This window comes from Scyliorhinus canicula, chromosome 3 (genome assembly GCF_902713615.1).
Source record: "Scyliorhinus canicula chromosome 3, sScyCan1.1, whole genome shotgun sequence".
Taxonomy (NCBI): domain Eukaryota; kingdom Metazoa; phylum Chordata; class Chondrichthyes; order Carcharhiniformes; family Scyliorhinidae; genus Scyliorhinus; species Scyliorhinus canicula.
In genome coordinates this window covers 227,554,738-228,126,513 of record NC_052148.1, presented here as the reverse complement: position 1 = coordinate 228,126,513, position 571,776 = coordinate 227,554,738, and the positions used below count along the sequence as shown (strand labels likewise).

The following is a 571,776-nucleotide window of genomic DNA, read 5'->3' as shown; positions in this document are numbered from 1 at the left end:
TCCTACTCCCTGCTCTCCCCCGCTCCCTGCTCTCCCCTGCTCCCTGCTCTTTCCTGCTCTCTCCTCTTTCCTGCTCTCTCCTCTTTCCTAATCTCTTCTGCTTCCTCCTCTCCCCTGCTTCCTCCTCTCCCCTGCTTCCTCTTCTCCCCTGCTTCCTCCTCTCTCCTGCTTCCTCCTGCTTCATCCTCTCTTCTGCTTCCTCCTCTCTCCTGCTTCCTCCTCTCTCCTGCTTCCTCCTCTTCCCTGCTTCCTCCTCTCTCCTGCTTCCTGCTCTCTCTCCTGCTTCCTGCTCTCTCTCCTGCTTCCTCCTCTCTCCTGCTTCCTCCTCTCTCCTGCTTCCTCCTCTTCCCTGCTTCCTCCTCTCTCCTGCTTCCTGCTTCCTCCTGCTTCCTCCTCTCCCTCCTGCTTCCTGCTCTCTCTCCTGCTTCCTGCTCTCTCTCCTGCTTCCTCCTCTCTCCTGCTTCCTCCTCTCTCCTGCTTCCTCCTCTTCCCTGCTTCCTCCTCTCTCCTGCTTCCTCCTCTCTCCTGCTTCCTGCTTTTTCCTGCTTCCTCCTCTCCCTCCTGCTTCCTGCTCTCTCTCCTGCTTCCTCCTCTCTCCTGCTTCCTCCTCTCTCTCCTGCTTCCTGCTTCCTCCTGCTTCATCCTCTCTTCTGCTTCCTCCTCTCTCCTGCTTCCTCCTCTCTTCTGCTTCCTCCTCTCTCCTGCTTCCTCCTCTCTCCTGCTTCATTGTCTCTTCTGCTTCCTCCTCTCTCCTGCTTCCTTCACTCCCCTGTTTCCTCCTCTCCCCGCTTCCTCCTCTCCCCTGCTTCCTGCTCTCTTGCTTCCTTCTTTCTCCTGCTTCTTGCTCTCTCCTACTCTCTCCTGCTTCCTGTTCTTTCCTGAATCCTGCTGTCTCCTACTCTCTCACATTTCCTGTCTCTCCCACTTCCTCCTCTCTCCCACTTCCTGCTCATTCATACTTTCTGCTCTATCCTAGTTCCTGTTCTATTATACTTTCTGTTATCTCCTACTTCATGCTCTCACATACTCTCTACTCTCTCCTGCTTCCTGCACTCTCCTACGTCCTACCCCTTCCTATGTCCTGCTGTCTCCTACTTCCTGCTCTCGCTTGCCCTCCTGCGGTCTCCTATTTCCTGCTGTTTCCTGCTTCCTGCTCTCCTGCTTCCTGCCCTCTTTTACTTCCTGCTCTCTCCTGCTTCCTGCTCTCCCTCTTGCTTCCTGCTCTCCCTCTTGCTTCCTGCTATCCCTCCTGCTTCCTGCTCTCTCCTGCTTCCTGCTCTCTCCTGCTTCCTGCTCTCTCCTGCTTCCTGCTCTCCCTCTTGCTTCCTGCTCTCCCTCTTGCTTCCTGCTCTCCCTCTTGCTTCCTGCTCTCTCCTGCTTCATGATCTCCCTCCTGCTTCCTGCTCTCTCCTGCTTCCTGCTATCTCCTGCTTCCTGCTCTCCCTCCTGCTTCCTGCTCTCTCTCCTGCTTCCTGCTCTCTCCTACTTCATGCTTTCCCTCCTGCTTCCTGCTCTCTCCTGCTTCCTGCTCTCTCTCCTGCTTTCTGCTCTCCCTCCTGCGTCCTGCTCTCATCTCCTGCTTCCTGCTCTCCCTCTTGCTTCCTGCTCTCTCCTGCTTCCTGCTCTCTCTCCTGCTTTCTGCTCTCCCTCCTGCATCCTGCCCTCTCTCCTGCTTCCTCCTCTCTCCTGCTTCCTCCTCTCTCCTGCTTCCTGCTCTCTCTTGATTTCTGTTCTCTCCTGCTTTCTGTTCTTTTCCTGCCTCCTGTTCTTTCTGATTTTCCCCTCTAGATTGATGGGCTTCCTCCAAAACTCAGAACTGGGTAATCTTATTCCAGATGGATTATGGTGCAGAAAATGCAATCCAAAAATGAAATGTTCCTGGATGATGCTGGCAATGAAGTGAGCTGACTGTCAGAAGAAGGGGTTGATTTGAGGGGGTGCTGGTAAAGATGCTTCCATCGCTGCTGTGTAGATTTTCCCATTTGTGCTGACGTGCAGAATACGGCCAGGTTTAATGGATATTATGGATGTGGCTTGTGTTACCATCCTACTGAGGTAGAAGACTGGGTTGTGACATATCCAGTAGATGTCTGTGAGTGTGACATCAGGATGGATGGTGAAATTCTTCATGAAATGTCAGGACGCTGGAACAGGGAAGGACAATTTGAGTGGCTGAGGCACCCGATGCTTTTGTGAACTTGCCACGTTTTGCATTGTCTGAGGGTTTAACCCCCTGACCTCACACTGCCTTTGATTTGTCAGCCAGTTATCTAAATTGTAGCTTTCCTCACCAGCAAATGAGTAATCCGACATCTGGTCTCCCTGATGTATAGCTGTGCGGTGTGAGCATCTACTATCCATTAAGCAGCCAAGTTATGTCGCAAGGCCCCTGAGACAATTGGCTGAGAGGACATACCAGAAAGGTCTCCGAGTCACACACGTGACTATAGTTCGTCAGCCTGCCATGTTTAAGCGGGTTGCTTTCAGATATTTCATTAAATCATTGGATGGTGCTCATAAACCCTTGTGGACTTATTCATTCTTCCCCTTCGAAACATACAACTGGCGGATGAAGCAACAACTCAAAGGGTGAAGGGGAATATCTCTGTGGTGCATTCATTTTCTCCTCAAGCAAAATCAGCCACTTATGACGGATGGGTTTGCAAGCTGATTGCTCATTTGAAAATTCTGTTGCACAAAGCCAAGCTCGAAGGAACGAGAGGTCAGTGCCCATGAAACCCTGGGAGGGAAAGGCCAAATTGGTGAAGTGTCATACAGCCTTCATTCCTCAAGCTTTAGCTAGAAGGGCCAGCACCCATTGCCGGAGGTGAAGTGACTTATGGATATTATAGAATATGCAAGTTTCGGGGTGTTCTTGTGAAATTGCAGCATAGAGCTGAAACTATGCAAAGAACTGACCCTTGTTTTATTTGGCGATCAACATATTGGACAGCTACAAATCATCTTGCCATTTTAAGATCCTTACCTTATGATTATCAATGAACTATTGATGCAAGACACTGGCCCATTCCAGGATCTGGATGCAGGATGCGTTGGAGATCCTCAGGGAGAATTCTCCTGTCGTGCAAGCTGTGCCGGCTGAAGTGGCTGAAGAAGTTAAAATGAGGTACGGTGATATATGCGGTGTTGCCTAGTTTCCAAATTACGTCGCTCTGAACGACACCTCTGCTCATTTGAACGGGATGTGGGCATCGCTGGCAAGGCCAGCATTTATTGCCCATCCCTAATTGCCCTTCAGAAGGTGGTGGTGAGCTGCTTTCTTGAATTCCTGCAGCCCCCGAACGGAATCATACATAAAATTGATGGCTTGCTGACTTCTTTTCAATTTCACACACATGCAAAATACAAAACAATTTAAATGCATTCATCCTGTTACATATTATACCAAAGAAAATTATCATTTGTCTGCTGGATAACAGTATCGAGTGTCAAAAATATTTCTTAAATTAAAATTTTAGATTGCAAGCGTTTTGAACAAAAGAAAGGAATTCAATATTTCTGAAATGGCTCTGAATACCTTGACTGTTTTGAGAATAATGTGAAGGTGGGTTTCTATGATTCAGAGAACGTATTGATCAGAAATTCCTGAACCTCCTCAATTTTAAAAAAAGTTCTTAAATTGTTGCTCTACTTATTCTAATGGATACCCCTAAGCCCCCACCCCCGCACCCCACCCTCCGCCATACACCCTCCACCCGGACGCCACCCACCGGAGGGACATCAGACGGCCCACTCAAGGGCAGCATCCATTGTAGCCCTTACGGGCATGCCAGGCTGGGGCCGCGGAGTGTACCGTGCCCTAGCCCCCTGGCCAACGTAATCGGTGTCTAACTTTCTGGCCTTACGTCTAGGTGGATTCCCAAACAGTACATTGGGAGTGATTCCCATCCTGCGACCTGGGTCCCCGTTGGTGGGGGGGTGAAAGTGTGGGTGATGCTGAGGGTGGGAGTGAGGGTGGTGTCGGGTGCAGGTGGAGATGAGCGTGGTGTGGGGGTGAGGGTGGGGTGATGGCGATGTGGGGCGAGGGTGGGGGTGGGTTGTTGACTCACATGTCACTGGCAACCGGGACTCAACTGGGTCTCACTTCCTTGCCCATGGCCGACCTCCAACCCGGCGACCACCATTTCCTCCAGGCCGCTGACCATGTCCAGGCCCCTCTGCTCTGCCCTGATGAGGGGCTGCGGGTCCGACAGTCCTCCAGTTTTCTCCCTCACCCGCCGGCTATGGCTGCCCTTCCCCTGTGGAGTGGGGAGGGGAGGGGAGATACAGAAAACGTACAGTCTTAGACAGTCCAAACGCATGCAGCCCGGGGGGTAGTTAGTTGGTGGCTTCAGTGGCCAGGGCACCCGGCCATACTGGCTGGTATGGGGGTCGGCATCTGGTGGAGGATGGGGGTTTCACCGCCCTCCGGGGTGGGGGGATAGTCGGGTTATGGGTGTGTGGACATGAGTTAATGCCAGTGGCAAAGTGCTGCCTACTCACCCTGGCCGCCCTGAGGAGGTTGTGCAGTTTTTACAGGCACTGCTGGCCCGTCCGGACGGTATTGCTCATGCCGCTGACAGCCTCTGCAACCTGCACCTAGGCACCTAGGCACGGCAGTCAGCGGCGGGCTGGCAGCCTCCATCCCGGGCCGGAATACAGAGTCAACCGCCTCTCCTCCACTGGGTCCAGCAGGGCCTCCAGCTCGGCATTATTGCTGCCATCTTGTTGGCTGGAATGGCGTGTGTGTGGGGAGTGAAGTGCGTATATGCGGCTGCAGCTCGTCAGCCTCCTGGGTAATTTTCTCCAGGTGAAAGGGCTGAACGTGCAGCCAAATGTCTCGGTGCTGACTAACCAGAGGACCTGCAGGCATTTGTAAATCAAAACCAGTGTTGCCAGTCACACCTGAGTGCGATAAATACTCTAAAAAAGCCAACATTTTAATCTTACACGTGTTATTTCATCACTTTATAGTTTATCCCTCTTCCATCAGTCATGGCCTTTCTGAAGCATAACAAATTAAACCCCACACTGCGTAACTTCCTACCTTTATCGCGCTCTTGCATTTCTCTTTTCTCAGGTGACACACCTAATGATCGTGAATACAAACCGACCTCTGAGCCATTGTGGTTCACAATACAGGTAATGCAATAGCTGACACAAACCCTCTCGGTGGAAAAGATAATAGTTCAAATAATGTCTTCAGATTCCTTCACCATGTTAAAAAAAACCGCACAACTTGCACAGCCACCCTGAAGCAAAAGGAAATAAAATATGTACAAATTAGAGGAAAGATTGCTTACTCGTTGATTATTGGCATGATTGCATAAATCTCTTTTTAGCTGGAAAATGTTCTAACTTACAGTCACTCACTTTACCATTGGGTCGAGTAGTTACATTAAAATGGCAAAGACAACTTCTAATTGGCGAGGATCACAGAATTCAGTGCGAACAGGTTTCAGCAGAAACTGAGATTGTTTTCATGCTCAGTGGTAGAAACTGGTTTTCCCGGCACAAAGTGAGAATCCGATAGTGTGCTGATCGCACTTGTCCCAGCGAAGGGAATCCAAAAGCTCAACTCAGTTTACTCCTCCACAAATTGATCATTGTTTGGGTGGGCTGCTGGCAACTGTTGCACCTCCTATTCCTGAAGATGGCTTGCTTCACAGGCGGAAAGTTGAGGTCTGGTAGGGGGCTCTGAGGCTGCTGTAGATGGGAGTGGGAGTGGGGCGCTTGTTTGATCAGGATTGTGGTGGAGGGGTCTTGTTCCTCAGCAATGATTTCTGATCTTTTCTCAGCAAGATAACCTTACTTCCCAGGCCCAGTTTCTACACTGATCATCATGGACCAAATTAAAACAGGAATTAAATTCTTCTTGAAAGAAGTGGCTAGTGAGATAGTTGATGCATTGGTTTCAATTTTCCAAAGATTTGGGGACGGTCCCATTAGATTGAAAGATAGTAAACGCAGCTCCATTATTCAAAAAGAGAGGGAGATAGAGAGGGGGAAAGTACAGGCCAGTTAGCTTCACATCTGTCATAGGGAAAATTTTGGAAGCCATTATTAAAGAAGTGAAAGGAGGCCACGTGGATAAGTTCAAGGTAATCAGGCAGAGTCAACATGGTTTTGTGAAAGGGAAATCATGCCGGACCAACCTGGAACATAGGAATAGGAGTAGGCCATTCAGCCCGTCGTGCCTGCTCTGTTATTTAATAAGATCACGGCTGATTGGACACTTCTTTTTTGATCCATTTTTAAAATTTTTCCAATTCAGGGGCAATTTAGCATGGCCAATCCACCTGCACATCTTTGGGTTGTGAGGATGAGACCCACGCACATATGGGGAGAATGCGGAAACTCCACACGAACAGTGAGCCGGGGCTGGGATCAAACCTGAATCCTTGGTGCCGTGAGGCAGCAGTGCTAACCACTGCAAAACTGCGCCACCCTGCTGATCAGACACTTCAATGTCTTTTTTACACACTATCATTGGTCATGAAGCACATCAACTCCATATTCCCAGGATGCTTAGATCCACTGCAATTGCTTACCGCCACAACCGGTCCACAGCAGACACCATCTCCCTGGCCCTTCACTCATTCCTGGAGCATCTCAACAACAAGTGACTCCTACATCAGACTCCTATTTATTGACTGCATCTCTGCCCTCAACACCATAATTGTTGCCAAGCTCATATCAAAGCTCCAAAACCTAGGACTTGGCTCCTCACTCTGCAACTGGATCCTCGACTTTCTGATCCACAGACCAAAATCAGTAAGAATAACAACACCTCCTCCATAATAATCCTCAATACCGGGGCCTCCCAAGACTGCGTACTTAGCCCCCTACTATACTCCCTATGCATACACGACTGCGTGGCAAAATTTGGTTCCAACTCCATTTACAAGTTTGCAAACGACACAACCATAGTGGGTCGGATCTCGAACAACATCGAGTCAGATTACAGGAAGGAACCTAGTGGAGTGGTGTAACGACAACAATCTCTCCCTCAATGCCAGCAAAACTAAAGAGCTGGTCATTGACTTCAGGAAGCAAAGAACTGTACACACCCCTGTCAGCATCAACGGGGCCAAGGTGGAGATGGTTGACAGCTTCACATTCCTCGGTGTACACATCACCAAACATCTGCCCTGGTCCACCCACGTCGACGCTACCACCACGAAAGCACAACAGCGCCTTTACTTTCTCAGGAAACTAAGGAAATTCGGCATGTCCATACTGACTCTTACCAATTTTTACAGGTGCACCAGAGAATGCATCCTATCGGGCTGCATCACAGCCTGGTATGGCAACTGCTCGGCCCAAGACCGCAAGAAACTTCAGAGAGTTGTGAACACAGCCCAGTCCATCACACAAACCCTCCTCCCATCCATTGACTCCATCTACACCTCCCGCTGCCTTGGGAAAGCGGGCAGCATAATCAAAGACCCCTCCCTCCCGGCTTACTCACACTTCCAACTTCTTCCATCGGGCAGGAGATACAAAAGTCTGAGAACACGCACAAACAGTTTCAAAAACAGTTTCTTTCCCGCTGTTACTAGACATCAGTTTCGGCCGGTGAGGGATAGAAACTGGGGACATGAGAAATACTCAAGTGGTAAAGGTAAAGGTGATCTGATGGGAGACAGTAAAGAGAGTGTACCTCAGATTAAAAAAGAAATCCAGGAGGGTGGAAAAAGATGAAAAGTTTCAAATGTTTTCACTGTAATAAACTAGGCCATGTAAAGTCACAGTGTTGGTGGTTGAAGAAAAGCACTGGGAAGGCTGATGTGGTAAAACAGGATAAAACAATGGGATTTGTTGGAGCGGTAAAGGAAAGCCCAAGGGAAGCAAAGGAGGTGCAAACAATTGTACAGCCTGTTCAATATGTAATTTTTAAGAAGGTGCCAGATGTCTTTAAAGAATTTACTTGTGTGGGTAATGTTTACTCATGTGTATCAGGAGGAGCAGGTAAAGAAGTCACAATTTTAAGAGATACAGGGGCTAGTCAGTCTTTAATGGCAAGAGAAGAGGAATTATGTAGTTTGAGAACAATGTTGCCAGAAAAGGTGGTGATATGTGGAATTCAGGGTGAGAGGAGTACCATTCCATTATATAAGGTAAGGTTGGAAAGTCCAGTGAAGAGTGGTGAAGTGGTAGTAGGAGTAATAGATCAACTATCTTGTCCAGAAATACAGTTTATCTTGGGTAATGATATAGCTGGATCACAGGTGGGAGTGATGCCTACTGTGGTTGATAAGCCAGTGGAAAATCAGACAACTGAAGGGTTGAAGGATGAATATCCTGGGATTTTTCCGGATTGTGTAGTAACCCGGTCGCAAAGTCACAGGTTAAGACAGGAGGAGAAATCAAAGAGTGAAGATGAAGTTGAAGTGCAATTATCAGAATCGATCTTTGATCAGATGGTTGAAAAAGAACAAGAACAGGTGGAGGATGAGGCAGATTTTTTAGTTCAGGAAAATTGGCGGAGTTACAACAGAAATATGTAGAAATAAAACGGATATATCAGAAAGCATATACGGAAGAGGAGTCTCAGAGTATACCAGAGTGTTATTACTGTAAAAGTGATGTCTTGATGAGAAAATGGAGACCTGTACATATGCAGACAGATGAAAAGTGGGCAGAAGTTCATCAAGTAGTATTGCCGGTAGGGTATAGAAAGGAGGTGTTGTGAGTTGCACATGAGGTACCAGTGGGTGGTCATTTGGGAATAAGGAAAACTCAAGCTAAAATCCAGAAACATTTTTATTGGCCTGGATTACATAAAGATGTAGTTAAATCTTGTCAATCATGTCACACATGTCAAGTGATAGGGAAATCTCAAGCAGTGACAAAATCAGCACACTTAATACCCATTCCAGCAATTGAGGAACCTTTTACGAGGGTCCTAATTGATTGTGTAGGACCGTTTCCTAAAACAAAAAGTGGGAATCAATATCTTGTGACGATAATGGATGTGTCTACTAGGTTTCCAGAGGCCATTCCAGTACGTAATATTACAGCTAAAAGGACTGTGGAGAAGTTACTTAAATTCTTTACTAGATATGGACTACCCACAGAAATTCAATCGGATCAAGGATCAAATTTTAATTCACAGTTTTTCAAAGAAGTTATGGATAGCTTAGGAATAAAACAATTTAAATCAACTGCGTACTATCCAGGATCGCAGGGAGAGTTAGAAAGGTGGCATCAGACATTAAAGACAATGTTGAGGGCGTATTGTCAAGATTATGCAGAGGATTGGGATAAAGGAATTCCAATCGTATCATTTGCAATTAGTGATGCACCTAATGAGTCGACCAAATTTAGTCCTTTTGAACTAATTTTTGGTCATGAGGTAAGAGGACGACTTAAATTGATTAAGGAAAAATCGGTGGTTGAAAAATCAGAAATTACACTGTTGAATTACGTGTCAAATTTTAGGGAACGATTAAATAAAGCGGTGAATTGGCTAGACAACATTTGAAAGTTGCACAAAATGTGATGAAACGAGTAGCGGACAAGAAATCCAAAGTTCCTAGTTTTGTCAGTGGGGATAAAGTTTTAGTGTTGTTACCAGTGGTAGGTGAGCCTTTAAAAGCTAGGTTTTGTGGACTGTATCAGATTGAAAGGAAATTAAGTGAGGTGAATTATGTGGTAAAAACACCAGATAGAAGGAAGACTCACCAAATGTGTCATGTGAATATGTTTAAAAGGTACTTTGAAAGGGAAGGAGAGAAAAGGGAAGTTTTAATGATTCTAACTCAAAGTGACAAACCAAATCCAGTTAACTGAATTTGACATACCTCAAATTAAATTGGAAAATGAGGATGTTCTTAAAAATTGGGATGAATTGTAAAGTTACCTTCCAGAGGAAAAACGAACTGACCTGAAAGAGTTATTGATATCACATGGGCAAGTTTGTAGAGATAAATTGGGAAGTACTAAAATGGCTATACATGATGTAGATGTGGGAAATGCTGCTCCTATCAAACAACATCCATATAGACTTAATCCTTTAAAATTGGCATAGGTTAACAGAGAGATTGAGAGTATGCTGAAAAATGGCATAATTAACGTGGGTTGCAGCCAATGGAGCTCACCCATAGTGATGGTACCTAAACCAGACTGTACCCAATGGTTGTGTGTGCACTATCGAAAGGTGAATGCAGTTACAAGGACTCTTACACTTTCCCACGTTTGAAGGATTGCCTTGAGAAAGTGGGACAATCTGCTTTTATTTCCAACTTCCAGACATGGAAAGAACATTTAAAGCATCGTATGGAGTTCTTCGATCCACTTCAGGAGACGGGTTTGGTGATGAACCTAGCCGAAAGTTAATTTGGAGGAGCCCGAATCACTTTCCTTGAGGAGTTTCCAATACCCTCAAGACGAAGGAAAATAATGTGATTTCGTAGCATGAGTGGATTTGATCGAACCTTTGTGCAAAAGTTTTGTGGCGTGATTACTCCACTGATGGACTTGCTAAAGAAACGTTAAAAATTTCAATGGGCAGTGAACTTTCAACAGGCATGTGACTGCCTGAAAGCTGTGATAACCGATGCTCCTGTGCTGGAGAATTGCAAGGGACTCTGTGATCGAATTGAACTGAAGTGTCTAACTTTAAAGAGAATTGCCGAGGTGTAGAGGAATGGATGGATCGTGCATTGACTTTCTTGTTCAAAGAGACTGTCAATCGAGAAGGATTTCGGTTGGAGGAAGAAGAACGGGAAAGATGGACTTTATTATTATGCCTGTTTGTGTGTGTTTTTTTTGTGAAACGAAAAATTATATTTACTGTGTACATTTCTTAGTGGATGGTGCAAAAGTGAAAAATGAAACCATCTTGAAGTTGATGGTTTATTTTGTTTCTTGGGGGGAGGTGTCATGTGAGAGTACCTTTAAGAAATTGACGTTTAAGCGATGTACCTTTAAGAAATAAAGCAGCTCATATTACTGAAGTGATGTCAGAGTGTGGGTGGAGCTGGGTTTTAGCTCAGCCAATTTGCAGTGTTTAGGTTCTTTTTTGAGGAAAAGAGCTTGGGTGTGTCTGTGTTTACAGTGAGCTGGATCTGCGGTGATCTCTGCCAGAAAAGACTATCTCTGAATCATTTGGGTGATTTAAACTCATAATAGTAATGTCTTTAACCTGATGTGTTTCTGTTTAAAGGTGTTAAGTCTTTTGGAGGTTTGAAGGAACATTTTGAAGGATTATTTAGTGTTGTATTATTTTCGGGGTTATCTTTGACGTAAGGGGTGTTAAGGGATCCAATGTTTATTTGAAAAGGTTAAGTTGAATTCATGGAATAAACATTGTTTTGTGTTTAAAAACCCATGTGTCCATAATTGTAATACCACACCTGGAGACCAAGCCGTGTGCTTCAAAAGCAACAATACATTAAAGGGAGAGGTTGGTTGAACTCCATGATACATTTTGGGGTTCTGAAAACACCTCTCCCATAACAGTGTGAAGATTCACTTTGGCCCTTAGGGTCTGTGTGGTGATCACTTCTACCAATCCTGTCATGGACAGCCACATCTGCCACAAGTATATTGCTCAGAATGAGGTCAAGTACATAGAATTCCTACAGTGCAGAAGGAGGCTCCTTGGCCCATCGAATCCACACTGACACTCTGAAAGAGCACCCCATCTAGGCCCACCCCCACACTCCATCCCTGCAACCCCACATAACCTACACATCTTTGTACACTAAGGGTCAATTTAGCAAGGCCAATCCACCTAACCTGCACACCTTTGACAAAGAGTCATTGGACTCGAAAAATTAGTGGTGGGATTCTCTTGTACCCAGCGGGGCGGGGGGTCCCGGCGGGACGGAGTGGCGCGAACCCTTTCCTGGTTCTCCGCACCTTCAGGGGCTAGGCCCGCCCCGGAGTGGTTGGCGCCCCGCCAGCCAGCGAGAAAGGGGCTTGGCACCGCACCAACCGGCGCCGAAGGGCCTCCACCGGCTGGTGCGAGTCGGCGCATGTGCGGGAGTGCCAGCGCGTGCTGGCGTCATTCCCGCGCATGCTCAGAGGGATTGACTTTTGCACCGGGAATGGCAGAGGACCATGGCCTCCGGTGCGGAACAATAGAGTGCCCCCACGGCACAGGCCTGCCCGTGAATCGGTGGGCCCCGAACAGATTCAATTTCTCAGATATCTCACCCTTTATCGGTGCGAATCGTGAGGAAGTTGTTTGATTGTCACAGGAACATCGAGTAGGCCACATATATTCATTAGGGAAGCAAACGTTCCGTGTCATCTGATCTGGTTTATATTCAACTTCTGCTTCACACCATTGTGGTTAACTCGTAACTGGCCTCTGTGACCTCACAAGTGGTCTCGTCCAATACAATGGGCGGGATTCTGTGATCCTGAGGCTAAAAGTTGAGACCATCGGAAACGCCGTTGCGTTTCTCGGCAGCGTCAACACGGCCTCAGGATCAGCAATTCTGGCCCTGACAAGCAAGGCAAGAGTACTGTGAAGATGGATCATTTTGGTACATGGTAGAGACAGCCAGAGGCACAAATAAACAGTGCACCTTCTGCCCAGGATCTCATATTGGGAGAGTGTTGCGCAGGAGAGAATTGGGCAGGACAGAGCAATGCTAATGTTAGCTATGTACAGAGCTCCAGGGTCTCTGGTTAACAGTCTACAAAGAAGAAACTTAACTTGCGAATAAAGCAGTGTAAAGATGATTTTGTGTGGTATGGTTTTGCTAATTGTGCCAATGCAAATAAGGATGCAAAGTCCATGGGGTGAATTCCCTCCCTCCCCAGCCACATGTCCCTTGGCGGAGTGTCTTTGCCAGCAGTGGGATTTTATGTTCCTGCCGCTGGCCAATCGGATTTCCCTTGTGTCCACCTGATGCTGCCAGCAAACCCACGGGTGGGGGTGCGTAGCCAGCGGAATGGAGAATCTTGCCAGTGAACAATTCGCTCCCCTTAGTGCCGGTAAGTACTGGGGGTCAATCAGGAGGGAGTCAGTTGAGTGTGTCTCTTGGGGGAGAGTCAGTCTGGGGGGTCAGTAGGGGTCGGTCAGCTGGGGGAGACACAGGATCAGCCGGGGGGGAGAATGTCAATGGCGGGGGAGGGTCAGTCAGGAGGTTTCATTCAGGGGGCATCTGTCGAAGGTGTCGACGGGGTCGATCAGGTGATCAGTCGAGTGGTCAGTAGGGGGGGAATCAACCAGGGGGTGTCAATCAGGAGGGAGTCAATCTGTGGGTGAGTCAGGATGGAGTCACTTGGGGGTGCCATTCTGGGGAGGGGAGTAAGTTGGGGCTGGGCCAACCGGGGAGGTGACTGTCAGGGCAAGACTGGAAGTCAGTCGGGGTAGGGTCAGTCGGGTGGGGGGGAATCAGTCGTGGTGGGGAGTGAGTCGGGGGCGAAGTCAGTTGGGAGTGGAATCAGTCGGCGGGCAGTCACTCAGGAAGGAGTAGTCGGGATAATCAGTCTGGGGAGGGGTCAGTCGGGAGAATCAGTCGGGGGGGTCAGTCGGGGGAGGGGTCAGTCGGGAGAATCAGTCGGGGGGGTCAGTCGGGGGAGGGGTCAGTCGGGGGGGGTCAGTTGGGAGAATCAGTCGGGGGGGTCAGTCGGGGGAGGGGTCAGTCGGGGGGGGGGGGTCGGTCGGGAGAAGCAGTCGGGGGAGGGTCAGTTGGGAGAATCAGTCAGGGGGGTCACTCGGGAGAATCAGTCGGGGAGGGGTCAGTCGGGAGAATCAGTCGAGGGGGGGTCGTTTGGGAGTCAGTTGGGAGAATCAGTCGGGGGGGGTCAGTTGGGAGAATCAGTCGGGGGGGGAATCGTTTGGGAGAATCAGTCGTGGGGGTCAGTTGGGAGAATCAGTCGGCGGGGGTAAGTCGGGGGGGGCATCAGTCAGGGAGGGTTAGTGGGGAAGGAGTCAGTGAGAAGGTGAGTCAGAGGGTCACACATGGAGCGTCAGTGTGAGTGTCAGTCAGGTTCTCAGGTGGGGGTGTCAGTTGTTGGGGCTCTGATTTGGGGTGTCAGTCAAGTGTTGGGGGTGTTTCTGCTGGGTGGGTGTGAGCCAGAGGGGAGAGCAGTCAGGGGAGTCAGTTGGGAGGAGGTGAGGGGTGGAGTCAGTCGGGGGGAGTCAGTCAGGGGAGTCAGTCTGGGGGGGGCGGAGTCAGTCAGGGGGAGTCAGTCAGTGGAGAGCCAGTCAGGGGAGTAAGTCGGGGGGGCGGAGTCAGTCAGGGGGAGTCAGTCAGGGGAGTCAGTCGGGGGGTGGGAGTCAGTTGGGGGGTTGCAGCCAGGGGAGTCAGTTGGTGGATCATTCGGTCAATCAATAGGTTGTGTCAGTTGGGGGTCTCATTTGGGGTGGTTTTTGGGGGGATCAGTCAGTGGGGGGTGAGTACCGGGCTGTTGGGGCGGGAATGCAGTCAGGAGGAGCTATGTGGATTGGGGGAGACTGTCTGTGGGCCGGTGGGGGGGGCTGATTGGGGCAATGTTTGGAGTAGGTGGGGTGGTCCAGTTCTGGATTAGAGAGGTCACGTGAGGTGTTGAGTGTTCCATGGAGGATCCCCAGGCTGGGATCTTGGTGTACTGGGATGGGAAAAGGTCTGTAAAATAGTTACCCAGAAGGCAGAAGTGGTTTTTAATTTTATCTTGGTAATTATGGATGTAGCACACCAGAACTATGCAAAGTTTGGGTTTTGAATCACATTATCTAATTCACATTGCAGGGGAGTTTCCAATTGGGAGTTTGAAACACCTCGGCTATTGCCGGGCATCCCATACCCCTGGAAATCTTCGGGGCTGGTGGGAGGGGGGTGGGGAGGGGATGGGGAGGGGGGGGGGGGGGGGGGGGGGGGAGGTAATCTAGGATATGGAGTGTTGACATGAAGGAGGCTCTGAGTACCGTCACAAACTAGCTGCATATCCATGGAGTGGAATCCCTTCCTCGTCTCAGGTGAGATGGTGCTGGAGGATTGTGACTTCCGTGCTCTCAAAAGCGTCCGGAAGCTTGGGGAAGGGGAAAACCCCCTAAAATGTCTCTCCACTGCTTCATCGTGATGTCAAAGCCAAATAAATGAGCTAGTCCCCTGCAAAGGGAATCAATGGCCTGGCATATATACCCCTTACTCATGTTTGATCCCTTCAGCTTCAACTCCACCCTCCTGCATTATCTTCATAACCCTTCGCTCACTGCCTGACCGACACTCTGGCTTCTGTCTTGCTCTTACTCGGCTAATGGCTGAGAATCCATTGTTTCCTGGGTTTGAGAATTCCAAAGATTCACAATCCTTTGAGTGAAGAAATGTTCTCCTTTCTGCACTAAATGACTGACCTTGTTTTGGACTCCCCATTATTGATGACTGTAGGCCTTAAACTCTGCGACGGCCTCCTTGAGCCTCTCCATCTTTCTCTTCTCTCTAAAGACCCTCCTTAGAGCCCACCTTGGTGACATAACGCTTGGCCATCCGCCCAACTATCTCCTTGCGACGCTCCATGTCCATGTTTTGCTGCTGTGAAAATGCCTTGGGACTTTTAAAATTCTATCAAATGTGTAATATAATGCGAGTTGTTGTTGTAAAGGTAGAGAAGTGGCAGAAGCAGCCTCCGCCCAAAGTTCCTTTCTCAGCCAAAGCCCCTGCTAGTATTCCGAAAAGGCGGGGGAAATTCATCCTACTGCATTTTTTAACAACCTACCCAGAAGCTTCAAAGTAGATCAGCTCCTCAGGTTGGTTTTACACCAGTGAAAGCCACACGGGGAATGTGAATGAACAATGCAGCAAACCCATGTGTCCTGTCCCCCACAGGTCACCTGTGGACACTTCTTAAAGGTGTCAGTCACAGATAAAGGTCATTTAAAGAAAACTCTATACCTGCGGATCAATAATGGTTACAGCTATCTTTTTGTTGCTTGCTGCATTATTCTCACATTCTATAGAAAACAGGACATTCTGGCAACTTGCAAAGCAAGACAAAACAATTCCAATTTTTAAAATGTTTATTTTAAATAAATAAATCAAGACATGTACAGCCACAATCTTTCCATTCCATATTAATAATATAATAATAAATTAAAGAGAAAAGCTTCAGATAAAGGCTGGAATTCTCCAGCCGCTGCAATTCACTGTTCCCGACAATGCACTCCCGCTCGCGGATTTCCCGGCGGCATGGATCTTTCCGGTGGGAAATCAAATTGACAAGCGGCAGGAGGATAGAATCCCTCCTCCAACGAATGGAATGCCACCGAGAAACACAAGGCTGGGGGACCAGAGAATCCTGCCCAAATTCTTATTAGGAAAACAATCACAAATCAATAAACATTTTAATTATTAATGCAACATAATTCTTGGAACCCAGTAGTAAAATCAACCATTTTTAGAGATATCTGGATAATAAAATAGACATAAATAGCAAACACTTGACTGACAATTTGTCATACTGTACAATATACCATTGAGTAACTACATCCTGTAACACTGCTACATGGCAGCAAGTGTTAAGAATTCGGTTGAATAACAATGAAAAGTAATTATTCCAAAGAGCTGGGGCCTAATTACCGAAGGAAATGTTCATGCTTCAGTGTTCCAGGTGCTAAAACAGTTCAATAAACAGAAACACTTCAAGCTAAGTTGAACCTCATTGACTGTGACGGGTCTGCGCCAAGCCAGGCAGGCAGATGGAAAATCCCAACTTTCTACCAGTGTTTTCTAATCTCTTGACAAGAAGAATTGAGCTTCTCTTCGGCGAGGTTAATTCATCTTCTTGGAACTATGGAAAATGAGAGAATGAAGAAATTAAGTTTACGCCATACAAAGATATGAAATACAAAATGCTTTCAAAGTATGTTAGGTAGGAAATTAACTGGATATATTTACAACATTTACTTGAAGCTGAATGAAATATTAAGTAATAATATATTTAATTGAATCAGAATGTTAAACATTCAGATTGAAGATCATCCCTGAAGGGTCATGTCAGCTACTAACTTATTCAACATTGACTGCAGCTTCAGCCCAGCATTGTGTTGACAATCTTGTTCCATCTGGGAACTATAGTTTCATGTACTCTGGCATCTCCTTTGGGGCCATTCCTGGAGTGTTCTTGAGCTGTTTGACGATGAGACTATTATTTCCCATCCTGCACCTGCCTTGAGCCCATTTCAAGATCACCCGTGGTAACGGGGGCACTCACTGGATAGTGACGAGGAGCAGGAACCGTGTGGACTGCTTTCCTTCACTAGGTTTGGGTCTATGTAACCAACACTGGGAGCGTTCTGCTCTAGTTGTCTAACCCAGCACAAACCAGCAATCCCTGGCATTCTCCTAGTGGTCAGTGCCCAGTCACAAGGTGTACTGATTCACTGACACATTGGGGCCTATGTTTTCAATTCAGCCGTTCAACTCTGAATGATATGATGAGAAAATGATCAAGAGTATTTTGCTGAGGTTGGGTTCGAGTAAATGTAGGAAGGCCTGACTTATACCACACCTGACTGGACAGAATTAGATATTGTGATCTAACAGAAAGTGGGAAACTCAATAAAAGTACAGTGAAAAAAGAAACCTCCCCACCCTCACCCTACACAGAATGAAACTTACTGTTTGATCATCCTGTCTATGACTCTCTTCACCCAGCCAGCATCAGGATGGAGACACACACGATTCGTACTTTTAAGGGTGGCACTGAAAGAAATGAAGAATGACATTGATCATTAGCCATTCACCCTCTTGTAAGAAGCTTGAACTCCTATTTAAACCTAGAATAATTGCTGTGTTTTTACAATACAGGAAACTGAAGAGGAATTAAACACTTACATAATTTCAACGTTCCCGCAGTGAGGGCCACTTGGTATAATTTCGATGTTCTCGATGTGCTTCGGGTGGATGAATTTGGAATGTGTTTTGATACACTGGCAGCGGAGGTTCATTCCTGTGTTTCCAATCGATGCAGCTGTAAATTAAACAAATGGATTGATTTCCAGATTTGCACAGGGTGTCCCTCTCATGTGCTCCACATTCTCTGCTGGGACTAAACTGCTAGCTATCCTCTATAATAATCTTCCTGACTGTCACCTTTCTGATACCAAGCAGTCCAACAGGAACCTCAGTGAATCAGCACCGCAAGCTGAAAGAAGGGCTTGCATTCCTGTTGTAATAATTGGTAGCACTCAAACTAATCGAAAAAAGAGTTTCAAATTTTTCCTGTGCCAAAATTATTTTAGTAACTTCCATCAATTTTCCAATGATTTTGACACATGCTCGTTGGACTGAATTTTACCGGCCGCCAGTAGAGGAAACGGAGACAGTAGTGATTGATGAGATAGCAGGGAGTTTGGCCAGGATGGCTCCCTGTCACTGGGGAGGTTTGCCAACAGCTGACAGGAGGCGCACTGTGAGGCAAATCATCTGTCTGATCCAGTGAGCCAAGCAACCAATCTGAATAATTATGGTCCCAGCTTGGGTCCAGCCGTGCAACTTGATATTTGTGTTCGGAAGCCCATGATAAAATCTATCCCATTCATTCTAATTACATATACTCCCAACTCTGCTGAAGTCTTCTGTCTAAAGAGTCACACAAACATTGAACAATTGCCATATGTTTCAATAAATACTGAGAAGAATTCCTCTTGCTGTACAATGTCATCTACAATATGCAGCAGAGTCAGCAGGGAAAAGGAGCCATATCATTATAGATGCTGTATAGATGCTGTGAAACTAGAGATTTCTTACCTTGTATGGATAACACTCCCAGTGCCAGGAGAGCGAGAACGACGAGAGTATCTTTGCTGTTCATTGTGCTTTACTTGTTTGGTGATCTTTTATCTTCTTGCTGCTGTGCTGCTGCTGCTGCCTGTGACTGACCTACTGAGGCTCACATGCTGTATTTATAGCCAGAAATCTGTGACTCACTCGGAGGAGTTGGCTCATTTTGGAATTTCTCCGGATGTGTGGAATTACAACAAAGCTAATTATTGATGGAACAATGTATGGTAAAATTAAACTGGAAATTTGTTTATTTGTTAATTACATCTATCGGAGCACTTCAATTAGAATCTTTACTTTCTTTTTCAAAGCCAGGTGGTCAAAATTAACTCTTAATTCCAACTAAAATGAATGGAAGGTTTTGTAATGAACACATTGACACATTCAATGTAGGTGATATTAAAGTGAAAATTAATTTTACAATGAACACTGTCCATGAAGAAGACGAACAAGGCAGAAATACAGCTGGTCAAGTAAGAATTCCTCCCTGGACGTTAGAGCAGTAAAGAATTCAGAAGAAACTACTAATGAAGGGCGATGAGATTGTCGAACACACTACAACAGGGAATGGTTGAAGCAAATGATCGATTTATTTCAGGGGATACTGTGGAAGGAGGAAAAAGAGAATTGCAATGATAGATTTAGATGGGAAAAGGCTCAACTGGAGCATAAAGACTGACTTGGTTCTGCTGGGCTGGATGGCCTGTTTCTGTGCTGTACATTCTATGTTATCCTGTGGAAGGGACAATGAGACAGGGCAGAGATGGAGCCCCAAGCCCCACTTCCTCCTCTCCCCTGCTTCCTCCTCTCTCCTGCTTCCTCCTCTCCCCTGCTTCCTGCTCTCACCTGCTTCCTACTCTCTCCTGCTTCCTGCTCGCACCTGCTTCCTGCTCTCTCCTACTCCCTGCTCTCCCCTGCTCCCTGCTCTCCCCTGCTCCCTGCTCTTTCCTGCCCTCTCCTCTTTCCTAATCTCTTCTGCTTCCTCCTCTCCCCTGTTTCCTGCTCTCTCCTGCTTCCTCCTCTCCTGCTTCCTCCTCTCTTCTGCTTCCTCCTCTCTCCTGCTTCCTCCTCTCCCCTGCTTCCTCCTCTCTCCTGCTTCCTCCTCTCCCCTGCTTCCTGCTCTCACCTACTCCCTGCTCTCCCCTGCTCCCTGGTCTCCCCTGCTCCCTGCTCTTTCCTGCCCTCTCCTCTTTCCTAATCTCTTCTGCTTCCTCCTCTCTCCTGCTTCCTGCTCTCTCCTGCTTCCTCCTCTCCTGCTTCCTCCTCTCCCCTGCTTCCTCCTCTCTCCTGCTTCCTCCTGCTTCATCCTCTCTTTTGCTTCCTCCTCTCTCCTGCTTCCTCCTCTCTCCTGCTTCCTCCTCTCTCCTGCTTCCTGCTTCCTGCTCTCTCTCCTGCTTCCTGCTCTCTCTCCTGCTTCCTCCTCTCTCTCCTGCTTCCTCCTCTCTCTCCTGCTTCCTCCTCTCTCTCCTGCTTCCTCCTCTCCCCTGCTTCCTGCTCTCTTCTGCTTCCTCCTGCTTCATCCTCTCCTGCTTCCTCGTCTCTCCTGCTTCCTCCGCTCCCCTGCTTCCTCCTCTCCCCGCTTCCTCCTCTCCACTGCTTCCTGCTCTCTTGCTTCTTGCTCTCTCCTACTCTCTCCTGCTTCCTGTTCTTTCCTGAATCCTGCTGTCTCCTACTCTCTCACATTTCCTGTCTCTCCCACTTCCTCCTCTCTCCCACTTCCTGCTCATTCATACTTTCTGCTCTATCCTAGTTCCTGTTCTATTATACTTTCTGTTCTCTCCTACTACATGCTCTCACATACTCTCTACTCTCTCCTGCTTCCTGCACTCTCCTACGTCCTACCCATTCCTATATCCTGATGTCTCCTACTTCCTGCTCTCCTGCTTCCTGCTCTCCTGCTTCCTGCTCTGCCTCCTACTTCCTGCTCTCGCTTGCCCTCCTGCGGTTTCCTATTTCCTGATGTTTCCTGCTTCCTGCTCTCCTGCTTCCTGCTCTCTCCTGCTTCCTGCTCTCCTGCTTCCTGCTCTCTCCTACTTCCTGCTCTCCCTCTTGCTTCCTGCTCTCCTGCTTCCTGCTCTCCTACTTCCTGCTCTGCCTCCTGCTCTCTCTCCTGCTTCCTGCTCTCTCTCCTGCTTCCTGCTCTCCTGCTTCCTGCTCTCTCCTGCTTCCTGCTCTCTCCTACTTCCTGCTCTGCCTCCTGCTTCCTGCTCTCTCTCCTGCTTCCTGCTCTCTCTCCTGCTTCCTGCTCTCTCCCGCTTCCTGGTCTCCCTCCTGCTTCCTGCTCTCTCTCCTGCTTCCTGCTCTCTCTCCTGCTTCCTGCTCTCCCTCTTGCTTCCTGCTATCCCTCCTGCTTTCTCCTCTCTCCTGCTTCCTGGTCTCCCTCTTGCTTCCTGCTCTCTCTCCTGCTTTCTGCTCTCTCCTGCTTCCTGCTCTCATCTCCTGCTTCCTGCTCTCTCCTGCTTCCTGCTCTCTCTCCTGCTTCCTGCTCTCCCTCTTGCTTCCTGCTATCCCTCCTGCTTCCTGCTCTCTCTCCTGCTTCCTGCTCTCCCTCTTGCTTCCTGCTCTCCCTCTTGCTTCCTGCTCTCTCTCCTGCTTCCTGCTCTCTCTCCTGCTTCCTGCTCTCTCTCCTGCTTCCTGCTCTCTCTCCTGCTTCCTGCTCTCCCTCTTGCTTCCTGCTCTCTCCTGCTTCCTGCTCTCACCTGCTTCCTGCTCTCTCCTGCTTCCTGCTCTCTCCTGCTTCCTGCTCTCTCTCCTGCTCCCTGCTCTCTCCTGCTTCCTGCTCTCTCCTGCTTCCTGCTCTCCCTCTTGCTTCCTGCTATCCCTCCTGCTTTCTCCTCTCTCCTGCTTCCTGGTCTCTCTCCTGCTTCCTGCTCTCTCTCCTGCTTCCTGCTCTCCCTCCTGCTTCCTGCTCTCCCTCTTGCTTCCTGCTATCCCTCCTGCTTTCTCCTCTCTCCTGCTTCCTGCTCTCTCTCCTGCTTCCTGCTCTCCCTCTTGCTTCCTGCTCTCTCTCCTGCTTCCTGCTCTCTCCTGCTTCCTGCTCTCCCTCTTGCTTCCTGCTCTCTCTCCTGCTTTCTGCTCTCTCCTGCTTCCTGCTCTCCCTCCTGCTTCCTGCTTCCTGCTCTCCCTCTTGCTTCCTGCTCTCCCTCCTGCTTTCTCCTCTCTCCTGCTTCCTGCTCTCTCTCCTGCTTCCTGCTCTCTCTCCTGCTTCCTGCTCTCTCCTGCTTCCTGCTCTCTCTCCTGCTTTCTGCTCTCTCCTGCTTCCTACTCTCTCTCCTGCTTCCTGCTCTCTCTCCTGCTTCCTGCTCTCCCTCTTGCTTCCTGCTATCCCTCCTGCTTTCTGCTCTCTCCTGCTTCCTACTCTCTCTCCTGCTTCCTGCTCTCCCTCCTGCTTCCTGCTCTCTCCTGCTTCCTGCTCTCTCCTGCTCTCTCTCCTGCTTCCTGCTCTCTCCTGCTTCCTGCTCTCTCTCCTGCTTCCTGCTCTCTCCTGCTTCCTGCTCTCTCTCCTGCTTCCTGCTCTCTCTCCTGCTTCCTGCTCTCTCTCCTGCTTCCTGCTCTCCCTCTTGCTTCCTGCTCTCATCTCCTGCTTCCTGCTCTCTCCTGCTTCCTGCTCTCTCTCCTGCTTCCTGCTCTCCCTCCTGCTTCCTGCTCTCTCTCCTGCTTCCTGCTCTCCCTCTTGCTTCCTGCTCTCTCTCCTGCTTCCTGCTCTCTCTCCTGCTTCCTGCTCTCTCTCCTGCTTCCTGCTCTCTTCTCCTGCTTCCTGCTCTCTCCTGCTTCCTGCTCTCTCTCCTGCTTCCTGCTCTCTCCTGCTTCCTGCTCTCTCCTGCTTCCTGCTCTCTCTCCTGCTTCCTGCTCTCTCCTACTTCCTGCTCTCCCTCCTGCTTCCTGCTCTCTCCTGCTTCCTGCTCTCTCCTGCTTCCTGCTCTCTCTCCTGCTTCCTGCTCTCTCCTACTTCCTGCTCTCTCTCCTGCTTCCTGCTCTCTCTCCTGCTTCCTGCTCTCTCCTGCTTCCTGCTCTCTCTCCTGCTTCCTGCTCTCTCTCCTGCTTCCTGCTCCCTCCTGCTTCCTGCTCTCCCTCTTGCTTCCTGCTCCCTCCTGCTTCCTGCTCTCTCTCCTGCTTTCTGCTCTCCCTTCTGCGTCCTGCCCTCTCTCCTGCTTCCTCCTCTCTCCTGCTTCCTCCTCTCTCCTGCTTCCTGCTCTCTCTTGATTTCTGTTCTCTCCTGCTTTCTGTTCTTTTCCTGCCTCCTGTTCTTTCTGATTTTCCCCTCTAGATTGATGGGCTTCCTCCAAAACTCAGAACTGGGTAATCTTATTCCAGATGGATTATGGTGCAGAAAATGCAATCCAAAAATGAAATGTTCCTGGATGATGCTGGCAATGAAGTGAGCTGACTGTCAGAAGAAGGGGTTGATTTGAGGGGTTGCTGGTAAATAGTAGATGCTTCCATCGCTGCTGTGTAGATTCTCCCATTTTTGCTGACGTGCAGAATACGGCCAGGTTTAATGGATATTATGGATGTGGCTTGTGTTCCCATCCTACTGAGGTAGAAGACTGGGTTGTGACATATCCAGTAGATGTCTGTGAGTGTGACATCAGGATGGATGGTGAAATTCTTCATGAAATGTCAGGACGCTGGAACAGGGAAGGACAATTTGAGTGGCTGAGGCACCCGATGCTTTTGTGAACTTGCCACGTTTTGCATTGTCTGAGGGTTTAACCCCCTGACCTCACACTGCCTTTGATTTGTCAGCCAGTTATCTAAATTGTAGCTTTCCTCACCAGCAAATGAGTAATCCGACATCTGGTCTCCCTGATGTATAGCTGTGCGGTGTGAGCATCTACTATCCATTAAGCAGCCAAGTTATGTCGCAAGGCCCCTGAGACAATTGGCTGAGAGGACATACCAGAAAGGTCTCCGAGTCACACACGTGACTATAGTTCGTCAGCCTGCCATGTTTAAGCGGGTTGCTTTCAGATATTTCATTAAATCATTGGATGGTGCTCATAAACCCTTGTGGACTTATTCATTCTTCCCCTTCGAAACATACAACTGGCGGATGAAGCAACAACTCAAAGGGTGAAGGGGAATATCTCTGTGGTGCATTCATTTTCTCCTCAAGCAAAATCAGCCACTTATGACGGATGGGTTTGCAAGCTGATTGCTCATTTGAAAATTCTGTTGCACAAAGCCAAGCTCGAAGGAACGAGAGGTCAGTGCCCATGAAACCCTGGGAGGGAAAGGCCAAATTGGTGAAGTGTCATACAGCCTTCATTCCTCAAGCTTTAGCTAGAAGGGCCAGCACCCATTGCCGGAGGTGAAGTGACTTATGGATATCATAGAATATGCAAGTTTCGGGGTGTTCTTGTGTACATTGCAGCATAGAGCTGAAACTATGCAAAGAAATGACCCTTGTTTTATTTGGCGATCAACACATTGGACAGCTACAAATCATCTTGCCATTTTAAGATCCTTACCTTATGATTATCAATGAACTATTGATGCAAGACACTGGCCCATTCCAGGATCTGGATGCAGGATGTGTTGGAGATCCTCAGGGAGAATTCTCCTGTCGTGCAAGCTGTGCCGGCTGAAGTGGCTGAAGAAGTTAAAATGAGGTACGGTGATATATGCGGTGTTGCCTAGTTTCCAAATTACGTCGCTCTGAACGACACCTCTGCTCATTTGAACGGGATGTGGGCATCGCTGGCAAGGCCAGCATTTATTGCCCATCCCTAATTGCCCTTCAGAAGGTGGTTGTGAGCTGCTTTCTTGAATCTCTGCAGCCCCCGAACGGAATCATACATAAAATTGATGGCATGCTGACTTCTTTTCAATTTCACACACATGCAAAATACGAAACAATTTAAATGCATTCATCCTGTTACATATTATACCAAAGAAAATTATCATTTGTCTCCTGGATAACAGTGTAGAGTGTCAAAAATATTATTTAAATTAGAATTTAAAATTGCAAGCGTTTTGAACAAAAGCAAGGAATTCAATATTTCTGAAATGGCTCTGAATACCTTGACTGTTTTGAGAATAATGTGAAGGTGGGTTTCTGTGATTCAGAGAAAGTATTGATCAGAAATTCCTGAACCTCCTCAATTTAAAAAAAAGTTCTTAAATTGTTGCTCTACTTATCCTAATGGATACCCCTAAGCCCTCACCCCCGCACCCCACCCTCCGCCATACACCCTCCACCTGGACGCCACCCACCGGAGGGACATCAGACGGCCCACTCAAGAGCAGCATCCATTGTAGCCGTTACGGGCATGCCAGGCTGGGGCCGCGGAGTGTACCGTGCCCTAGCCCCCTGGCCAACGTAATCGCTGTCTAACTTTCTGGCCTTACGTCTAGGTGGATTCCCAGGCAGTACATTGGGAGTGATTCCCATCCTGCGACCTGGGTCCCCGTTGGTGGGGGGGTGAAAGTGTGGGTGATGCTGAGGGTGGGAGTGAGGGTGGTGTCGGGGTGCAGGTGGAGATGAGCGTGGTGTGGGGGTGAGGGTGGGGTGATGGCGGTGTGGGGGTGATGTCGATGTGGGGCGAGGGTGGGGGTGGTGTTGGGGTGGGTTGTTGACTCACATGTCACTGGCAACCGGGACTCAACTGGATCTCACTTCCTTGCCCATGGCCGATCTCCACCCCGGCGTCCGCCCTTTCCTCCAGGCCGCTGACCATGTCCAGGCCCCTCTGCTCTGCCCTGATGAGGGGCTGCAGGTCCGACAGTCCTCCAGTTTTCTCCCACACCCGCCGGCTATGGCTGCCCTTCCCCCGTGGAGTGGGGAGGGGAGTGGAGTTACAGAAAACGTACAGTCTTAGACAGTCCAAACGCATGCAGCCCAGGGGGTAGTTAGTTGGTGGCTTCAGTGGCCAGGGCACCCGGCCATACTGGCTGGTATGGGGGTCGACAGCTGGTGGAGGATGGGGGTTTCACCGCCCTCCGGGGTGGGGGGATAGTCGGGTTATGGGTGTGTGGACATGAGTTAGTGCCAGTGGCAAAGTGCTGCCTACTCACCCTGGCCGCCCTGAGGAGGTTGTGCAGTTTTTACAGGCACTGCTGGCCCGTCCGGACGGTATTGCTCATGCCGCTGACAGCCTCTCCAATCTGCACCTAGGCACCTAGGCACGGCAGTCAGCGGCGGGCTGGCAGCCTCCTTCCCGGGCCGGAATACAGAGTCAACCGCCTCTCCTCCACCGGGTCCAGCAGGGCCTCCAGTCGGCATCATTACTGCCATCTTGTTGGCTGGAATGGCGTGTGTGTGGGGAGTGAAGTGCGTATATGCGGCTGCAGCTTGTCAGCCTCCTGGGTGATTTTCTCCAGGTGAAAGGGCTGAACGTGCAGCCAAATGTCTCGGTGCTGACTAACCAGAGGACCTGCAGGCATTTGTAAATCAAAACCAGTGTTGCCAGTGACACCTGAGTGCGATAATTACTCTAAAAAAGCCAACATTTTAATCTTACACGTGTTATTTCATCACTTGAAAGTTTATCCCTCTTCCATCTGTCATGGCCTTTCTGAAGGATAACAAATTAAACCCCACACTGCGTAATTTCCTGCCTTTATCGCGCTCTTGCATTTCTCTTTTCTCAGGTGACACACCTAATGATCGTGAATACAAACCGACCTCTGAGCCATTGTGGTTTACAATACAGGTAATGCAATAGCTGACACAAACCCTCTCGGTGGAAAAGATAATAGTTCAAATAATGTCTTCAGATTCCTTCACTATGTTAAAAAAAACCGCACAACTTGCACATCCACCCTGAAGCAAAAGGAAATAAAATATGTACAAACTAGAGGAAAGATTGCTTACACGTTGATTATTGGCATGATTGCATAAACCTCTTTTTAGCTGGAAAATGTTCTAACTTACAGTCACTCACTTTACCATTCGGTCGAGTAGTTACATTAAAATGGCAAAGACAACTTCTAATTGGCGAGGATCACAGAATTCAGTGCAAACAGGTTTCAACAGAAACTGAGATTGTTTTCATGCTCAGTGGTAGAAACTGGTTTTCCCGGCACAAAGTGAGAATCCGATAGTGTGCTGATCGCACTTGTCCCAGCGAAGGGAATCCAAAAGCTCAACTCAGTTTACTCCTCCACAAATTGATCATTGTTTGGGTGGGCTGCTGGCAACTGTTGCACCTCCTATTCCTGAAGATGGCTTGCTTCACAGGCGGAAAGTTGAGGTCTGGTAGGGGGCTCTGAGGCTGCTGTAGATGGGAGTGGGAGTGGGGCGCTTGTTTGATCAGGATTGTGGTGGAGGGCTCCTGTTCTTCAGCAATGATTTCTGATCTTTTCTCAGCAAGATAAGCTTACTTCCCAGGCCCAGTTTCTACACTGATCATCATGGACCAAATTAAAACAGGAATTAAATTATTCTTGAAACAAGTGGTAGTGAGATAGTTGATGCATTGGTTTGAATTTTCCAAAGATTTGGGGACGGTCCATTAGATTGGAAGGTAGTAAACGCAGCTCCATTATTCAAAAAGAGAGCGAGATAGAGAGGGGGAAAGTACAGGCCAGTTAGCTTCACATCTGTCATAGGGAAAATGTTGGAAGCCATTATTAAAGAAGTGAAAGGAGGCCACTTGGATAAGTTCAAGGTAATCAGGCAGAGTCAACATGGTTTTGTGAAAGGGAAATCATGCCGAACCAACCTGGAACATAGGAACAGGAGTAGGCCATTCAGCCCGTTGTGCCTGCTCTGCCCTTTAATAAGATCACGGCTGATTGGACACTTCTTTTTTGATCCATTTTTAAAATTTTTCCAATTACGAGGCAATTTAGCGTGGCCAATTCACCTGCACATCTTTGGGTTGTGAGGATGAGACCCACGCACATATGGGGAGAATGCGGAAACTCCACACGAACAGTGAGCCGGGGCTGGGATCAAACCTGAATGCTTGGTGCCGTGAGGCAGCAGTGCTAACCACTGCAAAACTGTGCCACCCTGCTGATCAGACACTTAAATGTCTTTTTTACACACTATCATTGGTCATGAAATGAAATGAAATGAAAACGCTTATTGTCACGAGTAGGCTTCAATGAAGTTACTGTGAAAAGTCCCTCATCGCCACATTCCGGCGCCTGTCTGGGGAGGCTGGTACAGGAATCGAACCGTGCTGCTGGCCTGCTTGGTCTGCTTTAAAAGTTAGATCCACTGCAATTGCTTACCGCCGCAACCGGTCCACAGCAGACACCGTCTCCCTGCCCCTTCACTCATTCCTGGAGCATCTCGACAACAAGGGACTCCTACATCAGAATCCTATTTATTGACTACAGCTCCGCCTTCAACACCATAATCGCCACCGAGCTGATATCAAATCTCCAAAATCTAGGACTTGGCTCTTCACACTGCAACTGGAGCCTCGACTTTCTGATCCACAGACCACAATCAGTAAGAATAAACAACACCTCCTCCTCGATAGTCCTCAATACCGGGGCCCCGCAAGGCTGCATACTTAGCCCCCCACTATACTCCCTATGTATACGCGACTGCGTGGCAAAATTCAGTTCCAACTCCATCTACAAGTTTACTAACGACACAACCATAGTGGGTCGGATCTAGAATAACATCGAGTCAGAATACAGGAGGAAGATAGAGAACCTAGTGGAGTGGTGTAACGACAACAATCTCTCCCTCAATGCCAACAAAACTAAAGAGCTGGTCATTGACTTCAGGAAGCAAAGAACTGTACACACCCCTGCCAGCATCAACGGGGCCGAGGTGGAGATGGTTGACAGCTTCACATTCCTCGGTGTACACATCACCAAAAATCTGTCCAGGCCCACCGACGTCGACGCTACCACCAGAAAGCACAACAGCGCCTTTACTTTCTCAGGAAACTAAGGAAATTCGGCATGTCCATACTGACTCTTACCAGTTTTTACAGGGGCACCAGAGAATGTATCCTATCTGGCTGCATCACAGCCTGGTATGGCAACTGCTCAGCTCAAGACCGCAAGAAACTTCAGAGAGTTGTGAACACAGCCCAGTCCATCACACAAACCCGCCTCCCATCCATTGACTCCATCTACACCTCCCGCTGCCTTGGGAAAGCGGGTAGCATAATCAAAGACCCCTCCCTCCCGGCTTACTCACACTTCCAACTTCTTCCATCGGGCAGGAGATACAGAAGTCTGAGAACACGCACAAACAGACTCAAAAACAGCTTCTTCCCGGCTGTTACCAGACTCCTAAACGACCCCTTTATGGACTGACCTGATTAACACTACACCCCTGTATGTTTCACCCGATGCCTGTGTCTATGTATTTACATTGTGCACCTTGTGTTGCCCTATTACATATTTTCTTTTCATGCACTGAATGATCGGCTTGAGCTGCTCCAGAAAAATACTTTTCACTGTACCTCAGTACACTTGACAATAAACAAATCCAATCCAATCCCTTAACCCTTACGTTATTATTCAGAAATCTATCAATCTCTGCTTCAAACATATACAATGACTGAACTTCCACAGTCCTCAAGGGAAGAGAATGCTAATGATTCACAAACCGGGTATAAAGAAATTTCATTTCGGACCCAAGTGGCATCCCTCTTATTTTCAAATTGTGCCCCATGGTTCTAGACTCCCCAACCTGGGGAAACATCTTGCCTGCATAACCCTGTCTGTTCCTTTAAGTCTTTTTTAGGTTTCAGTGAGATCACCTCCCATTCTTCAAAACTTTAGAGAATACAGGTCTCAATTTGCTAAATATCTCCTCATAAGACAGCCCATCATCCCTGAAACAAGCCTGGTGAACTGTCATTGAACTCTCTCGAAGCAATAATATCCTTTCTGAGGTACACCTACCAGATCTGCACACAGTACACTGGGTGCGATCTAACCAAACTTCTGTACAATTGAAGCAAGTCCTCACTATTCCTGTACTCAAATCCTCTTCCGATAAAGGCTAACATCACGTTAGCCTTCCTAATAGCTTTCTGCATCTGCATGCCAGCCTTCACTGACTTATGGACAAGGACACTCTGGTCCCTTTGTACATCTATACTTCCTAAATTTTTACCATTTAGGGAATACTCTACACATCTTGGTCGGGTACCAGGCCAGACGCCAAATTGGTGAGGATACCGGATGAGAACTCCAAACTTCAAATTTGTTTAAATTTGTAAAACTGTGAGGAAAGGATACTTCACCCCAGGAGTGATGACTCGCTTTGACAAAGGGTCATCTGGACTCGAAACGTTGGCTCTTTTCTCTCCCTACAGATGCTGCCAGACCTGTTGAGATTTTCCAGCATTTTCTCTTTGGTTTCAGATTTCAGCATCCGCAGTAATTTGCTTTTACCTCAATAGAAATGCCTGGCTCACCAAAGGCAGGAGCATAATCGTGAAGAGGAAGGGGTGGCATGGCCTGCTCCGCATACAGGGATGAACCACAGAGAGCCATCGCTTGGATGCGCCTCGCTAGACCCAGGGCCTATGGACAGAATCTGACGGACCTGCAGATGTTCGAGAACCACTGGTGCTGAAGACTATGCGGACGGCATGGTGACACAGTGGTTAGAACTGCTGTCTCACAGCGTCAGCGAACTGGGTTCGATTTTGACCTCAGGTGACTGTGTGGAGTCTCCACATTCTCCCTGTGTCTGCGTGGGTTTCCTCTGGGTGCTCTGGTTTCCTCCCACAGTTCAAAGGTGTGCAGTTTAGGTAGATTTGCTATGCTAAATTGGCCCAAGGTGAAGTTGCGGGGATAGTTAGGGGTTTGGGCCTAGGTCGGGTGCTTTTTCGGAGGGTCGGTGTACACTTGATGGGCCAAATGGCCTCCTTCTGCACTGTAGGGATTCTATGGTTCTATGCATGTCCAAGGAACTAGTTAGTCACATCTGCCGCCTGCTGGAGAATTTGATGTCACAGGGAATTGGAGGATATCCACTGCCAGTGTCAGTAAAAGTGACTGTGGTGCTCTATTTTTACACCAGTGGGTCCATCCAGGGTTCTGCAGGTGACATCTATAGGATTTTACAAGCCTCCGCACCCAAGGATGCCTGGGAGATGAAGGTGTGTGTGGGAGCGTGTGTGGTGTTGTCCCTTGAGTTGACAGTGAGTGAGATCCCTGTGGATGTGTGATGGGTTTGTGAGTGTGTGATTTGAGAGTGGTGAGAAGAGTGACGTGGATGGAATTGATCATTAATCTCTCAGCACTGGATGGCAGTCCTCATGTGCAGCGCTGGCCACCTTCCCACTGCCTCCCATTGCAGGTCTTGGCCCAGAGGATGGGTATAGGATATTGTGGCAGCCGGCAGGCCTCCACCATATCCCGCAGTATTCCAGGGAGGCCTCAGTGAATTTTGGAGCTTCTTAGCTTTTGCAGCCATGACTTCCCAGTGGCTTCCTTGTTCTTGAAGTGTGTTAGCTGTGAGCAGGGTCATCTTTAAATACGTAGAAACATTCATAGAAAATAGAAGCAGGAGGAGGGCATTCGGCCCTTCGAGTCTGCTTCGCCATTCATGATGCTCATGGGTGGTCATCAAGTTCAATAACCTGACCCCACCTTCCCCCCCATATCCCTTGATCCCTTTAGCCCCAAGAGCAATGTCTAATTCCTTCTTGAAATTACACAACGTTTTGGCCTCAGCTACCTTCTGTGGTGGTGAATTCCACAGATTGACCACTCTCTGGGTGAAGAGATTTTTCCTCACCTCAGTCCTAAAAGATTCATCCCTTATCCTCAAACTATGAGCCCTGGTTCTGGACTCCCCCATCATCGGGAACATTCTTTCTGAATCTACCCTGTCTAATCCTGTTAGAATTTTATAAGATTTTATGAGATCCCCTCTCACTCTTCTAAACTCCAATGAATATAATCCTAACCGATTTAGTCTCTCTTTTTATAGTCCCGGCATCCCAGGAATCAGTCTGGTAAACCTTCGCTAAACTCTCTACACAGCAAGAATATCCTTCCTCAGGTAAGAATATCAAAACTGCACACAATACTCGAGACGGGGCCTCACCAATGCCCTGTACAATTGAAGCAAAACATCTCTATTCCTATAGTCAAATCCTCTTGCTATGAAGGCCAACATACCATTTGCCTTGGTTACTGCCTGCTGTACCTGCGCACTTGCTTTCAGCAACTGATGCACGGGGACACCGAGGTCACGCTGAGTAACCACCTCTCTCAATTTACACCCATTCAAATAATAATCTGACTTCCTGGGTGGGATTTTCTCAGTCCGGGGCCGGGCCGGACAATCCCTACGACCGGTGTGAATCGTGCCATGCCGCCCCGACGGCGGGACACGATTCTCCACAGAGCGAGAATCGGCGCCAATGGCAATGGCGTGGTTGGTGCAACGCTGGTCGGGGGCCTCTCTAAGCGGCGGTCGTAAAAAACCTGAGTCCCGCCGGCACCATTCACATCTGCTCGCAGCCGCCGGGACCTTGGCGTTGAAGGGTCCGGGGCCAGCCTCTCTGGCTGGGGTCCCCTTTCTTCCGCGGCAGCCCCTGTAGCCCTGCGCCATGTTGTGTCGGGAGCCACTGCGCATGTGTGGACCCCTGCGGTGCCCAGTTCACGCCTGGATCAGCAGCTGGAGAGGCGTGGACCGTTCCAGTGTTGTGCTGGCCCCCTATAGGGGCCAGAATTGCTGATCCTGAGGCCGTGCTCGACGGCGTTTCCGACGGCGTCAACACTTAGCCTCGGGATCACAGTATCCCGCCCCCTATTTGTGCCACTGAAGCGGATAAGCTCACATTTATTCACATTATACTGCATCTGCAATGCTATTTTCCATTCACTCAGCCTGTCCAAATCCCGCTGGAGCATCTGTGCATCTTGCTCACAGCTCACCCTCCCACCCAACTTTGCATCATCTGAAAATTTGGAGATAATACATTTAGTTCCTTCGTCCAAATCATTAATACATAACGTGAACAGTTGGGGTCTTAGCACAAATCCCTGCAGTACCCCAGAAGTCACTGCCTCCCAATTGGAAAAAGGCCCATTTGTTCCAATTAGTGGCACAATGGTTAGCACTGCTGCCTCCCAGTACTAGGGAGCCGGATTCAATTCCGGCCTTGGGTGACTGTCTGTGTAGAATTTGTACGTTCTCCCAGTTTCTATTGCTTTAGTATGCCTCTTCTTTGAATCTAATACTATCTCTCATTTCCCTTGTAAGCCATTGTTCGGCCACAGTTCCCTTTCTACTCTTGCGGCAAATAGGAATAAAGAACTTTTGGAGTTCACCCATTCGTTCCTTGAATGCCAGCCATTGCGTGTCCACTCGTCCATCATAGCCAGCTCATGCCTCATACCATCATACTTACCTTTATAAGGTTCAGGACCCTGGTCTCAGAATCAACTAACTCACTATCCACCTTGATAAAGAATTCTATCATATTCCAGTCACTCATCCAGAAAACCGTCCTGTACACATTCCAGAAATTCTTCCTCTATTGCAGTGACTAAGTTGACTCACCCAATGCAGATTCAAGTCATCCAAAATCACAGATGTTTGTTTATCACATGCATCTGTGATTTCCTGTCTACTGCTATTTCCCAACATTACCACTGACTGACATTTGGGAGTCTGCCGATCACCTGTACAAAACTTTTGGTGTTTCTCAACTCGATTCAGACATATTCCACATCGTTTGTGCTAATATGTTTCCTCAATATTCTATCAATATTTCCTTTAACCAACAATGCAATTCCACCACTTTTCCTTTCTGTCTGTCCTTCCTAAAAACTGAATATCCCTCAATGTTTAGTTCCCATCCTTGGTCACCTTGGATCCATGTCTCTGTAATCCCAACTATATCGTACCCCTTTACATCTATATGCACAACTAATTCCTCCATTTTAGTTTGAGTGCTCCGCGCGTCCAGGGACAAAATCTTAAGGCTAGTCCTTTTAATGTTCCTTGTCCCGTCCCTGCTACTTTTTACAGGCCCTTGATTTCTTTGCCTCTCAGTTTTCTTTATCTCCTTGCTGGTCTTTTTCTCTTGCTGTTGATTCCCCCTGCTCTGAATCCTTACATAGGTTTGCAGCCCCCTGTCAGTTTACCTTAAACCCTCTCCAACCCCTCTAGCAAGTACCCCCCCCCCCCCCCCCCCCCCCCCCACACACACACACACACACACACACACACAAAGGGCATCAGCTTTGGTCCTGCCCAGGTGTAACTTGTCCAGTTTGCACAGGTCCCACTTCCCACAAAACCAGCCCCAATGCCCCAGGAATCTGAAACCCTCCCCCTCACACCATCTCTTTAGCAACGTATTCATGTATTTGGTGCCCGGATCATTGAAGTGCTGAGGTTGGGTGTGGGGGGGACAAATCAGAGGTTTCCTGCCAGCGGTACAGCATGGAACCCCCGGGCTTGCAAATGGTTTTGACTAAGTGTCGCACTATATGATGTAAAAAGTGATGTGTTGGGTAAGATGGGTCTGCGAGGACTGCGTTTACCATAGCAGTGAGAGAGACAGTGAAATGCAACTCGATTTTATTGAACTCTTAACTATCATACATACAATCTGTGCGCCAGGGCTGCCACGCACGGAACAATCTGATCACCTCCAGGTTCACCCACTGGGGGGCCTGCCCCCCCCCAAATACCTCCTGCACCTGCACCCCCCCCCCCCCCCCCCCCCCTCACCCCATGCTTCCCACCTGCTTCACTAAAGGGTGCTTGTCCTGGTTTGGTAGTATCAGTGGGTCTTGACTATGGGATGGAGTATAATGACAACCCGCTCAGCGATGAGCTCTGGTGCTCCGCAGCATTTAATGAGGTCTGACCCCCCCTCATCAGGAGCACTTTCCACCAGCCACCAAGGCCCTGTATAATTGCAACAACACATCCCTGCTCCTGTACTCGAAATCTCTTGCAATGAAGGCTAACATACCATTGGCCTTCTTTACCGCCTGCTGCACCTGCATGATTACCTTCAGCGAATGGTGCACAAGGACACCCAGGTCCCACTGCACACTCCCCTCTCCCAATTTATAACCATTCAGGTAATAATCTACCTTCCTGTTTTTGCTTCCAAAATGAATAACCTCACACTTATCCAAATTATACTGCATCTGCCATTGATTTGCCCACTCGCCCAGCCTGCCCTGATCATGCTGTAGGATCCCTGCATCCTCTGAGTCACAGCTCACCCTCTCACCCAACTTGGCTTCATCTGCAAACTTTGAGATGTTACATGTGGGATTCTCTCAGACTGAGGCCGGGTCGGAGAATCCCCGTGACCGACGTGAATCGCGCCACGCCACCCTGACGCCGGGACGCGATTCTCCGCAGAGCGGAGAATCGGCGCCATTGGCACCGGCGTGGTTGGCGGGTTGGGCCGAGCGGGCGTCGTTAAAAAGCCCGAGTACCGCCGGCGCCGTTCACACCTGCTCTCAGCTGGCGGGACCTCGGCGTGGAAGGGTCCGGGGGCAGCTTGTGGGGGGGGGGTTCCGAACCCGGGGAGCTTCCGATGTGGCCTGGCCCGCGATCGGAGGCCCACCGATCAGCGGGCCAGCCTCTCTGGCTGGGGGCCTCCTTTCTTCCGTGCCGGCCCCTGTAGCCCTGCGCCGTGTTGCACCCTTTGGCGCCGGTGCCCCTGTAGCCCTGCGCCGTGTTGCACCCTTTGACGCCGGTGCCCCTGTAGCCCTGCGCCGTGTTGCACCCTTTGACGCCGGTGCCCCTGTAGCCCTGCGCCGTGTTGCACCCTTTGACGCCGGTGCCCCTGTAGCCCTGCGCCGTGTTGCACCCTTTGACGCCGGTGCCCCTGTAGCCCTGCGCCGTGTTGCACCCTTTGACGCCGGTGCCCCTGTAGCCCTGCGCCGTGTTGCACCCTTTGACGCCGGTGCCCCTGTAGCCCTGCGCCGTGTTGCACCCTTTGACGCCGGTGCCCCTGTAGCCCTGCGCCGTGTTGCACCCTTTGACGCCGGTGCCCCTGTAGCCCTGCGCCGTGTTGCACCCTTTGACGCCGGTGCCCCTGTAGCCCTGCGCCGTGTTGCACCCTTTGACGCCGGTGCCCCTGTAGCCCTGCGCCGTGTTGCACCCTTTGACGCCGGTGCCCCTGTAGCCCTGCGCCGTGTTGCACCCTTTGACGCCGGTGCCCCTGTAGCCCTGCGCCGTGTTGCACCCTTTGACGCCGGTGCCCCTGTAGGGGCCAGAATTGCTGATCCTGAGGCCGTGGTGACGCCTTCAAGAAACGCGATGCCGTTGCCGACGGCGTCAACACTTATCCTCAGGATCACAGAATCCCACCCAACATTATGTTCCCTCAGCCAAATCATTAATGTATATGTTAATATACATTGTCAGCAATTTCACTACTTACAGTTTGCATCGGTGCTTTAGATAATGCATCTTCTTTCAATTATATTTCATTGGTGAATGGTAGTGCACTAAAATCAGTGAACACATCGCTGAATTAATGTTCTCAGAATCGTCGGAGTGTTGGTCTAATCCTTTGTGGATGCTACATACTAACGGCACTAGACCCAATTCTTCACAGGACAGACCCCTAATAATGAATCCAAGCCCTCAGATACAATCCAGAATGGGACGGAATAAACTGTGATCACCACCCACACTCAGGTCACAAGCACCATAACATTTAAAGGTTGAACCATTATAATCTCTCAGAGACATTTTGTGAAGGCAATCGAATAGCTGGGGGCCCGGAGTCACCTGCGGGCCAGATTGGGGAAGTGCTGTAGATTTCCTTCCTTAATGGCCACCAGTGAACCTCATGGGCTTAATGTGACAACCCAACACTGCCGTTAAATGGTCAACATTACTGATGTGAGGCATTTCTTTTTAAATTCCAAATTTATTTCATAAACTGAGCTGCCATGTTGGGATTTGAACTCACCTCGCCAGACAAGCTGTCAGTCCAAGCCACCGGTCAGTAAGATCATAATCATGCCCCCCATTCCTAATAATGATGTCAATATGTCAGGAGTATGCTGAAAATAAAGTATGGTCTTTGATAGAGTAGACATTTACTGTCTTATTGCTGATCGCTGTACCCACACAAAGTTAAATCAGTTATTTTGAGTTGTTCAATGCAAGCAAGATAACATTTATATTTGTGTTGTTAATTTTCACACTTTAGAGTGTTAGGCCCTTGATTAATATAAACAAAGATACTTTAAAATGTACACTAGAAATTCAGTGAAATCAGTGCCTGCACAGAGTGTCCCTAAAGCCTCAGTTTTGGAGGGGACTCAGACCAGGTAGACCTCCCAATTGAGACTTCCACAACATCAGAGAATATACACTGCATCTTTTTACTGAGTAAATTACCAAGCACCAATGTTTTTTCAGTGTTGCATATTTCATTCGAATTGAGCCTGGATCTATACGGATAAATGAAGGAAAAGCAGTGGTTAGCACTGCTGCCTCACAGCTCCAGGGTCCCAGGTTCAATTCCGGCCTCGTGTGACTCTCTATGTGGAGTTTGCACTTTCTCCCCGCGCCTGCATGGATTTCCTCCGGGTGCTCCGGTTTCCTCCCACAGTCCAAAGATGTGCAGGTTAGGTGGATTGGCCATCCTAAATTGCTCCTTATTGTTAGGTGGGATTACTGGGTTACAGGGAAGGGGTGGAGGTGTGGGCTTATGTCAGGGTGCTCTTTCCAAGGGCCGGTCAAGACACGATGGGCTGAACCGCCTCCTTTGCACTATAAATTCTATGATTCTATGAAGTAATTAACTTTTGTGAAGGTGCAAGACTTTGCATTGGTTCCACACATGCGACAATCTATGCCTCACATGCCAGTTACACGAATGGCAAGGAATTACAATTGTGTAACTGCACTAATATACAATCTTCCACATTGCGTTTTGGTCACTTGCTCCAACCAAGTGCAGCAGATATCCCTTCTGCAGTATCTGAGTATCCTTCACTTAAGCTTCACTTTGTACCAACAACACAGGAGAGTGATACAATGATGCTCTAATTATTGTAGGACATGCAATTAATTGGCCAAACCATTGGAATGGCAAAGAAATGGTTTTACTGCCTGGAAACGTTGGTGATGTGACCTACAGTAGGCACTCAGTGGAGTTATCGAGATGGTAGTTACCTGCTGTGCCTGCACAATTTTGCTTCCCAGAAAGGCCTGGGGCGCAAAGTCGTTGAGGAGGATGGAGGACCAAGTAAGGAAATTGGACGCAACTAAAATCAGGGTCAAGAAAAGGACTTTGCAGCAATCAAGCGAACAATATCAGGACATCTGTTCTGCAAAATGATTCAGTCTTTGTCACATTTTACTTCACGTCATTGCAACTAGCTGATTGCAACATTCCCCGACATTAGCAATTCATCTTGGTACATGGCAGATCCTGACAAATACCAACCAAAGCCAAACCACAACTATGTCTGTAATACGGGCTTTCTCAAGGTAAATAATGCAATCGGCAGCATTTTGCTTGTGTACCATGAAATTGCAGAGCGATTGCACCCATTTCATAGATCATAGAATTTACAGTGCAGAAGGAGGCCATTTGGCCCATCGAGTCTGCACCGGCCGTTGGAAAGAGCACCCGATTTAAGTGCACACCTCCACCCTATCCCCGTAACCCCACCTAACCTTTTTGGACACGAAGGGCAATTTATCATGGCCAATCCACCTAACCTGTATATCTTCGGACTGTGGGAGGAAACCGGAGCACCCGGAGGAAACCCACGCAGACACGGGGAGAACGTACAGACTCCGCATAGACAGTGACCCAAGCCGGGAATCGAACCTGGGACCCTGGAGCTGTGAAGAAGCAGTGCTAACCACTGTACTACTGGGCCACCCTGGATCTAGACGGATGAATGATGGAAAAGCAATGGTTAGCACTGCTGCCTCAGAGCCTGTTGTGTCCCTATGAGAGCAGCTCAGCTAATCGCACTGATCTCAGACCTCCCCCGTCGCTATGCAAATCTTTTCTTTTCAGTTGTTCCTCCAATTTATTTTTCAAACTTCCAATTGTAACTGCCATCACCACACTGGCAGCCAGTGTCTTTCACACCCTAACCATTTGCTGGGTAACATAGTGCCAACTAATTTTATTTCGCTGCCCTTATCCAGCAGAGGGCAGTAGAGCGAAGCAGCTGATTGGCTGTTGTGGGGAAAATTTGCATCAGTACATTGCGGTCACTGCATCCATAACGTTGACCTGAGCAAGACACCCTCTGTGGTCAAGAGAAGGCAAGCATCCAGCAGAGGGCAGTAGAGCGGAGCTGCTGATTAGCTGTTGCGTGGAGAATTTGCATCAGTGCATTGCGGTCACCGTATCTTGAAGGTGGTTTGTGGAGGAGCTGTTGTCAAGTGACAGTTAAACCCCAAACATTCACCTGAGGAAGGAGCAGTGCTCCGAAAGCTAATGTTTGAAACAAACCTGTTGGGTTTTAACTTGGTGTTGTAAGACTTCTTACTGTGCTCACCCCAGTCCTACGCTGGCATCTCCACATCTAAACTCTTGTTCAGTATTTCCCTCCCTACCTCCTCCTCTAACCAAAAAAAAACAATCACTGTAAGGATCCCAGCCGAGTAAAGATAAAGAGGGAGACTCGAGGGCAGGTAGAAGTAGAAAGAAGTCGAACCGTGACATCACAGTTTGCAGGTAAGTGATTAGCTGGTGACTGGTAAGTAGTTTTTCTTTTCCCTGAGGTGTTATCGTGCGGAGTGCAGTGGTTGCTGAGTGAGTGCTTGCTGAGTGCTGAGTGAGGGGAGTAAATTTTTTAAAAACTTACTGTTGGGGGTTTCCAGCTGAATCCGGTCGGAGTGAGGACAGAGTGACTGCTGGGTAAGTAGTAAAACTTCTAATTGTTCGCGCAGGCCCATAACAGCTGATTGCTGTTCTTGTGTGGGGCGCAGTGGTTGCTGGTTAAGTGTTTTATTTTTAACTGTATTTAAGTTTGGCAGTTCCTAAACCCTAGACACTACACTTGTAGTGTACCCCACCCTTCCACCTCCTTTAACCTAAGGGTAGAGTGAATAACAGGTAAGCTCTTTCTTTCATTTTCTTTTTTTTAAATCTGGAGCGGATGGCAGGGAAGGCAGTGCAATGTTCCTCCTGCAGGAAGTTTGAGGTGAGGGATGCCGTCAGTGTCCCTGCTGATTTCACCTGTGGGAAGTGCACCCAACTCCAGCTCCTCAGAAACCGCGTTAGGGAACTGGAGCTGGAGCTGGATGAACATTGGATCATTCGGGAGGCAGAGGTGGTCATAGATAGTAGCTTCAGGGATGTAGTTACTCTGAAGATTCAAGATAGATGGGTGATTGTGAGAGGGGCTGGGAGGAAGCAGTCAGTACAGGGATCCTCTGTGGTTGTTCCCCTCAGTAACAAGTATACCGTTTTGAATACTGTTGAGGGGGACGACCTACCAGGGGTAAGCCACGGTGAACGGATCTCCAGCACTGAGTCCGTCCCTGTGGCTCAGAAGGGAAGGAGGGAGAGCAGGAGAGCAATAGTTATTGGGGACTAGATGGTTAGAGGGACAGATAGACGGTTCTGTGGCAGCGAAAGAGACTCACGGATGGGTTGTTGCCTCCCGGGTGCCAGGGTCCGTGATGTCTTGGACCGTGTTTTCAGAATCCTTAAGGGGGAGGGGGAACAGTCACAAGTCGTGGTACACATCGGTACCAACGACATAGGTAAGAGAAGGGACGGGGATTTAAAACAGGAATTTAGGGAGCTAGGGTGGAAGCTCAGAGCCAGGACAAACCATGTTGTCATCTCTGGTTTGTTGCCGGTGCCACGTGCTAGTGAGGGGAGGAACAGGGAGAGAGTGCAGGTAAACACATGGCTGCAGGAATGGTGTAGGAGGGAGGGTTTCAGGTACGTGGATAATTGGAGCACATTCTGGGGAAGGCACAGACAGGACAGTTTGCATCTGAACCAGAGGGGCACCAATATCCTGGGAGGGAAATTTGCTACGGCTCTCCGGGTCAGTTTAAACTAATTTGTCAGGGGGATGAGAAAACGAGTTGTTCTCCAGAAGCCAGTGTTGAGAGTAGTGAGGTATTGAGGAGGGTAACAAGGTTGTAGGAGTGTACCAGCAGACAGAAAGGTGGGTTGAAGTGTGTCTACTTCAATGTAAGGAGCATCCAGAATAAGGTACGTGAACTTGCAGCGTGGATTAATACTTGGGACTACGATGTTGTGGCCATTACGGAGACATGGTTAGAACAGGGACAGGAATGGTTGTTGGAAGGTCCGGGGTATAGATGTTTCAGTAAGAGTAGGAAGGTGGGAAAAGAGGTGGAGGAGTAATCAAGGATAGTTTAACGGCTGCAGAAAGGCAGTTTAAAGGAGATCTGCCTACTGAGGTAATTATGGGCCAAAGTTAGAAATTGGGAAGAAGCGGTCACATTGTTAGGAGTTTTCTATAGGCCCCCAAATAGTAATAGAGATGTGGAGGAAGAAATTGCAAAACAGATTACGGATAGGTGTGGAGGTCTCAGGGTAGTTGTCATGGGTGACTTTAACTTTCCAAATATTGACTGGAAACTCTATAGGTCGAACAGTTCAGATGAGGCAGTTTTTGTGCAGTGTGTGAAGGAGGGTTTCCTGACACAATATGTGGAAAGGCCGACAAGAGGGGGGGCCACATTGGATTTGGTACTGGGTAATGAACCGGGCCAAGTGTTAGATTTGTTTGAGGGAGAGCACTTTGGAGATAGTGACCACAATTCGGTGTCTTTCACTATTGCAATGGAGAGGGATAGGGCCATACAGCAGAGCAAGTTATTAATTGGGGGAGGGGTAATTATGATGCGATTAGGCAAGAATTAGGGAGCCTAAAATGGGAATAAAAACTGTCAGGGAAAGGCACAAATGAAAAGCGGAGCTTGTTCAAGGAACAAATACTGTTTGTCCTTGATAGGTATGTCCCTGTCAGGCAGGGAGGAAATGGCCGTGTGTGGGAACCAACCATGATTCACAAAAGAGGTTGAATGTCTTTTCAAGAGGAAAAAGGAAGAGTATGTAAGGATGAGAAAACAAGGTTCAGTTGGGTCGTTTGAGGGTTATAAGGTAGCAAGGAATGAGCTAATAAAAAAGGGCTTAGGAGAGCTAGGAGGGGGCATGAGAAGTCCTTGGCGGGTCGGATCAAGGAAAACCCCAAGGCCTTTTACTCTTATGTGAGAAATAAAAGAATGACCAGGGTGAGGGTAGGGCCGGTCAAGGACAGTAGTGGGAACTTGTGCATGGAGTCAGAAGAAATAGGAGAGGCGTTGAATGAATACTTTTCTTCAGTGTTCACCAAGGAGAGGGGCCATGTTTTTGAGGATGAGAGTGTGATACAGGCGGGTAGGCTGGAGGAGGTAGATGTTCTGAGGAAGGACGTATTAGCAATTGTGAAAAACCTGAGGGTCGACAAGTCCCCTGGGCCAGATGGGATCCATCCAAGGATTCTTTGGGAGGCAAGGGATAAGATTGCAGAGCCTTTGGCTTTGATCTTTGGGTCCTCACTGTCCACGGGGATAGTAAGAAGTCTTATAATACCAGGTTAAAATCCAACATGTTTGTTTCAAACACTAGCTTTTGGAGCACTGCTCCTTCCTTGGTTTCAGAGCAGTGCTCCGAAAGCTAGTGTTTGAAACAAACATGTTGGACTTTAACCTGGTTTTGTAAGACTTCTTACTATGCTCACCCCAGTCCAACGCCGGCATCTCCACATCACGGGGAAAGTGCCAGAGGACTGGAGAGTGGCGAATGTTGTTTCTCTGTTCAGGAAAGGGAATAGGAATGACCCTGGTAATTATAGGACAGTTAGCCTTACCTCAGTGGTCGGTAAGTTAATGGAAAAGGTCCTGAAGGATCGGATTCACGACCATTTGGAAAGATGCAGCTTAATCCGGGATAGCCAACACGGATTCGTGAAGGGTAAGTCTTGCCTCACAAATTTGATTGAATTCTTTGAGGAGGTAACTAAGGGTGTAGATGAAGGTAGAGCAGTTGATGTCGTATACATGGATTTTAGTAAGGCGTTTGATAAGGTTCTGCATGGCTGGCTCATGGAGAAAGTAAGGAGGTGTGGGATAGAGGGAAATTTGGCCTATTGGATAAGTAACTGGTTATCACATAGAAGACAGAGGGTGGTGATAGATGGAAAATTTTCAGACTGGAGACCAGTTACCAGCGGTGCACCATAGGGATCAGTGCTGTGTCCTCTGCTATCTGTGATTTTTATCAATGACTTGGAGGAGGGGGCTAAAGGGTGGGTCAGTAAATTTGCTGATGACACCAAGATTGCTGGAGTAGTGAATGAGGTGGAGGGCTGTTGTAGGCTTCAAAGAGACATTGATAGGATGCAGAGCTGGGCCTAAAAATGGCAAATGGAGTTTAACCCTGTTAAGTGCGAGGTGATTCATTTTGGTGGAAAAAATTTGAATGCGGATTGCAGGGTCAATGGGAGAGTTCTGAGGAATGTGGAGGAACAGAGAGATCTTGGGGTTCATGTCCACAGATCTCTGAAGGTTGCCACTCAAGTGGATAGAGCCGTGAAGAAGGCTTATAGTATGTTAGCATATATTAATAGGGGGCTTGAGTTTAAGAGCCGCGAGGTTACGCTGCAACTATATATGACCCTGGTGAGACTACATTTGGAGTATTGTGTGCAGTTCTGGTCACCTCATTATAGGAAGGATGGGGAAGCATTGGAAAGGGTGTAAAGGAGATTTACTAGGATGCTGCCTGGTTTGCAGGATGGGCCTGATGAGGAAAGGTTGAGGGAGCTAGGGCTTTTCTCTTTGGAGCGGAGGAGGATGAGAGGCGACTTAATAGAGGTTTATAAGATGATGAGGGGGATAGATAGAGTGGACGTTCAGAGATTATTTCCTCGGGTGGATGTAACTGTTAAACAAGGGGACATAACTATAAGATTCAGGGTAGGAGATATAGGAAGGATATCGGAGGTAGGTTCTTTACTCAGAGAGTGGTTAGGGTGTGGAATGGACTGCCTGCTGTGATTCGGACACTTTAGGAACTTTCAAGCGGTTATTGGATAGGCACATGGAGCATACCAGAATGACAGGGAGTGGGATAGCTTGATTTTGGTTTCGGACAATGCTCGGCACAACATCGAGGGCCGAAGGGCCTGTTCTGTGCTGTACTGTTCTATGTTCTATTATCCTGTGTTCTTGACTCCTCCTCCTCCTGTCTCATCTTATGTGCCCTTGTTACCACACAATCAGGAAACACTCCAGGATGATCCATTTTCAATCTTTCTGTCGCTTGAATTTCTACAGGTTGTTCAACCACAGTAGGCATCACCATCGTCTGTGACCCAGCTATATCATTCCCTGAAATAAATTGAACCCCTGCAATGCACAATGTTTCTACCGCATCTACAATCACCTCTCTTGTCTTTAAGCTGCTCCTCAAGTTCACTTTGGCCAAAGGAATTATTTTAACCGCACCGCACATATTGCTGATTAGAGCCTATTCCTTCCATATCCCCTCTGGACAACGAATATCTTTATCCCACAACATTAGTGATTGACTTGTTCCAGTTTCTCTTCAAATTTTAATATCCTACCCATTTAATTCTGTAAACATGAAACGACTTCCCTTCACACACAAAGTCCTTAAGCACATCAGCACCTACTATTCGCTCTGTTCCTGAGCAAGTTGTGCACACACTCTCACAGCTTCATTGAGTCATATTGTTTGTATATCTTTATGGAAAAGTCATAACAGTTTTTCTTGTTCCCCAGTCTCTGACTTTAATTTCTTATGACCCACAATTCCAACCGGTCGACATAATAAACCCCAGCACACTGACTTTGTATGGTCTAGTTTATTACAATTAAAACATCTAACTTTCCTCATATCCCTTGTACCCTCAGCATCTTCTTTTTTATTCTGAGGTGAAATCTCCTCGGACTATACTTTTTCTCATCTTCCCGTTTTCTATCCCCTTCAAATCTAAAAGGGTGTTAAATGAAGGGCTTTGATCTATCACAGTCATTAGCAAGCTTCACAGCCTGCATGGCAGTTATAGCCTTTCATTCCTCCACATGAGTCCTTATCACAGCAGGTAATTAATCTTTAAATTCTTCCGAAATGATGACTTCTCTAAGAACCTCATAGGTTCCATCTATCTTTAATGTTCTTACCCACCTATCAAAATAACTCTATTTAACGCTTTTGAATTCAATATAAATTTGTCCAGATTATTTTCTTATATTTCAAAATTTTTATCCGTAAGCCTCCTAACTCATAAGCACTCAATATAGCTTTCTTCACTCTATCATACTTGCCAAACATTTCCTCTGACAAATATGCATGGAGTTCAATAGCCCTACTTATGAGTTTACTCCGTAAGAGCAATACCCAAATATCTCATCACCATTTCATTTGTTTGGCAATTTTTTTTGACAGGGCCTCCGGGTGGGGCCCAGTTGTTTGCTCATCTCTGCGACGTCCGCCAGCCTCCGCGTGGCTGACCGATCTGTCCTTGGCCACAGCGGTCACCTCCAGGGCCCGCTCCTCAAGGGAGGTGAGAATTCTTAGGTCCAGTACCCCTCCGCCAGTGTGGGGCCCCTCCTGTCAAGTGTGGGAGAGCTTTTCCATACCACACGTATGGTTCACAGTGGTGGGAGGGGCTGTGTGAAGGCGGGGTGGGGCGGGGGCGCTGAGGGAGGAGGGAGGGCTGGGGTCGCATGGGGAGTTGAGGGGTGGCTGCTCCCTTGGGTGGGGGAGGGGTTGGCGTCGGGGTCTACGCACTTGCGCTGCCTGGTGTAGGTCGTTGACCTTCTTCCTGCACTGCTGGCCAGTCCTACTGGTCACACTGCCCAAGCTGACAGCTGCCACCACCTCATCCCAGGCTGCACTGGCTGCCTTGTGACTCACCCTCCGGGGCCTTCAGGGGAACAGGACATCCCTCCTGGCCTCCACCGCGTCCAGGAGCCTCCCCACGTCAGCGTCCCCGAACTTTGGGGCTGGTCTCCCCAGCACCATTGTTGCGAGCTGGCTGGGGTTGGCTGAGTAAGTGCAGTGTAAGAGCTGCTCGACCTTGTTAGCGGGGGGCTGGTGAGTGCAGTCCTGGTGACTCAGCTGGCGACCTTCATTCACAGCGAGAACCCCGTGAGGCCTCATTAAGTGGACCAATTAACATTGAATTGCGTTGCCGGCTTCATTGGGCCGAGTGGCGGGAAACACGTGGCAATTCTCACTGGCTACCACACTGAGAAATATTTCCAGAGAATTGAGCCCCGTATTTCTTTGGAGCTTGTATGCATTGAAATTCCATATATAAATGTATATTCTATCAATATACCCAGACTGTCCACAAACATGTCAATCATAATTTACATTTGTCTTTATCTATATGGTGAAAACAAGGTTTCTAGAATATAATTGCTTTAAATGCATCTTTATTCTGTTCAACTGACTCAGAATGAGACCAGAATTGTTCATGGTGGAGGTGACTGTGTCCGCAGTTGGAAAGCCAGGGGTGAGTCCATCTCCAACTGGCCCAGGGAGCCAAAACTGAATTTTACAGGCGTCAGGAAACTGAAGTTGTGGCGTTTGCATGCATGTGGAAGGAAACCCTGCCTCCAAGTCCTGCTGGCAATTCAGAATGTCAGCAGCTCCCCATCTCAGCAGTATTGACCACTCTTCCATCAGTCCCTGATGAGGAGCCATGGGCGAGCTTAGACTGAAAGGTAAGTTCGGCAGGCACCGTAGTGAGGTGGCCATGAGGTCATAAGAGGCTAACAAGGGTTTTGGCATGGGCGAGTGGTGGGGGATCGCCATTGGGCACATGGGGCATGGCTGGAGCCCCCCCCCCCCCCCCCCCCCCCCACCCCCCCAGCCTTCAACTTCGCCACTCATTGTTGTAAACTGATAGAATCCCTACAGTGCAGAAGGAGGCTATTTAGCCCATTGAATCTTCACCAACCCTCTGAAAGAGCGCCCTAACTAGGCCCACACCCCCATCCTAACCCCATAATCTCACCGAACCTTTGGACACTAAGGGGCACTTTTAGCGTGGCCAATGCACCTAACCCACACATCTTTGGACTGTGGGAGGAAACCAGAGCACCCGGAGGAAACAGATGCAGAAATGGGGAAAAAGTGAAGAATCCACACAACCACCTGAGGTTGGAATTGAACCCGGGTCCCTGTCACTGTGAGGCAGCAGTGCTAACCACAGTACCATCGTGCTGCCCCAAATCCCAGCGGAGTTGGGTTTTTGATGGGCATGGTGCCCTCCACCATGTCACCTGAGTCTATGCCCCTCAACACCTGCCAGCCAGTTGAGAGAAGGGGGGGGGGGGGATCAAAAGTCCAGCCAAATTGTTATTTGCATTCAGTAATGAGAGTGACAAAGATTCATCATTCCAAACACTCTTATATTCATCATTCCTTCATTTATTATTTATTCTCAGAGATTTGGTATCATTCAGTTAACAATGTATTTTCAAATATATTTCATGACAGTATTTTGTTAGCTTTACAATGATGAATAATTTTAATTTCTATGGGTCAGATTGCAGAGTAGTTTTCTGGTACAATATTTAACATGTCTTCAGTATATTTGATGAAATACTGACTTGCAAATTTGGTCACATAAGTGTGGAATAGGTTGTGTGAGTTCACGAACTGTCAAAACAACTACATTATTTATTCACATGATTTAACAGGAAGTAATTTCTAATTAACCACCTCAAGTTGTTTTGACACATGATTCATAATGATAGAAGGTGAAGGGATAAGAACTGGGGCAGATTATATCCATCATCCTGTGTGTGTGTGTGTCATAATCTGGGAGATTCAGATGAGGAAGTTGGATTTGGCAAATGATCTTCACTCCCTTTGATGTATATTTGGTGACCAATACCCAATGCAGACAATAAGCTTCGGTCTGAGTCAGGCAGGAAAATTTACACTTTGTAAATCATAGAATCACTACAGTGCAGAAGGAGGGCATTCGGCCCATCGAGTCTGCATCAACCCTCTCAAAGAACACCCCACCTAGGCCCACAACACAGCCTATCCTCGTAACCCAATTTAGGTTAAGGGGTAATTTAGCATGGCAAGTCCACCTAATCTGCACATCTCTGGACTGTGGGAGGAAACTGGAGCACCTGGAGGAAACCCACGCAGAGACGGGAAGAACATGCAAACTCCACGCACAGTGACCCAAGGCCGGAATTGAACCCCGGTCCCTGGCCCCCATGAGGCAGCAGTGCTGACCACTGTGCCACCGTGCCGCACATATGATGTGGGTACAGTATCATTCTGCATCTCACATCATTTTCAGGATGTTTGCCCAGCATGTGACAGAGAACAGAAACAGCCAGAGGAGGGAATGTTGGATAAAAGCAAATTACTGTGGATGCTGGAATCTGAAACGAAAGGGAAAATGCGGGAAAATCTCAGCAAGTCTGGCACCATCGGTCAGGAGAGAAAAGGGCTAACGTTTCGAGTCTGATAACTCTTTGTCAAAGCTAACAGACAGAGAATGTGGGGAATGTTTATACTGTGGAGTGAGAATGAAAGATGAGTCATAGCCACAGAAACCCAGGGAAACGGGGTGCTAATGGCCACAGAAACCAATGGGAAAGAGTGCTAATGGCAGTCCTCAGAGAGAACAAAAGGTGTGAAAGGTCAAACAGCAGAGAAATTAACATCAGAGGCTGAACTGTGACAGATGGAAATGTGGGGGGAGGGGAAGGGGGAAGCAAAGAGGAGAGGGGTAAGGAAAGGTGGATAATATTGGGGGGGTTAAATATATATTCAGAAAGACAAGAAAGAAAGAAATGGTAAGAGGCAGTTGAAACGAAATGGGATGAACACCTCGACCCATTTGTTTTCATCCCATTTCACTTCATTTGTCTCTTACCATTTCTTTCTTTCTTGTCTTTCTGAATATATATTCAACCCCCCCCCCCCCCAATCTTATCCACCTTTCCTTACCCCTCTCCCCTTTGCTTCTCCCTTACCCTCCCCCCCTCCCCCCACATCTGCATCTGTCACAGTTCACCCTCTGATGTTAGTTTCTCTGCTGTTTGGCCTCTCACATCTTTTGTTCTCTCTGCGGACTGCCATTAACAGCCTTTCCCCGTGGTTTCTGTGGCTAACAGCACCCTGTTTCCCTGGGTTTCTGCGGCTATGACTCATCTTTCATTCTCACTTCACAGTATAAACATTCCCCACATTCTCCGACTGTTAGCTTTGAAACATTAGCTCTTTTCTCTCCCTACAGATGCTGCCAGACCTGCTGAGATTTTCCAGCATTTTCTCTTTTGTTTAAGGGAATGTTGGAGTTTACTGTTGGTCCTTTCAGATCGAAGGAACTGGCAGCATCTTTTTGAAACCTCTTGGAATGTAAGTGTAAATGATAGGTTGTGGTGGTGAGCTGAATGAAGGCTGCAAATCACTTGTTCTCTCAGACACTCACCAGTACAGAGCTTGTTGGTAATTCCCAATGGTGCAGGGATTTTAGACCAGTGAAGGTGAACAACGTAACCATTTACATGGAATATTTCCACTTGGCAATAACCAGCCATTGTCAATGTCCTCACCATGGGAATGACACTGGATTCAGCTACTTTCATACTGGGTGAATTCCAGATGACAATATTTTATTACTCTCCTGTATTATCTTTTATTACACTTCATTGTGTGTCTTGATATACTATGGAGTGTAATATGTGCTGCTCAAACCTTGGTTACTGATGAGGTCTTCTGAATCTCGATGAAGAAGACTCGAATTCGTCCAGTAGTAACAAAAGGTTTATTGAGTAACTATAACAGTAATTGTGTGAGTTCTTTGCTTTAACATTGATACTGTGATAAGATTAACAAGATCTAAGTATGCTTGACTACACTAACCATCTGAGCTAATCTGATAGTCTTGTCCTAGTCACAGTACATCCAAAAGAGAGAGAGAAAGACCCAATGGGGTTTCTTTTATACCCCTGTTGGTCCGGCCCTCTAGTGATCATGTGGTGCGACTGATTACACATTAACCCCTTATGTACATGCACATGTAGAGATCACCGCAGACAACAACTGACTTAAGCTGTGGTGAGGGCTGCAGGAAATTTATTCTTACTTTCTCATTTACCTTGAATTTCTGTTATGCTGTCAGGCATTTTCCTGTATCTCCTATTCCTGTTTGTAAGTAAAATGTAATCCAGTTGTGGTGCAGACCAGTGAGTGGAGTTTACCACTGGTAGGAAGATGGAGCGAAGAGGAAATCAGGACAAAGTGAGAAGAATTTTGACTGAAGACATCGGGCGGGATCTACTGGCCACGCTGCGCCCGCAAAGCAGCACGGCACGCCGCCACGTGACCGGTTGATGCTGAGAGATCCTGCGAGACGTTGCGGTGTGAATCCCGCCCATTGTGTGTGGGATCGCTTTCTGGCAAATCTGCATGTCCGAATGAGACAGTTAGTCCCACTTTGATAATGTTTTCCCAAGATCTGCCCATGGTGTGGGTTCTAACCTTTTCACCTTGGAGACGTTGGGCGACTGCCGTTCAGTACTGGTCTCCACAAACGGGGACCAGATGGAATGGTACTCGTGGGGTTTCCCTGGGTTTGGAGGACCTCAGATGCATGCCCTCTGGGCAGGGTGGTACCCTGGCACTGTTGGTGCCACCTGGGCACCTTGTAATAGCCAGCCTGGCACCCTGACACTGCCAAACTGGCACTTCCCAGGTGGCACTGCCAAGGTGCCAAACTGGCATTTTTTGCACGGCAGTGGCCGTGTTGGGGGTGCCCTGCGCATAAAAATGGTGTCCCATTCTCTCGCTGCACTGAGGAGTTCTGGTGAGCGGAGATCCTCAGTGCTGAAAACGGGGCTAAGTGTGGCCTCGTCAGGGAGTTCCCCGCTGAGTCCCCGATCTATCGAATGGCCATTAGATACCTGGCTAATCTCGCGCTAGAGGACTCTATCCCCATTCAGGCAGACCGTTCCCATCATCAATGGAGATCATGTTGGACTTTTAAAAAATAAAGACAATTTAACAAACAGAGAGACACAAACACACACACAGGCGTAAGACACACACACAGAGGCATATGAAGACACACACACATGCAAATACAGACTCAGACACACACATACACAAATACACACACATAGGCATCCATACATAGACATATGGAGATACACATACTCAGACACACAAACACACAAACATGCACACATACACACAGAAGCACTCATAGACATGCAGAGAATCTCACAAAAGCAGACATGCATACACACACAGACATACAGAGACACACATACACAGACACTCATGCACACATTCTCACACAGAAGCACTCATAGACACAGAGAGAATCTCACTCTGACATATGCATGTACACATACACAGACGCACCCACACGCAGGTACTCACGAATGTACACACACACTCACACACATGCACACACATAAACACAAGTTTTTAAGATGGTAGCCTCCTTGCCAATTGCACGCAGACATGCTGTCCACAACAACTCTCGTAGACAATGGCCTCTCCGGATTTATGTAAATGTTTTTTTTACGTGCCTTATCAAGATGCAGGTAGTTGGTATGAACCTGGAGACAGACCTCTGCTGAGAACAGGCAATTAACCTGTACAGATGATGTTGCAAAGCCATGGCAGGAGCAATAAGACACTGAAACCCAATCGGATGACCTGATTCAAGGTATTACCTTATATGTCAAGGACCAGGATCAGAAAGGGATTTATAAAGTTACAACCCAGAAGGACATGGTAAAACGTGTTTACCAGACTGAGCACCCGGGAATGAGCTCCTGCTCACGGGTCTCACTAAGCAATTGGTAAGCTAAGAATTGTTTTCAACATAAAGTGAAGTTGTATCCAATGTTATTTTATCTTCTGGTTGTGAGACCCCCAGCACAGTGGTTAGCACAGTTGCTTCAGAGCGCCAGGGTCCCAGGTTTGATTCCCAGCTTGGGCCACTGTCTGTGCAGAGTCTGCACGTTCTCCCGGTGTCTGTGTGGGTTTCCTCCAGGTGCTCCGGTTTCCTCCCACAGGTCCCGACAAACGTGCTTGTTCGGTAATTTGGACATTATGAATTCTCCCTCTGTGTACCCGAACAGGCGCCGGAATGTGGCGACTAAGGGCTTTTCACAGTAACTTCATTGCAGTGTTAATGTAAGCCTGCTTGTGACAATAACGATTATTAACAATTAAGACTCTTACAATGAGTATAAATCATTCAGTGTGGGCATTTCAGTGATTGTAACCAAGATACTAGAATTTAGAAATTTAAATGGAGCACATACAGAAGGATAGATTTTAATCATGTTGAAGCATGTAATGAATTACAGTATTGTTAAAATACTAATGGTTAAAATCATAATAGATAATGCAATAATCAATTTTTCTGTTAAGTAAAAGACATTTCTACTCTGTTTGTGGATCAAGTGCGAAGAAAAGCTGGCAGTAATTGTGTGAAAGTGATTTAAGAGTGCAAATTCTATTATCAAATGAAATAGGCTGAGACACCAGTCCAGCTATCTAATTGGGTATTTCATACTCAATACCCTCTTTCTTCATGGTGAAGTCATTGTGACACTGGTAAAGTTGGGTTAATATAAATGATGAGACCAACTAGTTTGAATGAGGTTTGACTCTTTAATAGACTTTAGCTGAAAATAAATCCGAATGTGTTTGTCTCTTGCTGATGGCAGTGACAATCATTGAGCTGTAAAACACTGAGGTGAGCTTCCAGAGCTCGTGCAGAGGATCCATGAGGCTGTTTTTCTGATTCTTGCCAGCTGTGATGTTGGATTTTTCCTTAGCCATCCTCACTTTGAATTGCAGGAAATATATGAATGAATAAAATCATAAAGAAAACATTTTGAATATGTCAGTTCAGAATTATTTCAGAAGAAAGAAACAAGAGGTGGCTCCTCTAGTAGAGTACTGGTTAACATCTTACCCGTGCTTTTAAAAATTTTTTAAAACGCAAATCATTGTCTTAACATGTTCTACAAAGGAATTTTATGCAAACACGTCTATCACTGTGGGTGGAGTTCTCCCACCTGGGACGATAGGCCCGTTGGCGAGGGCAGAGACGGGGAATGTTTCTGGCTGCAGAGGCTGATGGGAAACACACCATCTTCCAGCCCTGATCTAGTAATTATGATCCTATTGAAATCACCCTGAATGGATATGGTGAACCATTAAAAATGGAGGCCGATGCCGGGGCTTCAGCGACAGTCGTGGTTGAGCAGAACTTCAATTATATCGGTGCGGGAACCCAGGTCCCAAGCTGGAGCAGCACCGAGGCCTAAGCTATTGACTTTACATAGAATTTACAGTGCAGGAGGAGGCCATTCGGCCCATCGAGTCTGCACCGGCTCTTGGAAAGAGCATCCTACCCAAGGTCAACACCTCCACCCTATCCCCAGAACTCAGTAACCCAGTAACCCCACCCAACACTTTCTCAAGAAACAAGTTGGGCACATGAGGAGTTGAGGGGTGGCAACCCCCAGTCCAGAGCAGATGGGCCCTAGCACCATTGAGACCCCTGTGTGAGCCCTTGTGCAGGGGAGTTCAGTGCTCTGGAGGCTGGGCTAGCGGAAGCTGGTGAGCCTGTGGTCCGACTATGGGGTCGACATCTATGGAACCGTTGCCAGTTCATGGCATTTCAATCATCTCCGAGACTGCCGAGTGAGCGGTTGTATTGAGAGGATCCGGTCGGGCTATAAAGTCCCCGGACCGATTGACGCTTTGAAGGACTCTGTCTCTCCCTCCTGAGATTTGTCACTATGTACATAAGGTTGTAAATAGTTACATGTGTTGTGTTGTACGGGACTTAAGGGGGGAGAGATAGGGCAGTGCGGCACCTTTAAGGGAGCATGCTCAGTGGCCCATGTGACCGGCCTGGGATCAATCATGTGGGAGGGCACAAAGCCAGGCCAATAGCACATCAGTGTGGGGCCAGAGGAGTTGGGGCCCGGGAAGAGTGAAGCCCGGGAAGAGTGAAACCCAGAGCGGGAATAGTAAAATTTGTATATCGTTGCTCCGTCCCAGTATTATACGAGTCTTTTGTCTTCCACAATAAACCTCTTTGGTTTACACTGGAAACCTTCAGTGTGCCTGTCTCGATCCCCTACGAGCTCCTTATTCCTGTTCTTCACTGACACACAAAAATCAAAACTTACTCAGAAAATTCTCTCAATTTCGCCGCATAATCTTGTCAATCAGTTTCTTCAACCATTCGACTTCAGGATCCACACAAACCTTTGTCCCGTCTTTAAGAGTGATTCTGTAAAGAGTTGTAAAGCTATTTTAAATTCTCAGTAATGCAGCCACTGTAAATACAATCTATCTGTATAACTACTTCCTTGTATCCAACTTGTCTGTGTCTTTTTAAAGTGAGTGGCTGGTTAACCTGCGGAATAGCAAAAGGTGAAATTGGTGATAATGGGACAGTTTGATGAAATGGCAACAGTGATTGATCTGAAATTGTGGAAGTCAAAGTTCAGTCTGGAAGGTTGGTGCAATGTCTAATAGAAAGATAAGGAGCGGTTTGCAGAGCTTCTGTTGATCTTCAAGGAAACAGTTTAGGAGTTCAAGGTCAGAGAGGTTAGAGTGGGAGAGGGAACATCTTCCCCCAGACACCATGCTCTCCGACAGGCTTGTCCAAGGTGAGGGCCGCATCCGAGCCACAAACTGGCTCCTTGAGCCGTTTTGAAAATGTCGGTCAAACAGGGAAGTCCCAATGGGAGATTGTTCAAGGGAAAATTCAACCAATCAGAGCCTGGTTTTCCTACACTGGTGCAGCTCATGGGCTCAGTATTTGATTTTGATTTGATTTATTATTGTCACATGTATTAGTATACAGTGAAAAGTATTGTTTTATGCATGCTGTACAAACAATGCATACCGTACATAGGGCAGGAAGGAGAGACTGCAGAATATAATGTTACAGTTATAGCAAGGTGCAGAGAAAAGATCAACTCAATACAAGGTAGGTCCATTCAAAAGTCTGATGGCAGTAGGGAAGAAGCTGTTCTTGAGTCAGTTGGTACGTGACCTAAAATTTTGGTATCTTTTTCCTGACGGAAGAGAGTATGTCCAGGGTGCATGGGGTCCTTAATTATGCTGGCTGCCTTTCCGAGGCAGCGGGAATTGTAGACAGGATCAATGGATGGGAGGCTGGTTTGCATGATGGACTGGGCTACATTCATGACCTTTTGTAGTTTCCTGCAGTCTTGGGCAGAGCAGGGTCCATAACAAGCTGTGATACAACCAGAAAGAATGCTTTCTATGGTGCATCTGTAGAAGTTGGTGAGAGTTGTAGCTGGCATGCCAAATTCCCTTCATCATCTGAGAAAGTAGAGCCATTGCTGGGCTTTCGTAACTATATTGTCAGCATGGGGGGGACCAGGACACGTTGTTGATGATCTGTACACCTAAAAACTTGAAGCTCTCGACCCTTTCTACTTTGCTCCCATTGATGTAGACAGGGGCATGTTCTCCACTACGCTTCCTGAAGTCGATGATAATCTCCTTCATTTTGTTGACATTGAGGGAGAGATTATTGTCGTTGCACCAGTTCACCAGATTCTCTATCTCATTCCTGTATTCTGTCTCGTCATTGTTTGAAATCCAACCCACTACGATCGTGTCATCAGCAAATTTGAAAATCGAGTTGGAGGGGAATTGGACCACACAGTCACAGGTGTATAAGGAGTATAGTAGGGGGCTGAGGATACAGCCTTGTGGGGCACTGGTGTTGAGGATGATCGTGGAGGAGGTATTTTTGCCTATCATTACTGATTGTGGATTGTGGGTTAGAAAGTTCAGGATCCAGTCGCAGAGGGAGGAGCCGAGGCCAAGGCCACGAAGCTTGGAGGTGAGTTTCGTAGGAATGATGGTGTTGAAGGCTGAGCTGTAGTTGATAAATAGGACTCTGACATAGGTGTCTTTGTTATCTAGGTGTTCCAGGGGAGTGCAGGGCCATGGAGATGGCGTCTGCTGTGGACCTGTTGCAGCGGTAGGCGAACTGTAGTGGATCAAAGCAATCCGGGAGGCTGGAGTTGATTCGTGCCATGACTAATCTCTCGAAGCACTTCATGATGATGGATGTCACAGACACTGGACGATAGTCATTAATACACGCTGTTTGGATTTTAAAGCCAGTAAAACATCAATGCTGAGCCAATCGGCAGCGACTGTGGGAAGGAAACAATCTGTGATTGGAGGAAAGCTGATGTGAAGGATGGGGCCCAGGGGACCAGGGAGCTGGAGAGAGAGGCTCGGATTGGAAGAGAACCAGACAGTGAGTCCGTGGGAGGAAGAGGGCAGGGCGTCAGGAAGCAAGGAGACAAAAAGCAGGAAATGGGAAGCAGGGAGCTGGAGAGAGAGGCATGAAGAACAGGGAACCGGAGAGTGGGGCCCGAGGTAAACAGTGAGCCGGAGAGTGGGGTACAGGATAAACAGTGAGCCGGAGAGTGGGGCACAGAATAAACAGTGAGCCGGAGAGTGGGGAACAGGAGAAACAGTGAGCCGGAGAGTGGGGCCCGGGATAAACAGTGAGCCGGAGAGTGGGGCCCGGGATAAACAGTGAGCCGGAGAGTAGGGCCCGGGATAAACAGTGAGCCGGAGAATGGGGCCCGGGGTAAACAGTGAGCCGGAGAGTAGGGCCCGGGATAAACAGTGAGCCGGAGAGTAGGGCCCGGGATAAACAGTGAGCCGGAGAGTGGGGCCCGGGATAAACAGTGAGCCGGAGAGTAGGGCCCGGGATAAACAGTGAGCCGGAGAGTAGGGCCCGGGATAAACAGTGAGCCGGAGAATGGGGCCCGGGGTAAACAGTGAGCCGGAGAGTGGGGCCCGGGATAAACAGTGAGCCGGAGAGTGGGGCATGGGGTAAACAGTGAGCCGGAGAGTGGGGCCCGGGATAAACAGTGAGCCGGAGAGTAGGGCCTGGGATGAACAGTGAGCCGGAGAGTGGGGCCCGGGATAAACAGTGAGCCGGAGAGTGGGGCCCGGGATAAACAGTGAGGCGGAGAGTGGGGCATGGGGTAAACAGTGAGCCGGAGAGTGCGGCCCGGGATAAACAGTGAGCCGGAGAGTGGGGCACAGAATAAACAGTGAGCCGGAGAGTGGGGCACAGGAGAAACAGTGAGCCGGAGAGTGGGGCCCGGGGTAAACAGTGAGCCGGAGAGTAGGGCCTGGGATAAACAGTGAGCCGGAGAGTGGGGACTGGGGTAAACAGTGAGCCGGAGAGTGGGGCCCAGGATGAACAGTGAGCCGGAGAGTGGGGCCCGGGATAAACAGTGAGCCGGAGAGTGGGGCCCGGGATAAACAGTGAGCCGGAGAGTGGGGCATGGGTAAAAACAGTGAGGGGGAGAGTGGGGCCCGGGATAAACAGTGTGGCGGAGAGTGTGGCCCGGGATAAACAGTGAGACGGAGAGTGGGGCCCGGGATAAACAGTGAGCCGGAGAGTGGGGCCCGGGATAAACAGTGAGCCGGAGAGTGGGGCATGGGTAAAAACAGTGAGCCGGAGAGTGGGGCCCGGGATAAACAGTGAGGCGGAGACTGGGGCCCGGGATAAACAGTGAGCCGGAGAGTGGGGCATGGGGTAAACAGTGAGCCGGAGAGTGGGGCCCGGGATAAACAGTGAGCTGGAGAGTGGGGCCTGGGGTAAACAGTGATCCGGAGAGTGGGGACCAGGGTAAACAGTGAGCCGGGGAGCGGGGCCCGGGGTAAACAGTGAGCCGGAGAGTAGGGCATGGGACAAACAGTGAGCCGGAGAACAGTGCCCGGGATAAACAGTGATCCGGAGAACAGGGCCCGGGATAAACAGTGAGCCGGAGAGTGGGGCATGGGTAAAAACAGTGAGCCGGAGAGTGGGGCCCGGGATAAACAGTGAGGCGGAGACTGGGGCCCGGGATAAACAGTGAGCCGGAGAGTGGGGCATGGGGTAAACAGTGAGCCGGAGAGTGGGGCCCGGGATAAACAGTGAGCTGGAGAGTGGGGCCTGGGGTAAACAGTGATCCGGAGAGTGGGGACCAGGGTAAACAGTGAGCCGGGGAGCGGGGCCCGGGGTAAACAGTGAGCCGGAGAGTAGGGCATGGGACAAACAGTGAGCCGGAGAACAGTGCCCGGGATAAACAGTGATCCGGAGAACAGGGCCCGGGATAAACAGTGAGCCGGAGAACAGGGCCCGGGATAAACAGTGAGCCAGAGAGTGGGGCTCAGGGTAAACATTGAGCCGGAGAACTGGGCCCGGGATAAACAGTGAGACGGAGAGCGGGGCCTGGGATAAACAGTGAGCCGGAGAGTGGGGACCAGGGTAAACAGTGAGCCGGAGAGTGGGGCCCGGGGTAAACAGTGAGCCGGAGAGTGGGGCCCGGGGTAAACAGTGAGCCGGAGAGTGGGGCCCGGGATAAAAAGTGAGCCAGAGAGTGGGGCACGGGGTAAACAGTGAGCCGGAGAGTGGGGCCCGGGGTAAACAGTGAGCTGGAGAGTGGGGCCCGGGGTAAACAGTGAGCTGGAGAGTGGGGCCCGGGGTAAACAGTGAGCCGGAGAGTGGTGCCCGCGATAAACAGTGAGCCGGAGAGTGAGGCCCGGGATAAACAATGAGCCGGAGAGTGGGGCCTGGGAAAAACAGTGAGCCGGAGAGTGGGGCCTGGGATGAACAGTGAGCCGGAGAGTGGGGCCCGGGATAAACAGTGAGCCGGAGAGCATGGCCCGGGATAAACAGCGAGCCAGAGAGTGGGGACCAGGGTAAACAGTGAGCCGGAGAGTGGGGCCTGGGATAAACAGTGAGCCGGAGAGTGGGGCCCAGGATAAACAGTGAGCCGGAGAGTGGGGCCTGGGGTAAACAGTGAGCCGGAGAGTGGGGCCCGGGATAAACAGTGAGCCAGAGAGCACGGCCCGGGATAAACAATGAGCCGGAGAGTGGGGCCTGGGAGAAACAGTGAGCCAGAGAGTGGGGCCCGGGATGAACAGTGAGCCGGAGAGTGGGGCTCAGGGTAAACATTGAGCCTGAGAACTGGGCCCGGGATAAACAGTGAGCCGGAGAGTGGGGCCTGGGATGGACAGTGAGCCGGAGAGTGGGGCATGGGATGAACAGTGAGCCGGAGAGTGGGGACCAGGGTAAACATTGAGCCTGAGAACTGGGCCCGGGATAAACAGTGAGCCGGAGAGTTGGGCCTGGGATAAACAGTGAGCCGGAGAGCACGGCCCGGATTAAACAGTGAGCCGGAAAGTGGGGCTTGGGATAAACAGTGAGCCGGAGAGTGGGGCCTGGGATAAACAAGGAGCCGGACAGTGGGGCCCGGGATGAACAGTGAGCCGGAGAGTGGGGCCCGGGATGAACAGTGAGCCGGAGAGTGGGGCATGGGTAAAAACAGTGAGCCGGAGAGTGGGGCCCGGGATAAACAGTGAGGCGGAGAGTGGGGCCCGAGATAAACAGTGAGCCGGAGAGTGGGGCCCGGGATAAACAGTGAGCCGAAGAGTGGGGCATGGGGTAAACAGTGAGCCGGAGAGTGGGGCCCGGGATAAACAGTGAGCCGGAGAGTGGGGCCCGGGATAAACAGTGAGCTGGAGAGTGGGGCCTGGGGTAAACAGTGATCCGGAGAGTGGGGACCAGGGTAAACAGTGAGCCGGGGAGCGGGGCCCGGGGTAAACAGTGAGCCGGAGAGTAGGGCATGGGACAAACAGTGAGCCGGAGAACAGTGCCCGGGATAAACAGTGATCCGGAGAACAGGGCCCGGGATAAACAGTGAGCCGGAGAACAGGGCCCGGGATAAACAGTGAGCCAGAGAGTGGGGCTCAGGGTAAACATTGAGCCGGAGAACTGGGCCCGGGATAAACAGTGAGACGGAGAGCGGGGCCTGGGATAAACAGTGAGCCGGAGAGTGGGGACCAGGGTAAACAGTGAGCCGGAGAGTGGGGCCCGGGGTAAACAGTGAGCCGGAGAGTGGGGCCCGGGGTAAACAGTGAGCCGGAGAGTGGGGCCCGGGATAAAAAGTGAGCCAGAGAGTGGGGCACGGGGTAAACAGTGAGCCGGAGAGTGGGGCCCGGGGTAAACAGTGAGCTGGAGAGTGGGGCCCGGGGTAAACAGTGAGCTGGAGAGTGGGGCCCGGGGTAAACAGTGAGCCGGAGAGTGGTGCCCGCGATAAACAGTGAGCCGGAGAGTGAGGCCCGGGATAAACAATGAGCCGGAGAGTGGGGCCTGGGTAAAACAGTGAGCCGGAGAGTGGGGCCTGGGATGAACAGTGAGCCGGAGAGTGGGGCCCGGGATAAACAGTGAGCCGGAGAGCATGGCCCGGGATAAACAGCGAGCCAGAGAGTGGGGACCAGGGTAAACAGTGAGCCGGAGAGTGGGGCCTGGGATAAACAGTGAGCCGGAGAGTGGGGCCCAGGATAAACAGTGAGCCGGAGAGTGGGGCCTGGGGTAAACAGTGAGCCGGAGAGTGGGGCCCGGGATAAACAGTGAGCCAGAGAGCACGGCCCGGGATAAACAGTGAGCCGGGGAATGGGGCCCGGGATGAACAGTGAGCCGGAGAGTGAGGCTCAGGGTAAACATTGAGCCTGAGAACTGGGCCCGGGATAAACAGTGAGCCGGAGAGTGGGGCCTGGGATGGACAGTGAGTCGGAGAGTGGGGCATGGGATGAACAGTGAGCCGGAGAGTGGGGACCAGGGTAAACATTGAGCCTGAGAACTGGGCCCGGGATAAACAGTGAGCCGGAGAGTTGGGCCTGGGATAAACAGTGAGCCGGAGAGCACGGCCCGGATTAAACAGTGAGCCGGAAAGTGGGGCTTGGGATAAACAGTGAGCCGGAGAGTGGGGCCCGGGATAAACAAGGAGCCGGACAGTGGGGCCCGGGATAAACAGTGAGCCGGAGAGTGGGGCCCGGGATAAACAGTGAGCCGGAGAGTGGGGCATGGGTAAAAACAGTGAGCCGGAGTGTGGGGCCCGGGATAAACAGTGAGGCGGAGAGTGGGGCCCGAGATAAACAGTGAGCCGGAGAGTGGGGCCCGGGATAAACAGTGAGCCGAAGAGTGGGGCATGGGGTAAACAGTGAGCCGGAGAGTGGGGCCTGGGATAAACAGTGAGCTGGAGAGTGGGGCCTCTGGGAAACAGTGATCCGGAGAGTGGGGACCAGGGTAAACAGTGAGCCGGGGAGCGGGGCCCGGTGTAAACAGTGAGCCGGAGAGTAGGGCATGGGACAAACAGTGTGCCGGAGTATGGGGCCTGGGATAAACAGTGAGCCGGAGAACAGGGCCCGGGATAAACAGTAAGCCGGAGAACAGGGCCCGGGATAAACAGTGAGCCAGAGAGTGGGGCTCAGGGTAAACATTGAGCCGGAGAACTGGGCCCGGGATAAACAGTGAGACGGAGAGCGGGGCCTGGGATAAACAGTGAGCCGGAGAGTGGGGACCAGGGTAAACAGAGAGCCGGAGAGTGGGGCCCGGGGTAAACAGTGAGCCGGAGAGTGGGGCCTGGGATGGACAGTGAGCCGGAGAGTGGGGCATGGGATGAACAGTGAGCCGGAGAGTGGGGACCAGGGTAAACATTGAGCCTGAGAACTGGGCCCGGGATAAACAGTGAGCCGGAGAGTTGGGCCTGGGATAAACAGTGAGCCGGAGAGCACGGCCCGGATTAAACAGTGAGCCGGAAAGTGGGGCTTGGGATAAACAGTGAGCCGGAGAGTGGGGCCCGGGATAAACAAGGAGCCGGACAGTGGGGCCCGGGATAAACAGTGAGCCGGAGAGTGGGGCCCGGGATAAACAGTGAGCCGGAGAGTGGGCCCCGGGATAAACAGTGAGCCGAAGAGTGGGGCATGGGGTAAACAGTGAGCCGGAGAGTGGGGCCCGGGATAAACAGTGAGCTGGAGAGTGGGGCCTGGGGGAAACAGTGATCCGGAGAGTGGGGACCAGGGTAAACAGTGAGCCGGGGAGCGGGGCCCGGTGTAAACAGTGAGCCGGAGAGTAGGGCCTGGGGTAAACAGTGAGCCGGAGAGTGGGGACCAGGGTAAACAGAGAGCCGGAGAGTGGGGCCCGGGGTAAACATTAACCCGGAGAGTGGGGCCCGGGGTAAACAGTGAGCTGGAGAGTGGGGCCCGCGATAAACAGTGAGTCGGAGAGTGGGGCCCGGGGTAAACAGTGAGCCGGAGAGTGGGGCCTGGGCAAAACAGTGAGCCGGAGAGTGGGGCCCGGGGTAAACAGTGAGCTGGAGAGTGGGGCCCGGGATAAACAGTGAGCCGGAGAGTGAGGCCCGGGATAAACAATGAGCCGGAGAGTGGGGCCTGGGAAAAACAGTGAGCCGGAGAGTGGGGCCTGGGATGAACAGTGAGCCGGAGAGTGGGGCCCGGGATAAACAGTGAGCCGGAGAGCATGGCCCGGGATAAACAGCGAGCCAGAGAGTGGGGACCAGGGTAAACAGTGAGCCGGAGAGTGGGGCCTGGGATAAACAGTGAGCCGGAGAGTGGGGCCCAGGATAAACAGTGAGCCGGAGAGTGGGGCCTGGGGTAAACAGTGAGCCGGAGAGTGGGGCCCGGGATAAACAGTGAGCCAGAGAGCACGGCCCGGGATAAACAATGAGCCGGAGAGTGGGGCCTGGGAGAAACAGTGAGCCAGAGAGTGGGGCCCGGGATGAACAGTGAGCCGGAGAGTGGGGCTCAGGGTAAACATTGAGCCTGAGAACTGGGCCCGGGATAAACAGTGAGCCGGAGAGTGGGGCCTGGGATGGACAGTGAGCCGGAGAGTGGGGCATGGGATGAACAGTGAGCCGGAGAGTGGGGCCTGGGATAAACAGTGAGCCGGAGAGCACGGCCCGGATTAAACAGTGAGCCGGAAAGTGGGGCTTGGGATAAACAGTGAGCCGGAGAGTGGGGCCCGGGATAAACAATGAGCCGGACAGTGCGGCCCGGGAAAAACAGTGAGCTGGAGTGTGGGGCCCACGGTAAACAGTGAGCCGGGGAGTGGGGCCCAGGGTAAACATTGAGCCTGAGAACTGGGCCAGGGATAAACAGTGAGCCGGAGAGTGGGGCCTGGTATAAACAGTGAGCCGGAGAGTGGGGACCGGTATAAACAGTGAGCCGGAGATTGGGGCCCGGGATAAACAGTGAGCCGGAGAATGGGGCCTGGGGTAAACAGTGAGCCGGAGAGTGGGGCCCGGGGTAAACAGTGAGCTGGAGAGTGGGGCCCGGGATAAACAGTGAGCTGGAGAATGGGGCCTGGGATAAATATTGAGCCAGAGAACTGGGGCCCGGGGTAAACATTGAGCTGGAGAACAGGGCCCGGGATAAACAGTGAGCCGGAGAGTGGGGCCTGGGAGAAACAGTGACATAGAGTCTGGGGCCCGCGGTAAACAGTGAGCCGGAGAGTGGCGCCCGGGATGAACAGTGAGCCGGAGAGTGGGGCTCAGGGTAAACATTGAGCCTGAGAACTGGGCCCGGGATAAACAGTGAGCCGGAGAGTGGGGCCTGGGATAAACAGTGAGCCGGAGAGTGGGGCACGGGGTAAACAGTGAGCTGGAGAGTGGGGCCTGGGATAAACAGTGAGCCGGAGAGTGGGGCCCGGGGTAAACAGTGAGCTGGAGAGTGGGGCCTAACAGTGAGCCGGAGAGTGGGGCCCGGGATAAACAGTGAGCCGGAGAGTGTGCCTGGGGTAAACAGCGAGCCGGAGAGTGGGGCCTGGGGTAAACAGTGAGCTGGAGAGTGGGGCCTGGGATAAATACTGAGCCAGAGAACTGGGGCCCGGGGTTAACATTGAAACCGGAGAACAGGGCCCGGGATAAACAGCGAGCCGGAGAGTGGGGCTCAGGATAAACAGTGAGCCGGAGAGTGGGGCCTGGTATAAACAGTGAGCCGGAGAGTGGGGCCCAGGATAAACAGTGAGCCGGAGAGTGGGGCTTGGGGTAAACAGTGAGCCGGCGAGTGGGGCGTGGGGTAAACAGCGAGCCGGAGAGTGGGGCCAGGGGTAAACAGTGAGCTGGAGAGTGGGGCCCGCGATAAACAGTGTGCCGGAGAGTGGGGCCCAGGATAAACAGTGAGCCGGTGAGTGGGGCTTGGGGTAAACAGTGAGCCGGAGAGTGGGGCCCGGGGTAAACAGTGAGCTGGAGAGTGGGGCCCGCGATAAACAGTGAGCTGGAGAGTGGGGCCTGGGATAAATATTGAGCCAGAGAACTGGGGCCCGGGGTAAACATTGAGCTGGAGAACAGTGCCCGGGATAAATAGCGAGCCGGAGAGTGAGGCCCGGGATAAACAATGAGCCGGAGAGTGGGGCCCAGGATAAACAGTGAGCTGGAGAGTGGGGCTTGGGGTAAACAGTGAGCCGGAGAGTGGGGCGCGGGGTAAACAGTGAGCCGGAGAGTGGGGCCTGGGGTTAACAGTGAGCTGGAGAGTGGGGCCCGCGATAAACAGTGTGCCGGAGAGTGGGGCCCAGGATAAACAGTGAGCCGGAGAGTGGGGCTTGGGGTAAACAGTGAGCCGGAGAGTGGGGCCCAGGGTAAACAGTGAGCTGGAGAGTGGGGCCTGGGATAAATATTGAGCCAGAGAACTGGGGCCCGGGGTAAACATTGAGCTGGAGAACAGGGCCCGGGATAAATAGCGAGCCGGAGAGTGAGGCCCGGGATAAAGAGTGAGCCGGAGAGTGGGGCCTGGGAGAAACAGTGAGCTAGAGTGTGGGACCTGGGGTAAACAGTGAGCCGGAGAGTGGGGCCTGGGATGAACAGTGAGCCGGAGAGTGGGGCCCGGGATAAACAGTGAGCCGGAGAGCATGGCCCGGGATAAACAGCGAGCCAGAGAGTGGGGACCAGGGTAAACAGTGAGCCGGAGAGTGGGGCCTGGGATAAACAGTGAGCCGGAGAGTGGGGCCCAGGATAAACAGTGAGCCGGAGAGTGGGGCCTGGGGTAAACAGTGAGCCGGAGAGTGGGGCCCGGGATAAACAGTGAGCCAGAGAGCACGGCCCGGGATAAACAATGAGCCGGAGAGTGGGGCCTGGGAGAAACAGTGAGCCAGAGAGTGGGGCCCGGGATAAACAGTGAGCCGGGGAATGGGGCCCGGGATGAACAGTGAGCCGGAGAGTGGGGCTCAGGGTAAACATTGAGCCTGAGAACTGGGCCCGGGATAAACAGTGAGCCGGAGAGTGGGGCCTGGGATGGACAGTGAGCCGGAGAGTGGGGCATGGGATGAACAGTGAGCCGGAGAGTGGGGCCTGGGATAAACAGTGAGCCGGAGAGCACGGCCCGGATTAAACAGTGAGCCGGAAAGTGGGGCTTGGGATAAACAGTGAGCAGGAGAGTGGGGCCCGGGATAAACAATGAGCCGGACAGTGGGGCCCGGGAAAAACAGTGAGCTGGAGTGTGGGGCCCACGGTAAACAGTGAGCCGGGGAGTGGGGCCCGGGATGAACAGTGAGTCAGAGAGTGTGGCTCAGGGTAAACATTGAGCCTGAGAACTGGGCCAGGGATAAACAGTGAGCCGGAGAGTGGGCCCTGGTATAAACAGTGAGCCGGAGAGTAGGCCCGGTATAAACAGTGAGCCGGAGAGTAGGGCCCGGTATAAACAGTGAGCCGGAGATTGGGGCCCGGGATAAACAGTGAGCCGGAGAATGGGGCCTGGGGTAAACAGTGAGCCGGAGAGTGGGGCCCGGGGTAAACAGTGAGCTGGAGAGTGGGGCCCGGGATAAACAGTGAGCTGGAGAATGGGGCCTGGGATAAATATTGAGCCAGAGAACTGGGGCCCGGGGTAAACATTGAGCTGGAGAACAGGGCCCGGGATAAACAGTGAGCCGGAGAGTGGGGCCTGGGAGAAACAGTGACCTAGAGTCTGGGGCCCGCGGTAAACAGTGAGCCGGAGAGTGGCGCCCGGGATGAACAGTGAGCCGGAGAGTGGGGCTCAGGGTAAACATTGAGCCTGAGAACTGGGCCCGGGATAAACAGTGAGCCGGAGAGTGGGGCCCAGGATAAACAGTGAGCCGGAGAGTGGGGCCTGGGATAAACAGTGAGCCGGAAAGTGGGGCACGGGGTAAACAGTGAGCTGGAGAGTGGGGCCTGGGATAAACAGTGAGCCGGAGAGTGGGGCCCGGGGTAAACAGTGAGCTGGAGAGTGGGACCTAACAGTGAGCCGGAGAGTGGGGCCCGGTATAAACAGTGAGCCGTAGATTGGGGCCCGGGAAAAACAGTGAGCTGGAGTGTGGGGCCCACGGTAAACAGTGAGCCGGGGAGTGGGGCCCGGGATGAACAGTGAGTCAGAGAGTGTGGCTCAGGGTAAACATTGAGCCTGAGAACTGGGCCAGGGATAAACAGTGAGCCGGAGAGTGGGCCCTGGTATAAACAGTGAGCCGGAGAGTGGGGCCCGGTATAAACAGTGAGCCGGAGAGTAGGGCCCGGGGTAAACAGTGAGCCGGAGAGTGGGGCCCGGTATAAACAGTGAGCCGGAGATTGGGGCCCGGGATAAACAGTGAGCCGGAGAATGGGGCCTGGGGTAAACAGTGAGCCGGAGAGTGGGGCCCGGGGTAAACAGTGAGCTGGAGAGTGGGGCCTGGTATAAACAGTGAGCCAGAGAGTGGGGCCCGGGGTAAACAGTGAGCCGGAGAGTGGGGCTTGGGGTAAACAGTGAGCCGGAGAGTGGGGCCCGGGGTAAACAGTGAGCTGGAGAGTGGGGCCTGGGATAAATATTGAGCCAGAGAACTGGGGCCCGGGGTAAACATTGAGCTGGAGAACAGGGCCCGGGATAAATAGCGAGCCGGAGAGTGAGGCCCGGGATAAAGAGTGAGCCGGAGAGTGGGGCCTGGGAGAAACAGTGAGCTAGAGTGTGGGACCTGGGGTAAACAGTGAGCCGGAGAGTGGGGCCTGGGATGAACAGTGAGCCGGAGAGTGGGGCCCGGGATAAACAGTGAGCCGGAGAGCATGGCCCGGGATAAACAGCGAGCCAGAGAGTGGGGACCAGGGTAAACAGTGAGCCGGAGAGTGGGGCCTGGGATAAACAGTGAGCCGGAGAGTGGGGCCCAGGATAAACAGTGAGCCGGAGAGTGGGGCCTGGGGTAAACAGTGAGCCGGAGAGTGGGGCCCGGGATAAACAGTGAGCCAGAGAGCACGGCCCGGGATAAACAATGAGCCGGAGAGTGGGGCCTGGGAGAAACAGTGAGCCAGAGAGTGGGGCCCGGGATAAACAGTGAGCCGGGGAATGGGGCCCGGGATGAACAGTGAGCCGGAGAGTGGGGCTCAGGGTAAACATTGAGCCTGAGAACTGGGCCCGGGATAAACAGTGAGCCGGAGAGTGGGGCCTGGGATGGACAGTGAGCCGGAGAGTGGGGCATGGGATGAACAGTGAGCCGGAGAGTGGGGCCTGGGATAAACAGTGAGCCGGAGAGCACGGCCCGGATTAAACAGTGAGCCGGAAAGTGGGGCTTGGGATAAACAGTGAGCAGGAGAGTGGGGACCGGGATAAACAATGAGCCGGACAGTGGGGCCCGGGAAAAACAGTGAGCTGGAGTGTGGGGCCCACGGTAAACAGTGAGCCGGGGAGTGGGGCCCGGGATGAACAGTGAGTCAGAGAGTGTGGCTCAGGGTAAACACTGAGCCTGAGAACTGGGCCAGGGATAAACAGTGAGCCGGAGAGTGGGCCCTGGTATAAACAGTGAGCCGGAGAGTAGGCCCGGTATAAACAGTGAGCCGGAGAGTAGGGCCCGGTATAAACAGTGAGCCGGAGATTGGGGCCCGGGATAAACAGTGAGCCGGAGAATGGGGCCTGGGGTAAACAGTGAGCCGGAGAGTGGGGCCCGGGGTAAACAGTGAGCTGGAGAGTGGGGCCCGGGATAAACAGTGAGCTGGAGAATGGGGCCTGGGATAAATATTGAGCCAGAGAACTGGGGCCCGGGGTAAACATTGAGCTGGAGAACAGGGCCCGGGATAAACAGTGAGCCGGAGAGTGGGGCCTGGGAGAAACAGTGACCTAGAGTCTGGGGCCTGCGGTAAACAGTGAGCCGGAGAGTGGCGCCCGGGATGAACAGTGAGCCGGAGAGTGGGGCTCAGGGTAAACATTGAGCCTGAGAACTGGGCCCGGGATAAACAGTGAGCCGGAGAGTGGGGCCCAGGATAAACAGTGAGCCGGAGAGTGGGGCCTGGGATAAACAGTGAGCCGGAAAGTGGGGCACGGGGTAAACAGTGAGCTGGAGAGTGGGGCCTGGGATAAACAGTGAGCCGGAGAGTGGGGCCCGGGGTAAACAGTGAGCTGGAGAGTGGGACCTAACAGTGAGCCGGAGAGTGGGGCCCGGTATAAACAGTGAGCCGTAGATTGGGGCCCGGGAAAAACAGTGAGCTGGAGTGTGGGGCCCACGGTAAACAGTGAGCCGGGGAGTGGGGCCCGGGATGAACAGTGAGTCAGAGAGTGTGGCTCAGGGTAAACATTGAGCCTGAGAACTGGGCCAGGGATAAACAGTGAGCCGGAGAGTGGGCCCTGGTATAAACAGTGAGCCGGAGAGTGGGGCCCGGTATAAACAGTGAGCCGGAGATTGGGGCCCGGGATAAACAGTGAGCCGGAGAATGGGGCCTGGGGTAAACAGTGAGCCGGAGAGTGGGGCCCGGGGTAAACAGTGAGCTGGAGAGTGGGGCCTGGTATAAACAGTGAGCCAGAGAGTGGGGCCCGGGGTAAACAGTGAGCCGGAGAATGGGGCCTGGGGTAAACTGTGAGCCGGAGAGTGGGGCCCGGGGTAAACAGTGAGCTGGAGAGTGGGGCCTGCGATAAACAGTGAGCTGGAGAATGGGGCCTGGGATAAATATTGAGCCAGAGAACTGGGGCCCGGGGTAAACATTGAGCTGGAGAACAGGGCCCGGGATAAACAGTGAGCCGGAGAGTGGGGCTCAGGGTAAACATTGAGCCTGAGAACTGGGCCCGGGATAAACAGTGAGCCGGAGAGTGGGCCCCAAGATAAACAGTGAGCCGGAGAGTGGGGCATGGGATAAATAGTGAGCCGGAGATTGGGGCCCGGGATAAACAGTGAGCCGGAGATTGGGGCCCGGGATAAACATTGAGCCGGAGAATGGGGCCTGGGGTAAACAGTGAGCCGGAGAGTGGGGCCCGGGGTAAACAGTGAGCTGGAGAGTGGGGCCTGGTATAAACAGTGAGCCAGAGAGTGGGGCCCGTGGTAAACAGTGAGCCGGAGAATGGGGCCTGGGGTAAACAGTGAGCCGGAGAGTGGGGCCCGGGGTAAACGGTGAGCTGGAGAGTGGGGCCCGCGATAAGCAGTGAGCTGGAGAATGGGGCCTGGGATAAATATTGAGCCAGAGAACTGGGGCCCGGGGTAAACATTGAGCTGGAGAACAGGGCCCGGGATGAACAGTGAGCCGGAGAGTGGGGCTCAGGGTAAACATTGAGCCTGAGAACTGGGCCCGGGATAAACAGTGAGCCGGAGAGTGGGGCCCAGGATAAACAGTGAGCCGGAGAGTGGGGCCTGGGATAAACAGTGAGCCGGAGAGTGGGGCCCGGGGTAAACAGTGAGCTGGAGAGTGGGGCCTGGGATAAACAGTGAGCCGGAGAGTGGGGCCCGGGGTAAACAGTGAGCTGGAGAGTGGGGCCCGCGATAAACAGTGAGCCGGAGAGTGGGGCCCGGGATAAACAGTGAGCCGGAGAGTGTGCCTGGGGTAAACAGCGAGCCGGAGAGTGGGGCCCGGGGTAAACAGTGAGCTGGAGAGTGGGGCCTGGGGTAAACAGTGAGCTGGAGAGTGGGGCCTGGGATAAATACTGAGCCAGAGAACTGGGGCCCGGGGTTAACATTGAAACCGGAGAACAGGGCCCGGGATAAACAGCGAGCCGGAGAGTGGGGCTCAGGATAAACAGTGAGCCGGAGAGTGAGGCCCGGGATAAACAATGAGCCGGAGAGTGGGGCCAGGGATAAACATTGAGCCGGAGAGAGCGAGGCCCGGGATAAACATTGAGCCTGAGAGTGGGGCCTGGGCAAAACAGTGAGCTGGAGAGTGGGGCCTGGTATAAACAGTGAGCCGGAGAGTGGGGCCCAGGATAAACAGTGAGCCGGAGAGTGGGGCCCAGGATAAACAGTGAGGTGGAGAGTGGGGCTTGGGGTAAACAGTGAGCCGGAGAGTGGGGCGCGGGGTAAACAGTGAGCCGGAGAGTGGGGCCTGGGCTAAACAGTGAGCTGGAGAGTGGGGCCCGCGATAAACAGTGTGCCGGAGAGTGGGGCCCAGGATAAACAGTGAGCCGGAGAGTGGGGCTTGGGGTAAACAGTGAGCCGGAGAGTGGGGCCCGGGGCAAACAGTGAGCTGGAGAGTGGGGCCCGCGATAAACAGTGAGCTGGAGAGTGGGGCCTGGGATAAATATTGAGCCAGAGAACTGGGGCCCGGGGTAAACATTGAGCTGGAGAACAGGGCCCGGGATAAATAGCGAGCCGGAGAGTGAGGCCCGGGATAAAGAGTGAGCCGGAGAGTGGGGCCTGGGAGAAACAGTGAGCTAGAGTGTGGGACCTGGGGTAAACAGTGAGCCGGAAAGTGGGGCCCGGGATGAACAGTGAGCAGAGAGTGGGGCCTGGGATAAACATTGAGCCGGAGAGAGCGAGGCCCGGGATAAACATTGAGCCTGAGATTGGGTCCCGGGGTAAACAGTGAGCCGGAGAGTGGGGACCAGTGTAAACAGTGAGCCGGAGAGTGGGGCTTGGGTTAAACAGTGATCTGGAGAGTTGGACCTGGGATAAACATTGAGCCGGAGAGTGGGGCTTGGGTTAAACAGTGATCTGGAGCGTTGGACCTGGGATAAACATTGAGCCGGAGAGTGGGGCTTGGAAGAAACAGTGAGCTGGAGTGTGGGACCTGGGGTAAACAGTGACCCGGAGAGCGGGGCCCGGGATAAATATTGAGCCGGAGAACTGGGGCTGGGATAAACAGCGAGCCGGAGAGTGTGGCCTGGGATAAACAGAGAGCCGGAGAACTGGGCCCAGGATAAACAGTGAGCAGGGCCCGGGGTAAACAGTGAGCTGGGAGTGGGATTCCACTTGTTTCTTTCTTTAAACCCCTACCTTCTTGTTTTATATTCAGTTTATTGTTCCATCAGACTCTTCTGAAATGTGCTCATCAGCTCCTTGAGCGAGGATATTATATAAATATGCCCCCCTGCTTAATAACGTTAGACAAGCCTGACCTGAGAGGGCATTGACAACCATGGACTTCCATTGGAGTGGCCATGATTATTCTTGACAAGGAACCACAGTGGTTTTCCATTGTCTTCTGCACTGTGGCTTAACAAGAAACTCTCCCACTCCTAACGCCTGCCATCTGGCATACCTGAAGCATTTTCAGGCTGATAACCAACCTGCTTAGTCAAGATATGTGTGCACCTCCGTCACTGTCAAGTCCTGATGTGGGACTTGAACCAGGAACGTCTGGCCCAGAGTTCAGGGTGTTACGGCTGTGCCACAAGACCTCCAAGTTATTAAAAATATAAGAAAGTCCAAAGATGTACAGGTTAGGTGGATTGGCCATGCTAAATTGCCCCTTAGTGTCCTAAAAAGGCTAGGTGGGGATACTGGGTGGGGAGGAGATGTGGGATGCTCGTTCCAAGGGTCGATGCTGACTCGATGGGCCAAGTGGCCTCCTTCTGCACTGCAAATTCTATGTCTTTATGTCTATGAAGCATTCTCCATCTCTGATGAAAGGTCATTGATCTGAGATATTGGGCAGAATCGCACCCCATGAGGTGTCGGGTCATTTAATTGGACTGGAAAGTGGCAAGCAGGGATCATCGCCACCACGGAGAGAAAGCCCGTTGACGGCCTTCCAATACCACCAACAATTGAGGCCCAATTAATGAATGTCCACTTCAGGGCCGCAGGCTTTCACTGTTGGTATTAAGTCGGTACTGGTGTGTGCTCTCTGTGCAGGGAAGATCAAACTCTGGCATTTTTGTTTACAGACTCCCAGTGGACGGGTGACGTGTTGAAAGGCACTCTGTGCCTGATTGAGGGACCCGGCATCAGGAAGGGAGTGCGGTGAAAACCACAATGTGGCAGGTGCAGTATAATAAAACAGGGCAAGACAGAGAGGCAGATTATCTCTGTCAGAGGGTAGTCAATCTGTGGAATTCTTTACTGCAGAGAGGTGTAGAGGCTGGTTCCTTCAGTATGTTCACAGCTGTGATAGGTTTTTAGTAAGTAAAGGAATCAAGGGTTATGGGCATAAAGCAGGAAAGTGGAGTTGTGGATTATCCCATCTGAGCAGTCAAGAATCTCATTGAATAGTGGAGCAAACTCAATGGTCTGCTTTTGCAGTCAGTCCCATTCCCCAAGACCCCCCATGCTGCATACACTTCCCTGCCGTCTGTATCTGTACCTGGGTCTCCCTATGATCTGAGGCCTGGGTAGATGCTGTACCAGCAGCAGCCAGTGCTTCCCTGGTGGAGCTACTGAGTACAGAAGAGCTGCTGGTCTCTGGGTCCGTGAACCCAGGGAAAGACCCATCAGTGACCTATTCAGTGCCTCAGTGGCTCTTCCGGAAAAGGGACGTGTCGCTCCGCCTTTCAGATTTTCAATGACTGCAGTATTTTGCTTTTCTGTCAGTGGGGAAGGGAACTTGCCGTATTACAGATTGTACAATATTGGTAACAATCCAGAGAGCTCCAGTTTCTATAGCAGCCATGTTATTCTGTCCAGTTCCTGTCTCTAGTTCAGTCCTTAACTCAGCCCCCAGGAAATGTACATTCTTGGCCTAAACTGACCTCAATGAACTCATTGAGTGCGCCGATCGTCGGGCCAGCATCTCAAAGCGATGCACTCTTTCCCCTCCGCCGCCCCGCAAGATCAAGCCACCACGTCTTGCGGGGCAGCGGAGGGGAAGACGGCAACCGCGCATGCGCGGGTTTGAGCCGTCAGCCGTCGTGACATCAGCCGCGCATGCGCGGGTTGGAGCCGGCCCACCTGCGCATGCACGGCTGACGTCACTTAGGTGCCGCCGTCGCGTCATTCTTGGCGCGCTGCCTTGACGCAAGCGTCAAGGCCCGGCCGCCGAGAGTTACGGAACGCCGCTCCTAGCCCCCCGGGTGGGGGTGAATAAGGTGAGAGGAGCGGCCTCCGAGGCTGTCGTGAAACTCGGCCGAGTTCACGACGGCCTTCCCGATTTTTTGCAGGAGCGGAGAATTCCGCCCTTGGTTCCTACTTTGAGAACATTCCAACATCAAATTGTTCTTCTGCAGAGTTGGTCTTCTCTCTCTTGACTCCTTCATTTCTCGGGATCCCGTTCCAATTCCCACCTGATAACCCATTGGATTGTTCCTGCCCCCGAGCTACCCACAAACAATGGGAAATAAACATATTGATTCTTTATAAATACCATTATATTCACAAACAGTTAGTTGGTGAATAAGACTTACATCACTTCTAGATGTGAACAATGGGAACTGATTGGAAGTATTTCAATATCCTTCATGCGGTGTGGATTGATGGGCTGAGAAATGTAGTTGATACACTGGCAACGTGGCTGCACCCTCGTCCTTATGGTAAATGTGCCTGTGACAGGAAAAGATTACACACACTTAAACAAGTGTTTTGATTTGACAGAAGTATCCATTTATCTGTATTTGATGATGTTTTCATCATGGAGGTGGAAATGGGGAATCAGGAGATTTCCTGTTCCCTCTATTCCACTTCCAATCCAGCAGGGCTGCTGGACAGGATTCTCATCTCCAGGAGGATGGGGACAACCTGGAGATGGATACGGAGCTGGGATGGTGCTGAGAGAGCCAGGTCCCCCCTCACCCCTATCACCCCCCTCACCCTTGTCAGCCCCCTCAACTCCCTCAACCCAACCTTCTCCCACCCTCTCAATCCACTACCTCCTCCCTATCACCCTATCTCCTCCTATTCCATCCTACACACCCATTGAAGTCACAAGACTATAGTAACATTTGGATGTTCCCGAAAAGCCCATCAGTGGAAATCTCTGTTGGCGGGATCATCCGCTTTTCTGGCAGCACACCCACATCGCTGGGTTTCCCGATGGCGTGGGCTGGCCACGATGGGAAACCCCATTGGTCAGCTGAAGGAACAAAGGATCCCACTGCCAGCAAAGGGGGGGAAAGGTATATTTTTGTCAAGGTTCCCCATGACAACAGAGCAAGTAAACTCTCAGTCCAGAATTCTTTAGTCCCTTTGAAAGCAGCTAAACAAATTACAAAGTGACATTGAATTTGGAGCAGGTGTAGGCCACTCGGCCCCTCAAGCCTGTTGTAAAGGAGTGATCCCTTATTTTTAAACGGTGACCCCTAGTTCCGTATTCTCCGACAAGAGAAAACACCCTCTGCACATTCACCCAGTCAATACCCCTCAGGATCTTGATTGTGTCAATCAGCTCGCCTCCTATAGTTTTTGAACTCTCTCTCTCAACCTTTCCTCATGTTGACAGTGCATAGGTCAGACTGTTGTCTCTTTCTGTAGCAAATTAGCCCTTGGAAAGATCACTAGTCTGTCTCCAGAGGCTAAGAGCTTGAGGGACATTACACCACATCAAGCAAAGCCAATACTCATGCACTCAGACAGACTAAGGTGCAATTTAATGTAGCAAATCCGCCAAACCTGCATGTCTCAGGACTGTGGGAGGAAACCATTGAATTCAGCGAGATCCCACACAGACAGGAAGACACCATGTAAACTCCACACAGACTGACCCCAGGCCAGAAGCAAACAAGGGTCCCTGGGACTGTGAGGCCACAGCGTTAACCTGAGCACCACCATGCCACCCCTTCTAAACTCTAATGGATACAAACATAACTTCATTTTCATTTCATTTTCTTTTTCAACCTTTCTTCAAAAGCCAGCCTGCCTATTCCTGGTATTAATCTAGTAAACCTTCTCTGAACTGCTGATTTACATTGTTCCTTAGATAAGGAGACCATTTCTGGACACAATATTGCAGATCAATGCCCTTTACAACTGAAGCATAAACTTGCTACTTTTGTAACCACCTCCCCTCACAAGAATTGAAAATATTCTATGAGATTTCCTAATGACTTACTTGATCTGTACACGTTTATGATTCATGTACTAGGACACCCAGATCCCTCTGCACCTCAGAGTTGTGCAATCTCTCATCATTTAGATAATGTTTTTTTTATTCTTCCTGCCAAAATGGACAATTTCTCATTTGTCCACATTATACTCCATTTGCCAGAGTTTTGCCCACTCACTGAAACTATCTAAGTCCCTTTGTAACCTCCTTACGTCCTCTTCACAATTTACGTTCCTACCTACCTTTGCGTTATCAGTAAATTTAGCAACAATGCCTTCAGTCCCTTCATGCATGTCATTTATATAAATTGTAAAAGGTTGAGGCCCCAGGACGATCACTGTGGCACAGCACTCGCCACATCCTGCCAACCAGAAAAAGAGCCATTTATGCCAACTACTTCATGTTAGCTAGCCAATCTTCAATCCGTGCCAATATGTTACTCCCTGCACCATGAGTTTTTATTTTCTGTAATGACCTTTGATGTGGCACATTATCAAATGCTGTCTGGAAACAAAGTATAGTAAATCCATCAGTTCCCTTTTATCCACAGCATATGTGATTCCTTCAAAGAAGTTCAATACGTTGGTTAAACATGATTTCCCTTTCACAAAACTATGTTGACTCCAGCTGATTGTATTGAATTTTGCCTAGTGCCTTGCTACAACATCTTTAATAATAGATTCTAACATTTTCCCTCTGACAGATGTTATAAATTTAAAATACAGTATGAACTCAAAACAGGAGCAGATAGTTAAACATCGAAATAACAGTGACAATATAACTAAAACTAACGGCAGATAAATGCAGATATACACAGGCAACAACAACAACAACCAATTACATCACATCACTTACTGATAACGTCAGTATTGGATTTAAAAAGAAGATGCATGATAATAACATTCTATAACACTTCCAATCTAATGGAACCTTCCCTGAAACTAGAGAAGTTTGGAAAATTAAAACCAATGCTATCTAATTAGCCACTTCTTCCAAGTTCAATGCTATCGCATTGGATTGGATTGGATTGGATTGGATTTGTTTATTGTCACGTGTACGGAGGTACAGTGAAAAGTATTTTTCTGCAAGCAGCTCAACAGATCATTCAGTACATTGGAAGAAAGGGAATTGAACAGAATTCAAGAAAGTACATGAGAATACATAATAGGGCTACACAATATATACAATGTAACTACATAAGCATTGGCATCGGATGAAGCAGACAGGGTGTAGTATTAATGAGGACAGTCCATAAAAGGGTCGTTTAGGAGTCTGGTGACAGTGGGGAAGAAGCTGTTTTTGAGTCTGTTCGTCCGTGTTCTCAGACTTCTGAATCTCCTGCCCGATGGAAGAAGTTGGAAAAGTGAGTAAGCCGGGTGGGAGGGATCCTTGATTATGCTGCCTGCTTTCCCCCGGCAGCGGGAGGTGTAGATGGAATCGATGGATGGGAGGCAGGTTCGTGTGATGGACTGGGCGGTATTCACGACTCTCTGAAGTTCCTTGCGGTCCTGGGCCGAGCAGTTGCCATACCAGGCTGTGATGCAGCCCGAGAGGATGCTCTCTATAGTGCATCTGTAAAAGTTGGTAAGGGTAAGTGGCATTAGCCACTTCTTACAAGATCTTCGGGCGAAGTCCATACGATCAGGGAATTTGTCAGCTCATAGGCTGAATTTGTTCAAAACTACTTCCCTGGTTATTGTCATTTTCCAAAGTTCCTCCCTCCCTCCCTTCCATTTCCTGTTTTACAGCTGTTTCGAGAATGTCATTTACGTCCTCCATAGTGATGTCATAACCCAATTCACCACTATCAAATCCACAGACAGACTTTCTACAGGACCAATGTTCATGTTGTTAGCACTTGTCTTATTTAAATATCTATAGTGACTTGTCATGATATGCATTCATGCACATAATAAGATGCAGACAGGCAGTGACAGACACCCAGTACAGCCAATCAACACAGAGGACACAACACAACCAATCACCAGGCAGAACACTAGAGGGTGGTCTCCCACTATAAAACACACGAGGCATCAACACTCTGCCTCTTTCCACTGGTGACAACTGTAGTGACAGTCAGGGTATATATATCAGTTAGCACCTTCTACACGTGGCTCAGAGTTAGTCTGGTCTAGTTAGTTATAGCAAGCATGCTTAGATTAGTAGAGTGTCAAACCCACAGCAAACTGTGCACTGCTTAACAAGTTCAATAAAGCGTATTGAACTAACATCACAGTTTGGTGCCTACTTTCAAGTACAACTGCATCCAGTTGCAGTCCGTGTTACCTCAGGGTGAATAACACGACATAACTCTTATTACCTGTCTTTATATTACTAGTTAGCTTTCTCCAGTACTCTAGTTTTTCCCTTGTCACCAATCTTTTTGTTATTCTTTGCTGTTCTTTATATTCTTTCCAATCTTCTGACCTGCCACTTGCCTTCACACAAACGTTACTTTTTCTTTAAATTTAATACATATACACACACTGCGAACAGGCACACACATACATACACACACACGCACTGGCACAAACACACATGCATAAACATGACACACAGGGAGGCAGATAGACAGAAACACACACTCAAACAAACACACACTCAAACAAACAGACACTCAAACAAACACACACTCAAACACACATATACAAATACACACATATGTACAAACATACACACAAACATATACACAAACCACAACATGTAAACACAACACACACAGAGACATACACATATACCACACACAAACACAAACACAGCCACACACACCAGATACACACGCGCACCACACACATGGAGTCAGATACACACACAAACATACAGCCACACACACCAAACACACACACACACCACACATCTACACTCAAACGCACACACGTAAACATCACAAACACAAACACCCAGACACCACAATTGCACACACACACAAATGTGACTCTATGAAGCCCAATCTCCATGTTTCCATGCAGTGAAGAGCAGCCTGGCCACAGCCCCCAGCTGAGCAGATGACTAGATGAGTAAGACGACTAAATAATGGTTAAAGATACAATACGATTCTCGGAATGATTTCTTACATTGCGTTGGTGACAGGTACAGTATGAAGAAAGCGATGACGGTGACAGTAATTTTACTGTTCATTGTGATTTACTTGTAGAAAGTTCTTTACTCGTTCACTATTGTGCTGCTGTAGACTGCGTCTCACTCCAAACTGTTCTGTTATCACCAGAATTGCTTGGCTTAAGTACAGGAACTTGCACAATCTTTAAATCAAGGGGAACAAACATGTTGTTAATTATTGATTAATCAGATAAAAAAGTTGTTTACCGGACAAACGAGCTGTAAAATAAACACTTTCTGGAGATCACTCGTGGCACACAAACCTCAGTTTCTGCTAAGGCAAAGCTCAGTTTCAAACCTTACGTCCTATCTATATCTGAGGCTTGTTTATTTCCTCAAAAAATTCTTAACACATTTGTTAAACATGATTTCTCTTTCATAAATATCTGTTGACTGTCTGAACATAGGTGTAATACCGTGAAGTATCTACAAGGAGGCTGCTTCAATCAGACAGTTATTTATTGGAACAATAATAAGAACATAAGAACATAAGAACTAGGAGCAGGAGTAGGCCATCTGGCCCCTCGAGCCTGCTCCGCCATTCAATTAGATCATGGCTGATCTTTTGTGGACTCAGCTCCATTTTCCGGCCCGAACACCATAACCCTTAATCCCTTTATTCTTCAAAAAACTATCTACCTTTACCTTAAAAACATGTAATGAAGGAGCCTCAACTGCTTCACTGGGCAAGGAATTCCATAGATTCACAACCCTTTGGGTGAAGAAGTTCCTCCTAAACTCAGTTCTAAATCTACTTCCCCTTATTTTGAGGCTATGCCCCCTAGTTCTGCTGTCACCCGCCAGTGGAAACAACCTGCCCGCATCTATCCTATCTATTCCCTTCATAATTTTAAATGTTTCTATAAGATCCCCCCTCATCCTTCTAAATTCCAACGAGTACAGTCCCAGTCTACCCAACCTCTCCTCATAATCCAACCCCTTCAGCTCTGGGATTAACCTAGTGAATCTTCTCTGCACACCCTCCAGCGCCAGTACGTCCTTTCTCAAGTAAGGAGACCAAAACTGAACACAATACTCCAGGTGTGGCCGCACTAACACCTTATACAATTGCAACATAACCTCCCTAGTCTTAAACTCCATCCCTCTAGCAATGAAGGACAAAATTCCATTCGCCTTCTTAATCACCTGTTGCACTTGTAAACCAACCTTCTGTGACTCATGCACTAGCACACCCAAGTCTCTCTGAACAGCGGCATGCTTTAATATTTTATCGTTTAAATAATAATCCCGTTTGCTGTTATTCCTACCAAAATGGATTACCTCACATTTGTCAACATTGTATTCCATCTGCCAGACCCGAGCCCATTCACTTAACCTATCCAAATCCCTCTGCAGACTTCCAGTATCCTCTGCACTTTTCGCTTTACCACTCATCTTAGTGTCATCTGCAAACTTGGACACATTGCCCTTGGTCCCCAACTCCAAATCATCAATGTAAATTGTGAACAATTGTGGGCCCAACACGGATCCCTGAGGGACACCACTAGCCACTGACTGCCAACCAGAGAAACACCCATTTATCCCAACTCTTTGCTTTCTATTAATTAACCAATCCTCTATCCATGCTACTACTTTACCCTTAATGCCATGCATCTTTATCTTATGCAGCAACCTTTTGTGTGGCACCTTGTCAAAGGCTTTCTGGAAATCCAGATATACCACATCCATCGGCTCCCCGTTATCTACTGCACTGGTAATGTCCTCAAAAAATTCCACTAAATTAGTTAGGCATGACCTGCCTTTTACGAACCCATGCTGCGTCTGCCCAATGGGACAATTTCTATCCAGATGCCTCGCAATTTCTTCCTTGATGATAGATTCCAGCATCTTCCCTATTACCGAAGTTAAACTCACTGGCCTATAATTTCCTGCTTTCTGCCTACCTCCTTTTTTAAACAGTGGCGTCACGTTTGCTAATTTCCAATCCACCGGGACCACCCCAGAGTCTAGTGAATTTCGGTAAATTATCACTAGTGCATCTGCAATTTCCCTAGCCATCTCTTTTAGCACTCTGGGATGCATTCCATCAGGGCCAGGAGACTTGTCTACCTTTAGCCCCATTAGCTTTCCCATCACTCCCTCCTTAGTGATAACAATCCTCTCAAGGTCCTCACCTGTCATAGCCTCATTTCTGTCAGTCGCTGGCATGTTATTTGTGTCTTCCACTGTGAAGACCGACCCAAAAAACCTGTTCAGTTCCTCAGCCATTTCCTCATTTCCCATTATTAAAACTCCCTTCTCATCCTCTAACGGACCGATATTTACTTTAGCCACTCTTTTTTGTCTTATATATTTGTAAAAACTTTTACTGTCTGTTTTTATATTCTGAGCAAGTTTACTCTCATACTCTATCTTACTCTTCTTTATAGCTTTTTTAGTAGCTTTCTGTTGCCCCCTAAAGATTTCCCAGTCCTCTAATCTCCCAGCAATCTTTGCCACTTTATATGCTTTTTCCTTCAATTTGATACTCTCCCTTATTTCCTTAGATATCCACGGTCGATTTTCCCTCTTTCTTCCGTCCTTCCTTTTTGTTGGTATAAACCTTTGCTGAGCACTGTGAAAAATCGCTTGGAAGGTTCTCCACTGTTCCTCAACTGTTCCACCATAAAGTCTTAGCTCCCAGTCTACCTTAGCTAGTTCTTCTCTCATCCCCTTGTAATCTCCTTTGTTTAAACACAAAACACTAGTATTTGATTTTACTTTCTCACCCTCCATCTGTATTTTAAATTCCACTATATTGTGATCGCTCCTTCCGAGAGGATCCCTAACTATGAGATCATGAATCAATCCTGTCTCATTACACAGGACAAGATCTAGGACCGCTTGTTCCCTCGTAGGTTCCATTACATACTGTTTTAGGAAACTATCGCGGATACATTCTATAAACTCCTCCTCACGGTTGCCTTGACCGACCTGGTTAAGCCAATCGACATGTAGATTAAAATCCCCCATGATAACTGCTGTACCATTTCTACATGCATCAGTTATTTCTTTGTTTATTGCCTGCCCCACCATCTTGTTACTATTTGGTGGCCGATAGACTACTCCTATCAGTGACTTTTTCGCCTTACTATTCCTGATTTCCACCCAAATGGATTCAACCTTATCCTCCATAGCACCGATGTCATCGCTTACTATTAGAACATAGAACAGTACAGCACAGAACAGGCCCTTCGGCCCTCGATGTTGTGCCGAGCAATGATCACCCCACTTAAACCCACGTAACCCGTATACCCGTAACCCAACAATCCCCCCATTAACCTTACACTACGGGCAATTTAGCATGGCCAATCCACCTAACCCGCACATCTTTGGACTGTGGGAGGAAACCGGAGCACCCGGAGGAAACCCACGCACACACGGGGAGGACGTGCAGACTCCACACAGACAGTGACCCAGCCGGGAATCGAACCTGGGACCCTGGAGCTGTGAAGCATTGATGCTAACCACCATGCTACCGTGAGGCCCGGATGTCATCCTTAAATAACAGAGCAACACCACCTCCCTTACCATCCACTCTGTCCTTCCGAATAGTTTGATACCCTCGGATATTTAACTCCCAGTCGTGACCATCCTTTAACCATGTTTCAGTAATGGCCACTAAATCATAGTCATTTACGATGATTTGTGCCACCAACTCATTTACTTTATTCCGAATACTACGAGCAATCAGGTAAAGTACACTTATGTTGGTTTTTTTACCTCTGTTTTGAATCTTAACATCTCCAGTTTTATTCCTTTTGTTATTACTGGGCCTATTCACTGTGCTCCCCTCAGTCACTGTACCTTGTACTGTCGCCCTTATGGATTTCTGACTATGTCTTCTCTGCCTTGCACTTTTCCCCTTACTTCCTTTTGTTTCTGTCCCTGTTTTACTACCTTCCAACTTCCAGCATTGGTTCCCATCCCCCTGCCACATTAGTTTAAACCCTCCCCAACAGCTCTAGAAAACACCCCCCCTAGGACATCGGTTCCAGTCCTGCCCAAGTGCAGACCGTCCGGTTTGTACTGGTCCCACCTCCCCCAGAACCGGTCCCAATGCCCCAAGAATTTGAATCCCTCCCTCTTGCACCATCTCTCAAGCCACGCATTCATCCTATCTATCCTGAAATTCCTACTCTGACTAGCTCGTGGCACTGGTAGCAATCCTGAGATTACTACCTTTGAGGTCCTACTTTTTAGTTTAACTCCTAACTCCCTGAATTCCGCTTGTAGGACCTCATCCCGTTTTTTACCTATATCGTTGGTGCCTATGTGCACCACGACAGCTGGCTGTTCACCCTCCCCCCCCCCCCCAGAATGTCCTGCAGCCGCTCCGAGACATCCTTGACCCTTGCACCAGGGAGGCAACATACCATCCTGGAGTCTCGATTGCGTCCACAGAACCGCCTGTCTATTCCCCTTACGATCGAGTCCCCAATCACTATAGCCCTGCCATTTTTCTTCCTGCCCTGCTGTGCAGCAGAGCCAGCCACGGTGCCATGAACCTGGCTGCTGCTGCCTTCCCCTGGTGAGTCATCTTCCTCAACAGTATCCAAAGCGGTATATCTGTTTTGCAGGGAGATGACCGCAGGGGACACCTGCACTGCCTTCCTACTCTTGCTCTTTCTTTTGGTCACCCATTTTCTATCTCCCTCAGTAACCTTCACCTGCGGTGTGACCAACTCGCTAAACGTGCTATCCACGACCTCCTCAGCATCGCGGATGCTCCAAAGTGAGTCCATCCGCAGCTCCAGAGCCGTCAAGCGGTCTAACAAGAGCTGCAACTGAACACACTTCTTGCACGTGAAGGAGCCAGGGACAGTGGACGTGTCCCTGAGCTCCCACATCGCACACGAGGAGCATGACACGGGTCTGGGATCTCCTGCCATGTCTTAAACCCTTGGTAAACTTAAACAACTAGAATTTCAAAATAAAAATAAATAAATTAGACAATGAAAAGAAAAAGAGAGACTACTTACCAGTCACTTACCAGGGTTAAAAAGCACCTCCTCACACTCTGCACCGAATTACCTCACTGCACCAAATTACCAAGTTTCAATCCCCACTCTGTACGAGTCTCACTCCGGATGTGTCTCCTGGAAAAGTGCTCGCTTCTCTCCTGGAAAAGTGCTCAATAAGGTTGAACTATGTACAGGTACAGTGGTAAATAATACAGGTCTTTACTCTGTCATGTGAGAGTACCTTTTCGAAAAGGGTGTTTATAAATGGGTGTGCCCCACTGTCCCCGCTGCTGTTCGCACTAGCAATTGAACCGCTAGCAATCGCGCTCAGGGCAGCAAAAAATTGGAGGGGGATCCGAAGGGGAGGTAGAGAGCACAGAGTCTCACTCTATGCGGATGATCTGCTCCTCTATATCTCGGACCCACAAAGCAGCATGGACGGAATCATCGCGCTCCTGAAAGAGTTTGGAGCCTTCTCGGGCTACAAACTCAACATGAGCAAAAGTGAGATCTTCCCAGTACACCCGCAAGGGGGGGGGGGGGCAGCACTAAAGGGGCTGCCGTTCAATCAAGCCCGACATAAATTCCGCTACCTGGGGATCCAAATAGCCCATGACTGGAAAGGGATCCACAAATGGAACCTCACCAGCCTGACGGAGGAAGTTAAAAAGGACCTGCAAAGATGGAACACACTCCCGCTCTCCCTCGCGGGGAGAGTTCAGACGATCAAAATGAACGTACTGCCCAGGTTCCTCTTCCTGTTTAGATCCATTCCGATCTACATCCCCAAGGCCTTTTTCAAAGCGCTGGACAAACTCATCATGGCGTTCGTATGGGGGGGTAAAAATGCTAGGATCCCAAAGAAGGTCTTACAAAAAACAAAAACCAGGGGAGGGCTAGCCCTCCCGAATCTACAATTCTACCACTGGGCAGCAACAGCCGAGCGAGTAAGGGGATGGATCCAGGAGCCAGAGGCTGAGTGGGTGCGTGCGGAGGAGGCCTCCTGCATGGGAACCTCCCTCCGGGCCCTCGCCACGGCAGCACTCCCATCCCCACCCAAAAAACACTCCAGCAGCCCAGTGGTGACAGCCACCCTCCAATCCTGGAACCAACTGCGGCAGCAACTTGGCCTGACCAAAATGTCGAACAGGGCTCCCATCTGCAACAACCATAGGTTCACACCAGCACTGACTGACGCCACCTTCAAAAGGTGGAGGCAGGACGGGGGGACACTGACAGTCAGGGACCTATACACGGACGACAGGATCGCAACACTGGACGAACTGACAGAGAAGTTTCAGCTAGCTGGGGGGAACGAGCTACGGTACCTGCAGCTCAAAAACTTCCTACGAAAGGAGACAAGGACGTACCCACAACCGCCACGACAGACACTACTGGAAGACCTACTGGACGCAAGTATCCTAGAGAAAGGGAACTGTAGTGACATGTATGACCGACTGGTAGATAGGGACGACACCGTACTGGACGCAACAAGAAGGAAATGGGAGGACGACCTGGGGATGGAGATAGGGTGGGGACTCTGGAGCGAAGCACTGCATAGGGTCAACTCCACCTCCACGTGCGCAAGGCTCAGCCTGACGCAACTAAAAGTGGTACATAGAGCCCACTTAACAAGAACCCGTATGAGTAGGTTCTTCCCGGAGGTGGAAGACAGATGTGAACGGTGCCAAAGAGGCCCGGCCAACCACGCCCACATGTTCTGGTCCTGCCCCAGACTCGTGGAGTACTGGACAGCCTTCTTCGAGGTAATGTCCAAAGTGGTGGGAGTGAGGGTGGAGCCATGCCCGATAGTGGCGGTCTTCGGGGTTTCAGAACAGCCAGATCTATTCCTGGGGAGGAGGGCGGATGCCCTTGCCTTTGCCTCCCTGATCGCCCGCCGTAGAATCCTGTTTGGCTGGCGGTCAGCAGCACCGCCCAGAGCTGCGGACTGGCTGTCCGACCTCTCGGAATCTCTCCAAATGGAGAAAATCAAATTTGCCATCCGAGGGTCGGACGACGGCTTCCACAGAACGTGGGAGCCATTCATGCAACTGTTCCGGGACCTATTTGTGGCCAATGTACAAGAGGAAGAATAGTCGGGGGAAGGTAGCGGGAGGGGCTACAGGTTCGGTACGGGGGTTCGATGGCTAGCTAAGGCCCAAAACCAAACTAAATAAACATGTTGGGGGGGGGGGGCGGGCGCAGTTACTACTACGAAGATGCTTACCTGTAAATATGTATGTTAATTTTTGCGTGTTTGTTTGTTGTGTTTTTTTTTTTTGTTGTTCTTTTTCTCTCCTAACAATTTGTAATTTGTTCAATATAAAATATGAAAACTGAATAAAAACATTTATAAAAAAAAAATAAATGGGTGTGCATATAAATATCTGTAGTGAGAGTACCTTTAAGAAATGGGTGTTTACTCCTGCAGTGATGTCAAAGAGCGGGTGGAGCTGGGCTGTCTGTCAGTTTTTTACTTTCGTTTTTGAGCAGGCTGCAAGGTGTGTTTTAATTTTGTTTTCAGTGTTGGAGCTGAAGCCAGACCAAGCAGGTGTACTGCTGTTCTCTCTGCCATCAAAAGACTATCTCGTGATTATTTGGTGAATTCAGAATTCTAAATGTTTTCAGTAGTGACTTTAACCTGATGTGCTTCTGATATAGGTTTTGTTTTTCAGTCGTATGGATGTTAAAAAGGAAAGCTTAAAGGTTTACTTAGTGTGGTGAATGAGATTCACACGGTATTATAAGTTACCAATGTCACTCTGTTCCCATTGTATATATGTACCGGTATTGTAAGTGCAGTTGCACTACCTGACCACCAGGGGGAGTAGATCTGGGAGTACTCGAGAATTTGTACTGGGCTCCCCCCTTGGCTCCGCCCAGAACTCCTCCCCCTGGAGCTGCTGTATAAAGATCCGTGCCACAGAGCCAGCCGGCCAGTTCATCGAAAGTTCAACGGCGAACAGGCTGGCTCTGTTGTAAGTATATTAAAACCGCTATTCTAATCCTACAAGCACGTGTCCGTAGAATTGATGGTTCCATCACTTAGTGTTGTACTCTTTGGGGGTTGTATTTGAATTAATGGTTGCTAAGATGTTCACTGTATGTTTTAAAAAGGTTAACTTGAGTTCATAGAATAAACATTGTTTTGCTTTAAAAAATACTTTTCCATTTCTGCTGTACCACACCTGTAGAGTGAGCCGTGTGCTCCCCATACCACCATCTAGTAAAGGTTGTGGGTCAGGTGAACTCCATGATACACTCTGGGGTTCTCTAAGCCCTGGCCCGTAACAACTCCTTGACTCCCGTATCCACACTCACCAGACTCCGTGCTCACTTCCCATTGGTCAGGGTTTATGTGCTCCAGTGTTATAGGCTCCGATTGGGTCACGTGACCGGCAAATAATCACCCTTTAAAGGGGCCACACTACCAGAATAGGATTTTTGAAGTCCTCTGTTAATCATAGAATTTACAGTGCAGAAGGAGGCCATTCGGCCCACTGAGTCTGCACCGGCCCTTAGAAGGAGCACCCTACCCAAGCCCATGCCTCCACCCTATCACCGTTACCCAGTAACCCCACCCAACCTTTTTGGACACTAAGGGCAAGTTAGCATGGCCAATCCTAACCTGCACATCTTTCGACTGTGGGAGGAAACTGGAGCACCCAGAGGAAACCCACACAGACATGGGGAGAACGTGCAGGCAGTGGGTGACCCAAGCCGGGAATCGAACCTGGGACCCTGGAGTTGTGAGGCAACTGTGCTAACCACTCTGCTACCGTGCTGCCCCAATACATGCAGGGAAGGCTAGACAAAGAAATGAGGGCAATGAGAATAGAAGTTTACAATGATAGTCTGAGTGAACGAAGTATGTGAGTAGGTTCGAGTGGAGCATAAATGCCAGCAAGAGCTGGTTGGGCAGAATGACCTGTTTCTATGTTTTGTGTAATCCAATGAGCTGGGGATATCAAGCCAGATGTTGCTGGGCCCTTGTTTTGTGACAGTCAGAAGGAAGCAGAGGGCAGGGCAGTTAGACAGCAGCTGGTGGCTCACACATTGTCCAATGAGGAAAGCACTAAAATGCCACTTTCCCACCCCCAGGAAAACAAGCCAATAGACAGACAGGGTTGAAAGAGACACAGTGAACTTTTGTTGGAACTGCAGTGTAAACAACTGAGATTGTGTGTTCGAGGTTTAAAGAAACATGAGTTTGTTGCTGTGATAGCTGACTGTAAGGATTTAATACCACACCAGGTAGGCAGGATAACAACTAGGTTTATTTACTCTACTCACAATACTATAATTACACTACTCCTCATCCCACAGGGTCACCCTCCCCAACCTGCTCCCAGGTAGGGGTTTATATTCTGTGAATTTCCTCCCAATTAGAGGGAGGCTCCTGGGGAGTTTGTACTCCAAAGTGTAGGAGGGAAACCAAGGGTTTGACCCCTGAGTGGTGGTAACAGTAGCGAAATCTCAGTGGAAATTGAGGTAATTCATCATTTTCTACATCAGCCTGACCTTCCCTGGGTTGGTATGTGGGCAGGATTGAGGGAAAACAGGGAAGTCCCTTTGATCTGTCAGGTCAGTTATTTAGGTTATTAAAAAGCCAATTAAGTTTAGTTTTAACACTTCTTAATCAGGCAGAGAAGCAGCCCCAGATTCCTATGGCAGACCCTTCCCAATGGAGCAGGCAGGAATGGATTGTCAGAGAGGCCTGTCCATGGGAGGCTATCAGACCTGCTCGGGGCTCTGCCCCTCGCTAAATTGTCTGCATTCTTCATCGGCAAGGGGCGAAAGGAGAAGGCTTTGAGTGTTTGTAATAGCTTGTGTGGGGAAAAGGGAAGTACAGGGATTGTAAGGCATGGGTGTGGGAGTAATGGGTGTTAGCTATGAGGAGAGGTTGGATAAACCCGGATTGTTTTCACTGGAACGACTGAGGTTGAGGATACGACCTGATAGAAGTTTACAAAATTATCAGTGGCATGGACAGAGTGGATAGTCGTAAGCAATTTCCCAGGGTGGAACAGCCAATTCTGGGGGACATAGTTGTGGTGTTCTTTGTGATTCTTATTATCAGGATGAATCACAAAGACCACAGAACTGAATTCAATAACAAAGCTAACATTTATTACACCACTTATTAAAGCGCGACTACTTACTCCTATAGCAAGCAATAATCTAGTAATCTATAATCGACACTCTACTAACAATAGTCTGTCTTTGAAAAAAATGTTTGAAACACTTTCAAACATTTGATACTTTCGTATACGAGAATGCGTTATACATAAGCTGTACAATGTCATATCACATATCATCATTACAATTACAGAGTGGCAGGTACCATTGTTTACAAGTTCAGACAATTAGGTTGTTTTCTTGTCCTTGTGGACCTTCTTAATACACTCGAAGTGCCATCAGAATTGTCCCTTGTCTGTTCATTAGTTCTATTTGACAACATGTCTGTCGGAAACTCAACATAGGCCATGATTCTCCGATCCTGCGCCGGGTCGGAGAATTGCCAGGGGGGCACGGTGGAAAATCGGCTGCAATCGGCCTGCGCAGTCGCAGCAGTGCTGGCCGGGGGCCATTGAAAGCGGCCCCCGCGGCAATTCTCTGCGCTTGACGTGCCAAGTGCCCGCCAGCATGGTTTACGTATGGTCCCATCCGGCGGGACCTCACAGTTCTGGCTGCGGGGGCCGTCCTGGTTTGGGGGGGGGCGTCGTGATCCGATTTCGGGGGGGGGGGGCTCCACAGTGGTCAGGCCTGAGATCGGGGCCTACCAATTGACAGGCGGCCTCATTCGGGGGGGGGGGGGGGGGGGCTCCACAGTGGTCAGGCCTGAGATCGGGGCCTACCAATCGACAGGCGGCCTCATTCGGGGGGGGGGGGGGCTCCACAGTGGTCAGGCCTGAGATCGGGGCCTACCAATCGACAGGCTGCCTCATTCGGGGGGGACCTATGTTCCTCCGCGCCGGGCCCCTGTAAGGCTCCGCCATGTTTCCCGGGGGCCGGCGTGGGTCCGCACATGCGTGCGGGTTGCTGTCTCCGCAGCATGTGTGGACCCGCGCCGGCCGTGGCGTACAGGCACGAATCCGCGCCGGCCTTGTTGGGCTGCCTTTCGGCGCCGGAGCAGCGCACAACACTCCGGCGCCGTACTAGCCCCCGAGGAAGGGGAGAATTCCTGGGCCTGGAGGCCCGTTGACGCTGGCGTTGCTCGTGATGTTTTTTTTTAAATTTAGAGTGCCCAATTCATTTTTCTAATTAAGGGGCAATTTAGTGTGGCCAATCCACCTACCCTGCACATTTTTGGGATGTGGAGGTGAAACCCAGACAAACACGGGGAAAATGTGCAAACTCCACACGGACAGTGACCCAGAGCTGGGATCGACCCTGGGACCTCGGCACCGTGAGACTGCAGTGCTACCACTGCGCCACCGTGCTGTCCTGCTCGCGCCGGTTTTGAAGCTGGCATCAACACTTGGCCGGGATTTTGCGGAGAATCCCGGCCATAGTGTCTGGTTGTGATAGAGTTGATTCTGGAAAATGCACTGGATTCTTGACTTTTAACAAAGCTCATCGATTCCTATGAAACATCAGTCCAGATGCAGTTTGTACCACATACGGGCGTGGAGCAACCTCATTCAACACCTTTGCATTTTCCAACCATCCACTATTTGGATTTTGTATCCTGACGACATCTTCTTTCAGTGGAGGTAGTTGCTTTGCATGCCTATCATAATATGATTTCTGTTTGCATTTCTGTTGTTTCATTTTGTCATATATCAGCTGTTTATTCAAAACTGGAAGGGTTATGGCTGGTAACGGGGTAACGTAGCTTCCTTCCTCTCAACTCTGGGCAGGCGACAGACCTGATGCCAAAGGAGTAGCTCTGTAGCTTAACAGTGTTCACAAAAAATCCTTTTGATCATCAAACGCCTTTTTGAACAGTTGTTTTACCATTCCGACTCCTTTCTCGACTTTCCCATTCGAATGGGGGTATAACGGACTGGATGTGACGTGTTGGAAGTTGTAGCCTTCTGCAATTGACAAACATTCCCAACTACTGAAAAAGGGTCCATTATCCGTCAGGACTTTTAGGGGTATGCCATGTCGAGCAAATACAGACTTTGCAGCTCTTATGACTGAGTGAGCAGTCGAATCTGTCAATGTTATGACTTCAGGATAATTGGAATAGTAACCTATGATTATTATCAGATAATCATTTACTCTGAAATAGAACAAGTCCATCACCACCTTTGACAATGGGTTTGTCACAATTTCACTCGATGCAAATGCTTCTTTGCACTGGGATGGTTGATGTGTTTGACAGACACTACAATCTTGAACGTAGTTGTCAACATCTTTATCGATGCCTGGCCAATATACTGTTTACCTGGCACATCTCTTACATTTCTCTATCCCTTGATGTCCTTCATGTATCTTTCCTAGAATACTTGTTCGTAGGCAGGACGGTATGACAATTCTGTCACCTTTCAACAGGAATCCATTGACAACTGTCAGGTCATCCTTGACACTTCTAAAACTGTTGCAGCTGCCATTAGGCCATCCTTCTTTCAGATGTTTGATTACTCGCTGAAGTATTGTATCGTTTTCAGATCCAGAATTAAGCTACATCAGACACTGGCAACATGTTTGCGATAAACGTGGCTTGTGCTTCCACATTTAGTATAACTTCTGAAGCTTTGTCATCATTGTAACTCGTGGCTCTTGACATTTCATCTGCTACAACAAGTTCTTTGCCTTCAGCTTCATGCTGAGTTGCGTCGGCAGTCTGAATTTTTGCACCAAATTTAATTGAATGCATTTATACCAATTAGTGATGACTTTGTAACATCGACAATTTTCAAATTCTAATGGTATGCAGATGTCACAGTTCTGTACAGTAAGACAGCAGGAACCTTTTGTTGCAATTGCGATCCCGTTGTAGTCTGTCAGCCCACATTTGGACTTCCTAATCTTTGGAAACTTATTTACAAGTTTCAAATCTGCCTCTGTTATCAAGTTTGCATGTCCAACTGTGTCCAGCTTGAATTGAAAATCAGACCCATTAACATTAAATGTGACGGTCCAATCTTTTATTAGATCTGATAGTTAAAGTATTGTCTTCTCATCAGTGTCTAAGTTATTAACTCTTGTAATTGCTTCTACCAAGGAGGTATCTTGCAGAGTATACTTAGAGAAATCGGAATTTGAAGAAAAATGTTTTCTTTATTCCCTTCATTTTTTACACCGTGTACCTTTTTATGCCTATGGTACAATTTTGTAGAATCATTTGCCGGTATCGCTGAAGTAAAACGGCATTGGGAGGCAAAGTGATTGAGTTTACCACATCAGGCACATTGTTTTTCTTTTGCAGGCCAATGTTTTCTATCATTGGCTTGGCCACAGAATGTGCACGTCATCACGCTGCTTGTGTCACTTTCAAAATGGCCACCGTCAGTGCATGCTGCCTTCTAAACTGTGTCACTGAGTTAATGGCGTTGGCCACGTTTCCCGAATTCGAGCCTTTTTCTTGAGCCCTAAACTCTGCATACTGGTTTATGGCTTATTCACTAGCCTTACAGAGATTTATACCTTCTTCCAATGGCAAAATTGGTCTTCCAAGTAAACGTTCTCACAACCGCTCAGCCGCTCAAATCGATTCTTCTTTTTTAGCTGCAATCTTTTTTTAAACATGTAATGCTGATACGTTTCATTCACTTGCGCTTTACAATGAACATCAAATTTGTTCATGACCCGCTCATAATTTTCTGATCCTCGCTGTCTTCAAACTCAAACAAATTATATCATTCAAGTGCCTGCAGTCCAGCTAAACTTAGGAGGAGTGCGATTTTTCGACGATCAGGAGCTGATTCAACGCGGAGGCAGATAAAAAAACTTCCTGTTTGAATTTTTTCCCGTTTAGACTTAGTTTCCCGGTCCTCCTGAAGTGTTCTGACTTTTTCAGACCTTCCATCATACCATCAGTAACTTGGTGCTGACTTTGAGGTTCTGTTGAGTGGCGTGATTGTTCTTCTTTAAATCTAATCTGACTTTCTAAACTTACTGCTATAGTTTTAGGAACACACTTCTGGTACCATGTGGTGTTCTTTGTGATTCTTATTATCAGGATGGATGTCGTAATGTTCACAAAGAGCACAAAGCTTGCGTTCAATAACAAAGCTAACATTTATTACACTACTTATTATAGCTTGACCACTTACTCTTTTAGCAAGCAATAATCTAGTAATCTACAATCTGCACTCTATTAACACTGATTTCTAGTGGTGGTGAGCTGAATGAAGGCTGCAAATCACTTGTTCTCTCAGACACTCACCAGTACAGAGCTTGTTGGTAATTCCCAATGGTGCAGGGATTTTAGACCAGTGAAGGTGAACAACGTAACCATTTACATGGGATATTTCCACTTGGCAATATCCAGCCATTGTCAATGTCCTCACCATGGGAATGACACTGGATTCAGCTACATTCATACTGGGTGAATTCAAGATCACAACACCGTACTTAAGCTATGGTGAGGGTTGCAGGAAAATCATTCTAACTTTCTCATTTACCCTGAATTTCTGTTATACTGTCAGGCAGTTTCCTTCCTCTTCTATTTCTGTTTGTAAGTAAAATGTAATCTAGTTGTGGTGCAGACCAATGAATGGAGTTTACCACTGGTAGAACGATGGAGCAAAGAGGAAATCAGGACAAAGTGAGAAGAATTCTGATTGAAGACATCATCACTGGGGATCATATTGGACTTATTGAAAATAGAAAATTTAACTGAACAGAGACACGCACAATGCACAGAAAGACATGTGGAGACACACACATACAAACTGACACACACATACGCACATGTACTTATAGACATACAGAGAATCACACACATGCACACACACAGAGACACATGCACTCACACACAAATACACAGAACAAGTCTTTAAGATGGTGGCCTCCTTGCCAACTGCACGCAGACATGCTGTCTACAACTTTTGTAGACAATGGCCTCTCCGGGTATATGTAAATGTTTTTTTAACCTGCCTTATCAAGATGCAGTGGGTTGGTATGAACCGGGAGACAGACCTCTGCCAAGAGCAGGAAGTTAACCTACACAGGTGATTTTGTATAGCCATGACAGGAGTGATAAGACACTGAAAAGCAATCGAACGACCTGATTCAGGGAATTACCTTATATATCAAGGACCAGGATCCAACACAACACACAAGGACATCGCTGCAGCCAGGGAACAAGCCATGGGGGAAGTTTTGTTCAAGAGATTGACCACCGGAAAATGAGCTCCTGCTCATGGGTCTCTCTAGGTAACTGGTATTGTAAATATGCATTGATGCTCAGTGAGCTAATAATGGTTTTCCACATAAAGTGGAGTTGTATCCAATGTTGTTTTATCTTATGGTTGTGAGACCTCCTGTTTAAGAGTCTGACAGTGAGCATAAATCATTCAGTGTGGGCATTTTAGTGATTGCAACCAAGATACCATAGGCCAGATTCTCTGATTTTGAGGCTATGTGCGGAGCATCTGTGGCTCCTTACGTGGGTAACATCGGTGCTGCCCCTCACCGACCCTTTGACCGGTGAGGGGCTGGCAGCTGCGCCACGTAAAACACCCGGCCTCCATGAAATAAATGGCTGGAGAATTGCCGGGTCCGTGGCCGCGCATGTGCATGGTGGTGACGTGCAGCGGCCGCGCTGTACAACATTGAGCTGGCCGTGCACTGACCCAACCTCTCAGGGAGTGTCCCCCCTTGTGGAAGACCCCCCGGCCAGCAGCACAGCTCCTGGCCGACTGTGGTGGCGCTGGATAGTCCGCAGCCGCTGGGCCATGCTCCCGCATGACTGGGACCACACGTCCCTCGCACCTTCGTGAACCCAGCCCATCGGGGTGGAGCATCGGGGGAGGGCCATCAGGTGACGTCCTGAGGCCATCCCAATGGCTTGCGGCGTGCACAGCGATGATGCTGTTTTGGAGGGGGCGAAGCATGCAAAACCTGCCTGAAAACACGGCGATTGATCCCGGCCCTGGGTCACTGCCTGTGAGGAGTTTGCGCATTGTCCTCGTGTCTACGTGGGTCTCACTCCCACAATCCAAAGATGTGCAGGGTAGGTAGATTGGCCACGCTAAATCGCCCCTTCATTGGAAATTTTGTTTTGTTCATGTTTTTTAAATGGAGCACATACAAAAGGACAGATTTTAACAATATCAAAACATATAATGAATTCCAGTATTGTGGAAAATAAAAATGGTTCAAATAATAATAGCATAAGAGCCCTTTGTGTTTATTTCCTTTATTCCCATTTCCTTTATATTATTTTGGTCCATGGATGTGCCTTTAAGCAGAAGACTCAAAATGAAAGAGCTTGTTTGTCAGGATACTGTGTATCCAGGGTCCATGTTTGGGAGAGGAGAAGCCAGTCTCTTCAACACCAGGTGGAACTTAGGAACCGGTTGTGGAGGGAATCGCTTTCTTTGCTTAACTGGCAACCGATGGATTGGCCAGGATCAGTGTTCTGCCTGACAATGGTCAGTGATTGCTTCTTGCGTGATGCTTTCTGAGAGAACTTGGTAGAAGTGGTTCGACTTTGGAAGTGAAAGGAACACTTTCTCTCTCTCTCTCTCATGCTTGCTGAAGTGAAAGAACTGCCTTATTGTTCTAAAAGAAATGGATGCTTGGAACATCCTTTGCTGTGAGCCTGAAATGATGCTGAGTCTCCAGAAAGGGTAGACAAACTTGTCAGAGAAAATCACCTCAACCCTGGAAGAAATAAGTACCAAAATGGAAGTCTGGACAACAGAAAGACATTAACTGGAAGTCAATCCAGCTCATCAAAGATCCCTATCCTTTTATTTTTATCATCCCCCCCCCCCACTTTCCACCACCCTTTCTGCTCTGTGTTGCTTGTCTTTGCATGTGGAGAGAGCTAGAAAGGGGGATTGGGAAAGGGGTAGTAGATATGCGGTTACATTTTCTGTCCATTTAGTTATAATACTGTACTTAATAAAAGGTCACTTGCGTTTAAAGTTACAACCTGGTGACTGTAGTTTATTGGCCTCACCCAAGAACCTCGGGTATTTAAATAAAATCTAATTTCACCTGTGTTGTGACTCTGCATTAAGTGGGGCTTTAATTGTCCATGCAGTAGTCCAGGGTGTTGCAACATAGTTTGGGGGCTCGTCCGGGATCTTTGGAACAGTAGCCAGTGACGAGTTAGTGTACAGTATATATTCAAGATGCACCAGGTTTGTAATAGTATAACTGGAAGCTGCTAAAGCCTTTATCAGAGGACTTCTATTGTTTATTTACAAGGGTTTCATAAAGGCAAGTTATTTGAGATGGCAAATAATTAAAAGTAGAAGTACCGGTTAAGGCGAATAAGGATTTATCAGTTGAGTGCTTGGGTCTGTTATAAAGACAGGAGAGCCCACGAGCAAGTAGTCCATGTAGTACAGCATCAGAAGTACTTTTTAATGGGGAAACCCATCTGGAGAGAATTTGATTGCAGTTTGAGCATGAGAGGGAATTTTTTTAAATGGAGATGCGGGAAAAAGATGAAGCATTCCAAAGAGCATGTGAAATGCAAAAACTCGATGTGGAAATGGAAAGATGAGCCAGGGAAAAAAGGGGGAAAGGGAGAGAGAGGGAATATCAACGTGGTTGTAGTTAAAGGCAGATTTTGCCTTCCCAGTCCAAATCCTAGTCAGGATATGTTTGAATATGTACAGGGTCCATCAATATTTGAGGGAAAGCATGTTGAGGCATTCTCCATGGCATTTGAGAAAATAGCAACTCAAATGGAGTGGCGAAAAAGTGGACATTACCCATGCAAAGTAAACTGACGGGGCATGTATAGGAGGTTTATGATTTCCTGTCAGAGTGGGTGTCTAGGGATTATGATGAGGTAAAAAGACTATTCTGGGTGCATACAAATTAGCTCTGGAGGCATACAGGCAAATGTTTCAGAATTTAAGGAAACAGCTGGGACAGTCATATTTTGAATTTGAAAAGGTGAAGCAGGACAGTTTTAATAGGTGGATATGAGCATTGGGTGTTGAAACTACCTATGAGGCAGCATGGTAGCACAGTGGTTAGCACAGTTGCTTTACAGCTCCAGGATCTCAGGTTCGATTTCCCCGCTGGATCACTGTATGTGCGGAGTCTGCACGTTCTCCCCGTGTCTGTGTGGGTTTCCTCCGGGTGCTCCGGTTTCCTCCCACAATCCAAAGATGTGCAGGTTAGGTGGATTGGCCATGATAAATTGCCCTTAGTGTCCTAAAAAAAGGTTAGCTGGGGTTACTGGGTTACAGGGATAGGGTGGCCGCGTGGGCTTATGTAAAGTGCTCTTACCAAGAGCCGGGGCAGACTTGATGGGCCGAATGGCCTCCTTTGCAGTGCAAATTCTATAATTCTATGAGAGAAGTTATTCTCTTTGATGAATTTAAGAATTCACTACCTTCTGTGTTAAGAACCCACTTGAAGCCGAAAGGGTTAGAACTGCTTGATAAGCAGCAATAATGACTGATGATTATGAGCTGATTCATAAATTTAAACCTTTGGTCCGTCAGCCCCATAACTTTGAAAATGATAGAAGTAGGAGAGTGGAAGGAAGGCAGGTAGCCATGGTAAGGAATGGATAGCTGGGAATGCTCTGAGATCTCCTCCTCTGACCAGGAAGGAAGGTACAGAGGGTGGAAGTGAGATGCTAATGCCTGAGTGTTTCCATTGCAATAAATTGGGACATGTTCATTCAGTACGTTGGAAGTCACAAGGAAAGCCAATGGGACTTGTTGGGGTTCATAAGGAAAATTCTGAAAAGGGAACAAAAGTGGAAAATACTACAGGACAGACAGTAGCTCTACCGTGAATGAGGGTCCTGAGGTAAACAGGGCTGTGGCAGCAGTGTGGCAAATCAGCTATTTGGAAGATATGCAGGGTTTCTGTCTGAGGGGAAGGTCATCCCATTGTTATCCAATGATAGCCAAACCCACAACTATTTTAAGGGACACAGATGCTATGCAAACTCTCTTGCTGGAGAGGTGTGTGGTTTGCTCTCTGGTGATTTCAATGAAAGCTAAGGTGTTAGTGAATGGGATAAGTAGAATTATACTCCAGTTCCATTGTACAAAGTATAATTGGAGTGTGATTTATTATCAGGCCCACTAGATGTCAAAGTGGTTAAGAAGCTATCAGTGAAGGCAGCGCAGTGGTGCAGTGGTTAGCATTGCTGCCGCACGGCGCCGAGGTCCCAGGTTCAATCCCGGCTCTGGGTCACTGTCCATGTGGAGTTTGCACATTCTCCCCGTGTTTGCGTGGCTTTTGCCCCAACAACCCAAAGACTCTAAATTTTAAAAAATAAATGAAGAATAAAAAAAGAAGTTACGAGTGGACAGAGTAGACTTAGTTTTGCGGAATAATTTGGCAGGAGTGAAGGTTGTAGCTTCACCTATGATTACAGAGAGTCCAAAGGAAGATAAGGGTCGGGTTTCTCCCCTACCCGGTGGGGCCGGAGGTCCCGACATGTCGGAATGGCGTGAACCACTCCGGCGTTGGGCCTCCCCAAAGGTGCGGAATTCTCCACACCTTTCGAGGTCAAGCCCTCACATTGAGGGGCTAGGCCCACGCCGGAGTGGCTCCCGCTCCACCGGCTGGCGTGAACGGCCTTTGGCGCCATGCCAGCCGGGGCCGAAAGGACTTTGCCGGCCGGCGTAAATCCGCGCATGCGCCAGTGCGTCAGCGGCTGCTGACGTCATACTGGCGCATGTGCAGAGGAGGGGGTCTCTTCCGCCTGCGCCATGGTGAAGGCCATGGCGGGGGCGGAAGAAAAAGAGTGCCCCCACATCACAGGCCCGCCTGCGGGTCGGTGGGCCCCGATCGCGGGCCAGGCCACCGTGGGGGCACCCCCCCGGGGTCAGGTCGCCCCGCGCCCTCCCCCCAGGACCCCGGAGCCCGCCTGCGCTGCCAATCCCGCCGTAAGGGAGGTGGTTTAAAGCACACCGGCGGGAAAGACACGGGCCGGAGAATCACCGCAGGGTGCCCGCCGACCAGTGCGGAGGGCCCGCTGACCGGCGCGGCACAATTCCCGCCCCAGCTGAATCTCGGGGGGCGGAGAATTCGGGACACGGCGGGTGTGAGATTGACGCCGGCCCCGGGCGATTGAGGGGTCGGAGAATTCCGCCCAAGGCGTCAGAATAGTTACAGGAACAATTTCCAGATTTTTTTCTGTCGTGTGTGATCATCACCAGAGATTGAAATCATATGATAGAATAGCCGAGACACTCCTTTAGGATGAGGATCATTTCAAGGAAGTGTTTGGTAGGACGTCGTTAATTGAGGCTCAGTTGGAAGACTCAGAGTTACATCAATTAACACAAATATTGAAGCTGAGAGGGTTCCAGCGTTCTATTAAATTAACAGAACATTGATGAGGAAATGGAGACATCTTCATACACCTGTGGATGAGGAATGGACGGTTGTTCATCAGATAGTGGTACTGCCCAAATATTGATAGGAAATACTGCGGGTAGCCCATGAGATACCAATGGCAGGATATGTGGGAATTTAGAAAACTCAGGCATCAGTTAACAGGCATTTTTCCTGGCCAGGATTGCATAAGGATGTAGTGCAATTCTGTAGAAACTGTCATACCTGTCAAGTATAGGTAAACCACAATATGAGATTAGACCAGCACCTTTGATACCCATACCAGTGTTTGAAGAACCATTTAGTTGGGTATTACCCAAAAATTACAGTTAAGGTAGCAGTGAAAATGTTGATGCAGTTCTTCACACACTATGGCCTAGAAAGAAGATAGGAAGCTACCAAAGTGTCAGGTGGTAGGAGTAGTGGAAGAGGTCAGAGATAGTTGGCTGATTTAATCAGCAATTTGGCCAAAACGAGTTTGCCAAAGCAAACGTGACCTACCTAGGGCTCATTTTGGGACAGGAACGAGTGATACCCAGTACAGCCAAGGTACAGCCAAGGTTTCCCCATTCCCAAAATAAGATTATGAAGTTTCCATGCATGAGCAAATTCTACAGAAATTGTGTTCCTAACTTCAGCACCATAGCAATACCTTTGAGTAATGTATTGCAAAACCAAGCAGGAATGGTATGGTCCACAGAATGCCAAACAGCTTTTGAGAAATCGAGGGCCATATTGGTAAGCGAACTAATGTTGGCCGCCCCTGATTTTTCCAAACCCTTTGAAATTGCCATGCATGCCAGCGACCTGGGGTGAGGGGCAGTGTTACGGCAGGATGACGTCTCAGGAATAGAGAGGCCAGTGGGATACTTTTCAAAGAAACAAAATCTGTAGCAAAGTAAGTACTCCAGCATTGAGAAAGAAGCCTTCGCATTACCATTAGCCCTTCAGCATTGTGAAGTTTATGTCCGACATGATAACATACATAATAAATATGCTGACCATAATCCACTTCCATTGTGAAAAATTTAAAACTGGGAACGCAAGATCGTTCCATTGGAGTTTATTGTTGCAAACTTTCAGTGTAACAGTTGTGCATATTCCTTGAAATGACAATATTGTGTTGCAGTTACACGGGCTTAAGTGCTGATAAGTGGCACGTATGTAGTGGGAAAGGAAGGATGAATAGATGTGTGTTTACTAGTTTGTGCCACAGACCTTGCAATGACATTACATCCCGCTCAGGTGGTAGATAATAAGACCATAAGACCATAAGACATAGGAGTGGAAGTAAGGCCATTCGGCCCATCGAGTCCACTCCGCCATTCAATCATGGCTGATGGGCATTTCAACTACATTTACATTAAATGTAATTACATTTTCTGTCCGTTTCACTATAATGCGGCACATAATAAAAAAAGTACTTGTGTTTAAAGTTAAGAGTCCTTCATATTTATTTCCTTTTTTCCCATTTCCTTTACATTATTTTTTTTATTTTGTTCTGTAGACCCATAATCGGATGTACCTTTAAGTAGAAGACTCAAAGTTGAAACAGCCTGCTTATCAGGACACCGTGTTCCCAGGTTTCATGTTTTGGATAGGAGAGGTCAGACTCTTCAGTACTGGGTGAATCGTAGAGACCTGGTTATGGAGGGAGTCAGTTCGACTGGTTAACTGACAACCAGTGGGTTGGCCATGGATACTGTGCTGCCTGACAATGGTCCCTGATTGTTTCCTGCGGGATGTTTTCTGAGAGAACGTGGCAGAAGTGTTTAGACTTTTGAAGTGAAAGGAACGCTCTCTCTGCCTCTCATGCTTGCTGAAGTGAAAGGAAGGCAGTGAGTGCCTGACACAGCCTTTGCTGTGAACCTGGAATGATACTGAGTCTGCAGAAAAGGTGGACAACCTTGCCAGAGAAAACTATCTCACGCCGAGAAGGAAGAAGTACCAAAACGAAAGTCAGAACTTTAGAAAGACGTTGACTGGACGGTTTGGGTTTGGGGAAGGGTTTATTAAGTGGGTGAAGTTGCTCTACTCGGCCCCGACGGCGAGTGTAGTGACAAACGGGAGGAGGTCGGAGTATTTCGGGCTCCACCGAGGGACCAGGCAGGGATGTCCCCTATCCCCCCTACTTTTCGCACTGGCGATTGAACCGTTGGCGATGGCACTGAGGGGTTCAGGGGGGTGGAGAGGACTGACTAGGGGAGGGGAGGAACATCGAGTATCGCTGTATGCGGATGATCTACTGCTGTACGTGGCAGACCCAGAAGGGGGAATGCCGGAGATAATGGAACTATTAGCAGAGTTTGGGGACTTTTCGGGGTACAAACTAAATTTGGGCAAAAGCGAGGTTTTGTGATACACCCGGGGGACCAGGGAGAGGGTATTGGGAGACTCCCCTTCAAGCGAGCAGGAAAGAGCTTTAGGTACTTAGGGGTGCAGGTGGCAAGGAACTGGGGGACCCTCCACAAGTTGAACTTTTCCAGGCTGGTGGAACAGATGGAGGAGGAATTTAAGAGGTGGGACATGGTACCGTTGTCGCTGGCGGGGAGGGTGCAGCCAATCAAAATGACGGTCCTCCCAAGGTTCTTGTTTTTATTTCAGTGCTTGCCCATCTTCCTCCCTAGGGCCTTCTTCAAAAAGGTGACGAGTAGCATCATGAGCTACGTGTGGGCGCATGGCACCCCAAGGGTGAGGAGGGTCTTTTTGGAGCGGAGTAGGGACAGTGGAGGGCTGGCACTGCCCAATCTCTCGGGGTACTACTGGGCGGCAAATGTGTCAATGGTGCGCAAGTGGATGATGGAAGGGGAGGGGGCAGCTTGGAAACGAATGGAGAGGGCGTCCTGTGGCAACACAAGCCTGGGGGCCCTAGTAACGGCACCATGGCCGCTCCCCCCCACGAGGTACACCACGAGCCCGGTGGTGGCGGCCACCCTCAAGATATGGGGGCAGTGGAGGCGTCACAGGGGGGAAATGGGAGGTCTGTTGGCGGCGCCAATAAGAGGGAACCATAGATTCATCCCGGGGAACATCGACGGGGGATTTCAGAGCTGGTACAGGGTGGGCATACGGCAGCTGAAGGACCTGTTTATAGAGGGGAGGTTTGCGAGCCTGGGAGGGCTGGAGGAGAAGTTTGAGCTCCCCCCGGGAAACATGTTCAGATATTTACAAGTGAAGGCATTTGCTAGGCGGCAGGTGGAGGGGTTCCCCCTGCTCCCCAGTAAGGGGGCGAGTGATAGGGTGCTCTCGGGGGTCTGGGTCGGAGGGGGGAAGATATCAGACATCTACAAGATAATGCAGGAGGCGGAAGAAGCATCAGGGGAGGAGCTGAAAGCCAAGTGGGAAGGGGAGCTGGGAGAGCAGATAGAAGACGGGACGTGGGCGGATGCACTGGAGAAGGTCAATTCTTCCTCCTCGTGTGCGAGGCTGAGCCTCATTCAATTTAAGGTGCTGCATAGAGCTCACATGACGGGGACAAGGATGAGCCGGTTCTTTGGGGGTGAGGACAGGTGTGTTAGATGTCTGGGAAGCCCAGCGAACCATGTGCATATGTTCTGGGCATGTCCGGTGCTGGAAGGGTTCTGGAAGGGGGTGGCAAGGACGGTGTCGAAGGTGGTGGGGTCCAGGGTCAAACCAGGATGGGGGCTTGCGATCTTTGGGGTCGGGGTAGAACCGGGGGTACAGGAGGCTAGGGAGGCCGGAATACTGGCCTTTGCGTCCCTCGTGGCTCGACGAAGGATATTAATTCAATGGAAGGACGCGAGGCCTCCAAGCGTTGAAACTTGGATTAACGATATGGCTAGCTATATTCAGCTAGAAAGGATCAAATTTGCCCTGAGAGGGTCGGTACAGGGATTCGCCAGGCGGTGGCAACCTTTCCTTGACTTTTTAGATCAGAGATAGACGTTCGGGGTCGTGGCAGCAGCAACCCGGGGGGGGGGGGGGGGGAGGGAGGGGGGGGGAGGAGGGAGGGGGGGGAGGGAGGGGGGGGGAGGGGAGAGGGAGGGGGGGGGAGGGAGGGGGGGGGGGAGGGGAGGGGGGGGAGGGGGGGGGGCAGCAAGGGTCGTGGGGGGACATGCACGACTGTAACGCGGGCAAGTCTGCTCGCTGCTCATGTCTGAAACTGTAGGCTGCCTTGTTTGTTAAGGTTGCCTGGGGGGGGGGGGGGGGTGAGGACTGGTGCGCGCGAGAGGGCGGGCGTGGGAGGGACATTTGCCTAGAGGGATTGTGTTTTAAATAATTTAAAAATTAGTAGGGGTAAATGTTTGTATGGAAAAACTCTTTCAATAAAAATTATTTAAAAAAAAAAGAAAGACGTTGACTGGAAGTCATACCAGTTCATCACAGATCCTTATACTTGTATATTTATTAATATTTTCTTTCCCTTTCCACCACCCTTTCCGCTCTGTGCAGTTTCTGTGTGTCTTTGCGTGTATTGAGAGTGGGGCGAGTTCAGAAGGGGGGATTGGGAAAGGGGTAGTAGATAGTCAGTTACATTTTCTGTCTGTTTAATTATGATATTGTACATAATAAAAGGTTACTTCTGTTTAGAGTTACAAACCTGGTGACTAGTTCATTGGACTCAACCAAGAACCTCAAGTATTTAAATAAAATATGCTTTCACATGTGTTGCGACTCTGGGTCAAGTGGGGCTGGAATTGACCGCACTCTAGCCCAGGGTGTCATGACAATAGATAACGCATTAATTAATTTTTCTGTGAAGTGAAAGATACTTCTCTGTTTGTGGATCAAGTGCCAAGAGAAGCTGGCAATAAATGTGCGTAAGTGATTGAAGAGTACAAATTCTATTATCAAATAAAATAGTCGGATACACCAGTCCAGCTATCTAATTGGGTATTTCATACTCAATACCCTCTTTCTTCATGGTCAAGTCATTGTAACACTGGTAAAGTTGGGTTAATATAAATGATGAAAACAACTAGTTTGAATGAGGTTTGACTCTTTAATAGACTTTAGCTGAAAATAAATCCGAATGTGTTTGTCTCTTGCTGATGGCAGTGACAATCATTGAACTGCAAAACACTGAGGTGAACTTCCAGAGTTCGTGCAGGGGATCCATGAGGCTGTTTTTCTGATTCTTGCCAGCTGTGATGTTGGATTTTTCCTTAGCCATCCTCACTTTGAATTGCAGGAAATATATGAATGAATAAAATCATAAAGAAAACATTTTGAATAAGTCAGTTTAGAATTATTTCAGAATAAAGAAACAAGAAGAGTCTCTTCTGATAGAGTACTGGTTAACATCTACCTGTGATTTTTTTAAATTTTGAAAGCGCAAGTCATTGTCTTAACATGTTCTAGAAAGATAATTTAGGTAAACACATCAATCACTGCGGGCGGAGTTCTCCTACGTGGGACGATAGGCCTGGTGGCGAGGGCAGAGACTGGGAATGTTTCCCACTGCAGAGGCTGATGGGAAACACAGCATACCTTCCCGACCTATTTAATTATGTATCTGGATGTTTTATTCTGTCTTTCATGTTGGGACATGTCTGATGGTATGCATCCAACCATCATATTTGAGCACCATATTTAAAAAGTGCCCAGAATCCTTACCGTTAGCACTTAACTATTGAGACATCCGGATAGGGAGATGAAGGTTCAGCAAGTTTCCTAATGCCTCCCTGTGCATCCTCCTTGATCATGTTGAGGTCAGGAGAGATATTCTGTCCCCGGCTGATGGTAGCTGGAGGCCCAGCAGGGTAACCAAGGCTGAATGGGTGCAGGTGGCCAATGCAGTAGGTTCACAGGGGTTCACAGGAAGTCAACAAACCAGTGCCCAAGAGGATGACCAAGCTTATTCTCTCCGCCAAGGTAAGTCTCATCCATGGTCACATAGTCCACGATATCAAAGTCCAAGGCCCAGTGGAAACGGCATGTCCTGCCTCACAGCCCCACTTCAGTGCATCCACTCTGTAGTGGAGTGACCACTGCATGGAGGTAGGAGGTCGGTGGGGAGGTGGTACACGGCCTAGGCGAAGAAGGAACTAGCAGTCTCCCCCTCACATATGTATATGACACTTCTTGGGGCGGGATTCTCCCGCAATCGGCGGGGGGGGGGGGGTGGGGCATACCGGCGCCAAAGAGTCGTGTGAACCACTCCGGCGTTGGGCCACCCGGAAGGTGCGGAATCCTCCGCCTGTCCGGGTGCTAGACCGGCGCTGGAGTGGTTGGTGCCGCGCCAACCGGCACCGAAGGGCCTCGACTGGCCGGCACGAGTTGGCGCATGCGCAGAACCGCAGGCGTGTTTCCTGCGCATGTCAGAGGGTTTCTTCTCTGCGCCGGCCATGGCGGAGCTTTACAGAGGCCGGAGCAGAGGGAAAGAGTGCCCCCATGGCACAGGCCCGCCCGCAGATTGGTGGGCCCCAATCGCGGGCCAGGCCACCATGGGAGCCCCCTCCTAGGGCCGGATCCCCCCACGTCCCCCCGAGAACTCTGCAGGCCCCATTCCAAACTAGGTCCCGCCGGAACTCGTCTAATCCACACCGGCGGGACTGGCCGAAAGCGGGCGGCCGCTCGGCCCATCGGCCCGGAGAATCGCCGGGGGAGGGGTGGGGGGGGGGGGGGGGGGCGCAGCCAACAGCCCACAACAGGCGCGGCAAAATCCCTGCCCAAAAACTGGCACCGGAGAATTCGGCAGCCGGCATCAGAGCGACGGGGCGGGATTTTCGCCGTCCACCCTGCGATTCTCCGACCCGGTGGGGGGTCGGAGAATCCCGCCCCTTATGTGTGGATGTGCTCAATTCCCCGGATGGAGCTGGTCCACTGATGACTGGTCAAATGGGCAGGGAGGAAATGAGGAATGAACTACATTCAATTCTGCAGCCGCGTATCAGGCAATGTCTCTCAGTTGTCCTCTTCCTTGGGCAGGAGAAGCTTCAGCACAATCGAGCAGAACAGGAGAAGATGAGAGGGAGGGTCAACCATGGCTCAGAGCTCTAACCAAGTTCGTTGAGGGGCTTCAGACCTGATGGGAGACGAGTGGGACAGGGCCATCAGTGATGGTGATCTCGGACTTGGATGTCCACATAGTAAAGATTCGTCCATTAAATGGAAATTTAGGGTTAAATGTGCCTCAAACTTGGGGGCATGTGTACTGTCACTATCACTCTCTGAACCTTCCTCTCTCACTACACTTTGCAGCATCCCTATTAGTGCTTGGGGAAGAGCCGGGAGTTCCAGAGCCAGTCTGGCATCACTCAGCTGAAGCTCCTGTGTAGAAACCTCCCACCTTCCTGACCGGCACCATGGACATAAAGATCTGCTCACCATTCCAGGCGAGGCGATCCAAGGGTCTCCTAGCTGGAGGCCTCTTGACCACTCCTCATTATCTGTGATGTGAGCAAGGCCCTAAAGGAAAGACCTGACCTTCACACACCGCATTGGTCCAGACCTGTCCTGGACTGGCGTGTTTTCCCACTGATGCTACAGAGAATTGGACACGGGAGGATGATTCCGGTCGAGCTTTAAGCTGCATTCCCTGAGAGGGACGAAAATCGCTTTCATCCAGGTATCCAGTGAGATTGCCGATCTGCTATTGTGTACACCATCGGAAGGTCCCACGGCAACTTGACGGCAGCGTAAAGCTTCCATATACAACATGGAGTAGCATTGGGATGCTTTCATTGCTATTATTCAGGATATCAAATCCCCCAAATACTGGGCAGGAAGCATTTGCCACCCACATATCAGTAGAGATGGTCATCCCGGTGGAGGAGCAGATTCCAGCTGAATTCCAAGTTGGAATTGTGAACAGTAAACTCTGTGCTTCTTAACTAATGGTGCAGAGTTCTAACACTGCTAAAAGTTCACATGGGCTGCACAGGGTTGGGAAACAAAGGCATTGCTTCATTTTCACTGGAGTTCCTCTTTGCCTCACAAATGTTCTTCCTTCAAACATGGCTTCTCTGGTCTTTGGGAATGGGGGATAAGGATAAAAAGTACTGAAGGTTTCACAGACTGGGTAAAGTTGGTTGGCCGACAGCTGCAGAATACTTACTCTCAAAATTCTCTCAACTTTGCCGCGATATCTTTTTAATGAGGTGCTTCACCCATCTGGCTTCAGGATCCACACAAACCTTTGTCCCGTCTTTAAGAGTGATTCTGTAAAGAGTTGTAAAATTATTTCAAATTCTCAGTAATGCAGCCGCACTGTAAATACAATCTATCTGTATAACTACTTCCTTGTATCCATTTGTCTGTGTCTGCTTAATGTGGGTGGCTGGTTAAACTGCAAAAGGGCAAAAGAGGATGATGGTGGTGGGCAGCACAGAGCCGGAGAGAGACGATTGGGGAAGCAGGAAGCCGGAGAGAGAGGATTGGGGCAGCAGGGAGCCGGAGAAGAGAAATCGGGGTAGCAGAGAGCCGGAGAGAGAGGATCGGTGGCAGAGAGCCAGAGAGAGAGGATCGGGGTAGCACAGAGCCGGAGAGAGAGGATCGGGGCAGGGAGCCGGAGAGAGAGGATCGGGGCAGGGAGCCGAAGAGAGAGGATCGGGGCAGAGAGCCGGAGAGAGAGGATCGGGGTAGCACAGAGCCGGAGAGAGAGGATCGGGGCAGGGAGCTGGAGAGAGAGGATCGGGGCAGGGAGCCGGAGAGAGAGGATCGGGGCAGGGAGCCGGAGAGAGAGGATCGGGGCAGAGAGCCGGAGAGAGAGGACCGGGGCAGGGAGCCGGAGAGAGAGGATCGGGGCAGGGAGCCGAGAGAGAGGATCGGGTAGCAGGGAGCCGGAGAGAGAGGATCGGGGTAGCAGGGAGCCTGAGAGAGAGGATCGGGGTAGCAGGGAGCCGGAGAGAGAGGATCGGGGTAGCAGGGAGCCGGAGAGAGAGGATCGGGGCAGAGAGCCAGAGAGAGAGGATCGGGGTAGCACAGAGCCGGAGAGAGAGGATCGGGGCAGGGAGCCGGAGAGAGAGGATCGGGGCAGGGAGCCGAAGAGAGAGGATTGGGGCAGAGAGCCGGAGAGAGAGGATCGGGGTAGCACAGAGCCGGAGAGAGAGGATCGGGGCAGGGAGCCCTAGAGAGAGGATCGGGGCAGGGAGCCGGAGAGAGAGGATCGGGGCAGGGAGCCGGAGAGAGGATCGGGGCAGGGAGCTGAGAGAGAGGACCGGGGCAGGGAGCCGTAGAGAGAGGATCGGGCAGGGAGCCTGGAGAGAGAGGATCGGGGTTAGCAGTGGACCGCCGGAGAGAGAGGATCGGGGTGCAGGGGAGCCGGAGAGAGAGGATCGAGGCAGGGAGCCGGAGAGAGAGGACGGGCAGGGAGCCGAGAGAGGTAGGATTCGGGTAGCAGGGAGCGAAAGAGGATCGGGTAACGGGAGCCGGAGAGAGAGGATCGGGGTAGCAGGGAGCCGGAGAGAGAGGATCGGGGTAGCAGAGTGCCGGAGAGAGAGGATCGGGGTAGCAGGGAGCCGGAGAGAAAGGATCGGGGCAGGGAGCCGGAGAGAGAGGATCGGGGTAGCAGGGAGCCGGATAGAGAGGATCGGGGTAGCAGGGAGCCGGAGAGGGAGGATCGGGGCAGAGAGCCGGAGAGAGAGGATCGGGGCAGGGAGCCGGAGAGAAAGGATCGGGGCGGGGAGCCGGAGAGAAAGGATCGGGGCGGGAGCCGGAGAGAGAGGATCGGGGTAGCAGGGAGCCGGAGAGAGAGGATCGGGGCAGCAGGGAGCCAGAGAGAGAGGATCGGGGCAGGGAGCTGGAGAGAGAGGATCGGGGCAGGAGTCGGAGAGAGAGGATCGGGGCAGGGAGCCGGAGAGAGAGGATCGGGGTAGCAGGGAGCTGGAGAGAGAGGACCGGGGCAGGGAGCCGGAGAGACAGGATCGGGGCAGGGAGTCGGAGAGAGAGGATCGGGGTCGCAGGGAGCCGGAGAGAGAGGATCGGGGTAGCAGGGAGGCGGAGAGAGAGGATCGGGGTAGCAGGGAGCCGGAGAGAGAGGATCGGGGTAGCAGGGAGGCGGAGAGAGAGGATCGGGGTAGCAGGGAGCCGGAGAGAGAGGATCGGGGCAGGGAGCCGGAGTGAGAGGATCGGGGCAGGGAGCCGGAGAGAGAGGATCGGGGCAGGGAGCCGGAGAGAGAGTATCGGGGATGCAGAAAGCCGGAGAAAGGGGATCGGGGTAGGGAGCCGGAGTGAGAGGATCGGGGCAGGGAGCCGGAGAGAGAGGATCGGGGTAGCAGGGAGCTGGGGAGAGAGGATCGGGGCAGGGAGCCGGAGACAGAGGATCGGCGTAGCAGGGAGCCGGAGAGAGAGGATTGGGGTAGCAGGGAGCCGGAGAGAGAGGATCGGGGTAGCAGAGAGCCAGAGAGAGAGGATCGGGGTAGCAGGGAGCCGGAGAGTGAGGATCGGGGCAGAGAGCCGGAGAGAGAGGATCGGGGTAGAGAGCCGGAGAGAGAAGATCGGGGCAGCAGGGAGCCGGAGAGAGAGGATCGGGGTAGCAGGGAGCCGGAGAGAGAGGATCGGGGTAGCAGGGAGCCGGAGAGAGAGGATCGGGGTAGCAGGGAGCCGGAGAGAGAGGATCGGGGCAGCAGGAAGTCGGAGAGAGAGGATCAGGGTAGGGAGCCGGAGTGAGAGGGTTGGGGCAGGGAGCCGGAGAGAGAGGATCGGGGTAGCAGGGAGCCGGAGAGAGAGGATCGGGGTAGCAGGGAGCCGGAGAGAGAGGATCGGGGCAGGGAGCCGGAGACAGAGGATCGGGGTAGCAGAGAGCCAGAGAGAGAGGATCGGGGCAGAGGGAGCTGGAGAGAGAGGATCGGGGCAGGGAGCCGGAGAGAGAGGATCGGGGCAGGGAGCCGGAGAGAGGATCGGGGCAGGGAGCCGGAGAGAGAGGATCGGGGCAGGGAGCCGGAGAAAGAGGATCGGGGTAGCAGGGAGCCGGAGAGAGAGGATCGGGGCAGGGAGCCGGAGAGAGCGGATCGGGGCAGGGAGCCGGAGAGAGAGGATCGGGGTAGCAGGGAGCCGGAGAGAGAGGATCGGGGCAGGGAGCCGGAGAGAGAGGATCGCGGCAGGGAGCTGGAGAGAGAGGATCGGGGCAGCAGGGAGCCGGAGAGAGAGGCTCGGGGCAGGGAGCCGGAGAGAGCGGATCGGGGCAGGGAGCCGGAGAGAGAGGATCGGGGTAGCAGGGAGCCGGAGAGAGAGGATCGGGGTAGCAGGGAGCCGGAGAGAGAGAATCGGGGCAGGGAGCCGGAGAGAGAGGATCGGGGTAGCAGGGAGCCAGAGAGAGAGGATCGGGGCAGGGAGCCGGAGAGAGAGGATCGGGGCAGGGAAACGGAGAGTGAGGATAAGGGTAGCAGGGAGCCGGAGAGAGAGGATCGGGGTAGCAGGGAGCCGGAGAGAGAGGGTCGGGGTAGCAGGGAGCCGGAGAGAGAGGATCGGAGCAGGGAGCCGGAGAGAGAGGATCGGGGCAGGGAGCCGGAGAGAGAGGATCGGTGCAGGGAGCCGGAGAGAGAGGATCGGGGCAGGGAGCCGGAGAGAGAGGATCGGGGTAGCAGGGAGCCGGAGAGAGAGGATCGGGGCAGGGAGCCGGAGAAAGAGGATCGGGGAGGCAGAAAGCCGGAGAGAGAGGATCGGGGTAGCAGGGAGCCGGAGAGAGAGGATCGGGGCAGCAGGGAGTCGGAGTGAGAGGATCGGGGCAAGGAGCCGGAGAGAGAGAATCGGGGTAGCAGAGAGCCGGAGAGAGAGGATCGGGGTAGCAGGGAGCCGGAGAGAGAGGGTCGCGGTAGCAGGGAGCCAGAGAGAGAGGATCGAGGCAGGGAGCCGGAGAGAGAGGATCAGGGTAGCAGAGAACAAGAGAGAGAGGATCGGGGCAGCAGGGAGCCGGACAGAGAGGATCGGGGCAGGGAGCCGGAGAGAGAGTATCGGGGTAGCAGGGAGCCGGAGGAAGGGGATCGGGTCAGAGAGCTGGAGAGAGAGGATTGGGGTACGGAGCCGGGTAGAGAGGATCGGGGTAGGGAGCTGGAGATAGAGGATCGGGGCAGGGAGCCGGAGAGAGAGGATCAGGGCAGGGAGCCGGAGAGTGAGGATCGGGGTAGCAGGGAGCCGGAGAGAGAGGATCGGGGTAGCAGGGAGCCGGAGAGAGAGGATCGGGGCAGCAGGGAGCCAGAGAGAGAGGATCGAGGCAGGGAGCCGGAGGGAGAGGATCGGGGCCGGGAGCCGGAGAGAGAGGATCGGGGCAGGGAGCTGGAGAGGGAAAATCGGGGCAGTGAGCCGGAGAGAGAGGATCGGGGTAGGGAGCCGGAGAGGGAGGATCGGGGCAGCAGGGAGCCGGAGAGAGAGGATCGGGGTAGGGAGCCGGAGAGGGAGGATCGGGGTAAGGAGCTGGAGAGAGGGGATCGGGGCAGGGAGCCGGAGAGAGAGGATAGGGGAAGGGAGCCGGAGAGAGAGGATCGGGGTAGGGAGCCGGAGAGGGAGGATCAGGGTAGCAGAGAGCCGGAGAGAGAGGATCAGGGTAGCAGAGAGCCGGAGAGAGAGGATCGGGGTAGCTGGAGCCGGAGAGAGAGGATCGGGGCAGGGAGCCGGAGAGAGAGGATCGGGGTAGCAGGGAGCCGGAGAGAGAGGATCGGGGTAGCAGGGAGCTGGAGAGAGAGGATCGTGGGAGCAGAGACCCGGAGAGAGAGGATCGGGGTAGCAGGGAGCCGGAGAGAGAGGATCGGGGCAGAGAGCCGGAGAGAGAGGATCGGGGCAGGGAGCCGGAGAGAGAGGATCGGGGTAGCAGGGAGCCGGAGAGAGAGCATCAGGGAAGGGAGACGGAGAGAGAGGATCGGGGCAATGAGCCGGAGACAGAGGATCAGGGTCCAGAGAGAGCCGGAGAGAGAGGATCGGGGTAGCAGGGAGCCGGAGAGAGAGGATCGGGGCAGGGAGCCGGAGAGAGAGGATCGGGGTAGCAGGGAGCCGGAGAGAGAGGATCGGGGCAGCAGGGAGCCGGAGAGAGAGGATCGGGGCAGGGAGCCGGAGAGAGAGGATCGGGGCAGGGAGCCGGAGAGAGAGGATCGGGGCAGAGAGCCGGAGAGAGAGGATCGGGGTAGCAGGGAGCCGGAGAGAGAGGATCGGGGAAGGGAGACGGAGAGAGAGGATCGGGGCAGGGAGCCGGAGAGAGAGGATCGGGGCAAAGAGCCGGAGACAGAGGATCGGGGCAGAGAGTCAGAGAGAGGATCGGGGCAGGGAGGCGGAGAGAGAGGATCGGGGTAGCAGGGAGCCGGAGAGAGAGGATCGGGGTAGCAGGGAGCCGGAGAGAGAGGATCGGGGCAGGGAGCCGGAGAGAGAGGATTGGGGCAGCAGGGAGCCGGAGAGAGAGGATCGGGGCAGGGAGCCGGAGAGAGAGGATCGGGGCAGCAGGGAGCCGGAGAGAGAGGATCGGGGAGGCAGAAAGCCGGAGAGAGAGGATCGGGGTAGCAGGGAGCCAGAGAGAGAGGATCGGTGTAGCAGGGAGCCGGAGTGAGAGGATCGGGGTAGCAGGGAGCCGGAGAGAGAGGATCGGGGTAGCAGGGAGCCGGAGAGAGAGGATCGGGGTAGCAGAGAGCCGGAGAGAGAGGATCGGGGTAGCAGAGAGCCGGAGGGACAGGATCGCGGCAGGGAGCCGGAGAGAGAGGATCGGGGCAGGGAGCCGGAGAGAGAGGATCGGGGCAGGGAGCCGGAAAGAGAGGATCGGGGCAGAAAGCCGGAGAGAGAGGATCGGGGCAGGAAGCCGGAGAGAGAGGATCGGGGCAGAGAGCCGTAGAGAGAGGATCGGGGTAGCAGGGAGCCGGAGAGAGAGGATCGGGGCAGGGAGCAGGAGAGAGAGGATCGGGGTAGCAGGGAGCCGGAGAGAGAGGATCGGGGTAGCAGGGAGCCGGAGAGAGAGGATTGGGGCAGGGAGCCGGAGAGAGAGGATCGGGGCAGGGAGCCGGAGAGAGAGGATCGGGGCAGCAGGGAGTCGGAGAGAGAGGATCGGGGCAGGGAGCCGGAGAGAGCGGATCGGGGCAGGGAGCCGGAGAGAGAGGATCGGGGAGCAGGGAGCCGGAGAGAGAGCATCGGGGTAGCAGGGAGCCGGAGAGAGAGGATCGGGGTAGCAGGGTGCCGGAGAGAGAGCATCGGGGCAGGGAGCCGGAGAGAGAGGATCGGGGTAGCAGGGAGCTGGAGAGAGAGGATCGGGGTAGCAGGGAGCCGGAGAGAGAGGATCGGGGCAGGGAGCCGGATAGAGTGGATCGGGGAAGGGAGTCGGAGAGAGAGGATCGGGGTAGCAGGGAGCCGGAGAGAGAGGATCGGGGCAGGGAGCCGGAGAGAGAGGAACGGGGCTGGAGAGAGCCGCAGAGAGAGGATCGGGGTAGCAGGGAGCCGGAGAGAGAGGATCGGGGTAGCAGGGAGCCGGAGAGAGAGGATCGGGGCAGGGAGTCGGAGAGAGAGGCTCGGGGCAGGGAGCCGGAGAGAGGATCGGGGCAGGGAGCCGGAGAGAGAGCATCGGGGTAGCAGGGAGCCGGAGAGAGAGGATCGGGGCAGGGAGCTGGAGAGGGAGGATCGGGGCAGGGAGCCGGAGAGAGAGGATCGGGGCAGGGAGCCGGAGAGAGAGGATCGGGGTAGCAGGGAGCCGGAGAGAGAGGATCGGGGCAGGGAGCCGGAGAGAGAGGGTCGGGGCTGGAGAGATCCGCAGAGAGAGGATCGGGGTAGCAGGGAGCCGGAGAGAGAGGATCGGGGCAGGGAGCCGGAGAGGGAAGATCGGGGTATCAGGGAGCCGGAATGAGAGGATCGGGGCAGCAGGGAGCCGGAGAGAGCGGATCGGGGCAGAGAGCCGGAGAGAGAGGATCGGGGTAGCAGGGAGCCGGAGAGAGAGGATTGGGGCAGGGAGACGGAGAGAGAGGATCGGGGCCGGGAGCCGGAGAGAGAGGATCGGGGCAGGGAGCCGGAGAGAGAGGATCGGGGCAGCAGGGAGTCGGAGAGAGAGGATCGGGGCAGGGAGCCGGAGAGAGCGGATCGGGGCAGGGAGCCGGAGAGAGAGGATCGGGGCAGCAGAGAGCCGGAGAGAGAGGATCGGGGTAGCAGAGAGCCGGAGGGACAGGATCGCGGCAGGGAGCCGGAGAGAGAGGATCGGGGCAGGGAGCCGGAGAGAGAGGATCGGGGCAGGGAGCCGGAAAGAGAGGATCGGGGCAGAAAGCCGGAGAGAGAGGATCGGGGCAGGAAGCCGGAGAGAGAGGATCGGGGCAGAGAGCCGTAGAGAGAGGATCGGGGTAGCAGGGAGCCGGAGAGAGAGGATCGGGGCAGGGAGCCGGAGAGAGAGGATCGGGGTAGCAGGGAGCCGGAGAGAGAGGATCGGGGTAGCAGGGAGCCGGAGAGAGAGGATTGGGGCAGGGAGCCGGAGAGAGAGGATCGGGGCAGGGAGCCGGAGAGAGAGGATCGGGGCAGCAGGGAGTCGGAGAGAGAGGATCGGGGCAGGGAGCCGGAGAGAGCGGATCGGGGCAGGGAGCCGGAGAGAGAGGATCGGGGCAGCAGGGAGCCGGAGAGAGAGCATCGGGGTAGCAGGGAGCCGGAGAGAGAGGATCGGGGTAGCAGGGTGCCGGAGAGAGAGCATCGGGGCAGGGAGCCGGAGAGAGAGGATCGGGGTAGCAGGGAGCTGGAGAGAGAGGATCGGGGTAGCAGGGAGCCGGAGAGAGAGGATCGGGGCCGGGAGCCGGATAGAGTGGATCGGGGAAGGGAGTCGGAGAGAGAGGATCGGGGTAGCAGGGAGCCGGAGAGAGAGGATCGGGGCAGGGAGCCGGAGAGAGAGGAACGGGGCTGGAGAGAGCCGCAGAGAGAGGATCGGGGTAGCAGGGAGCCGGAGAGAGAGGATCGGGGTAGCAGGGAGCCGGAGAGAGAGGATCGGGGCAGGGAGTCGGAGAGAGAGGCTCGGGGCAGGGAGCCGGAGAGAGGATCGGGGCAGGGAGCCGGAGAGAGAGCATCGGGGTAGCAGGGAGCCGGAGAGAGAGGATCGGGGCAGGGAGCTGGAGAGGGAGGATCGGGGCAGGGAGCCGGAGAGAGAGGATCGGGGCAGGGAGCCGGAGAGAGAGGATCGGGGTAGCAGGGAGCCGGAGAGAGAGGATCGGGGCAGGGAGCCGGAGAGAGAGGGTCGGGGCTGGAGAGATCCGCAGAGAGAGGATCGGGGTAGCAGGGAGCCGGAGAGAGAGGATCGGGGCAGGGAGCCGGAGAGGGAAGATCGGGGTATCAGGGAGCCGGAATGAGAGGATCGGGGCAGCAGGGAGCCGGAGAGAGCGGATCGGGGCAGAGAGCCGGAGAGAGAGGATCGGGGTAGCAGGGAGCCGGAGAGAGAGGATTGGGGCAGGGAGACGGAGAGAGAGGATCGGGGCCGGGAGCCGAGAGAGAGGATCGGGGCAGGGAGCCGGAGAGAGAGGATCGGGGCAGCAGGGAGTCGGAGAGAGAGGATCGGGGCAGGGAGCCGGAGAGAGCGGATCGGGGCAGGGAGCCGGAGAGAGAGGATCGGGGCAGCAGGGAGCCGGAGAGAGAGCATCGGGGTAGCAGGGAGCCGGAGAGAGAGGATCGGGGTAGCAGGGAGCCGGAGAGAGAGGATCGGGGCAGGGAGCCGGATAGAGTGGATCGGGGAAGGGAGTCGGAGAGAGAGGATCGGGGCAGGGAGCTGGAGAGAGAGGATCGGGGCAGGGAGGCGGAGAGAGAGGATCGGGGCTGGAGAGAGCCGCAGAGAGAGGATCGGGGCAGCAGGGAGCCGGTGAGAGACGATCGGGGTGTCAGGGAGCCGGAGAGAGAGGATCGGGGCAGCAGGGAGCCGGAGAGAGAAGATCGGGGTAGGGAGCCGGAGAGAGAGGATCGGGAAGCAGGGAGCCGGAGAGAGAGGATCGGGACAGGGAGCCGGAGAGAGAGGATCGTGGTAGCAGGCAGCCGGAGAGAGAGGATCGGGGTAGCAGAGAGCCGGAGAGAGAGGATCGGGGTAGCAGGGAGCCGGAGAGAGAGGATCGGGGCAGGGAGCCGGAGAGAGAGGAACGGGGCTGGAGAGAGCCGCAGAGAGAGGATCGGGGTAGCAGGGAGCCGGAGAGAGAGGATCGGGGTAGCAGGGAGCCGGAGAGAGAGGATCGGGGCAGGGAGTCGGAGAGAGAGGCTCGGGGCAGGGAGCCGGAGAGAGGATCGGGGCAGGGAGCCGGAGAGAGAGGATCGGGGTAGGAGGGAGCCGGAGAGAGAGGATCGGGGCAGGGAGCCGGAGAGAGAGGATCGGGGTAGCAGGGAGCCGGAGAGAGAGGATCGGGGCAGGGAGCCGGAGAGAGAGGGTCGGGGCTGGAGAGAGCCGCAGAGAGAGGATCGGGGTAGCAGGGAGCCGGAGAGAGAGGATCGGGGCAGGGAGCCGGAGAGGGAAGATCGGGGTATCAGGGAGCCGGAATGAGAGGATCGGGGCAGCAGGGAGCCGGAGAGAGCGGATCGGGGCAGAGAGCCGGTGAGAGAGGATCGGGGTAGCAGGGAGCCGGAGAGAGAGGATCGGGGTAGCAGGGAGCTGGAGAGAGAGGATCGGGGCAGCAGGGAGCTGGAGAGAGAGGATCGGGGCAGCAGGGAGCCGGAGAGAGAGGATCGGGGCAGCAGGGAGCCGGAGAGAGAGGATCGGGGTAGCAGGGAGCCGGAGACAGAGGATCGGGGTAGCAGGGAGCCGGAGAGAGAGGATCGGGGTAGCAGGGAGCTGGAGAGAGAGGATCGGGGCAGCAGGGAGCCGGAGAGAGAGGATCGGGGTAGCAGGGAGCCGGAGACAGAGGATCGGGGTAGCAGGGAGCCGGAGAGAGAGGATCGGGGTAGCAGGGAGCCGGTGAAAGACGATCGGGGCAGGGAGCCGGAGAGAGAGGATCGGGGCAGGGAGTCGGAGAGAGAGGATCGGGGCAGGGAGCCGGAGAGAGAGGATCGGGGCAGGGTTCCGTAGAGAGAGGATCGGGGCAGGGAGCCGGAGAGAGAGGATCGGGGAAGGGCTCCGTAGAGAGAGGATCGGGGCAGGGTTCCGTAGAGAGAGGATCGGGGTAGCAGAGAGACCGAGAGAGAGGATCGGGACAGCAGGGAGACGGAGAGAGAGGATTGGGGCAGCAGGGAGCCGGAGAGAGAGGATCGGCGCAGGGAGACGGAGAGAGAGGATCGGGGCTGGGAGCTAGAGAGAGAGGATCGGGGTAGCAGGGAGCCTGAGAGAGAGGATCGGGGTAGCAGGGAGCCGGAGAGAGAGGATCGGGGTAGCAGGGAGCCGGAGAGAGAGGATCGGGGTAGCAGGGAGCCGGAGAGAGAGGATCGGGGTAGCAGGGAGCCGGAGAGAGAGGATCGGTGTAGCAGGGAGCCGGAGAGAGAGGATCGGGGTAGCAGGGAGCCTGAGAGAGAGGATCGGGGTAGCAGGGAGCCGGAGAGAGAGGATCGGGGCAGGGAGCCGGAGAGAGAGGATCTGGGTAGCAGGGAGCTGGAGAGAGAGGATCAGGGTAGCATGGAGCCTGAGAGAGAGGATCGGGGGAGCAGGGAGCCGGAGGGAGAGGATCCGGGGAGCAGGGAGCCGGAGAGAGAGGATCGGGGTAGCCGGGAGCAGGAGAGAGAGAGGATCGGGGAAGAGAGCCGGAGAGAGAGGATCGGGGCAGGGAGCCGGAGAGAGAGGATCGGGGTAGCAGGGAGCCGCAGAGAGAGGATCGGGGCAGGGAGCCGGAGAGAAGCATCGGGGAAGAGAGTCGGAGAGAGAGAATCGGGGCAGGGAGTCGGAGAGAGTGGATCGGGTCAGCAGGGGCCGTCCTGGTTTGGGGGGGGGGGCTCCACGGTGGCCTGGCCCGCGATCGGGGCCTACTGATCGGCGAGCGGATGGGTTCCATAGGAGGCCGATGCTCCTCCGCGCCAGGCCCCTGTAGGGCTCCGCCAAAATGCCGGCGCGGAGTCAGGAACCCACGCGCATACGCGGAATTACAGTGTAGATGCTGAGAGGATGTTTCCTCTTGTGAGAAAGCTGCTGGCCTCTGGGTCCTTGAAGCCTGGGAAAGGCCAATCGGTGGCCTGTTAACTGCCTGAGTGGCTCATCTCGAAAAGACACCACACAGGTGTCTCTCCGGCTTTCCGGTATTTTCTGTTTTATTTCAGATTTTCAATGCCTGCAGTATTTTTCTTTTCTGTCAGTGGGGAAGTGAACTTGCTGTATTACAGATTGTACAATATTGGTAACTGATGCAACCATCAATTCACTCGAAGGCACATGTCGAAGTAAACAGTGATTTTAATCAGCTTACAACTTTGCCTGCCTGTGACCGGTACAATACTGAAGGCGGTCCTGCAGGTCTGCTGCTCTTATACGTCCTAAAAGGGGCGGAGCCATGGGCGGAGCCCATACATGCTCCACATCTCCCCCTGTGGGTGAAGCCACACAGTGGCCCAAAGATGGAGCCCACAGGGTTAATAACATAGTATAACATAATACAGTATACTGGTGAATTAACAGTATTTATACATTCACCACAGTAACAATCCAAAGAGCCCCAGTTTCTATAGCAGCCATGTTATTCTGTCCAGGCTCCATTTGACTCCCTAACTCAACCCCAGGAAATTTACATTCTTGGTTGGAGCCGACTAACACGATTCCCGGCTGGGTCACTGTCTGTGTGGAGTCTGCACGTCCTCCCCCTGTGTGCGTGGGTTTCCTCCGGGTGCTCCGGTTTCCTCCCACAGTCCAAAGATGTGCGGGTTAGGTGGATTGGCCATGCTAAATTGCCCGTAGTGTCCTAATAAAAGTAAGGTTAAGGGGGGGGTTGTTGGGTTACGGGTATAGGGTGGATACGTGGGTTGAGTAGGGTGATCATGGCTCGGCACAACATTGAGGGCCGAAGGGCCTGTTCTGTGCTGTACTGTTCTATGTTCTATGTTCTAACACCATCGCTCATCCCATGCTCACAACTTTACCCTTCCTGGCTCTCAATTGGTTTCAAACTGGGTGGCACGGTGGTTGGCACTGCTGCCTTACAGCACCAGGAACACGGGTTCGATTGCGACCGCGGGTGACTGTTGTACTGATAGGCATCACACAGGGTTAATGTAAATACACTACAACTAAGTAACCACTAGAGGGAGCACTAGAGATGCCATGGCATACAGACACGCAACCAATGGGTTATTAGAACAGGACACAACCAATGAGTAATCAGGACACCCAGAGGTGGCATTACCACAAGGGGGCACTACACGATCCATATAAAAAGGACAAGTTACACAGGCTCTGCCTCTTCCACTGGCAGAAACCAAGCGAGCAGGACAGGGTTGATTATCAGCAACATCACACCCTAGCACATGGTCGAGAGCAAGCTTGTTTAGTTAGCAGAATAGACTGAGTTACTAGAGGCAGGTTAGTAGAGTGTCGAACTCATTTAAGAGCATTGTTAATCATTCAATAAATAGGTTAAACTTATCTCCGAGTCTGGATCATCTTTCAGAAGAGCCTACATCAAATGGCAGCTTATGTTACTAGCAATAACGTAGCAACAACTGTGTAAAGTTGTCCCTGTGGGTTTCTTCCAGCTGCTCCGGTTTCCTCCCACAGTCCAAAGACATGCAGGTTAGGTAGATTGGCCCTCATCAATGCCGGGGGGGGGGGGGGGGGGATTATGGGGATAGTGCAGGGGAGTCGGTCTAGTTAGAGTGCTCTTTAAGAGGGTCGGCACAGACTCTAACAATTTTCAAGAGGAAAAAACAACAAAACAAATAACCCACCCAACCAACAACCAAACCCAGCCAACGTGGCTTACATACCCAGCTCCCCCGTCCCCCTTTCCCACTAACTATTTCCCACCTCAACTAGCCCTCCTATGCCTCCTTCTTTCCCTTTATCCCCCCCCCCCCCCCCCCCCCCCCCCCCACTTATGTCTGCTGACAGCTTAATTTTCCCCAAAGAAGTTGATAAACGGCTGCCACCTCCGGGCAAACCCGAGCATCGATCCTCTCGGGACGAACTTGACCTTCTCAAGCCTGAGAAACCTGGCAATGTCACTGACCCATACCCCCGATTTCGGGGGTTTCGAGCCTCTCCACGCCAATAAGACCCGTCTCCGGCCAACAGGGAGGCAAAGGCCAAAACATCAGCGTTTCTCACCCCCTGGACTCCCGGGTCTTCCGACACACCAAAAACCGCCACCTCTGGACTCGGAACCACCTTCAATACTTTTGGCATGACTTCAGCAAATCCCTGCCAGAACCTCGTAAGCCTCGGACAGGCCCAAAACATGTGGACATGATTGGCGAGCCCACCTGCACACCGCCCACACCTATCCTCCAACCCTTCAAAGAACCTGCTCATACGGGCCACAGTCATATGCGCCCTGTAGACCACCTTAAATTGGATCAGGCTAAGCCTGATCGGTGCAGACTCGATGAGCTGAATGGCCTCCTTCTGCACTGTAGGGACTCTATGGATAAATTGATTCCAATAAAACCCTTGGTTCCTACTTAGAGAACTTTCCAACATCAAATTATTCTTCTGCAGAGTTGGTCTTCTCTCTCTTGACTCCTTCATGTCTCTGGATCCTATTTCAATTCCCACCTGATGACCCATTGGATTGTTCCTGCCCCCGAGCTACCCACAAACAATGGGAAATAAACATATCGATCCTTTATAAATACCATTATATTCACAGTTAGTTGGTCAATAAGACTTACATCACTTCTACCTGTGAACAACGGGAACTAGTTGGAAGTATTTCAATATCCTTCATGCGGTGTGGATGGATGGGATGAGAAATGTAGTTGATACACTGGCAACGTGACTGCACTCTCGTGCTTGTGGTAGGTGTGCCTATAACAGGAAAAGATTACACACACTTAAACATTGTAACAAGTATTTTGATTTCACAGAAGTATCCATTTATCTGTATTTGATGGTCATTTCATCATGGAGGTGGAAATGGGGAGTCAGGAGATTTCCCGTTCCCTCTATTCCACTTCCATCCCAGCAGGGCAGCTGGACGGGATTCTCATCTCCAGGAGAGTGGGATGACCTGGAGATGGATACGGAGCTGGGAATGGGGCCAAGAGAGCCGGGTCCCCCCTCGCCCCCTTCACCTCCTCACCCCCGTTCTGAATTCTCCCTCAGTGTATCTGAACAGGCGCCGGAATGTGGCGACTAGGGGCTTTTCATAGTAACTTCATTGTAGTGTCAATGTAAGCCTACTTGTGACAGTGATACAGATTATTATTATTGTAAACTAATATATGAATTTGGAGCAGGTGTAGGCCACTCGGCCCCTCGAGCCTGCTCCGCTATTTAATAAGATAATTTCTGATTTGTTTGTAACCTCACCTCCACATTCCTACCAACTCCAATAACCTTTCACCCTCTTGCTAATCAAAAATCTATCTAACTCTGTCTTAAAAATATAAAACTCCCCTTCCACTGCCTTTTGAGGAAGAGAGTTGAACCTCTGAGAGAAAACATTTCTGCACACTCTGTCATAAATGAGCAACCCCGTATTTTTAAACAGTGATCCCTAGTTCAAGATTCTTTGACAAGAGGTAACATCCTCTTCACATCCACCCTGTCAATACCCCTCAGGACCTTGATGGTGTCAATGAAGTCGCCTCTTACTCTTATAAACTAGTGGATACAAATCTAATCTTTCCAACCTTTCCTCTTGAGAGAAACCACCCTCTCCTGGTATTGGTCTGGTAAATCTTCTCAGTGTATCATGGAGTTCCTGACCCTTAACTTTGAATTTATTGTGTTTATGGGGAGCACATGGGCCTACTTTTCAGGTTTATTCAACAGAGCGTTACAGTACTTTTAAATTAAAACAATGTTAATTCATGAAACCAGTTAACACTTTATAAACCCACAGTAAACATCTTAATAACAATCCACGCCAATAAATCCCCAAAGAACACAGTACTCAACAGATAGCCCTTGATAAATTCCCAAACAACATCCAGAAGACAAAATACCCTTTTAATACAGAGATCAGGTTTAAATTCTCTAATGAGAGCAGTTATCCCTTTAAAATCACCCAAATGAACACTATTTAGCTTGTGGAGAGATCCGTGCACATCTGCTGGCTTTCACTGCAGCCCCTTACTCAGAAAAACAAAACTAAAACCTCACTGTGTAGCAGCCTGCTCAAAAACAAAAGTAAAGTAGACAGACAGCCCAGCTCCACCCACACTCTGACATCACTGATAAACAACCATTTCTTAAAGGTACTCTTACATTACACATTTACACCTTTTCTTAAATAAGGATCATCCAGCAGAGGTAGCAGGAGAGGATTCTGGGAGAGGTCAACTCAGTCACCTCGACTGTACCGTGCTCAACTGAACAACTGGTGTCAAGGAGCCATTAAGCCCAAAATACTACATTAATGCTTCCCTCCTCCTCCATCCAAAATAAAAGGCACCGTGAGGAGGACAAGCAAGTTACAATTCTTTTGTCTTTCTTAAGAGTACAAGGGCAGAGATGGCAATGAGGGCAGTGAAATGCTTCTCCTGCCAGATGTGGGAGATCAGGGAGCTTTCTTGAGTCCCTAACGATCATGCCTGCAGGAAGTGTGGCCAGCTGTATATCCTCACAGACCGCATAGTTTGGTTGGAGCAGCAGCTGGACTCATTGCAGAGCATACAAGGGGGAAGAGAGTTAATAGACACTAGCTTCAGGGATGTTGTCACACCACAGCTTCAGACAGGTAAATGAGTGAACGCCAGGAGAGACAGGAAAATAAGGCAGGAGCCTCCTGTAGCTATTACCCTCCCCAACAGGTATACAGTTTTAAATACTGTTGAGGGGGATGGCCAAGGCTAAGTCCAAGCGAGTGATACTAGTAGGAGACACGATAGTCAGGGGTACAGACAGGGGTTTCTGTGGCCACAAACAAGACTCTAGGATGGTGTGTTGCCTCCCTGGTACCAGGGTCCTGGATGTCTCTGGATGGCTACAGGGCATCCTGAAAAAGGAGGGTAAACAGACAGATGTCATTGTCCACATTGGTACTCATGACGTAGGCAGGAAGAGGGAAGAGGTCCTGCAAAGACAATTCAGCGAGTTAGGCCAAGAGTTCAAAAGCAGGACCTTGAGGGTAGTAATCTCAGGATTCCTCCCCATGCCACGTGCCAGTGAGGCTTGGAACAGGGAGATAGTAGAGTTGAACACGTGGCTAAAGAGCTGGTATAGGAGGTAGAACTTTAGATATATGGATCACTGGAATGTCTTCTGGGGAAGGTGGGACCTGTACAAGAAGGATGGGTTGCACCTGAACTGGAGGGGCACCAATACACTGGGCAGGAGGTTTGCTTAGTGCTGGTTCTGAGGGTTTAAACTAGTGTGGAGGGGAGTGGGAACCAGAACAGCAGGCCAGTAACTGTAGAGACTGGGGAAAAAGGAAGACTGAGATAAACATAGCGCAGAGTAAGAGCAGGCAGAGTGTAGTCTGGAGTGCGTTTGCTTCAATGCAAAAATTATAGCCGGTAAAATTGATGAACTGAGAGCCAGGATTACAGCATGGAACTAAAATGTAATTGCAATTAGAGAGACGTGATTAAAGGAAGGACAGGACTGGCAGCTTAACATTCCGGGGTATTGTGTTAAATGGAACAGAAAGGAAAACAAAAGCGGTGGGGGAGTTGCATTGCTGATTAGGGAGCAGATCACAGCTGTGTTGAGGGAGGACACACTGGAGGATTCATGCAGTGAGGCATTATGGGTGGTGCTGAGGAATAAGAAGGGTGAAATCACAAAGTTGGGAGCGTACTACAGACCTCCCAACAGCCCACAGGAGAGAGAGGAGCAGTTGTCTTGTCTGATACTGAAAAGGTGTGAATAAAACAGGGTAGTTGTGATGGCCGATTTTAACTTCCTCCACATGGACTGGGAATCCCTTAGAGCCAGGGGCTCAGAGGGAGAGCAATGTGTTAGATGTGTCCAGGAGAGCTTTTTGATCCAGTATGTTGACAGTCCACCAGGGAGGAGGCCATACTACACTTGGTATTGGGGAATGAGCCAGGCCAGGTGATTGATGTTTCAGTGGGGGGCATTTTGGGTTTAGTGACCATAATTCCATAAGATATTGAGTAGGCATGGATAAGAGTGTCCCACAACTGAGGGTGCCTAATTGGGCAAGGACCAATTACATCCAAATTAGACTGGAACTGGGGAATATGGATTGGGAGCGGCTGTTTGAGGACAAATCCATGTCTGACATGTGGGAGGCTTTTAAAGGCCAGTTGATTGAAGTGCTGGACAGTCATGTCCCTGCAAAAATGACGGATAGAAATGGCAGGATTCAGGAGCCATGGATGACAAGGGAAATTGTGAGCTTAGTCAAAAGGAAAAAAGAAGCATCCGAGAGCTCCAGGCATCAAAAACCTGATGAAGCCCTTGAGGAGAACAGTGAAAGTAGGAAGGAAATTAACTGTGGAATTAGAAGGGCTAAAAGGGGCCATGAAATGTCTTTAGCAAACATGGTCAAGGAGAATCCCAAGGCTTTTTATGCATATATTATGAGCAAGAGGGTAGCAAGACAAACAGTAGACCCACTTAAGGACAATGGAAGGAAGTTATGTGCGGAACCACAGGAAGTGGGGGAAATCCTTAATGAGTACTTTGTATCGGTTTTCACCAGGCAGAAGGACATGACGGATATTGAGGTCAGGGATAGGTGTGTGAACTCTCTTGAGAACATCATTTTATCAAAGGATAGTGTTGATTATCCTAAATTGCATTAAGGTAGACGAGTCCCCACGGCCGGATGGGATCTATCCCAGATTCCTGCAGGAGGCAATGGGAAAAATAGCTGGGGCCTTAACAGATATTTTCACATCCTCGTTGACCACAGGCGAGATTCCAGAGGACTGGAGAATAGCAAATATTATTCCCTTCTTTAAGAAAGGAAGCAGGGTCAATCTAGCAAGTTATAGGTCAGTGAGCCTGACATCAGTGGTGGGGAAGCTTTTGGAAAAGATACTGAGAGACAGGATGTATGCACGTTTGGAGGAAAATGGGCTAGTTAGTGAAGGCAGCATGGTTTTGCACAGGGAAGGTCATGTCTAACCAACTTGATTGAGTTTCCTAAAGAGGTGAAAAAGAAAATTGATGACAGAAGGAATATCATAGAATTTGCAGTGCAGAAGGAAGTAATTTTGGCCCATCGAGTCTGCACCAGGTCTTGGAAAGAGCACCTACTTAAGTCAACACCTCCACCCTATCCCTGTAACCCAGCAACCCCATGTAACCTTAGGGCAATTTAGCATGGGCCATCCACCTAACCTACACATCTTTGAATTGTTTTGGATTGTGGGAGGAAACCCAAGCATATACGGGGAGAGCGTGCAGACTCCCCACCAACAGTGACCCAAGCGGGAATCGAACCTGGGACCTGCCGCTGTGAAGCCATAGTGCTAACCACTATGCTACCGAATGTGGGTTGTGGATATAGTTTATATGGACTTTAGTAAGGAGTTGACAAGGTCCCACATGGCAAACTGGTACAAAACCTAAAATCACATGGGTTATAGAAGACAGGGAGTAATGGTGGAAGGCTGTTTATCTGAATGGAGACCTGTAGCTAGTGATGTTCCGCAGGGATCAGTGCTGGGACCTCTGTTGTTTGCAGTATATAGAAATGATCTGGAGGAAAATGTAGGTGGTCTGATTAGTAAGTTTGCGGATGACATGAAGATTGGCGGAGTTGCTGATAGTGCCGAAAATACAATAGGATATAGATAGATTTGTGACTTGGGCACAGAAATGGCAGATGGAGTATAATCCGGACAAACGTTGGGTGATGTATTATGAAGGATCAAATCTAGGTATGAATTATACTGTAAATGGCAGAACCCTTAGGAACATTAACATATAATAATTTAATAATCAAATCCATTTCATTATGGACCACAGGTTGTTTAGAGAAGTGTAGCCTTGAGGACCATTTTTTTGTATTTATTGGAGTTGGAGCAGGGGATGGGATAGTTCTTTAGTCTTGACACCTGGTATTTAATGCATTAACTGATAGGGGGCAGCACGGTAGCATTGTGGATAGCACAATCGCTTCACAGCTCCAGGGTCCCAGGTTCGATTCTGGCTTGGGTCACTGTCTGTGTGGAGTCTGCACATCCTCCCCGTGTGTGCGTGGGTTTCCTCCGGGTGCTCCGGTTTCCTCCCACAGTCCAAAGATGTGCAGGTTAGGTGGATTGGCCATGATAAATTGCCCTTAGTGTCCAAAGTTGCCCTTAGTGTTGGGTGGGGTTACTGGGTTATGGGGATAGGGTGGAGGTGTTAACCTTTGGTAGGGTGCTCTTTCCAGGAGCCGGTGCAGACTCGATGGACCGAATGGCCTCCTTCTGCACTGGAAATTCTATGTAAATCTATATATATATACAGAGGGATCTGGGTGTGCAGGTCCACAGTTCCTTAAAAGTGGCAACACAGGTGGCCAGGATGATTAAGAAGCATATGGCATGCTTGCATTCATCAGCCGGGGCATGGGCTGGTTTAGCTCAGTGGGCTAGACAGCTGTGATGCAGAACAAGGCCAGAAGCGTGGGTTCAATTCCCGTACCAGCCGAGAATTCTGAATTCTCCCTCTGTGTACCCGAACAGGCGCCGGAATGTGGCGACTAGGGGCTTTTCACAGTAATTTCATTGCAGTATTAATGTAAGCCTACTTGTGACAATAAAGATCATTTATTTATTTTTATTTATTTGAGTACAAGAGTTGGGAAATCATGTTGCATCTATATAAAACCTTGGTTAGGCCACATTTGGAGTATTCATGGAGTTCACTCCAGCTGCCTCTCGGCCACATGGAGATCCCCAGGGCCCACGGGCAACGTCCGGGAGGAAGGAGTGCTGGAGCCCAATCAGGTGCCTCCAACCAGGTGCTTCCGACCAGAGCGATGACGGGCGTCTCCACCTCTCCCGAATCCACAGGGTCACTGAGTGAGCACTGGGGTGGGGGGGGGGGGGGGGGGGGGAGAGAGGGGGGGAGGGCACCATCGGTAGTTAGGGAAAATGGGACTTTCGATTGTACACCATTAAAACATGTTACACCTGGAATACGTGAAGCCTCTGTCATGTTATTTCACACAGCAAGTCAGTTTGTACCACCATTCTCTCATGCTCTCTGTTTTCTCCCCCACCAATGCACACACACCATGTGCATGCGGGGTGATTCCCAGTACCATGCCCCAGCCTTTGTGTGTATGACTATTGGCTGTGGCTATTGACACGTCCGGGGTTTGGGCAAAGTGTCCAGGCCTCACAATTCAATCGCAATGCGATGCAGTAATCATCGTCTGAAACACGGCAGGTGTGCCCATGGGAATGCACTCGAGAGCTGTCCAGTGTTCACATACCCACCAAAGCCAACTCCTTCTTAGCAATAGCCTTCAGCTGTGTGGCCAGAGACTGCTCAGAAACAAGAAAGAGTTCAAGTGACCTGCCACATACAGCCAGGAACAGGGCTCTGCCCTTGATGTGTGTGGTGGGACTGATAGGCTGCCCCCGCTATGGGTACACACATATCAGGCCTTTGCCCCAAGCACTGGACCCCTGACTGCCCCCAGCTCAGGGGCGACTCCAGGCCGATGTTGCCATGCCCTCTGCCGTAATGACCCATCTCCACCTGGGAGCTCCCCAACACCCCCCCCCCCCCCCCCCCCCCGACCGAGCACTGGGGCGGCAGCTCGGTGCCCCTGGGCTGAATGCTCATTCCAAGGACGGCTACTCACCTATCCCAATCCCCTCAACGGCCATTGTGCTAGGTTCCCATTTTTAAATTGATGTACTCATCAGCGCTGGCGTGATGTCCCGTTGGAACGCTGGTTAGATCCCAGGGGGCGGTTCGATAGGGTGAGCGTCTCATTAACGAGATGAAGATTATCTTTCACTGGTGGTTACTGGTTTCTCACCAGGCCGAAGCGGGATTCTGAATCCGCCAACGAGAGAGAGCTGGTTGGAACGCAAACTGTCTGGCGCCAGACGAGGTGCCCGATTTCCGCCTCTCCTGCAAACGAACCGTCTCACCCTGATCCGTGTCGGGTGTAGTGTGGCTATTAAATTGCACCCTCTGTTTCTTGTTAGCTAGCCAATATTCAATCCGTGTCAATATATTAACCCCTACACCATGAGTTTTTATTTCTGCAATAACCTTTGATTAGCCGTTCACTGATTTTTCTTTGACTCTGTATGATGGCCTTGAGTGTTTCCTGGTGTGCTGCAATAAACTCTTTAGTAATAGGTTCTAACATTTTCCCAATGACAGACATTAGACTAACTGGCCTGGGGTTTCCTGATTTCTATCTCCCTCCCTATTTAAATGAAGGAGTTACATTTGCTGTCTCTCCAATGGAACATTCCCAAAATCTAGGGGATTTTGGTCGCGATCTAACCAAAAAAACCAGAGTCCATTATGGGCGGGATTAGAGGGGTCGTTCCCAGTGCTGCAGGTCGGGAACCACTCTGCCATCTACGGCACTCTGTCTGTTTTTCGGGGCTCAGTGGGGAACGCTCCGCCGACGCCGCACCCAGCCCCATTTCCCCATTCAGTAGGTCCACCAAGCAGAGCTCCTCAGTGCAGGATGGGATCAGGACGCCATTTTCAAATAGCGCCCCAACTTCTTGACCCCCCCCCCCCAACAAGACCCCGGACTCCCCCAAATCACCTGTTGGGGATCCTCGAGCTCCCCACAACCCACCTGACATGGGCAGTGCACCCCCAGGCCGGATCCCTGCCATACCACCTGGACACATTGGCACTGGCACCCTGGCAGTACCATTGCTAGCCTGGCAGTGCCACTTAGGCATACTGGCAGTGCCAGGTTGCCACCTGGGTGGCACCGACAGGGTGCTCAGCAGGCACTGCTCAGGTGCCAGGCTGGCAGTGCCTGAATGGCATCAGCAGTGCCAGGCTGCTAGCCAACCCAGATACCAGCCACCCTAGGACCTCTGATCGCCTGGTAGACACCCCTAGTGCCCTTCTGATGGGTTCCCAATTTATGGGGACCAGTGTTGAATGGCACGTGGCCAGGTTCCCCTCGATGAGGCCGGGAGCCGGTTCAATTTGGCGTTGGCAGAGCTAAGTGAGTCTCAACTCACTGGATTCTGTAAGTCTGGGTCCCTCCCATTGTGGGCGGGATCCAGATCGCAACGTCTTGTGAGACCTTATTATATCTCATGAGGCATAATGACCATCGGGAATCCTGGGAGAGGCTTCTCTCAGGATTTCCGATGGTCATTATGCCTCATGAGATCTAACAAGATCTCGCAAGATGTTGCAATCTGGATCCCGCCCACAATGGGATCTATGGGGTCGCGTCCCATCCCAACTCCAATCAGGATTAAAACCACAGTGAGTGAAGTGACCAGATGAGTGGGGAGGCCGACAGCTGCAGCATTGGGGTCTGCCACTGTCGTTAATTGGACAACAAGCTCAGAAATGGGCAAATAGGAAGCCTCCTTCTGGAATCTCCCTTTGCCAGTCTTGCTCCTGATAATCTCAGACCTGGGATCCCCATTTGATTCCAGTATTGGGATCCCGAGACCTGTGAGAACATTTAGTCGTCCGTCCTCTACATTGTCCCTGCCTTTGTGCCATATGTGTACAAGTGAACTAAGATCCTTATCCTGCTGTTCATGACACACAAATTAGAAACTTACTCCGATAATGTTGCTGCAACGTACTGTCAACCATTGGCTTCATCCAGCTGGCTTCAGGATTCACACAAACCGTACGGTTGTTTTTAAGAGTGATTCTGTAAAGAGTTGTAAAATGATTTCAAATTCTCAGTCATGCAGCCACACTGTAAATACAATCTATCTGTATAACTACTTCCTTGTATCCAACTTGCCTGTCTTTTTTAAATTTGGGTCGTTGGTTAACCTGCAAAATAGCAAAGAGGATGATGGTGAAATTGGTGATAATGGGACAGTTTGATAAAATGGCAACAGTGATTGGTCTGAAATTGTGGAACTCAATGTGAGTCTGGAAGGTTGGTGAAGTGTCCGATAGAAAGATGAGGAGCTGTTTCTCAAGCTTTCGTTAATCTTCCTGAAAACAGTTATTTCAAGCACAGAGAGGTCAGAGTGGAAACGGGAGTGGAGAATTAAAAATCTCTTCCCCCAGATACCATTCTCTGAAGGACATTGACAACCACAGACTTCCATTGGAATGTCCATCATTATGCTTGGCAAAGTTCTACAATGGTTTGTAATTTGTAATTTAGGGGCTGGTTTAGCACAGTGGGCTAAAAAGTTGGCTTGATATACAGAACAATGCCAGCAGCGCGGATTCAATTCCCATACCGGCCTTCCCGAACAGGTGCCGGAATGTGGCGACTAGGGGCTTTCCACAGTAACTTCATTGAAGCCTACTTGTGACAATAAGTGATTATTATTATTATTATTGTGCTCCTTAACTGTTGTTGCCAAATTCTAGCACTCCTAAAAGTTCAATTGGTTTGCACAGGGTTTGCAAACAGAGGCCTTGCTGCATTTTCACTGGAGTGGCTCTTTGCTTCACAAATAGTCTCACTTTAGGCACCTTCCATCACTAAAAAAGTCCTGAAGTGGTACTTGAAACCGGAACGTCTGGCCCAGACGTTGGGATGTTACAATGTCACAAGACCTCCAAATTATTAAAAATATAGGGAACATTTTTCCAACTCTGATAAAAGCTCATTGATGTGAAATAATGGACAGAAGCTTGTGCCCTCACTGTGAAGAGTTTGCTGACAAGGGGCATTTCATCGGACTGGAAAGTGGCAGATAGGGACACCCACCACCCAACCACCCACGTCTAGATGGAAGGAAAGCCCATAGACGGCCTCCCATACTACGTCCAATTGAGGGCCAAATAATTAATGCCCATTTAAGCGTTGCAGCCTGTCACTGCTGGTACTAACTCAGTAACTGGTGGGGAATGGCCGCACTCAACGAACAAACCCTGGTGACATTGCTTGTGGGTTCCCAGTGGACGGGCCACTTGCTCAGAGAAAACTATCCTGCCATCCATACCTGTACCAGGGTCTCTCCTTGATCTGAGGCTTGGGTGGATTCTGTACCAGCAGCCGACAGTGCTTCCCGGTGGAGCTGCTGAGTACAGAAGAGCTGCTGGCCTCTGGGTTCTTGAACCCAGGGAAGGACCTACGGGTGGCCTGTTATGTGCCTGAGTGGCACTTCCTGAAAAGATGCGACACAGGGGTCTTTCTGGCTTTCCAATATTTTCCATTTTATTTCAGATGTCTAATGGCTGCAGTATTTTGCTTTTCTGTGAGTGGGGAAGGGAACTTGCTGCATTTCAGATTATAGAATATTGGTAACAACCAGAGAGCCCCAGTTTCTATAGCAGCCATGTTACTCTGTCCAGTTCCTGCACCCATTTCAGTCCTTAACTCAGCCCCCAGGAAATTTGCATTCTTGGTCTGAACCAACTAACACTATCGCTCATCCCATACTCACAACTTTACCCGCCCTGGCTCTCAATTGATTTCAAAATTGGACGGTATAGTGGTTGGCACTGCTGTCTTACAGCACTAGGGACCCAGGTTCAATTCCAGCCTCGGGTGACTGTGTAGAGTTTGCACATTCTCCCTGTGTCTGTGTGGGTTTACTCCGGGTGCTCCGGTTTCCTCTCCCAATCCAAAGTCGTGCTGGTTAGGTGGATTGGCCATGATCAATGCACGCCGTTAAGGGGATAGGGCGGGGGAGTGGGTCCAGCTAGAATGCTCCTTCAGAGGGTCAGTACAGACTCGATGAGCTGAATGGCCTCCTTCTGCACTGTAGGGACTCTATGGATTCTATGGATAAACTGATTCCAATAAAACCCTTGGTTCCTACTTTGAGAACTTTCCAACATCAAATTGCTCTTCTGCAGAGTTGGTCTTCTCTCTCTTGACTCCTTCATTTCTCGGGATCCCGTTCCAATTCCCACCTGATAACCCATTGGATTGTTCCTGCCCCCGAGCTACCCATAAACAATGGGAAATAAACATATTGATTCTTTATAAATACCATTATATTCACAAACAGTTAGTTGGTGAATAAGACTTACATCACTTGCACACGTGAACAATGGGAAGTAATTGGAATTATTTCAATATTCTTCATTGTGTTTGGATCGATGCCATGAGAAATGTGGTCGATACACTTACATCTTGGCTGCATATTCCTCATTATGGTGTGTGTGCCTGTAACAGGAAAAGATTAAACACAATTAAACATTGTAAAATTTGATTTCACAGAAGTATCTATTTTTCTGTATTTAATGATGTTTTCAACATGGACATGGAAATGTGGAATCAGGAGATTTCCTGTTCCCTCAATACCATTTCCATCCCAGCAGGGCAGCTGGGCAGGATTCCCATCTTCAGGAGGGTGGGGACGACCTGGAGATGGATACGGAGCTGGGATGGTGCCGAGAGAGCCAAGTCCCCCCTCACCCCTTTCACCCCCTTACCCCTGTCAGCAGCCTCAACTCCCTCATCCCAACCTTCCACCGCCCTCTGACCCCACTACCTCCTCCCTATCACCCTGAAACTAGCCCACCTCTTACCCTTCCCTCATCCTGCCCCCTCCTAGTTTATTCCACTCTCCCAGTATCCATAGAGGTGACAAGGCTCTAATAACATGTGGATGTTTCTGCAAAGCTCATGGGGGCGATTCTCCAAAATGGAGACTAAGTGTTCACACCGTTGTGAACACTGTTGCGTTTCACGACGGCGGGGAACAGGCACGGGGACGACCGACTCTGTCCCCCACAGGGGGCCAGCACAGCGCTGGAGCAGTTCATACCGCTCCAGCCTTCCTTCCCGGCACCAAATGGGCGCCACGCCAACCCGCGCATACACAGTTTGGCCGCGCCAACCTGTGCATGTGCGGGGGACGTCTTCAGCGTGCCGGCCCCAACACTACATGGCGTGGGGGTTCAGTGGCCAGCCGCGTAACAAACTAGGCCCGGGGGGGAAAGGCCGGCCCACCGATCAGTGGGCCCCGATTGCGGGCCAGACCCCATCGGAGGCCCACCCCCAGTGAAGGAGCGCTTTTCCCACCCCACAGGCCACACCCCCCACAGTCCGCCCCCTCCCCGACCCTTCGCGCAGAGTTCCCACCGGCAGCGACCAGAGGTGAACGGCGCCGGCGGGACTCTGCTTTTACCGCGCGGCCGCCTGGCCCATGCGGGCCGGAGAATCGGCGGCCCCTCCGATTCAAGCGGCCTGCGCCCGGCTCCACGTCAAACCCGCCGGCGCAAAAGGCGCCGATTCTCTGCACGTCGGAGAATCGCGCGCCGACATCGGAGCGTCGTGGCACGGTTGCGGCGATTCTCTGGCCCAGCGCGGGGCACGGAGAATCGCCCCCCCCATATTTCTGTCAAGATTCTCCATGACAACAGAGCAAGTAAACTCTCAGTACAGAATTCTTCAGTTCCTTTGATTCTTCTAAACTCTGAACGCAAACCAAACATCTCCAACCTTTCCACATAAGGCAACCCACCCTTTCCAGGTGTTAGTCTCGTAATCTATCTCGAAACTGCTCCCAACACATTACTCCTTAAATAAGACCAATACTGTAAACAATATCCTTTAATATGCACAGGGAATTGTGTACCTTGTAACATGCACAGTCATTGTTATTTTCACTAACATGAGCTGGGTTATCTAAGTGTAGAAAAGGCATTGATATTCTGTGAAAGTAAAATTGGTCGCAGTCTGTTGGGTTATAAACGACAGCAGTCATGCAAGAGGGAAGTAGAAAGTGCAAATCCAAAACAGATTCTTAAAGATGGAAAAGTTGCTTTTAAACATTAATGGCATATGGGAGTTTGGGCATTGCTGGCTGGGCCAGCATTTATTGTCCATCCCTGAGGATATCTCAGGATCAACCACATTGCTGTGGGTCTGGAGTCACTTTGTACCCCAGACCAGGTACGGACGACAGATTTACTTCCCGAAAGGATATTAGTGAACCAGATGGGTTTTTTGCGACAATCGACCATGGTTTCATGGTTATCACTCAACATTTAATTCCAGATTTCTTTGATTGAATTCTAATTTCACTATCTGCCATGGCAGGATTCTAGCCCATGTTCCCAGATCATGGCTTTGGGTGTCTACTAGCCCAGTGACAATACACTACGCCTCCCCTGCTGCATAATTTATGTTGGTTCATAGTCACGGCAGAGCAGTGGTTAGCACTGCCTCCTCACAGCACCAGGGACCTGTTCAATCCCTGTGACTGTGTGTGGAGTTTGTATGTACTCCTGTATCTGCGTGGGTTTGCTCCGGGTGCTCCAGTTTCCTCCAATAGTCCAAAGATGTGCGGTTAGGTGGATTGGCCATCCTAAATTGTCCCTGAATGCCCAAGGATTGGACAGGTTAAGTTATGGGGTTACGGGGATAGGGTGGGGTGAACATGGATAGAGTGCTCATTCGAAGGGTCAGTGCCGACTCAATGGACCAAATGGCCTCCTTCTGCACTGACTTTAATTCTATTATTCTACGATTCTATGTGGTCTCACCAATGCCTTATACAAATGAAGCATAACCTCCCTATTTTGTAGTCAATTCCCCTCACAATAAACAATAAAATTCCATTAGCTTTCCTAATTACTTGCTGTGCCTGAATACTAGCCTTTTGTGATTCATGCACTGAGGCATGCAGATCCCTCTGTACCTCAGAGCTCTACAATCTCTCATCATTTCGATAATACTCTATTTGCCAGGCTTTTGCCCACTCGCTTAACGTATCTATGCCCCTTTGTAAACTCCTTATCTTCTCTTCCCAGTTCGCACCATCAGTATATTTTGCAACCATTGTCACAAAGAATTTTCACAACTCATATCAATTTGCCATGTATTTTGTAAACTATGTCTTGGTAGCAAGTAAGTGAAAGGAAGGAACAAGGAAATAGGGAACAAGGTGTTCTTTGCAGTTAATAGATTTAATGGTCAGAGGGCTATGAGCTAGGAAGTAGTAGTCAGTCACTGATGTGATTTTTTAATACAGATGAAGGCCAGTAGTGGGGGTGTGGGGTTGATCTTGGCAAGATGTTCATCTTCATTGATGATGCGTTGAAGGCTGCGAAGAAGTTAACACATCATCAATGAAGATGAACATCTTGCCAAGGTCATCCCCACACCCTACTACTGGCCTTCAAACAACCGCGCAACCTCAAACAAACCATTGTTTGCAGCAAATTACCCAGCCTTCAGAACCGCAACCACAACACCACACAACCCTGCCAGGGCAATCTCTGCAAGACATGCCAGATCATCGACTTGGATACCACCATTACACGTGGTAACACCACCCACCAGGTACGCGGCACATACTCGTGCGACTCGACCAATGTAGTCTACCTCTTACGCTGCAGGAAAGGATGTCCCGAAGCGTGGTACATTGGCGAGACCATGCAGACACTGCGACAACGAATGAATGGGCATCGTGCGACAATCACCAGGCAGGAATGTTCCCTTCCAGTCGGGGAACACTTCAGCAGTCAAGGGCATTCAGCCTCTGATCTCTGGGTAAGCGTTCTCCAAGGCGATCTTCAGGACACGCGACAACGCAGAATTGCCGAGCAAAAACTTATAGCTAAGTTCCGCACGCATGAGTGCGGCCTCAACTGGGATCTTGGATTCATGTCGCATTACATTCACCCCCCACCATCTGGCCTGGACTTGCAAAATCCTACCAACTGTTCTGGCTTGAGACAATTCACACCTCTTTAACCTGTGATTATCCCTCTCTCTGGATCTGTAATGATTTGATTACCTGCAAATGCTCGCATTCCAAGCATTGTCCAGCATCTCTGACTTTGTCTATTAAATGTTTCTGGAACATACCTCCCCATTCTTCCTGAGGAAGGAGCAGTGCTCCGAAAGCTCATGTTTGAAACAAACCTGTTGGATTTTAACCTGGTGTTGTAAGACTTCTTACTGTGCTCACCCCAGTCCAACGCCGGCATCTCTACCTCATCTTCATTGACACACAAAATAGATACTTACCCTCAAAATGTTGCTGCAACGTCCTGTTAATCATTGGCTTCAACCAGCTGGCTTCAGGATTCACACAAAATATTGTCTCGTTTTTAAGGGTGATTCTGTAAAGAGTTGTAAAATGATTTCAAATTCTCAGTAATGCAGCCACTGTAAATACAATCTTTCTGTATAACTACTTCCTTGTATCCAACTTGTCTGTGTCTTTTAATGTGGGTGGCTGGTTAACCTGCGAAATAGCAAAAGAGGATGATGGTGAAAGGTGAAATTAGTGACAATGGGACAGGTAATGCTTACTAAAATTGTTGAACTCAAAGTTGAATCTGGACGTTTGATGCAGTGTCGGATAGAAAGGTGAGGAGCTATTTGCCGAGCTTCCGTTAATCTTCCTGAAAAGACTCCGCCACCTGATTGCTCCTATCTCGATTAAGACCATGGTGGAAAGCCTCCCCATACCACCAGGAATTGAGGCCTAATTAATTAATGCCTATTTAAGGGTCGCAGCCTGTCACTGCTGGTCCTAACTCAGTAGATGGCAGGGACTGGCTGTGCTCGACGATCAAACCCTGGTGTCATTGGGTTCCCAATAGATGGGCTACCTGTTCAAAGACGCTCTGAAAACACTTTTGTGCCATCCATACCTGGGTCTCTCCTTGATCCGAGGCCTGGGTAGACCTGCAGCAGCCAGTGCTTCCCTGGTGGAGCAGCTGTGTACAAGAGAGCTGCCGGCCTCTGGGTCCTGGAACCCAGGGAGAACCATGGGTGGCCTGTTCAGTGCCTCAGTGACACTTCTGGAAAAGTCACCACACAAGTGTCTCTCCCACTTTCCGATATTCTCTGTTGTATTTCAGACATTCAATGTTTACAGTATTTTAGATTTCTGTCAGTGGGGAAGATGTATGCCTTGCAGACCACGGCAATGGCTTTCCATGCCTGGACACCCCGGTCCCGGGGGAAGGGGAGTCACCCAGACCCTACGGCCCTTCCCCTGGGCAACCCCTCTACTTCCCCGTATTACGGGGCCAGGGTTTAGAGAACCCCAATGTGTATCGTGGAGTTCACCTGACCCATGACTTTTAAATGATTTTGATTATGGGGAGCCCAAGGGCCCAGTTTACAGGTGTGATGCAACAGAGAGTTGACAATCTTATGAAACCAGTTAACACTTTATAAACCCACAGTAAACAGCTTGACAACTATCAACACCAGTCCTCCCACAGATACAATATTCTATAAATATCCCTTAATCTTTCCTTGCGACATCCAGAAGACCAAAGACCCTTTTTAACACAGAGATCAGGTTTAAATTCTCTACTGAGAGCAGTTCTCACTTTAAAATCCTCAAATGATCTGGAGACCGTCTTTAGATTGCAGAGAGAAATACTTATACAGCTGCTTGCACTGCCTGCAGCTATCCAGCTCTCAAAACTAAACTAACCACACCCTGTAGCAGCCATCCCAAAGCGAAAGTAAAAGCAGACAGACAGCCCAGCTCCACCCATTCTCTGGCATCACTGCAGCCATTTGACAAACACCATTACTTAAAGGTACATCCACTACAGCTATTTGCTAAACATTCATTTCTTAAAGGTACTCTCACATGACACCCGCCCAGCCCTGGCAGATGCCCCCCACCAGCCCTGCCAGCTGCAGGACCGGCAGCCCACGGTCACGCCTCTAGGAACTTGCCCTACCTTCTCTCCTTCCCTCAGCAGCCGCGGACCCTGTTTCCCGATTTTTAAAACCACTAGTGAAACTCGCCATTGGTAATTCTTCCTGGCAGAGGTGGAGCATCGCAGGGGCTCCAGGGAATACAGGGTCAGGCCTGTTAATGATATGCCAATGGCGTTTACTGTAAGTGCAGAGTAGAACGCATTGATGCCGCCATTGAGGCACCAGAGCATGGCATTCCATCGGGCACCCAGCGCCAGCCACGATTTACGGCTGTTGTGTAATTCTCTTCCCAATCGCATTTCCTGATTCCGGTGTCGACAGCTGCAGAATCCCGCCCTTGGTCCCTATTTTGAGAACTTTCCAACATCAAATTGCTCTTCTGCAGAGTTGGTCTTCTCTCTCTTGACTCCTTCATTTCTCGGGATCCCGTTCAAATTCCCACCTGATAACCCATTGGATTGTTCCTGCCCCCGAGCTACCCACAAACAATGGGAAATAAACATATTGATCCTTTATAAATACCATTATATTCACAAACAGTTAGTTGGTCAATAAGACTTACGTCACTTCCACACGTGAACAATTGGAAGTAATTGGAAATATTTCAATATTCCTCATCATCTCTGGACTGATTAACTCAGAAGACGAATGGAGACATTGGCAATGTGGCTCCACTATCGTCCTTTCGATAGGTATGGCTGGAACAGAAAAGTATTACAGACCCTTTAATAAGTATTTTGATTTCACAGAAGTATCCATTTATCTGTATTTGATGATGTTTTGATCATGGAGGTGGAAATGGGGAATCAGGAGATTTCCCGTTCCCTCTATTCCACTTTCATCCCAGCAGGGCAGCTGGATGGGATTCTCATCTCCAGGAGGGTGGGACGACCTGGAGATGGATACGGAGATGGGCTGATGTCAAGGCAACCAGGCAGCTCCATCTGCGGTGACATCAGTACAGCTATGGAGATGAGTGTAAATCCCCACCCCTCATGTTTTTCACTTCTTTAACCCATCAGCACTCGTAACTCCCTCAGCCTAACCTCCTCCTACCCTCTCAGCCCATTTCCCCTTCTACTGTCCACCCCAACTCTTATTGCCCCAACTCCACTCACCCCATCCCATCACCTTGTACCCCCACCCAGAATCCACTTTCAAAACAGAACACAACAGACTATAAAAAAATTTGTGTGCCTTTGAAAAGCTAATTTTTCTATCAAGATTCCCCATTACAGCCACGTGAACAAACTCTGCAGTACAGAATCCATTAGTACCTTTAAAAACAGCCAAGCCAGAAAACTGATATGCTCAGGGAAAGCTGTGAAAATGAACTCTTTCGTAACAAATGCTTAATGCTTTTGAAAACAACCAATAGCTCATACATCTGTCAAAGCTTTCAAACAGCCAAACAGATGGCTGTGTTATTATGTTAAAAATGAATGAAACCAAGGTGGAAGATATTCAACAATGAACTCTGACTCTCACAGTGGTCTAGCCTTTCAATATTTTCCATTGCAGAATAGCACTTAATCCAGGAGATAAACTCCTCCAATTAATCTGAAGACTTTTCCAACTATCTAATGCTATTCTTTCACTTGACAGCTTGTCAGTTGTCAGAAGAAACAACCAAGCAGCCAGTTGATTTCATTGTCACTGACTTTGTCTAATCACAGTAATGTCTGTCATCCCTCATACTAGTGAACACAGATATAACTCAGGCTACAGCATTTTATGACGAACTGTAAAGGAGGCAACACCATTTTTCCTAACCTTTTATATTTTTCTCTCCTGCAGTCAATGGTTCATGCATCCATTCTGCTGGGAGTGATTTGGAAAGACTTCCAAAAGGCAGCCACCTCACTGTAAATTGCAGTAGTTCTGGAATGCACATTTCCAGAATAGTGGCAGCAATTTCACAGCAGCAGCCTGTGAGTTCCTCGTCCACCCACTTTCCTCCATTGCTGCAAATAGCTGGCATGGGAAATGGCAGCAGGATTTGCACCTTCACAGCTTTGGAACCATTTTTCTTCACATTCCCAACTTTCTTCAGCGGTCTCGCAAAATTTGGCCGGACTTGCATATTATCTTAAAAGGGCCAATTTGTGAGCAGCTTACACAATACCTCTCACATACTGAAAATCTGTACACACGGAATATTGCAAACCACAGGGAGCGGGAAAATCAGACCTATAATTGCACAAATACTCACAGAAACCAACGCACACTCACAATGGCAGAGGGGAGCAGGTGGACGGCAGGGTGGGGCAGGCAGATGGCAGAGGGGAGCAGGTGGACGGCAGGGTGGGGCAGGCAGATGGCAGAGGGGAGCAGGTGGATGGCAGGGTGGGGTAGGCAGATGGCAGAGAGGAGCAGGTGGATGGCAGGGTGGGGCAGGCAGATGGCAGAGGGGAGCAGGTGGATGGCAGGGTGGGGCAGGCAGATGGCAGAGGGGAGCAGGTGGATGGCAGGGTGGGGCAGGCAGATGGCAGAGGGGAGCAGGTGGATGGCAGGGTGGTCAGGTTGATGGCGGAGCACGGACAGTGAAGGGGGAGCTGGGACAGTAAGGGGGCAGCTGGGACAGTGGGGGGGGGGGCAGCAGAGAGAGTGAGGGGGGAGCTGGGACTGTGAGGGGGGAGCTAGGACAATGAGGGGTGAGCTGGGACACACACATATCACATGCATACAGACACACACTCCACATGCACACAGACACATACACACTCCACATGTAAATACACACACACACACATGCATGCACACACACACATGCACACAGACACAAACCCACATACACACAGAGACACACCACATGCGCGCACACACACACACACACCACATGCATACAGACACACACCACATGCACACAGACACCACATGTACAAACACACACCACATGAACACAGACACACATACACCACATGCATGCACACACACATGCACACAGATACAAAAACACACACCACATGCACACAGACACACACCACATGCACAAACACACACACCACATGCACAGACACACACCACATGCACACAGACACACACACACCACATGCACACAGAAACACATACACCAATGCATAAACACACATCATAATGCACACAGACACACATACACCATATGCATGCACACACACATGCACACAGACACAAACACGCGCGCACACATACACCACATGCACACATGCACACAGTCACGCACCACACGCACACACATGCACCACATGCACAAACACACAGACTCACACACACCACATGCACACAGACACACATACACCACATGCACACAGCCAAACACATACAACACTAAAATATATTCTTACTGAGCTCAACCTCCTAGCTGAGCAGTGAAGAGCAGCCTGGCCACAGCCCCCGGCTGAGCAGATGACTAGATGATTAAGACGACTAAATTATGGTTAAAGATACAATACGCTTCTCAGAATGATTCTTTACATTGCGTTGGTGACAGGTACAGTATGAAGAAAGCGATGACGGTGACAGTAATTTTACTGTTCATTGTGATTTACTTGTAGAAAGTTCTTTACTCGTTCACTATTGTGCTGCCCCTCACTCCAAACTGTTCTGTTATCACCAGAATTGCTTGACTTAAATACAGGAACTTGCACAATCTTTAAATCAAAGGGAACAAACAGATTGTTAATTATTGATTAATCAGATAAAAAAAGTTGTTTACCGGACAAACGAACTGTAAAATAAACACTTTCTGGGAGATCACTCGGGGCACATAAACCTCAGTTTCTGCTAAGGCAAAGCTCAGTTTCAAACCTTACGCCCCATCTATATCTGAGGCTTGTTTATTTCCGCAAAAAATTCTTAACACATTTGTTAAACATGATTTCTCTTTCAGAAATATCTGTTGACTGTCTGAACATAGGTGTAGCACCATGAAGTATCTACGAGGATGCTGCTTGAATCAGACAGTTATTTATTGGAACAATAATAAGATTGAACTATATACAGGCACAGTGGTAAATAATACAGGTCTTTACTCCTTGACTCCTTGGTCCACACTCACCGGGCTGTATGCTCACTTGCCATTGGTCTGGGTTTATGCACTCCAGTGCTATAAACGTAACCCATAAACAATTTCTCTTTAAAAGGGTCACACTACCAGAATAGGATTTTTGAAGTCCTCTGTTAAAACATGAAGGGAAGGCTAGAGAAAGAAATGGGGGCAGTGAGAATTGGGTGGCACGGTGGAACAGTGGTTAGTACTGCTGCCTCACAACTCCAGGATCCCAGGTTCGATTCCAGGCTTGGGTCACTGTCTGTGCGGAGTCTGCACTTTCTCCCCGTGTCTGCGTGGGTTTCCTCCGGGTGCTCCAGTTTCCTCACACAGTCCAAAGATGTGCAGCTTAGGTGGACTGGCCATGCTAAATTACCCTTTAGTGTCCAAAAAGGTTAGGTGGGTTTATGGGGGTAGGGTGGAGGCATGGGCTTAAGTAGCATGCTCTTTCCAAGGGCTGATGCGGACTTGATGGGCCGAATGGCTTCCTTCTGCATTGTAAATTCTATGTAAGGTGTTTACAATGATAGTCTGAGAGAACAAAGTATGTGAGTAGGTTCAAGTGGAGCATAAATGCCAGCAAGAGCTGGTTGAGAAGAATGACCTGTTTCTATGTTTTGTGTAATCCAATGAGCTGGGGATATCAAGCCAGATGTTGCTGGGCCCTTGTTTTGTGACAGTCAGAAGGAAGCAGAGGGCAGGGCAGTTAGACAGCAGCTGGTGGCTCACACATTGTCCAATGAGGAAAGCACTAAAATGCCACTTTCCCACCCCCAGGAAATCAAGCCAATAGACAGACAGGGTTGAAAGAGACACAGTGAACTTTTGTTGGAACTGCAGTGTAAACAGCTGAGATTGTATAGTGGGCCAGGGTTTGGAGAACATCAAAGTATATCATAGAATTCCCCCTACCCACAACGTTTAATAGATTTTGGTTATGGGGAGCACAAGGGCCCACTTTACAGGTATGATGCAACAGAGATCGAAAGTATTTTTAAAACAAAACAATGTTCATTCTATGAATCCAGTTAACATTTTATAAACACACAGTAAACATCTTATCAACTACTAACACTGATAATCCCCCCAAAAGATACAGCACTCTATAGGTAACCCTTAGTAACTTTCCTAACAACATCCATAAGTCAAAGACCCTTTTTAACAAAGACAGTAGGTTTGCAATCCTTACAGAAACAGGTATTACTTTGAAATCATCAAGTGATCTGTAGACATTCTTTAGCATGCAGAGAGAGAGACAAAATACACCTCCTTGGTTTGAATGCAGCTCCCCAACTGAAAACAAAACTAAAACTCAGAGCCAAAAACAGCTTCCAGCTCAAAACAAAAGTAAAAAGCAGAGCCAGAGCCCAGCTCCACCCACACACTGACATCACTGCAGCCACTTGAGAAGACAAACATTTCTTAAATTGACATTCCCATGACAATTGTGCTCAAGGTTTAAAGAAACATGAGTTTGTTGCTGTGATAGCTGACTGTAAGGATTTTATATGGCACCAGGTAGGCAGGATAACAACTAGGTTTATTTACTCTACTAACAATACTATAATTACACTACTCCTCATCCCACAGGGTCACCCTCCCCAATCTGCTCCAAGGTCGGCGTTTATATCCTGTGAGTTTCCTCCCAATTAGGGGGGAAGGTTCTGCCACCCCCCCCCCCCCCCCCCACAATCACCTGGGGAGTTTGCACTCCAAGGTGCAGGAGGAAAACCAAAGCTTTGGCCCCTGAGGGGGTGATTTACATGGAAATTGAGGCAATTCATCATTTTCTACTTTGGAAATGTTTATACCATTAACATGACTTCTATTTTAAAAAATTGAAACAGGTCCAAATGATTTCGAACTGAATGATTTAAGGGCAGCAGCAATAACAACAATTAGAATTCTTTTTTGACATTATTTTTACTGAGTTTTCCTATTTTTTATCCAACAATTTACAAAACAATTTATTAACCCAATGCGTTTACTCACCACAGAAAAGCAACCCAACAACAGCTTTGGCCGTGACCCCCCCCCCCCCCCCCCCCCCCCCTCCTTTCACAGGCACATGTTTCTGACCCATTTGATATTCTCCAACATGGCCAAGACACATATTTACAGACACTTATGTACAATTTGGTTTGGGCCTTAGCTGGCCGATGAGCCGGTCTTCTGTGACTTTTGTCCCTCCTGCTTGTCCCTTGCGTTTCACTTGTGCGTGTTCACCCACCCTCCACCTTTCCCCCCTGCCCGCTAACAATCTATCTCCTCTCAGTTCCGTGGCTAGTCCCATATCTGCCCTCCCCTTCCCCCCCCACTACATTTTTGGTTGCTGGCTATGAATTAGTCTTGAAACAAGTTAGTAAACGGCTTCCATGTACTGTGGAAGCCCTACTCCAATCCACAGATGGCAAATTTTATTTTCTCCCCTTGAGATATTCCGCCAGGTTGGCCAGCCAGTCTGCAACCTTGGGTGGTGCTGTCAATCACCAGTAAAGCAGGAGTCTCCAGTGGGCAATCGGGGAGGCAAAGGCTGGGGAACCAGCCCCCCTCCTGACGAAGAGCTCTGGCTGATCTGATACCCCGATGACTGCCACTTTTGGGCACGGTTCCACCCTCACCCCATAACCCGGACATGGCCTCAAAGAAGGTCGTCCAGTATCCAACAAGTCTGGGGCAGGACCAGAATGTATGGGTGTGGTTGGCTGGGCCTCCCTGGCACCATTCGCATTTGTCCTCCAGTTCTGGTGAGAACCTTCTCATTCAAGTTCTTGCTAAGTGCGCCCTGTGCACCACCTTTAGCTGCATTAGGCTCAGCCCTGTGTATGTGGAGGTGAAGTTCGCCCTGCACAGTGCTGCGATCCAAAGTCCTCCCCCTATCTTTGTGCCTTGTCTCGCCTCCCATTTTTTCCTTGTCTCGTCCAGGGGTGGGCGTACCACCTCCAACAGTCTCCCATACATGTTCGCAGTTCCCCTCCCCTGCTAGGACACCCACGTCCAGCAGTCTTTCTACTAGTCAGTGTCCTGGTATCTGGGGATGCATCATTGTTTCTTTGTGGAAGAAGTTTTTGACCTGAATATATCTCAGGTTTTTTTCCTATCCGGAGCTAGATATTTGTGAGTTCCCCCAGGGTCGCCACACTACCGTCCGTGAACATGCCCCTAAGTCCTGTCTCCAACTTTTGAAGGAGGCGTCCATTGTTGTGGGAGTGAACTTGTGGTTCTCGCAGATGAGGGCCGGGGTGGACATTTCGATTGGACCGAAGTGCTGCTTCATTTGGTGCCATGGCAACTACCTCTGGGCTAATTGTGTATCTGGCCAGGGGGAGGAATGGGAGTGCGGTTTTGGCCAGTGCCCGGAGAGACATCCCAGCACAGGAAGAAATTGACAGCTGGCTAGGATACTGACATCAGCCTGACCTTCCCTGGGTTGGTATGTGGGCAGGATTGAGGGAAAACAGGAAAGCCCCTTTGATCTGTCAGGTCAGTTATTTAGGTTATTTAAAAAGCCAATTAAGTTTAGTTTTAACACTTCTTATCAGGCAGAGAAGCAGCCCCAGATTCCTATGGAAGACCTTTCCCAATGGAGCAGGCAGGAATGGATTGTCAGAGAGGCCTGTCCATGGGAGGCTATCAGACCTGCTCGGGACTCTGCCCTTCGCTAAATTGTCTGCATTCTTCATCTGCAAGGGGAGAAAGGAGAAGGCTTTGAGTGTTTGTAATAGCTAGTGTGGGGAAAAGGGAAGTACAAGGATTGTAAGGCATGGGTGTGGGAGGAATGGGTGTTAGCTATGAGGAGAGGTTGGATAAACTCGGATTGTTTTCACTGGAACGACTGAGGTTGAGGGTACGACCTGATAGAAGTTTACAAAATTATCAGTGGCATGGACAGAGTGGATAGTCGTAAGCATTTTCCCAGGGTGGAACAGCCAATTCTAGGGGACTTAGATTCAAGGTGTGAGGGGGAAAGTTTAGAGATGTGCGAGGCAAATGTTTTTTACACAGAGGATGGTGAGTGCTTGGAACGCACTGCTGGGGCATGTGGTGGAAGCAGGGACGATAACGACGTTGAAGAGGCATCTTGACAAATACATGAACAGGATGTGAATAGAGGGATTGGGACCCAAGAAGGGCAGAAGCTTTAGTTCAGACAGGTATCATGATCGACGCAGGCTTGGAGGGCCAAAGGGCCTGTTCCTGTGCTGTGCTATTCTTTGTTCTTTGTTTGAAAACAGATTGAGGGTGAGTGTGTGTGTTGGTTGCTCAGATGGGAATGTGAGATGCCTGCAGTGGGAGCTATGAGTGGAATGTAGTATTATCATACCTATCAGCATTACAAGGGTTAATGTAGTACCATGATTAGCCACTAGAGAGAGCTCCAGATACTACAAATAAAGCAGTGATGCTAGACCTTTGGGGAGGAGTGTATGCAGGAGACAGCTAATGAAGGTAATAAGAGCAGGTAATGTGAGAAGGTTAGATTATAGTTTATACCATTTAGTGAGATTAGCAATAGGTGAGTGCAGTTAGATATTATTGATCGATTCTGTATTCTAAAAGGACTAAGTGTTGAATCCCAGTTTTAGTAGTGTAAATCAAATCATAGCTTTATTTGAGTAAAAGCGATAACTGTGGTCTTTGTGGAACACTACGCCAGCCATCCTAAATAAGCAACACAAAGAACAATACATGGTACCAGGAGTCTATTCCTTGTAAGAAACAGTAATTAGATTAGTGTAGAATAGCATTGGAGATTGAAGAAAGCAATCCAGAAGCTACAACTCAGAAGAAATCTACAGTAAAGACTGATCATAAGATGGAAGGTCTCAAGAAGCCTGACCACTTCAAGACACAAGGTAAACGATGCCAGAACTGGGCTTTCTATAAGCAACAGTTCAAAGTCTTTATTTCAGCCTCCGTGCTAGAAAATGCATCAAATCTATAAGATAGCTCTTCTACTAAATTTGGCTGGACCACAAGCATTGGAGTTTTGCAATTCATTTGAATTCAGTGCACATGAGGACAAAAATAAATACAGCATGGTGCTCCAAAGGTTTGACACACATTGTAAAAAACAGGTGAATGGGACTTATGAGCGCTGCATGTTTCGAAAATGGCTACTGCTTAGGGGAGAGTCAGTGGATTCCTTTGTCACAGCTCTCAAACTCCGAGCGCAGTCCTGTAATTTTGCTTCAGCCTCCAAGTCTATACTGCGGGACCAAGTTGTGTTCAGAATAAACTATGAACGGCTGCGTGGAAAATATGTTGAGAAAACCAGTGTTGTCGATTGAAGATGCTATAAATATGTGTAAGGCCAGCGAGCAGGCATCAAGTGAATGTGCTAAATCTGTGGCTAAGGGAAAGAGCACAAAATCGATAAATGTGGCAGACACCATTAATGCTGTGTCGCAGTAAACTGCGTACAATGACCGGTGGCCATTTTGTTTGTGACATCACATGCATGAAGATGTGCACCCACTGTGGACATGCCCAGAGTAAAATAAAATATCCGTTGAGAGGGAAACATTGTTCCAATTGTGGTAGACTGAATCACTTTGCAGCACAGTGCCGTTTAGAACCAACTGTTCCAGTAACCAAATTTAAACAGCAACATTGGGATGGCAGAAGGATCCAAAGTGTGCAAAGTGTTGAGAAAAAAATCCAAAAATCACGGAAGATGGGGAGGATTGCTCACCTTACTCACTGTCAGGTACCTTCATGATAGAAACCATTGCTAAGATTAATTTATTGGATCGAGAGGAAAGACCAATAAACACACCCTCAAAGATAATAAAGGAGTATTGAAATGAATGGTAAATTCAAGATTGACACAGGAGCACACGCAAATATTATCATATTCAATCTTTAAAGCAAGTAATCAGAAAGCTCACAGATTACAAAGGTAACACAATAGCTACAAAGCAGTCATGCTGTCTCATCATGAAGAATGGAAAAATACTGACTTTGAGGTGGTAAACGGTGAGAAATATTCATTGACTGGAGTTGAACCTGGTGAAGCGCATTTACACGGCTAGCAGTGTGCTGGAGGTGCTACAGGGGGTAAATAGATCAACTCTTGGATGAGTATGATCATGTTTTTTCAGGGATGGGCACCTTACCATTCATCTATTCGATGAAGTTGAAGAAGGATGCCAAGCCAGTAATCCTTGTGCCACAGCGAGTACCAGCTCCATTATGAGAGAGGCTTAAAGCTGAGCTTGAGCCCATGCAATAACAGAATGTAATCTCCAAGCTCACGCAGCCGACAGACTGGGTCAGTTCAATGGTCTGTGTATGAAAGACCAATGGAGACCTTCGGATATGCACTGATCCGAAGGACCTGAATGCCAACATAATGAGAGAGCAGTAACAGCTCCCCAAGAGGGAAGAGATTGCGGTGGAAATGGTGGATGCGACGCTATACAGGAAGCTGGATGCATCCAAAAGCTTTTGGCAGCTCAAGCTGGATGGTCCATGTAGCAAGCTCTGTATGCTTAACACACCTCTTGGGCGATACTGCTTTAAACACCTTCTGTTTGGCATCATTTCGTTCTCAGAAATATTCCACCAAGCCATGGAGACTGTCATGGAGGGGATTCGAGGTGTGAGAGTCACGTGGATGATATCATTATCTGGTCCAGCACCCAGAACAGCACATTACCAGGCTCAGACACGTGTTTGATAAGGTTCAACGCTAGGGTCTCATACTTAATCGAGACAAATGCCAGTTCGGAATACACAGTTTGAAGTTTTTGGGTGACATCATCTCAAGAGAAGGTGTTCGACCAGACCCGGACAATTTAAAGGCCATTGGGGTTATGCCGAAACCGGAAGACAAAAAAGCGACTGAGTGGATGTTTGGAGTAGTTAACTTCATGGGAAAGTTCATCCCTAATCTCGCAAGCCGGACGCAAGCTCTTCGGAACCTCATCAAGAAGAATGTTACATTCAAAGGGGCGTCGGTCATGAGGCAGAGTGCAGGATACTCTATTGGTATTCTATGGTCCCAAAAGAGAGATAAAGATCTCCACTGACGCCAGCAAGCAGGGCATTGGCACAGTTTTCCTACCAAAGGACGACCACAAAAGGTGGCACTGAATTGCCTACGTGTCGTGGTCCATGACTCCCACAGAGCAGAGATACACACAGATTGAGAAAGAGTGCCTTGGCCTAGTCATTCGCATTACAAAGTTCCACAACTACACATACAGTCTGCCTCATTTTACTGTCAAGCCGGACCACATCATTGGTGAACATCATCAGAAAGGACCTGAACGAGATGTCCCTGCGGTTGCAACGCATGAGATACGACTTTGACCTGGTGGATACTACTGGCAAGGAACTAATTGTGGCGGATACACTATCCAGGGCAACTACTGTTGCTGGAACATCAGAACCCGAGTTAGTCTGAATTGTGGAGTCGCAAGCTCGTTTAATTTCTGAGATACTACCAGTATCTGATCGCAAACTACAGACAATAAAAGCCAAAACTGAAAAGGATTTGACGCTCCAGAAGGTAAAACAATACCTTATAGAAGGATGGCCTGCTGGATGCAAATCACCCTTTCAAGACATAAGAGATGATCTGAGTACAATTGATGGTGTCCTGCTAAAAGGAGACAGGATAGTGATAATAATAATAATCTTTATTGTCACAAGTTAACACTGCAATGAAGTTACTGTGAAAATCCTCTAGTTGCCACATTCCGGTGCCTGTTCGGATACACAGAGGGAGAATTCAAAATGTCCAAATTACCTAACAGCTTGTCTTTTGGGACTTGTGGGAGGAAACCAGAGCACCCAGAGGAAACCCACGCAGACACAGGGAGAACGTGAAGACACGGCACAAGCTGGGAATCGAGCCTGGGACCCTGGAGCTGTGAAGCAACAGTGCTAACCACTGTGTTACCATGCTGCCCAAAGTTTACGTCTGGAGATTCTGCAGCAGATTCACGAGGGTCATCAAGGCATCAGGAAGTGTTGTAGGTGAGCCAGAGAATCGGTGTATTGGCCGGGAATAAACAGAGATATTGATCAGTATGTGCAAGCATATCAGATGCATCAACCTGTACAGAGCAAAGAAACCATGCAACAGATGGAGATTGTGACCAGTCCATGGAACAAAGTAGGCATGGATCTCTTTCATATCCAGGGTCATGACTACTTAACAGTTATAGACTATTACTCCAACTTTCCAGAGGTGATGTTGTTAAAAGATTCAACTGCCAGATCAGTGATTAAGGCAACAAAATCGATTTTTGCACGCCATCGGATACCTCTTAACGTTGTCTCATAGAACATAGAACATAGAACAGTACAGCACAGAACAGGCCCTTCGGCCCTCGATGTTGTGCCGAGCAATGATCACCCTACTCAAACCCACGTATCCACCCTATACCCATAACCCAACAACCCCCCCCCCCCCCCCCCCCCCAAACCTTACTTTTTAGGACACTACGGGCAATTTAGCATGGCCAATCCACCTAACCCGCACATCTTTGGACTGTGGGAGGAAACCAGAGCACCCGGAGGAAACCCACGCACACACGGGGAGGACGTGCAGACTCCACACAGACAGTGACCCAGCCGGGAATCGAACCTGGGACCCTGGAGCTGTGAAGCATTTATGCTAACCACCATGCTACCGTGCTGCCCCCATTGTCTCTGACAATGGTTTATTGGTCCTCAAGTTGGGAGTGGACACAGTTTGCAGAGCAATATAATTTTAACCATGTGATGTCTAGCCCACATTATCCACAGTCTAACAGGAAAGCAGAGTGAGGAGTAGGGATGATAAAGAGATTATTCCGCAAGGCGAGTGAAGGTGGTTAAGATATGTCATTAGCGTTGTTAGCGTACCGAGCAACACCGTTATCGGCGGGTCTCTCACCTGCACAAATGTTGATGGGGAGAAGACTACAAACCACTTTATCACAAATCGTTAGTCCACAAACCGATAACAAGTAGATCAGTGAAAGAATCACTAAGTCAAAAAAGAAGCAACAAGAGGGCTACAAAACACAGACCAAGCCTCTATCTGAGCTTTCACGAAAGGGTCTTTGTGCGGCTTCAAAATCCAGAAGGTGGTTAGTCAAATCTTGCCAAAGTTCTAAAACAGGTAGCACCTAGGTCTTACCTCGTACAGACAGAACAAGGATCGCTGTTCAGGAGAAACAGACGAGCGTTACTTCGTGTCAAGCACAAGGTTCAAGCTCAACGTGAAAAGTTGTTCCACATGACAACATATTCAAGGACATTGCCTTACCAGATCCAAGTTTAACACTAACACAGCTAGAAGATGGGACAGAGCAATCCAACGCCTTGAACATTCCACTGAGATGTTCTACCAGAAGAAGGTGACCTCCAGAGAGACTGAACTTGTGATTGTAATTTAACTTATTCTCATCTAAGTGATGTAACTGTCATTTTAAAAATACTGTTTGTATGATAATAAGATAGTGATAGTTACTCGTTATTTAGATAGCAATACCACAAGGTCAGAGTTAAAAGAATATATCGCAACCACTGTAAATAATATTTTCTTTCACAAAGAAAGGGGGATGTGGTATTGTCATAAGTATCAGTATTACAAGAGTTAATGTAGTACCATGATTAGCCACTAGAGAGACCTCCAGATACTACTATATAAAGCAGTGATGCTAGAACTTTGGGGAGGAGTGTATGCAGGAGACAGTTAGTGAAGGTAATAAGAGCAGGTAGTGTGAGAAGGTTAGATTATAGTTTATACCAGTTAGTGAGATTGTAAAATAATATAATCATAATCTTTATTGTCACAAGTAGGCTTACATTAACACTGCAATGAAGTTACTGTGAAAACCCCCTAGTCGCCACATTCCGGCACCAGTTCGGGTACACAGAGGGGGAATTCAGAATGGCCAAATTACCTAACAGCATGTCTTTCCGGACTTGTGGGAAGAAACCGGAGCACCCGGAGGAAACCAACACAGACACAGGGAGAAAGTGCAGACTCTGCACAGACAGTGACCCAAGCGGGAATCGAACCTGGGACCCTGGCGCTGTGAAGCAACAGTGCTCACCACCTGTGCTACCATGCTGCCCTGATTAGCAGTAGGTGAGTGCAGTTAGATGTTATTGATCAATTCTGTATTCTAAAAGGACTAAGTGTCGAAACCCAGTTTAGTGGTGTAAATAAAATCAAAGCATTGTTTCAGTAAAAGTCATACTGTGGTCTTTGTGGAACATTACGCCAACCATCCTAAATAAGGAACACAAAGATACCACATGGAGCAGCAGTGTGTTGTTCTGAGGCATACTGCACAGGAGAATGATGGACAAGTTAGATTGTGGGGATTGGCACCTGACCTTTTTATACCAATAACCTGTATTGCTAAAAGCCACAGCTGAGCCCACCCACAAGCCAATCAGGTTCCTGAGCTGAAAATTGTCACATGTTTCCAAAGTCCAGGAGATTCAATCCTTGGATTTGCTTCAGGCCTTTAAATGTAGAGAAATATTCCAAGAATTGTCAAAGCGTGAAATAATAACCAATTGACTGAAGTCAATGGAAATTAAGCAGACGGCTGATTTGATGTTGTCCATTTTACACTATCATCAAAAGTCAAATAAAGCAATTTTCCAATGTACAATTGCTGATAAATTATATAGTAAAACATATGATACCACTGGCACGATAGCACAGTGGTTAGCACTGTTGCTTCACAGCGCCAGGGTCCCAGTTTCGATTCCCGCTTGGATCACTGTGCGGAGTCTGCGGATTACTTTGAGACTAATCATCAAAGTGTAACAGCTAAAATGTAACAGGGAATATGTGTTACAGAGGAAGTACATGGCATTGGAAAAACTTGCTTTATTATAGATTAGAACTAGGTTTTAAGATATATTTATAAATAAATTCCAACAGAAAAAACATTGAAATTTTAATTGATCATTCTGAGAAACGTATGTTTCTATTCTATTGTCAGAAATGTGCCACTTTGGTAGGAGATGTGCACATATGAAATGTAAATCACTTATTGTCACAAGTAGGCTTCAATGAAGTTACTGTGAAAAGCCCCCAGTCGCCACGTTCCGGCGCCTGTTCAGGGAGGCTGGCACAGGAATTGAACCGTGCTGCTGGCCTGCTTGGTCTGCTTTCAAAGCCAGCAATTTAGCCCTGTGCTAAACCAGCCGCTGTTTGCACAGATTAATTTCAATAGTTAAACAAACAAGACATTTTGTTGACCGTTGTCCACGTGCAGGGTTTCAACATCCTGCTGACTTCCATCTGCATAGTTTTTTTCCCCACCGGTATAACTGACATGATTCCCATGTAAAGCAGAGGCAAGCTGATTGCACACAACATTGACTGTGTCCAAAGTGTAAATCATAGAATCCCTACAGTGCAGAAGAAGGGCATTCGGCGCATCGAGTCTGCACCGACACTCTGAAAGAATACCCCACCTAGGCCCATTCCCCTTCCCTATCCCCATAACCCCACCTAACCGTCACATCTTTTGGACACTAAGGGGCAATTTTAACATGGCCAATCCACCTAACTGGCACATCTTTGGATACTAAGGGACAATTTTAGCACGGTCAATCCACCTAACCTGCACATCTTTGGACTGTGGGAGGAAACCGGAGCACCCAGGGGAAACACAGGCAGACACGGGGAGAACGTACAAACTCCACACAGTCACCTAAGGCAGGAATTGAACCTGGATCCCTGGTGCTGTGAGACTGCTGTGTTAACCGCTGTGTCACCGTGCCACCCCTCATTTCTTTTGTTTTTACCATTTGAAGCTGTTGGTAGTTCCATTAATGTATAAATAAGCGGGAGTTACAGTGACATAGTGGTTAGCACTGCTGCCTCACAGGATCGAGAACCCGGGTTCGATCACAAACCCGGGTAACTGTCCATGTGGAGTTTGCATCTTCTCCCCGTGTCTGTGTGGGTCTCACCTCCACAATCCAAAGATGTGCAAGCTTGACGGAATGGCCATGCTAAATTGCCCCTTAATTGGAAAAAATAACAAAAAGGTGATTAATAATTTTCTATAACTAGTTCTAAATTAGTCAGCATGTATCAAATGTAGTTAATCTTGTTCAAGACATCATGGTTCGTGAACAAGACTGACTTCAAACTTGCAGGCCACTGAGGTGAAGGAGGGCCACTCCTACGACCCACTCACTGGCCTAGGTTGCCCATCACTGCTCACGAAGGTTTCACTCCCCAGTCAGTCTTGACAGCATAAATAACACAGCTGGCTGGAGGTGCTACTAGATGTTGCTGGTTGCAATTTTTAACCTAGCAATAAATCTTTATCCATGCAGATTAACAGCCAGAAGATTGGGTAACCAGTGTGATTTTTAAGGTGAATTGCATGTTGCGTGCATACAACTGCTTTGGTATTGCCTCCAGTACCCGAACAGGCGCCGGAATGTGACGATTAGGGGCTTTTCACAGTAACTTCATTGCAGTGTTAATGTAAGCCTACTTGTGACAATGATAAAGATTATTTGTTTTTTTAATTAAGAAGTGTTATCTGTGAGTTTCTGAGGGACCATATTGGTTGAGCTGGTTCCTGCTTTAAAACAGAAAATGATGGGTTCAAACTCAGCTGCAAACCTGAGTACACAATCTATGGTTACACAATTTTTTTCACAGTGTTTTTGACAATGCCACGTTGGCAGAAATGACAACCTGAGAGAGGTGTTCCGGGTGGGAGAATCTGGGGAAATTACATGGGGTCAGAATCTGGACCTGAAGCCGCTCTCTTCTTACTTTCCCCAGGGTGGGTTGGGACTACAGCGGGCCTGGAGGAAAGCAATTGAAGTACTTAAAAATGCAATAAAGACCTTTATAAATCATGGAATCCCAACAGTTCCGAGGTTAAATGAGCATGGTAAAGGCTGCAACCAGCAGAGTCTACGGACAGCCAGAGTAAAAGACCGCTGTGTTCAGCCTAAAATCACCAATTGTGTTGGAAACAGCAAATTTGTGCAAGATACACTGGACTACATTACCAGATTGCTCCTCTCTTAACAACATATTTACAAAACAGGTTATGGACAATTATTAAAATCAATAAAAAGGTTGAGAAACACAAGGGGGGAGAATTCGTAACATTTCATCACAATGTCAATCTGTCGGGGGATTTTCTGGGCCTCGGAGACAGCCTTAATCCCTCAACTGACTCCTCCACCTCAAAGGTAGCAACGTTGTCATCCATGGAAGATAGATACTAAACGGTCGCACCACATGTCACAGAACATTGTGCCAAACTCACAATGCTGAGTGGAGACTGGCAACAAAGCTGGAGATCGTCTCTCCTGGGTTCCTGACAGCTGAATTAAATTTGTATCTCTGTGGTATGATGGAGGTCGGGGGTCACAAGCGTCACCAAGTGGTTGAACAATTTTGTGCCAGGAGTGTCTGGGGACGTCAAACTCATGATGAGGTTGTAGGTCTGGGGCCCACAAACAGATGGCAGAATACCTTTTGTTTATCCTCCCCTATTATTTCCTTTGCTGTAAAAAAGGAACAGAGCTGCTGAATATATTGGTTCCAGTCTTCAGTCCCTGGTTGAATGGGACAATCATGGGTCTGGGGCCCACAAACAGATGGCAGAATACCTTTTGTTTATCCTCCCCTATTATTTCCTTTGCTGTAAAAAAGTAACGGAGCTGCTGAATATACTGGCCCCATTCTTAAGTCCCTGGTTGAATGGGACAATCATGGGCATTTTTCATTCAATGTTTTATGATGCTGTCGACATTCTCTGTTCGTTTTGGAAACTTCTCCCTTCCGTACCATGTTTTGTTTCCTGAAGTCAATGACCAGCTCTTTAGTTTTGCTGGAATTGGGGCCTCACGGTAGCATGGTGGTTAGCATTAATGCTTCACAGCTCCAGGGTCCCAGGTTCGATTCCCGGCTGGGTCACTGTCTGTGCGGAGTCTGCACGTCCTCCCCGTGTGTGTGTGGGTTTCCTCCGGGTGCTCCGGTTTCCTCTCACAGTCCAAAGATGTGCGGGTTAGGTGGATTGGCCATGCTAAATTGCCCGTAGTGTAAGGTTAATGGGGGGATTGTTGGGTTACGGGTATACGGGTTACGTGGGTTTAAGTAGGGTGATCATTGCTCGGCACAACATCAAGGGCCGAAGGGCCTGTTCTGTGCTGTACTGTTCTATGTTCTATGTTCTATGAATTGAGAGAGAGGTTGTTGTTGTCGTTGTGTTGTTCACCCTGGGGTAACACGGATTGCACACGATGCAATTAACTGATCAAGTATCCACCAAACGTGGGCGTTGGTTCAATATGAGATTTATTGAACTCCAGTAACGAAGCACACAGCTGCCTGTGGGTTGACTCTCTATTACTCTAAGTAAACTACAGTTAACTATCTAGACCAGGCTAGCTCTGATCCACGTGTAGAAGGTGTTGAATGATTTGTACACCCTGACTGTCACTACAGCTATCACCAGTGGAAAGAGGCAGAGTGCTGATGCCTCGGTGTGTTTTATAGGTGGAAGCCCCCTTTGGTGTCCTGTCTTGTGATTGATCGTGTTCTGTTCTGTATATTGATTGGCTCACCTGGGTGTCTGTCACTGCCTGCTTTTACCTCATGAAGTGCATGGGTGCATATTTTGACAGTCGTTACACCACTCCACTAGGTTCTCTACCTCCCTCCTGTGTTCTGACTCATCGTTGTTTGAAATCCGACCCACTACGGTCATGTGGTCAGCAAACATGTAGATGGAGTTGGAGCCAAATTTTGCCACACGTCGTGTGTGTATAGGGATTACAATAGGAGGCTAAGTACACAGCCTTGCGGGGCCCCAGTCCTGAGGACAATTGTGGGGGAGGTGTTGTTGTTTATTCTTACTGATTCTGGTCTATGGATCCGAAAGTCAAGGATCCAGTTATAGAAGGAGGAGCCTAATCCTAGGTTTTGGAGCTTTGATATGAGTTTGGCTGGGATTATGGTGTTGAAGGCAGAGCTGTAGTCAATAAATAGGAATCTGATGTTGGAGTCTTTGTTGTCAAGATGTTCCAGGGATGAGTGTAGGGCCAGGGAGATGGTGTTTGCTGTGGACCGGTTGTGGTGGAATGCGAATTGCAGTGGATCTAGGTATTCTGGGAGTATTGGATTGATGTGCCTCATGACCAACCTCTCGAAGCATTTCATTACAATCGATGTCAAGGCCACCGGACGATAGTCATTGAGGCATGTTGCCTGGTTCTTCTTTGGCAGGTGGGGACCTCGGAATGGAGTAGGGAGAGATTGAAGATGTCCGCGAACACTTCTGCCAGCTGGCCCACGCAGGATCCGAGTGCACGACCAGGGACCCCGTCCGGGCCCATCGCCTTCCGAGGGTTCACTTTCAGGAAGGCCGATCTGACTTTGGAAGCTGTGATGGTGGGTGTGGGTGTGTCCGGGGCTGCTGGGGCAGTCGACAGCGGTTTGATGGTTTCCTGCTCGAACTGAGCATAGAATGTATTGAGTTCATTGGGGAAAGGTGCACTGCTGTTGGAGATTCTGTTCCACTTTGCTTTGTAGCCTGTTATGTTGCTTCAGCCTTGCCACAACTGATGAGAGTCTGTAACGCTAGTCTGTGACTCCAGCTTGGTCTGATTTGTCTCTTTGTATCCCTAATGACTTTGCGGAGGTCGTACCTGGATTTCTTGTATAGGTCAGGATCGCCTGACTTGAACACCTCAGACCTAGCCTTCAGCAGGGAGTAAATCACCCGGTGGAGCCATGGTTTCTTGTTGGGGAACGTACGTACTACTTTCTTTGGCACGCAGTCGTCCACACGTTTGGTGATAAAGTCTGTTATGGATGGTGGAATATTGAGGAACCGTGCAGCTATGTAGCGCCACATGTCTACAGGGGATGATCCAGGTGCTTGTGTGTGTAAGACATTTCTTTGTTGTATCAATTATTGAGCGAGAAATGTATCTTTCTGTTGCAAGTATTATCTGTCTGTTAATTCATGTTTAATCTGATTCATGTCAAAAGAAAACCGTTTGGCAATTTCTTCATTTGGGACTTATTCAGTAAATGTGATTATTTTGCGGTTCCTCCACAGAAGTCATAACACCACACAATCGGTCAATAGAAAAGTAGCATTTCATCGCAGTGCATTTGGAGAGCAACAAAATATCACGTAGTCCTTTCAAGTTGATGAATAAAGAGGCGACTAAGCAGGATATGATTCATTAATTTTAGTTTTTAAGAGTGCAGTCAGAAAGATTAACAGAAAGAACTGAAGCTACCAATTTCATTAATTGAATTAGTCATAGACTGATGTTTACCTTTTAGTTTAGTTTACCTTTGCACAATAAAACGAGCAGGTGATTTCCTATGGTACAGCATTAATTATATACTTTCAACGTTATAGGTGTACTGCCAACATTGACCAAGTTATTTGTTATTTTTATAACAATAGGGGACCAAAGTTCCTTTGATGTTACCTTCCAAGTCCACAACCTCTACCTCCTAGAAGTACAGGGGGCAGCGGACACATGGGAACACCGCCACCTGCAGGTTCCCCTCCAAGTCACTCCCACCCTGACTTGAAAATACATCGCCGTTCCTTCACTGTCGCTGGGTCAAAATCCTGGAACTCCCTCCCTAACTACACAGCAGCTGTACCTACGCTAGATGGACTGCAGCAGTCCAAGAACGCGACTCACCACCACCTTCTGAAGGGCGATTAAGGATGATCAACAAATGCAGGCCTGACCAGCAACACTTATATCCTATGAAATAATTTTTAAATGTCTGGGTCAATTGTTTATGATACCACAGGCTGCATCTCATAAAGGGAAGGTACATCATGGCTGCATACACATAGAACATAGAACATAGAACAGTACAGCACAGAACAGGCCCTTCGGCACTCGATGTTGTGCCGAGCCATGATCACCCTACTCAAACCCACGTATCCACCCTATACCCGTAACCCAACAACCCCCCCCCCCCCCCCCACCAAATTAACCTTACTTCTTTTTTAGGACACTACGGGCAATTTAACATGGCCAATCCACCTAACCCGCACATCTTTGGACTGTGGGAGGAAACCGGAGCACCCGGAGGAAACCCACGCACACAGGGGGAGGACGTGCAGACTCCACACAGACAGTGACCCAGCCGGGAATCGAACCTGGGACCCTGGAGCTGTGAAGCATTTATGCTAACCACCATGCTACCCTGCTGCCCCTTTTTTTTTTTCAGATTGAAAACAATTTTTATTGGTTCAATTTACACCTGAATTCACATTTGAACATGTGCAGAGTCAAACTGGAACAGTTGTGCCTACAATTAAATTACAGTTTGTCACGTACACTTTGCAGCACCGGACAAACCCCCTGAACCTAGTCAATGCAAACCTAAATACAGCATATTTGAATTGCTGAATATTAAAAAAAGTACTCAAAAATTGTACACATGGTCATTCTTCAAAATAAAAGGCAAGTTACTCTCTCATTTCTCCATCTTCTTCCTCTTCCTCAACTCCTCTGATGTACAGAACATTGTTACACCTTATTAGGACTTCGCCAAGGTGTCCCGCTAAAGCACCATCAATATATTCTTCTGTGTTCGCCAACTGCATGTTCATATATCCATCAACTGACACCAAGTAGCCCTTGTATTCCATTCCCCACTTTAACTTCACCATCACCGGTTTGCCAGTTAAGCCATTGAGGAATGGTTTTGGATTCAACGGTAAACTCATGCTGAGGGACTGGCTCTCGCCAGGGAATAATTTCTGGAAGAGATGAGGCGGAACGTTTTCTGGGTCTTCTGAAGGCTGGAACGGAGCCAGGGAAACCAGGAAAATAATGACGCCAGGCAGCATGTTAATTTCAAGCTGCCGATCCTGGTCCCAGTAATAATCACCATGGCAGGGGAATGGGTGATAGGTATCCCACTCTCCTTCCAAATGAGGCCAATTAGGCTGTTGAAAAGCTAGCTAAGAGCTGGTCAAGGGATGAGATTTATTTTTTAAAGAAGTGGACAGATTACCTGCACCTCAGAAACTGACTAGGACTTGTAGCTGTGTGGTCCTGTTAACAATAGCTGTTCAATCATTATAGTAAATTTATCTGCTAAGCAATCCTGCACTACATCTCTACATAAACCAAACCTACATTTGGTATACCAGTCCTATATGAGATTGGTAAATTCGTATTAAGTAAACATAGGCCCGTAACTTCCTCAGAGTAGCAATCTCTGGTGGATTGCTACTCTCGATGGATTTACCCACACTAGGATTCCAAAGCTCCTTTCTTGCCTACCCTTCCTCCCTCAGACTGGGTGTGACAGGAGTAGCGAAGTGCTCCGGGCTGCATCGGCAAGGAGTAACTATGGTGCAAAGAGGTGAAAACCCCTCCCTTTTTATGGCCCTTGCTGCCATAAAGGATGTGTTTAAAGGCTCAGACAACGGGGACGAGATTCCCCAGCACGTCACTGGGATCACACTAAATGCGACGCTGGGGAGCCAGGAAGTAATGGGCCAACCATAGAAATACGACAGCAGGATTGAGAGTGGGATGGTCATTGTAGAGAATTTCACAGACTACTGAACATGTGACATTTTTCTACTTACTCGCTGCTCAACTATTGAAGAGGACTTTTGAAACATATTGGACAACTTTCGGGGACATTTTGTCAAAACTTCCCCAACAGTCTATCAACATTTGGACTGTAAATTTTCAAAGAACTGTTCTTAAAAAGAACATTCACCTGAGGAAGGAGCAGTGCTCCGAAAGCTCGTGTTTGAATCAAACCTGTTGGACTTTAACCTGGTGTTGTAAGACTTCTTACTGTTCTTAAAAAGAAGTCAACCTGAATCTGTGGAGAGAAGCAGGATTAGCATCTGAGGTCGAGATGATCATTTGTCAGAACTGCCCCACCTCAAACCTTCTGCTGCTTCAGGCATTCTAGCAAATTCTGCCAGCTGAGGTTTTCATGCATATTTAAAATGCTGACGTGCTGAGGTAAAAACAAATGAAAATTCCTGAAGTGACTAATTTTTTGGTATCATCGAACTCGTTACTAATTAAAGGTCACCTCAATCTTTTTCTCTCCCCAGATGTTACCTGACCTGCTCAGTATTTCTAGCGTTTTTTTTGTTTTCATTTCAGATTTTGCTCTTGTGTAAAAGGTGTCTAAGCAACCATACTGATCAGCTTACAGGATTCACTGGGAGAAGAGGAATACTTGGCCATGGATATCCTGCTGAGATTGTCTTTTGCCTGCAGGAGGAATGGGAGAAGGGCATGAGACCGGGAAGAACAGCAGAAGCTGCTCTACGGGAGAGGGACAGGGAAGACAGGTGCTAAAGAAATAAATCCTCGTGTTTCCCAACCGGAAACCCTGGATGAACAGGGATATCCACTGCTTGCTGAAGTCTAGGTCTGAGGCGTTCAAGTCAGGTGACCTTGACCTATACAAGAAAGCCAGATATGATCTAAGGAAATCCATCGAAGATACCAAAAGACAGTACCGGACCAACCTCGAGTCCCAGGCTAGCCACATGGACACCCACCGACTATGGCAAGGTCTGCAAGACATAACGGGTTCCAAGATGAAGGCATGTAAAATTACCGGCTCCAATGCACCCCTCCCTGATGAGCTCAACGCATTCTACGCTTTGAACAAGAGGTCAGCGAGAGCAAGCCCTCCACACCAGAAGTCTTGGATGAACCTGTGTCTGAGATCACCATTGCAGACGTCAGAGCAGCCTTCTCAAAGGTCATCCCTCGGAAAGCCACTGGCCCGAATGGGGTACCCGGACGGGCACTCAGGTCTTGCGTGGATCAGCTGGCGGGGGTATTCGCAGACATCTTCAACCTCTCTTTACAACAATCTGAGGTCCCTATCTGCTTCAAGAAGACGACCATCATCCCTGTTCCAAAAAAAAGCCAAGCAGCATGCCTTTATGACTATCGTCCAGTGGCTCTGACATCCATCATCATGAAGTGCTTCGAAAGGTTAGTCATGGTATGAATCAACTCCAGCCTCCCGGATTGCCTTGATCCACTACAGTTTGCCTACCGCTGCAACAGGTCCATAGCAGATGCCATCCCCATGGCCCTGGAACACCTAGATAACAAAGACACCTATGTCAGACTCCTATTTATCGACTACAGCTCAGCCTTCAACACTATTATTCCTATGAAACTCATCTCCTAACTCCGTGGCCTTGGCCTCGGCTCCTCCCTCTGCGACTGGATCCTGAACCCACAGGCTACAATCTGTAAGGATAGGCAACAACACCTCCTCCATGATCATCCTCAACACCAGTGCCCCACAAGGCTGTGTCCTCAGCCCCCTACTATACTCCTTATACACCTATGACTGTGGCCAAATTCCCCTCCAATTCAATTTTCAAATTTGCTGATGACACCTCAGTAGTGGGTCGGATCTCAAACAATGACGAGACGGGATACAGGAATGAGATAGAGAATCTGGTGAACTGCGACGACAATAATCTCTCCCTCAATGTCAACAAAATGAAGGAGATTATCATCGACTTCAGGAAGCGTAGTGGAGAACATGCCCCTGTCTACATCAATGGGAACAAAGTAGAAAGGGTCGAGAGCTTCAAGCTTTTAGGTGTCCAGATCACCAACAACCTGTCCTGGTCTCCACATGCCAACACTATAGTTAAGAAAGCCCACCAATGACTCTACTTTCTCAGAAGACTAAGGAAATTTGGCATGTCAGCTACGACGACCCTCACCAACTTCTACAGATGCACCATAGAAAGCATTATTTCTGGTTGTATCATGGCTTGGTATGGACCCCGCTCTGCCCAAGAGCTCAGGAAACTACAAAACATCGTGAATGTAGCCCTGTCCATCACGCAAACTAGCCTCTCATCCATTGATTCTGTCTATAATTCCCGCTGCCTTGGAAAGGCAGCCAGCATAATTAAGGACCCCATGCACCCTGGACATACTCTCTTCCATCAGGAAAAAGATACCAAAGTTTGAGGTCACGTACCAGCCGACTCAAGAACAGCTTCTTCCCTACTGCCATCAGACTTTTGAATGGACCTACCTCGTTTAAGTTGATCTTTTTTCTACACCTTGCTATAACTGTAACATTATATTCTGCAGTCTCTCCTTCCCTATGTACGGTATGCATTGTTTATACAGCACGCAAGAAATAATGCTTTTCACCGTATACTAATATTTGTGACAATAATAAATCAAATGAAAGGAGGGAAAGGTGGAATCCTTACCCCGCTGTGAGTACCTCCTTCTCTGGACTTATCCACCTGGACCTCCAACATCACAACTGAATCTCCAGTGTCACAACTGAAAACCTGTGCATATCTCATACAGTGCCCAAACCATCCTGAAATGTAGAGGTATGAGCCAGCAGACTCTGGGGAGTTGGACCTACACAGCTCCACAAAGATTGCATTCACTCTGCATTTGGGTACTAAACCTAAGGTGGCTGCTTATCAAGCTCATATTATAATAATCAGCAATTACGGCCAAAATGGCACGTTAACACCAAAATCACAAAAAGTTATGATTTATTGGCATAACATTGGGAGGCACGATGGCACAATGGCTAGCACTGCTGCCTTACAGCGCCAGGGACCAGGGTCCAATTCCGACCTTGGGTAACTGCCTGTGTAGAGTTTGTACGTTCTCCCTGTGTCTGCGTGGATTTCCTTCGGGTGCTCTAGTTTCCTCCCACAGTCCAAAGATGTGCAGGCTAGGTGGATTAGCCATGCTAAATTGCCCCTTAGTGTCCAAAGATGTGCAGGCGAGGTGGGGATATGGGGTTACGGGGAGAGGGCGGGAGAGTGGACCTAGCTCGGGTGTTCTCTCAGAGGGTCGATGCAGACTCGATGGGCCGAATGGCCTCCTCCTGCACTGTAGGAATTCTATTGGATGCTTGTTTTAATACTTACACTGGAAAAACTCCCCAGGCGTTCATGATAGGCAACCCATATCATTCTTTGCATATCTTGGGAGCAGACAGGTCAATTGTTAAAGAAAGTGATTTCACATATATGAAGCCTTTCACATCATTTGGTTCATCCCAAAGCTAATGAAGCACTTTTGGAATACAGTCGCGACTACAAAGCAGGAAAAAGTGAGAGCCAATTCTGACACAGCAAGATCCCACAAAAACAATGGAATGCTAACCAGATCATTTGTGTTTGATTGGTCAAGAGATAAATATTGTTGCTGAAAGGAAGGGAATTCATCTACTTTTCAAATAGCACCATGGCACCTTCTTCATCCATCCGGGAGTGGATCTCATCTGGTAATAGCACAGCTGATAGTACAGCACTGTATTCTCAGCCTAGACATGTTCAAACCTGCAGAGGAATCTGAATCAAAGACAGAGACAGAGACAGAAGTTCTACATTTGAGCCAATTCTGAAATCTAGCCCTTAGCTACGTTACACCTCATTCATTACACACACTCGGTTAAGTTTTAATTCCTTTGGAGCCACTAGCATTATATTACCTAATGGGAAGCTGCCTTTTCTAATGAGGACAGGGAAAAGTGTGTTGAAAGGTGGTTTGATTTACAATACTTACATGCATTAGTAATATGATTCAGACTACTTTTCAACAACCTTTTCATGGGCACACGGGAAATTATAGTTTCCCACGGGACGACTAATCTCTCTACGCAGTGCGCAGCAAGGTCCCACAGTTCACGATGCAACAATTACAAAATCATCTGAACACTGGCTCTTTTGTTTAGTCATGTAACAATGTGACTGCATGTAGACTTAGAAATCAGAACTTGCTCCCGAAGGGTGTTTTATTGGTTTTAAATTCATTTCTGAACTGTTCCCCAGTAGAACTGTAAGAGGTCCAAGCTCCAGGGGTGTTTCCTTGGTTCCATGGCAGAGGCACTTGCTGTCCTCTCTCAGGATTGGAACATGGCTGCTCCCCTGTTCAGATATTCCGCCATTGCTGCACAACCAAGCAGCCCAATCAAGATTGTGCAACCAATCCACCTCAGCCCAGAGCTGCTCAAGGTCATCTTCCAATTCCATCTGAAGTGCTCTCTTTATCAGGACAGTAACTTTCCACCTTCTGGTATGTAGCCATTGGGGAAACACCTTCCAGGAACTCGAGGGTAAAGAAAGGAACATGCAAAACAAGGTAGTAAGGGTTTGCTTCAGAGTCATTCATGATTTTTCTTGCAAATTAATGTTGACATATTTAGCATCATGAATTATTCTTTTGTAATTTGATTTGATGGTGTGTGCTTCCCTTTGTAGAAAACTTAGAGAAAGACCCATAAATTGGTAGCGAAGGAAGGAAACTGGATGATGTTTTTTGAGGAGAATGGTAAGCTTTTTGAGATTGTTGGGGAATGGGACAATAGGAAGCTGGTTTAGCTCACTGGGCTAAATCGCTGGCTTTTAGAGCAGACCAAGCAGGCCAGCAGCATGGTTCGATTCCCGTACCAGCCTTCCTGGACAGGTGCCGGAATGTGGCGACTGGGGGCTTTTCACAGTAACTTCATTGAAGCCTACTCGTGACAATAAAGCGATTTTCATTTTTCATTTTCAGGATGGCTGATTTCACTCCTCAATGAGCTTCCTACTGAGAACTTAGGCAGATCGAGACTCTGGTGGTTGCTACTTCTCTTCCTACTCTTATTTTCCCTCCATCTCTTCTCCCTTATTGTCCACTTGCTGCTTCTTCTTCTGCACTTGTTCCTGCTGATTTGGCGACCCACCATGATGGTATAGTTATGGAGCATGAATCAGACGACAATGGATCTGAATACCCATTGAGGCGGGTGCTCCTCTGGAACAGTACAGGAAGTGGAAACGTTACTTGAGCACCTCAATAATTTGTTAAATGATGTTCTTTGTGGAAGCATGACTAATTGTAGGCGTGCTCTGTAACCATGTGCAGGTTCCTGATTTGTTGTTCGACAGCCAATCTGTAACCACGACCCAGTTGAAACAAAGATGCACAGAGTACTGACTGCTGCCAGGACTCCTGCACGATTTACTTTCTGTGATTGCAAAGCAGTTTGTATATTGAGGAAATTGAATCCCTCCTGATTGAAAAAGGCACCAGGCTAGATTTAGGTAGCGTTGCAATGCAATATGGCAGAAAAGCTGAGGATCACTGTGACCTTGGAAGTCACAGGCAATGCTGTCACTTCCTGGTTTGATGCTGCATTTCTGACATATTTCTCAGCGACCTCAGTGACTGCCCTCTTGTGGAAACAGAGGCAACTTTAAGCAAAGTTGTTGGAGGAGAAGTGATCCCTGAAGACCCTTCTGTTTGTGGGTCTTCCAATCAGTGTCCTGTTTCTCCCTCTTCTGGTAACTTCTGCTCTGATTTGTCTTCCTCATTGCTCAACTTCAACCTCCTCCCTCAAAACGAATCTCCATGAGAGAGCCCAGGCTATTTATCAAGCAAAGAACAACAACACTACCAAGATCCTGGGAACCTTAAGCTTTTCAGAGAAAGGAAAAATGTCTAGAATGATACAACACGACCTTTAACACCTCAAAGTCAAACAGTTGCTGTGGTGTCATGGCCCCTTTCCGGGACGAGCCCTTACAGTCCACATGACAGGCTTGGGGCCATGTGAACCCCAGCACCAAAAGGTGGAAACCAAACTCAAATGGTTGGAAGAACTGGGAATTACCAAACCTGTGCAATTTTCCAAGTGGGCTTCCCCCCCCCCCCCATACTAAAGCCATCAGTGAGGATATGTGAGGACTACAAACTGAGAATCAACCACGTAATCCAGCAGAACAAATACCCAATTCCCAGAATCGAGGACCTCTATGTGAAACTGACAGGCGGCCTTACAAACCCTAAACTGGACCTCAGTCACTATACCGGAAGCTGGAATTAGATCAAGTGTTCCAAACATTTGCCACGATCAACACACATAAGAGCTTATTCCAATGCACCAAGCTATCTTTTGGCATTGCCTTGGCCAGTGCAATATTCCAGCACACGATGGAGAACCTCTTCAGGGTATCTCAAAAGTGAAGGTTACTAAGATGATATACTAATAACTGGAACAACACACGGAGAACACATGTCAAGCATGGAAGAGGAACTAAAGAGATTCAGGAATGCAGGAGTCCACCTTAAATGTGAGAAATGCACCTTCTAGGCTACAGAAGTCGCGTACTTGGGGTTCAGAGCGGATGCCACAGGTCTGCACCCACTTGAAGAAAAAGCTTGAGCCAAAGGAGAGGTCCCGGTGCCCAGGAATGTAAAGTTAAAGTCTTTCCTGGGGATGGTAGGTTTATCCCAAACCGAGCCACGACATTGGTGCCAGTACACAAGTTATTGAGAAAACACCAACGTTGGCACTGGAAGGAGCAACAAGAGCAAGCCTTCCAGCTGGTGCTCTTCAAGTCTTCTAGTCCATTTTGACCTCAGAAAACCAATTGTCCTAACTCGTGATGCATCACCATATGGAATAAGAACCCATCCATCCCATAAAATGGCAGACGGATCAGAAGGGCCTTTACCCCAAGGACTCAGAAGCTGAGCAAAAATATACCAAATTTGAAAAGGAGGACTTGCCACCATCTATGGTGAGAAAATGTTCCATGAATATGTTTACAGTGACACTTTGCAATAATAACCAACTGCAAACTATTATTGAGACGCTTAAGAAAAGACAGGCCAATACCCTAAATTGCCTCTGCCAGGGTGCGATGATGGGCCTTATACAATTACACTTTCCAACACAGGCACCCAAATCTCCAATGTGGGTGCATTGAGTCTACTCCCCTTGACAAAAAGCCTGGTGCCAACGCCAGTACCCCAAGGAATCATCTTGGTACTGAACCTTCTTGGCACCTTGCTGGTGCTATCTGGGCGCATACGAAATTGGATCCACTGAGAGCTGGTATTATCCAAGGTGAAACATCGGGATTCTCCGTTTCTGAGACTTTGACGCCAACGCAGAATCCGTGGACTTTTCCGACAGAAAAGCCAGCGCTGCACCGGGACCAATTCCGCTACCGTTGAGGGGCTAGCACCACGTGGAACACAATCGATTCCGATGAAAAACCGGGTCTGTGATTGACACCCAGGAGGCTGGCAAACTGCAGCCGCACATACACATTACACTTCCACAAGATGGCACTTGTCGTGGTGGAGCGCACCCATAGAGCTGATTGGTCGGCTTGGGCCAGAGGGCACCCAGGAGGGGTGCACTGGGAGAGGGGGGGGGGGGACACCTATATGACCTGTGGCACTAAGTTCACAGCTGTTAGCGGTGTGCGCAGCTGCATGGCTGCCTTGCCGGCTGCGGCAATGGTGTTCGGTGTCCGTCCACCCTGACCCCACATCCCACTTCCTAGACACCCCACTCTACACACCCCTGGCCCTGGCAGAGGCCCACTGGCCATCTGCCCAACTGTCAGCAAACTATGGCGATGCTGGACACTTTCCGTATCCCCTCTCTCTCTCCCTCAGCAGCCGCCACACCGGTTTCATGATTTTTAAAAGCACACGTCAAGCGCGCCTTCAGGAACTCGGCCATCAGAGGCAGTAAATCGCGGAGGCCCTGGGGAATATCAGGTCGAGCCTACTAATGATATGCAAATGGTGTCTACTGTACGTGCGGAGTCAAAAGCATTGACGCTGCTGTCGAGGTGCTGGAGCATTGTGATTTGGCATCAACCGATTCTCATTGACGCTGCTGTCGAGGTGCTGGAGCATTGTGATTTGGCATCAACTGATTCTCATTGACGCTGCTGTCGAGGTGCTGGAGCATTGTGATTTGGCATCAACTGATTCTCATTGACGCTGCTGTCGAGGTGCTGGAGCATTGTGATTTGGCATCAACCGATTCTCATTGACGCTGCTGTCGAGGTGCTGGAGCATTGTGATTTGGCATCAACCGATTCTCATTGACGCTGCTGTCGAGGTGCTGGAGCATTGTGATTTGGCATCAACCGATTCTCATTGACGCTGCTGTCGAGGTGCTGGAGCATTGTGATTTGGCATCAACCGATTCTCATTGACGCTGCTGTCGAGGTGCTGGAGCATTGTGATTTGGCATCAACCGATTCTCATTGACGCTGCTGTCGAGGTGCTGGAGCATTGTGATTTGGCATCAACCGATTCTCATTGACGCTGCTGTCGAGGTGCTGGAGCATTGTGATTTGGCATCAACCGATTCTCATTGACGCTGCTGTCGAGGTGCTGGAGCATTGTGATTTGGCATCAACCGATTCTCTGTCCAATCGCCTTTCCCGATTTTGGTGTTGGCCAATGGAGAATCTCGCCCGGGTTGGCACCAATGTTGTGGTTTGGGATAAACCTACCATCCCCAGTTTGGCATCACGGGAAGTCTGAACAGTTGAGGCCCTACCTCACCCGCAGGGATGAGTTCACGTGCGAGGGCAGCACAATACTTTGGGGGCCTCAAGTCATCGTACCACCCCAAGCAAGTGAACCCCTTTTACAAGAATTACCAGTGCACATCTGGGCCAGATGAAAATGCTAGCTTGAAGTTATATTTAGTGGCCGGGGATAGATTAACATCCTGAAAATATGGTGCCCAAGAAATCCCCTGTTAGGCGCACCTGCCTTTGCCTCCGGCAGCCAACCTCCTCTCCTGGGAGAGGCCGGGTGGTCAATGGATCAGACTGCACGTAGACTTTGCTGGCACTTTCTTGGGCAGGATGTTCCTCGTCTTCGTAGACACTCGTTCCAAATGTTTATCCATACAAGAGGTGGACAGAGTGGAAGTATATGTGCTGGCCATAAGCGACCTCCCGGAAGTCATCGTGTCCGACAATGGCACACCTTTCACTGAGAAGGCATTCCAACATTTCCTTCAAACAAGCAGAATTCAACATACCAAATGGCCGCATTTCACCCCGCGTCAAACCGGTTGGCAGAAAAAGCCATCCAAGCTTTCAAAAAGGAAAATGCAATCAGATCACACATTGTGTCATTGGTTGGCCAAAGTTATCTTGTCCTACAATATGACCCCCCCCCCCCCCCCCCCCCCCCAAGGCTACCATGGACCTCACACCGGCTTAATTGCTTCTGGGCCGTCACTCCTGGAGTTGGCTGTACTAACATACTTCACAAAAAGGTGACAGGCTGTCCCAGGTTGGTGACCTGGCTCTCGTTAGAAATTCTGCTTCAGACCCACTCTGGTTACCAGGCAGAATTGTGTCTAAATCTGGACCCATCTCGTATGTGGTAAATATATAGCAGGACTGTGCGGAAGCATGTCGACTACGTGAGAATCCAGGGACAACAAGCCCCATTCCTCAGCAGACGTGCCCATCAGGTATCACTGGTGCACCCGTAGCTGCCCCAGAGTAGAGGGGCTGAGGAGTTCAGAGTTGACTCAGCCAGTGGACCAGATGGGATCTGGAGAAGAGAGCGGCCCTGTAGAAGTCCTGGAGTCTCCTGGACTAGTACCTTCAGCAGAGAAGAAGACTGATTCAGTGGTGGAGGAGCTGGTTGGGGAACTGTGGCAGTCCACAAGGATCCGAAGGTCCAAGGATAGACGGACCACTGTGGTCAACTCTTTTCCCTTATGCCTCGACCATTTCAATGTATAAAATGCTTGTATCCAGCGTGTTTTTGTAAAATGTAACTAAGGGAATTGGGGCGGGGGGGATGTGGTAGTGTGGTCCCTTTAAGGGGCCAGCCCTTGCAGTCGATATGACCGGCTGGGGGTTAACCGCGCGGGAGCATGCAAACCTCAACCGGTGGAGAGAAAGTGCAAGGCCCTGGGAGCAGGAGCTCAGGAAGTGTGGATCCTGGAGCTAGAAAGTTAAGACCTAACGATCATTGCTCCATGCCTATTATTAATAAATCCCCTTTGCTCTTACTGGAAGTGTCCAGTGTATTGTCTCGAGCCACCACGATAACTAACGATAGTAAACCAGCAAGTATTGTATGGGCCTTTTTGAATAGGACTGGTGAGAGGGTCTTGGCACCAGTTAGCATTGCGATGTACTCTGTGAGGTCAGCATGTGGAGTTAAGTGCTGGGTTTGTCCAAAATGGAAAATAGATCCGACACGAGAGGCAGTCATTAATTTACACATATTATACAAAAGCTGGAATGTTATGGGCATGTGATTGTGACACCAATGTAACTTTCTTTACCGATATGGGTGGTGCCCTACTCACTGGAAGTGACCCCATCCTGCCATGTTGGATGATTGGGTACAGCATGGCCAGATTTGTTCCACTTTAAAATTAATTCACCGGGTCTGAAACGCTTTGGGAAATTCTGAGAAAGTCTGCAATTGCAAGTTCTTTATCGAATAGTGAAAATGTTGTAGTGCGATAGCAGCAATGGGAAATTGCAATAAAAACACTCGCCAAAGACGAGTGAAATGTGTTAGTGATAGAGAATCAGTAATTAAACCTTTGTCCTCCTTTCTCTATAATGGGTCATTGCACAGTCATGAATTGTTATTCTTTTAGTTGTGTTACTGACACAATTGTCAACTATGTGCTTCACATTTCTATCCGTCTGAAATATAATTTCAGCCTGTAATAATAGAGACGCTGTTAGCGTGTATTTACTTGTCCCAGGCACCTCATCCTCAATGTGGCAAGATTCTGAAATATGACACGCAGCACAAATATTAGAGTTTGTACTCTTTGACTTTTTTGTATGTTCCTTTGAGGTGTGCAACAAAAGCGAGCACATCAGAGGATGTTACAAACATTTGCATTACAAATGCTTGAGTTGACAATACATGGCAGTGGGATCTGGTAGGGGCAACACTTGGAACAGACTGTAAGAGTGGCTGGAGATGGGGTAACAGCAGCTGAGAGGGAGGACTGTGTTTGGGTGTGGGGCGGAGAGCAACACTCTGACATCTCCCTGAGCAAAATTCAGAAAAAGATACTTAAACAATGACCTTATTTGTTGTTGATCCATATAAGGCCTATGTGTTTAGGCACAGGATTTGTCCCTTTTGCCCAATTTGTGCTGAATTAAATTATTACTGCATTCGTATTATTTAACGTATTAATATATTAAACATTATTAATAAATTTTTCACATGTTTAATTATTATTTGTTTAAATTGTTAACATTTGTCACTTTCGGTGGCGGTATGTAAAGGGGAAGTCGCATGTTGGTAACTCCTGCTTGAGGCGTGTTTTTAGGAGTTTTAATGTCCGACCCTGAGGGCAATTTGTGAATGATTGGGTGTAGGAAGATATAAAGAAGGCAAAGAATGTCAAAAGGTTTGAGGGAAAACAGCCGTGAAGAAGGGAGAGAGTGAGTGCTCACCGTCGAGTGAAAGGGTCAGCCTGGGAGCTGGCAAGATGGGGGTGGCTGGGCTGTTGAGTGGGGCCGCACAGCTCACAATAGAGAGGATGACTGAGGTAATGTCTTTAGAGATGGAGAAGCAGTTCGCAAAACGTACGGAGATGTTGAGGAAGGAGATGGTGGTGTCCTTGAAAGCATTGGTGGAGGAGGCAATTGCCTCGGTGAGAGTAGCTGTGGTGAAGACATCGGCCGAGGTGAGGGAGCAGGGCAAAAAGATGAAGGGAGTGGAGGAGGCTATGTCACAGCACAGCGATCAGGTCACCTCGATGGGGCATGAGCTGCGGAGAGTAGTTGAGCCCAATAAGGATCTTCGAGCAAAGCTGGAGGACTTGGAGAACCGCTCGAGGCTGCACAATTTGAGGATTGTGGGCCTACCCGAGGGGGTGGAGGGCTCGAAGCCAACGGAGTACTTCGCCACAATGTTGGCAGAACTGATGGGGGAGGGAGAGGAACCCTCTTGGTATGAACTGGACCGAGCCCATCGGTCGCTGAGGTCAAAGCCAAAGTTGAATGAGCCGCCAAAGGCAGTGATCGTCTGCTTCCACAGATACCACATGAAGGAGAAGGTTTTGAATTGGGCAAAGCAGAAGTGGTAGGTGCAGCGGCCTGGCCCTCGTGTTCGCATTTACTAGCACTTGATAGTGGAACTGGCAAAGAGTCGAGCGGCTTTCGGCCAAGTGAAGCCGGCATTGTACAACAGTTGGATGCGATTTGTAGTAGTGTACCCAGCGAAGCTGAAGGTGACCTACAACGCCAGAGATTTCTATTTCAAGATGGTGGAGGCAGCGGAGGTGTTCGTGAAGACAAAAGTGAAGAATAGGACTGAAGAGGGATTGTGGACTGCGTAAGGGGAGTTGGGCGAGTGTATCAATGTAGTTTTGACCTATATTGTTATTTTTTACTTCCCGGTGTTATAGAGGTTAAGTTTTTTGATTGTTATTCTTTGTTGTGATGATTTTATTTTGCTGAGATGTTTGTCTTTGATTGTTTTCCTGGGTCTGGGAGGGAGAGGAGGGAAACCCTGGGTGGGGGCCCCCACACTAGCTAACTTAAGACGGCCAGTGAACAGAGGTGTAGTCGGGGGGAGGGGCTGTGGATATTGGAGCCTGGCAGGCAAGTTTTGATGGGCCGAGGAGGTGTTAAAAGTAGGATCGATACTGGGTGGGGGTTTTCGAGAAGAACTGCAGGGGGGATTCTGGGAGGTGGGGAGCAGGTATAATGTTAACAATGGATAGGAGCGGGTCAGGCTCATGGGGCAGGGCCCAGAGTTATGATGATGGTGGATAGGAAGGGAGGGGGGGTGGTGAAAGACACCCAGTTAGGATAGTTTCCTGGAATGTGAGAGGATTGGGAGGCCCAGTCAAGAGGTCGAGGGTGCTGGCCATCTGAAAGATGTGGCGATGCTGCAGGAGACTCACTTGAGGGTGAAGGATCAGGGGAGGCTTAGGAAGGGCAGAGTTAGTTAGGTGTTTCACTCAAGATTTGATGGCAGGGCACAGGGCGTTGCACTCCTGGTTACTAAAAGAGTACAGTTCCAAATGGAGAAAGTGGTTGCAGACCAGAGAGGGAGGTATGTGATAGTGACAGGGGCATTGGAGGGGAGGTTGGTAGCGCTAGTAAGCGTGTATGGTCCCAACTGGGATGGAGGATTTGTGAAGAAGGTGTGTGGGGTCGTCTCCAACTTGGATTCACATGAATTGATAGTGGATGGAGACTGGGACTTGGTGCAGGAACCAAGATTGAACAGGCCGTGTTCACTTGTCCCATCAGGGGGGACGAAGGCGTTGGCTGGACTAATGGTGGAAATGGGAGGAGTGGACCCTTGGAGGTTTTTGCACCCGGGCGAGCGGGAGTACTCGTTTTTCCCTTTGTTTCATCAGGTCTATTCGCAGATTGACTTTTTTGTGGTGGGGAAGGCTGGGGTCAAGGGGTAGGAATATTTGGCAATTGCGGTATCGGATCATGCGCCGCATTGGGTGGATATGGTGTTGGAGAAGGGAGCAATGCAGAGGCCGGAGTGGAGATTAGATGTGGGGCTTTTGGGGGACCGAGGGTTTTGTGATAAGATTGGGAAAGTAATTGAGGAGTATGTGGGGTATATTGTATAGGGGAGGTCTCGCAGGCGGTGGTATGGGAAGCTCTAAAGGTGGTGGTGAGGGGGGAGGTGATCTCTTTTCAGGAAAAGGTGGATAAGGAGGAGAGGGTGGAGCGCAAAAGGGTAATAGACGAGATGTTGGAGATAGACGGGAGTTATACAGAAGCTGGGGATCCGGCGAAGTTGGAAAAGAGGAAGGAGGTATAGGCTAGTTTTGACCGGCTGTCCACAAGGAAGGCGGTCCGCCAACTGAGACGGGTGAGGGAAGCAGTCTGCGAGTATGGAGAGAAGACGGGACGCATGCTGGCAGGTCAACTTCAGAGGGAGGCAGCGGCGAGGGAAATTGTTCAGGTGCGGGATAGATCGGTGGAGTTGATGTTGGTTCCGGATCAGATTAATAGGATGTTTGAGGAGTTTTATGAGAGGTTGTATAGATCGGAGCCACAGGGGAAGGATCGGGATATGCAGGAATTCCTAGATGGTTTGGGATACCCGAGGTTGGAGGAGCGGGATAGGGCCATGTTGGAGGGGGCAATAGTGGAGCAGGAGATAAAAGATGGGATTGGGAGAATGCAGTCGGGGAAGGTAGCAGGGCCAGATGGGTTCCTGGTAGAGGACTACAAGAAATTTAAAGATAGGTTCGCACCGCTGATGGTGGGATGTTGGAGGTGGTGATAGGGAAGTGGGTGTTGGCACAGACTTTGGGGCAGGCATCGATCTCCCTGTAGCTCAAGAAAGATAAGGATCTGACAGAATGTGGGTTGTACTTTTGAATGTTGATGCAAAGGTGTTGGCGAAGGTATTGGCGGGTAGGTTGGAGGAGTGTCTCCCGCAGTTGATAGGAGAAGATCAGACGAGATTTATGAAGGGGAGGCAGCTCTTTTCAAACATTAGGAGGGTACTGAATGTGGTTATGGCACCGGTGGAGGGGAGGGAGACAGAGGTGGTAGTGGCGTTGAAAGCCGAGAAGGCGTTTGACTAGGCAGAGTGGGGGTGCTTGATGCCGGTTCTGGAGCAGTTTGGGATTGGTCCACGATTTGTGGACTGGGTAAGACTGTTGTGTAGGGAGCCGAGGGCGAGTGTGCGCACAAATAACATGAATTTGGGATATCCTGCTCTGCACCGAGTGACCAGGAAGGGGTGTCCTATGTCCCCCCACCCTGTTGTTTGTGCTTGCAATCGAGCCTTTGGCCATCGCATTGAGAATTTTGGTGGTGTGCAGAAGGATAGTGCGGCCCGGGGGGGGGGGGGGGGGGGGGGGGGGGGGGAGAGCATAGGGTTTCTTTGTACGCAGACGACTTGCTATTGTCCGTATCGGAACCGAGTGCATCGATGGGTGGGATATTGGAGCTGCTTTGGGTGTTTGGAACTTTTTCGGGGTATAAGCTAAGTCCAGACAAATTTAATCTTAGATGGGAGTTTTTGGAGATGGGAGGAGAGGGGAGTCAGGGCACTAAAGGATTAGTTTCTGGGGGGCCGGTTTGCGGGACTGGAGGAGCTGGGGGCGAAATACGGGTTGGGGCGGGGAAATGTTTCGATATATGTAGGTCTGAGATTTCACTAGGAAGGAGATACAGAGCTTTCCAGTGGTGCCAGCCACCACACTGTTGGAAAAGGTGCTGAACAACAGGGGGATTGGAGAGGGGGGTGGTGTTGACGATTTATGGGGTGATTCTGGGAGAAGGGAAGGCATCGCTGGAGGGGATTAAAGTGGGAGGAAGAGTTAGGAGAGGGCATGGAGGAGGGATTGTGGTGTGAGGTGCTCCAGAGGGTGAATCCTCCAACTTTGTGCGCGAGGTTGGGGCTGATGCAGCTGAAGGTGGTGTTTGGGCGCACCTCACAAAGACGAGGATGAGCCGGCTCTTTGAGGGGGTAGAGGATGTTTGTAAACGTTATGGGGGGGCCCGCAAATACGTTCATATATTTGGGTCCTGGCAAAACTGGAGTGGTATTGGAGGGAGATCTTCAGGGTAATCTCGAAGGTGGTGCATATGAAACTTGAACCGGGTCCTCTGGAACCCATATTCGGGATATCTGATCGGCCGGGTCTGGAAGCAGGTGCTGAGGCTGATGTCTTAGCCTTCGCCTCGTTGATCACCCGAAGGCGGGACCTCTTGTTACCATTGATTATATGTTGGTGGGTGTAAATTTGGATGAAAATGTGAAAAAGGTGGAGAATAGAAATAAATTATTGACATTTGCAAATGACATCTCTCAGCGTATCCAAGTTGCCTTTATAAAATGAAACTTCACAGAGATCTGCACAGGGGATATTAAGGCCGGAGACCTAAAAGCTTAGTGAAAAGAGTGGTCTTAAAGGAGGAAAGGGCAGTAGAGAAATGGAGAGGCGGAGAGGTTTAGGATGGGATTTCCAGAGCTTGATGTCATGGTAGCTGTGGGTACAGCCGCCAATGATGGCGCGATTGAAAACCAAGATATTCAGGATGCTAGAATTAGAGGAGCGCAGATATCTTGGAGGGTTGAGGGACTGGGAGAGATTACAGAGATAGGGAATGATGAGGCCATGGAGGAATTTGAAAACAGGAATGACAATTTTAACATCAATATTTTGGGGCAGCACGGAGGCACAATGGTTAGTTGGGCAGTTGGGGGAGGGGGGGGTGTAGATGTGAATGGGCAGTTGGGGGGTGTAGATGTGAATGGGCAGTTGGGGGGGTGTAGATCTGAATGGGCAGTTAGGGGAGGGGTGTTGATGTGAATGGGCAGTTGGGGGTGTGTTGATGTGAATGGGCAGTTGGGGGTGTGTAGATGTCAATGGGCAGTTGGGGGGGTGTAGATTGAATGGGCAGTTGGGGGAGGGGTGCAGATGTGAATGGGCAGTTGGGGGGGTGTAGATGTGAATGGGCAGTTGGGGGAGGGGTGTAGATTGAATGGGCAGTTGGGGGAGGGGTGTAGATGTGAATGGGCAGTTGGGGGGGTGCAGATGTGAATGGGCAGTTGGGGGAGGGGTGCAGATGTGAATGGGCAGTTAGGGGAGTGTAGATGTAAATGGGCAGTTGGGGGAGGGAGCAGATGTGAATGGGCAGTTTGGGGGGTGAAGATGTGAATGGGCAGTTTGGGGGGTGAAGATGTGAATGGGAAGTTGGGGGGATGATGAATTGAATGGGCAGTTGGGGGAGGGGTGTAGATGTGAATGGGCAGTTGGGGGGGGTGAAGATGTGAATGGGCAGTTGGGGGGGTGTAGATGTGAATGGGCAGTTGGGGGGGTGAAGATGTGAATGGGCAGTTGGGGGAGGGGTGCAGATGTGAATGGGCAGTTAGGGGAGTGTAGATGTGAACGGGCAGTTGGGGGAGGGAGCAGATGTGAATGGGCAGTTTGGGGGGTGAAGATGTGAATGGGCAGTTGGCGAAGGGGTGCAGATGTGAGTGGGCAGTTGGGGGAGTGTAGATGTGAATGGGCAGTTGGGGGAGGGGTGAAGATGTGAATGGGCAGTTTGGGGTGTGTTGAGGTGAATGGGCAGTTGGGGGGGTGTAGATGCGAATGGGCAGTTGGGGGAGGGGTGCAGAGGTGAATGGGCAGTTGGGGGAGTGTAGATGTGAATGGGCAGTTGAGGGGGGGGTGAAGATGTGAATAGGCAGTGGGGGGGGGGTGAAGATGTGAATGGGCAGCTGGTGGGGTGTTGATTTGAATGGGCAGTTGGGGGAGGGGTGTAGATGTGAATGGGCAGTTGGGGGGGTGTTGAGGTGAATGGGCAGTTGGGGGAGGGGTGTAGATGTGAATGGGCAGTTCGGGGTGTGTTGAGGTGAATGGGCAGTTGGGGGAGGGGTGTAGATGTGAATGGGCAGTTGGGGGGGTGTAGATGTGAATGGGCAGTTGGGGGGGTGTAGATGTGAATGGGCAGTAGGGGGGGGTGAGGATGTGAATGGGCAGTTGGGGGGGTGAAGATGTGAATGGGCAGTGGGGGGGTGTAGATGTGAATGGGCAGTTGGGGGAGGGTGTAGATGTGAATGGGCAGTTGGGGTGTGAAGATGTGAATGGGCAGTTTGGGGGGGGGGGTGAAGATGTGAATGGGCAGTTGGGGTAGGGGTGTAGATGTGAATGAGCAGTTCGGGGGGGTGTAAATGTGAATGGGCAGTTGGTGGAGTGTAAATGTGAATGGGCAGTTGGGGAGGGGTGTAGATGTGAATGAGCAGTTCGGGGGGGTGTAAATGTGAATGGGCAGTTGGGGGGTGTAGATGTGAATGGGCAGTTGGGGGGGGGGTGAAGATGTGAATGGGCAGTTGGGGGAGGGGTGTAGATGTGAATGGGCAGTTGGGGGAGGGGTGTAGATGTGAATGAGCAGTTCGGGGGGGTGTAAATGTGAATGGGCAGTTGGGGGGGTGTAGATGTGAATGGGCAGTTTGGGGGGTGAAGATGTGAATGGGCAGTTGGCGGAGGGGTGCAGATGTGAGTGGGCAGTTGGGGGAGTGCAGATGTGAATGGGCAGTTGGGGGAGGGGTGTAGATGTGAATAGGCAGTTGGGGGAGTGTAGATGTGAATGGGCAGTTGGGGGGGTGTAGATGTGAATCGGCAGTTGGGGGAGTGTAGATGTGAATGGGCAGTTGGGGGAGGGGTGTAGATGTGAATAGGCAGTTGGGGGAGTGTAGATGTGAATGGGCAGTTGGGATGTGAAGATGTGAATGGGCAGTTGGGGGAGGGGTGTAGATGTGAATGGGCAGTTGGGGGAGGGGTGTAGATGTGAATGAGCAGTTCGGGGGGGGTGTAGATGTGAATGGACAGTTGGGATGTGAAGATGTGAATGGGCAGTTGGGGGAGGGGTGTAGATGTGAATAGGCAGTTGGGGGAGTGTAGATGTGAATGGGCAGTTGGGATGTGAAGATGTGAATGGGCAGTTGGGGGGGTGAAGATGTGAATGGGCAGTTGGGGGAGGGGTGTAGATGTGAATGAGCAGTTCGGGGGGGGTGTAGATGTGAATGGACAGTTGGGATGTGAAGATGTGAATGGGCAGTTGGGGGAGGGGTGTAGATGTGAAGGATGGACAGCACGGTAACATTGTGGTTAGCACAATTGCTTCACAGCTCCAGGGTCCCAGGTTTCATTCCTGGCTTGGGTCACTGTATGTGTGGAGTCTGCACGTCCTCCCAGTGTAGGGGTGTGGATGAGAATCCCGCCCAAACATTTACACAAGTGTTTCAACATTAAACAATGAAAGTGCAGACTGAAAAAGCCCACAGAAGAAAAGGATGGACATTGTGGAATCGGAACGGCTCAGCTGAGATTTCCTGTTCTCTCATCTGAAACCCTGCACCCACACCCCCGCCCACTCCACATTTAACCCCTTGTCAAGATTGGGGCTAGTGATACTTTGAACTTTGGAGTTAATGGTTGTTAATGTAAATTAAAGATAAAAGGCCAGGTATTATACAGGTATTAATTCTACAGGTAGTATACAGCAAAGGAGGCTATTTGGCCCATAATACCTGTGCTAGGTATTAAAAAATCTGTTCCATTCTTTCCATTCTGCCCTTTTCCCATGATGCTGCAAATCTTTCCCTTTCAAGTAAGTATCCAATTTCCTTTGGAAAATTATTAAAGGATCTGCTTCCACCACGTGTTCAGGCACTGCGTAACAAATGTATCCTCATCTCGTCTCGCCTTTTGCCAATGAACTTAAATTGGTGCCCTTTAATTCCCAATCCTTCTGCCATGGGAAACAATTCCTGCTTATTTCCTCTCTCAAAATCCTTCATGGTTTTGAACGCCTCCATTAAAGCTCCTCTCCTGCAAGGAGAACAATCCCAGCTTCTCTGGTTCCTCCACATAACTGAAATTCCTCAATTCCTCATCCCATTCCAGCCAGTGTACACTGCCTCCTCCCCAGGGCCTATTGCTGAAGTTAGAGTAGCCACATCATTGTAACACACAATTATGGAGAGGGTTGAGGTTGACCACGCTGCTACCAAGCTCATCTATTGTAACATGAGCTTTCCCACAAAACTCATATTATCACATACTGTCTGTATCATATCCTCTAATAAACGGATTACCAAGAAATTGGCATCTATAGAATTTCAACTTCTGGAACAACTTCAAGTTCTCTCACACTATCTAACAATGCCTTAAGGTCTTTGATGTGCGTCAGTCTCTTGCAAAATTATTCATCGAGTCATACCAGAAATTACAGTGCAAAATGACAGTGGATAAATAGTTGGAAATGGAAAAATAAGAGCGGAATTGCAATTAGCTGCAAGTAGATTTTTTGCTTACAGAGTAAACGCAGACATATAGTACCAATTTATCACATTTTGCAATATAAAATTCCACACATAAGCCATTATCCGGTCTGCCCTTTCCTTAAATTTTGCACTTTATACGTAACCAAAATGTTTGCGTGAACCTGACCTTATAACAGTGAAGATCAAATCAAATCCAGGCACAAGAAAATGGTGGGCTAGATTTCACCACCATTTCCCATGTGAATTTGTGATGAATGCTGGGTCGATATTTGAAAAAAGCGGAGCAGAATGGTCGAGGGCCAAACCTATTTGCAATTTTCCTCCAGCAACTCTCAGAAGTATAGCTCACAGCATCCACAGCCATTCCCTCCAGCCCTGCACTTCCTAGAAACAAATTCGAGAAGCATTGCTAGTTGTTGAGCCACAGTAACTTGGCAATAGTATTGTCCAGGGTGGCATCTCGGCACAGTAGTTAGCACTGCTGCCTCACTTTCCCAGGAACCCGGATTTGATTCCGGCCTTGGGTGACTGTGGAGATTTGCACGTTCTTCCCGTGTCATGCATGGGTTGCCTCTGGTTCCTCACGCAGTCCAAAGATGTGCAGGTTAGGTGGATTGGCCACGCTAAATTGTACCAGGAGTGCTCTTTCAGAGGGTCGTACAGACTCGATGGGCTGAATGGCCTACTTCTTCACCATAGGTATTCTATGGATTTGGGTCTTCGGATTATGTACTTGGTCAGGCTATGTTGTTGAAGAATCATTAATTTTTCCCTCCAGTTTGTTAATGTTGCAGATATTTTAGGATCGTTCATTGTAAAGCAGGATACATTGGGGGTTTCATTCAGTCCCTTTGGAGCTGTACCATGAAGAGAATGAACAGGATAGTGTAGGACAGCAGCCTATGAAACAGTCACAGCACTGACTTCGGAAGGAGTCAATCAAGAATCCTATGGTCAGCACTGGATACAGTTCATAAGGACTACACCTAAATAGCATTTGTGCAAAATCCAGTTTGACAACTGCATCAAGTCAAAGTGTTGCTGGCACAGAGATTTCTTTTACCTAGGTTGCTGTTTGGAAAATATTCTGATACCCTATGCAAATTGGGCAGCAACGTAGCATAGTGGTTAGCACAGTTGCTTCAGAGCTCCAGCGTCCTCGGTTCAATTCCTGGCTTGGGTCACTGTCTGCGCGGAGTCTGCACATCCTCCCCGTGTGTGCGTGGGTTTCCTCCGGGTGCTCCGATTTCCTCCCACAGTCCAAAGATGTGCAGGGTAGGTGGATTGGCCATGATCAATGCTCTTAGTATCCAAAATTGCCCTTAGTGTTGGGTGGGGTTACTGGGTTATGGGGATAGGGTGGGGGTGTTGACCTTGGGAGGGTGCTCTCTCCAAGAGCCGGTTGCAGACCTCGCTGTGCCGAATGGCCTTCTTCTGCATTGGTAAATTCCTATGAATGGGCAGTTGGGAGGAGGGGTTGTCGCAATGTGAATGGGCCGTTGGGGGTGTGTAGATGTGAATGGCAGTTGGGGGAGGGGTGTGATGTGAATGGGCGTTGGGGAGTGTAGATGTGAATGGGTAGTTGGGAGGGGTGTAGATGTGAATGGGCAGTTGGGGGGGGGGGGGTGTGTAGATGTGAATGGGCAAGTTGGGTGAGGGGTGTAGATGTGAATTGGGTGGGGGTTGTGTAGATGTGACTGGGCAGTGGGGGGGCGCAGATGTGAATGGGCAGTTGGGGGGGCGCAGATGTGAATGGGGGAGGGTGTAGATGTGAAGGAGCAGTTGGGGGGGGTGAAGATGTGAATGGGCAGTTGGGGGGGGTGAAGATGTGAATGGGCAGTTGGGGGGGTGAAGATGTGAATGGGCAGTTGGGGGAGGGGCGTAGATGTGAAGGAGCAGTTGGGGGAGGGTGTAGATGTGAAGGAGCAGTTGGGGTAGGGGTGTAGATATGAATGGGCAGTTGAGGGAGGGGTGTTGATGTGAATGAGCAGTTGGGGGAGGGGTGTAGATGTGAATGGGCAGTTGGGGGAGGGGTGTTGATGTGAATGAGCAGTTGGGGGAGGTGTGTAGATGTGAATGGGCAGTTGGGGTAGGGGTGTAGATGTGAATGGGCAGTTGGGGAAGGGGTGTAGATGTGAAGGGGCAGTTGGGGGGGTGCAGATGTGAATGGGCAGTTGGGGGGGTGTAGATGTGAATGGGCAGTTGGGGGAGGGGTGTAGATGTGAATGGGCAGTTGGGGGAGGGGTGTCGATGTGAATGGGCAGTTAGGGGAGGGGTGTATATGTGAATGGGCAGTTGGGGGAGGGGTGTCGATGTGAATGGGCAGTTGGGGGTGAAGATGTGAATGGGCAGTTGGGGGGGTGTGTAAATGTGAATGGGCAGTTGGGGGAGAGGAGTAGATGTGAATGGGCAGTTGGGGGAGGGGTGTAGATGTGAAGGAACAGTTGGGGGAGGGGTGTAGATGTGAATGGGCAGTTGGGGAGGGGTGTTGATGTGAATGAGCAGTTGGGGGAGGTGTGTAGATGTGAATGGGCAGTTGGGGTAGGGGTGTAGATGTGAATGGGCAGTTGGGGAAGGGGTGTAGATGTGAAGGGGCAGTTGGGGGGGTGCAGATGTGAATGGGCAGTTGGGGGGGTGTAGATGTGAATGGGCAGTTGGGGGAGGGGTGTAGATGTGAATGGGCAGTTGGGGGAGGGGTGTCGATGTGAATGGGCAGTTAGGGGAGGGGTGTATATGTGAATGGGCAGTTGGGGGAGGGGCGTCGATGTGAATGGGCAGTTGGGGGGTGAAGATGTGAATGGGCAGTTGGGGGGGTGTGTAGATGTGAATGGGCAGTTGGGGGAGGGGAGTAGATGTGAATGGGCAGTTGGGGGAGGGGTGTAGATGTGAATGGGCAGTTGGGGGAGGGGTGTATATGTGAATGGGAGTTGGGGGAGGGTGTAGATGTGAATGAGCAGTTGGGGGGGGGGGTAGGTGTGAATGGGCAGTTTGGGGGAGGGGTGTAGATGTGAAGGAGCAGTTGGGGGAGGGGTGTAGATGTGAATGGGCAGTTAGGGGGCTGAAAATGTTAATAGACAGTTGGGGGGGTGTAGATGTGAATGGGCAGTTGTGGGAGGGGTGTAGATGTGAAGGAGCAGTTGGGGGAGGGGTGTAGATGTGAATGGGCAGTTGGGGGAGGGGTGTGGATGTGAATGGGCAGTTGGGGGAGGGGTGTAGATGTGAATGGCAGTTGGGGGGCTGAAGATGTGAATGGGCAGTTGGGGGGGTGTAGATGTGAATGGGAAGTTGGGGGAGGGGTGTGGATGTGAATGGGCAGTTGGGGGAGGGGTGTAGATGTGAATGGCAGTTGGGGGGCTGAAGATGTGAATGGGCAGTTGGGGGGGTGTAGATGTGAATGGGCAGTTGGGGAAGGGGTGTAGATGTGAATGGGCAGTTGGGGGGGGTGTAGATGTGAAGGAGCAGTTGGGGAGGGGTGTAGATGTGAATGGGCAGTTGGGGGGGTGTAGATGTGAATGGGCAGTTGGGGGAGGGGTGTGGATGTGAATGGGCAGTTGGGGGAGGGGTGTAGATGTGAATGGGCATTTGGGGGGCTGAACATGTGAATGGGCAGTTGGGGGGGTGTAGATGTGAAGGAGCAGTTGGGGGGTGTGTAGATGTAAATGGGCAGTTGGGGGAGGGGTGTAGATGTGAAGGAGCAGTTGGGGGGGTGTGTAGATGTGAATGGGTAGTTGGGGGAGGGGTGTAGATGTGAATGGGAAGTTGGGGGAGGGGTGTAGATGTGAACGGGCAGTTGGGGGGCTGAAGATGTTAATAGACAGTTGGGGGGGTGTAGATGTGAATGGGCAGTTGGGGTGTGTAGATGTGAATGGGCAGTTTGGGGGAGGGGTGTAGATGTGAAGGAGCAGTTGGGGGGTGTGTAGATGTGAATGGGCAGTTGGGGGAGGGGTGTAGATGTGAACGGGCAGTTGGGGGGGTGTGTAGATGTGAATGGGCAGTTGGGGGAGGGGTGTAGATGTGAATGGGCAGTTGGGGGAGGGGTGAGATGTGAACGGGCAGTTGGGGGGCTGAAGATGTTAATAGACAGTTGGGGGGTGTAGATGTGAATGGGCAGTTGGGGTGTGTAGATGTGAATGGGCAGTTGGGGGAGGGGTGTAGATGTGAAGGAGCAGTTGGGGGGTGTGTAGATGTGAATGGGCAGTTGGGGGAGGGGTGTAGATGTGAATGGGCAGTTGGGGGAGGGGTGTAGATGTGAATGAGCAGTTGGGGGAGGGGTGTAGATGTGAATTGGCAGTTGGGGGAGGGGTGTAGATGTGAATGGGCAGTTGGGGGAGGGGTGTAGATGTGAATGGGCAGTTGGGGGAGGGGTGTGTAGATGTGAAGGGGCAGTTGGGGGAGGGGTGTAGATGTGAATGGGGCAGTAGTGGGGGAGGGGTGTAGATGTGAATGGGCAGTTGGGGGAGGGGTGTAGATGTGAAGGGCAGTTGGGGGAGGGGTGTAGATGTGAAGGGGCAGTTGGGGGAGGGTGTAGATGTGAATGGGAAGTTGGGGGAGGGGTGTAGATGTGAACGGGCAGTTGGGGGGGCTGAAGATGTTAATAGACAGTTGGGGGGGGTGTAGATGTGAATGGGCAGTTGGGGTGTGTAGATGTGAATGGGCAGTTGGGGGAGGGGTGTAGATGTGAAGGAGCAGTTGGGGGGTGTGTAGATGTGAATGGGCAGTTGGGGGAGGGGTGTAGATGTGAACGGGCAGTTGGGGGGTGTGTAGATGTGAATGGGCAGTTGGGGGAGGGGTGTAGATGTGAATGGGCAGTTGGGGGAGGGGTGTAGATGTGAACGGGCAGTTGGGGGGCTGAAGATGTTAATAGACAGTTGGGGGGGGTGTAGATGTGAATGGGCAGTTGGGGTGTGTAGATGTGAATGGGCAGTTGGGGGAGGGGTGTAGATGTGAAGGAGCAGTTGGGGGGGGTGTAGATGTGAATGGGCAGTTGGGGGAGGGGTGTAGATGTGAATGGGCAGTTGGGGAGGGGTGTAGATGTGAATGAGCAGTTGGGGGAGGGGTGTAGATGTGAATTGGCAGTTGGGGGAGGGGTGTAGATGTGAATGGGCAGTTGGGGGAGGGGTGTAGATGTGAATGGGCAGTTGGGGGAGGGGTGTAGATGTGAAGGGGCAGTTGGGGGAGGGGTGTAGATGTGAATGGGCAGTTGGGGGAGGGGTGTAGATGTGAATGGGCAGTTGGGGGAGGGGTGTAGATGTGAAGGGGCAGTTGGGGGAGGGGTGTAGATGTGAAGGGGCAGTTGGGGGAGGGGTGTAGATGTGAACGGGCAGTTGGGGGAGGGATGTAGATGTGAATGGGCAGTTGGGGGAGGGGTGTAGATGTGAAGGAGCAGTTGCGGGTGGTGGGGTGCAGGTATGGACGAGCAGTTCACACTGCCCAGAGCCCGACCACCCGGGGGTCTGCTATGTTTGTGTGAAACGGGGCCCCGTTGAGGTCTCGCTGGGGAGGCCGTTAGTTCCCGTGCGATGTACAGGGTAGGTGGATTGGCCACACTAAATTGCTCCTTAATTGGAAAAAACAGATTGGGTACTCTAAATTTATTTTTTAAAAATCAGATGGAGTTCCACTCACTCAATGCGCAGTTGGGGTGCAATCACCATCTACCACTATCAAGGCAGCGTGCACGACGTCTTGTCCTGGCACACTCATCGGTGTCTGAGGCACTTGCCCGGATGAGGAGCTGGACCCTGGGCCACAGGGATTATCCGCTGCAGTCGTGGCTTGTAACGCCTATCGGAAGGTTCAGATCGATGTGGAGAACTGCTACAATGATGCCCATGCAGCGTTCAGAGGTATCATCGAACAGTGCATCAGTCTGCTGAAGGAGCCTTTCAGGTTCCTGACTGCTCTGGAGGGGCCCTCCAGTACAGCGCTAGGTCCTTCCGTTGGCACTTAGTTTCTGAAACAGAGAATCCAGTCCATAGTCTTGCAATTGGAGAATCCCGCCCAAAAATTTACACAAGTGTTTCAACATTAAACAATGAAAGTGCAGACTAAAAAAGCCCCCGAAGAAATGGATGGACATTGTGGAATCGGAACGGCTCAGCTCAGATTTCCTGTTCTCCCATCTGAAACCCTGCACCCACACCCCCTGCCCCCTCCATATTTAACCCCTTGTCAAGATTGGGGCTAGTGATACTTTGAACTTTGGAGTTAATGGTTGTTAATGTAAATTAAAGATAAAAGACCAGGTATTATACAGGTATTAATTCCACAGGTACTATACGATGCTATGTCTTTTCGTCCGTCATCATTTCGTCCAACGACACTTCGTCCACGTCTTTTGGTCCAACGTCTTTTTGTCCGCATGTCTTTTGGTCCTACGTCTTTTTGTCCGATGATTTTTTTCGTCAAAGACTTTTTGTGACTTGTTACGTTTTTTTGTCGGATGATTTTTTTTGTCAAAGACTTTTTGTAACTTGACTTTTTGTAACTTGCTTATTAGCACTCCACTCCACTCCCCACATTAACTTTTTGTAAATAGAAATCTTCTCTAATGCACATAGCAAGGTATAATATGCAATAAAGGATTTTTATTACCGGTCTCTTTCCTTTAACGAGCCTCGTTAAAGGATAGTTATTATCGTTCTCTTTCCTTTAACGAGCCTCGTTAAAGGATAGATATTATCGTTCTATTTCTTAATTCGCCCATCCCGAAATGGCAAAGTTCATTGTGTCAATTTACATCAATTTTAAGTAACTTCGGGAATTTTAAGTAATTAGTAAACTTTTAGATTTTTTAACTGCATTTTTAGATTTTTTAACTGCATTTTTCAACTTGCATTTTACTTGCATTTTATCAATTACTTGCATTTTAGCAATTAAATTCACTTGCTGTATTGTACTTGCATTTTATCAATTAAATGGTTTTATACGGAGTTAATTTGTAATTGGATAATTGGACAAAAAGACGTTGGATCAAAAGACGGGCGGACAAAAAGACGTTGGACCAAAAGACGTGGACGAAGTGTCGTTGGACGAAGTGACGTCGGACGAAAAGATGCGACACGGTATTATCCAGCAAAGGAGGCTATTTGGCCCATAATACCTGTGCTAGGTATTAAAAAATCTGTTCCATTCTTTCCATTCTGCCCTTTTCCCATGATGCTGCAAATCTTTCCCTTTCAAGTAAGTATCCAATTTCCTTTGGAAAATTATTAAAGGATCTGCTTCCACCACGTGTTCAGGCACTGCGTAACAAATGTATCCTCATCTCGTCTCGCCTTTTGCCAATGAACTTAAATTGGTGCCCTTTAATTCCCAATCCTTCTGCCATGGGAAACAATTCCTGCTTATTTCCTCTCTCAAAATCCTTCATGGTTTTGAACGCCTCCATTAAAGCTCCTCTCCTGCAAGGAGAACAATCCCAGCTTCTCTGGTTCCTCCACATAACTGAAATTCCTCAATTCCTCATCCCATTCCAGCCAATGTACACTGCCTGCTCCCCAGGGCCTATTGCTGAAGTTAGAGTAGCCACATCATTGTAACACACAATTATGGAGAGGGTTGAGGTTGACCACGCTGCTACCAAGCTCATCTATTGTAACATGAGCTTTCCCACAAAACTCATATTATCACATACTGTCTGTATCATATCCTCTAATAAACAGATTACCAAAAAATTGGCATCTATAGAATTTCAACTTCTGGAACAACTTCAAGTTCTCTCACACTATCTAACAATGCCGTAAGGTCTTTGATGTGCGTCAGTCTCTTGCAAAATTATTCATCGAGTCATACCAGAAATTACAGTGCAAAATGACAGTGGATAAATAGTTGGAAATGGAAAAATAAGAGCGGAATTGCAATTAGCTGCAAGTAGATTTTTTGCTTACAGAGTAAACGCAGACATATAGTACCAATTTATCACATTTTGCAATATAAAATTCCACACATAAGCCATTATACGGTCTGCCCTTTCCTTAAATTTTGCACTTTAAACGTAACCAAAATGTTTGCGTGAACCTGACCTTATAACAGTGAAGATCAAATCAAATCCAGGCACAAGAAAACGGTGGGCTAGATTTCACCACCATTTCCCATGTGAATTTGTGATGAATGCTGGGTCGATATTTGAAAAAAGCGGAGCAGAATTGTCGAGGGCCAAACCTTTTTGCAATTTTCCTCTAGCAACTCTCAGAAGTATAGCTCACAGCATCCACAGCCATTCCCTCCAGCCCTGCACTTCCTAGAAACAAATTCGAGAAGCATTGCTAGTTGTTGAGCCACAGTAACTTGGCAATAGTATTGTCCAGGGTGGCATGTCGGCACAGTAGTTAGCACTGATGCCTCACTTTCCCAGGAACCCGGATTTGATTCCGGCCTTGGGTGACTGTGGAGTTTGCACGTTCTTCCCGTGTCTGCATGGGTTGCCTCTGGTTCCTCACGCAGTCCAAAGATGTGCAGGTTAGGTGGATTGGCCACGCTAAATTGTACCAGGAGTGCTCTTTCAGAGGGTCGTACAGACTCGATGGGCTGAATGGCCTACTTCTTCACCATAGGTATTCTATGGATTCGGGTCTTCAGATTATGTACTTGGTCAGGCTATGTTGTTGAAGAATCATTAATTTTTCCCTCCAGTTTGTTAATGTTGCAGATATTTTAGGATCGTTCATTGTAAAGCAGGATACATTGGGGGTTTCATTCAGTCCCTTGGAGCTGTACCATGAAGAGAATGAACAGGATAGTGTAGGACAGCAGCCTATGAAACAGTCACAGCACTGACTTCGGAAGGAGTCAATCAAGAATCCTATGGTCAGCACTGGATACAGTTCATAAGGACTACACCTAAATAGCATTTGTGCAAAATCCAGTTTGACAACTGCATCAAGTCAAAGTGTTGCTGGCACAGAGATTTCTTTTACCTAGGTTGCTGTTTGGAAAATATTCTGATACCCTATGCAAATTGGGCAGCAACGTAGCATAGTGGTTAGCACAGTTGCTTCAGAGCTCCAGCGTCCCAGGTTCAATTCCTGGCTTGGGTCACTGTCTGTGCGGAGTCTGCACATCCTCCCCGTATGTGCGTGGGTTTCCTCCGGGTGCTCCGATTTCCTCCCACAGTCCAAAGATGTGCAGGGTAGGTGGATTGGCCATGATCAATTGCTCTTAGTATCCAAAATTGCCCTTAGTGTTGGGTGGGGTTACTGGGTTATGGGGATAGGGTGGGGGTGTTGACCGTGGGTAGGGTGCTCTCTCCAAGAGCCGATGCAGACTCGATGGGCCGAATGGCCTTCTTCTGCATTGTAAATTCTATGAATGGGCAGTTGGGAGAGGGGTGTCGAAGTGAATGGGCAGTTGGGGGTGTGTAGATGTGAATGGGCAGTTGGGGGAGGGGTGTAGATGTGAATGGGCAGTTGGGGGAGTGTAGATGTGATTGGGTAGTTGGGGGAGGGGTGTAGATGTGAATGGGCAGTTGGGGGAGGGGTGTAGATGTGAATTGGCCGTTGGGAGTGTGTAGATGTGAATGGGCAGTTGGGGGGGGTGCAGATGTGAATGGGCAGTTGGGGGAGGGGTGTAGATGAGAATGGGCAGTTGGGGGAGGGGCGTAGATGTGAAGGAGCAGTTGGGGGAGGGTGTAGATGTGAAGGAGCAGTTGGGGGGGTGAAGATGTGAATGGGCAGTTGGGGGAGGGGTGTAGATGTGAATGAGCAGTTCGGGGGGGTGTAGATGTGAATGAGCAGTTCGGGGGGGGTGTAAATGTGAATGGGCAGTTGGGGGAGTGTAGATGTGAATGGGCAGTTAGGGGGGGTGTAGATGTGAATGGGCAGTAGAGGGGGGTGTAGATGTGAATGGGCAGTTGGGGGAGTGGAGATGTGAATGGGCAGTTGGGGGGGTGTAGATGTGAATGGGCAGTTGGGATGTGAAGATGTGAATGGGCAGTTGGGGAGGGGTGTAGATGTGAATGAGCAGTTCGGGGGGGTGTAGATGTGAATGGGCACTTGCGGGGGGTGAAGATCTGAATGGGCAGTTGGGGGAGGGGTGTAGATGTGAATGGGCAGTTGGGGGGTGTAGATGTGAATGGGCAGTTGGGATGTGAAGATGTGAATGAGCAGTTCAGGGGGAGGGGTGTAGATGTGAATGAGCAGTTCGGGGGGGTGTAGATGTAAATGGCAGTTGCGGGGGGTGAAGATGTGCATGGGCAGTTGGGGGAGGGGTGTAGATGTGAATGAGCAGTTCGGGGGGGTGTAGATGTGAATGGGCACTTGCGGGGGGTGAAGATCTGAATGGGCAGTTGGGGAGGGGTGTAGATGTGAATGGGCAGTTGGGGGGTGTAGATGTGAATGGGCAGTTGGGATGTGAAGATGTGAATGGGCAGTTGGGGGGGTGAAGATGTGAATGGGCAGTTGGGGGAGGGGTGTAGATGTGAATGAGCAGTTCGGGGGGGTGTAGATGTGAATGGACAGTTGGGATGTGAAGATGTGAATGGGCAGTTGGGGGTGGGGTGTAGATGTGAAGGATGGACAGCACGGTAACATTGTGGTTAGCACAATTGCTTCACAGCTCCAGTGTCCCAGGTTTCATTCCTGGCTTGGGTCACTGTATGTGTGGAGTCTGCACATCCTCCCAGTGTAGGGGTGTGGATGAGAATCCCGACCAAAAATTTACACAAGTGTTTCAACATTAAACAATGAAAGTGCAGACTGAAAAAGCCCCCCGAAGAAAAGGATGGACATTGTGGAATCGGAACGGCTCAGCTGAGATTTCCTGTTCTCTCATCTGAAACCCTGCACCCACACCCCTGCCCCCTCCATATTTAACCCCTTGTCAAGATTGGGGCTAGTGATACTTTGAACTTTAGAGTTAATGGTTGTTAATGTAAATTAAAGATAAAAGGCCAGGTATTATACAGGTATTAATTCTACAGGTATTATACAGCAAAGGAGGCAATTTGGCCCATAATACCTGTGCGAGGTATTAAAAAATCTGTTCCATTCTTTCCATTCTGCCCTTTTCCCATGATGCTGCAAATCTTTCCCTTTCAAGTAAGTATCCAATTTCCTTTGGAAAGTTATTAAAGGATCTTCTTCCACCATGTGTTCAGGCACTGCGTAACAAATGTATCCTCATCTCGTATCGCCTTTTGCCAATGACCTTAAATTGGTGCCCTTTAATTCCCAATCCTTCTGCCATGGGAAACAATTCCTGCTTATTTCCTCTCTCAAAATCCTTCATGGTTTTGAACGCCTCCATTAAAGCTCCTCTCCTGCAAGGAGAACAATCCCAGCTTCTCTGGTTCCTCCACATAACTGAAATTCCTCAATTCCTCATCCCATTCCAGCCAGTGTACACTGCCTCCTCCCCAGGGCCTATTGCTGAAGTTAGAGTAGCCACATCATTGTAACACACAATTATGGAGAGGGTTGAGGTTGACCACGCTGCTACCAAGCTCATCTATTGTAACATGAGCTTTCCCACAAAACTCATATTATCACATACTGTCTGTATCATATCCTCTAATAAACGGATTACCAAGAAATTGGCATCTATAGAATTTCAACTTCTGGAACAACTTCAAGTTCTCTCACACTATCTAACAATGCCGTAAGGTCTTTGATGTGCGTCAGTCTCTTGCAAAATTATTCATCGAGTCATACCAGAAATTACAGTGCAAAATGACAGTGGATAAATAGTTGGAAATGGAAAAATAAGAGCGGAATTGCAATTAGCTGCAAGTAGATTTTTTGCTTACAGAGTAAACGCAGACATATAGTACCAATTTATCACATTTTGCAATATAAAATTCCACACATAAGCCATTATCCGGTCTGCCCTTTCCTTAAATTTTGCACTTTATACGTAACCAAAATGTTTGCGTGAACCTGACCTTATAACAGTGAAGATCAAATCAAATCCAGGCACAAGAAAACGGTGGGCTAGATTTCACCACCATTTCCCATGTGAATTTGTGATGAATGCAGGGTCGATATTTGAAAAAAGTGGAGCAGAATGGTCGAGGGCCAAACCTTTTTGCAATTTTCCTCTAGCAACTCTCAGAAGTATAGCTCACAGCATCCACAGCCATTCCCACTAGTCCTGCACTTCCTAGAAAAACATTCGAGAAGCATTGCTAGTTGTTGAGCCACAGTAACTTGCCAATAGTATTGTCCAGGGTGGCATGTCGGCACAGTAGTTAGCACTGATGCCTCACTTTCCCAGGAACCCGGATTTGATTCCGGCCTTGGGTGACTGTGGAGTTTGCACGTTCTTCCCGTGTCTGCATGGGTTGCCTCTGGTTCCTCCCGCAGTCCAAAGATGTGCAGGTTAGGTGGAATGGCCACGCTAAATTGTACCAGGAGTGCTCTTTCAGAGGGTCGTACAGACTCGATGGGCTGAATGGCCTACTTCTTCACCATAGGTATTCTATGGATTTGGGTCTTCGGATTATGTACTTGGTCAGGCTATGTTGTTGAAGAATCATTAATTTTTCCCTCCAGTTTGTTAATGTTGCAGATATTTTAGGATCGTTCATTGTAAAGCAGGATACATTGGGGGTTTCATTCAGTCCCTTGGAGCTGTACCATGAAGAGAATGAACAGGATAGTGTAGGACAGCAGCCTATGAAACAGTCACAGCACTGACTTCGGAAGGAGTCAATCAAAAATCCTATGGTCAGCACTGGATACAGTTCATAAGGACTACACCTAAATAGCATTTGTGCAAAATCCAGTTTGACAACTGCATCAAGTCAAAGTGTTGCTGGCACAGAGATTTCGTTTACCTAGGTTGCCGTTTGGAAAATATTCTGATACCCTATGCAAATTGGGCAGCAACGTAGCATAGTGGTTAGCACAGTTGCTTCAGAGCTCCAGCGTCCCAGGTTCAATTCCTGGCTTGGGTCACTGTCTGTGCGGAGTCTGCATATCCTCCCCGTGTGTGCGTGGGTTTCCTCCGGGTGCTCCGATTTCCTCCCACAGTCCAAAGATGTGCAGGGTAGGTGGATTGGCCATGATCAATTGCTCTTAGTGTCCAAAATTGCCCTTAGTGTTGGGTGGGGTTACTGGGTTATGGGGATAGGGTGGGGGTGTTGACCTTGGGTAGGGTGCTCTCTCCAAGAGCCGGTGCAGACTCGATGGGCCGAATGGCCTTCTTCTGCATTGTAAATTCTATGAATGGGCAGTTGGGAGAGGGGTGTTGAAGTGAATGGGTAGTTGGGGGTGTGTAGATGTGAATGGGCAGTTGGGGGATGGGTGTAGATGTGAATGGGCAGTTGGGGGAGTGTAGATGTGAATGGGTAGTTGGGGAGGGGTGTAGATGTGAATGGGCAGTTGGGGGGGGTGTGTAGATGTGAATGGGCAGTTGGGGGAGGGGTGTAGATGTGAATTGGCCGTTGGGGGTGTGTAGATGTGAATGGGCAGTTGGGGGGGCGCAGATGTGAATGGGCAGTTGGGGGAGGGGTGTAGATGAGAATGGGCTGTTGGGGGAGGGGTGAAGATGTGAATGGGCAGTTGGGGGAGGGGCGTAGATGTGAAGGAGCAGTTGGGGGAGGGTGTAGATGCGAAGGAGCAGTTGGGGGGGGGTGAAGATGTGAATGGGCAGTTGGGGGGGGTGAAGATGTGAATGGGCAGTTGGGGGGGTGAAGATGTGAATGGGCAGTTGGGGGAGGGGCGTAGATGTGAAGGAGCAGTTGGGGGAGGGTGTAGATGTGAAGGAGCAGTTGGGGTAGGGGTGTAGATGTGAATGGGCAGTTGGGGGAGGGGTGTAGATGTGAATGGACAGTTGGGGGAGGGGTGTTGATGTGAATGAGCAGTTGGGGGAGGTGTGTAGATGTGAATGGGCAGTTGGGGTAGGGGTGTAGATGTGAATGGGCAGTTGGGGAAGGGGTGTAGATGTGAATGGGCAGTTGGGGAAGGGGTGTAGATGTGAATGGGCAGTTGGGGGGGTGTAGATGTGAATGGGCAGTTGGGGGGGTGTAGATGTGAATGGGCAGTTGGGGGAGGGGTGTAGATGTGAATGGGCAGTTGGGGGAGGGGTGTCGATGTGAATGGGCAGTTAGGGGAGGGGTGTATATGTGAATGGGCAGTTGGGGGAGGGGTGTCGATGTGAATGGGCAGTTGGGGGGTGAAGATGTGAATGGGTAGTTGGGGGGGTGGGTAGATGTGAATGGGCAGTTGGGGGAGGGGAGTAGATGTGAATGGGCAGTTGGGGGAGGGGTGTAGATGTGAATGGGCAGTTGGGGGAGGGGTGTATATGTGAATGGGCAGTTGGGGGAGGGGTGTATATGTGAATGGGAGTTGGGGGAGGGTGTAGATGTGAATGAGCAGTTGGGGGGGGGGTAGATGTGAATGGGCAGTTTGGGGGAGGGGTGTAGATGTGAATGGGCAGTTGGGGGAGGGGTGTAGATGTGAAGGAGCAGTTGGGGAGGGGTGTAGATGTGAAGGAGCAGTTGGGGGAGGGGTGTAGATGTGAATGGGCAGTTAGGGGGCTGAAAATGTTAATAGACAGTTGGGGGGGTGTAGATGTGAAGGAACAGTTGGGGGAGGGGTGTAGATGTGAATGGGCAGTTGGGGGAGGGGTGCAGATGTGAAGGAGCAGTTGGGGAGGGGTGTAGATGTGAATGGGCAGTTGGGGGAGGGGTGTAGATGTGAATGGCAGTTGGGGGGCTGAAGATATGAATGGGCAGTTGGGGGGGTGTAGATGTGAATGGGCAGTTGGGGGGGTGTAGATGTGAATGGGCAGTTGGGGGAGGGGTGTGGATGTGAATGGGCAGTTGGGGGAGGGGTGTAGTTGTGAATGGGCATTTGGGGGGCTGAACATGTGAATGGGCAGTTGGGGGGGGTGTAGATGTGAATGGGCAGTTGGGGGGTGTGTAGATGTGAATGGGCAGTTGGGGGGGTGTAGATGTGAATGGGCAGTTGGGGGAGGGGTGTAGATGTGAATGGGCAGTTGGGGGAGGGGTGTAGATGTGAATGGGCAGTTGGGGGAGGGGTGTAGATGTGAAGGAGCAGTTGGGGGAGGGGTGTAGATGTGAATGGGCAGTTGGGGGAGGGGTGTAGATGTGAATGGGCAGTTGGGGGCTGAAGATGTTAATAGACAGTTGGGGGGGGGTGTAGATGTGAATGGGCAGTTGGGGGAGGGGTGTAGATGTGAAGGAGCAGTTGGGGGGGTGTAGATGTGAATGGGCAGTTGGGGGAGGGGTGTAGATGTGAACGGGCAGTTGGGGGGTGTGTAGATGTGAATGGGCAGTTGGGAGAGGCGTGTAGATGTGAATGGGCAGTTGGGGGAGGGGTGTAGATGTGAACGGGCAGTTGGGGGGCTGAAGATGTTAATAGACAGTTGGGGGGTGTAGATGTGAATGGGCAGTTTGGGGAGTGTAGATGTGAATGGGCAGTTGGGGGAGGGGTGTAGATGTGAAGGAGCAGTTGGGGGGTGTGTAGATGTGAATGGGCAGTTGGGGGAGGGGTGTAGATGTGAATGGGCAGTTGGGGGAGGGGTGTAGATGTGAATGGGCAGTTGGGGGAGGGGTGTAAATGTAAGGGGCAGTTGGGGGAGGGGTGTAGATGTGAAGGGGCAGTTGGGGGAGGGGTGTAGATGTGAACGGGCAGTTGGGGGAGGGGTGTAGATGTGAAGGAGCAGTTGCGGGTGGTGGGGTGCAGGTATGGACGAGCAGTTCACACTGCCCAGAGCCCGACCACCCGGGGGTCTGCTATGTTTGTGTGAAACGGGGCCCCGTTGAGGTCTCGCTGGGGAGGCCGTTAGTTCCCGTGCGATGTACAAGGTAGGTGGATTGGCCACACTAAATTGCTCCTTAATTGGAAAAAACAGATTGGGTACTCTAAATTTATTTTTAAAAAATCAGATGGAGTTCCACTCACTCAATGCGCAGTTGGGGTGCAATCACCATTTACCACTATCAAGGCAGCGTGCACGATGTCTTGTCCTGGCACACTCATCGGTGTCTGAGGCACTTGCCCGGATGAGGAGCTGGACCCTGGGCCACAGGGGTTATCCGCTGCAGTCGTGGCTTGTAACGCCTATCGGAAGGTTCAGATCGATGTGGAGAACTGCTACAATGATGCCCATGCAGCGATCAGAGGTATCATCGAACAGTGCATCAGTCTGCTGAAGGAGCCTTTCAGGTTCCTGGACTGCTCTGGAGGGGCCCTCCAGTACAGCGCTAGGTCCTTCCGTTGGCACTTAGTTTCTGAAACAGAGAATCCAGTCCATAGTCTTGCAATTGGAGAATCCCGCCCAAAAATTTACACAAGTGTTTCAACATTAAACAATGAAAGTGCAGACTAAAAAAGCCCCCGAAGAAATGGATGGACATTGTGGAATCGGAACGGCTCAGCTCAGATTTCCTGTTCTCCCATCTGAAACCCTGCACCCACACCCCCGCCCCCTCCATATTTAACCCCTTGTCAAGATTGGGGCTAGTGATACTTTGAACTTTGGAGTTAATGGTTGTTAATGTAAATTAAAGATAAAAGACCAGGTATTATACAGGTATTAATTCTACAGGTATTATACGGTGCTATGTCTTTTCGTCCGACGTCATTTCGTCCAACGACACTTCGTCCACGTCTTTTGGTCCAACGTCTTTTTGTCCGCACGTCTTTTGGTCCTACGTCTTTTTGTCCGATGATTTTTTTCGTCAAAGACTTTTTGTGACTTGTTACGTTTTTTTGTCGGATGATTTTTTTTGTCAAAGACTTTTTGTAACTTGACTTTTTGTAACTTGCTTATTAGCACTCCACTCCACTCCCCACATTAACTTTTTGTAAATAGAAATCTTCTCTAATGCACATAGCAAGGTATAATATGCAATAAAGGATTTTTATTACCGGTCTCTTTCCTTTAACGAGCCTCGTTAAAGGATAGTTATTATCGTTCTCTTTCCTTTAACGAGCCTCGTTAAAGGATAGATATTATCGTTCTCTTTCTTAATTCGCCCATCCCGAAATGGCAAAGTTCATTGTGTCAATTTACATCAATTTTAAGTAACTTCGGGAATTTTAAGTAATTAGTAAACTTTTAGATTTTTTAACTGCATTTTTAGATTTTTTAACTGCATTTTTCAACTTGCATTTTACTTGCATTTTATCAATTACTTGCATTTTAGCAATTAAATTCACTTGCTGTATTGTACTTGCATTTTATCAATTAAATGGTTTTATACGGAGTTAATTTGTAATTGGATAATTGGACAAAAAGACGTTGGACCAAAAGACGTGCGGACAAAAAGACGTTGGACCAAAAGACGTGGACGAAGTGTCGTTGGACGAAGTGACGTCGGACGAAAAGATGCGACACCGTATTATACAGCAAAGGAGGCTATTTGGCCCATAATACCTGTGCTAGGTATTAAAAAATCTGTTCCATTCTTTCCATTCTGCCCTTTTCCCATGATGCTGCAAATCTTTCCCTTTCAAGTAAGTATCCAATTTCCTTTGGAAAATTATTAAAGGATCTGCTTCCACCACGTGTTCAGGCACTGCGTAACAAATGTATCCTCATCTCGTCTCGCCTTATGCCAATGAACTTAAATTGGTGCCCTTTAATTCCCAATCCTTCTGCCATGGGAAACAATTCCTGCTTATTTCCTCTCTCAAAATCCTTCATGGTTTTGAACGCCTCCATTAAAGCTCCTCTCCTGCAAGGAGAACAATCCCAGCTTCTCTGGTTCCTCCACATAACTGAAATTCCTCAATTCCTCATCCCATTCCAGCCAGTGTACACTGCCTGCTCCCCAGGGCCTATTGCTGAAGTTAGAGTAGCCACATCATTGTAACACACAATTATGGAGAGGGTTGAGGTTGACCACGCTGCTACCAAGCTCATCTATTGTAACATGAGCTTTCCCACAAAACTCATATTATCACATACTGTCTGTATCATATCCTCTAATAAACGGATTACCAAAAAATTGGCATCTATAGAATTTCAACTTCTGGAACAACTTCAAGTTCTCTCACACTATCTAACAATGCCGTAAGGTCTTTGATGTGCGTCAGTCTCTTGCAAAATTATTCATCGAGTCATACCAGAAATTACAGTGCAAAATGACAGTGGATAAATAGTTGGAAATGGAAAAATAAGAGCGGAATTGCAATTAGCTGCAAGTAGATTTTTTGCTTACAGAGTAAACGCAGACATATAGTACCAATTTATCACATTTTGCAATATAAAATTCCACACATAAGCCATTATCCGGTCTGCCCTTTACTTAAATTTTGCACTTTAAACGTAACCAAAATGTTTGCGTGAACCTGACCTTATAACAGTGAAGATCAAATCAAATCCAGGCACAAGAAAATGGTGGGCTAGATTTCACCACCATTTCCCATGTGAATTTGTGATGAATGCAGGGTCGATATTTGAAAAAAGCGGAGCAGAATGGTCGAGGGCCAAACCTTTTTGCAATTTTCCTCTAGCAACTCTCAGAAGTATAGCTCACAGCATCCACAGCCATTCCCTCCAGCCCTGCACTTCCTAGAAACAAATTCGAGAAGCATTGCTAGTTGTTGAGCCACAGTAACTTGCCAATAGTATTGTCCAGGGTGGCATGTCGGCACAGTAGTTAGCACTGATGCCTCACTTTCCCAGGAACCCGGATTTGATTCCGGCCTTGGGTGACTGTGGAGTTTGCACGTTCTTCCCGTGTCTGCATGGGTTGCCTCTGGTTCCTCACGCAGTCCAAAGAAGTGCAGGTTAGGTGGAATGGCCACGCTAAATTGTACCAGGAGTGCTCTTTCAGAGGGTCGTACAGACTCGATGGGCTGAATGGCCTACTTCTTCACCATAGGTATTCTATGGATTTGGGTCTTCGGATTATGTACTTGGTCAGGCTATGTTGTTGAAGAATCATTAATTTTTCCCTCCAGTTTGTTAATGTTGCAGATATTTTAGGATCGTTCATTGTAAAGCAGGATACATTGGGGGTTTCATTCAGTCCCTTGGAGCTGTACCATGAAGAGAATGAACAGGATAGTGTAGGACAGCAGCATATGAAACAGTCACAGCACTGACTTCGGAAGGAGTCAATCAAAAATCCTATGGTCAGCACTGGATACAGTTCATAAGGACTACACCTAAATAGCATTTGTGCAAAATCCAGTTTGACAACTGCATCAAGTCAAAGTGTTGCTGGCACAGAGATTTCTTTTACCTAGGTTGCTGTTTGGAAAATATTCTGATACCCTAGCAAATTGGGCAGCAACGTAGCATAGTGGTTAGCACAGTTGCTTCAGAGCTCCAGCGTCCCAGGTTCAATTCCTGGCTTGGGTCACTGTCTGTGCGGAGTCTGCACATCCTCCCCGTGTGTGCGTGGGTTTCCTCCGGGTGCTCCGATTTCCTCCCACAGTCCAAAGATGTGCAGGGTAGGTGGATTGGCCATGATCAATTGCTCTTAGTGTCCAAAATTGCCCTTAGTGTTGGGTGGGGTTACTGGGTTATGGGGATAGGGTGGGGGTGTTGACCTTGGGTAGGGTGCTCTCTCCAAGAGCCGGTGCAGACTCGATGGGCCGAATGGCCTTCTTCTGCATTGTAAATTCTATGAATGGGCAGTTGGGGGAGGGGTGTAGATGTGAATGGGCAGTTGGGGGAGGGGTGTAGATGTGAACGGGCAGTTGGGGGGCTGAAGATGTTAATAGACAGTTGGGGGGTGTAGATGTGAATGGGCAGTTTGGGGAGTGTAGATGTGAATGGGCAGTTGGGGGAGGGTGTAGATGTGAAGGAGCAGTTGGGGGGTGTGTAGATGTGAATGGGCAGTTGGGGGAGGGGTGTAGATGTGAATGGGCAGTTGGGGGAGGGGTGTAGATGTGAATGGGCAGTTGGAGGAGGGGTGTAGATGTGAATGGGCAGTTGGGGGAGGGGTGTAAATGTAAGGGGCAGTTGGGGGAGGGGTGTAGATGTGAAGGGGCAGTTGGGGGAGGGGTGTAGATGTGAACGGGCAGTTGGGGGAGGGGTGTAGATGTGAAGGAGCAGTTGCGGGTGGTGGGGTGCAGGTATGGACGAGCAGTTCACACTGCCCAGAGCCCGACCACCCGGGGGTCTGCTATGTTTGTGTGAAACGGGGCCCCGTTGAGGTCTCGCTGGGGAGGCCGTTAGTTCCCGTGCGATGTACAAGGTAGGTGGATTGGCCACACTAAATTGCTCCTTAATTGGAAAAAACAGATTGGGTACTCTAAATTTATTTTTTTTAAATCAGATGGAGTTCCACTCACTCAATGCGCAGTTGGGGTGCAATCACCATCTACCACTATCAAGGCAGCGTGCACGATGTCTTGTCCTGGCACACTCATCGGTGTCTGAGGCACTTGCCCGGATGAGGAGCTGGACCCTGGGCCACAGGGGTTATCCGCTGCAGTCGTGGCTTGTAACGCCTATCGGAAGGTTCAGATCGATGTGGAGAACTGCTACAATGATGCCCATGCAGCGATCAGAGGTATCATCGAACAGTGCATCAGTCTGCTGAAGGAGCCTTTCAGGTTCCTGACTGCTCTGGAGGGGCCCTCCAGTACAGCGCTAGGTCCTTCCGTTGGCACTTAGTTTCTGAAACAGAGAATCCAGTCCATAGTCTTGCAATTGGAGAATCCCGCCCAAAAATTTACACAAGTGTTTCAACATTAAACAATGAAAGTGCAGACTAAAAAAGCCCCCGAAGAAATGGATGGACATTGTGGAATCGGAACGGCTCAGCTCACCTTTCCTGTTCTCCCATCTGAAACCCTGCACCCACACCCCCCGCCCCCTCCATATTTAACCCCTTGTCAAGATTGGGGCTAGTGATACTTTGAACTTTGGAGTTAATGGTTGTTAATGTAAATTAAAGATAAAAGACCAGGTATTATACAGGTATTAATTCTACAGGTATTATACGGTGCTATGTCTTTTCGTCCGACGTCATTTCGTCCAACGACACTTCGTCCACGTCTTTTGGTCCAACGTCTTTTTGTCCGCACGTCTTTTGGTCCTACGTCTTTTTGTCCGATGATTTTTTTCGTCAAAGACTTTTTGTGACTTGTTACGTTTTTTTGTCGGATGATTTTTTTTGTCAAAGACTTTTTGTAACTTGACTTTTTGTAACTTGCTTATTAGCACTCCACTCCACTCCCCACATTAACTTTTTGTAAATAGAAATCTTCTCTAATGCACATAGCAAGGTATAATATGCAATAAAGGATTTTTATTACCGGTCTCTTTCCTTTAACGAGCCTCGTTAAAGGATAGTTATTATCGTTCTCTTTCCTTTAACGAGCCTCGTTAAAGGATAGATATTATCATTCTCTTTCCTAATTCGCCCATCCCGAAATGGCAAAGTTCATTGTGTCAATTTACATCAATTTTAAGTAACTTCGGGAATTTTAAGTAATTAGTAAACTTTTAGATTTATTAACTGCATTTTTAGATTTTTTAACTGCATTTTTCAACTTGCATTTTACTTGCATTTTATCAATTACTTGCATTTTAGCAATTAAATTCACTTGCTGTATTGTACTTGCATTTTATCAATTAAATGGTTTTATACGGAGTTAATTTGTAATTGGATAATTGGACAAAAAGACGTAGGACCAAAAGACGGGCGGACAAAAAGACGTTGGACCAAAAGACGTGGACGAAGTGTCGTTGGACGAAGTGACGTCGGACGAAAAGATGCGACACGGTATTATACAGCAAAGGAGGCTATTTGGCCCATAATACCTGTGCTAGGTATTAAAAAATCTGTTCCATTCTGCCCTTTTCCCATGATGCTGCAAATCTTTCCCTTTCAAGTAAGTATCCAATTTCCTTTGGAAAATTATTAAAGGATCTGCTTCCACCACGTGTTCAGGCACTGCGTAACAAATGTATCCTCATCTCGTCTCGCCTTTTGCCAATGAACTTAAATTGGTGCCCTTTAATTCCCAATCCTTCTGCCATGGGAAACAATTCCTGCTTATTTCCTCTCTCAAAATCCTTCATGGTTTTGAACGCCTCCATTAAAGCTCCTCTCCTGCAAGGAGAACAATCCCAGCTTCTCTGGTTCCTCCACATAACTGAAATTCCTCAATTCCTCATCCCATTCCAGCCAGTGTACACTGCCTGCTCCCCAGGGCCTATTGCTGAAGTTAGAGTAGCCACATCATTGTAACACACAATTATGGAGAGGGTTGAGGTTGACCACGCTGCTACCAAGCTCATCTATTGTAACATGAGCTTTCCCACAAAACTCATATTATCACATACTGTCTGTATCATATCCTCTAATAAACGGATTACCAAAAAATTGGCATCTATAGAATTTCAACTTCTGGAACAACTTAAAGCTTGTCTCTCTTACACTATCTAACAATGCCTTAAGGTCTTTGATGTGCGTCAGTCTCTTGCAAAATTATTCATCGAGTCATACCAGAAATTACAGTGCAAAATGACAGTGGATAAATAGTTGGAAATGGGAAAATAAGAGCGGAATTGCAATTAGCTGCAAGTAGATTTTGTGCTTACAGAATAAACACAGACATATAGTACCAATTTATCACATTTTGCAATATAAAATTTCACACATAAGCCATTATGTCTGCCCTTTCCTTAAATTTTGCTCTTTATACGTAACCAAAATGTTTGCGTGAACCTGACCTTATAACAGTGAAGATCAAATCAAATCCAGGCACAAGAAAATGGTGGGCTAGATTTCACCACCATTTCCCGTGTGAATTTGTGATGAATGCTGGGTCGATATTTGAAAACAGTGGAGCAGGATGGTCGAGGGCCAATTTTCAATTTGCAATTTTCCTCCAGCAACTCTCAGAAGTATAGCTCACAGCATCCACAGCCATTCCCTCCAGCCCTGCACTTCCTAGAAACAGATTCGAGAAGCATTGCTAGTTGTTGAGCCACAGTAACTTGCCAATAATATTGTCCAGGGTGGCATGTCGGCACGGTAGTTAGCACTGCTGCCTCACTTTCCCAGGAACCCGGATTTGATTCCGTACTTGGGTATCTGTGGAGTTTGCACGTTCTTCCCGTGTCTGCATGGGTTGCCTCTGGTTCCTCCCACAGTCCGAGGATGTGCAGGTTAGGTGGATTGGCTGCGCTAAATTGCACCTTACTGTCCAAAGATGTGAAGTTACGGGGATCGGGCAGGAGTGCTCTTTCAGAGGGTCGTACAGACTCGATGGGCTGAATGGCCTACTTCTTCACCATAGGTATTCTATGGATTCGGGTCTTCAGATTATGTACTTGGTCAGGCTATGTTGTTGAAGAATCATTAATTTTTCCCTCCAGTTTGTTAATGTTGCAGATATTTTAGGATCGTTCATTGTAAAGCAGGATACATTGGGGGTTTCATTCAGTCCCTTGGAGCTGTACCATGAAGAGAATGAACAGGATAGTGTAGGACAGCAGCATATGTGACAGCCACAGCACTGACTTAGGAAGGAGTCAATCAAGAATCCTATGGTCAGCACTGGATACAGTTCATAAGGACTACACCTAAATAGCATTTATGCAAAATCCAGTTTGACAACTGCATCAAGTCAAAGTGTTGCTGGCACAGAGATTTCTTTTACCTAGGTTGCCGTTTGGAAAATATTCTGATACCCTATGCAAATTGGGCAGCAATGTAGCATAGTGGTTAGCACAGTTGCTTCAGAGCTCCAGCGTCCCAGGTTCAATTCCTGGCTTGCGTCACCTAACAGTGACAGAAAGTGTCTGTGTGGCTTTTCTTCCGGTTGCTCCAGTCAGGTTTCCCTGGATGGAGCCCAGTGGTGCCTCACCTCTGAGGCGTCCACCAGCCTCCGCGTGGCTGACTGATCTGTCCTCAACCACCCCCGTCACCTCCAGGGAATGCTCCCCCGAAGGGGAGAGGAACCCTTCCACCAGTTTGAGCCCACTCCCAAAGGTTATGAGATCTTTTCCTGAGGAGACACAGAGGGCATCGTTAGCCATACGTGTGGTTCACAGCGGTGGGAGAGGGGGTGTGAAGGAGAGGTGGAGGTAAAGGCGGGTGGAGGGATGGAGGAAGGCCTGGGGTCACATGGGGAGTTGGGGGGTGGGTGGTCCCTCGGGTAGGGGGTGGGGGGCATTGGTGTCTACTCACTCGTGCTGCCTGGTGTAGATTGTTGACATTTTTCCTGCACTGAAGGCCAGTCCTCCTGATCACACTCCCTGAGCTCACAACTGCCGCCACTTCATCCCAGGCAGCGCTGGTTGTCTTGTGGCTCACCCTCCGGGACCCTCGGGGGAATGAGACATCCCTCCTGGCCACCACACCATCTTGCAGCCTCACCAGGTCAGCATCTCCGAATCTCCTGGGTACTATTGTTGTGAGCTGGATGATGTTGGGTGAGCAAGTGTAGCTTAAGTTCTGATTGACCTTGCTAGTGGGGGCCTGACGAGCGTGGCCCAGGCAAAACAGCTGGTGAGCCTTCATTTGCGATGAGAAGCCCAAGATGCCTTGTTAAGTGGATCAATTAAGGTTGAATTGCGTTGCGTTACCGGCTTCGCTGGGTCGAGCGCTGGGAAGCTCGCGGCAATTCCCACTCGCTACCACACTTTGAAATTTTTTGGGAGAATTGCACCATGGCAAACCACCACCTGGAGACTGCCCTCCAAGGGACTCACCATCCTGGCTTGGAAATATATTGTTGTTCCTTCACTGTCGCTGGGCAAAAATCCTGGAACTTCCTCCCTTATGCTTACAAAGTCCTGATTCAATGCAGCTCGCTTCCTCACTGCCCGAGTGCAGTACGAGCAGTGGCCAGCAAGCGAGGTGGGTGGCCAGAGTTTGAGGCCTGCCAGTCACTGATCAGTCGGAGCCCTCAGGGATGGGACCTTTGTTCTTCAGGGTCAGAAGTCTCTTCTCCAATCAGCCATTATTTACCTATGACGTATCTATTCTTCACCCATGGGGGCTCCACCTTGCCAACCCCCCCCCCCCCCCCCCCACCCCCCCCCCCCCCCCCCCCCCCCCTTATTGTTTAGCTGGGACGCGGTGGGGATTCCAGACCCCCATAAAATCCAGTATACTTTTTCAGGTCTATGGCCGTTCATCAGAACTAACTCTTTTGGGTCCCAAAGATGTGCTCAGACCTGCTGAGTATTCAGCATTTTCTGTTTTATTACTTAGAATAAATCTCTAATGCCTTATGGTCACTGTCACTGCACGGTAGCACAGTGGTTAAAACAGTTGCTTCACGGCTCCAGGGACCTGGATTCGATTCCCCGCTGGGTCACTGTCTGTGCGGAGTCTGCATGTTCTCCCCGTGTCTGGGTGGGTTTCCTCCGGGTGCTCCGGTTTCCTCCCACAGTCCAAAGATGTGCAGGTTAGGTGGATTGGCCATGGTAAAATTGCCCTTAGGTTAGGTGGGGTTAGGGTGGAGGTGCAGGCTTAAGTGGGGTGCTCTTTCCAAGAGCCGGTTGAGACCTGATGGGCTGAATGGCCTCCTTCTGCACTGTAAATTCTATGTAAATTCCTCTATGTAAGATAAGCCAATTAGTTAAATGTTATTTTATCTCATGGAAATCAATTCCTCCACTGGCATTGCTTAAAGACCTTCTCTGTCATGTGAAAACAAGTTGAGGGTGCAGTGGGCCATGCAAGAACTTTGGTTGTAAATCTTTCCAATATAATCCATTGTGCGCACTGCACGGAAACAGAGCTCACCCATTGAAAGAAAAGGTGAATTTAATCCACTTCGCTGTAGAACATAGAACATAGAACAGTACAGCACAGAACAGGCCCTTCGGCCCTCAATGTTGTCCCGAGCCATGATCACCCCACTCAAACCCACGTATCCACCCCATACCCGTAACCCAACAACCCCCCCCTTAACCTTACTTTTATTAGGACACTACGGGCAATTTAGCATGTCCAATCCACCTAACCCGTGCATCTTTGGACTGTGGGAGGAAACCGGAGCACCCGGAGGAAACCCACGCACACAGGGGTAGGACGTGCAGACTCCACACAGACAGTGACCCAGCCGGGAATCGAACCTGGGACCCTGGAGCTGTGAAGCATTTATGCTAACCACCATGCTACCCTGCTGTTACCCTGTCTGGGGTGAGTCATCATACGACCACTTTACATTTGCACAAAACCTTTTGTCTTTTGTACAGTGCTTCACGCACGTATGACACACTGTTCACACACCACAAAAGCAATCCTTTGAACGTTCCAGTGACACTTAGCCAAAGGTGCCTCAGATGTAAAATTGCTGATTTATATCAACAAAAACTGATGGGTGGGGGCAGGGGGCTCGGAGAGACTGAAGAAATTATAGTTAGCAAGTGCTGAAGAGGAACAACTGTTAAAATATGAGCTGCTTGACACTATTCCAACTATTATACCAATATGGTGTGTGTCATTGTGCCCATTCATCTGAGTGATTAAAGAGAGAAAGAAGAACATGAAGAGACTGGAATTATCTCTCGGTTTGAGGAAGGCTCCCGTTTTCACTCAACTCCCCAATTAAAATCAAAGGTTTCTAGTTGCAGAGTTGTTCTTCAAGACCTGATCTGCCATTTTCTCTGCTTTGCCACCTGGTACGGTGTGTTGCAATTACGAAGACCACATGTAGCAGCACCTGAGTAACCATCCTGCAGCCCATAAACCCATCCTGTTCACATACGTGTCAGAGATATTGGAACAAACATGAAGCAGGTATGTTTGGCCAGAGAATTTTCTGGCTTCTACCTTTTTTAGGCAGTCAGTGTGCCAAGTGCTTCAGTTGTAAGTTGTTGCCCAAGTTAAAGCTTGGCTGCATTGTGACCAGACATGGTAAGTATTTAAATGGCGGTAAGGGAGATAAATCCAAAGACCATGGCTGGGATTCACCGATATCGCGGCCAAGTGTTGACGCCGGCGTCAAAACCGGCGTGAGCGATGCCAGCGTCAATGAACCTCCAGGCCCAGTAATTCTCCTGTTCTTCGGGGGCTTGAATGGTCCCGGAGTGCTGAGCGCTGCTTCGGCGCCGAAAGGCGGCCCTACACGTTCGGCGTGGGTCTGCGCATATGCGCCACGGCCGTCTCCACGCCGGCGTGGAGCAACATGTCCGCGACCAAACAGCGGGCCCGCGCGGTGGCCACCCGCCTATCGGAAGCCCCTGATCGCGGGCCTGGACCCCGTGGATTGGTAGCTCTGAATTTGCTCTGAATTTGCTGAATTTGCTGAAAGCGGTTTCGAAGACTTCATGAGTCCCATTTGATGAGGGTTGTAACCACCTGGGGAGGCCACTTCCCGATTCCAAAATGGATGCCCGCAAAGAATACAGGGACAATTGGCCAGCTACAAGGAAAAACAAGCAGGTGCAAGGTTTCCTGTGTATTAAGATTTGCAGAACCCAGACAGAACCGAAACCAATAGCCATCTACATACTAATGAGCAATCCCCAGAAACAATTAGAAACATTGAATTAATCGGGACCAAACCAGACTCCCCGGTGCCAGGGGGAGCTAGGACAAAGGCAGGCCAACGGACCCATAGGGCCCGCCCAACGATCAGGAAACAGCTCCAGTATTGGAGAAATCGATAGAAACGATTGGGACATGGTCCAATCGATTGGGACCAAGTCTGGGGTAAACCCACAAGGGCGCAAAACCCCTGGGGACTATAAAGTAGAGTCCCCAAGTTCAGTTCGCTCTCTTGGCAGTTCTCTCTTGGCAGCTCTCAAAGAACTCTTGACTGTGACTCTCAGCAAGGAAAGACCTGCCTAGCAGCTGCACCAACCAAGTAAGTCTCCAGTCAACGCATGCTACAAGATAGACGCTTCTAGCTACTATTCCATACCAGCTTGAAGGCAGCAGATTCAGAACCGGACAAAGGCCATTGTTCCTCTGACCTGGTGGGCCATTCGAAAGCTAAGTATAGGCCTTTAGTAGCAGTGTTAGTTTAATAAGTATAGTTTATGCATGAGTAGTGATTGACTGTGTGTATAATAAATGTGTACTGATTTGAAACTTACTAACTGGTGTATTGAGTTATTGATCAGCACTTGGCTTTGAACCTCGTGGTGGTATCAGAAAGATACCTGGCGACTCTAGAGCAAAGGTTATTAAAACAGAGAAATTAAAGAGAAAGCACATCGAGCAACAGGGTGAAGAGAAATGGCACAATGGAAAGTAGAAATTGGTTGATTTCTTTTTTCCAGAAACCTTTAAGGCAGTTTATTACTCTGTTTGCAAATTATTCCCTGACCCTAGTAAAGGGAAGCAATCATTTGTCGACGGTTACTCTAACTGGAGAAATGTTGGAAGAGATATTGCTGATCATAAAACTTCAAAGATTATATTAAGGCCAAGTATGTGATCGTTCAAAGATGTAAGTTATCTGGAAGAATTGATTCTGCGCTGTCGGCTCAGTTTGAAAAGAAGTGTTCTTGCTGGAGGAAAATGTTGAAACGTGTTGTTGCTACACTCAAACTGCTGTCTTCCTCTCTAAGAGGACATGATGAGGTGTCGAGGTCAAGTTGAAGAGGTAAATTTGAGGCTGACTTGAATATCTCCATGAAATAGATGAACTTCTCAAAGAGCATTTGAAAAGTTATCATTGCCAACGTTTTAACTCACAGAACCTACAATAACTTCACCACTGTAATGACAGAACGGCTGAGAAACCGATTCACTAATGAAGTAAAAGATGATGATGACTATTCCATAATAGTTGATTCAGCTGTGAGTCATGTAGACCAGTTATCATTAATTTTCAGATATGCAACCAGCAATGGTGAAGTTGTAGAGCGATTTCTCTGTTTTGTCTAGCTACAATCCCACTCTTCTGAGTGCTTGGAGACAATTGCTTTGGAAATGATTGCAAATTTAGGCTTGGAAATCGAAAACTGTTGTGGGCAGAGCTTCGATAATGCCGCAAATATGACAGGAAAATATTCAGGTCCACAAGCAAGACTGAACAATGCAAGCCCCTGTGCATTATTCATCGCATTTTCCAGTCATTCCTTGAAATGCATTTTCAACACAGCAGCTGCATCATGTGAGACAGTCGCACATGACTTTGACTTTTTTGACTTTGTTCAATACTTTTTTGATTTCGACACACCAGTGGGATATGCTGCAATGAAGCTTGGGGCAGACACATGGAAAGAATTTGACAGTCAAAAGTATTTATGACACAAGGTGGGTCACTCCGGAAGATGCTGTTTTGGATTTGAGATTGAAATTTGTCGACATAAAGGAATGCTTATCAGACATAGCCACATCAAATTCAGGGGAAACACATGTGAAAACTGAAGCAAAGCATTGCAAAATGTTGAAACAACTTTATTGAATGCTTCACATTCAATGAATGTCTCAGTTAGAAATTTGTCATGGGAGTTAGAAATGACTATACCTCAGTGTAAACAGAGGCACTGACATTAATTAAGAATACAGGTCCCTCTGATGATGAGAAGCGTACAAGACACAGAAATAGACACAATGAAATCACCCCATAAACCACTCACTCTATAATTCACCCGCACCCTCCAAACTCCCCATAAACTACTCACCCTATAATCTGCCCTCATGCTGAGGTGGAACATTGCAACAAGATCAAGAAGAGCGTCAGTGTGATGACACACCTTTGCTTGACCCCAGTCTGAGCGTGAATTGGTTCTGTGCTGGACCATTGGTCAGGATCATGGCTTGCATGTCACTGTGGAGCAGAAGGATGGTGACAAACCTATGAGGGAAGTGGAAGAGGACTCCATAATCGATCCTGGTTGACTGTGTCGAAGGCCTTTGTGAGGCAACTAAGAACATGTACAAATGCACAAGGATTTTGTGCAGTTCCCTGCATTTCTATTTTGGTTCCCTCGTGGTGAAGATCATGTCTGTTGTGCCTGTAAGTGGGTGGACTCCGCATTGTGATATTGAGAGGGAGAAGACAGGGAGAAGACAATTAAGGAGGAGTCTTGCGATAACTTTCCCTGTGGTTGATAGCAGGAAAACTCCCCTGTTAGCTACTGCAGTCAGACATATCACCTCCCTTGAAGATGGTCACGATTATGGCAACTCTTGAGGTCTACCTCTGTTGGGGTTGTCCATGAGGCTCCTGACGTTCCAGGCCCCAAACTTAATTTGAAGAGGTGGAAGTTGTCTGCAAATTCTTTTAACATGGGGTGGCCATTACACACTTGCTACCACACGGGCTTGACAAAGCAAGGCCTTGGTCCAGTGGCAAGGGCGTCCAAGACAACTGCAAGACCAGGCTCTGCTGTGTGGGCCTAGAATATACAAGCATGCATACTTCTACTATCCTCCTGTCTTCTTTCCACAGGACCTCTCTCCCTGGAATTCATGAAGTGCAGTGAACTCATGAGCGTGGCACTGACCTGTGAGCATGTGAATCTGTTGGAAAAATTTGATTCCCATAATATTTTTCAAAGGGATTCCATTTTAAATCTCCCCCAACTTCTTAAAAGCAATTAGGGGTACGAATGTTCTTCTGGGCTTCAGTAACAAGTAAGAATTTGCCCTCTGGCGGCATGGTCTTCTCCCTAATTTTATCCAAGATCCAGCAACATAGCCCCAGCTGGAGACTAAACCAGAAATACAGATTCCACCCTGAAGGCCTTAGGATCTGTGAATTTGGGAACAGCCGGGTGTGTCACCACAGGGCCCCAGCAAGGGCGCTGTGAAGATAAACTGAGGAATACAGGAACACTGCGCATAATCCGCTACCCAGTCATCAATTATATCGGAAACCTGCTCATGATATTGATGTAGATGGAGCTGAAATAATTTTTTTTACAGGATACGACAATGTGGCGGAACTCCATAATACACCAAGAGTAATGGTTGTAGGTGTAAGGAAGAGCCCAGCCCAGGAGCCGGAGCCCACTCGCCATTGAGGGAAGAGGATTGGAAAGGACAAGAGATGTGAGACCCAAGGTGCTTTACCTTTTACCTTGTGCTCCAGCAGCCCCCAACCATGTCTGAAGAAATAAGAGTGAAGGTTAAGGAAGCAGCACTCGACAACAACAAAACCCAAACAGATGTCCATGAGGTAGGCAAGAAATGAAGAATTGGGGAATCTGGCATGTCCTAATGTTCAGAGCAACAACAATCATTGGCCAATTAATCTATCAATTGCGATGGATATATGCCAGTTTGGATGCTTTGGACACTGACCACCCAGATTGACAAGTTACTTGGACAATGAGCCTGCCCCTCCTAGAGTATTGGACCCCAGTGGTTAGCGCCTTATGTATCAGGGGAGGGGTGATTCCACAGTAAGAGGAGATCTCAGTCAGTGATAGACTCAGCTGGGGAAGTCATCAAATTCATTGTTGAACTGTTTGTTGGACAGTAAAAATACATAGAAAAGGGGGCCAGAAAATGACTGTCATATGAAACACTATCTCATTATGTGATTATCCTTCAAGATCCCGCATGAAGCAGGAGCTTTACACATTGCCCACCACTTTGAGTAGGACCTCCAATGCCTTCATCTCACCATAATTTTTCAATCTGGCACTGGGGCTCTGCCAGAACCCAGAAGTGTAGCTTGGCACCTGTGTCCATTGGCTAGTTGCTGAGATCTAGCCATCTCAGAGTAAGGATAGCATAGACGGCTTTGGATAGAGGTGTTCTGGAACATCTCTCAATTTGCAAAGGGAGGTCACACAAACCTGGTGTTAGAGAACTCAATAAACCTATCCCAGCAAGAGTCTGACATAGAGAGCACCATTTGGAAAGATTCAATCTCCCATCTTCCAACCACCATTAACCTCAACTCACCCAAAATTTACTGCTATCTCACCTCCTAATTTAGATAAAGTCACATTGCCCCACCACAACTTGTTGCTCATTTACATATTGGTTCTCAATCAGGCAATGCCTCAATTTCAATATTCTCATTCTCTTCCTGCCCTCCTCCTCCCCCCATCAATCTCTGTAACCTCCTCCAGATGTACATTCCCATCCTCCCATGTCCCTTGCTCCATATTTATCACTGTAATCTTCCCAGCCCTGCAACTAACTAAGTTCTCTATGTTCCATCAATTCTAACCTCTTTAGATTTCCCCCCGATTTCCATTGCGCCACCTTTGGCAGAAGTGCTTTCACTTCTGAACTGCCTGGGCCCCAAGGCCTGGAATTCCCTCTATAAATCTCTCCATTTCTTTCTCTTCTCCTTAAGGACACACCCGAAAATCTTGGCTAAGCTTCTGATCACCTTTTCTAATATCTCATTACATGGTTCAGTGTCAAATTGTGCTTGATCTATGCTCCTTGAGGCACAGACTTTGCTCTGGTTAAAGAGCTGTATGAAAAAAGTTGTTTGGGTAATGACCCACTTGAGAGTGTGTGCACTGCAACTGCCCATCTTTTCCTGCAAGCCATTCAAGACTGAGTCCTCAAAATGATTGAGACTCAGGTGAAGTCCTTTCACAGTCCAGTTCTGAGACAGAGACAAGCTCCTTGCAACATCCTGTTGTCAAATCATTAGATTCTCATGTGAGGTTCTCACCCGCAAGGGTTATGGATACAAGAGATCTTGAAACATCGAACTGAAAGGGCACGTCTCAGACAAAAGTGTCATGCTGCAACATCCCCTATACAGTCTATCCATTCTTTCTCCTCCCATTGCCCATGTATAATCTACACAATCACTGACTCTACTCGCTCAGTTAATCTGTAACTAACACTTCCTCAGTCACCAAATTGTGTGACTCCTTCACTGTTAGGATCCAAACTGTGGGATTCCCTCAGTCTTCAAACAATGTTGCATTGTTCTCCATTGAAGTATTAATCCAATGTCCTTTTGAAAGTTACCCTTGAATCTGCTTCCATCACCTTTCCAGGCAGCACGTTTCAGATCATAAAAACATGCTACATAGAAATAATTTTTCCCATTTCGTCCTCTGGCCCCTTTGTTGACTGGTTTTCTGTCTTCCTGTCAGTGGTGACTGGTTCCTCCTATTTATTCTTCCTAATCTCGTACCCCTCTAAAGTCTCCCGTAACTTTCACTATTCCAAGAAGCACAGCCCAAGCGTCTCTACTTTTACACACAAATGAAGTTCCCCACCAGGGAATATTCTGATAAATATCTTCATAACCTTCACTGCTCCAAGGAGATGAATCCCAGCTTCTCCAGTCTCCCTCATTCCTAGTACCATTCTAGAAAATCTCCCCTTAACCTTCTTTGCTTTAAAGAAAAAAAAACTATTTCTCTAATCTCTCCACACAACCTAGGCCAGGGAGAGAAATCATAGTCCAGCTGCTTCTTCTGTTTCCAAACCACTTATTCTGCCCTGCCCCACCCTCTCACACCACACCACCAGGTTTAATCCTTCCCCTCAATGGATAACACCCATTGTTGACATCTGACTACAAATATGATATATATATATATATATATGCAGAATGGGTTATTAGTATTAAGAGCAACAGCAATATAATACAAGTGTTAGTTTGTGTGCATCCTATAGTGATCCCCCTGTGACTATTAAACAAACTAGAGAGTACAAATTTTATTTTAACATCATGCAATATTAACTTGAACAGAAAATGTCCCATTAGTTATTTATAATACTGTACAGAAGGTAATACCGATTTCCATGACCACCCCAGCCCTTATTAACACATTTTGCACATTGCACCAAAGGAACAGTTTTTAGAATCTAATAGGTTTTATTAAATCGATGTTAAATACCCAGCAGTTGAAGTTTATGAGGTGAACAGGTGAGGGATGTTGGCTTGTTAATTATACGCTTAGACTTAATTTTATATAAAGAAGTCAACAAAGAACAAAGAACAAAGAAAATTACAGCACAGGAATAGGCCCTTCGGCCCACCCAGCCTGCGCCGATCCAGATCCTTTATCTAAACCTGTTGCCTATTTTCCAAGGTCTACTTCTCTCTGTTCCCCATGCGTTCATATATCTGTCCAGATGCATCTTAAATTATGCTATCGTACCCGCCTCTACCACCTCCGCTGGCAAAGCATTCCAGGCACCCACCACCCTCTGCGTAAAAAACTTTCCACGCACATCTCCCTTAAACTTTTCCCCTCTCACCTTGAAATCGTGACCCCTTGTAATTGACACCCCCACTCTTGGAAAAAGCTTGTTGCTATCCACCCTGTCAACACCTCTCATAATTTTGTAGACCTCAATCAGGTCTCCCCTCAACTTCCGTCTTTCCAATGAAAACAATCCTAATCTACTCAACCTTTCTTCATAACTAGCACCCTCCATACCAGGCAACATCCTGGTGAACCTCCTCTGCACCCTCTCTAAAGCATCCACATCCTTCTGGTAATGTGGCGACCAGAACTGCACGCAGTACTCCAAATGTGGCCTAACCAAAGTTCGATACAACTGTAACATGACCTGCCGACTCTTGTACTCAATACCCCGTCCGATGAAGGCAAGCGTGCTGTATGCCTTCTTGACCACTCTATCGACCTGCGTTGCCACCTTCAGGGTACAATGGACCTGAACTCCCAGATCTCTCTGTACATCAATTTTCCCCAGGACTCTTCCATTGACCATATAGTCTGCTCTCGAGTTAGATCTTCCAAAATGCATCACCTCGCATTTGCCTGGATTGAACTCCATCTGCCATTTCTCTGCCCAACTCTCCAATCTATCTATATTTTGCTGTATTCTCTGACAGTCCGCCTCGCTATCTGCAACTCCACCAATCTTAGTATCATCTGCAAACTTGCTCATCAGACCACTTATACCTTCGTCCAGATCATTTATTTATATCACAAACAACAGTGGTCCGAGCACGGATCCCTGTGGAACACCACTAGTCACCTTTCTCCATTTTTAGACACTCCCTTCCACCACTACTCTCTGTCTCCTGTTGCCCAGCTAGTTCTTTATCCATCTAGCTAGTACACCCTGAACCCCATACGGCTTCACTTTTTCCATCAACCTGCCATGGGAAACTTTATCAAACGCTTTACTGAAGTCCATGTATATGACATCTACAGCCCTTCCCTCATCAATTAACTTTGTCACTTCCTCAAAGAATTCTATTAGGTTTGTAAGACATGACCTTCCCTGCACAAAACCATGCTGCCTATCACTGATAAGTCTATTTTCTTCCAAATGTGAATAGATCCTATCCCTCAGCACTGGCTGCTCGGTGTGTTGGAGAGGAATGAGCTGGGAGTGTTTGTCTTTCTACTCAGCAGGCTTGAAAATAAACCTGACTGAGGTGAAGCCGAGCATTGGAATCATTCTTCTCATAGTATGCATTTATCAGAATTAAAACTGACAGTAAATTTATATTTGGGGGGAAGGATTCAAACACTTGCAACCCAGATAAACTGCAGAAGATTTTTTCCATTCTGTAGAAGGCTTTCTCCTGCCTGGGTGCATGATCTCATTCAATGTAATTGGATTCTATTTTTCGGAAATCTCACAAGGTAAAAAGAGCAGATGACTCCTGAGCAAGAAATTTAAATGTTTGAAAAAGAGAGGGCTACACTGTCAAAGAGGCGTTGGAACCCAAATGTGTCTCTGAATGACACAATTCATAAGAGATCTGAGGACAAAAGATGTAATGATGCATAATTGTCTGTGTTTTCTATATCAGCAAATCCAAATACTCTGCTGATGGCTGCTTCTCACAACACAAATTTATTATGGTATTTAATTTCTCAGAAAACTCTTAAAATACCAAAATAGAGTGAGTTAATAGATAACTAAACAAAAGGACGCCATTGAAGTCAATAGAAAAGACTCTTGAGAATCATGTGCAGTGTAAAACAGGTTACAGATTCACTATGAGCCAATTATATACTCCTGTCCTGACAATTTCACCCCACAAAACCTACTCGCAGTGAATTTCTATTTGCGACAAAGTAAACGTTAAAATAAAAATCCAATTGAGGGGCAATTTAGTTTGGCCAATCCAGCTGCCGTACACATCTTTGGATTGTGGGGGTGAGACCCACGCAGACACGGGGATAATGTGCAAACTCCACATGGATGGTGACCTGGGTCCGGGATCGAACCTGGGTCCTCAGTGCCGTGAGGCAGCAGTGCTAACCACTGTCCCACCCAGCAACAAAGTAAACATAATGCCTGTCATGACTCTACCCACAAGATAATTATGGATGACAAAGGCCATATAGCCCAGCTCATCTCATCTATCCAAAATTACATTAAAACTTCCTTGTTAGGAGCAAATTTAGGCACTGAGCCTGTTCCACCAATCCATTTGATAATATTGCCAACATTATACAAATTATCACACTCACATGTTTAATTTGCTGCAAAGGGATTTTTGACACCGTGAAAGCTGTTGAATAAATGTGGGATTTGTATTTCTTTCATTGCACCTGCATGTGGTAGACCGGGGGCGGCATTCTCCGACCCCACGCTGGGTCGGAATCGGCCGGCAGCGGCGTTATTTCCGCTCCCGCAGGGTTTTTAAATCTCCCACCGGCCAAAAACCGGCGTTGTGCAAATCCCGCCGGCAGCCTCTGAAAACAGCTGGCGCCGGCGGGATTTCATTATATTTTTAGAGTCCACAAATCTCCGGCCCGGATGGGCCGAAGTCCCGCCGACGTGGCCACGGGTCACGTCGGCGAAAATCACAGTTGCTTTAAAACGGCGTCAACCATTGATGATGGTTGACGCCGTTCAGTGTCGGGGGGTGGGTTGCGGCATGGGGGGGGTGGGTTGCGGCATCGGGGGGGGTGGGTTGCGGCATCGGGGGGGGTGGGTTGCGGCATCGGGGGGGGGTGGGTTGCGGCATCGGGGGGGTTGGGTTGCGGCATGTGGGGGGGGTGTGTTGCGGCATGGGGGGGGTGGGTTGCGGCATCGGGGGGTTGCGGCCATCGGGGGGGTGGGTTGCGGCATGTGGGGGGGGGTGTGTTGCGGCATGGGGGGGGTGGGTTGCGGCATCGGGGGGTTGCGGCCATCGGGGGGTTGCGGCCATCGGGGGGGTGGGTTGCGGCATGGGGGGGGGGGTTTGGGGGCAGCGGCGTGCAGAGAGGCCAGAGTGCCCGGGGCCAACGCACCGTCGCCCCCCCCCCCCTGTACGCCGCTGCCCCCTACCCCAACCACCCCCCCCTCACCACCCCTACCTCCCTCCCCACCACCCCTACCTCCCTCCCCACCACCCCTACCCCCCTCCCCACCACCCCTACCCCCCTCCAACGCCGCCCCCCATCTCTCGCAACGCCGCAACCCCCCCCCATTAACGCCGGGTCCCCCCCCCCCAACGCCGGGTCCCCCCCCTCAACGCCGGGTTCCCCCCCCCCCTCAACGCCGGGTCCCCCCCCCCCCCTCAACGCCGGGTCCCCCCCCCCCTCAACGCCGGTACCCACACCCCGTCCCCCTCCCTCTGAAGGCCGGTACCCACACACCCCCCCTCTCTCCTCCTCCCCCCCTTCCTTCCTCCTCCCCCCCCCTTCCTCCTCCCCCCTTCCTTCCTCCTCCCCCCTTCCTTCATCCCCCCTTCCTTCCTCCGTCCCCCCCCCCTTCCTTCCTCCATCCCCCCCCCCTTCCTTCCTCCCCCCTTCCTTCCTCCGTTAGTGGGGGGGGGGGGGTGCGGCGTTGGAGTGGGGTAGGGGTGGTGAAGGGGGTAGGGGTGGTGAGGGGAGGGGGTTGGGGTAGGGGCAGCTGCGTGCAGAGGGGGGGGCGATGGTGCGTTGGCCCCGGGCATCAGTCGCCCCCCTCTCTGCACGCCGCTGCCCCTACCCCAACCCCCCCTCACCACCCCTACCCCCTTCACCACCCCTACCCCCTCCAACGCCGCACCCCCCCCACTAACGGAGGAAGGAAGGGGGGGGAGGAAGGGGGGGGGGGAGGAAGGAAGGGGGAGGAAGGAAGGGGGGAGGAAGGAAGGGGGGGGAGGAAGAAGGGGGGGAGGAAGGAAGGGGGGGAGGAAGGAAGGGGGGAGGAAGGAAGGGGGGGAGGAAGGAAGGGGGGGAGGAAGGAAGGGGGGGAGGAAGGAAGGGGGGGAGAGGAAGGAAGGGGGAGAGGAAGGAAGGGGGGGAGGAAGGAAGGGGGGGAGGAGGAGAGGGGGGGGAGGAGGAGAGCGGGGGGAGGAGGAGAGGGGGGGGAGGAGAGAGAGGGGGGGAGGAGGAGGGGGGGGGGGGAGGAGGAGAGAGGGGGGGGTGTGGTTACCGGCCTTCAGAGGAGGGGGGACGGGGTGTGGGGTACCGGCGGTTTGAGGGGGGGGGGGAGAGGACCCGGCGTTGAGGGGGGGGGGAGACACCGGCGTTTTGAGGGGGGGGGGGGGGGAAGACCCGGCGTTGAGGGGGGGGGAGACCCGGCGTTGAGGGGGGGGGAGACCCGGCGTTGAGGGGGGGGACCCGGCGTTGTGAGGGGGGGGGTTGCGGCGTTGCGAGAGATGGGGGGCGGCGTTGGAGGGGGGTTGGTGGAGAGGGAGGTAGGGGTGGTGGGGAGGGAGGTAGCGGTGGTGGGGAGGGAGGTAGGGGTGGTGGGGAGGGAGGTAGGGGTGGTGAGGGGGGGGTGGGGTAGGGGGCAGCGGCGTACAGAGGGGGGGGGCGACGGTGCGTGGCCCGGGCATCCGTCGCCCCCCCTCTCTGCCCGCCGCTGCCCCCAAACCCCCCCCAAATGCCGGAACCCCCCCCCAAAAATGCCGGGTCTGCGTCCCCCCCCCCCCCCAAATGCCGGTCTGCGTCCCCCCCCCCCCAAATGCCGGGTCTGCGCCCCCCCCCCCCAAATGCCGGGTCTGCGTCCCCCCCCCCAAATGCCGGGTCTGTGACCCCCCCCCCAAATGCCGGGTCTGCGTCCCCCCCCCCCAAATGCCGGGTCTGCGTCCCCCCCCCCCCAAATGCCGGGTCTGCGTCCCCCCCCCCAAATACCGGGTCTTCCCCCCCCCAAATGCCGGGTCTGCCCCCCCCCCACCCCCAAATGCCGGGTCTGTCTCTCTCCTCCTCCTCCAAAAAACGCCGGGTCTCACCACTTCCGCAGCTGGTGAAACTGACGCGTATCGCGTCAGTCAGCTGCTGGCCCCTCCGGGAACGGAGATTGCCAGCTTAAAAGAAGGCCCCGACGCCGGAGTGATTAACACCGATTTTTCTCGCCGGAAACCCGCGTTACGACGGGCAACGGAGAATCCCGCCCCCGGGTGACTGCAGCAATGGTGAAATTGGAGGTAAGTTGATTCTCGAAGGATAACTAATCACAGAGCAATCAAGTGATGTTAGGAAGGTGGTTACAAAACTACAAGAAATCACTATATTTACAAAACACCTCAACTCTCTTATCATTATGACTTCTCTGGTGCCATAGTTTTCTTGTTTTGTACTTGGAAAGGGTACCATGCAATTAAACTGCATTACAAACGTTTTGAAGGTAATTAGATATATTCTTGAAATAGAAAAAATGCAGGGCTCTGTGGAAAGAGCAGGAAGTGGAACTAATTTGATAATTCTTTTCATGATCTGGAATGCACCCCAGAGTGCTAAAAGAGATGGCTAGGGAAATTGCAGATGCACTAGTGATGATTTACCAAAATTCACTGAACTCTGGGTTGGTCCCGGTGGATTGGAAATTAGCAAACGTGACACCACTGTTTAAAAAAGGAGGTAGGCAGAAATTATAGGCCAGTGATCTTAACTTCAGTAGTAGGGAAGATGCTGGAATCTATCATCAAGGAAGAAATAGCGAGGCATCTGGATAGAAATTGTCCCATTGGGCAGACGCAAAGGGCAGGTCGTGCCTAACTAATTTAGTGGAATTTTTTGAGGACATTACCAGTGCAGTTGATAATGGGGAGCCAATGGATGTGGTATATCTGGATTTCCAGAAAGCCTTTGACAAGTTGCCACACAAAAGGTTGCTGCATAAGATAAAGATGCATGGCATTAAGGGTAAAGTAGTAGCATGGATAGAGGATTGGTTAATTAATAGAAAGCAAAGAGTGGGGATTAATGGGTGTTTCTCTGGTTGGCAATCAGTAGCTAGTGATGTCCCTCAGGGATCCGTGTTGGGCCCACAATTGTTCACAATTTACATTGATGATTTGGAGTTGGGGACCAAGGGCAATGTGTCCAAGTTTGCAGATGACACTAAGATGAGTGGTAAAGGGAAAAGTGCAGAGGATACTGGAAGTCTGCAGAGGGATTTGGATAGGTTAAGTGAATGGGCTAGGGTTTGGCAGATGGAATATAATGTTGACAAATGTGAGGTTATCCATTTTGGTAGGAATAACAGCAAACGGGATTATTATTTAAACGATAAAATATTAAAGCATGCTGCTGTGCAGAGAGACCTGGGTGTGCTAGTGCATGAGTCACAGAAAGTTGGTTTACAGGTGCAATAGGTGATTAAGAAGGCAAATGGAATTTTGTCCTTCATTGCTAGAGGGATGGAGTTTAAGACTAGGGAGGTTATGCTGCAATTGTATAAGGTGTTAGTGAGGCCACACCTGGAGTATTGTGTTCAGTTTTGGTCTCCTTACTTGAGAAAGTACGTACTTGCACTGGAGGGTGTGCAGAGGAGATTCACTAGGTTAATCCCAGAGCTGAAGGGGTTGGATTATGAGGAGAGGTTGAGTAGACTGGGACTGTACTCGTTGGAATTTAGAAGGATGAGGGGGGATCTTATAGAAACATATAAAATTATGTAGGGAATTGCTAGGATAGATGCGGGCAGGTTGTTTCCACTGGCGGGTGAAAGCAGAACTAGGGGGCATAGCCTCAAAATAAGGGGAAGTAGTTTTAGGACTGAGTTTAGGAGGAACTTCTTCACCCAAAGGGTTGTGAATCTATGGAATTCCTTGCCCAGTGAAGCAGTAGAGGCGCCTTCATTAAATGTTTTTAAGGTAAAGATAGATAATTTCTTGAAGAATAAAGGGATTAAGGGTTATGGTGTTGGGGCCGGAAAGTGGAGCTGAGTCCACAAAAGATCAGCCATGACCTCGTTGAATGGTGGAGCAGGCTCGAGGGGCCAGATGGCCTACTCCTGCTCCTAGTTCTCATGTTCTTATGTTCTTATGATCTGACATGGGCACAATGGGATTAATCGCACCCTTCTGTTTCACAATATTGTATAATCAAATAACTCTATGATTCAATACTCTGGTGGTTCAGTGATGAAATGGTTTATTGTTCCAATGAATCAATCATCCACATACGCAATGACTTAATGACCCAAAGATCTGCTTGCCCAAAATAATTCAATGACCCAAGACCCATGGATCCAAAGATTCAGAGATTCAAGGACCAAATAATCCAAACACCCAAAAAGAGCTGGGGTAGTGGGGCTAATTGAATTGTTCTTTCAAAGTGCCGGTCCAGACACAATGGGACAAATGGCTTACATGAGTCAATGATTGAATTATTCAATTTCTCAATGACCCAATTTCCAAATAACTTAATTAGCCAATGATTCAAAGATCCAACAATGACGAGTCAATAATTTAATGCTCTGACTCAAATGGTTCAATGATTCAGCAAATCAATGGATGGAATTTCCAGTGGCCCTAGCTCTCTAGCTTAAATGTTCAGGGACAAGTCTGCTTCCACATGATGTTATTGGGTAGGACAACTGAATCGATTAACAGAAATTCATTGATTTGAGATAGAACTCCTGCTCATTGGGAGGAAGTCTGACTCTGAGAGCTGGCAATGGCAAATGCTAATGGAACTGAATGTGAAAGTAATTCAAAATGTTTAAACACCGTGTAGATTCAGGTGTGTATGAACCAGACAAACAAGCCATAAAAATTTGCCCAGCAACAGAGAAGGAAGATTGGTTGAACATGTCAGGATCCCCAAAAGATGTATAATACATTGGAAGACCAGCACAAAATCAGGTTAAACTTCCGTATTCATCAATTGGAGTTCATGTCATTTTGACAATAGCCTACAGAATCCATAGATTTTATTTAATGCAGAGCTAGCAGGCAGAATTATCATGCAGAATTATGTAGCCCCGTTGTAGCAGGTATGGGGCCGGAAAATGCAGCAGGCTGATCGGAAGTCAGTGACTTCGGTGGGACCAGAAAAATTCCATCTGTTGAGTTGATGATCACACCCACTTCCATGGAAGGATTCCAGAAAGAACTGCTAGACAAACCTAGAACATATATCATCGAAGAGTTACTCAAGATTAACTTAAATATTAAGTGATCCTCTCAGGTTGACAAAGCTTACAAGTCCTAAGCACAAACCAATTTGTTGATGCACTTGCTAGAACAGCCAAACGTAACCAGACATGTGAAATGTGTGGACTTCTGCATGTACCAATAAAATGCCCAGTGTTTCATCAATCCTGCAAGGCATGTGACAGAAAGGGCCATTGATGGCAGCAGTGCACAAAAGAAAAGGCTACAAAAAGAGCCATGCACTAGTCCATACACAATGGGTAATTTCAAGCAATACGAATGACTATCCTGTATTCCAGCAGAAAAAGATACGTAAGTTGATTGATAAACCAAAAAATGACCATGATATGGTTGAAGAGGCGAAGATAAGTGGCTTTACTGTAGATCTTGACCGCCATAATCCAGACCGACACTTCCAGTGATACTTAAGTTGATTGATAAACCAGAAAATGATCATGATATGTTTGATGAGGCAAAGAGCGATGAACATGCTTCACACCATCAATCCTACAGAGAGCGTAGATTCCCGTCACACCATCCAAAGTGTTGACAAAGATTCAAAAATCCTAAGAAAGTTGATAATGATTCATTATTGGCCAAGGTTGACACAGGGGAAAGTGTCATTATACACGCACAGCCATGGAAGGCCATGGCGAAACCTGCTGTTGTGAAACTTGGTGTACAATTCATTAATTTCATGTTAAGGATCCATTGTCCTGGAGTGCAATTACGATCAATTCTCCTGGTGTCACAGGTGCCCTACATTGTGGAAACTAAAGGCCCAGTAATTTCCAGTCTAGCAGCACTTTGTGACTTCACACAAGTGCCAATCTATGAAATCAGTCAGTCAACACAGTGGTTAACACTGCTGCCTCACAGCGCCAGGGACCCAGGTTCGATTCCGGCCTTGGTGACCGTCTGCATGGAATTTGCACATTCTCCCATATTCTGTGTGGGTTTCCTCCCGATGCTCTGGTTTCCTTCCACAGTCCAAAGATTGGCCATGCTTAATTTCCCCTTAGTATCTAAAGATGTACAGGTTAGGTGGGGTATGGGCTAGGCATGGGCCTGGGTGGGGTGCTCTTTTACAGGTTTGTTATAGCCTTGATGGCATCCTTATGGGCCAAATGGCATCCTTATACACTGTAGGGATGCTCTCCATTCTATGGAACCTCAGATTAACCTCATCATTTATTCCTATCACTTCATTCTTATCACGGAATGCTTTGACAAAATTGGTTTTGACAAAGTTTTGCTGTAACATTACACTTGCAGAAGAATGCAAATCCATCATTTGATTCACCGTGTTCATGCAGCATCCACATACAAGACAAATTGAAGGTCAAACTAGACAACATTGAGAAAGGCGGCAGCATTAGAGGTGTACAAGAGATGATGCAATTCAATCACGTCATAAAGAAGGACGTATCATTGAAAGTATGCCTCAATCTAAACACAGCTTTGAATTGTTGTCCATACATGATGGGCAAAATTCTCCCCTACTCGGTGGGGCGGGGAGTCCCGGCGTAGCGGAGTGGCGCCAACCACTCCGGCATCGGGCCTCCCCAAAGGTGCGGAGAATGGGGCTAGGCCCACGCCGCAGTGGCTCCCACTCCGCTGACTGGCTACAAGGCCTTCACCGGTCGGCGTGAGTCCGCGCATGCGCCGGAGTGCCAGCGGCCGCTGACGTCACCACCAACGCATGCGCGGTAGAGGGGGTTTCTTCCGCCTCCGCCGTGGTGGAGGCCATGGCGGCGGCGGAAGAAAGAGTGCCCCCACGGCACTGGCCTGCCCACCGATCGGTGGGCTTCGATCGCGGGCCAGGCCACCATGTGGGCACCCCCCTGGGTCCGATCACCCTGCGCCCCCCCAGGACCCCGAGGGCCCGCTCGCGCCGCCAGTCCCGCCGGGCAGAGGTGGTTTAAACCACGTCGGCGGGATTGGCCTGTCAGCGGCGGGACTTCGGCCTATCGCGGGCCGGAGAATCGTCGCGGGGGGCCCGCCGATCGACGCGGGGGCACGCCAACCGGCGGGGCGTGATTCCCGCTCCTGCCGATTCCCGGATGGCGGAGAATTCCGGCCACGGCGGGATTTACGCCGGCCCCGGGCGATTCCCCGACCCTGCGGGGGGGGGGGGGGGGGGGGGGGGGGGTCGGAGAATTCCGCCCCAGAACTGTGCAGTGCTCCAAGTCTAAAGGCTGTTGATTGATTTCCTTGCTCATTCATGTCATATTGAGTGGAAAGTCATAGATAAGGGCCTAAGCAAGGCACATGGAGACCAGATCTGAGCGCAGTACCCCAAGCAAAGTTCAATAAAAATTTAGCATGTGAATTTACAATTCTATTCTTCGTGAATTAAACAAATGTTTAGTTTCTCTTTTTTTATGGCCATATTAACCAGTATGGTTACTATCAATGATTCTATATTCCTCTGCTCCTGTCTCAGTGACGTTGATTGAAGGATAAATTTTAACTCGAGGACACTGGGGAGTACTCCCTTATACTATTTTTAACACATCATCTGAAGGACTGAGCTGCGCAGTATAGCACCCACTGTCACTGGAAGTGTTGTTGCACGTTTTACTATGGGTGTAATACGCGTTTATTGGAGTGTATTAACACGCCTCCGTTTAAAGGCCGTGTGCTTAACACTGCTAGGCTCTATATGTGTATTTTCAGCTCGGGAGTCGCCAGGTGCCGTATAAACACCTCACAAATATTCCAAGGTCAGGTTCAAAGTAATAAAACTGTACACCGATTAGTAAGTTCCAAACGATTAGTATTTATTATTACAAATATAATAAATACACATGCACACGCTAAGGGACTAAGCTACAACTAAACTAAGCGATCAGAATACTTAACTAAACAGGAACAGGCAAGGTCAGGGAGCGAGGCCTTCGTTTCGATCTTGGTCTGTAACCTTCAGAGAGTGTGCTGGTCGCTGGGGGTCTAGTGGGGCTTGTTCGCGTAGCGAGCGTCGTATGGTCACTTACGGTTCGGCGGCTGGTGCTCAACGGCTGGAGTCAGGATACAAGTCGAAGTTCTGGGTCGAAGTCAAAGCCGGAGCACAAACAACAACAGCAGTGGAGCCGGAGCAAAACAGTAGAGCCGGAGCAAGAACAGACTGGACCATGTGCGGGGGTCTATCTTTATAGGGGTCCCCAATGTCCGTGCCTTTTCGGGGCGGGCTTTACCTTCAGGTATCGATTGGATCAGATCCCAATCGATATCTTTTGAATTCCCCCAATGTGAGGGTCTCTCCTCGATGGAGGGGGCGGTACCTATGGTGGATACTTCTGGTGCCGCTCTGTCTGGACATCCACTTAAAGTATCTTATTCAAACCCAAATGTTGCCATTGTGTGTGCCTAGATCTGGATTGCCTCATTAATATGCAAAGCGTTTTGCTATTAACACCTTTGGTTTGAGATCTTCCACCTGGCCAGAAACTAGTTTTGCTGCTTGCAAAATGCTAATCAGTCTTTGCAGACTGCTTGTCTTGGCTAAACTGCTTTTTCCCTGCAGTCTTAGCAGTTCTCCATTTTGTTAGCCCAGTGTCCATTCCCTCCTTGTGATCCTCACAATCAAAAATATTGTGAAGGATCACCTATGCACGTTGCTTCGAGTGCTTCTGGGTGCCTTCTTTGTGTTCCCTGACCTCGGCAAGCTCCTGAGCGTCTACTCTGTCCTTGACTATGGGAAGAAAAATTTTTACCTGACATCTCTACTTGGCGCTATGTCAAAGGGGACATGCATTACCAAAAACCGGGAACCTCTACCTATCACAACTATCCTTATCTTACCTTAAACATTTCATTACAGACTAAACCTCATCCATTCATACCACATCACATAACATTTCCTGACTCGGCAGTTGAGTTCAGGACAATATAATACATGGGTATATTTTATTTTATTCACACAGTGCTTTATTCATCATGGGGCAAAGGGGATTGATGAAAACCGAAGATAGGAGATCGAACTCCATAGATGGTTGAGGGGCAGGAACGGGAGGCTCTCCTTTTCCATTTCCTCAACCTGAGGGTCTGTACGAGTATGCAGAGGATTGCAATCACTAGCAGTGATTCAATCACATATGACATGGAGTACCATGTCATAAATTTTGTGCACCAGGTCTGAACCTCACTGATCAGAGCTGAGCACTGGGGAAGTTGCTGTGAGTGAAACATTTACGGCGGGGGTTGTGGGGGAAACGTGTCTTGCTTCCACACATACAAATATAACATTTAAGAGCAATAAGCAGGCTTCCATCATGGTCTTCTTTTTGTTCTCTTTCTCTTCCTCCTGTATGGCTGATCCTTGCTGTGAACCCTTTTTCGTCCTTCGAAAGCTATGGGATCAAGCACAGTATCTGTCAATACACAGTTTAATATCCGTACTTGTTAGTGTATCTGTCCTCTAATTCCAATTGACCCATTAAAATGACTGGCCAAGTCACACCCTGTGACTCCCCTCATTTTTTTTTTCAAAAGCGAATTTAATGAACACAATACACCTAACAACTTTCCTCCTGCGAGCCGTCTCGCAGGCTTTGCTCATTTACCATCCGAATGTTCCTGGATGTAAATAGCATGTGGGATGGCGGCCTAAGGGCTGCCTAACGAAAATGAAAACAAATTGGAAACAAAAGGTCGAATGGGTCGCGTATGGGCCGCTACGGGTACGATTTGAATGGGATCCCCGGGTAGGGCGTGCTGTGCCATACCCGAGCTTGGCTGACCAAAGTGGGTTCTCAGACAGGGCGGGTCCTCAGTGCCGTTTGTCCACTGCCTGAGTAACCTGGATGAAACGGGCAAGAATGTGTTTACCGTGGGTTTGCAGCCTCTATTCGCCGAATAGAGGGGCACCTAAAAACAATGGAGGAGCCAAGATGCTCCTTCATCTAAAAACAGGGAACAAGTCGTGAACCGTGTCGGTTCACCAGAGGATACAACTGAAGTTCTCAGAGGTATCTGCGGACAAGCTAAAGTGCGTGCGAGGTGGTCACAATCTTTTCAGCTGAAAAGATCTGCAATCAATCCCTTAACATATTAACAAGGAAACAAACATAAACTGACAAACAAAAACATACGTGCAGGTTCCATCAGAAAGGACATCGCTTCCCTCAAGCGGTTCCTATTTTACATCATCTGGACACCTCACTTTTCCTCTGTCTCTGTGAACAGGGTCACAAAGGGGTTGCCGTATCGGGATTCAGACACCGTGTCGTCCTGCTCTCCCGGATCCCACACCCTTGTGTGGATCAGGCATGAAATCTTTGAATTGTGTGACCGGGGGTCACTTTCGTCGTTGCGGACAAGTCTGTACGAATTGTCCCTGTGCCAGAGTGTTGGGTCTAAAAGTGAATGGGTATTGTCGGGGTAGTCGGGGTCGGGTGGTGGGTCTGGGTTTTTAATGTAAGTGACTTCCATGGGGTCACTGGAGTCGGGGTCATAGTCGCTGCAGTGTGGGCTGTAGTGTGGTGTGCTGTGGCTGTCCTCAGAGTCAGTGTCTGTATCGCTGTCTCTGCTGCGGCAGCTTGTGGGCGTTTCGGGGCGTGGTCTGTTGTGGTCAGTGGGCGGAGTCGTGGGCGAGTCCGATGAAGAACTGGTCTGTGAGGGGGATGGTGGAAACGTGTCTCTAGTGGGCGGGGTGAGGTGTTCTGCTGCGTCTAGCAGGACATGGTGTGCATGGTTGGCCTGTGTTCCATATGCCTTTAACTGGTTGATATGGAACCACGCGGTCTTACCATTAGGATATTTTATCCTATAAACTGAGGGGCTAATTTTATCCGAAATTGAATATGGGCCGGAATATTTTGGTGCCAAAAAACTGCTGGGGTTGTATACAGATAGCATTACCTGTTGCCCAACCTGGAATTCTGTGGGGTGAACGGTCTTATTAAAGAATGCTGTGCGTTGTCTACGGCGTTTCCCTAGATGAACTGCGGCTGCGATCTGTGCAGACCTCACAGTCTCAACCAGGTCTTTAACTGTCTTTTCGTGTGTGAGGGCCGTCACTTCGGGGCTAGTCATGTCCAGTCCTAAAAGGAATTCTGTACCTTTCATAGGGCGTCCGGTCATGAGTGTGTGTGGTGTGTATCCTGTGGAAGTTGAAACTGTATTTCTGATGAACATGAGTGCAAATGGGAGCACTGAATCCCATGTGGAGTTGTTCTCTTGAACCATTTTTCTAAGTGTGGATTTTAGGGTCCGATTCATGCGCTCTACAATCCCGCTGGACTGTGGGTGATACGCAATATGAAAGTTTTGTTTTATGCCAAATATTGTCAGGACGTTCTTCATGACCCGTCCTGTGAAGTGAGATCCCTGGTCCGAATCAATGCTACGGGGTAAACCCCATCTCGTGAAGATGTGGTGGGTCAGGATCTTTGCAGCTGTCTTAGCTGTATTCGTTCTAGAGGGGAATGCCTCTACCCATTTGGTAAAGGTATCGATGACCACCAGAACGTATTTATAGCCATTCCTACAAGGGGGCAATGGTCCTATAAAGTCGATCTGGAGGTTTGTCCAGGGGCCATTAACTGGTCGAGTATGCCGAAGCTGTGACTTTTTAGAATACCTCTCCGGGTTATTCTGGGCGCAAATAAGGCAATTCTCGATGTAGTGACTTACATCTGTCCTTAGGTTAGGCCACCAACAGAGCTGCCTGAGGTGCCTCGTGGTTGCGTCGATTCCTTGGTGTCCATGCCCGTCATGGAACAAAGCAATCATTTCATTCCTGTCCTGCTGCGGGACCACATAAAGTTGATCCTTTATGATCACACCCTCATGTGTGGTCAGTGCGTGTCTGAACTTGTCGTACTGAGGCACAAAGTTGCCTTTAAAATCTCCCTGAGATCCTCATCCTGCTTCTGAGCTTCAGCTAAATCCCTGATATCTGTTTGTGAGACTTGAACTGCGCTCACAGGGGCGCTAGCTGGTGCGCTAGCTGGGGGTGTCCACAAGTGTCCTCGCCTGGAACCTGCCTTAGCCAGTGCGTCGGCTTTTACATTCCCAGGGGGGGATGACCTATGGTGGCTTCTCACTTTTATAATGCCGAAGGTTCTGTCCTTCGCTTTATCTAAAATGTGTTGGAGTAAAGGGGCTGATGGAAGGGGTTTCCCGTCTGCGGAGACAAAACCTCGTGTCCTCCACAGGGGTAGAAAATCTGTTAAACTATTACAGACATATAGACTGTCCGAATATATGTCCGCCGGGCTGGGGAAAGAATCGGGGTGGTCCACTATATATGCTATGGCCGCGAGCTCTGCTGCCTGCGCGCCTAAGTGACCTGGCAATTTTAATGCTATTTCCTCGAGAGCGCGTACCCTGCGCGTCCTCGACATAGATGCCGCATCCCGTGATACGCTCACCTTCTAAAACCGTGGATGAACCGTCCACGTATATCCGTAGTGGTCCACACGTGTCTGTGTGTTGGGGGCTTTGTTTTGGGTTTCCTATCTTCCTGGGGGGCGTCGTTGCTATGAAGGGTCCTGTGTTGTGTAGGGGTGCTACAATCTCACATTCATGGGGCTGTCCTGGGTATTGGAGGTTGTCGGCTAAAAATGTGTGTGTCCGGGTCCGTTTTACTGTAATGTCCCGTCCTTGTAAGAGTAGTGTCCACCTAGCTGCCCTAATCTGGCTAACTGAACCGTCCTTCAGTCGACCGTCTAGGAGTAACTGTGTGGGGGTGTGCTCGGTCAAAATGGTGATGGGGTTGAGTCCGGTAATGTACGAGAAGTACTGAACTGCCCAGAAGACTGCTAGGAGGTGCCTCTCGCAGGCTGAAAATCCCTGTTCTACTGGGTCTAAGAGTCGGGAGGCATAAGCCACTGGTCTTAGCTGCTCGTGCCGTTCCTGAAGTAACACGGCCGAGAGGGTCAGATCTGTGCTAGCTACCTCTATTGCATAGGGGGAAAGTTGGTCTGGGACTTGTAGCGCGGGTGCTGCGCTAAGGGCTTTCTTTAACTCCTCCACAGCCTCTGTATGCTGCGGAAGCCATTCCCAGGGGGCTCCTTTCTTAAGGAGGTCTGAGAGTGGGGCTGCCTTTGTCGCGAATCCGTCGATGTGGTTCCGACAATAACCAACCAGTCCTAAGAACGACCGGAGGGCTGAAACATTCTGGGGAAGGGGCAATTTGACAATCGAATCAATTCTTTTGAATTCGATCTCGCGTTTGCCGTGCGTGATGATTGTACCCAAATACATCACTTTATTTTCCAAAATCTGGGCCTTTCTTGGGTTAACTTCACAGCCAATTGAGGTTAAAAGTTCCAGGAGTTCGGCCAGAAGCGTAATGTGCTCTGCCTTTGTGTCTGTCTGCAGTAATAGGTCGTCCACATACTGTACCAGACATTCGTGGCGGGAAACTTTTTCTAGACCATTCGCCAGCTGTCGGTGGAAAATGGAGGGGGAATTGTGGAATCGTTGTGGAAGGCATGTCCACGTATACTGTTGAGCTTTGAAGGTGAAGGCAAATTTGTACTGGCACGCTTTTGCCAATGGTATTGACCAGAAGCCATTGCTAATGTCCAACACCGTGGAATATTTGGAGTTGAGTCCCTGTTTGAGCATGGTCTCGGGACTTGTTGCTACCGTGGGGGCTACTGCTGGGATTACTTTATTGAGCTCCCGATAATCAATGGTCAGACGCCATGATCCGTCGGGCTTTCTCACTGGCCAAATAGGGGCATTATTGGTCGAGGCTACTGTTCTAAGCACACCTTGCTCCAATAAGCTACCTATTACCTTCTCTATTTCTCCCTCTGCTTCTAGGGGAAATCTATACTGTTTCTGTGGTCTGGGGTCAGGTCCGGTAACGTGAATTTGTCCAGTCATTCTGCCACAGTCGTGCCGGTGACTGGCAAATGCTGTCCTATGTTTGTTTAATACTGCCTTAACTTGTCTGTCCGTGTTTAGTGTAGTCGGGTCAAATGAATAGTCTCCTACTGCGCTAATCCTATTAGCGTACTCTCCTACTGTGAGAGTAGCGGGTGCTCTGTCCGATCTTGCCATTCGCCAGACACACTGGTTCACTGGGTCGAACGCCAGGCTATGGGCATTCATGAAATCTATCCCTAGGATGTGTTCTGCTGTCCGGGGAAGATTTACTAATACTACTGGGTGTTTGGTGGAAATGTTCCCTAGCTGGATTGCTACGGGTGCTGTAATGTGTCCCTGCTGCGAGTGTCCTGTGAAACCGCTAAGTGTGATGGTGGAGGTGGTCGGCCACGTGTCTGCCTGTGCCGTGGTGGTGGAATTAATCGTGGTGCGGGACCCTCCTGTGTCCCAAAGTAACTCTATGGGCTTCCCTCTAACCTTCGCTGTGACTACCGGTCTTCCGGATTGATCCCAATAGTGTTCACAGACCCAAGTGGGGGAGCCCGAACACCGTCAGTCCGTTCCGTCCACATTGGTCTGTCCTGACTGGATCCCTATACTATGGATCGGTTTGGCTTTATTCCTGTTCAGAGTGCCTGTCTGCTGGCCTCTCTGTGATCTCTGGGGTGCATTACATTCCTTAGCCCAATGTCCTAACTGGCCACAGTTGTAGCATTCCTGCGACTTCTGTGGAGGGCTGCTCTTTCCTTCATTCACCCACGCGGGGTTTTGGTGCGCTCTCACTGCCTGTATGTCTGCTGCAGCCTGAGCTTCTTCTGGGGATTTCACTTTGCCTCTGCCCTGAACTGATTGCTCCCAAGCGCGGGACAATCTTTTCAGGACCCACTTCTCATTATGGGCCTCTTCTGAGGGGTCATAGCTGTTGCAAGCACTCTGTCCTGCTTCTGTTGCATGAGAGATTATGGTGCGCGTCCATTTAACCATATTTTCTCGGTTTAAATGGGCTCTATTTAAATCGCCAAAAACTGCGTTAAAATGGATCCACAGCCTTCCTGCGAATGCTGTGGGGTGTTCGGTTTTCTTCTGTCGGCACTTATTAAGTCCTTCTACTGGGTCACCTCGATTATACCCTATGGCATCTAAAATGGAGGTGTGCATTTCCTCTAGGGTGCCTCCGCCAACATTCTGTGGGTCGGGGAGGGCTGCTACAACCGATTGGTCCAAACTCAGAACTGTGAGTTTAACCTGCTCTCTTTCGTCCAGGCCGTACATGGTTGCCTGTTGCTTTACCTTTGCGAAAAATTGGTGGGGGTCTGCGGTGGGGAGAAACGGAGTGATCTTCTCACACGCGTCCCTTAGTTGGGTTACAGTTAAGGGGGTGGTGTAAGTAATATCGGGTGCGCCTTCTGTGGTCGCTTTCCTCTGGGTGGTGACTGGATTCATTGGTATGGTAACTATTTGATCTGTGGGGGGTTGGGGTGCTTGTCTTTTCTGCTGCGCTGCTGGCGCACATGTTCCCTGAACATAACGCTGCGCTGTCTCACTTAACTCTTTCCAGTCTGGGGCATTCTCCTCATCTAACTGCGTTCCAAAGGTGCTTTGAAACCCATTTTGCACTGAAAGCAGCGATTGCAGCTCCGCAATCTGCTTCCTGCATTTCGCATGATCTACAGTACTCTGTCTTTGTTCTGTGGTGGCAGCATGGAGTGCTCTCAAAGCTGCTTTAAGGTCAGAGCATTGCCTCTGCAAAGCCTCTACCTGCTTCTCTGATTCTTCTCTTATCAGGACGGCACGTTGCACGTCCTGATAGGCCTTTTCGTACTGGGTCTGGGAACTGCTGAGATGGGCTAGACAAGACTGATGTGCCCTCTTGGCATCATCCACCTCTCTACCTTTCTCTGCCAACTTCCCTCTGAGATCCATATTCTCTTTCTCGATGTCCCTGACATCCACTTTACTCATCCTATTTCTCTCTTCTAATTCTGCCCGGAGCGTCTGAACGACCTCCTCTGTGCCTCGCAATTGTGCCAAACAGGACACGATTGCCATCGGCTTGCGTGCTTTACTCATATTTTTCTTGTGAATTTGAGAGAGGTTCTCCCACCAAGTATATCCTATACTTCCGGGACCTGTCTCCTCATTCAAACAAAGCTCTTTCCAAAGGGGCCATCCCTTTCCTTGCAGATACTTGCGGAGTTCCAGCTCCCACACGGGACACTGACCTACTCGGCTACTGCTGGTCGCTGCGACCACAAACCGTTCTGGATTCATGAGGCGTTCCATTGCCTGCATGGCCATTTCCTCTGACTCACTTTAAATTTGGAACAGGGGGTGTTGAGGTTATGTCTCACGAAACGGGTAAGGCTTATGCTATGTTCCGTTCACAAAACTACCGAAAGTTTGTCGCAACAAAAATGCTTTCAGGTTTTCCTTACAACCCTGTTAGTACGCATGCACTAAACACACTTCCGAATTACGTTTATTCCTTTGAACACCTTGAATACTTGTGATTTCGTTTCCTTTTTCTTTACCAGATTTCTAATTCAAATTTCAGGGTCCTCGACGGAGTGGGGGTACCACTTGTAACCGTGTCCCGTCAGGATGTCGCCACTAAATGTTGCACGTTTTACTATGGGTGTAATACGCGTTTATTGGAGTGTATTAACACGCCTCCGTTTAAAGGCCGTGTGCTTAACACTGCTAGGCTCTATATGTGTATTTTCAGCTCGGGAGTCGCCAGGTGCCGTATAAACACCTCACAAATATTCCAAGGTCAGGTTCAAAGTAATAAACTGTACACCGATTAGTAAGTTCCAAACGATTAGTATTTATTATTACAAATATAATAAATACACATGCACACGCTAAGGGACTAAGCTACAACTAAACTAAGCGATCAGAATACTTAACTAAACAGGAACAGGCAAGGTCAGGGAGCGAGGCCTTCGTTTCGATCTTGGTCTGTAACCTTCAGAGAGTGTGCTGGTCGCTGGGGGTCTAGTGGGGCTGGTTCGCGTAGCGAGCGTCGTATTGTCACTTACGGTTCGGCGGCTGGTGCTCAACGGCTGGAGTCAGGATACAAGTCGAAGTTCTGGGTCGAAGTCAAAGCCGGAGCACAAACAACAACAGCAGTGGAGCTGGAGCAAAACAACAGACCGGACCATGTGCGGGGGTCTATCTTTATAGGGGTCCCCAATGTCCGTGCCTTTTCGGGGCGGGCTTTACCTTCAGGTATCGATTGGATCAGATCCCAATCGATATCTTTTGAATTCCCCCAATGTGAGGGTCTCTCCTCGATGGAGGGGGCGGTTCCTATGGTGGATACTTCTGGTGCCGCTCTGTCTGGACATCCACTTAAAGTATCTTATTCAAACCCAAATGTTGCCATTGTGTGTGCCTAGATCTGGATTGCCTCATTAATATGCAAAGCGTTTTGCTATTAACACCTTTGGTTTGAGATCTTCCACCTGGCCAGAAACTAGTTTTGCTGCTTGCAAAATGCTAATCAGTCTTTGCAGACTGCTTGTCTTGGCTAAACTGCTTTTTCCCTGCAGTCTTAGCAGTTCTCCATTTTGTTAGCCCAGTGTCCATCTTAGGTGGCTCTGGCAGTCAAGATCTACAGTATAGCCACTTATCTCAGCACTTCCTCAATACTGCCACCAGTGTGTGTCAAACTGGATTATGGAACTCAAATTCTAGAATGTATCTATCTGTCTTTGAGAGTGCAACCTTCCCTTAGCAATGGCACTAGGATGTTGGGCTGGATTATGGCCTAAGTATAAACCAATTCCACAAAACAAAAGGGTTCACAACATTAAATGTAGATGTGCATGGATTTATTAAGCTTAAAATTCAAAGCAGGTTACAATTTTTGCTCAAAGTACAGTGATGGATACAGTGATTTACAAATTCACCATTCCAATGCGCAAACCTTCAAACTTCCAATGTGACATTCCCAAATGTCTGCATTACCCAATACCACAAGGCTCTTTACATGTTCCAGAACAATCACTCTAGTTATAACAAGTTCCCATTCTAACACTTCAGCTTGCTTGCTTTCTCCTTACCTTCCTCATGCAGACACCTCCAAAGTTGTCCATATACATAATCCCTTCCAACACACCTATCATCCTCTAATGTTCTCTGTCTCTGCTTTCCATTGAGACATGAAAACTTGTATTGTTTAAACATCTTTCACCACCTCAGGTAATTTGCAGCCACAAAAAGTACTTTTTCAAGAGTCATCCCTGTTTCAATATAGGAAATTCAGTTTTCCCTCCTAAACCTGCACATCACTGCATCTATATTAATGAAATAAAGCAAGCATGATTACACTTTAATTCTAACAGATTCTCCCTTCACAGGTGAAAGCTGAAAATTTATAGGTAGCAAAATCATTAACAGTTCGAACCCAGCCAACCCTTTCCTTTTGTCTAGCCCATTACTCTGAACGCTCCTCCTCAGAAAATGTCAGTATTACAGCTCAGGATTAGAGTGAGGGGAGGTTGAAAGTGCCCTATCGCAGACAGGACCCAGCTGGTTGTATAGAAAAACAGAGAATTACACTGTGCACCATGGCCCGCATTTGGGGTTTAACAGACGGCGGTGAAGATCTGAAGACTGCACTGCTTCCAGTTTTCCACTCCTGCCAGCGTGATAAAATTGACCATAAAATGCAAGGATGTCTCTCCTTCCAAACTTAGTCTTGCTGTCTGCATTTGGTTTTCGGGTTCACTTCCACTTTCCTGATTCGACTCCAGGGGATGGATGACAGGATTGAGCTAATCTGAAATGAAGGGAAGGAGAAATGTTGAATTCACATTTTTTATTTTTAGTTCTCCTTCAACTCCTAAGATTTAGAATAAGACGTGGCCCTGCGGATAGATTACTAACACTAACACTATCCTCCAATACACATGGGGAGACAGACACTTCGGGTGAACCAGTGTCCCAGGGATACATTAATCACAACCACCATGCAAGCAGGACACGAGGATAGCAGCCCACATTCTGGCCGAGTTACTGCTGTGGCTGCCAGATATGAATAATTTCTTTTAAAAAATAGAAATAATCTGGACCTTCAAATTGTTTGGGGCAGATGGAAGAGCTGGAACCCAGGATAAGGTAAGGAAAATCAAGGTTATTAAAATGAAATAGATTTTCACCAAAATTTTCATTTTTCAAGACTTTTCAATATTGCCCAACCCCATCCCTGACAGGCTGGAAATTTTCACCTTTACACAGCTCCCAGTGGCCATCCAACCGCCCAGAAAATTCTTACTTCAGAAAACAAACACTTAATGAACTCCTTAAGTACATAAATGTGCCCAATTAACAATGTAGGCGATCTCAGGCCACTTCCTGCTTCTATTTTCTATGTATGTTTCTATGTAAAAGTATAACTGGCAAGCTCAGTCCCGTGTTTTGCGCTGCCTGCAGTATGTGGGAACTCCTTGACTCTCTGTGCAGCCTGGATGACCATATTTGGAGAAAGTGCCACCCACTGGTTTGATCAGATTGAGTTGGGCTTCAGAGATTGAGCAATGGCTGGAGGCACAGCGGTGCCTCAGCAAGGCTCAGAGATTCGTGAACAGCGCATTTTAGACGTGGTCACCTCGCAGCTTAAGGAAGTACTATCAGGGTAGGAATAGGTGACCACCAGTCAGAAGAAGGAGAGGCAGGCAGGTAGTCAGGAAAGCCCCAGAGTGCATCTCACTCAAGAACCATTTTCTGTGTTCTGGGGATTGTAGCCAGAGCCAGATTCGCAGCACTGTTGGTGGCTCAACTGCACAAGGAGGAAGGAGTAGGAGTAGAAGAGCAATAGTAGTAGGAGACTCAATATTGAGGGGTGCAGATAGACATTTTGTGGCCACAGGCGTGACTCCAGGATGGTGTGTTGTCTACCTGGTGCCAGGGTCAAGGATGTCATTGAACGACTGCAGCGCATGCGGAAGGGGAAGGGTGAACAGTCAGAGGTCAGGGTTCACATTGGTACCAATGACATGGTAGAAAGAGGGATAAGGTCTTGCAGCAAGTCATTAGGGAGTTAAGTAGCAGGGCCTCAAATGTTGTAATCGCTTGATAACTACCAGTGCCACGTGCTAGTGAGTATAGGACTAGGAGGTTAGAGCAGGTGAATGTGCAGCTGATAAGGTGGTACAGGAGGGAGGGCTTTAGTTTCCTGCATAACTGGATCCATTTCTGGGGAAGGTGGGACCTGTAAAAGTCAGGTGGATTGCACCTGAACCAGAATGGGACCAACATCCTTGTGGGGAGGTTTGCTAGTGCTGTTGGGGCAGGAGGGGGGGTTAAACTAATTCGGTATGGAGATAGGTCACAGTGTGGAGGTACAGTGGGGGGGTGATGCATAGGCAAATATAGAAGAAAAACTAAATCAGTCTGGAAGGCATTGCAAAGAGAGACATGTTAAGTCACAAGGGAATATGGATGGCATGTATTTTAATGTAAGCAGTCTTACAGGTAAAGCAGACGACCTGAGGGTGTTGATTAACACATTGGAGTATGATATCATTGCTGTCACAGAGATATTTTTTAAAATGTGTTCATGGGGCGTGGGCAATGCAAGCTGTGCCAGCATTTATTGCACAGATTTAATTGCCCTTGAAGGGGCAGTTAAGAGTCAACCACATTTCTGTGGATCGGGAGTCACATGTAGGCCAGACCAGGTAAGGACTGCAGATTTCCTTTCCTAAAGGACATCAGTGAACCAGATGGGTTTTTACAACAATTACAATGGTCTCATGATCATCATTAATTTAATTCCATATTTTTATTGAATTCAAATTTCACCATCTGCAGTGACGGGTTTTGAACCCTGATCCTCAGCATTACTCATGGTCTCTGGTTTACTCGTACAGTTACAATACCATTATGCCACCGCCTCCCATGGATGGGCAGGACTGGCAGCTCAATTTTACGGGGTATAGAGTCTTCAGGCAAGACAGGGGGAGCAAGGGGTGTAAAAAAGAAGGTGGTGTCACAATACTGATCAAGAAGTCAAGTGCTCTAGTGAGGACGGATGATATTTTAGCAGGTGCCTAAATTGAGGCCATATGGGTGGAACCTCAAAACAAAAAGTGAGTAATCAGGTTGCTGGGAGTGTACTACAGACCCCCAAACAGTCATGGAGAGGTAGAAAAACAGATATGTAGACAAATATCAGAGAAGTATAAAAATAATGGGGCAATTATAGTAGGGGATTTCAACTTCCCCAATATTAATTGGGATAGACAAAGCGTGAAAATCTTAAAGGGCCGGAATTCTTAAAGTGCATTCAGGAGACGTTTTTGAGCCAGCAGCTAGAAAGTCCTACAGGAGAGGGGGAAGTACTTGACTTAATTTTAGGGAATGAGGCTAAACATCTGGTAGAGGTGATAGTGGGGCAGCATTTCGGTGATAAGTGACCACAATTCGGTAAGATTTAAGATAGTGGCCGGAAACGAATCCAGGCTGCACAGAGAGTCAAGGAGTTCCCACATACTGAAGGCAACAGAAAACAGGGGACTGAGCTTTCAAGTTATACTTTTACTTAGAAACATACACAGAAAATAGAAGCAGGAATAGCAAATGCAATGTTGGCTCACGAACGGGAGCAAGGTGGGGAGGGGGTGGAGCGTGGACGTTGGAAACTATATGGGCAGGTTTCGATGGGCCTGGAAGGTGTGAATGATTGGGAGATGGGAATGTACTGGATAAAGTGTTTTCAAGAGGAAGTGGTTGGGGTGATTCTGGGAAGGGGTAGGGGGTGATGGTAACTCAGACTAGGGCTGGGCCTCCACCAGCTAGGCGGGGCCGCGGGAATGGTAGTGGCGGATAGTAAGGGCACGGGGGGGGGGTGAGAGAATCCCCCTGAGAGTGGTGACTTGTAACGTGCGAGGGTTGGGGGGACCAATGAAGAGAGCACAAGTTTTCTCGCACTGGAAGGGCCTGAATGCGAAGTGGTGCTGTTACAGGAGATCCGTCTGAGAGAGGGTGGAGGACCAGATGAGGCTGAGGAAGGGCTAGGTTTGATTCAGACTTCGACAGCAGGGCCCGGGGGGTGGTGATACCGGTGGGCAAACACGTGAGGTTCCAGATGGAGAAGGTGGTGGCAGACCAGGAGGGCAAGTACATGATAGTAATGTGCATTGGAAGGGAGGCTGGTGGTGCTGGTCAGCGTGTATGCCTCGAACTGGGATGATTCTGGGTTTGTGAAAAAAATGCTGGCTGCCATTCCGGATTTGGATACTCACCAGTTGATATTGCGGGGGAGGGACTGGAATACAATTTTGGACCCGAAGGTGGATATGTCCTGACCGCGCTGGCTGGCCCCTTCGGGGTGGGTGGTGAAGGTGCTGGCCGGGTTTATGAAGGAGATGGGAGGAATGGATTCGAGGTTTTTACATCCACGCGATAGGGAGTACTTATTTTTTATGCTGGTATATAAGGTGTACTCGAGGATCAACATTTTTGTGATCAGGAAGGTTGAACAGGAGCTGCTAGCTGGGGTGAGGAAGGGAGAGTATGTCGGAAGTTGCCGGGACCGGATGGGTTCCCAGTGGAATTTGAGAAAACATTTAAGGATACGTTGGCACCGCTGATGGTAGAAATGTTTGAGGATGTGATGGTTAGGGGAGTATTGCCGGAGGTGATGGGGCAGGCATCCATCTCACTCTTAGTTAAAAAGGATAAGGATCCGATAGAGTGTGGGTCATGCAGGCCCATTTCCCTACTGAACGTGGATGCTAAGATTTTGGCAAAGGTGTTGCCTTTGAAGTTGGAGGAGTGTCTTCCGAAGGTGATTGGGGAGGATTAGACGGTGTTCGTCAAGGGCAGGCAGCTGTCGTCGAATATGCAGCGACTGCTGAATGAGGTGCTTTCTCCGGCAGAAGGAAGGGAGTTGGAGGTGGTGGTATTACATGCAGAGATGCCGTTTGACAGGGTGGAGTGGAGCTATCTGTTTGCAGTGTTCGAGAAATTTAGGTTTGGCTTAAGTTTATGGCATGTGTGTAATTGCTGTATGAGAATCCGACACCATGTGTACGAACGGATGATATTTGGGGTACATTCTACTATTTCGGGAAACGAGGCAGGGGTGCCCCATGTCCCCCTTTCAGTTTGTGCTGGCAATAGAGCCCTTGGCCATTGTGCTGAGGGGTTCAGTCTTATGGAAGGGGATGTAGGGGCGGGTGGGGTGGAGCATAGGGTGCCTCTGTACGCAGACAATCTGCTATTGTACATCTTGGTCCTGAGCTCTTTGGTGAGGGATATAACGTTGCGAAGGAGATTCGGGGCGTTTTTGGGGTACAAATTGAATTTAGGGAAAAGTGAGTATTTTGTGGCGTCTTCTCCAGTGCAGGGGCTGGAATGGGGGGATTGCCATTCTGGTGACAGCTCATTTTAGGTATCTGAAGATGCAAGTGGCGGGGATTGAGCACGGCTTCGTAAGCTCAATTTCATGAGCTTGGTTGGAAAGGTGAAGGAGGACTTGTTGCAGAGAGATAGTCTCCCCTTGTCATTGGCAGGTTGGGTGCAGGCAATGAAGCTGAACATTCTGCCGCATTCTTTGTTTCTGACGCTATTTTTACCAAAGTCATTCTTTAAGGGGTGGATAGACTGGTCTCGTCGTTTGTTTGGGCAGGGTCAGTGGCTAGGATAAGGAAAACGGTGCTCCAAAGGGGGTGGCAGTCATGAGGTTGGCCTTTGTCCACTTGCTATACTATTATAGCAATACGGAGAATGTGCGGAACTGGAGTAGAGAGATGGAGAGCTTATGTGTGCGGATGGAGATGGTTCCTATAAGGGGTTGGGATTGCGGCCACTGGCAATGGCGTTGCTACCATTTGAGCCAGGGAAGTATTCAGGGAGTCCTGTGGTGGTGGCCACATTGAAGATTTGGAGGCAATTTTGGTAGCACTTTAAGTTGAGGGCAGGCTCGAGGATGATGCCAATAAGAGAGCACCGTGGGTTTGAGCCAAGGAGGATGGATGCAAGGTTTCGGGGATGAGAGGATAGAGGGGTGATGGAGATGAATGATTTATTTTTGGTGGAGGCAGTTCGCAAGCTTGGAGGAGCTGGGGTGAAGTTTTGGCTCCAGAGTGAGGAGTGCTTCAGATACAGGCAGGTGTGGAACTTTGCAAGAATGGTCTTCCGTAAATTTTTGGTGTCACTGCCCTCTTCGTTGCTAGAGGAGGCGCTGTCGGTGGTGGGGCTAAAGGGTGGAGTCATTTCAGTGAGTTACGGTAGGCTCATGGGGGAGGATAAGGTGTCCATGGAAGGGATTAAGGCCAAGTGGGAGGAGGAACTGGGGATGGGGCTGGAGGAGGCATTGTGGTGTGAGGTGCTGTGGAGGGTTAATGTCTCAACCTCGTGCAGGAAGCTTGGGTTGATTCAATAAACGTGGTGCACAAGGCGCACTTAATGAAGGCAAGGATGAGCCGGCTGATTGAGGGGGTGGAGGATAGCTATGAATGTGCGGGAGGGGCCCGGCTAATTATGTCCATATGTTCTGGCCCTGTCCGAAGTTGGAGAGATTTGGGGGTCATTTTTTAGCACCATGTCAGAGGTTCTATCGTAGATTTGCAACCTGGTCCACTGGAGGCCATATTCGGGGTGAGACCTGATGGAGTTGCAGATGGATGCCGGTCAGATGTCTTAGCCTTCGCCTTATTGATTGCTCACAGGCGGATCTTGTTGAGGTGGAGGTCAGCTTCTCTACCTGTGCCTCAATGTGGCTGGGGAATCTGGAGTTCCTGGGCGAAATTCTCCCAAAACGGGAGAAATCGTAAAACTGCCGTAAAACCCGGGCGGGTTTTACGGCGCCCGGGTTTTACGGCAGCGCGCCCCTTCCCGACGGGGGACCGATTCTGGTCCCCGGTCGGGGCTAGCAGCCCGACGTCGGAGGCTCCGACAAGTCGGGCTTAACGAAAATCGTTAAGCCCGCTTGCCGGAGTTAGCGCCGGCTGACGCGTCATATGACGTCAGCCGCGCATGCGCAGGTGGGAAGACTCCACCCGCGCATGCGCGGGCCGGGTTGCCCCTCAGCCGCCCCGCGTATTGATACAAATAGTGCGCGGGCATCGGGCCCGCTGCCCGCGATCGGTGCCCACCGATCGCGGGCCCATGGCACCCTTGGCACGGCCGTGGTACTGCCGTGCCAATCGGTGCCATGGTTATTTTTTCCGATTTGTCACGACGTTTTTACGAACGGCAGGACCAGGTGTGTTTGCCGTTCGTAAAAAGGTCGTAAAGGGCTGGGACTTCGGCCCTTCTAACAGCTGAGAATCGCTGCCGGCCGTAAAAAAACGCGGCAGCGATTCTTGTCGGGATTTCGGCGGGGGGGGGGGGGGGGAGAATAGCGGGAGGGCGTCAAAAAAGTCGGGAAGGCCCTCCCCCTATTCTCCCACCCGTCGTGGGGGGGGGGAGAATTTCGCCCCCTATACTTGGAGAAGGTGACATTTGCTCTGATAGGGGCAGATGAAGGTTCCACAAGAGATACGATTTGTTTACTTTGGGGATCTGGTTGCAGTCAAGGGGTGAGGAGGCAGTTTGGAGGGGGCGTGGTTTGTGTTGGGTTTGTGTTTATTCTTTGTAAAAATGTTAAATATTGAAAATTTGGATGCACTTAGGAGCCTGCAGGTGGCAGAAAGCATCATAGATAGGAGTTATATAGATGTGGTCACACTGAAGGTGCAGGCAGACAGATGGGTGACTGCTGGAAAGGGCAGGCAGTCAGTACAGGAATCCTCTGTGGCTGTCCCCCTCTCTAACAGGTCCATTTTGGATACTGTTTGGGTGGCTAGCCTATCAGTGGAAAACAACAGCAGCCAGAACAGTGGCACCAAAACTGGCTCTGTTGCTCAGCAGGGGAGGGCAAAGTGCAGGACAGCGATAGTTACAGGGGACTCTATAGTAAGGGGTACTCCTATGGAAGTGAAAGAGACTCCGTGATGATGTGTTGCCTTCCTGGTGTTAGGGTCAAGGATGGCTCTGAATAAACACAGGACATCATGAAGGGGGAGGGTGAACAGCCAGAGGTCGTAGTACAAATATGTTCTAATGACATAGGCAGGAAGAGTGATGAGGTCCTGCAGAAGGAGTTCAGGGAATTAGGCAGTAAGCTAAAAAGCAGGACCTCTAGGATAGTAATCGCAGGATTATTCCCTGTGCCACGTGCCAGTGAGGCTAGAAATAGGAGGATAGTGCAGCTAAACACGCTGCTAAACCAGTGATGTAGAAGGGAGGGTTTCAGATTCCTGGACCATTGAGATCTCTTCCGGGGGGGGGGGGGGGGGGGGGGGGGGGGGCAGGTGCGACCTGTACAAGATGGATGGGTTGCATCTAAACTTGAGGGGCACCAATATCCTAGCTGGGAGGTTTGCTAGTGTCATTTGGGAGGATTTAAACTAATATGGCAGGGGGGTGGGAACCAGAACGTTAGCTTAGGAGGTGTCATAACTCAAGGGGAAATAGAGAACAAAAATAATAGAACATCACCCTCAGGCAGAGCAAAAAAGGTGACAAGTGTGAGAAGGGAGGTGGTCAATGCAGGACTGAGGGTGTTGTATCTAAATGCACGCAGTGTACAGAACAAGGGGCGAAATTCTCCGCCCCCCACGACGGGTGGGAGAATAGCGGGAGGGCCTTCCCGACATTTTTGCCGCCCTCCCGCTATTCTCCCCCCCCCCCCGCCGAAGTCCCGACCCGAATCGCTGCCGCCGTTTTTTTACGGCCGGCAGCGATTCTCAGCTGTTAGATGGGCCGAAGTCCCAGCCCTTTCCGCCGTTTTTACGAACGGCAAACACACCTGGTCTTGCCATTCGTAAAACCGGCGTCACAAACTCGCTATTAATAACCATGGCACCGATTGGCACGGCCGTACCACGGCCGTGCCAAGGGTGCCATGGGCCCGCGATCGGTGGGCACCGATCGCGGGCAGCGGGCCCAATGCCCGCGCACTACTTGTCCTTCCGCCGCCCCGCAGTATCCATTCGCGGGGCGGCTGAGGGGCAACCCGGCCCGCGCATGCGCGGGTTTCGCGCAAAAACGCGATGACGTCGCCCGCGCGTGCGCAGGTTGGAGTCTTCCAAACTGCGCATGCGCGGCTGACGTCATATGACGCGTCAGCCGGCGCTAACTCCGGCAAGCGGGCTTAACGATTTTCGTTAAGCCCGTCTTGCCGGAGCCTACGGCGTCGGGCTGCTAGCCCCGACCGGGGACCAGAATCGGTCCCCTGTCGGGAAGGGGCGCGGGTTTTACGGCAGCTTTACGATTTCTCCCGTTTTGGGAGAATCTCGCCCAAGGTACATGAGCTTGTTGCGCACATTGAAATTGGCCGGTACAATGTTGTGGGCATCACAGAGATCAGGGTTGGAATCTAATTGTACAAGGATATGTGTCCTATCGAAAGGGCAGGCAGATGGGCAAAGGGGGCGGGGTTGCATTGTTAGTAAGAAATGAAGTTAAATCGATAGCAAGGAGCGATATAGAATCAGAAGGCATAGAATCTCTGTGGGTAGAATTGAGGAATCGCAAAGGAAAAAGGCCCTGGTGGGAGTTAAGTACAGGTCCCCTAGCAATAGTCAGGAGTTGGGGCAGAAAATAAATCAGGAGACAGAGAAAGCATGTAAAAAAGGCAATATCACAATAATCAATATGCACGTGAACTGAGAATGTCAGGTTGGTAGTGGATCCCAAGAAAAGGAATTTGTGGAATGTTTAAGAGATTTTTTTTGGAGCAGCTTGTGGAAACTGAAAGGTTTGAAGGTGGGTAAGTCACCTGGACCGGATGGACTACACCCCAGGGCCCTAAAAGAGGTAGCTAAGTAAATTGTGGAGGCATTGGTGGTGATCTTTCAGGAGTCACTGGAGGCAGGAAGGGTCCCAGAAGACTGGAAAGTGGCTAATGTAACACCACTGTTTAAGAAAGGAGGGAGGCAGAAGACGGGAAATTATAGGCCGGTTAGCCTGACTTTGGTCATTGGTAAGATTTTAGAGTTTGTTATTGAAGATGATACCGCAAAGTACTTGGAAGTGCATGATAAAATAGGACTGAGTCAGCACAGCTTCGTCAAAGGTAGGTCATGTCTGAAAAATCTGTTAAGAGTTCTATGAGGAGGTAACAAGGAAGTTAGACAAAGGAGAACCAGTGGACATGATTTATTTAGATTTCCAGAAGGCCTTTGACAAGGTGCCGCATAGGAGACTGTTAAATAAGTTAAGAGCCCATGTTGTTAAGGGTAAGATCCTGGCATGGATAGAGGATTGGCTGACTGGCAGAAGGCAGAGAGTGGGGATAAAGGGATCTTTTTCAGGATGGCAGCCGGTGACTAGTGAGTGGTGTGCCTCAGGGGACCACAACTTTTCACAATATATATTAATGATCTGGAAGAAAGAACTGAAGGCACTGTTGCTAAGCTTGCAGATGATACAAAGATCTGTAGAGGGACAGCTTGTATTGAGGAAGAAAGGGGGCTGCAGAAGGATTTGGACAAGCTAGGAGAGTGGGCAGTGAAGTGGCAAATGAGATTCAATGAGATACAATGTGGAAAAGTGTGAGGTTATGCACTTTGGAAGGAGGAATTTAGGCATAGACTATGTTCTAAATGGGAAAATGCTTAGGAAATCAGAAGCACAAAGGGACTTGGGAGTCCTAGTACAAGATTCTCTTAAGGTTAACGTGCATGTTCAGTTGGCAGTTAGGAAGGCAAATGCAATGTTAGCATTCACATTGAGAGGGCTAGAATACAAGACCAGGGATGTACTTCTGAGGTTGTATGAGGCTCTGGTCAGACCCCATTTGGAGTATTGTGAGCAGTTTAGGGCCCCGTATCTAAGGAAGGCTGTGTTGGGCTTGGAAAGGGTCCAGAGGAGGTTCACAAGAATGATCCCTGGAATGAAGAACTTGTCATATGAGGAACGGTTGAGGACTCTGGGTCTGTACTCGTTGGAGTTTAGAAGGATGAGGGGGATCTTATTGAAACTTACAGGATACTGTGAGGCCTGGATAGAGTGGACGTGGAGAGGATGTTTCCACTTGTAGGAAAAACTAGAACCAGAGGACACCATTTCAGACTAAAGGGATGATCCTTTAAAACAGAGATGAGGAGGAATTTCTTCAGCCAGAGTGTGGTGAATCTGTAGAACTCTTTGCCGCAGAAGGTTGTGGAGGTAAAATGTCTGCGTGTCTTTAAGACCGAGATAGATAGGTCCTTGATTAATAAGGGGATCAGGGGTTATGGGGGAGGGTGAGCAGACAGAAGTCGTGGTGCACATTGGTACCAACGACGTAGGTAGGAAAAGGGGTGTGGGGAGTTTAGGGAGTTAGGCTGGAAGTTAAAAGCCAGGACAGACAGAGTTGTCATCTCTGGTTTGTTGCCGGTGTCACGTGATAGTGAGGCTAGGAATAGGGAGAGAGTGCAGTTGAACACGTGGCTGCAGGAATGGTGTAGGAGGGAGGACTTCAGGTATTTGGATAATTGGAACGCGTTCTGGGGAAGGTGGGGCCTGTACAAGCAGGACGGGTTGCATCTGAACCAAAGGGGCACCAATATCCTGGGAGGGAGGTTTTCTAGTACTCTTCGGGAGGGTTAAACTAATTTGGCAGGGGAATGGGAACCGGATTTGTAGTCCAGCAACTAAGGTAGCCGATATTCAGGACGTCACAGGGTGTAGTGAGGTAGTGGGGAAGATAACACTGACAAAGGAGAATACTTGCAGGCACGGAGATGGGTTGAAGTGTGTATACTTCAACGCAAGAAACATCAGGAATAAGGTGGGTGAACTTAAGCCATGGATCGGTACTTGGGACTACGATGTGATGGCCATCACGGAAACTTGGATAGATGAGGGGCAGAAATGGTTGTTGGAGGTCCCCGGTTATAGATGTTTCAATAAGATTAGGGAGGGTGGTAAAAGAGGTCGGGGGTGGCATTGTTAATTAGAGATAGTATAACAGCTGCAGAAAGGCAGTTTGAGGAGGATCTGCCTACTGAGGCAGTCATCTTGTTGGGAGTTTTCTATAGGCCCCCCAATAGCAGCAGAGATGTGGAGGAACAGATTGGGAAACAGATTTTGGAAAGGTGCAGAAGTCACAGAGTAGTAGTCAGGGGTGGCTTCAACTTCCCAAACATTGAGTGGAAACTCTTTAGACCAAATAGTTTGATTGGGGTGGTGTTTGTGCAGTGTGTCCAGGAAGATTTTCTAACACAGTATGTAGATTGTCCGACCAGAGGGGAGGCCATATTGGATTTGGTACTTGGTAATGAACCAGGGCAAGTGATAGATTTGTTAGTGGGGGAGCATTTTTGGAGATAGTGACCACAATTCTGTGACTTCACTTTAGTAATGGAGAGGGATAGGTGCGTGCAACAGGGCAAGGTTTACAATTGGGGGAAGGGTAAATATGATGCTGTCAGACAAGAATTGAAGTGCATAAGTTGGGAACATAGGCTGTCAGGGAAGGACACAAGTGAAGTGTGGAACTTATTCAAGGAACAGATACTACGTGTCCTTGATATGTATGTCCCTGTCAGGCAGGGAAGAGATGGTCGAGTGAGGGAACCATGGTTGACAAGAGAGGTTGAATGTCTTGTTAAGAGGAAGAAGGAGACTTATGTAAGGCTGAGGAAACAAGGTTCAGACAGGGCACTGGAGGGATACAAGATAGCCAGGAGGGAACTGAAGAAAGGGATTAGGAGAGCTAAGAGAGGGCATGAAAAATGTTTGGTGGGTAGGATAAAGGAAAACCCCAAGGCCTTTTACACATATGTGAGAAATATGAGAATGACTAGAGCGAGGGTAGGTCCGATCAAGGACAGTAGCGGGAGATTGTGTATTGAGTCTGAAGTGATAGGAGAGGTCTTGAACGAGTACTTTTCTTCAGTATTTACAAATGAGAGTGGCCATATTGTTGGAGAGGACAGTGTGAAACAGACAGGTAAGCTCGAGGAGATACTTGTTAGGAAGGAAGATGTGTTGGGCATTTTGAAAAACTTGAGGATAGACAAGTCCCCTGGGCCTGACGGGATATGTACAAGGAATCTATGGGAAGCAAGAGATGAAATTGCAGAGCCGTTGGCAATGGGGATAGGGTGGGGGTATTGACCTTGGGTGGGGTGCTCTTTCCGGGAGCCGGTGCAGACTCGATGGGCCGAGTGGCCTCCTTCTGCATTGTAAGTTCTATGATAATCTATGATTAATCTAGGACAAAGGTTCGGCACAACATCGTGGGCCGAAGGGCCTGTTCTGTGCTGTATTTTTCTATGTTCTATGTTCTAAGGCAGGAGAATGGGGATGAGAAAATATCAGCTATGATTGAATGGCGGAGCAGACTCGATGGGCCGAGTGGCCTAATTCTGCTCCTATGTCTTATGGGTGCACGGGATGAATAGCGGGAAAGGCCAAAATAGAGATTTCCGCTGGGTACAAAACTGGTTTCCAATTCAAGCGGCACAGTTCCGAGGGTGAGTTGCAGATCTCGCCCAAAGGTGGCAAGAATATTATTAACCCTCATTTGCAATCGTTTCAATCTCATTGCAAGATTGAAGTCCTGGGCTGAAGTCATGCAGGTGCCGTGAATCCAGGGCAATGGCTATTGAAGGGAAGTAAGGAGGCGAGTGGTCATTTCCATTGCTCAAGGGACATGTGCTGCTGCCTCAGTGCTCGGGGATCGATGGAGGGGGCCCCTCAGGGGACTGGCAGCTAATGGATGAGGGGTCTAAGCACAGGTCAAAGCTGTTCTCTTTCCAGGAATGGACACATGGAGCTTCCAGGCAGGAGTCTCTTTTCGGTGTGTGTTTGTGGGGGGGGGGGGGGGGGGGGGGGGGGGGTGTCCCTTTAGTCAGGGGGTCTCTGTGGGGGTGCCCTTTAGTCAGGGGGTCTCTGGGAGGTGTTCCATTAGTTAGCGGGTGACTGTGGGTGGTTCCTTTAGTTAGGGGATCTCTGTGGTGGGGGGGGGGGGGCGTGGTTCCTTCAGTTAGGAGGGTCCGGGGGGAATCTCCCAATTAATGGGATCTCTTGGGGGGGAGGGGGGGGGTTGTCCTGTTTTTGATGGTCTCTGGTAGAGGAGGGGTGGGCAGGCGGGGTGGGGGAGCTGAACCCTCCGATAGTCTTTGGGGGGAACTTACTTGAGGAGTTACCCCCTTGGTCCACTGCGGGATCAGCTCATCATTTTGGTGAGACCTGTAGTAATCCCTGCCACGTGATCCTGGCCCTGCAACTGGAGATTGGAGTGCCGGGACCACTAAATGGATTCAAATGGGTCATTAAAATCATTTGTATTCATTTACATTCTCCCGCTGGCGTGAACCTGATCCCGCCACCAGTGGGGGAAGGGTCGGAGAATCCCGTTCGGATCGTTGCCCACTGATGCCGATCCCAATTTTTGATTGTCCGCTGCATCGGGGACCCCGCTATTGGCAGAGAATCCAGGCCCATGTCTAACAACTTTGATTGAATGTTTCAAGGGAGTGTCTAGGTGTGTAGCTGAGGGCGGTGTAGCTGATGTAGTCTACATGGACTTCAGTAAGGCTTTTGACAAGGTCCCACGTGGGGGACTGATCAAGAAAGCAAGAGCCCATGGAATCCAGGGCAATTTGGCAAATTGGATCCAAAACTGCGAAATGGCATGAGGAAAAATGTAATAGCTGAAGGTTGTTTTTGTGAATGGAAGCCTGTATCCAGTGATGTACCGCAGGGATCAGTGTTGGGTTCCTTGCTGTTGAAGTGTTCATTAATGTTCTAAATGTGAATGTGGGGGTATGATCAGTAAGTTTGCAGATGACACAAAAATTGGTGGTGTGGTAAATAGCAAGGAAGAAAGCCTTAGATTATACGATGATACAGAAGCTTGTCAGACGGGCAGAATAGGGCAAATTAAATTTCTGAAAATTGTCAGATGGTCCATTTTGGGAGCAATACAAGGCAATGGAATATGCAATGAATGTTGTTATTAATTTTTTTTTTTTTTAATGTATTTTATTACAAACGTGTATCAAAACAGGTTAAAGCGAACAAACACACCGGGAAATATGCTTCCCAACAATCAATTATACAGTCTGTACAAATTTTTCCCCTTTTTCACCCACCCCTCCCCTGCAGTGAACAGCCCCTCAACTACGGTCACAAACACCCCCACCTTTCCTCAAACCCCCCTGAAGAACCCCTTAACTCATACTTTATCTTCTCCAATTACAGGAAGTCGTACAGGTCACCCAACCAAGCCGCTACCCCCAGTGGCGATGCCGACCGCTACTCCAGCTAAATTCGCCGGCGTGCAATCAGAGAGGCGAAGGCAAAGACATCGGCCTTCCTCCTCTCCATGAGCTCCGGCTTCTCTGAAACCCTAAATATCGCCACCAAAGAGTCCAGGTCCTCTCCCTCCTCCATTATCCTGGCTAAGACCGCGAACACTCCCGCCCAGAATCTTCCCAATTTTTCTCAACCCCAAAACATGTGTGCATGATTTGCTGGTCCCCACCCACACCTCTCACACTCATCTGCTACCCCCTGAAAGAACCCACTCATTCTCGCCCGGGACATATGCACCCTGTGCACCATCTTAAACTGTATCAGGCTCATCCTTGCACATGAGGAGGTCCCATTTACCCTACGCAGTGCCTCACTCCATACTCCCCAATTGATCTCCATTCCCAACTCCGCTTCCCATTTCTCCTTGATCTTTACCAGCCGCTCACCTCCCTGTTCCCCCAGCCACTTATATATATCCCCAATTCTTCCCTCCCCTTCCACATTCGGCAGCAGCAGTTGCTCCAGCAGGGTGTATCCCGGCAACCTAGGGAACCCCTCCAGACCTTTCACGCAAAGTCGCTAACCTGCAGATACCTGAACTGACTCCCCCTCAGCAGTTCTACTCTCTCACTTAGCTTCTCAGACTGGCGAACGCTTCCTCCAAATACAAATCCCTCATTTTGACCAGCCCCACTTCCCTCCACCTCCTGTATACACTATCCATCCCCCCCGGCTCAAACCCATGATTCTCGCACAGCAGCGTTAGCACCAACATGCCCTCCACCCTAAAATGCCTCCTCAGCTGATTCCATATCTTCACCGTGGACTGCACCATATGGCTCCTTGAATACCTACTCGGAGCCATTGGCAACGCTACCGTCACCATAGCTCTCAAACTAGGCCCTTTTCAAGATTCCCCCTCCACCCTAACCCAGTTTACCTCTTCTCCTTCCCACCACTACTGCACCTTATACACATTCGCCGCCCAATAATAATGAAGCACGTTCGGTAACGCCAACTCCCCCTGCTGCCTCTGCCTCTGTCCTCCCCACTCTCGGCACCTTCCCCGCCCATACAAAGTCAGAAATGATCCTGTCCACTTTCCGAAAAAAGGCCTTTGGTATAAAGATCGGGAGAGCTTGAAAGGTAAACAAGAAACTCGGCAGAATATTCATTTTCACCACTTGGACCCTCCCTGCCAACGTTAAGTGCAGTGTATCCCAGCTCTTAAGATCCTCCCTAGCCTCCTCCAACAGCTTTGTTTAGTTCCACTTATGGAGCCCCGTCCATTCCCTCGCTACCTGAATCCCCAAATACCGAAACCTACCCCTCATATCATTCGTCCTCACCCTCGCCCTTGGTGCCACATACAGCAACCATACCCATTCCACAAACTCAAACCTTCCCAAAACCTTGAACAAGTACTGCCACTCCAACCGATCAAATGCCTTCTCCGCCACCTCCGGTACCAGAGCCCCTGACGGATTCATCACCACATTCAACAGCCGTCTTATATTCCTCGTGAATTGCCTGCCCTTCATGAAGCCTGAAAGCTGAGTAGTTTAGATAGGCCTCAAAACACCGGAGCCAATATTTAAAAATTTATGGGGCCTCCGGTGGCCGGGTGTCTAGATTGATTTTCTCCGGCTTTAGAGCGCTGTCCATCTTGATGTGTCTGGTAATTAAATTGAGATACCCTCAATTACGGCAAAGGAGAGAAGATTGGTAATCCAAAGGCTTTAATTACCAGAGAACCGGACAGCTTCTGAGAAGTGTGGTCACAGCATGCTGCCCAGTGAGCATCACCTTATATACCGTTTCCTGGGGGCGGAGCCAGGGGCGGAGTCCCCCAGGGTTCCAAGCCCGGTTTTAAAGGGCCAATGTATTAAAGGCAAGGTACAGTTACAGCAGTTACCGATACCATTCATCACACCACCCGTCACAATCCTAATAGTAACCAGCAAACCCACCCCCCCAAAAAAAAGATGAACATTCTCCAATCCCTACCTCCACTTTAAACATGCCCCCAACCTTTACAAAGTGCCAGCAACCCGCTTCCCAAGCATTGTCCGCTCATTTCTCCCCCAGTTTATGCTCCTTAATGAAGTCTTTGGCTGCTTCTGGTGTCTTGAAACAATACTCCTGGCCTGCAAATGTCGCCCATAATTTCACTGGGTAGAGCACCCCAAACCTGATCTGACGCCGGTACAGCACAGCCTTGGCCTTGTTGAAGCCTGCCCACCGCTTTGCCAACTCAGCTGATAAATTCGGATCCTGTTCCCCTTTCAGTCGCAGGTACACTACTCCCTGGCCCACCGTAAAATCTTCTCTTTCTCTTCAAATTTGTGGAGCGTCACGATCACCGCCTGCGGCGGCTCCCCAGCTCTTGGCTTCTGCCTCAGGGACCTATGCGCTCGGTCCACTTCAGGTGCCTGATCTAGCACCCCTTCTGCCACCAGCCCCGCCAGCATCTTTGAGACGTACCTCATGGCACTCACACCTTCCATTCCTACAGGTAGGCCCACTGTTCGCAGGTTCTACCTTCTCGAGACATTCTCCTGCTCCTCCACATTTGCCTTCAATGTTTTACAGAGGTCTCCTAGGAGCCCCACCTCCGTCGCCAGAGTCACCACATGATCGCTGTGGTCCGAGATCACTCCTTCAATCTCCCGAATCTGTGACCCCTGCACCTCCAAACACTTCACCCGTTCCAAAGAACTCTTCAGGGGTGTCATCGCTTCTTCAATGGCCTTTGCGAGATCTTTTCGTACTTGTTCCCTCTGCTGCTGGAATAAAGGCTATCAAGTCAATTTGAAGCCTTTAAGCTTGCCCTTCCCCCGCCTGCATGCTCGAAGAGGCTTTTGTCTTTGCTGCAGCACCAGCCAAATCCTTCACTGTTTCTGCCTGGTCTGGTGACCAAGAGACATACAATTCCTGGGGGAAAGTACTCCTCCAACATTCACCTACGTCTTTTCATCAAAACTCCACCCCGTATTGGTTAAAAATAGCTCTTTTCTCTAACCTTGGGCAGGAGCTGACTTGCATGTGACCACTTACTCCATGGTCCACACCGGAAGTCCTGCCGTTATTATTTATGATCCAAGGATGATTAATGGACCTGTCTCTTTAAGGCAAGCAATTGTATCTTTAATTTAAGCAGAAGAATCCAGAAGGTTCAAGAGAGATCACTTTGCTAGTCTAAACAAAATCTGCAGCCTTGTTGGCACGAGAGAGAGAGATGGAGGTGGGACTCGGCTTGATTGATTAGTGGCCAATCAATTGGCCCAAAAGGCCAGACTCTTCCCAGTGACAGATTGTATCCTATTGCACTGGAATGTTTCTCAGAGTCCAAAGGAGTTTCAGTTTGATCCTGGCAGCACGGAGAAAGGTCCTGCTACTCTCTCCCCTCCATGTTTTTTCTCCAGAGAAGCTGTGTTGGCTGTATTTCTGAACTGGCAGAGAAGTTGAATGAATCTATTTGCAGGAGAACTATTACAGGCTGTGCAAACAATGACCAGAAACTGCTATATCTCTCCAGAAAGCCTGTGAGTGCTATCATTTTGAAACTACAGAGGCCTGAATACAAACCTGATCTGAAAGCAAAGTTTGAAGAGAAGTAAGGGGCTGGAAAATACCATCTAAAACGCAGTCTTTTTCCTTTTATGATTTTTACTCCTTTCCACCCTCCTGTGTTTGGCTGTCTTGTGTGTGTGTGTGAAGAGGGTGAGGGCAGTGTGGTAGTCACCACTGGTGTATATATTGTATATAGAGGATGTCGGTGTAGGTGTTTTGTGGTAAGGCCCTGTACTACAGGTACGGGGGTCATTCCCTGCCTGCTGGCTCCGTCCAGTAGGCGGAGTATAAATATGTGTGCTCCCAGTACAGCAGCCACTTCGCCAGTAGGAGGCCACACATCGTGCTGTAATAAAGCCTCGATTGCATCCAACTTTCATCTTTGTGTAATTGATCGTGCATCAATTTATTACACTAATTTTTCAGAAGATGGACCTCCGCATCAAGCCAGATCGCCTGCAGCTGGATCTGCATTCAGACAACTCCAAAAAGGGCTTTCAACATTGGCTAGCCTGTTTCGAAGCATACATCGGGTCTGCGCCATACCCAATTCCTAAAGCTCAGAAGATCCAGATCCTCTACACGCGGCTGAGTTCCAACGTTTTCCCACTTATCCAGGACGCGCCGACCTACACGGAAGCCATGGTGCTACTGAAGGAAAACTACGCTCAGCGGACTAACACGCTCTACACCAGGCACATCCTCTTCACCTGTCATCAGCTTCCTGGTGAGTCAGTGGAAGATTTCTGGTGTGCCCTGATTCCCCTAGTTAGAGATTGTGACTGTCAGGCCGTCACGGCCACGGAACACTCGAACACAGGCGCTTTTGTCACAGGGATAGGGTCCAATTACATCTGACAGCGGCTCTTAGAAGGGGCCACGCTCGACCTCGCGGAGAGAAAAAAGCTAGCGTTCTCGCTTACATTTGCTTCGCGCAACATCCAGGCCTACAACCCCGGCCACGCGGCCCAACCCTCATGCGCATCGTGGACTCCGCAAACACCCACCCCCATCGTGGACCTCACCAGCGACATTCCCCCCCCCCCCCCCCCCCCCCCCCCCAGCCAACCCCACACCTGTGCCGCTCGGCAGCCAACCAACCCCAGGGATACCAAATGTTACTCCTGTGGGCAGCCTAAACACCCCCGACAGCGCTGCCCAGCCCGGAGCGCCTTTTGCAAGGCCTGTGGCAAAAAGGGACACTTTGCTGCGGTGTGCCAGGCCCACGCAGTCGCCGCTATTGTTCCGACTCCCCCCACGTGCGACCAGTGGGCGCCGCCATCTTCCCCTCCTCGGACCACGTGCGGCCCATGGGCGCTGCCATCTTACCAGGGCCCATGCCCCGCGGGCACCTCATCGCCTGCCACCATCGACGACCAGCATGATTGGCCAGTCTCGCCCACACAACCTGTCAACTGCTTCCACCAACGTGAAAATCGATGGGCATGAGATCTCCTGTATGCTGGACTCCGGGAGCACCGAGAGCTTCATTCATCCCGATACGGTAAGGCGCTGCTTCCTCGCGGTACACCCCACCAACCACAGCATCTTCCTGGCCTCCGAGTCCCACTCCGTGGCGTTCCAGGGGTACTGCATAGCCACTCTCACTGTCCAGGGCGTGGAGTTCAGCGGCTTCCGCCTCTACGTCCTCCCCACCTCTGCGCTGCCCTGCTACTCGGCCTGGACTTCCAGTGCAACATCCAGAGCCTAACACTGAAATTCGGCGGGCCCCTACCACCCCTTACTGTGTGCGGCCTCGCGACCCTAAAGGTCGACCCACCTTCCCTATTTGCAAACTTCACCCCGGATTGCAAACCTGTCGCCACCAGGAGCAGACGGTACAGCGCCCAGGACAGGACCTTCATCAGGTCCAAAGTCCAGCGACTGCTTCGGGAAGGCATTATCGAGGCCAGCAACAGCCCCTGGAGAGCCCAAGTGGTAGTGGTGAAAACTGGGGAGAAACACAGGATGGTCGTGGACCACAGTCAGACCATCAATCGGTACATGCAGCTCGACGCCTACCCCTTCCCATGCATTGCTGATATGGTCAATTAGATTGCACAGTACCGGGTCTTCTCAACTGTGGACCTGAAATCCGCCTACCACCAGCTCCCCATTCGTAAATCGGACTGTCCATACACTGCCTTCGAAGCAGATGGCCACCTTTACCACTTTCTCAATGTTCCCTTTGGCGTCACCAACGGGGTCTCGGTTTTCCAACGGGAAATAGACCGAATGGTTGACCGTTACGGACTGCGGGCCATCTTCCCACACCTGGACAATGTCACCATCTGCGGCCACGATCAGCAGGACCATGACGCCAACCGTGCCAAATTTCTCCACATCGCCACTCTCCGCAACCTAACTTATAACAAGGAGAAGTGCGTGTTCAGCACGACCGCTTAGCCATCCTTGGCTATGTGGTCCACAACGGAGTTCTGGGGCCCGATCCTGACCGCATGCGCCTCCTCATGGAACTCCCCCTTCTCCACTGCCCCAAGGCCCTCAAACGATGCCTGTGGTTCTTCTCTTATTACGCCCAGTGGGTCCCAAACTATGCGGACAAGGCCCGTCCACTCATTCAATCCACTCTGTTTCCCCTGACGGCCGAGGCTCATCAGGCCTTCAACCATATTAAGGCTGACATTGGCAAGGCTGCAATGCACGCAATCGACGAGACGTTACCATTTCAAGTCGAGAGCATCAGACGTCGCTCTAGCCGCCACCCTCAACCGGACAGGCAGGCCCATGGCATTTTTCTCACGAACCCTACACACCTCCGAAATTCGGCATTCCTCCATCGAAAAAGAGGCCCAAGCCATCATTGAAGCTGTGCGGCATTGGAGGCATTACCTGGCCAGCAGGAGATTCACTTTCCTCACTGACCAACGGTCGGTAGCCTTCATGTTCGACAACACACAGTGGGGCAAGATCAAAAACAATATAATCTTGAGGTGGAGGATCGAGCTCTCTACCTACAACTACGAGATTTTGTATCGCCCAAGTAAGCTTAACGAGCCCCCCGATGCCCTATCCCGAGGTACATGTGCCAGCCCACAAGTGGACTGACTCCGGACTCTGCACGACAACCTCTGTCACCCGGGGGTCACACGTTTTTACCATTTCATCAAGGCTCGTAATCTGCCCTTCTCCATCGAGGAATTCAGGGCTATCACCAGAGACTGCCGGAGTGCAAACCGCACTTCTACCGGCCAGACCGTGCACGCCTGGTGAAGGCCTCCGCCCCTTTGAACACCTCAACGTGGACTTCAAAGGGCCCCTCCCCTCCATCGACCGTAACACGTACTTCCTCAAGGTGGTCGATGAGTATTCCAGATTCCCCTTCGCCATCCCATGCCCCGACATGACGTCTGCCACAGTCATCAAAGCCCTCAACACCATCTTCACTCTGTTTGCCTTCCCCGCCTACATCCACAGCGACAGGGCATCCTCATTCATGAGTGATGAGCTGCGTCAGTTCCTGCTCAATAGGGGCATTGCCTCAGCCGGACGACCAGCTATAACCCCTGGGGAAACGGACAGGTGGATAGGGAGAATGGGACGGTCTGGAGGGCCGGGCCGTCCAGCTGGCCCTACAGTCCAGAAATCTCCTGGCCTCCCACTGGCAGGAGGTCCTTCCCGACGCCCTGCACTCCATTCGGTTGCTCCTGTGCACCGCGCCTAATGAAACACCCCATGAACGTCTCTTTGCCTTCTCTAGGAAGTCCACGTCCGGGGTGTCGCTCCCGACTTGGCTCGCAGCTCCAGGACACGTACTCCTCCGTAAACACGTACGACTCCACAAGGCGGACCCTTTGGTTGAGAGGGTACAGCTACTTCACGCCAACCCACAGTATGCCTACGTAGCGTACCCCGACGGCCGCTAAATTACTGTCTCCTTCAGGGACCTGGCACCAGCTGGCTCCCCAAACACCGCCCCCCCTCCCGGACCCGGTGCCACCCTCCCCTCCCCCGTGCACCCCACCGCAGCCTCCACTCTGGGACAATCCGTCCTCCCCTTGCCCACACCCGACGATGAAGAGGATTTCGACACGCTCCCGGAGTCACCGAAGCCCAAACCGACACCGGAACCATCGCCAGCACTGCGGCACTCCCGACGGCAGATCAAGGCTCCGGACCGACCTGGACTTTAAAAACACCATCTATCTCTACATAATTTTCCCCTCCAGCCCCTGTTGGACCTAATTTTCTTTGCTCTCTATACTTTGAAAAGTCTACCTGTATATAGTTCTCTACCGCCCCCGCCGGACTCAATCTTAACAGGGTGTGAATGTGGTAGTCATCACTGATGTATATATTGTATATAGAGGATGTCGGTGTAGGTGTTTTGTGGTAAGGCCCTGTACTACAGGTACTGTTGGTCGTTCTGGGTGAGTGTGCTTAACACTCAATTTGGCTCTGTTTCTTTACTTAGCTCTGGAGTCGCCAGGTATCGTTAAGATACCGCCACAAGTTCAAGGTGAAGTTCAAAGCAATAAAACTATACACCAATTAGTAAGTTCAAACAACTGAGTTTATTAATTATAATAACTACCCATGCACACGCTAAAAGGATTAAGCTATTCCTACCGCTAAATAAACTAATACTTATCTCGAAGGAACTGCTGGGTCAGGGAACAAGGCCTCTTGCTCTGTTCTGCAGACTTCAGGTTGGTATAAGTTAAAAGGGGTCAGGAGTCTCTATCTCTGGTAGCGATCATTGTGAGATACTTACTTGCTGGAGGCTGCTGTCCGAACCCTCTCCTCTCTCTCGTTCAAGGTCTTCTTGGCAAAAGCTGGTCGAGGTGCTGGTCCAGGGAGGAGTGCTGGTCAAAGAGAGAGGAGGGCTGGACGAGAAGACTGAACCATGTGTGGGACCTGCCTTTTATAGGTCCCAGGGATCCGCACCCCTTTGGGCGGACTCCCTTACCTGCTTGGAATTGATTGGGTCTCTTCCCAATCGATATGTTTGAACCCCCCAATACTGAGGCTATTCCTTAGCTACTGGGTGGGCTCTCAGGCTCTTTGTTTTCGAACCCTGTTGGTGCCTGAGTGTCTGGTATCCTTTACAATGTTGCAGTTGCTTCCCCATTTGTGTCCACTGTATCTGGAATCGTTCCATTAACATGCTAATTATCCCGGTGATTGCCTCATTAGTATGCGGAATGTTCGTTTCGGTGCTGTCTGCTTTTTTAGCAGACAGAATCCACACCTGCTAGGTGCAGCCTGCTGGGGCTGCAAACATTGTCCATTTTATCCTATATGCTTTGCATTCCTCCATTTTGTATTCAGGGAAATGGCCAACTTCGGTGGCTACAGTACGGGGTTTCCTGCCTGGTGGCTCTGCCTCGTAGGCGGAGTATAAATATGTGTGCTCCCAGTACAGCAGCCACTTCGCCAGCTACTGTAGGAGGCCACACATTTTGTGTAACAAAGCCTTGATTGCATCCAACTCTCGTCTTTGTGTAATTGATCGTGTATCAGGCAGGTTAAAGTGGGGATTAGGATTTAGTTTATAGTTAACCAGTTGTATTTGCTGCATGTTTCATTATAGCTCTTGTTTTAAATAAACAGTAATTGTGCTTACATTTACAAACCTGGTGACGGTCATTATTGGACAGCCAAGGGCCAAAGACTGGGTATTTTTCTCAGAATTATTGGCCAATTCACTAGCATTGTGACTCTGGGGCCCTTGGGGCTGGAATTTTAAAAAATGTTTTAGAGTACCAATTAAGGGGCAATTTAGCGTGGCCAATCCACCTACCCTGCACATCTTTGGGTTGTGGGGGTGAAATCCACGCAGACACAGGGAGAATGTGCAAACTCCACAAGGACAGTGACCAGAGCCGGGATTTGAACCCGGGTCCTCGGCGCTGAAGGCAACAGTGCTAACCACCGTGCCGTCCTAGCGTGGGGCTGGAATTGACCGCACACTAGCCCAGGGGGTCATAACACTAGGAAGTATAGAAGACTAGAGGAACCTAGGGGTGCCTTTCCAAAGATCCTTGAAGACAGCAGGCAGGTAGATTAGGCAATTAAGAAGTCATATCGGATACTTGCCTTTATTAACTGAGGCATGGAAGATAGGAGCAGGGAGGTTATGATGTAGCTGTATAAAATGCTCATTAGGCCACAGCTAGAGTGCTGTGTGTAGCTCTGTTTGCCACACTACGGGAAGGATGTGATTGCACTGGAAAAGATGCAGAGAAGATTTGCCAGGATTTGGCATGGGCTGGAGTGTTTAGTTATGAAGGGAGACTGGATAGGCTAGGGTTGTTTTCCTTCGAGCAGAGAAGGCTAGGCGGGATCTCATTGAGGTGTATTAAATTATGAGGGATATAGATCGGGTAGATAGGAAGAAACTTTTCCGCTGAATAGAGGGGTCAATAATCAGGAGGCCGGAGATTTCGAGGGAAACATTTCTGACCAGAGAGTGGTGGGAATCTAGAATTCACTCCCTGAAAGGGTGATAGAGGCGGGAACTTTCACAACATTTCAAAAGCATTTTGATGAGCACTTGAAATGCCCTAACATTTGGACCAGGTTAGAACATAGAACATAGAACAGTACAGCACAGAACAGGCCCTTCGGCCCTCGATGTTGTGCCGAGCAATGATCACCCTACTCAAGCCCACGTATCCACCCTATACCAGTAACCCAACAACCCCCATTAACCTTATTTTTAGGACACTAAGGGCAATTTAGCCTGGCCAATCCACCTAACCCGCACATCTTTGGACTGTGGGAGGAAACCGGAGCACCCAGAGGAAACCCACGCACACACGGGGAGGACGTGCAGACTCCGCACAGACAGTGACCCAGCCGGGAATCGAACCTGGGACCCTGGAGCTGTGAAGCATTTATGCTAATCACCATGCTACCGTGCTGCCCAAATGTTCTGGCAAATGGTATTGGAATAGATAGGGGTTTGATGGCCAGCACAGACATGATGGGCCAAAGGGCTTCTTTCTGTTCTATGAAACTTGAAGAATCTAGCTGAGACTAGATAGTGTCACAGAGGATTGATTTATAACACTCATCCTGTAACCTAAAACATCAGAAGACAAATAAGGAAAGTGGAACAGCCCCAGGGATAGGTAACACTCACCACTTCTTTCAGAGTCTCTATCACCTTGCGATCAGAGGCACAAAGGAATCCACCAGTCATGGAGTACTGCACTGTTCCACCAACCCTTTTCTGATCAAAATCTGGAACAACAAGAAATGATTTGTGGTCTAGAAACTATTTTGCATTTATATAGTGGCCCCAATACGTCTGTTAGGACAAAGGGCCCCATAACTTTCCTTTCAATAATTAATGGTTGAGGCATTTAACAATCTCGGGGACCCAGATGAGGGATACACACCCTTTGTCAAAGACAGTGTGAAGAGGTGGGAGTCATGTGAGATGGATCTCTGGTATGTTGAACTAATGACATTGCCTTGTTGTATTGAAAAGTCAATTTGTCATTTACCAATTAACTAATGGTACAATCACAGACGAAGAACTCTGGTTCAAATTGGACACCGTCAACATTGCTTCTACTGGAAAATGTGGACCATCATCTACAGGACTGATACATTTCTGCATGCCCAGTGTGTGAAGTCAACATGGCCAGGAATGTGAATCAACAAGCACCCCGTTTTCAGTTTACCAACCTCTGTGAAGGAATAACTCACTGGACCTTGGTTCTGGATGCTGGAACCTACATCAAACAATACATCAACATACCTGTGATCTCTGCAGTGTAAATCTTTCTTTTCTCTTTTCCTTTTTTACTGGCTGAATGCAAATGAGGTTGGGAAATATGTCACCACTTAAAAAGCAGGAGGCAGATCAAAAAACAACTTCCTGTTTATGGATGGGTGGTTAAAGGAGAAAGTAGGGCTGTTTAAGTTACCACCCCACATTCACCCGTCTGTAACACATTGATTAGGGCTCAGGCAGATGAAGGTATGACTACCAATGGTGAAGTGTTGAGATTGCTCCCTGTGAGGAACCAGATAGAGTAAAGCTTCCTCTGCACGGACGCATCAAATAATCCCAAAACAGGCACAGCATGGATTAGATACAGAGTAAAGATTTACACTGCCCCATCAAACATGCCCAAGGACGTTTTAGCATGGAGTTAGATACAGAGAAAAACTCCCTCTACACTGCCCATAAAACACCATAAGAACAGGATGCTATTCAATTAAATCATGAGAAATCTGTATCACCACTGCAATTTCCTGCCTCATCCACATATCCCCCAATTACCTGAGAAAATGAAAATCCATCAGTCTCAGTCTTCAATATTACAAAGAACAAAGAAGAACCAAGAAAAGTACAGCACAGGAACAGGCCCTTCGGCCCTCCAAGCCTGTACCGACCATTTTTTTTACCTCCTCGAAAAACTCTATGAAGTTAGTGAGACACGACCTCCCCTTCACAAAACCGTGCTGCATCTCGCTAATTTGTCCATTTTCTTCCAAATGGGAGTGGATCCTGTCTCGAAGAATTCTCTCCAGTAATTTTCCTACCACTGACCACGACCACTTCCCTTCTTAAACAAAGGAACAACATTGGCTATTCTCCAGTCCTCCGGGATATCACCTGAAGACAGTAATGATCCAAAGATTTCTGTTAAGGCCTCAGAAATTTCCTCTCTAGCCTCCTTCAGTATTCTGGGGTAGATCAGGACTTATCTACCTTAATATTTTTCAAGACGCCCAACACCTCATCTTTTTGGATCTCAATGTGACCCAGGTTATCGACACACCCTTCTCCAGAGTCAACATCCACCAGTTCCTTCTCTTTGGTGAATACTGATGCAAAGTATTCATTTCGTACCTCGCCCATTTCCTCTGACTCCACACATAGATTCCCTTGCCTGTCCTTCAGTGGGCCCACCCTTCAGTGGGCCCACCCTTTTCCTGGCTACCCTCTTGCTTTTTATGTACGTGTAAAAAGCCTTGGGATTTTCCTTAATCCTATTTGCCAATGACTTTTCGTGACCCCTTTTAGCCTTCCTGACTCCTTGCTTAAGTTCCTTCCATTCCACACAGGCTTCGCCTGTTCCCAGCCTTCTAGCCATGACAAATGCCTCCTTTTTTCTTTTTGACGAGGCCTACAGTATCTCTCGTTATCCAAGGTTAATCCTTCATAATCCTTCTTACGCACAGGAGCATGCCGGTCCCGAATTCCTTTCAACTGACATTTGCATGCATGAGCACTCAAATACCTTTGGGGAGAGAATTCTAAAGAGTCACAACCCTCTGAGTGAGGACTTTACTCCTCATCTCAGTCCTAGATTTTCCAATTTTGTTGATTATGTCTTCAGGAGTAAGCAGCTTCCCAATTCCTGAGGGAAATGGGCTTGATGCAATGGGGGGGGCATCACCTCACTTCCTTCCTAGCGAACACCACCATCTCTACATGCATTAAAGGGCAGAGCAAGAATCTCCTGCTTGCCGGAAATGCCCAGAGTGGGTTCTCTGAAGGGAGCAAAAGACACATAGGTCCTGATAAAAAGATAAATTTTACTTTCTTCAACCCACCTTCAGGGGTAAGGCAGGTTTTCCGATTTCGATTCCTGACACTTCCTGAAAAACAGAAAGAAGAGTTGGTACAGAATGTGCTTTTACAATCTATTGTTCTTGACCAGCCAGTGGGCAACTGATACTTGCATGCACACACCCATAAAGACTTAGGTTACATCCTTACATCCCCAGTGTGTGCTAAGTAATTGACCTAATTTGGTGTGCTGCGCACACACACACACACACACACACACACACACACACACAGAGGAAAACCAGACTTCCTGCTCTTAAGGTGTTAGTACCATCATCACAAACCTTTATCTCCCTGACAGAGAGCTGGACATGGAGAAAGATGGAGGTGAAAGCCAGGGCAAGCAGAAGTAGGCTAATCCTATCTGGATATAGAGAAAAAGAAGAAGTTCTATGGACAATATGTATGTGTGTGTGTGTGTGTGTGGGGGGGGGGGGGGGGGGGGGGGGGAGATGACCAGTGGGAGGATTTGGGCAGGAATGGGTTTAATAGACTGGTGCGGAAGTGTGACACATTGCAGGGGAATCCGTCATGGACTGAAATCACATTCATTGGAGCTTCCAGGAAAAAACAATACAGGAAGAAAATTGAAGCTGGAAAGAAAATAGGGATAATAAGAACAGGAAGAGGTCCATTCAGCCCCTTGAGTTGGTCACAGAAGAACAGGAGGAGGCCATTCAGTCCCTCGAATCAGTTACACTCGAAAAGGAGGATGCCGATTCAGCCCTCTTAAGTCTGTTATGCAAGTATAAGTCCATTCAATCCCCTCAAGCCTATTGCACAGGAACAAGAGGTCTATTCAGCACCTTGAGGCTGTTAGGCAGCAACAGGAGGAGGCCATTCAGCCCATCATGCCTGTTACAAAGGTAACAACCCACCCATTGAGTCACCATAATTCAATTCAATCATGGCTGATTTGTATCTTAACTCCATCTACCCAAAGCTCTGTCACCCCCAAGAACTTTGGTTAACAAAAATCTATCAATCTCATGTTTTGAAATTTCCAATTTATTCCCACCATACGAGATTACCCTTTATATGAAGATGTGTTTCCTGACATCAGCCCTGAATAGCCTACCTTTCGTTTTAAGGAACGGCCCCCTTGTTCTGGTCTTCCCCACCAGAGGAAATAGTTTCTCTCTATCTACCCTATCAAACCCTTTAATCATTTTAAACACCAAGATTAGATCACCCCTTAAATCTTCCGTATTCCAGGGAATCCAGCCAAGCACACATTACCTATAAGGAGTGCGATTCAGTGGACTAAAGTTAAAGTCTGGTTTTGGGCGCGTTTGGTAGGGAGTTTCTTGTCCGCCACCTTGGCGAGATCACAGCCCATTTTCAATGGCACTTAGTGCCACAAATGAGCCCCCATGAGATTCTCAACATTACTGCCTCTCTTGCCATCTGACTTGCCTGACCTGTGCCTCAGCAGCTCACCGTTATCAAGGGGGAGCTGCTTTTAAACACGCCTTCATTACTCACTCCCAGTCAACACACATGCAGCGCGCAAACCTGCTCCTCTGGGGATGCAAACCTCACAAAACTTCTCGCGCTGTGGGTGGGGCACCCTGTTCCAGCAGCAGGGTCAGCAATGCCGCCTAGGAGGCAGCAGCAGCGGCTATCAGTGCAGGCAACATGACCAGGAGGGCCACCATCCAATGTCTGAAGAAGATCAAGGACCTCCAAAGAGGTGCAAAGGTAAGTTACTATCTCTCTCCTGGTGTCAGTTCTGCCTACCACCCCATAAATTCCAAAAGCGTGCCACCCCCCCAAACAACTGGCTGACACCTCACACCCTCCCCACATCTGATCTTTGTGCTTGTTCCTCAGAACCCACTGGCACCCATCAGCACAACCCCTTCATGTCCAGCTGCGGTGCCTGCATATGCCACCTGCTATGACCCTCCTGACCCAATAAGCATGAGGCTCACAATGTCCTCTCTTTGTCCCCGTAGGAGAAGATAGCCCATAATAAATGGGAAAGGCCAGGATAGGGGAGGAGGAATCCCAGAGATTCAAGTCCTCACCCACTATGAGGAACAGGCCCTGGGAATCGTGGGGTTGTCCGAGGAGAGAGCAGTCATTGTCAGTGAGGTTGGTCTGTGCCAGAGAGGTGAGGATCCACAGTCCCTTCATCCAGATAAACTGTCTCAAGTGAGTTGTTCATGTCAAGCAAAATAGAGTGATTATAATGAAAAACGGTGTCCGATTTCTGGGATCAGGATTGACACTTGAAAGGCTGACAAGCTGCTGCCACTAGTTAGCACTCCCGACACACACTCACCCCAGCCAATAAGGTGACGGCTTGAAAAATGATACCCCGGATTGCAGAGGCTGAGCTGGAGACCCTGTTGGATGCCGTGGAGGAGAGGCCGGCTACCCTGTACCTCGGGGTGGGAAGGAGGCTGCCATCCGCCATCGTACACTGGACCTGGTAGCAGAGGCTGTGAGCGTCATAGGCCCCACCGCCAGAACAGGTAAGCGGTGCCACAAAAGGCTGCACAAGCTCCTCAGGGCAGCATTATGCCCCTGGCACTAACCCCCATCCCACACACCCGTAAAACCCCATCCGGATGGCAACCAGGACCCACCCACTGACAGTGTACGTGCTACCTACCCTGCACCATATCCCAGCACCCAAATCGGCCTTCATAGACGGGTGCCCTGACCACAGAGGCCACCAGCTACCCACCCCCTGTGCAGCACGTGTGGCATGACCCCCACACCACCACCCTCACACCACTCCAGACCTCGGCCCAGTTACAGCAGGTCAAGGCTGAGGGAGTTGGCAACATTACCTGGGCGCTGGCAGACCTGAGCCAGTCACAGAGGGAGGTGGAACAGTCACTGGGTGGTGTGACACACTCACTGTGCTCCATAGCCATGAGGATTGAGACACTGGCTGAGACAGGAGCGGGCCTCCAGGTTTGGCAGAGCCAGGTGGCAGAGGAGCCTCAGGAGTTAGCCCTGGATACACCACCGTCCCAAGGAGTAGCCCGGGGGCCATTGGGTACACCGAGGGAGGAGGGGGTGATGGGGCCCATGCCGGTGACTCTGCGCAAGCACGGGCCATGGTGAGCGGTCAGTGCAGCAAGATGGCTGCTTTGCAGACTGAGAAAATGGAGGTCTCAGCCTGGACCCCCCGGCCCATCCCTTGGTTTCTCGATCACCCGCAATGAACCCCACACCCCAGCCCTGCCAGGACCAGCAGCCCATGGTCATGTTTCGTATTTTAAAAAAATGTATTTTATTACAAACATGTATCAAAACAGGTTACAGCGAATAAACACCCCGGGAAACATGCTTCCCAACAATTAACTATACAGTCTGTACAGATTGTTCCTCTTTTTCAAACCCCCCTCCCCTCCCCCACAACGAACAGCCCCTCAAACACGGTTACAAACATCCCCCACCTTTCCTCAAACCCCCCTGAATCACCCCTTAACTCATATTTTATCTTCTCTAATTGCAGGAAGTCGTACAGGTCACCCAACCAAGCCGCTACCCCCGGTGGCGATGCTGACCGCCACCCCAGCAAACTTCGTCGCCGTGCAATCAGAGAGGCGAAGGTCAAGACATCGGCCTACCTCCTCTCCATGAGCTCCGGCTTCCAAATATCGCCACCAAGGGTCCTGGTTCACCTCCTCCTCCACTATCCTGGCTAAGTCTGCGAACACTCCCGCCCAGAATCTTCTCAATTTTTCGCAACTGGAAAACATGTGCGCGTGATTTGCTGGCTCCGGCCCACACCTCTCACACTCATCCGCTACCCCCTGAAGGAACCCACTCATTCTCGCCCGAGTTATATGCACCCTGTGCACCATCTTAAACTGTATCATCCTTGCACAAGAGGAGGTCCCGTTTACCCTACGAAGTGCCGCACTCCATACTCCACAGTTGATCTCCCCTCGCAACTCCTATTCCCATTTCTCCTTGATCTTCACCACCCACTCGCCTCCTGTGGTGAATTATAAACACTAATAATCCACACTGTATTGTACAACATGTGTTGAGCCTGTACCTTGTACTAGATCATCTGTAGTTGCGCGGCTCTACCCATAGGGGGAGATGTGCCAGCTCATTCAGCGGGAATACCTCGCTTTTCCCTACATTCAGCTTGTACCCTGACAACCCTCCAAACCTCCCCAACAGGCCCATAATCCTTCCCATAGACTCCAACAGATCTGAAACATTCAGCAAGAGGTCGTCGCCATAGATCGACACCCGATGCTCCCTCTGTCCCCTCATAATCCCCTGCCACTCTGCCGACCCCCTGAGAGCCATCGCCATGGCTCTATGGCCAGCGCAAACAGCAGCGATCACAGAGGACACACCTGCTTCGTACCCCTGTGTAAGTCAAAACTTTGTGAGCTCATATCATTCGTCCTCACCCTCGCCCTTGGTGTCACATACAGCAACCGTACCCATGCCACAAATCTCAGCCCAAACCCAAACCTTCCCAAAACCTCGAATATGAACCGCTTCTGTACCCGATCAAATACTTTCTCTGCGTCTATGGACACCATCACCTCCGGTACCAGAGCTCCCAACGGTTCATCACCACATTCAACAGCCATCTTATATTACTCGCGAGCTGCGTGCCCTTCAGGAAGCCTGTTTGATCTTCTGCCACCACCCATGGGACACAATCCTCCATCCTCCCCGCCAACAACTTAGCCAATACTTTCACATCCGTGTTCATTAGTGATATGGGCCTATATGTCCCACAATCCACCGTGTCCTTCCCCTTTTATGGAATTAGTGTGATTATTGCCTGCGTCATCGTCTCCGGCAATTCCCCCTTCTACAGTGCTTTATTAAACGCCCCCAACAGATGTGGTGCCAAGTATGTTGCAAATTCCTTATAAAATTCCGCCGGGTACATATCCGGCCCAGGGGCCTTCTCTGATACTATCCAGCACCTCCCTCAGCCCTAGGGGCTCTTCCAACACCTGCCACTTTGCTTCCTCCACCTGGGGAAATTCCAGCTTGCCCAGAAACCGCCCATGTCCCCCTCCTCTCCTCCTGGGTCCGCCTCGTAAAGTTCCTGGTAGTTCTCCCTCAATGCCTCATTTATCTTCCCTGGCTCTGACACCACATCCCCAGTCCCAGTCCGTATCTTCAATATTTTCCTGGATGCAGCTGCCTCCACAGCTGGTGCGCCAGCATGAGGTCCACCTTCTCCCCATACTCATATTGCACCCCCCTTGCCCTACGCAGTTGCCCTATTGCCCTCCCTGTTGTCAGCCCATCAAACTGCCCCTGCAACGTTTTCCTCCTCGCCAATCCCTCCATGGTGGCCACCCTCAAATATTCCCTGTCTACCTCCACTATCTCGCTCACGAGACGGTCATGTTCCTCCCTTCTTTCCATATCCGCACGAGCCTTAAACAAAATAATATCCCCTGGACCACTGCCTTCCCAAAAAATGGCCACCGCAATCAAAATCTCCCGACTCACTACAAAGTAATCAATCCTCAAATACACCTTATAGACGTGTGAGAAGAAGGAATATTCAGTTCCCCTTGGTTTCTGAAAGCACCATGGATCCACCATACCCAACCTCTCCATAAACCCCCCCAGTTCCCTCGCCATTCATACCCTACCCATCGCCCTGGGGCTCGACCTATCTACCCTCGGCTCTAGGTCACAGTTAAAATCTCCTCCCATCATCAACTGGTGCGTGACCAAATCTGGGATCGCTGTCAACAACCCCCTCATAAAACCCACATCATCCCAATTTGGGGCATACACATTTACCAACACCATCGGTGCTGCTTCCAATATCCCACTCACAATCATATATCTCCCATCCGGATCCCTCACCTCCTTCGCACTCACAAATCCCATTGTGTTTGCTCATTAAAATCGCCTCTCCCCTTGATTTTGAATCAAACCCTGAGTGAAAAACCTGCCGGACCCACCCCTTCCTTAACCTAACCTGGTCCTTCTCATCGAGGTGCGTCTCCTGCAGAAAGACCCCCACTTTCAAGCTCCTGTGGTGCGCAAACACCTGCGACCTTTTAACTGGCCCATTCAGTCTCCGGATGTTCCATGTTACCAGCCTTACCGGAATCTTATGCCTCCAATTCCTTCTACCATGTCATGGTCGCGCCTCTGGAAACACGTCCTACCTCCTCTCTCTCCCTTAGCAACCATGGCGTTTATTTCCCGATTTTTAAATTCAGAAATGAGGCTCGCCATCATTAATTCCTCCTAGTGGAGCCGCCACTTCGCAAAGGCCCTCGAGAATACTGGGTGAGGCCCGTTAATGATATGCCAACAGCATTTAGTGTACGTGCATAGAATGCATTAACGCTGCTGTCGAGGCACCGGAGCATGACATTCTTTTGGGCGCCCGACCCCCACATGATTTTCTTTACCAAGTCCATATTTTTTTTATGAAGGAGCCACCTTAACCAGACTTTCTTGAGTCAAAGAAAGAGCAAGTTTATTAGTTACTAAAACCCGAGAAATATAATAAATATGCAACACATGTACACAAATCAGGAATGAAAACACATCTAGACACATATCAGAAGTTTTTTTTTTATAAATTTAGATTACCCAATTATTTTTTCTATTAAGGGGCAATTTAGCGTGGCCAATCCACCTACTCTGCACATTTTTGGGTTGTGGGGGCGAAACCCACGCAGACACGGGGAGAATGTGCAAACTCCACACGGACAGTGACCCAGAGCCGGGATCGAACCTGGGACCTCAGCGCCGCGAGGCGGTTATGCTAACCACTAGGCCACCGTGCTGCCCTGACACATATCAGAAGTGACAGGTTAATAGTCCAACAAAAGTTTTTTTTTGATATGCAAATCAATCCTTGGAGATGGCAGTATGTTGTGGCCATTAAGTTGGGTGATTCTGGTAGAGGTGACTTTGACAGTTTCACAGTTAGTTTAGAGACACTGGGCTCGGCAGAGTGGCAGGAGAGGCTGTGCTATTTCATTTAGACTGTGGTATTTGTTGAACCTCGCTGGCAGCAACCGAGAGAGAGAGAAACACAGTGCCTGCAACTGCAGGGGTGACTGGGCGGTGTTAAGACACTGTTTTAAAACCTTTGTCTGCTCCGTGTTTCCTTTTTTACAATTCCTGGCCTGACTGCCTTTAATCCATAATCTTCTGGTTAGCTGCTGCAACACTGAGAATTCCGTTTAAACTACACAGAAACACTGCTGTTCTGATGGCTCAGGCCAAGACTTCCCCCTTGGGTTCTGTGGCAGAACCTGTGACGACAGATTTTTTTTTAGACTTGGCAAGCAGCCAATCGATGAATGTAGATTTGTTAGCCATCGCCTATTGTTGTCTGTGATTGGTGGAGCTTGTCAGGAATATCTGGAGCAGGAGAAGCCAGGGCCATTTTGTCAGTTCTGAAAAGGATTCAACCAGGTCGCAGCTGGAAGGCACTCTCTCTGCTGCACATTCTCTCTCGGCCAGGCGACATCTAAAACATCCAAGCTAGTTCTGTGAAGGCTCTCCAAGTGAAAAGACAAGACAGCACTCAGGTTTTCAGAGGGCTTCTGGAGTAAGAAAACAAGCAGTCACTCACCAGGGGCGGGATTCTCCCTTACCCGGCGGGGCGGGGGGTCCCGGTGTAGCGGAGTGGCGCCAACCACTCAGGCGTCGGGCCTCCCCAAAGGTGCGGAATTCTCCAGACCTTTGGGGTCTAGGCCCGTGCCGGAGCGGTTGGCACCAGGACGACTGGCGCCAAAATCGGCACCAACGGCCTTTGATGCCCACCGCCCGGCGCCGGGGCTGGCCGAAAGGCCTTCGCTGGTTCGCGCATGCGCCGGTGGTGACATCAGTGGCAGCTGCCACTGACGTCACCACCGGCGCATGCGCGCTGGGGCATTCCCTTCCGCTTCCACCATGGTGTAAGCCATGGTGGCGGCGGAAGAGAAAGAGTGCCCCCACGGCACTGGGCCGCCCCCCGATCGGTGGGCCCCAATCGCGGGCCTGGCCACCGTGGGGGCACCCCCCCGGGGTCCGATTGTCCCGTGGCCCCCTCAGGACCCCGGGGGCCCGCTGACGCCGCCGATCCCGCCGCCACCAGAGGTGGTTCAAACCTCGGCGGCGGGAGAGGCTTCCCAGCGGCGGGACTTCGGCCCATTATGGGCCGGAGAATAACGGCAGCACAGAAACCCGTAGCCTCCTGCCGGCCCCCGCCATTCTCCGAGGCGGGCGGCGGGATTGGCGGCACGCCGACTTTTTGCGGGTGGGAGAATTCTGGACATGGCGGGGGCGGGATTGTCGGCGGCCCCGGGCGAATCTCCGACCCTGCTGGGGGTCGGAGAATTTCACCCCAGGTCTGTAATCTTTTAATTCTCTGTGTCCAAGGATGGGAAGAGCTCGAACCTAAGAGCATTCCTTAAAATGTAGCCGGCATTTGTACACAGAAATCAGGCTAACGAAGATCCTGCAAACTGTCAGATTGAAAGCCCAGTAATATCTCAAGGAGGAAGAAGCTCTAACTCGTGGTAGAATGGCGGAATTGCACCGACCTGGAACTTGTGTAAAACGGCATCTGGTGGTCAAAGGACGGAACTGCACCACCCTGAACCTCTTGAGTAAATCTATTTCCCAGAGGCCACAGCCGTAGCAGCAAATATTAATCTCAAACCTTTTCCCTTTAATCTCAGTTTTCTTTTAATCCTCTCCAACCCTTATCTTGCGTGTGTCTGGGTGAAGGGTGGGATTAGGTAGACCATAGGTCTATTATTTCTTTAAATATTCATATTTCCCTCTCATTATTAACAAACAGTTTGTTAAAGTTTTACTAAAAAATCTGGTGTCTGTAATTCATTGGAGCAGTAAAGGGTTAAAGATCTTCGAAAACATTAATTATTGGTTAATACATTTATGTTGGGACTCCGGGGTCTTTGGGCCTGGAACTGTCTGTGCACTTGGCCAGGATGTCGCAACAGCAGTGTTTCCTCTTGCTCCTGTGTCGCTCACACATTGGTACATCAGCTAAGGTCTACAGCTAAGGTCTACAGCTAGCTGCTTAACCCATTTCCCTGTGTATTCCTGGAAGGGAAAAAATGATCCTGTCTTTCGCCCACAGTCTGTTTTCTTTAATGACAGACTATTTCCACATTCTGAGATATAAATCAACAGGAAATGGCAGATTTCAGATAATTGCTGAGATGTGCCAATCACTCTCCATTGTCTCCACAATCACAAGAGATTAAAGTTTTATCTTTTGCATTATCGTCTTTACTTTTCAATTGTCTATATCTGAAGTAGGCCTCGACACATTTTTAGGTGCAATATTCCAGAGGAGATTCCAGAGCTCCAGGCCCAGGTATCTGAAGGCACAGTTGTTAATGGTTCTGTGATCAAATAGAAAATGCTCACAAAGTCAGATGTGGAGGAGGAGGAGAGATCTCAGAGTGCTGTAGGGCTGTCTACACAGACAGCAAGGTGCAGGGGCCATCAATGGATTTGAACAAGAGGATGTGGAATGTAGGGGCTGAGAGAGTTTGTGAAGACAGGGGGCGGGATTCTCTCAGCCTAGGGCCGGGCCTGAGAATCCCCATGATCGGGCCACTCTGCCCCGATGCCAGCACGCGTTTCTCCGCAGAGCGGAGAATCGGCGTCGTTGGCGCTTACGTGGTTGGCGTGGTGGCAGTCGCAGGCTGCTCTACGTGGCCAGCCCGCCGATTCTCGGCCGGGATGGGCCGAGTGGTCATCGTGAAAACGCCGAGTCCCGCCGGCGCCATCCACACCTGCTCTCAGCCGGCGGGAACTCAGCGTGGAATGGTTGGGTGGCGGCCTGTGGAGGGGGGGGGGGGGGGGGGGGGGGAGTGGGGGCTCTGACCCGGGGGGGTGGGGGGGGGGGAGCGGGGGCAGCCTCCGATGTGGCCTGGCCTGCAATCGGTGCCCACCGATCGGCGAGCCGGCCTCTCTGGCTGGAGGACTCATTTCCTACGTGCCGGCCCCTGTAGTCCTGCGCCATGTTGCATTGGGGCCGGCGCGTTGAAGGAAGCCACTGCTCATGCACACGGGGCCGGCGCCACTGAGCATGTGCGCGTTGGCGCTGACACCACTGCACATGCGCGCATCCTGCGCCGCCCAGTTTGTGCCGGGATCGGCAGCTGGAGCGGCGTGAACCACTCCAGCACCTTGCTGGCCCCCTGTAGGGACCAGAATTAGTCCTGGGAGCGGCCCGTTCACGCCGTTGTAAAATGCGACGCCGTTTACGATGGGGTGGACACTCTGCCGCAGGATTGGAGAATCCCACCCAGGGAGTGGCGGGAGTCACTGAAGCATTTGAACAGCAGGGTGAGAATTGTAAAGGTTGGAGGTAGGAAGTGGGTGAGGGTCATAGTGTGATATGAACAGAAGAATGTAAATCAAAGGTCTGGAGAAGGTGACAGCGGGAGAGAGAGAGAGAGAGAGGGAGAGGGAAAGGGACATGGATGGGTTTAAACAAAAGGATGTGAATTTTAAAATCTTAAGACTGTTGGTGCAATTCATTACGGTACTTCAGCTGAGAGCTCCCTGCTCTCATATCAACTTTCCAATATATACTTGAGAACTGAGCCACTCAGTCACAAAGAGAACACCGTTCTCCTAAAGGAGAACCCAACACAAGTGGCATAGAATGTAAGATCCAGGAGGTTATGATAGAGCTGTACAGAACGTTGGTTAGGCTGCAGTTGGATTACTGTATGCCAGGGGTGGGCAAACTACGGCCCGCGGGCCGCATGCGGCCCGCCAAAGGTATTTCTGCGGCCCACCAAGTCATTAAAAAAAAAAAAAAAAAAATTTTTTTTAAAAATTTTTTTTTTTTTTTTTTTAATTTTTTTTAAAAGGTTAATGGGTGGGGGGGCTGTTGGGTTACTTACTGGTATAGGGTGGATACGTTGACTTGAGTAGGGTGATCATTGCTTGGCACAATGTCGAGGGCCGAAGGGCCTGTTCTGTGCTGTACTGTTCTATGTTCTATATGAGGCGCCCAGAATCATAACCGGGTGACGTAATTATTTTACTTAATATACTATGCGGCCCTTTGTGAATTGTGAATTTCTGAATGCGGCCCTTGCACGGAAAAGTTTGCCCACCCCTGCTGTATGCAGTACTGCTTACCTCACAATAGGAATCAGTGATTACACTAGAGAGGTTACAGGGAGATTCACCAGGATGTCGCCTGGGATAGATTATCTGAGCTATAAGGAGAGACTCAATAGGCGTGGACTGTTTCCTTTACAGCGGAAAAGGCTGAGGGGGATATGATTGATGTGTAAAGATTGAGTGGTTTGGACAGGGCAGATAGGAAGCAGCTGTACCCCTTGGTTGAGGGGTCAATCACAAGAGAACATAGTTTTAGGTGAGATTCTGAGGGTATTTTTTTCACTTAGAGGGTGGTAAGAGTTTGGAATGCACTACCTGGGAGGGTAGTGGAGACTGGAAACCTCACAACCTCGAAAAAGCACTTGGATGAGCACTTGAAACACCATCACATTCGGACTTCCGTTGGCGGCCGTGGAGTAAGTGGTTACACATTAAGTGGCTCCTGCCTGAGGTAGAATTGTTTTAGTCCTTTCACCTTTTGTGTGTGTGGGGGGGGGGGAGTATAGAGAACTAAGAATTCAACCATAAGTCAAGAGCGCAATGAATAAAGGCAACAGAGAGACCAGGAGGACTCTCGAAGTGCGACAGAGGGAACTGTGGCAGAGAGGTTGATGGCATCGTTGCCCGCACAATGTCAACGAACCATTGGTGGAGTTTCTGATGGCTAGATTTCAACAGCAGAGGAAGAAGGCCTTGGAAGACCTGGCTAGAGTGGCCAAGCCGATTCGGGCGGCCATATCAGAGAGTGGAGCAAAGGCTGAAGGTGCAGAATGAGTCACTCCAGAAGGTGGAGGAGTCGATGGCTGACCATGAGAATCGGTTGGTCTCGTTGGAGGCAGAAATGCCGATGATGGCGGAATGCCAGAGGAAGTTAAGAGAGGAGGTGGATGATCTGGAGAATCGTTCAAGGAGGCAGAATGTTGGGATCATGGGGCTGCCTGAGGGGATCAAGGAAATGCAGGTCACAAAATACGTGGCGAGAATGTTCGGGAAATTGGTGGGCGAGAGGGTCGTTGAGCGACGCCGCTGAGGAGGAAGCCAAAAGCGGGAGAGCTGCTGAGGGTGATCATTGTGCAGCTGTACCAATACCTGGATAGGTGACGATTCTGCAGTGGGCAAAGGAGACAAGAGAGATTGTACGGGAGAAGGCCAAGCCGTTCGCATCTACCAGGACTTGGGAGTGGAGTTAGCCAAATGACAGGCCAAGTTCAATAGGGTCAAAGCGGTCCTATTTAGGAACAAAGAGGGACAAGGGACTTGTGAGACCATTTGGGTGGGTTCACCAATGAAACAGAGGTGTTGTGCTCTGGGAGTGAGGGGAACTGTTTTCATTTATGCCGGGTTATAATGTTTGATGTTGTTGTTCTACCTACTGTGTTCAATTAGATCTATGTGTGAAAATAGAATATTATGTATCTCTTTTTACCCTCCCAGTGGTGGGAGTTGTGTTCGATATGTATTCAATTGTGGGGTGGTCAGTGGGGAATGCGAGGATGGAGTGGGGTGGTGGGAAAGGAGGAACTTGGGAGCGCACGAAGGCTGGGTTTGGAAGAAGGGTGCTTGTGGATTGAGGAAGCGGTTTCCTGGAGTGGGGGTCACCCTAGTAGGCGAGCTAATGGAAGCAAAGTGGGGGGGGGGGGGGGGGGGTAGAGTTGTGGAATAAGGGGATGGGGTTGGATTGTTTTCTTTGTTTGCGGGTGGGGTGGGAGAGAACACCTCCGGCGCTACCAGATACAATTCTGTCTAAGGACGAGACAGGGGAGCACAAGATCTCCGATATTAATGGGGAGCCGATGGAAAGATAGAGAACCCCAGTGGAGGGAGTCAGACGGAAATGGGAGGAGGAGTTGAGGTGGGGCTCTGGAGTGAGGCTCTGCGAAGGGTGAACTCAACCTCGTCACATGCAAGACTAAACCTCATTCAGTTTAAAGTGGTGTATAGGGCTCACATCATAGAATTCATAGAATTATCATAGAATTTACAGTGCAGAAGGAGGCCATTCGGCCCATCGAGTCTGCACCGGCTCCTGGAAAGAGCACCCTACCAAGGTCAACACCTCCACCCTATCCCCATAACCCAGTAACCCCACCCAACACTAAGGGCAATTTTGGACACTCAGGGCAATTTATCATGGCCAATCCACCTAACCTGCATATCTTTGGACTGTGGGAGGAAACCGGAGCACCTGGAGAAAACCCACGCACACACGGGGAGAATGTGCAGACTCCGCACAGACAGTGACCCAAGCCGGAATCGAACCTGGAACCCTGGAGCTGTGAAGCAATTGTGCTATCCACAATGCTACTGTGCTGCCCGGTATGAGTCGGTTCTTTCCCTGGATAGAGGATAGATGTGGGTGGTGTGCAGGAAGGCCAGTGAACCACGTCCACATGTTCTGGGCTTGTCCAAAGTTGGAGGAGCTTTTGCAGAGACAATGTCAAAGATTTTGGGGGTGAAGGTGACTCCGAGTCCATGGTGGCAATATTTGGAGTTTTGGAGGATCTGGGAGTGCATGGAGGCAGATGTTGCTGAGATGGCGAGACCTGGAGCCGCCGAAAGCACCGGCGCGAGTGAGCACCTTGGCGCAGTTATTGCACCTAAAAAAGATAAAGTTTGGCATCTGAGGTGTGGATGAAGTGTTCTTCTTGAGGTGCAGGCTGTTCATTGACTTCAAGGAGTGGTAAAATGTCAGCAGCATTTGTGGGGGTCATGGGGAAGTTTTCTTCTTTTTGGGGGTTGGTGCTATAATCAAAAAAGGAGGGCTGTGGAAGTGGGCTAAGATGGGGGTAGTTAGGATGTGGTTACTGTTTGATGATTATGGGTGTTGCTGCTTTCTCTTTTACTTTCTGTGCATACTTGAAAACGCTTCTAATATTTGATTTGATTTTGATTTGATGTGATTTATTGTCACATGTACCGAAGTGCAGTGAAAAGTATTTTTCTGTGGTCGAGGGAATATACACAGCATGTACATAGTAGACAAAAAGAATAATCAACAAAGAACATTCACAAATGGTATATGGACAAACAGTGATTGGTTACAGTGCGGAACAAGGGGCCAAACAAAGCAAATACACGAGCAAGAGCAGCATAGGGCAGATAAAGGAACATCTGTGATTATGGATGACTTTAATCTGCATCGTGAATAGTGTTCTTACAGGGAACAGATCAGTCCGAGGGGGAGTCGTTGAGGAGTTTTGTAGCTGTGGGGAAGAAGCTTTTCCTGTGTCTGGATGTGCGGGTCTTCAGACTTCTGTACCTTCTGCCTAATGGAAGGGTCTGGAAGAAGGCAATGCCTTGGTGGGAGGGGTCTCTGATAATGCTGCCTGCCTTCCTGAGGCAGTGGGAGGTGTATACAGAATCAATGTGAGGGTGGCAATGTGTGATGCATTAGGCTGAGTTCACCACACTCTGCAGCTTCTCGCAATCTTGGACCGAGCAGTTGCCATACCAAGCTGTGATGCAGCCGGATAGGATGCTCTCTATTGCACATCTGTAGAAGTTTGTGAGAGTCGATGCAGACGTGTCAAATTTCTTTAGCTTCCGTAGGAAGTAGAGACGTTGTTGGGCTTTCTTAACTGTTGCATCAACGTGAGTGGACCAGGACAGACTGTTGGTGATGGTGACCCCCCAGGAACTTAGCTATCGACCATCTCCAATTCAGAGTCATTGATGCAGACGGGAGTGTGTGTCGTGCTATGCTTCCTGAAGTCGATGATCAGTTCCTTGGTTTTTCCGACATTTAGAGAGAGGTTGTTTTCGGTACACCATGCAACCAAGTGTTTTATCTCCCTCCTGTAGTCTGATTTGTCATTGTTTGAGATTCGGCCCACCACAGTCATATCATCCGCAAACTTATAGATTGAGTAACAATATATATTTTTTAAATTATGGGACAAGTAAGCGGGATAAGCGCAAGATTAGGGGTGGACTCGATGAGCCAAAGGGCCTTTTCTGCACTGTGAAAATCAGTCAAGCAGAGAACTCCACTCACCTGAACAGGTCACTCCAATAGGTGGTGGAATTTCATTTTTGTAAATTTTTTAGTGTACCCAATTAATCTTTTACAATTAAGGGGCAATTTAGCTTGGCCAATCCACCTAGCCTGCACATCTTTGGATTGTGCGGGCAAAACCGACGGAAACACGGGGAGAATGTGCAAACTCTACACGGACAGTGACCCAGAGCCGGGATGGAACCTGGGACCTCAGCGCCGTGAGGCTGCAGGATAGCCCACTGCGCCACCGTGCTGCCTGGAATTGCATTTTTGATGAAAGAATATATCGATACAATATTGAGGAAAGATATTAGTACAGATGATGTGGAATCTGTCTGGATCGAGTTGAGAAACATCAAGGGGCAAAAAACATTTATAGGGGTGGTAGACAGACCAGCAAACTGCAGTGGTAATGTTGGGAATAGCATTAGACAGGTACTTCAGTGATGCATGTGATAAAGGAACATCTGTGATTATAGATGACTTTAATCTGCATGCGATTGGTTGAGTCAAATTAGTCACAGTACAATAGAGGTGGAATTTCTGAAGTGTATGGTATGGTTTTCTGGACCAATATGTTGAGGAACCAACAAGGGAACAGGCCATCTTGGAATGTTATGCACTGAGAAAGGATTAGTTGGTAATCTAGTTGTGAAAGAAAGATTGGCCATAATATGATAGAATTCTTTATCAAGGTGGATAGTGAGTTAGTTGATTCTGAGACCAGGGTCCTGAACCTCAATTAAGGTAACTATGATGGTATGAGGCATGACTTCTGTAGCTTCTGCCTGATGGAAGTGTCTGGAAGGCAATGCCTGGGTGGGAGGGGTCTCTGATAATGCTGGTTTAGCACAGTGGGCTAAACAGCTGACTCCTATGAAGGGCTATGTTACCTCTATGATCGGGGTTTCCTATGTTGGGGCTGGTTTAGCACAGTGGGCTGAACAGCTGGATTGTAATGCAGAACAAGACAGCAGCATGGGTTCAATTCCCGTACAGGCACCGGAATATGGCGACTAGGGGTTTTTCACAGTAACTTCATTGAAGCCTACTCATGACAATAAGCGATTATTATTATATTATTATTATGAGCTGGCTATGATGTATTGGGAAACTTTACTGAAAGGAAGGACAGTGGACAGACAATGGCAGGCATTTAATGGGTGATGGGTGAACTTCAAAAGTTGTTTATTCCTATTTGGCGCAAGAGTAAAAAGGGCACTGTGGCCAAACCATTGTTTACAAGGGAAATTAGAAATAGTATTAGTTTCAAAGAAGAGACACACAAATTATCAAGAAAAAGCAATAGATCCGAGGATTGGGAACAGTTTGAAATTCAGCAAAGGCGGACCAAGGGATTGATTAATCAGGGGAAAATACAATTTGAAAGTAAGCTAGCAGGGCACATAAACATTGACTGTAAAAGTTTGAAGAGTTATGTAACGAGAAAAAGACATATAAAAACTAATGTGGGCCCCTTACAGTCGGAAACGGGGGAATCCATAACAGGGAACAAAGAAATGGCTGATGAACTAAATTCGTACTGTGCTTCTGTTTTCTCAGAGGTAGACATGAATAATGTATCGGAGCTTCTGAGAAAAAACAGTTTTAGTGAGAAGCAAAAGGAAATTAATTTAGTAAAGAAATGGTTTTGAGGAGATTAATAAGATTGAAGGTGGACAAATCCCCAGGTCCTGATAATCTTCATCCCAGAGTACTTTAGGAAGTGGTCCTAGAAATAGTTGACCCATTGGTGGTCATTTTCCAAAACTGTTTGGACTCTGAAATGTTTCCTACAGATTGGAGGGTAGCTAATATAATCCCGCTATTCAAAAAGGGAGGTAGAGAGAAAACAGGGAACTCTCGACCAGTGAGCCTAACGTCGGTAACAGGGAAGTTGCTAGAGTCCATTATCAAGGATTTCATAGTGCAGCATTTGGAAAGCAGTGGCGTAATCAGACAAAGTCAGCACGGATTTACGAAAGGAAAATCATGCTTGACAAATCTACTGGAATTTTTTAAGATATAACTAGTAAAGTTGACAAGGGAGAATTGGTGGATGTGGTTTATTTAGACTTTCAGAAAGCTTTCAACAAGGTGTTACATAGCAGATTACTGTACAAAATTAAAACACATGGGATTACGGGTAGTGTGTTGAGATGAATAGAAAGTTGGTGAGCAAACAGGAAGCAAAAAGTTGGAATAAATGGGTCTTTTTCTGATTTGTAGGAAGTGATTAGTGGGGTATGCAGGGATCTGTGCTAGGATCCCAACTGTCCACATTATATATCAATAATTTGAATTAGAGAACTAAATGTATTATCTCCAAATTTGCAGATGATACAAAATTGGTGGGAGGGTGAGCTGTGGGGAGGATGCAGAGATTTTTCAGTGAGGTTTGGACAGGCTGAGTTAGTGGGAATATGCATGGCAGATGCAGTATAATGTGGATAAATGTGAGGTTATCCTCTTTGGTAGCAAAAATAGGAAGGCAGATTATTATTTGAGCGAGTGTAAATTCGGGGAGGTGGATACTCAGTGAGACCTTAGTGTCCTTATGCATCAGTTGCTGAAAGTAAGCGCGCAGGTACAGCCAGTAAAGAAGGCACATGGTCTGTTACCTTCATAGCGTCGCCAAAGTCCCAAAAGACATGCTGTTACGTGAATTGGACATTCAGAATTCTCCCTCTGAGTACCTGAACAGGTGCCGGATTGTGGCAACTAGGGCTTTTCACAGTAACTTCCTTGCAGTGTTAATGTAAGCCTACTTGTGACAATAAAGATTATTTGTATTATAGCGAGGATTTGACTATAGGAATAGAGATGTTTTATGGCAATTGTATAGGGAATCGGTGAGGCAGCACCTTGAGTATTGTGTGCAGTTTTGGTGTTCTTGCTATGGAAGGAGTGCTGCATAGGTGTGCCAGGCTGATTCATGGGATGGTGGAACTGTCGTATGAGGAGAGACTAAGTCGGTTAGGATTATATTCATTGGAGTTTAGAAGAGTGAGAGGGGATCGCATGGAAATTTACATAATTCTAACAGGATTAGACAGGGTAGATTCAAAAAAAATGATGCTGATGGTGGGGGAGTCCAGAACTAGGAGTCATAGTTTGAGGAAAAGGGGAAAACCTTTTAGGTCTGAGGTGAGGAGAAATGTCTTCACCCAGAGAGTGGTGAATCTGTGCAATTCGCTACCACAAAAGGCAGTTGAGGCCAAAACATTGTGTAATTTCAAGAAGGAATGAGATATAGCTCTTGGGGTTCAGGGATATGGGGATTTGAGTGGAGGGCAGGATCATGGTATTGAACTTGATGATCAGCCATGATCATAATGAATGGTGGAGAAGGCCTGAAGGGCAGAATGGCCTCCTCCTGCTTCTATTTTCAATGTATGTTTCTATGTATTTCCCAACATCAACCAAAACTCCAACATCAACCCCACACAAACCTACACGTAGATGTCACCCAACACCCAGTCATCAACCCAACATTACCCCAACATGAGCCCAACAACATCCCAACATCAGCCAACATGTTACCATTTATCCCAAGAAACTGCACTCACCCGAGCAGATCACTCCCGCGTCCTCTGCATGTGTGCAATTATTCCCCATCCCTGGATTGACAGAACATTGTTCAAGGGTACGCTCTGTCCCATCACAGCTCACATTAAATGACCAGATCTTCCCAGTCCCCTCTCCATAGGAGACAATTCTATCTGTGGACAGGGCTTTCCCACAGTTCAACGCACTGCACACCACACTCGCTGCTTTTCCATCCCATCCATTGTCACAGACGGTCCCCCAGACACCATTACGATAGAGCTCAACTCTTCCGGAGCACATGTGGCTACCATTCGCCAGTCGGATGGGTACTGGACCTGGAATTAAAATTGAGAAATGTGAGAAACCTTTTTGGTTTTAACTACAATGATCTAAAATTCACTATAATTATGGACCTGTGATGGGAATGGGGTTGGAGTTCTCAGTGAGCGTTCCAATGTCATGAGTTGCCGTTAATGAACAGACTGGGCTCTGAGCCGCCCACCCTGTAACAGCACATTCAGACCTTAGCTTCTGTTTAATCCTCCTGGAGTTTGCTTTTGCTTTGATTTTGTGGACAGTTTGTGCCAACATGGAGGTTACATAAGAACTAGGAACAGGAGTAGGCCATCTGGCCCCTCGAGCCTGTTCCGCCATTCAATGAGATCATGGCAGATCTTTTGTGGACTCAGCTTCACTTTCCGGCCCGAACCCTTAATCCCTTTATTCTTCAAAAAACTATCTATTTGTATCTTCAAAACATTTAATGAAGGAGCCTCAACTGCTTCACTGGGCAAGGAATTCCATAGATTCACAACCCTTTGGGTGAAGAAGTTCCTCTTGAATGAAAAAAAATGAAATGAAAATGAAAATTGCTTATTGTTACGAGTAGGCTTCAATGAAGTTACTCTGAAAAGCCCCTAGTCACCACATTCCGGCGCCTATTTGGGGAGGCTGGTACGGGAATTGAACCGTGCTGCTGGCCTGCCTTGGTTTGCTTTAAAAACCAGCGATTTAGCCCAGTGTGTTAAACCAGCCCCTGCCCCTCCTAAACTCAGTCCTAAATCTACTTCCCCTTATTTTGAGGCTATGACACCTAGTTCTGCTTTCACCCGCCAGTGGAAACAACCTGCCTACATATGTCCTATCTATTCCCTTCATAATTTTATATGTTTCTATAAGATCCTCCCCCCACCGCCCCCCCGCATCCTTCTAAATTACAATGAGTACAGTCCCAGTCTACTCAACCTCTCCTCGTAATCCAACCCCTTCAGCTCTGGGATTAACCTAGTGAATCTCCTCTGCATACCCTCCAGTGCCAGTACGTCCTTTCGCAGGTAAGGAGCCTAAAACTGAGGTGTGGCCTCATTAACACCTTATACAATTGCAGCATAACCTCCCAAGTCTTAAACTCCATCCCTCTTGCAATGAAGGACAAAACTCCATTTGCCTTCTTAATCACCTGTTGCACCTATAAACCAACCTTTTGCGACTCATGTACTAGGACACCCAGGTCTCTCGGCACAACAACATGTTTTAATATTTTATCATTTAAATAATAAATCCTTTTGCTGTTATTCCTACCAAAATGGATAACCTCACATTTGTCAACATTGTATTCCATCTGCCAGACCCTACCCCATTCACTTAACCTATCCAAATCCCTCTGTAGACTTACGATATCCTCTGCACTTTTTGCTTTACCACTCATCTTAGTGTCGTCTGCAAACTTGGACACATTGCCCTTGGTCCCCAACTCCAAATCATCTATGTAAATTGTGAACAATTGTGGGCCCAACACTGATCCCTGAGGGACACCACTAGCTACTGATTGCCAACCAGAGAAACACCCATTAATCCTCACTCTTTGCTTTCTATTAATTAACCAATCCTCTATCCATGCTACTACTTTACCGTTAATGCCATGCATCTTTATCTTATGCAGCAACCTTTTGTGTGGAACCTTGTCAAAGGCTTTCTGGAAATCCAGATATACCACATCCATTGGCTCCCCGTTATCTACCGCACTGGTAATGTCCTCAAAATATTCCACTAAATTATTTAGGCATGACCTGCCCTTTATGAACCCATGCTGCATCTGCCCAATGGGACAATTTCCAACCAGATGCCTCGCTATTTCTTCCTTGATGATAGATTCCAGCATCTTCCCTACTACCGAAGTTAAGCTAACTGGCCTATAATTACCCGCTTTCTGCCTACCTCCTTTTTTAAACAGTGGTGTCACATTTGCTCATTTCCAATCTGCCGGGACCACCCCAGAGTCGAGTGAATTTTGGTAAATTATCACTAGTGCATTTGCAATTTCCCTAGCCATCTCTTTTAGCACTCTGGGATGCATTCCATCAGGGCCAGGAGACTTATCTACCTTTAGCCCCATTAGCTTGCACATCACTACCTCCTTAGTGATAACAATCATCTCAAGGTCGTCACCTGTCATCACCTCATTTCCATCAGTCACTGACATGTTATTTGTGTCTTCCACTGTGAAGACCGACCCAAAAAACCTGTTCAGTTCCTCAGCCATTTCCTTATCTCCCATTATTAAATCTCCCTTCTCATCCTCTAAAGGACCAATATTTACCTTAGCCACTCTTTTTTGTTTTTTATATCTGTAGAAACTTTTACCTTTTTTTAAAATTTAGATTACCCAATTATTTTTTCCAATTAAGGGGCAATTTAGCGTGGCCAATCCACCTACTCTGCACATTTTTGGGTTGTGGGGGCGAAACCCACACAGACACGGGGAGAATGTGCAAACTCCACATGGACAGTGACCCAGAGCCGGGATCGAACCTGGGACCTCAGCGCCGTGAGGCGGTTGTGCTAACCACTAGGCCACCGTGCTGCCTGTAGAAACTTTTACGATCTGTTTTTGTATTCTGAGCAAGTTTACTCTCATAATCTATCTTACTCTTCTTTATCGCTTTTTTAGTAGCTTTCTGTTGCCCCCTAAAGATTTCCCAGTCCATTAGTCTTCCACTAATATTTGCCACTTTGTATGCTTTTTCCTTCAATTTGATACTCTGCCTTATTTCCTTAGATATCCACGGTCGATTTTCCCTTTCTACCGTCCTTCCTTTTTATTGGTATAAACCTTGCTGAGCACTGTGAAAAATCGCTTGGAAGGTTCTCCACTGCTCCTCAACTGTTTCACCATAAAGTCTTTGCTCGCAATCTACCTTAGCTAGCTCTTCTCCCATCCCATTGTAATCTCCTTAGTTTAAGCACAAAACACTCGTGTATGATTTTACCTTCTCACCCTCCATCTGTATTTTAAATTCCACCATATTGTGATTGTTCCTTCCGAGAGGATCCCAAACTATGGGATCATTAATCAATCCTGTCCCATTACACTGGACCAGATCTAGGACCGCTTGTTCCCTCGTAGGTTCCATTACATACTGTTCTTGGAAACTATCGCGGATACATTCTATAAACTCCTCAAGGCTGCCTTGGCCGGCCTGGTTAAACCAATCGACATGTAGAATAAAATCCCCCATGATAACTGCTGTACCATTTCTACATGTATCAATTATTTCTTTGTTTATTGCCTGCCCCACCATAATGTTACTATTTGGTGGTCTATAGACTACTCCTATCAGTGACTTTTTCGCCTTACTATTCCTGATTTCTAGTTGACATGCTCCAACCAGCTGTCATATTATGATAAAGATATAATACTTTGGGTGTTTTTACTGTACAAGACACAAAGCACCAAATGTTCATACAGTAGATATGTTGTGAGTTTATTAAGACGAGGCACGTGAGAAAGTTATACATGGCTATTAAGATTGAAGCAGTCAGCGCTGTGTATCTGTGCTCTGCTCAAAGCAAAAGTGAAATTAAGACTGGATTAAATGGCATGTTTCCCTTTCAGTAATGTCATCATGATACCCCTTAAACGTCAATTAAAAAAGAGATCACAATCTATGATAATGAAAGTATGACAAAGGCAGTCATATTCTCTTGGTTTCAGAAAGCCAGGAATGCTGTCAGAGAATGTGCAGCTCAGAAACAGGCTAATTTTTCAATTGATTCTTATGCTTTAAAAAATTCATTTACAGGATGTGGGCGTCATTGGCTATGCCAATATTTATTGCCCATCCCTAGTTGCCCTAGAGAAGGTGACGGTGAGCTGCCATCTTGAATCGCTGAAGACCCTATGGTGTAGGTACACACACTGTGCTATTAGGGAGGGAGTTCCAGCATTTTGACCCATTGACAGTGAAGGAACGGCAATATATTTCCAAGTCAGATAAGCCGATCGCTAATGGCAGGAGGAAGACATCTGAGTACTCGGCGGTGGTAATTTCTGACCATGTCCCACATTAGATGGACCCTGAGTTGGGGGTGGGTAAGGGACATTGAAAGGGGGAGCAGCTGGATGTGGGTCTGCTAGCGTACATTCGGTTCTGTGCAAGGATCTTGGGAACTATCCAGGATTATATTTTGAATACTGACAATGGCAAGGTCTCTCCCTCGACACTATGGGAAGTACTGAAGGTTGTAGAGAAATTATATCTTTAATGGCATATGTCGAGCTGGAGGCAAGGAGGGAGCAGGAAAAACTAGTAGACAATATTATAAAGGCAGATCGTAAATATGCAGACCCCCATCCGACGAACTATTAGCGGAGAGGAGGAAAATACAAACGCAGCTGAGGCGAGTTAAAGGGGCCATTTCCGAATACAGGGGGAAGGCAAGTCGCCTCCTGACATATCAACTGAGGAAACAGGAGGCTGAGAGGGACATTGCCCAGATTAGGCCACAGGATAGAAGGGCTGGTCTCAAATCAGGAGAAGGCAAATTAAGTATTTAAGGCCTTTTACCAAAATTGATAAGGGTCGTACCATCCACAAGATCATAGAATCACTACAGTGCAGAATGAGCCCATTCGGCCTATCGAGTTTGCACCCACCCTATTCCCCCGCTCTATCCCCGTAACCCCACACTAAGGGGCAATTTAGCATGGTCAATCCACCTAACCTGCACATTTTTGGAGTGTGGGAGGAAACTGGGGCACCCGGAAGAAACCCGCGCAGACACAGGGAGAAAGTGCAAACTCCACAAAGAGTTTCCCAAGGCCAGAATTGAACCCGGGTCCCTGGTGCTGCGAGGAAGCAGTGCTAACCACTGTGCCACAGTGCTGCCCTAAATGGAAAAGATATGGTTGAATCTCTGGGTGAGTTGGTGTTTTCCAAGGTGAAGGAGTTACAAGAGGACCTTGAACTCCACTAGAGTTGGATGAGATCAAACAGGCAATGAAACTTATGCAATCGGGGAAGGCACTGAGACCTGACGTGTTCCTGGTGGAATTATAGAAAAAATTCATAGACCTATTAGCCCCTCTCTTGTTAGGGATGTTTAGGGACTCCTTGGAGAAAGGTGCTTTGACACTGAGGCAGGTTCGATTTTCCTGCTCTTGAAAAAAGACAAGGGCCCCTTAGACTGTGGGTTGTATCATCCAATCTCCCTACTAAATGTGGATGTGAAGCTGTTAGGTAAGGTGGCCGTCATTAAGACTGGAACCTTGCCTGCCAGAGGTGGTGGGTGTTGTATTATGTTACAACTCCAAGTAACATGTTATATTACTTGTAATAATATATGTTACTCATTTGTTTATGGTTTAATGGTGAATACTCAAAGTCGTCCGATGAAAACAAATAATTTATTGATTAACTAATCAATTAATTTGTGAGTTTGATTCTTCAATCCTTTTACTAGCTATTAAATTAAACAAGATAGAACTAGAATTAACTATGACTAATTATACTTGCACTCTGAGCTAACTCTACACCTCTGGTCTCAAGTCGCAATACACACAAAGAGGCAGGAAAGCAGACTGAGTCTGTTTTATACCCCCTGTTAGTGTTGCCCTCGAGTGATCATTCAGTAATGACTATACATTAACTCCTTATCTATGTACAGATACAGAGATCACTACAGTGGGGAAAGACCAAACGGGTTTATGAAAGGGCGGAGGTTGACAGCGGACATGAGACGGGCTTTTGAATGTGGTGCTTGTTCAGGGGGAGAGTCGGGTCCTGGAGATCTAATCTTGCTCGACGCGGAGAAGGTGTTTGACCGGGTAGAGTGGGATTATCTGTTTGCGGTTTTAGAAAAATTTGGAATTGGGACGGGCTTTGCAGCATGGGTGTGGCTGTTATATAGGGCCCCATTTGCCAGTGTTTGCACTAACAAAGTGACCTCTGACTCCTTTCATCTTTACCAGGGTACCAGGCAGAGATGTCTATTGTCACCTTTGCTGTTTGCACGAGTAATAAAGCCAGTAGTCATGGCCCTGAGGCCCTCAAATACATGGGGAGGAATAGTTCAAGGTGGGGTGGAACACAGGGTCTTGCTGTACACCGACAACTTACTATTATATGTGAAGGATCCGGAAGTGCCAATAGATAACAGTATAGGAATCTTGCTGCGTTTTGCGGCCTTTACTGTTTACAAGATAAATATAGATAAGAGTGAATACTTTGCAGTTCGGTTGTTGAGGCAGAGAGGGGGATGTAGCAGTGTGCCGTTCCGGCTAGCTGGAGGTCATTTTTGATATTTGGGTGTCCAGATAGCAAGGGGCTGGAGGAAACTCTGGAGGTTGAATTATACGAATCTGGTACCGAAGGTCAACGCGGACATGCAAAGATGGGACAGTCTCCCATTATCTCTGGCAAGCCCAGTGCAATCGATTAAAATGAGCATCTTACCAACATTTTAATTCTTATTCCAGCACCTTACGATATTCTTACCCAAGGTTTTGTTCAGAAAGAATTGACTGTTTATTTGGATGGGTAAGTGCCGAAGGATTAGGAGGACGTTGCTCCAGAGGGAGAAACAATTATGGGGCTTTGTCTTGCCAAACTTTCAGTACTGAGCAGCTAATGCTGAAGAGGTGCTAGATAGTTTGGAGATTCGGATGAGCTTTGGGTTTGGGTAGAAGCAAAGTCTGTGAGGGGAGCAAGCCTAGCAGCTCTGGTGCTCCATTACCGGTGGTACCAAAAAAACACTCATCTAACTTGGTAGTGGTAGCCAATTAAAAATTTGGAGGCAACACCACCATCATTTTAACTTGAGGGCCGGGTCTAAGATGAACCCTATCTATGCAAATCAGTTATTCGAACCTGCTGGTCGGATGTGAAATTTAGGGAATGGAAGGATAAATGTTTAGAGACAGTGGGAGACTTATTTTTAGAAGGTTGGTTCGATAGCTTACAGGAACTGAAAGAAAAATATGGGGTCAAGAGGTTGATGGGTTCAGGTACCTCCAGGCGCGCAGCTGGGTCTAAAAGTATTTTTGAGCTTATCTGATGAAGCAGCTTTTTACCTTGCTGGAGAGTTTCTTATCCTGCTCTCGTTCGGAGGAAGACAGCACATCAGGTACCTTTCAGCGGATGATGGGGGAGGAGAGGGACTCTGTTGAGGGTGCGAAGGCAAAATGACGGAGGAGCTGGGTCCGCTCTTGGAGGTGGAAGTTTGGAGTGAGGTGTTGAGGAGAGTGAACTCGACCTCGCCCTGTGCGAGGCTGAGACTTATCCAGCTGAAAGTGGTGTTCCGAGCACACCTTACGAAGGCTGGAATGAGTCGATTTTTTGAAGGGGTGGAGGATAAATGCGATCATTGTCTGGGGGGCCTGGCACATCATGTGCACATATTCTGATCGTGCTCAAAGTTGAGGGCAGCACGGTGGCCTAGTGGTTAGCACAGCTGCCTCACGGCGCCGAGGTCCCAGGTTCGATCCCGGCTCTGGGTCACTGTCCGTGTGGAGTTTGCACATTCTCCCCGTGTCTGCGTGGGTTTTGCCCCCACAACCCAAAAATGTGCAGAGTAGGTAGATTGGCCACGCTAAATTGCCCCTTAATTGGAAAAAATAATTGGGTAATCTAAATTTATAAATAAAAAAAATTAAAAAGTTGGCGGACTTCAGGGGTTGTTTTTTGAGACTATGTCGGCAATGCTGAACATAGGTTTAGAGCCTCGTCCATTGGTGGCCATTTTTTGTGTTTCGATTGTACCAGAACTCTGGACGGGGGTGAGGGCAGGCGTCCTGAACTTTGCCTCACAGGTGGCAAGAAGATGGATACTCATAGGTTGGAGGTCGATTCCACCACCAAGCGCCTCGACATGACTTGATGGAGTTGTTACATCTCGAGATGTTTACTGTGAGAGGATCAGTGGAAGGATTTTACTGCAGACGGCGGCCGTATATATTGTACTTGAAAGAGCTGGTCACTGTTAGCTGTTGGGAGGAGGGGGGGGGGAGCGGCGGTGGGTGAAAGGGACTTAGTAGCTAAGTTTTACTGTTATAAGGGAAGGGGGTGGGGAGGGAACTTTTATTGTTTGTTATTGTGGGTTTTGTATTAAAATGATTTTAAAATTTTAATAAAAGTATTTCCAAAAAATATATATTTCCAAGTCAGGATGGTGAGTGGCTTGGACGTGATTTTCCAGATGGTGATGTCCCCATGTGTCTACAGCTCTTGTCCTTCTAGAAGGTAGCAGTCATGGGTTTGGAAGGTGCTGCCTCAGAAGCTCTGGTGAGTTCCTGCAGTGTATCTTGCAGATGGTACACACCACTACACTGTGCTGGAGGGTGTGAACATTTATGGATGGGGTATGGGGTACCAATCAAGTGGGTTGCTTTGTCGAGCTTCTTAAGTATTTTTGGAGCTGCATTTATTAAGGCGAGGGAGAGTATTACATCAAACTTTTGACATGTGCCTTGCAGATTTTGGAGAGGCTTTGGTGAGTCAGGAAGTGAGTTACTCGCTGCAAGATTCCTAACCTTTGACCTGCTCTTGCAGTCACCCCAGATTGGATGGATCAGGCACATGGCAGGTGGGCTTTCTCTCAGTTCTGCTGGTTTTCATTGTCTATCTCCCCAAAGTTCTTTCCCTATCTTGTCCCAAAGGAACAAGTGTCAATGCCCACTGCCATTCTTGCAGCAGACCCTCATTACTGGTGGCACCTTTACATTCCCCTTCTGGGAAGTGTCATTAAGATGTCCCAACTGCATTTTAACCACACCCCAATCACCAAGCACACTTTCAGAAACCCAGTAAAATGACACAAGGTGGGGGATAGAGCAGAGGCCAGAGTGAGATATTAAAGAACATGGAGAGTGAGCACGAGAGTGGAATTAGACTGATTGGAAATGTAAAGCATGTGCGGAACAAATGAGACAGTGGAATTCGACTGCGTAGAATATTAAATATTACATGGACTGAGCAGTAAAGTATATTCAAGGGATGGGGAGTTTGTAGGAGAGTGGGATTAGACTAAATAGAACATTACATGGAGTGGGGAGTGAAGAGGAGACTGGGATTAGCCTGGGTGGAAAATTGGAACTTCACTGTTATAAGGGAAGGGGGTGAGGAGGGGACTTTTACTGTTTAATCCTCTCTAACGGCAATGTGGGTGTACCTACTCAACATGGACTGCAGTGGTTCAAGAAGACAGCTCACCACTATATTCTCAAGGGCAATTAGGGATGGGCAATAAGAACAATGGTGTAGCCAGCGACTCCCATGTCTGAGAAAATTAAATTTTAAATTACACTGTGGGGCTGAGCTGGAAAGTGGGATTAGATTGGTTGGGCTAGTAAAGGGTGTAGGGATTGAACAGCAATCCCTATACACAGTCGTACACATCCATAGGGAATTGAAAAAACTGAGAAGGTAACTCCACTTACCTGAGCAAATCACTCCAGCCACCTTATTGTGGGTGCAGTTAGTCCCCACCAGTGGGTTGGCAGAGCACTGATCAAGGGAAGGTTCTGTCCCCTTACACCTCACTTTATCCAAACAACGATTCCCAGTCCCCCCTCCAAAGTAGGCATTTCTTGTTGCTGATAGAGCCGTCCCACAGTTCAGCATTCTGCAGACCACATTCGCTGCATGTACATTCCAACCATTGTCACAGATGGTTCCCCACTTGGAGTTACATTGGAGCTCAACTCTCCCGGAGCACACGTTGTTACCATTCACCAGGCGCACTAACATCGGACCTGAAATAGAGATGAGAACACTCTTAAACTGATTCATAAAATGGTGGAGATACAGAACGGGCCTAGATATCAGTCTGCCTTTAACACACACTTGTGTCCTCCGCCGTCACGTAACTGATACAGATCGACCCCAATATCATTATGGAAACACTAGATAGATATATAGCGATATGACACAGTTGGGAATATGGAGACAAGGCTCCAAGGTGACCAAGGATGGAAACTAAACATTGAGGGCTATTCAGTTTATGGAAGAATAGACAGAAAGGAAAAGGTGGTGGAATTGCATTGTTGATTAAAGAAAATAGTGATACAATATTGAGGAAATATATTAGTACAGATGATGTGGAATGTGCCTGGATCGAGTTAAGAAACATCAAGGGGCAAAAAACATTGAGGGGGTTGGTATAAAGCCCATAAAACTGCAGTAGTAATGCTGGGAACAACATTAGACAGGTACTTCTGAGATGCATGTGATAAAGGATATCTGCGATTATGGGTGACTTTAATATGCATACAGATTGGGTGTGTCAAATTAGTCACAGTACAATGGAAGAGGAATTTCTGGAGTGTATTGATGTGTTATCTGTGTTGGTCTAACATCGACTGCAACTGGATGCAGTAAAATGAGAAACAGGCTTCCGACACAGGAGATGGTCCAACACTGTTTTATTGAACCTGTTGATTGCTGTACATAATCTGCTGTGGGTTGACACTCTATTAACCTAACTGATAACCTCCTACTGGCTTGACCAGACTAGCTCTCTATCACATGGTGATGATGTTCATTGGCCTGTGCACTGCGACTATCTCCCTAGCCGTGTCCTGTGAGAGAGAGCCTTAATGCCCTGTGGGCTTTATAGTGGTGGTGTCCTGTCTGGTGATTGGTTGTTCTGTGTCGTATGTGTTCATTGGTTATCCTGTGTGTCAATCACTGCCTGTCTGCATCTCATGATATACATGAGTGGATATTATGACATGTATTTTGGTATACTTTTCTGCACCAATATGTTGAGGAACCAACAAGGAACAGGCTATCTTGGACTGGGTGTTGTGCAATGAGATGGATTAGTTGGAAACGTAGTTGTGAAAGAACCCTTGGGGATGAGTGACCATAATATGATAGAATTCTTTATCAAGGTGGTTAATGAGTTAGTTGATTCTGAGATCAGGGTCTTGAACATCAATAAAGGTAACTATAATGATATGAGGCATGATCTTGCTATGATGGACTAGGAAACATTACTGAAAGGAAGGACAGTGGACAGACAATGGCAGGCATTTAATGGACTAATGGGTGAACTCCAAAAGTTGTTTATTCCTATTTGGCGCAAGAGTAAAAAGGGCACTGTGGCCAAACCATGGTTTACAAGGGAAATTAGAGATAGTATTAGTTTCAAAGAAGAGACACACAAATTATCAAGAAAAAGCAATAGACCTGAGGATTGAAAACAGTTTAAAATTCAGTAAAGGCGGACCAAGGGATTGATTAATCAGGGGAAAATACAATTTGAAAGTAAGCTAGCGGGGAACATAACACTGACAGTAAAAGTTTGAAGAGCTATGTAAAGAGAAAAACAGATAAAAACTAATGTAGGCCCCTCACAGTCGGAAACGGGGGAATTCAGAACAGGGAACAAAGAAATGGCTGAGGAACTAAATTCGTACTTTGATATGAATAAAGTAGCTTGACAAATCTACTGGAATATTTTGAAGATGTAACTAGTAAAGTTGACCAGGGAGAATTGATGAATGTGGTTTATTTAGACTTTCAGAAAGCTTTCCACAAGGTTTCACATAGCAGATTATTATGCATAGTTAAAACGTATGGGATTATTCCATAGAATTTACAGAATTTACAGTGCAGAAGGAGGCCATTCGGCCGATCGAGTCTGCACCGGCTCCTGGAAAGAGCACCCTACCCAAGGTTAACACCTCCACCCTATCCCCATAACCCAGTAACCCCACCCAACATTAAGGGCAATTTTGTACACTAAGGGCAATTTATCATGGCCAATCCACCTAACCTGCACACCTTTGGACTGTGGGAGGAAACCGGAGCACCCGGAGGAAACCCACGCACACACGGGGAGGATGTGCAGACTCCGCACAAACAGTGATTATGGGAACAGGTAGTGTGTTGAGATGAACAGAAAGCTGGTTAGCGAACAGGAATCATAAAGTTGGAATAAATGGGTCTTTTTCTGATTGGCAGGCAGTGATTAGTGGGGTACCGCAGGGATCTCTGCTAGGACCCCAACTGTTCACATTATAAATTAATGATACAATGATATTAATGAGAGAACTAAATGTATTGGGGGTGATTCTCCGAGTCCCCCACCGGGCCGGAGAAACGCCGCAACCACACCACAACGCCCCGACACCGGCGCGCGATTCTCCGAGGTGCCGAGAATCGGTGCCATTTGCGCCGGCGTGGTTGGTGTGGCGCTGGCCGCGGGCCGCTGGAATCGGCGGGGCTGCCGATTCTCCAGCCCGGATGGGCCGAATGGCTGCGCGGAAACGACAGAGTCCTACCGGCGCCGTTCACCCCTGGTCACTGCCGGCGGGAACTCTGCGCGAATTGTTGGGGGGGCGGCCTGTTGGGGGGGGCGGGGGGAGAGGAGGGGGGCTCCATCCCCAGGGGGGCCTCCGATGGGGTCTGGCCTGCGATCGGGGCCCACCGATCGGCGGGCCAGCCTCTTCCCCCCGGGCCTACTTTCCTGCACGGCCAGCCCCTGAACACCACGCCATGTTGAGTCGGGCCGGCGCGCGGAAGAAGTCCCCTGCACATGCACAGGTTGGCCCGGCCCAACTGCGCATGCGCGGGTTGACGCGACGCCCATTTGGCGCCAAGATGGGAAGCTGGAGTGGAGTGAACCACTCCAGTGCTGGCCCCCTGTGTGGGCCATAATCGGTCATCCCCGTGCCCGTTTCGCACTTCACGACGGCGTTCACGATGGCGCTAACACTTGGTCTCCATTTGGGAGAATCGCCCCCATTATCTCCAAATTTTCAGATGATACAAAGTTGGGTGGGAGGATGAGTTGTGAGGAGGATGCAGAAATTCGTCAGCGGGATTTGTACAGGCTGAGTTAGTGGGCATATGCATGGCAGATGCAGTATAATGTGGATAAATGTGAGGTTATCCGTTTCAGTAGCAACAATAGGAAGTCGGATTATTATTTGAATGGATGTAAATTCAGAGATGGATACTCAGTCAGACCTTGGTATCCTCATGCATCAGTCGCTGAAAGTAAACATGCAGGTACAACAGGCAGTAAAGAAGGCAAATGGTATGTTGGCCTTCAAAGCGAGAAGATTTGAATATAGGAATAGAGATGTTTTACGGCAATTGTATAGGGAATTGGTGAGGCCATACCTGAAGTATTGTGTGCAGTTTTGGTGTTCTTATCTGAGGAAGGATGTTCTTGCTATGGAGGGAGTGCAGTAAAGGTTTCCCAGGCTGATTCATGGGATGGTGGGACTGTCATATGAGGAGAGACTAAGTCGGTTAGGATTATATTCACTGGAGTTTAGAAGAGTGAGGGGATCGTATAGAAACTTACATAATTCTAACAGGATTAGACAGGGTAGATATCGAAAGAATGTTCCTGATGATGGGGAGTCCAGAACTAAGAGTCATAGTTTGAAGACAAGGGACAAATATTTTAGGACTGAGGTGAGGAGAAATGTCTTCACCCAGAGAGTGGTGAATCTGTGCAATTCAGTACCACAGAACATAGTTGAGGCCAACACATTGTGTAATTTCAAGAAGGAATGTGATATAGCTCTTGGGGTTATTTGGATATGGGGATTTGAGGGGAAGGCAGGATCAGGGTATTGATGTTGATGATCAGCCATGAGCATAATGAATGGCTGAGGAGGCTCAAAGGGTTGAATGGCCTTCTCCTGCTTCTATTTTCTATGTATGTTCCTATGTATTTCCCAACGTCAACTAAGGCTCCAAAACTAACCCCACGATAACCTACACCTAGATGTCACCCAACACCTAGTCATCAACCCAACATTACCCCAATATGAACCCAACAACATCCCAACATCAGCCAACGTGTTGCCATTTACTCCAAGAAACTCCACAAACCTGAGCAGATTACTCCTGCATCCGCTGCATGTGTGCAGTTATTTCCCAACCATGGGTTGACAGAACATTGATCGAAGGTACGCTCTGTCCCATCACAGCTCACATTAAATGGCCAGATCATCCCAGTCCCCTCTCCATAGGAGGAACTTCTATCTGTTGACAGGACGTTCCCACAGTTCAACACACTGCACACCACGTTCGCTGCTTTTACATCCCAACCATTGTCACAGACGGACCCCCAGACACCATTACGATAGAGCTCAACTCTCCCGGAACACATGTTGTTACCATTCACCAGTCGAATGGGTACTGGACCTGGAATAAAAATTGAGAAATGTTAGAAACCTTTCTGGTTTTAACTACAATGATTTAGAATTTACTGTAATTATGGACCTGTGTTTGGAATGGAATTGGAATTTGAGGATTGGGAGCTCATGTGAGGTTCTCAGTGAGTGTTCAAAAGTCATGAGTTGCTGTTACTGAAGGGACTAGGATGGAAGCTGCCCACTCTGGAACAGCGGAACAGCACATCTAGACCCTAGCTTCTGTTTAATACACCTGGAGTTTGGTTTTGTTCGGGCAGTTTCTGTCAACATGGACATTCAATTTGTTGTGGTCTTATAACGATATAATACTTTGGACCTATTTATTGTACAAGACACACGGCATGAATTGCTCATACGATAAATATGTTGTGTATTAATATTTATTACGTGGGAACAGTTATACATGGCTATTAAGATTGAAGCAGTCAGTGCTGTGTATTTGCGCTCTGTGTAAAGCAAAAGTGAAACTAAGACTGGATTACATGTCACATTTCCCTTTCAGTGATGTCATGCTGATATCCCTTAAAAATAATTATGAAAGAAATCACAATCTATGATAAAGAAAGTTTGAGAAAGGCAAACATATTCCAGTGGTTTCAGAAAACCAGGAATGGTGTCAGAGAATGTGCAACTCAGAAACAGGCCATTTTTCCAATTGATCCTCGTCTGCATTTATGCTTTTAAAAATATATTTACAGGATGTGTGTGCCACGGGTGAAGTCAGCATTTATTGCCCATCCCTAGTTGTCCTTGAGAAGGTAATGGTGAGCTGCCTACTTAAACCGCTGCAGACCCTGTGGTGTAGGTACACCCACAATGCTATTAGGGAGGACGTTAAAGCATTTTGACCCAGCGACAGGTAAGAAAGGGTGAAATATTTCTAAATCAGGATAGTGAGTGGCTTGGAGGGGATTTTCCAGGTAACGGTGTCACCATGTGTCTACTGCTCTTGTCCTTCTAGATGGTAGTGGTCATAGGTCTGGAAGCTGCTACCTCAAGAATTTTGGTGCTGCCATTGTGTGTCAGTGATGTAGGGACTGAACATTTATGGATGGGGTACCAATCAAGTGGGTTGCTTTGCCCTGTATACTGTCAAGCTTCTTAAGTGTTTTTGGAGCTGCGTTTATCGAGGCAAGAGGAGCATTCCATCTCACTCCTGACTTGTGACTTGTAGGTTGTGGGCAGACTTTGCGAGTCAGGAAGTGAGTTACTCGCTGCAGAATTCCTAACCTTTGACCTGCTCTTGTAGTCACCCTGGATTGGATAAATCAGGCGGATGGCAGGTGGTTTTTCTCTCAGTTCTGCTGTTCTTCATGATCTATCTTCCCAAAATTCTTTCCCTGTCTTGTCCCATAGGAACAAATGTCACTTCCCACTCTGCCATTCTTGCAGCACACACCCTCATGAGTGGTGCCACCTATATATGCCCGTTCTGTGGTGCTGCTACCATTGTCCAGCTCTCTGTTAATGCTGCTACAACCTCCCCACTATCCTCTCATGGACAATTAAGGATGGCAATAAGAATGGTTACTTGCCAGCAATTCCCTTGTCCAAGAAAATAATTTTTTAAATTACACTGTGGGAGTGAGCTGGAAAGTGGGATTAGATTGGCTTGGCTAGTAAACGGTGTGGAAAATTTACAGCAATCCCTGTACCACAGTCGCGCACGTCCATAGGGAATTACCTGACTTCTGAAAAATTTGAGAATGTCACTCCACTTACCTGAGCAGATCACTCCGGCCTCCTTCTTGTGGTTGCAGTTCTGCCCCACCAGTGGGTTGGCAGAGCACTGATAAAGGGTAGGTTCTGTCCCCTTACACGTCACATTGTCCAACCAAATGTCCCCAATCCCTTCTCCAAAGTAGGAATCTCTTGTTGCTGATAGAGTCGTCCCACAGTTCAGCATTCTGCAAACCACATTCGCTGAATGAACATCCCAACCATTGTCACAGATGGTTCCCCATTTGGAGTTACGGTAGAGCTCAACTCTCCCAGAGCACACATTGCTACCATTCACCAGGCGCACTGACACCGGACCTGGAATAGAGATGGAAACATCCTTAAACTGGTTCACACAATGGTAGCTGTACAGAGCAGTCACAGGCATCAGTCTGCCTTTTACATATACTTGTGTCCACCTCCATGACATTAGTGATATAGAGCAATTCCAATATCATTGCGGGAACGGCAGATTTTCTGTCATCAACCGAACCTCCAACATCAACCCTCACACTAACCTATACCTAGATGTCACCCAACACCCAGTCATCAACCCAACATTACTCAACATGAGCCCAACATCATCCCAACATCAGCCAACATGTTACATTACCAAGAAACTCCACTCACCCGAGCAGGTCACTCCCACATCCGCTGCATGTGTGCAGTTATTCCCCATCCCTGGATTGACAGAACATTGATCGAGGGTAGGCTCTGTCCCATCACAGCTCACATTATATGACCAGATCACCCCAGTCCCCTCTCCATAGGAGACACTTCTATCTGTTGACAGGGCTTTCCCACAGCTCAACACACTGCACACCACATTCGCTGCTTTTACATCCCAGCCATTGTCACAGACGGTTCCCCAGACCTTATTACGATAGAGCTCAACTCTCCCGGAACACATGTTGCTGCCATTCACCAGACGTACAGGCACTGGACCTGGAATAAAGATGAGAACATGGTTAAATTAGTTTGGAACTACATAGTATTTCACAAGATTAAGTCTCTTCCAATTGCGGCTTAGCACAGCGGACATTTAAAATGTAGGAACAGAAGGAGGAAATTCAGCCCCTCAAGTCTGTGCTGCCATTCAATAGATCATTGCTGATCTGTGCCTTCAATCTATCCTCCCACCTTTCTTAGGAACATAGGACTTAGGTGCTGGAGGAGGCCATTCATCTGTACGAATCTGTGCTGTCATTCAATAAAATCATGGCTGAAACATACTTTGCTGTCTGCTCCCCATACCCCAAGACTCATGGGGAAGAGAGGTCGCACACTGACGACCTTTGAGAGCATAAATTCTCCAAATCTCTGTCTCAAACTGTCACCAATTCTAATCTCTGTCACAAGTGGAAACATCTTTGTAGTATCTACCTATCAAATTGCATTATGTTTTGAGATAACCTGGCATTCGTCTAAACTCCAGTGGGTATTATTATGTACTGTGGGTTAACACAGGCTGCAACTCGATGCAGCTTTGACCAAAAGATACTCCAGATTTTGAAGTAAGTTCAATGTGATTTATTGAACCATTAGCACAGTTCTCTATGAGTTTGACTCTCCTGCTAATCTTGCTATAGTAACTCAGTTTAACTAACCAGTCTGCTCTAAGCCACGTGGTAGATATGATGTTTCTGATCTGCCCCTGTCCTACTCTCTAAATGTCGCCTGTGGAAAGAGACAGAGCATGTGTGACCTGTCCTTATATATGGGTTGTGTAATGCCCCTTTGTGGTAGTGTCACCTCTGGGTGTCTTGACTGTGACTTGGTTGTCTCCTATTCTATGTGTTCATTAGCTGTATGTCTGCATGTCATGACGTCTCTGGTGCTCCCTCTAGTGTTTACTTAGTTACAGTGTATTTACATTAACCCCTTGTGTATGTACAGTGATGCATATTCCCCCCTTTTTCGTGTTACATATTTTCTGTACAGTGTTAAAGAAAAATTGAACAAAAACAGGTAAATAAGTGATGGCATGAACAAGTTATGAAGACTGTGATGACGATATAAGATCAAAGAATAGTTATGATGACATTGAGGATTATACAATACCAAATATAGTTATGATGACGTTGAGGAATATACAATACCAAATAATAGTTATGATGACGTTGACATGCCATGGTATGTTTGCACTCCCGCCATTGTTCTGAGCTGAGCAGTAGCATTGTCCTTCATGGGCAGAGTTTTACCATGTCGTACCAATTGTTGTTCTATTGTTGGTGTCATTGTTGTTATTGACGTGCTTGTTGTTGTGTTTGTTGCCTCTGGTACGCTTCTTGTTGTTGTCTTTGTTGTTGCGCTCAATGACCACACCGAGTGGAGAATTCGAGTCCTTCACAAAGTTACTTGTGTCAGTGTCCTTTGTGGCATCTGCTGTTTCATTGAGCGTGCCGTCTCTGATTCCTCGACGCTCCCCATCTGGAGTCATGCCGGTTCACTTGAATCATCCTTGGCTTGTCGATGCTCCCCGTCTGGAGCCCTTTCTGGTTCACCTGAATCACCTTTGGTTTCTTGATGCTCCCCATCTGGAGTCATTTCAGGTTCCTGTGGAGAGGCTCAAGTAGATGAGGTTTGAAATAACATGGTGTCACTGGAGTCACTAGTACCTCACTTTGATCATTGAGTGCCTCTGTACATACTAGCTGAGATCTGTCAGTCTTGCTGAGGTGCCTTACATCTTGTATGGGAATTGTGAAGCCTTTGTCACTTGTCGCACATACAGTGGGTTGACCTTCAGTGTCTTCTTGTCGGTGAGATGAGCTGGGTAGACTGTCAGAGTCTTCTTCTGGTGGCTCAAATAACCTGGGTAGATTGTCATAGTCATCTTGCTGTGCACTTGAGCGTTGCAGACTTGCATCGTCTGCTGCTGGTTGCTCAGGTAAGGTTGCGAGGCCTTCATGGTCCTGTTCATGCAAGGTCTGCGCTCTGGAGTCTTGCGTTGCTTCCATCGTGGAATCTGTCAACGAGCTCACTGTGGAGGCTTGTATTGCTCTCTCTGTGGAGTCTGGCATCGTTCCCTGTGTGTAGTCATGCAGTGATCTCGCTGTGGAGTCGGTCTGTGCGCTCTCAATGGAGTCGTGCAGTGGTCTCGCTGTGGAGTCTGTCATTGCTTTCTGTGCGGAGTCGGGGATTCTTCATGGTGCGTGGACCACTCTCTTGGCGTCAGGCTGCTCTCTGTGGGCTTGTACCGCTCTCTGTCTCTTGGCGTCAGCCGTCAGGCCGCAGCAGAATCCTGTACTCATGGGTCAGGATGTCGTCTATGCTGGGCTGAGGATCCTCAAATCTGAAGAACTCGTCCATGACTGTGTCGGATGCTTCAATGTACATCTCATTGCGGTTTGGTATTGAAGTCGCCACGTCCAATGATGAAATCATCGTCTGAGTCATAGTCTTCTAAGACTAAATCATCTCTTAGAGCGGTGCTAACTGCTTGTTGCAGGGTTCTGCGGAGGTTACTTTCAGCTACTGGTCGAAGTTCAGGCATTGTGCTGTCGTTCCAGGTGAAAGAATTGTGTTTTCTGGCTTTAAAATTTTTTTCACTATTTTCGGACATTTCCCCTTTAAGTGGACATGGTCCGGGGCCTCTGACATCATGGCGCTTGTGACGTGGAGTGTAGGAATGGATTGCGCATGCACAGATCGCTTTTCCTTCACTGTGCGCTCTTTTCGCTGGTTCGTGTCTTCTTGGGAACTGCGCATGTGCGGCTCCTTGCGCAAGATGGTTGCCAATCAAAATTGCCTTTTCTGCATGCTTCTGTTGCAAACCTACCTTTGCCTCGTGGTGAGTCTAGGCGCCAGTTTTAACGATTTCTGTTGTGTTCACCTTGAGTAGTTTTCAAACCTGTCCAGGACTGTCTGGAAGTCTCTTTTGTCCTGCCCTTTGAAGTACTTGAAGGAGTTGAAGGTTTCTATTGCACTTTCACCCACAATGGTGAGTAGAAGATCTATCTTCTCAGCATCGGCCACGCCATCTAGGTCGGATGCTACCATGTAAATCTCAAATCTCTGCTTGAATGCACGCCAGTTGGCAGAGATTGCCGTGGTACCTGAGCTGCTGAGGAACCGGAATCTCGATCATCTTGCCTGGGTTGCTGGTAGTCACGGATCTTGTTTTTTTGTTTTTTAAAATAATTTTTATTGAAGAGATTTTTTACATGAAAATATTTACCCCACCTAACCATAGACTATTACAAAATATTCCCTCTTAACAAATATCCCCCCCCCGCCCGACCCCCCGCGCGCGCTGTCCCTCCCCCCTCCCTCCCCCCCAAAAACAAACAAAGCAACAATTAACATCAAACATGAACTGCGAACAAATTTGCCCGCATTACAACCTTAAATCACCCACCACACCCGTTGTTGCCACCCCCCCCTCTCCCCCACCCCCCCCCCCCCCCCCGGTTGCTGCTGCTGCGACCTCTGCACCCTATCTTTGAGCCAAAAAGTCGAGGAAAGGCTGCCACCGCCTGAAGAACCCTTGTATCAACCCTCTCAGGGCGAATTTGACCCTTTCCAACTGGATAAAGCTTGCCATGTCATTAATCCAAGTTTCCACGCTTGGAGGCCTCGCGTCCTTCCACTGTATCAGTATCCTTCTTCGCGCAACTAGGGATGCAAAGGCCAGTACTCCGGCCTCTCTCGCCTCCTGTACCCCCGGCTCCACCCCAACCCCAAAGATCGCTAGTCCCCATCCTGGTTTGACCCTGGATCCCACCACCCTCGACACCGTCCTTGCCACCCCCTTCCAGAACTCCTCCAGTGCCGGACATGCCCAAAACATATGGACATGGTTCGCTGGACTTCCCGAACACCTGACACATCTGTCCTCACCCCCAAAGAACCGACTCATCCTTGTCCCCGTCATATGGGCTCTATGTAGCACCTTAAATTGAATGAGGCTAAGCCTCGCACACGAGGAGGAAGAATTAACCCTCTCCAGGGCATCAGCCCATGTCCCATCCTCTATCTGCTCTCCCAGCTCCCCCTCCCACTTGGCTTTCAGCTCCTCTACTGATGCCTCCTCAGCCTCCTGCATTACTTTGTATATGTCCGATATCCTCCCCCCCTCCGACCCCGACCCCCGAGAGCACCCTATCGCTCGCCTCCCTGCTGGGGAGCAAGGGGAACCCTTCCACCTGGCGTCTAGCAAATGCCTTCACCTGCAAATATCTAAACACGTTTCCCGGGGGGAGCCCGAATTTCTCCTCCAGCTCTCTCAGGTTCGCAAACCTCCCATCTACAAACAGATCCTTCAGCTGCCTGATGCCCACCCTGTGCCAGCTCTGGAATCCCCCGTCCATGTTCCCCGGGATGAATCTATGGTTCCCTCTTAACGGTGCCTCCATCAGACCTCCCACTTCCCCCCTGTGTCGCCTCCACTGCCCCCAGATCTTGAGGGTGGCCGCCACCACCGGGCTCGTGGTGTACCTCGTGGGAGGGAGCGGCCATGGCGCCGTTACTAGGGCCCCCAGGCTTATGTTGCCACAGGACGCCCTCTCCATTCGTTTCCAAGCTGCCCCCTCCCCTTCCATCATCCACTTGCGCACCATCGATACATTAGCCGCCCAGTAATACCCCGAAAGGTTGGGTAATGCCAGCCCTCCACTCTCCCTACTCCGCTCCAAGAAGACCCTCCTCACCCTTGGGGTGCCGTGCGCCCACACGTAGCTCATGATGCTGCTCGTCACCTTTTTGAAGAAGGCCCTAGGGAGGAAGATGGGCAAGCACTGAAATAAAAACAAAAACCTCGGGAGGACCGTCATTTTAACGGACTGCACTCTGCCCGCCAGCGACAGCGGCACCATGTCCCACCTTTTAAATTCCTCCTCCATCTGTTCCACCAGCCTAGAGAAGTTCAACTTGTGGAGAGTCCCCCAGTTCCTTGCCACCTGCACCCCTAAATATCTAAAACTCTTTCCTGCTCTCTTCAACGGGAGTCTCCCGATTCCCTCTTCCTGGTCCCCTGGGTGTATCACAAATACCTCACTCTTACCCAAGTTTAGCTTGTACCCTGAAAAGTCCCCGAATTCTGCTAGCAGTTCCATCACCTCCGGCATTCCCCCTTCTGGGTCTGCCACGTATAGCAGCAGGTCGTCCGCGTATAGCGATACCCGGTGCTCCTCCCCGCCCCTTGTCAGCCCTCTCCACCCCCCTGAGCCCCTCAGTGCCATCGCCAACGGTTCAATTGCCAGTGCGAAGAGCAGGGGGGACAAGGGGCACCCCTGTCTGGTCCCCCGGTGGAGCCCAAAATACTCCGATCTCCTACCATTCGTCACTACACTTGCCGTCGGGGCCGAATAGAGCAGCTTCACCCATTTAATAAATCCCTCCCCAAATCCAAACCGTTCCAGCGTCTCCCACAGGTACTTCCACTCCACCCTATCAAATGCTTTCTCCGCGTCCAATGCCACCACTATCTCCGCCTCCCCCTCTACTGCCGGCATCATGATGACGTTTAGCAGTCTCCGCACGTTCGTATTAAGCTGCCGCCCTTTCACAAAACCCGTCTGGTCCTCGTGTATCACCCCTGGCACACAATCCTCTATCCTGGTAGCCAGGATCTTTGCCAGCAGCTTGGCGTCCACATTCAGGAGCGAGATAGGCCTATATGACCCACACTGCACGGGGTCCTTGTCCCGCTTCAAGATCAGAGAGATCAGTGCCTGCGACATTGTCGGGGGCAGAGCCCCCCCCTCCCATGCCTCGTTGAAGGCTCGCACCAGCACAGGGCCCACCAGATCCGCATATTTTTTGTAAAATTCCACCGGGAACCCGTCTGGCCCCGGCGCCTTCCCCGACTGCATATGCCCAATCCCCTTGACTAGCTCCTCTAACCCTATCTGCGCCCCCAGCCCCTCTACCAGCTCCTCTTGGACCTTGGGGAACCTCAGTTTGTTCAAGAAGCCCTCCATCCCCCCTCCCCTCGTCGGCGGCTCTGACCGATACAGCTCCTTATAGAAGTCTCTGAAAACCCCATTTACTTCTGGCCCCTTCTGCACTATGTTCCCACCCCTCTCCCTCACTCCCCCAATTTCTCTAGCCGCATCCCGCTTTCGGAGCTGATGCGCCAACATCCTACTCGCCTTCTCCCCATACTCATAAATCGCGCCCTGCGCCCTTCTCCACTGTGTCTCCGCCTTTCTGGTGGTCAACAGGTCAAACTTAGCCTGCAAACTACGCCGTTCCCCCAGCAGCCCCTCCTCTGGTGCCTCCGCATATTTCCTATCCACGTCCAGAAGCTCCCCCACCAGCCTCTCCCTCTCCTGTCTCTCCCTCCTTTCCCTATGTGCCCGTATGGAGATCAGCTCCCCCCGGATCACCGCCTTCAGGGCCTCCCATACCATCCCCACCTGCACCTCCCCCGTGTCATTAATGTCCAGATATCTTACAATGCTCTTCCGGACCCTCTTATACACCTCCTCATCCGCCAGCAACCCCACATCCAGGCGCCACAGCGGACGCTGGTCTCGCACCTCCCCCATTTCCAAATCTACCCAGTGTGGCGCGTGGTCTGAGACCGCTATGGCCGAGTACTCCACTTCCCGTACTTTCGGGATCAGTCCCTTGCTCAATACAAAAAAGTCAATTCTAGAATAGACTCTGTGGACATGGGAGAAAAAGGAATACTCCCTCGCCCTCGACCTCCCAAACCTCCAGGGGTCCACCCCTCCCATCTGCTCCATAAACCCCTTTAACACTTCTGCCGCTGCCGGCCTCCTACTCGTCCTTGAACTCGATCTGTCCAACATGGGGTCCAGCACTGTGTTGAAGTCCCCCCCCATGATCAGGCCCCCTGCCTCCAGGTCCGGAATGAGGCCCAGTAGGCGCCTCATGAAGCCAGCGTCGTCCCAGTTCGGGGCATACACGTTAACCATCACCACTTTCTCCCCCTGCAGCCTACCCTTCACCATGACATATCTACCCTCTTTATCCGCCACCACCTCCGCCGCCACGAACGACACCCTCTTCCCTACCAGGATCGCCACCCCTCGGTTCTTTACGTCCAGTCCTGAGTGGAACACCTGTCCCACCCACCCCCTTCTCAGGCGGACCTGGTCCACCACCTTCAAATGGGTAGTCACGGATCTTGTTGAGTTGAACTGTATAGATTCAACAGGCACTACTGGTACCATGTTGATTTTATGTACTCTGGGATAACACAGGCTGCAACTCGATGCAGCTTTGACCAAAAGATACTCTGAAGTAAGTTCAATGTGATTTATTGAACCATTAAAACAGTTCTCTATGCGTTTGACTCTCCTGCTAATCTTGCTACAGTAACTCAGTCTAACTAACCAGTCTGCTCCAAGCAACTTGATGGGTGTGGTGCTTCTGATCTGCCCCTGTCCTACTCTCTAAGTGTCCCCTGTGGAAAGAGACAGAGCATGTGCGCCCTGTCCTTATATATGGGTTGTGTAATGCCCCCTTGTGGTAGTGTCACCTCTGGGTGTCTTGACTGCCCATTGGTTGTCTCCTATTCTATGTGTTCATTAGCTGTATGTCTGCATGTATGACATATCTGGTGCTCCCTCTAGTGTCTACTTGGTCTTAGTGTATTTACATTAACCCCTTGTGTATTTACAGTGATGCCTATCACCACAGGTATAAACTCAAACTGGTCAACTTTTCTTTATAAGAGAAGACCCTCATTCCAGGAATGAGACAGGTGAACCTTCTCTATACTGCCTGAATACAATTACATCTCTTTTCTAATAAGGAGACCAAACCTGCACAAAGTATTTCAGAGGTGGTCTCATCAAGGCCCTGTACAGGGCAGGATGGTGGCGCAGTGAGTAGCACTGCTGCCTCACGGCGCCGAGGTCCCAAGTTCATCCTGGCTCTGGGTCACTGTCCGTGTGGAGTTTGCACATCCTCCCCATGTCTCATCAAGGCCCTATACAGCTGCAGTAAAACTTCCCGACTTTTATATTCCATTCCACTGGAAACAAATGCTAAAATACTGTACCTGTGAATACCCTGAACCATCAACAATCTGTCACTCTCAGTTTTGAAATTTCCAACTGGTTGTCAGCATCAACAGTTTTTGGAGGAGAGAGTTGGAGTCTTCTACTATCCTGTAGATGAGGAATTGCTTCCTGTCATCCGCCCTCAGCACCAGACTCTAATTTTCACTTGACGCCCACTTGTTCTAGATTCATCCCACCAGAGGAAATAATTTCTCTGGGCAGGATTATCAGGCCATGGGTGGGAACAGAGGTGGATAGTGCCCAAAAATGCTGGTGACAGCTAGTGTGCTCCTTTCCAATGATGTTCCTAATGCTGATCATTTTAAAGGTGGCGAGTTGAGGACTGGCTGGGTTGCTTGCACCCATACGTCATGTAGCTGATTAAGCTGCTTAACAACTTTATTAACCCCAATTAAAAGATGCCAACTGGAAGTTTCTCATACTAGCAGTGAGCGGTTTATTGCTTGAAGGTGTGCTCCCCCCCCCCCCCCCCCCCCCCCCCCACTCCCCACAGTGGTGGGCTGGCAAAGAGATCTCTTTTTTATTTAAAGCTATCAAAGGTTTTGTGAGAAGGTACATCCACATTGAGGCGTCTTCCCTATTCCTTAGCATCCATTGTGCCCTGATGGTACTCGAAAGCCAGAAGTTTTCCAAGAGTTCGTCCACCACCATCCATGCTAATGATATAGGAACCTCCGTGAAAATTCCAATGAGCCACCGTTTCTTCCCAAGGGAAGATTCGGAACCAAGAAACTGTGGCGACTTCTCTTTCCCACTGCTAGAAGGAAAATCCAGCCTTCTTTACTGATGCACGATCAATCACGACTGAAGCGAGATTGTAGTCCAATTGAAGGCTTTAATGAACAAATAGTTACCCCAACAGCTCCAGTACAGAATGACTGCTGTGGGTGAAACACAGACTCTAATGCTCCGCCTGCTGGGCGGAACCAGCAGGCAGGTTCCACCACTAATACCACAGTATAAGTTACATCCCACCTAGGTACCCCTACCGCGATTCCCCTAATATAGCCAACCACATCTACTTACCCTATCAAATCCTTTAAACATCCCAAATACTTCAATGAGATCACTGTTTCATGTTCTGTATTCAGTGGCGTCGAAGTCTCATCCCTGTAAACTGTACTTGTAATTGAACACTTGCTGTCCCCAGTATCATTCTGCTAAATCTGTGCTGCATCCCCTCCAAGGTCAATAGGATTACTGGACAAGTAACCCAGAAGAAAATTAAAGTTTCAATCACAAGATCAAGGATTGAGAACAAACACACATAAGGGGCGAAATTCTCCGACCCCACGCAGGGTCGGAGAATCGCCCGGGGCCGCCGAAAATCCCGCCCCCGCCGTGGCAGAAATTCTCCGCCACCCGGGAATTGGCGGGGGTGGGAATCGTGCCACGTCAAGCGGCGAGCCCCCTGCGGCGATTCTCCGGCCCGCGATGGGCCGAAGTCCCGCCGCTGGGAGGCCTCTCCCGCCGCCGAGGTTTGAACCACCTCTGGTGGCAGCGGGATCGGCGGCGCGAGCGGGCCCCCGGGGTCCTGGGGGGGGCGCGGGGCGATCGGACCCCGGGGGGTGCCCCCACGGTGGCCAGGCCCGCGATCAGGGCCCACCGATCGGTGGACGGGCCAGTGCCGTGGGGGCACTCTTTCTCTTCCGCCACCGCCACGGCCTCCGCCATGGCGGAGGCAGAAGAGAATCCCCCAGCGCGCATGCGCCGGTGGTGACATCAGCGGTCACAACCGCCGCATGCGCGAACCGGCGAAAGCCTTTCGGCCAGCACCGGCGCCCCGCTGGTGCAGGTTTTCGCGCCAGTCGACGTGGTGCCAACCGCTCCGGCGCGGGCCTAGCCCCCAAAGGTGCGGAGAATTGGCGCCACTCCCCTACGCCGGGACCCCCTGCCCCGCCGGGTAGGGGAGAATGCCGCCCAAGTAGTGTGGTAAACCATTGTTACACCTATATTAGGTGATGTAAGGTAGGACCTGTACTACAGGTTCGCCGATATCCCCTGCCTGCTGGCTTCACCCAGTAGGCAGAGTCTAAATATGCGTGTCCTCATTCAACAGCCATTTTGCCAGCTGCTGTAGGAGGCCACACATCTTAGAGCAATAAAGCCTCAGTTGTATCCAACTCTAGTCTTTGTAAAATTGATCGTGCATCAAGTAGCATGTTAAAAACTCTAAGCCAAGTAAATCACTCCACTCACCTGAACAGGTCACTCCAACGTCCTTGTGTTTGCAGCTATTCCCCACCTGGGGGTTGGCAGTGCACTGATCGAGGGAAATCTCGCTCCCATCACACCTCACATCTTCCAACCAGATGTCCCCAGTCCCCTCCCCATAGGTGGTATTTTGTGTTACTGACAGGGCTGTCCCACAATTCAACACTCTGCAGACCACGTTCGCTGCATTAGAATCCCAGCCATTCGCGCAGACAGTTCCCCAGCTGGAGTTACGATAGACCTCAACTCTCCCGGAACACATGTTCGGACCGTTCACCAGATGTATGGGCACTGGACCTGGAATACAGATGGGTACACGGTTACTTAGGAACAGGAGGAGGCCAGTCAGCTCTTTGTATTACTGCCGTTATTCAATTACATCATGACTGTATATCTTTACACATCAAAAGTAAAATACTGTGAATGTTAGAAATCTGAAATAAAAACAGAAAATACTCAGCAGGTCAGGCAGCATCTGCCAGGAAAGAAAAATAGACTTAGCGTTACCAGCCGATCACCTTTCTTCAGTATTGGAAAATGTTAAGAAATGAACAGGTTTTAAGCAAGTAAATCTGGTGAAAATGGAAGATAAAACAGTTTCCTGACCCTCCTGTCTTCTCTTCACCATAGACATCCAATCTCTTTGCATATTGATTCCCCAAAATGGTCTGAATGGAGGCCCAAGCAGTTCCTATCGACACCAGCTTCTGCAGCTTAGCTGAGCTTGTTCTCACCTTGAACAACAGCTCCTTTAACTCCACGCACTTGCTTCACATGAATGGTGTTGCTATGTGTGCTCACATGAATCCCAGCTATACTTGTATTTTTGTGGGATATATGTAACATTCTTTGTCAAGGCCTACATAGGCCTCCTTCCACATCTCCTTTTCTGGTACATTGATGACTGTGACAGGGCTGTTTCCTGCTCTCCTGCAAACTGGGACATTTAATCAACTTTGTTTCCAATTTCCATTCTTCTCTCCCATCCACATGGTCCAACTCTGACTCCTTCCTTACCCAACTTCTCTGTCTCCATTTCTGGGGAATAGGTGCTATATCCCACACGGGTTATAAGGGTATGATCCACTACCCCATGGAGCTTGCAGAATATGAGCTCCACCGATATGGGGGTGGGGGACCCGAAACAAAGTTCATGTGTCTGTGTATAAATAGAGTTGGCCAGTCAGGCACCAACTTGAGAAGACCCAGTAGGGAATGCTGGAGTTGTATACAATAGTTAACATGTTAAATAAACTTCCCCTCCCTCCCAGCACCGTGTCAGGGTTCCCCTTGTTCTCACATCCCACCTCACCAGCCTCCATATTCAATGGATCATCCTCTGCCTTTTAGCCACCACCAAACACATCTACCCTTTTCCTCCCTTTTTAAAATTTGAAAAGGTTTGTGCCCTCCACAATCCCATGGTGTTCCTCAATCACCAACAACAACCCTCTCCTTCACATGGCACCATTCCATCCAAGTGCAAGAGATGTAACACCCTGCCCTTTTACCTCATAAAACAGAGAACCCCTATAGTGCAGGCCATTTGGCTCATTGAGTCTGCATCGACCCTCGGAAAGAGCACCCTACCTATTGCCCTCTCCCCGCCCTATCCCTGTAACCTCACCTAACCTGCACATCTTTGGATACTAAGGGGCAATTTAGCATAGCCAATCCACCTAACCTGCACATGTTTGGACTCTGGGAAGAAACTGGAGCACCTGGAGGAAACCTATGGAGAAAGTGCAAACTCCACACAAGCAGCCATCCAAGCCTGGAATTGAACCCAGGTCTCTGATGCTGTGAGTCAGGAGTGCTAACCACTGTGCTACCATGCATATCTCCTACTGTTCAAGACATCAAAAACCTCTTCCAGATGAAATGTTATTCACCTATACTTGCAACTTGTATAAAATATTCATTGCTCACAATGTGGTCTGTTCTACATTGGTAATACCAAACACAGATTGGGTGACCAAGTTTCAAAACATCTCCCTTCAGTCTGCAACTATGACACTGAACTTCCAGTCATCTATAATTTAATTCTCCACCTTGCTTTTACAATGACCTCTCTTCCCTTGGTCTCCTGCTGTGTTCCAGTCAATTTCAATGTGAGCTTGAAGAGATCTACCATGCAGAATTAGTGAAGACTTGCGACACTAAAATTCAGCAGAAATTTGGGTTAAACTTCTTGGATGCAAACAAGAAACTTTATTGCCTCTATTTGATTACAATTAGGAGAAACTTAAATCTATTCTTAATAAAGTCCGGCTAGCAAAAGGACTTAAAGAGAAGTCCTTTAAACATTCAAAATAATACAGAAATGGTTTCTTGCTTATGGCAAACCAGCTTGCATTTACTTCAAGAGTTAGAGTGGAAAAGTGAAAATATGAAAAATATAGACAGAGAATAGTTAGATCAAAGTATCGGATGATCCCGGAATAAAGATGGCCGCACGGACCATCATGTTTAAAGGAAATCTTATCAGTCTTGAGCCATCTATCTACACCTCGATGTTGTCCTAATTGGTTTGGGTTAGAATCAAATATATTTGATTCGATCGTCAACTGTCAATCCTTAATGTGCAACATAAGTTCTGAATGTTTCATGTTTGAATATTTGTGTATGTTATGGAATGTGATTCTGCGCTATTATCAAGACTGGTTTCAACTGGATTTCTGCTGACTTTGCTTTATCCACATTATGAACAATGGTACCTTGATGGTGCTATGGTGCTTACTTGACCTTGATCTAGATTACTGGTATAGCTCATTTCATAATGTCAAACTGAAAATATGTTCATCAGAACAATAGTTTTTTCATCTTGCTTAGTGAAAATGTTGTTTTTATCTCCAATGAGTTTATGCATGTGTCAGGCTTTTTGTGTCTCTGTTGAAGCTATGTGTTTTGTCATGACCTCAGGTTATGAGTGCTGAAATCCTCATTTTAAAATGGGTATTAAAACTGGGTCTTAATATTTACACTAAATAGCCTTCATTTACCTATCAGATCTATCAGGAAATAGTCAATTACTATCAGTCCGCTCTTTGATAAATCGAAAGACCAAGTGAGATATATCACAATAAGATAAAACGATATAATAAATGTGATAGGATAGGTAAAAGCGCAAAAAAGAACTCATTCATATTGTCATTGCAATTTTAAACAATAGAGTAGGTAAGCTTTGCATTACAAGCATTACAGCAAAAATTATTATAATTCTTAAAGAATCATTATTATAAAATAACAATTAATAAATTAATCAAATTTGATTCTACTGATTCAGTATTAATCTATTAGCAATATGTTAATAATACAGTCAAATAATTGATTGATCAGTAAAATTTCAACAATAATATTGCAGTTCTATTTCATCTAATGGTGGTCTGACTGTTGGGGCCTTATGTTTAGTGAATAGTTGTTTAATGCACTCAATACACTGGTATGTTATGTAAATGATGAATCCTGCTACACAGGAGAAAAAGATGATTCTTACTGTGGACATTCCAGTGGGTCCCAACCAGCCGCAAAGTTTCATCCAGATGGAGGTATCTGGGGGCGAATCAAGTTTCTTGATCTCCATTTGGATGTGTGATGCCAGATCTTTAACTTCCTGTGAGTTATCTGGAATGAAACTGCAACACTCCACACCAATCAATGTGCAGGTGCCACCTTTTTTGGCTAGCACATAGTCACGTGCCTTTCGATTTTGCAATGCTACGTTTCGAATTGCTCGCATTTCATCATAAACTTTATCTAGGGCAGTGGCGGTGTAATTGGCTACGTTTTGTATGATGGTTGTTATTTTATTCAATTCATTGGCCACCCTTACTTCCCAATAGAAAGGAATAATTTTGGCATAAATTGCATCTTTTAAGGTATGGCACGTTTATTTCTTCGAGTGGTTGGTTCTGAAACATAAGGGAGATGAGGAAGATGACGGATGGCAGGTACTATGTATCCTAAATAGCAAGATCCTGACCAGTATTTTGGGAGCCAAGAATATGCTTTGTCATTACAAATAAAATAAATTCCATTATAAGCAGAGTATAAGTAAATATCTTCTAAGTAGCGATGATCTGAGAATGTTTTATTTTTTTGTGATGTTGTGTATGCCTGTTATTGTTGAGGACCGTTCAGTTCTTTGTAATAAATTTTGTGTACATTTATAAGCTGTGTTAACATCCAATAATTAGTATAAACACTATTGCCCATTTTCATCCCTTTAGAGTGATTACTAGTAAGGCATAGTTTGTTTAATATTAGTTGCAAGGCTAATATATTTAGGACTTTTGTTAGGGTTATATTTAAGTTGTTGTCATCCTGAAAAGGTGTTTAGTGGATAGCCTGCAGATTTCCATAAGCTAATAAATTTCTTCAGATAAATCTTGTACCTTCCTTTTTCACATCAATATGCTCCAGAACGGACACTCTGATAAATGCACCATTCTGCTGTTTCTGAAGCATTAAAAGGGATAGTTAAGAAGGGAATACCTTCTCCCGAGTTAGTAGGGTTTGCAATGCATACCCAACAATTGGAAATGTTGACATTTTTAGCATATATCTTAGATGTGTAAAGGAATGTGTTCTCATTTAACTCTGGAACAGCGTTTACAAGGCCAATATCAAAATGAATATTACGGTAAACATTTTTACAGATCTTAATACTTATATGCGCGCTTCACATGTGATGCGTGGATCCAACTTTTCTTTCCTTAGTATTGCTTAAAACATTGATATACTGATTAAAAATTGACATCATGATTACATAATTCAGTAATAAACAATTAGTAATAATAATTTCATGTATACAAATAAAATGATTATACAGTAAAAAGTTGAGTATATGATTTAGTAATAAATGGTAAAATGATTAGCAAAATTGATTATGTAATTTAGTAATAAAATTATTAATAATAATTCACTAATAAATGAATAATAATGCAGTAAATAATAGTTCAACAGAAACTTTCCATTTTGATGTTATTGGCTAGTGGTGCATATGAATTAATATAAACCATGTGGATTGGTGGGGCACTATGGGTAGGCATGCATTAGCCAAAGTACCTGATCAGCAACATTAGTATGTAAATGATAAGTCCAAATATACAAAGTAGGAAAAGTCCCTTAATAATGTTAATTCCTGTGCTACCCAATCAATTGGAAAGCCAACCCCAAAGAGTGTGATCAAAGGGTTTTTTAAAAACTTTGTATTGGATGTAAATTGCCAAGTCTTTGACATCTTCTGGATTATACACAAAAGCCTGTTGAAAGGGTTAATTTTCCTGCAGAGGCAAAAGAGGGCGTATAGTGGGTGGATAACTTGGAATGATGCCATTTGCATCTCTAAATGTTTTTTATATATGTCACTCAAATGGACTGGGAGTAAAAGTTGGATTGCTGCCAGATTCCTGTTATCAATTGTCTTAGAATGGTGTGTTCGCTCCATGGATTTGCTTTTAATCAGAGTTACTTTTCTTAAAAACAGCTTCATAATTGTGTGAAGTTTTAATTTCCAAGCTAATTTTAAACATTTATTTTAAAAAGGTACACCAACTGATCTTTTATTAATAGGCACCATAGGCACTTTACAGCCTTTCAAATTCAACACTGGGTTCAAAAAAATTTTCATCAAAACCACTGCCCTCATTTTATTTCTGTATCTTCATATGGTTTCGTTTTGTTTCCATTTTCTCTTGCTTTTGCATTTGGATAGCAATTATTCTGTTTCTGCCATTCACATCTCCTCTAGACACATCTTTTGTTTTTGTCCTTTACCGTTTCCACTCCCTTTGACCTCCATAAAAAAGCAGATGAACTGATCGCGCAAATAGATGTCAACGGATGTGATATCGGGATTATGGAGACATGGTTGCAGAGTGGCCAGAGAAAGACAGACAAAAAGGAAACGACAGTGGCATTGCAGTGCTGGTTATAGAGGAAATTAAAGCAATTGGTGAGGAAGGATATTAGCGCTGACAAAGTGGATTCTGTACGGCTCGAGCTGAGAAGCACCAAGGGGCAAAAAACATTAGTGGGCACCATAATAAGACCCCTGAACTGTAATGGTGATTTTGGGAACAAGAACATAAGAACTAAGAGCAGGAATAGGCCATCTGGCCCTTCGAGCCTGCTCCACCATTCAATGAGATCATGGCTGATCTTTTGTGGACTCAGCTCCACCTTCCGGCCCGAACACCATTACGCTTTATTCCTTTATTCTTCAAAAAACTATCTATCCTTATCTTAAAAACATTTAATGAAGGAGCCTCAACTGCTTCACTGGGCACGGAATTCCATAGATTTCACAACCCTTTGGATGAAAAAGTTCCTCATAAACTCAGTCCTAAATCTACTTCCCCTTATTTTGAGGCTATGCCCCCTAGTTCTGCTTTCACCCGCCAGTGGAAACAACCTGCCCGCATCTCTCCTATCTATTCCCTTCATAATTTTATGTTTCTATAAGATTCCCCCTCCCCTTCGCATCCTTCTAAATTCCAACGAGTACAGTTCCAGTCTACTTAACCTCTCCTCGTAATCCAACCCCCTCAACTCTGGGATTAACATAGTGTATCTCCTCTGCACACCCTCCAGTGCCAGTACGTCCTTTCTCAGGTAAGGAGACCAAAACTGAACACAATACTCCAGGTGTGACCTCACTAACACCTTATACAGTTGCAGCATAACCTCCCTAGTCCTAAACTCCATCCCTCTACCAATGTTTCACAGCTCCAGGGTCCCAGGTTCGATTCCCGGCTGGGTCACTGTCTGTACGGAGTCTGCACGTCCTCCCCGTGTGTGCGTGGGTTTCCTCCGGGTGCTCCGGTTTCCTCCCACAGTCCAAAGATGTGCAGGTTAGGTGGATTGGCCATGCTAAATTGCCCGTAGTGTCCTAAAAAGTAAGGTTAAGGGGCGGGGTTGTTGGGTTACGGGTATAGGGTGGATACGTGGGTTTGAGTAGGGTGATCATTGCTCGGCACAACAGCGAGGGCCGAAGGGCCTGTTCTGTGCTGTACTGTTCTATGTTCTAATGTAGGATAACATTTCATTCGCCTTCTTAATCACCTGTTGCACTTGTCAACCAACTTTTTGCGACTCATGCTCTCGGACATCCGGGTCACTCTGCACAGCAGCATGTTTTAATATTTTATCATTTAAATAATAATCCCTTTTGCTGTTATTCCTACCAAAATGGATAACCTCACATTTGTCAACATGTATTCCATCTGCCAGACCCTAGCCCAATGACTTAAACTATCCAAATCCCTCTGCAGACTTCCAGTATCCTCTGCACTTTTTGCTTTACCACTCATCTTAGTGTCGTCTGCAAACTTGGACACATTGCACTTGGTCCCCAACTCCAAATCAGCTATGTAAATTGTGAACAAATGTGGGCCCAACACTGATCCCCGAGGGACACCACTAGCTTCTGATTGCCAACCAGAGAAACACCCATTAATCCCCACTCTTTGCTTTCTATTAATTAACCAATCCTCTATCCAGGCTACTACTTTACCCTTAACGCCATGCATGTTTATCTTTAACAGCAACCTTTTGTGTGGCACCTTGTCAAAAGAATGGCATTAAACAAGAAATTAGAGACACATGCGATAAAGGAAAATATGTAACTATGGATGTTTTTAATCTGCATATAGATTGGGCAAATCAATTAGTCACAATACCACAGAGGAGGAATCCCTGGAGTGTATATAGGATGGTTTTGTGGACCAACTTGTTAAGGGACCAACTAGAGAACAGGCCATCCTAGACTGGGTACTTTGTAATGAGAACAGAATCATTGGTAATCTAGTTGTGCGAGTCCCCTTGGGGATGAGCACCCCTAATAGAAATTTTCATCAAGCTGGGTAGTGAAGTAGTTGATTCTGAGACTAGGGTCCTGAATCTTAATAAAGGAAAGTATGATAATATGAGGTGTGACTTGGCTATGATCGATTGGGAAACATTACTTCAAGTGATGGTTGTGGAACGCATGGGGGAACTGCAACAATTGTTTATTCCTGTCTGGCACAAAACTAAAACAAGAAAGATAGCCAATTCATTTCTGATAAGATAAATTAAAGATAGTATTCGATCTAAAGAATAAACATACAAATTGGCCAAGAAAACAATAACAACAAGTCTGAGAATTGGGGGCAGCTTAGAATTCAGCAAAGAAGGACCAAGGGATTGATTAGAAAGGAAAAATAGAGAATGAGAGTAAACTTACAGGGAACATTAAAACTGACTGTAAAGGTTTCTATAGGTACGTGAATCATAGAATCCCTCCAGGCAGAAGGAGGCCATTCGACTCATTGAGTCTGCACTGATCCTTTGAAAGAACACCCTACCTCGGCCCAATCTCCCACCCTATTCCTTTAACCCCACCTAATCTTTGGACACTAAGGGGTAATTTGGCATGGCCTATCCACCTAACCTGCACATCTTTGGACTGTGGGAGGAAACCAGAGCACCCGGAGGAAACCCATGCAGACACAGGGAGGATGTGCAAACTTCACAGTCACCCAAGGTCAGAATTGAACTCGGGTCCCTGGCGCTGTGAGGCAGCATTGCTAACCACTGTACCACAGTGCCGCCCATGAAGAGAAAAAGATTGGTGAAGACAAATGTAGGTTCCTTACAGCCAGAAACAGGGGAATGTATAATAGGGGGAAAAAGAAGTGGCTGAACAACTAAATACATACTTTGGTTCTTTATTCACAAATGAGGACATAAATAAGATACCAGAAATGTTCAGGAACACAAGAATTGGTGAGAGGGAGGAACTGAATGAGATCAACATTAGTAGAGAAATGGTGTTGGGAAATTGATGGGATGAAGGCTGATAAATCCCCAGGGCCTGATAATCTACATCCCAGAGTACTTAAGGAAGTGGCTTTAGAAATAGTGGATGCATTGCTTGTCATCTTCAAGTTTTCTATAGACTCGAACATTCCGGAAGGGTAGCTAATGTAACTCCATTATTTAAAAATGGAGGTAGAGAGAAAACAAGGAATTATAGACCAGTAAGCCTGATATAGGTAGTAAATTTTAGAATCCATTGTCAAAGGTTCTATAGCAAAGCACTTAGTAAACAATGACAGGATCGGACAGAGTCAGCATGGATTTATGAAGGGGTAATCATGCTTGACAAATGGAATTCTTTGAGGATGTAATCAGTAGAGTTGATTAGGGGGAGCCAGTGGATGTGGTTTATTTGGATTTCAGAAGGCCTTTGACAAAGTCCCGGATGAGGGATTAGTGTGTAAAATAAAAGCGCATGGGACTAGGGGTAGCATATTGAGAAGGACAGAAAACTGGTTGGCAGACAGGAAACAAAGAGTAGGAAATTAACAGTCTTTTTCAATTGGCAGACAGTGACCAGAGAGGTACCATAGGATCGGTTTTGGCACTTCACCCAATCACAGTACATATTAATGATTTAGATGAGGGAACAAAATTTAATATCTCTAAATTTGCAGATGACAGAGTGTTGGGTGGGAGAACGATGTTGTGTTCTGTGACGTTGGCATTGTAATGATGCACCCAGAACTGCTGGTGACTTAACAAGAATGATTTATTGATTTGAGTTTCGTGAACTCTCCTGGAACTACCCTATGTGCGACTGTCCTGTTGTACACCTTACTACCAACTGATGAGAGTGTGATATCACATGACTGATGTCTGACGCCACCAGCTGGTTGGAGGTTGCATTGCTAACTATATACAATATTATTCACAGGCATATCACCACAGATGAGCTGCGAGGAGGATGCAGGGATCCCAAAGTGTGATTTGGACAAGTTGAGTGATTGGCAAATGAATGGCAGATGCAGTATAATTTGGATAAATGCGAGGTTATTCACTTTGGTGGCAAAACAAGAAGGCAAACTATTATCTGAATGACCATAAATTAGGAGAGGGGATTGTACAACGAGACCTGCTATCCTCGTACGCCAGTAACTGAAGGTAAGCATGTAGGTACAGCAGGCAGTAAAGAAGACAAATGTTATGCTGGCCTCAAACGAGAGTATTCGACTACAGGAGCAGGGATGTCTTCCTGTGATTATGAAGGGCCTTGGTGAGGCCACACCTGGAATATTGTGTGTAGTTTTGGTCTTATCTGAGGAAGGATGTTCCTCAGATAAGGAGGAGGGAGTGCAGGGAGTGTTTACCAGACTGATTCCAGGGATGGCAGGATGGGCATATGAGGAGAGATTGAGTCGGTTAGAATTGTATTTGCTGCAGTTCAGAAGTATGAGGGGGATCTCATAGAAATGTATAAAATTCTAACAGGATTAGCCAGGGTAGATGAAAGAAGGATGTTTCCAATGGAGGAGGTGTCCAGAACCAGGGGTACAGTCTGAGGATACGGGGTGGACTATTTTGGACACAGATGAGGGATCAAAGCATATAGGGGAAGGTGGGTTCAGGTTATTGAGTTAAATGATCAGCCATGATCATAATGAATGGCGGTGCAGGCATGAAGGCCCAAATGGCCTGCTCCTGTTTTCTATGCAACAATTTCCAATTAGCTCCCAACATCAACAATATTGTGAGGGGTGTGGGGGGGGGGGGGGGGGGGGGGGGGGGGGGAGAGAATCCCAGATTTCCAGCCATTTTGTGTGAACAAGTAATTCCTGACATCTTCCCTGAATGACCTGACACTTATTTTCAGTTTATGGCGCCTTGCTCTATATTCTCCTTCCACATGAAATTGTTTATGTCGCTTATCAAATCCTTGAAACATCTCCAACATTTTATTTTTATATTTAATTGAATATAGTCAGTTAGCCCCTATAGCCCCCCCCCCCCCCCCCCCCCCCCCTCCAAGGTTAATATAAACTGTTATACAAGGAATCAAGAGCTCTGGGTGAGCACTAGTGATCCAACAAACTGGGCTCGTCATCCAGAACACTGTTGTGTAATCCAGAACCCTCGGATAGGAATGCAGTACTGTGGAATGGGAATCCAGGGCCCCGGGACAGGTATCCAGTGCCCTGGATTTACAAATCCAAAGTCTGAGCTGGTAAATTAGACTCAAAAAAACAATAGATATAATTCCACTAGGAAGGCTTGCTAACCAACACACACAAGGGCCACGGTAAATGTGCTGACCTGAGCACGTAACTCCGACTTCCTGACAGTTAGTCTCCACCCATGGATTGGCAGAGCACTGATCGAGGGTAAGCTCTGTCCCATCACAGCTCACATTAAATGGCCAGATAATCCTACTCCAATGTCTGTAGGAGGTCCCTCCATCTCCTGCCAGAGCCGTCCCACAGTTCAACACTCTGCAGACCACCTCCGCTGCTTTTACATCCCAGCCATCATCACAGACAGTCCCCCAGATGGAGTTACGATAGATCTCAACTCTCCCGGAGCATATGTTGCTACCATTCATCAGACGTACAGGAAGCGGACCTGGAATAGAGATGGGAACAAAGTTAAATTGGTCTGAGACAGATGTTCCTTCAGAGGAACCGGGGGCTTGGAGCTGCCAAGCTTGATATATTATTACTGTGCTGTGCAACAAATGCGGAGAAGGTGTTGGGGTGGTGAGGGGATCCTAAGGCTATATGGATGCGGATGGAGTCGTGTTCATGTAGGGGGTTGGTGTTGAGGACATTAGTGATGGCTTCACTTCTGTTTTCTCAGGGAAATATTCGGCGAACCCAGTGGTGGTCTCCACATTGAAGATCTGGAGACAATTTCAGCAGCACTTTAAATTGGGGGCGGTATCAAAGCTGGCACCGATTTGTGCGAACCATAGTTTGAGCTGGCAAGGTTGGATGCCAGGGTTAGGGGATGGGAGGAGAAGGTATGGAAGGGATGAGGGATTTGTTTTTGGAGAGGCAATTTGCAACCCTAAAGGAGGTGTCAGAGAAATTTGGGAATTCACAGTTGGAGACATTTAGGTATCTACAGTTGTGCAATTCCGCAAAAAAGATCCTTCCAACATTCCCTGCGGTGTCTCCTTCCTCGTTGTTGGAGAGAGTTTTGTCGCTTGCAGGGATGGAGGAGGGGAGTACGTTGAGGATTTATGGAAGGATTACGGCGGAGGATGCTGTGTCGATGGAGAAGGTCAAGTGGGAGGAGGAGTTGGGGTTGGAAGTGGAGGATGGGGTGTGTGCAAGGCTTTGCGGAGGCTGAATGCTACGTCTTTATGTGCGCGATTAGGGTTAATACAGTTGCAGCTGGTGTTCATTTGACCAGGTATAGGATGAGAAGGTTGTTTGTGGGAATGGAGGATAGGTGTGAGCATTGTGGGAGATATCCGCCTCACCATGTACACATGTTCTGGTTGTGTCCTAAGTGCGTGGGGTTCAGGGTCTCCTTCTTTAGCATCATGTCAGCGATTCTGCAAATTGAACTGAAGCCCTGTCTCTTGGGGGCCGTATTTGGGGTGTTGGACCTGCTGCAGCGGGGGGCGGGGGCTGATGTCCTGGCCTTCACCTCGCTGATTGCTGGAAGGTGGGTGCTGCTGGGATGGAGGTCAGCTTCTTCACTCAGTGCCTCAGTGTGGCTGGGGGATCTTATGGAGTTTTTAAAATATTTTTTTATTGGAGTTTTGAGATTTCATAGTATATGTTACACAACAAGACAAAACCAAAACATGTATCTACAAGACTTTACAGCAAATATTATTCGCTATTTTTCACAGGAAGTATCTTCTTGATATTTAGAGCTTGTCATACAGGGTAGGGTAGCTACTGTCATAAGATAGTCGAACAAGATACCAACAAAGATAATTTACAAAGAAAAATGCTTTTGAGTGCTTGTGGGCCAGATTGTGGCCTGCAGTATGCCCACCCAGCCGTGTGGGGCTAGTAGCTGGCTGTGCTTCAGCGAGGGAGCTTTTATATAGCTGTGGGATCTTTCTGTTGCTGCCCTGTGTCCTGAGCGGTTCTCTCCTCTTCCACCTGCTCTGCATTTTCATTTGGTCCTTTTATTCCCCCTCTTTCCTGCCCTCCCCCCCCTGCTCCCCCCTTTCTGCTCTTACCCACCCCCTTTCTCTTCGTTATTTTGTGGCCTGTCCTCTCCGCTCCCCCCCTCCTCCCTACTTTAGTTTACACTGGTTACAAACAGGTCCTGGAACAAGTTGGTGAAAAGCCTCCTCATTTTGTGGAAACCTTCCTCCGTGGCATACTTTATTTTCTCTAGCCCGAGGAATTCTGCCAGGTCAGACAGCCAGTCTGCACCCTCGGGTGGTGTTGCCGATCGCCAGCTGGGCAAGAGGCTCTGGTGGGCGAACAGGGAGGCAAAGGCCATGGCATCAGCTCCTCTCCGCATGAAAAGCTCTGTCTGTTCTAATACCCCAAAGACTTCCACCAGTGGGCAAGGCTCCACCCTCACCCAAACAATCCTGGACTCGAAGAAGAACATGCAGTACTTGACGAGTCTGGGGTAAGACCAGAATATGTGGGTGTGGTTGGCAGGACCTCCCTGGCACCGTTCACATTCATCCCCACCTTTAGGAAGAACCCGCTCATTCTTGTCCTGATTAAGTGCGCCCTGTGCACCACCTTTAGTTGCGTTAAGTTTCTCTTTATTTGCAGGTCCTTCTTCGTAATCCTTGAGCTCCCCGCCCCCTCCACCAAAAGTAGTGAATAATTTATTGACTGTGATTAAAAAGGAGATTGGGAGGGATCTGATCAGGAAAAAGAACCTGGGCAGCATGCTCATCTTGATCATTTGCACTCTCCCCGCCGAGTCCCACCTCTGCAGGTCCCTTTCAACCTCCTCCATCAGACTCGTCAGGTTCCATTTGTGGATCTGTGTCCAGTTGTGAGCTATTCGGATCTCCAGGTTTCAAAATTTTGTCTGGACCAGTTTGAATGGAAGTCTGCCCAGCTCTGTTCCTCCCCCCTGAGGGTTCACAGTGAAGATTTTGTTCTTACTCAGATTGGGTTTCTAACCTGAGAAGCCTCTGAACTCCTTCAGGACTTTCATTATTCCTTCCATGCTGGCCAGGGGGTTTGAGATGTAGAGGAGCAGATCATAGAATAAGACTTTATGCTCTGTGCCTCCCCTTCTGTTGCCTCTCCACCCCTTCACCGCTCGGAGGGCGATTGCCAATGGCTCAATCAGCAGGACAAACAGTAGCGGGGACAGCGGACATGGGCATCCCTGCCTCTTGCTTCTGTGCAGCTGGAAGTATCCACAGCTGGTGGTGTTTGTCCGTATGCTCACCATGGGTACACTGTACAGTTTTCACCCATGAGGTAAACCCTGGCCCAAACCCAAACTGTTGCATTACCTCCATGAGGTATCTCCATTCGACCCTGTCAAAGGCTTTTTCTGCGTCCAGGGAGATGATCACCTCGGTGTTCTCTCCCCAGATGGGGTCATGATCACATTCAGCAGGCGCCTGATGGTCAATGTTAATTGTCTGTTTTTGACAAAGCCCGTCAGGTCTTCCGCGACTACCTCTGGCATGCAGCTCTCCAGCCGCCTCGCGTTCATCAGGATCTTGGATATGACCCACACTCCACCGGTCCTTTGTCCTTTTTTGGTGATCAGTGATATTGAGGCCTGAGCCAGCATTGGTGGCAGTGTTCTCCTTGATAGTGAGTCAGTGAACATCTCCCGCAGGTGTGGGGCCAGTCCTGGCGCAAATTATTTGTAGAAGTCCGCCTGGAATCCATCCGTCCCTGACTAATTTGCTGTTCCTCGCCTTCATCCGAGGTATTTTCCATGTGGCTGCCTGCTTTCTCAGCTGATGAGCCAGCAGGTGGTTGGTCTTGTCTCTATGTTCATAAAAGATCCCCCATGACCGGCGGAGTTGCTTTCCCAGTGGAGAGCAGGTCAAAGTCAATTTCTAGCTTTTTCCTCTTCGCCAGAAGTTGCACGGTCAAGGCTCTTGAGTACTACTGATCCACTTCCAGCATGGAGTTGATTAGCTGTTGCCTAGCTGCCCCGTTCTTCCTATCTTTGAGTGCCCTGTGTGCAATAATCTCCCCCTTTACTGCCCTCAATGCCTCCCAGGGTGAGAAGACAACTATTTTATAATGCACCTGATAGGTAAAAGATAGCTATTTGGTGTAAATATTAAGCCCCAGCCTTTCTAAATACCCATTTTAAATTCACTCATAACCTCAGGTCATCTCAAAACATAGAGACATAAAACAGCATAATTCCATTATAGATTAAAACAGCACATTTGCAAGACAGTTTGACACTATACTTGTGCTGTCAGATCAAGGACAGCGCAACACCATAGCAACGCCATAGTAATATGAAGGCACCATTGTTCACAATGCAGATAACAGCTGTCAGCAGAAGACCAGTTTAAGCTGGTCGTGATTGTCATGATATGTACTCATGCACATAATGAGATACAGACAGGCAGTGACAGACACTCAGTACAGCCAATCAACACAGAGGACACAACACAACCAATCACCAGACAGAACACTAGAGGGTGGTCTCCCACTATAAAACACACGAGGCATCAGCACTCTGCCTCTTTGCACTGGTGACAACTGTAGTGATAGTCAGGGTGTATATATCAGTTAGCACCTTCTACACGTGGCTCAGAGTTAGTCTGGTCTAGTTAATTATAGTTAGCATGCTTAGATTAGTAGAGTGTCAACCCACAGCGAACTGTGTGCACTGCTCAACAAGTTCAATAAAGCGAATTGAACTAACATCAAAGTTTGGTGCCTACTTTCAAGTACAACTGCATCCAGTTGCAGTCTGTGTTACCCCAGGGTGAATAACACAACAGCGATAACAGCACAGAATTGCATTCCATAACATGCACAACTATTCAGACATGAAAGAACTAAAATTAATGTTGCGCATTGAAGATTGACAGCTAACCGTCAAATCAAACTCATTTGATTCTAACCCAAACCAATTAGGATTACATAGGGATGTAGATAGATGAACCTGGGAGAAGAAGGAGAACCTCTCCCTTGGGTGTGTAAACCTCCATGGGTCTACTGTCCCCATCTGCTTCATCAAGATTAGTTCTCTCGTATTGTTTGACTGTCTCCCTGTCTCAGACTCAATGGGCCAAATGGCCGAATTCTGCCCCAAAATCTTATCTTATGTTTTGGGACTGAATCTGTCTGCCCATTGGTCCTGTACGCAGTTAAAGTCCCCCACCCCTCATAATGAGTTAGAGGGAGTCTATGGCGGGGATTTCTGCTATGAGTTTCTTTACAAGGTCAGCGTCGTCCCAGTTGGGTGTGTACACATTTACAAGAACCACTAGTGCCCCTTCCAAAACATCGCTAACCAGGACAAACCGTCCCCCTGGGTCCGGAACCGTCTTTGTCGCCATGAATTATTGAATAGTATGGCCACTCACCTAGCCCTCATCCCGTAGCATGATTGGCATGTCTGTCCTATCCAACTCTTCATTACCCCCAGTTGGTCCTTCTCCCTCAGGTGCATCTCTTGGAGGAAGATTACATCGGCCCTCGGGGTTTTTAGGTGGTCCGTTTAGTCCCCTGACATTCCAGGTGACTCTCCTGTTGGGGGGGGGGGGGTTCTGTCCCATACCTCCTGCGGTGATAACCATACTCATCGTGTAGATGTGCCCCTGCACTCTGGGATTTCCCATTGTTTGAGGCCATCCAACATGGCTGTCGCTACCATACATTCTATGTGGATGTGCCCATGCACACTAGGGTTTCCCTTTGTTTCGAGGCCATCCAAGGCCATCGTTGCCGTACTTACAATGTGGATGTGTCCCTGCGCGCCTGGGTTTTCCATTGTTTAAGGGCCATCCAAGAGGGTCGTTTTCAATGCCCACGATCTTGCTATTGCTGTGTGCGGCCTTTCATAAACAGCGTTCTGCCCTTCTTTCCTCCACTCCCACAACTACCCCTCGAATCCCATGCGCCTGTCTGCCACATACATTCCCCCTGTTCCCCCCCCCCCTCTCTAGAGCTTTGCCCCCTTCTGCCTGGCACTCAGTCACCGTCGGGGGCTGTGCCACGGCCGTTCCCCCCCCCCCCCCCCATTCTTCCCTATGCTTGCCCTGCCTCCCTCGGCAGTGATCTCTGCCTCCCCTGCCCCTTGTGTTCCTCCTCCTGCCACCCTCTCCTCTCCTAATTTTGCACCTTTCTGCACTCCTCCCCTCCTTCCAGGGACTTACACTTGTTTGAAAGCAAAGCAACTTTATCCCGTGCAATTGTTCATTTAAGTCCGTTTTCACTGCTGCTGTCGCTCGCAGTCCATGTTTGCACACAAACACGTCCGCCTCACCCTGTGCGTTGAAATAATGTTCCTTTCCTGGAGGGTTACCCACAGCTTGGCTGTGTACAGCATCCCAAACCGTACCTTACTTTTATATAGGGCTGACTTGGGTGTATTAAATTCGGCCTGGCGTTTGGCCAGGTCTGCCCCAAAGCCCGAGTACACACGGATTGTGTGTCCTTCCCACTTGCAAGAACGCATGTGTCTTGCCCAGTTCAGGATCCGTTCTTTATCTTGGAACTGATGGAGCTTGGCCATGATGGCCCTTGGTTGTTTCCCTGTTTTTGGCCTCAGCCAGAGCGACCTGTGGCTCTGTCTATTTCTGGGGGCTTGGGGAAGTCCCCCCAACCCCCTGACCAGCTTGCCCAGCATCTGAGCCATGTACTCTGTGGGGTTTCTGCCCTCAATACCTTCCAACAGACACAATGCAGCTCGGAAGGCAAATGCAATGTTAGCATTCATGTCGAGAGGGCTAGAATACAAGAGCAGGGATGTACTTCTCAGGCTGTAAAACGCTCTGGTCAGACCCCATTTGGAATATTGTGAGCAGTTTTGGGCCCCATATGTAAGGAAAGATGTGCTGGCCTTGAAAAGGGTCCAGGGGAGGTTCACAAGAATGATCCCTGGAATGAAGAGCTTATCATATTAGGAACGGTTGAGGGCTCTGGGTCCGTACTCGTAGGGGTTTAGAAGGATAAGGGGGGGATCTTATTGAAACTTACAGGATACTGCGAGGCCTGGATAGACTGGATGTAGAGAGGATGTTTCCACTTGTAGGAAAAACTAGAACCCAGGGACACAATCTCAGACTAATGGGATGATCCTTTAAAACAAAGATAAGGAGGAATTTCTCAGCCAGAAGATGGTGAATCTGTGGAACTCTTTGCTGTAGAAGGCTGTGGAGGCCAATTCAATGAGTGTCTTTAAGACAGAGATAGATAGGTTCTTGATTAATAAGGGGTTATGGGGAGAAGGCAGGATAATGGGGATGAGAAACATATCAGCCATGATTGAATGGCAGAGCAGACTCGATGGGCCGAATGGCCTCATCCTGCTCTTATGTCTTATGGTCTTAATGTGGAGGTTCTAGCAGCATGATTTGTTCTCTTGATCCGCCACCTTCCCCTGAGCGTTCACTGGGAGCTACCTACCTCACTACCTCTGCTTCCAATGAGGTGATTCGGTCGCCTTGATCGGTAGCCATCTTTTTTAGCTCCTGCACCATCGCATCCTGCGCCTCCAGCCGCCACTCTGTCTTCTCTAGGGCCGCCTTCAAGGGGGCCAGGGCATCTGCGATCACCACCTTCACCATCATCTCCTTCTTGTTCATGTCCCTGTGTTTAAGGAATTCCTGTGTTCGGAACTCCATCGATGGACTTATTGGCAGGCAGTCCAGCATGGGTCTCAACTACCTGGCTCATCCAGCTATGTCCGGCTCCATCTTGCTCCGTGTGCCCACCGCCTCAACTTTACTCTCCTAGCTCTTGCTTAGTTTGCCAATCTTTCGGTTGCTTGTTTGAGGTTTCTTTGAGGGCATCTTCTTTGTGTCCATGGCATTTGTGGAGGAGGTTGGGGCGGAGTTGTGTTGGCTTAGTGGCCTATTTTCAGGCTAAATGTGCCAAAATCCAAGATTCTAGGAGGAGAGGCACCTTTCCTGTGACTGCTCAGCACACCCCACCACCCACCAGAAGTCTCCCTTACCAAGTTTTCATATCTTGAGAAAGTCAAGTAATCTATGAAGGCTGCAATCAAAGGGTTCTACCAGAGATGGTAGCCGTTCAGTGCTTTAAAAAGTTGGTCATCGTTAGTTGCTAAGGGGGGGGGGGAGTGAGATAAGGGAGAAGGGTGTTGGCAGGGGGTCTTTTCGTGTGGGGGGGGGGAGGATTGGAGGGATGATTTGGGTTATTTGTTAACATTCTATTGTTATGTATAAAATTGCTAATGTTGAATCATTTTTTTTTGGGACAACATACACTTTCACAAGAGCTTCAGCTGGACATTGTCACTCACTTTCAGTCTCCTCCCAATGCGGGTTAGCACAGAGAACCTTTAGGAACATAGAACAGGATCAGGACTTTCAGCCCCTCAAGTCAGTGCTGTGCTGTCATTCAACAGATCATTGCTGATCTGTATCTTAACTCCATCCACCCACCTTCCTTCGGAACATAGGACTTAGGCGCCAGAGGAGGCCATTCAGCCTTACGAGTCTATGCCATCATTCAATAAGATCATGGCTGAAACATACTCACCTTTGCTGTCTGCTCCCCATAACCCGAGACTCCCTTGGATTTCAAAAAATTGTCCAACTCTGAACTGAGTAAACTCAATGGCCCAACCTCCACTGCTTCATGGAGAATAGAGGTCCACACACTGACGACCTTTGAGAGCTTAAATTCTCCTAATCTGTCTTAAACGAGTAACTTCATTGAAGCCTACTTGTGACAATAAGCAATTATTATTATTATTAATAAACTGTCACCAGTTCTAGTCTCAGTCACAAGGGGAAACATCCTCGTGGTATCTACCTATCAAATCACGATATGTTTCAATGAGATAACCTGGCATTCGTCTAAACTCCATTGGGTATAAACCCAACCTGGTTGACCCTCATTCCAGGAATGAGGGGCGCGATTCTCCGCTCCCCACGCCGTGTGGGAGAATCGCGGGAGGGCCCCCCGACAAATTTCACGCCCCCCCCCCCCCAGCTCACGCCGACTGGCGATTCTCCGACCCAGGTGGCCCGAGCGGCCTGCCGTTCGCGACCGTTTCACGACGGCGGCAACCACACCTGGTCGCTGCCGTCGTGAAACGGGCGTGAAATGCCCGTTTTGTGGCTTGTAGGGGGCCTGGTGGGGAGTGAGCACCACGACTGTGCTATGGAGGGGACAGGCCCGTGATCGGTGCCCACCAATCGTCGGGCCATGTCTCAACGGGACGCACTATTTCCCCTCCGCCGCCCCGCAAGATCAAGCCGCCACGTCTTGCGGGACGGCTGAGGGGAAGATGGCCACTGCGCATGCGCGGGTTCAAGCTGTCAGCGTTGTGACGTCAGCCGCGCATGCGAGGGTTGGAGCCGGCCAACCTGCGCATGCGTGGCTGACGTCACATAGGCTCCGCCGTCGCGTCATTCTCGACGCGCCAGCCAGCGTCAAGGCCCCGCGGCCGAGAATAACAGAGCGCCGCTTCTAGCCCCCCGGGTGGGGGTGAATTCAGTGCGAGGAGCGGGCTCCGAGGCCATTGTGAACTCGGCCGAGTTCACGACGGCCTTCACGATTTTCCGCGGGAGCGGAGAATCGCGCCCGAGATGAGTGAACCTTCTCTATACTGCCTCTAATACAATTACATCTCTTTTCTAATAAGGAGACAAAACCTGCACAAAGTATTTCAGAGGTGGTCTCATCAAGGCCCTGTACAGGGCAGGATGGTGGCGCAGTGAGTAGCACTGCTGCCTCACGGCGCCGAGGTCCCAAGTTCAATCCTGGCTCTGGGTCACTGTCCGTGTGGAGTTTGCACATCCTCCCCATGTTTGTGTGGGTTTTTCCCCATACAACCCAAAGATGTGTAGGGTATGTGGATTGACCACACTAAATTGTCCTTTAATTGGAAAAATGAATTGGGTACTCTAAATTTATATTTAAACAAAATCAAGAACCTGTCCAGCTACAGTAAAACTTCCCGACTTTTATATTCCATTCCACTGGAAACAAATGCTAAAATACTGTACCTGTGAATACCCTGAACCATCAACAATCTGTCACTCTCAGTTTTGAAATTTCCAACTGGTTGTCAGCATCAACAGTTTTTGGAGGAGAGAGTTGGAGTCTTCTACTATCCTGTAGATGAGGAATTGCTTCCTGTCATCCGCCCTCAGCACCAGACTCTAATTTTCACTTGACGCCCACTTGTTCTAGATTCATCCCACCAGAGGAAATAATTTCTCTGGCAGGATTACCAGGCCACGGGTGGGAACAGAGGTGGATAGTGCCCGGAAATGCTGGTGTCAGCTAGTGTGCTCCTTTCCAATGATGTTCCTAATGCTGATAATTTGAGAGGAGGCTGGTTGAGGACTGGCTGGGCTGCTCGCACCCATACGTCATGTAGTTGATTAAGCTGCTTAACAACTTTATGAACCCCAATTAAAAGATGTCGACTGGAATTTTCAAGTTGGCCTCCAGTTTTTCATACTGGCAGTGAGCGATTAAATGCTTGAAGGTGGGCTTCCAGACAGTCTTGCCGAGCTTCTTCCCTCCCCCACAGTGGTGGGCTGGCTGAAAAATCTAATTTTTATTTAAACCTATCAAAGGTTTGGTGAGAGGGTACCGCCACGTTGAGGCGTTTTCCCTATTCCTTAGCATCCAGTGAGCAGCACGGTAGCATAGTGGTTAGCACAGTTGCTTCACAGCTCCAGGTCCCAGGTTCCATTCCTGGCTTGGGTCACTGTCTGTGCGGAGTCTGCACGTTCTCCCCGTGTCTGCGTGGGTTTCCTCCGGGTTCTCCGGTTTCCTCCCACAGTCCAAAGATGTGCGGGTTAGGTGGATTGGCCATGATAAATTGCCCTTAGTGTCCAAAAAAAGTTTAAGTGGGGGATACTGGGTTTGGGTTTTAATTCTATAAAAAATTCTATTGATCTTGCTGGTCCTGTAAAGCCACGTTTCTGATTGGCTATCCAGCTTGGAGAGTCCGCCCGCCACCTTCCAATTAAGTGGACACTTAAGTGAAAATCCCAATGAGCAACCGTTTCCTCCCAGAATCCGTGCCAATTTCTGTTTTCCACTGGGAGGAAAATCCAGTCTTCTCTATCGACCGTATTGTCGAATCCATGATAAGCAGAACGCATAGACGATGTTAGAAATTAAAGAGATGGTTTATTCAAATACAGTTACAATACTCCTACACTCCCCAAGGTCTCCTTCCCCCCACCTGCAGCTAGGCCAGCGTTTGTATACGGCTCAGGCTTGTAAAGGGGACCCCCACCCCCTAAAAGGGGAAATCCTGCCTGCCTGTCTCGTATTCCAGGTAGATCATGATAAATCATGTGGTCCAGGATCCTGGGGCCTCCATTGGGATTATAACGCGTATCAAAACCTTTATACATCTCAAACACTTCAAGGAGATCACTGTATAATGTTCTGTTTTCAGTGCAGTTGAAGCCTCATCTCTGTAAACTGTACTTGTCCCCAGTATCATTCTGCTAAATCTGTGCTGCATCCCCTCCAAGGTCATTAGGGTTATTGGACAAGTAACCCAGATGTCTGGGTTAGTGTGGTGAATGTAATATATAGATATATATGATAATTCACACTGTCTTTGTAAGCGCAGTAGCGCTATCCTACCACTAGGGGGAGTAGCTCTGGGAGTACTCAGGAACTTGTACAGGGCTCCACCCTTGGCTCCGCCCACGACTCCTCCCCCTAGTGCAGCTGTATAAATACCCTTGTCCAGAGTCAGCCTGAGTTCACTAAGAGTTCATCAACGGGTAACAGGCTGGCTCCGAAGTAAGTCGATTAAAGCCTAGATTCATATCGGAAACACGTGTCTGATGAATTGATGGTTCCATCAATTTAATCGACTTAAGAACAGTAAAGATCGATCATGGAATCGGCCCTCAAGCCTGGACGCCTGGAATTCGACCCACAGGATGCAGAGGCTAAAGAACTCTTCTCCCACTGGATCCGGTGCTTCAAGGCCTACCTGGCAGAAGCGAGCACAGCCGAAACGACAGAGGATCAGAAGCTAAGTCTACTGCACGCGAGGGTGAGCCACAGAATCTCTACGCAACTAAACTCGGCCAGTTCATATACTGCGGCGCTAGCAGTTCTCGATAAAATTTATGTAAGGCCCATTAATGAAGTTTACGCTCGCAATGTGTTCACGACTCGCCGTCAGCGGCCTACAGAATCACTCGCCGAATTTCTAAGGGAACTCAATAAGTTGTCCAATGACTGTAATTACCAAGCGGTTATCGCGGCTGAACACAGGGAACTTGCTGTACGCGATGTTTTTGTAGCGGGCCTCAGGTCTAACTATGTGCGCCAACGACTGCTGGAAAAGGGGGCCCAGGACTTAGAAATGACTGTGGAAGCTGCTACCACGATGGAGGTCTCCTTCCGCAGCCTTAACTCGTTCCCCGCGGACCAATCATGGGCCCCCGACCAGCGATCCCCCAGGCCTCTGCTACGCGGCCGCCCAGCCACCATGCTGCCCCAGCCAGCCACTATGCTGCTCCAGCCTGCCATTTCTGCGGCCAGAACCAGCATCCGCGGCAGCACTGCCCGGTCCTGCAACGCGACCTGCAGCAGCTGTGGGCGAAAAGGCCATTACGCAAGAGTCTGCCTCGCTAAAAGGGCCCCAGCTTCCAACTCCCCAGTGACTCGAAGTAATCGCTCCCCTCACTCGCAGGCCCGCAGGGCCCGAAACGCTGTGGCCTATGCCCTGACTCCACCCCCTCCAGCCACGTGCGATCCATGAGGGCTGCCATCTTGGACGCCATCTTCCTCGCCGCCCACCACGTGCGATCCACGGGCCCGATCAGCATCTCCGTGCTCGGACAACTCTGCGGAAGAATTCGAATTCGACTATGAACTCAGAGGGCAGTAATCGCGGGGCCACGCCAGCACAGCTGATCGAGCCGCTGACTACCCGCAACTCAGCGCGGTCACTCTGGACCAGTCACGACCAAATAATCTACGAAACCCGATGGCAGAGGTCCATATCAACGGGTGCAAAACGCCATGCCTCTTCGACTCCGGGAGCACGGAGAGCTTCATACATCCAGACCTGGTAAGACGCTGTTCGCTCCCCGTTTTCCCCGTGCAGCAAACTATCTCGCTCGTTTCAGGCTCCCATTCGGTCCAGATCCAGGGGCGCACCGCCGCGACACTCACAATCAGAGGCGCTAGCTACTCGAAATTCAAACTCTACGTTTTGCCTTCATGTTCGACAACTCGCAAAGGGGCAAAATTAAAAATGACAAAATTCTGAGGTGGAGGATCAAACTCTCTACCTACAATTACGATATTAAATATCGACCCGGGAAGCTCAACGAGCCTCCGGATGCCCTATCCCGCGGGACAAGCGCCAGCGCGCAGATCGATCGATTAAAAGTCATCCACAATGACCTCTGCCACCCGGGGGTCACCCGACTCGCCCACTACATCAGGGCCCGAAACCTGCGGAGTGCAAACCGCACTTCTATAGACCAGACAGGGCCCACCTGGTTAAGGCTTCTAGGGCCTTTGAACGCCTCGCGATTGATTTCAAAGGGCCACTCCCCTCAACTAACAAGAACGTTTACTTTCTAAACGTCGTAGACGAGTTCTCCCGTTTCCCATTTGCTATCCCGTGCCCCGACATGACCTCCCACACAGTCATTAGGGCCCTGCATAGCATCTTCACCCTGTTTGGTTTCCCCAGCTACGTACACAGCGACCGGGGTTCGTCCTTCATGAGCGACGAGCTGCGTCAGTACCTGCTCGACAAGGGCATTGCCTCGAGCAGGACTACCAGCTACAACCCCAGGGGGAACGGGCAGGTGGAAAGGGAGAACGCGACGGTCTGGAAGACCGTCCTACTGACCCTCCGGTCTAGAAAGCTCCAAGTCTCCCAGTGGCAGGAAGTCCTCCCAGACGCGCTCCACGCTATTAGGTCCCTTTTGTGCACGGCGACCAACCAGACCCCTCATGAGAGGCTCTTCATATTTTCCAGGGGCACTATCACGGGGGTCTCACTTCCGGCATGGCTGAGGACGCCGGGCCCCGTACTTCTGAGGAAACACGTCAGGGCGCACAAAACTGACCCCCTTGTTGAAAAGGTGCGCCTGCTCCACTCCAACCCCCAGTACGCATTCGTCGAGTTCCCTGACGGCCGTCAGGACACGGTATCCCTCCGGGATCTGGCACCCACCGGATCCAGCGCCCCCTCTACCCCCACAGAAGGACCTCTCACCCTACACCCCATGCTGCCACCCCCTCGCGCTCCCGAGCCCATGAGCTCACTCCACCAGTTCCGCGCCCCCGCGCCGGCCAGCCCCCAGTCCCCGGTCGAACCAGGAGAGTATGAAGCTCGGATACAACCCTCCCTGGAGTCCGCCATCGTACCCCAGCACACAACACCCATCCAGCCACCGCAAGAGGCTGCAACCTCGGTGCTCCACAGATCACACCGGACAATTCGACCACCAGACAGACTGACGTTGTAGGCCACCACCCCCACCGGACTTGATTTTTGCAGGGGGTGAATGTAGTGAATGTAATATATAGATATATATGATAATTCACACTGTCTTTGTTAGCGCAGTCGCGCTATCCGACCACTAGAGGGAGTAGCTCTGGGAGTACTCAGGAACTTGTACTGGGCTCCACCTTTGGCTCCGCCCATGACTCCTTCCCCTAGTGCAGCTGTATAAATACCCTTGTCCAGAGTCAGCATGAGTTCACTAAGAGTTCATCAACGGGTAACAGGCTGGCTCTGAAGTAAGTTGATTAAAGCCTAGATTCATATCGGAAACACATGTCTGGTGAATTGATGGTTCCATCAATTAGTAACCAAGAAAATGAAAGTTTGAATCACAAGAGAAAAGTTTGTGAACAAACACACATAAGGAGCATGTTAAAAACTCCAAGCCAAGTAAATCACTCCACTCACCTGAACAGGTCACTCCAATGTCCTCGTTGTGTTTGCAGCTATTCCCCACCTGGGGGTTGGCAGTGCACTGATCGAGGGACATCTCGCTCCCATCACACCTCACATCTTCCAACCAGATGTCCCCAGTCCCCTCCCCATAGGTGGCATTTTGTGTTACTGACAGGGCTGACCCACAATTCAACACTCTGCAGACCACGCTCGCTGCATTAGAATCCCAGCCATTTGCGCAGACAGTTCCCCAGCTGGAGTTACGATAGACCTCAACTCTCCCGGAACACATGTTCGGACCATTCACTAGATGTATGGGCACTGGACCTGGAATACAGATAGGTACACGGTTACTTAGGAACAGGAGGAGGCCAGTCAGCCCTTTGTATTACTGCCGTTATTCAATTACATCATGACTGTATATCTTTACACATCAAAAGTAAAATACTGTGAATGTTAGAAATCTGAAATAAAAACAGAAAATACTCAACAGGTCAGGCAGCATGTGCCAGGAAAGAAAAATAGACTTAGCGTTACCAGCCGATCACCTTTCTTTAGTATTGGAAAATGTTAAGAAATGTAACAGGTTTTAAGCAAGTAAATCTGATAATGTGGGGGCATTGGGCCTGGAATAGGGACGGTTAAAGTGATTGGAATTGACTGATCTGTGAATGGTGTCATCAGCTGGACATTGCAGTTTAGGTGTCAGTCTGGACAAATATGAGTTAATATCGAGAATATTAAGAGTTTAGGAACAGTAGCAGTTCAGTCATCATCTTGTGTCTCTACTGTCATTCAATTAGGGCATTACTGAACTGTATCTTAACTTGATCTACCTGCCTTGGTTCCATCACCTTTCATATATTTTCGCAACCAAAATGTATGAAAAATGTAATACTGTGGATGTTGGAAATCTGAAATAGAACCAGAAAACGCAAGAGATTCTCAGCAGGTCAGGCAACCTCTGCACAAAGACAGAGTCAATATTACAAGTCGATTACCTTTGAAGAGTATTGGTAAAAGCTATAGGTGATATGTTTTAAGCAAGTGAATCAGGTGAGAATAGACTAGGAACAATTTATGGTCTCTAGTTGTCTTCTCTTCACCATGGACATCAAATGTCTGCATTTTGAGTCCCCCAACAGAATGGACTGAAGGCTCTCCATTTCATCCTTGAATGGAGGCCCAAGCAGTTTCAGAGAAACTTTGGAAATAGGAGAGGAATAGGCCATTTGGCCCTGCGAGCCTGCTCCATTTAAGATGATCATGGCTGATCCCGCATCTCAAAACCATGCACCGCCGCTCTCCCCATACCCCTCGACACCTTTTGAATCTAAAAGTCTATCTATTTCCTTCTTAAATATATTCAGTAACCTGGCCTACACAGCCTTCTGTGGTAGATGATTCCATTGGTTCACCACCCTCAGACTGAAGATGTTACTCCTCATCTCAGTCCTGAATGGCCTACCCCTTGTTCTAGAACCGTTCCAGCCAGAGTAAACAACATCCCTGCGTCCAGTTTGTCCAGCCCTGTTAGAATTTTCTAAGTTTCAAGTACCCTCTCTTTCTTCAAACTTCCAGTGAATATAGACCTAGCCGATCCAATCATTTCTCATATGATAATCCTGCCATCCTACAAAATAGTCCGGTTAACCTTCGCTGCATTGCCTCTGTTATGACCCCCTTGGGAGCCAAGGACTGTGCTCCATTCGATTTCCCCCTCACACAGCTGAGTATGAACTACCCCATTATTTGGAGGCGGGATTTCCCCTGGAAACTGCTCTGTATAAAAACCCTGACCTGGATGCAGGTCAGGGAGGATGACCATTCGGGGAGAGGAGTAGTAATTTTCATGATTCTGTGTATACCAGTCGTTCATTTCTACCCGACCATGTGTTCCTGTTGTCTCTCTTGATCGGGTTCCACAGCCTCCATGGAAAGTATATCCTTTCTTAGTTAAGGAGACAAAACTGCACATAGTACTCCAGGTGCGGCCTCACCAAGGCCCCGTATAGCTGTAAAAAAACATCCTTGTTCCTGTACCCAAGTCCTCTTGCAATGAAGGCCAACACACCATTAGCCTTCCTAACTGCATGCTGCACCTGCATGTTTGCTTTTCGTGACTTATGTACTTGGGCAGCCAGGCCCCTCTGCACGTCAGCATTTCTCAATCTATCACCATTTAAATAATAATCTATCAGTCTGTTTCTCTGTCCAAAATGGATAACTTCACACTTATCCATCTTATACTGCCTCTGCTGAATATTTGCCCACTCACTCAAATTGTCTAAACCACCTTGAAGTCTCTTAACATCCTCCTCACCACTCAATTTCCCACCAAGTTTCATGCCATCAGCAAACTTCAAATATTACTTTTGGTTCCCTCATCCAAATCATTTATGTATCTTGTGAACAGCTGGATCCCAAGTACTGATACCCACGGGAAACCATTAATCACTGTCTGACACTTTGAAAAATACCCATTTATTCCAATTTGTGTTTTCTGTCTGGGAAACAAGTCTCAATCCATCATTTACCTTTTATAAGTCCATGTTGACTTTGTCCATCAACCGCCACCCACTGCAGTTTGCCTGACTATGTTCTCATCTTGAACAACATCTCCTTTAATTCAACTCACTTGAGTATTGATGAAAAATCACATTTTGTCAAAGGTTTTCGACAAAATAGTTTATTTTAGCAATGCTCATGTTCCGTACTGCCAAACATCTATTTGTAATCCTGAGACAGAGATTAACTTGCTTGCTTCACATGAATGGTACTGTATTGCTGTGGATAGCCACATGGGTTCAAGCTATGCTTGTCTTTTTGTGGGATATATGCAACACCTTGGGCTGTATTCATTGTCCCACCACGTCAGATTTCTGGTTCAGCATGCCGGCGGGATGCTCTGTTTCGCCAGCTGGTCAATGGGGCTTCCCATTGCGGAGCAGCCCCACGTCGTCGGGAAACCCCTTAGCTGCCGGCAAAACGGAGAATCCCGACGGCAGAGATTCCAGCCCCCTTTGTTTTAGGCCCCTTCCCTCATCTCTTTTCTCTGGTGACTGTATCGGGGCTGTTTCCTGTTGTTGCTCTGAACTGGAACATTTCCTCAAGATTTGTTTCCAAATCCCATCCTTCTCTCACATTCACATGGTCGAACTCTGATTCTTTTCTTACCTAACTTCTCTGCCCCATTTGTTGGGATAGGTTATCAATCATTTTTCAGTATAAGGCCATTGATTTGCACAGACACCATGAAAACCCTTTGTTACAGCCTACTTCCTGCAAGAATACCATTCCATTCTCTATCGCCAGGGTTTTGATAATGTTACCTTCCATACCTGCACTTCTGATTTGTTTTTGCTGTTCCTCAACCATACATTCCCCCCCCCCCCCCCCCCCCCCCCCCCCCCCCCACCCCAGTGACAGGGCCACTGAAATTTCATATACCATTTCCTGCACTTTTCCTCCCTCCCAAAACCATTGCAGGATTCCCTTGTCATCTTCATCTTCCACAGCAGTCTCCATATTCAATGGATCATAGAATCCCTACAGTGCAGAAGGCCATTCAGCCCATCGAGTCTGCATCAACCCTCTAAAAGAGCACCCTAACCCACTCCCCACCCTATCACCATTACCCCACCTTTGAACACTACGGGGCAATTTAGCATGGCCAATCCACTTAACCTGCGCAACTTTGGACTGTGGGAGGAAACCGGAGCACTCAGAGGAAACCCATGCAGTCATGGGGAGAATGTGAACTCCACACAGTCAATCGCCCGAGGTCAGAATCGAACTAGGGTCCGTAGAGCTATGAAGCAGCAATGCTAATCACTGTGCAACTGTGCTGCCCTTTTTTTTAGTTGAGTTTAAATTCCATCACCTGCCGTGGTGGGATTCAAACCCGAGTCCCCAGATCATTATCCTGCGTCTCTAAATTATTGGTCCAGCGACAATACCACTATGCCACCACCTCACCGTTGCCTGAGAAAAGTGCCACTGACTATGAAGCAGGAAAAGGGCTATTTTACGTGCATACCAGTTAGTGCCGGAAGCGTAATGAAGGTTGTAGACCTTCAGGAAATGGCCTGACCAGACGTACCTGGAATTTGAAAGCAACTTGCTTTTGACCAGTGGGTGCAAACACCTGAAACAAAAGGCACTGACAAGAACCTCCTCAGGACATTTCTCCTTAAGGAGTTTTAAAATTCTATACCCTTCCCAATAAGAACACACATAGGGGAGCAGAGGAACTGGGGCCTGGCAGGCAGTCACACTGGCTGATGATTATGAGCTAATCCATAAACCCATGTACTGGAAGAGATCCTTCCATAGACACCCCGCAACCAACTGGAAAGGATAGAGGTGGGAGGAATGGTAGAAAACTGAACACCCGGGAGAGAAAGGTCATCACTTCCAAATTCCTCCTTTTTTAACATTCCAGAGGGGCTGTCCTCTCCACAATCCCAATGCACCTTTCTATCCAAGTGCAGGAGATGTAACACATGCTCTTTTACCTCATCTCTCCTTATTGTCCATGACCCCAAATACTGCTTCCAGATGAAACGACAATTTATCTTTACTTTGTTAAACTGGTATAAAATACTCGGTGCCAACAATATAGTCTCTACTACACTAGTAATACCAAAAGCAGATTGCGTGACCGTTTTCTGGAGTGGCCCTTCAATCTGTAAGTATGATCCTGAACTTTTGATCATCTATCATTTAATTCTCCACCTTACTCTTACATTGGCCTGTCTACCCTCAGTCTCCTGCAGTGTTCCATCGAAGCTCAATATGAACTCGAGGAATAGCACCTTTTGATTAGCCACTTTACAACCTTTCTGACTCAACACTGGGTTTGACACATTCTGATCATAACCTCTGACCCCATTTTGTTTACTTCTTCATGATTGGACAGGGATTCTAGAGCTCTGGTTGAGTATTCCAGAACCCTGTGCTAGTAATTCAGAAGACTGGCCTGATAATCCTGCGCTGGAATCCTGCGCTGGGAATACACAGGCCCCATGAAGTCTCTCGGCACCAGGTCAAACAAGGACAAGGAAATTACCTGCTGATTATAATACATCATCCTCCTTCAGCTGATGAATCAATACTCCTCCATTTTGAACACCACTTGGAGGAAGCACTGAGGATGGCAAGAGTGCAGAATGTATTCTGGGTGGGGAACTTCAATGTCCATCACCAAGAGTGGCTCGGTAGTGCCACCACCAATGGAGCTGGACAGAACCGAAAGGATGTAGACTAAGACTACGGCAGGTGGTGAAGGAACCAAAAGGAGAGAAAAACATACTTGACCTCATCCTCACCAATCTGCCTGCCACAGATGCATCTGTCCATCGGTGAGAGGGACAACCGTACAGTCCTTGTGGAGATAAATCCCATCTTCACATTAGAACATAGAACATACAGTGCAGAAGGAGGCCATTCAGCCCATTGAGTCTGCACCGACAAACTTAAGCCCTCACTTACTCCCTATCCCTGTAATCCAATAACCCCTCCTAACTTTTTTGGTCACTTAGGGCAATTTATCATGGCCAATCCACCTAACCTGCGCATCTTTGGACTGTTGGAGGAAACCGGAGCACCCAGAGGAAACCCACGCAGATACGAGGAGAACGTGCAGACTCCACACAGACAGTGACCCAAGCCTCAAATCGAACCTGGGACCTGGCGCTGTGAAGCCACAGTGCTACTCTTCCAGTGGAGCAGGCAGAGAGGGGAGCGATTTTTTGCGAAGGAGAGCTGAAAGTCAGCTGAATTTTGTTTTTAACTTACTTTTTTCGGAGTTGTTTTTCTTTCAGAGCAGCAGGAAACTGGAAGTCGGCTGTGGGGAGTTCTGGGAAGGTTTGTAGTACATGTTGCTCAGAAGGGAAGTGGGAGGAGGATTAGAGCATTAGTCATTGGGGACTCCATAGTTAGGGGGACAGATAGGAGATTTTGTGGGAACGAGAGAGACTCGCGGTTGGTGTGTTGCCTTCCAGGTGCCAGGGTCTGTGATGTCTCGGATCATGTTTTCGGGATCCATAAGGGGGAGGGGGAGCAGCCCCAAGTCGTGGTCCACATAGGTAGTAAAAGGGATGGGGATGTAAGGCAGGTATTCAGAGAGCTAGGGTGGAAACTTAGAGCTAGAACATACAGAGTTATTATCTCTGGGCTGTTACCCGTGCCACATGCCACATGCTAGCGAGACGATGAATAGGGAGAGAGAGCAGTTGAACACGTGGTGACAGAGATGGTGCAGGAGGGAGGGATTCAGATACCTGGATAATTGGGGCTCATTCTGGGGTAAGTGGGACCTCTAAAATGGGATGGTCTACACCTGAACCAGGGGGGCAACAATATCCTGGGGGGGGGGGGAGATTTGCTAATGCTCTTCGGGAGGGTTTAAACTAATTCAGCAGAGGGATGGGAACCTGAATTGTAGCTCCAGCGTACAGGAGGTTGAGAGTAGTGAGGTCATGAGTAAGATTTTGAGATCACAGGAAGGTGGTTTAAAGTGTGTCTACTTCAATGCCAGGAGCATCCGGAATAAGGTGGGTGAACTTGGTGGGTTGGTACCTGGGACTTCGATGTTGTGGCCATTTCGGAGAAATGGATAGAGCAGGGACAGGAATGGAGTTGCAGGCTCCAGGGTTTAAATGTTTCAGTAAGCTCAGGGAAGGTGGTAAAAGAGGTGGAAGTGTCGTATTATTAGTCAAGGACAGTATTATGGTGGCAGAAAGGACATTTGATGAGGACTCGTCTACTGAGGTAGTATGGGCTGAGGTTAGAAACAGGAAAGGAGAGGTCACCCTGTTGGCAGTTTTCTATAGGCGTCCGAAAAGTTCCAGAGATGTAGAGGAAAGGATTGCAAAGATGATTCTGGATAGGAGCTAGTAGACTACTAGACTAGACGGGATTGAGGTTCATATGGAGGAGGTGTTAGCAATTCTGGAAAGTGTGAAAATAGATAAGTCCCTTGGGCCGGATGGGATTTATCCTAGGATTCTCTGGGAAGCTAGGGAGCAAATTGCAGAGCCTTTGGCGACATTGTCATTGTCGACAGGAATAGTGCCAGAAGACTGGAGGATAGCAAAAGTTGTCCCCATGTTCAAGAAGGGGAGTAGAGTCAACCCCGGTAACTATAGACCAGTGAGCCTTACTTCTGTTGTGGGCAAAGTCTTAGAAAGGATTATAAGAGATAGGATTTATAATCATCTAGAAAGGAATAATTTGATTAGGGATAGTCAACACGGTTTTGTGAAGGGTAGGTCATGCCTCACAAACCTTATTGAGTTCTTTGAGAAAGTGACCAAACAGATGGACGAGGGTAAAGCAGTTGATGTGGTGTATATGGATTTCAGTAAAGTGTTTGATAAGGTTCCCACGGTAGGCTATTGCAGGATATACGGAGGCATGGGATTGAGGGTGATTTAGCGGTTTGGATCAGAAATTGGCTAGCTGTAAGAAGACAGAGGGTGGTGGTTAATGGGAAATGTTCAGCCTGGAGTTCAGTTACTTGTGGTGTACCACAAGGATCTGTTTGTCATTTTAATAAATGACCTGGAGGAGGACATAGAAAGATGGGTGAGTAAATTTGCAGATGACACTGAAGTCGGTGGAGTTGTGGACAGTGCGGAAGGATATTGCATGTTACAGAGGGACATAGATAAGCTGCAGAGCTGGGCTGAGAGGTGGAAAATGGAGTTTAATGCAGAAAAGTGTGAGGTGATTCATTTTGGAAGGAGTAACAGGAATACAGAGTACTGGGCTAATGGTAAGATTGTTTGTAGTGTGGATGAGCAGAGAGATCTCGGAGTCCATGTACATAGATCCCTGTGATGCGACCAGCAATTCACTCGAGACAAGAGTAGAAGTAAACCGTGGCTTTAATCAACTTAGAACAGTGCCTGCCTGCGACTGATCCAATACTGAGAACTGCCTACAGGTCGCCTGCTCTTTATACCTCCCTTCAAGGGGAGGAGCCATGGGCGGAGCCCATACATGCCCCAACCTGTTCCCCTATGGATAATGCCATACAATGGCCCATAGGAGAAGCCCACAAGGGCAACAGCATAGCACAGATACAAATACAAGGGCAACAGCACAGATACAAATACAATGGTGGATTATTGGCATAATACATTCACCACACCCTGAAAGTTGCCACCCAGGTTGATAGGGTTGTTAAGAAGGCGTACGGTGTGTTAGCTTTTATTGGTAGAGGGATTGAGTTTTGGAGCCATGAAGTCATGTTGCAGCTGTACAAAACTCTGGTGCGGCCGCATTTGGAGTATTTGCAGTTCTGATCGCTGCATTATAGGAAGTAATGTGGAAGCATTGGAAAGGGTGCAGAGGAGATTTACCAAGATGTTGCCTGGTATGGAGGGAAGATCTTATGAGGAAAGGTTGAGGGACTTGAGGCTGTTTTCATTAGAGAGAAGGAGTTTAAGAGGTGACTTAATAGAGGCATACAAGATGTCAGAGGATTAGATAGGGTGGACAGTGAGCGCCTTTTTCCTCGGATGGTGATGGCTAGCACGAGGGGACATATCTTTAAATTGAGGGGAGATAGATATAGGACAGATGTCAGAGGTAGGTTCTTTACTCAGAGAGTAGTAAGGGCGTGGAATGCTCTGCCTGCAACAGTAGTGGACTCACCAACATTAAGGGCATTTAAATGGTCATTGGATAAACATATGGATGATAATGGAATAGTGCAGATGGGCTTTAGATTGGTTTCACAGGTCAGCGCAACATCGAGGGCCGAAGGGCCTGTACTATGTTCTATCCATTTGTGCTACCGTGCTGCCCCAATTTGATGATACCCTCCATGGTGTTGTGTGGCACTACCACCATGCTAAATGGGATAGACTCCAAACAGATCTAGCAACTCAAGACTGGAACCCATAAGTTGCTGTGGGCCATCAAAAGCAGCAGCAGAATTGTACTCAGCCTGCAACCTCATGGCCCAACATATTCCTGACTCTTACCATTACCACCAAACCGGGGAATTAACCTTTTTCAGTGAAAAGTGCAGGACAGCATGCCAGGAGCACCAGGCATTCCTGAAGATGAGGTGTTAATCTAGTGAAACTATAACACAGGACTAATTGCATGCCAAGTAACATATGCAGCAGAGCTTAGCAATTCCACAACCAATGTATCAGATCTAAGCTCTGCAGTCCTGCCACATCCAGTAATGAATGCTGCTGGACAATTGAACAACTCACTGGAGGAGGAGGCTCCACAGCACTGTAGGTTTACCTACACTTCAGGGTTCAAGAAAGCAGCTCACCACCTTCTCAAGGGCAACTAGGGATGGGCAATAAATGCTGGCCTAGCCAGCAGGGCCCACATCCTGTAAATGAATAAAAATAAAAGAGTTCTGAGCTGGTAAATCAGTGTCAAAAAACAAGAACTTCAATTTCACTAAGTCTGCTTCTGAACTAAGGAACAGGTTAAATCCACTGACCTGAACAGTTAACTCCAGCATCCTGGTTGTGTGTGCATTTTGTCCCCAGCTGTGGGTTGTCAGAGCATTGGTCGAGGGCAGGCTCTGTCCCATCACAGCTCACATTATGAGTCCAGATGATCCCAGTCCCCTCTTCATAGTAGGCATCTCTTTTTGCAGACAGGGCTGTCCCACAGTTCAACACTCTGCAGACCACATTCGCTGCGTTTACATCCCAGCCAATGTCGCAGATGGTTCCCCAGACAGACTTACGATAGACCTCAACCCGTCCAGAGCACATGTTAGTACCATTCACCAGTCGTATGGGTATAGGACCTAGAGATGGAAATATGGTTAAACTGTTGTGCGTTACCTTGACTCCCACTGCAGTCATTAACTGAACGTTTTAGCCCAAGTATCAGATTCCTCGCACCGCTTGGAAAGGTAGTGGAGTAGTGGTATTGTCGCTGGACTAGTAGTCCAGAGACCCAGGATAATGATTTGGGGACCCGGGTTCAAATCCCACCACGGCAGGTGGTGGAATTTAAACTCAATAAATATCTGGGATAAAAACCCACCTCGTTCACGAATGTCCTTTGGGGAAGAAAATCTGCCATCTGGCCTGCATGTGACTCCAGACCCACAGCAATGCCCTCTGGAATGGCCTAGCAAGCCACTCAGTTGTATTCAACCACTATGAAAACCCCAAAATGAAATGAAACCAGATGGACCACCCGGCACGCCCCAGGCACAGAAACGACAACGGCAAACCCAGCCTACCAACCCTGCAAAGTTCTCCTTACTAACATCTGGGGGCATGTGCCAAAGTTGGGAGAGCTTTTGCACAGAATAGTTAAGCAAAAGCCTGACATAGTCATACTCACAGAATCATACCCTCCAGACAATGTCCCAGACAGCACTATCACCATTCCTGGGTATGACATGTCTCACCAGCAAGACAGACCCAGCAGAGGTGGCGGCACAGTGGTATACAGTCAGGAGGGAGTTGCCCTGGGAGTCCTCAACATTGACTCTGGTCCCGATGAAGTCTAATGGCTTCAGGTTAAACATTGGCAATGTCCACCCTATCTAATCCTCTGATCTCCTACTGACAACCACGTACCAGCCACCAAAAGCTGATGAATCCGGTTTCCTCATGTTGAACACCACTTGAGGAAGCACTGAGGGTGGAAAGGGTGCAGAATATGCTGTAGATGGGGAACTTCAATGTCCATCACCAAGAGTGGCTCAGTAGTACCACCACAGAGGAACTGGCTGCGTCCTAAAGGACATAGCTGATAGCCTGGGACTGAAGCAGGTGGTGAGGGAACCAACAAGAGGGAAAAGCATACTGAGCCTCATCTTCACTAAACTGTCTGCTGCAAATGCATCTGTCCAGGATAGTATCAGTAGAAGTGGCCACCGCAAAGTCATTGTGCAGACAAATTCCCGTCTTCACATTGAGGATACCCACCATCGTGTTGTGTGGCATTAATACCATGCTAAATGGCATAGACTTTTATCAGATCTAGCAACTCAAGACTGGGCATTCATGAGGCACTTTGGGCCATCAGCAGCAGCAGAATTGTATTCAACCACAATCTGCAACCTCATGGCCTGGCATATCCCCCACTCTACCATTACCAGCAAGCCAGGGGATCAACCCTGGTTCAGTGAAGAGTGCAGAAGAGCATGCCAGGAGAAACATCAGGCATACCGCAAAATGAGATGTCAGCCTGGTGAAGATATAGAGAAATACAGGACAGAACAGGCCCTTCGGCCCACGATGTTGTGCCAAACTATTGTCCTAGGTTAATCATAGAATTTTGGACACTAAGGGCAATTTATCATGGCCAATCCACCCAACCTGCACATCTTTGGACTGATGGGAAGCTAGATGGGAAACAGCACGAGCAGCAGGAAACAGACAGAGATACACGATTCCGCAACAAATGCATCAGATCTAAGCTCTGCAGTCCTGCCACATCAGGCGTGAATGGTGGTGGACAATTAAACAACTCACTGGAGGAGGAAGCTCCACAAATAACCCCATCCTCAATGATGGAGGAGCCCAGCACATATGTGCAAAAGTCAGGCTGAGGCATTCGCAACAATCTTGAGACAGAAATGCTGAGTGGATGATTCATCTCGGTCTCTGCTGGAGGTACATAAGACATAGGAGCAGAATTAGGCCATTCGGCCCATCGAGTCTGTTCCACCATTCAATCATGGTTGATACATTTCTCATCCCCATTCTCCTGCCTTCTCCCCATAACTCCTGATCCCCTTATTAATCAAGAACCTATCTGTCTCTGTCGTAAAGACACTCAGTGATGTGGCCTCCGCAGCCTTCTGAAGCAAACAGTTCCACAGATTCACCACCCTCTGGCTGAAGAAATTCCCCCTCATCTCAGTTTTAAAGGATCGTCCCTTCAGTTTCAGGATGTGGCCTCAGGTTCTACTTTTTCCTACTAGTGGAAACATCTAATCCACGTCCACTCTATCTAGGCCTCTCAATATTCTGTAAGTTTCAATAAAATCCCTACTCATCCTAAACTCCAATTAGCACAGACCCAGAATCCTCAACCGCTCCTCATATGACAAGCTCTTCATTCCTGGGATCATTCTTGTGAACACCCTCTGGACCCTTTCCAAGGCCAACACATCCTTCCTCAGATACAAATTGCAAAACTGTTCACAATACTCCAAATGGGGTCTGACCAGAGCCTCATACAACCTCAGAAGTACATCCCTGGTCTTGTATTCTAGCCCTCTCAACATGAATGCTAACATTGCATTTGCCTTCCTAATTGCCAACTGAACCTGCACGTTAACCTCAAGAGAATCTTGAACTAGGACTCCCAAGTCCCTTTGTGCTTTTGATTTCCTAAGCCTTTTCCCATTATGAAAATAGTCTATGCCTCCATTCTTCCTACCAAATTGCATAACATCACACTTTTCCACATTGTATTCCATTTGCCACTTCTTTGCACAATTTCCTAGCCTGTCCGCCTCCTGCAGCCCCCCTCCTTCCTCAATACTATCTGTCCCTCTGCATATCTTCATATCATCTACAAATTTAGAAACAGTGCCTTCAGTTCCTTCTTCCAAATCGTTAATGTACATTGTGATTGGCTGTGGTCCCAGCACCGACCCCTGAGGCACACCACTAGTCACCGGCTACCATTCTGAAAAATACCTTATTTATCCCCACTCTCTGCTTTCTGCCAGTCAACCAATCCTCTATCCATGCCAGTATCTCCCTTAACACCAAGGGCTCTTAACTTATTTAACAGCCGCCTATACAGCACCTTGTCAAAGGCCTTCTGGAAATCTAAATAGATCACATCCACTGTTTCTTCTTTGTCTAACTTCCTTGTTACCTGCTCAAAGAACTCGAACAGATTTGTCAGACATGACCTCCGCTTGACGAAGCCGTGCTGACTCAGCCCTATTTTATCATGCACTTCCAAGTACTCCGCGATCTCATCTTTAATAATGGACTCTAAAATTTTACCGAAGTCAGGCTAACCAGAACCGGCGTATAATTTCCCGTCTTCTGCTTCCCTCCTTCCTTTTTAAAAAAATTTAGAGTACCAAATTATTTTTTTTTCCAATTAAGGGGCAATTTAGCATGGCCAATTCACCCAACTTGCACATCTTTGGGTTGTGGGGGTAAAACCCACGCAGACATGGCGAGAATGTGCAAACTCCACACGGACAGTGACCCAGGGCTGGGATTCGAAACCGGGTCGTCAGCGCCGTAGTCCCAGTGCTAACCACTGCGCCACATGCTGCCCAGCCTCGCTCCTTTCTTAAACATTAGCCATTTCCCAGTCCTCTGGGACCCTCCCTGCCTCCAGTGATTCCTGAAAGATCACCACCAATTTCTCCACAATCTCCTCAGCTATCCCTTTTAACCCTGGGGTGTAGTCCATCCGGTACAGGTGATTTATCCATCTTCATACCTTTCACTTTCCCCAGAACCTTCTCCTTAATGATGGCCAGTACACTCACCTCTGCCCTGATTATCCTGGCGCACTGGCATCCCACTGGTTCTTTTCCACTGTGAAGACTGATGCAAAGTAACTAATCAGTTCCTCTGCCATTTCTTTGTTTCCTATTATTACTTCTCCAGCCACATTTTCCATGGGACCAATGTCTATTTTTGCCTCTCTCTTACCTTTTAAATATTGAAAAAAAATCTTGCTATCTTCTTTTATATTATTTGCTAGCTTACACTCATATTTCATCTTGTCCCCCCTTATTGCTTTTTTAATTGTCCTCTGTTCGCTTTTAGAGGCTTCTCCATCCTCTGGCTTCCCACTAATCCTCACCACCTTGTATGCTTTTTCTTTTTGCTTTTATGCCGTCCTGACTTTCCTCGTCAGCCATGGGTGCCCCGTCCTCCCCTCAGCATGTTTTCTCCTCTTTGGGATGAATTTCTGTTGTGTCTCCCGAATAATTCCCCCAAACTCCTGCCATTGTCGTCCTACTGTCTTCCTTCTGGGCTCCCCTTCCAATCAACTCTGGCCAGCTCCTCCCTCATTTCTTTGTCGTTACTTTTATTCAATTGGAATACCATTACATCTGAGTCCAGCTTGTCCCTCTCAAACTGCCTGGTAAATTCTATCATATTGTGGTTACTGCCTCGTATGGGTTCCTTCATCTTAAGTTCCCTAATCAGGTCTGCCTCATTGCACAGGTCCCCACATCACAGATGTCAGTCTTCAGCCAATACGATTCACTCCAAGCGATATCAAAGAATGGCTGAAGGAACTGGATACCGCAAAGGCTTTGGGCCCTGATAATATTCCGGCATTAGTACTGAAGACTTGTGCTCCAGAGCTTGCCGCACCCCTAGCCAAGCTGTTCCAGTACTGCTACAACGCTGGCATCTACCCAGCAATGTGGAGAATTGCACAGGTGTGTCCTGCACACAAGAAACAGGAGAAATCCAACCCAGACAATTACTGCCCTATCGGCCGACTCTCCATCATCAGCAAAGTGATGGAAGGAGTCATCAACAGCGCTATCAAGACTTCCGGTGGCGGCAATGCGGAGCAAAGCCGCACGTTCGGTAGCTCCCGCTAAAAACGGACTTTGGGGCTCTTTTCAGGGCCCCCAACGGAACTTCGACGACGAATCCCGACGTGGGAAAGGGTCTGGAGTAGATCCCTAAGGTCCTATGGTCCGGACCTGGAGTGGGGTGAGAGGAAAAATAGTGGAAGCGCCCCTGTAAAAGCGGGGGAAGAGAAACAAAATGGCGGCTGGCAGAGCCCTCGAGGAGCTGAGGCAGTGGGCGCAGGAGCAGCAGGCGACTCTGCTGCGCTGCTTCCAGGAGCTTAAGATGGAGCAGCTGGAGTCGCTGAAGGCTACCACCAAAGAGCTGATGGAGACTCAGACAGCCCAGGGGTCCGCAATCCGGGAGCTCCAGCAGCAGGCCTCCGAAAGGGAGGATGAGGCCGTGGCCGTCGCGGGGAAGGTGGAGATGCACGAGGCGCTCCATAAAAAGTGGCAGGAGCGGTTCGAGGAGCTGGACAACCGGTCGAGGCGGAAAAATTTACGGATCCTGGGCCTCACGGAGGGGTTGGAGGGGTCGGACCTGGCGGCCTATGTGGTCGTTATGCTGAACTCGTTGATGGGAGCTGGGTCCTTCCAGGGGTCCCTGGAGTTGGAGGGGGCCCACAGAATTCTGGCTAGGAGACCCAAGTCTAACGAGCCGCCGCGGGTGGTGTTGGTGCGGTTTCACCGTTTCGTTGATCGTGAGTGCGTGCTCCGGTGGGCCAAGAAGGAGCGGAGCAGCAAGTGGGAGAACACGGAGGTGCGGATCTTCCAGGACTAGAGTGCAGAGGTGGTGAAGTGGAGGGCCGGGTTCAACCGGACGAAGGCGGTGCTCCACAGGCGGAGTGTGAAGTTTGGCATGTTGCAGCCGGCGCATCTGTGGGTCACCTACAAGGACCGGCACCATTATTTTGAGTCCGGAGGAGGCGTGGGCCTTTGTGCAGGCCGAGAAACTGGACTCAAACTGAGGGTCAAAGATGGGGGATTTTGTATGATCATAAGACCATAAAACATAGGAGCGGAAGTAAGGCCATTCGGCCCATCGAGTCCACTCCACCATTCAATCATGGTTGATTTCGTAATAATGTAATAATTTCATGTAATAATTTCATGATAATGTAATTGTGTTTAATTTTTGCTCTGGGGGGGGGGTTCTCTGTTTAATGCAAGATGTGTGTTGGCTTTAGGGTGGGTGGGGCAATGTCGTTATGTCTTTTTGTATGGGTCTGGTGGACGGGTTCTGGCAGGGAGGTAAACTGGGAGTGCGGGGAGCTGGTGGTGGGGACTGGCAATGGGAGTTGCCCTAGAGGAGGCGGGGTTGGGCAGGGTGAAAGCGCGGGCTTTTCTCTGGTTTCCCGCGCTGAGGGATGATGGGGGCTGGGTCGGGGCTGAGAAGTGTGGGCCGTTGCTGGCTGTTATTTTCCCGCACAAGAGCGGGGGGGGGGAGGAGGAGGAGGAGGGCCTGCTGATGGGCACGAAGGAGGAGGAGTAGTCCCACGTGGGGAGGAGTCGGAGGTATGGCGGGAGTCGCCGGGGTCAGCAGAAGTTAGCTGGCTCACTGGAGTGCAATGGAGGGAGGGGCGCGGATAGGAGGGGTCCTAGCCTTTGGGGGGGGGGGGGGGTACCGGGTTGCTGCTGAAATGGATGGCCAGGAAGGACTTGGAGGATGCAGGGGGTGCTGGAGGGGGGGGGGGGGAGTTGCCGCCGTGGGGAACTGGCAGAGCGGGGGACGCTGGCCAGTGGTGGGCAGGGGATGGGTTATGGCTAATCGGCAGGGGAGGGGGGCAGGGAGCCATCTGATCCGGCTGATAAACTGGAATGTGAGGGGGCTGAATGGGCCGGTCAAACGGGCCCGGGTGTTTGCGCACTTGAAGGGGCTGAAGGCGGATGTGGCCATGCTCCAAGAGACACACCTGAAAGTGGCGGACCAGGTTCGGCTGAGGAAGGGATGGGTGGGCCAAGTCTTTCATTCAGGGCTGGATGCGAAGAATCGGGAGGTGGCGATCCTGGTGGGAAAGAGGGTGTCGTTTGAGGCGTTGAGGGTGGTGGCTGACAGTGGCGGGAGATATGTGATGGTGAGTGGTAAGCTGCAGGGGGACGATGCGGGGTTTATGCGGCGCATGTTGGGCTGCATTCCGGACCTGGAGGTGGGGGGCCTGATCGGGGGGGGACTTCAATACGGTGCTGGGTCCCCCATTGGATCGATCCAAGTCCCGGACGGGTAGGAGGCCAGCGGCGGCTAAGGTGTTGAGGGGATTTATGGATCAGATGGGAGGGGTGGATCCCTGGAGGTTTGCGAGGGCAAGGGCCAGGGAGTACTCGTTTTTCTCCCACGTGCATAAAACTTATTCGAGGATTGATTTTTTTTGTCCTGAGCAGGGGGCTGGTTTCGAAGGTGGAGGATGTTGAATACTCTGCCATTGCCATTTTGGATCATGCCCTGCACTGGGTGGACCTCGGGGTGGGGGAGAAGAGGGACCAACGTCCGCTCTGGCGCTTGGAGGTGGGGCTGCTGGCAGATGAGGAGGTGGCCGGGAGGGTTCAGGGTGTATTAAGAGGTACCTTGAGGCCAACGATAACGGGGTGGTCCGAGTGGGGACGGTCTGGGAGGCATTGAAGGCGGTGATTAGAGGGGAGTTGATTTCCATCCGAACCCATAGGGAGAGGGGGGAGCAGAGGGAGAGGGAGAGACTGATAGGGGAGATGGTGAGGGTGGATAGGAGCTATGCGGAGGCTCCGGAGGAGGGATTGCTGGGGGAGAGGCGTAGCCTTCAGGCCAGGTTCGACCTATTGACTACCAGAAAGACGGAAGCTCAGTGGAGTAAAGCACAGGGGGCGGTGTATGAATATGGGGAGAAGGCGAGCAGGATGCTGGCACACCAGCTCCGAAAGCGGGACGCAGCCAGGGAGATTGGGGGAGTGACGGATAGAGCTGGGAAGGTGGTGCGGAGGGGGGTAGACGTTAATGGGGTCTTTAGGGACTTTTATGGGGAACTTTACCGGTCTGAACCCCCGGTGGAGGGAGGGGAATGGGGCGCTTCTTGGGCAAGCTGCGATTTCCAAGGGTGGAGGAGGGGCAGGGGCAGAGGGACTGGGGGCGCCAATTAAGCTGGAGGAGCTGGTTAAAGGGATAGGGAGCATGCAGTCGGGGAAGGCGCCGGGGCCGGATGGGTTCCCGGCTGAATTTTATAAAAGGTAAACGGACCTGTTGGGCCCCCTGTTGGTCCTGACCTTTAACGAGGCAAGGGAGGGGGGGGCTTTGCCCCCAACTATGTCACGGCCGCTGATTTCCTTGATCCTGAAGCGGGACAAGGACCCTCTGCAGTGTGGGTCATATAGGCCGATCCCGCTGCTAAATGTAGACGCCAAGCTGCTGGCAAAGATCTTAGCCACAAGAATAGAGGATTGTGTGCCGGGGGTCATTCACGAGGACCAGACGGGGTTTGTGAAGGGAAGGCAGTTGAATACTAACGTATGAAGGCTCCTCAACATTATTATGATGCCGGCTGTGGAAGGGGAGGCGGAGATAGTGGTGGCATTAGAGGCGGAGAAGGCCTTTGATAGGGTTGAGTGGGGGTATCTGTGGGAGGTGTTGGAAAGGTTTGGGTTTGGGGAGGGGTTTGTCCGTTGGGTGAGGTTGCTCTATGAGGCCCCGATGGCGAGTGTAGCCATGAATAGGAGGAGGTTGGAGTACTTTCGGCTGTATCGGGGGACGAGACAGGGGTGTCCCCCTTGCTCTTTGCATTGGCAATTGAGCTCCTGGCCATGGCGTTGAGGGAGTCAGGGAACTGGAGGGGCCTGGTGCGGGGTCGGGAGGAGCATCGAGTGTCGCTTCATGTGGACGACCTGTTGCTGTATGTGGTGGACCCGGTGGGGGGGATGCCGGAGGTGATGAGGATTCTCAGCGAATTTGGGGGCTTCTCTGGGTATAAGCTGAACCTGGGCGAGTTGTTCGTGGTGCACCCGGGGGATCAGGAGGAGGGGATTGGTAGGCTCCCACTGAAGCAGGCAGGGAAGAGCTTCATGTACCTAGGAGTCCAGGTGGCTGGGAGGCCCTGCACAAGCTCAACCTCACAAGGTTGGTGGAGCAGATGGAGGAGGAGTTCAAAAGGTGGGATATGTTACCGTTGTCACTGGCGAGGAGGGTGCAGTCCGTTAAGATGACGGTGCTCCTGAGGTTTTTGTTTCTGTTCCAGTGCCTTCCAATCCTTATCCCGAAGGCCTTTTTTAGGAGAGTGAACAGGAGTATTACGGGATTTGTGTGGGTGCATGGGACTCCGAGGGTGAGAAGGGTGTTCTTGGAGCGGGGCAGGGATAGGGGGGGCTGGTGCTGCCCAACCTCTGTGGGTACTATTGGGCTGCCAACGCAGCAATGGTGCGTAAATGGGTAATGGACGGGGAAGGGGAAGCATGAAAGAGGATGGAGATGGTGTCCTGTGTGGGCACAAGCCTGGAGGCGCTGGTAATGGCGCCGTTGCCGCTCCCTCCAACGAGGTATACCACGAGCCCGGTGGTGGCGGCTACCCTCAAAATCTGGGGGCAATGGAGACAACATAGGGGAGAAGTGGGGGGCTCGATGGAGGCCCCGATACGGGGGAACCATCGGTTTGTTCCAGGGAGCATTGATGGCGGATTTCTGGGCTGGCACAGGGTAGGGGTTAGGAGGTTGAGGGACCTGTTTGTGGAGGGGAGGTTCGCGAGCTTGGGGGAATTAGAGGGGAAGTTTGGGCTCCCCCCGGGGAACATGTTTTGGTACATGCAGGTTAGGGCGTTTGCCAGGCGGCAGGTGGAGGGGTTCCCCTTGTTGCCCCCACGTGGGGTACGGGACAGGGTGCTCTCGGGGGTTTGGGTTGGAGGAGGGAGGATTTCGGACATATACCAGGTAATGCAGGAGGTAGATGAGGCCTCGGTGGAGGAACTGAAGGGTAAATGGGAAGAGGAGCTGGGTGAGGAGATTGAGGAGGGGACGTGGGCAGATGCCCTGGAGAGAGTGAATTCTTCCTCTTCCTGTGCGAGGCTTAGCCTCATACAGTTCAAGGTGCTGCATAGGGCCCACATGACTGGGACGAGGTGGAATAGGTTTTTCGGGGGCGAAGACAGGTGTGCTAGGTGCTCGGGGAGCCCAGCGAACCACGTCCATATGTTTTGGGCATGCCCAGCGCTGGGGGAGTTTTGGAAGGGGGTAGCAAGGACGGTGTCGAGGGTGGTGGGATTCAGGGTCAAGCCAGGCTGGGGACTCGCAATTTTTGGGGTTGCAGTGGAGCCGGGAGTGCAGGAGGCGAAAGAGGCCGGTGTCCTGGCCTTTGCGTCCCTAGTAGCCCGGCGGAGGATTCTTCTTCAGTGGAAGGATGCGAGGCCCCCAAGCGTGGAGACCTGGATCAATGATATGGCGGGGTTCATCAAATTGGAGAAGGTGAAATTTGCTCTGAGGGGATCAGTACAAGGGTTCTTTAGGCGGTGGCAGCCTTTCCTGGACTTCCTGGCGGAACGGTAGGGAAATAGGCCGGCAGCAGCAGCAACCCAGGGGGGTTTGGTTCGGTGGGAGGGAGAATTGTGTACATGGGTTTGTTGGATGTGACGGGTGTTATCTCTTTCCTTTTTGTTGTTTGCTTTTTTGTTTTTGTTTTTGTAGTTGCTTTTGTAGTTGGGTGGGTGTTGTTCTTGGGTTTTTACCATGGTTGTTTTGTTAATATTGTTTTGTTGTTATATTTTGTGAAAATCTTAATAAAATTTATTTTTAAAAAAAACAAACAGTGCTACCAAGTGGAATTTGATCAGCAATAGCCTTCTCACAGTCGCTCAGTTTGGGTTCTGCCAGGGTCACTCAGCCCCTGACCATATTACAGCATTAGTTCAAAGAAGGACAAAGAGCTGAATGCCAGAAGTGGGGTGAGGGTGATTACCCTTGACATCAAGGCAGCATTTGACCGAGTACGGCATCAAGGAGCCCGAGTTAAACTGGAGTCAATGGGAATCAAGGGGAAAACACTCCGCTGATTGGAGTCATACAGGCTCAAAGGAGGATGGTTGTGGTGGTTGGAGGTCAGTCATCTCAGCTCCAGGACATCACAGCGGGAGTTCCTCAGGGTAGTGTCCTAGGTCCAACCATCTTCAGCTGCTTCATCAATCAACTCCCTTCCATCATTAAGGTCAGAAGTGGGGATGTTTGCGGATGACTGCACAATGTTCAGCACCATTCGCGACTCCTCAGATAATGAAGCAGTCCATGTCCAATTGCAGCAAGACCTGGACAATATCCAGACTTGGGCTGACATGTGGCAAGTTTCATTCACGCCAGACAAGTGCCAGGCAATGTCCATCTCCAACAAGAGAGGATCGAACCATCGTCCCATGACATTGAATGGCATTACCATCGCTGAATCCCCCATCAACATCCTGGGAGTTAACATTGTTCAGAAACTGATCTGGGCTAGCCATATTAATACTGCGGCTGCCAAGGCAGGTCAAAGGCTAGGAATCCCAGGGCGAGTAACTCACCTCCTGACTCCCCCAAAGCCTGTCCACCATCTATAAGGCACAAGTCAGGAGTGGAATGGAGAACTGTCCATTGGCATGGATGAATGCAGCTCCAACACTCAAGAAGCTCGACACCATCCAGGACCAAGCAGCCCGTTTAATTGCTCCCCCTTTCACAAACATTCAAACCATCCACCACAGATGTACAGTGGCAGCCATGTGTACCATCTACAAGATGCACTGTAGTAACTCATCAAGGTTCCTTAGACAGCACCTTCCAAATACACGACCACTACCAACTAGAAAGTCAAGAGCAGCAGATACCTGGGAACCCCACCACCTGGAGGTTCCTGACCAAATCACTCACCACCCTGACTCGGAAATATATTGCTGTTACTTCACTGTCACTGGGGCAACATCCTGGAACTCCCTCCCTAACAGCACTGTGGGTGTACCTACACCTCAAAGGCTGTAGCAGTTCAAGATGGCAACACAGCACCTTCTGTAGGGCAACTAGGGATGGGCAATAAATGCTGGCCTAACCAGCGATGCCCACATCCCTTAAATGATTTAAAAAAAATATTAGTTCACAAAGAGATTACTTAAAGAGCAGGAATAGGCCTTTCACCCCCTCAAGTCGGTCCCACCAATCAATTAGGTCAAGGAGGACTTTCACCTTAATTCCAATTATCAGCTGTTATGGGCCATGGTTTAGAAAACTACAAAGTATATCATGGAGTTCACCTGACGTATAACTGTTTATCAATTTTGGTTATGATGAGCACAAGGGCCTGCCTTTCAGGTGTTATTCAAGACGCCTTAAGCACTTTTAATCAAAAACAAGCTTTATTCTACGAATTTAGTTAACATTTTTATAAACACGCTATATTAACTACCAACATAAATACCCCACACAGCAACAGTAATTTATGTATAACCTTTAATGAATTCCTCTTAACTGTTTCAATTTAATAACAACATCCCATAAAACAAAAAACCCTTTTACTAAAATAGTACTTAACTCTTATTATTGGTATTCTTCCTTGGAATGACTCTTTAAAATTGAAAATAGAGAGACGGGCCAAAATACTTCTCTTTCTGGTCCTACAGCAGCCAAATGTGAAAACGAAAGCAAAAAAACTCAGAGCCACTAAAACAGCCCCAAACCAAAGCAAAAGTAAAATGAACCCCCAGAGCCACAGCCCAGCTCCACCCACACAATGACATCACTGAAGCCACGTGATAAGACAAAAATATTTCTTAAAGACACTCCCACGACACAGCTTTGTTGCGTAAGCCTGAACACCCATACCCGACAAAAACCTTGCGTCTCTGATGTAAAAATTCCAAATGATCCCAAACATTAACAGCTTTTGGGGAGAAAGAGTTCCAGATATCCATTCCCCTCTTGTGAAGAAATGCTTCCCAACATCCTCTCACAGCAGCATGACTCGAAGGCTATGTCCCCTTGTTCCGCAAATTCTCCCCACCCGTTGGAAATAATTTCTCTTTATCTTCTCCAGTAAATCCTTTAAATGTCTCAAATATTTCAATTAGATACCCCTTAATTTACTATATTCAACACAATGTAAACCAAGTCTCCGCAATTGGTCTTCATAATTTAACTCCTAGGATGGCACGGTGGCGCAGTGATTAGCACTGCTGCCTCATGGAGCTGAGGGCCTGGGTTTGATCCCGGCCCTGGGTCACTGTCCGTGTAGGGTTTGTACATTCTCCCCATGCCTGCGTGGGTCTCATTCCCATAACCCAAAGATGGCAGGATAGGTGGATTGGCCATGCTAAATTTCCCCTTAATTGGAAAAAAAAAGATTTGGGTACTTTAAATTTATAAAAAATAATAATAATTTAGCTCTTTTAGGCACCTGTATTCTGCTGATGAATCTGTGCAGTACCTTCCCAAAGAATAATATATTTTAATGTACAAGTAACCCAAGGATTTGTAGCCCAGAGGAATGGGCAGGTAATCCACAGCCCTGGACTGGTAATCCACAGTCTTGGGCTGGTATTGTAGCAATCAAGGCCTCCAATTTGACCAGTTTGTGAACCATTGCACATGAACAGGTTAAATGCACTTACCAGCAAGAACATCTCTCTACCGTCCTCAATTACAAAAGCAGGGAGCCCTTCCACCCAAGCTGAGAACTCGCTCGGTCACCCAAAGAGGGAGCCCTCCCTCCCTTTCTCACTCAAGCAGGGAACACTTTTTCCTCAATCGAGCGAGAAACCCTACGGCTTCACCTGAGTCAGCAGAGTGGCACAGTAGTTAACACTGCTGCCTCACCGTGCCAGGACCCAGGTTCAATTCTGGCCTTAGGTGACTGTCTGTATGGAGTTTGCATGTTCTCCCTGTATCTGCATGGTTTTCCTCCGGCTGCTCTGATTTCCTCTCACCACCCAAAGATTCGCAGGTTAGGTGAATTGGCCATCCTAAATTGCACCTTCGTGGGGACAGAGTGGGCCTAGGTAAGGTGCTCTTTCAGAAGGTTGGTGTAGATTCAATAGGCTGAATGACCTCCTTCTGCACTGTGGAGATTCTATGGATTCTATGATTCCCAACCCACTCGAACAGGGAACCCTTCTCATGGACAAGGACCAGGAACCTTCCACACCTCATCTGAGCAGCGAACCCTCCACTCGAATAGGCAACCCCCCTCCCCTCACCTGAGCAGGGCACCAGACTCATCCAAGCAAAAAACCCCACTCACCTGAACAGGTAACTCCAGCATCTTGCCTGTGTGTGCAGCTGGTCCCCACCCATGTGTTGGAAGAGCACTGATCGAGGGTAAGCTCTGTCCCGTCACAGCTCACATTAAGGGACCAGATGACCCCAGAACCCTCTCCATAGGTGGCATCTCTTTCTGCTGACAGGGCTGTCCCACAGTTCAACATTGTGCAGACCACATTCGCTGCTTTTACATCCCAGCCATTGTCACATATGGTCCCCCAGACAGAGTTACGGCCAACTTCAACTCTTCCAGAGCACATGTTGCTCCCATTCATCAACCGTACAGGCACCGGACCTGAAATGTAGATGGGAACATGGTTACACTGGTCTCAGATTACCTAGATTCATTAGATTTAGATTTATTGTCACCTGTATCTAAGTACAATGAAAAGTATTGTTCTGCGTTCAGTCCAGGCAAATCATTCCATACATGAAAAACATAGGACATACAATAATACACAATGTGAATACATAAATTTAGACATCGGGGGAAGCAAATGGAGTATAGTGCTGTAACAGTAGAGAAGATGCTTTGATAGATCAGATAAGTCCATAAGAGGGCCATTCAAGAGTCTGGTGGAGATACGGAGAAGAAGTTGTTTTTTAATCTGTTAGTGCGTGTTCTCAGACGGAGTCAGTGAATGAGAGGCGGGTTCATGTGAGGAACTGAGCTATGTTCACGACTCTCTGAAGTTTCTTGCGGTCTTGGACCAAGCAGTTGCCTTACCAAGTTATGATGCAGCCAGATAAGATGCTTTCAATTGTGCATCAGTAAAAATTGCTAAGAGTCAATGTGGATATGCCGAATTTTCTTAGTTTCCTGAGGAAGTATAGGCGTTGTTGTGCTTTTGTAGTCGTAGCGTCGACATGTGTGGACCAGGACAGATTGTTGGTGATGTGTGTTAAGTAATGGGTTAAGAGATTTCCAATTAGTTGTCTCATTTATGTTAAGTATCCAATAATTGGCACTGATATGTAAAGGGGCTTCAGGTGGCCTTTGTGTCAGGTAATGTGAAGATAGAGTTTTGTGCAGAGAGTGGAATAAAGGTGTTTGTAAAAGGAGCAATACCGTTGCTCTTTATACAACAGCAGCTAAATGTCTAACAAATGATAGCAGAGGATGGTTGCTGTGCAAATGTAAAGGGTTAAAAGATACAACTTTTCCAGACCAAACCAAGGAGTGAGTGAGAAGAAAAAAAGATATATGGCTGAACCTAGGGTAAAGATGGCCGGATATGACTACCCCACTTATTTTCTGAAAGGGGATCGTACGACCAATGGAGAAGTGCAGTAGTTATGTGGACTAAGGTAAGTGCCTTGGGAAAGAGAAAACAAGGTATGGCATTGACTCTTTCTCTACCTTATGACAGTAAAATCCGAAGCAAAGTGTTTTCTGAGCTGGAATTGGAAGAGTAAACTCAGAAGAAGGTCTGGAGACTCTATTACGTTTTATGGATAAGATTTATAAAAAAGATGACTTTTTAAGTGCATATGAGCATGGTCGGATTTTGATAGGTTCCGGAAAATAGAGGATTTCGCCATTGAAGTCTATATAATAGAATTTGGCAGACTATATAAAAGGCTGCAGAAACACAACCTGGAATTTCCACAGTCTGTGTTGGCCTTTAACTTACTTAACTGTCCCAGAGTGAGCAACATGGATAGGCTCCTGGTTTTGATAGGGGTTCAGTTTGCGGATAAGGATACCTTATTCGATTAGATGACAGAAGCTTTAAAAACGTTTCTGGGGAAACATTCGATTCAGATAGTTCTGATGACCCAAATAGGTCAGTCTGCAATGAAGCAGAATATGGAAGATACACTACTAACAGGATGGCAAAATCGCACGGCTACAAACAGGTTCCAAGACTATAGAGGGAGATCGGGACCCGGAAATTATGAAGACAGAAACCCAGTTAGAACCTAGAATAGGAAAATCAACCCCAGATATGCTCGGGGTATGATAAATCGATGTTTTCGATGTGACTCTCAATACCATTATGCTTTAAACTGGCCAACACGTTATAATAGAGCTTTTGAAACGAGACATGAAACGGAAGAGTCAGAAGAGGAAAAAGATAGTGAGCAGAAAGAAGGCATTGTCCTCTTAACAAAGGGCGAGATTCTCCGCAAATGCGGAGAGTCGTAAAGGCTGCCGTGAAACCGGCCGTGTTTCATGGCAGCCTTAATGCCCGTTCCCGGGACCCGATTCTCCCCCCCCCCCCCAATCGGGGCTAGGAGCGGGACCCCGGGAATCACGGCGTCGCGGCCTTAACGACCGTAGTTAAGGCCGCGCGCCAAAATGACGCGTGGCCGGCTCCAACCCGCGCATGCGCAGGTGACGTCATCACGCCATTGACGGAACCCGAGCATGCGCAGTTCCGCATTTCTCCACCGCCGCCCGACAAGATGTGGCGGCTTGATCTTGTCGGGCGGCGGAGGGGAAATATTACGTCCCTTTTGGACGGAGGCCCGATGATCGGTGGGCACTGATCGCGGGCCTGTCCCCTCCTGAGCACAACGGTGGTGCTCCCGCCCCAAACGGGCCTCTGGATGCCCCAAACGGGCATCCAGCGCCCGTTTTTACGACGGCAGCGAGCAGGTGTGTTTGCTGCCGTGAAAAAACGGGCGTAAAGGCCCGGCCGCTCGGCCGCGGAGAATTGCCGCTCGCCGTAGAAAACGGCGAGCGGCGATTTGTGACGTGGTTCGGGCGAGGGGGGGGAGAATAGCGGGAGGGCATGAAAAATGTTCGGGAGGCCCTCCCGCTATTCTCCCAACCGGCGTGGGGGGCGGAGAATCGCGCCCAAACAGTTTTACACTTATAATGAGGGTGTTGATTGCAGAATCCTTCAATTGTGCTGCATTGGACAGTGGCTGCACATCTACTGTGCATGGAATTGCTGGTTAAAATTTTACCTGGACTCCTTGAATACTGAAAATCGTAACAAGGTTAAGGAATTTGAAAGTTCCACAAGTTTCAGATTTGGAGATGATAATACTCTGAAGTCGCTGAAAAGAGTGGTGATCCCTTGCAATTTTGCCAGAGTGAATCATTTCATTAGCACGGATGTTGTATCAAGTGAGATACCTTTGCTTCTGGTGGACTTACAATTTACACAGCCGTGACATTATTGTGTTCAATTACTGACAAATAATATTTCAAGTACAGTTGTTAAGGATGTGTTAATGGCAGTTGAAAATGGGACTTTAACTGATAAAAAGCTTGTATTAAAACTGCATAGGCAATTTGCGCATCCGTCTCCTCGGAGGCTGAAGAATGTATTAAAGGATGCAGGGGTAAGGGATGAAGACTAGACTAAACTGATAGAACAGGTTAGTGATCGCTGTGAAGTTTGTAGGAAGTACAGAAGGACATCAGCACGACCGATAGTAACCCTACCTTTGGCCAGAGATTTTAACGACATTGTGGCCATGGATCTTAAATTTTGCAATTTAAAAATAATCCAAGTCAAGTTGAAGGAAAACATTGATATATCGATGACAGAAGCCATTGCAGCTGGAGAAAACAAATCTTCAACTTCAACCCTTCATTCCAGACAAGCAACAAATCACCTGCAAGACAGGGGTCTGCAACAATATATTTTTTTTAAATTTATTTTTTAGAAATTTAGTGTACCCAATTAATTTTTTCCAATTAAGGGACAATTTAGCGTGGCCAATCCACCTACCCTGCACATCTTTGGGTTGTGGAGGCGAAACCCACACAAACACAGGGAGAATGTGCAAACTCCACACGGACAGTGACCCAGAGACGGGATCGAACCTGGGACCTCGGCACCGTGAGACTGCAGTGCTAACCACTGAGCCACCATGCTGCCTTCAACAATATCTTGAAGGAGTGAACTGAATTTAATCTTTATAATTATTTTTGACCATTATCTGCATTTTAAACTTCGTGTTTGTATTTTAGCTAATAAATGTATCACTTTTACTTCAACTTTCAGCAATAGTTTTGTAATAAAGTAACCTTTATGTTGTTTAACTGCTCTCTCCACCTCTCCTGCCACCTTCAATGATTTATGCACAGATACACACTTCACTGCATTGCACTTCATCTGCTACCTGTCTGACCATTCCAATAACTTGTCTGAGGATTGGAATATCATCCTCGGAGTATCTGTTATCTCCTCCCTGACCTCCTTCAGTAGCCTCGGAAGCAATCCATCTGGCCGTGGCAACTTAACAACTTTTAAGGATTCCAAATCTGAGTACTTCCTCTCTCTTTACGACTATCCCGTCCAATATCTCAGAGTGTTCCTTCTGGACTACTATATCTGCACCATCCATTTCTTTTGTACACACGGAGAGAAAATATTCATTTAAAACCTTCTCACAGCCTCCTCATCTACACACAAGTCCCCTTCTTCATCTCCAATAAGTCCCACTTTTTCCTTCACTAACCTTTTACCATTAATATATTGGTAAAACATCTTTGGGTTTTCTTTAACTTTACTTACTAATCTTTTTTCATGCCCTATCTTTGATTTCCTGATTTCCTTTGACCCTGCACTCCTATACTCGTCTAGGCTATCTGCAGGGCTTAGTTCTTTGTGCCTATCGTATGCTTACTTTTTCTGTTTGATCTCCCCCTTTATACCTTTAGACAACCAAGGGGGCCTAGATTTGGCAGGACCACTCTTATTTTTGAAGGAGACATATCTACGTTGTACATTAGAGATCTCGCTTGTTAGTGCTTCCCATTGCTTTTTCATTGATTTATCCTCTAGCAGTGCTGGCCAGTCCACCTGAGCCAAGTCCCTTCTCATTTCTGCTAAATTTTCCTTCTCTCAGTTCAAAATTTTTACTCCTGCTTTATCTCTGCCCTTTTCCATAAATCAAACTGAATTGTGATCACCAACCCCAATATGGTTGCTGTAATGAACTCCAATTGACTTTATTGGTTGGCCAATTGGAGTATGAGCTCCCTCAATGATAGCTCATTGAGGGGGCCCATATAAGCACCTGTGTAGGCTTTGTGAGCCAGTCTTAAGTTGACTGGACTGCTAGCAGCACTGTTTGTAGCTGCTCCTGTAATATCGTTATTGTAAATAAATATTGGTGTGGTGACGGAACTCCTGCCTCTCGTGGATTACTACAGTGGCGACGAGGTAAACTACGAATTTTGCGGAGACCAGCTGCTGCACTCGGAGGGTAAGCTTTGCCATTTTAAAAATGCCGTTTTTTGGAGGTTAGAGGCATTCGACCCGGCTATTGAGGACTGGTCCCAGTATGTAGAGAGAATGTGTTACTTCTTCCGGGCAAATGATATACTGACGGACGAAAGGAGACGGCTTATCCTGCTGTCGGCGTGCGGACCCTCCGCTTTCGCCATTATACGTAGTCTGACTTATCCTGATGCACCGGACACGAAAACTTTCCAAGAAGTAACGGAATTGGTAAAAGAACACTACGACCCAAAACCACACCTCATTTTGCGTAGGTACAGATTCTACACAGCAAAGCGGGAAGACAGGGAGTCAGTCACGAATTTCTTGACCCGCCTGAGAAGGCTGGCGGAAAAATGTGAGTTCGGCCCAACGCTAAATGAAATGCTTCGGGACCGGTTAGTGTGTGGTATAAACGACCTCACAATACAGAAACGCCTGTTGGCGGAAACGGAGCTAGACTGCAGGCAGGCGTTACAGCTCGCACTGTCCCTAGAAAAGGCAGCAAGTGGGGCGCAGGAACTACAGGGCACGCCAATGGAGCTAGATACGTGTGAGAGGGACTACCACAACGGGTCCTGCTACCAGATAGCCGCTCTTAGGAAAAACCTGAGGAATAGAGGGAAAAAGGAAAACCCCAGAACTGCTCCCAAGTCTGCCAGGACTAACTGGAGACAGAGGGAAGTACCGGCTGAGGCTCCCCCAACAGAGAAGGCCCGTTTCTGGCACCAGACAGAGTGGGGTAACAACGACAGAAACCCTAGAAAGAGGAATAGCAGGTGGGGACGCAGGGAAGTACACAACCTAGACGCCCCATCCTCCTCCGAAGGGGAACAATTATATAATATTACAACGAAGAAAGCAGAACCCATTAGGATTACCCCACGGGTGAACGGGCGGCCAACAATAATGGAAATAGACACGGGTGTGGCCGTATCAGTAATGGGTGTGGCAGTCTTTAGAAAAATCAAAGATGGATTCCAGCCACTAACCCTAACAAAAACATCGACGAAACTTAAAACCTACACGGGGGGAACCCCTGGAAGTTCTAGGCACAACTCATGTACCTGTGGAATATGAGAAACAATTGCTCAGATTACCGTTGACGATAGTAGAGGGCTCCGGACCGAGCTTAATTGGATGGAACTGGCTGAAAGATCTAAAATTAGATTGGATGAAAATTTTCCAGAGTGGAAGCGGGCAGTTGAGTGGCGTACTCCAAAAATAACCGGAGGTCTTCCAGGAAGGTTTGGGGGAAATCATAGGCGCCAAAGCAACTTTGCACGTGGACCCAGAAGCCCTTCCGAAATTTTGTAAGGCCAGGCCGGTACCTTTTGCATTAAGGAAGAAAGTAGATGACGAAATAGAAAGGTTACGGCGCAACGGCATTATCAGACCAGTACAGTTTTCGGAATGGGCAGCGCCGGTGGAACCAATTTTGAAGCCAGACAGCTCGATACGTCTCTGTGGAGATCTCAAACAGACAGTAAACAAATACGCACTGCTGGACAAATACCCAATCCCGAAAATAGACGACCTATATGCCAAATTGGCAGGTGGGCTTTTGTTCACGAAACTAGACATGAGCCACGCCTACCTGCAGTTAAAACTGGACAAGGGCTCCCAGAAGTTCGCTATGATCAACACCCTGAAGGGCCTTTTTCGTTATACTAGGCTACCTTTTGGAGTGTCATCAGCCTGCGCTATATTCCAGCGTACGATGGAAAATATTCTGCAGGGACTACCGGAGGTGGCGATTTATTTGGATGATGTCTTAATCACGGGTAGGACAAACAGGGAACACTTAAGGAACTTGGAGGAAGTGCTCAGGCGTTTCGCAAAGGCAGGCATACGGCTAAAAAGGGAAAAATGTGTTTTTCTGGCCCCACAAGTGACGTACCTGGGATATCATCCCTTCTCACAACTGGAATTGATTCTTTAGTCATTAGTGCTATTCCCTCCTTTTTTATCTCCCACTCTATCATGTCTGAAGACTCCACTAAAAGTCTTCCTCCGGCCTGAAAGACAACTATTATCCATAGGATCCTTTCATTGCACCGACCCTCTGAAAGAGCACCCTACCTAGGCCCACTCCTCCCGCCCTATCCCCATAACTCCCAGTAACCTACATATCCCTGGACACTAAGGGGCAATATTTAGCATGGCCAATCCACCTTACCTACACATCTTTGGACTGTGGGAGGAAACTGGCGCACCCGGAGGAAACCCACGCAGGCATGAGTAGAGTGAGCAAACTCCACACTGTCACCCAAGGCCGGAATTGAACCCCGGTCCCTGGCGCTGTTAAGGCAGCAGTGCTAACCACTGTGCCATTGTGCCGCCCATTTACCATTGATATGTTTTCTGTCACTCGGCCAATTCCAGTAGTGTCCCTTTTATTCCATGAATTAGGACTTTGCCACAAGTCTGTTTTGCGGCAATTTATCAAAAGGCTTTTGGAAGTCCATGCTCACCATATCAACAGCATTTAAGTTAGTTAAACACGATCTTCCCTTAAGAAATGCATGCTGGTTTTATTTAACTAACCTGCATTTGCCAATGTGACTATTCAATTTGACCCAAATTATTGGCCGGGATTCTCCGAGCCGAAATCATGCTCGGTGCAGGGGCGGAGAATGGGGTCTCAGACCCGCGGCGCCGGAACACGATTCTCCCCGGACCGGAGAATCGCTGCCAGCCGCTCGTGCACTGTCAACACAGCGCCGGTCAGGGGCCGTTGAAGGAGGCCCCCGCGGCAAATCTCCACGATCAACCAGCCGAGTTCCTGCCGAGTTCCGCCGCCGTGGTTCCAACCTGGTTCCACCCGGCGGGAGCTCGGACTCGTGGCCATCCTGGTGGGGGGACGGGGGGATCAGACTGTGGGGGGGCCCCCCCGCGATCGGGGGCTATCAATCGGCGGGTACGCGCGATCCGGGGGGAGCCTATCTTCCGCGCTGTCCCACTGTGTGGCTCCGCCATGTTGCGCGGGGGCCGGCGCGAAAACGGCCGCCGCGTGCATGCGTGGACCCACGGGCAGAAGTGATGGGCCCTGTACCGCCAGCAGGGCCCTGCTATCCCACTTGAAACCGGAGAATCACCCCAGACTTTTTGAAAATAGTCTGGAGCGATTCGCACCCGTTTTCCAGCAGCGTGGGGACATAGCCCCATATTTGGAGAATCCTGGACATGTTCCACTCCTTCTTTAACCACTTTTAAAGTTATTAATATGACTTTGGGGTTCCCTTTTATGTTAACTGCCAGTCTCTTTGTGTACTGTTTTTTTGCTTCTCTTATTTGTATCTTCATCTCTCCATTGAAACTTCGGTATTCATTTTCAACAGTACTTTCTATCTGGCACCTGTCATAAGCACACTTTTTCTACTTGATCTTCATTTCTTTCTCACCCAGGGAGCTCCGTCTTACTATATTGAAGTTGGCTTTCCTCCAGTTAACTTTTCTCACTCTGAACTGTTCTTTGTTCTTTTCCATTGTCAGCCTGAACCTTATGTTACTATGATCACTATCTCCTAAATGTTCTCAAACTACACTTGATTTATTTGGCCCACCTAATTTCCAAGGACCAGGTTTAGCAGTTTCTCCTTCTGTGTTTGACTGAAAACATACTGTTGAAGAAAATTTTTCTGAACACAACCTGGAAACTCTTGCCCCTCTCTGCCCTTTACTCTGCTACCATCCCAGTGTATATTTGGAGAATGAAAATCCCCAATTTAAGTACTCCAGATTTTTTGCACCTCTGTAATTTCTTTGCAAATGTATTCCTCTACAATCCTTCCCACTAGTTGGTGGCTTATAGACTACACCAATGTAACTGCATCTCTTTTGTTCCTGAGCTCTAGACAAATAGATTCTGTCCTTGATATCTGGGACATCCTCTTTCTCCAGCACTGCAATCCTCTCCTTTATCAATACCCTCCTCCTTTCCTTCATTTCCACTTTCTTGATCACCTTGTAACCAGAGATATTTAATATCTACTCCTTAACTTCCATGTTTTATCCACAGCATCATATTTACATTTGGCAATCTGCACCTGTAACTTGCTAGTCTTAATACCACACTCAGTGCGCAGTAACCCACATTAAGACTTTATCACTGTTCCCTTTACTCTGACCCTGCCTATTAACTTGTTATTCCCTACTCTAGCGCTTTCTTTCTCTCCAAGTATTCTGTGCACCTTGATAATTTTTGTTCCCACACCAGGCCAACTAAGATAGTTTAAAGTTTCCCTCCCCCCAACAGCACTAGCAAAATGTCCCTGAAGGAACTCTGTCCCAGCTCAGTTAAGGTGCAACACATCAGCTTATAGAAGTCACATTACCCCCAAAGCCAATTCTAATGTCCCCAAAATATTAAGTTCTCTCTCCTGCACCATCTTTCCAGCCACTCATCCAAGTCTTATCTTCCTATTTCTGCACTCATGTGTGCATGGCACTGGGAGTAATCTGGAGTTTACTAACTTTGAGGTCCTGTTTTCTCATTTTCCACCTAGTTCCCTAACGTTTGGACTGTAAGATCACATCCCTTTTTCTACCTATGTGATTGGTACCAATATGGACCACAACACCTGGATGGTTTCCCCCTCCCCCTCAGGGTGCACTGCAGCCATTCACTGACGTGCTTAACCCTGGCACCAGGGAGATAACATACTAGCCTCGATTCACATCTGCAGCTGCTGGAATGCCTATCTATTCTCCTAACTACAGAATCACTTATCTCGTCTGCTCTTCCAGGCATTCTTGTGCACCACCTCCACCCAGTACAGCCGGGCCTCTCATGGTGTCATGGATTTGGCTCTGGTTGCATACTCCAGAGGAAGATTTAAAGAAAAATTCAAAAGGGGGATTTCCAACATCCGTGGTTAACTAAAGAAGTTAGGGAAAGCAACAAACTTAAGGAACAAGCATATCACTGCTCAATGGCAGATCAGATGATGGGAAGAATATAAAGGATAGCATAAAATGACAGATAGGTTAATGGGGAGAAGTAAATTAGAGCAGGAGAGGAAGTTAGCAAGGAATGTAAAAATGGATAGCAAGTGTTTCTACAGGTATTGAAACAGGTAAAGAGTAAGTAAAGTGAGTGTTGGTCCTCTAGAAAGTGAGCTACGGGTTGATAAGTCTGATGGACTTCATCCAAAGGTCTGAAAAGAGGTGACTAATGAGGTAGCTGATGCATTGATTCTAATATTTCAAAATTCTCTAGATTCTGGAAAAATTCCATCAGATAGGAAACTAGCAATTGTAATCCCTCTATTCAGAAGGAGGCAGAAAGCAGGAAACCATAGATCAGTTAGCCTGATGTCTGTCATGGAGAAGGTGTTAGAGTTGATCATTAAGGACCCTATTTCACATGTTCATACGAACCATCACTTTCAACAGTATTCAGAACTGTGTGTGGGATACACTGAGGTGACTCCTGCTCTACCTGCCCGTTCCTTTTTGACTGTCTGGTGTTCATTCCGCGAACATGTTAAAAAAATTCGACCCCATTGCGCGTGCGCGCACGATATTCGGCGCGCATGCGCAGCCAATAATTGGGCACGCATGCACAATGCGGCCGCTATTTTTTTAAACAGTTGCAGCTTTTTGTTTTACAAGTTCAGTAGTGGTTTTTATTCATTTATTCATTTATTTTGTTCATTTAATTTTTATTTGTTTCATTTATTTTATTCATTTTATTTATTTTGTACAAGTTCGGGGGGGGTTTTATTCATTTTTTTCATTCATTTTATTGTTTTTTTTACAAGTTCGGGGGGGGGGGGGTGTACTTTGATAAAATTTTACAGGAAAACAATTCAGAACTTTGGACAGATGGAGACTCCATACTTTCCGACACCAGAAGGCTTCACCTTCATCCAACAGGTTCCATTGGAGGAGCGTGTACGAGGGCCAAAGGGACCCAAAACCATTTCTTCCATTTTTGTCAGCAGCAAACAAGGTAAGAGAAAATGGTGGGTTGCACAGGTCGGCTGGCGTGGGTCGCGAAGGTCAGCTGCCATGGGTCACGAAGGTCGGCCGGGTTGGGTCCCGAAGGCTGGCCGGTTGGTAAAAATGGGCCTTAGGGGGTCCTTGAGACCCCTCACCCCAGCTCTCAAGGCCAGGGCACCCCCCGGCCGATCCTTGGCATGGGCAATCTGGCACCTGGGCACCTTGGCACTGTCTTTGCCAGAGTGGCACTACCATGGTGCCCAAGTGGAAGTGCTAAGGTTCCATGGTGGCAGTGCCATGGTGCCTGGATGCCAGGAGTGCCAGGGCACCATCTTTACCAGAGCCTGATCACCTGGGTGCCTCCAATGGCCAGGGAGACACCCGCAACCCAGGAGCCGTTACGCCTTGTCCACATTTACGTGGACCAATTCTAAACTGCATCATAGCTAGGCCTCCCAGGCGAGTCCATTAGTTCCTGAGCCTCATTTAAATGAACCATCTGTCACTGACTCCTTAAAGGAGGATTGAGGGGTCAGTGGGGGGGAGGCATAAGGGCAAAAATTAGGACGGTGAGGTGAGCTGGGGTATTGGTATCAGTGGAGGTTGAGGGCTTCTCGTTTCTGCCCATGTTGATGTTTGGTCTTCTGGTATTTTTATACAATTAGCCTTGAATAAAAATATATTTTTAATTTAAGTGAGCCACCTTGGTCTTGCCCAGATCCAGATTGTGACATCTCAGAAGATCTCGTTACATCTTGCGAGGCGTTTTGAGCATCACGAGACGCCTCTCGAGATTACACGTTCAAATCATGTCACTAAGTCATTAATGAGGATGTGTAATCTCGCGAGGGGTCATTAAATCGCATCCATTACTTTTTTGAAAGCAGCAAAGAAGGTTTCTACATACAGAGTCATAGAATTATACAGCACAAAAAAGGCCCTTCAGCTCATCATGTCTGCGCCAATCAAAACCAACCACCTAACTATTCTAATCACATTTTCCAGCACTTGGCCTATAGCCTTGTATGCCTTGGGAACGCAAATGCACATCTAAATAATTCTTAAATGTTATGAGAGTCTCTGCCTCGACCACCCTTTCAGGCAGCAAGTTCCAGGCTCCCACCACCCACTGGGTAAAACTTACATCCCCTCTAAACCTCTTGCCGCTTACCGTAAATCTATGCTGATGGTCATTGATCCCACCACCAAGGGAGAAGTTTGTTCCTGTCTATTCTATCTATGCCCCGCTCAGTCTCCTCTACTCTAGCTGCGGCCTAACCAATGTTTTATGTAGTTCCAGCTTAACCTCCCTGCTCTGAAACTCTATGCCTCGGCTAATAAAGGCAAGTATACCATTTGCCTTTTAACCACTGTATCCACCTGCTCTGCTGCCTTAAGTGACGGGTGTACGTACACACCAAGGTCCCTCTGGTCCTCGGTGCTTCCCAGTGGACTGGCGTTTATTATGTATTTCCTTGCCTTGTTTATCTTGCCCAAGTGCATCACCTCACATTTATCCAGATTGAATTCCATTTGCCCATCTGACCAGCCCGTCCATATCTTCCAATAATCAATGGCTATCCTCCTCACTATTTACCACCCCACCAACTTTTGTATCATCTGCAAACTTACTGATCAACCCTCCTACATTCATATCAAAGACATCTCCTTCTTCAAATTTGGGGACAAAATTGAATTTTAGAGCTCAGTTTTCAGCTTTTCCAGCTCTATTGTTGCTGAAGTAAATGAATCGGTGTCTGAATTAGCTTCTGCTGCCTGTTCTGACAATAACTATGCCCACCCAATATTTTCAAGAATTCCTGTCTCTTTGTCATATTGGGCATCTTAAGTCCTAACTGCTTAGCAATGGCTTTTAGTTGCTCCCTGCATATAAGGATATTAACTTCTTTTTTTTTTTAAATATAATTTTTGTTGGAATTTTTTACATAAAATATAAAACATAACGACAAACAATGAAATGCAACAAAATAACCCATAATAACTGTAACACCCCCAGACCATATGTATCCCATCCCCCCAACCCCAATGAACAACAAAAGAACTTACAAATAAATTAAAATTAAATAAACAAACATAGTCATTGTCCGCCCCCCCCCCCCCCCCCCCCCCCCCCCCCCCCCCCCCCTTTTCCCTCCCCCTCCCCCCCGGGTTGCTGCTGCTACTGTCCCAGTACCCTATCGTTGAGCCAGAAAGTCGAGAAAAGGTTGCCATCACCTAAAGAACCCTTGTACCGACCCTCTCAGGGCGAATTTGACCTTCTCGAGCTTAATGAAACCCTCCATGTCATTGATCCAGGTCTCCACGCTTGGGGGCCTCGCATCCTTCCATTGTAGCAAGATCCTTCGCCGGGCTACTAGGGACGCAAAGGCCAGCACACCGGCCTCTTTCGCCTCCTGCACTCCCGGCTCCACCCCAACCCCAAAAATCGCGAGTCCCCATCCTGGCTTGACCCTGGATTCCACCACCCTCGACACCGTCCTCGCCACCCCCTTCCAGAACTCCTCCAGTGCCGGGCATGCCCAGAACATATGGGCATGGTTCGCTGGACTCCCCGAGCACCTGACACACCTGTCTTCACCCCCAAAGAACCTACTCATCCTCGTCCCAGTCATGTGGGCCCGGTGTAGCACCTTGAATTGGATGAGGCTAAGCCGCGCACACGAGGAGGAAGAATTAACCCTCTCCAGAGCATCAGCCCATGTCCCGTCTTCGATCTGTTCCCCCAGTTCCCCCTCCCACTTAGCTTTCAGCTCCTCTACTGATGCCTCCTCCGCCTCCTGCATAACCATGTAGATATCAGATATCTTCCCCTCTCCGACCCAGACCCCCGAAAGCACCCTGTCGCTCACCCCCCTCGCAGGAAGCGAAGGGAATCCCTCCACCTGCCGCCTAGCAAATGCCTTTACCTGCAGATACCTGAACATGTTCCCCGGGGGGAGCCCAAATTTCTCCTCCAACTCCCCCAGGCTCGCAAACCTCCCATCAATGAACAGGTCCCTCAGCTGTCTGATGCCCGCTCTGTGCCAACTCTGAAATCCCCCATCAATGTTCCCCGGGACGAACCTATGGTTCCCCCTTAACGGAGCCTCCATCGAGCCCTCCACTTCTCCCCTATGTCGCCTCCACTACCCCCAAATCTTGAGGGTAGCCGCCACCACCGGACTCGTGGTATACCTCGTAGGAAGGAGCGCCCACGGCGCCGTTACCAGGGCCCCCAGGCTTGTATCTCCACAGGACGCCCTCTCCATCTGTTTCCATGCTGCCCCCTCCCCCTCCATTATCCACTTGCGCACCATCGACACATTGGCCGCCCAATAATACCCCGAGAGATTGGGTAACGCCAGCCCCCCCCCATCTCTACCCCGCTCCAAGACCCTCTTCACCCTCGGGGTCCCATGCGCCCAAACAAAGCTCATGATGCTGCTAGTCACCCTTCTAAAAAAGGCCCTAGGGATAAAGATGGGCAAACACTGAAAAAGGAACAAGAACCTCGGGAGAACCGTCATTTTGACGGACTGCACTCTACCCGCCAACGATAGCGGTACCATGTCCCACCTTTTAAATTCCTCCTCCATCTGCTCCACCAGCCTGGTAAAATTAAGCTTATGGAGAGTCCCCCAACTCCTGGCCACCTGCACCCCCGGGTATCTGAAACTCTTCACTGCCCTCTTAAATGGGAGTCTCCCAATTCCCTCCTCCTGATCACCCGGGTGTACTACAAATACCTCACTCTTGCCTAAATTTAACTTATAGCCCGAGAAGCCCCCAAATTCCGCTAACAGCTCCATTAACCCCAACATTCCCCCTTCTGGATCCGCCACATACAACAGCAGGTCGTCCGCATACAGTGATACACGATGTTCCTCCCCACCCCGCACCAGACCCCTCCATCTCCCTGACTCCCTCAACGCCATAGCCAAAGGTTCAATCGCCAGTGCAAAGAGCAAGGGGGACAGGGGGCACCCCTGCCTGGTCCCACGGTAGAGCCTAAAGTACTCTGATCTCCTTCCATTGGTAACTACACTTGCCATCGGAGCCGCGTAGAGCAGCCTCACCCATTTGATGAATCCCTCCCCGAATCCAAACCGCTCCAGCACCTCCCACAGGTACCCCCACTCAACTCTATCAAACGCTTTCTCCGCATCCAGCGCCACCACTATCTCCGCCTCCCCCTCCACTGCCGGCATCATAATAACATTTAGCAGTCTCCGCACATTCGTGTTGAGCTGCCGTCCCTTGACAAATCCTGTCTGATCCTCGTGTATCACCCCTGGCACACAGTCCTCTATCCTGGTGGCCAGGATCTTCGCCAGCAACTTAGCGTCAACATTGAGGAGCGAGATAGGCCTGTATGATCCACACTGCAAGGGGTCCTTATCCCGCTTCAGGATCAGAGAGATCAGTGCCCGCGACATCGTCCGGGGCAAAGCCCCCCCCCCCCCCCTCCCATGCCTCATTGAAGGCTCGCACCAACACGGGGCCCACCAGATCCGCATACTTCTTATAAAATTCCACCGGGAACCCATCCGGCCCCGGCGCCTTACCTGACTGCATTTGTCCAATCCCCCTGACTAGCTCCTCCAACTCTATCGGCGCCCCCAGCCCCTCTACCAGCTCCTCTTGAACCCTTGGGAAACATAGCCTGTTCATGAAGCTCTCCATCCCCCCTCTCCCCATCGGAGGTTCTGACCGGTACAGTTCCTCGTAGAAGTCCCTAAAGACCCCATTTACTTCTGTCCCCTTCTGCACTACATTCCCACCCCTATCCGTCACTCCACCAATTTCCCTAGCCGCATCTCGCCTGCGGAGCTGATGCGCAAACATCCTGCTCGCCTTCTCCCCATACTCATATACCGCGCCCTGCGACCTCCTCCACTGTGCCTCCGCCTTTCTGGTGGTCAACAAGTCAAATTTGGCCTGCAAACTACGCTGTTCCATCAGCAACCCCTCCTCCGGTGCCTCCGCGTATCTCCTGTCCACATCCAGGAGCTCCCCCACCAGTCTCTCCCTCTCCTTCCTCTCCCTCCTTTCCCTATGGGCCCGGATGGAGATCAGCTCCCCCCGGATCACTGCTTTCAGAGCCTCCCAGACCATCCCCACCCGGACCTCCCCCGTGTCGTTGGTATCCAGATACCCCTCAATACTTCCCCGGACCCTCCTACACACCTCCTCATCAGCCAGCATCCCCACATCCAGGCGCCAGAGCGGGCGCTGGTCCCGCGCCTCCCCCATCTCCAGATCAACCCAGTGCGGAGCATGGTCTGAAATCGCTATGGCCGAATCCTGCACCTTCGGGATCAATCCCCTGCTCAGGACGAAAAAATCTATTCGGGAATAAACCCTATGGACATGGGAGAAAAAGGAATACTCCCGCGCTCTCGGCCTCCCAAACCTCCAGGGATCCACCCCTCCCATCTGGTTCATAAACCCCCTCAGCATTTGGCCGCCGCCGGTCTCCTACCCGTCCTTGAACTGGACCGGTCCAGTGGGGGATCCAGCACTGTGTTAAAGTCTCCCCCCATGATCAGGCCCCCCGCCTCCAGGTCCGGAATGCGGCCCAACAAGCGCCTCATGAAGCCGGCATCATCCCAATTCAGGGCATATACATTTACCAGCACCACCTTCTCTCCTTGCAGCCTACCCTTCACCATAATATATCTGCCCTCCTTGTCCGACACCACCTCAGCCGCCTCGAATGCCACCCTCTTCCCCACCAGAATCGCCACCCCCCCCGGTTCTTCGCATCCAATCCTGAGTGAAAAACCTGCCCCACCCACCCCTTCCTCAAACGAACCTGGTCCACCACCTTCAAGTGGGTCTCCTGGAGCATAGCCACGTCCGCCTTCAGCCCCTTCAGATGAGAAAATACCCTAGTTCTCTTAACCGGCCCATTCAGTCCCCTCACGTTCCAGGTAATCAGCCGGATCAGAGGGCAACCTGCCCCTCTCCCCTGCCGGCTAGCCATAGCTTATCGACTGCTCGCCCCAGGCCAGCTCGCCCCGCCTGACCTGTTCCCCATGGCGATAACGCCTCTCCTCTACCCCCCCAGCCCACACCAGCTCCTTCCTGGCCATTCCAGCAGCAACCCGGTATCCCCCCCCCCACCCCCCCCAGGCTAGGACCCCTCCTAGCCGCGACGCACCCTCCATGGTACTTCCGTGAGTCAGCTGACTTCTGCTGACCCGGCAGCTCCCGCCAAAACCCATCTCCTCCCGGCATGGGGTCATCCCCCTCTTGCCACACCTCCTTGGCACCACTTCAGCGGGGGAAAGAAAACCAGTGAAGGCCACGCCCCCACCTCCAGCTCCGCCCCCCCTGCCCCGCAGCGCGGATATCCAGAGGAAAGCCCGCGCTTTCACACTGCCACACCCCACCCTTCTGACACAGCTCCTCAAAATCCAGTTTCACCCCAACCCCCAGCCCCGTACAGAAGAGAACATATAAAACACAAACCCCCAACGTTCCCCACATACCCCACACCCATACCCAACAGACAAACCTACCCGGAAACAGAGCAAAAAGAAAACCAGCATAAGAATAACACCTGTCAAAATTGAAGAACAGCAACAGCGAAAACAGCAACGGCCATAGTGTGTCGCCGGACCCTAGTTTGAGTCCAGCTTCTCCGCCTGTACAAAGGCCCACGCCTCCTCCGGGGACTCGAAGTAGTGGTGCCGGTCCTTATATGTCACCCACAGACGCGCAGGCTGCAGCATTCCAAACCTGACCTGCTTGGCATGCAGCACCGCCTTCGTCCGGTTGAACCCGGCCCACCGCTTTGCCACCTCCGCACCCCAGTCCTGGTAGACTCGCACCACCGAATTCTCCCACTTGCTGCTCCTCTCTTTCTTGGCCCAGCGCAGCACACACTCCCGGTCACTAAACCGATGGAACCGCACCAGCACCGCCCGCGGGGGTTCATTTGCCTTAGGCCTCCTGGCCATCACTCGATGAGCTCCCTCAAGCTCCAGGGGCAAATGGAAGGACCCCGCTCCCATCAACGAGCTCAACATTGTGGTCACATACGCCGGGAGATCCGACCCCTCCAGCCCCTCCGCCAGGCCCAGGATCCTCAAATTCTTTCGCCTCGTGCGAACGTCCAGCTCCTCCAAGCGGTCTTGCCACTTTTTGTGAAGTGCCTCGTGCAACTCCACTTTCCCCACGAGGACCACGGCCTCCTCCTCCCTCTGAGCGGCCTGCTGCTGCAACTCCCAAATCGACACCTCCTGTGCCGCCTGGGTCCCAAGCAGCTTGTTTATAGTTGCATTCAGGGAGTCCAGCAACTCAGCCTTCAGCTCCGCAAAACAGCGCAGAAGAGAGGCTTGCTGCTCCTGCGTCCACTTCCACCAGTCCTCGGGTGTTCCGCCGGCCGCCATTTTGTCTTTCTTCCCCTGCTTTTCTTGGGGAGCTGCTGCAGCTTTTTCCTTTGCCCCACTCCGGGTGAGCACCATAAATTATGGGGAATGCTCCTCTAGACACCTTCCCCCACTGGGATTCGTCGGGACAGCGTCGACTGCTGCTAGAATTCAGCTTTCATAAAGGCCCTCAAGTCAGCTTGAGAAATCTGAGCTGGCCCTTCCCCCGCCTGCCTGCTTGTAGAGGCTCTTGTTTGCTGCTGCTTCCGCCCGATCTTGCACTGTTTCTGAGGGTCTGATAACCCAGAAACATACTATTCCTGGGGGAAAGTACTCCTTGAACATTCACCAACGGCTTTTCATCGAAATTCCAACCCGTGCCGCCCGAAAAAGAGCTCTTTTCTGTAACCTTGGGCAGGAGCTGCCACTGTGTGCTCACTCACGTCATACTGCACACCGGAAGTCGGCAAGGATATTAACTTCTGATTGATGAATTATTGTGCATCAAATGTTGCCATTTTAATGTATTGTTGGTACTTTTACAAAACAAAGCTCCAGCTGTAGCTTCCGGTTTGGTTTCCAACATTTTGGGACTCTGGGTGATGTTTTCCACGCCCCCTGTGGTGTGTTTTGTGGCAGAGGAGGCGCCAGTCGCTGGCTGGTGACAGGATCTTCTGGTTCTGCCGTTGTCAACGGGGTCCCCTGCCGCTAGCAGAAAATTCCAGCCCGTTACTTCCCTTCTATATCCAATTTCTTTGCATTTCAAAATTTGGCTCTTTTCAAAATCTATAACACCACAACCACCCATTGACACAATTTCTAAATTCAACAGAATACAATCTCTGCAAATTGTCCTCATGATTTATGCTTTTCAGCTCCGGTATCGTTATGGTGACTGTGCTCCAGCCCTTCAGGATTAATATACCCAGAGGCCGACTTCCGGTGGCGGCGATGACGTAGGAAGCCGCACATTTGGGAGCTCCCGTTTTGAACGGACTTTTCGGCTCTTTTTAGAGCCCAAAATGGAAATTTTTCGACGTCTCCCGGTGGGAGAAGGTGTGCTAATCGACTTTCCCCGCAGTTCATGACTCGAACTCGGAGTGGAAAGGGGGAAAAAACGGCAGCAGCTCCCCAGAAAAAATGGGGGAAGGAATCCAAGATGGTGGCCGGCAGAGCTCCAGAGGAGTGGAAGCAGTGGGCCCTGGAGCAACAAGCTGCTCTCCTGTGCTGTTTTGCAGACTTCAAGGCTGAGGTACTGAGCTCTCTGCAGGAAATGAACAGAAGGCTTCGGAGATTCAGACGACCCAGGGTGCTGCCAGGGCCGGCTCAAGGCACCGGCAACTCGGGCAGTCGCCCGGGGCGCCATGTGCTAGGGGGCGCCAGAGACTCGGGTCCCGCGCATGCGCAGTTGGGCCGGTGCCAACCAGCGCATGCGCGGTGGCCGCCTCCATCGGTCCGCCTCCCCTCGGCCCCGCCCCCCCCCTCGGCCCCCCCCCCCCCCTCGCCCCCCCCCCCCCCCCCCCCCCCCCCCTCGGGGCCCCCCCCCCCCCTCGGCCCCGCCCCCCCAGGGCATCGAAGTTCAGCTTGCCCGGGGCGCCAGCAACCCTAGGGCCGGCGCTGGGTGCTGCCATCAAGGAGTTGCAGACGCAGGCCACTGAACGAGAGGAGGAGGCCAGGATCCTCGTGAGTAAGGTGGAGGGGCACGAGGCACTCCACAAGAAGTGGCAGGAACGCTTCGAGGAGCTTGATCACCGCATGAGGCGGAAAAATCTGCGGATCTTGGGCCTTGCGGAGGGGCTGGTGGGGTCGGACCTGACAGCCTACGTGGCTACGATGCTGAACTCGCTAGTGGGGGTCAGATCTTTCCATCTGCCCTTGGAGCTGGAGGGAGCACACAGAGTACTGGCCAGGAGGCCTAAGGAGAATGAACCCCCGCGTGCGGTGCTGGTGAGGTTCCACCGGTTCAGTGATCGGGAGTGTGTGCTGCGCTGGGCCAAGAAGGTGAAGAGCAGCAATTGGGAGAATGGGGTAGTACGGATCTACCAGGATTGGAGTGCGGAGGTGGCTAAGCGGCGGTCCGGATTTAATCGGACAAAAGAGGTGCTTTACAGGAAAAAGATGAAGTTCGGAATGTTGCAGCCCACGCGCCTGTGGGTAACTTATTCGGACCGGCATTATTATTTTGATTCCCCGGAGGAGGCGTGGGCCTTCGTGCGGATGGAGAAACTGGACTTGAACTAGGGGTTGGGGGTTGCGGGGTCGGTTGTAATACTTTATTGCTGGATTCTGCTGTTGCTGTGTTCTCTTTTTTTTGTACTTTTGCAATTTTGATATGGTTATTTATAGGGGTGTTGTTCTGTTATGTTTTTTTGCTGTGGGGCATTGTTTGAGTTTTGTATCTTGCGGGGAGGGTTGGGGGGGGTTTGTTGTATTCTATGTCGGGTTGGGGGTATGGAGTGGGGCTGGTATTTGGGAGCTGCGTCAGAAGGGTGTGGTGGGGCAGTGCGAAAGCGCGGGCTTTCCTCTGGTTTCCCGCGCTGCGGGGCTGGGGGGTGGAGACGATTAACGGGGGGAGGCGGGGCCTTAACTGGTTCTTCCCCGCGCTGGAGCGGTGCCTGGAGGAGGGATAGGATGGGGGATGATCCCACTTTGGGAGGGATCGGGTTATTGGCGGGAGTTTCCGGGGTCAGCAGAAGTTAGCTGACCCACGGAAGTATAATGGAGGACGGTTCGAGGCTTGGAGGGTTCCTAGCCTGGGGGGGGGGGGAAGGGAGGGGGGGAAAGGGGAATACCGGGTTGCTGCTGGTAGGGTCAGGAAGGAGCTGGTGGGGGCTGGGGGGACAGAGGTGAGGTGTTGTCGCTGTGGGGACTGGGTCGGGCAGGGGGTGCTGGCCTGGGGCGGGCAGTCGACAGGATATGGCTAGTCGACGGGGGAGGGGGGCGGGACGCCCTCTGATTCGGTTGGTCACCTGGAATGCGAGAGGATTGAATGGGCCGGTGAAGCGGTCGAGGGTACTTGCTCATCTGAAGGGGCTAAAGGCAGATGTGGCAATGCTTCAGGAGACCCACCTGAAGGTGGCGGACCAGGTCCGTCTGAGGAAGGGATGGGTGGGGCAGGTTTTCCACTCTGGGTTGGATGTGAAGAACCGGGGAGTGGCGATTCTGGTGGGGAAAAATGTGTCGTTTGAGGGATCGGAGGTGGTGGCGGATAAGGGGGGTAGGTATGTTATGGTTAGGGGCAGGCTACAAGGAGAGAAGGTGGTACTTGCTAGTGTGTATGCCCCAAATTGGGACGATGCGGGCTTTATGAGGCGTATGTTGGGACGGGTCCCGGATCTGGAGGCGGGAGGTCTGATCATGGGGGGGGGACTTCAATATGGTGATGGATCCTTCACTGGATCGGTCCAGCTCTAGGACGGGTAGGAGGCCGGCGTCGGCCAAGGTACTGAGAGGGTTTATGGACCAGATGGGTGGGGTGGATCCATGGAGGTTTGTGAGGCCGAGGGCACGGGAGTACCCTTTCTTCTCCCACGTACATAGGGTCTACTCTCGGATAGACTTCTTCGTGGTGAGTAGGGGACTGATTCCGAGAGTGGAGGAGGCCGAGTATTCGGCCATTGCAATCTCCGACCACGCTCCGCATTGGATAGAGTTGGAGATGGGGGAGGTGCGGGACCAGCGCCCGTTGTGGCAGTTGGATGTGGGGTTGTTGGCGGAGGAGGAGGTGTGTAGGAGGGTCCGGGCAAGTATTGAGGGGTACCTCGAGGTGAATGATATGGGGGAGGTTCAGGTGGGGGTGGTCTGGGAAGCCCTGAAGGCAGTGATTCGTGGGGAGCTGATATCCATCCGGGCACACAGGGAGAGGAGTGAGAGGGATAGACTGGTGGGAAAGATGCTGGAGATGGACAGGAGGTATGCAGAGGCACCAGAGGAGAGACTGTTGGGGGAGAGGCGCAGCCTGCAGGCTAAATTTGATTTGCTGACCACTGGAAAGGCGGAGGCACAGTGGAGGAAGGCACAAGGGGCAGTGTACGAACATGGTGAAAAGGCGAGTAGGATGCTGGCTCATCAGCTCCGCAAGCGGGATGCGGCTAAGGAAATTGCTGGAGTGAGAGACAAGAGTGGGAATGTGGTACGGAAGGGGGTAGAGGTGAATGAGGTCTTCAAGGACTTTTACGGGGAACTGTAGCGATCGGAGCCAACGGGGGAGAGGAGGGGAATGGAGAGGTTCCTCGACTGGCTTTCTTTCCCGAAGGTGCAGGAGGAGCAGGTGGAGGGGTTGGGTGCGCCGATTGAGCTGGAGGAGCTAGTTAAGGGGATCGGGCAGATGCAGTCAGGGAAAGCACCGGGGCCGGATGGGTTCCCAGTGGAATTTTATAAAAAGTTTGTGGACCTAGTGGGCCCCTTGCTGGTGCGGACACTTAATGAAGCATGGGAAGGGGGGACTTTGCCCCCGACAATGTCGTGGGCGCTGATCTCGTTAATTTTAAAGAGGGACAAGACCCCCAGCAGTGTGGTTCATACAGGCCCATATCTCTCCTCAACGTAGATGCCAAGGTGCTGGCAAAAATCCTGGCCACCAGGATAGAGGACTGTGTGCCAGGGGTTGTGCACGAGGACCAGACAGGTTTTGTGAAGGGAAGGCAGCTGAACATGAATGTGCAGAGATTGTTGAATGTCATCATGATGCCGGCGATTGAGGGGGAGGCAGAGATAGTGGTGGTGCTGGATGCGGAGAAGGCCTTCGATAGAGTGGAGTGGGGGTACTTATGGGAGGTGCGGATTTGGTGAAGGTTTTATTAGATGGGTGAGGCTGCTATATGAGACCCCGATGGCGTGCGTGGCCACGAATGGGAGGAGGTCGGAGTACTTCCGGCTTTACCGAGGGACCAGGCAGGGTTGCCCCCTGTCCCCCTTGTTGTTTGCACTGGCACTCGAGCTGCTGGCGATGGCGTTGAGGGATTCAGAGAGGTGGAGAGGCTTGGTGTGAGGTGGGGAGGAACATAGGGTGTCGTTGTATGCCGATGACCTGTTACTGTATGTGGCGGACCCGGTGGGAGGGATGCCTGGGGTGATGGAGCTGCTAGCTGAGTTTGGGACCTTTTCAGGTTATAAACTGAATTTAGGCAAGAGTGAGGTGTTTGTGGTGCACCCTGAAGACCAGGAGGAAGGAATTGGTAGGCTCCCGCTTAGGCGGGCAAGGGAGAGCTTTAGGTACCTGGGGGTGCAGGTGGCCAGGGACCGGGGGACTCTTCACAAACATAATTTCACCAGACTTGTAGATCAGATGGAGGAGGAGTTCAAGAGGTGGGACATGCTGCCATTGTCGTTGGCGGGGAAGGTGCAGTCCGTCAAAATGACGGTGCTTCCGAGGTTCTTGTTCCTCTTTCAGTGCCTGCCCATCTTTATCCCCAGGGCCTTCTTTAGGAGAGTGACTAGCAGTATTTTGAGCTTTGTGTGGGCACATGGGACTCCGAGAGTGAAGAGGGTGTTCCTGGAGCGAGGGAGGGATAGAGGCGGGCTGGCGCTGCCCAACCTTCTGGGGTACTATTGGGCGGCCAATGTGTCAATGGTGCGTAAATGGGTGATGGAGGGGGGAGGGGCGGCGTGGAAAAGAATGGAGATGGCGTCATGTAGAGGTACGAGCCTGGGTGCCATGGTAACGGCGCCGTTGCCACTCTCCCCTAAGAGGTTTACCACGAGCCCGGTGGTGGCGGCGACCCTAAGAATCTGGGGACAGTAGAGACGGCATCGGGGGGAAACAGGGGGCTCGATAGAGGCTCCATTGGGTGGCAATCATTGGTTCATCCCAGGGAACAGGGATGGGGGATTTAGGGGGTGGCAAAGGGTGGGCATCAGTAAATTGAGGGACCTGTTTATTGGCGGGAGGTTTGCGGGCCTGGGGGAATTGGAAGATAAATTTGGGCTTCCCCAAGGGAACATGTTCAGATACTTGCAGGTAAAGGCGTTTGCTAGGCGACAGGTAGAGGGATTCCCTTTGCTGCCCTCGCGGGGGACGATGGACAGAGTGCTTTCGGGGGTGTGGGTCGGAGAGGGGAAGGTGTCTGACATCTATAAGGTAATGCAGGAGGTGGAGGAGTCGTCAGTGGAGGAGCTGAAGGCTAAATGGGAGGAGGAACTCAGGGAGCAGATATAGGACGGAACTTGGGCGGATGCCTTGGAGAGAGTCAACTCTTCCTCTTCATGTGCGAGGCTTAGTCTCATCCAATTTAAGGTGCTGCACCGGGCCCACATGTCCGGGACTAGGATGAGTAGGTTCTTTGTGGGTGAGGACAGGTGCACCAGATGTTCGGGGAGTCCAGCGAACCACGCCCATATGTTCTGGGCATGCCCAGCACTGGAAGAATTCTGGAAGGGGGTGGCGGGGATGGTGTCGAGGGTGGTTAGTTCCAGGGTCAAACCAGGGTGGGGACTCGCGATTTTTGGAGTTGCGGTAGAGCCGCGAGTGCATGAGGCTAAAGAGGCCGGTGTCCTGGCCTTTGCGTCCCTAGTCGCCCGACGAAGGATCTTGCTACAGTGGAAGGATGCGAGGCCCCCAAATGTGGAGACCGTGATCAGTGACATGGCGGGATTTATAAAATTGGAAAGGGTCAAATTTGCCCTGAGAGGATCAATACAAGGGTTCTATAAAAGATGGCAGCCTTTTCTGGACTTCCTGGCTCAAAGTATCTTGGTCAATAGCAGCAGCAACCCTGGGAGGAGGGGGCGGGGCAGGGGTTTCTATTATGTAACTTAATATTGTGTTAATTTGCGTTGTTGTTAAAATGTTGTGTTGTTCATGGAGGTGGGGCGAATGTTTATGATTGCTAATATTATTGTTATTTTTGGTATTTTATTATGGTTCGTTGTTGTTGTATAAATTCAAAATTTTTCAATAAAAATTTTTTTTTAAAAATATACCCAGAGGCCTGAACTAGAATTCCCACAGGCTTGGGCTTGAAAATCCAGAGGCCAAGACTAGTAACCCAGAGTCTTGGATGAGTGATCCAGAAAACTGAGCTAGTAACACAGGGGCAGGGGCCTTGACTAGTAACCCAGTGGCTTGGACTAGTAACCTTGTCGACTTGAGCTTGTAATGCAGGAGCAGAGGCCTGGACTAGTAACCCAGTGGTCTGGACTAGTAACCCAATGGTCTGGACTAGTAACCCAATGATCTGGACTAGTAACACACAGGCCAGGATTAGTAACCCAGGTGCCTGAGCTGGTAACCCAGAGAGCTGATTAGTAACACACTCGCCTGGACTAATAACCCAGCTTGAGCTGGTAACCCAGAGGCCTGAGCTAATAATAGAGGCCTAGTTTATTTGAATAACCAGACCAGTTTGAAAACCAACAAACATAAGGATCAGGTTAAATTTGCTCACCTGAGCAGGTCACACCAACATCCTCCCTGTGTGAACAGTTATTCCTCACCGGTGGCTTGGCAGAGCATTGATCAAGGGTAAGCTCTGTCCCGTCACACTTCATATTATCCATCCAGATGTCCCCAGTCCCTTCTCCATAGTACGCATCTCTTGTTGCTGACAGGGCCATCCCACAGTTCAACACTTTGCATACCACACTCGCTGCATTTACATCCCAAACGCTGTTGCAGACAGTTCCCCAGGTGGCATTAAGATGGACCTCAACTCTCCCGGAGCACAAGTTGGAACCATTCGCCAGCCGTACAGGCAACGGACCTGGAATAGAGATGGGAACACAGTAAATTGGTCTGGATTTATTCGGACTTTCACTGGAGGCATTATCTGAACACTTTAGCCCAGATACCAACTTCCTCCCAATACTGGTTGACACAAAGAACATGTAAGAATTTAGGAACAGGAGGAAGCCAGTCAGCCCCCCAAGCCTCTTACACAGGAACAGGTAGGATGCCTTTAAACCCCATCAGCCTGTTACGCCATCATAATAGATAGGGCTGATCCATACCTCAACTCCATCCTCTTGCCTTGGTTCAGTGACTTCAATATCCTCATCCGAGTCAAAAGAACAAACAACAAAGAACATTACAGCACAGGAACAGGCCCTTCGGCCCTCCCAGCCTGCGCTGATCCAGATCCTTTATCTAAACATGTCGCCTATTTTCCAAAGATCTACTTCCCTCGGTTCCCCGCCCGTTCATATAACTTTCTAGATGCATCTTAAATGATGCTATCATGCCCGCCTCTACCACCTCCGCTGGCAAAGCGTTCCAGGCACCCACCACCCTCTGCGTAAAAAACTTTCCACGCACATCTCCCTTAAACTTTCCCCCTCTCACCTTGAAATCGTGACCCCTTGTAATTGACACCCCCACTCGTGGAAAAAGCTTATTGCTATACACCCTGTCCATACCTCTCATAATTTTGTAGACCTCAATCAGGTCCCCCCTCAACCTCCGTCATTCCAACGAAAACAATCCTAATCTACTCAACCTTTCTTCATAGCTAGCACCCTCCATACCAGGCAACATCCTGGTGAACTTCCTCTGCAACCTCTCTAAAGCATCCACATCCTTCTGGTAATGTGGCGACCAGAACTGCACGCAGTATTCCAAATGTGGCCTAACCAAAGTGCTATACAACTGTAACGTAACCTGCCGACTCTTGCACTCAATACCCCGTCCAATGAAGGCAAGCATGCTGGACTCAAAATGGTAACACTGTTTCTCCCTCCATAGATGCTGCCAGTTCTGCCGTAATTTTGCAGCACTTTATGTTTTTTATATTAATAATCTTTCAATCTCAGTTTGGGAATTTCTAACTGACCCCTAGCTTTTTTGGCTGAGTGGTGGGAGCATTCTGGATTTCCACTTGCCTTTTGCGTGAAGAAATATTTGTTGCCATCACCCTTGTTGGGCTGGCCTCTAATTTATAGATAAGCCCTCTTGTTCTGGACTCCCCACAACAAAGGAAATAGTTTCCACTTACCTGTCCTATCAAATCCATTAATGATCTCAACACACTTTAATCAAATTACTTTTTAATTTTCTGTATTCTGTAGCCATAGAACATAGAACGATACAGCGCAGTACAGGCCCTTCGGCCCTCGATGTTGCACCGACATGGAAAAAACCTAAAGGCCATCTAACCTACACTATGCCATTATCATCCATATGCTTATCCAATAAACTTTTAAATGCCCTCAATGTTGGCGAGTTCACTACTGTTGCAGGTAAGGCATTTCACGGCCTCACCACTCTTTGCGTAAAAAACCCACCTCTGACCTCTGTCCTATATCTATTACCCCTCAATTTAAGGCTATGTCCCCTCGTGCTAGCCACCTCCATCCGCGGGAGAAGGCTCTCGCTGTCCACCCTATCTAACCCTCTGATCAATTTGTATGCCTCTATTAAGTCACCTCTTAACCTTCTTCTCTCTAACGAAAACAACCTCAAGTCCATCAGCCTTTCCTCATAAGATTTTCCCTCCATACCAGGCAACATCCTGGTAAATCTCCTCTGCACCCGTTCCAAAGCTTCCACGTCCTTCCTATAATGAGGCGACCAGAACTGTACGCAATACTCCAAATGCGGCCGTACTAGAGTTTTGTACAACTGCAACATGACCTCATGGCTCCGGAACTCAATCCCTCTACCAATAAAGGCCAACACACCATAGGCCTTCTTCACAACCCTATCAACCTGGGTGGCAACTTTCAGGGATCTATGTACATGGACACCGAGATCCCTCTGCTCATCCACACTACCAAGAATTTTACCATTAGTCAAATATTCCGCATTCCTGTTATTCTTTCCAAAGTGAATCACCTCACACTTCTCCACATTAAACTCCATTTGCCACCTCTCAGCCCAGCTCTGCAGCTTATCTATGTCCCTCTGTAACCTGCAACATCCTTCCGCACTGTCTACAACTCCACCGACTTTAGTGTCGTCTGAAAATTTACTCACCCATCCTTCTGCGCCCTCCTCTAGGTCATTTATAAAAATGACAAACAGCAACGGCCCCAGAACAGATCCTTGTGGTACGCCACTCGTAACTGAACTCCATTCTGAACATTTCTCATCAACTACCACTCTCTGTCTTCTTTCAACTAGCCAATTTCTGATCCACATCTCTAAATCACCCTCAATCCCCAGCCTCCGTATTTTCTGCAATAGCCGACCGTGGGGAACCTTATCAAACGCTTTACTGAAATCCATATACACCACATCAACTGCTCTACCCTCGTCTACCTGTTCAGTCACCTTCTCAAAGAACTCGATAAGGTTTGTGAGGCATGACCTACCCTTCACAAAACCATGCTGACTATCGCTAATCATATTATTCCTATCTAGATGATTATAAATCGTATCTTTTATAATCCTCTCCAAGACTTTACCCACCACAGATGTTAGGCTCACCGGCCTATAGTTACCGGGGTTATCTCTACTCCCCTTCTTGAACAAAGGGACCACATTTGCTATCCTCCAGTCCTCTGGCACTATTCCTGTAGCCAATGGTGACATAAAAATCAAAGCCAAAGGCTCAGCAATCTCTTCCCTGGCTTCCCAGAGAATCCTAGGATAAATCCCATCAGGCCCCGGGGACTTATCTATTTTCACCTTGTCCAGAATTGCCAACACTTCTTCCCTACGCACCTCAATGCCATCTATTCTAATAGCCTGGGTCTCAGCATTCTCCTCCACAATATTATCTTTTTCCTGAGTGAATACTGACGAAAAGTATTCATTTAGTATCTCGCTTATCTCCTCAGCCTCCACACACAACTTCCCACCACTGTCCTTGACTGGCCCTACTCTTACCCTAGTCATTCTTTTATTCCTGACATATCTATAGAAAGCTTTTGGGTTTTCCTTGATCCTACCTGCCAAAGACTTCTCATGTCCCCTCCTTGCTCGTCTTAGCTCTCTCTTTAGATCCTTCCTCGCTTCCTTGTAACTATCAAGCGCCCCAACTGAAACTTCACGCCTCATCTTCACATAGGCCTCCTTCTTCCTCTTAACAAGAGATTCCACTTCTTTGGTAAACCACGGTTCCCTCGCTCTACCCCTTCCTCCCTGACTGGTACGTACTTATCAAGAACATGCAGAACATCTAAGATGGACACCAGTGAATACAAAATGGAAGACTGCAAGGAGTGCAGGGAAAAACGGACATGGTCAAAAGCAAACAGCTTGCAGAAGCTTTAAGCATTGGGACACTTGCAAAAACCGGTTTTCCGACAGCTGCAGAGTTCAGGTAGCGCTGTTAATGGGAAAGCCATCTACATACTAATGAGGTGATACCGGGACAATCCCGGGCACAATAGATACACTCAAGTATCTATTGATACTTTCAATAGAGAAGCAGACACGATGGAGCCAGCGAAACCAGGACAATGAGTCCTAAGAACCGCCCCAGCCATCAAGGAACGACCCTAGGATAGGGGGCTTCAAATCATATCGATTGGGGAAAGGCCCAATCGATCCCTAGCAGGTGAGGAAGCCCGCCCCAAGGGGCACGGACCTCCTGGGACCTATAAAAAGAAGGTCCCGCACATGGTTCGGTCCCCTGTCTCCGGCCTCCGACCCCAGCCTCCAGACCCTTGTCTTTTACACCAGCCGTCAAGCAGCAGCCATCGATAGGTAAGTGCCAAAACGACGATCGCTACCTTGACCCAGGCATTACTTATACCCGTGCCGACCAGTAGTATCAAGAAGTTGCAGACCAGAACGGAACAAAGGCCTTGTTCCCTGACCTTGCCTGTTCCTTCTTAGATAAGTATTAGTCGTTTAATGGTAGAGAAGTAAGTTAGTCTTTAGCGTGTGCATGAGTATTTATTATAATTGTTATAATAAACTCTAACTGTTTGGACTTACTAATTGGTGTATAGCTTTATTGCTTTGAACTTGACCTTGATCCTTGTGACGGTGTCTCTTACGGCACCTAGCGACTCCAGAGCATAGAAATAAGAAACAGAGCCAAGCGAGTGTTAAGCACACTTCCTCTGTTGGAGGAGTGTTAAACACACTAACTCAGAACGAGCAACAATTCAATGAAGTACCAAGTATAGTCTCTGCAATCAGTCTTCATAATTTAACTGTTTTAGCCCCCAGTATCATTGTGTTGCATCTCCTCCAAGGTCAATACAGTAAGAAGTCTTACAACACCAGGTTAAAGTCCAACAGGTTTGTTTCAAACACGAGCTTTCGGAGCACGGCTCCTTCTTCAGGTTCACCTGAAGAAGGAGCCGTGCTCCGAAAGCTCGTGTTTGAAACAAACCTGTTGGACTTTAACCTGGTGTTGTAAGACTTCTTACTGTGCTCACCCCAGTCCAACGCCGGCATCTCCACATCAAGGTCAATACAGGCATCAGAGAGAACTGGGAAAGTAACCCAGAGGTCTAGAATTAAGAATGTAAGAAACAGGAGTAAGGTATATGGCCCCTCAAGACTGTTCTGCCATTCAATCTGTGACCCCTGTCACTGTCCAGGACTAGAGGGCAAAATCTCAGAGTAAGGGGTCGTCCATTCTCTGAGGTTAGTAATTCTGTGGATTTAATTACTGGGTCATTAAGTATGTTCAAAGCTGAAATAGGCAGATTTTTAGTCAGTGAAGGGTTATGTGGTTAAGGCGGTAAAGTGGAGTTAAAGATTATATCAGATCAGCCATGATCTCACTGAATGGTGGAGCAGACACGATGGGCCATGTCTTAAGGTCTTCTGGTCTGGGTGGACTTTGACCAGTCAATAAGCCACTGATGCTTGTGAGCACGTGAAAGTGCGCACACACACCAGTAAACACTCAGGCTCCAACCCAGCCTGTGCAGAGTAATTTGATCTCACTTAGTGCGATATTCAGCTCTACACACAAAAGAAAGCCAAGATTCCCGTTCTTAAGGGGTCAATACCATCATAACAAACATTGCCCCCCTCACAGAGAGCTGGACATGGAGAAAGATGAGAAGACAGTTGATCTTTCCCAGATACCAGGGGAGAAGAAGAGATCCTATGCAAGATGCAGAATTGCAGAAGACAGATTGGGGGGTGGGGGAGAATGATCGGTGGAAAGAGTATGGAAGAGGTTGGGTGGATGGTCTGATGCATGGATTGTTCCACATGGCACAACAGACAGGTAAGACATTGCAGGGAGAACAACCATAGACTAAAAGCAGGGCCAGAATGTATGCTTGCCCTGGGGCAGGTTCTCAGCTGGGGTGGACAAGGGGGAAGCTTGAAATTATATGGATGGGATTCCCTTCAGGATCCCACCTGCCGTGACTTGGATGCTGTGATGAATGGTTACTGTACCCTGAACACCATGTAGGTGATGCCCCTTTAAGACCGGGTTTGGAACCCTGGGGGACTCTGCCACGGCTCCGCCCACCAGGGACCTGTATATAAGGTGACGCCCTGTAGGTGTGGCACTCAGTAAGCACCCGTCTCGGTAACTGGCTAGTTCTCTGCTTATTAAAGCCTTCATTTACCATTCCACACTTCTGTGTCGTTATTGAGGGTACGACAATTTAATAAGCAGATTACGTTAGGATGGACGCCGGTCTCAAGCCAGAAAAGCTCAACCTGGAAGCACGGACACCGGAGGTAACAGAAATTTTTAACTACTGGCTCCGATGCTTCGAGGCCTACCTGGAATCCTCAGAAACTCCCATCCTAGGGCCACGCAAGCTGCGCCTACTCCACGCCGGGGTGAGCCATAGAATCTCCGCCATGATCGAGAAGGCGACCACTTACAATGAGGCGGTCGAGATCCTGCGAAAGCGTTTCGTCAAACCCATAAATGAGGTACACGCACGGCATCTGCTCTCTACCTGCCGGCAGCGCTCAGGGGAAATGCTAGATGAGTACGTGGAAAAGCTTACCGTGTTCGCCAGGAACTATAATCATCAGGACGTGACGGCGGAAGTCCACATGGACCTGCACATCCGAGACGCGTTCGTGTCCGGCTCCGTTCTACCCATATCAGGCAACGACTCCTTGCAAATGGAGCTAAAGACCCTCAGGACACAGTAACACTCGCCACCTCACTGGAAGTGGCCCGCCACAACCTAGGCACGTACCCCGCGGACCCTGTGAGCCCCCCTCGGACTTCCCCAGTCTTGGCCACGCTACGGGCCTCCGCCGCGCGGTGACCCGCCCAGACCAGGGGCACACCGTGCTATTTCTGCCCAGCCCGCTCCGCCATCTGCAGCGACTGTGGAGAGAAGGGGCATTTCGCGAGGGTCTGCCTGGCCAGGCCCAAGGCCCAGAAACAAAAAGATCACCAGGCCCGGAAATCAAGCTCACAGGCCCGCAGGTCCTCAGATAGGAAGCCCACTCACCCTAATTAAAGCACAATTCAGCCTCAATGTTTAGGCTGACGGGCAGAGGACAGTTCAGCATGGTGTGTAGGAGGGAGACCGGGAATAAACTAAGGTCAATTTCAGATGGTAAGGCGACGGATGGGGGCCTCCATCAGAAGCCTCTTCTGATTGAGTCACACTCCACTCAGAGCTCATTGACCTCCAGACCTCCCTACGCAACCCCCCACACACTTATCACCTGAAGCCACTCTTATTCCCCCTCCACAACTGCATAGGCCTTCCCCACCCCGGGATGGGTTTCTCGGAGTCAAATTCCGAATTTGCTTTGATGATATTGTCAGCGTATCCAGGAGGTTGAGGCCTAACACTATTTCTTGTTGTACTGGGGGGTGGTGGTATGGTTTCAGGCAGTGGAAGTCGACTCAGGGCATCTGTGTTTGAGGTCTGAACAGAGAGATCTTGGGCTTCAAACTGAGAGATCTTGGGGTTCAAACAGAGAGATCTTGAGATTCAAACGGAGAGATATTGGGGTTCATGTCCACAGATCTCTGAAGGTTGCCACTCAAGTAGATAGAGCCATGAAGAAGGCTTGTAGTGTGTTAGCGTTTATTAACAGGGGGCTTGAGTTTAAGAGCCACGGGGTTATGCTGCAACTATACCTGACCCTGGTGAGACCACATTTGGAGTATTGTGTGCAGTTCTGGTCACATTATAGGAAGGATGTGGAAGCATTGGAAAGGGTGCAAAGGAGATTTACCAGGATGCTGCCTGGTTTGCAGGATAGGTCTTATGAGGAAATGTTGAGGGAGCTAGGGCTTTTCTCTTTGGAGCAGAGGAGGATGAGAGGCGACTTAATAGAGGTTCATAAGATGATGAGGCGGATAGATAGAGTGGACGTTCAGAGACTATTTCCTCGGGTGGATGTAGCTGTTACAAGGGGGCATAACTATAAGATTCAGGGTAGGAGATATAGGAGGGATGTCCGAGGTAGGTTCTTTACTCAGAGAGTGGGTAGGGTGTGGAATGGACTGCCTGCTGTGATAGTGGAGTCGGACACTTTAGGAACTTTCAAGAGGGTATTGGATAAGCACATGGAGCACACCAGAATGACAGGGAGTTGGATAGCTTGATCTTGGTTTCGGACAATGCTCGGCACAACATCGAGGGCCGAAGGGCCTGTTCTGTGCTGTACTGTTCTATGTTAGGGGACCTAGTCTGTGTTGGAACACATAGTTGTAAGCTGCTAGAAGTAAAGAAATAAAGCTTGTGCTGACTTTATTCAAAAAGGCAATCTCTTGTAGCGGAATAGGCCTTTTTGTGTGATGATGGAGAGCAGGTGTTGAGATTCAGCTGCCACATTCATTTGCAGTAGGTCTGCGATAGCTTAATCCTGCTGAACTTCTGTCCTCCTGCTAGGCCTGCGAACAAACGATCAATCAATGCTAGAGGGTATTGACCCACGCTTAGAATCGGATTGATAGTTATCTTAAAATCTCCACAAATGCAAATTGCACCATTATGTTTCATGACAGGTACAATAGGGGTTGCCCAGTCACTAGTAGTGATGGTTTCTCAGACTCCTGCTTCCACAAGCCTCAGCAGTTCGGATTCAACCTTCAGATGTATTGCGTCGGGTACAGCTCTGGCCTTGAGACATTTTGGTTGGTTATTTTCCTTAACCTTGAAGGCCATTTGTATACCTTTCATGGATCCCAGTGTATCTTCAGAACCACTGTTATATTTTGCCAATATGGTCTGTAAGTCTGACTTTGAATCAACTAAGTTGCTGACGGTGGTCCAATCAATTAATCCTTTCCAGCCAAGGGCGGCCAAAGAGAGCGGGGAAACATCCTTGCATCACATGGAGTGGTAACTCTGCGGTTTGTCCACTTAGTTCAACCTTGAATGTGATGTAACCTCACAGAGGTACTATCTCCTCAGTATAGGTCCTCAAGATCACATCTGCTGGTTTTAAAGGCAGATGGTTCAGTTTCTGTTCATAGCTGGTCTCAGGAATTAGGGAGACAGCAGACCTCCATTTTAATAGGTTGCCCATTCAACATTTTCCCTACCCAAAAACAGTGTGAATCATCCGATGGCATGTTCAACTTTAACGCTTTATTGGAATGAACGTTTTAGTTTCATTATGGTTGTTATTCTTTTCTTGTACAATATGAATTTTCTTCATTGAATTTGTTTTGATTCTTCCTTTGAATGGATTCTGTGTCTTCCTTTGCGTGTTCTTCTCTGGAGAATTTGTTTTACTCCAGCAAGCTCTTTCTGTATGGCCAGTTCTGCCACAATTTTTACATTGCTGGAGAATGGCTCGTTTTTGCACAGCGATGACATGCCTTTTGCTGGGTAGACTCCTCTGGGAGTCAGCCAGTTTTTAGGATCCTCATGCTTGTTCCGAGATCAGAGGCTTCCTTAGCTGTGAGTTCCATTGAAACAGCAATATCTAATGTAATTTACAGACTTAGATTATGTTCCGTTAATAACCTTCTTTGAATGGCCTCATCTTCCAAACCACACACTAAACGATTTCTAATTGAGCCGTCTAACAAATCACCAAAGTACAAAACTCTGCAAGTCACTGAAGGCTTGCAACAAACTGTGCAAAATTTTATCCTTCTAACTGATTCCTTCGAAACCTCTCCTCAATAATCAAGGGTTTGGTGCATAATGGTCTTCTAATATTTTTATCAGTTCTTGATATGTATTATCCCCAGGTTTCACGGGCTGAACTAAGCTTCTTAGCAAATGAAAAGTTTTGCTTCAGAAGGCAGGGAGCTTAATCTCTTCCTATATTTTGTTGGCTGAAATATAATAATTAAATCTCTTTGAATATGATTTCCAGTTCTCCGAGTCTTCATCAAAAGAGCCCATCATGCCACAAAAATTCCCGCCATTTTTCAAGGTATCAGAATTCTCTCCCCCTTCACTTAATTCAATGTCTAGTTCATTCAAGATGGATGACCACCTTGTAACAACTTTAACTTTCATGTAAGTTGTCATAATCTTTTGTACTCTACCCTGCTCTACCCCGCTGTCTTACCAGCTCAAATCAGTACGGACTCTTCCATTTGAATTTTTGCCCTAAAATCATACCGGTTCCAATGTCAGCAATTTCTGACCTTCTGTTAAACAATTTATCGATTGATCTGTTGAAGTTGCTCCACTCCAACAAGCTTTTTGAAAAAAAAATATTTTTCTTTTGACCAATTCCTCTTCGCCAGTTTTCTTTTTTAAACTGTTGTAGCTTAAGACTAACAGTACAAAATAAATAGACTGTCATTGCTGGTGGGTTTGATGCAAGATTAACAGAGGTTTATTGAATAGGGCTTGACTGTACAAGGTTTGATACTATACTTCGCAAAAGACAAGTCATGTGATGTAATCCGTTCTTAAAGAGACATTGCATGCAACTACAATAACCCACATTTTTAACAGAGTTCCAGATTTCCACTCCCCTGGGTATGAAAACATGAGCCCTGAATAGCCTAGCTCGAATTTTAAGGAATGGTCCCCTTGTTCTGGTCTTCCCCACCAGAGCAAATCATTTTTCTCGATCTACCCTATCCATTCCTTTAATCATTTTAAAGGATTTGATTAGATTACCCCTTAAATCTTCCATATTCCAGGGAATACAGCCCAGCATATATAACCTACATTTTAGAACAGGATTGGAAGTGAGAAGTTCAGTATGCTGCTGTGATTAAAAGACATCACTGTCCTGCTGAGCCTGTGATTGACCACTGGTTGTGCTGTTTTTCAGTTTCAGTCTGCTTCTGGCCAGAAAACTGCTCACCCGAGCAGAAGAGCAAATGTCTACTGCTTCTGGATTTCATGATGTCCTCCAACTTTGCAATCATGTTTAGTGATCTTGCAAATCTCTCTGTACACCTCCACAAACACATCCTCACTAGAAACCTCCACCATGCATCGACCAATTGGACACCCTTATATTTCTTCTGTATCTCACTTGCTACACCCATCTCTGAACTCGAAAAACAGTTTGTTGATGCTCCATGTTGCCATGACTGTACTTACGTCATTGTCATTGTTATCCCACCATGGGACCTCTGACTTTAACTTTAATTTCATCACCCTTGACTTGTGCCTCGTCAATGGTGGACAGGCATTGGATGTCAGGAAGTAACTTACTTGCTGAAGAATTCCCAACTTCTGACCTATTCTTGCAGCCACAGTATTTATACGGCCAGTCTTGTTAAGTTTCTGATCAATGGAGACGCCCAGGGTGTTGATAGTAGGAGATTCACTAATGGGAATGTAGTTGAATGTCAATGGCAGACGATTGCTTGGCACTTTTGTGGTGTGCTTGTTAATTCCTGTTTATCAGCTCCCGCTTTTTTTTTGGTATTTTCTTCTCCAGTTTTTCTGACCTCAGACTTCCCTGTAAATATGGAAGGAACTTGCCAGCACACTAGATCAGACAGCAAGATCTGTCTAGATTGAAAGCGAAGACAAAAATACAGCAAATTTTGATCTGAAAACTCCTATACTCCGGTGATGCCTCGCTAGTCCCCCCAGCATAAACTCAGCTACAAAGACTCATGGATTGTCTCTTCCATGGCTGTAACTGGCTGTCCCTTATTTTAAGCATCAAGAAAATGGTGGTTTGGAACAGGGTATCACATCTCTACCCTTGATCATGAGAAATAACACCCCTGTTGGAATTAGTTAGCATGCTATTGTTACCTTGGATCAATGGTGGCACACAATCTGACTCTTGATGCAGAACACAGTACATGCAGAGAGAAAGCAATGATTATCTTTGGACAACTAATGAAATGTTCAAAATAACTTCTGATCCTTAGAGCCAAGGTGCTTCATGAGATCTTTTCTCAGCACCTTGATGCACAGCTGTGGATGACATAGAGTGATGAAGAAACAAAGCATAAAAGTTTTCATCTTCGATTGTGGCACATTCATGACATGTCATGGAAGAACAAAATCATGATTGCGAATCCTCGCAAAAGTAAATCTCCCAGTGGTTAGCACTGCCACCTCACAATGCGAGGATCCGGGTTCGATCCCGGCTCCGGGTCATTGTCTGTGTGGAGTTTGCACATTCTGCCTGTATCTGCATGGGCTCACCCCACACAACCCAAAGATGTGTTGGGTAAGGGATTGGCCACGTTAAATTGCCCCTTAACTGGAATTTTTTTTTAAAGTAAATCTCTCCAGTACGCCTGCTCGCATCAAATAGAAGTGACATCATAGAATTTGGCACATTCCCAGCAGAGAGACGGATGCATTCCCATATATATTCTGTACGGGAATGTAGCTGGAGCCAGAAGATCAGCAGAACACCAAAGCTCTGTTTCAAGGATTCTTTCAAGCATGACATAAGGCTCCAAACATCAATTTTCACACATGGGAAAGGGTCACAAACAGTAAAAGGATGGATGATTTGACAACCAAGTTTTAAGGAGTATCTGAAAAGAGATGAGAGAGAGATTTAGGGAGGTGATTCCAGAGCTCAAGGCCCAGGTACCTGAAAGCTCAGTTGTCAATGGTGTTGGGATCAAAATAGGAGATTCTTACAAAGCCAGATATAGAAGAGAGGCGAGATCTCAAAATGCTGTAGAGTTAGAAGGGGTTACACTGATAGGGAGGCGCAAGGGCCATTGAGGGATTTGAACAGGAGGATGTGGAATGTAGGGGCTCAGGGAGCTTACGAAGACAGGGAGAGGTGGGAATCGTTGAAGCATTTGAGCAGCAGAGTGAGAATTGTAAAGGTTGGAAGTAGGAACTGGGTGAGGGTCATGGAGTGATCTGATCAAAAGAATGTGAATCAAAGATCTTGAGAAGGTTACAGAGGGACAGAGAGGGAGGGAGAAAGAGGCATTGGTGGATTTAAACAAAAGGATGTGAATTTTTAAATCTTAAGACTGCTGGAGCAATTCATTATGGTGCTTCTGCTGAGTGCTCCTTGCTCTCATATCAACTTTCCAATATATGCTGGTGAACTGAGCCACTCAGTCACAAAGAGAACCCAGTTCTCCTAAAGAACCCCACACAGTTGAGCAGAGAACTCTACTCACCTGAACAGGTCACTCCAATATCCTCTGTGTGTGTGCAGGTATTCCCCACCTGTGGGTTGGCAAAACATTGATCAAATGAAAGCTCTCTCCCGTCACAGGTCACATCATTTAACCAGATGTTTCCAGTCCCCTCTCCATAGGGGTTATTCTGTGTTGCTGACAAGGCTGACCCACAGTTCAACACTCTGCAGATCACATTTGCTGCGTTAATATCCCAGCCTTTGCCACAGATGGTCCCCCAGGCAGCGTGACGATAAACTTCAACTCTTCCGGAACACATGTTGGTACCGTTCACCAGCCGGATGGGTACTGGACCTGGAATAGATATCAGGAAATGTGAGCAACCATTCTGGCTTTAACTAGAATGATCTAGTATTCACTGTAATTATGGACCTGGGGTGAGAATGGGACTGCAGTTTGAGGATCATGTGAGGTTTTCAGTGAGCGTTCCAATGTCATGAGTTGCCATTAGTGAACGGACTGGGATCTAAGCCGCCCACCCGGTAACAGCACATTCAGAACTTGTCTTCTATTTAATCCTCCTGGAGTTTACTTTTGCAAACAATTTCTGTCAACATGAAGGTTCTAGTTGACATGAAACAACCAACAGTCAGATTATAATAATGATATAATACTTTGGGCCTATTTATTGTACAAGACACCAGACACTGCCATAAGGATTTGTAAACAGGTTGGGCGTTTATTTTGATGCACTATCAATTACGACAAGACAAGAGTAACCGAGGATTTATTTTGCTGAGATGTGGAGCCACCCGCAGCTGCTGCCGAAATGGCTGCAGCTCGAAGAGTCCACACATTTATACTCTGTCTACTGGGCGGAGCCAGCAGGCAGGGATCTACCCCGTACCTGTAGTGCAGGGGCCTTACCGTAATATCCTCGTATGCAGTATACACAATACAACAGTGGTGACTACCACATTCACTCCCTGTTAAAAAAGAGTCCAAAGGTGGTGGAAAGCTATTTACATACAGGTTGTTTAAAATTTAAGAAAGAGGTTACAAATTTAGACGATTGAGCGCCTTGATCCGTCGTTGCAAGGGCCGCAGGTGTGGCGATTCAGGCGTTGGTCGGTTCGGTCGTCGGTGACTCCGGGAGCGTGTCGACCTCATCTTTATCCCCGGGTAGGACCAACGGGAGGGTGGATCATCTTGGAGCGGGGGCTGTGGTGGGGTGCATCAGGGGGAGGGAAGGTGGCGCCGGGGCCGGGGGGGGGGGGGGGGGGGGGGGGGGGGGGGGACCCAGATGGCGCCAGGTCCCTGAGGGAGACTGTGTCTTGGCGTCTGTCGGGTATGCTATATAGGCATACTGCGGGTTCGCGTGGAGTAGCTGCACCCTCTCAACCAATGGATCCGCCTTGTGGAGCCGCACATGCTTGCGGAGGAGAACGGGTCCTGGAGCTGCCAGCCACATTAGGAACGAAACCCTGGAGGTGGACTTCCTGGGGAAGGCAAGGGGATGTTCATGGGGAGTTTCGTTAGTTGCAGTGCACAGGAGCGACCGAATGGAGTGAAGGGCGTCGGTGAGGACCTCCTGCCAGCGGGAGGCCGGGAGATTTCTGGATCGTAGGGCCAGCTGGACGGTCTTCCAGACCATCCCATTCTCCCACTCCACCAGCCCGTTTCCCCGGGGGTTGGAGCTGGTCGTCCTGCTCGAGGTGATGCCCCTGTTGAGCAGGTACTGGCGCAGCTCATCGCTCATAAATGAGGATCCCCGGTCTCTGTGGACGTAGGCGGGGAAACCAAACAGAGCGAAGATGGTGTTGAGGGCTTTGATGACGGTGGCAGATGTCATATCGGGGCATGGGACAGCGAAGGGAAATCTTGAATATTCGTCGACCACATTGAGAAAGTACGTTTTGTGGTCGGTGGAGGGGCGGGGCCCTTTGAAGTTCACGCTGACGCATTGAAAGCGGCGGTAGGCCTTCACCAGGCACGCACGGTCTGGCCGGTAGAAGTGCGGTTTACACTCCGCGCAGACCTGGCAGTCCCTGGTGATAACCCTGACTTCCTCGATGGAGTAGGGCAGATTGCGGGCCTTTATGAAGTGATAAAAGCGGGTGACCCCTGGGTGACAGAGATCGTCGTGCAGGGTGCGGAGTCGGTCCACTTGTGCGCTGGCACATGTACCTCGGGATAGGGCATCGGGGGGTGGCTCGTTGAGCTTACCGGGGCGATAGAAATCTCATACTTGTAGGTGAGAGCTCGATTCTCCACCTCAAGATTTTATAATTTTTATCTTACCCCACTGTGTGTTGTTAAACATGAAGGCAACCGACCGTTGGTCAGTGAGGAGACTGAATCTCCTGCTGGCCAGGTAATGCCTCCAATGCCGCACAGCTTCAACGATAGCTTGGGCCTCCTTTTTGATCGAGGAGTGCCAAATTTCAGAGGCATGAAGGGTGCGGGAAAAGAGTGCCACAGGCCTGCCTGCCTGGTTGAGGGTGGCAGCCAGAGCATCGCTCTCGACTTGGAAGGGGAGGGTCTCGTCGGCCGCGTGCATCGCGGCCTTGGCGATGTCGGCCTTGATACGGTTGAAGGCCTGGTGAGCCTCGGCCGTCAGGGGAAAAACTGTGGAGTGGCTGTGTGGGCGGGCCTTGTCCGCATAGTTAGGGACCCACTGAGCGTAGTACGAGAAGAACCCCAGGCATCGTTTGAGGGCCTTGAGGCAGTGGGGGAGGGGGAGTTCCATGAGGGGGGCATGAAATCGGGGTCTGGTCCGAGAACCCCGTTCTGAACCACATAGCCGAGGATGGCTAATCGGTCCGTGCTGAACAAGCACTTCTCCTTGCTGTAGGTTAGGTTGAGGAGTTTGGCAGTGTGAAGGAATTTGGAATGGTTAGCGTCGTGATCCTGCTGGTCGTGGCCGCAGATGGTGACGTTATCCAGGTACGGGAAAGTGGCCCGCAGTCCGTACCTATCAACCATTCGGTCCATCTCCCATTGGAAGACCGACACCCCGTTAGTGACGCCGAAGGGAACCCTAAGGAAGTGGTAAAGGCGGCTGTCCGCCTCAAACGTGATGTACTGGCGGTCCGCCTTGTGAATGGGGAACTGGTGGTAGGCAGATTTCAGGTCCACTGGCGGGAAGACCCGGTACTGTGCAATCTGATTGACCATATCAGATATGCGTGGGAGGGGGTACGCGTCGAGCTGCGTGTACCGATTGATGGTCTGACTGTAGTCAACGACCATCCTGTTTTTCTCCCCAGTTTTCACCGCTACCACTTGGGCTCTCCAGGGGCTGTTGCTGGCCTCAATAATACCTTCCCACAGCAGCCGCTGGACCTCATACCTAATGAAGGTCCTGTCCTGGGCACTGTACCGTCTGCTCCTGGTGGCGACGGGTTTGCAATCTGGGGTGAGGTTCGCAAACAGGGAAGGTGGGTCGAACTTAAGGGTCGTGAGGCCGCATACAGTAAGGGGTGGTAGGGGCCCGCCAAATTTCAGGGTTAGGCTCTGGAGGGTGCACTGGAAGTCCAGGCCGAGTAGCAAGGCAGCGCAGAGGTTGGGTAGGATGTAGAGCCGGAAGCCGCTGAACTCTACGCCCTGGATTGTGAGGGTGGCGGTGCAGTACCCCCAGATCGCCACAGAGTGTGATCCGGAGGCCAGGGAGATTCTCTGGTTGATGAGGTGTACTGTGAGGGAGCAGCGCCTTACCGTATCGGGGTGGATGAAGCTCTCAGTGCTCCCGGGGTCCAGAAGGCAGGATATCTTGTGCCCGTCGACCTTCACTGTCGTCGAAGCGGTCGCGAGGGACCGGTCGATCGTGATGGATGCCAGATGTGGCTCGCCGGCGGCGGTTGCAGGCGATGAGTGGCCCGATGAGGTGCTCGACGAGCAGGGGTCCTGAGGCAGGGAAGATGGCGGCGCCCACAGGCCGCACGTGTCCTGAGGCAGGCAAGATGGCAGCGTCCATGGGCCGCACGTGTTGTGAGGTGAGCAAGGTGGCGGTGCCCATGGGCCGCACGTGGTCTGAGGCGAGGAAGATGGCGGCGCCCGCGGGTCGCACATGGGGGGTGCCGGGATAATAGCAGCGACCGAGCGGGCCTGGCACACAGCAGCGAAATGTCCTTTCTTCCCGCAGGCCTTGCAGAGCATGCTCCGTGCTGGGCAGCGCTGCCGGGTGTGTTTTGACTGTCCGCAGAAGTAGCACTTGGGTCCCCCGGGGTTGGTTGACTGCCGCGCGGCGCAGGCCTGGAGTTGGCTGGGGGAGGTCGCTGGTGGGGTCCATGGTGGGATGTTCGCTGGCGGGGTCCACGATGCCCAGAAGGGGTGGGCCGTGCGGTCGTGGGCACACGCCTAAATATTGCGTGAGGCGACTGTGAGCGAGAGCGCTAGTTTCTTGGAGGTCGCGTAGCCCCTTCTAAGAGGCGCTGGCGGATGTAGGCCGACCCTATGCCCGTAACGAGCGCGTCTCTGAGTAGCAGGTCAAAATGTTCAGCGGCCGAAACGGCCTGACAATCGCAGTCTCTCACTAGGACGCGCAGGGCACGCCAGAAATCCTCCACAGACTCACCGGGGAGTTGATGCCGCGTGGAGAGGAGGTACCTGGCGTAGATTTTGTTGGTCTGCTGAGCGTAGTTCTCCTTCAGTAGCACCCTGGCCTCAGCGTAGGTAGGCGCGTCCTGGATGAGGGGGAAGATGTCGGAGCTCAGCCGCATGTAAAGGATCTGGAGCTTCTGTGCCTCTGAGGGTGGGTCAGTCGTAGATCCGATGTATGCCTCGAAGCAGGCGAGCCAATGTGTGAAGGCCGACTTGGCATTGTCTGCTTGAGGGTGCAGCTGCAGGCGTTCTGGCTTGATGCGGAGATCCATCGTTTTAAAATCTCTGCGTCATAAATTGATGCACTATCAATTACGAAGAGACGAGAGTAGAGAGTAATCGAGACTTTATTACACAGAGATGTGGAGCCTCCCGCAGCTGCTGCAGAAATGGCTGCAGCTCAGAGAGCCCACACATTTATACTCCGCCTACTGGGCGGAGCCAGCAGGCAGGGAATTACCCCCGTACCTGTAGTACAGGGGCCTTACCGTAATACCCTCGTATGCAGTATACACAATACAACAGTGGTGACTGTTAATGAGAGAGGGAGTGAAGGGGGTCATGAAGGAGGGGCATGAAGGGGGAGGCCTGCAGGGGTTTCTGGAGGGTGGGTGCCTGAAGAGTGAGTGTGAAGAGTGAGGGGGGTGGTAAGAAGGCTGGGGGAGTATGAAGGGTGGGTGTGAAGGGTGGGTACAAAGGAGTGGCCTAAAAGGTGGGGGGGGGGGGGGCTCCTCAGCAATCCCATAGCAAAGAATGCTTATTTGGGAGGGGGGGCAATGCCCCAATGCCTACATTGATGGATGTGGTTGGGGCCTGGTTACCCTTGTTCCTGGGTGGTGTAGGGGGAGGAGATGCGGACATTTAGAAATGGCAGGGGAGGTTGCCCCTCCAAGACTGGGGAGTTGCCCATGTCTGCGGGTGTCATGGTATCTGTGGGTGGGGTGTGGGGGACCCTCATCTTAACTTTGAGATTGGGAAGCCTTTTAAAAAGGACACACCAATCTCTGAGGAACCAATATTGCCGGCGTCTTTAGTTCCGCACTCCAGAAAAATTTCTAAGTCTGGGATGTTTCAGTGAGAATCTCCACAAGCTCCAAAATAGTGGCTAAATGTGGATGAATTGCGATCTAGATCACATCCATACACCCGAAGGAAATCACCCCACGATTCCAGCCCAAAATTACACTGAGGGCCCAATCCTCCAGTGATTGGAGCTCCCTATTGTAAAAAATGGGGCTATATGCAGCCTCAGCTGTGCGTTCCCTGGTCAGGCCCCTTATTCAAAGCGAGTCGCATTGAATAGTCATGTGTTTCTCGGCACTGTGACTGCCAAGAAACACGCGGCTAAATGCGCTCACTCGGGACTTTGTTCCCTTTTGGGAAGATCGCATCCTTAGTCCTTTTTTGGTAGAATTGCGGCCATAGGAATAAAGCTTGTTGGACGCGATTCGCCAAAAATAGTCTAATTGTCATTTTGGAAGAATTTGGCAAGTGTATTTTGCATCGGCTGCAATGGCAAGATCATGGACTGTATTCACCTGCAAGAGTGCAGAAAATGAGCTCCCATGTGAATCTCAACATGTCTGGCTCCTTCACCGTCTGATTCGCCTGACTTGCACCTCAACTGCTCACCGCTAACAAGGGGGGGCAGCCTTTAAACGCTCCCTCAGCAGCCAAGAAATGCGGAGGCCTGCTCCTCGCTTTGGGGATGTTGACCTGGACAAGCTTCTCGATGCTGTGGATGAAGTCGGAGAACCAGCAGCAAGGTCACTATTGCCACTTGGGAGGCAGTGGCAGCTGCAGTGAGTGTAGGCAGCATGACCAGGAGGACAGCCCTCCAATATCGGACGAAGACAAATGACTTCCAAAGAGCTACAAGGGCAAGTTACCACCTCTCTTATGGTATCAGTCCCGTCTGCCATCGCTCAATTTCGAAAACCGTCCCCCTCCCACACACAATCCACTGTCTGACACTTCACACCCTCCCAACATATCTTCAAGCTTGTTCCTCCAAACCCCTGGCACCCACCAGCACAATCCATTTATGTCTAGATGAAGCATCCATACATGCTACCTGCTATAGACCCCCTTGACCGATCAAGCGTGCGGCTCACAATGTGCTCTCCTTGTCCCCGCAGGAGAACATAGTCCATAATAAGAGGGAAAGGTCAAAGTCAGGGAGCGGGGTGGGGGGTGGGGGGGAGATATCCCAGAGATATCCCAGAGATACAAGTCTTCACCCCATATGACGAACGGGCCCTGGAAATCGCTGAGGTGCCTGAGGAGAGAGCAGTGACCAATAGCAAGTTTGGCCTTCGCCAGTGAACTGAAGATCCATTGTCCTTTCATCCAGGTGACCTGTCTCAAGTGAGTTGTTTAGTCCCACAAAAATAACCTTTCCCTTTCATGTCCATTGTCTTGCAGGATCTCCATCTGATGAGTCTGGGCCATCCGGAGTCGGAGCCCCTCACCACCACACCCAAGGACCACCTTGGAGGAGGGCTCTGAGGAGAACACAGCACAGGCAAAGGATCACAGTTATCATTTGCACCTCCCACCAGCGCAGAGACACTAGTGGACAGGTTTCAGAGGCACAACCTGGTGAGCAGCACACAGTTGCTGATGCACATCAGGTGGAGGCAGGAACATCCCAGGGAGAAAGCAGTCTGGGTCTGCTGGATCCCAAAACATATCTGGGTCCCAGCCAGATGTCAAGCCTCTGAACAAGATTCTCCCAGAGCTGATGCAGACAATAGGACACAGCCATAAAATTCAGGAGGTGGTATCAGTGACATTCCAGCGATGGCAAGGCCGTTTGGAGGAGTCCCAAAGCCTTCAGGTGCGGGACATGGTGTAGGCAATGCATGGCACCCAGGCCAATGCTGCTAGGTAGCAATCATATTGCAAGACCTGTCGTCGATGTGAGCGATGGTGTCCAAGGCATATCTCAGTCCATGTCAACAATGGCTGAGGGTTTTAATATCATGTCCCAGTTGATGAGGGATGCAGGTGGACATCGCCGAAGCACTCCAGTGCATGGCCCTGTCACTGAGGACCATTGTTGAGGGTGTGAGGCACTCTCAATTACGACGCGAAAGTTAGGTCCGTAATCAAAGGCTTTAATAAGCATTGAACAATGGCAGCATCCAAGAGAAGTGTGCTCGCAAAATGGAGTCTCATCTTAAATACTGTTTCCCAGGGGGCATAGCCAGAGGCGGAGTCCCCCAGGGTTCCAAGCCTCTTAAAGGGGCAATGCCAAGCCTCTTAAAGGGCAAGGTATTCCGATCATCACAGGGTGTCAACACCGTGGTGCAGACAATGGGGAGCTTCCAGGACTGGCAGCAGCAGATGACTCAGAGGCTTCTGAACCTCACTCCAGATGCCCCTCCGTCCTATGGAGTCACCCAGGGCCCTAGGGGCACCCTCATGGAGGAGGAAATGCTGGAGACAATCCAGGGCCTGCCACCAAGAAGACTAAGTCGGTCTCCAGTTCTTTTAAATAACCCTCTCCTGACGCCGGTGGCATGTTGGCACAGTGGTTAGCACTGCTGCCTCACAGCACCAGGGACCCAGGTTTAATTCTGACCTTGGGTTACTGTCAGTGTGGAGTTTGCAACCTCTGCGTGGTTTTCCTCCGTGGTTTCCCTCACAGTCCAAAGATGTGCAGGTTAGGTGGATAGGCTAGGTCATATTGCCCCTGAGTGCCCACAAGGTTAAGTGGTATTACAGGGATAGGGCATGGGTGTGGGCCTAAGTAGGGTGCTTCTTCAGGGTGCCAGTACAGAATCAGTGGGCCAAATGGCCTCTTGCTGCACTGTAGTGATAATGTGATTCTATGATCTCAAGGACAGCGGGCAGACTGGGGTGAGAAGGCGATGCCTGTGACACCAGTGGGTGGGCTGGGGCCGTGGTCTGGGGGCTTTACAGGGGTCGAGCGTAGGTTAGGTTGTTCAGCACGCTGCTCAGGGACAGCTCATTCTGGGGATACCAGGCCCTGGGATCCTAGGACTGAACTGATCTTTGACACCTTTAGAGGATCCTGGCTCAGGGGCTAGCACAGCTGGAGAGTGCCAGCTTCCTGTGCAAGGGACTTTTAGTGTATACAGCTGTAGGCCCCTGAACTTAGGTCAGCCATTCTGGACGAGGATGAAAGGAAGGTGACATTCTCGCAGGAGTCTCCCCTGCAGCAATACTGGATATGGCTATGGTGCAGTAGCCTGTTGGATTGAGCATGGGGTCCAATCTGGTTGGGGTCCTGCTGTACCTCCTTATGGCCTCACCCTCACTCTTTCTGGTGAATCCGGGCATTTTGCAGCTCCACGTTAAATCTGCCACAAAGCAGAGAAATTAATCACTGGCTTCCGGGCCGGGACCTTTGTTTTTCGCAACATGTTCCCTGTCCTCTGGAACACCACTGCCCTCTAGTGGATGTGCATCTCCAGCTCTGCTCTCTGATGGCTTTTTGACTGGGGGAGGAGGTTTCCTCCCCAGATCTGGGGGGAATCCCTCGGATCTCCCTCCAAACTCAGAAAGATGGCTTGGGGTAGCCAGACCGTCTGCTCACCTAACATGGGTGCAGGCTGCTATTGGTTTAAATCTGGGCACAGTAAATATTATTCACCAAAGGATGTTGGGGACTTTCTGGGCAACCCTCTTCTAAAATTGAAATCAAGGTTTCAGACAGCCAGACCTCCTTGATCACTTGGCAGGGGTAAGGATACCTTCTTTTCAAATTTGTTGGCCAGGTCTGGGGACTTCCTATTCAAAGCAGGAAAAAGAGAGTCAGACCATATTTCGGGTGCAAGCCCTTGACCTTTTCCTTTCCAGGCTTATTGCCCGGTTTTCATTCTTGCTGTTTGGTTACGAAGGGAATCTCCCTCAATACATCTACCATGGTTGAGGATTTCTCTGGTCCCTATTCAATTTGGGGATTTTTGGACAATCTATTTCAGATCCCAGGAGTCCTCTCTGATCCTAGTATTTTACTGGCCTGGCTTTGGCCTTGCTACCTTTGAGCAGTTCTCGCCTATGGTCTGTGTGGGCTGTTCCACCCTTGGTGTGAGCATCTAGACCTTCTCCAGCTTTCTGCCCTTCAGCAACTTCTATTGCTTTGTCTCGGCTTCATGTCTTTCACTGGCTAACACCTGGCTGCCAGCCAAACCGTTTCCAAGGAGGAAATTGATTCCTGCTACTGGTAGCTTAGGGACAATTCCTACTCTAACAGTACCTGAAAGCAGGTCACACTCTAGATGGACCTTATATAAATGTGCAAACTCAGATTATTTTCCGAATCTACTGATCAGGGCTTTGGCCTTCAGAGGGGACTCGGTGTTGGGGGCGAGGAGTAGGTTTAGCTTTCCCTCTGGCATTGAGGACGGAGTGCCCTGCTTTCCTGGAGCAGTACCACGGACTTGCTCACATTTCGGGACAGGGAGGGGAACAATTCCTGACAGGATAAAACTCTGGTTGCTCTCTGGGAGTTTGATAAGGGGTGCTTCTGGGAAGATATTTCCCTAACTGCTTCTCATTGTCTGGCCTCTCTCTCCCTTTGAGCTGCCAGCTGCATTTCCAATTTTCAGGGCTGGAATTCCCTTTCTCTTCAGCTTTCCCTCTCCAGAGCTTCCTTTTTACTTTCTCTCTTTCCCTCTCTTGAAATTCTAGCTGCAATTTAAGCTTCTCCAGCTCAACAGATGCTGGCAGGGAAGATATTAATGAGCTCTTCCCCCGACTACTCTACTGCTAACATTAGATCCAAACGTCTTCTCATTTCCAGGATTAGTTCATTTATTTTGATTTTGCTGGGAAATATGAACTATATGTCCCTAGCCTGAGTTTAAGTAATCTGTGCTAAAGGTCACAAACTGCCTCGCTCAAATTCTCTTGTTGAATAAACATTCGGGCATCAAATGTCTCCATTTTCTTGGTGTTAGTACAAGGAATTTGCTGTGTTAAGTTACTTGTCTTGAAACTAGTTCCAGCTACCGAGTTTCCCTCTTTTGATTTCCAATTGGTTCTTATCTGCAATTTGGTACGATTCTAAATTTGGACTCTGGTTAAACTCAAATTGGCTCAATCCCCGTCCTAACCCAGCAAGCCCATAACCTAACCTGCATATCCCTGGACACTAGGGGACAATTTAGCATGGTCAATCCACCTAATCTGCACATGCTGGAGATGTATTCAAATCTTCATATTATCACCTACGTTATAAGCTTGTGCAACAGTGGCAATGTGAGATCGTGACCAGGCACCTGTTGCCCCCGTTAGGTTTGTCTTTTCAGGTCAGCAGGGCTGTACAAACATGTCTTACAATGGAGGAGGAGTGGCTGCCATTGGCATCTTGGGGACTCGTCTCAGCGAATTTCCTGGTATCGGTTCTTTAGCCCCTCTGTCAGTAGCCTCAGCATGTCCAGTAGCCGTGACAAGGTTACTGAACCTGTGCAGGAGCATGCTGTGGTCCTTCAGGCTTCAGGTTGCCTGAGGATAGCTGCTAAAGTCATCCTGGGCTACAGGACTGCCAGATCACCAGCCTGTCTCTGCATCAGCTGGAGGCATTGGGGCACACCACATTGGAGCACATGTTGGAGTGTTAAGAGAGCATCTAGATGCACTTGAGATACATGGCGTGGGATTCTCCATTTCAGAGACTAAGTGCTGACGCTGGGACTGAAAAGGTGATGTTCTACGACCACGATAGCAGCGCTGGTCCAGGAGCAATTCAGGATCCATTAATGGGTTAGCGGCGGTGCCACGTGGAACTAGTGCAATTCCAATGCAAAACAACATCCGATTCACTGGGCTGGGATTGGCACTCGAGAGGCTGACAAGCTGCAGCACCAGATAAGCACTCCACTCCCTACACACGCTCATCCCAGCCAACAAGATGGCAACCCGAAGAGCAGCACCCCATTTTGTGGAGGAAAGGCGGGGCACACTGTTTCCTAGGGTGGGAAGGAGGCTGCCACCCTTCGCCGTACACCAGGGCTGGGTGCAGGTGGCAGAGGCCATGAGCGCCATCAGCCCCACCGCCAGGACAGGCCAGCAATGCCGTGAAAAGCTGCACAACCTCCTCAGGGTGGCAAGGGTGAGCAACCAGCACCGTACCCGTGGCACCAGCCCCCATCCCACACACTCGTGCCCTCCCCCACCCACCCAGAAGGCGACCGAACGCCACCCATAGGCAGTCTGTTCGCATGCTAACGCCCTGCACATACCGACTACAAGGTGCCCACCCCCTGTGCTTTCCGTGTCCTCATGTGCATTTTCTGTACACCCCTCCCCACCAGGAGAAGGCAGCACACAACCACAGAGAGAGAGAGAGGAGACAGGAGGAGACATACGGGACTTGTAGCCCCTCAGCCAGCACTGGTGCAGCACACAGGATACCGTTAGGGGCGAGGGCACAAACCTGTAGAAACATGGACAGAGATGGACAGTCATTGGAAGTGGACACGGAGCCAAGGCCCCAGATCAGCCATCACACATCGCCACAGTATTCGGACCCCCGTTCCCTCCCTCCCTCCACTCCCCACCCCGGACCACGTCCCCACCACTGCCACCCCAAGGGTTCGATGGGACCTTGTGTTGGAATGGCCAGCTCACATGCAGGGATTGCCGAGATGGACGGAGGAAAGTGCTACCATGGACAGGAGTAAGACGCTGTTGAATGATGTGGAGCACCAGTGGTCCTCGCAGCATGGGGCGTCATCATTCCTTATCCCATGGACAGACCTGCAGTTACTGCCAAGCCAGGGTCTGCACCCTGTAATGAGGCAGGTAGGAATCACAAAGGGGGTTGCAGGTGCGCTGGGGGGGGGGGCGCAGTACGGTAGTTGGTGGAGGGAGCGTGAACATGAGAGGGGGTGGCATCCAGATAGGCATCATCAGCTATGACCGCAAGGGATAACCTCTATTGCCCAAAAGCCAACCCCTCACCTAGGGGTGAGCCTCAAAGGTGTCAGGACCCATCGAGTGTGCCAGGATGAAGGAGTTGTGCACATTGCCTGGGTATCGGGCATAGATGTGCGTGATGTGCATCTCATGGTCACACACCAGCTACACATTCATGGAGTGGTACCACTTTCAGTTTGTGATGGCCATCCCGTCATGCTACCATGTCTGCCTTACATCATAGGGGGACATGGTCCCGTTGATTACCCCCTAGACCTGGGGCATCGTGGCGATGGCAGCAAACCCCACTGTCTGGGCAGCCTGGTTGGCTCGGTCCATATTGAATTTGATACATTGTGCCATCTGGGCATACAGGGCCTCCGAGACGGTATCGATGCACCTGTGCTCCGAGGCCTGTGAGAACCCGGACAGGTCTGCACTCGGCACTTGGAAGGACACCATGGCAAAGAAATTCAAGGCGACCGTCACCTTGACTGCCACAGGGAGCGGCTGTCCTCCCTCATAATCCCACGGTTCCAGGTTTGCCATGGTCCGGCAGGTATGCCATAGGGCCCCCCTACTCAGCCTGAGTCTTCGATGACAGACCAAATCCAGCATTTCCTTGAAGGACAGGTGCTGCTGGTACACACGAGGCCTAATGCGGCACCTTCTTCCTACCTCCTCCACGGCCTCCTTTCCATCCTCACCGGTTGGCTCCTGTTCCTCTGGGCCACATTCCAGTGAACATTACCAGTGAACAATACTTTGAATAAATAGTGCAAAAAAAGTTCAACCTCCTAAACTTGTTACAGCAGAGGTTTATTGAAGAAATTATGAGGATGATTGAAATGATTACTTATCGCACTTTTGAAAGTGAAGGAATGTAAACAGAGCAACAGCAATTGCAGGAACCCATAGTTGAAAATAAATTTTTTTACAGAATACCGTTGACTTGCTCCGTATGGAGACTCTGGGTATGATCTATTGGCCTCGCCGCACCCAACTCGGGAGGCAACGTGGCTGGTAAATCTCACGTGCGGCCTCTCACGGGATTTACCAGTCTCCACACGTATTGCGAGATCTAACGAGATCTTGCAAGACATCATGTTTGGGATCCTGACCATTGAGGGCGGGATCCAGATTTGCATATTCAAGTGAGCAGTCAAATCTCACTTGAATATGGCTACGCCAGATCTAGCCAACGCCCGGGATCGAACAGCGTCGCCTCGAAGACCCCGAATGGGCACTGTTTAGCACTGGTTTCCACAAACGTGGACCAGGCGTACTGGCACTCGGGGGGCCTCCCAGATGATCGTGAGCCCCTGGGCGGCCAGGCTTTGGGCAGGATGATACCCTGGTACCCATGATGCCATCTGTGCACTGTGGCACTGCCAGCCTAGCACCCTGAAAGTGCCACCCTGGTGCGACCCTGGAAGTGCCAGGGTGCCCAGGAAAACTGCCAGGCAGGCAGGAGCACAGCCAGGGTGCCTTGCTGGCACTGCCAAGCTACCCAGGTGGCATCATTCCCTTGCCGGTGATTGTACCTGGGGTTGCCCTGCCCTTGTGATGTGGGATGCAGGGGGCTCGATGACCCCCTTATTGGGGAGTTGGGACATTTGGAGGGGCGGGGTGCAGGCTGCGGTGGGGAGGGTCTAGAGATTGGGGCGACATTTAAAAATGGACTGCGATCTCTTCCTGCACTGGCGAGCTAAGCTCGTTAGTTCAGGAAGTGGGACTAAGCACAACCTCGGCGGGGCGTTTCTCGCCAGGCCCAGACATGAAGCAGAATCCTATTTAATAGCGGAGTTGTTCTCGGCGCTGCCAATGCCAGAAACACTCGCCTAAATGCACTCAACATGAGGCTCTGTTTCATTTCCGTTAAATAGTGCCCTCTGAATTTCTGTCATGACTGTTTTCATCTTTCTTTGACATATATTGACTCAAAGGCAGCTGTCGGCTTTTTCAAAAGAGGGCAGAGCACTCAAAATATAATAGCTTGATGGCATAACATTAGCAGAAATATTGAAGCGAGAAACATAACAGCCAAATACATGACAAACTATTGGTCACCTATAAAAGCTCAGAATTGGACAAGAAACCTCTTTGCTTTGTACTGATATGGGAAGCCCATTCTTCTTCTTTATAAACAATATTTTTGTTGCAGCATGTCAGTGCAATTATCTTCAATAGAAGGGTTCTTTTTCCCACAGTTCGAAATTAGATATCTTGTGATAGAACCATAGAATAATATAGCAAGTCCATTGTGCATGTGCTGGCTTTTTGTAACAATTATCCAATACTTCTCACTCCCCTACTCTTAGCCTGAGGAGTTTCTCCCAGTTAAGACCATACTTGAAGTATTTTCATCACTAGGGAGCTGAATTCACTGGCCAGACAGGTCGCTCCTCAGAGGTTGGGCCACCATTTTGGAAAGGGTGCTCCGATCTATAAGAGGGCTTGTGGGTTCCCCCACCCATGGGCAATATCAACCCCCCATACATTGGCATTATCCCCCCAAGTGATGATACCCCACTATGGGATTACTGAGCGCCCTCCATTTTCAGGCCTTCCACTTTTGGATCCCCCCTTCCGGAACCTCCACCATTCATTGCCCAACCTTCCAGAGGTCCCTACATGCCCACTTTGTACCTCCTAATTCTTTATATCCTTCAGGCCCTGACTCTTGGTTGTACCACCCTGGAATCTTGGCACCTTGACACTGCCACCCTGGCAATGCTCCTGCCGGCTTTGCAGTGCCATCCGGGCACCTTGGCAGGGCCAGGGTGGTAGTGCCAAGGTTCCAGTCTGGTAGTGCCAAGGTGCCCACATTCCAGGAAGGCCGCGTTTGCGTGGACCAGTACTGAACAGCGGCCTACTGGAGACTCCCTGGGGATGCTGTTGGATGCCGGGAGCCAGATAGATCCTGGGAGAGCATACCTAATTGGGTTTAAAACCTACTTAGGCACGTAAGACTTTGTCACTCCCATTGCGGGCGGGATCCTGATCATGACGCCTCATGAGATCTCAGTAGACCTTGTGAGGCGTACCGGCTGCTGGGAAGCCTGCAGGTGACTTCTCCCGGCATGTACCGCCGTGTTGCGCTCCCGTTCGGCTGCAATGCGGCCGGTAGATTGCACCCTTGGCCCTTGATATTTTTTTTTTAATATAAATTTTGAGTACCCAATTATTTTTTCCAATTAAGGGCAATTTAGTGTGGCCAATCCACCTACCCTGCACATCTTTGGGTTGTGGGGTGAAACCCACGCAGACACGGGGAGAACGTGCAAACTCCACACGGACAGTGACCCAGGGCCGGGATTCGAACCCGGGTCCTCAGCGCTGTAGGCAGCAATGCTAACCATTGGCCCTTGATATTTTTGAAGTCCCTTTCTTCATAATCCTACAAAAGTAGGGGCTGGTTTAGCACAGTGGGCTAAATGGCTGACTTGTAATGCAGAATTATGCCAGCACCGCGGGTTCAATTCCCGTACCAGCCTCCCTGAACATGTGCCGGAATGTGGCAACTAGGGGCTTTTCACAGTAACCTCGTTGAAGCCTATTTGTGACAATAAGTGATTATTATATTATTATTATGTTAACATTTTATATTTTTGATGTATTTTGCCGTTGATTTTTATCTTTCTCTTGAAGAAAGAATATTTTAGGTAACATTTAATTCGACAATGTGCCAGAAACATATGACGAGATTTGGCCATTTGCATGGCTTTCAGTTCCAATACAAACAGGCTTGAAACGTAGGTTGTCAGATCACTGAAAGTATCTATTCTTCCATGGCAGAAGAAATAGTCAGTTTTGTCAGCTACATTACAAGAGAATGTTTCTGTAAATCACAAATGCTTTCTGTATAAATCTGTATGTGCAAGCTGATATGCAACATATGCGTGATTACATAGAATAGGATGAAATCTATCAATTATACATATTGCAGTGAAATGCGATGTTGCATATAGCAGCGTCTACAGCGCTTTCCGAAATTGCACCACTAATTTTTTGAAAGGCATCTGGTCAAATCTACAACACCAAATTGATTTTGAGTTGCCTATAGTGCATGAAGAGCTAAGAACATCTGTGCATTCTGAAAAGTAAAACTTGAGCACTCTCTACCACCCACAGTGATGCAGTTTTCCCCTCCCAAGTTTGCCCTAACTCAATTGTTTCCAATGTTTAATGTCAATTACTGTGGCAGTCACAAAGAAAAGAATGGGAGGCCAAAAAAGGCCCAAAGCTCTACGATAATTTGGACTTGCGTTTTACTTCATTTTTGCTTTCTGAAAAGTACTTTCCATCATTCTGGGACTAATAAGGAGATAGCTTTTTTCCAGTGAGTTGTGTTGTCAGAGAGTCAAGCTGATACAAGGGCGCATGATTTACATTCTTACCGGCACTGTATCAACCTACTTTCATCTCTGTCCTGAGTACAGCACCAGCTACACAGTGATGTAAGAGAACATATGACCTGCACCTAGAAGTCAGTCAAGTGTTGGACAGAGCCATGCGTACAAGCAAGCATGGAGAACGCTGCTAGCTTGAATCCTTTACTGTGTGTAGTTAATAACACCAAATTATTGTGTTATTACACAATAATAACATAGTAAACCTACTTCAGACTACCTCTCTAACAGCAATGTGGATATACCTACTCAAGATAGACTGCTGTGGTTCAAGAAGGCAGCTCACCACTACCTTCTCGAGGGCAATTAAGGATAGGCAATAAGAACAATGATGTAGCCAGCAACTCCCATGTCTGAGAAAATGAAATTTTAAATTACACTGTGGGAGTGAGCTGGAAAGTGGGATTAGATTGGTTGGGCGAGTAAAGGATGTTGGGAATGAACAGCAATCCCTGTACCACAGTCGCGCACATCCATAGGGAATTACCTGACTTCTGAAAAATCTGAGAATGTCACTCCACTTACCTGAGCAGATCACTCCGGCCTCCTTCTTGTGGGTGCAGTTAGTCCCCACCAGTGGGTTGGCAGAGCACTGATAAAGGGCAGGTTCTGTCCCCTTACACGTCACATTGTCCAACCAAATGTCCTCAATCCCTTCTCCAAAGTAGGCATCTCTTGTTGCTGATAGAGCCGTCCCACAGTTCAGCATTCTGCAAACCACATTCGCTGAATGAACATCCCAACCATTGTCACAGATGGTTCCCCACTTGGAGTTACGGTAGAGCTCAACTCTCCCAGAGCACACATTGTTACCATTCACCAGGCGCACTGACACCGGACCTGGAATAGAGATGGGAACACCCTTAAACTGGTTCACACAATGGTAGCTGTACAGAGCAGTCACAGGCATCAGTCTGCCTTTTACATATACTTGTGTCCACCTTCATCACATTAGAGATTTGATCGACCCCAATATCATTGTGGGAACACCAGATTTACTGATATCAACTGAAACTCCAACATCAACACCACACTAACGTACACCTAGATGTCACCCAACACTCGGTCATCAACCCAACATTAACCCAACATTACCCCAACATCACCCAACGTGTTGCCATTTACCCCAAGAAACACCACTCACCCGAGCAGGTCACTCCCGCATCCGCTGCATGTGTGCAGTTATTCCCCATCCCTGGATTGACAGAACATTGATCGAGGGTAGGCTCTGTCCCATCACAGCTCACATTGTATGACCAGATCACCCCAGTCCCCTCTCCATAGGAGACAATTCTATCTGTGGACAGGGCTTTCCCACAGCTCAACACACTGCACACCACATTCGCTGCTTTTACATCCCAGCCATTGTCGCAGACGGTTCCCCAGACACCATTACGATATATCTCAACTCTCCCGGAACACATGTTGCTGCCATTCATCAGACGTACAGGCACTGGACCTGGAAGAGACAAAAGAACAAGATTAAACTGGTGTGGGGCTACACTGACATTCACAAGAGCCTTCAGCTGGACACTGTCATTCACTTTTATTCTGCTGCCAATGTCAGCTAACACAGAGAATATTTAAAAACATAGAACGGGAGGAGGACTTTCAGCGCCTGAAGTTTGTATTGTCATCCAATCAGATCATGGCTGATCTGTATCTTAACACCATCCACCTTCCCACCTCAGTTCTGTAATGCTGAATAGCCTTAACAATCAAAACTCTATCACTCTCAGTTCATAAAATATTAGATTCATAAAATCCCTGTCGTGCAGAAGGAAGCCATCCGGCTCATCAAGTCTGCTCCGATTCTCTCAAAGAGCACCCTAATTAGTCCCAATGCCCCACCCTATCCCGGTAACCCCACCTAACCTTTCAACATTAAGAGGCAATTTAGGTTGGCCAATCCACCTAACCTACACATCTTTGGACTGTGGGAGGAAACCGAAGCACCCGGAGGAATCGCACGCAGACACAGGGAGAACGTGCAAACTCCAGACAGTCACCCAGGTTTTTTCCCGTACCAGCCTCCCCGAACAGGTGCCAGAATGTGGCGACTAGGAGCTTTTCACAGTAACTTCATTTGAAGCCTACTTGTGACAATAAGCAATTTTCATTTTCATTTCCTTTCATTTCAGGTTGGAATTGAATCTGGTTTGCTGGCACTGTGAGGCAGCTGTGCTAATCACTGTGTCACTGTACTGTCCCTGAAATTTCCAACTGATCTCCAACATTAACAGCTTCCTATTCATGAGGAAATGCCTCCTGTCAAGAGCAGTCAATCATGTGCCTGGAGTTGGGCCCTAAACCAGTTCTGTTGAGGCTCTCCCCTCCCCGAAAGTGGCGGGTTGGGTGTGAGATCTATAATTTATTTAATTGTTTTAAAGCTCCAGGACATCACTGCAGGAGTTCCTCAGGGTAGTGTCTGAGGCCCAACCCTCTTCAGCTGCTTCACCAATGACGTTCCTTCCATCACAAGATCAGAAGTGGGGATATCCGCTGATGAGTCCACAATGTTCAGCACCATTGACCACTCGTCAGGTACTGAAGCAGTCAATGTCCAAATGCAGCAAGTCCCGGACATTATCAAGACTTGAGGTGGCAAGTGGCAAGTAACATTTGTGCCAAACAAGTGCCAGGCAATGACCATCCACAACAAGGGAGGATATAACCTAACCATCGCCCCTTGACATTCAACATCCTGGAGATTACCACTGACCAGAAACTGAACTGGAATAGCTATATAAATACTGTGGCTGCAAGAGCAAGTCAAAGGCTAGGAATCCTGCGGCAAGTAACTCACCTCCTGAGATCCCCAAGGGCTGTCCACCATCTATAAAACACAAGTCAAAGGTGTTTTGGAATCTCCACTTGCCTGGATGAGTGCAGCTCCAACAACACTCATGAAGCTCAACACCATCCAGGACAAAGCAGCACACTTGATTGCTCCCCCTTCCACAAACACGCACTCTCACCACCACTAACAAACTGTGGCAGGTGTGTGTATCATCTACAACAGTGCTTCTCAAAGTGTGGTACCGGTACGCGAGCCATCGTCTGCCGGTACTTGGAGTGTTTCCAGAAAAGAAAGAGACAGTAATCCTGGATTGGCTTGTTTCGCTCACCGGTCCCTGGCACATTGAAAATAAAAACTGCCGGTACGCCACATCAGATAGTTTGAGATGCACTGATCTACAAGATACTCTACAGGAACTCACCAAGGCTCTTTAGGCAACAGCTTCCAAACCCATGACCACTATCATCTAAAAGGATAAGAATAGCAGATAACTGGGAACACCACCACTTGGAAGTTCCCCTCCAAGTCACTCACCATCCTACCTTGGAAATATATTGTTGTTCCTTCATGTCGCTGGGTCAAAATCCTGGAACTCCCTTCCTAACAGCACAGTAGATGCACCTACACATCAAGACTGCAGCAGTTCAAGTATACTGCTCACCACCACGTTCTCAAGGGCAACAAAGGATGGGCAATAAATTCTGACCTAGCAAGAATGGCCACATCCCGTAAATTAAATTTTTAAAAAGGTTAGTGAGATGGTGCTCCATGTTGAAGCACATTCCCTATTCCTTAGTATCCATTGTAGCCTGCTGCTCATCTGCAGTCAGGTCTTTGATTGGTCCTCCAACTTTGAGTTTACCCACCACCCTCCATGTCAATTAAGAGGGCACTTCTGTGAAAATACCAATGAGTGACCGTTTCCTCCTGTGGGAGGATTCGGAACCCACAATTGGTGTCAACCTGTTTCCCATAGTTGCATGGAAAATCCAGCCTTCTCTATCTACCATAGCAAATATATTAAACATCTCAAACTATCTCAAACATCAATGAGATCACTGTATAACGTTCTGTATTCAGTGGAGTCATCTCTGTAAACTGTTCTTGTAATTGAACACTTCCTGTCCCCAGTATCATTCTGTAAATTATTTTCTGCAACACCTCAAAGCCAATAAGCATCTCAAGGGGCGGCAGGGCTGTACAGTGGTTGGCACTGCTGTCTCACAGAGCCAGGGACCCGGGTTCAATTGCGTGACTGTGTGGAGTTTGCACGTTGTCTCCGTGTCTGTGTGGGTTTCGTCCGGGTGCTCCTGCTCCCACAGTCCAAAGATGTGCAGGTTAGGTGGGGTTATGGGAATGGGCTGAGGGAATGGGCCTGGGTGAGATGTTCTTTCGGAGGGCTGATCCAGACTCGATGGACCAAATAGCCTCCTTCTGCATTATACATATTCTACGAATAAGGGTTAATGGAAAAGTAACCCAGATGTCTATGCTTGTAACCCAGAAAATGAAAGTTTCAATCCAACTAGCAAAGTTTTAAAAAATCTTAGAAGAGCAAATCACTCACCTGAACAGGTCACTCCAACGTCCTCGTTGTGTTTGCAGCTATTCCCCACCTGTGGGTTGGCAGTGCACTGATCGAGAGAAATCTCGCTCCCATCACACCCCACATCTTCCAACCAGATGTGCCCAGTCCCCTCCCCATAGATGGTACTTTGTGTTACTGACAGGGCTGTCCCACAATTCAACACTCTGCAGACCACACTCGCTTCGTTAAGATCCCAACCATTTGCACAGACAGTTCCCCAGCTGGAGTTACGATAGATTTCAACTCTCCCGGAACACATGTTCGGACCGTTCACCAGACGTATGGGCACTGGACCTGGAATAGAGATGTGTATACGTTTAGGCGGGTCTGGGATTATCTAGACTTTGAATGGAATCATTGTCTACACATTTTAGCCCAGTCTCCTCCCAACGCAGATTAATGCAGACAACATATTCTTGGCCACCCTGTCTCAAGAGACAATGGGTGCATACCAATGGGTCACTGATTGGTTTGGCAGTATCTGGCTCTCTCATTGCGGTGTCGTTTCATGTCTTGCCAGTTGCTGCGTCTCTTTTCTTCACCTCTTTCACTGACCGGAGATTTGTCTGGTTTGAGGCAGAGCAGGCAGGAAACCCCCAGCAAAACTTACCACAAATGACACTCAGAAACGTTTCCGTTAGATTGGGCCCCAAGTATATTTGGAACCGAATGTAATGGATTTAGGGCACAATCTAATGGAAAAGTTTGATTTGTGGTGCTTAATGCTGGGAGTTTCCCGCTGGCTCTGTTGGAGAATTCCCCACCGCTATCGAATGACATTTCTTTTTTGTAAATGTTTTTATTGAACATTTTAAAATTCATATCCAAACAAACACAAAAATAAGAACAGTCCCCCAAACCTCCCACCCCCTCCCTAACAGCTGACAGTGACCAACTCTTTAAAATGCATAATAAACGGTTGTCATCTTATATAGAACTTCCCAAACGACCACCTCAGCGTGTATTTAACTTTCTCCAAATACAATATTCCAGAAGGTCCTCCAGCCACACAGAGGCATTGGGTGGGGAAGCTGACATCCACTCCAGCATAAACGGCTTACGAGCAATCAGCAAGGCGAAGGCTAAAACGCATGCCCCTGCCCCCAGCTGCAGCTCTGTCAGCTCTGACACCCGGAGTATGGCCTCCAGGGAACCCGGAACCAACTCCCTGCTTAAGATCTCCGACATGGTGCTGAAGAAAGAGCCACAAAAACCTTTGCTAGCTGAGGACCTGCCCAGAACATATGGAAGTGATTCACTGGGCCCCTCCCATACCGCTCGCACTTATCTTCTATCCACTCAAATGCCCTTGCCCTCGTCAATGTGGTGATATGCATGTACACATTAATGTATATACTCATCTATTAATGTATATAGATATCTATATGGCCTCCAGCCAGCAGATAGTGTTAGAGATCCACTGGCTTTACAGATTTGGCAGTTGGTAGTAAGGCGTACGAGAGGACAGTCACATTAGACGTAGCTCCAGAAAAATGCACTTATTCGTTACTGTTTGTATCGTAGTTAGTTAGTTACCTTTCCACATATTCATTTTGTCAATATTCCATATTACTAGTCAAAGAAATAGATGTTGCGTGTGCATCATTACCACGACCACAACACAGAACATAACAGTCTGTAACAGTCAAGTGTGCCTGATGTACCACCTTCAGTTGTATGAGCTCGAGCCTTACACATGACGACATGGAATTCACCCCCCCTGTAAGGCCTCACACTACACCCGCTCCTCCACTTCACCCTCTAGCTCCTCCTCCCATTTCACCTTAATGCCCTCCAGCGAGGCCCCATCCTTTGACAGCAGCTTCCAATGGATACCTAAAGTTTTATCCTCCTCCAAACCGGCCAGCAACAGTAGCCTCTCCACCAGCGACGCAGGCAACACAACCAGAAAACTCAAATAAATCTTCCTCGCAAAATTACAGGCTTGCAAGTACCTGATCACCTCGACTGTGTGAGTCCATACTTCTCCATTAACTCCCCCAAACTGCACCCACCTATCCACCCATCACCTAAACCTGGCATCCACCCTAGCCGGCTCAAACATAGCCCCTGATTGGTATCATCCTCGACTTCTCCCCGCTTTAAAGTGCTGCCGTAATTGCCTCCATATTTGTAGCGTAGTCACCACCACCGGGTTCCGAGAACTTCCTTGGGGAGAATGGGAGTGGGGCCATCACCAGCACCCTCAATCCCATCCCCTCCCACAACATGGCCTCCATCTTTACCCAAACCTTCAGACCTAATCCCCCCACCTTCCCACATTCGCTGCTCAATAGGAGTAAAGTAGGTTCGACAGCCCCAACCCCCCTGAGTGCTGGTCCGTTTATTACTGTGGGAGACTATCCCATCTCTGTAGGTCCACCTTCACCCTGGTCACTAAGCTTGTAAAATTTAGCTTCTGAAGCTGCACTCAATCCCTTACCACCTGTATCCCCAAGTACTGAAATGTGTGTTCGTCAGCCTGAACGTCAACGTCACCAAATTAGTTCCCTTTTCAGCGTGGTGACCGGAAAACATTCGCTTTTGTCCCAATTCAGTTTATACCCGGAAAAGCTCTGAACCGCTTAAGTATTCCCATATGTCCCCCATCGTCGGAATCGGATCTGTGACGTACAGCAACAGGTTGCCAGCATACAGAGACACCCTATGCTCCGACAGAGGGGTCCCCTTCTACTTATCCAAGCTCCTCAAGGTGATGGGCAAAGTGTCAATCGCTAACATGAATAGGAGAGGGGTCATGGAGCACCCGTGCCTCGTTCCCCTGTGCAGTTGGCAATAGCTCGAGCTATCCTGAAACACCCCAGCACCGTGAACAAGTACTCCACTCCGCCCAATCAACGACTTTCTCTGCATCCAGCACTACAATCATTTCCTGCTCATCCCCCTCTGCCTGAGACAACACCACATCTAAAAGGCGGCATACAATGGAAGACAATCGACTACCCTTCACAAATCCCATCTGATCCTCTCCAATGACCATGGGGAGACAGCCTCCCAACCTGAGCGGCAATACCTTCTCTAAAATCTCTGCAGCCACGTTCAACAACCAGATTGGTCGGCATGACCTACATTCCACCGGGTCCCTACCCTTCTTCAAAAGGAGTGAAATGGAGTCTGACTCATCGTTTCTGGGAGCACTCCCCAATCCGCCGCATCCTCAAACTCTTCCACCAACCACAGGACCAACCAGTCCACAAACTTTATATAAAACTCCATTGGGAACCCAACTGCCCCCTGCGCCTTCTCCAACTCATCCCGGATCTCCTCTTCCACCCTTGGGCTCTCCAACCCCTCCAAAAATATCAACCATGTCTGAATCGTCCTTCCAGAGGTTCCGAGCTCTATTCACCTTCTCTGAGCCAAAACCAACTCACTCCCCCACTCCCGTATTACACCTCAACTGGCATGACAGCAACCTATAGCACGATTTAATGGAAAGGTTTAATGAAAAACATGTCCAGTGCTGCCACCCATTTCTCCATCCCCATCCCAACTACCCTATCCCCACCGCGATAAAGGAAACGTGCAGCTCACGATGCCCTCTGTGTCCCTGCAAGAGAAGATGGACTACAACAGACGTGAGTGGGCCAGATGGGCAGCAGGGTGCCCGACATCAGAGTCCTCACATCATACGAGGAATGGGCCCTGGAGATCGCAGGGGTGGCCGAGGACAGTAGAGGATGGCGTACAGCATGGAGGTGAGGATCCACTGGCAGCCACCTAGATGACCTGTCATATGCAAGTGGTAATGCCATACAGGATGATCCATCCCTCCCACTGACAACATGTCCATTACCCCGCAGGATCCGATGATGTCAGCCCCTCCAGGGTGCTTACCCCCCACAATGCCTCCCAAGAAAACACCTCGGAGGGGAGGTCTGAGAAGACCACCATATACGTGGCACAGCTGTCGTCTCCACCCTCCACCAGCGCAGAGACACACATCTCGGTGGGCGACAGTAGTGGTCAGGCTTCTGGGACACATTCTGGTGAGAACTACGTAGTTGCTCTTGCGCATCAGGTAGAGGCAGGAACGTCCAAGAAAAACAGCAGTCAAAGTTTTTTATAATCTTTATTGTCAAAAGTAGGCTTACATTAACACTGCAATGAAGTTACTGTGAAAAGCTAATGACTATATGATGTGTTATACTGGAGGTGAAGCCAAAGACAAATGTCCATTGCTGCGTGGACAAAAAGTTCTATTCTATTCAATGAGGGACAAGAAGTGAATGCCACGGATTGGCAACAGCGAGTACATGAGTGGAGAGTAAGAAAACATTGCTCGACTTCGAACAGAGGTAGGAGATACATTTAGGAGGAGGAAAAGGTCACGTACCGTAGAAAGAATCTCTAATTGGTATTCTGATTGGAGCAGCCCAGAGATGACTCAACAAGAAAAGAAGCCGCAGGCTGACAAGGTGACAGTGCAGCATGAGTAATGAAGAGCCTTCCTGGACAGAAGTAGATGGATTAGAAGATCGGGTGATTAAAGAGCTAAACTAGGTTACAAACCTGGAAAGATTTTGCGGTATATTGGAAGGTTAATGATAACGGTCACAACCTGCTATGTCACACAGATGGATCTGTGTAGTATAGGTGCCAGGTGGGACCTATGAGGCCAAGGCTAAGTTGGTAACTAAAGATTTTGAGGAATGCTTGGGGAGATGCAGAGATCAGGGTGGACTCTCCCACTGCTGGAAAGGTGATTTTGAAGAGATTTTAGCCATTTTAACCACTTATCCTTTGAAATGTAACTCCGTAGATATCAAATTGCTCAAGAGGGGAATATTCTTGCAACGACGAATGGAAGCACCAGGAAAAGAGAAGAAACTCAGAAATTGAATACATGTGTTTATGGATTAAATAATGTTTCTTGGGTGTTCTTTTGCCACTGTAAGAGAAAACATGCGGGCAACTTTATGATGCATATCGATGCGACCATCAATTCACACGAGACGATGAGTAGAAGTGAACAGTGGTTTTAATAAGCTAGATCTGTGCCTGCCTGCGACTGCTCTGTACTGAGTGCCGCCTACAGGCTGCAGGTTTATATACCACCCCCGAGGGGGCGGAGCCACAGGCAGAGCCCACAGGGGCATCAACATAATACAGTCCAATACAGTGGTGAATTGCAGTCGCAATACGTTCACCACACATGTGGACAATGTTTGGGTGGGATGGAGCGGGTTGAGTACGACTGACTCTGAATAAAATGTTATTCATCAAAATGGGAAGGAATTTAAAATTGGCAGTCAGCTTCTGGGGCTTCAAATATGTGAGTTTGGAGATTAAGCATGGTGAGTCAGATGTGATTTTACATAAACAGCCTTAATTGGTCAATGTCTGTCCCTTCACAATTAGTCATACCCGCTCCGACCAGTAAGGTGCGGTTGCTGCCAAGGACGAAATGGAACAGCTGAGGAGTCTTGTCTAAGGACAGTTAAATTGGTTAGGCACAGAAACAAGACCAGATGCAAGTGCGCTGGAACTTAGTCTGGTCATGAAAAATCCAAAGGCGATCTTGCGAGCAAATTCAGGTTCGATTCCCTGCTTGGGTTTGCACTGTCTGTGCAGAGTCTGCATGTTCCCTACGTGGGTTTCCTCCAGGTGCTCCGGTTTCCTCCCACAAGTCCCAAAAGACGTGCTTGTTAGGTGAATGGGACATTCTGAATTCTCCCTCAGTGTACCCGAACAGGTGCCAAAGTGTGGCGACGAGATTTTCACAATAACTTCATTGCAGTGTTAACGTAAGCCTACTTGTGACAATAAAGATTATTATTAATCTAAAAACTTTTTTTAAATTGAAAATAGAAGTGTGTGCTGAAGTCCCCAGGGTGATCATAATAACATGAAATTGATCAACCTGGATTTTCCAGTGCAGGAGGATTCATGATCTTGCAGAATGGGAAAAGTTGACTCTTGTTATGGGAGACAAAAAGCACATTAATTACTGAAATCTCTGTTTTTTAAATACTCATTCATGATTATTTACACAAAACGCAACAGTTTATAGAAGAAAGATGACAGTGATTTTCCATCACCCTCTAACATCCGGATACACTCACTTTAGTGAAGAGGCTCCTGGGACAGTATCTAGTGTGCACCACACAGCTGCTCTACTACAGCAGGCGGAGGTAGGAACACCCGAGGGGATGTACAGTCAGAGGGCAGGCCAAACCCAGGAGCCAGCTGCTGTCCAGAAGGGTCTCAGGCTTCTGGAACACACAGTCCCATCTATAGTGGAGATGCAGTCGCAGAGCCAGGGACTATATGAGGGGATGTCGGTTAGCATCCAGTACCTGCAGGTGCAGTTAGAAGAGTCCAGCAGCAAGAGGTGGTGCCGACTATACGAGTAACCAGGCCAACACTGCAGGGCTGGCGTTCATGGTGGAGGCATTGAGGTCGACAGTCATGCCTATGGATCAACACGTCCAAGGCACGGGGAATTCTGTGCCAGAGCCACCTGGACATCGCAGCAGTGCTCCTGAGTGTGGCCCAGTCACAGCTGGCCATGGCTGGGAACGTTGGTGGCATTGCCCAGGCGCTGGCCGACAAGGCGCAGATACAGAGGAAGAGAAAGGCCCAGAAGGCCGTCAATGGAGACCCAGGTTGCAGGGTAGGAGTCACAGCGGGCCGCCTCCACTCCTGCTGTACCGCCTGGGGAACCACCTAGTCGTAGCGTCAGGGCCCGTAAGGCCAGAAAGTAAGACACCAGTTGAGTTGGCACGGGTTCAGGGCACAGCTTAATTATAGGGGCTAGGGCACAAATTAGAATATATTTGTTCACATTCAACCCCTGTTACCACTGTTACAACCTGTCCCGGTGCTCCGTCTGAAGGGTGTGAAGGGTAGGCTGGTCTGGACTGGCCCGGGCACAGGGAGGTATGGGGGGACCCTGTAGGTGGTCTGGGCTTCACCCCCCCCCCCCCCCCCCCCACCCCCCCACCCCCCAAGACCGTCTTCACCACAATCACCTCCAAGCATTCAATGGCACTCTGTGTTGAAATGGTCAGGTCGCATGCAGCGGTCTCCCAGGTGGACGGTAGAAATTGCTACCATGGGCAGGCCAAACAATGTGGAGCAGGTTGTCATCATCCTCCAACCCATGGACCAGACCCGCTGTTACTGCCAACCCAGGGCCCCCATCCTGTAGTGCGAAAGGTATCACAGAGGGGGTTGCAGGCGGGTGGGTGGTGGGAATGAAGGTGGGCGGGATGTGGTGTCCATGCTCATGGCCAGTCCCGCCCACCCCCCAGTTGGTGAACCTGGAGACGATCAGAGCGTCCCGTGCGCGTTGGCCCAAGCACACACGTCGTGTTGTCTCCTGTCCCCGCCTGGGCCCCTTGTCCTGCTCATCCTCGCCCTCCTCCGCATCCTCCTCGTCAGATGAGGCCTGCCATCTTCTCCAGCACACCGCCCCTCTGTTGCACGATGTTGTGGAGGATGCAGCATGTTGCCACAATGCGGGTGACCCTCTCAGCGTCATATTGGAGGGCCCCTCCACAGCAGTCCAGACACCTGAACCGCATCTTCATGAAGCCGAAGCAACGCTCGATCACACTCTTGGCCGCTGCATGGGTGTCGTTGTAGTGAGTCTCTGCGCCAGTCTATGGCCTCCGGATAGCTGTCATCTGTCCCGACTGCAGTGGAAGACCCGTCGCCCAGGAGCCAGACACCCAGCCTGCATGTCAGGAATGTCGAGTGTCCCAGGGTAAAGGCATCCTGCACACTTCCCGAGTCTCGGGCACAGACGTGTATGATGCGCAGCTGATGGTCACATATCAGCTGCACATTCATCGAGTGGAACCCCTTTTGGTTAGTGTAGAGCAGCCTGTTATCCTCAAGTGCTCGTAGACGGACATGCATCCCATCGATCGCCCCCAAGAACTGGGGCATAATGGCGATGGTGGCAAACCCCGCTGCCCGGCATCCAGGTAGGCTCAGTCCACATTGAAATGGATGTATCGATGCGCCTGGGCATATGAGATCCCAAACAGGCCCCCACTCGGGGCCTGGAAGGACCCCAACGTGTAAAAGTTCAGCACTGCCTTGACAGCCACCAGGAGTGGGTGTCCTTCCCCCATTCTCCCGCGGTGCCAGGTGTGCTATCATTTGGCAAACATGTCGCACTGTCTCTCTGCTCAGACCGAGTCTTCAACTTCCCGGTCCGGCTGGTCCTTGAATGACAGGTCGTGCCGGTATACATGAGGCCTCATGCGGCCCCTCCTCACGCTGGCCTGTTGGGGGGCCGGCTCTTCATTCTGGGGGGCTGCCTTCTGTCCCTCTACGGCACACTCCGCTGCTGCATGCTCTGCTGCTGGAGCTTCCTCTGCCTCCTCAAGCAGCGCCAGCTCATACAGCTGCAGGGCATCCCCCAGGGCTGCAGTAACTATCAAGTCGGCCACCATTGCTGGTTGAATTCCAATATCCATTGTCTGCAGGGGACGAAAGTCCGACATGTTAGCATGTTACGTGCCCCGGTGCCCAAACAGGTCCAACATGGTGGCACTAGTTGGCACCGCGGGTTCTGCCCCCGCATGTCCCTCCCTCCCCATCCCTGCACCCCTGACCTCGTCAGTGGCAGGCACCGTAGGGGCCTCAGGCCCTGACGTCCACCCCTGATGCCAGGGGTACTGTCGGCTGGCACTGTCTCCACCAAGGGTATGCACCACGGCCCCAGTAAGGGCTACTGATTTGATTTGATTTATTGTCACATGTACCGAAGTACAGTGAAAAGTATTTTTCTGCGGTCTAGGGAATGTACACAGTATGTACATAGTAGACAGAAAAGTGGGCGTTGCCCTGGGTGGGGTGGGGTGTGGGGGCGGATGGGTGGGGGCACCCATATGGCCATGTCCCTCTGCAGAACCAGGGGCCAAAGTGGGTAGTCAGTGGATGCGCAGCGAGACAGCCACAATCCCGTGGGATGTCATCCTGGCCACTCGGCCTGCTCCCCCCCCACACAGCCCGTGTCCGGCCCGGTAGCCTGCAATCACTTCTCTCTGTGTCCTACCTCCTCTCTCTCTCTCCCCCTTCAGCCACATCGCTGGTTTCACGATTTTTAAAAGCACAAGAGAACTGTGTCATTGGGAACTCGGCCCATCGGAGGAGGAGAATCGCAGAGGTACCGGAGAATACCAGGTCGGACCCGCTACTGATATGCAAACTGTGTTTACTGTACATGCGTTCCGGTACGCATTTATCCTGCTGTCGAGGTGACGGAGAATTAAGATTTGCTGTCAAATTTTGGAACATATTCTCCACAAATCGCATTTCGCGATTTTGGCATCAATAAACGGAGAATCCCACCCAAGAGCTTTAATTTATCTAGGTCGATGTGCAAACATACACAAGGGGCAGCATAAATGCACTGACCTGAACAGAACACTCCTGCATCCTGGCTGTGTGTGCAGTTAGTCCCAGCTCGTGAGTTGATGGAGCATTGGTCAAGGTTTGGCTCCTTCCCATCACAGCTCACATTATGCCACCAGATGCTCCCAGTCCCCTCTCCATAGGATGCATCTCTTTCTACTGACAGGGCTGTCCCACAGTTTAACTGTCTGCAGACCACGTTTGCTGCGTTAATATCCCAGCTATTGTCACAGACGGTCCCCCAGATGGAGTTGTGATAGACTTCAATTCTCCCAGAGCACATGCTGCTACCATTCACCAGCTTTACAGGCACTGGACCTGGAAAAGAGATGAGAACATAGTTAAGTTGGTCTGGGCCTGAAGGTAGTTTCAAAAGAGATTTCAGTTGAACATTGTAGCTCAGGATCATATCTCCTTACAATGCGGGTTAGCACAGAGAACATAGAAGACCAAACAAACAAGAGGAGGGTATTCAACCCCTCACAGTGTGTGCTACCATTCAATAAGGTCACGCTATCCTAAACTTTTCCACTCACAGAACCCTTTTGACCCCCAAGAGCCAAACTACAAAGTTGATTGTTTTCTTGCAATAGGTACAAACGTACACAAACCTAATTGTTGGAAGTCTTCTTGTATGTATATTTTTACGATAATTTAAACGTTCTTGGTTGGGATTCACTCAGCCCACGCCGGTTTGGAGAATCGTCGGGCCGGGCGCGATTTGTGAGACACCGCCCCGACATCGGTCCTCCGATTCTCCGGTGAGTGGAGAATCGGCGCCATTGACGGCGGCGCGGTTGGAGCGGCGCCAGTCGGGGGCCGCTCTACGCGACCCCACCGCCGATTCTCCGCCCGAATGGGCCGCCAAGTAAGCCCGAGTCCCGCCGGCGCACTTCATATGTGGTCCTACCCGGCGGGACCTCGGCGTCCACCCTGTCGGGGGCGGCCTGGTTTGGGGGGGGGGGGGGGGAATAGGAGGGGTCCGATCCCAGGTGGGGCCTCCACCATGGTCTGGGCCGCGATCGGGGTCTACCGATCGGGGGGCCAACCTCTCCTGGTGGGGGCCTCTTTTACTCCGCGCTGGCTCCTGCAGCCCCATGCCATGTTGCACGGGGCAGGCGCGGAGAAGGAGCGATCGCAGCGCGTATTCGTGGCGGTCGCAATGCGCATATTCGCGCTGGTCGCAGTCAGCATGCGTGCATTTGCGCCGGTCACCGGTATCGGCAGATGGAGCGGCGTGAGTCGCTCCAGGGTCGTGCTGGCCCCCTGTAGGGCAGAGGATCGCTACACTTAGCGATCCAATGACGCCGTCATTAAACTCTCTGGTTTTTACGATGGTGTCAGAATGGAGAATCCCGCCCCTTGCCTTGTTGTCAATTTAATGGGAGGAGTGTTGCTGTTCCTTTGGTTCAAATGGGGAGTGTGTAGCTGGAATACTAGGTTCACTCGCACTCACTCGCTCTCTCTCTTTTCTCATACCCCCCACCCACCTCGCAGGCTCCATAGTCACCTTTGCTCCCCAGTCTGTGCTCACCTTGATCAGTACAATTTTGTTTCATGCTATTTCCAGCTAGCCCAAAATGAGGCTGGATTCTGATTGGATGAGCTGGCAACAGCATGAAACTTAAATTGTATCGATCTGTGGAACCCAGTTTGGGAACCCCTGAAATGGATCATGTCTGATCTGTATCTTCACTCCACCCACCTAGGTTCTGTATGCTTAATACCCCAAGCCATCAAAAATCTATCCCTCCAATTTTGAACTTTCCAACTGATTCCCAGTATCAGCAGTGTTTTTTTTGGTGGAGGGGGTCGGTGGGGTGGAAAAGTTGGCGATTTCTACAATCCTATGGGGAAGGAAGTGTATCCTCTTCATTATAACAATAATAATAATTTTTATTTGTGTCACAAGTAGGCTTACATTAACACTGCAATGAAGTTACTGTGAATATTCCCTTGTCGCCACACTCTGGCGCCTGTTCGGGTACACTGAGGGAGAATTCAGAATACCCAATTCACCAAACAGCACGTCTTTTGGGACTTGTGGGAGGAAACCAGAGCACCCGGAGGAAACCCACGCAGACACAGGGAGAACGTGCAGACTCCGTACAGACAGTGACCCAAGCCGGGAATCGAAGCCGGGTCCATTGCGTTGTGAAGCAACAGTGCTAACCACTGCGCTACCATACCACCCATAATGTTTCCTGTCATCCACCTCAATATCAGGCTCTAATTTTCATCTTACATCCCACCAGAGGAAATAATTTCTCTGGGCAGGATTATCAGGCCACGGGTGGGAACAGGGGTGGATAGTGCCCGAAAATGCTGGTGTCAGCTGGTGTGCTCCTTTCCAATGATGATCTTGATATTAACCATTTTAGAGGTGGCGGGTTGAGGACTGGCTGGGCTGCTTGCACCCTTACCTCATGTAGCTGATTAAGCTGCTTAACAATATTATTAACCCCAATTAAAAGATGTCGACTGGAATTTTCAAGTTGCCTCCAGTTTCTCATACTGGAAATGAACAGTTTACTACTTGAAGGTGGGCTCCCAGTCAGTCTTGTGTAGAGCATCTCCCCTCCCCCACAGTAGTGGGCTTGTTGCAAAATCTATTTTTTTTTAAAGCTATCAAAGGTTTGGTGAGAGGGTATCTCCATGTTGAGGCGCCTTCCCTATTCCTTAGCATCCATTGTGGCCTGATGGTCTTCTAAAGCCAGAATGTTTCTGATTGGCCCTCCAGCTCCGGGCTTTCACCTGCCACGCCAATTAAGTGGGCACCTCCGTGAAAATTCCAAATAGCGACCATTTCCTCCCAATGGAGGATTCGGAACCCAGAATCTGTGCCAACTTCTGTTTCCCACTTCTGGAAGGAAAATCCAGCCTTCTCTACCTACTGTATCAAATCCTTTAAACATCTCAAATACTTCAATGAGAACATTGTTTCATGTTCTGTATTAAGTGGAATCAAAGCCTCATCTCTGTAAACTGTACTTGTCCCCAATATCATTCTGCTAAATCTGTGCTGCATCCCCTCCAAGGTCAATAGGATTACTGGAAAAGTAATCCAGAAGAAAATGAAAGTTTGAATCACAAGAGCAAGGATTGAGAACAAACACACATACGGAGCATATTAAAAACTCTAAGCCAAGTAAATCACTCCACTCACCTGAACAGGTCACTCCAATGTCCTCGTTGTGTTTGCAGCTATTTCCCACCTGGGGGTTGACAGTGCACTGATCGAGGGAAATCTCACTCCCATCACACCCCACATCTTTCAACCAGATGTCCCCAGTCCCCTTCCCATAGGTGGTACTTTGTGTTACTGACAGGGCTGTCCCACAATTCAACACTCTGCAGACCACACTCGTTGCGTTAATATCCCAACCATTTGCGCAGACAGTTCCCCAGCTGGAGTTACGATAGACCTCAACTCTCCCGGAACACATGTTCGGACCGTTCACCAGACGTATGGGCACTGGACCTGGAATAGAGATGGGTATATGGTTAAAGTGATCTGTGATTCACTGGATATTCAGTGGAGTCGTCAGTTGGACATGGCAGTCGGGTTTCAATCTCCGATCAATAAGGTTTACTACAGAGAACATTTATGAGCTTAGGAATAGGAGGAGGCCAATCAGTCCTCTGCTCTGTACTGTCATTCAATTAGATCATGACTAAACTGCATCTTAATTCCATCTACCTGACTTGTTTCCACCACCCTTAATATCTTTACACAACCAAAATGTATCAAAAGCAAAATACCGTGGATGCTGGAAATCTGAAATAAAAACAGAAAATGCAAGAAATACTCAGCAGGTCAGGTCACATCTGCATAGAACAGAAAGCCAATCAACTATCATTTGAACTGGGAAAGTTAAAAATGCAGCAGTTGGGGAAGACAAATCAGGAGTGCTGATATGGAAGGTTTCATCATCAAATTCCATCAATGAGAATAGAAAAAGAACAATTTTCAGACCCTACCTGTCTTCTCTTCATCATGGATATCCAATCACTCTGCATTTTAACTCCCCAAAAGAATGGTCTGAGAGCTCTCTATTTTCCCTCGATTGGAGGCCTAAGCAGTTTCCATCAGCACCACCCACCACAGCTTTCCTGAACTTGAAGAACGTCTCCTTAAACTCAACTCGCTTTACATAAATGGTGTTGCTATAGATACCCACATGAATCTCAACTATGCCTGCCTTTTTGTGGGATATATGGAACATTCTTTCTTCCAGTCCTAAATAGGCCCCGTCCCTCATCTTTTTTTCTGGTACATTGCTGACTGTATCAGGCCTGTTTTCTGTTCTTGCCCTGAACTGGAACATTTGTTATCAATATCTATCCTTTGCTCAGAATCACATTGTCCAATGCTGTCTCCATTTCTGAGAATATTCTATCAACCAATTATAGAATCATAGAATTCCTAAAGTGCAGAAGGAGGCCATTCGGCCCATCGAGTCTGCACCGACCCTCTGAAAGAGCACCCTACCCAGACCCACTCCCCCACCTAATTCCCATAACCTCACCTAACCTTTGAACATGAAGGAGCAATCCAACCAACCTGCACAACCTGCAGACGCGAGGACAGTGTGCAGACTCCAAACAGGTAGTCACCCAAGGTCAGAATCGAACCAGACTCCCTGGCATTGAGATGGCAGTGCTAACCACTGTGCCATCATGTCACCATCTAATATTCATATTAGAGTTCTGAATCGTATAACCACCTTGACTACACTTGCTTACACTCTGTCTTTGCAATGGATGCCATTCCATTCTTCCAGTTGCTCCATCTCCATCATTGTGAATTCCATACCAGCTCTTCTGATTTGTCCTCTTTTTTTCCTTCATCAAGGATTGCCCCTGTTTTGTTTCCTGTATCTTTGCAGGGTTCATTTTTATTCTAATTTTTCTCTTGCTTTTGCTTTCGCATTGCAAATGTTTGTGTTTCTGCCATTCACACCTCCTCTAGACACATCTTTTGTGTTTGTTCTTTATCATTTCCACCAATTTCCAATTGGTTCACAGCATCAACAATATTTGGGGAGAGAATCCCAGGTTTCCATTCCCCCTTGTGTGGAGAAGTAATTCCTGACATCGCCCCTGAATGAACATAGAACATAGAACAAACAGTGCAGAAGGAGGCCATTCGGCCCATCAAGTCTGCACTGACCCATTTAAGCCCTCACTTCCACCCTATCCCCGTAACCCAATAACCCCACCTAACCTTTTTATGGTCACTAAGGGCAATTTACCATGGCCAATCCACCTAACCTGCACGTCTTTGGACTGTGGGAGGAAACCGGAGCATCCGGAGAAAACCCACGCAGTCACAGGGAGAACGTGCAGACTCCGCACAGACAGTGACCCAGCGGGGAATCAAACCTGGGACCCTGGTGCTGAGAAGACACAGTACTATCCACCTGTGCTACCCTTACACTCATTTTTAATTTATGGCCCCTTGTTCTGTATTCTCCTTTCAGATGAAATCCTTTAAACTTCTCAAATATTTCATTTTCCCACAGTTAATTGGATGCAAGTTAGGTTGTACAATCTGTCTTCATTATTTAACTCTTTTAGCCCGTGGTATCATATTGATGAATCTGTACTTGTTTCTACCAAGATCAACGTACATTATTGGTACAAGGAGATCAGATACCTGGAGCTGGACTTTTCAATAATGGAGCTATGTCCCCACGTCATTCTCCCATCTGCAGGAGGCTGGCAGGGCCCCCGAGTGGTTCTCGCACATTTTCCCATTGTCTGCGTGGGTTTCCTCCTGGTGCTCTGGTTTGCTCCCACACTGTGCCGTTTAGGTGGATTGGCCATTCTAAATTTCCCCTTAGCAGCCAAAGGTTAGGTGGGGTTACAGGGATATGGTATGGCCATGGGCTTAGGTAGAGTGCTCTTCCAAAGGGCGAATGCAGACTCGATGGACTAAATGGCTGCACTGTAGGGTTCTAATCCAGAACCCTCTGGTAGAAATGTAGCTCCTGGGCTCATAATCCCAACATTGAAATGATAATCCCGGACGCTAGGTAATCCAGGGATCACGGCTGTCACGCCAATGACCTGGGTGGTAATCTAGAGATCTGGATGCTAATCAGGGTCGAAAAACAAGAGTTTCAATTCCATTAGGTCAGTTTGCAAAATAACATACTAACAAGGAACAGCATAAATGTGCTGACCTGAACAGGTAACTTCAGCATCCTGACTGTGACTGCAATTGATCCCCACCCATGGGTTGGCAGAGCACCAATCGAGGGCAGGCTCTGTCCCGTCACAGTTTACATTAAGGGACCAGATTACTCCAGTACCCTGCCCATTGGTGGCACCTCGTTCTGCTGACAGGGCCATCCCACAGTTCAACACTCTGCAGACCACATTTGCTGTTTTTACATCCCAGCCATTGTCACAGACAGTCCCCCAGATGGAGTTACGAAAGACCTCAACTCTCCCAGCGCATACGTTGCTACCATTCACCAGCCGTACAGGCACTGGACCTGGAATAGAGATGAGAACATGATTAAAGTGGTCTGGGACTACATGCACTTCACAAGATAATTCAGTTGGATATTATCATTTGGGTTTCAGTCTTCTCCCAATGCAGATTAGCACAGAGAGAATATGTAGGAAGTAGGAAAAAGGAACAAGTAGAAACAGGAAGAGGACATTCAGCGCCTCAAGTCTGTACTGCCATTCAATAAGATCATGGCTGATCTGTATCTTAACTCCATCCACCCACCTTGTTTCAGTAATCATTAATACCTTTCACCATCAAAACTCTATCATTCTCAGTTTTGTAATTTCCAACTAATACCCAGCATCAATAGCTTTCTGGGGGAGAAAGTTTGAGATTTTGACTATCCTATGGATGGGGACGTGCTTCCTGTCATGTGCCAAAACTTGCCAGGCTCTAATTTAAATATTATGCCCACTTGCTCTAGATTCTTCCCACCAGAAGAAATAATTTCACTGGGCAGGATTTTCAGGCGAGAGACAGGAACGGAGATGGATGTGCCCAGATATGTTGGTGCCAGCCTGCATGCTGCTTCCCAATAATGTTCCTGACGCCAACCATTTTAGACAAGGTGGGTTCAGGACTGGCTGGATATTCGCCCTCATAAGGCATATAGCTGACTAGACTCCTTAACCTTATTAACCCCAATTGAATGATGCCAACTGCAATTTTCCAGTTGGCCTCCAGTTTTTCATACATAGAATTTACAGAGCAGAAGGAGGCTATTCGGCCCATCGAGTCTGCACTGGCTCCTGGAAAGAGCACCCTACCAAGGTCAACACCTCCACCCTATCCACATAACCCAGTAACCCCACCCAACACTAAGGGAAATTTTGGACACTAAAAGCAATTTAGCATGGTCAATCCACCTAACCTCCACATCTTTGGACTGTGGGAGGAAACCAGAGCACCCGGAGGAAACCCACGCACACACGGGGAGGATGTGCAGACTCCGCACAGACAGTGACCCAAGTCGGAAACGAACCTGGGACCCTGGAGCTGTGAAGCAATTGTGCTATCCACAATGCTACCGTGCTGTCCCATACTGACCATACTGACCATGAACAGTTGTGGTGCCTGAAGATAGGCTCCCAGGAGGCCTGCAGAATTTCTACCCTCCCCCACAGTGGTGGTCTAACCACGGGGTCCATCTTTTATTTAAAGTTTTCAAAAGGTTGGTGAGACAGAGCCACCATGCTGAGGCGTCTTACCTTTTACTTAGCATTCATCTTAGCCTGCTGCTCCTCTAAATCTAGAAGGTCTCCGAGTAGCCCTCCAGCTTCAATACTTCACCCACCACCCTCCATGGCAATTAAGTGGGTGCCTTTGTGAAAATCCTAATGAGTGACCGTTTCCTCCAAAGGGAGAATTTAAACCTGGGACCATTGGCAACATCTGTTTCCCACTGCTGCAGGAAAAATCTAGCCTTCTCTATCTACCACATCAAATCCATTAAACATCTGAAACACACTTCAATTAGATCACTGTTTCATGTTCTGTATTCATAAAGCCTCATCTCTGTAAACTGTACTAATTGAACACTTCCCTGTCCCCAGTATCATTCTGCTAAATCCGTGCTGCATCCCCTCCAAGGTCAATAGGGTTACTGGACAAGTAACCCAGATGTCTGGGTTAGTAACCCAGAAAATGAAAGTTTCAACCCCACTCACAAAGTTTGTGAGAAAACACTAATGAGGAGTATATAATAAAATTTAAGCCAAGTAAATAACTCCACTCACCTGAACAGGTCACTCCAATGTCCTCACTGTGTGTGCAGTTCTTCCCCGCCTGTGGGCCAGCAGAGCACTGATCGAGGGAAATCTCGCTCCCGTCACACCTCACGTGTTTCAACCAGATGTCCCCAGTTCCCTCTCCATAGGTGGTATTTTGTGTTACTGGCAAGGCTGACCCACAATTCAACACTCTGCAGACCACACTCGCTGCGTTAATATCCCAACCATTTGCGCAGACAGTTCCCCAGTTGGAGTTACGATAGACCTCAACTCTCCCAGAACACATGTTCGGACCGTTCACCAGACGTATGGGCACTGGACCTGGAATAAAGATAGATACACGGTTGAAAAGGTCTGGGATTATTTGAACTCTTAATGGAGTCATTATCAGCACATTGGAGCCCAGGTATCAGTCTCCTACCAATTGGATTAGGAACCTGAAGAGGCCAGTCATCCCCTTGTGCCTTTACTGTCATTCAATTAGAACATTATTGATCACTATCTTAACTCGATCTACCTGCTTTGGTTCCATCATCCTTCATTTCTTTACACAACAAATGTATCAAAAACAAAATACTGTGGATTCTGGAAATTTGAAATAAAAACAGAAAATGCATGAAATACTCAGCAAATCAGACACAATCTTCATAGACAGAAACAGAGACCAGGGTTTTCCCGCATTACCATGGCTGGGACAGCTGAAATTCCATTGTCTTTCGGCAGGACTACAAGGTCCCAGCCAGTGTCAACGTTACGATACACCTCAACTCTATCGTGACCATTCATCATGATTGGGTAAAGTTGATGGGAGGAGAGGGGAGTTAGGGCATTAAAGGACTTGTTTATGGGAGACCGGTTTGCAAGTGGAGGAACTGGGAGGGCGGGGGGGGGGGGGGGGGGGGGGGGGGGGGGGCGGTGATGTGGGTTGGGGCATGGGGAGATGTTTAAGTATATGCAGGTCTGAAATTTTGCCAGGAAGGAGGTACAGAGCTTTCCGATTGCACGGGCTCCCACACTGTTGGAAGAGATATTGAGAGTGGGGGATTGGAGGATTGGAGAAAGGTGTGGTGTCAGCGATTTATGGGATTATTCTGGGAGAAGATAAGGTATCATTGGATAGGATTAAGGCAAAGTGGGAGGAAGAGTTGGGGGAGGGCATGGAGGCGGGGTTGTGGTGTGAGGTGCTACGAAGGGTGAATGTGTCAACATCATGCACGAGGTTGGGGCTGATACAGTTGAAGGTGGTTTATAGGACGCACCTCACAAGGACGAGGTGGAGCCAACTTTTTAAGGGGGTGAAGGATGTTTGTGAATGCGCTTGGGAGGCCCCCGCAAATTATGTTCATGTGTTTTGGTTCTGCCCAAAACTGGAGTGGTGTTGGAGGGAGATCTTTGGGGTAATCTCAAAGGTGGTGCACGTGAGACTCGAATCAGGTCCCCTGGAAGCCATATTCGCGGTGTTGCGTCGGCTGGGGTTGGAAGCAGGTTCACAGGCAGATATCTTAGCCTTCACCTCATTGATTGCCCAAAGGTGCATTCTGTTGGGGTGGAGGTTGGCTTCTCTGCCCTGTGCCTCGGCATGGCGGGGTACCTGCTGGAGTTCTTAACGCTCGAGAAAGTAAAGTTCGAGTTGAGGGGGAGGATAGAAGGGTTCTACAACTCATGAGCCTTTTCATCATGCATTTTCATGAATTGGATGACATCGAACATTCGTGGGACTTGGGGGTGGGTGGGGAGTGTTGGAATGTATAAATTAATGACTCTTTTTCCTTTTTTCAAAAATTTTTTTATTGCCATTTTCAAAATTATATACATTGCCGTTCGTTTTCATATATTATAGTCACAAAGGATTCTTCTTAGGTGTCTATTTACAGTCTTGATGCACTATCAATTACGACGAGACGAGAGTAGAGTGTAATCGAGGCTTTATTAAGCAGAGATGTGTAGCCTCCCGCAGCTGCTGCCGAAATGGCTGCAGCTCGGAGAGCCCACACATTTATACTCCGCCTACTCGGTGGAGCCTGCAGGAAGGGATCTACCCCCGTACCTGTAGTACAGGAGCCTTACCGTATTACACCTTATATGTGATATATATACAACAGTGGTGACTACCACATTCACCCCCTGTTAAAAAAAAGAGTCCAGCAGGGGTGGTGGAACACTATTTGTATGCATAGGTTAACATTTTAGGGAAAGTTCACAAATTCAGCCGATCAGGTGCCTTGATCCTCCATTGTGAGCACCGCAGTCCCAGTGGCAATGCAGGGGTCGGTTCAGTCGCCGGTGACTCCGGGAGCGTGTCGGCCTCATCTTTATCCCCGGGTGGAACCAAGGGGAGGACGGATCGTCCTGGAGTGGAGGCTATGGTGGGGTGTGCTGGGGGGAGGAAGGGTGGCACCGGGGCAGAGGGGGGGGGACCCAGCTGGTGCCAGATCCCTGAGGGAGACTGTGTCTTGACGACTGTCAGGGTATTGCGGGTTTTCATGGAGTAACAGTACCCTCTCGACCAACGGGTCCGCCTTATGGAGCCGCACGTGCTTGCGGAGGAGAACGGGTCCTGGAGCTGCCAGCCACGTTGGGAATGAAACCCCGGAGGTGGACTTCCTGGGGAAGGCAAGGAGATGTTCATGGGGGTTGCAATAGTCGCAGTGCAAAGTAGCGACCGAATGGAGTGAAGGGCATCGGGAAGGACCTCCTGCAGCGGGAGACCGGGAGATTCTTGGGCCGCAGGACCAGCTGGACGGCCTTCCAGACCGTCCCATTCTCCTGCTCCACCTGCCCATTTCCCCAGGGGTTGTGGCTGGTCGTCCTGCTCGAGGCAATGCCCTTGCTAAGCAGGTACTGGCGCAGCTCATTGCTCATAAATGAGGATCCCCGGTCGCTGTGGATGTAGGCGGGGAAACCGAACAGAGTGAATATGGTGTTGAGGGCTTTGATGATGGTGGCAGACGTCATATCGGGGCATCTGGAGTATTTGTCGACCACATTAAGGGAATACGTTTTTCGGTCGGTGGAGGGGTGGGCCCTTTGAAATCCACGCTGCGGTGTTCAAAGGTGCGGGAGGCCTTCACTAGGTGCGCTCGGTCTGGCCGGTAGAAGTGCAGTTTGCACTTCGCGCAGACCTGGCAGTCTCTAATGATAGTCCTGACCTCCTCAATGGAGTAGGGCAGTTTGCGGGCCTTTATGAAGTGAAAGAACTGGGTGACAGAGAGCGTCGTGTAGGGTGTGGAGTCGGTCCACTTGTGCGCTGGCACATGTACCTCAGAATAGGGCATCGGGGGGCTCGTTGAGCTTACCGGGGCGATGCAAAATCTCGTACTTGTAGGTGGAGAGCTCGATCCTCCACCTCAAGATTTTATCATTTTTGATCTTACCCCGCTGTGTGTTGTTGAACATGAAGGCAACCGACCGTTGGTCAGTGAGGAGGGTGAATATCCTGCCAGCCAGGTAATGCCTGCAATGGCGCACAGCTTCTACGATGGCTTGGGCCTCCTTCCCGACGGAAGAGTGCCGAATTTCGGAGGCATGGAGGGCGGGTGCGTGAAAAGAATGCCACGGGCCTGCCTGCCTGGTTGAGGATGGCGGCCAGAGCAACATCTGATGCATCGCTCTCGACTTGGAATGGAGCGTCTCGGCGACCTCATGCATCGCGGCCTTGGCAATGTTGGCCTTGACATGGTTGAAGTGCCTGGTGAGCCTCAGCTGTCAGTGGGAAAACTGTGGAGTGAATGAATGGGCAGGACTTGTCCGCATAGTTAGGGACCCACTGGGCATAGTATGAGAAGAACCTCAGGCATCGTTTGAGGGCCTTGGGGCAGTGGGAGCTCCATGAGGGGGCACATGCGATCGGAGTTGGGCCCTAGAACTCCATTTTGCACCACATAGCGGAGGATGGCTAAGCGGTTGGTGCTGAACACGAACTTCTCCTTGATGTACGTTAGGTTGAGGAGTTTGGTGGTGTGGAGGAATTTGGAAAGGTTAGCGTCGTGGTCCTGGTGGCGCCCACGGGTCGCACGTGGGGGGTGCAGGGACAATGGGCCTGGTTACAGCAGCGATCGAGCGGGCCTGTCACACAGCAGCAAAATGTCCTTTCCTCCCGCAGGCCTTGCAGAGTGCGCTCCGCGCCGGGCAGCGCTGTCGGGGGTGCTTTTTCTGTCCGGAGAAGTAGAACTTGGGTCCCCTGGGGTTGGTTGGCTGCCGCGCGGAGCAGGCTTGGGTTTGGGGTTGGCTGGGATGGTCGCTGGTGGGGTCCATGATGGGGTGTATGATGTCCAGGAGGGGGGCGCCATGCGGTTGGGGGCGTTTGCTTGTACATTGCGGGAGGCGACCGTTAGTGAGGTTGCGAGTTTCTTGGTCGGGCGAGGTCGAGGGTAGCCCCTTCTAAGAGGCGCTGGCGGATGTACGCCGACCCTATGCCTGTATCGAAAGCATCCCTAATTAGGAGTTTGGAACGTTCAACAGCCGAAACGTCCTGGCAATCGCAGTCCCTCACCAGGGCGTGCATGTAGTGCCATGGCCTCAGCGTAGGTAGGCACGTCCCGGATGAAGGGAACGATATCGGAGCTCAGCCGCGTATACAGAATCTGGGGCTTCTGTGCCTCTCAGGGTGGTACAGTCGCAGATCCGATGGAGGCCTCGAAGCAAGCTAGCCAATGTGCGAAGGCCGACTTGGCGTTGTCTGCTTGAGCGTGCAGCTGCAGGCGATCCGGCTTGATGCGGAGATCCATCGTTGTAAAATTTCTGCTTAATAAATTGGAATTGTAGGTCACCCTCAACTTAGCTGGGTATACTATGCCACACTGCACCTTACTGATGTACAGTGCCTTCTTCACCCGGTTGAAGGCAGCCCGCCTCCTCGCCAGCTCCACCATAAATTCCTGATATATGTGTATACCAGCTCCAGTCCACTGCACCACCCGCTTCTGCTTGGCCCAGCACAGGACCTTCTCCTTCACACTGTACCTACGAAAACACAGAGTCACTACTCATGGCGGCTCACTCGCCTTTGGTACAGGCCTCCATGACCGATGAGCCTGATCCAGTTCATATCGGGAGGGATCGTCCCCCTCCCCCAATAGCTTCGCCAACAACATGGCAAAATACTCAATCGGCCTCGAGCCTTCCACTCCTTCGGGCAGTCCCATGATCCTCAGATTCTGTCACCTGGATCTGTTTTCCAAGTCGTCCATTTTGGCTCGCAGATCCTTGTTGATCTCGATCACATTCCGCATCTCCTTCCCCATCGAGGTAAGTTGATCACTGTGCTGCAATAATGTCTCTTCCACTTCCTTCAGTGCCTCGCCTTGCTCCCACATCTCCGCCACTACGCTCGCCACCGCCGTCCTCACCGGGGCAATCGCCTCCTCCACCAGCACTTTCAATACTGCCCCCATCTCCTTCCTCATCGCCTCCATGTGTTTTGCGAACTGCCTTTCGAGTTCCGCGGCCATCACCTTAGTCATTCCTTCAGCCGTGGGCAATGCGGCCTCCCCTGGTGCCCCAGCCTCCACTTTCCTTGCCATCCCCGGGGTGACCTTTCCACTCCCCGACGGACTTTCAGCCGCTTTTTTCACGGCCGTTTTGATGCGACCATCAATTCATTCAGAGACACGAGTTGAAGTAAACTGTGGCTTTAATCGGCTTACAACTGAGCCTGCCTGCGACTATACTGAACTGAGGGCGGACTCGCAGGACCACAGCACTTATACTTCCTGCTGGGGGCGGAGCCAAGGGCGGAGCCCTGTACATGCTCCTCATCTCCCCCTGTGGGCAGAGCCGCGCAACAGCTCACAGATGGAGCCCACAGGGACACAGTAATGTACAGTGTGAGTTTATAGTGGTTACACATTCACCACACGATTTTTTACTTATTTTCAACATTTCCCTTCACTGTGCCTTCTCCCTGCTTTTTCCGCCTCTGTTGCCCCTGGGACCGGGCGTTAAACCCCAAAAATGCGGTTCCCGAACGGGAGCCCTCCAATGTGCGGCTGCCTGCCACCCGCCGTCACCGGAAGTGCCCCCCATTTTAATTTCTTGACAGTGCTCTTTCAATGCCTCTGAGAGGGATGCTGCCGTCCAGTTCCCTCCCGGTGACGGAGGGTTTTGTACTTGGCTATTCCACCCTTTTCGCTCCGGCGAGACTTGTGCTCCGCTGCGCCGTGCGCTGGTCCACTCATCCAATTGCCTCTGCACCAGACCCCTTCTACGTCTGGTCCCTGTGTGGCTTCTGGCCTTGCGTTTTCTCGTCATTTTATTTCTCCTTGTTTCGTCTCACGTGTTCCTCACGTTCGGGGAACAGATCGGTGGGAGTTTTGGCGAGTTTAGAACAAAAAGAGAAAAAAAACGAGTGATTGTTTCATGGTGCTGTGGGAGGAGAGCAAGAAAAGCAGCAAAAAAGGGGACCCCCAGGGAGACAGGAAAATTTGATAAATGTGAAAAAGGTGGAGAATAAAAATATTAAAACAAAAAGAATTGGGAAAAGTTAGAAATGTCGGGCTCAATCCAACAGGAGAAGCACGAAGTGCGGTAGCAAGCGAGACTTGCCGGGTGCTTCCTGGCGGCCAATCTGGCGAGACCGCGAACAGTACCTAACGTCAATTAGGGGTGGTAATGATGCCCCATGGGCTTCACAGTGGAAATGGCTGTCCCACCAGCTGATTCGTCTGGACCGTGCCTGGCAGCTCCATGCTAACAAGGGGGAGCAGCTCTTAAACCTCTCCCTCTGAGCAAACCCCAGACTGCATGTAATATGCTACCACGCAGCCCAGCGTTGGTGATGCCAACCTGGCCAGATGGCTGGACGCGGTGGAGTTGGATCCCTAGTCCCCCGATGGGGTTGGAGGGTTAGCCACAGGTCAGCCGTTGCCACCGGGGAGGCAGTGGCTGTCAGCTTGCGGACAGTAACCAGGAGGGCCGCGATACAGTGCCGTAAGAAGCTCAACGACCTCCACCAGTCCACAAAGGTAGGTAGGCATTGGCCCCTGCTCCTGGTCCCACCTGCCACCCCCAGACCTCACCCCCACAATGAGCCAGCGGTTGGCACCGCACCCCTCCCAACACAATACTGCACCTGTGCCGCAGCACACCCTGGCACCCATTAGCACAATCCACCCATGCCCAGCAGTGGTGCCCACCCCTGTTACCCACCATAGCGCACACACACATACACACACACACATAATGCTCTCTTTGTCCCCGCAGGAGAAGTTGGCACACGGTAGGCGGGAGAGAGCCCAGTCGGGCGGCGGGTGCCGGACATCAGAGCCCTCACCCAGTGTGAGGAATGGGACCTGGAGGTCGCAGGATGACCGAGGACAGAACGGTTACCGACATCGAGGTTGGCCTGCACCACAGAGGTGAGGATCCACCAGCCCGCGCCAAGTAACCTGTCTCAAGTGAGTTTTGCATGTCAGACAAGATGATCCTTCCCTTGCACTGGCCATATGTCCATTGTCCCGCAGGATCCCCATCTGATAGTTCCTGTCTATCCGGATGGTCATCTCCTTGCCATCCAAGAGAACACCTTGGAGGAGAGGTCCGAGGATGCCACCATCGATGCTTCACAACTATCATCCCCACTTCCACCAGCTCAGGAACACGCCCTCGGTGGGCGATATTAGTGGACTGGCTTCTGGGGCATGATTTGGTGAACATCACACGGTCACCAATGCACATCAGGTGGAGGCAGGAATGTCCAGGCGAGACAGCAGTCAGCGGTCTGCTGGATCCCCGGTCCCAGCTCGGCCCCAGCCAGATGCCGAGCCTCTGGAACAGGTTATCCCAGAACATATACAGACACTAGGGTGCTGCCGTGAGATTCAGGAGGGAATGTCAGCGACACTCCAGTGGGTCCATAGCCGATTGGAGGAGTCCCAAAGGCTACGGGCACAGGAGATGGTGCCATCACTGCTAGGGTGATTACTGCAGTGAAAAGGCTGCAGCATGATGTCAGCACCATGTGTGGTGGTGCCCAAGGTGTTACACAGTCAGTGAAGGCCATGGCTCGACAACACGTACCAATGGTGGGGAAATATGTCCCAGACGCTGGTGGATCTTACGGCGAATGTCCCAGTCTCAGGTGGGCATTGCTGAGCCACTCTACAGCATGTCCCAGTCGCTGAGGAACATGTTCCAGATACAGGTGAACATTGGCAAGGTACGCCAGGGTGTGGCCCAGTCACAGGGGAGCAGTGCTGAGGGTGTTGCCACCACAGTACAGACAATGGGGAGCCGCTAGGGCTGGCAGAACCAGGTGACGCATGAGCTTCTGGAGCTCAATCTAGGTGCCCCTCCATCCCATGGTGGCCTCCAGGGCCTTACAGGTCCAGTCTGGGAGGAAGGAGTGCAACAGACCGATCCAGGACCTTCCAAAATGGAGTTGATGGCGGTCTCCAGCTCCCGCAAGTCCCCTCCTCCTGACAACGGCATATCTCGAGGTCAGCGGTGTAACAGGATGGCACGGCGAGTCGAGTGCCACGGGTAGGATCTCCAGAGGATGCACGCTAGAGGCATCAAAGGCCACATGGCGCGGAAAGCAGCAGGCTGCCTCCACCTCTGGTGTGCATTCTGGGGTCTCACCACGATGTAGCTGTAGAGCATGGAGGGCTTAAAAGATAGAGGATCACCTGAGAGGGTACTTGGGTAGGAGGGAGGCACCATCGGTAGCTGAGCCATTTGTCCCCAGCCCAGATGCGACCCCCCCCCCCCCCCCCCCCCCCCCCCACACCGATGGCATCCATCCATCCCGACTGGGCCCATCCCCTGGACGCTCCCCCCCCCCCCCCCGCCATGAGCACTGTATTGCAGCTCCAGAGCCCCCGGGGTTAATGTCCGATTTCAAAGATGGCTACTCACCTCCTCCCATTCCCTGAGCCACCATTTTTAAATAGGTGTGGTAAAGGGCATATTCGTGCCCACTCGCTGGAGAGCTGGTTAGATCACAGGAGGCCATTAGGTAGAGGGTCTGTCCTGTTAGCGATATGGAGAGATTGTCCTCAATTGGTTTCTCACCACATCAAGGTGGGATATGAACCCGCCAACGGCAGCAGGCCGGCTGGATCGAAACCTGATCTACGCCCAGCCGATCCCGATATTGGCCACACTCCTGCGACCTAACTGGCTCACACGGATTTGTGCCGCGTACAATGTGACCGTTAGATCACGACCATAATGTTTGAGGGAAATAATAATGGGAGAACAATTTCCTGTCCCCCTGTTGTGAGGGTCCTTCCTGTGTATTCCCTTTTTCCCCTTTATTGCTGTTATTACTTTAATGCATGGATGTTTTTTGTTTTATTCGTTCTTGCGATGTGGGCACTGAGTGGCTTGATAGGCTATTTCAGGGACCGCATTGCTTATTTGAGTCAACCGCATTGCTGTGTGGGCCTGGGGTCACACGTAGGCCAGGCTGGGTAAGGACAGCAAATTTCCTTCCCTGAAGGACATTAGTAAACAGATAGGTTTTTACGACAATCGGCAATAGTTTCTTGGTCTTCATCAGACTTTTACTTCCAGATTTGTTTTTAATTGAATTCAAATTTCACCATCTGCCATAGTGAGATTCGAACCCAGGACATCAAAGCATTACCCTGGGTCTCTGGATTACTAGCCCAGTGACAATACCACTACGTTATGGCCTCCCCACTGGACACTGCCAGGACAGAGCCCTTTTTGTGGTAATATGCTGAATGTCACTTTAACTCCCACTGACAGTGGCAGCCTCTGGCTGCACAGCTGAAAGCTATTGTTTCCAAGGAAGTGGCATTGTCAGCTAATGGACACGTGTCTTTACGGAATGCAGCAGAATTCAGAGGTTACAGGAGAGAACTCTGCTAGTCTCAGCTGGTTTGAACAGGAGGATGCAGATTTGTTGGCACCAGAGAGAGAGATGGGGTGAGACTCAGTTTGATTGATTGGCTGATGGCCAATGAATTGGCTCAAAAGGCCGTACTCTGCCCAGTGACGTGGTGATTGGATCCTATCCCAATGGAATGCTTGCCAGATTTCCACGGTGTTTCAGTTTTGATCCTGGCAGGACAGAGGCAAGAACTGGCTATCTGTCTTTCTCCAGGAAGGCTGCTGTGAGTGATATATTTCTGGACCGGCACAGAAACCATTACAGGCTGCAAAATAAAGAATCTGTTATCCGTCTCCAGAAAAGCTGGGAGTGCTGTATTCTTGAAACTACAGAGAACCTGGATGAATTTATCTACAGAGAAGAAAATGAAAATCGCTTATTGTCACAAGTAGGCTTCAATGAATTTACTGTGAAAAGCCCCTAGTCACCACATTCCGGCGCCTGTCCGGGGAGGCTGGTACGGGAATCGAACCGTGCTGCTGGCCTGCTTGGTCTGCTTTAAAAGCCAGCGATTTAGCTGAGTGAGCTAAAACAGATTATTACAGGTTGCAAACAGAGACTTTAACCTGCGAGCTTGCTGTGAAAGAAGGTGTGCTAAACACTTTAATTTGGAACAAAGACTCTTTTTCCTTTCATTTATGATTTTTACATCCTTCCACCCTCTTTGTTTATTTGTCTTGGGTGTGTAGCTGGTGGGGGCAAGTTAAAGTGAGGAATTAGGTTATATATAGATAATATAGATATATAGATAATAGTTAACCAGCTGTATTTGCTGCATATTTCATTATAGTTATAAACAGTAATTGTGTTTCCATTTACAAACCTGGCGACTGTAATTATTCGGCAGCCAAGGCCCAAAGACTTCGGATATTTTTATGAGAATTATTGGTTAATTCACTTGTGTTATGACTCTGGAACAGGTGGGGCTGGAATTGGCCGTGCACTGGCCCAGAGTGTCGTAAACACTGTCTTCACTGGCAGCACGGTAGCACAAGTGACTAGTACTGTGGCTTCTCAGCGCCAGGGTCCCAGGTTCAATTCCCCGTTGGGTCACTGTCTGTGCGGAGTCTGCACGTTCTCCCCGTGTGTGCGTGGATTTCCTCCGGGTGCTCCGGTTTCCTCCCACAGTCCAAAGCGCTTAGTGTCCAAAAGGATAGGAGGGCTTATTGGGTTACAGGGATACGGTGGAAGTGAGAGCTTAAGTGGGTTGGTGCAGACTCGATGGACTGAATGGCCTCATTCTGCACTATATGTTCTATGTTCTCTTCACCAAGGACATCCAATCTCTTTGCATTTTTATTCCTCCAGCAGAATGGTCAGAGGATCTCCAGTTCTTCCTTGAATGGGGACCCAAACAGTTTCTGCTGCCCAGCACCTCTCACCTTGAACAACATCTCCTTTAATTCAATGCACTTCCTTCACATTTAAAAAATAATAATTCATGCGATGTGAAAATTTATTGCCCATCCCTAATTGCCGTTCAACTGAAAGGCTTGCTGGGCCATTTCAGAGGGCATTTAGGAATCAACCACATTACTATGGATCTGGAGTCACTTACAGGCCAGACCAGGTAAGGACAGCAGATTTCCTTCCCTAAAGAACATAAGTGAAGCAGATGGATTTTTACAACAATCGACAATGGTTTCATGGTCTTGAGATGTGTCTTGAGACTTTGAATTCCAGATTTTTATTTAATTTAAATTCCACCACATGCTATGGTAGGATTCAAACACAGATCCCAGAACGTTATCTTGGGTCTCTGGATTACAGCCCAGTGGAAATACCACTGTGCCACTGCCTCACCCTATGAACTGTGTTGATATGGGTATCCACATGAGTCTCAGTTATGCCTGTCTTTTTGTGGGATATCCACAACATTCTTTGTCAAGTCTTACATAGGCTCTGTCCATCACCTCTTTTTCAGGTACACTGATCACTATATCAGGGCAGTTTCCTGCAATTGTCCTGAACTTGAACATTCCATCAACTTTGTTTCCAATTTCTATCCATCTCTCACGTTCACCCTTCCTTACCCAACTTCTCTGCTTCCATTTCTGTGGGGTGTTATGTATTTGGGAATGCATTCCTGTTGGTTATGCGTCACGTGATGTGTAGTGACGCCAGGGCCGTGAGCAGATCACCATCTTAATTATATGAGCAACATCTCTTAATAAAACTCTCATCATGCTGAGATATCCAGAGTGTGGGTACCTCCATACCTTTCCTCTTTGCGGCAACAAAGAAATATAACGGGGAATAAGCTATCACACAATTTTCACTATTCGGCTATTAAATCTTAGAACCAGCTTGACTGCATCTTCCTTGCAACATTCCATCTCCCTCTTCTGATTAGTCTTTTTCATCAATCAAGATTTTCTCTCCACCATGGTTGACAGGATCCTTGACCTGCATTTCTTCTCCCTCCAAGAACCATGACAGAGTTCTGCTTGTCCTCACCTTCCACAATTCTAATTCTCTTCCCACACTGAGTGGTGCACTAAGGCAGACTGTTGTCCATTTCCATAGCTAGTAATCCGTGGAACAATCACTAGTCTGTCACCGGGGGCTTATAGCTTGAGGGACGCTACTCCACATCAAGCATTACTGACCAGGGGTCTCTCCTGCTCAAACCGTTAGCCATTGGCGTGTTAGGAAAGATTTGCAGGTTAACACACTCAACCTGTTTGACCACGTTATGAATGCACCTTCCTTGGCCATCAAGTGCTGGAGTGGAATTCAAACCTGGAGCTTTTGGTTCAGAGGCAGGGACGCAGCCCTCTGAGCCACAAGACCTTGTTGTCATCTTCCACAATATTAGCCTTGATATTCAATGGATCATTATCTATCTATGTGCCTTTTCTAACAACACCAAACATATCTTCCCTTCCTGTCCGTTTTCAGCATTCCATAGGGACTGTTCCGTCCACTATGATCTACTCCTCAATCACCACAACAACCCTCCTTTTTGCATGGCACCTTTCCACGCAAGCTCGAGGAACCGAACTTCACCTGTTGATTTAGCACTTTACAACCTTTCAGACTCAACACTGGGTTCAACAACTTCTGATCAGAACCTCTGCCATCCTCAAGACACATCTTTTGTTTTTGTCCTGCATGATTTCCATTCCCTCTGCCTCTGCACCAATTTCTTGGGTATCTTGAGGAGGTGTGCATGGCAGAAACATGAACAGTTGCAATCCGAAAGCAAAATCAAGTGAAAAACTAGAATGAAACAAAACCCTGCAAAGATCCAGGAAACAAAATGGAGGCAGAGGGGCAGCACGGTAGCATTGTGGACAGCACAATTGCTTCACAGCTCCAGGGTCCCAGGTTCGATTCCGGCTTGGGTCACTGTCTGTGCGGAGTCTGCACATCCTCCCCCTGTGTGCGTGGGTTTCCTCCGGGTGCTCCAGTTTCCTCCCACAGTCCAAAGATGTGCAGGTTAGGTGGATTGGCCATGATAAATTGCCCTTAGTGTCCAAAATTGCCCTTAGTGCTGGGTGGGGTTACTGGGTTATGGGGATAGGATGGAGGTGTTGACCTTGGGTAGGGTGCTCTTTCCAGGAGCCGGTGCAGACTCGATAGGCCAAATGGCCTCCTTCTGCACTGTAAATTCTATGAAAATATTTCCCTTTCCTCCGTTATCAAATCCCTTAAACATCTCCAAATATTTCATTTTCTATAATTAACTGAATACATGACAGGTTGCTGCGATCTGCCTTCATCATTTAACCCCTATAGTCCCCAGTATTATACTGATGAATCTTCTGCATTCCTCAAAGGTTAATGTACATTGTTGGACAAGGAGACCAGAGACCTTGGCAAGTAATTCAATAAGAAGTCTTACAACACCAGGTTAAAGTACAACCTGGTGTTGTAAGACTTCTTACTGTGCTCACCCCAGTCCAACGCCGGCATCTCCACATCAAGTAATTCAATGGCCTAGGTCGCACTAATTTAAAGGACTGGGCTGGGTACAGCAGAGTCAAAAAACAAGAACTTGTGAACACACATGCAAGGAACAAGTTAAATGCACTGACCTGAACAGGTAACTCCAGCATCCCGACTGTGTGTGCAACTGTTTCCCACCCATGGGTTGGTAGAGCACTGGTCAAGGGCAGGCTCGGTCCCATTACAGCTCACATTTTGAGACCAGATGACCCCAGTCCCCTCTTCATAGTAGGCATTTCTTGTTGCTGACAAGGCTGTCCCACAGTTCAACACTCTACAGACCACATTCGCTGCGTTTACATCCCAGCCAATGTCGCACATGGTTCCCCAGACCAAGTTACGATAGACCTCAACCCGTCCAGAGCACATGTTCGTACCGTTCACCAGCTGTATGGGTATAGGACCTAGAGATGGAAACATGGTTAAACTGTTATGCATAACCTTGACTCCCACTGCAGTCATTAAATGAACGTTTTAGTCGAAGTGTTAGGTTCTTAGCAAAGTGATTACATAAAGAATACAGTAAGAAGTCTTAAAACACCAGGTTAAAGTCCAACATGTTCGTTTCAAACACTAGCTTTCAGAGCACTGCTCCTTCCTCAGATTCACCTGAGGAAGGAGCAGTGCTCCGAAAGCTAGTGTTTGAAATGAACTTGTTGGACTTTAACCTGGTGTTGTAAGACTTCTTTCTGTGCTCACCCCAGTCCAACGCCGGCATCTCCACATCACATAAAGAATAAGAATAGGTTTTTCAGCCCCTCAAGTTTGTCCCATTAATGAATTAGATCAATGAAGATGTTCATCCAATTATCAGCTTTGTTCCACAAACCTCAATATCCATACCAAAAAAAATTTTCAATCTTCGATTTGAAAATTCTAATTGATCTCCAGCATCAAAAGGTTTTTGGTAGAAAGGGTTCCAGATTCCCACTCCCCTCTGTGAAGAAATGCTTCCTGACATCCACTCCGAACAGCATGACTCTAAGGTTTTGTTCCCTTGTTATGTTTATTCTTCTCACTGGTGGAAATAGATTCTCTCCATCTATCTCATGAAATCCTTTAAATGTCTCAAACACTTCAATCATATCTCCCTTAATTTTTTATACGCAACGCCTTGCAAGACAAGTCTCTGCAATCTGTCTTAATAATTTAATGCTTTTAGGCCCCAGTATTCTGCTGGTGAATCTGTGCAGTAACTCCCCTAAGACAATGGCCGGGATTCTCCCTTTGCGGGACTAAGTCCCCACGTCGGTGGGAGAACCGGAGCCAACCACTCCGGCGTCAACAGCCCCCGAACGTGCAGAATTCTCGCACTAGGCTGGCGCCGGAGGGGTTGGCGCCTCTCCAACCGCCGCTGAAGAGACTGTGCGAGTTCATGCATGCGCCGAAGACTGGCCGGCATACTCTGGCGCATGCGCAGGCGGTTGTCTTCTCCGCGCCAGCCATGGCGGAGCCCTACAGGGGCTGGCGCGGAAGGAAGAAGTGGCCCCAAGGCATAGGCCTGCCACCAGATCGTTGGGCCCCGATCACGGGCCAAGCCACCATGGGTCGGGAGTCCCCCCCCCCGGGGTCGGATCCCGCCACGCACCCCCGAGGACCATCCCAGCCGACCTACCTGCCAGGTTCTGCCGTGTGGGACCATGGCCAAAAGCGGGTGGCCGCTCGGCCCATCTGGGCCCGGAGAATCGCCGGGGGGGGGGGCGCTGCCAACACCCCCGACCAGCGTGGAGTGAATCCCTTCCCCGCCCGAAAACAGGCGCCGGAGAATATGCCAGCCGGTGTCGGGGCGGCGGGGCAGGATTCACGCCGCATCCCCGGGGGATTCCCCAACCTAGCGGGAGGTCAGAGAATCCCGCCCAATATTTTTTATTGCATATGTTAACCCATGAATTTGTAATTTAGAGGAATGGGCAGGTCATCCACAACCCTAGTCTCATAATCTGCAGTCCTGGGCTGGTAATGCAGCAAACAAGGCCTCCAATTTGACTAAATTGTGAACCGCCACACATAAGGACCACACTGAAGGCCAAACAGGGAACTCCTCTGCACTCACTGGAACAGCGAACTCTCCACCCTTAGCAGAACAGGGAGACCCCCACTCACCCAAGCAGAGAATGCTCTCCCCTCACCTAAGCAAAGAACCTTGCTGCTGTCCCTGAAAGGGAACCATTTCCCCCTCACAGAGAAGGAAGCACTGCCCCTGCAGCTGAGAAGGGAACCAACTCACCTGAACAGGTAACTCCAGCATCTTGCCTATGTGTGTAGTTAGTTTCCACCCATGTGTTGGAAGAGCACTGATCGAGGGTAGGCTCTGTCCCGTCACAGCTCACATTAAGGGACCAGATTACGCCAGAACCCTCTCCATAGGTGGCACCTCTTTCTGCTGACAGAGCTGTCCCACAGTTCAACATTGTGCAGACCACATTCGCTGCATTTACATCCCAGCCATTGTCACAGATGGTCCCCCAGACAGAGTTACGATACACCTCAACTCTCCCAAAACACATGTTGCTCCCGTTCACCAAGCGTACAGGCACCGGACCTGAAATGTGAATGGGAACACGGTTAGACTGGTCTCAGATTACCTAGATTCATGAACTGGAAATTTTAGCCCATGTATCAGACTCGTACCAATACTGGTTAGCACAGAAAACATTGAAGAACTGTGGGACTGGAGCAGGCCATTCAGCCCCAGTCTGTACATACAACAACATCATGGATGATCTGTATCTTTACTCCATTTATCTGCCTAAATTCAGAATCCTTAGCCCCCCAAAAAATCTATCAATCTCAGTTTTGAAATTTCCAACAGATGCCAACATCTAGAACTTTTTGGAGAAAATGTCCCAGATTTCCATTACACTTTGTGCTTCCTGACATCACCCCTGAGCAGCCTGGCTCTAATTTTATTGACCCTTGTTATCGATTCCTCCCTGGAAATAAGTTATCTCTTTCAACCTGATCATGTCTTTTAATTATCCTAAAGACATTGATTAAATAACCAAATAAAAGGTGTTTCCTCAAAGTGGTTATTGAGCTAAGAGTTTGTGTGGGTATGTCTGTTTGGATTCCTGCTGTGGTCTAGTGTTATAAGTCACTGAACTGACAAACATAGAGCAATGTTTTGGGATCACTGGCTCAAATCCCACCATGGTAGCTGGTAAACATTGTCCTGTGGCAGGCATGGGAGTAAAATTTGCCTTCCTCCTGTACCCTGGTGGTACAGGTCACTGAACTGGTAATCCTAAAGTAATGCTCTGGGGCACCTGACTCGAATCCCACTGTGGTAAGTAGTTTCAATAAAAATTATCCTATAGCAACCTTTCTTAATTTGACTGTTTCAATTGAAAAATAACCCAGTAGTCAAAGCTTTATTCTTAAACAAGATAATGGTAAGTTTATGATCAAACTACTGCTGAAAATTGTATAAAAGTGACCAATTTATCAAATAAAATATAGACACAAAGTTTAACATGCAGATAAAGATAGAAGTTAATTATTAAGATTAAATTTAGTTCACTCCTTTAAGATATTGTTGGCAGACCCTTGTCTTACAGGTGATGTGTTGTTTGTCTGGAATGAAGGATTGAAGTTTAAGATTTGTTTTCTCCAGCTGCAATGGCTTCTGTCATCGATACATCGATGCTGTCCTTCTCAGGTAGATTCAGTAAGTAGCGAAGGTCCCTTTTCTTTACTGGTTCTGCCGGCACAACACTTGAAGACTGCCTGGGTTTGTTTTTCATTAGCCCATACTAGAAACATACATAGATGATGGAAGCAGGAGGAGGCCATTTGACCCTTCAAGCCTGCTCTGCCATTCATGATGATCATGCCTGATCATCAAGTTCAATACCCTGATCCCACCTTCTCCCCATATCCCTTTAGCCCCAAGAGCTATATCTAATTTCTTCTTGAAATTGATGTACCATCAATTGGACTCGAGACACGATGAAGATCCAAACTGTGGCTTTAATCAGCTAGTTGTTAGCCCGGTGGTCGACTACAGAGAAAGGCCGACCGCCGGGAAACCTGGGTACTTATACCCTGCCTCAGAGGCGGGGTCTACTTGCCTCTCGACCAATTGGTGAGCAGTCACATGACTAGTCCCAGCCAATCGGACGAGAGGCACATGGCCAGCCAGAGCCAATGGGGAACCAATGCTCTGCACCAATGGCAGTGCTCACATTCATACCACCACAGAAATTACACAATGTTTTGGCCTCAACTACTTTTTGTGATAGTGAATTTACAGATTCAGCATTTCTGGGTGAAAGAATTTCTCCTCAAATCAGTCCTAAAAGGTTTACCCCTTAACCTCAATCTTTGGCCCCTAGTTCTGGATCGCCATCATTGGGAACATTCTTTCTGAATCTACCCTGTCTAATCCTGTTAGAATTTTATAAGTTTCTATGAGATTCCTCTTGCTCTACTAAACTCCAATGAATTTAATCCTAACCGATTTAGACTCTCCTCATGTGACAGTCTCGTCATCCCAGAAATCCGCCTAGCAAACCTTCGCTGAACTCCTTCCATAGCAAGAACATCCTTCCTCAGATAACGGCACCAAAACTGCATACAATATTCCAGGTGTGGCCTCACCATGCCCTATACAATTGCAGCGAAACATCGCTATTCCTATACTCAAATCCTCTGCCATGAAGGCCAACATACTATTTGCCTTCTTTACTGTCTGCTGTACCTGCGTACCTAGCTTCAGTGACTGATGCACAAGGACATCAAGATCTCACTAAGTATCCACCTCTCTGAATTTACACCCATTCAAATAATAATCTGCCTTCCTATTTTTGCTACCGAAGTGGATAACCTCACATTTATCCACATTAACTGTATCTGTCCTGCATATGCCCACTAACTCAACCTGTCCAAATCCTGTTGAAGCATCTCTGCATCCTCCCCACAGCTCAGCTTCCCACCCAACTTTGTATCATCTGCAAATGTGAAGATCATACATTTACTTCCCTCAATTACTTCCAAAGCATGAATATATAATGTGAATAGTTGGGGTCTTAGCACAGATCCCTACGGTACCTCACGAGTCACTGCTTACCAATCAGAAAAAGACTCATTTATTCCAACTTTTTGCTTCCTGTTTGCTAACCAGCTTTCTATCCATCTCAAGACCTACAATCCCTGTAATCCCATGCGCTTTAACTTTGCATAGTAATCTGCTACCTGAGACCTTGTCGAAAGCCTTCTGAAAGTCTAAATAAACCACATCCACTGGTTCTCTCTGGTCAACTCTAATAGTTACACCGTCAAAGAATTCTAGTAGATTTGTGAAGCATGATTTTCCATGTCGACTTTGCCAGATTATACCACTGCTTTCCAAATGCTGTGCTATTAAATCCTTGATAATGGTTTATTGTTGCCTGTTTTCTCTCTACCTCTCTTTTTGAATAGCGGGGTTATACTGGCTACCACCAATCTGTAGGAACCATTCCAGAGTCCAGAGAATTTTGGAAAATGACAACCAATGAATCTACTATTTCCAGGGCCACTTTCTTAAGTACTCTGGGATGAAGATTTGCAGGCTCTGGAGTTTCACTCGCCTTCAATTCCATTAATTTCCCAAAACCATTTCTGGACTAATAATAATTCCCTTCAGCTCCTCATTAAAACTTGAGTTACTCAGAACTTCCGTTATATTATTCATGTCTTCTTTTGTGAAGACAGAAGCAAAGTATGAATTTCGTTGCTCAGCCATTTCTGTGTTCCCCGTTATGAATTCCCATGATTCTGACTGTAAGGTGCCTACATTAGTTTTTATGAATCTTTTTCTCTTTACATACTTATAGAAAGTTTTACAGTTAGATTTTATGTTCCCCACTAGCTTACTTTCATATTATATTTTCTCCTTCTTAAACAATCCATTGGTCCGCCTTGGTTGAATTTTACATGTTCCCAATCCTATATAATCCTAACCAATTTAGTCTCTCCTCATATGACAGTCCTGCCATCCTCGGGATCAGCCTGGAAAAGCTTCACTGAACTCCCTCCATAACAAGAACACCTCCCTCAGATAAGGGCACCAAAATTGCATTCAATACTTCCGGTGTGGCCTTACCAATGCCTTATACAATTGCAGTGATGATTTCTGGGCAACTTCTTCTATGACTCCGGGTGGCAGAGAGAAATCTAGCTCTCGCATGGAGTTCACAGTTAATTCAGCCGAGAGCTATGAGCTAGAACTGACTTCTGGGTGGCTTCGGGATTCTCTGCACAAAATGGCTGTTCTCAACCCGACTTTAGACAGATCAAAACTCAAAAATGGCTCACAACCAAACTGGCTGATCATACTAAACTTTTAAGTATTGGGTTAACCCAGGTCTGGAGGCAGGCCTGGTCCCATCCATTCAGCCGTTCAGCTGAGGCGATTAGCATTTTAAATGTCTCAATTTGAATTGAATGGCTGCCATTTTTCCAATGTGTGATATAGGAAAGAGGTGTTTATACCCCCAAAGAAGCCATTGTCAATGGGCTTCCGTTTACCGTGTGGAGATGCTCAATTCAATTTCAGCTATCTTCACATGCCTAGGTATGTCTACTTACAGTTCACTTGGGCGCCTTCTAGATGCTTAACAAACATTGTAGTTGTAAAAGGTCAGGTGACTTTTGGCAGCCATTTTAGTTGATGCCTTTTCTATCTACTTCAGCTCATTTGGTTTGTCTTCAGCCCTTTTAATACACAAGTAACTTCCCTCAAGACTTTTAATGAATTGGGGTTCCTCCCTTACTGTCTCTTGACCTCCTTGCGGGTTTTATTGGGCCCTTGTTTAATTCAATGGGATCTGGCTTTGCCAAATTAACCTTCATAGATTGTGTAACTCCCTGTCGGGCTTTTGAAAACTTTTCAGCTGTCTGTAACTTTAAAGATTCTTGTTGCTGAAATTGTTGAGTTTGCTCAGCCGAGGTTAGAGTGCATTTGACTGCTGCAATCATGTTTGTAGAATAATCTTGGTTTGAAAGACAACAAAGCTTTTAGGAGCCAGAGATGCAATTAGGCATCATAAAAGGCTTGGGCTAATGCAATTTTGTTTTGATTAAGGGGATTCCCTGAGGAGTTAATTAATTTTCAGCTTGGTGAGATGATATCATTGCTGGGTGGAGCTAAGGCATCAGGTATTTTGAGAAAACAGTTGAGATCTGACCTAGCTGAAGGTGTGTACAATGAAATAGTTCTGCTCTCATTGTAAGTTAGTTAAAAGAGATTAATTATATTTAAAGCAGTGTAGACTTGTCTGAGGACAAGGGGAGAGCTGAAACAAGCCAGTTGCAAACAGCATTTGAAGACATGCAGCCAGAATTTCTGCAGGGATTCAGACCAGAGTCAGATCTGTTCTGTAAAGCAGTATTAAGAGAGCTATTTCTCAAATAATAATTCTGTAATGGAAGTATTACTCTGTGCCGTTGGTATTTTGGGTGAATTGAGAACTGAGATGGTCTATTTTCTTGTGGTTTAAGTGGGAATAAAGAGAATAAGTAAGGGCATTATATTCACTGTGTTGAGTTGTATTCTTTAAACGGTAATTGTAAGTTATTTTCTGGTGTGATGTTAAGCATTTTAATACTGTGTTAGTAATAAAGTTTTGTTTTAAAATATCATATCCCTATTTCTTTGTGCAATCACTCCAGGAGCAAAGTATCCTTTCCTCACAGGCTAACAAAATTAAAATAAAATATTGGGAGATGTCAGTCCAGTATCCTACTGTACACTGTTGGGGTCTGGTCTGAGATTATAATAATCCACTGTCACCAGCCCGGCAATGAGTTCACTTTTTAAGTAGATTTGAACCTCAATGTCTGCACCAGTCAGACTTTTAACTATCATTTTGGAATTTGTCTTGCTTCTGCATGGGAAATCTTCAATTCTCCTCACTAACAGTGTCTGTAAACAACAAATATCCTGGAAAATGTTTATCTCCTTTCCCAATTCTTTGGAAACACTAGGTCTCCCCTGCACACAATATCCTGATAGGTTTCTGTGCCTTTGTTTGTCATCCGGATACAGGCTGTGCTGGAAGATTCCCATTGGTTTTCCTTGCAGGCCAGCAATGTTCTTTAATATGGCCATAGGGTTCAGCCCTGCAGCTCTGCCTTCTACATTTCTTCTTTTCAATGTTGGGGATCGATTTTCCTATTTTTCTGCTTTTTGTTTTCCCTTAAGATCCATTTCCTTTCCCTCTGCCTCACTCTGGTTTTTTTCCCTACAGATATGAACTCTGATTATTTTCTTAGTTTCAGAGGTCAGTTCGTAATCCTCGGCCTTCTTGGCAGCTGCCCTCGCTGAGGTAACTGTTTGTTCCTCAAGGGGTATTTTAATATTGTAAGGGAAACAATTTCTGAATTCCTGTAACAACACCAACACTCTTATTCCATCTTTAAATCACGCACCCATTGTTCAAAAACAATCAGTTTGGCTCTTTCAAATTCAAACCCAGGCCCCTGGGTTACGAGCCGGGGCCCCTGGGTTACGAGTCAAGGTCATTATGTTACGAGCCCAGGCCCCTGAGTTACGAGTCCAGGTCCTTTAGGTTACCAGTCCAGGTCCTTAGGTTAAGAGTCCAGGTCCTTAGGTTACGAGCCCAGGCCCCTAAGTTACGGGCCCAGGCCCCTACGAAGAAATTGGAAGTAAAAGGGAAGTAACAGAGTTCAATTTGTTGGAAATCAAATCGGAAGATAAAGGCTCTAATTTTATTAAAGGACCTGGACTCATAACTCAGGGGCCTGGGCTCGTAACATAATGACCTTGACTCGTAACCCAGGGGCCCCGGCTCGTAACCCAGGGGCCTGGGCTGGTAACTCAGGGGCCTGGGCTCGTAACTCAGGAGCCTGGGCTTGTCGTCCAGGGACCCAGACAGGTATCACAAGGTCCTGGTCTCATAACCTAGGGCCTGAGCTCCAGGACTGAACTGGTAACTCAGATGGCTGGACAAAAAATCTAGAGGTCTGCATTATGAATCTAGAGGCTGGGCGAGTAACCCAGAAAGCTAGATTTTGATAGCCAGACCAGTTTGACATCAAACACATATAAGGATCAGGCTAAATTTGCTCACCTGAGCAGGTCACACTGGCATCCTCCCTGTGTGAGCAGTTACTCCTCACCGGTGGCTTGACAGAGCATTGATCAAGGGAAGACTCTGTCCCGTCACACCGCATATTGTCCATCCAGATGTCCCCAGTCCCTTCTCCATAGTACGCAGCTCTTGTTGCTGACAGGGCCATCCCACAGTTCAGCACTCTACAGACCACTCTCGTTGCATTTACATCCCAAACACTGTCACAGACAGTTCCCCAGGTGGCGTTAAGATAGAGCTCAACTCTCCCGGAGCACACATTGGAACCATTCACCAGTCGTACAGGCAATGGACCTGGAATAGAGATGGGAACACAGTTAAATTGGTCTGGAATTATTCGAATACTTCCAAGTCCAAAGTGTTACGTTCTGTGTAATGGCCATAGTACAGATGCACACAGAACATCTAGTTCTTTGAATTGTAAGATGATTTACTAACAATATTAACATATGGAAAGATGACTAATGAATTGTGATAGATGGTAACAAATAAATGAATACAGTGAATTTCCCTGGAGCTACTTCTAGTGCGACTATCCTCACGTACGTCTTACTACCAATTGGTGGGTGTCTCCAATTACATGATAGATCTCTATTATCACCAGCTGGTTGGAGGTCGCATCGCTAACTATATGCAGAACTGTACACAGGCACATCACCACACAGAGATGTGCAGATTAGGTGCATTGGTCATGCTAAAATTGTCACTTAGTGTCCAAAGATGTGCAGACTGGGTGGGGTTATGGGGTTCGGGGATAGACTGGAAGAAAGGGTCCAGGTAGGGAGCTCTTTTAGATGATTGGTGCAGACTCGATAGGCAGAATGGCCTCCTTCTGCACTGTAGGAATTCTATGACTCCATGATACTGATTAACACAAAGAACATGTATAAATTTGGGACCATGAGGAAGCCAGTCAGCCCCTCAAACCTGTTGCACAGAAACAGGCAAGATGCCTTTTGGCCCCACCAGACTATTCTGCTGTTATAAAAGATCATGGCTGATCCATATCTTAACTCCATCTATTTGCCTTGGTTCAGTAATCTTAATATACTTATCCAATGAAGAGTCCTATTGAACTTAAAATGTTGGGTGGAATTTTCTGCTCCCTCCAGCAGTGGGCGTACACGCAAAATTTAGCATTTGTGAAAGTCAGTTTCCCATAATCAGGAAATCTGTTTGGAATTTTGTTCTCCTAACATTGGTGAGTTACTGTCCTCCTGATATATGACGGATTACATTTGATTGACTTGCATCTGATGAATGTTTATTAAAAGGCAAGCTTGCAGCAATCATGTTCCTCCTCCAAATGAACTGCCCCACTGGAGGATAATAAGAACAGTCTGATCCATGGCTGTATATAAGTGGCATGCATCTGGCGAGCCACATTTCATCAATGACTTTGAGGTAAGTAGACACCGTAATGTTTGATTGGGTTGAATCTTGATATTGCCGTTTGAACAAAGAAGATCAGACTTTGTTTTATAAACAAAGTTATTTATTACTAACACTGCCAAATTACTAAAATGAATAAGATTAATACAGTTGGAAATAATGGTCTAACACTGACTTACACTAAGATATTACAGAGCTACTCTCATAAGCGACTGCTATGAACTCCTTACTAACACCTTTTTCTGGAACATATGGGGCGTCCGGGTCACGTACCTGTGTACTTGCACCACCTGTTGGTCGGATGCAAGAAGTACAACAGTAAAACACATAACTTATAATACACATACAGATGATGATGATCTACTCATATTATATACAAATGATAGTGTACCTATCATAACAGACACTGCTACCTTTAACATCTGTGTTGCGATATTTCAGTGCTTCTCTCATTCGGCACCAAGGCAGGTGCCCATGAGGTAACACCAGAGGGAAGGGGGAAGATGGAGGCTTGACTGGTGTGGTCTAGTGGAACTCAGGAGGGGAGACAGAGGCATGAGCAGGGAAGCATGAGTGGGGGGTGGAAATTTATGTTTACGAGACTAGGTGCGGTAGCAGGCCTGAAAATTGATTTTCATTGGGCGGGGATTGGGATTTTGCGCCCAATTTTCTGCCTTGTAGCTCATTAATTTGAATCAGCAATGAGCTTGTACAATGTCATGACAGGATAGGTAATAATTCCTCCGCCCTGCTGTTATCTTGTAGGGCCAAAGGTCCTGGTGATGTATTTAAATGTCACCCAATCACACATTCACTCACTGCAGCCCAGGTGTTGTGGCAAAACAAGAAATTATACCCAAAAGGATTAAATACTCTGTTCCATGGCCTCCTTGAGGATTCTCCTGCAGGGCAGGAGATCCTCTTTCTGAGGGCTGGGAGCAGGAGACCCTCCCACCTGATCTTGGTGGCCTGGGAGGAGAGTCCATTTAAAATGAAAAAGGACCATCTGATAGAATATAGTTTCATTTCTAATTTTATTCATATAGGGGCTAGTTGAATGTATATAGCTAAAGAAGCAAAATATTTAAAGTGTCTTGACTGTGGGAACCCAGTCATTTTCTCATATAATGAATTAACCATTTTGTATTCCATTGCATTCAGTACTGAGAATGGATTGTTCTCTCTAAAGTACTAATCAATTCCAGCTAGGTCTCCTCCAAGCTGTGAGATACAGCAAAGTGTGAGAAAACATATCCAGTACTTTTCCTAAGACTGCGCATGCAGATGCTAAGCTAGTTTTGATAGGAACCAATCAATTTTAAGTAATGTCCAATGTTTGATTAAGTTATCCTTCAAGTAATAGACATTCATTTGAACAAACCAGGAGGTCTCAGCTGAGAATTAGAAGCCAACGAACATGAATGAGGGGTTAAACCAGAGATAGAAACTCCCTTAAAAGAAGGACCTTGCGATCGAGGCGCTTTGTTCCTGAATTCTTGAATCATCTATCTCTTTGATTGTGTTTAAAGTGTTTTCTTTTGCGCATTTTGCCATGTGTCTGACTTTTTAATGTATTGTTTGATATTTTGTTTCTAAGTTTTATTCCGTTCCTGTTCAAGTGTATACCAGTGAGTAAATAACAATAAAGTCATATTTTTGACACCTCCCACCAACCGGACTACTGATTCTTATTAGAAGGTAAAATAAGAGTCTCAAACCGTCCTGCAGTGTAGGGAGAGAGTGAATTAGAGGCTGAATCCCCGCCAGCACTGCTGGTGCCACCCAGGCACCGCCAGCCTGGCAGTTCCACCTGGGCACCCTGGCAGTGCCCGAGTGCTACCCTGGCACTGTCAGGATACCCAGGTGGCACTGCAAGGCTGACAGAAGCATTGTCATAGTTCCAGATTGGCAGTACCAAGGTATCAAGCTGGCTTTTTGCCTGCGCTGGGGATTGGGCCCGAGGGTGTTCTGCGGGTATGAGGTGGGGTGCGGGGGGGCTTGAGTGCCCCCCAACAGGTGAGTTGTGGCATTGGGGGAGTCCAAGGGTCGAGAGATCGGGGCCGATCTCTCCCTACACTGAGGAGCTGAGCTTGTTGGAGCTCCGTAATGCAGGATATGCAGCTAAGTGTGGCCTGAGCGGGACATTTCCCACCAGGGGCCCAAAAAAAAAGTGTAGTTCGATAGACGGGTCGTTCCCGGCGCTTGATTCCCACCCAGAACGGACTCTACCTTTTTTTTTGTTAAAAAGTGTCCAATGTCTCTAATTATCTACTCACCCAGGAATGCCCTCTCAATATAAGTCTATTAGACAAACATTTACAATGCTTTAATTGCACCTCAGGCTCCAAAAAGCCTAGTTGTGTTGAAACCAAGATTTTTTTTAAAACATCACTGCAATAGTCACATATTAACCCAGGCTTTTAACCCTTACTGCACCAAATACTCACCTGATGAAGGAGCTGCGCTCAGAAAGCTAATGACTCCAAACAAACCTGTTGGATTTTAACCTGTTGTTGTAAGACTTCTTACTGTGCACCAAAAACTTACAATATACCTGAAATTCCTACCTTCATTACACAATGCATATGTAAATCTTACATCTGAATATTAAATGTTGTCACTTCATACTAATTGTTCTTGCTAGTTTAATGATTATACTATGCTGTAGCTTTGAAGGCTGTTATTTGTCTATATTAGAAGTATATTTTGTGAGCCATGGCACTGTCTTTTCACACAGCTGCACTTTGCAAAGGCCTACATTTTATGATTGTGAGCTTTTGCTCACCATGACTATGGGTCATCACCGTGCACCATAGCCTTACATGGTCCCTGCAGTGTTATTCTGTGAACATCCTCAAGTATGACAATGAGCAATGGAAGGTGTCCTCACTCGAGGAATTGTCTGCGGACGGGAATGAGTGTGTGATGTCATTGGTGTCTGTTTATCCTGAGGGTGCTGGCCAATGACCTCTGAAGATGTTGCTTTACTCCTGAACAGCAGCCTGGGATTGCCTGACAGAATCCCTATTTTAGGTTACAGAATGCCAATTGATATGGATTTCATGACATGACTGAAATCAGTGTCTTTACAGCAAATATTGCCCTTTGTGATATGGACAATGTGGAGGAATATAATGGTATCAAACCGATGCTCCGGCACATCTCCTGAGTGTTCATCAGTTTTATTGCGGGACTACAGTATTGTATGCTGTGTTAAAACTGACTGGGTCACATCTCTCCCAGATGTCAAGACAATGAAGGACATAAAATTGGGAGGCTTCTGGCTAAGGCAGGGTGATTCATATTTGTCAAAATCACATGAGTGGGGGGGTGTCACGTGATGTGTGTGTGGGAGTGGTTATGTTTTTGTGAGCTCCGGCTCTGCTCACCTTTTAATCCTTTATTTTATCCGAATGCACATTTCATATTTGCTTTCTCTTGGGTTACATGGTTTGCGCTTTGTACTTGGAGGTTCTTGATTGGTGCTTTGTGAAGAAGAGGCAAGATAAATCATAAAAATCCTCGTTTGTTCACAGCGGTGAACCAAAATTGACATGAAGAAAACCCTTTTTATGCAGCAAGTCATTAGGATCTGGAATGATTCAATCATGGCTTTCAAAGCGGAATTGGATAATTCTCAGAGGGGAAAAGAAATTGTCGAACTATGGGGTAAAAACAGGGGAGTCAAAAGACTATCTGAGGGCTGATACAGGCCAACAGGTTGAATGGCCTCCTCTCTACTGCAACTTTTCTCTAATTCTATAATACCCTTGCAAGCCATCAGCTCCAAGGAACGTGTCAGCATTTCGTCCCATTAGTTTGCCGAGTACTTTTTCTCTGGTGATGTTTGTTATGTTCCTCCCTCCGTTTTTCTCCCTGACTTTTTACCAATATAGGGGGTGCTATTACTGCTTTCTAGTATAAAGGTAGAAATAAAATATTTCTGCAACATCCCTGCCATTCTTGTTATTATATTGTCAATCTCATCCTTTAAGAGACCTTTGCTATTCCCTTCCCTTTTATGAATCTGCAGAAACTCTTCTTGTCTGTATTTTCGTGCTTGTTTGCTCTCATCTATTTTCTTCCTCTTTTTAAAAATCATCCTTTGCTGTTTCTGAAACATTGCCCTACCACTAATCTTCACAACACTGTAGGCCTTTACTTTCAATTGGATGCATTCCTGAACATCTTTAGTTAGCCATGAATGATTCATCTTTCCCTATTCTTTCTCAATGGAATATATGTTGTTAAAATTAATTAATTATTTCCTTAAATGTCTACCACTATATATTTACTGTCTTGCTTTTTAATTTATTTTATAGTTTACTTCAGCCAACACCATCTTCACACCTTTGTAACTTCCTTCATTTAAGTTTGAGATTCAAGATTCTCACCATCAAAATGAGGATGAAATTCAATCATGTTATTATCATTCTTTCCCAGAGGGGCAGCACAGTGGTACAGAGGACCAGGGTTCGATTCCGGCCCTGGGTCACTGTCTGTGTGGAGTTTTCACATTCTCCCCTGTCTGTGTGGGTCTCACCCCCATAACCCCCTAAAAAAAGATGTGCATAGTAGGTGGATTGGCCAAGTTAAATTGCCCCTTAATTGGAAAAAAAAAGAATTGGGTACTCTAAATGTATAAACAAAAAGAAAAAAAAATTCTTTCCCAGAAGATCCTATACTGTGAGATAATTAATTAATCCTGTCATCACACATTATCAGATTTAAATTGGCCAGTTCTGTGGTTGGTTCTACAAGGTATGATATGAAGAAACCTCCTCGAATACACTCCATGACCTTGTCCTCAAAACTACCGTAGTTAATTTGATTTGTCCAATTTATACAAAGATTTAAACTGTCCATGACTATTGCAGTACCTTTATTTCAGACACAATTTATTTCTTGATTAATACTCTGTTGTACTGTAGCTACTGTTGTGCGGAGTGGGGGTGATGCTATGGACAGTTACCACCCATTACTTAATTTCTGTCCTGTTTCTTATGTCCACCCAAATTGATTCTAGATCGTGTTTTTTGAGCCAAAATCATTTCTCATTACTGCGCTGATCTCATCCTTAGTGAAGAGCTACCCCACGTTATTTTCATTTCTGACTACCCTTATGAAATTCAAGTGGCCTTGAATAATCAGTTCCAACCTTCTCACCTTGCAACCACATTTCTATAATCTATCACATCGTATCCATTTATTTCCATTTATGACGTCAACTCAGCAATCTTGTTAGGAATGCCTTTTACAGTCAAATAAACATGCACTTAGACAAAGAGCCTTAAATTTTGTCTTTTTACCAATTTTCGCCACGCTGAACCTATTTGCTGGTCACACTACTCACCTGAGCAGGTAACTCCAGCATCCTCCTTGTGAGTGCAGTTATTCTTCCCCCAAGGGTTGGCAGAACACTGTGCAAGAGCTGTCTCTGTTCCGTGACACCTCATATCATGCAACCAGATGTCCCCAGTCCCCGCGCCATAATAGGTTCCAGCCTGTTCTGACAAAGCCGTCCCACAGTTCAACACTCTGCAGACAACAGTCATTGCATTAACATCCCAGCCATCATCACATATGGTCCCCCAACTGAAGTTATGATAGACCTCCACTCTCCCGGAGCATATATTGGAACCGTTCACCAGGCGCAATGGTACCGGACCTGGAAGAGAGACAGGAACACTGTTAATCTGTGAATTTATCAACAGGAGCAATACAAGAACAAGATCAAAGCCATTCAATATAAATACAGCTGGTTTTGCTCCATATCCCTTGTTATCCCTACCCAATATTGATCATCAATCCTGGTCTTAAAAGTTTCAACTGACCCCCAGCACTCATTTTTTTGGGCGAGGAGAGGTCCTTATTTCTCCTCTGCTATGCATGAAGAAGCACTTCCTGTCAGGACCCACCAGCAGCCTAACTCTAACTTAAAGATCATGGCCCCTGTTCTGGGACTTGCTCCACCAGAGGAAATGGTTTATTTCCATTTAACCTATTAATTCCTTCAATAATTTAAATAAATGGTGTTCCTTATTCATCTTTGCAGACATTCAGCTGTCATCACCAGTTAGACCCAGCTGGAGTACAGTGCCTGAAAGGGCAGTGGAAGCATCTTTAGTAGTAACTTTCAAAGGAGGGATTGGATAAATACTTGGGAAAGGATAACCTACAAAAAGAGTGGTGCTGACTGGACAGTTATTCCATGAGTATGATGGACAGAGTGACCTCCATCTTGTGCTGTGTCCAACTAGCTGGAGGAGCTCAATGGCAGAGCCATGCTTGGGGAGCAAATGAAACATGAGGCATTTGCCAAAGAGACCAGTCTTACCTGAACAACTGACGCCGGCATCCTGTGTGTGTGAACAGTTACTGCTCCCCCCAGGGTTCGCAAGGCACTGACTTAGGAAAAGTTCAGTTCCACTGCATTGTACACCACTCAGCCACACCTTTCTGCTCCCTTGTCCCTGGTAGGCCCCAGTTACCGACAAAGCCTTCCCACAGTCCAGCTGCTTGCAGACAATATCACCGTCAGTGAGGTCCCATCCATCATTGCAGACTGTACTCCAGGCAGACTGGTACCAAATTTCCACCCTCCCAGAGCACATGTTTCTCCCGTCAGTCAGTCTGATTGGGAAAGATCCTGTGAACAAGGAAATTCTAGCTTAGTATTGTACACACAGAACAAGAAATGCCATACCATTCTTGAGCTTATTGGTATCACAGACTTGACAAGAGCAAACTAAATGGTGATTAATGCTTCCCTGCCCAGTAAGTTAGTGAATGAGCCTTGGATGAGAAGAGAAGTGAAGCTTCTGGTAAAGAATGAATGAATGAAATGAAAATTGCTTATTGTCACGAGTAGGCTTCAATGAAGTTACTGTGAAAAGCCCCTAGTCGCCACATTCCGGCGCCTGTCCGGGGAGGCTGGTACGGGAATCGAACCGTGCTGCTGGCCTGCTTGGTCTGCTTTAAAAGCCAGCGATTTAGCCTTGTGAGCTAAACCAGCTTACATAAGGTTGAGGAAGCAAGGATCTGGCAAGGCTCTAAAGGGTTATAAGAAATCCAGGAAGGAACTAAAAAATGGACTTAGGAGAGCTAGAAGGGGTCATGGAAAAGCCCTGGCGGGAAGGATAAGGGAAAACCCCAAGGCGTTCTACACTTACGTGAGAAATAAGAGGATGATCAAAGTGTGAGATGGGCTGATCAGGGATAGTGGCGGGAACTTGTGCCTAGAGTCTGAGGAGATGAGGGAGGCCCGAAATTATTATTTTGCTTCAGTATTCACTAGAAAGAGGGACCTTGTTGCTCATGAGAACAGTGTGAACCAGATTAATAGACTCAAACAGGTTGATATTAAGAAGGAGGATGTGCTGGAAATTTTTAAAAGTACCAGGATAGATAAGTCCCTTGGACCTGACAGGATATACCCAAGGTTACTACTAAATATAAAGCTAAATATAATACTAAATATAATACTAAATTACTAAATATAAAGCTTGAATTACCTGAGCAGGCAACTCCGGCATCCTGATTGTGTGTGCAATTATTCACCACAACCAGGCTCCCAGAGCACTGGTCCAGGGCAGGCTCTATCCCCAAGCATTTCATATCACTCAGCCATATGGTCCCAGTCCCCTCTCCATAGTAGCTTCCAGAGAGCGTTGAGAAGGCCAGTCCACAGTTCAACGCTCTGCAGACCACGTTTGTTGCATTTATGTCCCAGCCATCATCACACACAGTTCCCCAGGTGGAATTGCGATAAATCTCAACTCTTCCGGAGCACATATCAGTTCCATTCACCAGCCGTATGGGCACTGGACCTGAAAAAGAGACAAAGAATTGAGGAATGATAAAAGACACATTGAGCGGAATTCTCCATGCCGGTGGCAACAGAGGATCCGCAGGTGGTTCACGACGGGGAAATCGACGCAAGCCCCTCAACGATTCCGGTACCAGTGAGGGGCTAGCACCGGTGCGTGAACGACCTGTGGTTGCACGGAAAACGGCTGGAGAATCGCCGGGACCCAGTACGCGCATGCGCAGGGCTGACAGCCTGCATCAGTCATGCCGGAAAACATGGCGCCAGATGTGCTGGAACCCTAATCCGCCCCCCCCGACCCCCCCCCCCCCCCCCCCCCCCCCCCCCCCCCCACCCAGTCTCTGCAGCCCTTGAAGAAGCTCCCTAGCCAGTGGTACGGATGCTGGACGAGTGTGGCGGCGCTGGACACAGTATGCAGCCGGCACGCCAGGTTCCCGACTGCTGGGACCACATGTGGCCTGGGCCGTGGGGAGCTCGGCCCATTGGGGTGGAGCATCGCGGATGGGCCGGCCGATGGCCTTGCGACTGCGCGCGTCGCAATGATGCCGGTTTGGAGGGGGCGGAGCATCGCGGACCGGCATCAAACCCCGATTTCATGATTTCGGCGTCGGAAGTCATTCTCCACCCGATTGCCAATTCCGATTTCGCCGTCGGGCTTTGGCGAATTCATCCATTGTATTTAGAGACGAGGGATCAAGACGAAGAATGAAAGAAAGACTTGCACCTTCCAGAACCTCAGGACGTCCGAAAGTACTTTACAGCCAAAATGTATTTTACAAATGTAGGCACTATTTTAATGTAGGAAATGTGGCAGTTAATTTGCACACTGACTGGTCCCACAAACAACAATGTGATAACGACCAGATCACCTGTGTTTACAGATGTTGGTTGAGGGTTAAATATTGGCCCAGGACAATGCAGTGAAGATCACCTGCTTTCATTCAAAATAGTGCCATCAGGACTTTAACTTCCACCTGAGAATAAAATTAAGTCCCAGTTTAAAGACTCATCCAAAAGACCAACCATTCAACAGTCCCTGAAGTACTGGCAGTAGGGAGTGCCAACATTGATCATGGACAGCAAGAGTACATATGTCTATCACTGAAAGAGCACTACTCCATCAGTTCTAGCTCTGGGAAGTGTCGGGCTTATGGAGCCAAGTTTCCAAAATGGGGCTCTCACACTCAACCATCTATCTCCGATGCCAACACTGATACTGGAAGGAAGAATGTGGGGAACATCAATTCGCCTTGATGGTGATGTAAATCAATTCTGAGGGAACTAGTCTCTCATTGTACACCCACCAATTTTCTTAGCTGTAATGCATGATTTAATATTCACCTAAGAGCAAATGCAAAACCAAAAACAGATTTAAAAAGTTAATAGATGTGCCTTTTATCTCAAAGAAACTTGAATAGAAAGTGGTGAAAGTTATGTTAGACCCCATCTGGAGTCTCTGTGTTCAGTCTGGGCATGATACCTCAGAAAGAATATATTGGACTAGGAGGGAGTGCAGCACAGATTCACCACAATGATGTTGGCTTAACAAAGTGCGGCCTTACCAAGGTTCTATACAACTGTAGAATGACTTGCCAGTCTTTATACTCAATGCCTCATCCAATGAAGGCAAGCATTTCATATGCTTTCTTGACTACCTTGTCCACTTGTGTTGCCACTTTCAAAGATCTGTGGACCTGCACACTCAGATCTCTCTGACTTTCTATATTCCTAAGAGTTTTGCCATTTATGGTATATTTCCCCTCTATGGTAGAACTACTAAAATGCATTACTTCACATTTGTCTAGATTAAACTCCATTTGCCATTTCTCTGCACAATTCTCCACCTATCTATGTCCTGCTGTATCCTCTGACAATCCTCAAGAGAGGATAAAGGATTAAATTATGAGGACATGTTGAATAGTCTGGGATGGTATTCCATGAAGTATAGAAGATTCAATCTATTGGCCTCATTGCGACCGACTCGGGATGCGACGAGACCGGTAAATCTCGTGAGAACGGTAAACCTCGCTAGAGGCCTCTCGCGAGATTTACCAATCTTGTCAAGCCTCGCGTGATCTAATGATTTGGACCTCTCCCATTGAGGTAGGGATCCAGATTTGCAAATTCAAGTGATTAGTTAGTCTAACTTGAATATGTCCCCGCCGGATCTACCCAGTGTTCAGGGTCAAATGGCCTTGACTCAGAGACCTCGGGCGGAATTCTCCGACCCCCCGCAGGGTCGGGGATTCGCCCGGGGCAGGCAGAATTCTCCGCCACCCGGGAATCGGCAGGGGCAGGAATCGCGCCCCGCCGATCGGCGTGCCCCCCGCAGCGATTCTCCAGCCCGCAATGGGCCGAAGTCCCGCCGCTGTCAGTCCTCTACCGCCGACGTGGTTTAAACCACCTCTGTGCCGGCAAGAGCAGGCGGCGCGAGCGGGCCCCGGGGTCCTGGGAGGGGCGCGGGGCGATCGGACCCCGGGGGGTGCCCCCACGGTGGCCTGGCCCGCGATCGGGACCCACCGATCGGCGGGCGGGCCTGTGCCGTGTGGACACTCTTTTTCTTCTGCCGCCAACACAGCCTCCACCATGGCGGAGGCGGAGGAGACCCCCTCCACCGCGCATGTGCCAGTGGTGAAGCCAGCGGCTGCTGACGCTCCGGCGCATGCGCGGACTCACGCCGACCGGCGAAGGCCTTTCGGCCAGCCCCGACGCCGATCGATGTGGCGCCAAAGGCCGTTCGCGCCGGCCGGCGGAGCGGACTCCGGCGCGGGCCTAGCCCCTAAAGGTGCGGAGAATTACGCACCTTTTGGGGAGGCCTGGCGCCAGAGTGGTTGGCGCCACTCAGCTACACCGGGACCTCCCCACCGAGAATTTCGCCCCTCGAGTGAGCGCTTTTTAGCACTAGTTTGCACAAACGTGGATCAGGCATACAAGCACTTGAGGGGTGGGGGTGGGGCAATAGGGGGTTCCTGGGTAGTTGGATTCTGTGTCGGGGGTACCCAGCGCCCCCGATGCCACCCAGGCACCATGGCACTGCCAGCCTGGCACCCTGAAAGGCTGGTAGTGCCAAGGTGGCATCTTCCCCATGCCAGGGATTGGGCCCGGGGCTGCCCTGCCCTTATGTCGTATGATGCGGGGGTTCAATTACCCCCTAATTGGTGAGTTGGGGCTTTGCGGAGGTCCATAGGCCATTGTGGGGGTCGAGAGATCAGGGTGGCATTTAAAAATTGGGCTCTGATCTCTTCCTGCACTAGCAAGCGGAGCTCATTAGTGCAGGAAAGGTGATTAAGTGCAATCTCGACATGGTGTTCCTCACCGAGGCCCAGAAATAAAGCAAAGTCTCATTTAATAGCCAGGTCGTTCTCAGCGCTGCCAATGCCGGGAAACAACCGGCTAAACGCGCCCAACGCGGGACTCTGTCTTATTTCCGTTAAATCACGCCCTAAGGGTGCCGTAATGAATCAGTGTTCTCATTGCAGCCTCCGTGAGTACCCAGAGTCTTTGGAGGAAACCAATGATTCTGGAGCAGAATCCTTTACTCCAGCCAGCCTGCGGCATCCATCATCAGATCACAGGGTATCTGAACAGGGCCTAGCGGAAGATAACTTTCAAATGTCGGTCCTGTTCCCAAATTTCTTCAGCATAATGTTGAATGGATGTCAGCTGTTAAGTGTGAAATCATCAAGTCGCTCAAAATTCATGTGATCAGCTGACAGGAAACCCACATCAGTGACACTGCCCCAAGTTCCAGATCAAAAATTGCCAACTATGATCTGGTCGCTTTCCATGGCCATGATAAACATGGTCGAGCAACATATGTGCACATCGACATCACAGATGCATCAATTATACAAACATTTGGGGGACGATTCTTGCCGTCCGTCGCTGGTCGGGGGTTCCTGATCCAGCATAAAATGGAGCATCGGGTTAAAAACAGGTTCGGCAGCAGGTCCGTTGCGATGTTCCGCTGCCCTGATGCCAGCCTCAGCGGACATTTCCCTCTGTGAGTATGTCATGGCCCTCTGTGCCTCAGCTATGCCCCTCTGTATCTGGTCATGGTCCCTCGGCATCCGAACAATGCTGTCACTGCCCTCAGCCATAGGGCCGAGACCTGGAGTGCGGCAGCAATGTCCATCTGTGCCCCGACCATATCCGCCTCTGCCTGGGCCATCCTGTCCTGCGCCTCAACCATGGACAGAACAGTGTACCCTAAGCATTGGACATACTGACACATGGCTCTGACATCTTACTCCACGGCTTCCACCGTGGCTGCCACCCTTTCAGGTCTGGGTGCCACACATCTTCAGCAAAATCTCTTACGCCTGAAGGTGAGTGGACTCCTCCAGCTGACTTTGCAGGTGCTGCAATGTCACTGACACCCCGTCCTGTAGATTCGGGCTCTGAGTCTGCATCTGCATGAGTGCGAGACCAACATCTGTCTGGACAACAGCTGTTCCCTGGGCACGTGCAGCCCTCCGACTGTCCGCTCTCTCGGGTGTTCCTGCCTCTACCTGATGTGCTGCAGCATGTGTGTGGTGCTCACCAGAGGGTGATCCAGGAGCCTGATCACTAAAATCACCCACCGAGGTGATAGCCTCTGTGTTGGTGGATGCAGTGCCATGATATCGGTGTCTTCGCCAGAGTCATGCTGCGGGGTATTCTGAGGATCTGGATGTGGGGGCAGCAACCCCGGACAGCCCGCCTGGGGATCATCATCTGATGGCTTCTCACTTGTTTGGCTCATACCAAACTCCATTGCAGCCACTGCCCTCTCCTCTACCTCCCCAGCCCTTTCCTCAAACTGTCTTCTCCTGCTCCTGGCAGTTATGGATCATTTTATCCTTGGGGACACAGAAAGGACATATTATGCTGGTTTGATGGAGGGTTTGTAGCTGTTAGCATGTGTATGGAAGGTTTCCAGTCAAGGAGGGCTATACATGTGTTGAGGGTTGATGGGCTGTGAAGGAAATTCAGGCAGGTGGGTTGTTGTTGACCTCTAGGGGATTGGCGGCAGGTGTGAGGGATGGGAGTGATGCCAGGGGCACAGCATTGGTTACTCACCCGATCTGCTTGAAGGAGGTCGTTCACCTTTTCATGGCATTGCATGCCGGCCCTCTTGGTTAAGTCGCCAGCATTGATGGTCTCTGCCACTTCTGGTAGCTCAACTCTGGCAAGACGATGCCCTACCTGCCTTCCCAACATCCAGCAGTCTATGTGGGTGACCGCAACAGCTATCACACTATCTAGGGTTATGACAGGCCAGATACAGATGATGAATGGCCAGGAGACTGGTCTTGGTGGAGTGGCAGATAGTGTTGAGGATTGTCAGAAGATACAGCAGGTCATAGATAGGTTAGACACTTGGGCAGAGAAATAGGTAAATGGAGTTTAATCCGTCAAATGTGAGGTAATGCATTTTGGTAGTTCTAACATATACTGTAAATGGCAAAACTCTTCAGAATATAGAAAGTCAGAGAGATCTGGGCATGTGGGTCCGCAGATCTTTGAAGGTGGCAACACAAGTGGACAAGGTAGTCAAGAAAGCATATGGAATGCTTGCCTTCATTGGAAGGGGCATCAAGTACAAAAACTGGCAAGTCATGCCACAGTTGTATAGAACGCATTGTAAGGCCGCACTTGGAATATTGCGCACAATTCTGGTCGCCACACTACCAGAAGGATGTGGAGGCTTTGGAGAGAGTGCAGAGTAGGTTTACCAGGATGTTGCCTGGTCTGGAGGGTGTTAGCTATCTGGAGAGGCTGAATGGACTGTTTTCATTAGAACAATGGAGGTTGAGGTGTGACCTGATAACGGTCTACAACGTTATGAGGGGCATGGACAGAGTGGATGGGCAGGTACTCTTTCCCAGGGTGGAGGGGTGAGTCATCAGGGGGCATAAGTTTATGGTCCATGGTGTAAACTTTATAGGAGATGTGCACGCAGTTTTTTACGCAGAGGGTGTTGAGTGCCTGGAACATGTTGCCAGGGGAGGTTGTGGAAGCAGATACATTAACGTCATTCAAAAGGCATCTTGACAAACATATGGATAGGTTGGGTATAGAGGGATACAACACAAGGAAGCGCTGAGGGTTTTAGCCAAGGTTGTTATCATGACCGGTACAGGCTTGGAGGGCCGAAGGGTGGCATGGTTGCACAGTGGTTAGCACTGTCGCTTCACAGCTCTAGAGTCCCAGGTTTGATTCCTGGCTTGGGTCACTGTCTGTGCGGAGTCTTCACGTTCTCCCCGTGTGCACGTGGGTTTCCTCCAGGTGCTCCGGTTTCCTCCCACAGCCCAAAGATGTACAAGTTAGGTGGATTGGCCATGATAAATTGCCCTTAGTGTCCAAAGGGGTTGAGTAGGGTTGCTGGGTTATGGGTATGGGGCGGAGGTGTGGGCTTAAATGGGGTGTTCTTTCCATGGGTCGATGCAGATTCGATGCGCCGAATGGCCTCCTTCTGCACGGTAAATTCTATGTCTATGCCTGTTCTTTGCTGTATTGTTCTTTGTTCTCAACTCAACCCGAACCTAGTCCTCAGCCTCAGGCAACGGCACTTCTTCCCTTCCACTAGATGGGGCCACGGGTATTCACTAGTTTCTGTTGGGTCACCTCCAGCAACGGATACCCCCTTCAAACTACATATCAAGTCCTTAATGAGTTTCCGAAAAATCAGCATTAGCCTATAATCGCCCAGGTTGGGCTCCGTATACCTCTCATCCGACCAAAGCCAATATGGAACTTCCAGAAAGTGTGCTGGCAACAGTTCACTGTTGCCTGAATCCTGATCAAACAGATCCCAACAAAGGCATATATACACTTCACCCAAGACCATCTTTCAGGCTGCCAAAGCAAGCATTCCACGTGGGTTTCATCCAACGTTCATTCCTTGCCTCGACCGCGAATGCGAAGAACCCCTCAAAGAATTTGAAGAATCTGACAATTCAGATATTGCCGGCCATCTCATCAAAATACTAGACAATGCAAGCTGCACTCGCTGGGAAGAGCTCACTAGCAACAGGAACAGCACCCACTCCAGCTGGAAAGGTCGGGGACCGATCCAAGCAACTAGCTGCGGGGTAAAACCTGTAACTTCCAACCAAAACTGCATCCCACTGAGTGCAGTGGCCAGCCATCTTGTTAAAGGTGGCAGAGCTCTCAGCAGAGCGAGCCATAGATGCAATGTTGCTGTCGAATGGAGATCTTTCAAAAGGGAAAAGAACTCAAAACCACGCCAAACAGCTAAAGCCATAAACACAAATGAGGCCCAATCAGCAAGCATCAAATTGAAACCTAGCAAAGCTGCGGGTGACAATGAAATCTACACTGAATTCTTAAAGCACCTAGGCACCTTGACAACAAAATGGTTCTCTGTATTCCTTACCAGAATCATTCAGGAGAAGCAACTCCCAAAAATATGGTGGGAAGCTAAGTTCATTTTAATCTCCAAGCCTGTCAAGGAAGAAGCTTCTACTTACAGTTTTCAGAAGCGCCTGAAAACTGGAGTAATCTACCTCAATCTCACTGCAGTCAATGGCATTGTGTGGCATAAAGGTCTACTGGTCAAACTTTCTAGGGTCCCACCACCCAGGGTTGTTGATACCATCTCTTCTCTTCTTCAAAACAGACTATTTTGAGTCCATATAAGGCCCAAAGCCAACACACGGAAGAGGCAGCAAAGTAGCCTGCCTCAAGGATCCGTACCCTGTTTGGATCAAACAGACCCCCACCCTGTTCAACCTGTACATAAATGATCTACCAGCCACCATAAAGCCACGAGTTTCTCTACGCTGCTGACATCGGCTGTGCTTACCAAGTGCGAGTTTTGAAGGACATTAACAGTGCTCTTAATCACAACCTTTGTAAACTTTCTGACTACTGTCAAAACTGGTGCCTCAAACCAAGTGCTGCCAAAACTGTATCGTGTGTCTACTGTGATGAATGTAGGAAATTTCAGATATGTTGTATTATATGTATGTGGTATAATAAGAGCTAAAAGCATGGGATGGTGTGTGACTGCTGTAGTCATGTTTTTAAAAATCCTGGTTTGAAAGACAGCTGGGCTATTTGGAGCCAGAGGTGCAATTAAAGCATTGTAAAAGCTTGGGCTAATGGACTTTTATTTATATTATGAGTTTTCCCTGGTGAATAGTTAATTTGAGACATTGTGTTCAGTTTACTAAGATGATGTAGTTAATTGGAGGAGCCAGGAGCTGAAGCAGTTTGGTGTTGAGCTTTTCAGAGTTAGTTTTTGGCTGGGGGGGTCAGCTGAGATGGTTTCTGAAGAATATAGCCAGAGATTATTCATTACACTGACAGGGTGCCAGGTCTTTTTCTTTCCAGCAGTTTCAAAAGATCTCTCTTTCTCAAAGTGGAGAATTCCATACAGCAAGTATTCCTGAGTGCTAACTGTGTTTAAAAGTGGATTGGGATCGGAGATGGTTCTGTTGTTTGAGTGGAAATAAAGATAGCAGTTAAGGGTTATTGTATCACTGTATTGATGAGCATTATTTAAGGCGGGTAACTATAAGCTATTTTCTTGTGTGATGTTAAAGATATTTTAATACGGGCAGCACGGTGACACTGTGGTTAGCATTGCTGCCTACGGCAATGAGAACCTGGGTTTGAATCCCAGCCCTGGGTCACTGTCCGTGTGGAGTTTGCACGTTCTCCCCTTCTGCGTGGGTTTCACCCCCACAACCCAAATATGTGCAGGATAGGCGGATTGGCCACGCTAAAATTGGCTCTTAACTGGAAAAAATATTTGGGTACTCTAAATTTGTAAAAAAAAAAAGATATTTTAATACTCCGTCAGTGATAACGTTTGTTTTTATACGCCATATCCCTATTCTGTGTGAAATCACTCCTGGAGTGAGGTATTCTTTCCACAGAGTTTCTGTTCAGAATCCTAGCTACTGTTGGGGTCTGGTCTGAGATCATAATACTACCACCTTGACAATGTAATAATCACCAAGAACTTGACCCCCACCTAAATGGCAGCTGCATCAAACACCCCCCCCCCCCACACCAACCTATCTTGGTGTTGTTTTGGACCGGATCCGGACCTTCAAACCACACCTCCAGAAAGTTTCAGCTAGACTGAAGACTTGTAAAAATCTCATCAGCAAGCTAGCAGGAAGCTTTTAGCTGTGACAACCCCGCACAAGGACCAAAGGCAATCATTCATCAAACTCCCCATGGAGCTCGTGCAGTACGATTTCCCATGGTTACGGAGTCCCAGCCAACCCAGCTGGGACTCATTAACAAACCCTTTAAATACCGTTCCAGACCCAGACAGGGAGTTCTGTTCGTCCGGGTATGGGACACTTGTGTTGTACGCCGCAGAAGCAGCTTTACTTTTGCATTTAAAATAAATCACTTAAACCTTCTAGCTGAGTACTGCGCTTCAGTCTGGAAGAACTCTGCACACTGCAAACTGATAGATGTCCAACTGAACGAGATCATGAAGAACATTTCATCAGTAATCTGGTTAACAAACACAAATTGGCTGTCTGTGCTCTGTGCAGCCACAAATCCATCTTGTAGCTAGTGCAGCACGAAAGAGAGCACAAAAACCGGGTCTGCCATTGGCAGATGACATCACCCACCCACCAGGAAAACACCTCATCTCAAGGTGACCAATCTGGACCAACCTGCCTGAGCTAAAAAGTTCTGCTGCGGTCCTATGGAAGGACCTGTGGCCGAACACCAACAACACAGCCCAGAATCAATACTTGATTTATGATCCCATGTTGGAAAGCCCAGGTTTCGACCTCCCGTGCGGCGAATGGGTCAAACTGAACAGGTTTTGCACTGGAGTCAGACCCTGCTGCAACAATGTCTTCTGTTGGGGACACCGTGACTCACCCCTGTGCAACTGTGGCAAAGTGCAAAACCATGGGGCATATAATCAATAAGTGTCTGACCTGTGCTTCAGTGGTGGTCTCACTGCCTGAGACCAGGCTGATGAGGAGGCTGTCAACAGGCTGAAGAATTTCAAATTTGACATCTAGCTGTTCATCAGTGCATACAATAGCAGTAGTAATAGTAGGGTGCCAACCTGCTGAAGCTTTCACCTGAGGACCCCACCATTGCTGTTTCCAATCTTCAACCAATTCAATTCACTTCGGGTGATATTAAACAATCGCTGAGCGCACTGAATACAAAGGCTACAAATCCTGAAAATGTCCTGGTGGTAGGGCTGAATACCTGTGCCTCAGGACTAGCCTTGACTCCTGCTCAGCGACAGTACTGGTATTTAAGTCAATGGGAATGAGTGGAAGACTCTCCAGTGCTTTCTCCATGTTGGAGCTCTTACTCAAGACAAATGAAGATGGCTGTGGTTGTTGGAGATCAAACATTTCAGCCCCAAATTCACCATTCACTGCAGTAGATGCTCAGAGCAACTTGCTGGGCTGAATTCTCCGCTTGGAAAATCGCAATTTGCATCCGGCACCAATTCTGCGCTGTGCTCCAGCACGCCGCTGATGGTGTTAGCGAAGTTTACGCCCCGTGCCGGCAGGCCCATTTAAAACCGTAATTTACATGAATTTAAATCTCATTAGCGGATTGGGCACTTCATGCGCCACCCCTCTGCGAGATTCCTCCCCTCTTAGGCGGAAGTCACACGGGTGCGAATTGGTGCAAGTATTTACAAGCGGCGATTGGGACTTGGCAAGGACACCGAAAGGTGCCAAGCTGGCATTTTTTGCGCGCGCGCGATCGGGCCGGGGTTGGCCGCCATGGGCATGGGGGGGGGCCCTCCCATGTTGTGTTCGGGCTGAGGGCGGGGCTGGTGGGGGATGGGGGGAGGTCAGGGATTCTTTTGGGGGCCTCGGAGATTGGGATACCATTTAAAAATGGCATCCCAATCTCTCGCTACAACCAGGAGTTTGGGTGAGCAGAGCTCCGCATTATATAAAATGGAGCTGTTTATGGCTGCACGTTTCCCGTTCAGGCCCCTTCAAAGTGAGTCGCGCCGAATAACCATGTGTTCGGCACTGCGAGTGCTGGGAAACATGCAGCCTAAACGCGCTCGCTTGGGGATTTTGTTCCCTTTTGGGAAGATTGTGCCCTTAATCACTTTTTTGGGGTCTCACGAGTTTCTCCCCATTCAAGCCTACACTTCAAACCGGATTCTTCCACCCCACCCACCGCAAGAACGCCATGGCGGGACACGGACCATGTAAAGGTCCATTGATCTCGGGCAGGAATTTCCCATCTCTGGGTGGGCGCGGCCAGAGAATCCTGCCCTTAAAATGATTTTAAAATGATCACTGGGAAGCTGAACCCGCTGGTCAGACCGGCTCCACAGAGATCGGGTCACCATTTGAAAAGGGTGTTCTTATTTCTAAGCGGGCTTGTGGGTTCCCCACATCCTCCCCCACCCACAGGCATTGTGCCCCCTCACCAACATATGGGCACTACCCACACACCCCAAGCGGTGACATCCTGCTATGGGGATGCTCAGGACCCCGTCCCGTGCCCCTTTCAGGCTCCTTCATCCAGGACCCCCACACTTCACCCCCGCAAACATGCCGGAGACCCCTTCAGACACACCCTGCACCCCCACCCTTCATGCACCTCTCCTCCCTCCTATCATGTGCATGGCCCTCTTCAGGCCTGACTCTTGGCCATGCCACTCTGGCACCCGGGCAATGCCACCCTGGCAGTTCTCCTGCCGGCTTTGTCGTGCTACCCAGGCCCCTTGGCAGTGCCAGGGTAGCAGTGTCAAGGTGCCAGCTTGGCCGTGCCAAGGTGCCTATGTTCAAGAGGGAGAGCTAGGGGGTCATTCTGTCCTCTCCCTGACCACCCAGGAGCCTCCTATGTCCCGGGAAATCCCCGCGGGTCATTCTGCCTGGTCTACGTTTGTGTGGCCCAGTACTGAACGGCACCCAACATGGGTTTCCTTGGGGAGGCCGGTAGATGCCGGGAGCCCAATAGATCATGGGTCAGCATGCCTAAGTGGGTTTTAAACCTACTTAGGCGTGCGAGGTTTGGTCCTGCTCATTGTGGGTGGGATCCAAATCACGGCACCTCATGAGATCTGGGTCGATCTTGCGAGGCAGACTGGCTGTCGGGACGCCCGCGGAAGGTCTCTCCCGCCATCTACCGGCCACGACACTCTCCCATTCAGGCTCAACGCGGTCATTAGTTCGAGCCCTTAGTCTCTCAAACAGAGAATCCAACCGTCTAGCTCTAACTATCTTCAGCTGCTTCATCAATAACCTTCTCTCCATCAGAAGCAGGGTTACAGATTCTGACAATGTACGGATTATTTCACAATTGCCCAGATAATGAAGCAGTCAGTGCCGTCTCCTCTTGACAAATGATATTTGGATGTCACAAAAGGAAAGCACTCACCTGAGCAGGTCACACCAACATCCTTCCCATGTGTGCAGTTATTCACACCCCATGGATTGGCAGAGCATAGATCGAGGGTAGACTCTGTCCCGTTACACCTCACATCATCCAACCAGATGTTCCCAGTCCCCTCTCCATAGTAGGCTCCAGACTGTACTGACTCAGCTGTCCCACAATTCAACATACTGCAGACCACACTCGTAGTGTTTAGATCCCAGCCATTATCGCAGACAGTTCCCCAGATGGAATTGTGATAAACCTCAACTCTCCCAGAGCACATGTTGTTGCCACTCACCAAGCGCACAGGTATTGGACCTGGAATAGAGATGGGAACAAGGTTAACCTGATCTGGGATAACCTGAACTTTCACTGGGTTCACATCTGGATTTTTCACAAGGGTTCAAAACTGCATCCAATCTGTTGAGCTTACATCTCAAGGTGGGCCACAATTGGAGAATTGAGAATAGATTTTGAGAACACAGTATAAGAAAGGAAAAGGTGTAGCAGAGATTCACTGGGTGTTTGCAAGAATGTGGGATTAGCTATGGAGAGAAGATTAAAGGGACTTCTGAGAGATTACTGGGTCATAGCAGGAATGGGTGAACAAAAGAGTAGGATTACACTGGGTAGGATATGAAAGGGTATGGGGAATGAGAAGGAGAGTGGGATTAGACTAGACAAGATGATAAAAGGTATGGGGAATGTGTAGGAGAGTAACATGCTGAGTGAGTCCATTCACCTGTACAGGTTACTCCAGCGTCCTGGCTGTGTGTACAATCTTTCAGCCCTGAGAGATTGACAGAGCACTGATCGAGGGCAAGCTCTGTTCCCTTACACTTCACAGCATCAAACCAGATGTCCCCAATCCCTTCTCCATAGTATGCTCCTGTTTGTGCTGACAGGGCTGTCCCACAGTTCAACACTCTGCAGACCACATTCGCTGCGTTTACATCCCAGCCATTATCGCAAACAGTCCCCCAGGTCGAGTTACGATATACTTCAACTCTTCCAGAACACACGCTAGTACCGCTCACCAGTCGTATAGGTACTGGACCTGAAATAGAGATGATAACATGTCCTTTGATTTGTCACACTGCTTGTTCAACATCCAGTTATAGCAATCATTTTCTTCAATTAAATGTCGGAAAGACTGAAGATCATTGCAAAATTTGCTCACTCATCATGAATCCATAAGACCATAAGGAATATAGGAACAGGAGTAAGTCGTTGTGGCTCCTTGAGCCTGCTCCACCATTCAATATGATCATGGCTGATGCAACATTCCTCATGCCCACTTTCTTGCCCTTTCCTCGTAACCCTTGATTCCCTTCCTAATCAAGAATCTATCTATCTCAGCCTTAAATATACACAAGGGATCTGCCCCCACAGCTCTCTCCAGCAAGGAGTTCCAAAGATTCACAACCCTCTGAGAGAAGAAATTCCTCCTCATCTAGGTCTTAAATGCGCACCTCTTTATTCTGAGACTTGTGCCCTTACATGATGCCACCTCTACTTGCTCCCACACCAACCCCTCCCCCACTACCCACTTCCTAACCATCGAAATATTAGCCACCCAGTAGTAATTAATAAAGTTCGGAACGGCCAAGCCTCCCTCCCCGCGCCTTCGCTCAAGAATAACCTTCTTCACCCTCGGGGCTTTCCCAGCCCATATGAAACCCGAGATCGCTGCGTAATTTTCCTAAAAAATGCCTTGAGGATAAAGACTGGGAGACACTGAATAACAAACAGCAATCTCGGGAGGACTGTCTTTTCACAGTCTGTACCCTCCCCGCCAATGACAGCGGGAGCACGTCCCACCCATGGAAGTCCCCTTTCATTTGCTCAATCACCCGGCCCAAATTTAGTTTATGAAGCTGACCCCAGTCCCTTGCCACCTGAATCCCCAGATAGCTAAAACTCCTTCCCACCATTTTGAACGGCATCTCCCTCAGTCTCCTCTCCTGCCCCCTTGCCTGGATTGCAAAGACCTCGCTCTTTCCCATGTTTAGATTTTAGCCTGACAACTGGCCAAATTCCTCCAGTACTCCCATAATTCCTGCAATCCCCCCCAACGGGTCTGTTATATACAGCAGCAAATCGTCCACATTGACCGAGACCCTATGCTGCACCCCCCTCTCACTATCTCCCGCAAAATGTTTGATGCCCTCAGAGCCATTCCCAAAGGCTCTATGGCCAGGGCAAACAGTAGTGGGGAGAGTGGCTATCTCTGCCTTGTCCCCATGTACAGACTAAAATGCTCTGACTAGTGCTGGTTGGTCCTTACATTCGCCACTGGTGCCTGATAAAGCAGCCGGATCCAAACCCTACACGAACCCGAACCTTTCCAGGACATCCCACAGGTACCTCCGCTCCACCCGATCAAAGGCCTTCTCTGCATCCATGGCCACCACCATCTCGACCTCGTGCCCTCCGCAGGCATCGTTATCACATTTTGGATGTTAGGTGTCGTCCCTTCACAAATCCCGTCTGGTCCTCCCCTATTACCTCCGGGACACAGTCCTCTATGCACATGACCAAGACCTTTGCCAGCAATTTAGCATCCACATTCAACAGGGAGATCGATCTCTATGACCCACAACTCTCAATGATGTTGAGTTTGTCAGACGGGTGCTGTGATCCTTATCCCGCTTCAAAATAAGGGAGATCGAAGCCTGCGATAACGTTTGAGGAGCATTAAAAGGCTCATTAAAAGCCTTTACCAGGAGCGGCCCTAGCAACCCAGAGAACTTTTTATAAAACTCAACCTGATGTCCCGGGGCCTTACCCGATTGCATCCAGGGCCGGCTCAAGGCACCGGCAACTCGGGCAGTCGCCCGGGGCGCCATGTGCTAGGGGCGCCAGAGACTCGGGTCCCGCGCATGCGCAGTTGGGCCGGTGCCAACCAGCGCATGCGCGGCCCCCCCCGGGTCCGCCCCCCCTCTCGGGTCCGCCCCCCCGCCCCCCTCTCGGGTCCGCCCCCCCCCGCCCCCCTCTCGGTCCGCCCCCCTCTCGGTCCGCCCCCCTCTCGGGTCCGCCCCCCGTCTCGGGTCCGCCCCCCCTCGGGTCCGCCCCCCCGCCCCCCCTCGGGTCCGCCCCCCCTCGAGTCCTCCCCCCCTCGGCCCCGCCCCTCCCTCAGCCCCGCCCCCCCCCCCCCAAGGGCGCCGAAGTTCAGCTTGCCGGGAGCGCCAGCAACCCTAGGGCCGGCGCTGATTGCATCACCCCCCCCCCCCCCCAACCCTTCTATAACCTCCCCAAGCCCAATTTGGGGTCTCCCAAAACCTCCACCAACTCCTCATCTATCCTCGGGAACACCAGACCCCTCCAGGAATCACTTCATACCCTTCTCCCCGGCTGGGGGTTCCGATTTGTACAATCTACTGTGAAACTCCCAAAACACATCATTCACCCCTGCCAGATCCAAAATCAACTTCCCCCCTGTATCTTTTTCTTTCCCAATCTCTCTCGCCGCCTCCTGTTTCCTCAGCTGGTGCGTCAACATCCTGCTGGCTTTTTCCCCATATTCATACACCGCCCCCTTCATCCTCCTCAGCTGTCCATCCGCCTTACCTGTGGACAGGATCCCAAATTCCAGCTGCAGTCTCTGACGCTCCTTCAGAAGCCTGTCATCCGGAGACTCCGCATACCTCCTGTCCACCTATAAAATTTCACCTACCAGCCTGTCCAACTCTGCCCGCTCAGCCTTCTCCTTATAGGCCCTAATTGAGATGAGTTACCCCTGAACAACCGCTTTCAGTGTCTCCCACACCACCCCCACCGAAACCTCACCTGTGTCATTGATTTTTTAAATTAAATTTAGAGTACCCTATTATTTTTTTCAATTAAGCGGCAATTTAGCATGGCCAATCCACCTAACCTGCACATCTTTGGGTTGTGGGGGTGAAACCCACGCAGACATGGGGGAATGTGCAAACTCCACACAGACAGTGACCCAGGGCCGGGATTTGAACCCGGGTCCTCAGCGCCGCAGTTCCAGTGCTAACCACTGCTCCACAAGCCGCCCGCGTGTCACTGATGTTTATATACCCCCGAATGGCCTCCCTCACCTGCTCACACACCTCCTCCTCCGCTAACAGCCCCACATACAACCTGCATTGCGGCCGCTAGGCCTTTCCTTTATTGACTTGCAGATCTACCCAATGCGGGGCATGGTCTGACACCACAATTGCTGAATATTCAGCATACACCACCTCAGCCAGCAGCATTTTGTCCAACACAAAGAATTTACCTTATGTACATGGGAGTAGAATGAAAACTCCTTACTCTTTGGCCTCCCAAATCTCCACGGGTCCACCACTCCCATGCGCTCCATAAACCCCCTTTGCCATAGCTGAAACCTTCCCAGACCTGGAACTCGACCGATCCACCCTCGGACCCAGGACCGTGTTGAAATCTCCCCCCATAATCAATCGATATGAATCCAGATCCGGGATCTTCCCCAGCACCCATCTGAGAAACTCAACATCATCCCAGTTTGTGGCATATATGCTTACCAATACCACAGCCATTCCCTCCAACATCCCACTAATCATAAAATATCTACCGCCCCGGGTCCGCCTCTATCTTCCCCACCTCGAACGCCACTGGTTATTGACCAGGATTGCCACCCCCCTCGTTTTAAAGTCTAATCTCAAATGAAACACCTGCCCAACCCATCCCTTCCTCAACCTAATCTGATTCCCCACCTTCAGATCTGTCTCCTGCAAAATGGCCATGTCCGCCTTCAGTTGCTTCAAGTGCATGAACACACGGGCCCTTTTGACTGGCCCATTCAGTCCCTGAACATTCCATGTGACCAGCCTGGTCAGGGGGCACCCCGCCCCCGCCCTTCCCTGCCGATCAACCATAACCTCTCCAAGGCCACTGTGCTACCGTACAACATAACTAACCTCAGCCGAGTGGGTATTGAACCCCCACTGCTGGTCTTACTTGAACGAGCTGTCTAGCCAACTGAGCTCCCCAAATCAATCCCACTAACCTCATCTCGACCCATTGCCCTGAAAATACCCCAAATATTCCTCCTCCTATTTTTCCCCGTAAATCAGTCTCAATCCCGAACTAGTCCCACTCTTCCCACAATTCTGTATCAATACCAAAATAATCCACTGTCCAACTCTCTCCCCATGTCCTGCGTCAATCACAATCTAAGTTTACCACTCTCACTCTCCCTATAGGCCTGTGGTCATGGCATATATGGTTTAGAAATCTCTCTCATCAAAGATACATTCAAACGAACCAATGGACAAGAACAGGGGTTGTACTCACCAGAGCAGGTAACTCCAGCATCCTCCCCATGTGTACAGTTATTCACCCTCCAAGCATTGGCAGAGCAGTGACCAAGAGCAGGCTCTGACCCGTTACACCTCACACCATCCAACCAGATGTCCCCAGTTCCTTCTCCATAGTAGGCTCCAGTCCGTGCTGACAAGGCTGTTCCACAATTTAACACTCTGCAGACCACACTCGCTGCATTTACATCCCAGCCACCATCACAGACAGTCCCCCAGGCGGAGTTATGATAGACCTCAACTCTCCCAGAGCACATATTGTTACCATTCACCAGCCGTATGGGCACTGGACCTGGATAAAAGATGGGAACAAGGTTAAACATTTCTGACATTACTTGCACTTCCACTGGGCTCCATGTCTGGATTTTTCACATGGATTCAAGACTGTATGAAGTCTATTGAACTTAGACCTCCAGGCCACCATGGGTGGAAAATTGGGAGCAGATATGTTACCATATTATACTATTTAAAAAAGGAAACAATGGAGCACGAATCACTGCGTGTTAGTACGGGTAAATGGTTAGTTACAGCAAGAGATTAGGGAAGATTAAGGAAGTATTGAGAAATTATTGGGCATTACCAAGGGAAGATTGGGGTCATAGGAGTGTGATTAGACTGGATGGGATATTAAAGGGTGCAAGGAGTGAGATTCAAGAGAGTGGGATTCAATTCAGTGGAATGTTAAAGGATAGGGGGGGTGATCAGGAGAGTGAGAATGGACTGAATGGGATAAAAGTATGAGCAGGAGAGTTGGATTCGAGTGGGTAGGGTATTAATAAGTATAGGAGTGAGAGGAGGGCGGGAGAACTAAAGGTACACATATAAGTGGGAAAGTGAGGCCCGCCTGCATAGAATCTTAAAGGTAATGGGGAGTGAGAGGGCCAGGTCGAGAAATCATGGGACCTGGTGTTTCTCCTACTTCTTTTCCCACCACTTCCCCACCTTTAACCTTCCCCCAACATCCTTTGAGCACCCACAATTAAAAACCATAGTCAGAGTGGGGTTGAACAATTTTATACAGATTTAGCAAAGTTTCCTGGCTATTGTACTCTAATCCTCCATTTATTAAGTACAGGTTTCAGTCCTTTATACTTTACAAACACAACAGTGTCAGACAATTATACACAACTTGGCTGCTCATATCATGTAACCAGCGCTGCTTCTTTGAACCTGCCCCTATGAAATACCCAGAAAATAACTTTCAAAAGATTTGAACTTCACAAGCACTGCAAGGAACAATCGTATGCACAAATGAGATTATAATGAAAGAACTGACATATTCTATTGGCACAAGACTCCTGGTTTTAATTCCAAGTTTAAAAATAGCAAAACGTTTTGATAATTAGGTCCAAGAAATTCTGCGCCTGTATTCTCTGATAAATAATAGTAACCACATGGCTAATCTCTAAAAATTTCTAAATGGCCTTGGAGAAATAGCTGAAGCTATGCCTATCTGTAACCTTTGAATAATAGGAGCTAATCTGCCAGTATCAAGGAATTTTGCATCTTGTTATCTCTGAAGAGAACCTAACCACCCCTGTAGACTGCAGAGACCAAAGGTCATCTGCATTTCAGAACCCAGTCTGGCCAACTTGAATTCACTAGTGTGGTAAGACAAAGAGCCCTGCAAACATCCCTTCAATTCTTAATGGCTGAGACATTTAACAACTTCAGCGAGCAGGATGAGGAATACATGTTCTTTATCAAAGTGCTGTGGAAAGTTGGGAGTTATGATAACCCTCACAAGGCCCACAGGGAAACCATAATTGATCTCCCTGTGGGACTCGTGGACTACGAGCTTCCCCGACAGTGGGCTGAGGCTCACTCAGCTGGGGCTCGTAAGATCGAGCATAAAAGCCAAGCAGAGACCAGCATGTTGATTATCCCAGCGGGGACTGTGAAATGTAAATAGTTACTGCTGTGGGCAGACTATTTGTTCTATTAAATAAATGCTTTGTCATTCCTACCACTGGCTTCCTGGTCATTAAACTGAGGGCGAGGAAAAATTAAACTCCTGAGTCTACTTGATTGATTGACTGATTGATTGTCACATATACTGAAGTACAGTGAAAAAGATTTTTCCTGCAGCCAAGGGAATGTACACAGTAGACAAAAAGAATAATCGACAGAGTACATAGACAAATAAATAGTGATTGGTTACAGTGCGGAACTAGGGCCAAACAAACCAAATGCATGAGCAAGAGCAACATAGGGTGTTGTGAATAGTGTTCTTACAGGAACAGTCCAGTCCATGGGAGAGTCGTTGAGGAGTCTAGTAGCTGTGGGGGAGAAGCTGTTCCTTATGGCTGAATGTGCGGGTTTTCAGACTTCTGAAGGGTTTGGAAGAAGGCAAAGCCTGAGTCTGAGGGATATGGCAATACTGTCTGCCTTCCTGAGGCAGCGGGAGGTGTATACAGAATCAATGGGAGGGTGGCGAGCTTGTGTGATGCATTGGGGTGAATTCACCACACTCTGCAGTTTCGTGCGATCTTGGGCTGAGCAGTTGCCATACCAAGCTGTGATGCAGCCGGATAGGATGCTCTCTATGGCACATCTGTAGAAGTTTGTGGAGTCGATGCAGATGTGCAAAATTCCTTTAGCTTCTGTAGGAAGTAGAGACGTTGTTTCTTTCTTGACTTTCTTGATTGTTGCATCAACGTGAGTGGACCAGGACAGACTGTTGGTGAAGTAGCATTATGGCCCGTAAGGCCAAAATGTTAGACACCAGTTAAGTTGGTACGGTACAGGGCACAGTTTAGTGATAGGGGCTAAGACACAAATCTATATATACATTGTCACAATAAACACCTGTTGACACTATTACAACCTGCCTCGGTGCTCTGATGGTTGTGAAGCGTGGGCTGGTCTGGGCTGTCCAGAGAGGGGGTGCGCGGATGAGGTGCGGGGATGGGGTGCCGCCCAAACCATCCCACTACTGTCACCCCAGCCCAGGGATTCGATGGCACCGTGTGATGGAATGGCCAGCTTGTATGCAGGGAACACCCAGGAGGACAATGGAAAGTGCTACCGTGGGCAGGAGTTAGACGTTGTCAAACAATGTGGAGCATCAGAGCTTATCGTAGAGCGGGTTGTCATCATCTTCCATCCCATGGACCAGTGTTACTGCCAACCCAGGGCCTGCGCCAAGTGTGGCAGGTATATAACAGGGAGGGAGTGCAGGAGGGGGAGTGTGGGGGTGAGATGCGGTGTCCGTGCCCCTCGCCAGTACCCTCCCCCCCCTCACAGTCAGTGAACCTGGAGGCAATCAGAGCGTCCTGTGCACGTTGGCCCAGATGAAAATGTAGTGCGACCTCCCGTGCCTGCCCCATTTCCTATCCACCACTGCCCTCCCCTGCATCCTCCTTGTTGGACAAGGCCTGGTGTTCATACTCCTCCTCCAGCACATCACCTCTCTGCTACAGGCCACCACAATGCGGGCGACCCATTCAGCAATATACTGGAGGGCCCCTCCAGAGCAGTCCAGGCACCTGGGCAGGATTCTCCCCGACCTGGCGGGGCGGGCGGTCCCCGTGCCAAGGAGTGGCATGAAGCACTCCAGCGTCGGGCCGCATGGAAGGTGCGGAATCCTCCACACATTCAGGGCTAGGCTGGCGCCGGCGAGGTTGGCGCTGTGCCAGCTGGCATCAAAGGGCTTGGCGCCACACCAACCGCCGCCGAAGGGCCTCTGCCGGCCAGCGCGAGTTGATGCATGCATGGGAGCGCCAGCATGTGCAGCGCAGGGGAGTTGTCTCCGCACCGGCCATGGCGGAGGTCCACAGCAGCCGGTGCGGAGGGAAACAGTACCACCACGGCACAGGCCCGCCCGCAGATTGGTGAGCCCCAATCGCGGGCCAGGCCATCGTGGGGGCACCCCCCGGGGCTTGATTCCCCCCGCGCACCTGAGGATCCCGGAGGCCGCCCGCAGAGCCAGGTCCCGCCAGTAAGTACCTGGTCTAATTTACGCCGGCGGGACCGGCTTAAAACGGGTGGCCGCTTGGCCCATCGCGGGCCAATGGCCCCCGACCGGCACGGCGCGATTCGCGCCCCCACCAAAACTCCGGTGCCGGAGAATTCGGCAGCCGGCAGGGGCGAGATTCACGCCGCCCTCAAGCGATTCTCAGGCCCGGCGGGGGGTCGGAAAATACCGCCCTTGAACCGCATCTTCAGGAGGCCGAAGTACCACTCGATCATGCTCCCAGTCGCTGCATGGGCATTGTTGTAGCGGGTCTCTGCATCGGATTGTGGCCTCAGGATAGGCGTCATTAGCCACGACCACAGCAGATAACCAGATAACCCCAGTCGCCCAGGAGGCAGCCCCCCAGCTGGTGGGGGGGAGGGAGCATCTCAAACTTGTCAGGAATCGTCGAGTGTGCCAGGATGAAGGCGCCATGCACACCGCTTGGGTATCGGGCACAGGCATGCATGATGTGCAGCTCATGGTCACATATCAACTGTTCGAGTGGAACCCCTTTTGGTTTGTGTAGAGCGGCCTGTCATCTGCAAGTGTTCGTAGGGCGACATGCATCCCATCGATCACCCCCTAGGCCCGGGGCAAGTCGGCGATGGTGGTGAACCCTGCTGCTCGGGCATCCTGGTGGGCTATGTCCACACTGAAATGGATAAATTGAGCCGCCTGGGCATACAGGGCCTCCATGACAGCACAGATATACCGAGAGCCATGATCCGGCATATATGTCGCACTGTCTCCCTGCTTAGCCGGATACTTCGATGGCATGCACAGTCCAGCAGGTTCTCGAATGACAGGCGCTGCCGGTACATACGAGGTCTTGTGCGGCGCATCCTTGGCACCTGCTCCTACTTGGCCTGTTGGGCGGCTGGGTCTCCATCCTGGGCGGCTGCCTCCTGTCTGTCTGTGGCACGCTCCACTGATGCACACTCCAATGCTGCAGCTTTCTCCTCCGTGAGCAGCGGCAGCTCATACGGGTGCTGGGCATCCCCCAAGGCTGCAGCAACTAGAAGGAAGGCCACCATTGCTGCTTGAATTCAATATTCATTGTGTGCAGGGGGTGAAATCCAACATGTTAGCATGTTGCGTACCCCCGAGCCCAACTAGGTCCACTGGGCTACATGGTGGCTCTGATTGGTACTGCGGGCTCTGCCCCCGCATGTCCCCCCCCCCCCCCCCCCCCCCCCCCCCCCACACCACCCTCCCTTCCCCACACGCATGGCCCCCCGTCGGTGCCTGGTACCATGCTGGGTGCCTCTGGCCCTGGCGCCTGTCCCTAATGCTAAGGGTACCGTCGGCTGGCACTGCCCTTGCCAGCAGTACGCTCCGTGTCCCCCGCCCGGGGCTCGACAAAGGGCTACAGTAGCCCTGGGTGAGCCGCCTGATGCCCCGCCGGTGGTGGTGGCCAGATTTGGGGGGGGGGGGGGGCATGGTGGAGGTTGGGGTGTGGAGGTTGAGGGGGGTGGAAGCACCCATACGGCAGGTGTCACACTGTAGAACTAGGGGTCAAGGTGGGTGGTCAGTGGGGTGCACCGCAAGGGGCCTGCTTTGCAGGTAGCGGCAATGGCGGTCCATTGCAGTTTGTGATACCAGTCACACAGCAATGCGGTTTACTCTTAAATCCTTTCTGAAATAGCCTGCTAAGCCACTCAAGTTCAAGGACAATTTGAGATGGGCAATACATAGCTATGAATGAATAGAAAAAAATCTAACCCTGATAGAATGTGGTAAATTAAGGAGAGTGAATTTTTATCCCTCCTCAGCTGATCATAACATCAGAAACACCTGTCGCCAACCTGCTTGCGCTCCAGCAGCCTCCAATCAGGTCTGAAGAAAGAAGAGTGAAGCTTAAGGAAGCTTTCGACAAAAACAAGAACAAAGAAAGGTACAGCACAGGAACAGGCCCTTCGGCCCTCCAAGCCTGCGCCGACCATGCTGCCCGTCTAAACTAAAATCTTTTACACTTCCGAGATCTGTATCCCTCTATTCCCATCCTATTCATGTATTTGTCAAGATGCCCCTTGAGCGTCACTATCGTCCCTGCTTCCACCACCTCCTCCGACAGCGAGTTCCAGGCACCCACTACCCTCTGTTTATAAAAACATGCCTCGTACATCTCCTCTAAACCTTGCCCCTCACACCTTAAACCTATGCCCCCTAGTAATTGACCCCTCTACCCTGGGAAAAAGCCTCTGACTATTCACTCTCTCTGTATCCCTCATAATTTTGTAGACCTCTATCAAGTCGCCCCTCAACCTCCGATGTTCCAGTGAGAACAAACCGAGTTTATTCAATCTCCCCTCATAGCTAATACCCTCCATACCAGGCAACATCCTGGTAAATCTCTTCTGCACCCTCTCCAAAGCCTCTACAAGACCTGGATAGACATCCATGAGGTAAGTAAGTAAAGAATTTGGCACATCCTGCTGCTTGACCAATGAGTGTGTTGTTCAGAACTATTAGCCTGTCAATTGGGATGGGTTATGTGGCAGATTGCCTGACTTGGACGCTGACCATCTAGATTTACAGGCTTCATGGTCTTTGAGCTTGGGTCCCCCAAGAGGCACGCACCCTGGTAATTATGAATAGCATGCTGTGTGAGCTCACTAACCTGAACAGGTCACTCCAGCGTCCTGGATGTGTGTGCAGTTCTTCACTCTCCCGGCATTGACAGAGCACTGATCAAGAGCAGGCTCTGTCCCAAGACACTTTGTAATCCAGATGTCCCCAGTTCCCTCTCCATAGTATGCTCCAGTCCGAGCTGACAGGGCTGTCCCACAGTTCACCAATCTGCAGACAACACTCGCTGCATTTATATCCCAGCCATTGTCGCAAACGGTCCCCCAGACGGAGTTACGATAGACCTCAACTCTCCCAGTGCACATGTTGCTACCGTTCACCAGGCGTATGGGTACCGGACCTAGAAAAGAGATGGGAGCACAGTCTGTTTTGTCACACTGCTTGACCAATGTCCAGTTCTGAATGAGCATAAATTTCCTTCAAATAAATATCGTGAAGACTGAAGACTGCCATAAACTCAGTTCCCTAGCCCTGACTCCCTTTCCCTGAGACCGAATCATAGGGTTGGATTTAAGGGGGTGGAGGGCAGACAGACCAAGTTTTAAAAGCTTTCCCCGCAGCAACAAAATGCAAAGGATGGCATGATTAAGCTGAGGATCCAGACTTCCACCCTTCAGCAGGAAGATACCCTCCACAAGCACTGGCAGCCAAACTGATTGGCCAGACAAATTGCATTCACCTGCTCTCTTCTAGTCGTAGGGTGGAAACGTGTTCAGGAATCTCTTCCATTACAGAAATATATTGTGAAAGAAATAACAGACACAAGGAACAGGTAACTCCACTTACCTGAGCAGATTACTCCAGCATCCTTCCTGTGTGTGCAGTAAGCTGGGTTGGAATAGCACTGGGCAATAACAGGCTCTGTCCCCTCACACATCACATTATCCAACCAGATGTCCCCAGTCCCCTCTCCGTAGTAAGCACCTTTTGTTGCTGACAAGGCCGGCCCACAGTTCAACATTCTGCAGACCACACTCGCTGCGTTAACATCCCAGCCATTGTCACACACTGTTCCCCAGACGGATTTATGATAGACTTCAACTCTCCCAGAACACATGTTGGTACCATTCACCAGTCGTATGGGCACTGGACCTGGAAGAGGTATGGGAACATTGGATAACGTGGTTAAACTGGTTTGGGATAATCTGCACAAATCTGTCATATTAACAGGAATCTAACAAGGTTGAAGGGACAGTCGGCATTAATGGTAATATTACTGGCGACGAGAGACCCAGGCTAATGCTCTGGGTACACAGGTTCAAATCCACAATGGCAGCTGGTGAATTTAAATGAAATCTGGAATTAAAAGTTGGACTCGGTTATGGTGACCACGAAGCTATCGGATTGTCAATGCAAGACATTGTTGCAGGAGTTCGTCGTGGTATGTGTGGAGGCACAACTAGATTCAATAAGCGATTGTGATTATTAATTCATTCATTAACTACTTCATCAATAATCTTTCCTTAATCATAATGTCAGAAATGGGGACGTTCACTAACTATTGCATAACACTCAGTACTATTTATAACATCTTACATACTAAAGCAGTCCGCCTCACAAGACCTGAATAACGTTCAAGCTTGAGCAGATAACATTTGCGCCACACAAGTGCCGTGCAATAAGCATCTCCAATAACAGAGCATCTAACCATCTCTCCTTGACATACAATGACAATACCATTGTTGAGTCTCCTGCAATCAACATTGTGGGGTTACTGTTGATCATAAACTTCATTTGAACAAGCCAAATAAGTACTGTGGCTAAAAAAGCAGTTCATAGGCTGGGAATTCTGTAGCAAGTGACTCGCCTTCCATCTCCCAAAGTCTGTCCACCACCTACAAGTCAGGGGAGATGCCCAGATGAATGTAATTCGAATAATGCTCAAGAATCGTGGCCCTCATCCAGAACAAAGGAGGTTATTTTATCAGCACCTCATCCACCATCTTAGGCACTCATTCCTTCCACCACTAACACACAGTTGCAGCAGTGTGTACCACTTGCAAGATGCACTGCAACAAATCACCATGCCTCCTTTAATACCACCTCCCAAACCCACAACTTCTACCACCTAGAAGAACTGCAGACCCATGGGAATACCACCATGTACAAATTCTCATCCATGTCATCCACTATCTTGACTTGGATCTATGTTGACTTTCCTTTACTGTTGCGGAGTCAAATCCCTTCCTAACAGCACCGTAGGTGTAAAACTCCTGTGGTTCAAGGCTGTAGCTCAACATCTCTAGGGCAATTAGCAGTGAGCAACAAATACCATGATGGTCAGATAAAGAAAAACTAGAATTTATATCACGATTTTCACGACACTGGATATAGCAAAGCACTTTATAGCCATTGAGGTACTCTTGTTTTGAAGTGTAACCACCGTTATGCAGGAAACACGGCAGATAATTTGCACTCAGCAAACTCCGACAAATAGAAATTCACAAACAATTTGCTTTTTGTGATGTTTGTTGACGGATAAATATTATCCAGATTTTGTACTGGGGATGACTTCCCGCCTCATCTTCGAAATAGTGTCAGGGGTTCGTTTACATTTACCCAAGCAAACAATTTATTGTTTTATCCAAAAGGTTGGACCTTGAACAGGAATTCCCATAAAATACTACACTGGAAGACCAGCCATTATTTCTGTGTTCATGCTCCACAGTAGGAATTGATCCCAGAAGGGTCTATGTGAGCAACAGAATTAAAGAAACGTTCCAGATGTGGCATCCGGTAGGGAAAGATAAGGCCAATGGAACAGTCGACGAGATGTCTCCAAAGAGTTTTTATATCCATTCATTGGGTATAAGCATTACTGATAAGGACAACATTTATTGTCCATCGTGAATTACCCATGAGGAAGGAGTGGTGAGCTGCCTTTGTGAAGTGCTGCAGTCCATGTGGCACAAGTACACCCACAGTGCTGTTAGGGAGGGAATTAAAGGATTCTGATCCAACGGTAGCACAGTAACAGCCAATATATTTCCAAGTCAGAATGGCGTGTGACCAGGGCCGGGAACTTCAACTATTCCTGAACACAAGTCAGGATCCCATACAGACTGATGGGCTTTGGACCTGGAAAAGCAGCAATACAATATTTACATTGTGAGCAGAGGCCACAACATAAAGAAAGCTCTCATAACACCAAATTCACTGGCTTTAATAGCCATTCCATGAAATCTGTTCAGAATTCTACCCTCCCACTCTATCAATCATTGCCTGCTTTCCATAATTCTAATACTCCTTCTATAATGGTATATCCAGAACACTAGACTTCCATTCCATCAATCTTTACTTTCCCTATCCCTCGAGCTGGGTGGTTTAGAAACTTTTGGATGATGTCTCCACAGCTACTGTGCACTGGTAGAGGAGGGACAGAATATTCAAACTGTGAGAAGAGGTGCCAATCAAGCAGGATTTTCCTAGGATAGGGAAATAGAGAGGGAAAGAGGGCTATAGAGAGATTTGAAAACAAGGATGAAAATTGATGAACTGGTGAAGATTAAGAAAAAGGAAGGGGATAAGAGTCGTGGAGGGATTTGAACATGAAGTTGAGGATTGTTGGCTGGAGAAGGTTACAGAGATAAGAAGGAGCATGGGCCATGGATTAATTTGTACAGAACTAGGAGAATTTTCAAATTGAGGTACTTTTGAACCAGAAACCAATGTAGGTCAGTGAGTACAGGGGTGAGAGATGAAGGGAGTTTGTGGGAGGTTAGGCAGATTGGCCATGCTAAATTACCCTTAGTGTCCAAAAAACTTAGATGAGGTTACCGGATCACGGGGGTAGGGTGGAGACGTGGGCTTGGGAAGGGTGCTGTTTCCAAGGGTTGGTGCAGACTTGATGGGCCGAATGGCCTCCTTCTGCACTGTAAATCCTATGATTCTATGATTGAACACCAATTTATGTATGTATGTATATGTCTCTATGTAATTTGCTTTATTATAAGTGCAGCGAAAATTGCCAGCATACCTGAGCAGATGACCCCAGCATGTTGACACTGGGCACTGCGGTTGGCACCGAGCGGGTTGGAGGTACATTGGTCCAGGGAGCGTTCTGTCCCGTCACACCTCACGCCACTGAGCAGGACCTCGCCGCCCCCTTGTCCATGGTAAGTCCCGGTTATTGACTCAGCCTTCCCACAGTTCAACTGCTGACAGACGATATTCCCCTCGGTGAGATCCCAGCCATCATCACAGACCATCCCCCAAGTGGACTGGTAAAGGATCTCTACTCTCCCCGAGCACTTGTCTTTCCCACTGGTCAGCCTGACGGGGAAAGATCCTGGCAAAGAAAAAACAAAATTGGATCATTCTCCTGCTGTGGTTTTAATCCTCAAAAGTTTGCCCTCAATCCATTAAGAAACAGGAAGAGGCCATTCAGCACTTTGAACCTTTTACATAGGAACAGGAGGTATCTTAGCCCCTCAAGCCTGTTATACAGATACTGTAGGAGTTGATTTAACCTCCTAATTGATCAGCTAACTCAAGTCTCCCAGAGGATGGAGCATGGGCCTTTCCTGAACTCGTGAACCATAATGTTGTAAACATTTCAGCATTCTGCCTCATCACTCCTGACCTGAGCAAGTAACTCCAGCATCCTGACTGTGCGTGCAGTTGCTGACATTCCGCTGGTCTGATGGACATTCATTAATGGTGAGCTCCGTCCCAACACACTCCACGTTATCCAGCCAGATTGGATCTACTCCTGGGGCGAAGCTGGTGTTCACAGACACGGCCACCCCACACTTCAGCTGTCTGCAGACAATCAAGGCATCCACGATATCCCAGTTACGATTGCAAATGGTTCCCCAGGTGGAATTCTTGTAAAATTCAACTCTTCCCGAACATGTGTCAGGGCCTCCTCGCAGTCTGGGGGGAACTGGGCCTGGAAAACGAACACATTAACACTTACATACAGATAGCAGTCATCACACGCAATTCAATGACTCTAATAAACATTCTATAATTGTTGCCAGAACTCCATCTGCCCATTCTATTAATCATTGCATCCTGGATAGAGGACACCCACTATAAGCATTCCTACAGACTCGTAAGCACACTTGTAGTCACACAAGCACACCTGCAGACACACAAACGCACCTGTAGACACACAAGCATACCTATATGTAATGAACTCCAATTGGCTTTATTGGTTGGCCAATTGGAGTATGAGCTCCCTCAATGATAGCTCATTGAGGGGGCCCATATAATCACCTGTGTAGGCTTTGTGAGCAGTCTTAAGTTAACTGGACTGCTAGCAACACTGTTTGTAGCTGCTCCTGTAATATCGTTATTGTAAATAAATATTGGTGTGGTGACGGAACACCTGCCTCCCGTGGATTACTACAGTGGCGACGAGGTAAACTACGAATTTTGCGGAGACCAGCTGCCGCACTCGGAGGGTAAGCTTTGCCATTTTAAAAATGCCGTTTTTTGGGAGGTTAGAGGCATTTGACCCGGCTATTGAGGACTGGTCCCAGTATGTGGAGAGAATGTGTTACATCTTCCGGGCAAATGATATACTGACGGACGAAAGGAGATGGCTTATCCTGCTGTCGGCGTGCGGACCCTCCGCTTTCACCATTATACGTAGTCTAATTTATCCCAATGCGCCGGACACGAAAACTTTCCAAGAAGTAACGGAATTGGTGAAAGAGCACTACAACCCAAAACCACCCCTCATTTTGCGTAGGTACAGATTCTACACAGCGAAGCGGGAAGACAGGGAGTCAGTCATGAATTTCTTGACCCGCCTGAGAAGGCTGGCGGAAAAATGTGAGTTCGGCCCGATGCTAAATGAAATGCTTCGGGACCGATTAGTGTGTGGTATAAACGACCTCACAGTACAGAAACGCCTGCTGTCGGACAACGGAACGGCATTCACAAGTGGGGAATTTGGAAAATTCCTGAAGGAAAACGGAGTCCGTCACATCAAAACGGCCACTTACCATCCAGCGACCAACGGCCTGGCAGAGAGAGCGGTCCAGACACTTAAAGCGGGACTCAAGAAGCAGCCGGCAGCGTCAATAGACATAAAGCTCTCCCACTGGCTGTTTGATTACAGGACCACACCACATTCCACAACAGGCATACCGCCAGCTGAACTCGTAATGGGAAGGCGGCTGCGAACGAGGCTGAGTCTCCTTTTCCCAAATTTAACGGGGAAAGTGGAGAAACAACAGGAGGCCCAATGCAGGGGGCATGATAATAGTCGGCAGCAGAGACATTTCCAGGTGGGGGCACCGGTTTGGGTCAAGAATTATGGGAATGGACCAACGTGGGTCAAAGGCACGGTAGAGTCCCAAACAGGGCCCATATCCTATGAGGTTTCAATAGGAGGTAAGGTGCTGAAGAAATACCTAGACCAAATAAGGGCAGCGGAACCACACCTGGAGGCAGGCAAAGCAGGACCGCCTCAAGCTGGGATAGCCCAGACGGAAAGGATACCCACACCCCAGCCCCGAGCAATTTCTCCAGACCCCGTCATCCAGTCATCAAAGTCGGAGATGGACACACTCGACGAGGCCGCCGCGACACCTCTCCCCGAGGAGGAGGAAGAACAACTTCCAAGGAGGTTGTCAAGGAAAAGACAGGCACCTATAAGGTACACCCCGCCCACTTCGGAGAACGACCCGGCGGACGACACAGAGGTGACAGACCCAGACATGAGGAGCAGGAAGAAGCTCAGAGGAATGCCAGCTGGCAGGAATTCCTCGGACCTTGGGGGGGAGGGGTGTAATGAACTCCAATTGGCTTTATTGGTTGGCCAATTGGAGTATGAGCTCCCTCAATGATAGCTCATTGAGGGGGCCCATATAATCATCTATGTAGGCTTTGTGAGCCAGTCTTAAGTTGACTGGACTGCTAGCAGCACTGTTTGTAGCTGCTCCTGTAATATCGTTATTGTAAATAAATATTGATGTGGTGACGGAACTCCTGCCTCCCGTGGATTACTACACTATAGTACACCTGTGTCACACAAGCAAGCCTGCAGACACAAAACCGCACCTGTAAATCAGAAGCATACCTGCAGACACACAAGCACACCTGCAGACAGACTAGCACACCTGTAAAAACCCAAACACACCTGTAGATGCACAAGCACACTTGCAGACACAGAAGAACACCTGCAGGCACACAAGCACACGTGCAGACACACAAGCACAGCTGTAGATGCATAAGCATACCTGTAGACACACAAGGAGCCCCGCACAAAGAAGCACACCCCTAGACACAGGCAAACCTATAGATGTAGAATAAAATCTGCAGACATACAAGCACACCTGCAGACACACAAGCGCACCTGCAGACACACAAACATACCTGCAGAGACACAAGCTCACCTGCAGACACACAAACATACCTGCAGAGACACAAGCTCACCTGCAGACACACAAACACACGTGCAGACACACAAACACACCTGCAAACATACAAACACACGTGCAGACACACAAGCACACCTGCAGACACACAAGCACACCTGTAGTTGCACAAACACACCTGTTGACACACAAGCAGACCTGTTGACACACAAGCACACCTGCATGAACCAGCATGCACAAGTTCTATTTCTAGACTCTTCTCTTCCAGAGTCTTTGACTATGTGATTCTAACATGCCATGAGCGCTGTTATTTTGCAGACTCATTCAACCCTTGTTCTGCCAAGCATCTTTACCTTACATTGGCAAGCAGCCAACACCACAAATCCCCCTTTGTTAGCTAAAAAAAACTTTCTTCCCTTCTGCAGACTATTACAATTCAATTTGTACTTGCTATTCCTGCTTCCCCATCTCAATTCTCTGACTTGATGAATTCAGATGGGCTTGAAACTTGACAGTTCTTCCAAATCTCAGTCTGTGACATTGGGAGGAATGCTAGCTTTACTCTGCATTTCTAGTATTTTGCAAGCTCCATTTGATTCATGTTTTTCACTCCTTCGAGTTGTGTTTCTATGTCAACAACTTGCCTGTTTGTGGCGGGATTTCCCCATCCCCCTCCGGCATATTTTCCTTCACTGGGGACAGCACAGTTTAAGGGAAGCACGGTAGTATTGTGGATAGCGCAATTGCTTCACAGCTCCAGGGTCCCAGGTTCGATTCCGGCTTGGGTCACTGTCTGTGCGGAGTCTGCATATCCTCCCCGTGTGTGCGTGGGTTTCCTCCGGGTGCTCCGGTTTCCTCCCACAGTCCAAAGATGTGCAGGTTAGGTGGATTGGCCATGATAAATTGCCCTGAGTGTCCAAAAGTGCCTTTCGTGTTGGGTGGGGTTACTGGGTTATGGGGATAGGGTGGAGGTGTTGACCTTGGGTAGGGTGCTCTTTCCAAGAGCTGGTGCAGACTCGATGGGCCGAATGGCCTCCTTCTGCACTGTAAATTCTATCTAACCAGTCATTGGCCGGTGGCAGGATCTTCAGGATCCTGCTGATATCTATGGGGTTTTGAATGCTCCGCACTATCACTGCTGGAGAACACAGTGTGGGAGATCACTATCACTGGGGCCAGAAGATCTTGCTGGCAGTATTTTGGCCTGAAGGTTTGTCCCATTCCTTCCACAGGGAAGGTACACTCAGTTCATTCCTCGAGTGGACTCAAATTTTCCTTTTCCATGATATCTGTCAGGTTCTTGCTGGATGTACACGCTTTCTTTACCAATGGAACTTTAATTTCCATTTGTCTCACAACTTCAGCCAAACATTTGTTTGCTGTTGCATTTTGCCAAGTCGTTTTGCTAGTTTATGAATCTTGTCATTTAACTCAATGGTTTTCAGCATATCTGAGACATCCAGTGCCTTGGTCTTCAGTGTCAAATTTACAGTTCCTGATCTTATTTCTGTCTGTTCTTTGTCTGTAACAGAAAGTTGTCCTTCACTTTAGTTTCCCCATTGGCAAGTTGGCTCCAGTGAAGTTTTAACTTGTTTTAGTTCTGTAATTGTGCTACTCATGGTTTCATTATCTGCTTTAGTTTAGAAAGAACAAAGAAAAGTGCAGCACAGGAAAAGGCCTGTGACGATTATGATGCCCTAACTAAATAAAAAAACTTACCCGGTCCATATACCTCTATTTCCTCCCTATTCATGTACCCATCCAGATGCTTCTTAAATGTTGGTAATGTGCCTGCTTCCACCAAATCCTCTGGCAGCGGGTTCCAGGCACCCACCACTCTCTGCGTGAAAAACATACCCCGCACGTCTCCCTTAAACTTTCCCCTCTCACCTTGAACCTGTGCCTCCATGTAATTGACACTTCCAACCCCTGGAAAAAGCCTCTGGCTATCCACCCTGTCTATGCCTCTCATGCTACTTGTGGTGATAACCACTGTAGATATGCATACTTGCAGTAGGGGGATGTATGGCTGTACCTGTAATACAGGTTCCTCCGGTAAGCTCCTGCCGGCTAGCTCCGCCCACAGGGAGCTTGTGTATAAATATGCGTGTGAGTCACTCAGTCTCTAGTCTTCAGTTGCAGCCGGAGGAATAGCATCACACAGCAATAAAGCCTCGATTGAACTTGTCTCTCGTCATTGACTGCAATTGTTAGTGCCACAATTTATTGCTGTGTGATTTTCCGTTCACCATGGACATCAGAATCAAGCCTGACCATCTGCAACTGGATCCGCAGTCGCCTCACGCCAGGAAAGACTTTGTTCACTGGCTTGCAGTTTTCGAGGTCTACATCTCTTCAGCGGACCCTCCCCCGACGGAGGCTCAGAAAAAGCAACTCCTGTACTTGAGACTTAGCTCCAGTGTCTTTCCGTTAATTCGAGATGTGACTGACTACACCAGAGCAATGGAACTGCTCAAGGAGAACTATGCACAGTCGACAAACACCCTGTTTGCGAGGCATCAACTCTCTACTCGCGTCCAGCAGCCGGGTGAGTCGATTAAGGACTTCTGGAGGGCCCTTATACCTCTGGTACGAGACTGCGATTGCCGGGCCCTCACAGCCACGGAACATTCAGACTTACTCATGCGCGATGCCTTTGTCACAGGCATTGCATCGGACCCCATCTGGCAACGACTGCTGGAAGGGTCCGCCCTCGACCTCGTGGCCACAAAGACTCTGGCGCTTTCCATGACGGCCACCTCCCGTAGTGCGCGAATCTACTCCGCTTGCCGTCCTACCCGTCGTGGACCCCGCAAACGGCCCCCCAGGCCCACCCGTCCTACCCCTCGTGGACCCCGCAACCGCCCCCCCAGCAGCCGACCCCGCGCACTACGCCTACGCTGCTCGCCACACCGCACTCCCTGGGGGTCCCCACTGTTACTTCTGCGGTCAGCAGAAGCACCCCTGCCAACGCTGCCCGGCCCGCACCGCGACCTGCAAAGCTTGTGGCACGAAAGGCCACTTTGCAGCGGTGTATCAGTCCCGGATGGTTGCCGCTATCGTGCCCCCGTTCCCCTCGCCTCAGCCGATCGCACAATGGGCCCTTCCGTCCGCTTCCCCCGACCCCACGTGTGATCAGTGGCCGCCGCCATCTTTCGCCGCCCCTGCCACGTGCGCTCCATGGGCGCCGCCATCTTCATCCCCCACCGCCATGTGCGTTCTATGGGCGCCGCCATTTTGTCCCGACCCCACAATGTGCGCTCCATGGGCGCCGCCATTTTATCCGCCGCCATCTTCTCCCACACAGGTACTCCAGATGCCGCCATTTTGTCCTCCCGGGACGGGGCGACGGGACACAGGTCGCTACCGCTCCTCGTCAGACTCATCTGACTTGACTACTGATCACCCGCTACTCGCCTCCGTTATGCTCGTCCTCGCAACCTGGCACCCTCTAACACATCGGTGCTGGTCAACGGCCACGTGACCTCCTGCCTCATCGACTCCTGGAGCACGTGGCCGTCCCAGTAAAAAGCGACGCTTCACATGTCACACTTGCCGCCACGCTGAATCAGGCAGGCAGACCCGTGACATTCTTTTCACGCACCCTCCACGCCTCCGAAATTCCTCTGTTGAAAAGGAGGCCCAGGCAATCGTTGAAGCGGTGCGTAACTGGAGGCATTACCTGGCTGGCAGGAGATTCACTCTCCTCACTGACCAATGGTCGGTAGCCTTTATGTTCAACAACACGCAGCGGGGCAAGATCGATAATGACAAAATCTTGCGGTGGAGAATCGAGCTCTCCACCTTTAACTACGAGATCTTGTATCGCCCCGGCAAGCTCAACGAGCCCCAGACGCCCTCTCCCGAGGTACATGTGCCAGCGCACAAGTGAACCAGCTCCGTGCCTTGCACAAGAGCCTTTGCCATCCGGGGGTCACTCGGTACCATCTAATCAAAGCTCGCAATCTGCCCTACTCCGTCGAGGAAGTACGGACAGTCACCAGAGACTGCCAGGTCTGTGCCGAGTGCAAGCCGCACTTCTACCGGCCAGATCGCGCGCCTGGTGAAAGCGTCCCGCCCCTTTGAGCGCCTCAGCGTGGACTTCAAAGGGCCCCTCCCCTCCACCGACCGCAACACCTACATCCTTACTGTGGTCGATTAATTTTCTAGGTTCCCCTTCGCCAACCCATGCCCGGATATGACGTCTGCCACCGTCATCAAGGCCCTGGATTCCATTTTCGTTCTGCTCGGTTTCCCCGACTACATCCACAGTAACAGGGGATCCTCGTTCATGAGTGATGAGCTGCGTCAGTGCCTGCTCAGCAGGGGTATCGCCTCCAGCAGGACGACCAGCTACAACCCCCGGGGAAACGGGCAGGTAGAGAGGGAGAATGGGACGGTATGGAGGGCCGTCCAGCTGGCCCTACGATCCAGGAACCTCCCAGCCGCTCGCTGGCAGCAGGTCCTCCCTGACGCGCTCCATTCCATTCAGTCACTACTGTGCACCGCAACTAACAATACACCCCATGAACATGTTTTTGCCTTCCCTAGGAAATCTACATCCGGGGTGTCGCTCCCAACGTGGCTCACGACTCCGGGCCCAGTCCTTCTCCGTAGGCATGTCCGGCACAAGGCGGAACCCCTGGTGGACAAAGTACGCCTTCTCCACGCCAACCCTCTGTGTGCCTGCGTGGAGTTCCCCGACGGCCGCCATGACACAGTCTCGCTCCGGGACCTGGCTCCCTCAGGTGCCGATCCCATGCCCACGCCCCTTCCCCCCCCCCCCCCCCCCCCCGGCGCCACCCTCCTTTTCCCCGGCGCCCCCCTATTCATCCCCACCAGGTCCATCCCTCGTCCCCCTGCCCACTGGAGGACACGGAAGATTTTGGCTCGCTCTCGGAGTCATCCCGCCAGCAGCCAGCACCAACACCGCCAGCACCTGCACCGACATCGCCACCACAGCTACGCCGATCACAGCGGAACATTCGACCGCCGGTTCGGCTCAACCTGTAACCTGCTGACCGGATGGACTCTTGGTTTTCTTTGTTTGGACCCTTTTGTAAATATATCATCCTTTGTATCATAGTTACACGTCACCCACGCTGGACTCATTTTTTACAGGGGGTGAATGTGGTGATAACCACTGTAGATATGCATACTTGCAGTAGGGGGATGTATGGCTGTACCTGTAATACAGGTTCCTCCGGTAAGCCCCTGCCGGCTAGCTCCGCCCACAGGGAGTGCGTGAGTCACTCAGGCTCTAGTCTTCAATTGCAGCCGGAGGAATAGCATCACACAGCAATAAAGCCTCGATTGAACTTGTCTCTCGTCTTTGACTGCAATTGTTAGCGCCACACTACTTTTTTTATAAAATGTTATTGAGGCATTTATGGTTTTATAACAATAAAAGATACAAATACAAATATAAACATAGTTCAATGCATAACACATCCCTCCATTTTCCACTGTTACCATCTAATCTAGACAAAAAAAATAGCTCAACTCCCCCCTACTCCCCACTTATTGAATTGAATCTGCTGACCGTTTAGTTTTCTCCGAAGAAATCGATAAACAGCAGCCACCTCCCAATGAAACCTAACATTTATCCTCTCGGGGCGAACTTAATTTTCTCAAGTCTAAGAAACCCGCCATGTCACTAACCCATACCCCTGATTCCCTACACGCTGGCAATATCCGTCTCCGGGCTACCAAGGAGGCAAAGGCCAAAACGTCAGCCTGTCTTGCCCCCTGGATTCCCGGATCTTCCGACAGTCCAAAAAATCGCCACCTCTGGACTTGGCGCCAATCTCGTTTTAGTACCGTGGACATGACATCCGCAGCTCCCTGCCAGTATCCCCTAAGTTTTGGACATGCCTAAAACATGTGGACATGGTTTGCAGGCCCACCTGCACACCTCACAAACCTGTCCTCCGCCCCAAAAAACCTGCTCTTCCAGGCTGTCATGTATGTCCGGTGAACCACCTTGAATTGTATCAGGTTGAGCCTGACACATGATGAGGATGCGTTGACTCTCACAATTCCGCCTCTACCTCCTTACCCAGTCATCTTCCCATTTATGTTTTACCTCACCTATCTGGGTTTCCTCCAACTCCATAAGTTCTTTGTAGATTTCCGATACCTGCCCTTCCCCCACCCCCGTTCTAGAAACTACCTTGTCCTGTATTCCCTCTGGCAGTAGAAGCGGAAAGGTCGAAACCTGCCTTCGTGCAAAATCCTTACCTGTAGATATCGAAACACATTCCTTCCTGGCAATTCAAACTCCCCCAGTCTCCTCTCCTGCCCCCTCGCCTGGATCACAAAAACCTCACTTTTACCCATATTCAATTTGTACCCTGAGAACCGGCCAAATTCCTCTAAGATCCGCATAATCTCCCCCATCCCACCTAACGGGACATAAATATATTGGAGTAGGTCATCTGCATATAGCAAGACCCTGTGTCCCACCCCTCCCCCCCCGGACTAGCCCCTTCCAGTCCTTTGACGCTCTCAGCGCCATCGCCAATGGCTCGATAGCCAAGGAAAACACAGTGGGGAGAGGGGACATCCTTGCCTTATCCCCCAGTGCAGTCTAAAGTAGTCTGAACTCACCCAGTTCATCCGTACATTCGCCACTGGTGCCTGGTACAGCAACCGAACCAATCAATAAAGCCCTGCCCAAACCGTCCCAGGACCTCCCACAAATAATTCCATTCCACCCAGTTGAAGGCCTTCTCCATATCCTTAGTGACCACTACCTCTGCCTCCCTCTCTTCGGAGGGCATTATGATCATATTCAGGAGCCTTCTAGCGTTGGCCATTAGCTGACGGTTTTTAACAAACCCTGTCTGGTCTTCCCCTATCACCCCCAGAACACAGTCCTCTATCCTCGAGGCCAAAATTTTGACCAGCAATTTTGCATCGACATTCAGTAGGGAGATTGGTCTATATGGCCCGCATTGCACTGGGTCCTTCTCCCGCTTCAGGATCAATGAGATCGAAGCCTGTGACATTGTTGGAGGAAGGGCACCCGGCTCCCTTGCCTCATTAAATGCCCTCACCAGCAGCGGGCCCAGCATCCCAGAAAACCTCTTGTAAAATTCCACTGGGTATCCGTCCAGTCCCGGGGCCTGACCCGACTGCATGGCCTCCAATCCCTCTACTACTTCTACAATCCAGATCGGGGGTCCCAACCCCTCCACCAACCCTTCCTCCACCTTTGGAAACTCCAACCCTCCCAAAAACTGCCTCATCCCCTCCACCCCAGCTGGGGGTTCCGACTCATACAGCCGACAATAAAACTACTTGAACACCCCATTCACCCCCGCTGGGTCCAAGACCGTGTTTCCCCCTCTGTCCTTCACTCTTCCTATCTTCCTGACCACCTCCCTTTTTCTTAGCTGGTGTGCTAGCATCCTACTGGCCTTCTCCCCGTTCTCATATACCGCTCCCCGCCTCACCTTCCTCAACTGCCCCACCACCTTCCCGTGGATAACAGACCAAACTCCGTCTGCTGCTTTTGCCGCTCCTTCAACAGCCACCGATGCTTCAGAATACCTTCTGTCCACCTGGAATATCTCCCTAACCAGCCTATCCATCTCTGCCCGCTCCACCTTCTTCCTATGAGCCCGTATCAAGATTAGCTCCCCGCTAACCACTGCCTTCAGCACTTCCCATACCGCTGCTGCCGAAACTTCCCCTATATCATTTAATTCCAAATAGTTCTGGGTGGCCTCCCTCACCCATTCGCACACACCCCCATCTGCTAACAGTCCTACATCCAATCTCCATTGCGGGCGCTGACCCCCCCTCCTTGCTCACCCATAAATCCACCCAGTATGGGGCATGGCACGACATGACAATGGCCGAGTACTCAGCATACATCAGCCCCGCCAGCAAAGCCCTGTTCGAAATGAAAAGAATCAATCCGGGAGTACACTTTGCGTACGTGGGGAAAAAAAGAAAACTTCGGTCTTGGCCGTCCAAACCTCCCTGGGTCTACACCCCCCCACAATCTGTTCCATAAACCCCTTGAGCTCTTTCGCCACGGCTGGCACCCTCCCTGTCCTTGAACTTGACCGATCCAACCTCAGATCAATGACCGTATTGAAGATCCCCCCCCCCATGATCAACATATGCAAATCCAGGTCCGGAATCTTCCCTAACACCCGCCTCATAAATTCCGCGCGTCCCAATTTGGTGCGTAAATATTCATTAATACCACCGGCATCCTCTCCAGCTTCCCACTCACCATGATAAACCTATCCCCTGAGTCCGCCACTATATTTCCTACCTCAAATGACACCCGTTTATTGATCAAGATTGCAACCTCCCTAGTTTTAGAGTCTAGCCCCGAATGAAATGCCTGCCCAACCTACCCCTTCCTAAGCCGAGTCTGATCCATCACTCTCAGGTGTGCCTCTTGTAACATTGCCACATCCGCCTTCAACCTCTTCAAATGCGCAAACACATGAGCCCTCATGAACGGCCCATTCAGCCCCTCGCATTCCATCTGATCAGCCTGGAGGGTGGACACCCCCCCCCCCCCCCCTCCCACCCCCCCAACCATCGCCCTTCTTAGGCCAGCCTCCAGCTCACGTCCGTCCTGTGCCTCCTCAGGTCCGCCCTCGGGTGCCCACCATCCTCGACCCCCAATTTGTCTCCCGGTGCCAGTCCCTCCCCTGTCAGCAGAACAATTACCCCCTCCCACCCCCTCCCTCCACTAACAAAACAACAACCCCAACCCCTCATATCAAACTAGTCATCTGCTAGCCCCCACTGCGCTTCCATGAGCTAGGCCACCCAGCTAGCCTAGTAGCCCCGCCCATGTGCCGAGCATCCTACCCCCTATTGTTCTCCCTTCCTCCACTCAAACATACATATGCAAAACCTAACAATCCCCAACAAACACAAAGTAGAAAATTCCACCCATCATCTCCCCACAACAGCAAAGTTAACCCGCGTACAAAACTGAGCAACGGCCCAAAAATTGGTACGAAAACACTATATACACAGCCCAAAAATAAAATAAATTTTAGCAATGTAGTCACAGAATTACTCGTCCCCAAGTTCAATATCCTCCATCACCTGCCAGTTCCATGTCCTTAATAAAGTTCATTGCTTCATCCGGTGATCCAAAATAATGTTCTTGACCCCCGTAAGTGACCCACAAATGACCGGGGAACAACATGCCGCACTTCACCCCCCTCTTTAAGAGGGCAGATTTAACTTTGTTGAAGCTTGCCCTTCTTTTGGCCAGTTCCGCACCCAGGTCCTGGTAAATGCGCAGCTCATTATTTTCCCATTTACAGCTTCTCAACTGCCTGGCCCACCTCAAGATCTGTTCCTTATCCAGGAATCGGTGCATTCGTACCATCATCGCCCTCAGCGGCTCAATTCATCCGCGGCTTCCTCGCAAGTGCTCTGTGTGCCATGTCCACTTGCAAGGGTCGAGTAAACGCACCTTCACCCAGCAGCTTCTCGAACATACACGCCACGTATGCCCCTGCATCCGATCCATCGATGCCCTCTGGGAGGCCAATGATCCTCAAATTCTGCCTGTGCGACCTCTTGTCCAGATCCTCCACCTTCTTCTGCAACTTTTTCTGGTGGTCCCTCATCAGATCCATCTCCGCCGCCATCGCGGTTAGCTGGTCCTCGTGTTCAGCCATCGTCTCTTTCACCTTCTTGATCACCAGTCCCTGGGCTTCCAATCTTTGCTCCACCCAGTCAATCCCCATATTAATCGGGTCCAGATATTCATGTCTTTGCTTGACGAAGCTCTCCTGAAGGAATTTTACCAGCTGCTCCGTTGACCACTGGGCCGGGAATGTGAGTCCCTGAGCCTCTGCCATGCTTTCCTGTGCTGCAGACTTCAGTCCTTTCTTTGCCCAACAATCTCTCCTTTGCAGACCACATCTGGTCCATGACTCCATAAACTAGTGGGGAATCCTTCTCCTCTACCTCACCGGTGTCCTGCCATGCTATTTTTAAATGCTGCCCCGATCTCTCGACCGCTCCCTCAGAATCCCCACCGCAGCTTCCGAAGCCCCCCCCCCCCCCCCCCACACTGCCCCAACTTACTTCTTAGAGGGTCCTCGAGCCCCTACTCACTCCACCTCTTAAGAACGGGGCACCCACTCGCCCAATCCCTTGAATGGGCAATCTGGCACTACCAACTGTGCACCCTGTAAGTGCCCCTGCCAGCCTGGCAGTGACACCTGGCATCCTGGCAGTGCACAGGTGACAGCACTTAAGTGCCAGGCTGGCAGTGCCAAGATGCCCAGGTGCCAGGGTACCACCCTGCCCAGAGCCCGACCACCCGGGGGCGTCCAATGGCTTGGGAGAAGCCCCCCACCCCCCCAGGTGCGGTTACATCTGGTCCACGTTTCTGGGCCTTGGGAGATTTGGGTGTCAACATATTTAAATGAGCCTAATGGGTCACTTAAATATGTGAATCACCCAGCGAGGGCGAGATCCAGATCACCTCTCTCTGGAGTCTCTTCTAGCCTCGGAGGAATTTCTCTCTCTCGGGGTCTTTTCTAGCCTTCAGTGTAATTTCTGTTCTGTGTGCATACAAGGTTCTGCACCACAATGGACAAAATCAACCAACTATGCACATGCCTGGAATTGTTCCCTCATCCAATACTATGTGACTGTGAGATCTCCAGCCTGACAGCACCAATTATTAATGGGTTAACACACAGTTACCTGAACATTGAACTCCAGCATCCTCGCTATGCCGACAGTTATTCTCGCCCCAGGGTGCCGCCACACATTGACTGAGTCTTGGCTCACTCCCATCACAGAGTACTTCATTTAACCAGATTGGGCCGCTGCCCTGCCCAAAGGATGCTCCAGTGGTAGCCTGGATTGCCGTCCCACAATTGAGCTGCCGACACACCGCTTGTGCATCATATCGGTCCCAGAAATCGCTGCAAATCGTCCCCCAAACAGAATTGTGAAAAATCGCCACTCTTCCACCACAGATATCATCTCCATCTTCCAGTCTCACCAATCCTGTTCCTGGAACAAAACAAACACAAAGAGCTCATCATTATCCACTTTCCAATTCCAGCCATCTCCTATAGTCATACTATAGTCCACGTGGCTTAGTGCCAGCATTGTTGGCTTTAGATCAGAAGGTTACAGCTTCAAGTCCAGCGGTTCCCAAACTGGGGGTCGTGACACAGGGTGGAGTGACAGGATGAGCAATTGAGACTGCAAGCTCTCAGGCAGCAATGGAAACTGTTGAGGGGAGACTGCCAGGAAAGCGCTGGTACCAACTCCGAGGCCCCATGATATGCGCAGCCATTTTTCTTTTTGTTCTGACTCTGGTATACTGTGAGTGAAGGGGAGGGGTTGAACTCTACACAGGCAGCATCAGTACTTGCCATGAGCACACCTAGTTATTTTTCTCTAGTCCTTGGTTCGCTGGGAGGGAGGGAGAGTGCCTTCAAGAGACTTCACAAATGGCAGGGCCACATCAAACAATGAGAATCCAGATTGGAAGATCATTGAGCGTGGGAGGAAGTCATGCAGCAGTTGGGGGATTGGATTGAGGATTCATTACCAGCCTCACGACTGAGATATCTCAGGTCCTTCTTCGGATTTCTGGCAGATGTACAACTGTCTTCCCACAACTTTCCAAGCTAACTCTGCTGGCTGCTTTTTGCCACAATGCTCTGTGAGGACCACTATACATTTCTTCCAATATATACAAACACACAAAACAGGAGCAGACGTAGGTCATTCAGCCCCTCGGCTCCACATTCAATAAGATCATGGTTGATCCATTCAGTTTTCAAGTTCCACATTCTTATCGACCTTGATTTTGTTTGCATAACCAGAACCTATATATCTGCCTGAAAAATATTCAGTGAGCCCGCTTCCCAGTGAGGCAGAGTCCCAAAGTCACACAAACCCAGAGAAAAAAATTCTCCTAATTTCTGTCATAGAAGGACGACTCCTAATTTTAAAACAGTTCGAGACTCGCCCACAAGAGGAAACATCTTTTCAGTTTCCTTCCACCTTGTCAATACCGTTCAGGATCATATGTACTTCAATCAAGTCACCGCTCACTTTTCTAAACTCTAGTGGAAACAAGAACAGCCTGTCCAACTATTCTCATAAGTCATTTTGCCCATTCCAGGTATCAGTCCAGGAAACCTCCTCTGAACCCACCTGCAACACATTACATCCTTCCTTAAATAAAGAGGCCTTAACTGCACACACGGGGCGCGATTCTCACAGCCCCGCGCCGGGTCGGAGAATCGGCGCAACCGTGCCCCGACGCCAGCGCGCGATTCTCCGAGGTGCCGGAGAATTGGTGCCATTTGCACCAGCGCATTTGGCGCGGCGCTGGTCGCGGGGCTATGTCCGCGGCCAGGCCGCCGATTCTCTGGTCCGGGTGAGCCGAGCGGCCGCGCGGAAACAGCAGAGTCCCGCCGGCGTCGTTCACCCCAGTCGCTGCCGGTGGGAACTCTGCGCGAAGGGTCAGGGGCAGCCTGTGCGGCAGGGAAAAGTGCTCCTTCACTGGGGATGGCCTCTGATGGGGTCTGGCCCGCGATCGGGGCTCACCAATCGGCAGGCTGGCCTCTCTCCCCCCCCCCCCCCCCCCCCCCCCCCCCCGGGCCTACTTTGTTCCGCTTCCGGCCCCAGAACCTCTGAGCCATGTTGCATCGGGGCCGGAGCGTTCCACGAGTCTACTGCGCATGTGTCGGTTGGCGCTTCGCCACTGCGCATGTGCAGGTTGGTGCCGCCCCCAGTCCACGGAGAGATGTAAGGCTGGAGCGGTATGAACCGCTCCAGCGCCATGCTGGCCCCCTGTGGGGACAAATCGGTTGTCCCCCCGCCCGTTTTGCGCCGTCGTGAAACGCAACGGCGTTCACAACGGTGCAAACACTTAGTCTCCATTTCGGAGAATCGCGACCATTATTCAAGATGCTGTCTCATTAATGCCCTGCATAACATAAACATTAAAGTTGAGGGGGTTTAAATCCAGCTGATTGGTTTTCTCTTTGCAGGAATTGACAGGCGCTGTTTCCTCTGCCTGCGCCAGCAGGTGTTTTTGCACAGATGAGTTTTACAGCAGTGATTTCTTCACTGCCTCTGTCTGGCTTGCTCTCTAGCTTCCAGAAAGCGGTCTCTCTTATGGGGTGCTTCCAGGCAGGGGTCTTTCTTATGGGAGGTCTCAGGTGCTGGCTCCTCTAATTAGGAAGCTTCTGGTGGGGGTCTCTCTAATTAGGGATCACCACAATTGAGGGTTCTCTAATCAGGGAGTCTTTCTAATTGGGGGGGGGGGCAAGTCTTGCTCTCAAATGGACTTCAGGGGCGCCTCCTTTAAAGAATTTCCCCCTTGGCCCACCGCAAGGTTCACTGCGTCAGAAAAATGTTTGTCAAGACCTGCACCGATTCTCATCCATGTGATTCCCGGGTCAGGGAAGACCTAAGAATCACACGGGATCAGAGAATATGTGCTCAGCTGGTTAATAGGATGCAAATGGGTCATAATGATCTATTTGCATTCTCCACGGGTGCTGGGAGCAAACCTCAATCCCAAAGTCAGCGGGGGACCGGAGCATCTGTTTTCTGCCCGCCGTCGGATTCTCCGCTGCATCGGGAACTCCGCTGCCAGTGGAGGAGAATCCAACTCCTGATCTCCTGAACCAAAGTTATCTCTAACTATTGCACCTGTGCCATTTTTGATTATCGGTGCTCCCCCCCCCCCCCCCCCCCCCCCCCCGCCCCCCCAGGCTTCCTATTCCGGAATGCCTATCAGATTATTTATTCACTTCACTATGCACTATCAACTCATTTACTTTGTTTTGAGTGTTATGCGCGTTCAGATATGGATCCATTTGTCTTTTTGTTATCTTTGTTATCTAGACGAGCAGAGGGCAGCAGAGCAGAGCTACTGATCAGCTGTTCTGGGGAAATTTGCATACGTGCAGTGCGGTCAGCCTAAGTTGAAGGTGAACCTGCGAAGGAGACCCAAGGAGTTTGAGTAAAGGCAAGGAACCAGCAGAGGGCAGCAGAGCAGAGCTACTGATCAGCCGTTCTGGGGAAATTTGCATACGTGCAGTGCGGTCAGCCTAAGTTGAAGGTGAACCTGCGAAGGAGACCCAAGGAGTTTGAGTAAAGGCAAGCAACCAGCAGAGGGCAGCAGAGCAGAGCTACTGATCAGCTGTTCTGGGGAAATTTGCATACGTGCAGTGCGGTCAGCCTAAGTTGAAGGTGAACCTGCGAAGGAGACCCAAGGAGTTTGAGTAAAGGCAAGCAACCAGCAGAGGGCAGCAGAGCAGAGCTACTGATCAGCTGTTCTGGGGAAATTTGCATACGTGCAGTGCGGTCAGCCTAAGTTGAAGGTGAACCTGCGAAGGAGACCCAAGGAGTTTGAGTAAAGGCAAGCAACCAGCAGAGGGCAGCAGAGCAGAGCTACTGATCAGCTGTACTGGGGAAATTTGCATACGTGCAGTGCGGTCAGCCTAAGTTGAAGGTGAACCTGCGAAGGAGACCCAAGGAGTTTGAGTAAAGGCAAGCAACCAGCAGAGGGCAGCAGAGCAGAGCTACTGATCAGCTGTTCTGGGGAAATTTGCATACGTGCAGTGCGGTCAGCCTAAGTTGAAGGTGAACCTGCGAAGGAGACCCAAGGAGTTTGAGTAAAGGCAAGCAACCAGCAGAGGGCAGCAGAGCAGAGCTACTGATCAGCTGTTCTGGGGAAATTTGCATACGTGCAGTGCGGTCAGCCTAAGTTGAAGGTGAACCTGCGAAGGAGACCCAAGGAGTTTGAGTAAAGACAAGCAACCAGCAGAGGGCAGCAGAGCAGAGCTACTGATCAGCTGTTCTGGGGAAATTTGCATACGTGCAGTGCGGTCAGCCTAAGTTGAAGGTGGTTTGTGGAGGGGCTGTTGGCAAGTGACAGTTAAACCTGAAACACTTTGTGAGTGTTTCCCACCCTACCTCCTCCTCTAACCAACCCCCCCACCCCACGGTGGTTGGGAAGCGGGAGCAGGGGCCTGTCGTGAAGGTGAGTGAGTGCCTTTAAATTTGCTTACCTTTCAGCGGGATCAGGGTTTGAGGTAATATCAGGTAAGCTCTTCCTTTCTTTTTCTTTTTCTTGTTTTTTTATTAATCTAGAGGTGATGTCAGGGAAGGCAGTACAATGCTCCTCCTGCAGAATGTTTGAGGTGAGGGACGCCGTCAGTGTCCCTGCTGATTTCATCTGTGGGAAGTGCACCCAACTCCAGCTCCTCAAAAACCGTGTTAGGGACCTGGAGCTTGAGCTGGATGAACTTCGGATCATTCGGGAGGCAGAGGGGGTCATAGATAGGAGCTTCAGGGAAGTAGTTACACCAAAGACTGGAGATAGATGGGTAACTGTAAGAGGGACTGGGAAGAAGCAGTCAGTGCAGGGACCCCCTGCGGTCGTTCCCCTGAGTAACAAGTATACCGTTTTGGATACTTGTGGGGGGGACGACTTACCAGGGGTAAGCCATGGGGTACGGGCCTCTGGCACGGAGTCTGTCCCTGTTGCTCAGAAGGGAAGGGGGGAAAGGAGTAGAACATTAGTAATTGGAGACTCAATAGTCAGGGGCACAGATAGGAGATTTTGTGGGAGCGAGAGAGACTCACGTTTGGTATGTTGCCTACCAGGTGCAAGGGTACGTGATGTCTCGGATCGTGTTTTCCGGGTCCTTAAGGGGGAGGGGGAGCAGCCCCAAGTCGTAGTCCACATTGGCACTAACGACATAGGTAGGAAAGGGGACAAGGATGTCAGGCAGGCCTTTAGGGAGCTAGGATGGAAGCTCAGAGCGAGAACAAACAGAGTTGTTATCTCTGGGTTGTTGCCCGTGCCATGTGATAGTGAGATGAGGAATAGGGAGAGAGAGCAATTAAACACGTGGCTACAGGGATGGTGCAGGCAGGAGGGATTCAGATTTCTGGATAACTGGGGCTCTTTCTGGGGAAGGTGGGACCTCTATAGACAGGATGGTCTACATCTGAACCTGAGGGGCACCAATATCCTGGGGGGGGGGGAGATTTGTTAATACTCTTTGGGGGAGTTTAAACTAATTCAGCAGGGGCATGGGAATCTGGATTGTAGTTTTGGGGTGCGAGAGATTGAGAGTAGAGAGGTCAGGAGCACAGATTTGACTTCGCAGGAGGGCGGCAGTGTTCAGGTCTGTGGTTTGAAGTGTGTCTATTTCAATGCCAGGAGTATACGAAATAAGGTAGGGGAACTGGCAGCATGGGTTGGTACCTGGGACTTCGATGTTGTGGCCATTTCAGAGACATGGATAGAGCAGGGACAGGAATGGTTGTTGCAGGTTCCGGGGTTTAGGTGCTTTAGTAAGGTCAGAGAAGGGGGCAAAAGAGGGGGAGGTGTGGCGCTGCTAGTCAAGGACAGTATTACGGTGGCAGAAAGGATGCAAGATGGGGACTCTTTTTCCGAGGTAGTATGGGCTGAGGTTAGAAACAGGAAAGGAGAGGTCACACTGCTGGGAGTTTTCTATAGGCCACCTAATAGTTCTAGAGATGTAGAGGAAAGGATGGCGAAGATGATTCTGGAAAAGAGCGAAAGTAACAGGGTAGTTGTTATGGGAGACTTTAACTTTCCTAATATTGACTGGAAAAGATATAGTTCGAGTACATTGGATGGGTCGTTCTTTGTACAATGTGTGCAGGAGGGTTTTCTGACACAATATGTTGACAGGCCAACAAGAGGTGAGGCCACTTTGGATTTGGTTTTGGGTAATGAACCAGGCCAGGTGTTAGATCTGGAGGTAGGTGAACACTTTGGAGACAGTGACCACAATTCGGTGACCTTTACGTTAGTGATGGAAAGGGATAAGTATACCCCGCAGGGCAAGAGTTCTAGCTGGGGGAAGGGCAATTATGATGCCATTAGACATGACTTAGGATGTGTTGGTTGGAGAAGTAGGCTGCAAGGGTTGGGCACACTGGATATGTGGAGCTTGTTCAAGGAGCAGCTATTGCATGTTCTTGATAAGTACGTACCAGTCAGGCAGGGAGGAAGGGGTCGAGCGAGGGAACCGTGGTTTACCAAAGAAGTGGAATCTCTTGTTAAGAGGAAGAAGGAGGCCTATGTGAAGATGAGGCGTGAAGTTTCAGTTGGGGCGCTTGATAGTTACAAGGAAGCGAGGAAGGATCTAAAGAGAGAGCTGAGACGAGCAAGGAGGGGACATGAGAAGTCTTTGGCAGGTAGGATCAAGGAAAACCCAAAAGCTTTCTATAGGTATGTCAGGAATAAAAGAATGACTAGGGTAAGAGTAGGGCCAGTCAAGGACAGTGGTGGGAAGTTGTGTGTGGAGGCTGAGGAGATAAGCGAGATGCTAAATGAATACTTTTCGTCAGTATTCACTCAAGAAAAAGATAATATTGTGGAGGAGAATGCTGAGACCCAGGCTATTAGAATAGATGGCATTGAGGTGCGTAGGGAAGAAGTGTTGGCAATTCTGGACAAGGTGAAAATAGATAAGTCCCCGGGGCCGGATGGGATTTATCCTAGGATTCTCTGGGAAGCCAGGGAAGAGATTGCAGAGCCTTTGGCTTTGATTTTTAGGTCATCATTGGCTACAGGAATAGTGCCAGAGGACTGGAGGATAGCAAATGTGGTCCCTTTGTTCAAGAAGGGGAGTAGAGATAACCCCGGTAACTATAGGCCGGTGAGCCTAACGTCTGTGGTGGGTAAAGTCTTGGAGAGGATTATAAAAGATACGATTTATAATCATCTAGATAGGAATAATATGATTAGGGATAGTCAGCATGGTTTTGTGAAGGGTAGGTCATGCCTCACAAACCTTATCGAGTTCTTTGAGAAGGTGACTGAACAGGTAGACGAGGGTAGAGCAGTTGATGTGGTGTATATGGATTTCAGTAAAGCGTTTGATAAGGTTCCCCACGGTCGGCTATTGCAGAAAATACGGAGGCTGGGGATTGAGGGTGATTTAGAGATGTGGATCAGAAATTGGCTAGTTGAAAGAAGACAGAGAGTGGTAGTTGATGGGAAATGTTCAGAATGGAGTTCAGTTACGAGTGGCGTACCACAAGGATCTGTTCTGGGGCCGTTGCTGTTTGTCATTTTTATAAATGACCTAGAGGAGGGCGCAGAAGGATGGGTGAGTAAATTTGCAGACGACACTAAAGTCGGTGGAGTTGTAGACAGTGCGGAAGGATGTTGCAGGTTACAGAGGGACATAGATAAGCTGCAGAGCTGGGCTGAGAGGTGGCAAATGGAGTTTAATGTGGAGAAGTGTGAGGTGATTCACTTTGGAAAGAATAACAGGAATGCGGAATATTTGACTAATGGTAAAATTCTTGGTAGTGTGGATGAGCAGAGGGATCTCGGTGTCCATGTACATAGATCCCTGAAAGTTGCCACCCAGGTTGATAGGGTTGTGAAGAAGGCCTATGGTGTGTTGGCCTTTATTGGTAGAGGGATTGAGTTCCGGAGCCATGAGGTCATGTTGCAGTTGTACAAAACTCTAGTACGGCCGCATTTGGAGTATTGCGTACAGTTCTGGTCGCCTCATTATAGGAAGGACGTGGAAGCTTTGGAACGGGTGCAGAGGAGATTTACTAGGATGTTGCCTGGTATGGAGGGAAAATCTTATGAGGAAAGGCTGATGGACTTGAGGTTGTTTTCGTTAGAGAGAAGGTTAAGAGGTGACTTAATAGAGGCATACAAAATGATCAGAGGGTTAGATAAGGTGGACAGCGAGAGCCTTCTCCCGCGGATGGAGGTGGCTAGCACGAGGGGATATAGCCTTAAATTGAGGGGTAATAGATATAGGACAGAGGTCAGAGGTGGGTTTTTTTACGCAAAGAGTGGTGAGGCCGTGGAATGCCCTACCTGCAACAGTAGTGAACTCGCCAACATTGAGGGCATTTAAAAATTTATTGGATAAGCATATGGATGATAAGGGCATAGTGTAGGTTAGATGGCCTTTAGTTTTTTGGTTTTTTTCCATGTCGGTGCAACATCGAGGGCCGAAGGGCCTGTACTGCGCTGTATCGTTCTATGTTCTTATCATCTAGAACTGATTCTTGGTGCATTCTTAGGGTTTTTCTCTCTGTCACTCCCTGCCATTCTCTGGTCCTCATTTCCCATATTACTATTTTTCTCTCTACTGTCTTGACTCTACTCTTTGATACAACACATCTTTCCCCATATGATCTCTTGCCCCCATTATTTAATTTAAAACCCGCTCTAATTCCCTAGTTATTATTCCAGCATAGTTCAGGTGTAGTCTGTTCCAACGGAATAGCCCCTGCTTTCCTCTGGTGCCAGTGCTCCCCAAATCCACTTTTCTAACACCACTCTTTGAGCCACAGTTTTATCACTTTAATTTTAAGTACGTATGCCAATTTTCACATGGCTCAGGTAATAATCCAGAGATGATAAACTTTGAAGTACTGCTTTTAAATTTGGTGCCTAGCTCCTCGTAATGTCTATGCAGAACCACTTTCCCAGTTCTACCCATCTTATTAGTACTTGCATGGACCACGACAGGGTCATCCCCCTCCCAGTGCAAATTCCTCTCCAGCCTGTCACAAATCCTGGCACCGGGCAAGCAACACATTTATCTGGACTCCTGCTCTTTGCTGCAGAGAACAGTGTCAATCTCCCTCACTATCCTGTCCCCTACTGCAACTACATCCCTTTATGTTGTCCCCACACTAATGGCCTTCTGTATCATGGTGCCATGATCAGTTTGCTCATACACCTTGCAGCTCCCGCTCTCATTCAAACAAACTGTGAAAATCTCAAAGGTTGACACACCAACCTTCTCGGTTCCCTTACCTGCCTCAGTCTGCAGAAGGAGGCCATTCGGCCCATCGAGTCTGCACCGGCTCTTGGAAAGAGCACCCTACCCAAGGTCAACACCTCCACCCTATCCCCATAACCCAACCCAACACTAAGGACAATTTTGGACACTAAGGGCAATTTATCATAGCCAATCCACCTAACCTGCACATCTTTGGACTGTGGGAGGAAACCGGAGCACCCAGAGGAAACCCATGCAGACACGGGGAGGATGTGCAGACTCCGCACAGACAGTGACCCAAGCCAGAATCGACCCTGGGACCCTGGAGCTGTTAAGCAATTGTGCTATCCACAATGCTACCGTGCTGTCCAATGACTCTGAGCTGACATTTCCTTGAGCCACAAGCAGTTGCTGCAGACGTGTTTTCCTGGATTACACTGGCATCCAGGAACTCCCACATCCTTGACACCTCACCTGTCCTGCCATCCTTAATGTGTTTTAAATAATCACTTATATTATTTGCTTATTTATATTGCTTTATTATGTATTTTATTAACTTCAACATCAATTTGTGTACTGTTTTAAACCTTAGAGTTGGAATAAATTACCCACATATCAGATATTCATCAAACAGTAAGCTCCTTTCCAGGTAGTAGAGTAGCAACTAATTCCAACAGGTGAGAGATAGAGAGAGAGAGAGAGGAGGCGAGCACCTCCTTCCCCTTTTCATCCAACTGCCCTACCCACCAAACTCCAAGTGTGCATTCAGTTTCCTCAGCTGCACTTCGGAGCAAATCTTCCAACTGGCTTTCCCTGACAAACTCAATTGAAATGCCTGCTTCTGTCAGCAAACACACTCATACCCACAGATAAATTAAACAAAAGAACCTTCAAACCAAGGTTCCAATTTAAATCACTATCTCAAAAGCAATGCCACACACACTGCCTGATCAGTGGTAGAAATGCTAATGAACTACTTTTCAATTCCAAAGTTTTTCTTGATTCAGGGAAAACTAATGGATACTGCTAACAAAAGCAGGACAATGCTTCCAAGACTTACCGACATCATTACAAAGATAAAGCCAAGATCCCTGCTGTTTATGGTCTTACCTTCTAGATGCTGGTGGCCCCAACCTTAAAGACCAGACTTAAAAGTTTGCGCAGCTCTCTTAGCTAGTCCATCTGATGCTGGGTGGTGAGGTGCAGTTCTAATGTATTTAATACCGTTTAGAGCAGTGAAGCTTTCAAACTCTGCACTGGGAATATGGATCCATTGTCAGATACCATGACTTCAGGTAATCCATGAGTTGTAAATCATTGGCGTAAACTTTCGCAATGTAGCTGACTTCACCTCAAAAATGTCCATCTATTTAGAGTGTACATCATAAGATCATAAGAAATAGGGACAGGAGGAGTCTGTTCAGCCCCTCGAGCCTGCTTAGCCATTCAATAGGATCTTGACTGATCCAATAATCCTCGTGTCCACTTTCTTGTCCTTTCCCTGTAACCCTTGATTCCCTTATTGATCAAGAATCTATCGATCTCTCAGCCTTAAGTAAACACAAGGACTCTGCCCCCACAGCTCTATGTGGCAAGCAATTCCAAAGACTCACAGCCCTCTGCGAGAAAAAATTCAAAATCAATCACCAGTAAAAACATTGTGCCCAGGAATAGACCACAATATTCGCTATGGATTCTTACCCATGACCAGGCCATTCCCAATGATATAATGGAGCTGCAGAAGGAAAATGTTGTTGCAGTTGCCACTGTTGACAGTGCTTGACTAGTTTCTCGATATCAATACCAGGCCACCACGCAACTCCTGGCAAGTATCTTCACCTTAGAGATCCAGGATAAGCATTGTGTCAATCAGTTAGTAGCTGCTCTCTGTCTGGTACAGGAATGACTACTCTTTCTCCCCAGAGTATTATGCCATCCTGACAACTCCAATTCATTCTTCCAGGTAAAGGATGGTTTCATTTCCTCAGAAATTTACCCATCGTATAATTTGTTTTTTACTTTGAACAGAAGTGGATCTCAATTGGTTCAATTCCTGACCTACTTCACAAAGATTGGCAATTAGTCTAAAATATTTAATGCCAAGATTATACCTTGTGGCACTGGAGTACATGTGATACTTTCTTGCAAGGGTGGGTGACTAAGAGCATCTTCATTCATTATGTGTGTCGCCAGGTCGGTGCTTGAAAGCATATTCATAGGAGGCCAGAATTAATGCCCATCATTGAATTCTTGTCAAGGCGAATGCTGGGATAGCCTTGACCTCTTTGAAGAGACCCAAGAGCGGTCTTTGGTCAGAAACGATGGTAAAGTGTCTACCATGTAAGTACTGGTGGAATTTCTTGATGCCGAAGGCTATTTTTCATTCTTGATTTGTGAGTAGCCTTTTTCCATCTCAGAGCGTTCTCAAAACATACTCACTGGCCTTTCAGAGCAATCATCCATCTCATTGGACAACACTGCACCAATACCATGTGGCGAGGTATCGCAGGTCATTATCAGTTCTTTAGATGGATCTAAGTGTACTAACAGGTTTGAGGAATGCAGGAATTTGTTTTACTCTGTTGAAAGCTTCCCCCTGGGGAGCCTTCCAAGACCAACAATAGTATGGTTTTTAGCAGAATATGCAAGGACCTATACCATCGATAAGTTTGGTAAAAAAACATCCAGAGTAATTCACCATCCTCAAAAATGATTTGAGTTAAGTTGTGTTTGTGGGAGCAGACGCTTCCTTTATTGCCTTGATACTATCTTTCACGGGTATTTTGTATGTCTACACGGTTCCCCAGATAGGTCACATCAGTGGCTTGAAAGGTGCACTACGCTTTGCTGCAGCGAACGCCAGCCTCCTGAACCTTAACACCTCTTCTAAGATTTCTACATCCTCGCCTTTTGACATTCCAGGTATAAGGACATCATCGGGATAAATTACAACCCGTGGTGACCCCTGTAAGAGACATTGGGCTGGATTCTCCGCTGTCGGGATTCTCCGTTGTGCCAGCAACCTGAGGATTTCCCAACAACTTGGGGCTGCCTGCAATGGGAAACCTCACTGGCTGGCTGGCGAGATGGAGAATCTCGGGGGCAGGCTGCATCAGAAATTTGGTGCGGCGGGAAGGAGAATCCCCCACATTGTACTGTGGAATATTGCACATGCCTAAGACAAGCCAAAAAGCAGGCATATGTACTGGAACAGGCCTTTTTGTGTGTTTATCATGACATACCCCAGGGAAACTTCATCTAATTTGAGTTGCTGGTAAATGTGACTTTATAAGATTGACCTCAGGCCAGCTTTGCATACAGGTCTTCAATTCTCAGGATTGGATATTTATCCAGCTTGTCGGCCTGATTAACTGTTAGCCTGTAATCACTGGAAACACGGATGGTCTTGTCCGGGTTCAATATGGAAACTTATAGGTGCTGCTCATTCTGAGAACTGAACTGGCTGGATGATGCCTAGTTCTTCCAGCCTGCTTAACTCAGTATCCTTGTGTAAGGTATATGGTACCGGTCATGACCTAAAGAATCAAGGAGTCGCAGCTGGATGAAAGTAAACCTTAGTTTGTAGCCCTTTGATTCTGCCTAATTTGTCACGGAAGATGTTGTCATATTGTCTGAACAGTTCAGGCATCCTCGTTCCCACAATTCAAAAATCTCAGCTTAATTCAAATTGATTTATTTCAGGAAATCATGGCCGAGAAGGCTTGGTTCTTCACCCATCATTATTTTCACTGGGCACTGCCTCATCACCCTCACCCTCCTCCTTGTCCTCCAGAATGTCCTCCTCCTCCACATGTGGCCACATGTTCCTCATCACCAACCTCCAGGTCATTACTCCGCTGCTCTGCGAGGTTGTGGAGCACGCAGCAGACCACCACAAAGCGGGCAACCCTCCGGGCGGTGTACTGCAGTGCACCACCAGAGTGGTCGAGGCATCGCAACCACATCTTGAGCAGTCTGGTACCCTCCATTCCTCATTGATCCCCGCCTCTCCCCCCTCACCAAACTTGACCCATGCCCACCAGACACAGCGGGCCCTCCTCAATGGACCCCCACCCCACCCCAGTTGGACTCTATCCAATCCTTGTATCTGTCAATTTTATCTTGACCAATGAAGTTTACTTTAGGCAGCATGGTGACTTTGATCAGCTCATAATTTAGCCCCATCTTGTTCCCTGGACAACTTTGTTTTCGTAACCGTCGTCTCTCGCTTGCTCCCATGTTGCTTATCCCAGCCAGTTCCTGTCTATCTCATTGTTAGTCTGGGTGGAGGATGTTGAAGCTGGTTCTTCTTTGAACCATGGATCGTCTAGAGACAGGATGTTAGGGCTACTGATTGCTTATTGAGCTGGCTACATTATTGCTGACCACATTATTTCTGTCTGATTCTGCCTATCTTGAGAACTCGGTCAAGTTAGCTTAAATACATTGCGGCGATTATTAGCCAGAGTTTAAATGCTTGTTATTGTTATGTTGTAAAAATATATATTTAATTTAATTTAATTTAATTACTGGTTACACTTTCTATGATTAATTTTTAATTAATAATCTTTATTGTCACAAGTAGGCTTACATTAACACTGCAATGAAGTTACTGTGAAAAGCCCCTAGATGCCAAATTCTGGCGCCTGTTCGGGTACACAGAGGGAGAATTCAGAATGTCCAAATTACCTAATAGCACATCTTTCGGGACGTGTGGGAGGAAACCGTAGCACCAGGAGGAAAGCCACGCAAACACGGTGAGAGCATGCAGACTCGGCACAAACAGTGACCCAAGCAGGGAATCGAACCTGGGACCCTGGCGCTGTGAAGCCACAGTGCTAGTTTCAATCCTCAATAAACTAGCTTATGTAGAACTATTCTAATGTTATCCGAGCTATCCGGTTTTATGGGGTCTCTTCTCAGGACACACCCCTTCCACCTGGGCCAGGGACCCTTACTCTGCTGTGTTGCCCTTTAAAGGGATAATCACCATAAGTGATGGACATTAAAAAAAAGCAGAATTAATTGATTCTTTGACCAAAACTAAGTTTGCCTCCTTGCTTATGTTACAAACATATTTGGAAAAGAAAGTGAACTGAATGCAAATATATAAGGAATAAACACCAACATTCTTAATGATTGGCTCACAGCTTTCATGAAGAAAATTGCATTTTGGAAAGTAATATGCTGAAGGATAACTCCATATCTCCTCTTCTAAATACTGCCAAATTATCTTTTACATCTATTCAAGTAGGCAGAGGTGTTCTCAGTTTATTGTATTTAACCCAGAGTATAGTGATTCAGAGGCAAGTGTGCGACCAACTGAGTCACCCATGCCTCAAAACAATGTAGAAAAGCTTCCAGACGTGACATCTGATAGGCAAAGTGCCAGACTCACACAGAAATTGCTGTAGAACTCTCCAGTTCCATAAACCAGTTTTCTCACGCGAATCCTGAGCCTCTTCGCTAAAAAGAATTGAGTGGGTGTGGTTTACTCTGGCAGAGTGGAGCCTGTTAGAGCTGGGAACCATCTCAAAAGACACTGGGACATCATTTTAAAGGGTCCCCTGACCAACATGGCAGCTAAACGTCTCCCAGCACAGATCATGGAGGTCTTGGGGGCTCACCCACCTTCCACCGACATTCACTGATGGCATATCTTCCCCCCCACACTGACATTCATCGTTAGCATACTGCTTACCCACCCCCCCCACCCCCCGACATTCTATCTCTGGCGTACCTATTCCACCCTCTCCCCCCCACCCCAGCATTCATCGCCGGCACCCCCTCCCCCCATCTCAGCTCTGACCCACACACCACATATCAAAGTACCCCCAAGAGCTTGCCACGAGAGTCTGCCCCAGTACTGCCCAATTGGCAGTCCCAACCTGGCAGTGCCAAGCTGACAATGCCAACCTGCCCCAGGCATGTTCTTCCACCCCATGGGGGCTATACTTACCTCTGCACCCCCAGACAGATCTACCTCAACTGTGTCATGCGTGACCAGACCAGTTGTAAACTTCACCAAAGTGATGTATGAATATTTAGTGAGGGGATCTTTGGCAGGGAAGCCACTAATATCATTTAAATGTAGTACAAGTTATTAAAATGTGGTTCATGCCCTTTGTGAGCGTGAATCTCGGGAGGTCAGTGGTAAAGGGTGGGCAAAATCAGGAAACGCAATCCCTCCAGCGAGAATTGAGTTTCCCAATTCTTGTAATGTTTTCCACCTTCACCGCCAAACCCCCAGGCCTCAAGATTCTATTTGCAATGTCGAAACAGAATTTTTAAATCCGTTTTTTCAATGTAGGAATCACTGACATAAAACTGGCAGTTATTCTCCATCCCCAATCACCCATGGGAAGGTGTTGGTGAACTGCCTTCTTGAACCGCTGCAGTCCATGTGGTATAAGTGTGTACCCATAGTGCCATTTGGGAGGGAGTTACAAGAGTTTACCCCAACGACACCTAAGAAATAGCCATTATATTTCCAAGTGATGGTGGTGGAAGACCTCGGTAACAAACGTGCACATGATGGTGTTCCGATGCGTCTGTTGCCTTATTCTTTCAGGTGATAGAGGTCGGAGGTTTGGAAGGTGCAAAGAAAGCAAAGAAAGCTTGGCAACTTGTAAATTGCTGCCAAGGTGCACAGGTAGCGGAGGGAGAAAATGTAGAAGCTGTTTTATGGGATGCTAAAAAAACAGGCTACTTTTTCCTGGAATAGCTTGAGGGCATAATGGGAGTTGAACACAAGGATGAAAATTTCAGAGCTCGAGAAAATTACCGAGTATAAAAGGAGTCAGGACCCTGCAGGGATTTGAACATGAGGATGAGAATTGGCAAGACGGAGGAGGTAACAGGGATACAAAGGAACAATGGCCTAGAGGGATATCAACATAAGAATAAAATTGTGGGCTGTTAAAGATTGTAGAGATAAGAAAGGACAAGGGCCATGAGGGATTTAAAAAAGAGAGTAAAGTAGGCCTAAAGTACTTTAAAGCAGGTGAAGGCCATGGAAGGTTTTGCTTTATTGCAAGCGAACGTACCTGAACAGATGACCCCAGCATGCTGACATTGGACATTGCTGTTGGCATCAAGTGGGTTGGAGGTGCATTCATCCAGGGAGCGTTCTGTTCCATCACATCTTAATGAGCTGAACAGGACCTCCCCGACCCCTTGTCCATGGTAAGCCCCAATTACCGACTCGGCCTTCCCACAATTCAGCTGCCTGCAGGTGACATCTCCTTCAGTGAGATCCCAGACATCGTCACAGACCATTCCCCAGATGGACTGGTAAGCGATCTCTACTTTCCCTGAGCACGTACTTGTCCCATTGGTCAATCTAACATCAAAAGATCCTGTCAAGAGAAAAACAAGATTGGATTATTTTCCTGCTGTGGTTTTAACCCTCACAAGTTTCTCCTTCCCCATTAAGGTATAGAAGGAGGCCATTCAGTCTCTCAGTCCTGTTACACAAGACTTCAGCCCCTCAAGCCTGTTACACGGAAACTGTGGGAGCCGATTCAGTCTCCTGATTGATCAGCGAACTCACAACTCCCAGAGGATGGAGCACAGGCCTTTCCTGAACCCTGCGAACACAATGATGCAAACGTTTCAGCATCGTGTCTCATCACTGCTGACCTGAGCAAGTAACTCCAGCATCCTGACTGTGCGTGCAGTTGCTGACATTCCGCTGGTCTCCTGGACATTCACTAATGGTGACCTCCGTCCCAACACACTCCACGTTATCCAGCCAGATTGGATCTACTCCCTGTGCAATGCTGGTGTTCACTGACAAGGCAACCCCACAGTTGAGCTGCTTGCAGACAATGGAGGCATCCACGATGTCCCAGTTGTTATTGCAGATGGTTCCCCAGGAGGAATCCTTGTAAATTTCAACTCTTCCCGAACACAAGTTATGACCATCTCGCAGTCTGAGGGGCAGTGGACCTGAAAAAGGAACAACACAACACTTACATTGTGAGCTGATGCCTCAACAGATAGCTGTCAGCCCACCCAATTCACTGATTCTAATAACCATCCTACAATGCCTGTACAGAACTCTATCCATCTGTCCATTGCCTTCTTTCCGTGAGTCTAATGGCTCTCCTGTAATAGTGTGTACAGAAATCTTGAGTCCTATTCTATTAATGTTCATTATCCCTTCTTTCCCTCGTTCAAGTTGGGTATCTGATCTTGTGCTTACCTGAACTCACATACTAGCAAATCTGCACATATAGACTTACAAGCATTCCTACACACACAAACACACTTACAAACCATGCAAACACAGAATCACACTTGCAGATGCATAGAGCAGACATGTACACACAAGTGTACAAGCACCTCGACATATGTACAGGCAAAGTACGTCTGCACAAACAAGTGCCTTTGCACACAGACACATGTGTACAAGCATCTCTACAGACACATATGCATGCACCCACATTGACACATAATGAAGATAAAATCAGGAGGATGATGTTCAGCATCCCAAGCCTGTGCTGCCACCAGGTGAATAGCGGGAGAGGGCAAAATCAAGATTTGCAACCATTTCGAGATTCACCCTTTTTTCTCCCGATGGCATGTTCTGGATCTCTCCCCAAAATGGTGAGATCCTAATTTGCATTCATTTCAATGTCATTAACGAGATTAAAGTTGAATGCAGCAACCTCCTGGGAATAGCCGACTCCCCAGCGAGAAGTCAAATGGGCATCATTTAGTACTCCTTTACAAAAACCTAAAGCTGGCGCAATGGCTCCTGATGGCAGGTGAGTAGCCCTTTCCATTTACCTGCATGCAGCTCAAGGGCACCAGAGCTTCTTGTGTGTGTGTGTGTGTGTGTGTGTGTGTGTGTGGCGGGGGGGGGGTGCAGAGCTCAGGGCCGCTGGGCTTGGTCGGGAGGCTGGAGAGTTCCAGGCCAGGGGTCGCCCTTGGCTGAAGTGGGGGCTGAGGGGCTTTGCATCTGTGGGGCCTTCAAGTCATCTTTAAATGTTGTGGAGACCCATAATAGGGGCAACCAAAGCTGCAGCCTGTCTGTCCTACCAAACTCTCCCAGGACAGAATCCTGCTGCAGCTTCCCTCATAAAAGGCAATTTCACCCCCTTTCACTGTGAGCAACCTCTTGCTTCACAGCTGAAAGCTAATTCAAATGAGGAGTTAGCCTTGTTAGTCGTGAGAGCAATTCACAGCTGCAGGTTGTGTTTGCTGCTTGCTCCTGCTGGTGGTGGTTACAAATGCCCGGAGGCTGCTGTTGCTGTTTCCTTCCTTTTCTGTAGCCAGAAAGAAGGACAATTTTTTAAAAGATACCTGGGAACTGGAACACCAGGCTCAGGGGAATGTATGAGTCCAGAAAGCAATCCAGATTGAAGCAAGAAGATGCTGCGAGTCCTGGTGTGGACATTGTTCCAAATAGGGCCAGTTTATGATGCCGTTGAAGAAATGTTTTCGCAGAATGCTGATGCTTTTGTTGCTGGTGTGCTAAGTGCTGTGTGTAACTCGCACGTCACAGCAGGATACACACGCTGCAAGTCAAGCATGTTCAACTGCACCTTGAGCAGTGATGGAATATGTGGGTGCCAGGATTTGGTTCTGGTGAGATTGGGCTGGTTGGGAGTGCCTGCACAGCTGCGGCTCCTCAACAGAGAATGAAACTGATACGTGGTACAAACCACACATTGATGGACAGATCATTTCTGGGACAACGTTCTGGACATGATAACATAGTCTTAGGCTTATCCTCCATTTCTGTTGAGGAATCTGCGAGGGGTGATACTTGTTTGGTTTTTTTGTGAAAATGGGCTGATGGATTTCCGGTGGCAGCCATGGCGTGAGTGGTCACATATTGGGCAGGTCCCTCTTGTGGCGGTGCTTTTGGGCCTTTTCCCGGGCGGATGCTTTAATGTAAAAAGGTGCAGGAATAGTGAGGAAGAGTTTATTCCACCGGTCGATGGATTCGTGGACCAGAAGTGGTTTTAGGCGGAAGGAGCTGTCAGAGCGAGAAACTTTGCTTGCGACACAGAGGAAGATGGCCCTACCATCTCAGTGGTCTATGGAGCAGCTGGTGGACTTCTTGAACGAGAAGTTCACCCAGCAGAGGAAGGCGTCTCTGGAATATCTGGCGAGGACGGTGGATCCGTTTAAGGCGGGGATCGACCGTGTGGGGATGAGGTTGGAGACTCAAAACCAGCCGACCCAGAAGGTGATGGAGTTGGTGGGGGAGTATGAGGAGCAGCTTACTTCGTTGGCGGCTGAGATGGGGGTGATGCTAGATATCCAGAAGCGGCTTCAGGAGAAGGTGGAGGATCTGGAGAACCGCTTCCGGAGACTGAATCTGAGGATTGTGGGGTTGCCAGAGGGCATTGAGGGAGCGGACACTGGCTCGTATGTAGCCAAGATGTTGGAGAAGTTGTTGGGAGAGGGGGGTCTTCAAACGGCCCCTGGAGGTGGACCAGAACACACAGGGCGCTGATAAGGAAGCCGCAAATTTGAGTTTCCAGATGGGAACAGGTTTCTGTATCTGCAGGTATGGGACTTTGTGTCCCCTAAGTGGACTACAGGATAAGGTGATGTCAAAAACAGGGGTTGGAGAGGGTCTCGGAAATATATAAGGAATAGAGGGAGTGGGAAGGGGTCCGAATCAGGGAGGTGACGAGGAAGTAGGAGGAAGAATTGGGAGGGGAACTGGAAGACGGACTATGGAAAAAGGCCTTGAAGAGAGTCGGTTCATCCTCGTCGTGTGCCAGGCTTAGCCTGATCCAGTTCAAGGTGGTCCATTGGGCTCATATGACTGTGGCCCAGATGAGTAGGTTTCTTGAGGAAGTGGAGGACAGGTGCGGGCAGTATGAGGGAAACCCGGCAAATCACATACACATGTTCTGGGGGTGTCCGAAGTTGAGGGGATTCTGACAGGGATTTGCGGACGTCATGTCAGAGGTCCTGGAAGCGAGGGTGACTCCAAGTCCAGAAATGGCAATATTTGGGGTATCGGTAGATCCGAGGGCCCAGGGAGGAGAGAAGCCGACGTTTTGGCCTTTGTCTCTCTGGTGGCTCGGAGACAGATTTTGTTGGGATGGAGGGACTCGGACCCTCCAAAGTCAGGAGTGTGGGTTAGTGACATGGCAGGGTTTCTCAGGCTGGAAAAGACTAAGTTCGCCTTGAGAGGTTCAATTCAGGAGTTCGCTCAGAGGTGGCAGCCGTTCATTGACTTCTTTAAGGAAAACTGACCGTCAGCAGTAAGAGAGGGGGGGCAGGGGGGAGGGGGTGAATGGGAGGCATGGCAGTGTGAAATAAGGACAGGAATCTAATATACGAGTAGTTAGAAGCTAGGGTGGGGGGGGGGGGTAGTTGGGTATGTTATGGTGATGTGTGCGTCGGTTCGCTCGGTTGTTTAGAATGTTAAATTGTTAAACTGTGAAAATTACAAATGCTTCAATAAAATATTTTCTAAAAAAAAAATAAGGAAGCCGCAGGGTAACGAGTCACCATGGGCGATGGTGGTGTGATTGCATCGATCTCTGGATAAGGAACAGATCCGCCAGGCAGACTTGGCGGTGTACCTGGGAAGGCAGTGAACTTCGAGTATACCAGGACCTGAGTGCGGAGTTGGCCAAGAGGAGAGACAGCTTTAACAGAGTGAAGGCTGCCCTCTTTAACAAGGGGGTGAAGTTTGGGATGCTGTACCCAGCCCGCCTATGGATGAAGTGCAATGGTCTGGAATACTATTTTGGGATGCTGGAGGAAGCGATGGAGTTTGTGAGAGACAATGGACGATGAAGGACGAACCCCTGTCGCTGTGTACGTAGCTGGGGAAGCCGAACAGGGTGAAGATACTGTGCAGGGCTCTGATGACTGTGTGGGAGGTCATATCGGGGCATGGGATAGCAAATGGAAAACGGGAGAATTCGTCTATGACATTGAGGAAGTACACATTTCGATTGGTCGAGGGGAGTGGCCCTTTGAAATCGAGGCTCAGGCATTCAAAGGACCGGGAAGCCTTTACCAGGTGGGCCTTGTCTGATCTATAGAAGTGGGGTTTGCACTCTGCGCAGATCGGGCAATCCCTGGTGATGGCTTTTACACCCTCGGTGGAGAAAGGCAGATTCTGGGCTTTGATGGAGTGGGCGAGCCGGGTGACCCCCGGGTGGCAGAGGTCATTGTGGATAGCCTGTAATCGGTCGTCTTGCGCGCTGGCGCATGTGCCGCGCGACAGGGCATCTGGGGGCTCGTTGAACTTCCCCGGCCGATATATGTTGGCATAATTATAGGTGGAGAGTTCGATCCTCCACCTCAAGATTTTATCGTTTTTTATTTTGCCCCGTTGCGAGTTGTCGAACATGAAGGCAACCGATCTCTGGTCGGTGATGAGGGTCTAATAAATACCCTGTCCTGCTATACCGCCTGCTGCGAGTGGCTACGGGTTTGCAGTTAGCAGTGAGATTAGCGAAGAGTGGAGGGGGGTCGATTTTTAGAGTCGCTAAGCTGCATATAGTGAGAGGAGGAAGGGGTCCGCCGAAGCTGAGTGTGAGGCTCCTAAGATTGCATTGAAAATCGAGCCCGAGTAGGAGTGGGGCGCAGAGGTCTGGGAGTACGTACAGCTGGAAATTAGAGTAGCTGGCGCCCTGTATTGTTAGGGTCGCAATGGTGCGCCCTTGTATTTGGACCGAGTGCGAACCCGAGGCGAGGGAGATAGTTTGCCGTGCAGGGAGGATATGGAGTGAACAGCGCCTTACCGTGTCTGGATGTACAAAGCTCTCTGTGCTCCCAATGTCAAACAAGCAGCGTGTTTCGTGCCCATTGACCCGGACGGTCATCATCAAGTTCCTGAGGTGCTTTGGCCGTGACTGGTCGAGGGTGACAGCGCCAAGCTGCGGGTAGCCGGTGTGGTCGGACGTGGTGGGGTGGTCCCAAGATGGCTGCCCCCGTCGATCGCACGTGTCGGGCGGCGTTGGAGATGGCGGCCAAGATGGTGGACCCCGTCGGTCACACATGTCGGGTGGCGTTGAAGATGGCGGCCCCTATAAGTCGCACATGTTGGGTAGAGTTAAAGATGGCTGCCCCCATGGACACCACGACACCGATGACGCGTCCGAAGGGAGCAGTATCGGCAGGCACGCAGCCACGCTGCGGGGTCTGTGAGTCTGAAAATTGGGCATGTGATTTCGGAGTTTTGGATCTGGCCAGGCAGACTTTGGCAAGGTGTCCTTACTTGACACAGTCGCTGCCTGAGGTGCTGGTTCTGGCCGCAGAAATAGAAGTTCGCCCCACGTGTTGGGCGGGCAGCCGCGCGGCACAGGCCTGGGGCACCCTCTGATCGGGTGTCCACGAGGGGCTCGCGTCGTCGGAGGGGAAAGCATTGAGGCTCTGAAACTCTACTTCTAAGGAGGTGGATAGTTTTACCGTCTCTTCTAGGTCGAGGGCGCCCTTTTCGAGCAAGCGCTGTCTGACATAGTTGGACCGGAGTCCAGCCACATAGGTGTCCTGGATGGCTGGTTCCATGTGCTACGAGGCCGTGAAGTCATTGTAGTTACAGTTTCTGGCGAGTACCTGCAGGCCGCGTAGGTATTCCTCCAGCAATTCGCCAGGGCGTTGGTGAGGAGATGCCGCGCGAACATTTCGTTCACCAGCCTCACATACTGCCTTTTCAGGATCGCGACCACATCAGCGTACGAGGTCGCTTCCTCGATCCGCACGGAGATTCTGTAGCTCACCTGGGCATGGAGGAGACTCAGTTTCTGTTCCTCGGTGATGGTGGGCAAGGGGGAGGCGCCAAGATAGGCCTCGAAACAGTGGAGCCAGTGCAAAAAAATCCCTTTGGCTTCAGCTGCCTATGGGTCGTGTTCCAGTCGATCAGGTTTGAGGGCTGCTTCCATAACAATATTGTAGCTGATTAAATTGATGCGACCATCAATTTACACGAGACTAAGAGTTGAAGTGAACAGTGGTTTTAATCAGCTAGAACTGTGCCTGCCTGTGACTGCTCTGTACTGAGTGCTGCCTACAGACTGCAGATCTATATACCTCCCCCAAGGGGGCGGAGCCATAGGCGGAGCCATAGGCGGAGCCCACAAGGGCACCAACATAATACAATCAGTGGCGGACTGGCCAGGGTGTCAGCTTGCCCGATGGCAAGTGGGCGCCTGATGAAGTGGGCCCCCTACATCAAATAAAAATGCAATAAAGAAACAAACACAGACAACTGTTTTAGTAATAAAAAGGAATAAGAAAAAAAAGAGAACAGGACACAAATAAGCGGTGCATGAAAAGGAACGAAGCAGGGGAGGTAGTGGAAGGATGTGGAATAGGGGGGCCCGGGTCGGGCATAATTAAGGAAATTCCATGTTTTCAGCAAGAGTGTGTGAATTTAAAGATAAAGTTACAATTCGTGATTTGAGATGGTCGGCAACTTCAAAGGATATCAAGCAGTAGTATTGGTTCAGCCGGTACATCGGTCCGGGGCCCGGAGAGCCAAGAAGGGGCCAGTGAATCTCTGAAGGGCCCTTAAAAATTATAATTAATTAGATAAATAAATCTCCAACTTCTTTCCTGAGATTTGTATTCCAACTAAATAAAATATAATTGTTTTTAAAAAGAGCAATACCAAATAAAAATGCAATAAAGAAACAAACAAATAATCACTCAGTGTATGAAGGAACGAAGCAGTGTTAAATGGATGTGAAAAGTAGTGGAGGGGGGGGGGGGGGGGGGGGGGGGGGGGGGGGGGGCTGGTTCACCCGGGTCGGACATAGTTGGAAATCCACGTTTTCAGCAAGAGTGTGTGAATTTAAAGATAAAGTTACAGTTCGTGATTTGAGATGGTCGGCAACTTGAAAGGATATCAAGCAGCACACAGGGTTGTGAGGTCACCGAAAAGGCAAAGCGGTACCTTTGACCATGAATCATGAGGTCAAAGATATTGAAGTGATAAGCCATGATCGGTAAACTCAAAGGGTTGCGACTTGTAACACTACACTGGTATCAAACTGGACATGTTAACTTTGGTCGTGGGACCATTCTTAATGTCTTACTATAGTCGGACCAAACTTCTAAGTTTCAACAGTTGTCTCAGTTGCTTGCTGGTGTGAACACTGGACAGTGGATTGTCTCCTCTTCTGAAGCTGCATAGGCCACAGTAGTATTGACTAATGAACATAGCCTATTGAAGTGTAAGTAAGTTATTTTATATTTTTTATCAAGTAGGGGTTTATCTGGCGTTCCTTCAAGTTATTCTTGATATCATCAATATTCATTTTTCCCAATGTGAGCTATTTTTAATTAAGTTTTTATTTCAGGAATATTACCCCTAACAGCATGGAAAATAAAAAGCATAAATCTGGGTCACTAAAACGCAAAGAACAAAAAGAAGCAGAAAGGAAGGAATCAGCCAAGCGAAGCAGGCCTATTACAGAGTTTATAATACCACAAGCACAATCCACATCAATATCCAGTTCTGCAACAAATAATCAAGAAGCAAGAAACAATGCTCATGGTGATGATGCAATGACATGCGAGTTACAAGAACAGAGACGAGCTATGTAGAGACAAATACAAGTGCATCCATTACTAATCAACCCAGGCCCAATATTTCTTCTGGCTTCCTTGTTCCGGTATCTGTACTGCCTGTAGTTGCAACATCTGAACACATAGCTTCAACTAGTGACAGGGAATCAGATATTCCTTCAAGCATAAATGACTTGGTTTCTGAAGCACATCCTGTAAATGAACCTACGCAAGAAAATGAAAGATCAATTACTGGAATCTTCCAATATCCATCACGAGCAAAGCTAAAACAGTTTTTTGCTGAACATCCACTTCAGCCACTTGATGATCTGCCATTTGATGCTCGTTTCTAAGAGAGGAAAATTATAAATGACTCAGTCCCAAGAAAATGGCTAACATGTAACAAAGAAAATAGATGCTTATAGTGTTCATACTGCTTAGCCTTTGAGTTTCCCAACACTTGTAATCCATCACCCTTTGTACGTGGCTTTAGTGACTACAGGCGTATTAGCCAGAGCTTGACTTTACATGAATCGACAACAACACATGTCAGAAATGCTCAGCAATATATCAGTGTGGTTAATGATGGCACCTTAGATAAATTTTTTGCAGCATCACTAATTAAAAGGAAAGAAGAAGTATTGAAGCAGAGAAGTATTGTCATGAGGATTATAGACATCATAAAGATGTTAGGCAAGCAAGCACTTCCTTTTCGAGGTCACAGAAATGAATCGGCCTACACTCTAGATAATGAGGTTCTGAATCATGGCAATTTTTTAGCTACAGTGCAGTTGATGGCAAAATATGACCCCATTATGGCAGCTCACATTTCTGCAGTGCAAAACAAGTCTAAACAAAGAATCAAACGATTAGAGCAACAAGGAAAGGCTCAAAGTAAAGCCCGTGGTGGACTTGTTACATATCTGAGTAAAACAACTATAAACATGTTAATCAAAATTATGAAGAATATGATACAAGAAATAATTAGTCATGAAGTTTCTCAAGCAAAATATTATTCTATTCAGGTTGATTCAACACAAGATAATTCATCCATCGATCAGTTTAGCATTATTATTCAGTATGTGCTTAAAGGTATTATCTGTGAGCGACTACTTTCAGTTGTGCCAAGTAATGATGGTACAGGACAGGGAGTTTTTGATCTATTGATTGAAACATTACAGTATCTTAAAATTGACCCCCAAAAGTGTTTATCTGATAGCAGAGATGGTGCTGCAAGCTACCATGGCCAGTATAATGGTTTACAAAGTAAAATTGCTGATGTGGCTGATCAACATGTTCCTATATGGTGCTATGCCCATGTCTTGAATTTGATGATAACTGAAACAACAAAATGTTGTGTGCCTGCAGTTTCTTTTTTCAATTTGCTCCAGAATATAGCAACTTTTGTGAAAGCATCATACAAGAGAATGGCTGTATGGATAGAAGTTGTTGGAAAACATCTAGGACAAGAAAAAATGAAACGATTAAAGCTAATTGGTGAGACCAGATGGTCAGGAAAATCCAATGCAGCAGCAACTATATTTGGACGTTTTGATGATGCCGCTGCCAGTACTTTCGTAAATCTATTGACATGCTTATCAATGGTATAAGATTCAGAAAAGTTTGATGCAAAAACAAAACATGAAGCAAATGTTTTACTTCAAAGTCTTCTAAAGTTTGAAACCATATTGACAGCATTTACTTACTTGTATATATTTGAAACTATAACCCCGTTATCAAGTTATCTACATAGATATGTTTACTGCATGGAGTTTGGTAGATTCAGCTACAACAAAGTTGAAGGAACAGACAAGAACATTTGATAACGTTCACAGCAAGGCTTTGGAATTTGTAAATAAATGTAATGACAGGATTTCACAGATCAATATGGATGAAAATCAAACATTGGAAATTGATGCGTTGGAAACAGCATTGCCAGTTAAGAGACAGAAGAAGATGAAAAGAATGGCAGATGAGCTTATTGATGATGAAAGAAATTCCTCAGATTCTCTAGCTGATTTTCAAGTAAATGTGTTTAACCTAATAATGGATCACATTGTCCAGTCGCTAGAATCACGCTTTGTACAACACAAACAGTTGTAGAAAGATTTGTCCTGCTTGGACCCAGCAAAGTTTAAAACTATTGCAGACAAAGGCCTTGAAGATGAAGCATTGGAAGGTATTATTAAGCTGTTTCCACAAATCAGCAAAGATCAAGTAATATTGGAATTGTTTTCTTTTGCTTCAAACTTTGATGTATTAAAGCTATTGCTTAACGATGGTGAGAATATGGATTCCAGTTGCAACAATTGTAAGATTTGCAGCACTTGCCCATCGTGTGTACTAAAAATTCTGGCATCCAACAGACTTCATGACAAGGCATATGATAACCTTTATGAACTTTATAAAGTCATCTGCACACTATCAGTTACTCAAGTCCAATGTGAGAGGACATTTTCAAAGCTAAAGATCATAAAGACAAGGTTAAGAAATTCGCTGTCTGAGGAGAATTTGGAATCATACATGTTGCTATTCATTGAAAAGGAATTGTTAGATGAATTGGATGCAGAAGCAATTATTGGCAGATTCGCACAATCATCTAGCGAACACAAACAATTGCTCTTAATATAGTGGACTGCATGCAATGCTCTATTGTGCTTTTGAACTATCTGTTAATGTGTAAATTGTGCAGTAAACTATTTAAAAACCAATTACTTAAAATAAAAAAATAAAAATAAAAAATTCAATTATAACATTCTGTATTTACATTTGGTATCTGCTGCCAGTAATATGTACAGTACATGTACACTGTAATTACTAAGAAATACACATTTTTTCCACAAAAAATTTAATTGTACCCTTTTTTCCATATGTATTTTTTGAAAATTTTATTTATTCGTTATGAAAATTAAATGATAGCATTGTAGTTGTGGGTGGGCCCCCTTTGTCTCCTGGCAACCAATATTTTTAGACCCAGTCCGCCACTGAATACAATGTAATGTAGTGTAATACAATGGTGGGCCATAGGTGGAGCCCACAATGGCATCAACATAATAAATACAATGTAATGTAATGTAAAACAATGGTGAATTGTAGCAATAATACATTCACCACAGGCTCAACGTCTGCAATTTCACCCTCCGCCCCTGTTCAATGTCAGTTTCGACATTGCGTTCTTTTTGGTAAGCTTAACGGCCGGGAAAGTCCTTTTTTTTAAACTCGTGATCAGGCAGATACGCCCGAGTGCCAAAGCTTGCCCGGGAGATACTTGAGATGCAGCTGCTACTTTATGCTGCCGCAACGGAAGTCAGGGAATCCTGTTTGATAAATCTATTAGATTTCTTTGATAACATAAATAGGAGGGCATAAAACTGTAGCACAAAGGGACTTGGGGGTCTCTTTGTTCATGAACCCTAAAAAGCTAGCATACAGGTGAGAGACTGAGTAAATTAGGCTTCCTCATTGTCCAAACGGGCTTGATAGGGTGAAAGATGAGAGATTTTACCATTTGGTTGGGCAACCTAAAACACAGGGCACAGTCTCAGGACAAGGGGTTTCGGATTTTCAGGACTGAGGGGGAGAGAAATTACTTCACCCAATGGGCTGTAAATCTTCGAAAACTCTCTACCCCAGATACATTTCAGGCTGAGATGGCAGATTTTTGGTCTCAGGGAATTAAGAGATATGGGGAGTGGGTTGAAAAATGGAGTTGAAACCCAAGATCGGCCATGATAAATGGAACAGCTGACATAACATCTACAAATATTTTCTTTATTTGTCAGTGAGGGTAGGAATAACCGATAAGGACAGCATTTATTGTTCATCCTAATTACCCATGGAAAGGATCTGGTGAGCTACCCTTTTGATCTGCTTCATGACTTAAGGTGTAGCATGATAGCATAGTGGTTAACATAGTTGCTTCACAGCTCCAGGGTCCCAGTTTCGATTACCGGCTTGGGTCACTGTCTGTGCAGAGTCTGTTTGTTTTCCCTGTGTCTGCATGGTTTTCCTCCGGGTGCTCCAGTTTCCTGCCACAGTCCAAAGATGTGCAGGTTAGGTGGATTGGCCATGCTAAATTGCCCTTTGTGTCCAAAAAATAGGTTAAGTGGGGTTACTGAGTTACGGGGATAGGGTGGAGGCGTGGGCTTGAGTAGGGTTCTCTTCCCAAGGGCCGGTGCAGACTCAATGGGCCAAATGGCCACCATCTTCTCTATAAATGCTATGACTATGACTCCCTCCACAATGGTGTTAGAAGGGAGTTTCCGGTGCTTGAATCCAGTGGCAACAAAGGAACAGATAATGGGCGGAATTCTATGACAGTGGGATACTCTTTTCCTGATGGTGTTGGGCTGCCCCACACTGGGAGACCCCATTGACTGGCCGGCGTAACGGAGAATCCCGCCAGCGGGTTGAGGCAGGGTGGAGAATCCAGCCCAATATATTTCCAAGTCAGCATGGTATATTGACTTGGGTGGTCAGTTCTCATGGGATGGTGTTACCATGCATCTATTGCTCTTATTCTGCCAGGTTGTATAGGTTCCACATTTAGAAGATGCTGGCCAAGGAAGCATTGCTGTCATTGTGTACCGGAGCTGCAGGGAGAAACGCTTTGAACTCTGAGGTAGGATATAAATCAAGGAGACTGCTTTATCCTGGAATGGGGGTGAGGGAATAGAGGGAAAGGAACAGGCAAATCCTAATTGTGGAGCTGTGGAAAGGAACAGGCGAATCCTAATTGTGGTTCTTCAACTTGGTAAACACATGGTGCATGACAAAGATCCTGGCACTGACGCCAACAGACTGTACACAACGGGTATATTCAGGCAACAAGAAAACCATCCAGGATTCCGTCAGAAACAGCAACATGCGACAAACCAGAAAATGATGATGATGTCACAATTAAGTCGAAGAGCAGTAGCACATCTTTCATACCATCAATCTGCTGGAAAACAATGATGACATCACATCGTACAAAACGCCACGGTTTAAATTACCTGCCCTCAGAATATTGCTAACTATTTCTTATTTGCCAAGGTTGACACAGAAGGAAATGTCAACATACTACCACTGTTAATTCTCTACAAGGCATGTGTCCACAGATGTGGAAGGCCATGACGAAGCCCACTGCTGTGAAACTCTCAGCATATAAAAAACAGTTCACTAATTCTATGTGCTGGATGTAAAGTCCTGGAGTGCAAGTACAAAAGGATGTGCCTTTAGTGCCAGGACGACTAGCAAAACCTCTTCAAAGCACTGAAACAGTCATTATCAGATGCATTGACATTTTAATTTTACAATCCTAGGGAGACAACTACCCCGGAGAGAGATGCCTCACAGAGAATTCTGGAAGCGCGCATACTACAAACCGGTAAACAGATCGCATTTGCTCCAAAATCTCTGTCTGTAATTCAATACAACTACTCCAACAATGAATGGGGAAACACAAGTCAGGCAATATTGCAGACCACCCTGGGACCCTGACTTCAGCTAAAATCATAGGCACTCCTGAGGGAGCACGTGAGGGTAACCAAATCTCTGAGGATTACAAGAATGTTGTATCCGAAGGAGGAATGTCCACATTTCTCCATGATGTGGAGATGCCGGCGTTGGACTGGGGTGAGCACAGTAAGAAGTCTTACAACACCAGGTTAAAGTCCAACAGGTTTGTTTCAAACACGAGCTTTCGGAGCACGGCTCCTTCTTCAGGTGAATGACTCCAGAGTCACTCCACATTTCTCCAGGGTGAGGTGATCATGTGATGCTGATGTGTACAGACGGTTACAGCAATAAAGAGGAGGGAAAGCCAGGTAGGAATTGGAAAAGGAGGATAAGAATGGCAGGTGCAGAGGGAGCTTAAAGCCAGTGAGGGTTTATATGTGCAGTGAAGGCTGCTGACTTACCTGAACAGTTAACCCCAGCATGCTGACAGTCAGCACTCACGTTAGTCGCAAGCGGGTTGGCGACACATTCGTCCAGGGAATTTTCCATTCCATTGCACCTGATACTACTGAGCAGGACCGCCCCACCTCCTTGTCTGCGGTAAGCCCCGGTTACTGACACGGCCTTCCCGCAGTTCAGCTGCTGGCAGACGATGTCACCCTCGGTGATATTCCAGTCATTGTCACAGACCATTCCCCAGGTGGACTGGGAAAGGATCTCCACTCTTCCCGAGCACATGTTATTACCGTTGGTCAGCCTGACGGGGAAAGATCCTGTCAGGGAAAGAACAAGATTGGATCATTCACCTGCTGTGGTTTATTCCCTACAAGTTTCTTCTTCTTTCCTTTAAGATTAAAGAGGAAGCTGTTCAGCACTTTGTGCCTTTTACACAGGAACACAAGGTCATTCAGCCTCTTAAGCCTCTTACACAGGAACAGGAGGAGCTCCATTCACCGTCCTCAAGACAATTACCCAAAAACAGAAGAAATTGAGCCTCTCAAGACTCTTACACAGAAATTGGAGGAGCCCATTCAGACTTCTAATTGACCAGCCAACACAGGCCTTTATGAAAATAATGTTGTAAACGTTTCAGCATTGTGTCTCATCACTGCTGACCTGAGCAAGTAACTCCAGCATCCTGACTGTGCGTGCAGTTGCTGACATTCCGCTGCTCTGATGGACATTCACTAATGGTGAGCTCCGTCCCAACACACTCCACGTTATCCAGCCAGATTGGATCTACTCCTGAGGCGAAGATGGTGTCCACAGATACTGCATACCCACACTTGAGCTGTCTGCAGACAATGGCAGCATCCACAATGTCCCAGTTCTGATTGCAAATGGTTCCCCAGGAGGAATTCTTGAAAATTTCAACTCTTCCCGAACACAAGTCAGGACCTTCTCGCAGTCGGAGGGGCAGTGGACCTAGCAAAGGAACAATACAACATTTAGTTAGCAGTCATCACACCCAATTCACTGACTTTCATTGTCAATGTGGATTTGTCATTTGTCATTGTCAATATCTTGTGTTGCCCTATTATGTATTTTCTTGAATTTTGTTTAATTCCCTTTTCTTTCCATGTACTGAATGATCTGTTGAGCTGCTTGCAGAAAAATACTTTTCACTGTATCTCGGTACACGTGACAATAAACAAATCCAAATCCAATGAAAGAACCTGATTTGGCAATTACATTATTAGGCTAACTGACTTATTCAAGACAGGTAATAATTATTGCCTCAACCTCCAGAAGAATATAAATGGACACAACTGGAAAAGTAGCTTTGGGGAAAGCATAAGTAGTTTGTGTCTCTCCTCAGCTAAAAGCAGAATAAACTTGATGACAGTCAAAGACAAGCTCCTATGTTGTTCCTCCATCATATGCTAACATTTGATTTTAATACTAATACCCATCCTCCTGCCTGTCCAGAACACCGACCTAAAATTCTATCAATCTTCATTGTCCCCTTTCCCTCAGTCAAGTTGGGTGTCTGATTTTGGTGCTTAAATGATACACAAGGAAATCTGCATACTTAGACACACAACCGTTCGTTCAGATACACGAGCATACCTGCAGAGAGAGAGAGAGACGCACACATGCTCACACACACACTGAAACTAGCAGGAGGACATTCAGCACTTCAAATCTGTGATAGCATTCAATGAAATCACGTGTGATTTGTAATCTAATCCATATGCCTGCCTGTGTCATACCTCTGACTAACAAAAATCTATCAATCTTAGATTGAACATCAACAGTTTTAGCATTGATGGCCTTGTGAAAAAGTGTATAGTCGTGTTTCCTAATTTTGCACCGCAATGGGCTGGTTCTAATTTTTGATTATAGTCTAGGGGCGAAATTCTCCGACCCCCACGACGGGTGGGAGAATAGCGGGAGGGCCTTCCCGACATTTTTGCCGCCCTCCCGCTATTCTCCCCCCCCCCTGCCGAAGTCCCGACCCGAATCGCTGCCGCCGTTTTTTTACGGCCGGCAGCGATTCTCAGCTGTTAGATGGGCCGAAGTCCCAGCCCTTTCCGCCGTTTTTACGAACGGCAAACACACCTGGTCTTGCCGTTCATAAAAACGGCGTCACAAACTCGCTTTTTATAACCATGGCACCGATTGGCACGGCAGTACCACGGCCGTGCCAAGGGTGCCATGGGCCCGCGATCGGTGGGCACCGATCGCGGGCAGCGGGCCCGATGCCCGCGCACTACTTGTCCTTCCGCCGTCCCGCAGTATCCATTCGCGGGGCGGCTGAGGGGCAACCCGGCCCGCGCATGCGCGGGTTTCGCGCAAAAACGTGATGACGTCACCCGCGCATGCGCGGGTTGGAGTCTTCCAAACTGCGCATGCGCGGCTGACGTCATATGACGCGTCAGCCGGCGCTAACTCCAGCAGGCGGGCTTAACGATTTTCGTTAAGCCCGTCTTGCCGGAGCCTACGGCGTCGGGCTGCTAGCCCCGACCGGGGACCAGAATCGGTCCCCGGTCGGGAAGGGGCGCGCTGCCATAAAACCCGCCCGGGTTTTACGGCAGCTTTACGATTTCTCCCGTTTTGGGAGAATCTCGCCCAAGATGCCTCAACCAGAACAAATAATTTCTCTTCATCTACATTGTCACTTCCTCCTTGGAAATCAATAAATCAAAAGGAGCAAATTTAACAAACAACTCACTTTTACACTCAAACCAGAATCAACATAAATTAAACATGAAATAAAAGGCAAATCAAAGACCATGTAAATTATAAATTACTCATTAAATGGCAGATACAACAAATATACATCTCCCAGATTTACTAGGCATTCCATTCAGAAGATATGGCACCAATTCCAGTCAAAAGGTCCATCAAGAAGCTAAATTCCTCAAGTAGATTTCCAGCTCATTTTCTTCAAAAATATAGCCCCCAATCATTATCCCACTCAACTAGAGTTCCACAGATCTATTCTTCAACAAATATAGACACTTGATGCATTGTCAAAGATCCGGGCACTGATGCTAACAGACTGTACACAACAATAAGAATGATTATTCAGGATTCCATCAGAAACGGCAACATGAAACAATTGACAAACCAGAAAACGATGATGGTGCGCGCAATGAGCCGAAGAGCAGTGAGCACATCTTTCATACCATCAATCTGCTGGAAAACATTGATGCTATCACATCGTACAAAGTGCCAAGATTTAAATTACCTCGCTGTAGAATATTAGTAACTATTTCGTATTCGCCAAGATTGACACAGAAGGAAATATCAACATGTTATCTCTATGAGTTCTCTAAAAGGCATGTATCCACAGATGTGGAAGGCTGTGACAAAACCTACTGCTGTGAAACTTTCAGCATACGAAAAACAGTTCACTAATTCTATCTGCAGGATCTTTGGTCCTGGAGTGCAAGTACAATCAAGGAAAAAACGATGTGCATTTCTGTGCCAGGAACACCAGCAAATCTTCTTCAAAGCACTGAAACAGTTATTGTCAGACTCATTGACATTGCAATTTTATGATCCTAGGGAGACAACTACCCCGGAGGTAGATGGCGCATAGAAAATTCTGGGAGCACGCATACTGCAAACTGGTAAACAGATTGCATTTGCGTCAAATTCTCTGTTCGCAATCCAATATAACTTCTCCAACAATGAACGGGGATACATGATCATTGCGGTTTGGAATCATGCATTTTCAATCCTATACCTTTGGAAAAAGTTTGTGGTAGATACCACCCTCAAACCAATAAATATGATTTGGCAAAAACCACTTGTCATGAAGTTACAGCTCTTAATTTTTCTGAAAAATTATTTTCAATTTCTGAAACAGAAATTCTAGAATTTGGGACAGAACAAACAGCTTTAAAATGCAAGAGCACCCAAGGTGAAGGTGAGAAAGGGAAACAAGACCTGCTGAAAGGGAGTGTGAAGAGAAATACTTCACGTCTCAGCAAACCACCTAAATACAGCAGAGATGATAAATTTGAATCATACAATCACTACAGTGCAGAAGAAGGCCATTCAGCCCATCGTGTCTGCACCGACCCTCTGAAAGGGTCCTCTACCTAGGTCAGAACCCCACCCTCTCCCCTTAACCCTGGAACCCCACCTAACCTAGTTTAGACACAAAGGGGCAATTGATCATGGCCAATCCGTCTAACCTGCACATCTTTGGACTGTGGGACGAAACATGAGCGCCCAGAGGAAACCCACGCAGACAAAGTGCAAACTCCACACAGTGAGCCGAGACCAGAATTGACCACGAACTGTGAGGCAGCAGTGCTAACCACTATGCCAACGTGCTACCCTTTCAGGAAAGAGAAAAAGAAAGGGAAAAGGAGAAAGATGAAAGGCAGGAGGGGACATGGAGAGAAGAGAGGGAATTTCAGGATAAACAGAATTTAAATTTAAACAGCTGGAACTCAGGGGCAGAAATCCTACTCTGTCCCTGAAGACACCACCAGCTCAGACCTAAGGGCTGAGACAATTCGGTTTGCTTATTTAATCCCAAAATTTGATGAAGCAGAGGTGGAAGATTTCTTTATCTCTTTCTAGTGTGTAGCGCAGCAGTTAAAGCGGCCAGTCCATTGGCCCCTACCACTGCAAAGCAACTTTCAGGAATGCTTACAAGGTCTATTCCTCTTGCCTGAGAAATGTGCCACTGACTATTTTACGTGCATACCAGTTAGTGCCGGAAGCGTACTGTCCGAGATTGCAGACCTTCAGGAAATGGCCTGATCAGACCTACCTGGAATTTGAAAGCAGCTTGCTTTTGACCAGTGGGTGTAAGCACTTGTAGCCACCTGAGGTGGCCACGTCCCGATTCCAAAATGGATACTCGCAAAGAGTGCAGGGAAAAATGGACAGCACTAGAGAAACAAGCAGGTACAAGGTTTCCTGTGTATTAGGACTTGCAGAACCCAGACAGAATTGAAACCACTAGCCATTAACAAAGTAATGAGCTATCTCCGGGGACAAAAAGAAACATTGAAACAATCGGTACCAGGACAGACTTTACGGCGCCAGTGGAGGCTAAAACAAAGGCAGCCCAACGATCAGGGAACAACCTCGTTATTGGAGAAAATCAATACGAACGATTGGGACTTGGTCCAATTAATTGGGACCAAGTCCAGGGTCCGCCCAGAAGGGCGCGAAACCCCTGGGGGCTATAAAACAGAGTCCCCAAGGTCAGTTCGCTCTCTTAGAAGCTCTTGGAAGAATTCTTAGCTTCTCCATCTTCACTTTGGCATTTGGCTCTCAGCAACGAGAGGCCGCCAAGCACCAGCCAAGTAAGTCTAAGGTCAACGCACGCTACGCGATAGACGCTCCTAGCTACTATTCTATACCAGTTCGAAGCCAGCAGTATCAGAAACGGACAATGGCCATTGTTCCTCTGAGTGAGTGGGCCACTCGAAGCTAAGTATAGGCTTTTAGTAGTAGTTGTAGTTTAGCGAGTAGAGTTTATGCATGAGTAATAATTGACTGTGGGTGTAAATAAACGTGTATTGATTTCAAACTTACTAACTGGTGTATCGAGTCAGGGGCTGGTTTAGCTCACTGGGCTAAATCGCTGGCTTTTAAAAAGCAGACCAAGCAGGCCAGCAGCACGGTTCGATTCCCGTACCAGCCTCCCCGGACAGGCGCCGGAATGTGGCGACTAGGGGCTTTTCACAGTAACTTCATTGAAGCCTACTCATGACAATAAGCGATTTTCATTTCATTTCATTTCATTTTCATTTTTCATTGATCAGTATTCGGCTTTAAACCCTGTGGTGGTATCAGAAAGATACCTGGCGACTCTTGAGCAAAGGTAATTAAAACAGAGCAAATTAAGGGAAAGCATAACGAGCAACACACTTAAAACAAAAGCCACTTAAAAAAACCTCCACGGGACATTTCTCCATAAGGAGTTTAAAAACTCCATACCTTTCCCAATCAGAGCATACAGAGAGGTGCACAGGAACTGGGGCTAGGCAGGCAGGCACAGTGGCTGATGATTATGAGCTCATAGAGTCATAGATGTTTACAGCATGAAAACTGGCCCTTTGGCCCAGTTTGTCCATGCCGCCCAGTTTCTATCACTAAGATAGTCCCCAACTGCCCGCATTAGGCCCATATCCCTTTATAGTCACCCTGCCCATGTAACTGTCTAACTGTTTTTTAAAAGACAAAATTATACCCACCTCTACCATTGCTTCTGGCCGTCCATTCCAGATGCTCACCACACTCTGTGTGAAGAAATTTCCCCTCTGGTCTCTTTTGTATCTCTCCCCTATCACCTTAAACCTATGCCCTCTAGTTCTAGACTCCTCTCCCTTTGGGAAAAGAGGTCGGCTATCTACCTTATCTATGCCCCTCATTATTTTAAAGACCTCTGTAAGATTACCCATAAGCATCCTACGCTCCAGGGAAAAAAGTCCCAGCCTATCCAGCCTCTCCTTATAACTTAAACCATCACGTCCTGGTACCATCCTCGTAAATCTCTTCTGTACTCTTTCTAGTTTAACAATATCCTTTCTTTAATAATAGTGACCAGAATTGAACACATTAATCCATGTGTGGTCTTACCAATGTCTTGTAAAACTTGTAAAGCTCAATGTAAAGCTCGTGTTTGAAACAAACCTGTTGGACTTTAACCTGGTGTTGTAAGACTTCTTACTGTGCTCACCCCAGTCCAACGCCGGCATCTCCACATCATGGCTACCATTGACACCGCAAACTGCCGGCTCAAAGTGGAGAGGATCTCCAGGAAGATCGCGCATATAGACACTGACATTCAGTTTCTACAAAGATGCAAAAAAGCAGACAAGATCCCGAAAGGACTACAGATCAAAAACCCACTCAAGTCGACTTACAACACAGACTACGCTGAAAGACTCTGCCACCGCACCTCTGTCACACTCCTCAAACACCTCGTACACCAACTCTACAGCAGTCGACGCAACCTGGAAACCAAGAGAGAGGCCATATTCTCAACTTGCGCTCAGGACACAGCAGACCAGCTGCGGAACACCGCCAAACAGATGAGACAGCAATACTATGCCACCTACATGCACACCAAGAACAGGAAGCTTGAGAAACTTGGCATCACCACCAGCAGCAATCAAGCTTCTCCCGGTACAACAGTCGAAAACAATACAGGGAAATCCATTGTCAACTTGTCAGACTACACCCTTCAACCAGACGAAATCGAAGTCCTCAGCAGAGGGCTCAATTTCTGCACCACCACCAAAATGGACCCCATCAGTCTCGCGGCAGATACGGAGGAATTCATCAGGCGAATGAGGCTCCGGGAATTCTTCCACAGACCCCAAGAGGCCGACAGCGAACCCAGGGACACGACCAATGAACCGGAACACCAGACCGCGAGATCTGCAGTGCAGCAACCAAAAAGGAAAGAGTCAAATTGGACCCCTCCGGAAGGCCGCTGCCCTAGACTCGACATGTATGCTCAAGCCGTCAGAAGTCGTGTCAATGCCAGATTCATCACTCGCAATCACAAGGCAGCCTCAAACGTCACCCAAGCACAACGCAACGCCATCCGCACTCTCAAGACCAACCGCAACATCGTCATCAAACCAGCAGACAAAGGAGGGGCCACAGTCATACTGAACAGAACAGACTACTGCAAAGAAGTATACCGACAACTCGACAACCAGGAACACTACAGGCAGTTACCCGCAGATCCAACCAAGGAACACATCCGCCAACTCAGCAGACTGATCAAGACCTTAGATCCAGACCTTCAGAACACCCTACGTGCTCTCATCCCACGTAATCCCCGCATTGGAGATCTCTACTGCCTCCCGAAAATACACAAGGCCAACACACCAGGCCGTCCTATCGTTTCAGGCAATGGGACCCTGTGTGAGAACCTCTCTGGCCACATCGAGGGCATCTTGAAACCCATCGTACAAGGTACACCCAGCTTCTGTCGCGACACGACGGACTTCCTACAGAAACTCAGCACCCATGGACCAGTTGAACCAGGAACATTCCTCGTCACAATGGATGTCTCGGCACTCTACACCAGCATCCCCCATGACGACGGCATTGCTGCAACAGCCTCAGTCCTCAACACCGACAACTGCCAATCTCCAGACGCAATTCTGCAACTCATCCGTTTCATTCTAGACCACAACGTCTTCACCTTCGACAACAAATTCTTCATCCAGACGCACGGAACAGCCATGGGGACCAAATTTGCACCTCAATATGCCAACATCTTCATGCACAAGTTTGAACAGGACTTCCTCACCACACAGGACTTTCAACCGATGCTATACACCAGATACATCGATGACATTTTTTTCCTTTGGACCCACGGCGAGACATCACTGAAACGACTACACGATGACATCAATAAGTTCCATCCCACCATCAAACTCACCATGGACTATTCTCCAAATTCAGTTCCATTCTTGGACACACTCGTCTCCATCAAGGACGGTCACCTCAGCACCTCGCTTTACCGCAAGCCCACAGATAATCTCACGATGCTCCACTTCTCCAGCTTTCACCCGAAACACATTAAAGAAGCCATCCCCTATGGACAAGCCCTCCGTATACACAGGATCTGCTCAGACAAGGAGGAGCGCAACAGACACCTACAGATGCTGAAAGATGCCCTCATACGAACGGGATATGGCGCTCGACTCATTGATCGACAGTTCCACCGCGCCACAGCAAAAAACCGCACCGACCTCCTCAGAAGACAAACACGGGACACCACTGACAGAGTACCCTTCGTCGTCCAGTACTTTCCTGGGGCGGAGAAACTACGACATCTTCTTCGCAGCCTCCAACACATCATCAGCGAGGATGGACATCTTGCCAAGGTCATCCCCACACCCCCACTACTGGCCTTCAAACAACCGCGCAACCTCAAACAAACCATTGTTTGCAGCAAATTACCCAGCCTTCAGAACAGCAACCACAACACCACAAAACCCTGCCAGGGTAATCTCTGCAAGACATGCCAGATCATCGACATGGACACCACCATTACACGTGGAAACACCACCCACCAGGTACGCGGCGCATACTCGTGCGACTCGACCAATGTAGTCTACCTCATACGCTGCAGGAAAGGATGTCCCGAAGCGTGGTACATTGGCGAGACCATGCAGACACTGCGACAACGAATAAACGGGCATCGTGCGACTATCAACAGGCAGGACTGTTCCCTTCCAGTTGGGGAACACTTCAGCAGTCAAGGACATTCAGCCTCTGATCTCCGGGTCAGCATTCTACAAGGAGGCCTTCAGGAGACGCGACAACGCAAAATTGCTGAGCAAAAACTTATAGCTAAGTTCCGCACGCATGAATGCGGACTCAACCGGGATCTGGGATTCATGTCGCATTACATTCGGCCCCCACCAACAAGCCTGGACTTGCAGAGGCCTACCGACTGAACTGGCTTGGGACAATTCACACCTCTTTAACCTGGAGTTACCTCTCTCTCTGCATCTTTGATGATTTGATTGCCTGCAGGTGCTCGCATTCCGGGGCATCTCTGACTGTGTCTATATAAACATTTCTGGAACAAGCCTTTCCATTCACCTGAAGAAGGAGCCGTGCTCCGAAAGCTCGTGTTTGAAACAAACCTGTTGGACTTTAACCTGGTGTTGTAAGACTTCTTACTGTGCTCACCCCAGTCCAACGCCGGCATCTCCACATCATTGTAAAACTTCAACAAGTCGTTCCAACTCCTGTATTCAATATTCTGACCAATAAAACCTTGCATGCTGAATACCTTCTTCACCACCCTGTCCACCTGCGACTCCACCTTCAAGGAGCTATGAACCTGCACTCCAAGATCTCTTTGTTCTGTAACTCTCCTCAACTCCCGATGATTAACTGATAGGTGCTGCCTTGATTTGATCTACCAAAATGCATCACTCACATTTATCCAAATTAAACTCCATCTGGTATTCATCGGCCCACTGGCCCAATTGGTCAAGATCCTGTTGCAATCTTATATAACCTTCTTCACTATCCACTATGCCACCAATCTTGATGTCATCTGCAAACTTACTAACCATGCCTCAAACATTCTCATTCAAATCATTTATATATATAACAAATAACAGCGTACCCAGCACCGATCCCTGAGGCACACCGCTGGTCACAGGCCCCAGTTTGAAAAACAACCGACAAACACCCTTTGGCTTCGATCGGGAAGCCAATTTTGTACCCAATCGGCTACCTCACCCTGGATTCCATGAGATTTAACCTTTTGCAATCTACCATGTGGTACCTTGTCAAAGGCCCGAAGTCCATGTAGACAATGTGGACTGCACTGCCCTCATCTACCTTCTTGGTTACCCCTTCAAAATACTCAATAAAATTTATGAGACATGACTTTCCCCTTACAAAGCCATGCTGACTTTCCGTAATTAGCCCTTGCCTGTCTAAAAGCCTGTAGCATTTAGAATACCTTCTAACAACTTACCCACTACAGAAGTAAGGGTCACCGGATTCTGGTTCCCAGGTTTATCCCTGCAGCCCTTCTTAAACAAAGACACAATGTTTGCCACACTCCAATCTTCAGGTACCTCTCTATGGCTGTCGATGATTCCAATTTCTCAGCTAGGGGGCTGGCAATTTCCTCCCTAGCATCTCATAATGTCCTGGGTTACATTTGATCAGGTCCCGGGGATTTATCTATCATGATGCGCTTTAATACCTCCACCATCTCCTTCTCTGTAATATGTACACTCCTCAAGACATCACTTTTTATTTCCTCAATTTCCCTAACATTTGTGCCTTTCTCAACAATAAATACTGACTAGAAATATTCATTTAGGACAATTCCCTCCCTTGTGGATCTGCACAAAGATTACCTTGTTTATCCTTACCCTCTCCCTAGTCACTGTTTTGCCCTTTATGTATCTGTAAAAGCTCTTTGGATTTTCCTTTGACTTATCTGCCAAGACAATCTCGTGTCCCTTTTTTGCCCTCCTAGTTTCTCTCTTAACTCTACTCTGACAAGCCCTATACTCTTCTAGGGATCCACTTGATCCCAGCTGTCTATGCATGTCATATGCCTCTTCATCCTTTTGACCATGGCCTCAAAATCCCGAGTCATCCAGTCACCACTTCTGCCAGCCTCATCCTTCACTGTAAGAGGAATGTGCTCACCCTGAACCCTAGTTAACACCCTTTTGCAAGACTCCCACTTCCCAGCTGTCCCCTTGCCTGTAAACAGGCTGCCCCAATCAACTTTTGAAAGTTCCCACCAAATACCATAGAAATTGGCATTCCCCAATTTAGAATTTTAACTTTTGCGCCAGAACTATCATTCTCCATAGCTATCTTAAAACTAATGGAATAATGGTCACTGGTCCCAAAGTGATCCTTCATTAACACTTCCGTCACCTGCCCTTCCTTGTTCCCCAAGCGGAGGTCAAGTTTTGCCTCCTCTCTAGTCAGGCCATCCACATATTGAATGAGGAATTCTTCCTGAATACCCAACAAATGTCTCTCTATCCAAACTCCTAGTGCTATGACTGTCCCAGTTAATGTTGGGAAAGTTGAAGTTCCCTACTATTACCATCCTATTTTTCCGGCAGCTATCTGCAATCCTCTTACATATTTGCTTCTCGATTTCCCTCTGACTATTTGGGGGCATATAGTACAGTCCTATCAAAGTGATCTCACCCTTCTTATTTTTCAGTTCTACCCATATACACTCAGTGGGAAACCTTTGAATATATCCATGATGCTGTCCCTAATCAAAAATGCAACTACCCCTCCTCGCCTATCTCCTGGTCTATCTTTCTTATAGCAGCTGTACCCCGGAACATTGAGCTGCCAGTCCTGCCCCTCCTTCAGCCATCAGTATAGCTGTAATATCCCAGTCCCATGTACCTATCCATGCCCTGAGTTCATCTGTTAGGTCTCTTGCATTGAATTAATGCAGTTCAATTTGTTTCTCTGCCTTCCACGTTTCTCCTTACTGGCTTTTGTTTCTATCCCTTCTTTACTACACTCTGACTTCCTGCATTGGTTCCATTCCCCTGCCACATTAATTTAAACACTCCCCAACACCATTAGCAAACAACCCATCTGGGACATTAGTTCCAGTCCTGCCCGGGTGTAGAGCGTCCGGTTTGTAATGGTCCCACCTCTCCCAGAACCAGTTCCAATGTCCCAAAAATCTAAATCCCTCCCTCCTGCACCATCTCTCAAGCCACGCATTCATCCTGTCTATCCTGTCATTCCTACTCTGACTAGCACGTGGCACTGGTAGCAATCCTGAGATTACTACCTTTGAGGTCCGGCTTTTTAGTTTAGCTCCTAACTCCCTAAATTCAGCGTGTAGGATCTCATCCCAATTTTGACCTATATTGTTCCTATATGCACCACGACAGCTGGCGGTTCACCCTCCCCCTTTAGAATGTCCTGCAGCCGCTCTGAGGCATCCACGACCCTTGCACGTGGGAGGCAAAATACGTTCCTGGAGTCTTGTTTGCTTCCGCACAAATGCCTGTCTACTCCCTGTAGAATAGAATCCCCTATCACTACAGCTCTATCACTCTTCTTCCTGCCCTCCTGCACAGCAGAGCCAGCCACAGTGCCATGGAGCTGAAATACTGTCTGACTGACATCAAATCCATAAACCAATGTACTGGAAGAGATCTTTCCATAGACACCCCCGCAACCAACTGGGAAGGACAGAGGTGGGAAGAATGGCAGAAAACTGAACACCCCTGGAAGAGAAAGGTCATCTGGAAATGCTGGGGTCCCTCATCAGAACAGAGAGAATGGTGCTTGGATGAACAGTGAGGCCAGGAAGTTTGTGTGTTTTAACTGTAGCTCAGTAGGCCATTTCCGTCCTAACCTGCTGGTCTTTACAGGAAAAACCCGTGGGATTTACTGGGGCACATACACTCCATGAAGGAAAAGGCCGTCAGTCAGACAGTATTTCAGACCAAGCTGGGACCATGACTTCAGCTGCGTATCCCTGAGGTAGCAGGTGAATTTAACCAAATCTCTGAGGATCACAAGAATGTTGTATCCGAAGGAGGAATGTCCACATTTCTCCAGGGTGAGGTGATTATGTGATGCTGATGTGTACAGAAGAAGGTTACAGCCATAAAGAGGAGGGAAGGCCAGGTAGGAATTTGAAAAGGAGGATAAGAATGGCAGATGCAGAGGGAGCTTAAAGCCAGTGAGGGTTTATATGTGCAGTGAAGGCTGCTGACTTACCTGAACAGTTAACCCCAGCATGCTGACAGTCAGCACTCACATTAGTCGCAAGCGGGTTGGCGATACATTCGCCCAGGGAATTTTCCATTCCATTGCACCTGATACTACTGAGCAGGACCTCCCCACCTCCTTGTCTGCGGTAAGCCCCGGTTACTGACACGGCCTTCCCGCAGTTCAGCTGCTGGCAGACGATGTCCCCCTCGGTGATATTCCAGTCATTGTCACAGACCATTCCCCAGGTGGACTGGGAAAGGATCTCCACTCTTCCTGAGCACATGTTGTTCCCGTCGGTCAGTCTAACGGGAAAAGATCCTGTCAGGGAAAGAACAAGATTGGGTCATTCTCCTGCTGTGGTTTATTCCCTACAAGTTTATTCTTCTTCCCTTAAGATTAAAGATGAAGCTGTTCATCTTTTTGTGTGTTTTATTCGTCTATGGGGGCGGGCATAACCGATAAGGACACAATTTATTGTTCATTCTAATTACCCATGGAAAGGGTCTGGTGAGCTGCCCTCTTGATCTGCTGTAGCTGTAATGATATGTACAGTGACTGGGATGTAAAGAGTTATGGGATAAGATGGTGAGGCATGCGAGAGGGAGCAGTTGTGTACTTGATTGTTCTGTTAGTTAGAGATAACATAGTTTAATATAGAAACCTTCTACTTGAGGCATGTGAACTCATTTTAATTGGTAGTGTAATAAATTTAGTTTTGTTTGTTAACAAAGCTTTGTGTTCTTTATTCAACACTACGCATCTAAGCCATTTAGGTAAAGCAAAATAGAGAATACAATATGGTACCAGGACTACCCTAAAGTAGAACATAGAACACTACAGCGCAGTACGGGCCCTTCGGCCCTCGATGTTGCACCGACCTGTGAAACCATCTGAAGCCTATCTGACCTACACTATAGAACATAGAGATTCATAAGGTTTAAAGAGAAAGAAAGAATCTCCATTCGAAGAAAAAACTCAACCAGACTTTAGTAGCAACAATCAGACTCCAGCAGCAACCAGTAACATCACAAAAAGAAATACCCAACCAAAGCTTCATGGAAGATCTGCAGACTCAAAGTTACTCAGGATATCGGGTAAAGTAGATGTGAACTGGAAAGTTTTCAAACAATAGTTTGAACTGTATCTCTCATCCCCAAACCTAGAACCTGTCAATAATAATCATAAAACTGCTTCAATACTACTAATCGCTGGAACACAGGCTATAGAAGTGTATAACTTATTCCACTTTGAGAATGAAGTTGAAAAAATAAGTTTGAAGTGGTCATTGAAAAATTTGATAACTATTATGAGCTTAAAAGAAATGAAAAGCTCAGTAAACAACTGAAAAAGAGACAAAAAAAATGCTGGAAGATTCAATAAAAATGTACCGTGCAAGAAAAGTAAAAATAGAAGTGCCGAAATGTCGAATTGGCAAAGTAAAACGTTTTGCCTATGTTGAAGCTGTGGCGCAGTTAAAAACTCATTGCCCTGAAAAAGACAAATCTGCACCAGCGCACACGAAGAAATCGCCCGCTTCAGAAGTCGGACATTTCAGACATGCGGAGTTAAAGGAAAAATCATCCGATTCGGATTTTGAACGTTCTGCGCATGTGCGGCACCAGATCGCACATTGAAAAACAGCGCAAACTGGAAGGACAGTTCTGAGCATGCGCAGAATATTGCACATGCGCACTTGAGAAAAGAACGCACTCCGGATGAGGATCGATTTGCATATGCGCAGTTGAGGTCTGCGCATGTCGTCATGGACGTGATGACGTCAGGATATTGTGGCCTCGCCCACTTTAGAAAACAATTCCCGACAATTGGAAAACCATGTTTAAAAGGCACCAAACAGAATTTTACCTAGATAGCAGAACATTGCCTGAATTTGAACAAACAGCTGAAGAAGACATTTGCATCAGCATTGAACAAGCAGTTTACACAATAAAAGAGTCCTGAAAGAGAGCAATAAAAGTCTCCACAGGAAGAGCAATGAGAGACTCCACAGGAAGTGCACCGAAAGACTTCAGAAAGAGAGCAGTAAAAGAAGATGATTTCAACCAATGTGAGAATACAGAAGATAACTCATGCATTGAAGAATATTATTCATTTATCAGAACTATTTGGCTTAATTGATCATTTCTGTTAACAACACCATTGAAAAGCTAAATAACACTACTGGTAGATGAATCCAATACATTGATGGAATGGCAGATCATTGTGACATCGGATGACAGTAATCTGACAAATGAACAACAAGATGGGGAAGACTATAAGAGTCTCTCTAATTTATTTGCTCAGCTAGAAGACTATGACAGTCTATATTGTTTATTTCCTGAGCCAGAAGAAGCAGACTATGAAGGTTTATCTCATATATTTGCTGAGCCAGAAAAAGACTCTGAAAGTCTATCCACTGTATTTGCCAGTAAGGACAACAGTGAAGAAACAGATAATGAGCAACAAAAAGAAGACTATGACGGTCTATCCACTTTATTTGCGATTAGTGTCGAAATGATCACAAATAGCATACAAACTGTGCAGGACGAAAGCGAGAGACTGACAGATCTCAGCTGGACTGTACAAAGGCTGACAATGAGAGCATATCAACAGTGATCAGCCAACAAGGGCATACAATGAAAGTGCAACAATGAACAGATCAATTGAAAGCGCATCAATCGTGAACACAGCCTACAAGAAAATGACATCTTGGGGAAGTTGACTCCAAGAGCTCAACGATGCATCAGATCATCCACAGGAACCTGAGATCATAAAGTGCAGCGAAACATCAGATAATACAAAGGACACTGAAAGTATAAAGGTTGAAAATGAATCAAATAAGCCAGAAGGAATGGATCTTGAGCACACAAAAAGTCACTACTGAACAACAGACTGCACACAAAGGTATGGCTGTGAAACCGAAAGACAACTGAACAGCACATCCTTAGCAATGACAAGAAAGTGTTTGAACTCGCAGTCACACTTGACAGACCATACAGAATGGAAAGCAATCCAGATGGCAACAGACCAAAGGACTGCAGGAGAGTGTGTGAAACACAACTACAGGTCGAGGTAACACGGAAAAATGCGTGTGTAGGCAATAGAAAATTCGCACACATAATGGCACCAATGTCAGGAAGAACAGGAATGGAAAGTTCCAACATGGTACATTGTTTGGAAAGAAACAACAAATTCCAACAGTCTAGAAGAGTTGGTAAAAAAAAAACAGACATCAAACAGATTTTTGCAGCAAAGGAAATACGAAATCAACACCACAAGCACAGAAAAAAGACCAGGTCAGACAACAAAAGTGGTTCAACCAGTCGAACACCTGATCGACTTGGACTGATGACTTGTTGGTACCTTCACACGCTACCAGAGAGAAGACTGAGTACAGACTCAATTTGTGGACTTTGTAAAAAGTTTTTTTTTAAATGTACTGTACAATATCAGTACTCAATTACATGTAAAGAACATACAGTGTTTCTTACTATACACATGTTTGTAGAAATCTCCAAACATCTTTGAAAAAAAGGGGATGTAATGATATGTATAGTGACTGGGATGTAAAGAGTTAACAAGTTAATAATAATGCTTCTTACCACTAGAGGGAAACACAGAACAGTCATATATATATCATGTGAATTGGGGATTCTGGGATAAGATGGTGAGGCATGAGAAAGGGAGAAGTTGTGCACTTGATATTTCTGTTAGTTAGAGATAGCATAATTAGTTTAATATAGAAACCTTCCACTTTAGGAATGTGAATGAATCTTAGTTAGTAGTGTAATAAATAAATAGTTTTGCTTGCTAACAAAGCTTTGTGTTCTTTATTCAACACTACGCATCCAAGCCATCCAGGCAAAGCAAAATAGCGAACACAACAGTGGCTACAGCCACAGTGGTGTTAGAAGGGAGTTTCCAGTACTTTAATCCAGTGGCAGCAAAGGAACAGACGATATATTTCCAAGTCATCATGGTATGTTGACTTGGGTGGTCAGTTTTCATGTGCATCTATTGCTCTTATTCTGTCAGGTTATAGAAGTTGAACATTTGGAATACGGTGGCCAAGGAGCCTAGGCATCTTGCAGATGATACACATTGCTGTCACTGTCCCAGTACTGGAGGGAGAAAAATATTGAACTGTCGGGTAGGATACCAATCAAGGAGGCTGCTTTGTCCTGGAATGGGGGTGAGGGAAAAGAACACACGAATCATAATTGTGGAGCTGGAGAAGATTACAGCAAAAAGAACAGTAAAGCCCATGAACGGATTTGAAAAGGAGGATAAGAACAGTAGGGCTGAAGGAGTTTAAAGCCAGTGAGGGTTTATATGCACAGTGAAAGATGCTGACTTCCCTGAACAGATAACTCCAGCACCAATTCCAGTCACAAAGTCCACCAAGAAACTAAATTTCCTCAAGTAGATTTCCAGCTCATTTTCTTCAAATATATAGCTCCCAATTCTCATCCCACACAACTGGAGTTCCACGGATCTATTCTTTAACTTGATAAACTCTTGATACATTAACAAAGATCCTGGCACTGATGCCAACAGACTGTACACAACGGGTACATTCAGGCAACAAGAATGACCATCCAGGATTCCATCAGAAACAGCAACATGTGACTATTCACAAACCAGAAAATGATGATGAATCCACACTTGAGTCGAAGAGCAGTAGCACATCTTTCATAACATCAATCTGCTGGAAAACAATGATGACATCACATTGTACAAAGTGCCAAGATTTAAATTACCTGCCCTCAGAATATTGCTAACTATTTCTTATTTGCCAAGTTTGACACAGAAGGAAATGTCAACATACTACCACTGTTAATTCTCTAAAAGGCATGTGTCCACAGATGTGGAAGACCAAGATGAAGCCTACTGCTGTGAAATTTTCAGCGTACGACAAACAGTTCACTAATTCCATCTGCAGGATGTATAGTTCTGGAGTGCAAGTACAATCAAGTGTAAAAGGATGTGTCTTCTGTGCCAAGAAGACTAGCAAAACCTCTTCAAAGCACTGAAACAGTCATTATCGGAAGCATAGATATTGTAATTTAACAATCCGAGGGAGACAACAACCTAGGACATAGATGCCTCACAGAAAACTCTGGACGTACACATACTACAAACCGGTAAACAGAGTGCATTTGCTTCAAAACCTCTGTCCGTAATGCAATACAACTACTCCAACAATGGAGGGGAAACATGATCATTGCTGTGCGGAATCATATATTTTCAATTCCATCTCTTTGGTAAAAGATGTGTGGTAGAGACCGATCACACGCCAATAAATAGGATTTGGCAAATCCTCTCTTAATCCAGCTCTTAATTTTTCTGAAAAATTATTTTTACTTTCCTTAACAGAAATTCTAGAATTTGGGACAGAACAACCAGCATTAAAATGCTAGGCCACCTTCCAAGGTGAAGGTGAGAAATGGACAAGAACAGCTGAAAGGGAGTGTGAATTAGAATTTCAGGAAATAGAAAAATAAAGGGAAAGAGAGAAAGAGGAAAGACAGGAGACGGCATGGAGAGAAGAGAGAGAATTTCAGGACAAAGTGAAAGGGAATTTAAACTAAAACAGCTGGAACTGAGAGGCTGGAATTGAAGACACCACCAGCTCAGACCTAAGGGCTGCGACAATTCGGTTTGCTCATTTAATCCCTAAATTTGATGCAGCAGAGGTGGAAGATTTCTTTATCTTTTTCGAGTGGGTAGAAGAGTAGTTAAAGCGGCCAGTCCATTGGCCCCTACCACTGCAAAGTAACTTTCAGGAAATGCGAACAATATCTATTCCCTCTTGCCTGAGAAATGTGCCACTGACTATGAAGAAGCAAAAGGGCTATTTTCCGTGCATACCAGTTAGTGTCGGAGGCGTTCTGTCAGAGTTTGCAGACCTTCAGGAAATGGCCTGACCAAACTACCTGGAATGTGAAAGCTACTTGGTTGCAAACACTTGGTTGCAAACACTTCAAACAAAATCCACTTACAAAAACATCCTCAGGACATTTCTCCTTAAGGAGTTTAAAAACTCCAAACCTTTCCCAATAAGAACACACATAGAGGAGCAGAGGAACTGGGGCCAGGCAGGTAGTCTCAGTGGCTGATAATTATGAGCCATAACTCCATATACAGGAAAACATTGTAGCCACCTGGGGTGACCACTGCCCAACACAAAATGGAAGATTGCAAGGAATGCAGGGAAAATGGACATGTTGCAAAAGCAAGCAGCTTGCAAAGCGCTTGTGTATTCTGACTACTGCAGAAACCAGTTCTGAATGCTGCAGAAACCAGACAGCACTGTGAAAGAAAACAAGTTAGCATACTAATGAGGCGATACCGGGCGATCCCCACGTACAATGGAAACACAAGTTAACACAAATCGATACATTTAATTGAAGGCCAGACTTCTCGGCGCCAAAGGAAGTCCAAAACAATAAGTCCCAAGAACCGCCCAGTGATCGAGTTACTGCCCCGTTATTGGGGAATTCAAATCAATCGATTGGGAAGAGACCCAATCGATTGCGAGTGTATAGAGGGTCCGCCCAGGTGGGCGCGAGACCCTGAGAGGAGTATAAGACAGAGACCCACAAACCCAGCTCTCTCTCTCTGCCAGCCTCTCCTTGACCAGCCAGCCCTCCCAGCAGAACACCGTTGCAGCAGAAGAACCTTGAGGAGGAGAGGTTTGGACAGCAGCCGCCAACAAGTAAGTGTCACAACGCATGCTACGAGAGTAGACACTCCTGACCCCCTTTAGTCCATAACTACTGGAAGCCTGCGGACCCAAGACAAAGCTAGAGGCCGTTGTTCCCTGATCCAGCAGGCCCCTTATCCAGATAAGTATCTGGCCTATTAGTGGTAGGATTAGCCTAGCCTTATAGTTTTATATGCATGATTAGTAGATTGCTGTAATATAATAAATGTGTCTTGTTTGAACTTACTAACTGGTGTATGGATTTATTGCTTTGAACTTGAACTTGAAACTTGTGGCGGTAGCTTAACGATACCTGGTGACTCTCGGGCTAAGGAACGAAACAGAGCCAAATTGAGTGTAAAGCACACTCACCCAGAACGAGCAACATTTAGTGGCGACATCCGACGGGACTCGACTAGAAGTGACCCCCCCCCCCCCCACCCCCCCACTCCGAGAGAACCCAGAAATTTGAATCTGAAATCCAATTGGGAAAAGGAAAAACCACAAGTGTTTAAGTAGTTCAAATCAATACTCATAATTCGGAAGTGTGTTTTTGCATGCGTAACTAACAGGGTTGTAAGGTAAAACCGAGAGAATTTTGTTGCGACAACTGTCAGGAGTTTATAATTCGGAACATAGCGAAAGCCGTACCCGTATTTTATAGCATTACCTTATTATCCCTCGTTCCAAATTTAAGAGAGCATAGGAGAAAAAGAAATGGCCATGCAGGCAATGGAACACCTCATGAACCCAGAGCAATTTGTGGTCGCAGCGACCAACAGCAGCAGAGTAGGTCAGTGTCCCGTTTGGGAGCTGGAACTCAGGAAGTACCTCAAAGGGAAAGGATGGCCCCTTTGGAGTGAGTTTTGTTTGAATGAGGAGACAGGTCCCGGGAGCATAGGACATACTTGGTGGGAGAACCTGTCTGAATTTCACAAGAAAAGTTTGAGTAAAGCACGTAAGCCGATGGCAATTGTGTCCTGTTTGGCACAATTGCAAGGTACAGAGGAGGTCGTCAGGACGCTCCGAGCAGAGTTAGAGGAGAAAAACAGAATGAGCAAAGTGGATGTCAGGGACATCGAAAAGGAGAATATAGGATTAAGGCAACAACTGGCAGATAAGGATAGAGAAGTGGATGATGCCAAGAGGGCACATCAGTCTTGTCTAGCCCATCTGAGCAGCTCTCAAGTTCAGTACGAAAAAGCCTATCAAGATGTGCAGCGTGCAGTCTTGATAAGAGAAGAGTCAGAAAAACAGGTAGAGACACTGAAGAAGCAGTGTAGCGACCTAAAAGCAGCTTTAAGGGCACTCCATGCTGCCACCACCGAGCAAAGGCAAAGCACCGTAGACCACGCTAAATGTAGGAAGCAGATTGCGCAGCTGTAATCTCTGCTTTCTGTGCAGAATGGCTTCCAAGAGACCTTTGGAACACAGTTAGAAGACGAAAATGCCCCAGATTGGCAGGAATTAAGTGAGACAGCGCAGCGCTATGTTCAGGGAACATGTGCGCTATCAGCGCAGCAGAAAAGGAAAGCGCCCCAACCCCCCACAGATCAGATAGCACCCGCACCAATGAACCCAGTCACCACCCAACGAAAAGCAACCGCAGAGGGCGCACCCGAGATCACTTACACCACCCCCTTAACCGTGACACGACTAAGGGACGCGTGTGAGAAAATCACCCCGTTCCTCCCCACTTCAGACCCCCACCAATTCTTCACACGAGTGAAACAGCAGGCGACCATGTACGGCCTGGATGAGCGAGAGCAGGTTAAGCTCACAGTTTTGAGTTTAGACTCATCAGTTGTAGCAGCCCTTCCCGACCCACAGAACTTTGGAGGAGGCACCCTCGAAGAGATGCATACAGCTATTTTAGACGCGATAGGGTACAACAGAGGAGACCCAGTCAAAGGCCTAAATAAGTGTAGGCAGAAAAGGACCGAGCATCCCACAGCATTCGCAGGAAGGCTGTGGATTAACTTCACTGCAGTTTTCGGTGAATTAGACCGCGCACATTTGACCCAAGATAACATGGCTAAATGGACCCGCACCCTTATCTCCCATGCCACAGAGGCAGGACAGAGCGCCTGTGCTGACTACGACCCCTCAGAGGAAACTCATAATGAGAAATGGGTTTTGAAAAGATTGTCCCGCGCTTAGGAGCAATCAGTACAAGGCAAAACCGAATTTATAAAACCCGAGGAAGGACAGACAGATGCAGACATGCATCCAGTTAAAACACATCAAAACCCCGCATGTGTAAATGAGGGAAGGAACAGCCCACAGCAGACCAAGTCACAGGAATGTTTTAACTGCGGACAGTTAGGACATTACACTCGAGAATGTCAAGCCCCCCCACCCCCGAAACAGCAACAGAATCAGCCCACCAATGCAATGAAACCAATAGCCCCGACCCCCCACTCAGAGAACAATACCCAAGGAAACAATGCACCAGAGTGCCTGCTCCGCCTTATGTGCCTCAGGGGTCATGTTACAACTGTAGGCAACCAGGACACTTCTCCCGAGATTGCAAGAGACCCCCACCACCAGCTAGACCCGCCCCCAGATATGAAAGAGAACACCACCCACAGCAGCTACAAGGTCCAAGCTGCCCCATGCAAACTATGAGCGCTTACCTACCACTTCTCATGGCAGGGATACCTCAGCAATGCCAATTCATTTTTGTTTCTCTCCTTCCTCTCTTCTTCGGTCACACTGCACTGACTCCATATGCTAGTTACACCCCCAGCCAAATGTGATTTACGGTATCCTTTCTGATGGAACCTGTACAATATTTGTTGCATGTTTGTTTGTATGTGTTTGTTAAATGTTCAGTGTTTAAATTTAAACAGCTTTTCACAGCCCCACGCCACCACTCCTGGAACCTGCACGAATGTTTGGTGATGTTTGTTTGTTTGTTTGTTAAATGTTTGTTTTTGGAGATTGGCCACTCGATTTTCAGCTGAAAAGCTTGTGACCACCTCACATGCACGTTAAGTTTGTCCGCAGATATCTCTGAGAACTTGACTCAGCAGCAATGTCTGGAGCCCAACGTAAGGCTTCACCCTTCACCCCAGTAGGAGCATCTTGACTCCCCCCTTTTTAGGTGCCCCTCTATTCTGGGAATAGAGGCTGTAAATCCACGATGACCACATTCATGCCCGTTCGTTCCAGGTCGCTCAGGCAGTGGAGAAACGGCATTGAGGACCCGCCCTGTCTGAGGACCCCCCTCTGGTCAGCTAAGCTCGGGTACAGCACAGCACGCCCTACCCGAGGATCCCATTCAAATCTTACCCGTCGCGGCCAATACGCAACTCATTCGGATATCTCATTTCTAAAGTTTGGTTTCATTTGTTTTGTTTGAGGTAGCCCTTAGGCTGCCACTCCTTATGCTATTTACATCCAGGAACATTGGGATGGTAAATCGCAAAACCTGCGAGACAGCTCGCAGTGGCACAGTTGTTAAGTGTATGTCTGGTCCTAAATTCGCTTTTGAAAAAAAAAATGAGGGGAGTCACAAGGTGTGACTTGGCCATTCATTTAAGGGACAATTGGAATAAGAGGACAGATACACTAGCATTAAAGGTGTTAAACGGATCATTGACAGATATTACCCTTGATCCCATAGCTTTTGGACGTTCGAAGGAGGGATCAGAGCAAGATCAGTGATACAAAAGGACAGAAGGAAGAGAAGAAAGAAGACCGCGATGAAGACCTATATGTTTTTAGTTATTGTTTTTGTATTTTTGCGCGCGGACGCGAACCCTTTTTCCCTTATGACCCCGGCCGTTAATGTTTCCCAGACGCCGACTTCTCAAAGCCCAGTACTGAACAGCGATGACCAGACCTGGTGCACACAATTTATGAACTGGTACTCCCTTTCGTATGTTATGGAATCACTTTTGGTGATAGCAGCTCTCTGCATCGTAGTGCAGACACTTAGGTTAAGAAAATGGAGAAGGAGAGCCTCCCGCTCTTGCGCCTTGACCATATACAGAGTACAATCCCCTATTTTCGGCTTCCACCAATCCCCCCAACCCCTTGATGTGTAATGAAGGATTTAATTTTTGAATTGTTGTTGTAAATAAAGACCTTTTCTCATGTTTTGTAATATTCTGAGCTCGACTGCCGAGCCAGAAATGGAATGTAATGATAATGTTTTAAGGATAGGAAGTTAGAATGTTTAAATGTGTACGGCAGTGTAGTTTACAAAGGATAGTTAGAGGTTCCCTAGTAATGCATGTCCCCTTTGACATAGCGCCAACCAGAGACTGTTAGATAAAAAATTTTGTGCCATAATTGAGGAAAGTGTAGAGGCCATGGGACTCGCTGAGATCAGGCAACACAAAGACACCGACCTTGGGTGATCCTTCATGATTTCTCATGAGGATCACAAGGAGGGAGTGTAGCCACCTGGGGTGACCACTGCTCAACACAAAATGGAAGATTGCAAGGAATGCAGGGAAAATGGACATGTTGCAAAAGCAAGCAGCTTGCAATGCGCGTGTGTATTCTGACTACTGCAGAAACCAGTTCTGAATGCTGCAGAAACCAGACAGCACTGTGAAAGAAAACAAGTTAGCATACTAATGAGGCGATACCGGGAAATCCCCACGTACAATGGAAACAAGTTAACACAAATCGATACATTTAATAGAAGGCCAGACTTCTCGCCGCCAAAGAAAGTCCAAAACAATAAGTCCCAAGAACCGCCCAGTGATCGAGTTACTGCCCCGTTATTGGGGAATTCAAATCAATCGATTGGGAAGAGACCCAATCGATTGCGAGTGTATAGAGGGTCCACCCAGGTGGGCGCGAGACCCTGAGAGGAGTATAAGACAGAGACCCCCGACCCCAGCTCTCTCTCTGCCAGCCTCTCCTTGACCAGCCAGCCCTACCAGCAGAACACTGTTGCAGCAGAAGAACCTTGAGGAGGAGAGGTCTGGACAGCAGCCGCCAACAAGTAAGTGTCACAACGCACGCTATGAGAGTAGACACTCCTGACCCCCTTTAGACCTAACTACTGGAAGCCTGCGGACCCAGGACAAAGCTAGAGACCGTTGTTCCCTGATCCGGCAGTCCCCTTATCCAGATAAGTATTTGGCCTATTAGTGGTAGGATTAGCCTAGTCTTATAGTTTTATATGCATGACTAGTAGATTACTGTAATATAATAAACTTGTCTTATTTGAACTTACTAACTGGTGTATGGATTTATTGCTTTGAACTTGAAACTTGTGGCGGTATCTTAACGATACCTGGCGACTCTAGAGCTAGGAACGAAACAGAGCCAAATTGAGTGTTAAGCACACTCACCCAGAACGAGCAACAACATCCTTGCACAGGCACCCCCGCAACCAACTGGAAAGTGTAGAAGTAGGAGGAATGGCAGGAGAGAAAAGTCCCTGGGAGAGAAAAGTCATTTGGAAATCCTGGGGGGCCTCGGCAGGATAGAGAGAATGGTGCAAGATTGAAAAGTGAGGCCAGGAAGCTTCTGTATTTTAACTGTCGCTCAGCAGGCAATTTCCGAGCCAACTGCTGGAGGTAGCTGGAAAAATGCGTGGGAATTACTGGAGCATCAATAGAATGGCCATTAGCCAAACAATATTGCAGACCAGGCTGGGAACCTGACATCAACTATGATTCCCTGTAGAGGCACTCGTGAGGGAGCAGGTGAGGTTAACCAAATCTCTGAGGATTACAAGAATGTTGTATCCGAAGGAGGAATGTCCACATTTTCCCAGGGTGAGGTGATTATCTGAAACTGGGGTATACAGAAGAAGGTTACAGCAATTAACAAGGGCGAAGGCCAGGTAGAAATTTTAAAAGGAGGATAAGAATGGCAGGTGCAGAGGGAGCTTAAAGCCAATGAGGGTTTATATGTGCAGTCAACTGCTGACTTACCTAAACTAATAACCCCAGCATGCTGACAGTCGACACTCACAGTAGTAGCAAACACATCCTCCAATTCTATCAATCTTCATTGTCCCCTTTCCCTCAATCAAGTTGGTTGTTTGATCTTGGTACTTAACTGATACACAAGTAAATCTGCACACATTGATACACAAGCATTCATACAGACACACGAGCATCAACGAGAGACGCACACGTTTTTTTTGTTCTTTTTAAAAGAAAATTTAGAGTACCCAATTATTTTTTCCAATTAAGGGGCAATTTAGCGTGGCCAATTCACCTATCCTGCACATCTTTTGGGTTGTGGGGGTGAAACTCACGCAGACACGGGGACAATGTGCAAACTCCTCACGGACAGTGACCCAGGGCTGGGATTCGAACCCAGGTTCTCAGCGCCATAGGCAGTAATGCTAACCACTGTGCCACCGTGCTGCCTGACGCACATATGTTGACACACACACGCTGAAACCAGCAGGACATTCAATAAAATCACGTGGGATTTGTAATCTAATTCCATGTGTCTGCCTTTGTGCCATACCTCTAGCTAACAACAATCTATCAATCCCAGTTTTAACATCAACAGTTTTAGCATTGATGACCTTGTGAAAATGTGTTTCAAACTTCTAGTCCCCGATTGTGTGTGGAAGAGTTTCCTAATTTTGCTCCGAATGGACTTGTTCAAATGTTTTGATTATAGTCTGAGGCGGCTCAAGCAGATCAGATTATTTCTCTCCATCTACACTGCCACAACTCCAATGAAAAACAAATGGTCAAATGTTCACTTTTACAATCAAACCAGAATCAGCATAAATTAAACATGAATTAAAAGGCAAATCAAAGACAAAGTAAATTATAAATTACTCATTAAATAGCAGATACAACAAATATACATCTCCCAGATTTACTAGGCATTCCATTCGGAATATATGGCACCAATTCCAGTCACAAGGTCCATCAAGAAGCTAAATTCCTCAAGTATATTTCCAGCTCATTTTCATCAAGAATATAGCCCCCAATTCTCATCCCACTCAACTAGAGTTCCACAGATATTTTCTTCATCAAATGTAAATACTTGATGCATTGACAAAGATCCGGGCACTGATGAAAACAGACTACACAACAATAAGACTGACCATCCAGGATTCCATCAGAAACAGCAACATGAAGCGACTGACAAACCAGAAAATGATGATGATGTGCACAATGAGTCAAAGAGCAGTAGCACATGTTTATTGCCATCAATTTGCGGGATAACATTGATGCCATCACATCGTACAAGTGCCAAGATTTAAATTACCTGCCCTCAGAATATTGGTAACTATTTCTCATTTGCCAAGATCGACACAGAAGTAAATATCAACATACTACCACTGTGAATTCTGTAAAAGATATGCGCTCACAGGTGTGGAAGGCCATAACAAAACCTACAGCTGTGAAACTTTTAGCGTATAACAAAAAGTTCACTAATTCCTAATTGCACTGCAGTGCAAGTACAATCAAGTACAAAAAGATGTGCCTTTCTGTGAAAGGAACACCACCACAACCTCTTCAAAGCAGTTCAAAGTCATTGTCAGACTCATTGACATTTCAATTTTACGATCCTTGGGAGACAACTACCCAGGAGATAGATGCCTCACAGAAACTTCTGGGAGCACACATACTACAAACCGGTAGACAGATCGCATTTGCGTGAAATCCCTGTCCATAATTGAACACAAGTACTCCACCAAGGGAATTTTGCTGTTTGGAATCATGCATTTTCATTGCTACCTCTTTAGTAAAAGGTTTATGGTAGAGACCAATCACAGACCATTAAATATGATTTGGCAAAACCACTTGTCATGAAGTTACAGCTCTTAATTTTTCTGAAAAATTATTTTCAATTTCTGAAACAGAAATTCTAGAATTTGGGACAGAACAAACTGCTTTAAAATGCAAGAGCACCCAAGGTGAAGGTGAGAAAGGGAAACAAGACCTGCTGAAAGGGAGTGTGAAGAGAAATACTTCACAGCTCAGCAAGCCATCTAAAAGCAGCATAGATTACAATAGTAGGAAAGAAAAAAGGAAAGGGAAAGAGAGAAAGAGGAAAGAAAGGAGAGTACACGGAGAAAAGTGAAAGAATTTCAGGGCAAAGGGTAAGGGAATTTAAACTAAAACAGCTGGAACTGAGGGGCAGGAATCCTACTCTGTCCCTGAAGACACCGTTTTGTTTGCTCATTTAATTCCTAAATGTGATGCAGTAGTGGTGGAAGCCTTCTTTATCTCTTTCGAATGTGTAGCAGAGCAGTTAAGGTGGTCAGTCTATTGGCCCCTACTATTGCAAAGTAACTTTTCAGTAAACGTTCATGAGGTTTATTCCCTCTTGGCTGAGAAAAGTGCCACTGACGATGAAGCAGCAAAGGGCTATTTTACGTGCATACCAGTTAGTGCCGGAAGCGTACTGTCAGAGACTGCATACCGTCAGGAAATGGTTTGACCAGACCTACCTGGAATGTGAAAGCAAATTGCTTTTGACCAGTGGGTGCAAACACCTGAAACAAAAGGCACTGACAAGAACCTCCTCAGGACATTTCTCATTAAGGAGTTTAAAAACTCCATACCCTTCTCAATAAGTAGACACATAGAGGAGCAGGAGACCTGGGGCCAGCCAGGCAGCCACACTGGCTGATGATTGTGAGCTGGCCACAAACCCATGTACTGGAAGAGATCCTTCCATAGACAGCCTCACAGCCAACGAGAAAGGATACAGATAGGCGGAATGGTAGAAAACGGAACACCCGGGAGAGAAAGGTCAGCTGGAAATGCTGGAGCCCTCATCTGGACAGAAAAAATGGTGCAATTATGAAAAGTGATGCCAGGAAGTTTGTGTGTTTTAACAGGCGCTCAGTCGACCATTTCTGAGCCAACGGCTGGAGGTTACAGGAAAAACCCATGGGATTTACTGAGACACATACACTCCATGCAGAGATTGGCCGTCAGTCAGACAGTATTTCAGCCCAGGCTGGGACCCTGACTTTAGCTGCGTATCCCTGTAGAGGGAGGGAGTTGATGAGGATAACCAAATTCTGAGAATTACGAGGATTTTGTAACTGTGGTGGTATGACTAGGAGGTTTATGGTACCTCAGAGTAGTGCTGCCATTGGTGTAGAGGACTCGCTGCCCATTGGCTGAGGCAGGTCATGTGTCTCTCTGCCAATTGGCTGAGGTCAGTCATGTGACTGCTCGCCTATTGGCCGAGAGGCCAGTAGCCCCTCCTACGAGGTGGGGTATAAGAACCCATAGCAGCCGGCAGTCGGCCTTTCTCTGTAAGTCGACTGCCAGACACACAACTAGTTCGTTAGAGCCTGATATTTGATCTTCTTCACGTCTTGAGTCCAATTGATGGTGCATCAGTAACCAAAGGAAGAATAACCACTTTTCTCCAGGGTGTGGTGATTAAGTGATACTGAGGTATACAGGAGCCAGTCAAACACGACTGTAGGGAATTGGCATGATCTTTCCACCAGAGATGCAGTAAGTGTCATGGAATTGATAAATGGGATTGAGGGGAGGGGGCTTAATGCCCATTCCCTTATCCCCGGAGCACCTGGAGTCCAACCTTGTGTCAGGACCAGTCACCATTGACCTCGCCCCAATTCACTTATTGATAGGCCGACCTGCTCCTTGGCACTGAGCTTCCGCAGTGGTCACAGGGATGCCAACTGCGGTGAGGGAGACAGAACAGCTGCAGGAGAAAGTGCCTGCAACACTCCATGACTGTGTGGTAATGCGGTCTATGGCCAGACAAGCTCCATCAGAGGAGACTAAAGTGGCGCTGCAGACCCTATAATCTGAAAACTTTTTTGCAAGTCTAGATGACCCTATGGAGTTAATAAATACAACTTCCTTGGTAATGGCCCAGCTTGCTGACCTCCAGTTAAAAACATTTGTTCAGTCTTCCACACTGAAGCTGAGGACAAAGCAGACCCTACATTAAAAATGAGCTGTCAATGAGGAAATGGAGACTGGATTTATCTCACTTGTCTGCATCAAATTTTATTAGTTATCAAGCCTGGATATCACATTAGGGATTAGGGACGCGATCTAGCCGAGTTCATTCTAAGTGTGGTAGCAAGCGGAAATCGCTGGGTGTTTCCCGACAACCGACCCGTTGAGTTTTTCTTTTTAATTTGAAACTTATATTGTCATGCGGGCTGGTGTTTGGGGGTTGGTGGGAGGATGGGCTCGTTGTTGTTAAGAAGGGGTTTGACATTGTATAGGTTACCGTTTACTGTTTATTGGTGGGGGTAAATTTTGAAGGAGAATTAAAACATTTTTTTAAAAAAGCTCTGAGTCCAGAAAAGCAATCCCAAATACTCAGACAGTCTGAGGTCCGCCAACAGCATCGAACCATTTTACATGGCAAAAGCAAGCCAATGATACAGAGCAAACCCAATTGAACAGTCAGTAAAGTAACAAAGGGGCAAAGTGACACCAGCCAAGGAAAGCAATGCCCAAACCATCCGCAAGAGATTGGTGCGAAACCATGTCAGCTCTGTGGAGCCAAATTTGGTCACAGGGAAGGGCAATGTCCAACAATCTAAGTGCAGTGCTTCGACTGCAATTGTCTGAGATTCTTCAGAAAACTAGTTTTAGGAAGTTGGAATCAAATGTAAAGTAAATAATTGGCATATAAAGAAACTGATAGGCACATCGCTGAGCTGCTACCTTCTGATATGCAGATTAACCCAGTGGAAGGATTACATCCGTCTGTGAGAGACCCATAAATTCTAACAAAAGAATGGTTCCCAAACAAAAGCTTCAAGTCCTGTGTGTTAATTATTTGCTGGGTTGATGTGTTAAAACCTATGGGATGTTGTTTTGGGGAAGGTGTATTTTTGTGTTTAAGAAAACTTATAAGAAATAAAGAACATCTCTACCTCTATCTCATCAAACCTAGGGGTTAAATGAGTAAACCAGGTCACCTCAAAGTCTGAGTTAGTGTTGATCTTCAAAGGACACAGAGGGATTCAGCTCAAGCTGTTTCAATTGAGATTCCCTTTCCTTCCCTCTTGGCCTTAAATTCTCTCTTCCCTTCATGCCCTTTCCTGAAATTACCCTTCCT

General features: G+C 48.8%; 4 protein-coding genes across 8 annotated transcripts; all 4 read right to left on the bottom strand.

Annotated features, from left to right (window-relative positions):
- Nucleotides 1–15,946: 15,946 nt before the first annotated feature.
- On the bottom strand, nucleotides 15,947–18,846 carry LOC119963345 (interleukin-8-like). The gene is made up of 4 exons (XM_038792350.1): nucleotides 18,696–18,846; nucleotides 17,781–17,916; nucleotides 17,565–17,648; nucleotides 15,947–16,734 (listed from the first exon to the last, which is right to left on the bottom strand). The coding sequence occupies exons 1-4, from the start codon at nucleotides 18,757–18,759 to the stop codon at nucleotides 16,716–16,718; spliced, it is 303 nt and encodes a 100-aa protein (XP_038648278.1). The 5' UTR covers nucleotides 18,760–18,846; the 3' UTR covers nucleotides 15,947–16,715.
- Nucleotides 18,847–52,295: 33,449 nt separating this feature from the next.
- Nucleotides 52,296–140,382, bottom strand: LOC119963344. 3 transcript variants are annotated; one of them, XM_038792347.1, is made up of 8 exons: nucleotides 140,228–140,382; nucleotides 137,337–137,472; nucleotides 135,110–135,204; nucleotides 131,158–131,293; nucleotides 128,766–128,860; nucleotides 119,790–119,925; nucleotides 53,845–53,948; nucleotides 52,296–52,485 (listed from the first exon to the last, which is right to left on the bottom strand). In XM_038792347.1, the coding sequence occupies exons 1-7, from the start codon at nucleotides 140,289–140,291 to the stop codon at nucleotides 53,858–53,860; spliced, it is 753 nt and encodes a 250-aa protein (XP_038648275.1). In that variant the 5' UTR covers nucleotides 140,292–140,382; the 3' UTR covers nucleotides 52,296–52,485; nucleotides 53,845–53,857. The 3 variants fall into 3 exon arrangements, with proteins under 3 accessions (XP_038648275.1, XP_038648277.1, XP_038648276.1); XM_038792349.1 differs by lacking the exon at nucleotides 140,228–140,382 and adding an exon at nucleotides 140,098–140,176; XM_038792348.1 differs by lacking the exons at nucleotides 52,296–52,485; nucleotides 53,845–53,948 and adding exons at nucleotides 103,130–103,319; nucleotides 106,201–106,304.
- A 17,626-nt stretch (nucleotides 140,383–158,008) lies between these two features.
- Nucleotides 158,009–158,539, bottom strand: LOC119963343 (small nuclear ribonucleoprotein F). Its single transcript, XM_038792346.1, has one exon. The coding sequence runs from the start codon at nucleotides 158,522–158,524 to the stop codon at nucleotides 158,264–158,266; it is 261 nt and encodes an 86-aa protein (XP_038648274.1). The 5' UTR covers nucleotides 158,525–158,539; the 3' UTR covers nucleotides 158,009–158,263.
- A 75,533-nt stretch (nucleotides 158,540–234,072) lies between these two features.
- Nucleotides 234,073–554,369, bottom strand: LOC119963342. Of its 3 annotated transcripts, XM_038792342.1 has the most exons (41): nucleotides 554,064–554,369; nucleotides 541,479–541,787; nucleotides 540,824–541,135; nucleotides 527,067–527,375; nucleotides 526,472–526,783; nucleotides 510,346–510,660; nucleotides 496,890–497,198; nucleotides 496,284–496,595; nucleotides 493,094–493,399; nucleotides 492,339–492,647; nucleotides 485,738–486,052; nucleotides 481,194–481,508; nucleotides 480,455–480,769; nucleotides 467,781–468,095; nucleotides 466,604–466,915; nucleotides 465,620–465,934; nucleotides 458,854–459,168; nucleotides 452,007–452,321; nucleotides 449,869–450,183; nucleotides 435,979–436,293; nucleotides 433,908–434,222; nucleotides 430,886–431,200; nucleotides 427,723–428,037; nucleotides 418,306–418,620; nucleotides 415,083–415,397; nucleotides 414,464–414,778; nucleotides 397,074–397,388; nucleotides 384,132–384,446; nucleotides 358,219–358,533; nucleotides 343,973–344,287; nucleotides 334,507–334,821; nucleotides 319,771–320,076; nucleotides 308,641–308,952; nucleotides 298,073–298,387; nucleotides 297,446–297,760; nucleotides 295,398–295,712; nucleotides 290,981–291,295; nucleotides 281,286–281,600; nucleotides 262,613–262,657; nucleotides 260,181–260,281; nucleotides 234,073–235,037 (listed from the first exon to the last, which is right to left on the bottom strand). In XM_038792342.1, exons 1-41 carry the CDS (start codon nucleotides 554,338–554,340, stop codon nucleotides 234,951–234,953), a joined length of 12,108 nt encoding a protein of 4,035 aa, XP_038648270.1. In that variant the 5' UTR covers nucleotides 554,341–554,369; the 3' UTR covers nucleotides 234,073–234,950. The 3 variants fall into 3 exon arrangements, with proteins under 3 accessions (XP_038648270.1, XP_038648272.1, XP_038648271.1); XM_038792344.1 differs by lacking the exon at nucleotides 449,869–450,183; XM_038792343.1 differs by lacking the exon at nucleotides 510,346–510,660.
- Nucleotides 554,370–571,776: the final 17,407 nt, after the last annotated feature.

Excerpts from the sequence above, each read along its gene's own strand:
- LOC119963345 (XM_038792350.1), bottom strand. The coding sequence starts at position 18,759 with ATGAACAGCAAAGATACTCTCGTCGTTCTCGCTCTCCTGGCACTGGGA. Across the intron at positions 17,917-18,695 it reads GGGAGTGTTATCCATACAAG|CTGCATCGATTGGAAACACA; the intron begins GTAAGAAATCTC and ends TTTAATTTACAG. Across the intron at positions 17,649-17,780 it reads TGCGGGAACGTTGAAATTAT|TGCCACCCTTAAAAGTACGA; the intron begins GTAAGTGTTTAA and ends CATTTCTTTCAG.
- LOC119963344 (XM_038792347.1), bottom strand. The coding sequence starts at position 140,291 with ATGAACAGTAAAATTACTGTCACCGTCATCGCTTTCTTCATACTGTAC. Across the intron at positions 137,473-140,227 it reads GTACCTGTCACCAACGCAAT|CCATACCTATCGAAAGGACG; the intron begins GTAAAGAATCAT and ends TTTCTGTTCCAG. Across the intron at positions 128,861-131,157 it reads TGTTCACGTGTGCAAGTGAT|AATCACTCTTAAAAACAACC; the intron begins GTAAGTCTTATT and ends AACTCTTTACAG.
- LOC119963343 (XM_038792346.1), bottom strand. The coding sequence starts at position 158,524 with ATGAGTTTACCGTTGAATCCAAAACCATTCCTCAATGGCTTAACTGGC.
- LOC119963342 (XM_038792342.1), bottom strand. The coding sequence starts at position 554,340 with ATGTGCTCAGGAAGAGTGGAGATCCTTTCCCAGTCCACCTGGGGAATG. Across the intron at positions 510,661-526,471 it reads TGCTGGGGTCATCTGTTCAG|GAACAGGATTGGTGAGACTG; the intron begins GTACGTTCGCTT and ends GTTTTGTTCCAG. Across the intron at positions 397,389-414,463 it reads GGCCGGAGTGATCTGCTCAG|GTCCAGTACCCATCCGGCTG; the intron begins GTAAGTGGAGTG and ends TATCTATTCCAG.